Source organism: Crinia signifera, chromosome 4, assembly GCF_055691185.1.
Source record: "Crinia signifera chromosome 4, ASM5569118v1, whole genome shotgun sequence".
In the NCBI taxonomy this organism is placed as follows: Eukaryota; Metazoa; Chordata; class Amphibia; order Anura; family Myobatrachidae; genus Crinia; species Crinia signifera.
This window is the reverse complement of record NC_139220.1, coordinates 26,812,332-27,389,047: the sequence shown is the minus strand read 5'-3', so window position 1 is coordinate 27,389,047 and position 576,716 is coordinate 26,812,332. Positions and strand designations below refer to the sequence as shown.

The 576,716-nt window shown below is 43.6% G+C and overlaps 4 protein-coding genes and 2 pseudogenes across 8 annotated transcripts; 4 read left to right on the top strand and 2 right to left on the bottom strand.

Moving 5' to 3' along the window:
• The first annotated feature begins 34,919 nt into the window (after positions 1–34,919).
• LOC146072917 (piRNA biogenesis protein EXD1 pseudogene) lies at positions 34,920–35,733 on the top strand (annotated as a pseudogene).
• Positions 35,734–97,322: 61,589 nt separating this feature from the next.
• On the top strand, positions 97,323–138,894 carry LOC146073901 (neuropeptide Y receptor type 2-like). The gene is made up of 2 exons (XM_083181469.1): positions 97,323–97,831; positions 134,814–138,894. The coding sequence occupies exon 2, from the start codon at positions 134,842–134,844 to the stop codon at positions 135,973–135,975; it is 1,134 nt and encodes a 377-aa protein (XP_083037595.1). The 5' UTR covers positions 97,323–97,831; positions 134,814–134,841; the 3' UTR covers positions 135,976–138,894.
• A 65,162-nt stretch (positions 138,895–204,056) lies between these two features.
• Positions 204,057–214,046, bottom strand: HMOX1 (heme oxygenase 1). Its single transcript, XM_083181467.1, has 5 exons — positions 213,891–214,046; positions 210,540–210,663; positions 209,368–209,859; positions 208,433–208,532; positions 204,057–206,047 (listed from the first exon to the last, which is right to left on the bottom strand). The coding sequence occupies exons 1-5, from the start codon at positions 213,917–213,919 to the stop codon at positions 205,929–205,931; spliced, it is 864 nt and encodes a 287-aa protein (XP_083037593.1). The 5' UTR covers positions 213,920–214,046; the 3' UTR covers positions 204,057–205,928.
• A 21,347-nt stretch (positions 214,047–235,393) lies between these two features.
• On the bottom strand, positions 235,394–260,925 carry LOC146073900 (uncharacterized). The gene is made up of 3 exons (XM_083181468.1): positions 260,908–260,925; positions 239,897–240,172; positions 235,394–235,546 (listed from the first exon to the last, which is right to left on the bottom strand). The coding sequence occupies exons 2-3, from the start codon at positions 240,099–240,101 to the stop codon at positions 235,440–235,442; spliced, it is 312 nt and encodes a 103-aa protein (XP_083037594.1). The 5' UTR covers positions 240,102–240,172; positions 260,908–260,925; the 3' UTR covers positions 235,394–235,439.
• Positions 260,926–261,510: 585 nt separating this feature from the next.
• On the top strand, positions 261,511–480,260 carry RNF213 (ring finger protein 213). Of its 5 annotated transcripts, none has more exons than XM_083181465.1 (67): positions 261,511–261,759; positions 269,200–269,357; positions 272,798–272,961; positions 279,969–281,069; positions 286,405–286,535; positions 287,084–287,239; positions 296,547–296,749; positions 303,358–303,638; positions 310,104–310,360; positions 313,984–314,184; positions 345,255–345,444; positions 359,953–360,005; positions 367,271–367,424; positions 371,898–372,065; positions 374,885–374,974; positions 375,865–375,987; positions 394,630–394,813; positions 396,030–396,203; positions 396,301–396,447; positions 397,970–398,586; positions 408,255–408,420; positions 408,544–408,761; positions 410,897–411,037; positions 413,611–413,775; positions 415,122–416,277; positions 417,819–418,012; positions 419,623–419,784; positions 421,589–425,134; positions 425,677–425,813; positions 426,605–426,700; positions 427,190–427,308; positions 428,984–429,091; positions 433,047–433,282; positions 436,146–436,287; positions 437,977–438,112; positions 438,881–439,063; positions 439,775–439,920; positions 441,973–442,127; positions 442,231–442,428; positions 444,876–445,057; positions 446,002–446,122; positions 447,347–447,447; positions 449,307–449,489; positions 457,971–458,116; positions 458,241–458,340; positions 458,455–458,569; positions 459,639–459,843; positions 461,074–461,255; positions 461,367–461,489; positions 463,511–463,606; positions 464,241–464,483; positions 465,094–465,169; positions 465,301–465,335; positions 466,182–466,276; positions 466,484–466,646; positions 467,213–467,387; positions 467,522–467,616; positions 470,891–471,148; positions 472,744–472,876; positions 473,405–473,488; positions 475,060–475,240; positions 475,345–475,546; positions 475,704–475,781; positions 476,967–477,164; positions 477,919–478,008; positions 478,115–478,293; positions 478,720–480,260. In XM_083181465.1, the coding sequence occupies exons 2-67, from the start codon at positions 269,252–269,254 to the stop codon at positions 478,862–478,864; spliced, it is 15,888 nt and encodes a 5,295-aa protein (XP_083037591.1). In that variant the 5' UTR covers positions 261,511–261,759; positions 269,200–269,251; the 3' UTR covers positions 478,865–480,260. The 5 variants fall into 5 exon arrangements, with proteins under 5 accessions (XP_083037591.1, XP_083037588.1, XP_083037592.1 ...); XM_083181462.1 differs by having other exon boundaries at positions 286,402–286,535; XM_083181463.1 differs by lacking the exon at positions 261,511–261,759 and adding an exon at positions 265,282–265,356 and having other exon boundaries at positions 286,402–286,535.
• LOC146076098 (5S ribosomal RNA) lies at positions 337,070–337,187 on the top strand (annotated as a pseudogene).
• Positions 480,261–576,716: the final 96,456 nt, after the last annotated feature.

Genomic DNA, 576,716 nt, shown 5'->3' with positions numbered 1-576,716 from the left:
CGATTGGCCTGATGTCGATGGCCCATCTGGCTGCTCTTCCCCCAATGGCTGGTCTGGGTTGATGGGCACATAGGTGGTGCTGGAGTCCATGCGTGCAAATAGGTCCTGCCACTCCTGCTCTTCCTCAGATAGAGATGCAGACATGTGTGCAACAACATTGCATTTGTCAAACACACCTTTATATCCTATTTCTGTAATTGGCGTACATCAGCGACACCCTGCGTTCCGTACGGCCGCGTTCCGTACGGCAGCGTCAACCGTGCGGCGCATAGGCCACGCCCCTAGCTGCGGAATTTTTTTTGAAAAAAACCTGGGAAACTTAGTAAATGTGATTTAGTAATTAAATGCAGATTTGAACACCAATGACCCATTAAAACATAGACATGAAGGGGGAAATTTACTAAAGGAAATTTGTAAAAAATAGGTGTATTTGTATCCAGAAATACACTTATTTTTGACATTTACTATCCCGAAAATACGGAAATTCATATTCGTATTGATAGCACATAAAGACGAATACGAATTGCCGTATTTTCGGGATAGTAAATGTCAAAAATAAGTGTATTTCTGGATACAAATACACCTATTTTTTTTACAAATTTCCTTTAGTAAATTTCCCCCGAAATGTATATGTGAATGTACATCTGTACTGAGCACTTTCCAGGCATGGGGCCAGCCCCAGAGGTGTGGCTGTGTTCCCACCGCTGGGTCAATTTCTTCTTGAGGTTCGTTTTGAAGTCGTGCCACCTGCAATCAAAGTTTACATATTAATACATGTCACTCCTCATGTTTGCTGTAGCACCCATTGCAATCTGCAACATAATACAACATGTGCCTCATGACACCAAACTTTGAATATATTAAATTTGAAAACGAACCCTTAGAAGATACACTCACACTCACCCTACAATAACTATCAATTAAATGACATGGCAAACATGTCTGTGCCACCAAGCAACGTGACCGCCCATTGACCAACTCCATCTAATATCTAATGTAAACATTACTGGTCTTGTACTGCTCAAATGTAACACACATGAACTTGCCTCTTCTTAACGTGCTCCGTCTCACGAACTTGTGGAGCCACCGCATTAATCTCCGCCGTTATGTCCTCCCAGATCTTCCATCTCCTTGTGTGTGTCAACCGGTCCTGTGGACACTCGATCTAATCCCGTGCCCGGGGCACCAGGATGGCAAGCTCCTGCGCTTCGAATGCCATGATTCTGGTGGTTGGTTCCTCTGTTGCCCTATTTCGGCCACGGCCACGACCACTGGCACCGCCACTGCCACGGCCACGGCCACCTGTTGCTGTACTTGAAGTGCTGGCCAGGCTACTCTGTTGGGAAGCCACCTGCTGTGTTCCCAATGATTCTGCTGAGGCTGAAGATGGGCCAGCTGCCGATTGGCCTGATGTCGATGGCCCATCTGGCTGCTCTTCCCCCAATGGCTGGTCTGGGTTGATGGGCACATAGGTGGTGCTGGAGTCCATGCGTGCAAATAGGTCCTGCCACTCCTGCTCTTCCTCAGATAGAGATGCAGACATGTGTGCAACAACATTGCATTTGTCAAACACACCTTTATATCCTATTTCTGTAATTGGCGTACATCAGCGACACCCTGCGTTCCGTACGGCCGCGTTCCGTACGGCAGCGTCAACCGTGCGGCGCATAGGCCACGCCCCTAGCTGCGGAATTTTTTTTGAAAAAAACCTGGGAAACTTAGTAAATGTGATTTAGTAATTAAATGCAGATTTGAACACCAATGACCCATTAAAACATAGACATGAAGGGGGAAATTTACTAAAGGAAATTTGTAAAAAATAGGTGTATTTGTATCCAGAAATACACTTATTTTTGACATTTACTATCCCGAAAATACGGAAATTCATATTCGTATTGATAGCACATAAAGACGAATACGAATTGCCGTATTTTCGGGATAGTAAATGTCAAAAATAAGTGTATTTCTGGATACAAATACACCTATTTTTTTTACAAATTTCCTTTAGTAAATTTCCCCCGAAATGTATATGTGAATGTACATCTGTACTGAGCACTTGTTTGGTATGTAATACAAATGACAATACCCATTCCATATGTAAATCCACTCCACCACTTATGCACAAGTAATCAGTGCTAGCATCCAAATCACATGTGAAAGCTCTCCAAATTCAGCCTTGATGCTAGCTACTTTTCAGTCCACCTCTCTAGTATGGCCCAGTAGAAGGTAAGTGTACACATGGCAGCATGGGCTAATTTTGGGAAAAGGTCTGGCACTATTTGCTATGTTTCAGCTGCATAGCTTTCACTATAAAAAAGCAGTTTAGTACCTTGTGTAGTTAGGTGTAAGTGGCTAGTGATGCAGACTATTTCACCTGTTGCTTATACCCATGTTTGGTGATTGTAATAGATAATATATAATGGGTTACCATCTTATTGTACACTGTCTGTTTAGGAGATAGTAAGTAATGGCATGGTCTGCTAAACTATGCACAGGTATAGCAAGTGTGGGTTTGCGATGCAATGGGTTAGCCCTCTGTCCTGGCGCATACACGCTGTTACTGACAAAATGAACAATAAAGTTAATACCAAATATCACTCTGATCAACCAATTACAGGACATGATTGCTTGAATTGTGCCATTGCTAAGATGGCGGCCTATGGGAGAGCAGCACCCTTCTCTCCCGCGGAGCTGAGGGCACTGGTCTCCGTTATGGAGACCAGGCTGGGGCGTGCGGGGCCCTTCATTACAAACCGCCAGAAGCACCAGGCGTATGCCGCTGCCCGCAGGCACATATTCGCGCGCACACAGGTGCGCAGGACCATCGCACAGCTGGAGCGGCGATGGTCGGATCTGAGGCGCAGGGAGCCAGAAAAGCTCCAGCAAATAAGGGCCAGCATTGCACGATGTAAGTGTTTACACATTAAATGGCCAATTGTACATTAATGCTTCCATGACCTTTTCTTTGCTAATAAGGTAACCTGGTTGATCATGAGTTAAACATGGCATACACTATTTGTGTGGTACTTCATGTTTGACATGCTGTGGGTGTAATATGTCATTTTTGGGGATGCAGGATGAATGAACAATTCATGTGACTTATTTAACACTCTGCATTTTGATTTCCCTTACAGCACGTGACCGTGCAAGACGGGCCCGTGAAGAGGGCCAGGAGGAGGAGGCCCCCCCTTAAGAAGTGGCCGAGGAGGAGGCCACAGAAGTGGCCGAGGAGGAGGCCACAGAAGTGGCCGAGGAGGAGGTGGCCACTGAGTATATGGCCCACGAGGAGGTGGCCGAGGAGGTTGTGGAAGAGGAGGAGGCATGCGAGGTGGTGGAGGAAGAAGGAATTGGTAGGTAAACATAAGGCATCATTAATAATTGGTGGTAGTACTATTTGTTAGGTACCACTGGTGAATCTAGTGTGTTTTACTCTATTATTAATAAATAAACTAAAGTGGGTTACAACAGACACACTTAGAGGTTATAGGCCCAAGCTGCAAACGGGGAATCTAGAGCCTCAGGTAGGTGATGCGTTTTTGTTTATGGAGGGCCTTTCTATTTGTTTGGTGTAAGGAAGCGGCTTAGTGCAGCAGCTTCACCTATCTGGCAATGTGACTATGAATCCGGAAGTAAGGGGTAGAGGGACTAGGCTAGCCTTTAAATGTGGTATCCATCCATCCATGTATCCATCCATCCATCCATCCATCCATCCATCCATCCATCCATGTTTCTATCTATCATGCAGTTTAGCTATTAAGCAGTGACATGCAGGTGTATATGTATGGCAAAATGTGGCATGTTGTATTGGATCTACTGGATTTCTAGTAGATTGGTGAGTGTTAAGGCAGGAGATTTTTCAGTCACATATTCATTAGTGTAAGCCAGTGTGTGTGTGTGTGTGTGTGGGCCCATTTTTATATTTAGTTTTAGCATTACAAACAGTATTGGCTATGTAATTGTTTTTATGTATGATTTCTCATGCTGTAGGTACTTAAGATTCACTGTACAAGGTCAACCTGAATAGCATAATTAATGTTGTTCCCCCTTTAACATGCCCACAGATCCACAGAGGCAAGGCGACAGCCTAAGAGGGGCCCTACTCAGGCTGCGGCAGCACCTTCTAGTGATGGCCGCAGAGGTGGAGGCTGTCTGTGACCTGTTGCTTTAATTTTTAATTGTAAATAAATATTTTGTAAATTTGGAATAAATTTTTGTGTTGACAGTTCGAAGTGGTATGTGTGTTATTATTTTATTTTACAGTATAAATATAACTATAAATATATATCTTTAAATAATGGTGTTTAGTTATGTACGGTGCAAAAGGTATGGGTTGGGATCATTTGGTCTATTGCATTTTGGTCGAAAGTCATTAGGTCGAATCCATTAGGTCGACATGCTAAAAGGTCGACATGATTCTAGGTCGACATGGGAAAAGGTCGACATGATTCTAGGTCGAAAGGTCATTAGTTCGACAGGTCATTAGTTCGACAAGGTCATTAGTTCGACATTGTCTATGTCGACATTCACAAGGTCGACATGGGGTTTTTCACTGTTTTTTTACCTGAATGTCAACACAGTCGACATGGACACAGTTTAAAGTGCATTGCATCCCCTCGCATCGCTCGCTGCGCTCGCTATGCGTCGGGCACGGTGCCTCGCTACGCTCGGCACACTATTTTATTCTCCCACCACGCCCTAGTGGATGGTAGGGCATGAAATACCGCCTGTCGGCACATGTTGGCTCAAAAAACAGTGAAAAACTCCATGTCGACCTTGTGAATGTCGACATAGACAATGTCGAACTAATGACCTGTCGAACTAATGACCTGTCGAACTAATGACCTTTCGAACTAGAATCATGTCGACCTTTCCCATGTCGACCTAGAGTCATGTCGACCTAATGGATTCGACCTAATGACTGTCTACCATAATGCAGTAGACCAAATGACCGCATCCCAAAGGTATATACATATTCATAGATAACACATGGGCGTAAAGGGGCAAGAAAAAACGTTGTGCACTTAGCATGATGAAAGGGTTAATGTAAAGTGGTAGTAAAGTGTTTAATGATCAATTAGAGAAATAATAGATGACTATTAAAAACAATCCCTTTTGAATGAGGTTGGCTAGTTGCATAAGCGGGTAATGGCACAGATTTGGGTCTTATGAGAATAGTGTTGATTTGTGCGTAAATACTCCGCATCAGTGCGTACGGCCAGCTTCCCGTACGTTCTGACGCGGTAAGACCGTGCTTACGCGGTAAGGCCGTGCAGAATCTGTACGTGTCCACCGCACACGCAAGGTTTGTATGTCGTCCGTACACACACCCTCTTCTTAAACAGTGAGTCCATCCGAATGCGGAGGACCCATGGGCGTTTCTACGGACGATGTCCGCACGCCACCGCACAGCGTGGCGTGCGGACCGCACCGTAGGAAATCGGGAAAGTACGCACCGATCAGAATAATGCCCTTTGTGTTTTAGCAGGATGCAGCAGGCTTGTGTATATAACTACTCGGTACTTGTTTCCTAGCACGGCCACCCCGATTTACATCGGGGTGGTCGTGTCGGAAAAATCGCGTCGATCGCATCGCATGCGATTTGGTCGCATGCGATGCGATCGACGCGACCGACCCGATTTTTTGATTGAATCAAATGTGAATTGGGTCCCTGGGACCCGATTTTACATTGGATTCAATGTCAAATATTCGCTAGACCCCCAAAATTTAAAACGTAAACCCCACCCCACGATAAACGCCAACCCGAAGCGTGGCAAGCGCAACGAGCCCGCGAGGGGCGGCGGTGCGCGTCCTCCGACCTTTTCATTCCCCTACTATCCACGTCGGCGTGGAGTTGAGAATATATAGTGTGGCGAGCGCAGCGAGCCACCGAGCCCGAAGCGTGGCGAGCGCAGCGAGCCCCGTGAGGGGACGCGTATAACTTCACAGGTATACACGTCCCCTCGCACGGCTCACTGCGCTCGCCACACTTCGGGCTCGGTGGCTCGCTGCGCTTGCCACACTATATATTCTCAACTCCACGCCGACGTGGATAGTAGGGGAATGAAAAGGTCGGAGGACGCGCACCGCCGCCCCTCGCGGGCTCGCTGCGCTCGCCACGCTTCGGGTTGGCGTCTATACTGGGGTGACGACGGGGCCATATATAATGTGAAATAGGTCATATTGTCCCATTTCACATTTTTCACATTTTTTTCAATGTGAGATGGACTTAATCAAGTCCATCTCATCTTGTGCCATTATAATGGCACAAGACCGACGCGATGCTCACGAATTCAATGTTAAAAATTATTTTAACATTGAAGCCTATGGCAAAATCGGGGGCATTGCGTCGGTCGCGTCGGGACCAACGTTAATGGTCCCGACCGACGCGATGCCCCCGATTTTTTATCTTAGCCGGCAAAATGGACCTGATTTCAAAGGAAATCGGGTCCATCGTTGGGATCGTGTACCTTAATTTAAAGGTACACGATCCCAACGATTGTGGCCAACTACTCTTAATTAAACTGTTAAATAGTTCCTGCTAAAACGCAAAGTGTAGACGCAGCCATAGATATACATGAGCAGGTTCCTTCCTGCCAAACAGGTCCCTGTGTAGATCCAGCCTAAGGAGCCCACTGCTGCCCCTGTTACCCTCTTCCTGTCACCTTCTGCCTCCCCCAGCCTCTCCCTGTCACCATCTGCCTCCACCTGTCACCCACTGCCATGCTGCATATTGTGAGTGGAGGGGGGCCCAAATTATATTTTTCATTACTGCAGAGGTGCAGCATGTGGGATGTGCCCCTCCCCCCTGGACCACAGGGGCCCATGTGCAATGCACGCACTGCACCCATTATAGATATGCCATTAAACTGTTTGTTGCACAGTTATATTATCAAACCTTCAAAAGTGGAGACGTTGCCAATAGCAACTAATAAGATTCCAAGATTGTACTGTATCTATCTTTGATAGAATGCACTAGATATAGATAGCTAGAATTGTATTGGTTGCTACATGTAACTGTTATACTTTAGAAAATTTGGTAAATTCCTCTACCCATGGGTAGATCGATTATATTGAACCCGTTATAAGGAAAGTATATGGAAGTGCAGGAATGATTACTGAATGTTTCCTCAGAAGTCACTCTGGGGAGCACCAATAAACTATTAAATGAGGAGAGTAAGTCTGGGTCCATATGTACAGTAAATGTAATTAGAACACCTGAGTTATGACTCACCCTGTCCATATATACAGTAAATGTATTAAGAACACCTGAGTCATGACTCATCCTGTCCATATATACAGTAAATGTAATAAGAACACCTGAGTCATGACTCATCCTGTCCATACAGTAAATGTAGTTAGAACACCTGAGTTATAAATCACCCTGTCCATATATACAGTAAATGTATTAAGAACACCTGAGTCATGACTCATCCTGTCCATATATACAGTAAATGTAATAAGAACACCTGAGTCATGACTCATCCTGTCCATACAGTAAATGTAGTTAGAACACCTGAGTCATGACTCATCCTGTCCATATATACAGTAAATGTAATTTGACGCCTGTGTCCTGACTCATCCTGTTAAATACATCAGATGTTTCATACTTTGCCGGCGACCTGCCGGAGATGTGGGAAAGCTACGGGAACCCCTCTCCATATATGGTGGCATTGCCCAGTCCTGGCAGATTTCTGGTGACAGGTTTATTCAATTAGCCGACAACTCATTGGTTACCCACTCCCTGAGATTTCTGAATTTTGGCTTCTTAATCTCATGGATATTCCTTTTTCCCAATATAAAAACTCTACTGCGCCACCTCTACTGCAAGAGCCACAATTCCATGTCTCTGGTGAACCCCCGTGCAATCTCCTATTTCAAAATGGTTCCAGAGAATATTTTTTTTACATGAAAATGGAGAATCTTACTCCATTCATTACATTTCTCTGCCCAATTTTCTGCTACCTGGTTCAAAAGGCTGACTTATAAGGCCACACCATCATACGCCCACCATATGATGACCCCTTCCCGTTCTGCCCCATAAATGGCATGATATACAGTAATTCATCAATGATTTATTTGGCGAAGTCGAAGAGGTTACCACCCTATGCGCCCAATGTCTCCTTTATTTGTCTTGAAACTTTTAATAAAGTTGCAAAAAAAAATGCTACCCATAAAGACATTGGCAGAGCCCAAATCTTTATCTTACCATATAACCTGATTACCTAAACATATTGCAAATGAATGTCTTTCAACTGAGTACCGAAGGTAGAAGCACAGTTCTGATTGCCCCATTAGCCGAATTTTCTATACTTTAGTGTCTGTACCTTATTGTGCTTAAAGAAAGCTGCCTATCTTGCCAGCCCATGCTGCATTTCAAATCCCAGTTGTGGTGTACTCTGTGGTTCCAGTTAGGTAGAGATGGTGGAAACCGAATTCCTGCTTCTCTTTTAATTTAGTTCATGTTGAAGAAAAATGCTGAGACCTGCGAAACACGGAGATGCTCCAGTTATCCATCCCTAGCACGAGGCATTCCTGTGCTAATCCTAGACACCGTCTGCGGGAGTCCCAGAGGAAGATCATCATGTCAGTGCGAAAACAGAACGAGGAATCATGTCCAGGAAAATGCTCATCAAATACTTGTTTTAGCTAAATACGCACATTCTCAGGGCAGGGTATATTCATTTTAATCCACTTCCGAGTAGAGTAAAAGATTGGTTGGATTTTTTTGTAGAACCTTCACATCACTGAAACAGTTTAACTCCCCATTGTCCATTCAAACTAGGAGCGACAATATGAAGTGTTAGTCTTTGTGGGTCTTGGGTGAGACACGTATGGTGACTCACTTTGGGGTTAAATTCTGGGATAGATGCAGGGCCACGACTGCTTTTCTGTCCTGCTGGGGCAGTATAATGTTACATACTATGACCTGGGGCACTGTAATGGAGAACAATGTTAAGTGGAGCCATTATAGTGTGGCATCATACGAACTGGGGATACCGGAATGTGGCATAATATGAACTGGGAACACTGTATGCCATAATATGAATTGGTTCTACTGGTATTATTGTGTACTGGCAGCCATACAATGTGACATAATGTGAATTAGAGCACTTCCATGGTTTATAAAATAAACAGGGGCAATACTATGTGACATAAAATGAACACCTGCTGCAGAGAGCTATTGCTCTAGATGCATTGGTAAATGGACACAATCAAAGTTTTGCCTTGGGGCCCTCAAGGTTCTGGCTACACCGCTAATGTACATTTCAATGTTCTGGACTGCTACTGATTAATTTGGCACACTGCCCTGCTGGAATGGAGTAGGCCTTGAGGTGGGTTATGTATACGATTAAAATACATAGAGGGCACCTCAACATTTTTGCTGTGAGGCGCAGATATTTATGGTGGGTCAAACATATTATGACTCTGAGGAAGAAGAAAGGGTGTAAATGTGTAGTGTAACTAAAACATGCAAGGATCCAGGAAGGTGAAGCAATGTGTTTACTAAAAGGTGCTGGGAGAATATGAGGTTATGTTTTCCCAAGTAAGTCTTCTGTCATACACTAGTTGTCAAAATATATACGTCATGCAGCATAGTACCTATGTGACCTCTGTGAGGCAGGTTCATCAAACATCAATTCCCCAAATACTGTTGAATCAGACTTTTTGAACAACATAAAACAAATTGATTATATTTGACTACAGATACAATAATAACATCACTTGATACTCTTTGGCCTCAGAATAAGTTTCCGTTCCTTCCAAATATATATTGATGATTGTTACAGACTATTACTGATCGTAGTTATTATATGAGTAAGTTCCTGACTCTTCAAAAATACAAAATTAAATAGACCTAGAAAAAAAGTTGCACACACACTCTTATGATACACTGGCACATATATATAATATAGACACCGGAGCCCAAATGGTTGTGTAGGTGGAGTCTAAAATTAACAATGTGGCCACCACGTGCAACTTAGATGTTACATTAATGAACGGATCAATATTAATCCTTGCCCTCAGTGGTACTTTATTACCTGTACAGCTGTCCATTAATGCAAATATCGGTACTTGTTTCCTAGCACGGCCACAACGATCTTGATCTGGGGCATCGCAGGTAAAACAATTGCGTCGGTCGCATCGCATGCGGGCTAAAAAATCGCATGCGATGCCCGCGATTTCCCATAGGGAACAATGTAAAATGCCTCAATTTAACCAAATCAACATAGAGAACAATGTTAAATGGGCCAGAGACCCCAAAAAAAACCCCTGACCAGTAAAATGGCCCCCCAAAAATAGTTAACGCCACCCCACGATCAACGTGAACCCGAAGCGAGGCGAGCGCAGCGAGCCCGCGAGGGGCGGCGGTACGCGTCCTCCGACCTTTTCATACCCCCACTATCCACGTCGGTGTGGAGTTGAGAATAGATAGTGTGGCGAGCGCAGCGAGCCACCGAGCCCGAAGCGTGGCGAGCGCAGCGTGCCCCGCGAGGGGACGTGGATACCTTCACCGGTAAACGCGTCCCTTCGCGGGCTTCACAGGTATCCGCGTCCCCTCGCGGGGCTTGCTGCGCTCGCCATGCTTCGGGCTCGGTGGCTCGCTGCGCTCGCCACACTATCTATTTTCAACTTCACGCCGACGTGGATAGTGGGGGTATAAAAAGGTCGGAGGACGCATACCGCCGCCCCACGCGGGCTCGCTGCGCTCGCCACGCTTCGGGTTGACGTTGATCGTGGGGTGGCGTTAACTATTTTTGGGGGCCCATTTCACTGGTCAGGGTTTTTTTTGGGGTTCTCTGGCCCATTTAACATTGTTCCCTATGTTGATTTGGTTAAATTGAGGCATTTTACATTGTTCCCTATGGGAAATCACGGGCATCGCGTCGGTACCATCTTATGCTTTTTTTGGCCGCATACGATGCGACCAACGCGATTTTGACTTTTTCAATGCATTTCAATGGGAAATCGCAGGCATCGCGTCGGTCGCATCGTAGACCATTAAAAATTATCCGCGATGCCCGCGATTGTGGCCGTGCTAGGAAACAAGTACCCAAATATCTAATCACTCAATTATGTGACAACTTAATGCATAAAAGAATACAGACATGGTCAAGAGGTTCAGTTGTTGTTCCACCAAGCACCTAAATGGGTGTTTTAAGTTACTAGGTGCCAGGCTGGATGGCTTGAGTATATCAGAAACGGTTGATGTCTTTGAATTTTAATGTGCAACAATTTCTGATTTACAACATTTAAAAAAATCCGGTGAGTGGCAGTTCCATGGAGGAAAATACTGTGTAAATTAGAGCGATCAAAGGGGAATGGACAGATGGTTTCTTTTGACAGGAAGCTGACCGTAACTCAAATAGCCATTTGTTACATCAGAACTTAATGCACAGCACATCGGCCCTTGAAGTGGATGGACGACGGAAGCAGAATATCATGCCGGCTAGGGGGCCAGATGTATTAAGCTTTGAAAAGTGATAAAATAGAGAGTGATAAACCATGAACCAATCAGCTCTTAACTGGCATTTTTCAAACACATAAAAATGATGTGTGTTGCGCAAACAACTGCTGGCATAGGGTTGTCACTCCCCAAAGAAGACTAAAGAGAAAATAATATGAGTGCCAGCGCTGGCTGAATAATTAGTTTACAAGACGGTGGTTAAAAAATTATATAATTTTAATAACTAAACATACATATAAATATAAAACATGAAATATAAATAAAAAGGGGTCACAATGTGCAAATACATTTAGCTAACATACTAGCTGGTGTTTTATATAGACCAATGGTCTTGAATAAATGATCCAACTGGATGAAAAAATAAATGATTGAGTTACCAATCCACTGGTGGAGCGAAAGTTGCTGTCAAAATTGAAGTTGCCGGAGACAATATTTAGAAGAAATGGTAAATGTGATATCTTGCGTTCTCCTCACAATATGCTTGTATCCACATAGAAAGGTTTGTGGTTCTCCAGAATCTGCTGGAATCTTTGATGAGCTGTACTCAGGTGCTGGATAATTAGGAAAAAATATATTTCCCCAGCAGCAGCAATAAGGGTGGAAATAACAATTGGTGGTGTATTGGGTGGATCAATGCCAGTTGGTGGTAAATCTTGGCTCATCGCGTTTCCCCGGAATACTCTGGCTTCCTCAGGAGCAAATGCTCCTTTGCGTTGGAATGATTTAGATGGTGTGTGAATGTGTTGGTTTGTTTGTGGCTCCTAACCATTTTTTGCCTAGTGCCTCGTAGGGTCTGATTCCAGCTCTTGTTAATCCAGTATTAAGGTGCGATATGTCAAAAGATCTGGGCGTTCCCAACCAACTGAAACCACCAATTACTGAAATTGTTCCGTGTGTATGAACGCTATCGATGCCAACGCACGTACCTACCGGTCGTTGGTAGAGGTCTACGGTTTTTCCTGCATGCAGAAAAATCCTAGACCAATCTTTTGCGATGTATACCAATCGTTTCATGTGTATGCATGATGAACGATTTGGTAAAGCTGGTTGAATGGCTCCCACTCCCCTCCACCATCGTTAAATCGTTTGTGAAAGAGTTCCGAGGAAATCATCATAGACATTGAATCGTTTGTCAAATCGCTCCATGTGTACGCACCTTTAGATTTGATTAAAATGTCTGAATGGAATAGCCTGTGTGGCTCTAGTAGGCCATGAATATGTTGTCCCTTTAAATGGAAACAATTTGAAAATTGATGTTAAGCTATTGCATCTAACACACAGGTAGCAAAAGGAAATCAATATTCTTAGTACATTAGGTGAACTCTACCCAAATTTTAACATTTAGTTTAGTCTTTAGTTATCTGGATTGTGACGTTCTCCAGATCTGGCAGGGTTCAACAATTGGCTGATATAGCTGGCAATATCACAGCATGCGTGGACTTGTGGTCAGCTTGATGGATTACCTCTGAGCATTTAGCTCGGAGCGGGTAAAGTGCACATACGTTGTAGGCCAAGTGCTCACGGCATTCTGAGGACACAGTTAACAGGATAATAAATGAGTGGCCCAAGTGGAACCAGTAGATGGTAGATTCTCCTAACGGAGGACATTCAGGAGTGGTGGAACCAAATACGACACCTTAGTCATATTTGCCAATTCTTAACAATGTGGAAAAGCCAAGAACTGTGCTAGTTTTATTATGGAATTAATGTTTCCGCCCAATGTTTTCTTGAATTCACGATATAACGGTTAGTAGTGTCCCACGGTGGGGGTGGCAGTTGGGAGTCCCACATGCCTGGGGCTGCAAAGAGGGGTAATCTGTTCAGAGAAACAGGGGGGCTGGAGGCATGGACAGCAGCATACACAGCGCTGGCCATGCCCCCGTAGTGAAGGGTCCGTTTGTACCCAAATGAGGTTCCTACACCGGAAGACTCATGAGACGTTTGTGTAGTGCTGCACTGCTGCCTATACAAAATTGCCTATTTTAGAAACCAAATTGCAGCGAAACCTGTGGTTTAGTAGAACCGGCCTGTAGTAAACTTCCCCTTAGAGTTCATTTCTTGTTTACATGATGGGACACTTCAGATAATTCAATATACATGAAATTAAATGCACTAGAAGAGCAAGCTTCAGGAAAAATATGGACAGAGGGAAGGATGTATGCGGAAAGAGGAAACGGACAATGTTAAGAGGTCATTGTGCAACAGAGGATATGTCTATTTTAAATGTGACAAATTTAATAAAATGTCACCTTTTAGGGCTTTTTATTGGAATAATATGCTAAAAGTAAAATGTGTGTTATGACTTTGTTTTCGGAGCATTGGCGTATTTTATACTAGTGGATGTATTGCAGGATAAATAGGAGCCAAGAGTTTAAATGAAACAAAAGAGTTTTGCTGGCTTGTGGGAAGTGCTGTACTAAAGGCGGTTATTGTCATGTGACTTGTTGTATGTGAGGTAAATAGCCTTTGGACCCCAAAATGGCTCCTCCTCATGTAAAAGAACGATTGGATGCCATTTTGGATGCCATATTGGCCATTTAAGAAATATTTGATCCAAGGCCTAATTCAGAGATTTACTCAAACCAGATACTTAGGTGCATCTCCGATGTTTTTGGATCTATGCATGTACAGGAGCTGCAGTGCGTATATGCAGATGAAGAGCTACAATGTCGCTTACAGGGTCTCTACAGCAGCAGCAGGACTGACTTTGCATTTTCTGAGTGTGCTGGAGCAAGCAGCTTTGTCCTTGTATCTTCCATCAGCAGCATGGATAGTCCGATGTTCGCGCAGATGTCCTGATGCTGCATCAGCGTATCAGAGAAGCTGACAGTGGGCCTTTATTTACACAAGATGCCTCCTGCATACGTCTTTGATTCAGACCCCTGGTTACTTCATGCAGTGGCCCAACATGGCAGGCAACGTCAGAATCAAAGTGCCAGTAACCGGTGAGGTCGCTCATTGACCAGAATCACTGGACCTTTTTCTTACTCAATACTCACACAACGGTCAGTGTGTGAATGCAAATGGATTGCGCTCAGTATGCTAATGCAACTATGTGCTGGTATTCTACATCATACGTGTCTTTCCAAAGGCACTGTCTCACTATTAGTAACTGCTAATACAGTCGCTTACACCTACCTCCTTCTGGGTGCCAATAATCCAGCTAATATACAGTAGCGCACGCAGGGGGGGGGGGGTTCTGAGTACCCAGAAACCCCCCCCAGGACTCTAAGGGCCCTAGTCTGAAAGCTGGGGGTCCCCTCTTTCCGTGGGTACAAGAATTTTAAAAATCGGCCCTTGGGAACCGGAGATATCTGACTTCAAAGCAGTGGTCCCCATCCAAGCCTGTTAATTGCTCTTCCCAGTCAGATATTTCAGGTTATTTCTGGCTTAGAGTTTTTCTGAGGGTATATTCCAAAAGCTGGGACTCTCCCCCTTTGATGGACACTAGTAGCTTGTCTCTACTATTCCCAGAAACAGAGATATCAGCCTTCCAGCAGCTGGTTACTGCTCCAGCTCCACACACCTGGTATGTAGTTTTATATACTCATTGGCAGATTGCTCTGCCTCCTGAAGTCTGATCCCCTAGTCCCCAGTACCATTTGGTAGGTGGGATTCTCTAGTTTTTAATTCCATTAAAATCTAAGAAATCTATTTCCGGGAACTGGAGATAACTGCAGTCAAGCAAGCTGTCCTCCCACCAGAAAATTATGAATAATAAGCCCACTCCACTATACGCCCCTCCTCTGCGTATTAGACATCCTCTACCACCCTGGAAGTTATGTATCAGGGCCCCTTCATTCAGCCCAATGCCCCCTTCTCCCACCCCATCTCCCACCATCTGTGCAGTAAAGTGGTAATTAGTGGAAATTACTGATCCAGGCCCTACATGCTGAGCGGTTGATATAATACCCCCTACCACCCGCGGGACATCAAAGCTTCCCCCACCCCTACCGCTGGAGGATCGGTAGGGGCCCCAATACATTGCTATGCCCAGGGGTCTACACTGCTGTTGACGCCCCTGTATGTATGTATGTATATAAATATATATGTGTGTGTGTGTGTGTGTGTGTGTGTGTGTGTATATATATATATATATATATATATATATATATATATTATTATTATTATTATTATTTATATACATTTGGTCTATCTATAATACTTTAACTGACCCGGCATATACTGGGTCACCTAAGAGTCCATATCCGTGCTTTACTCCGCCCCTCTGGAAACCCCCTTCTGAAAATCCTGCGTTTGCCACTGAATATAGGCTATGTGGCCAGGACACTCCTATGGCATACCTGCGACATGGTTCTCTCTTAACTGCCTTTGCCCAGATGACACCCAGAGCTGGCCATTTTAAGGACCGAGAGTAGCGTTAAAGAGTCGCCTGACTCGCTCGGATAGATAAGGCCCATACACACTGGGCGACTTTGAGTTTACTCGTTTGAGCTGCTTCCAGCTCGAAGTCGCCAATGTGTACGGGGCAGCAGTAAGCGGTGAGCACTAATGAACACTCAGGTCATCGCTGGCCCCGCCGCTCATCTGGTATTACCAGTAGATGAGAGAGGGGGTGGATGGCTTTCCATAGCGTCCTGCTATGCAGAGCCATCCATCCCCGGGGAAAATCGCTACAACGGGCGAAAAATGCTCAGTGTGTATGCACCCATATAGAGATGCTCAGGTTCAGAAAGGCCGATTCACAGCCTGTACAGCCTCTACAACATGTACTATAAGGATGTTAACGTCACTGGAACCCTGTGCAATATAATGTAAAATATGTATAATGCATAATTCAAGGGCACAATCTGCAATCTGATTGTTAGAGGAAGGGGCATCAGGCAATGGGGTAATTCGGCCGTGGCTGTACTGACGGTGCAGCAGTGGGTGATCCTTCTGGCTGCACTGTCTCGGATGGGGAATGAGGCACCTACTGTAGTCCCGTTACTGTGTTCACCAAACGTATTTAGTCTGAATTTGATTTGGTGACTGTAGATGCTGACTAGCTTAAAAAAAGCTTACTATAGCACAAAAGGTATGTAATACTATGCAGTGTATAGGAGGGCACCCATGGGATCTAGGTGATGTCAGGTATTGTTCACAGGTCACAAGATGTCTGACCCTGCAGTGTGAGACTCAGAGGATACTGCAGATCCCACAAGAGGAAGACATGATGACTGACTCTGCGCAGGTGTCTGCCAGTGTGAGCAACATCAGGGTTTATCTTATCAACTGGGACAGCTGAAAATCTCCCTTCTAACGACCCGACCGTGATAAAGATAACCAACCCGAAGACATGATCCCTGCTTTAACCAGTTCTCCTAAAACACAGATAAAGCAAATTCTTTAATTCTTTAATTTGTCTGTAAAATACCAGAACCAACCAAATCAGCAATGGATATCTATACCAGGTTGAACCAGATGGACGCAAGTCTTTTTTCAGCCTTACCTACTATGTAACTATGATCTCATAGACAAACCTTTATACTTGTTGGGCCATATGTTTATAAATGAAGGATAAATAGATTGTAAGAGTGATTAAGAAATAAAGATTGGCAAAATGAGTCATTTCGGGGCACGCTGTGGTGGGTCAATTTACAAAATAATACTAAATCAATTGTCAATTAAATAATAAAGAAGAGAAGCACGATTGTGGAGATCATGATACTTGATCTTTAATCATTTATTGAGGGTGTATGTACAAGAGCAGGAATGAGTGGGGGGGGGGTTACAGCAATGAAGAGCAATGCAAAAGCACCAGTGGTAAATTCACAGCCAATCAGATGTGGCTGAGCAGCGATGGCCACCACTTTAATCAGCATTTACCAACTTTCAGATACAGGTACCTACAGGTGATGCAGATAGCGACCTTGTTGTGTGGGTCTGCAATTCTATGCACTTACTGTTCCGTGTTAGGCATCACTTTCCCTCCACTGTCTGGTCCTAGTGTGCGCAAGCATACATGGCCAATAAAGTTGATTCTGATTCTGATTCTGGTTTCTCAATCTGCAGTCAGTTGCAGGTGTCAGATGTGACCGGTTGAGTAGAGGCAACTGGCTTGTTCTTGTTGGCATGCACAGTACAAATAAATGGAAGAACAAGATTCAAACAAGATCTTCTTTACTCATACACTACCCATACAGTGAAAAACTCATGTCGACCTAATAACTGTCGACCTAGAACTATGTCGGCCTTGGCCCATGTCGACCTTAAGTCTTGTCGGCCTTGTCCCATGTCGACCTTTAACCCTGCCGACCTTGGGGCCAGTCGACCATCCAGGGTCGACCTAATGACTGTCGGCCTAAGTCTGGTCTGACAGATGTACCGATTCCACTAGTACGACCAGTGATAAACCAGCGCTACTGTGTGACTTATAGTCACAATCTGTCGTCTTTCTTATATAGCGCAGCATATTCTATTGCGCTTTATAATAGGAGACAGTGATACAACAAACAGGGTATTTGCAGACAGTCAAAGGTATGAGGGCCTGCTCGCAAGCTTTCAATCTATAGATGCACAAGAAGCTTCTGCTGATTAAACTGCTGAAAAGCATGGCTATATTCTGCATGTAATTGTAACATAATTTGATATGCGGTTCGCATGAAATAATATGCAGCATGCATATAGGGGCAGTTCAGTACGGGTTGTAGAATTGCTAAAAGTGCAGTTCACCGATTTGAGCAGTTCTATGCATGCAGGAGGCCTTAAATTACAGTAGCATTATTATTGCAACTGCAGTGACCTTTTTTTACAGATCAAAGTATATTTAAATTTTTAAGGTTACAAATAATTTAAAAAAGTTTAACTGTTGCAAATATAAACTATTCTCCAAAATAAGAAACCAAACCAGATCTATTTTTTGTCTCACTTTATAGAGCTGTTTTGTGTGACACCTTCTAACGCGGCTCCAATTACATCAAGGACTATAACTATTATACTATATGTCACATTCCCGCTCTAAAGATCTTGTGAGAAGTCCGATACGATTTGCATTCCTAGCGTTAAAGACACATTCCATTGCCACTTCCTGGCCGCTAAAATTGGCTCCAATTACATTCCGGCCTAAGGGTCTTTCGGAATCGGTTGTAGGTGTAGTTCAGTCCTTGGTTCCCCATTCATATTTTGTAGAAATCGGAATACAAGTAGTATCCAGCCCACCACCAGCGCCTCGGTAAACGCGAATGGCACCGTATTCTCCTAAGAAGTTATGTGCGTAATATATGTTAGCTCCCCTTCGTCTCATACACCGTCTGGTAAATCTCTCCACCATATATTTGAGGTGAAGGGCCACCAAAACATAAAGAGGAGTATTAAAGGCAGATGAATGTTTTCGGGGCCGTAGTCCCTTCCTCAGAAGGCTGTAGGTTACCTGAGGAAGGGACTACGGTCCCGAAAACGTTCACCTGCCTTTAATACAGATTTGTTGAAAACCGTTGTGGAGTCTCCTGAGTGCTCTTCTTTTGGACCATATATATATATATATCTATATATATATATCTATATATATATATATATATATATATATATATATATATAGATATATATATATATAGATATATCTATATATACATATATATCTGATCTGGGAGAGCGGCACTCCGTGATGCTTGCACTGTCTAATGATGCAGTGCCCTCCGCAGAAAAAGCCTGGGATGCTCCCGGGATCTATGGAGACTGGGGGACGGTGACACTCAACAATACAAATGAAGAAACCCGGAGACAGGATTTGTCCCTGGAATTCATTTTTATTGTTGAGTGCCGCCGTCACAGTCTCTCTCTCTCTCTCTCTCTCTCTATATATATATATACATATATATATGTATAGGGTAATACCGTTTTTAATCAGAAAAAAATACGATCCATAAATATATAAAACAATCAGGTGCTAAAAGTAAGGTGAGTCACAATGGAGAAGGGGAAGAGTTTACCGGAAGTGTTGGAGAACCGGTAAACAATGCTCTCAGACAGGCATGAGTTGACACATGGATGTTCAGAGTCCCAGTGTAGCACCACGCGATATCCAGGTGACAATCGATGGTCGGCGACCAACGTATGAATTCTCCTGCAGTGGAGGCATATGAGGGGATGTGTTTTCGTTACACCTCCCCTTGCATGTTAATGAGAGGAATTGATGGTGGCGGGGCAGCCTGCGGTGTCTCAGGCGGTGCACAGTCAGCTGGAATGTTCGCAGCTTACCGGACAAACCAGAATCACCGCCATTGTTTGGGCTACTGCTATCCCACAATTATAAAAAGACAATAAAAGTAGCACAGAGTAAAAATAGCAGAATTGTGTATGAATGGAAGTCTAAAGCAAGGTTGTTGATTGATGCTGATTGGATCCTCTTGTTGCTAATTGGGGTAAAAGGAGGGGCTTAATTAAAAAACCCAACTCATTACTGATTATAGAAAGTTCGGATGAAAGATGCCCTTTAAAACAATGCGTGCAAGACTTCAGATCTTCGATGTGCAAGCATTCCAGGATAATGCTTACTCAGTGCGTGAAAGGTATTCAGTCATTTCCTGTAGCGTGTTCCTTATGCAGGAAGCTGTCAAATCATTTCTTTCGGTACTACAGAGAAAACCTGTATCCTTTCCATGTTTATGGTAACTTTCGGCATGGACAGGTCAATGGTTCCATTTAAAACTTTAATATATTTGGCTCCTTGATATCAAATAAAGGGCCCTGTGGGTTTAAATTCTCATGACCTTGTATAGTTATTTTGAATTGCTGTGAAAGGATATCAGATATTATCATTCAATGTAGTCCTAGCTTTATTTGTCATGGCTGTTCATCAACAATTCACTGTAATGCCTGTTTAGGCTGTTAGTTCCCCAAGATGCATGGTTCTGTTCTTGTAGGTGCTAGGTGCAGACCAGCTAATTTTGCGCATTATAGAGAAATTAGCAAAATGAGCCGATGGTACAGGGGTCAGTGTGACATGATACAAGGTGGGGGGTATGGGGTGCATGGACAACTGTTTGCATCAGTGTATGGGGAGGGTTTACAATGAAGAGATTCAGCAGGAATCGCATCCTCCTCCCCAGTGATGGAACGTGTGAATTGTGAGCCAAGGTGCAAAAATATAATTTGGGACCCCCTCCTCCAACTCAACCCAAGTTCACAATATGCAACATGGCAGTGGGTGACAGGGAGAGCAGATGGAGCCAGGAAGAGGAAGGAGGAGGCAGAATGTGACAGGGAAAAACAGTAAGTGACAGGAAGAGTGTAACAATGGCAGCAGTGGCACCCTTAGTCCTCAGGGGCCCCAGTGCACTGCAACTACTGCACCAATGGTAATTTTGCCTCTGGTCCTCCCCTCCTGGACCACCCACATTTGTGGTCACGTGCAGGTGGTTTCCATGGGCTGTGGGGGAGGGGGGAAGGGAGTGGCTGCTAGAGGCTGGAGGTCGGAAGACTTGGCTTCTTTCCCAGGGTGTTGGGATGGACACCAGATATTTGGGAGCTTCCCTGCAATTGCAGGAGAGTAGGAAAGTACTATATAATCTAAATATTCCATTAACTCTGTGATGTGACCCTAAGAAATACCTCACATTTCCAGCCTGCAAAAACATGGACTCTTTCATCTAGCTACTTATTTACCTAAAAATAGGAGCCAGCTCTGTGAGTTCAATGAGTTTGTTGTTTCATAGTCATGTCTATACAGAGCATTTCTGAGTTATATGGTGAATGTAATGTGAGCACCTCTAATTATTTCAAATTATGTCTCACTTAAGTACAAACTACTGTAACATATGATGATGATGATAATAATAATAATAATAATAATTTTATTTTGATAGCACTCATTCTCCAATAGGACTCAAGGTGCTTAACAGATAGAATGAATGTAATACAGTACAGGAACAGTGAAGTATAGCAAAGCTTTTCATAAACTATACTATATGTACTATGCTGATGCTTGAGTAAACAGGAAAGTCTTGAGTCTGTTTTTAATGGATTCTAGAGTGGATGTCTCTTGAACTGTGTGGGATAGTGAGTTCCACAGAGTTGCATGGCTAAAGTCGCATGGCTAAAAGCATGGCTAGAGTCGCATGGCTAAAAGCTTGACCCACTACATGAATTACGGGTGATTCTAGGTACTGCTGAAATTCCTCTACAGATCGCAGTACTCGGCTGGGTAACCCAAGAATGACATCACAATGGTACATTATAGTGATAAGTGTCTCATGACTGTGCTATGATGTACTGTATATAACCCTGTTTATTATATCAGAGAGCACAAAGTACTGGAAACAAAGAGAGGTAATCTATTTATTCTAGTGTTTATTAACATAGAGGTGTTTAGACAATAAAACATTATTATACATTTGCCTACATCTGGGGTGCATTAATCTTGTTTTGCAAATTTGCAACTTGAATAAGCATTAATTTTAGGACTGAAACAGACCTGATCGCTGCTAGTAGTTAGCCGCCGCTACGATCCATACGCAGGTGCAGTCATTTGATAATTGCTTGATCTGCGATTTCGCACAACATTGATCAACTCTCAGCTTCTATATTCAAAATGTATCATTTTGACTATATATTTTTGTATGGTTATGTTTGGGCGCCCTCTTTTGGCCACATACATAATTGCATCATTTATACTCTGCATCTACAGTATAACAATGACTCAAAGCAATTAGCATAAATGGAAACGCACCATATATCTGCTGCAAGAATTTAGGCAGCAGGACACAGCAATGTTTTATCCCAAAGTTCCATATTTGTCTTTATTCTTTGCAGAAGAAGTTTTTTTAAATAATAAGCGGGATGCTCTAAATTCCGCCACCCCATACCAGGGCCATCTTAACATTGGGCGGAACATTTGTGCGGGGCCCTCCCCCCACATACCTATGTGCAGCGCGGTCCGGGCAGCGGTGGCTGGGAGCTTGTAGCGATGCGCTATTTTCCGGGTGGGAAGTGCTTCTGATTTTGAAAAGACTGTCCGAACACTGATTGGCTGAGAGAATTCAGCCAATTATCTACCTGACAATCTTTTAAAAGTCAGCAGCTCTTCCCTCTGCCCAGCAAATAGCGATACAAGTGTGAGGGGACAGACGGCGGGGGGCTGTGCTGGGGAGGGGACGGAGGAGGCTTACCTCCGTCTCCCTCCGGCTGGTTCCCCGTTGCGGCGTCGGCGGCGGGATCGCGGCCTGGAGGAGCTTGAGTCCGGGAGGATTCAAGTTCCTCCAATCAGCCGCCGGTACTTCAAATGGCGCGCCTCGCGCGAGCCAATATGTGCTCGCGACGAGGCGGCCAATCAGAGAGGGACGTGGCAAACCAATCCGGGTTCGCCGCGTCATAGCTCCGCCTCCTCCCAGCGTCTTATATCAGACGCGGCGGAGCGGCGGAGCGCAGTTCGTCGGCGGAGAGGGAGCGTGGAAGAGCTCCTGAAGCAGGAAGAGAGCAGCAGAGACGGCGGCGGAGATGGCGGCAGAGACGGCGGCAGCAGACCCAGGGACAGCCAGCACAGCAGCAGGGGCTACCGAAGAGCCCGAAGACTGAAGCTGAGGACCGGAGAGTGCTGCAGCAGTGGGGAGACAAAAGAGCTAACGAAGTCCCCTGCTGTAGCCTCTCCCACCGGATCGGGTAAGTGGCCCTGGTCGGCCACCACCTACCTATAGCCTGCCCTAGACCACCAGTGTCAGGCCTCCGGCCTGTGCCCCTTCACCAGGCCTCCTGCCTGTGCCTCACGACCAGGCCTCCTGCCTGTGCCTCACTACCAGGCTTCCTGCCTGTGCCTCACTACCAGGCCTCCTGCCTGTGCCTCACTACCAGGCTTCCTGCCTGTGCCTCACTACCAGGCCTCCTGCCTGTGCCTCACTACCAGGCCTCCTGCCTGTGCCTCACTACCAGGCTTCCTGCCTGTGCCTCACCTCCAGGCCTCCTGCCTGAGCCGCATCTCACAGGCCGGTGGCAGCCATCTTAGGCCTGTCGGCCATTTGCATTTCATCTAATCGTACAAGAAGGGAAGGGTGTGTTTCAGCTCTGCCCCGCACCACAGGTCCTGAACTGGGATAGACGGCTGTCTACCCAGGTATCTGTGACTGTCCTAGGAGTGCACTACATTAGGCCGGTCGCACCGCACATCGCAGAGGTTAGTACCTTACACACACACCTGTTTTAGTATAATCTGATCACTTTCTTGTTTGTTGCTTGATGATCTTAATGTCTGCCTTGATGTTAGTTAGAGGATAGTACCAGTTGTTTTGTTATTGTAAGTTCAGCCTAGTTACTCGTGTTATGTTAGGGACAGGTTAGTCCAAGTTAGGTTAGTGAAGGGTTGTAGGGGGGCTGTTCTCGTTCTTGTTCCCCAGGTGCCGGGATCCTCAAGCAAGGTGACAAGGAATTACGTAGGTGAGTTTCATCCGTGTGTGTGTTCGTCCCTGAGCGCCGGTCTGTGGCTCTCCCGTGAGAGAGTCACACCTACTACCTTCGTGCGAAAGTGCGAATAGGTGAAGTTAGGGTGGCTGAGGCCTTTGGCCGATGATGACTTTCGCCTAACCGGCGAAGCTCGCAGCCACCCGTGGGTGTCCATAAGTGACCCCGTCTTACTATACAGCCCGGCTGTGGTTACAAGTTTCTCTTTCCCCTCTAGTGATATTCCGGTCCTCGTCGGATACCTGGGGCGGACCCTTTGCGGAACCTTTGAGGATTGAGGAGCTCACCTAACCGTAAGTGAATTACTACCAATTCACATTTGGCGTAGTCGGCAGGATGTCGGAGACAGAGGAAACTTCTCCGAAGGGGGGCCGAAAGTTTAACTTCGGCTCCGCCCTGTCCAGAGTGCCCCGGTACGATGGGCGGAATATGCCGCTGGGAGATTGGAAGAAAAGACTGGAAGGGATCATCCAGATGTACCAGGTGCCGAAAGAGCTCCAGCATCAACTTGCGGTTAATGCCTTAGACGGAGAGGCCTGGCGGTCCGTCATCCTTGTCGCCGAGGATGACCGGGATACTTTGGACAACGTGTTTGAGATACTCGACGGAATCTATGGCAATACTTCCTCCGCCGGAAACCTGCGACAGCGATTGTTTACGCGTGTGCAGAGGGAAGACGAATCTATCCCGCAGTTTGCCAATGCCCTACAAGAAATGCTGGGGGAAATTTGTCGTCGCGACCCGGAATGTTTGGGCAAGCTGGCCAACCCCAGCATCGTACTACGAGATCAGTTCGCACTGGGATTACGGAGCGTTCCCCTGCGACAGATTTTGTTGGACAAGATTTCCGACAACAAAACGCTTACGTTTCACCAAACCCAAGTTGAGGCCATCGCCCGAGACCGGGATGCCAACTTCGGCCCCTATGCTATGGCCCCACAATGTCTGACGCCTGTCTCGGCCCCAGTCGTTCGGGAGGAACCCCACCCCCTTGAATCATGTATCAAGGATTTGAAGGAGGCCTTCTCAAAAGTCCTATTAGAAATGAGAGAAGAGATCTCCCAGTTGCGGGAAGAAGTCCATCGACAGAGGGGCCATGGAAGCATAGAAGACCGTGCTCCCCGGCGAGTGCAAGGGGGATCACGAGGGGGCAACAACAGCGGGGCCCGGCCTAGAGAGAACAGGGGCCCCCGATGTTACAGCTGTGGCCGCTTCGGACATTTTGCCCGGGAGTGCAGGGCAGACCGGGGCCCTCCTTTAAACTAGAGTCTCTCGCGGTCACGGGACCACCCGCGGGGGAGATGGGCGGAGAGGCAGCTATAGTGGATTCAGCTGACCTAGTGGGAGAGTGTCCTGTTGTGGTGGGATGTTTTGCAGACAAGGAACAGAAGTGCCTGTTGGACACCGGCTCTCAGGTGACCACCATGTCGGAGGACTGCTTCCTGGAACATTATTCCCACCTGAAGGAGGCAGTGTTTGAAAGCTGGGTTACCCTCACGGCTGCTAATAACCTTCCTATCCCAGTTGTGGGGGTGGTCTGGATGGAGATAGAGATTTGTATCCTGGTAGTTAAAGGTAAGGGGCTCAGCCATGGGCCGGTGATCGTCGGTATGAATGTCTTGAAGGATCTTGATCAGATTTTGTTCCAGGAGAGTGGCCCCCAATACTGGAAGAAGTTGGGTGTCCAGCGCCCGGTGCAACAGGCATTCCAACAAGTGGGACAAATTTGCGAAACTGGAAGGTCGGAGGAGACTATGGAAATTATCAAAACTAGTCATAGACAACAGATAGAGCTGCCTCCCCGTCAAGAGATCGTTCTTCCCCTCGAGGTAAGGACCCACCGGCGGTTGGATGGGTTTGAAGTGATGGTGGAACCCAATGGATATCTGGGAATTGACTCCGGCCTCATCCTGGCTCGAACACTGGCAGTGGTAAGGGACGGTAAGGTATTGGTCCGGCTGTGCAACCTTCTGGATGAGCCCAAGAGAATTCCAGCCGGCGCCACGATAGCTACCGTGACTACTGTCCCCAGGGATAACATATGCGGGGGGAGACCAATTTTGCTACGACCAGAGGAAAAAGAGGCATGGTCGATGGCGGTGAGTTTGGGAGACGAGGAGTGCCCCAGCGCAGATTGGAATGGTCGAGTAATTCGGGAACAGATGGATGTTTCCCTTGATGAGTGTGATACTGCAACAGTACAGAGGCTGGAGGATATGCTGTGGGAGAGGCGAAAGGTTTTTTCCCGGCATGAGGAGGATTTCGGATATACTGAAGACTTGCAGCATGAGATCCGCACTGGGGATAGTCTTCCCGTTCGAGAGAGGTACCGGCCAATTCCTCCCAAACTTTACCAAGAGGTGAAAACAATGTTGCGGCAGATGCTGGAGAACAAGGTGATCCGTGAGAGTAAAAGTCCGTGGGCCGCCCCCATTGCTCTTGTGCGGAAGAAAGATGGGTCCATTCGATTCTGTGTAGATTACCGTCGGTTGAATAGCTGTACCGTCCGAGATGCGTACCCGTTGCCACGAATTGAGGAATCCCTAGCTGCCCTCGGAGACGCTCGGTATTTTTCCACACTAGATCTGGCCAGTGGGTACTGGCAAGTCGCCGTAGCTACGCAGGACCAAGAAAAGACTGCCTTTACGACACCAATGGGGTTGTTCGAATTTCTGCGTATGCCCTTTGGACTCACCAATGCACCGGCAACGTTCCAACGGATGATGGAGAGGTGCTTGGGGGACTTGAACTTTGAAGCGCTGTTGATTTACCTGGATGACATCATTGTGTTTGCTTCTACCCTGGATGAACATCTGGTGAGGCTGGACTTGGTGCTGCAGCGCCTGGAGAGGTACGGACTCAAGCTGAAGCCCCGCAAGTGCCATCTCCTTATGGAGTACCTGGGTCATGTGGTGTCCAGGGATGGGGTGTGCCCCACCCCGAGTAAGATTTCGGCCGTACAGGACTGGAAAACTCCGACTACCATTACCGAGTTGCGAGCCTTCTTAGGGTTGGTCGGCTACTACCGTCGGTTCATCAAGGACTTTGCCAAGGTTGCTGAGCCCCTGCAGGCCCTGCTGCGAGGTGTCGCCACTACCAACAAGAAACAGGCCGTGGCCTGGGGGGCTCCCCAGGAGATGGCGTTTGCCCACCTCAAGCGAATGCTCACGGAGGCGCCAGTGCTGGGCTATGCCAACTTTGAGAAGCCTTTCATTCTTTACACGGACGGCAGCCTGCAAGGACTGGGGGCTGTACTATCCCAGGAGCAGGACGGTCAGGAGCGAGTGATTGCCTATGGCAGCCAGAGTTTGCGAGAGACTGAGAGGAACCCGGACAATTACAGATGGGGCAAGCCTTATGCTTGCTGGCGAATCGCCAGCAGCATGCCGCTGGCGATCCGCCAGCAACACGGCGCGCCATCTGACTGAGACGCGCGTGCGTCCCCCACGCACGTGCGTCTCAGTATCCGGGCGGCCGGCGGGCGAGGCGGACACAATACTGTCCGCCTCCCGCTCGAGGGGGGCTGGGGGGACCCGAGGCGGCTGTGGGGGGGTGCGGGCGCCCGTTGTGGGCACCGGGCGCCCGTCGGAAGGGGACGGCAGCACCGTCGGAAGGGGACGCGCGCGCACCTCGTGCGCGCGCGTCCCCTTCCGACACACAGATGGCGCCGGAGCAGGGAATGGCGAATGGCGTCGCCATCGCCATCCCCTGGAAAGATGAGCCCGGCGCCATCTGTACAGTTCCTTCAAGTTAGAGCTACTAGCGGTGGTCTGGGCCGTGACTGAGAAATTTGCGGAGTATCTGGCGGCAGCTCACGTGGAGATCTTCACCGACCACAACCCCCTGGCCTACCTGGACACTGCCAAACTTGGGGCATTGGAACAACGGTGGGTAGCGCGGCTGGCGAAGTACAGCCACAAGATCCGCTACCGGCCAGGAAAGAGTAACGGGAATGCTGATGCCTTATCTCGGTTTCCTCAACAGATACCCCTGGTCCCGGGGGACGAGGAACATGAGGCAATAGAGATTCCAGACTTAACCAGGATTACCTCCTCTGGGATACAGGTGCGATCCCAGGTAGAGAGGGAGACACGTTTGTACCGAAACACAGAGCGGGATTGGGCCTCGCTACAACAGAATGATCCCGGGCTACATGCCATTCAACAATGGAAGATCAAAGGACACTGGCCCAATCGTGAGGAGCGGAATCGTCTGACCCCCTACTGCCAGAGACTCCTCCGTAGCTGGGACCGTCTAAAGGTCTACGCTGGTACGTTGCGCCGCCAGGTGTATTTAGAACACGAATTTCGCATGGTGGATCAGGTTGTAGTGCCAGAAGCGTTGATACCAGCCTTGGTGGCTGAAGCTCATGAGGATGGAGCACACCTGGGGTCGGCAAAGACTTACCAGTGGGTACAACGCCAGTTCTTTGCTCCCCAGTTGCTAGCGATTGTAGAGAGAGTGTGTCGAGAATGTCGACAATGCGGGGTGGTTAAGCCCTCGATGCAACATCCTCCTATACAGACCATCAAGACCAGTCGCCCCTTGGAATTGCTGATGATTGACTACGTCCTGATTGGAGAATCTGTCAGCGGTCATCAATATGCCCTAGTCATGACGGATCACTTTACCAAGTTCACTGTGGTGGTTCCTACCCGGGATCAGACGGCGGAGTCCGCGACCAAAGCTATTGTGGAGCACTTCATTCGGCAGTATGGGTGTCCTGAACGGATCCATTCGGATCAGGGTGCCAGTTTTCAAGGGAAACTCATGGAACAGCTTTGCCTGCTATATGGAGTGCAGAAGTCTCGCACCACGCCGTACCATCCCCAGGGCAATGGCGCTTGCGAACGGTTCAACCGGACGGTGCTTCAGATGTTGCGAACCTTAGAAGTAACCAAGAGAAGGAGATGGCCCGAACATGTGCAAGAATTAGTGTGGACTTATAACAACCGAGTACACAGCACTACTGGATTCTCCCCATTTTTCTTGATGTTTGGGCGCCCGGGGCGAGAGGCTCAGGAGTTACATCTGTCCGGGCCTGGAGCAGAGGGGGACGCATTGCCAGGGGATTGGGTCACTGAACATTAACAGAGGTTGAAAGAGGCCCAAGGCATAGCTAGGAGGAGGATAGCGGATCATTCACACCCCCCTGTTAGTGGTCGAGGGGCAGAGCCCCTGCAGGTGGGCCTAGAGTACTTGTCCGCCTGGTCCGTCCAGGGAACAAGCTGTCAGAAAGCTGGGAGGTAGTGCCCTATGTGGTCCGGAGACGGTTGTCAGAGCAAGGTCCGGTTTATGAGGTAGAAAGTACGGATGGGACAGGTCGGTTGAGGATCCTCAATCGAGACAAGCTGCGTCCTTGCCCGTTTCCAGAGGACATCGAGGAGGAAGGACCTCCGGATACGCGACCCTTGCCACCACCAGTGCCCGGGGAAGATGATCCAAGCGAAGATTGGTGGGTGCCCGTTGAACCGCCTAGAGACAGCGTGGCTCCTGATGATGGAACTCCTGGTCCTGGGATTGTTCCCCCAATGAGACGTTCGCAGAGGACCAACCGTGGTGTTCCCGGTCCGCAATATGCTGACCCCAACTTTGTATGGTCCAGTCCTGTTTTTGTCGGGGCGAGAAAGGACAAAGGGGGGGGAAATGTGAGGGGACAGACGGCGGGGGGGGCTGTGCTGGGGAGGGGACGGAGGAGGCTTACCTCCGTCTCCCTCCGGCTGGTTCCCCGTTGCGACGTCGGCGGCGGGATCGCGGCCTGGAGGAGCTTGAGTCCGGGAGGATTCAAGTTCCTCCAATCAGCCGCCGGTACTTCAAATGGTGCGCCTCGCGCGAGCCAATATGTGCTCACGATGAGGCGGCCAATCAGAGAGGGACGTGGCGAACCAATCCGGGTTCGCCGCGTCATAGCTCCGCCTCCTACCAGCGTCTTATATCAGACGCGGCGGAGCGCAGTTCGTCGGCGGAGAGGGAGCGTGGAAGAGCTCCTGAAGTAGGAAGAGAGCAGCAGAGACGGCGGCGGAGACAGCGGCAGAGACGGCGGCAGCAGACCCAGGGACAGCCAGCACAGCAGCAGGGGCTACCGAAGAGCCCGAAGACTGAAGCTGAGGACCGGAGAGTGCTGCAGCAGTGGGGAGACAAAAGAGCTAACGAAGTCCCCTGCTGTAGCCTCTCCCACCGGATCGGGTAAGTGGCCCTGGTCGGCCACCACCTACCTATAGCCTGCCCTAGACCACCAGTGTCAGGCCTCCGGCCTGTGCCCCTTCACCAGGCCTCCTGCCTGTGCCTCACTACCAGGCCTCCTGCCTGTGCCTCACTACCAGGCTTCCTGCCTGTGCCTCACTACCAGGCCTCCTGCCTGTGCCTCACTACCAGGCTTCCTGCCTGTGCCTCACTACCAGGCCTCCTGCCTGTGCCTCACTACCAGGCCTCCTGCCTGTGCCTCACTACCAGGCTTCCTGCCTGTGCCTCACCTCCAGGCCTCCTGCCTGAGCCGCATCTCACAGGCCGGTGGCAGCCATTTTAGGCCTGTCGGCCATTTGCATTTCATCTAATCGTACAAGAAGGGAAGGGTGTGTTTCAGCTCTGCCCCGCACCACAGGTCCTGAACTGGGATAGACGGCTGTCTACCCAGGTATCTGTGACTGTCCTAGGAGTGCACTACATTAGGCCAGTCGCACCGCACATCGCAGAGGTTAGTACCTTACACACACACCTGTTTTAGTATAATCTGATCACTTTCTTGTTTGTTGCTTGATGATCTTAATGTCTGCCTTGATGTTAGTTAGAGGATAGTACCAGTTGTTTTGTTATTGTAAGTTCAGCCTAGTTACTCGTGTTATGTTAGGGACAGGTTAGTCCAAGTTAGGTTAGTGAAGGGTTGTAGGGGGGCTGTTCTCGTTCTTGTTCCCCAGGTGCCGGGATCCTCAAGCAAGGTGACAAGGAATTACGTAGGTGAGTTTCATCCGTGTGTGTGTTCGTCCCTGAGCGCCGGTCTGTGGCTCTCCTGTGAGAGAGTCACACCTACCACCTACGTGCGAAAGTGCGAATAGGTGAAGTTAGGGTGGCTGAGGCCTTTGGCCGATGATGACTTTCGCCTAACCGGCGAAGCTCGCAGCCACCCGTGGGTGTCCATAAGTGACCCCGTCTTACTATACAGCCCGGCTGTAGTTACAAGTTTCTCTTTCCCCTCTAGTGATATTCCGGTCCTCGTCGGATACCTGGGGCGGACCCTTTGCGGAACCTTTGAGGATTGAGGAGCTCACCTAACCGTAAGTGAATTACTACCAATTCACACAAGCTTCCCGCCGTCGCTGCCTGGAGCCCGATGCATGGGGCAGCGGTGGCTGGGAGGCGAGCCTGTAGTGCTATTTGCCGGGTGGCCGGAAGCGCTGCTGATTTGAAAATACTGGCCGGACGCTGATTGGCTCAGAGAATCAGCCAATCAGCGTCCGGCCAGTCTTTTCAAAATCAGCCACAGCAGTTCCCGGGGCAGTGCCCTCTTCCCTATTGTGGTGGGCCCCTAGAATCCTTGGGCCCCTGTGCAACTGCCCATTAAACCCAATGGGAAAGACGACTGCCCCATACCACCCTCCTCCACCAGCTACAGCATCGATGCTAGTCGCATATGCTCTAACATATGTGATTAATATTGAAAAGGGCGGCTCATGGGATAAGAGCTGCCCTTTCTGAAAAAGCAGACGGGGGGTGAGCGGGTTCCAGCTGCTCCCCCCCTCCTCCCGCGATCAGCAGCCTCAGATGGCTGCAAGGACTGCCGGGCTCCTCCTCCTCCCTGCGCCCGGAAGTCACTGGGTCCGGCCAGAACAGCCGGAGGTTGCCCAGACATCAGGTGAGGGGGTGGTGCAGGCAGTACGGGGTGGCATGTAGCGGTGTGGGGTGGCAGGGGTCGCAAAAGGAAGCCCATAGCAAAAACTGGCGATACCCCCCACGATGGTAACCTGGCGTGCAGGTTTTTGTGCATCCAAAAATGTGGTAAAGACCAACTGGGTTTTTACAGCATTTTTGCTTTAGAGCATCCCGCCCAATGAGAGCACAGCATACAAATGAATAACTAAATCAGCAAACTTTGGCTAATTCTGTTTACCTCCACCAAGATTTTATGATCAGGTTCCGATATACTCAAACATTTTTTATGTTATGAATAATTATCCTATATATTTACCTAGACATAAGATAGATTTTCACACTAAACAATAATAGAACTTATCATATGATTCAGGTGGGCTTGCTGAACAGCATAAAATTGCTGCTTAGTGACCGGTTAAACGCTGCTCGCCGGGCATGCAAATGTCCACCCCCCCTTCACCAAGTGAATGGCTGCATTTGCATTCGAATGAATGTATTCGCTGACATTCGCATGCGACCTGTTTGCAAATAAAAGTCAGTCTGGACTGCAAAAAATTAAACTGCAGCTGCTTCCTTTGCATGCTGGGGGTCGCCAAGCACAGGGCAAAGCTGCCCGGCATGCTGAGTCCCTCCTCATGATGTGATTGCAAAATAATTTTAATCGCATGAAAGAATATAATGCCAACCATGTCCAGCGACCTAAGATGGGGATTAAACATAACCACAAACAACAAAAAGGCCCAACAGCGCCTGTTCTTCCTGAGGCAACTCAGGAAATTCAACATCCCACAGGAGCTGCTGTGCGTATTCTACGCCGCCATCGTGGAGTCTGTCTTATGTTCCTCGATCACAATCTGGTACGGTGGCGCAAGCGAGAACGACAAACAAAAAGTGCAGAGGGTAGTGAAGACTGAGGAAAGGATCATAGGGACCGACCTCCCCCCCGATAAGGGATCTGTTCTCATCCAGGGTAAGGAAACGTGCTGAGAAGATCGTGAAGGACAAGCTGCATCCCGGTCACAACCTGTTCGACATCCTACCATCCGGAAGACGGTTCAGGTCCATCCCCGTCAACACGTCCAGATCTGCAAGAAGCTTCTTCCCTTTAGCCGCCCATCACCTGAACAATCCAATCAAAGCGAATGCAATCCCAATATCAACAGCCAAACAACATGTCCCTACTTGGCGACCTGACCACCATAGTCGTAGCTAGAAATGGAATGAATGTAATGTCTTTATGTAATATATGTAATGTCTCCCCCCCCACCCCCCTTTCCCCTGTTTGACGCTGCACTGTAATCCACAAAAAATTCCTAGTGTGTGCAAGCATACATGGCCAATAAAGTTGATTCTATTCTATTCATTCTCATTTATCTCGTAGCCCCCTTCCTGCACAGTCTAGCTCTGAATGCCGACGCAGGGACGTCATTTTCTGGCTCACAGCGACTGTGTGTGACATCATGCAGCCACTATGAACCACTCAAAAAATGGTCTGGCTTTATCCAGACCACGCCCACCCAACCCGGCATCACCCAGGCTGCGGTCGCACCATTCCAAGATGTGACCTCAGTTTGAGTCTGCATGCATGCACCCTGCCAACATAGGCAATGCTGACCTTGGGTCAGGAGGATGGGAAAGGGAAGAAAGAGATTATGTGAGTACTGTATATGTGTGGACTGTATAGTGGGGATGTAATTCATACTTACCGACTCTCTGCACATGTTACATCTGCCCCACCTGCAGTGCACATAGTTTTGCCCATTTTCCAAACAAATTTGTACTGCAATCAGATCTGAATAAGGGCCAGTGCATGTGTTGCAGGTCTCCTCACAGAATCAAGTGAAAAAATTAGCTCCACCTGTAGATCTTTTAAAATGTGTCAGTCAGTAATGAATTAGGGATGTGACGGTGCACCGGGCACTTTTCTTGTTCCGTGAAACACCTTTTTTGTCTGTATCTCGGGCAGTGTTTTGGATCTGTTCCAAAACACCACCATGTTCGTGTTTCATGTTTTGGGTTCTGATTTTTTTTTTTTTAAAGCATAAAAACTGCTAAAATGTAAGAATTTTTTTTTTTTGCTCCTCAATATCATTTGTTCCCACTAATTTCCAGTCTATTCTGAACACCTCACAATATTGTTTTTAGGGCAAAAGGTTGCACCGAGGTAGCTGGATAACTATGCTAAGCCACACAAGTGGGCGGCACAAACACGTGGCTCATCTGCAGTGGCAGACAGGATGGCTGTTTGAAAAACTAGGCCTCAAAAAGCACATAATGTAAAAAAAAAGGTGCAAGGTGGAATTGTCCTTGGGACCTCCCACCCACCCTTATGTTGCGTAAATAGGACATGCACACTTTAACAAACCAATCATTTCAGCGAAAGGGTCTGTCACACGACTGTGGCTGAAACTATTGGTTTGTTTGGGCCCCACAAGAAAAGAAGCAAGTCACCTCTCACTGCACAAACTGGCTCTTTAGAGGCAAGATGTCGTCCTCATCCTCATCCAATTTATTTTGATGAACCTTCTACACTGCTCACTGACCAGGTTCCCCACTGCACTAAAAACTATTTCAGAGTAGACACTGGAGGGGGACAACTCAGGTATAATAGAGCCAGTTTGACTTTGTACAGGGGCTTCCAAACTGCCTTTTTTGTCCTGCCAGTACAGGTAAGGACTATCTGACATGTCTACTTGGATGCTGTCACAAAAGTAATCCTCCACCACAGTGATGGGAAGGTCTGGCATTGCAACCACCAACACCCTTTGACTCTCGTGGGGATTTGTGATAATGACTTTAGGAGGGTGCGGTTGTTTGCAGTTGCTGCCAGCGGTGTGTGCTGTGCTCGGTCCTGTGCCCCTTATACACCTTTACCATGGACGTAGTAACTGATACCAGCTTCCTTACAAAGGTCATTGGGAAGAACCACCAATAGATGCTTTCAGTGCATGCCAATGAGTATTGATGCGAGCCATACAATCACTTTAAGAAAAGTTAAGGATTTAGCAACTGGTAAAGAAGTGCCTGGAACAAAAATCCTCTTTGGGCATACCATTCCGAAAGTGGAACGATGAAGAATCGTCTGGTCCTTCAAGTCAAAGGCCAGAAAATACAGCTAATGAGATAAAAACGTATCACAAGAGAGCATTGAAGATGCTGGGAAGTGATAGAGCCTGATCTACCTGCACCGCATGGGATGCATGACAGTATCCTACAGGCCATTGAATGGGCAGTTGAGGATGAAGATGCAGACTATGTTGTGATAGACAAGTTTAAGCCTATGCTTGGTCCTGCAATTCGACATCTACAGAGCCTGAAAGTCCTGAGCTTAGGTCCAGTGGGACTGAACTTTTGTTGCCATGGAAAGTTGTGCTGGCTACATGTGGCTACAAAAGGATGCCTTTATCTTTTTGATGTCCTTCTCTTGGGGCCTGGAGTTTTCAGAAACGGGCTACAAATGGTGCTTGAAGACAAAAGCATTTTAAATGTGGTCCATGACTGTTGCTGGCCGGGGGATGTCTTGTCCCACCAATATGGGGTGGTTGTGCAATGTCTTTGATACTCAGGTAGGAGAAGTATACCTGTTCTTTATGGAAACCAGGAGTTTCCTTCCTAATCGTATGTGTTCACTTAAGGAATGTTTTACTCGACATCTCAACATGCAATCTTCACAAGTTTCATTCCTGACTTACAAGCAAACTTTAATAAAGGATAACCCCAAAATATGGCTTGATCATCCAGTGTCTACACATTTGCTGAAAGAATTGGCTCTGGAAGTCTTACACCGCTTGGCTCTGCGCTTAGCACTGTTGGATGCCATGTTAGCTGATTTTACATCATTGGTTGATGGGTATTTAAATACATATAGCCAAGGAGCAGTGGATGATTTGGGCCGCACTGAGATCTGTTCGGAGCTTCCAAAAGAAATTGTTTTCCAGCAAGTTAGGCGAGAGGAAGCAATACACAAATACATTGTCAATGGCCAAGGGTTTCATACACGGGTCAAATAGAGAAGCCAATTAATGGAATAGCTGCACTGCAGAGCTTCAAAGGAGTGGAACCTACTGGCCAAACATAATGGTGCCAGATGGGGTCCCGACAGTCATATACCCAACGTCGGGATCCCAACTGATAAAACACCGACAGACGGGTTCCCAACGGCCACCGGCTATTCTCCCTCCTGGGGGTCCACAACCCCCATAGAGGGAGAATAGAATAGGCGGCGAGCGTAGTAAGCCACCGAGCCCGCAAGGGGCTTTGTTGCGCTCGCCATGCTGTCTGAGTCTGGCCAGTCAGGATCGGGATAATGACTGTCGGGACCCTATACCCCACCCAAACATAACCCCCCTCTTCCTTATTATATCCCCTTTAGAATATGCACTTACGCTTGAGACAGGAGCATCGCCACTGATTTGACTATGTTGTAGGTGGCTGTGTAGGCTTGAATGGCCTTTTGCTGCTCCTCCATCCTCTGATGCATCTTCCCAGTGGGCTATCACAGTCATATAGCCCTTAGTTTGCCCTGAAACACATCTATCACCAACATAGCTGTCAAGGCCGCAGTTATCTGCTTTGTCATCGGATGACTGCTGTCGTACTTCTTCCTCATGGCAAATGACTGTTGGACAGTCAATTGCTTAGTGAAATACATAGCGGTGTTACGACTTCTCGTCTGGGATGATGACTGACTCCCAGAAGCAGCAGTGGCAGCAGTAGAAGGCGTACCATTGCAGGATCCTCCTGAGGAATCCCGGATGGAAGAGGAGTCAGTCATGACGGTGACATGGCCTGCAGGACTACCTCCGATCCGGATGGAGGACGAAATTGACAAAGGGTGACTTGCTGGTGTGGATTTCAGGCACTTGAATACAACTGGATCAAGGGATTTAGGTGTCCATGGACTGCTTACGGTCCTAGCCACAGTTTCTGAGCTAAACAGTGACTTATGAATTAACTTCAGGTGAAGCGTAAACGAGGATGTCCCTAGGTGACCAATGTCCCTACCCCTACTTATTCCAGCTTTACATAAGCTACATATGGCGAGACAGTTGCTGTCCAGATCAGGGATAAAAATTATTCCAGACCAAAAAGGTGGATTTTTTGGTCTTCTGCCAAGGCATGGTGATGGCCTTTTGCATCCCACGGACAACAACTGTCTTCCCCGGTGCCCCATTTAAGAAAACCACATCACCATCAGCAGCATCCTCCTACTTATCAACTTCCTCCTCAGCACCAGCTACATCAAGTACCTCCTCCTGGTGTACAACATTGACAACTTCAAAATCAGGAACTGGACTGTGGGTGATCCTTCCAGCATATGCAGAGGGCAAGCTGCAAATGGTCGAAGGAGCCACCTCTTCCCGTACAGTGATGGGAAGATCAGTCTTTGCAACCACCAACACCCTTGGACTCTCCTTGGGGATTTGTGATACTGTGTATTTTAGAAGGCTGAGTTGTTTGCTGTCTTTTTGTTGACAGCTTAACTCTCTTTACATTACTGGGGGGGGGGGGGATGAGGAGGAGGTCTATGATTGTCATGTAAAGCTGGACCACTAGTCAAGAACATAGGCCAGGGCCTTAGCCGTTCCTTGCCACTCCGTGTCGTAAATGGCATATTGGCAAGCCTACGTTTCTCCTCCAAAGATTTTTTTTAAAAAAAATCTTAAACGTACTCAACTTTGCCTTTTTGGATTTCACAAGCCCTCGACGATGACATTGGTCATCGGCATTGGCAGACGACGTTGATGGCATTTCATCACCATGTTCTATGTCTTGACTAGTGGCAGCAGCTTCAGCACTTGGAGGAAGTGGTTCTTGTACTATTGGAGCCTCCATATTTTGGTTCTCCATTATATTTCTGGAGTACAACCACACAGCAGCAGAGACACAGAAAAATTTGAAAGGATTATTATTTAAGTCAGTAACCCTAATTGTAAAAAAAAATAATGATTTCTTATTTTGCAGCACCGATGTGCGGTGTGCACACAGGTGAGTTGAGACTTGTAGTACACTGTCCCAACTAACAGTCACACAGCAGCAGACACAGAATTTTTTTTAAAGGATTTTAAGGAATTTATGTAAGTCAGTAACCCTTATTGTCCCAAAAAATTTGATTGATTATTTTGCAGCACCAATTATTTTGCAGAACCGGTGTGCACACAGGTGAGGTGAGACTTGTAGTACCCTGTCCCAGCTAACAGTCACACAGCAGCAGACACAGAAAAATGTAAAAGGATTTTAAGGAATTTATGTAAGTCAGTAACCCTTATTGTCCCAAAAATTTTAGATTGATTCTTTTGTAGCACCGATTATTTTGCCGCACCGGTGTGCACACAGGTGAGGTGAGACTTCTAGTACCCTCTCCCAGCTAACAGTCACACAGCAGCAGACACAGAAAAATTTAAAAGGATTATTAAGAATCCAGTAACCCCTTGTTATTGTAAAATAAAAATTATAGTTTGCAATTTGCACCGTGTGGCCTACACAGGTGAGGTGAGTCCTATAGTACCCTCTCCCAGCTTACACACACAGCAGCAGACACAACATTTTTAAAGGATTATTAATAAATCAAAATTATTTATTAATCTCTTTATTCTGGCCTGCACAGGTGAGGTGAGACTTGTTGTACCCTGTTCCACCGTAGTCACACAGCAGCAGACACAGAAAAATGTAAAATGATTATTATTATTAAGGAATTTGGTGGTAGGGACTGGAACTGGACACTGGAGAACAGGTAAATCAATCTATGGCCCTTATTCTGGTTGGTGCGGCCGGAGCCGCACACGGTGCTCCGGCCGCACAAACCAATCCCCGCCCACGAGACGGATCGCCACGGCCGTCCGTACACGGACGGCTGGCGATCCGCATAAAAATGGTGGGGCGTACGCCTCCACCATGGTGGGAGCTGCCCCCTGCATTCGATGGTCGTCGACCATCGAAGGCAGGGCCGCACGCCACAGCAGCTCCCGCAAGCTGAGACCACACGGACAATCGTCCGTGTGATAGCTTGTATGGGGGCTGAGAGCTGACATCCGGCGACGTCAGCTTTCCGCCCCCATCAGTGGCGTCATACCCTGATTAGCATGCATACGCCCCGCGTTTGCATGGGAACGCCCATGAAACGCGGGGCGTATACATAGGGAAATGAGGGTATGAAGCCCCTCACGCCCCTATACGCCCCCTTTGCGGCGGACGAAATACGTCTGCGGCGAATGGGGCTGCACATGCGCAGATTGACCTCTGCGCATGTGCAGACTAAAAACATCGGCGGTACGGCCGCACGCGGGCCGTACCGTCCGATTCAGAATAAGGGCCTATATGAGGCACAAGCACAGACTACAGGGATAAATATATAATATACAGCTCAGACTCTGTCAGTGTACCACTACACTACACTAACACAGTCAGACACAGCAGGTTGTCACTAATATATCAGCAGTGTAGTAGTGTAGTTCAGGGAGAGGAGACTTTCATTACCCGTTCGGGGGGGGGGGGGGGGGGCTTGACTGTGATGTCATGAAGCCCCGCCCCCATTATGGGAAATAGTCAAATTCACTGATCTCCATGGAGGGGGCGGGGCTAAAATGTCACGAGTGTGTCATTTTAGCTCCGCCCCCTCTTCTGAGACCAGCGATTTTCGGGAGACTCCCAGTAATTCCGGGAGGGTCGGCAACCCTGGTGTAGTTAAAACTACTACACCCCTCAGGTAGTCACTATCAGCAGTGTAGAACTACTACACCACCACGTAGGTTGAACTTGTCACTATTAGCAGACAGCAGTGTAGTAGTTAAACCTACTACACCACGTAGGTTGCACAGCAGGGCAGGAGAGAGAGCACGCAGACGGGTGCCAGGGAAGACAGCCAGACGTGCACACTGTTCAGTTTCCTAGACTGGAGTGAACATGGCGCCCGCCCGCCCGGCCGTCCTTTTATATATATATAAATATATAGCATGAAAGGTGTAGAGGTGCGCTTCGATATGTTTCACCAACAATACATTAAAATCGAAAATGTTTATTTCAAACAATAAAATGTATAAAATACAACAAACAGTGGTTATCCTATAGTTGTCTTCAGAGGTGTATACATTCCTGGTTCGACCAATAGTAAGGATGGTCTGAGATACCCTACGCGTTTCGTCCCTAAGGGACTTCTTCAGGGGTAATACACGTGATCTAAAATGGTGAAACAATGCCATAAATAAAAATGATGTACAATATCCTATAATCTGGAATGAATAAGGTATGAGGACGAAATGTATGAAAGGAGGAGGAGAACTAGGAGGAAAAAAAGGAAAAGAAAACGATATATATCTCTCTGATAGCACCAATGCTTTTTTATCGTGGCAGGTAGGAATTAGGAGATAGCAGTGCAAAAAAGGCTTATTAAAACACCCAGGGGCCGATGGTCTGATACACCCTGGTGAATAGAAGTAATAGACTTAGATGAGTGGATAACATACCAATCTGTTAAGGCAGTTTTCACTCATGTGAGAGAAAAACTTCTCTGATGTTCAGATTTCGGATAGTGGTCAGAGTGGTCGTAGGTCGTGATAACGCCGTTATTCGTATATCGTGACGTTTTAAGAATGTTAGAATTCTCTAAAATGGGGTGTTGATAAGGTACAAATGAGTGTACTCTAATAATGCATCAGTGTGACCCCCAGCTAACATCATATTTACTGTTATAATAATGGCTATTATTGTGTGTAACCATAATTTCACATATACATTCAATATTTACATTAGAGCCCAATATATACAATCACGTACTTCCTAAATAACTTTTTTAAAGTTTCCGGTTACATAGCCATTCCCATTTCAGACTGTTAATCGTTCATAAATGCATAATTCACAATGCCCTATTACAATACAAACTGGTGCTAAATGAACATTTTATCTATCATAATCTTGTATACATTTCCTAGTCTGGTAGGGACCATCATTGGCATACTTTCTCATCTCTAAGCGCGGAATGTTCATACCCACAATTTGAATAAATTTGTACATACCCAGGGTGATACAAAAATAGAACAGCTCTCCGGCTGAGTCTCTCAATTCTGCGGTATGCACTACAAATAATAGCAGTAAACAATAAATCCTAATCCAATGAGTACATATGCATCAATCGAAAATACGGTGGCTTTCACATTATTACATATATTCCTGTTCACAGCTTTGGGTAAGCTATTCTACAAATGCTGTTCCTCACATAGTTGCAAGATGTTGCTATTATTCATTATGCCAAACATATATTCAATAGCCTGGTTTCTACACAGTGTATATTGCCACATTGTAGCAAAACAGTTTGACAGGCTGTAACAGTGCCTCTGGGTCATACTTTACACAGAGGATAAAGTTAAACAATAATCTATACATAGTGGTATCCTTTTAATAGGGTTACCTTTTAGATATATAAGGCCAATCTAGTGCAACCTACCGGAATCAATATGCAGTGGGGTGTCCGCAGTCCAGGTGGAGAGATAATCCCCGTCTGGTGCACCGGGTTTAAATACCCTATGGGGGTAGACGTCATTTCCTGTATGCAGGTAATGCATACAAAAATGATCTTTTATTAATAATGCGTTATTGGTTCTAAAAGTGGACCCCCCGGGTGGGCTATATATATGTCCAGTGCCACTATTACTTAGCGGGTACACTATGTTGATAAAGTCCTAGAAACGGACCAAGAACAGCCGGCGGGGGTTATTTCCGGGAACGCTGTGCGTTCCACCCCTCGTCGTGCGTTCCAGCCCTCTCTGTGGAGCCGATATGGAGCTGGCGCTGCGGCGCGCATCTAAACACGCTCAGCGTGTCAGACTGTGTTTCACCTTTACTGATATGGTGATCATGTGGCAAGTGGGGGTGGCTCAAGTGGCGCTCCCTCAATGACATCATGCGTGTCAGTGTGCGTTCCAAAGCGCTGCATTCAATAATACAATAAATGACTGTGATCGTGTTACCTACGCTCTTCTAAGGAAATAATGGTGATTTTCAATGAGGAATGTGCAAGTGTACAAGGATCCTCTAGGCCATATGTGACTAGTGGATATATTAAATGGTCCAATTTTTATTAACTATTAGAGTGCACTGTACATAAATTTCCACTAATGGGGAGGACAAATTACTGTGTCTATTCTAGTATCTATATGTGTGGGTGAGTTTATGCTAGTGGTGGGAGTCTAATATTGACCTTTATAGGTTACTTCTCCGCTAATGGGGAAAAGGTGAATAAGCTATCTAAATGCATAAATTTTAGTTTATGGCTCAATCGGGATAGAGGTGTGTGGGGGGGGATAATAAATAATATCTATCGGTGGTGGTTATTACTAGTGACTACTAATATATGGTGTGAAATAATATCTATAGGTGGTATAGTTCTGAAGGCTGTTAGTAGAAGGGGCAGAATCCTACCTCTATAAGGGCAAAAAGGATATTCTAAATATATTATAAATAATGGCTGAAGTTAATCCAGTCTACATAGTTAAATTTGGAACATCTAATGGTTTAGCCATTTGGATGTTAGACTACCAGGTTTCTAACTAGACTGGTCTTATATGTACATATGGTTTTGCCTACCCGCATCAATCCATAAGCTTTTTCGGAACTGGTCAATTCTTAATGTGTGGGTCAGTTTAACCCTACCCGGAATGTGGGTAGAAAGTAGAAAGAAAAAAGGAAAAAGAAAATATTTGTAACTTTCTAGATTAGGGAGAAGAAATGAAATTTTAGGTGGATCTATAAAAAGGAAACAATATCGATGTTCTCATTGAGTCCATTGGGGGATAGTGAGCCTAGCGTATAAATCCAGAAGGTCTCTCGTTTAGATAATAGTAACTCTCTGTTGCCTCCTCTGGGGTTCGCAAGTATATGTTCAAGGGCAGTAAAAGAGAAGTTATTTTTGTCTGGATTAGATCCATGTTTTTCCAAAAAGTGGCGGGGTAAATTATGAGTGATAAGTTTGTTCTTAATATTTCTTAGATGTTCTTGTATTCGAATTTTTAACATTCTTTTGGTCTTCCCTATATAGAATAGGCCACATCCACATGTGATCCTATAGATGACAAAATTAGAATTACAGGTACATGGTTTGTTCAAAGCAAAGGATTTGTTGTCTGTAGTCTTCCATGTGAATGGTTGTTTCTCCATCAACTTGCAACAAATGCATTTGGTGCAAGGGGTGCACCTGATGGTATCATTCAAAAAGTGTTTGCCTTTTTTGGGTTTATCTACCACGGGGCGAAACTGGCTTGGCGCGATAAGGCTCTTTAGGTTAGGTGCTCGTCGGAATACAACATTGGGTCGGTGAGGCAAAGTCGGTCCCAATAGTGGATCTCTCAGTAATAGATGCCAATGTTTGTCAAGGACTTTTTTGATGAGATGGTTTTCCTTGTTATATTGGGTTATGAACGGGCGGTATTGTGTTTTAGGTTCTCTTTCCTTAAAACGGAGCATTTCGTTTCTATCCGACTGTTCTGCCTTTAATCTTGCCTCCTCGATTTTTTTCCGGTCATACCCCCGTTCGATGAATCTCTCACTTAGTATTGTTGACTGGTGTGAAAAATCTCCGAGGTCCGTGCAATTCCTCCTAAGCCTAAGAAATTGGGCGTAGGGCACTCCATTCTTCCACTTGGGGTGATGACAACTGTTATAAGGTATAAAACTGTTGGCATCTACCTCCTTAAAAAATGTTTTCGTGTTAATCGGCTCTCCGGGTATACCTTTCAGGGTGAGGTCTAGGAAATCGATTTCACTGTTGTCAACTTTAGATGTAAATTTCAGATTGTAATCGTTGACCTGAAGGTGAGCATTGAAGTCAGAAATACTGAGGAGGTCTCCTTGCCATATGAGGATCAGGTCATCAATATATCTGTAAAAAAATTTAATATGCTGTTCAAATCTAGATCCATAGATATAGGTCTCCTCCCACCTTCCCATTAGGAGGTTAGCATAGGAAGGGGCGAATTTCGTCCCCATTGCGGTTCCATTTTGTTGGAGGTAGTATGAACCGTTAAATTCAAAGTAGTTGTGTGTAAGGATGTATGTAATACATTCTACAATGAAATTTATTTCTTTAGCCGACATATTTGGGTCGTTAGCAAGCGTCATCTTTACTGCTTCAATTCCTTTAATGTGGGGGATTGAGGAATATAGTGCCTGTACATCGACAGTAATCCAGTAGTAATCTTCTTGCCATTTGATCGGTTGTAGTTTTTGTAGGACACTTTTTGAGTCTTTGAGATGTGATTTATTTAGCACTACATAAGGTTGCAGAATGAGGTCGATAAAGTGTGACAAGTTGGCACTCAAAGATTCCACACCTGCCACAATGGGTCTCCCAGGAGGTTTATTTTTGTTTTTATGGACTTTGGGTATGTGGTAGAAAATAGGCATGATTGGAAATTTCACATAAAGATATTCGAATTCGCTTTTTGTGATCAGTTGGTTTCTCAGCGCGTTCACTAGTAAAGTATGTAATTCTTCTTGGAATTTGACGGTGGGATCTTCCTGGAGTTTGCTATAAGTGAACTGGTCGTCAAGGATATTTGAGGCTTCTTTGAGGTATGACTCGGTGGTTTGGAGGACCACTGCTCCCCCTTTATCTGCCCCTTTCACTATTATCTCCTTATCTTTTTTAAGACTTTTGATGGCTTGTTCTTCTTTGGTGTTTAAGTTGTTGTTATACTTGTGATTGATCACTTTAAGTTTCTTAAAGTCTTCATTGACGGAGTCATAAAAAATGTCGATGTAGCTTCCCCTTGATTCTACCGGGTAGAATTTGGAAGGAGGAGCTACTCGAGAGGGGTTTTTGGTTTTATCCACTGTGCTCGGATACGGATTTTTTAAAAAATGTCTTTGTAGAGTCAAATTTCTAGTGAACTTATTGAGATCTATGTATAGATCGAATTTTTTAACATGGGAATCGGGTGCAAACTTCAAGCCTTTGTTTAGAACTGTGATCTGCGTTGGAGATAGTTCCCGCGAAGTGAGGTCAATAACCCCTGTTTTTGCAGTGCTGTTCCTGATGTCGCTTTTCTTTTCTTGGGGCTTCTTTCTCCCCCCTCTGCACCCTCGTCTTCTCCGTTCAGAACCCTTTTCGTGCCTTGAGGGGAGTCTATCAAATTGTATAGTTCTTCTTCTCTTTGTAAGATGGGGCGTGGGTGATCCCCCTTTCCTCCTAAAAAATGTTTGGAGTGTTGTGGGGTGGGAGAAGGTGATCTATAATTTCGGTAATAATTGTGTTCGGATGGTACTCGATTACGGTGGAATCGTGGTCTCCTTGATTCTGATTGGTCCCTATAATTTCTGGAGTCAGAGTCATCTCTGCGGTTTCTAACACCTGATCGGTCTCGTGGGTGTCTATAAAATTTATTTTGACTTCGATTCTCATTCTTAAAGACAGGTTGTTGCCATCGATTGTAGTTTTCCCTTCTCGTATTTCGATATTGTTTTGGTTCATCCGTATAGTGGTTATCCCGTTGCTGATAATTAATTTGCCTTGGTCTCTCATTGTATTTAGGTTTCACATAATACTGGTTTTGTTCAGTCCTTCTTTCGAAGTTAGACCAATTTCTTATTTTTCCACTTGTGTAATCATTTTTATCCCTCATAAACTTTTTTTGTTTTCGACGTATAATGTCGTTTTCTTCTTCCTCCAATTTACATTGGATATCTACTATATCACGTTTTAGTTCTTCACTATCTCCAAATTTTTCCAAGAGTTTATCAATTTTTTCCAACTCATCTTCTATTTTAGTAATTTCTCTTTTTCTTTCTTCCACGATGAGTGTTATAAGTTTGGTTGAACATTCATCCAGTATTGTGTTCCACTGTGTCATGAAGTTCTCGTTGTTATTTCCCATTGTTGGGGTTTTGCTGATCCTCAATCCTCTTGGTATGCGTCCAACTTCTAGATATTTTTCTAGGGTGGAAATATCATACCAGCTTCTAAGTTCTCTCATAGAGAGTTTCTCAACCAAATTGAGATAATTATAGTAGTCATCCTCCTCCTCATATAGATGTTCCTCCTCTAAAAAGATATTCTTTACTTTGTTAGATCTCTTTGATCTATCATAAAACGGCATTTTTCAGTGGCTGCAGGTCAGGTTCACTTAACAGCTAGACAAAGAATCAGAAAAAAGGGGGGTTGTGACCTTGTCCTGCGCTCTTAGGGAAGCAGCACTACTCTGGGGCCTCGCTGTTAATAGAGGTCCAAAATAGAAAGAGATAGCATGAAAGGTGTAGAGGTGCGCTTCGATATGTTTCACCAACAATACATTAAAATCGAAAATGTTTATTTCAAACAATAAAATGTATAAAATACAACAAACAGTGGTTATCCTATAGTTGTCTTCAGAGGTGTATACATTCCTGGTTCGACCAATAGTAAGGATGGTCTGAGATACCCTACGCGTTTCGTCCCTAAGGGACTTCTTCAGGGGTAATACACGTGATCTAAAATGGTGAAACAATGCCATAAATAAAAATGATGTACAATATCCTATAATCTGGAATGAATAAGGTATGAGGACGAAATGTATGAAAGGAGGAGGAGAACTAGGAGGAAAAAAAGGAAAAGAAAACGATATATATCTCTCTGATAGCACCAATGCTTTTTTATCGTGGCAGGTAGGAATTAGGAGATAGCAGTGCAAAAAAGGCTTATTAAAACACCCAGGGGCCGATGGTCTGATACACCCTGGTGAATAGAAGTAATAGACTTAGATGAGTGGATAACATACCAATCTGTTAAGGCAGTTTTCACTCATGTGAGAGAAAAACTTCTCTGATGTTCAGATTTCGGATAGTGGTCAGAGTGGTCGTAGGTCGTGATAACGCCGTTATTCGTATATCGTGACGTTTTAAGAATGTTAGAATTCTCTAAAATGGGGTGTTGATAAGGTACAAATGAGTGTACTCTAATAATGCATCAGTGTGACCCCCAGCTAACATCATATTTACTGTTATAATAATGGCTATTATTGTGTGTAACCATAATTTCACATATACATTCAATATTTACATTAGAGCCCAATATATACAATCACGTACTTCCTAAATAACTTTTTTAAAGTTTCCGGTTACATAGCCATTCCCATTTCAGACTGTTAATCGTTCATAAATGCATAATTCACAATGCCCTATTACAATACAAACTGGTGCTAAATGAACATTTTATCTATCATAATCTTGTATACATTTCCTAGTCTGGTAGGGACCATCATTGGCATACTTTCTCATCTCTAAGCGCGGAATGTTCATACCCACAATTTGAATAAATTTGTACATACCCAGGGTGATACAAAAATAGAACAGCTCTCCGGCTGAGTCTCTCAATTCTGCGGTATGCACTACAAATAATAGCAGTAAACAATAAATCCTAATCCAATGAGTACATATGCATCAATCGAAAATACGGTGGCTTTCACATTATTACATATATTCCTGTTCACAGCTTTGGGTAAGCTATTCTACAAATGCTGTTCCTCACATAGTTGCAAGATGTTGCTATTATTCATTATGCCAAACATATATTCAATAGCCTGGTTTCTACACAGTGTATATTGCCACATTGTAGCAAAACAGTTTGACAGGCTGTAACAGTGCCTCTGGGTCATACTTTACACAGAGGATAAAGTTAAACAATAATCTATACATAGTGGTATCCTTTTAATAGGGTTACCTTTTAGATATATAAGGCCAATCTAGTGCAACCTACCGGAATCAATATGCAGTGGGGTGTCCGCAGTCCAGGTGGAGAGATAATCCCCGTCTGGTGCACCGGGTTTAAATACCCTATGGGGGTAGACGTCATTTCCTGTATGCAGGTAATGCATACAAAAACGATCTTTTATTAATAATGCGTTATTGGTTCTAAAAGTGGACCCCCCGGGTGGGCTATATATATGTCCAGTGCCACTATTACTTAGCGGGTACACTATGTTGATAAAGTCCTAGAAACGGACCAAGAACAGCCGGCGGGGGTTATTTCCGGGAACGCTGTGCGTTCCACCCCTCGTCGTGCGTTCCAGCCCTCTCTGTGGAGCCGATATGGAGCTGGCGCTGCGGCGCGCATCTAAACACGCTCAGCGTGTCAGACTGTGTTTCACCTTTACTGATATGGTGATCATGTGGCAAGTGGGGGTGGCTCAAGTGGCGCTCCCTCAATGACATCATGCGTGTCAGTGTGCGTTCCAAAGCGCTGCATTCAATAATACAATAAATGACTGTGATCGTGTTACCTACGCTCTTCTAAGGAAATAATGGTGATTTTCAATGAGGAATGTGCAAGTGTACAAGGATCCTCTAGGCCATATGTGACTAGTGGATATATTAAATGGTCCAATTTTTATTAACTATTAGAGTGCACTGTACATAAATTTCCACTAATGGGGAGGACAAATTACTGTGTCTATTCTAGTATCTATATGTGTGGGTGAGTTTATGCTAGTGGTGGGAGTCTAATATTGACCTTTATAGGTTACTTCTCCGCTAATGGGGAAAAGGTGAATAAGCTATCTAAATGCATAAATTTTAGTTTATGGCTCAATCGGGATAGAGGTGTGTGGGGGGGGGGGGGGGATAATAAATAATATCTATCGGTGGTGGTTATTACTAGTGACTACTTATATATGGTGTGAAATAATATCTATAGGTGGTATAGTTCTGAAGGCTGTTAGTAGAAGGGGCAGAATCCTACCTCTATAAGGGCAAAAAGGATATTCTAAATATATTATAAATAATGGCTGAAGTTAATCCAGTCTACATAGTTAAATTTGGAACATCTAATGGTTTAGCCATTTGGATGTTAGACTACCAGGTTTCTAACTAGACTGGTCTTATATGTACATATGGTTTTGCCTACCCGCATCAATCCATAAGCTTTTTCGGAACTGGTCAATTCTTAATGTGTGGGTCAGTTTAACCCTACCCGGAATGTGGGTAGAAAGTAGAAAGAAAAAAGGAAAAAGAAAATATTTGTAACTTTCTAGATTAGGGAGAAGAAATGAAATTTTAGGTGGATCTATAAAAAGGAAACAATATCGATGTTCTCATTGAGTCCATTGGGGGATAGTGAGCCTAGCGTATAAATCCAGAAGGTCTCTCGTTTAGATAATAGTAACTCTCTGTTGCCTCCTCTGGGGTTCGCAAGTATATGTTCAAGGGCAGTAAAAGAGAAGTTATTTTTGTCTGGATTAGATCCATGTTTTTCCAAAAAGTGGCGGGGTAAATTATGAGTGATAAGTTTGTTCTTAATATTTCTTAGATGTTCTTGTATTCGAATTTTTAACATTCTTTTGGTCTTCCCTATATAGAATAGGCCACATCCACATGTGATCCTATAGATGACAAAATTAGAATTACAGGTACATGGTTTGTTCAAAGCAAAGGATTTGTTGTCTGTAGTCTTCCATGTGAATGGTTGTTTCTCCATCAACTTGCAACAAATGCATTTGGTGCAAGGGGTGCACCTGATGGTATCATTCAAAAAGTGTTTGCCTTTTTTGGGTTTATCTACCACGGGGCGAAACTGGCTTGGCGCGATAAGGCTCTTTAGGTTAGGTGCTCGTCGGAATACAACATTGGGTCGGTGAGGCAAAGTCGGTCCCAATAGTGGATCTCTCAGTAATAGATGCCAATGTTTGTCAAGGACTTTTTTGATGAGATGGTTTTCCTTGTTATATTGGGTTATGAACGGGCGGTATTGTGTTTTAGGTTCTCTTTCCTTAAAACGGAGCATTTCGTTTCTATCCGACTGTTCTGCCTTTAATCTTGCCTCCTCGATTTTTTTCCGGTCATACCCCCGTTCGATGAATCTCTCACTTAGTATTGTTGACTGGTGTGAAAAATCTCCGAGGTCCGTGCAATTCCTCCTAAGCCTAAGAAATTGGGCGTAGGGCACTCCATTCTTCCACTTGGGGTGATGACAACTGTTATAAGGTATAAAACTGTTGGCATCTACCTCCTTAAAAAATGTTTTCGTGTTAATCGGCTCTCCGGGTATACCTTTCAGGGTGAGGTCTAGGAAATCGATTTCACTGTTGTCAACTTTAGATGTAAATTTCAGATTGTAATCGTTGACCTGAAGGTGAGCATTGAAGTCAGAAATACTGAGGAGGTCTCCTTGCCATATGAGGATCAGGTCATCAATATATCTGTAAAAAAATTTAATATGCTGTTCAAATCTAGATCCATAGATATAGGTCTCCTCCCACCTTCCCATTAGGAGGTTAGCATAGGAAGGGGCGAATTTCGTCCCCATTGCGGTTCCATTTTGTTGGAGGTAGTATGAACCGTTAAATTCAAAGTAGTTGTGTGTAAGGATGTATGTAATACATTCTACAATGAAATTTATTTCTTTAGCCGACATATTTGGGTCGTTAGCAAGCGTCATCTTTACTGCTTCAATTCCTTTAATGTGGGGGATTGAGGAATATAGTGCCTGTACATCGACAGTAATCCAGTAGTAATCTTCTTGCCATTTGATCGGTTGTAGTTTTTGTAGGACACTTTTTGAGTCTTTGAGATGTGATTTATTTAGCACTACATAAGGTTGCAGAATGAGGTCGATAAAGTGTGACAAGTTGGCACTCAAAGATTCCACACCTGCCACAATGGGTCTCCCAGGAGGTTTATTTTTGTTTTTATGGACTTTGGGTATGTGGTAGAAAATAGGCATGATTGGAAATTTCACATAAAGATATTCGAATTCGCTTTTTGTGATCAGTTGGTTTCTCAGCGCGTTCACTAGTAAAGTATGTAATTCTTCTTGGAATTTGACGGTGGGATCTTCCTGGAGTTTGCTATAAGTGAACTGGTCGTCAAGGATATTTGAGGCTTCTTTGAGGTATGACTCGGTGGTTTGGAGGACCACTGCTCCCCCTTTATCTGCCCCTTTCACTATTATCTCCTTATCTTTTTTAAGACTTTTGATGGCTTGTTCTTCTTTGGTGTTTAAGTTGTTGTTATACTTGTGATTGATCACTTTAAGTTTCTTAAAGTCTTCATTGACGGAGTCATAAAAAATGTCGATGTAGCTTCCCCTTGATTCTACCGGGTAGAATTTGGAAGGAGGAGCTACTCGAGAGGGGTTTTTGGTTTTATCCACTGTGCTCGGATACGGATTTTTTAAAAAATGTCTTTGTAGAGTCAAATTTCTAGTGAACTTATTGAGATCTATGTATAGATCGAATTTTTTAACATGGGAATCGGGTGCAAACTTCAAGCCTTTGTTTTGAACTGTGATCTGCGTTGGAGATAGTTCCCGCGAAGTGAGGTCAATAACCCCTGTTTTTGCAGTGCTGTTCCTGATGTCGCTTTTCTTTTCTTGGGGCTTCTTTCTCCCCCCTCTGCACCCTCGTCTTCTCCGTTCAGAACCCTTTTCGTGCCTTGAGGGGAGTCTATCAAATTGTATAGTTCTTCTTCTCTTTGTAAGATGGGGCGTGGGTGATCCCCCTTTCCTCCTAAAAAATGTTTGGAGTGTTGTGGGGTGGGAGAAGGTGATCTATAATTTCGGTAATAATTGTGTTCGGATGGTACTCGATTACGGTGGAATCGTGGTCTCCTTGATTCTGATTGGTCCCTATAATTTCTGGAGTCAGAGTCATCTCTGCTGTTTCTAACACCTGATCGGTCTCGTGGGTGTCTATAAAATTTATTTTGACTTCGATTCTCATTCTTAAAGACAGGTTGTTGCCATCGATTGTAGTTTTCCCTTCTCGTATTTCGATATTGTTTTGGTTCATCCGTATAGTGGTTATCCCGTTGCTGATAATTAATTTGCCTTGGTCTCTCATTGTATTTAGGTTTCACATAATACTGGTTTTGTTCAGTCCTTCTTTCGAAGTTAGACCAATTTCTTATTTTTCCACTTGTGTAATCATTTTTATCCCTCATAAACTTTTTTTGTTTTCGACGTATAATGTCGTTTTCTTCTTCCTCCAATTTACATTGGATATCTACTATATCACGTTTTAGTTCTTCACTATCTCCAAATTTTTCCAAGAGTTTATCAATTTTTTCCAACTCATCTTCTATTTTAGTAATTTCTCTTTTTCTTTCTTCCACGATGAGTGTTATAAGTTTGGTTGAACATTCATCCAGTATTGTGTTCCACTGTGTCATGAAGTTCTCGTTGTTATTTCCCATTGTTGGGGTTTTGCTGATCCTCAATCCTCTTGGTATGCGTCCAACTTCTAGATATTTTTCTAGGGTGGAAATATCATACCAGCTTCTAAGTTCTCTCATAGAGAGTTTCTCAACCAAATTGAGATAATTATAGTAGTCATCCTCCTCCTCATATAGATGTTCCTCCTCTAAAAAGATATTCTTTACTTTGTTAGATCTCTTTGATCTATCATAAAACGGCATTTTTCAGTGGCTGCAGGTCAGGTTCACTTAACAGCTAGACAAAGAATCAGAAAAAAGGGGGGTTGTGACCTTGTCCTGCGCTCTTAGGGAAGCAGCACTACTCTGGGGCCTCGCTGTTAATAGAGGTCCAAAATAGAAAGAGATAGCATGAAAGGTGTAGAGGTGCGCTTCGATATGTTTCACCAACAATACATTAAAATCGAAAATGTTTATTTCAAACAATAAAATGTATAAAATACAACAAACAGTGGTTATCCTATAGTTGTCTTCAGAGGTGTATACATTCCTGGTTCGACCAATAGTAAGGATGGTCTGAGATACCCTACGCGTTTCGTCCCTAAGGGACTTCTTCAGGGGTAATACACGTGATCTAAAATGGTGAAACAATGCCATAAATAAAAATGATGTACAATATCCTATAATCTGGAATGAATAAGGTATGAGGACGAAATGTATGAAAGGAGGAGGAGAACTAGGAGGAAAAAAAGGAAAAGAAAACGATATATATCTCTCTGATAGCACCAATGCTTTTTTATCGTGGCAGGTAGGAATTAGGAGATAGCAGTGCAAAAAAGGCTTATTAAAACACCCAGGGGCCGATGGTCTGATACACCCTGGTGAATAGAAGTAATAGACTTAGATGAGTGGATAACATACCAATCTGTTAAGGCAGTTTTCACTCATGTGAGAGAAAAACTTCTCTGATGTTCAGATTTCGGATAGTGGTCAGAGTGGTCGTAGGTCGTGATAACGCCGTTATTCGTATATCGTGACGTTTTAAGAATGTTAGAATTCTCTAAAATGGGGTGTTGATAAGGTACAAATGAGTGTACTCTAATAATGCATCAGTGTGACCCCCAGCTAACATCATATTTACTGTTATAATAATGGCTATTATTGTGTGTAACCATAATTTCACATATACATTCAATATTTACATTAGAGCCCAATATATACAATCACGTACTTCCTAAATAACTTTTTTAAAGTTTCCGGTTACATAGCCATTCCCATTTCAGACTGTTAATCGTTCATAAATGCATAATTCACAATGCCCTATTACAATACAAACTGGTGCTAAATGAACATTTTATCTATCATAATCTTGTATACATTTCCTAGTCTGGTAGGGACCATCATTGGCATACTTTCTCATCTCTAAGCGCGGAATGTTCATACCCACAATTTGAATAAATTTGTACATACCCAGGGTGATACAAAAATAGAACAGCTCTCCGGCTGAGTCTCTCAATTCTGCGGTATGCACTACAAATAATAGCAGTAAACAATAAATCCTAATCCAATGAGTACATATGCATCAATCGAAAATACGGTGGCTTTCACATTATTACATATATTCCTGTTCACAGCTTTGGGTAAGCTATTCTACAAATGCTGTTCCTCACATAGTTGCAAGATGTTGCTATTATTCATTATGCCAAACATATATTCAATAGCCTGGTTTCTACACAGTGTATATTGCCACATTGTAGCAAAACAGTTTGACAGGCTGTAACAGTGCCTCTGGGTCATACTTTACACAGAGGATAAAGTTAAACAATAATCTATACATAGTGGTATCCTTTTAATAGGGTTACCTTTTAGATATATAAGGCCAATCTAGTGCAACCTACCGGAATCAATATGCAGTGGGGTGTCCGCAGTCCAGGTGGAGAGATAATCCCCGTCTGGTGCACCAGGTTTAAATACCCTATGGGGGTAGACGTCATTTCCTGTATGCAGGTAATGCATACAAAAACGATCTTTTATTAATAATGCGTTATTGGTTCTAAAAGTGGACCCCCCGGGTGGGCTATATATATGTCCAGTGCCACTATTACTTAGCGGGTACACTATGTTGATAAAGTCCTAGAAACGGACCAAGAACAGCCGGCGGGGGTTATTTCCGGGAACGCTGTGCGTTCCACCCCTCGTCGTGCGTTCCAGCCCTCTCTGTGGAGCCGATATGGAGCTGGCGCTGCGGCGCGCATCTAAACACGCTCAGCGTGTCAGACTGTGTTTCACCTTTACTGATATGGTGATCATGTGGCAAGTGGGGGTGGCTCAAGTGGCGCTCCCTCAATGACATCATGCGTGTCAGTGTGCGTTCCAAAGCGCTGCATTCAATAATACAATAAATGACTGTGATCGTGTTACCTACGCTCTTCTAAGGAAATAATGGTGATTTTCAATGAGGAATGTGCAAGTGTACAAGGATCCTCTAGGCCATATGTGACTAGTGGATATATTAAATGGTCCAATTTTTATTAACTATTAGAGTGCACTGTACATAAATTTCCACTAATGGGGAGGACAAATTACTGTGTCTATTCTAGTATCTATATGTGTGGGTGAGTTTATGCTAGTGGTGGGAGTCTAATATTGACCTTTATAGGTTACTTCTCCGCTAATGGGGAAAAGGTGAATAAGCTATCTAAATGCATAAATTTTAGTTTATGGCTCAATCGGGATAGAGGTGTGTGGGGGGGGGGGGGGGGGATAATAAATAATATCTATCGGTGGTGGTTATTACTAGTGACTACTAATATATGGTGTGAAATAATATCTATAGGTGGTATAGTTCTGAAGGCTGTTAGTAGAAGGGGCAGAATCCTACCTCTATAAGGGCAAAAAGGATATTCTAAATATATTATAAATAATGGCTGAAGTTAATCCAGTCTACATAGTTAAATTTGGAACATCTAATGGTTTAGCCATTTGGATGTTAGACTACCAGGTTTCTAACTAGACTGGTCTTATATGTACATATGGTTTTGCCTACCCGCATCAATCCATAAGCTTTTTCGGAACTGGTCAATTCTTAATGTGTGGGTCAGTTTAACCCTACCCGGAATGTGGGTAGAAAGTAGAAAGAAAAAAGGAAAAAGAAAATATTTGTAACTTTCTAGATTAGGGAGAAGAAATGAAATTTTAGGTGGATCTATAAAAAGGAAACAATATCGATGTTCTCATTGAGTCCATTGGGGGATAGTGAGCCTAGCGTATAAATCCAGAAGGTCTCTCGTTTAGATAATAGTAACTCTCTGTTGCCTCCTCTGGGGTTCGCAAGTATATGTTCAAGGGCAGTAAAAGAGAAGTTATTTTTGTCTGGATTAGATCCATGTTTTTCCAAAAAGTGGCGGGGTAAATTATGAGTGATAAGTTTGTTCTTAATATTTCTTAGATGTTCTTGTATTCGAATTTTTAACATTCTTTTGGTCTTCCCTATATAGAATAGGCCACATCCACATGTGATCCTATAGATGACAAAATTAGAATTACAGGTACATGGTTTGTTCAAAGCAAAGGATTTGTTGTCTGTAGTCTTCCATGTGAATGGTTGTTTCTCCATCAACTTGCAACAAATGCATTTGGTGCAAGGGGTGCACCTGATGGTATCATTCAAAAAGTGTTTGCCTTTTTTGGGTTTATCTACCACGGGGCGAAACTGGCTTGGCGCGATAAGGCTCTTTAGGTTAGGTGCTCGTCGGAATACAACATTGGGTCGGTGAGGCAAAGTAAAAATTTGCATACGGGCAGCACTCCAAATGAGCAGTACAAGCAATAAGATGAGGTGCCCTCCGTGGAACACAGTGAGTGGAGAACAAACTGCGGACATAGACGCTGTGATGGCGGCACTCTGCTTTTAGAAAATAAGACACAGGAGACCTTGTAGTTCCCGACGTTTCAAGCCTAGTGCAGGCTTTTTATCAAGGTGCAAGAGGCAACAGTGTGAGAAAACAATCATACCTTTATAATGATCTTGAGCCGTCCACCCGCCCCGCAGCGTCCACCCGGCATGGAAGATGACGTCACCAGTCGGCGTCTGCCGCTGAGGCCGTGGAGGGATCACAGACCTGCCAGTCAAAGGGAAAAAACAACATAATGAATAATACATCAATACAAACACGTGACAAACGTGCATACAATATGAATGACTACCCAAGAGGGTAGAAGGTGATAATGAGAAAAATTGGATAAAAAGTTAAAAGGTGATACATATAAAACATGGAATGCAGGTAGCGCTTGCTGAGATCTAGCGCACTATATATGCAGGGTCACGTGACTTGCTCCACAGTGCCCTATTGGATAACACATAATATGACACAGAATAGAATGTGCTGCGCTGTAGGATACATATGACAGTTGCTAATGACAACTATAAACAATGTATAATGTGCTAGCAGGATGTTACAAAAAATAGGACAACCCGGCATGTTCGTTTAACCCCTTAGGGGACAACGTATCAAGCCGGTAGATCCACCGGCTTTCTGCTTGGCACAATATCAACCCCCTGTCTCCTCCCCTCTTGGGACGGGGGATCTGCTCAATAATACGATGTCTCAAAGATGACAATGTGTGGCGAGCCGTGGCGAAATGTCTCGCCACCGGCTGCTCACTGGAACCAGTCAGAAGGGCATGTTTAATAGCGGACCTATGGGCTGCTGCCCTCTCTCTGAACGATTTAATGGTTTTCCCCACGTAGTGTTTGCCGCACGGGCAGCTGACCAAATACACCACGTGGGTAGAGGTACAAGTGACCCTTTGCCTGATTTTAAAAGGCTTCCCAGAGTACGGGTGCCAAAACCTGTCTCCCACTGTCATGTAGGAACAAGTCGTGCACCCGCTGCATTTGAAACATCCAGGCTTTGGAGCACCCAAGAACGACATTGTCGACAGACCGACTGTCGGCATGTCGACTATGTCGTTCCTGACCAGGAAATCTTTCAGGTTTTTTCCCCTGGTATAAGCACACATAAGTTGGGATTCTTTTAATGATTTGAGTGTGGGATCAGTATTGATGATAGGCCAGTGGGTCTTTGCCGTTTTGTTAATGGCTTTACTCTTGGGATGGTATGCATTGACCCAAATAAACTTATTCTGTTTTTGAGTTTTAGACCCACTTAATGCTTTTTCCCTGGGTGTAGCCAGGGCTCTCTCACGGGCTCTCAACAAGTCACACAATTGGTACCCCCTTTCCCTGAATTTCTCGACCATTTTATCTAAAGCTATTTCAAGAGCGATTGGATCGCTCACAATGCGGCGGACCCGCAACATTTGGGAAAATGGGAGACCGTTTTTTAACGGAGTGGGGTGGTGAATGGAAGCTAACAATAAGTTATTGCGGTCAGTGGGCTTGCAATAAAGGGATGTACTGATCACCCCTTCCTCGTTCATTATATTAACATCCAAGAACTGGATGTTGGATTTACTGATGACATATGTCAATTTGACTGGAGATGACGACAGATTGTGGGCAATGATCAAATTTTCCAGCATCTCCTGCGGACCTGACCACAAGATCAGCAGGTCATCTATGTACCGTGTGTACAGTACTAGATGCCTGCTGATCTCGGGGTCCTGCAAGAACAGCTGGTTCTCAACCACAAACATGAAGCTGTTGGCCAGCGATGGAGCCACCAAAGACCCCATGGCACAGCCACAGCGTTGTAAATAGTACCGGTTGTTTGACATAAAAAAGTTACGGGTTAATGTAAGCCTCAACAATTGCATAAACAGATCGATGTTCGGTCCCTGGTAAAGAGGGTTGTCCGTTATGAGTGATCTGACCGCCGCGAGCCCCCCCTCGTGCGGAATGCACGTGTAGAGGCTCGCGACGTCGACCGTACACAACAGGCACCCCTCCGGGAGTCTCCCCAACGACAATAATTTAGAAAGCAATGCATTAGTATCTTTCAAAAAGGTATTCTGGCCTTGCACACAAGGCTGTAGGAAGCCGTCCAAAAAAATGGAAACAGGCTGATACAGCGAACCCCGGGCAGAGATGATGGGTCTGCCCGGGGGATCCACTACGCTTTTGTGCACCTTGGGGATTGTATAAAGCAGGGGGACCACGGGGAACTCCGTGGTCAACGCATCTTTAACTTGTGCACTGATCAGTGTATCAGTCAATGCCTTCTGCAAAATAGTGTCCAGCTCTTGCTTGTACCCAAGTGTGGGGTCCCTCGGTAGGGGCAGGTATACACTTGGGTCGGACAACTGTCGGGATATTTCTCGTAAATAATCCGTCGCATTCTGGATAACCAGTCCTCCTCCTTTATCCGCCGAACGGATGGTTATTGATGTGTCAGTGCTTAAAGCTTTTAAAGCACGCCATTCTCCTGCAGAAAAGTTGGAATTCTCAGGTACAGGTTTCTTCAAAATGACGGCAGTATTGTGTTCTATTAACCTATGAAAGGTTTTAATCGAGGGGTTTGAGGATAAGGGATCAAATTTCGATTTCTTCCGGAAAGCAGCTGGTATAGGGAAAACACTTTCAGGGATGGACTCTTTGTCTTGAAAGTGTTCCTTGAGTTTAAGCTGTCTATGGAGTTTAAACTGTTCAATCTTAATTTGAAAAGGATCCGGTTTATTAGTCGGAACGAAAATTAATCCCTTTAGGAGCACCTTAGTTTTGTCCAGGCTTAAAGAGCGGGATGATAAATTGAATATAGGATTGTTTACTTCTTGTTGGCCGGGGTTTTGGGTGTTTTTTTGCGACCTCTTGTTTTGGCCTCCGCGCCTTGTGTACGTTCTTCTACGCGGGCTAATTGGTTGCGGGTGCGCACCCCCCCGCCGCTGGTGCGCCCTCTGGAGTTTTTTGGGGCCTCTTGCTCGCTTGCAGAGGAGCCCTCCTCCCTTGAAGAATCCGTTTCCCGGATATTTTGCTGAAACCGTTGGAAGGTTCTCCGTTTAAATGGCCTTGAATTGGGGTCGCCCCCCGTAAGCCAAGGATAAACTAAATGTTTATCATAGTCACTGGTGACACGATCTTTTTTGTTCTTTTTATAAGCTATAAGCTCCTTTTTGTACTTATCCAACTGTCCCGAGAGTTTTTCAACCCAGTTGGTATCATTATCACTGGATAAGGTTGGTAGGTGCGCCCGTTCAAAAACCTCAATTTTACCCCTGGTAACGGCCAAATCTCGTGTGACCTCCTCGATGACCAATAACATGAGGTCAAACGAGCATTTATTGAGGATAGAAGTCCATGTGCGACAAAACGGAATGCTGAATCTGCCCAAAGTGGGGACATTTTTGATGCGAAACCCCCTGGGGATATGTTTTTCTCTGATGTAATCAGATAGCGTAAGTCCATGGAAAAAGAAATCTGTTTCTCTGCGTTTCAAGTTAAGCAGTTCATGGTAAAGTTGTACATTATCAGGCACAGGCTGGTTAGAAATACTGTCATGTTTGAATAATTATTTCTCGTAATCACTGTCAGAAAAACTGAACACCGATCCCGGAGCCAGTTCCACTCTAGACTGAGCTGTTGCTGCAATTTCTGCAGTGATGGACAATGCGTCCAAACCATGCAATTCCATGACTGCACCGGTGAATCCAGGTGCTTTCCTGGATGTGACAAACACCGTGCGATGGTGCAGATCTGGTGGTCGATCAAGCTGGTAGGTATAAAAGGATGTAACGTTATCAGCGTTGCTGAGGGTGCCTGTCCCAGACTTCACGAGAAAAAATCCCCAGAAGAAAATAAAAATTTGCATACGGGCAGCACTCCAAATGAGCAGTACAAGCAATAAGATGAGGTGCCCTCCGTGGAACACAGTGAGTGGAGAACAAACTGCGGACATAGACGCTGTGATGGCGGCACTCTGCTTTTAGAAAAAAAGACACAGGAGACCTTGTAGTTCCCGACGTTTCAAGCCTAGTGCAGGCTTTTTATCAAGGTGCAAGAGACAACAGTGTGAGAAAACAATCATACCTTTATAATGATCTTGAGCCGTCCACCCGCCCCGCAGCGTCCACCCGTCATGGAAGATGACGTCACCAGTCGGCGTCGGCCGCTGAGGCCGTGGAGGGATCACAGACCTGCCAGTCAAAGTGAAAAAACAACATAATGAATAATACATCAATACAAACATATGACAAACGTGCATACAATATGAATGACTACCCAAGAGGGTAGAAGGTGATAATGAGAAAAATTGGATAAAAAGTTAAAAGGTGATACATATAAAACATGGAATGCAGGTAGCGCTTGCTGAGATCTAGCGCACTATATATGCAGGGTCACGTGACTTGCCCTTCTGACTGGTTCCAGTGAGCAGCCGGTGGCGAGACATTTCGCCACGGCTCGCCACACATTGTCATCTTTGAGATCCCCCGTCCCAAGAGGGGAGGAGACAGGGGGTTGTTATTGTGCCAAGCAGAAAGCCGGTGGATCTACCGGCTTGATACGTTGTCCCCTAAGGGGTTAAACAAACATGCCGGGTTGTCCTATTTTTTGTAACATCCTGCTAGCACATTATACATTGTTTATAGTTGTCATTAGCAACTGTCATATGTATCCTACAGCGCAGCACATTCTATTCTGTGTCATATTATGTGTTATCCAATAGGGCACTGTGGAGCAAGTCACGTGACCCTGCATATATAGTGCGCTAGATCTCAGCAAGCGCTACCTGCATTCCATGTTTTATATGTATCACCTTTTAACTTTTTATCCAATTTTTCTCATTATCACCTTCTACCCTCTTGGGTAGTCATTCATATTGTATGCACGTTTGTCATATGTTTGTATTGATGTATTATTCATTATGTTGTTTTTTCACTTTGACTGGCAGGTCTGTGATCCCTCCACGGCCTCAGCGGCCGACGCCGACTGGTGACGTCATCTTCCATGCCGGGTGGACGCTGCGGGGCTGGTGGACGGCTCAAGATCATTATAAAGGTATGATTGTTTTCTCACACTGTTGTCTCTTGCACCTTGATAAAAAGCCTGCACTAGGCTTGAAACGTCGGGAACTACAAGGTCTCCTGTGTCTTATTTTCTAAAAGCAGAGTGCCGCCATCACAGCGTCTATGTCCGCAGTTTGTTCTCCACTCACTGTGTTCCACGGAGGGCACCTCATCTTATTGCTTGTACTGCTCATTTGGAGTGCTGCCCGTATGCAAATTTTTATTTTCTTCTGGGGATTTTTTCTCGTGAAGTCTGGGACAGGCACCCTCAGCAACGCTGATAACGTTACATCCTTTTATACCTACCAGCTTGATCGACCACCAGATCTGCACCATCGCACGGTGTTTGTCACATCCAGGAAAGCACCTGGATTCACCGGTGCAGTCATGGAATTGCATGGTTTGGGCGCATTGTCCATCACTGCAGAAATTGCAGCAACAGCTCAGTCTAGAGTGGAACTGGCTCCGGGATCGGTGTTCAGTTTTTCTGACAGTGATTACGAGAAATTATTATTCAAACATGACAGTATTTCCAACCAGCCTGTGCCTGATAATGTACAACTTTACCATGAACTGCTTAACTTGAAACGCAGAGAAACAGATTTCTTTTTCCATGGACTTACGCTATCTGATTACATCAGAGAAAAAAATATCCCCAGGGGGTTTCGCATCAAAAATGTCCCCACTTTGGGCAGATTCAGCATTCCGTTTTGTCGCACATGGACTTCTATCCTCAATAAATGCTCGTTTGACCTCATGTTATTGGTCATCGAAGAGGTCACACGAGAATTGGCCGTAACCAGGGGTAAAATTGAGGTTTTTGAACGGGCGCACCTACCAACCTTATCCAGTGATAATGATACCAACTGGGTTGAAAAGCTCTCGGGACAGTTGGATAAGTACAAAAAGGAGCTTATAGCTTATAAAAAGAACAAAAAAGATCGTGTCACCAGTGACTATGATAAACATTTAGTTTATCCTTGGTTTACGGGGGGCGACCCCAATTCAAGGCCATTTAAACGGAGAACCTTCCAACGGTTTCAGCAAAATATCCGGGAAACGGATTCTTCAAGGGAGGAGGGCTCCTCTGCAAGCGAGCAAGAGGCCCCAAAAAACTCCAGAGGGCGCACCAGCGGCGGGGGGGTGCGCACCCGCAACCAATTAGCCCGCGTAGAAGAACGTACACAAGGCGCGGAGGCCAAAAAAAGAGGTCGCAAAAAACCACCCAAAACCCCGGCCAACAAGAAGTAAACAATCCTATATTCAATTTTTCATCCCGCTCTTTAAGCCTGGACGAAACTAAGGTGCTCCTAAAGGGATTAAATTTCGTTCCGACTAATAAACCGGATCCTTTTCAAATTAAGATTGAACAGTTTAAACTCCATAGACAGCTTAAACTCAAGGAACACTTTCAAGACAAAGAGTCCATCCCTGAAAGTGTTTTCCCTATACCAGCTGCTATCCGGAAGAAATCGAAATTTGATCCCTTATCCTCAAACCCCTCGATTAAAACCTTTCATAGGTTAATAGAACACAATACTGCCGTCATTTTGAAGAAACCTGTACCTGAGAATTCCAACTTTTCTGCAGGAGAATGGCGTGCTTTAAAAGCTTTAAGCACTGACACATCAATAACCATCCGTTCGGCGGATAAAGGAGGAGGACTGGTTATCCAGAATGCGACGGATTATTTACGAGAAATATCCCGACAGTTGTCCGACCCAAGTGTATACCTGCCCCTACCGAGGGACCCCACACTTGGGTACAAGCAAGAGCTGGACACTATTTTGCAGAAGGCATTGACTGATACACTGATCAGTGCACAAGTTAAAGATGCGTTGACCACGGAGTTCCCCGTGGTCCCCCTGCTTTATACAATCCCCAAGGTGCACAAAAGCGTAGTGGATCCCCCGGGCAGACCCATCATCTCTGCCCGGGGTTCGCTGTATCAGCCTGTTTCCATTTTTTTGGACGGCTTCCTACAGCCTTGTGTGCAAGGCCAGAATACCTTTTTGAAAGATACTAATGCATTGCTTTCTAAATTATTGTCGTTGGGGAGACTCCCGGAGGGGTGCCTGTTGTGTACGGTCGACGTCGCGAGCCTCTACACGTGCATTCCGCACGAGGGGGGGCTCGCGGCGGTCAGATCACTCATAACGGACAACCCTCTTTACCAGGGACCAAACATCGATCTGTTTATGCAATTGTTGAGGCTTACATTAACCCGTAACTTTTTTATGTCAAACAACCGGTACTATTTACAACGCTGTGGCTGTGCCATGGGGTCTTCGGTGGCTCCATCGCTGGCCAACAGCTTCATGTTTGTGGTTGAGAACCAGCTGTTCTTGCAGGACCCCGAGATCAGCAGGCATCTAGTACTGTACACACGGTACATAGATGACCTGCTAATCTTGTGGTCAGGTCCGCAGGAGATGCAGGAAAATTTGATCATTGCCCACAATCTGTCGTCATCTCCAGTCAAATTGACATATGTCATCAGTAAATCCAACATCCAGTTCTTGGATGTTAATATAATGAACGAGGAAGGGGTGATCAGTACATCCCTTTATTGCAAGCCCACTGACCGCAATAACTTATTGTTAGCTTCCAGTCACCACCCCACTCCGTTAAAAAACGGTCTCCCATTTTCCCAAATGTTGCGGGTCCGCCGCATTGTGAGCGATCCAATCGCTCTTGAAATAGCTTTAGATAAAATGGTCGAGAAATTCAGGGAAAGGGGGTACCAATTGTGTGACTTGTTGAGAGCCCGTGAGAGAGCCCTGGCTACACCCAGGGAAAAAGCATTAAGTGGGTCTAAAACTCAAAAACAGAATAAGTTTATTTGGGTCAATGCATACCATCCCAAGAGTAAAGCCATTAACAAAACGGCAAAGACCCACTGGCCTATCATCAATACTGATCCCACACTCAAATCATTAAAAGAATCCCAACTTATGTGTGCTTATACCAGGGGAAAAAACCTGAAAGATTTCCTGGTCAGGAACGACATAGTCGACATGCCGACAGTCGGTCTGTCGACAATGTCGTTCTTGGGTGCTCCAAAGCCTGGATGTTTCAAATGCAGCGGGTGCACGACTTGTTCCTACATGACAGTGGGAGACAGGTTTTGGCACCCGTACTCTGGGAAGCCTTTTAAAATCAGGCAAAGGGTCACTTGTACCTCTACCCACGTGGTGTATTTGGTCAGCTGCCCGTGCGGCAAACACTACGTGGGGAAAACCATTAGATTGTTCAGAGAGAGGGCAGCAGCCCATAGGTCCGCTATTAAACATGCCCTTCTGACTGGTTCCAGTGAGCAGCCGGTGGCGAGACATTTCGCCACGGCTCGCCACACATTGTCATCTTTGAGACATCGTATTATTGAGCAGATCCCCCGTCCCAAGAGGGGAGGAGACAGGGGGTTGTTATTGTGCCAAGCAGAAAGCCGGTGGATCTACCGGCTTGATACGTTGTCCCCTAAGGGGTTAAACGAACATGCCGGGTTGTCCTATTTTTTGTAACATCCTGCTAGCACATTATACATTGTTTATAGTTGTCATTAGCAACTGTCATATGTATCCTACAGCGCAGCACATTCTATTCTGTGTCATATTATGTGTTATCCAATAGGGCACTGTGGAGCAAGTCACGTGACCCTGCATATATAGTGCGCTAGATCTCAGCAAGCGCTACCTGCATTCCATGTTTTATATGTATCACCTTTTAACTTTTTATCCAATTTTTCTCATTATCACCTTCTACCCTCTTGGGTAGTCATTCATATTGTATGCACGTTTGTCATATGTTTGTATTGATGTATTATTCATTATGTTGTTTTTTCACTTTGACTGGCAGGTCTGTGATCCCTCCACGGCCTCAGCGGCCGACGCCGACTGGTGACGTCATCTTCCATGCCGGGTGGACGCTGCGAGGCGGGTGGACGGCTCAAGATCATTATAAAGGTATGATTGTTTTCTCACACTGTTGTCTCTTGCACCTTGATAAAAAGCCTGCACTAGGCTTGAAACGTCGGGAACTACAAGGTCTCCTGTGTCTTATTTTCTAAAAGCAGAGTGCCGCCATCACAGCATCTAAATATATATATATATATATATATATATATATATATATATATCCTGGAACAGGCTCGCACTCACTTACAGACTGCGTATATGCCTGGGGTACTGTAGCTCTCCAATGGTCCCTCGACGGAGCCATGCAATACATCCACAAATAAAGATAGCACTCACCAGGGCTTGTCAGCTTGAAATACGTACTGCTGTGTTTAATTCATCAGCAGGATACACATAAATACATACATGTCAGGTCGACGTTTCGGCCACAGAACATGGCCTTACTCATGACCACATCAAAGACAGACCATGAGTCATGGTCATGAGTAGGCCATGTTCTGTGGCCGAAACGTCGACCTGACATGTATGTATTTGTGTATAATCTGCTGATGGAATAAACACAGCAGCACGTATTTCAAGCTGACAAGCCCTGGTGAGTGCTATCTTTATTTGTGGATGTATATATATATATATATATATATATATATATAGTGACTTTTTACTGATGCCGTCTGGATCTCGCGAGCTCCGACAGTGGAAAATCGTGCTCCGAGTCTGGGCTGGAAAACCCGAACAGGCTTGTGAACACGTTCAGATAAGGGGGGGTCCGGATTCCCAGAATGCGGACGCGCTCATCTCTATAATGAATGCAGGTGACCTAGAAAACGTGAACTGTGTGGGGTCCTGAGGACTGAGTTTGAGAACCCCTGATATACAGTGTTAGAATTATCATCACATGTCACAACACAATCACAGTTGCTCACTGCAGCCGTGCAGTGCATAAACACACGTGGCAGCTAGGTGGCACTGTCCTTCTTCATAAACTGGTCAGGGAACTCAGAAACAGTGGCCCTTATTCTGATTGACGCGGACTTTACCGCATTCTTACGGATCGCGTCTTTTCGGCGTCTGCGCATGCGTGGAGAACGCAACGCGCATGTGCCACGCCTTGACTCCGTACCAGTTCGGCCAAATCCCGTACAAAACTGTTCCCCGCAATCAGTCGGGAAATATGGGCGTATTATGGGCGTCATGCGGAATGACACATGGGCGTAGTTTCAAAGTGGGCAAAACGGGGCGGAAACATGGGCGGACACGGGGGAGTACACTTATGTTGGGGGGCGTACATTCGGATAGCACTCCGAATGCACGCGATCAAAAGGGGAAGAAATGTGCGGTGTCCACAAGTGTACTATTGCTTTGCGGACACCACTCGTTCATGCGGTAGGCGAACGTACGCCTAATGACTACAAGCATTAACACCTGAACCCAATAGAATCGACTCCTTTACTCATTACTCACTAATAGGCCGCTTGTCAGTGCTTTATTTGAAACCATTGCTGCTTCAAGGAACCCTTCCTAAACACCCACATATCCTGTACTTGTCAGACACTTTAAAACTGCTAACAATGGACATGACAGAATATTAATACTAGCAATACACATGTGTATTCGACATGTACTCATGAAACCACACATTTTTGGGTAAAGTAAAAAAATTTATTTATATACATGTCACAGTCAATGCCACTGTGATGCAATGACCAAAAAATACAAAATCAAAAAAATAAACAACATGGCAGGAATGTAGCAAAATAAATAATTTTTATGAGGATAGGTAATTGAATAAGTGGGTCATGTGATGTCTTGCAGAAGATACTTAATAGTGGGTTGTTTGGCGTAAATACTCCGCTTACGTGCGGTAGCACCGCTTGGCTCCCGTTCGGATGCGGTATTCCCGAGCACTCTGTAATACTCTGTAATACCGTGCAGAATCTGAGTGTTTCTCCCGCACACGCATGGTTTGTATGTCGTCCGTAAACACGCCCTGTTCTTAAAGAGTGAGTCCGTCCGAATGCGGAGGACCCGTGGGCGTTTCTACGGACGATGGCCGCACGCGGCAGAACACCGTGGCGTGCGGACCGCACCGTAAGAATGCGGGAATATCCGCACAGATCAGAATAAGGGCCAGTGTTACATACATAAATGACTTTGCTGCTAAAACTCTTCTGTTCTGTAAAAATAGCTGAAAACTATTTGGCTATATTTTATCTAAGTACTAAATGCACATCAACGTTTCCTGATAATCACAGCTCTAATTTATGTTCTGTTCATGTGCCTATGAAACTTATTCTGGGTTCTTTTTTATCTAACAAATACACTGAGACAATTTATTTTGCACCCTTTATTATGCCTTTATTTCTTCTTTTTTTTTAAGTACATTCATGCGCTGACGGTAAATCGGGCTCAAAAGACTGAGAGGCTGCTGATTGCCTGAGAGCTCACTCACTGGTATGCTCTGTGAATTGTGTGGCAGTCACTGTTATGCTCTGTGCATTGTATGGCAGTCACTGTGATGTTATGTGCATTATATGGCAGTCACTGTGATGGTCTGTGCATTATGTGGCAGTCACTGTGATGGTCTGTGCATTATGTGGCAGTCACTGTGATGGTCTGTGCATTATGTGGCAGTCACTGTGATGGTCTGTGTATTATATGGCAGTCACTGTGAGGCTCTGTGCATTATATGACAGCCACTGTGATGCTCTGTGCATTATATGGCAGTCACTGTGATGGTCTGTGCATTATATGGCAGTCACTGTGATGGTCTGTGCATTATGTGGCAGTCACTGTGATGGTCTGTGCATTATATGGCAGTCACTGTGATGCTATGTGCATTATATGGCAGTCACTGTGATGGTCTGTGCATTATATGGCAGTCACTGTGATGGTCTGTGCATTATGTGGCAGTCACTGTGATGGTCTGTGCATTATATGGCAGTCACTGTGATGCTCTGTGCATTGTGTGGCAGTCACTGTTATGCTCTGTGCATTATATGGCAGTCACTGTGATGCTCTGTGCACTATATGACAGTCACTGTGATGCTCTGTGCATTACGTGGCAGTCACTGTGAGGCTCTGTGCATTATATGGTAGTCACTGTGAGGCTCTGTGCATTATATGGCAGTCACTGTGAGGCTCTGTGCATTATATGGCAGTCACTGTGAGGCTCTGTGCATTATATGACAGCCACTGTGATGCTCTGTGCATTATATGGCAGTCACTGTGATGGTCTGTGCATTATATGGCAGTCACTGTTATGCTCTGTGCATTGTGTGACAGTCACTGTGATGCTCTGTGCATTATATGACAGTCACTGTGATGCTCTGTGCATTATATGGCAGTCACTGTGATGCTCTGTGCATTACGTGGCAGTCACTGTGAGGCTCTGTGCATTATATGGCAGTCACTGTGAGGCTCTGTGCATTATATGACAGCCACTGTGATGCTCTGTGCATTATATGGCAGTCACTGTGATGCTTTGTGCATTATATGGCAGTCACTGTGATGTTCTTTGCTTTATATGGCAGTCACTGTGATGCTCTGTGCATTATATGGCAGTCACTGTGATGCTTAATGCATTATATGGCAGTCACTGTGATGTTCTGTGCATTATATGGCAGTCACTGTGATGCTCTATGCATAATATGGCAGTCACTGTGATTCTCCGGCCCTGGTTTTGGTGCTCACAGTCTGTGATGTCTGAGGGCAGTATTCAATGAAAAAAATTCGCCGTGCATGGCAAGAGATTTTTTCTCTCGCCATGTACTCGCCCTGTTCCGGAGGGCTCGCTGCCACTCCTGCTCCCTCTATTCAATGTGGTTAAGACTCGCCGCAAACACTCGGGGCGAGTCTTAACCCCTGCAGCGGACGAGCGTCCGCGGCAGGGAGCTGGCAGGTAGCCGTTGGACGGTGGCAGCCAGGGAGATTAAAGTCTCCCTGGCTGCCCCAGAACATATGTGGAGGGGAGGTGGGCTCCCCCGGACCCAGGCAGCACAAGCTGCCCCCCCTATAGCCAGCGGGGGACCTAGTATTCACTGCACCCGATCGTGCATATGTAATGATCGGATGCAGTGAATATATGAATATCTAATGAGCGGCTCGAGAGCTCCGGCCCCCTGCTGGCTGCTCTGTGTAAAAAAAAATATATATATATATTTTTTTATTAAATATATATTCATGTGCTATAAGCACATGAATAAAAATAACATGCCCCTTCACAGAAAAAATATCCTGATTTTTTGACACCAAAATTAAAAAAAAAAACCTTTTAGTTTAAAAGTTCACATTCCAGCTCTCCATGAAAAGATGGAGAATTGCTACACGGAGAGAGACGGCGAAAATCACTTAGAAAGACGGCGAATATTTCACATTGAATAGGGTTGCTCGCTTTTGGAGAGCAAAATGCTCCGTCCAAGGCGAAAAAAGCACAAATTCGCCATAAAACAGGGTGAATTTTTCTCATTGAATACTGCCCTGAGTGTGGGCGTGGGCAGCACCTGCTTTATAAGTCTTCCTTTCTGGCTAGACAAGTGCTGCTGAATTTGTCTCACAGCTCCCTGTCAGTGTTACCTTGAATCTCTCTCAGTTCAGTTAGAATCCTTTCTAGTTAGTCAGGATATAAACTGTTTAGCCCATGTGTGTTTGTTTGTCTGTCAGTTAGAATCCTTGCTAGATAGCTAGGATAGAAACTGCTCAGCCTGTGTGTGTGTGTGTGTGTTTGTTTGTTTGTTTGTGTGCCTCTGGAGTTTGTCTGGTTACAGCTTAGGCAGGCTGCTGGGATCTGTGGTGTCACCTTACAGACCCAGAGCTTGGCTATAACTTGGCAGCTCCCACAATAGTCATTTACCTCCTCCAGTGTATTGGGTATTCCACCTAGCCATTACATTGGAGAGGTCATTGTGTGGCTGTTTCTCCTTAACCCCTTCTGGGCATCAAACAGTATAATTTATTTTGTGAACCATCTTTTGAGTATTGTTACTCCTGTGTATTGCACTTAACACCTTGCTACACCATATACATATTGGTACGTCGGCAGTTCATATGTCGACACCACCACTGTCATAACATTATATGGCAGTCACTGTGATGTTCTTTGCATTATATTACATTCACTGTGATGCTTTGTGCATTATATGGCAGTCACTGTGATGCTTCATGCATTATATGGCAGTCACTGTGATGCTATGTGCATTTTATGGCAGTCACTGTGATGCTCTGTGCATTATATGGTAGTCACTGCAGAGCCGGCCCTAGCCTAAATGACGCCCTAGGCAAGATTTTGGCTGGTGCCCCCTAGCACCGCCACTAGTTCCGCCTCTGACCATGCTCCCCTTTCCCAGCACCATCAACCCTCATCATAGCAGTCATCATTTTGGTGCTCCTACCCGCAATATTTTAAATAGAAACAGTGCACACATTCGGTGCGCAGCCCAAACAGGGGTGTGTTCTTGCTGGGAAGGTGTATGGCCACCCAATAGTACCCCCAATTCAAATTATGCCACACAGTAGTGCCACTTCACATTATTTCATGCGATGGTGTCCCTTATTCACATTACATCACGCAGTAGTACCACTTTACCTTATTTACATTACTCCTCACATTATTCACATTATACCCTTAGAAAAAAATCCTGAGAAAATATTGTATTTTAAGCACCTCCATGGCCACACTGCAACCCAGCACAAAGCAGTGTGTGCTGGGCAGAGGAGAAGAGCTGCAGCTGCTGCTGTCACTTAAGGGGAGGGGGCCCGGGGCCCCCACTGGGCCCTGCCATCAGACTTTGGCCTGGGTAATTTGTACCCCCTACCCCTTTCTCTTGGCACCCCTGATAATACCACACAGTAGTGCCCCTTACACATGACACACATTATTAATGTACCGAAGTAGAAAAGAAAAAGTACTCTCTTTTGTTTGGGGGCACCCTTTTAACTAGTCAAAAAGATTTTTTACAAAAAAATATTTATAAAATGTAACCTTTAATAATTACTTTTTAAAATAGAGATTTGTAGACATACAACACCAAACGTAGATATCATAGGTAAAGTACAGTACAGGTTTTTTTATAGTATAATACTGTGCTGTCCTATGGATTTTTTAGGCTCCTGAATTTACCAGATGGGGCGAACAATAATATGAGCAATCTCAATGGCTGTATTGAGTGTCAGCTTATCCATATACTATGGTTATTATTCCCATCAAGGTAGTAAAGGAAGCTGCGAAATATGTATTTACTGAATATCAAGACCAGAGAGGAATTCGCCTGCTCTGGTGCAGTCCGGACAACGGGAGTTATTCTTATGGCGATTATAGCTATATAATAGTGTAGCCGTATCTTTAAGAAATAAGGAGATAAGTAGATAAGTTTCTTAAAGATACGGCTACACTATTATATAGCTATAATCGCCATAAGAATAACTCCCGTTGTCCGGACTGCACCAGAGCAGGCGAATTCCTCTCTGGTCTTGATATTCAGTAAATACATATTTCGCAGCTTCCTTTACTACCTTGATGGGAATAATAACCATAGTATATGGATAAGCTGACACTCAATACAGCCATTGAGATTGCTCATATTATTGTTCGCCCCATCTGGTAAATTCAGGAGCCTAAAAAATCCATAGGACAGCACAGTATTATACTATAAAATAACCTGTACTGTACTTTACCTATGATATCTACGTTTGGTGTTGTATGTCTACAAATCTCTATTTTAAAAAGTAATTATTAAAGGTTAAATTTTATAAATATTTTTTTGTAAAAAATCTTTTTGACTAGTTAAAAGAGTGCCCCCAAACAAAAGCGAGTACTTTTTCTTTTTTACTTTGGTACTTTACATTTACTCTCAGGGGAGCATCGCCACGTCATTACCTACCATACCATAGGTTGACTATTGAATTCTATTGTGGTAATCACATGAATTTTGAACCACTGCATGTATATTTGAAAATATTTCTGTGTCACTTGTGCTCAGGTTATATCCCCTCCCAGATTCCTTTCCCATCCCTTTCTTTCCCCATATAAACACATTATTAATGTCCTTATAACCATAATGCCCCTTACACATTATGCCAACCTTTATTAATGCCCTTCATACACATAATGACACACATAATGCCCCTTACACATATGTTGCACATTATTAATGCCCTTATACACATGACCCACATAATGCCTGCTACACATAAGTCGCACATTAATAATGCGTTTATACATGACACACATAATGCCCCTTACACATATGCCGAACACTATTGCACAACCAACCCACCCGCAGACAGCACTCGCACAGCCGCTAACACCGCTGCCTCTGCTTGGATACAGATGTTTACTCAATAAGCCACGCAGCTCCTGGCCAGTTCTGCTAACGTTGGGTGCCTTTTTTGCTGAAAATTTGTCTTATTTGCATTGTTATTACCAGCACACATAAGGAGCTTCCGATGAATAAAATGATATGCAGCATGCCTATATTCTATGAGCGACTGTGGCTGTACCTGCATACAGAATTCTATGTTACAGTGATTTCCATGAATACGCAGATATATGAATATGCAGATACAGCCTCACTCACACACTGAATATAGGCATGCTGCATATCATTTTAATCAGCAGAAGCTGCTGATGTCCCTAGGCATTCCAAATGCCCTAGGCAATTGCCTAGTTTGCCTATGCCTAAGGCCGGCTCTGAGTCACTGTGATGCTTCATGCATTATATGGCAGTCACTGTGATGCTCTGTGCATAATATGGCAGTCACTGTGATGTACTATGCATTATATGGCAGTCACTGTGATTCTCTGTGCATTATATGGCAGTCACTGTGATGCTCTGTGCATTATATGGCAGTCACTGTGATGCTATGTGCATTATATGGCAGTCACTGTGATGCTCTGTGCATTATATGGCAGTCACTGTGATGCTCTGTGCATTATATGACAGTCACTGTGATGCTTTGTGTATTATATGACAGTCACTGTGATGCTCTTTGCATTATATGGCAGTCACTTTGATGCTCTGTGCATTATATGGCAATAACTGTGGTATCTATATATCACTAAATCTAATAGAAGAAACCTTAAGTTATAGCCACAGACAGACATATTGTGAAGTTGAGGAAATATGACTATTTTGTAGCAAATATCTGTGTTACTGCTGTCACGCTGCACATTTTTATCCCATCTCATTGTGTGTAGTAAAACAGCTGTAGCTACATGTAAGAAATCTGATGAACACTTTACATTAAATTAGTTGTAATAGCAGAGCATGGTGCTGTGAGATTTAATTCAGAGACTTGTCAGGGAGAGAGACCTGTGTGTGCTGCTAGTATTCCACAGGGAACTGCAGTACACCACCGCTTACTTTCATGGGTAATTAACCCATTTTATTCTTGATGTTTAGTCCGTGTTTGTCTCCTTGATTTCTTGGACAAATAATTGGAGGTGGCATCTAGTGACCTTGGGCATGGTCAAAGTTCCATCAAATGGTATAAGGCCTAGGAGCAGAATGAAAATAATACAATGATCAGTGTTGTGTTGACTGAGTCAGGGCCGCCGACAGGGGGGTACCAGGGGTACAGCTGTCCTGGGCCCCGGCCTCTGGAGGGGCCCGGGCAGCTGCCCACAGTGGCACGGCACCCCCCCCCCCCGCACAATGCCACCCGGCGCCGTGGCAGGCACGCACAATACACAGTGCAGCCTGCAGAGCGCCGAGCCTAGGATACAGAGGGTCTCGGCGCGCTGCAGGCTGCACTGTGCAGTGAGTGCTCCATTTGTGTCCCGACACCTGGAGGGAGAAGATGCTGCGATGCTGCCGCCGCCGCAGGTAAGTAATAGTAATTGGCGGGGTGCCGGCACGCGAGGGGAGGGGGGTGCCGCCGGTGTGCATGGGGGGGGGGGGGGGGGGCTGGACTGAGTTGTTGATTGTGATCACTTTAATAGTGAGAATTATTATGATCGAAAGAGGGACATTGCGCACACCGTAGGTGTGCAGCTTTAATTTTGGGGCGTGGCCTACACTCTTGATGCTCCCGTGAGATCACGCCCCTGTTTTTTCCACAGTGGGGGCCAGGCCCCCAGCCCCTCAAGCTGCGGGAATAGACACTATGCACATGCGCACAGCGGCTATTCACCAGTGATAGGGGGAACTCCCAACTGCCCCCCTTCCACCGCGGGACACTACTGGTCCTGGGTGGGACGTGGAAATGCCGAAAGAAACCGGGATGTCTCCCCCCCCCCATACATTTTTTAACTACATTCTCATTGCCAGGGGTTTCATGCTCATTGACAGGAGTTACAGATGGAGCCGCTCTTATTAGATAGAGTTGCCATGCCCCACCCCTCTGCCAGAGCCCGACAGAATGGGGTGGGCACGCACGATACTCTTGCATGCCCCATTCTGTTGGCATACCCTGCAGCCATCTCCTGCCGCTGCCCGTCTCGCCCTCGCACGTTGCCTGGTCCCTGCCCGTATACCTGAAGTGGACACAGGCAGAGAAGCACCTGGTCCCCGCTCCCAGTCGCCTTGCTGATAGCACACGGGAGCGAGTTAGCCGCTCGCCCGTCCCCGTCTGCCAGCCACGCCCCCACCAGCTTCCACCAGCGCTATGGATATGTCGCACTGGCTGGCTCCATCTGTATATGCTCATTACCAAGGGTTTCATGCTCATTGCCAGGAGTTACATGCTTGATGCTATGGGTTTTATGGCCATTGCCAGGGGTTACATGCTCATAGCCAGGGATTTCATGCTTGTTTACATTGGTTTCGTATTCATTGCCAATGGTTGTTTGTTTGTTACCAATGGGTTACATGCTTATTGCCAGGGGCAATATACTGTAATATACTGTAATATACTATAACCCCTGATGAAGTCCCATTCTATGGTTTAAAGGGACGAAACCGGTTGGGCCAACACCTCTCCATCCCCGCTGGCATCACAACCAGATAAGCAATTGAACATTACTTTCAATGTACGGGTCCACCCATACTGTTTTTTATGCTACATATTTTTATAAGTTTTTCATTATCTATATTGTTCTAAATAAATAATTTTTTATATATAAAACAATATTACGCTATGATTTCTTCCCATCTTGGGAGAATCTTTTGGTTTTAAGGGCCTTGGAGGATACCCGCTGGAACCATCACCTGGTCACATATAATCCCAGTGTGAGTTTCATGACATTTAATACTTCTTAATTATTTTTTCTCACAAGGTGACCACTGTGTGCATTTTAATCTAACCACAAGGTGGCGTTGTTCACCAACCAATCTTTCATGCACAAGCACTTATAATATTTATAGTTGATCCACAAAGTCACTTCATTTATCTCTCTCGGGGCAAATGATAACCTACTCTCCGTATCACTTACCTCATGTTTGAAACACATTACTGAGACGGACAGAGAGAAACGAGAGAGACCCCTTCAAGAGAGAGAAATTGCTACATGCAAATTTCTTGCTCCTTGCTGGTACGCAGAATATAAAACTTCTTTAAGGATTGTTATAGCACTTACTGTTCATATATTTGAAAAAAACACTGAAGGCGCAGAGGACATACCACTTTGCACATGTACTTTTCTGTCCTACGGAAATTAGGACAACTTTGATGACTTCTGCCAACACAGCACAATTTCTGGAGTGTTTTTATTATAACATTATTGAAATATTGTTATTGTCACGTATTTATATACTGCACTATTGTTAATTTTATCACCACGCACTGATATAACACTAAGTGAGTGTAAGCGCTAACTGTGCACCATAGACCACATATATATATATATATATTTTTATAAGATTTGAAAGTGAGTTAGAATTTATTAGTGGCTGGGATGGTATGTAACCTCTTACCATTTGTTATCTTAGTTTTATTGCTAGTGGAAGAGGGGCTCTGGCTGGGTGGGGTCTCAATCAATTAACTTAGAAACAGCTTTTAGTATATATTGTGAACACAAGGCTGACCTCAGCCTGGCTGACTATTGCAAGCTGACTATTGTTAGTTTGTCATATTTTAAAGTAGGAATATTTTTAAGTAGGGCAAAAACAGTTAAATAGATTAAAGCTTGGACTTACTGTATTCTGGACAGAAACTGCCAACCAACTTAACATCTTCGTATCAAAGTGAATCAGAAAGACACCAGCAACCCAGAAAACCAAGAGACTGCTTTGAGTGAGCTCACTTCATTCTCACATCACACTACTCCTGGCTGCTTAATCTGCCTATTCAGCTGTAATATCACCATTTCTCCATCTGCTAAAACTTTTTGATTATCACTCTTTATGCTTGTACTTGCACTGTCAGTTTTGAAAATGCCCAGCTGTACCTCTAATGACTTTACCTCTCTTGCTGTTCCATTGAGAGTAGGTGTCCCTGATTATTTTATTCTTGGCCCTCTTCTCTATCTCTACATGTCCTCTCTGGGTGAACTTATTTGCTCACTCGACTTCCACTATGCCGAAAATACTAAAATCTACCCCTCGTTTCCTGATCGTTCTCCTTCCATCCTAACTCATATCTCCAACTGTCTCTCTGCTGTCTACTCTTGGATGACCCAGCACTTTTTTAGACTTAAAATATCAAACACTAAGCTGACCTCTTCTGACCCTCCTGCATAAAACCTGACCATCTCTCATCCTAACCTGTTTATGCTCACTTCTCCCCCTTCTGTGTTACCCCAGTCTGTCTAACCCTCCCCTTTAGAATGTAAGCTCTCACGGGCAGGGCCCTCTCTCCTCATGTGCCTTTCTTAGAATATATAAACCACTGCCACCCTGATAATTGCTTCAGTGTCCTGTCCCCTGATGCAACTATCTGTATTAACCATGTACTTGTCCTAAACTGTCTTGTAATGTAATTTTGTTTTGTGTTTGCTCATAACTATGCTCTGTAAAGCGCTGCGGAATTTGTATGCGCTATATAAGAAACTGTTAATAAATAAATATATTCCAGGGGCTATATAAATATTCCAGGGGCAATACATACAGTATATAGACCTCCTGAAGAAGTCCAGCCATACTGCGGTGGACACGAGTGATAAAACGCGTTGTTTTGTGATATGTTATGCAAATAAAACTCCTTAAGTCACCATTACTATGAGACTGTTTGCCTCTGTATTCACATGGGAACAATCATGAGACAAAACAGACCTGACACTGGCCAGCGGACACCTGCCTGAGACAAGCAGGTCTCCTGAACACCTATGGGACACATGAAAGAACCTCTTTGATGCTTTAATATCGGAATGAGCAATATTTATTCCTCCCAACACTATTGCCTAAATATTACACTAGAGGGTACTGTTCTCACAGCTGGACTGTTGTTGTACATTGTTGTAAAGGAGAACAAAAGCTGCCACCCATTATGATGAGTATTACCAGAACCATTGGAGGACACACAGACACAGAAAGAGAGAGTGTGTAACAGGTTCAGATAGGACACAGCAGGCAGTTTTCAGTATTTGTACACAAAGAAAGTTATTTATCTATGCAGCGCTCCATGCTCCTGGCACTGGCAGTCCAAGTCCCTGGCGCTACAATAATTAGGCTTACTAAATGGCCCCTACCAGGCATCAGTGCAATAAACAGTAATCTTTGTAAGGTTTTTATGTCTTCTACTGCTTTTAGCCCAGTTCCCATCTGTGGCTGTGCATTTCTGAAAACCTGGACCGGAGCCGCCTGCTTGGGAGCCCACCCATATCTCCCCCAAGCACACCTTAGAGACCCATTCCTGGCTTTGCAGTAACCCGGGTTCTGTTACCTGGCTGCAAAGCACTCTCTCTGAGGCTGGACGGCTCCTCCTTAACCCTTTGCAGAGCAGCCACGGCCAGAGAAATACGTCACTCTCTGGTGAACCTAACCCTGTTTCACCACAATATATATCGCTACCTGGAATCTGTAACTTCCAGGTAGTGATATACACTACCCAGTAGGACCTCTAGCATCTATCCATCTGTCCAATAGGACCTCTAGCATTTGTCTCCTCCAAGGCGTTGGCCATTTTTACAGGGACATTTTCAGCAGATTCCATACGGATGGCCAGATCCATTGGAATCTACACATACCATGCGCCCCCACAGCGCCGGCTCCCCCAAGCCACTGCTTGGACTGCAGTGCCATTGTTACGCCACTGTGCACAGCCCTGTAGGTACTTTCTGACAGTTCTGTACCCAAAGAGCACATGTGCTGTATGCAAGGCACCTCAGGCACTACTCTAGATATAGCCATGGTCCTTAGATCCAAATCGAGCTAGACAGGCTGCCTGAACTGCATCAGTCTCAAAATACTCTCTGTTTTTCTTGTTAAACTAAACTTTTTCTAAAGTGATTAAACACAACTGTCAAAAAAAAATCAATAAAACAGTTTTCGTTGCTTTTTTAAAAGAGTACTTTGTGTTCGGAGCTGAATCACAGCCTATAATTAATTTAATAATGGATGTTTTTTAATTTTAGATTAGTTTTTGTGGCTTTCCTTCTGAGTCACTCTTTTCTTGAAACACGATAAAATAAACTGCATTAGTCCATGTGTAACTGTACAAACGGCATATAAAAGAGGTTAAGACTCCTCTATAATGGCAGATGATGATTCAAGTTTCCCCACACTCACCGAGAAGGCTCTCCACGGTGACATGCGCCTTACGGGTTCACTAAAAATGTATTAAGGAGTATGGGTAAAAACCGGACCAGGACAAGATCCCCGGACCGCCGGACCAGACATTAAAGTCTGCAGTCCGGAGCTTATAGCGTCCGGTCCGGGGGGTGTCCTGTCCGGGGGGCTGTCTGTGACAGGGAGTGGAGGAGGGGGAGAATAAAGACTCCCTGTATGGTCCAGGCATGTAGAAAAATCGGACGTCCGGACCACACAGGAAGGCTCCCCCCCCCCCCCCCCCGGATGAGACACCCCCCAGACACTACAAGCTCCGGACTGCAGATTTTGATGTCCGGTCCGGCGGTCCGGGGTCTATTCCGGGTCTGGTTTTTACATAAGTGACAGAGGAATCGGCTGCAGAGTGCCCAATTAACAACCATATAACAGAGATTAGCTAGGAAATTTACTAAGACGAATTCTCGGCTCCTGATTGGCCGCTAGGCAGCCAATAGAATCATATGGAGGAGAGGTGCGGAAGATGAAACATCTGCGTCTCTCCTCAGTCTTTCGCAGGTACCGGCCTGAACAGTCCGGTGTTTGTTATTTTCTGAAGACCTGGACTACGTCGGAACGAAGAGGACAGATCTTCACCGGAGGACCTTGGTGAGTTGTATTTCCTACCACTGGTACCCCTATGGATTTCTTCGGATCCTGGAACCCCGGACTCTACAGCCCCGGACCCCGGAACAGCACCGGACCCAGCAGCCCTGGAGCCCCGGACCCTGGAGCACCGGACCCAGGGACCTACCGACGGGCTCAAGATAGGTAAGTATCAGTAAGTGGGCTTTGGATGTATTAAAGTTTCATTTTTCATGTGTCAGTGTGTGTTTATTTTACTATTTTTAATACTGTGGAACTACAAGTGCCAGCGGGCCCTTTAATGCCCCGCATGCTGGGACTTGTGGATCTCCAAGTCCCAGCTTGCGGGGAAGGCTTGTAGGGACTCATAGTTCCACAGTATTAAACAATAGTTTATTAATCACTTAATCAGCCTGGTGACCACCACTCCAGGGTCACTGGGGACAGCACCAGGCTTCAGCCTGGTCAGGAAAGTCCTGGAGGGGGGGACCCCTTTATTGGGGGTTCCTTACTCCCCCAAGGTCCCTGGCCAGGCTGACTGGTCAGTAGAGTTAATGTTTTGGCTGCCGGACCTTATATAATAAGTGTCCCCCGGCTGTGACATTACTCTGCTGGCTGGTTTGGCCTGGGGCTGGTTCTTAAAATACAGGGGACCCTTAGTCATTTTGTCCCCCGTATTTTGGGAACCAGCCCTGGCCCTGGAGCCGGTTTTAAAAAATCAGGGGGAACCCCTATTTGCCGGTTTTCCTGATTTTGTATTACCAGCCCCAGCTCTTTCAGCCTGTTGCTGGTTACAGCTGTGGGGGGGACCCCACACTGTTGTTTTTTTAAAAATTTATTTATTTTTCAAAATTTTTTTACACCTTGCAGCCTGCACGGATCTGACTGATTTGTGAAGACTGGCTATACAAATTCGTATTAGCGGCCGTATATATGGCCGGCTAATACGAATCATCACGCCATCGGATAATACGAATCAGTCAAATACGACTGATTATTAAATTATCCTCCGGAATACGAATAAAAATATGACTACACCAGTCGTATTCAATCGTATTCATTTAGAATACGAATACGATTTTTTGTATTCGTATTCTTAATAAATTTCCCCCTTTGTCTTCACAGCTCTCTCTCTACATATCCAGCAAGTTTGAAACAGATTAGTGTCCCTGCACAAAGTGATTTCATTTTCTGTTCTGATCTCTTTTAGCACACAAAGGAGTAATGTGGTCCGTCAAGTGGCTTCTAGTTATTAGTGGTACTTCAACTCATAGAGGGGAGGAGTAGTTAAGGTCCATACACACTGCACAATTTTGCCCGAGGTGTATGCTGACCGATGATGGGGAAATCGCTGTGGTTTTTTGCCCGTTTTAGCAATTTTCCCTGGAAGTGGGCGGCTTTCCATAGCAGGACGCTATGGAAAGCCATCCACCCCCCTCGCTCATCTGCTGGTAATACCAGCAGGTGAGCGGCCAGGCCAGCGATGATGCGGGAGTGCGCATCAGCTTCCAAGGTGTTTTATTTACCGATCTCTGCCCCAGGAATTAATAAATACACTGTAGTCATCTGTCAGCCCAGGCACAGTGCTGCTGCTGCTGCTGCTGCTTTAATAGAAACACTTATTTAGTGCTCCTGGGCAGAACACTTATTTGAAGAATCAATTTGTAAGGTATATAATGTCACATTTACCACAAAAAATGGTACAGAGAGAGAGAGAGAGAGAGAGCGAGAGAGGCGGGGGGGGGGGGGGGGCAGAGAGAGGGAGAAAGAGAGAGGGCGCAGGTAAAGAGAGCAGAGAGAGGGGGGGGGCAGAGAGAGAGGGAGATAAAGAGAGAGAGAGAGGGAGCAGGTTATGGGCGAGATTTACTAAAGGGAAAATGCCGTAAAACCCCCGTTTTACGGCATTTTCCTATGTATCAACAAACGTCCGCAGCGTTTTTGCTAGGCAGGGTATCGCCACCCTCTGGGTGGCGATACCCTATAGAAGCCTATGGGCTTCTTTCGCCGCCCGCCGTCCGCCGTCCGCGCGCCCACCCCCTCCCGTCCTCCTGTGATCATCGCCTCCCCCTGGTGTGACAGCCGGCAGGACATCCGGCTTCAGGGGGGAGGAGGAGACACAGGGGGACGCTGGCAGCCGCCGGGAGGTGACGGAGACCCTCGCAGCCAACATCACAGGTATCGCGGGGGTCTCCGTTACCGCAGCCCGATGCTGGCCGCATATGTTAGTACATATGCGGTAGCATCGCGGCGGCTGCCGTGCGAAGGGCGGAGATGTATGTTGATACATCCCGCCCAAAGAGAGCAGAGAGAGAGGGAGCAGAGAGAGAGAGAGTGAGAAAGAGAGAGGGAGCAGATAAAGAGAGCAGAGAGAGAGAGGGAGGAAAGAGAGCAGAGAGGAGAGAGAGAACAGAGAGAGAGAAAAGAGAGAGGGGGAGAAGAGAGAGCGGGAGAAAGAGAGAGAGCAGATAAAGAAAGCACAGAGAGGGGGCGTGTCCTGGCCGGAGAGCTGTGCAGACCAGTCTTCCCACAGCTCCCACTAACTGGCACTGCGGGGCCCTATTTGCGGCCACATCGGCGCCCATAGCAGGGCAGAACCATCTCCCCTACACCCGGTGAAGCCGGGCGGTGTGCGCTGCGGAGTCGGGGAGCAGTTTTAACTGCTCCTGCAGATTGCGGCCTACCGCCGGCCGGAAGCCGGGGACTAAATTTCTTCAGCAGGCCGAGATTCGGGCTCCAGAGCGATCGCGGCGCCCGCGATCGCCCCCAGAACGGGTAAGAAGCCCCACAAAGTGTGCACACGCACCCCCACGCCAGCGCAGGCCCCCTGGACCACCAACAGCACCCCCATCTCCCCAGAGCAAGCCTTACAGAGTGGGGAGACTGGGCTCCAGCACAGTTCTGTGGAGCCGGCGGCCATCTTGGTTGGGGCAAAACTGCGATATAGCATATCTGCCCAGTGTCCTCTGTCCTGACGTTACAGAGACTGGGTCTCACATAGGCCTGACTGTGCCCACCTACTACCTGCTACCATATCACTGCACCCCAGTGTCTTTGTGCCTCCTGTCCCGCTGGAGGGGTGTCTTCAGGGGCACCCTCTGTTATACTGCCCTCAGAATCATTTGTTTAACCCTACAGTGAAAGCCTGTTCTCCAGGAAGACCGATAACCCATTTGTGTGCTCCCACTCACAGGCTGGTCCGTGGGTGGCGCTCTCGGCCAGCTGCTGGGACCCTACATATAACATTGGCAGTGTACCCCAGGGATATATCTGCCCACACACTGGGACGAGAGGTCTCCTACACTCTTAAAACCCCTAGACGGGACCAGTAATCCAGACAGGAAACCACTACTCACTTGCCGTTAAACCGTCTGATTTCACAGTATTGACAGAGGGCTGGGGCCTCCCTCACGAGCCCTCCAATCTTCCTATAACCTAACAAAAATTATCCTCTACTTCGCCGACCTCTGCCCAATTATGCTTCACTAAACACAGCGTTCTCCACCCACGAACCTACAGTCAGAGCAGTGGATGCTTGTACAAATACTGACCGCAATCCCTGACCTATGATACTATGAGCCGTTCCACATCAAAAACTAAAAAGAAAGCTCTGCAAGAAATATCTCATCACTTTCTCCGTCAGGATAATCAATCATCACCCTCACTCCCTAAAGGACCTTCCTGTTCCCCCAAGATGGATCAAGCCTCAGCACCCGCCACTAGGGGAGATATCAAGAACCTGCAGGATCTCATTGTAGACCTTAAAGACTCGTTCACTACTGCTCTCCAGAAGGCGGTTGGCGAGCTTAGGGCAGACCTGACTGACCTGTCCTCCCGCACCACCTCGCTTGAATCTAACGCCGCCAAAGTACAGGCGGAACAAGAAAACTTCTCCAAAGACCTAAACTATTATTACAACGAACTTGACCTCCTGCGGGAAAAGAATGAAGATTTGGAAAACAGGGAGAGAAGAAACAACCTCCGAATCCGTAACATACCAGAGACAGTGTCTCCAAAGGACCTAGAACCTTTCCTGATCCGACTTTTTGCTCACCTCTTTCCCTCGGAAGCCACCTCCCTATTTCAACTTGAGAGGGCTCACCGTGCCCTACGGCCCAAACCTAAGGACACTGAGCCCCCTAGGGATGTTATCATCAAATTCCTCTCCTTCAAGACGAAAAACATGATCACAATGGCCAGCAGATCATCCTCATTTATACTATTCAAGGGATCAAAGCTCCAGATCTTTCAGGACTTGGCACCTTCCACCATCGCCAAACGAAGGGACCTTCGCACTGTAACGACGCTCCTGAGAGAACACGGCTACAAATATAAGTGGGGGTTCCCTTTCCGTCTCACGGTAGACGTCAGAGGTAAACCCTACTCGATACGATCGATTGAAGAGGGAAAGGATCTTCTCCGCACACTTAAATTACACTCTGCTGGAGAATCCTCTGGTCCTGCTCTACGAGACTCTCCCCCTTGAAGAACCCTTCATATGGTCGTATATATCCTCATACTAATGTTTTCCGTACTTCATAGTACTATGTCTAGTCGTTACTTTTGTTTTAATTTGTTTAACACTAGCCCTAAGTAAGGCTTTAGTATAATGACAATTTATTACAGCTTGGTCCAGATATTAGGGCTAGGAATTTAGAACTATATTTTTATCCACTCGCTATATGTTATGTCACATTTTTTGTTCCGGGTGGAGATTGCTGGCCCCCCGCCAGGTCTTACTACCCCCACCTTTAGGGATTATTGCCTCTTATACTGTATAATTTACCCTGTACCTCGGGTTTAGCTACCCGACTGTTGCATCCCAACACAGAGCTCCCTATTTCAGTTGGAGCTCAGGTATAGTAGCAGACCGCCATCCCTAGTGGCGTCTCCTGCTACTTTTCCCAATCCACATGTTAATTTGTTTTGTTTTTGTTAGTCTTTTCACGTTTGTTGCAGAGTCCAGTCCCAAATTCCCCCACCCTCTATCACCATCACTGACAGCTGCCATGCCTTTTAAATGCCTCTCTATTAATACTAAGGGCCTAAACACCCCCCAGAAACGCACGCATTTGTTTCAATCTCTCCAGCGTCTCCATGGAGACTGCATATTCCTGCAAGAGACCCACCTACGGGCTGACCAACACCCCTCCCTAGTCACAAAAAGGTATCCAAATGTATTTTACTCGAACAATGCCTCTAAGCGCAACGGGGTGGCCATACTGCTCCACTCATCCTTCCCATTTATAGTCTCAGAATGTAAAACTGACTCTGAGGGACGATACTTGATTCTAAAGGGCAAACTAGGCCACGAGACAATCACCTTGGCCAATATTTATGCCCCCAACACAGGACACGCAAGGTTTTTTAATACTTTTTTTAGAATCCTTTCTGAATTTCGGTCAGGTAAAACTTTGGTAGGCGGAGACTTCAACACAGTCATACACCCATCCCTAGACAAATCGGGTCATCTAAATGACTCCACTCCAATTCCCGGCTCGGCAGCCCTTCAAAAACACATGGCCGAGGCTGGCCTTTTTGATGTATGGAGATCCCTTAACCCTACTACCAGGGATTATACTTTTTATTCCAACCCCCATGCCTCCTACTCACGCATTGATATGTTTCTAGGCTGCGCCTCCCTTTCCCAAGTAGCAACTCATTCAACGATTTCCCCCAACTCTTGGTCAGACCATTCCATTCTAGAAGCATCCTTTGGACTCTTGGAGGCCACCTCGGGTAGACCCTCCTGGAGGTTAAACGAAATGCTCTTGAAGCTCCCCCAATTTCGCGAGACAATCATTGGCCAACTTCAAGAATATTTCAGTTTCAATTCCACCGATGATATGCCATTTCCCACAACGTGGGAAGCACACAAATCTGTGATTAGGGGACACATGATCCAATTTGCCTCCCGTCGAAAAAAATCCCAGGAAATGCTGATTACTTCATTGAATACTGAAATTGCAGCACTAGACCAGTGATTTTCAACCTTTTTACCTTGTGGCACACTAAATAAGATTTTAAAATTGCCAAGGCACACCATGAGATCCCCACAGGGCAAAATACATTGGTCCCCACAGGAAAAAAAAAACAATTAGCCACATATAAAATACATCACACTGGTCCCCACAGGTAACAAAAATAAAATACATTGGCCCTTTACATGAAAAGAAGAGACCAGTAAATAACAGTAGAACTTGTGGTGGCTGTAAACTGGCATGGGCATCTCTAGATCTGGGGGCACACTTAAGAACAGCTCAAGGCACACTAGTGTGCCACGGCACAGTGGTTGAAAAACACTGCACTAGACAGAGAACATAAGAGAACACTATCTAGACACACACTGTCCAGACTCTCCCTTAAACGTGCCGAATTGCAAATTATATTAGCTGAAAGGGTGGAGAGGAGCCTCAGATGGGCGAACCAAAAATTCTATGACAAGAGTAACAAGGCCCAATCTCTCCTAGCTCGTCGGTTACGGTCCAAACAGGCATCCCAGACCATCGCTTCAATTAAGGACTCGTCAGGCACCACATTGTATAACCCTAAAAAAATTAACGAGGTATTCGCTAAATACTATAGAGCTTTATATAACCTGGATGCCCCGCCTGATGTCTCCTCTCACACCCAGGACATTCAAAAATATCTAGACTCCTGTGACCTCCCTAAGATCTCTGAACCCACTGCTCAGTCACTAGGGAGGGACATCACTGAGGAGGAACTTGCCGTGGCCCTCAAATCACAGAAGTCGTCAAAGGCCCCTGGCCCTGACGGCTTCACAATGGCATATTATAAAACATTCGCTCGGCATCTTTCCCCCCAGCTTGTCAAGCTATTTAATTCAATCCTACATGGTGCCCCATTTCATCCTGACTCCGCCACATCCAAAATAATTGTAATTCCCAAACCAGGTAAAGATCCTTCTCTCTGCGCCAGCTATCGCCCCATCTCCTTGATTAATACTGACCTCAAATTGTTTGCAAAGATTTTAGCCACCCGACTGAGTGGGCTTCTACCCTCACTTATACACCCGGATCAAGTAGGTTTTATTCCTCACCGTCAAGCTTCCGACAACACTAGACGCACCATTAACCTGATCCACCATTCCAACACACATAAGACCCCTTCAATTGTACTAGCCTTAGATGCCGAAAAGGCATTTGACCGCATATTATGGCCTTTTATGTTCACCACTTTAGCCTCTGCAGGCATAACTGGAAATTTTTTACAAGCAATCAAATCCCTATATTTATGCCCGACATCTACCGTCATGACCAATAGCCTCCAATCCCCGAGGTTTAACCTTGGGAATGGGACAAGACAAGGCTGCCCCCTGTCCCCCCTCCTCTTCGCCTTATGTATAGAGCCTTTGGCTGCTAGAATTAGAATGAACCCTGATATACGGGGAATTGAGGTAGGGGGACATCAATATAAACTGTCACTTTTTGCTGACGATATCCTCCTCACCCTGACTAATCCCCTGATATCCCTACCTAACTTGCAGTCAGAACTCATCGCATACGGTTCCCTTTCGGGATATAAAAATAACAGCACAAAATCTGAAGCTATGGCCATATGTATCCCCCCCCCAACTTCTCTCCACACTGAAAGCCTCCTTTCCCTTTACATGGCGCCCCCAGGCGATTAAATATTTAGGCATATATATCACTAAATCCTACTCCCTTCTATACCAAGCTAACTACGCCCCCATGATCCGCACTTTGACCACAGACATTGCACGCTGGCAGCCACTTTATATCTCATGGATAGGAAGGATCAATGTGATTAAAATGAATGTCCTCCCAAGATTACTTTACCTTTTTCAGACCTTGCCATTAGCTGTACCATACACGGCCTTAAATTCCCTCCAAACACTATGCAACCGTTTTATTTGGGCAAATGGTAAACCCCGTATCCGCAGAACCACACTAGCCAGAACGGCATCAGATGGAGGCCTTGGCCTCCCAAATCTCCGATTGTATTATCACGCGGCTCAAATAAACCAGATCATTTTATGGCACTCAGAACCCGGATGCAGAAAATGGGTCGACCTTGAAAACGCCCTGCTCCAGGTAGGCCGGGTTGATGAGATAGTCTGGCTCCCGAGGTCGATGAGACCAGCCTCGGCCTATGAGACCCCAACCATCCGATTTACGCTGACACTGTGGGACAAACTCCGTTCTCAGATGAAACTAGCCCCACACCCCTCACCTATGTCCCCTATATGGGACCATCCCCTTTTCCCTACGGGTTGTGACAAAATACTGGCCAAACCCTGGCGTGATCTGCACATCACTAGATTCAAACATGTCAAAGATGAATCGCCCAACTCTGCCCTTGCCCAATTACGGTTGTCAAGCTCGACCCCCGCTATGACACACTTCCAAGGATTACAGATCCTAAGTTTTGTTACTTCCCAATACCCATCTAGCAGAATACGCACACTGACACCAATCGAACGTCTATGTTCGCACTCAGTAGGCAGAGGGGGCAACATTTCTTTCTTGTATAACAATGTTCTGGCCTCTGTCCCTACAAACCGAGAACCACACGAAATAGCATGGGAAAAGGACTTCCCAAACTCCATAGCTGAAGAAGACTGGCCTATTATCCGATCTAGGACCGCCAAGGCCTCCATTAGCGTTGCTATCAAGGAAACATGCTATAAGGTTTATACCCGCTGGTACCTGGTCCCAACTCGGCTGCACGCCATGTTTCCCTCAACATCTGATCTATGCTGGAGAAATTGTGGCCAAGTGGGCACGTTCTCTCACATCTGGTGGGAATGCCCAATAATTAAGACCTTCTGGATGACAGTATGGTCACTGATATCTCGCTTACTCGACACGCCCCTCTCACCTTCAGCCACAGTTGCATTACTGAACGCCCCGTCCCCAAATGTCAGTAAACCCCAGGACAAGCTTATTGTCCACATTTGTAATGCCGCAAAAACCCTGATTGCCAGACACTGGAAGAGAGCTGAGATGCCGTCTAAGACAGCTCTCCTTTCCCGAATCAACTTTGTAGCCTCAATGGAATACATCACGTGTTTACAAAATGACTCCATAACTACCTTTCACAAGATATGGTCCCCCTGGTACTCCTTCAACTCCTCCCCCACCCCTGGACTCTGCTAACTGTACCTAATTGTATTTTAATGTATTTTATTGTATGTTAAAAATTACCCATTTGTATTCCTTATTTCAGAGGTTCCTATATTAACCTCATTTGATGCTACCATTAGAAATAATGGAACTACCTGCTAAAATGTATAATTGTTTTTGTTCTTTTTTTTTTTTCTCTGTAAAAGAAAAAACTCAAATAAAAATTCATTGTTTAAAAAAAAAAAAAAGCACAGAGAGAGAGAGGGAGGAGAGAGCAGAGAGGAGAGAAAGCACAGAGAGAGAGAGAGAGAGCAGAGAGAGGTGGAGAAGAGAGAGAGAGAGAGAGGGAGCAGATAAAGAGAGCAGAGAGAGATGGGGGAGAAGAGAGAGAGAGAGAGTGAGAAAGAGAGAGAGGGGGCAGATAAAGAGAGCAGAGAGAGGGGTGAGAGAGAGAGCAGAGAGAAAGAGAGAGAGCACTGAGAGAGAGAGAGAGGGGGCAGAGAGAGAGAGAACAGGAGAAAGCACAGAGAGAGAGAGAGGGAGCACACAGAGAGACAGAGGGGGGGCAGAGAGAGAGTGAGAAAGAGAGAGAGGGAGCAGATAGAGAGTAGAGAGAGAGCGAAAGGGAAAAGCACAGAGAGAGTGAAAGAGAGCACAGAGAAAAAGTGTAGAGAGTAGTGAGAAAGAGAGGGAAGGAGCACAGAAATAGAGAGAGAGATCGCTCTCCCTCCCGTGATATGCGGCTCCCCATGGCACCTCTCCTGCGACTGCCCCTCCCATGATTTGCCACCCTCTGGGGGGGGAGGGGGGTATCCCTTGCCGCCCCCAGCAGTGCCTCATGGGTACTGCTTAAACCCAATACTTAAATCTACTTTTTAACCATCGTCCTGAGACACCAGGGGAGATTGGGAAGCATTGCCGCCCACAGCAGTGCCTCATGGGCCTAGTGGAAAATCTGGCCCTGGCCACCATCAATGGTTTGTCCTATCACTTGGACCATAAACAATCTGATTTGGTCCTGGACCACAAACCCAAGGCACCACTGCAAGAGCCTTGCAGCACCCCAGGGGTTCTATACATCAGTGCCCCCCCCCCCCCCCCCCCCGACACAGTAATGCACCCCACTATAGCGTGTGTCACCATGGCAGCACTCACTCAATCAACAATCTCACTGTCACTTACCGACTGGTAGTCCTGTTTTTGAATAGCAATAAAAAGTAAATATATTTGCTTCTTTGAACCAACAGTCTACAGTAGATGTTCTGTTTAAATAACTATAAATGTACTATTATGAAAAAAGACAAATGAATCACATTTAACAAATATACATGAAAAAGTTGTTTGTTTGTACCCTTAAACACCACAGATCATTAAACAGTAAATGCAATTGAATGGTACATCTTAACATGTACAGAATGCTGAAGTGGTAGCCCAACAACACTACCAATAAAATGTAGAATCTGTATGAACAGTGGCCACTGTGTAAGAATACTCTATTACAGCCCCATCTTTAATATGCTATCAGAGTCCCTGGTCCCCTCACCCTTGGCTTAAGTTACCAACATGCAATGGTACCATTGCCGGAAGGGTCAAGAGTCAGGACTCAGTAGAGGCTGGGGGCAGAGCCATCTTAACAGCATTATGGGCCACTGGGCAAAGCAGTGCAGTGGGGCCTTTACCTATGCAACCTCCCCTATGTCAGTGCTCTCACACTTATAATGTTGGGCGCAATGTCATCATGCCCAACATTAAGTGCAACCACTTGAGGAGCAGGACAGGGGGAGGAGGGATGCTGCCAATGCCTACAGGATTGCCGTAAGCAACATTTTATTTTTAATTTTAGATTTTCCCTGTCTTAGGCTGCTCTGGGGGCCCCTATGCTTGTGGCCAATCAGGAGCCGAGTTTCGAATACTTGGCTCCTGATTGCCCGCTAGGCAGCCAATAGCACACTTCAGGGTAAACAAATAAATTAAGCACTCACAGTTAGTCATGAGTACGGGTACACTTGCGCTTTTTTATTTTGCCAAACACATGGATGCCTACTGGGAAAGAAGAGGACCGATCTGTGCCATAGCAGCTTTTTAAATTTATTAATTATTTAACTGTGCAAGCTAAAGCCAAATATGCCTGGAAAATAAGTTGTATTTACCCATAATTATCGGCCATATATTACATACAGCGGTTAGTAAATTAGGAACCGCCATTCCACTGAATGGTGATTCCTACTCCTATTCTTTTGATGGCATATGTCTGTGTATTTCTGATTAGAATTATGAATACTCCTGACAAAAGAATACAAATAGGCGTATATCAGCCATAGTAAATGGGGAAAATGTGAGTAGGCAGTCGTTTTTCCATACGACTGTCTACAAATACGCCTATTTCAGGTTTATTCGTCTTAGTAAATTTCCCCCATTATCTTTTTAACTTGTTTACTGATAACATTAAAATTCAACTTGTTATTAAGATGAATTATTTCTATTGAACAATTAATTTCTCCATACTGTATTTTCTCCCTGGACAGGAGTATCCCAGGGTCATATTCTGTTGCTTGGAATTTCCAACAACATTTTGCATTTTCAATACGTCCATCTGGGTCAGTCATCCCTTCACACAAAATACATACGGAAAACCGGAGGACAAGTTTCCAGTGGTCAGAATATAGACACCGAATTCCTATATGGGTCCGATAAGTCTACTTATCTTGTCACTGCCCTCCTACCCTCCCTTCTTACAACCTAACCCTAAACCATGCCCCCCCCCCATGAAGTATAACCCTAACTATTCCCATTAGTGCCTAATCAACAGCCTTCTGACCCCTCACCCACCAGGTATTTCTCATAAATTTTCTCTGCCCACCAGATTTTTACTCACGTGCATTTTTTCAAAGTATTCGCCAGAACAGACGATGCAAAGTGGTACGTGCTATAACCAGTTGGTGAAACATCTAGACCTGAATCAGTCTGAATCAGATGTGTCTGCTACATGCTCGATGCATGATGAAGGTTTCCACTGCAGCTTTTAATAACTCAAAAATAAATCCCACATATCTTGCTCTTGATTTGTGGGAAGAGAAAAAGTTGTCGGGGGTCAGGTCTGGTTTGTACCGTGGATGACCAAGCTCCTGGATGTACCATAAAATCAACCACTTTCCTGGACTTGTTGGCAGGTACATTGTCGTGATGGAAAAGAGCACCACAAGCACGAGTTCTTGGGTGGCACCTGGAAATGGTTTCTAGCATTTGCACCAGGCATTAGTTGGTGTACCAGCTTCCAGCTGCTGTATATCTTGGCCACAAAAGCAACCACCACTTGCTTGGAGATGCCAAGTTCACTATGCCGACTGTTGTTTGGTCTCTGGGTCAAAACTGTAGATACAGAATACATCGCTACTGATGATCTCCAAGAGTTTGAACGTCCACCATCAAAACATGGTCAACATGTTGTGGCATCAATTCACCCGAGCCTCCTTCTACTGTCAAATTAGCTGATGGGGCATATAGTATTCAGAAATCTTGCTGCGGTCAGGCTTTTCAATATCCAGTGAATGGATGCCAATGAGATACCTATCGCCTTTATTAACTCGGCCAAGGTCACCCTGGAGTCTACCCCAACTATAACATGCACAGCAGCAACATTGTCATTGATGAAGGCAAATACAGGTCTGCTGCAGTGCTCATTTTCCAGGGACTGTCCCACAAATACATTATACAGGTCGAGTATCCCGTATCCGAGTATCCGTTATCCGAATTATTCCGAAATACGGACATTCCAGAAAGTGAAAAAAAAAAATTTTTTTTGCTAAAAACTCACTGGGGACATTTGTAACAGCATCACTGGGGACATGATATGTAACTGGCACTATATATGTGCAAGACAATGATTGCTTGGCATTCAAATTCAGTGCTGAGATAGTACACACATTTTGTTTCACGTTTTGAAACTTTGTTTTTTGAACAATTAAAATATATTTGTGTGTATTTTATGTGGTAATAAAATATATTTGTGTGTATATTATGTGTTTATACAGCATACATGCAAGATACTTCAAAATACATCATTGAAATATTAAAATATTCCGAAATACGGAATAATCCGTTATCCAAAATTCTCCTGGTCCCGAGCATTTTGGATACGGGATACTCAACCTGTACTTAAATACATTGGTTTGGGGCGGTGCTTTCTCCCCGAAAGCAAATTTTAGTCAGTTAAAACTCTTGTAGTTTTAGAAGATCATGGCTCTCCATTGGCCTCTGTTGAGCTCCATAATGAGTTCATGAAATAAGTGTACATGCTGACTTCTTCAGTATGCAATGCTGCTTATATTTGGTTCTGTGCCTTGGTATTTCACAAGACATTGTTAGAGATTACAGTTCACAACCGGCCAGTCATATTTTGTCTGCTCTTTTTTTGCTCTTCTCGTCCAAATATTCATTGCACACACCTCCTATTATTCATGGGAATAGTATTCAAGGGTAGAAACTTATAATGAGTACTCTGATGGCACAGAATAGGCATATGGATGACTTCATGGCACATAAGTGGCATGTCGGGGAGTCCAATTGCATAAAAGGCACATATGGAGAAGTTTGATGGCAGATAGAAGGCATATGACGGGTGCTATATATCCAATTTCAGGGTTGCTTTTGGAGGGGATTTCCGAATGCAGTCAATATTCTCCAACTATGTAGAACATTGGATCACGGGCGGGAGTTACTGGGGAAGTGGTAGAAGAACATGGTGTGTAAACATTGATCTTTTTATACACTGAATGCTGTATGGAATACAGTAATAATATTTATCACTATAGATGGTCAGGAATAAATACAGAAACATAATAAAACCAGTACTGCACTTTCTAAGCTCACAATCTCCCACTTCATGGTAAGACTCCTGTATCTTCTTTCTGGCAGCTGCTCTCTGGTCAAGTACACTGAATGAGGACTCAAATCCCCACACACAGCAACTTGGTAGAGACTGTTACCACTGGGCATGTGCAGCAGTTCTACTTTGTCCCATACACTGCGTTATGTTGCTGCAGCTCAAGTAATATTAATATATACCATTGCTATTGTCAAAATTTGAGCAACTTGCCAATTGGAGGGGGGTTTCCAGGGGGGCCCTGTGTCAAGCAGAAAAAGTGTTAGGGGAATTTATATATTACCAGAATCCAGCAGTAATAGAGGTGGTGGGGGTGGGGAAAGGGCCTACCCCAGTATCGGACATTAATATTGGTGAAGGAGGCACCATGCTGGAGCTGGAGGCCTTCTCTGTTGGTGGAGAACTTTTCCTCACCAGAGCTGCTAACCACTGAGGCATCATCTAGTGATTTATTCAACATGTCACCACACAGGAGCTCAGTAAGGGCCAGATGCACAAAATGGAGAGTGATAAACAATCAACCAATTAGCATACATTACATTTTTCAAAAACATTCTGTGACATGAAAGGTAGGAGCTGATTGGCTGGCTGTTTATCACTCTCCATTTTATCACTTTTGAAGTTTAGTGCATCTGGCCCAAAGACTTTACTTTGTTCTGTGTAGATGTATTATATAAGTAAGTATGAGTAATATAAATTTCTCACTGGAAAGATGGCACCATGGAAGAAGAAGCATAGTGAGCTGGCACACCTCGCAGGAGACACCATCAAACAGGTACTGGGGCAATTTTCCGGAATATCCCCTGTTTGATTATTCTGTCCAAGTAACTGATATGTAAATGAGTAGCTGAGTGGTATTTACAGCTCATACATTTTCATAAAGATGTTATTTTATTTATCATGCAGAACACACAACATGGTTGCCAGCGAAGGTCTTACTGCACATGCTAAGTGGTATGAGAACCAAAAGCGAGGTATTAATGTGCTCACCCTGGCCTAAATGAAGGAATGTCGTGGGAATTCTACCTTCAGTATTTCTCCATATGTACATCTAGCATTTATTTATGGTATGGAATAAAAAAAAAGGTCCAAAACCTGCAAAAACTGATCTATACACCAGAGATAGAACTTCTATTATATAAGAAGACTCATGGCCAGGCGGTTTAAGAGAGGAAGTGACCAATGCTGCACTGCAGGGAAGCAGATGTAACATGTGCAGATAGAGTTAGATTTGGGTGAGTTGTTTTGTTTCTGTGCATGGTAAATATTGTCTGCTTTATTCTTTAGGTGCCCATACATGGAGCTATGTTCTATGTGCTTTTTTTACTAGATCGCATCTAGTACAAAATGCATGCGATCTAGTAAAAAAAAGAACAGGCTGTAATACACTACCGTTCAAAAGTTTGGGGTCACCCAGACAATTTCATGTTTTACATGAAAACTGACTCTTATTTATCAAACTAGTCTTAAGGCCCATCCGACGGACGGGCAAAAGCTTATGCTTATGCAATTATTGTTCTACCTTCCCTTCCCTGCTACAGCAGGGCCGAAGCTGCTGCAGCAGCCAGAGCAAATCTCCAACTATCCACCTTCCCTTCCCAACCACAGTAGGGCAGAAGCTGCTGCAGCAGCCAGAGAAAATCTCCAACTATCCACCTTCCCTTCCCAACCACAGTAGGGCGGAATCTGCTGCAGCAGGCACAGCAAGTCTCCAACTATCCACCTTCCCAACCCAGTAGGGCAGAAGCTGCAGCAGCAGCCAGAGCAAGTCTCCAACTATCCACCTTCCCTTCCCAACCACAGTAGGGTAGAAGCTGCTGCAGCAGGCATAGTAAGTCTCCAACTATTCCCCTTCCCAACCACAGCAGGGCAGAAGCTGCTGCAGCAGGCACAGCAAGTCTCCAACTATTCCCCCTTCTTTCCCAACTACAGTAGGGCAGAACCTGCTACAGTAGCCAGAGCAAGTCTCCAACAATCCACCTTCCCTACCAAATCAGAGCAGGGCAGAAGCTGCTGCAGCAGCCAGAGCAAGTCTCCATCTATCCACCTTCCATTCCCAGCCACAGCAGGGCGGAAGCTGCTGCTGCAGGCACAGCAAGTCTCCAACTATCCACCTTCCCTTCCCAGCCATAGCAGAACCCTATTTCAATTGTTTCCTGATTATTTAAAACCAGGACTGGCTCTTTGAGTCGGGGGCTGGTTACGGTCGTGGGGGGGGGGACCCCACACCATTGTTTTTAAATGATTTATTTATTTTTCTCTTTTTTTTTTACACTGGAGCCTGCATGGATCTGACTGATCTGTGCAGGGGTCTACCAAATACCAAATAATTAAAATGAAGTGTTTTTCCAGGCGTATTTTACCGGCAAATATCCCACTAATTGCCGCTAGTTAGTGGACGCTTAGTAAATTAGGAATCACCATTCTTTTCCTATTCGTATTCTTTCGATAGCGCATACATTCGTATTTGTAAATACGAATGTGCTGAGAACACAAACACGAATTATCATATTTTCAGGATAGAATATGAATACGGCTAAAAAAAATGTATTTCACAATACAAATACGATTCTTTTAGCCATATTTGCCTTCGTAAATTTCCCCCAATGACACAATGGGTAATATTTACTAAGATGTAAAATACACTTCACGGGTCATGTTTCTATGGGCAACCAATCAGAATCTACTTCTTATTTATTTACCGCCCTCTAGAAGACAGTAGACAGGATCTGCAATATGGGAGATTTTACTGCGCTAACTTGAAAAAGCAGCTCAATATTAATAATAAGTATAAAGGTTGGGAGATGAGCGCTACAAATAAGATGAAAGATGAAAGAGAAGGGTAAAGTCAAAGATACACCTGTAAGGAAAAAAAGGGGTTAAGATATGTTTACGCTCCTTTGCAGGAGTGTTTGGCTGTGTCCGTGGGGAGAGGCTGAAACTGACCCTACCTGTATGCGAGCGCTGTGTGCAGGGCTCGGGAGCTGGCGGCAGTGGTTGTTGAAGTCGCGTCTGACTGTTGTTCTTCTATGGGAGCGCTGACTTTGGGGCCCGGGAGCCGGCGGCTATGGACGTTGAAGCCGTGTCTGTCTCCGGTTCCGTCTGCACAGTGCTTCAGTGTATGTCAGCGCTGATGGATGCGATCATCTCTCAGGTAAGCGGGGTGAGGCGGGCAGGTTCTTCTCTCCTTCACGGGTGGCAGGATCAACGCGTTTCATGCGTCCAGGCGCACTTTTTCAAGATAAAGTTAACATTAAACATTAAAGATAACATTGTTTTTGTTTTACAATTCAAGTCAATTGTGTGAAATGCTGTGAAGTGGCCGCGGTGGGGAAGAGGGACGGTAGACTGAAGCTTTGCCTGGAGCACCAAGAAACCTTGCCCTGACCTTGTATGTGAAAGACTGTTACGTAAATCATGTGTAGTCTAATGCTGTAAAGTTGTCATGTGTCAGGAAAACATCTATTATTCCTGTGCATTACGTAGAAAGTGTTTGTGTATTCTACACTGCATGAAAATCCTAATAATCATTATTACTAGCAGCAATGTGTGGGTATGGGCAAAAACCGGACCGGACAGAACCCCGGACCGCCGGACCGGACAGGCGCCATTTATCAGTTTCTGTCATTCCGGTGCTTGTATTGTCCGGTCTGGGGGGTGCCTGTCCGGGGGGTGTCCTGTCCGGGGGGGCTGCCTGTGACAGCTGTCACCAGGGAGAGGAGGAGGGAGAGACTAAAGTCTCCCTGTATGGTCTGGGCATGTACCAAAACCCGGAACCACATGGGGAGGCCTTCATCATCTCACCTTCATCATGACCCTGGTGATAGCTATGACTGGCATACCCCTGGACAAGACACCCCCCAGGACCGGATACCCACTGGACTGGACACTACAAGCTCCGGAATGCAGAGTTTGATGTCCGGTCCGGTGTTCCGTGGTCTTGTCCGGGTCTGTTTTTATTTACTTATTCCCGTAATGTTTAGTTAAACAGACGATTTTCCTTATGATTGTTATAGCTTCAAGTTCCATATCTTTTTACTATAATTAAACTTTCCTAATGCCTCGCATACACGGTGCGATTTACCAGGGCCCGGCATACTTTTTGGTGGCCCTGACCACAACGTGTGGAATGATGAAGCAAGCCTGCTACACAGTGGTGATTTCACGATGGGGGACGCTATTCAGACCAAAATTAGCATGGGGAGTGGGGGGGGGGGGGGTTAATTTGTGGTGTTTATACAATTTTTTTTACTAGTTTTCTGAAGTTTTGGTTAGTTGACATTTATGTAGTTATTTCTTCAGCCACATGTGGTTTCCATGGAAACCTTTAAAAGTTTGTTATCCACAATCATTGACTTTCACGCACTTACCTTTCCCCCTTGCTTTCTGTCTTGGCCATTTCTTCATGGCACTCAGGAGCACAAGGATCTTTTCCTAGCACGAGGCGTTTAGCAAAAGTTTTCTAACCGTATCTTTCCCCGCAAATGCCTGAAACCCAGTATCTTCCAATGATGTGACTGCTGGGAGCTGGTGGAATTGTCAGCAAGAATCGGGAAAGTGTGAAATGAGCTGTGCTGATTGGGGATCCTTATGAAGTCCCTCTCTGTGCTAAATCTATTATACTCCTTCACCCCAGGGCTTTCGCTGCCTATTCTGTCATTTCCGCACCTGTCAGCCACTGCAAATCCAGAGGGGAGAGAATGAAGAGAAGTATTTAAATGTGTTCCCTGGAGGATTAAACCCCTTGGCGTGGTTAATACGTTGTGCAGGCAGCATCAGAACTGAGTCCACCTCCTTCTCTTCAATTTATCCTCTGTCTCCCTAAGCCTCACACATGTATCCAGCTGACGGATTCTGCGCCTGGTGGATGTCTGTAGTCTTCTTCACTGTGGTCCAGGGATTCAGGGATGTAAATTCCACAGGTAACTACATCCTTCTTGTGTTTGTTCCCTGCATACTTTTGTATTTAATACATCTCAAACACTGGGCTGCATCCTCCAGGCAGTCATTGCAAGGAGAGGGGAGAATTCTAATGATCTTTCATTGAATAAGATAAAGTTAAGTTTTGCTGATGATTTATGACTTCATACACATATATCCAGAAAGCTGTCAGTAATCATGCTGGGATCCTGCTTTATAAATCATCCATGTACTCTAGGCATGAAGGATAAGAATGTATAAAGCCAGAGTGTGTATTATCTTTGTAGGTGTATGTATTTTTATATTGGCCAGATGGGGACTTATCTGTGTAATTAGACGGTGGATGTAACTCAGCAGAATGCGATGGTTTAACCCCTTGTGCAGTACAAAACCTGAATCTAATATATATATATATATATGATTTGCGGATTATATCTTTCTGGTGTTGCCACTGACCTCTTAGTGAAAGCTCTTTTTGTTAAAATACCGGGACTATGTAAAAACTGGACCCGGACAAAACCCCGGACCGCCGAACAGGACATCAAAATCTGCAGTCCGGAGCTTGCAGTGTCCCATCCTGGGGGTGTCTTGTCTGGGGGGATGCTTATGATAGCTATCTGGGACATGGGGAAGTGGAGATTATAGCCTCCCCGTGTGGTCCGGACCGTTCTGGTTTTTGTTACATGACCGGACCATACAGGGAGGCTTTATTCTCCCCCTCTCCCAGACCGGACACTACAAGCTCTGGACTGAAGATTTTGTTGTCCCGTCCAGCGGTCCGGTTTTTACCCATACCCTAAAATACCATATTTTTCAGACCACTTTGTCCAATGTCTTTTCTCATTCTCAGCCATTAACACAGATGTTATGATTAGAAATGCAGATAACGTTAAACTCATCCTGTAGGTTGCTTTAAGAGTGTGTTCTGTGAATGTGCCTCGTACAGTATATAGCCCATATTAGGAGTTCCAAAAGCCGAGTAAAGCAGCCGTACATAAATACTGTATTATGGTTCTCTTTCATCCATGGTATGTTGCTATGGTAAACCAATCAGATACGGGATACGGTCATTAGGTCGATACGCATTGGGTCCACACCATTAGGTCGACATGCAGAAATGTCGACATGGGTTTAGGTCGACCTGTTATTAGGTCGACACAAGCATTAGGTCGACATAGGGGGGTTTTCACTGTTTTTTTGAGCAGACAGTGAAAAACTTCATGTCGACCTTTTGGCTGTCGACCTAATGCTTGTGTCGACCCAATGACATGTCAACCTACACCCATGTTGACCTAGGCCCATGTCGACCTTTCTGCGTGTCAACTTAATGGTGTTGACCCAATGCTTGTCGACCTAACTGCTGTAGACATAATGATCCATACCCTCAGATACTATTAAATGTCTTCTAGAGGGTGCTAAATAAAGAAGAAGTAGATTCTGATTGGTTGCCTATAGCAACATCCCATGTGAAATAGATCTCCCCTCATTCTCTATCTCGTACAATAAAATGATGGAACCGGGGGAAGGGACATTTTTCTCTTTAAATAATAAGATTTGCTATTTGATGTTGCTTCTGCTGTAGTTATGAATGGAGTTCATAGGGTTGACAATGTCTAGGACAACCCCAAAAAAGTTGACATGGAGAAACAGTCGACACAAGGAAAAGGTCATTGGGCGGGATGTTCTAACATCCGCATCCCCCCCTCTGCCGGGCTTCGCATAGTTAATGACCACATATGCTCTAACATGCCATCAATAACACAAGGGACAGCTCTTGCGATAAGAGCTGTCCCTTGCGATCCGGCGCCGGTGCTGGACTTCTGGGAGTCCGCCTGTGCGTGCGCAGAGTGCCGGAGCCGGCCGCAGGACATGTTGGGAGGGATCCGTGACGGATCCCTCACACATCTCTGCGATAAGAAGCCCATAGGCTTCTGCAGGGAATCGCCAGCTTTTGCTGGCGATTCCCTCCGCAGCGCTGACACTGCGGAGGGGGAGTTATAGAATACAGAAATGCGGTAAAAACCCTGATAATGGGGTTTTTACCGCATATCTAGGTTAGAGCATCCTGCCCATTGTGTGAAAAGTTTCAGCATTTCACTTTTTTTGTGTCAAATTGTAGATTTGAGCACGTGGACCCCCAAAAAGTGTACTGTGACCCCTTGCGTAGCTGCAGATTTGGGCAAATTGCCTTGTTCCACTGCCGATGCGCTCTGCACACTTTACTGTTCCCCGTCGCATTCCATGTGGATAATAAAGTATTAAAAAGTTTAAAAAAAAAAAAACTATTGACTGTCAATCCAAAAGTTTGGATGCCATAATTCTTTCCACAAAAACTGTCTCATACTTGCCTACCCCCCTCCCGGAATGGCCCAGGCGGCTCCCGAAAATTGGGTACCCCTTACGGCCCCCTGGGAATGTGGGCAAGTCTCCGCATGCCCCCCAGAGCCCTGCTTCCCCCGGAGCCACTGAAAGAAATGCCGGAATTAGCGGATCCGTGGGAGGCTCCGCCTCCTACTCGCGGACCTGCGAACCGCAGCTTCAATAGCCTTGGCCCTGCCCCCCGACCAGGAGATTTGGTTGTCCTGGAGAGGCAAATTCAAAAGTCGACAAGTATGAACTGACTTCATATATATTATTGTACAGTTTATAATCCTTTGTAAATAAAGCCAACTGGCACAGTAATTGTACAGAGCGGATTGTGTGAGACGCAGGAAAGATGTGTATACTGCGCTGTACATGGACGTTTGATGCTCAGATGCAATATTGCGTCCTGTCATTTACCAAAGATTAGAGGCAGAACAGATGCAAATGATTAAAAACATGATATTAACTACATTATTAACAAGTGGAATTCGCTAATGAATATGACATTGTATGTGCTCTCTCAGAATTAATTAGCCCACAGAAGTGATAAGACTGGTGGGAGCAGAAATGCTTGGGTGACATCTCCCACTACATCTAGAACACCAGTCTGGCTGTGTATAATACAAAAGGATATACTGGTTTTTTTTTTCTAATATGAGATTTCTAAGCAATTTAAGGGGCATACGCACTGGCCGATTTTTGCCTTTTTTCTAAACAATCTGTCTACATCATTTAGACATAAAGCTCAATGTGTACACCCCAATGTGATGGCGAAGCGCGTTCCCGCACGTTGCTATCGCCGGCTCAGATCTTTAGTGAATGCAGTCAAAATGTAGTTAGATCGCTTAGCAGGGTTTTTGTTTTTCCTTAGCACAAAAGGCTTATCAGTTATCACACATCGCTATGCACGTATGGTTGGTCGAGACCCTGAGAAGTTCAAGGAAAAACTAATTCATACTTATCAACTTTTAAAGTTGCCTCTCCGGGGAAGCCTTCGAACTCCGGTGATCGCACACCTGCCGCTGCTCCCTCAGCCATTCACACTGCAGCAGTGACCAGGTGGCAGGCCCCGCTCGATTCTGGGCGGCTCAGGGGGACTAAGGAGCGCTTGGGAGTTCAGGCGCCCGAGCCCCCTTGGGCCGCCCCGAACCTCCCTGAGCGTGGCCTGCCACCTGGTCACTGCTGCAGTGCGAATGGCAGTGGGGCGCTCCGGCGTAAGATCGCAGGAGGGCAGAGGTCAGGGACAGGGGGAGGGGGGGGGGGTTGACAGGAGGAGGGGAGTCGGGACTGGCTACTGCTATTGCTGGGGCAGGACAAACCTGCTCTGGTAGGTTTGTCCTGCCCCAGCAAATTCCACCACTCAAGGGGGTCAGGTGTTGAACTTCTAAGACACCCCCTACACACTTTCACCTGTAGGTCTGTATAGTCGGTAATGGTGTATGGCTGGTGGTGGGGGCAATAAGCTAAAGTTTTACCTAGGCTGCTAAAAAATCTTGCACCAGCCCTGCACCCCATGCCATAAGTGTGGGCAGGATCCATGATGAGGGTATTTTGGGTCCGATTCAGGCCTGTTCGCACGATGGTGGGTGTCTACGCATTCGCATAGTCGTTCAAGCGCAAAACCCCGGAGCGAATGCCTTCAGTGAGTTACCGGGGAGTTCGCATAATGATGGGCAGGCAGGGGGCGGTCGCGAGAGACCACCGAGCATTTTATGAGTGTGTCCACAAAAGTGGTGGGCGCGTCCATAGAAACACTAGGCGTACCCCTGCGAGCAGAGGTAATGATCGGGCAGGTGGCTGAGATCACATGACATCAGCGCCCGCCCCCATTTTGGTGGAAAGTTGCCATATGAAAAGTCAGCAACCATCAAATGATTTTTCCTCGGTGCGGGTGCATGATCACATTGTGTAATGGGGATTCGCGTGGCGGGGAAGGGGGCGTGCATTCGGCGGGGCGGCATTTACCAGTTAACTAGGCAGTGAATCCTCCGTGCCTGACCTTTGCTGAGGCAGGAGTGGGGACCCGTCGGTGGCCAGATAGGGACTCGGGAGCAGGCATCCCAGCGCGGTGGTGACTGTGCCTGCGGCAGCTAGACGGGGAGCAGGCCCCGCCTCTGGCTTTGTGCTGCCAGGGATCGACCCGGGAACTGCAGCCCTGCGCTGCTGAAGGTATCGCTCTCTCTCTCTTGTTGGGTGGGGGGGGGGGGGGCAGAAATGTGGTGCCTAGGGGCGCTATGGCACTGAAATACGGCCCTGACCACCACAGGTACCTGTCATCACACGGGTGATTTCCCGGACCCGCCTCCTAAAGCCTACTTTGCTCTTTAAAGAATGAAATGGAGAGAAGACCTTTATGATAATCTGATTTGATCACACGTATACATTAGATCTGATTGTTTCCGAATCCAGCGACATAACAAATTTATTAGCCGCTGCTCCTGACATTTGTAAATACCAGCCTACTATATACTATGTACACTCCAGAAGTATGACAAGATAAGTGGCCTGGTTGCATGTATATTGATTTATATGAAGACAGGTTATAGAGGTTGTATGCGATGGCTCCTATGCTTTCTAATCAAATAGAGCTCAGCATCAGAGGCTGTATAGATCACTTAGAGTGATTCAATAAATTACTATAATGTAATTGTTACATAAAAGAAACAGGTAAATTCAATTTGTTTGCTTAAGAGAAGCCGTTTCGTATGAGACAGGTTGTATTTCCTGCTATGATAATCAGAGCATTCTTTTTAATAAGTAGCGGAAAACAGATCTCAGTGGAGCAGAAAATGGTAGTGCTGGGGGGCAGGGAAGATACAAGATGGGTTTATATACACTCCACTGGAGTGCATGACATTCTAGGCTGAGACGGGTTTGTCATTGACAGGTGATGTACGGAGGCTACTGATGGTATTTCGGTATACTGAGATACTGAACATCAGCAGCACAGGTACTGTATATTCCTAAACATCTGCAGCATCTGAGTCAGTTTCTGTGGGCACTTTAATAAGTGGTTTCATATAAGTCAATCTGTAGCTGTCTCTCAGAAAACCATTCATAAGCTGATCATTGCCCGCAGCTGTGTTTCTGTGAGATACTGCGTGCAACATCCAGAGCCATTTGCGCGGAAGAGTGAATGAACCCCAGCAAATGTAGGCTGCAACAGCATACTTGGATTAGATTTTTCTTTTTTCAATACACAGTCATGCGAATGTGTTTTCTCATTATCTGCTTTGAGAGAATATGGTGTAATGCTTCTGATGTATGTGCATAATCATACTTGCGTACCCTCCTGGAATGGCTGAGTGGCTCCTGAAATTCGGATTTGCCTCCAAGCCACCCAGAAAGGTGGGCATGTACCCTGCTTTTTCTTCTGACCTCTGGTCCGTTCGCGGCATTTTGGGAGTGGGGGCCTACAATGATACAAATCGCCATAGAGCCACAAATTGTGGCATTTGGCTGTAATGGGGTTGGCGCTTAATGAACTGTAGATTAGTGTCTCCTCTCTGGGTTTCTCCCAGAGAGATGCACTGGAAAGTTGCCAAGTATGGGCCTAATTCAGACTTGGGAGGGGGTATTCACTTCCAGGAACTATTTCCGACAGGGGAAATAGCACCCTCCACCTATTCTATATTTGTCTCAACAAAAAAGATCCAACTTTTTGTTATGGTTTTGGCTGTTACCCCGCAGCTGTGACCTCTATTTAGGAAGACCAAAGCAAACCCTACACTGCCTGTTGAACTGTCCTAATGGATGGCCAGTACTTGCAAATGCTAAGGCTTCTCCATTAATAGCCATGTTTGAAGGGGTGAATTAAGTCCGCCCCAACTCCGGTGCCACCAGGTCTTAAGATGGGACAAAGTATCAGAAATCCTTTAGGAACAGTCAAAAGGTGAAACTGGCTAACAGGGCCTGACTCCTGAGTCAACTCTCCAGAGGAGAGTGACTCCTAATGTATAAGCGACCTCGTCGCAAACCAATGGCGACCTAGTTGCAAACATAAGAAATAAACGCCACACAAAAGCACAATATAACACCATATGAAAGACACAGCAAACCACACCAGAAGTACCATAGCAAAAAATAACCTAGCTGGGGTAAATGCCAAGTAATGGTGCAAAACCTGAGGCGTACTCAGAACTGACCAAAGCTCCTGCATGTAATTATAGACAGGTAAAGAACATAACAAAATGACCAGGAAGCTGCCAGCCAGAATATAAAGAAGAAAACACAGAGACTCCACAAGGGAGCACTTACAGTTTACCAGAATCAGAACAGGCATGCAGCCGGAGTCAAGGAATGGATGAACATCCAGCTCGAAGCAGAGGGTGACTGCAGGGAAGGCTAGAATGAAACAGCCAGGGAAACAATAATGGAGCAGGGAGAAAGGCAGGTGCCTGCTGAGACAGGAAGGAACAAACAGGAGGACTGATGACTACCAAAAAGGTAGAACTGAAGATAGTAACTGGACACAGGCAGCTAGAAACTACTAACTGCAAGCTAGCATCTGGGAACTAAAGCTATAACTGGTGTCAGGGTCTGGGTTTGCATGAACTATTACAGGAGCAAGCACCAATCAGCACCATCCTCCTAAATCACAAATTACCTCCAGGTGAGCTGCCAGACCAGATAATGAGCTCAATCAGGCAACAGCCTTGTATGCAAAACAGTCACACAGAATAGAGCTGCTATAGCACAGACTCACCACAGGAGGCCACCAGAGAGTCCAATACCAGAAACAGAATCTTGGAAAGCTCACAGAAACTGACATAAAAATAATGAGCCACAGCGGTGGCTCATGACAGTTTTGTTGGAAACGGCTGTGGATTGTCGAATTCACAGATATTTCTCAACAATCCAAGTCCGCTTTCGCCCCCTTTTTGCCACTCAACAGGCGGAACACTGAATTCTGCCTGTCGAAAAACTGTCGAGCCGGGCGAAAACGGGAATGTTCTGACAGTCGGTATACAAGATTGAATACCCCCTTGATCGTAAAGAACAAAACCACCTGCACTGGACAAAACCATGCAGCACTGCAGATGGGGCAGATGTAACATGTACAGGTAGAGTTAGGTTTGGGAGAGTTATTTTGTTTATGTGCAGGATAACTACTGGCTGCTTTATTTTCACACTGCAATTTAGATTTCTGTTTGAACATACCCCACCAAAATCTGGGTGTGGTATAGGGTTCCGACAGTCAGGATCCCGACAGTCATTAGCCCGATGACGGAATCCCGACTGGCCGCAAGGGGCTTTGTTGCGCTGACCACGCTGCAGGCACGGTGGCTCGATACGCTCGCCACCTATTCTATTCTCCCTCTATGGGGGTTGTGAACCCCCACGAGGGAGAATAGCCGGTGGCCATCGGGAACCCATCCGTCTGGGTTTTAACAGTCGGGATCCCGACGTCGGGTAAATGACTGTCGGGATCCCGACTGTCGGGACCCTGTCCGGCACCCCCAAAATCTAATGCTGGGTACACATTAATAGATATACCTGCAGATCAATTGATTTGCAGACTATCCACAGACATGGTAGACCTGAGAAAAGTTCAGAGAAGGGCAACCAAGTTAATAAAGGTGATGGAGTATTTAAGCTACAAGGATAGATTAGCCAAATAAGGAATGTTTACTCTTTAAAAAAAGACAATTAAAAGGAGACATACTTAACATGTATAAATATATCAGAGTGAGATATTCTGAGCTATTGGGCAACCTCTTTGCTTTGAAGTCGGAGACTAGGACAAGTGGGCATGCGTTTAAACTAGAGAAGATTCCGTACCCTGAAAAGGAAAAGGTTTTTTTTACAGTCAAGGCAGTAAAGGTATGGAACTTTCTTGGTGTTGACGGCAGACACATTAAATACATTTAAAATTAGTTGGAAAAACATTTATTGGATAAAAACATCCAAAGGGAAAACCAATAACCACTATTTAGTTAATGTTAAAACAAAGTATGTACAGGTTAAGTATCCCTTATCCGAAATACTTGGGACCACCAGCATTTTGGATAAGGGTTTTTTCCGGGTTTTGGAATTTTTTGTTTTTGTATACTCACCTGGTCCCCTGGTGGCCCCCCGGCATCCACGGTGTCCCTCGGCGTCCACGGCGGCCTCCGGGATCTTGTTCAGTGGCATCTCCGGTCCCAGGGGTGCATTTTTTGAGTGCGCAGTCGCGCCGGTGATGTCACTGGCGTGACCACACACTAGCGCAATGCACCCCTGGGACAGGAGGTGCCACTGAAGAGGATCCCAGAGGCCACCATGGACATCTGGGGGGGAGGGGGGGTAGGGAGGGAAGGAAAAAATTGGAGGGGGGGTAAAAACCCCAAAGTATTCTGAAAAACTACGGTTTTCTGATTATTTCGGTTTTTGGAATACACCGGTAAGGGAGACCCGATCTCTTTTTCAAAGAGGGGATGACAAATCTAGGTTAAAGGTTGAACTTGAAGGACATACATTTTCAACTACTATGTTACTATGTATGTTACAGACGGATTGGGCAGCGTGTTGACATTGCAATCACCCGCAGCTCCTGGCGCGGATGTTGGCGGATTGCCCGTTCACACAGCAGGCAATGGTGTAATGGTTAGCATTACTGCCTCACAGCGCTGAGGCCATGGGTTCGATTCCCACCATGGCCCTAACTGTGCAGAGTTTGTATATTTTCCTCGTGCTTGCGTGGGTTTCCTCCCGCAATCCAAAAATATACTGGTAGGTTATTTGGCTCCTAACAATATTAACCCTAGAATGTCTGTGTGTGGGTGTAAATGTCATAGGGAATATAGATTGTAAGCTCCACTGGGGCAGGGACTAATGTGAATGTTCAAATATTCTCTGTAAAGCGCTGCGGAATATATGTGCGCTATATACGAAACTGTTAATAAATAAATAATAATAAATAAATGTCTTTGGATATGTCGGGCATCGGATGAGTCGTGGAGCCGATGTGATATATCTCTGTGAATGACGCCATTCACAGATATACCGCTCGCACACACACACTGGCAGATGGTGCAACTCTGCACATGTTACATCTGCCTCACCTGCAGTGCAGCATCATTCTGTCCATTGGAGAAAAAAATCTGCTTTGCGATCAAGTCTGAATTATGTCAGTAATATATGACACTTTTATCACTACAACAGTATGAGTAGCTGTCTCTTCTAGGGAACAGATGGAGGTAGGCAGGTCATGCTGGCACTTGTTGTACTGCTACAGCTGTGAAGCCACAGTTTGCCTCTGAGCATATTGTAGTTGACAACTGTGATTGATATCTGGTCCAGGACCTTTCTAAAAAAAAACCTGTGATGTTTTGTGTGCGTGACCTCACCTCGGGGTCACTGCTGTTTATTCTGGGATAATATCGTAGAACACTTCAAGTGAATGGGCAATTTACGGTAGCTATAGAAAACACAAAGTATTATGGACACATCTTAAAATGTATGTTAGAGAACAGAGATGATGGACTGGCTATGAAGAGATAAGACTGGGAAAAGGTAATCATTACTCTGGATTGATAGCCTACATGCAGCTGCAGAAAACTAATTATAAAGAACAGCTTTAAAATAGGGCAATTTGTCAGCGAGTCTGTCTACAGTCCCACCACACCTCTGACAACTTGCTTTTCAATTGTTCCATTGTAAAGAAAGAAAATTAGGCAAATAATGCAATGCTCACATGTGCGTCTAATTTTCTTACACTGACGCCCATTCACTTATTGATTCATTGTTTCCTCAAAAAAAATGAATATTCGCCCCATAGGTAATATAATAAACCCACACAGGGACAATCCATCCGTTCACTTGTTCTTTGGGTGCCATGAGCACTCTGAGTAGTGAGTGCCAGGGAAGGATCCTGCAGATCCCTATCCCGGAACTGTATGCAATATGTACCCCATAGACTACTACGGGCTAACGTCATGTTGAGATGGAGTTAAGTACAGGGGCAAAACTCTGGAATGCAGAACTTTTGGAAGCAAAAACTGGAGACTGCAGCAGATATCCCCGATATTTGCTACGGAACCCAGTACATACATTCGTGGGGAATATTTATTATTTGCGAGTACCCCAAGTCTTCAACATAGGTGGAAGGTAATACAACTCCTTCTACAAATTATTGTGTTTTGGTCCCCTGAGGCATTATAGAAACGGACAGCTACAGTATTCCCAGTGTGTGAGGCCCCAATCTGCATCATTTACACCAGCACTATATGTTTTTATATTTTTTTAAATAATTGGTCACGTATTGCATTATCATAATAAACTATCTTCATTTTATGTGAAATCAGTCCAATCTTTTTTTTATCATGTTGGTAATATGGTCTGGGTGTTGGGGAATAACGTACCAGGCCCCAGGGGAGACTGAGAAGCAGGTACCTGGTAGCGGAAGGTGGACAGCAGGGTGCTAAGCTTGGCCCTGGCTGATTGGTACAGTAATCCTGCCAGGGCCTCCTCCTTTAATTGCCTCACTCTGGGCCAGATGTATCAAGCTTCAAAAGTGATAAAATGGAGAGTGATAAACAGCCAGCCAATCAGCTCATTCCTGCCATGTCACAGACTGTGTTTGAAAAATATCAGGCAGGAGCTGATTGGCTGATTGTTTATCACTCTCCATTTTATCATTTTTGAAGCTTGATACATCTGGTCCTATAGAACATTTGATGAAAGGAGGGTTCCGTAGTGGCTGGTGAAGCATTCCTCCAGTACTGCCTGCTCCTACTCCATTGAATGCTGCCCTCCTCCCCAGACTGCTGGTCCATGCTGCCCCTGGGATAGCTGGTCCATCAGTATGAGGCCAGACCAGCAGACGTGCAGGAGTCCTGTGAGATCATGATGATGTCACCTAACCTATCACTAATGCTTGGTACACACCAGGACGACTAGGGCCCGATCCCCTCAATCTAGATCCAATTCCGACCAATTAGATGTAGATTGTGTGGTGATTGGGCCCTTTTCTGTCCTGGTGTGGACCGATACCGATCCGATGCGCGGTCCCGCGGGTCGGTCGTTATTCAGATCCTACCTGCTGCAGGTAGGATCTGAATAACGACCATACTGCCGGGTGCGGGTCGCCATCGGATCGGACCCGCTCACGGTGCACATCGTGAGCGGGTCGTGCCCCCGCATCATCGTGAGCGGGTCTGAAGAAACACTGACGACCCGCTCACAATGTGCATCGTGAGCGGGTCGTCGTGGTGTGTACCCTACATTAAAACCATATGGGATTGGCTTTCCTCGGTGCAGCTACCCCCTCTGCACCCAGTCTAATGCGGCCTTGCTAGAAATCTGGTCCAACACAGTTATTTGTATCTATGAAGGTTAAAAATACTCACACGCTGCGAGGGAAGAAGTTTATAGGGTGACTCCGCTAAAATTATACTTTTATTGGACAGATGTTTGGTCAGCGATGTTATAGCACTTGTCAGGGCCTGAACGGCTTCCAGATGTCAGTAGCGGTGGTGGGGAAGAACCGAGATAGGAACAGAATCTTCTCTGTACCATAAATATATAAATACATTATAATAACCATAAGGGGTCATTTTACAAAAGTTTCTCATACTGAAAAAGAAGTGACGTTGCCCATAGCAACCAATCCGATTCTTGAACTTATCTATTGCATCCAAGGAAATGAGAGACAGAATTTGATGGTAGCACTGGACGCCAGCAAATGAGAAATGTTTAAAAGGACCCTGAAACCCTGGAGAAGTCACAGCTGCAGAGAAGCGTTTAAAACAAATAAATGGAACCTTAGAAGCTGTCTGATTTCCTGCAATTGTGGAGTTTGAGCTCCAGGGAAAAGGTGGGGAAAGAATAAGATGTGATCAGGTAGAATTGGCTCTGTGCTTGCTGTTGTGCCCCAAGCACTGCAAGTGAGCGATACATGGAAAATGGGAATTACGGAGCCAGCGCCTGTGTAAGCTGCACTTTTATGCTCCCTCGTATAATTGCACTAACAAAAATAACTCGCTGAGCCAGAGAACAATGCGGCTGATGAGGAGAAATGAGAGTTCTTGCCGTCATGTGCAGGTGAGAGCAGACGCTGGAAGAAACACAAGGGCAGGAGATCATTCTCCTACAGTATGGGCCTTATTCTAGTTCACTCTTTCTGACAAAATCCTTCTTAGATGGACAAAACCATGTGCACTGCAGGTGGGGCAGATGTAAAATGTGCAGAGAGAATTAGATTTGGGTGAGTTAGTTTGTTTCTGTGCAGGGTAAATACTGGCTGCTTTATTTTTACACTGCAATATAGATCTCACTTTGAAGTAAAACCCCACCCAAATCTAGCGCTCTCTGCACATGTTACATCTGCCCCCCTGCAGTGCACATGGTTTTGCCCCTCTAAGAAGGAATTTGTCAGAAAGAGTGAACTAGAATAACCCCCAATGTTTGGAAAGGGAGTACAGTACTGTATGTGCACTTGATTTTCTACAGCTTACTATTTACCTCCTCAGATGTTCCCGAAGGACCCCCCTTCCTCACAATGGCCCTTATTCTGATCGGTGCGGCCGGATCCGATTATGCGTCCAGGACCGTGCGTGCGAAACCCCGCCTTCCATACGGATCGGCAACTCCGTCGTACGCGGTAAGAAGCTGGCCGAACGGACCGCACGTGTATTTTTCACGGAATACGCCTCCTCCATCTCAGGGACCCTCCCCCATCATTCGATGGTCGCAGACCATCGAATGCAGGACCGAGTGCTCCACCAGCTCCCGCAACCTCAGACCACACGGACATTTTTCCGTGCAAAAGCAGGGATCTGGGCGGGCAGCTGACATCCGGCGATGTCATATGTCCGCCCCCTACACGTGCGTCACGGCCGCATTACCATACGTACGCCCAGCGTTTGCATGGTAACGCCCATGAAACGCGGGGTGTATGCATATGGTAATGAGCCCAAATAGCCCTTCACGCCCCTCTCCACCCCCTGTTCGGAGTGTTCACATTTCATGCGGGATTTGGCCGTACGCCCCGCTCGCACCAGTAGCGCACGCAGGGGGGATTTCCGAGTACCCAGAAACCCCGGAGGGAACCGGAGATATCTGAGTTCAAAGCAGTGGTCCCCATCCAAGCCTGTTAATTGCTGTTCCCAGTCAGATATTTCAGGTTCTGTCTAACGTAGAGTTTTTCTGAGAATATATTCCAAAAGCTGGGACTCTCCCCCTTTGAAAGACACTAGAAGCTTGTCTCTACTGTTCCCAGAACCAGAGATATCAGCCTTCCAGCAGCTGGTTACTGCTCCAGCTCCACACACCTGGTATGTAGTTTTATATACTCGTTGGCAGATTGCTCTGCCTCCTGAAATCTGATCCCCTAGTCCCCAATATAATTTGGTAGGTGGGATTCTCTAGTGTTTAATTCCATTAAAATCTAAGAAATCTATTACCGGGAACTGGAGATATCTGCAGTCAAGCAAGTTGTCCTCCCACCAGAAAATTATGAATAATAAGCCCACTCCACTATACACCCCTCCTCTGCATATTAAACATCCTCTACCACCCCGGAAGTTATGTATCAGGGCCCCTTCATTCAGCCCAATGCCCCCTTCTCCCACCATCTGTGCAGTAAAGGGGTAATTAGTGGAAATTACTGATCCAGGCCCTACATGCTGAGCGGTTGATATAATACCCCCTACCACCCGCGGGACATCAAAACATATACTGAGTCACCTAAGTGTCCATCTCCGTACTTTGCTCCGCCCCTCTGGAAACCCCCTTCTAAAAATCCTGCGTTTGCCCCTGCGCACATGCGCAGACACAAAACATCGGCGGCACGAACGCACGCGGATATTACCGCACCGATCAGAATAAGGGCCCAAGTGATCCTTTGAATGACCATGTCTCCCCATATTGTTAACCCTTATATAGGAAATCTAGGGGGAAATTTAATAGGATGAGAGAATCAGAAAGTGAGAGATTTGGTAAGAAATCTCCAGGTTTTTTTAAAGCGGCAATCATTTACACTGCAAAACCAGTTTGATTTTGCAGTGTAAATGATTGCCGCTTTTAAAAAAAAAATTCTCTCATCCTATACAATTTTACCCCATATCTTTTTTCGCACAACATTTTTGATTCAAATTTATATAATAAATGCGAGTGACGCTGGCACTTTTAGTGGTTATTTGAAGGTTTATGTTCTCTTTTTGTCTATTTAAATTCTTGTGTATAGCGCACACATTAAGGAATAGGTGTGTGTGTGTGTGTGTGCGTGTGGGGGGGGAAAGTAACAATTATTTTATTCCTAAGGTTCAGTACAACAAGCCCGATAGAATTCTATGATGTGAGTCAAGCTCTAGAAAACACATCTTGTGCCCCATTCTGTAGATGCATAGGACCCAATGCAGAGGGATATACAATGAACCCTTCTCCGATAGTGGGCACTAGGCATTAGCTTTACTTTACCCAGGTCAGAAGACATCTCTGGGTGTTGCCATCAGCAAGAAGATGATCCATGCTGTCGGAGAGTCCAGCAAGTAAGTTGACGGTGGGGTCTGATGACAATTGCATTTACAATTATAAATAGATATCATCCAAAATATGAGTGGTATCTGGCATAATACATAGTTGTTGACCTTTTCCTAGTATAATCCTAGAGTTTAAAAATACAAATGCTCTGGGATTACCGTCCCAGAATGTCAAAGAGGTTCTTGGATTTTAGGAGCTCTCCCTGACTCCTGAGAGTGTCGGTCGATCCAGCCTGTAACAGGACGGCAGTGCGCTCTGAGGCTCCATCGCCTCCCCCAACATCATAAAGTGATGTCCCATTGTCTTGGCAAGCAGGGAAGCAATCACCCTACCAAGAGCATCCTCAAGACATCCAGAGTGGCTGTACAGGTCTCATGGCTCCTCACATAGCACTGCGGCAGACATCATGGTGTCTCTTTTCCAAATGAGGGGGAGCTGGGCAGGCTGCTGTGGCAGGTGAGCTTTGGTGGTCTTGACCCATGGCATCCCACCCTAGGCAACAGCACTGCAGTCTCATCCTAACCATCCTCTCCTTCCAGCCTAACCATCCTCTTCTGCAGTCTAACCATCCCCTCCTGCAGGCTCACCCTAACCATCCCCTCCTGCAGTCTCATCCTAACCATCCTCTCCTGCAGCCTAACCATCCTCTCCTGCAGTCTAACCATCCCCTCCTGCAGGCTCACCCTAATCATCCCCTCCTGCAGTCTTACCCTAACCATCCCCTCCTGCAGCCTCACCCTAACCATCCCCTCCTGCAGTCTTACCTTAACCATCCTCTCCTGCAGTCTAACCATCCCCTCCTGCAGGCTCACCCTAATCATCCCCTCCTGCAGTCTTACCCTAACCATCCCTTCCTGCAGTCTCACCCTAATCATCCCCTCCTGCAGCCTCACCCTAACCATCCCCTCCTGTAGGCTCACCCTAACCATCCCCTCCTGTAGGCTCACCCTAATCATCCCCTCCTGCAGTCTTACCCTAACCATCCCCTCCTGCAGCCTCACCCTAACCATCCCCTCCTGCAGTCTTACCCTAACCATCCCCTCCTGCAGCCTCACCCTAACCATCCCCTCCTGCAGCCTCACCCTAACCATCCCCTCCTGCAGTCTTACCTTAACCATCCTCTCCTGCAGTCTAACCATCCCCTCCTGCAGGCTCACCCTAATCATCCCCTCCTGCAGTCTTACCCTAACCATCCCTTCCTGCAGTCTCACCCTAATCATCCCCTCCTGCAGCCTCACCCTAACCATCCCCTCCTGTAGGCTCACCCTAACCATCCCCTCCTGCAGGCTTACCCTAACCATCCCTTCCTGCAGTCTCACCCTAATCATCCCCTCCTGCAGCCTCACCCTAACCATCCCCTCCTGTAGGCTCACCCTAATCATCCCCTCCTGCAGTCTTACCCTAACCATCCCCTCCTGCAGCCTCACCCTAACCATCCCCTCCTGCAGTCTTACCCTAACCATCCCCTCCTGCAGGCTCACCCTAATCATCCCCTCCTGCAGTCTTACCCTAACCATCCCCTCCTGCAGCCTCACCCTAACCATCCTCTCCTGCAGCCTCATCCTAACCATCCCCTCCTGCAGCCTCACCCTAACCGCGTCTTCCCGAATCCTAATCCTCCACTTAATTATTTAAATGCATCCTGCCCGCATTTGTATGGGAACACCCAGGGTTTTCATGGGGACGCCCATGAAATGCTGTGCCTTTCCATGCCCCATCGCCAACCCCCGTCTGGCCACAAGACAAAAACCAAATACCCCCATAACACTGCAAATAGGCCAGAAAAAGAGATTCACATCGTACATAATCATAAAATGCAGAGATCTCAGATACACACATTTGCAAACTTATGGTAAGCCATCAGCCCCCCGCAAGGCCTGGTGTCTACCTTGTTTATTACTTGTTCCCCCAGAAGGTCTCACCCACAGTCCCTGACATTCCAGATGAGTAGGTAATTAGGCTTTAATGTGGTGGAGGTGGTAATGACGGAGCAAAGATGACACTAAACGCTGTATACTGTATACTAAACATCAATAGCTTTAGCAGCTTAATGAAGGCAAATGTCTTTTGGCTTGCTGAGGTCCGGGACCTATGTCTCAGCCACAACAGTACAACAACATCTTGCTTTACTACTGAAAATAAATGATGTCCTTTTATAATGGAATTAACTGTAGCTATGACTGAGATAAGCAGCAAGATCTACAGTCCTCCGGTCACGCCAGACGCAAATTAGGGAAGTTACTTTGTTATTAGCTAGCAAACAATTAATAACATGGGATTTAGAAACACTTGTTCTATATATGGTTGATATATTATTATTATTATTACCATCATGCTGTCTTCCTAACTTGAAAATGAGATAGAGGTAATACCTGGGATAGAATTTTTAGTAGGATTAGACACATTTCCCCTGAGTCTCCGCTGAGAATTGCCTGAGATACTGCCACATGGGGGCGGTATCACCACTCACGATGCAAAGCAGACTCTCTGCCCTGTATCTGGAGGCACTCCATCAGTAAGAGGCCACTCATCTATATATTAATATCAGAAGTCAGTTAGCATTGCCCCAAATGCTATTAAGGGGCTATACAGATGTCACCCTGCCCTCCTGCCCAGCCTGCCACTGCCTAACGGGGAAAAAAGGAGTAAAATGAACAAAAAACAAAAGAATTGGATTGAAAACGGCTAGTGTTACTAAGGGTATAGGTCATTGGGTCGACCACTGAAGGTCGACACCTGAAATGGGTCGACATGGCTAAGATCGACAGGGTTGGATGGTCAACACAAGCATTGGGTCAATAACGGCCAACAGTCAAAAGGTCTAAATGAGTTTTTTCACTTTTTTGTCCCGAATGTCAACATAGTCGACTAGGACACTGTCAAAGTGTACTGTATCCGCCCGCCATGCTTCGGGCACGGTGCCTCGCTGCTCTCAGCGCACTAGTCCGATCTCCCCCACGCCGTAGTGGATGATATATCATGAAATACCGCCCCTCGACACATGTCGGCTCAAAAAACACAAAAAACTCATGTCGACCTTTTGGCTGACGACCTTGTCATTGTCGACCTAAGGCTTGTGTCAACCTTCCAATCCTGTCGACCCAATGCATGTCGTCCTTTATAGGGTTGACCTTATGACCTTATCTCTTTAATAAGTAGTGGATGGCCAGAATGTGCACCGGTCGACAGTCCTGGTGTGTGTGCTGTATGACACTCATTGGAATCATGTGTGTATTGTGAGATGGTCACCGAAATGGTGTGTGTGCGGTATGACAGTAATTGGGATGCTCCGTGTATTGTATGGCAATCACTGAGATGCGTTGTAAAGTGTTCCCTAAATTCTGGATATGTAGATTTAAACTTTTTCCCTCTCTGACTTAAGCAGGAAGTACTAAGGGGGTCATTCAGTATATTCGCTGCTTAGCGAGCAGGCAGTCGCTGCCCCGCCGCCCAAATCCCTGTGCTACGATGCGAGAGCATATGTACACTTACACATGCGCTCCCATGCACTATCAAATGATTTTTCCTCCGTTCATTATGAAAAGTAAGCCTGGACCTGTTATTCAGATGGAGGCTTTCCGACGAATTCGGGGTGGGCACTGACATCATGTGACATCATCCACCTGCCCAAAGCAGGCATGTTCACACCTGCATTTGCTGGGGTCCGCCCAGCGGTTCCATGGGCGCTCCCACTGTTTTGTGGACCCCAGCAAACGCCCCACGCCTGTCGCTCAGGCTGCGATTGTTCTCTTTGCCGACATGGTTGAAGCCTTGGTGAAACAGGGAAACGAGGCCGAATTCGGACCTGTACGAACATTCTAGGATATCACTTAAGGGATTATAGGGAGGGAGCTCAGTGCTCAGGCATCACCAACATCACCCACTGTATACCTATATATCTTTTTTTTTTTTAATTGTTAGGGGTCCACACAAGTAACTTGCCCCCACAAACCTTAATCCACCAAATTCTTGTATGAATGGGTAAATCATTTTGCAACGTTAAATTCTCTTTTGAATGTTTTTTTTTAACATCATAGCAACTAATGTGTGACCTTGTGTTTGCATGACAATTAACACTTAACTTAAATATGAAATAACGACTCGAGACTAAAGGCCCCCGCACATTAGTCTGACTTGTCCTAAGGACAAGGCGGACCTGATTTCCTCTGCAGCTCCCCGGGAGGGGGACACACGATTAGGCACTTTATGTGCCAAGTTTTGCATATGATAAATCGCTTGCAATTTATCATATGCAACTCCCGGGGAGCTGCAAGGTGGAGAGAGCAGGGGGGGGCGGCGGACATCAAGGTTTTTGGGCTGGCGGGGGATGCCACTAGTAGGGTAGAGACAGCGGGCAGGGGATGCTGCGGGGGACGCAGAGACAGCAGTAATGGAGAGCCGGGCAGGGGGGGCCGGAGCAGGGAGCTGTCAGTGCTGAAAAAAAAAGCCCATACATACATTTGAATGGGCAGCCTGTGATTGGCTGAGCGCTCTCTCTCTCCCCGCTGCCTCTGCCCTACTAGCAGCATCCCTTCGCCAGCCGCCTCGCCTGCCACCTGAAAGTCCACCGCCCTCACCCCTGCTCCCTCCACCTGCCCGTCTCCCTCGCCGGCGTCCGCCGCCTCTGTGTCCGGCTGCACATAAGATTTGCAAATCTTATGTGCAGTCGGTCCGACCTCCCAACTCCAATCTGATGCACATGGGACCGCGCATTGGGTCGAAACGGGTGTCCAGACATGCGATTTGGCCCAATTTCACTGCCCGATCCATCTGAATCGGGTGAAATCGGGACCAAATTGCATTGTGTATGGGGGCCTTTAGGTTTGTCAGAAAGTGTTAGCTGTATTTATTAAAGCACTTTAAACTAATTTAATTGATTGTAATTAATTAATGGCAGCCAAGTAAGAACGGCTAATTATTTAGGCCCCACCCATAACTATCCTTCCTAATGAACAAATACCCTAACAACAAGCAGTATCTGCTCAGCCTTCTATATTGACTGCCCACCCATCCAGGTGGTGTCGCTGTCCCCGACCGGGTGATCCAGCGATGGCCTATAGTCAACGAAGCTGAGCGTACCGAAAAACAACTATATACAATGAATCATCCCTTAACAAAGACTTCAAATCATTTAACCTGCCGTTCTTTCCCGCCAAACAGACAACGCAAAGAAACACCCACCCACAACCAAATTAAGGGAAGGGAGGGCGGGAAACTCAGGAAAAAGAGGAAAACTCCTCCTCTTCCTGCAGCTCATATCCACAGCTAACTTTGCCATTCCCTGCATCCTTATTGGATGCCGTGTCACATGCTTCTCTAAGGTGATCACATACTCAGATGTTTAACCCACTACATGCCTATCTCAGTTATTCCGTTCTTCCATTCCTTAAACACAAGCTTCTACCGTATATATCATTAAACTTGGGGGTCCTGGGAGAGTTATCGCAGTGGCTTCATTAATAATGCATCAATGGCATATATGCCTCAGGAAGGTAGAAATAATATAAAGCATTTGGAAGTGAATAACAGGAAAATATTTCACGTACACAAACTGTGCGATAGATTTCACATTTCACATTTTTAATGTCTGCAAACCTTTATTTTATCTGTTACAATTCTCTTGCCTTGCGGAATATCTTTTTTTCAGAAGAGAAATCGCCATATTTTGTCAAGTAATTAGCAGGAGCAGCATGAAGTGTTGGAGAAGGATACGGTAGCCGCTGGGCTCCCAGCGAACGTCTCGCAGCACCGCAGAGTAAATTACTTATGTAGTGCCAACTCTACAAAACAACTGGAGTCATCTATATTTAAAACGGAACTAAACTGAAAACAAGGAACCCAGTTGTTCAGTGACTGCTATACACCACTTCCCTTTCCCGCAAGGTTCTACGCAGATAGTTTTATATTTTGTCTGTTAAACTTAAAACGACACTTATATTAAAACCTATTTTATTACTATAGCTAGGAGCCCTTCTCGGAGTGTGGTGAACATACATTCAGCTTAAATTCCAGGTTTATAAACTTATGGCAAAATTGTTTTCGGTACTCTTTACCTAGCACGGCGCCCATCGCGGGCATTGAATGCACTTAAAAATCGGGTGCGACGCGACCGACGCGATGCCCGCAATTTCCCATAGGGAACAATGTTAAATTTCTCAATTGACCCGATTTTAGTGTTCAATGCCTCAATTGACACGATTTTTCCATAGGAAACAATGTTAAATGGCCCACAGAGGCCAAATAGGCACCCTGAAGTGTGAAATGGCCCCCACAATTGTTAACGCCACCCCACGACCTTTTCATACCCCCACTATCCACGTCGGCGTGGAGTTGAGAATAGAATAGTGTGGCAAGCGCAGCGAGCCACCGAGCCCGAAGCGTGGCGAGCGCAGCGAGCCCCGCGAGGGGACACGGATACCTGTGAAGCCCGCGAAGGGACGCGCTTACCTGTGAAGGTATCCGCGTCCCCTCGCGGGGCTCGCTGCGCTCGCCACGCTTCGGGCTCGGTGGCTCGCTGCGCTCGCCACACTACTCTATTCTCAACTCCACGCCAACGTGGATAGTGGGGGTATGAAAAGGTCGTAGGACGCGTACCGCCGCCCCTCGCGGGCTCGCTGCGCTCGCCACGCTTCGGGTTGACGTTGATCGTGGGGTGGCGTAAACAATTGTGGGGGCCATTTCACACTTCAGGGTGCCTATTTGGCCTCTGTGGGCCATTTAACATTGTTTCCTATGGAAAAATCGTGTCAATTGAGGCATTGAACAGTAAAATCAGGTCAATTGAGAAATTTAACATTGTTCCCTATGGGAAATCGCGGGCATCGCGTCGGTCGCGTCGCACCCGATTTTTAGTGCATTCAATGCCCGCGATTTTTTTACCTGCGATGCCCACGATCAAAATCGTGGGCGCCGTGCTAGGTAAAGAGTACCTTGTTTTCTAATCATCCATTAGTCTTGGAACGCGATAAGCAAACACAATGTACCATTAGAACACTGGAGTGATGGTTGCTGGAAATGGGCCTCTATACACCATACTTGCCTACTTATGAAAACTAGTTTCAGGGAAATTATAGTTGGTAATAGAATTTTGCATAGTGCCCCATTGAGGGAGCATGTCATGCTCCCCCAAAGGGCGTGTTTAGTTCCATATATGGAGAGATTGTGAAAAGAGATTGTGAACGTGGCATCTAGAAGCGTGGATGTGTACTGCTACATCTGAGAGGAATCTAGTAAAATGATTTATATCCAAGTTTAGATGAGCCCCAAAGCAGTTAGTAAGAGCTACTATACTTGGTAAAGTGCTGGGAAATGGTGCTAATGATTCAATGTAAATGTATCTGTCTCATTCTTTTTTTCCCCAAAAAAATGTAACAGTGTAATGTGGGCTAGGTGAAATGAGGGAGATTGCTAGACTAATGAGGGAGAGAGGGAGATTGCTGCTATTTCAGGGAGTCTCCGGCAGAATTCAAAAGGGGAGGTAACTATGATGTAACAGTGTAATGTGGGCTAGATGACATGAGGGAGATTGCTAGACTAATGAGGGAGAGAGGGAGATTGCTGCTATGTCTGGGAGTCTCCTGCAGAATGCAGGAGGGTAGGCAACTATGATACTATACACCTACGAAGATATTCCTTTAAAAACCAGATATTTTAGCTAGTATAGTCATTTACCACATTAACAATGTATAGAGTATATTTCTGATTAATTGAATGTTATCTTCATTGTAAATAAACTGTGCTTCTTTTTCAAAAATAAGGAGTTACCCCAAACTTTTGAACGGTAGTGTACATATTAACGATATATAGTGCATATTGTCTAGTGTGTACACTCAATGTGATTAACGATACATTACCTGATGTCGTCTGACTCTGTACATGCATCTCAATGTTAACTATCTACTCAAGTACTGCATGTACAGAGTGTGGGGCAGGTAATGTCACTGACCGATATTGTCAGTGTGTATGCACTATATCGTTACACCCACAGTGGATAGTTAACTATATCGGTGGTTCTAGGAATGGCCCAGTGTGTCCCCAGCATTACACAGAGAAACATCTCCTAACTGCCCATGTTACAGACTGTGCTTGAGGACTTACAGGAGCTGGATGGTTGGTGCTTTATCTATGTCCAAGTCTTATGGCCCCCACATACAGCACGATATTCAGGCATTTTCTGAGCGATTCTAACAAATCGCTCAGAAAATGCCTAAAGATGCATGTAAATCGCTGTGTATATAGCCCACACAGCGATTTACATGCGCGCACCCGCCGTTCTGAATCTGTCCAAGATTCAGAACGGACGGGCTGTACAATACAGAGCAGTCGCTCACAAAGCTCCTGCTCATCTCCCGCATGTGTGGCTGCGGGCAGATGAGCAGGGCCGAGCGACTGCGGACGCCGCAGACCCGCCGCACCCCGCGCCGCAGAACCCGCCGCCGCCACCCCTGACCCCCCACCAGCTGTAGCACCCATCGCCACCCCCACCTCACCTCTCCTCTCGGCGGCAGCGGGGCGGCAGCGCGGCGGACATGTAAAAAAAAAAAAAAATTTAAATTTCAAAATGGCCGCGGCCAGCCAATCACGGCTCGCCGCGTCATTGCCCCGCCCCCTAGAGCTGGCTATATTAGCCAGCTCGAGACAGGGTCGGGGCAGTCAGTCCGACGGCGGAGGAGGAGTGAAGAGCTCCTGAAGTCCTGGGAGGCGCGGCCAATGCAAAAGAGCTTAAAAGGCCGCCGCCCCCAGGTGAAGAACACAGATGAAGAGGCAGAAGCCCTGGGAGGCGGCGGCCATGCAAAAGAGCTTAGGGGGCCGCTGCCCCCAGGTGAAGACCAGATGCAGTTTAATAAAATACTAAAAACTCTGTGTTTGTGTTTTTATTAAATAAAACATTTAAAAGCAGTGTTTGTTGTTTTATTTTAATATTTCCTTTACATGGGGGCTATAGGTACCGGCGGGCCTTTAATGCCCCACATGCTGGTACCTGTGGTTCTCCCAAGTGCCAGCATGTGGGGCAGGCTTGCTGGGACCTGTAGTCCTACTGTAAAAGACAATATTACTGTTAAATAAGCTATCAACCCTGCACCCACCGCCCAGGGGTGCAGGGGATAGCCCCGGGCTGCAGCCCAGGTCTGGGGTGCCCTGGAGAGGGGGGACCCCCTTATTTGGGGGGTCCCCACCTCCCCAAAAACTCCCGGCCTGGGCTGACTAGTTAGGGTGGGTAATGCTTTGGCCACGGGACACCATCAAGCGTGTCCCCTGGCTATGGCATTACACCCCCTGCTAGTTGAGCCTGGTGCTGGTCTCCAAAGTATGGGGGACCCCTATTCATTTTGTCCCCCATATTTTGGAAACCAGGGCCAGCTCAAGAGCCTGGTGCTGGTCCCCAAAATCCGGGGGACCCCACGCACTTTGTCCTCTGGATTTTGGGAACCAGGACCACTCAAAAAGCCCGGGGCTGGTCATGCCTGGGGGGGGGACCCCATGCCATTTTTTTTTACAAAATTATTGTCTGTATGACAGAGGATGAGACGCTGGACCCCGGACTTGGTAAGTATTTTTTTGTCAGCTCCCACTGTACCACCAACGTTTAATAATTTAACCACTAGCCACCATGATTTAATTTTTTTTTTGGGGGGGGGTAGCATATTAGGGGAGGTGAAAGAATACTTATTAAAGAAGACATTAGTTATGTGCTAGATGTGTTCAGTAATAATAACATTTTTGTGATGAAGTGCAGTGTTTTTACTTCACTTTCTGTGACAGATTTGAAATCTCCCGTGCTGAATCTCCCATTATGAATCTCTGACACAAATCTCTCTGTATGTAGGGCCCTTTAGTCCATAGACCTTATTGTTCTCTGTTCAAAATTGGTCATTTTAAAAGCTGGCTAAAAATGTTGTTTATATATGCAGTTCTTTCTCTACACCTCTGCCTTATTCTCTGTCTTCCTGTTTGTCTCATTTTGGGGCATATTTGATATGAATTGAATGTGATAAATGCACACTGCGAGAAACTGAATACATACCTCCCAACTGTCTCGCTTTTCACGGGAATGTCCCTTCTTTTGGCAGTTGGGAGCCCCCCTCTCATCTCAGGTATAGGCCATGCCCCCTTGTCGCTAGGCCGTGCCCCCCAAAATTAGCCAATGGGGGGCTCACCAAAATGGGCGTGGATTCACAGGAATGATACTCCCTCAAGCCACACCTCCCATCTTCATTACCATGGGGGCATGGGCAGTGCTCTGTGAGCTGCTGACCATGCCTCCTGTCCCTCTGTCTGCTGTGAATAGACACTGTGCTCATGCTAAGCAAAGCAGCAGGTGACAGGATACTCACAACTGCCCCCCTCCTCAGCGGGACACTGCTGCCTGGAGGCGGGACAGTCATATCCCGACGATACAAAACTGAGCAGAGTTATTAAATCATCAGATGTCACCACGCTTCAAAATGATCTTGACAATCTAGATGAGTGGGCAAAAAAGTGGAAGATGAGGTTCAATGCGGATAAATGCAAGGTCATGCACCTTGGGAGACATAACCAGTGTGCTAGTTATAACCTAAGCGGGGATTAATTGGGTAATTCAGTACTTGAAAAGGATCTAGGAGTCCAAATAGACAACAAACTGGGGTGTAGTGCTCAATGCAATATAGCAACAAAAATGGCCAAAACACCTTATTCTATCCTATCTAGTTCGTATCCATCTACTTAAAATGATAACATTCCCAAAATGTTACCGGCTCTGGCCTTGGCCTTTATTTATGTGTGGTGGTTCTGCAACTGACAATAAGGCATCTTTTTCTGCCTCTCATGATGATCCAAACTCTTCTCATTCAGAATGTAGAAGAGGTGTCAATAAAATGAAATCTGAAAAAATCAGTGCTTTGAAAACCACTAAAGTAAATCAAACTGAGTATTCAGATGCGTCACACAGCCATAAGGAGAGTCTTGGGGTGTCTACATTAGCTACAGTATTTGTGAGTCTGACATTTGTCATACTGTCCTCATAGAGAAGCCTCTTTCGCCTCCTTCCACAATTTATGCATTATTTGCACATGCGGGGAGCAGAATAAGTAAAGTTGGTGATAAGGACATAATAGAAATTGAGGATGCTTGTGTGAAAGTGCAACACTATGATAGGGATATGTGTGTACTACTACTATCTGACACTAAGGATGTTAATCTTATTTGTGTATGTCAGCCACAAGGGGCTGTAGCTCTTGATTGTTATAAATATAAAGTAATGTCATACCTAGACACATAAGACCTAAACCGCAACTTCTTGGGTGTAGGATTATTTCTACCCATATCACCTGACATTGTTTGTGAAGGCATCTGCTCTATTTATAAGGCCAAAGTTAATAAAGGTAGAGATGTTAACCATATAGGTACCTCGTCCATGTTATGTCATTTGTGGCGAGTGAATGATTTTTTATTTTTTTTTACAATAATGTAAAGAGCACCCTCATCCTTATCTCCTCATTAATGATCGGAGGTAGTCCTTGCACAAATTTGTTTTGAGGGGGCCCAAACAAACCAAGCACTTCAGCCAAAAGTGGCAGTCCCTGTCACTGAAGTGCTTGGTTTGTTAAAGTGGGTGGGAGCTTCTGTAACGATCAGATCAGGTGATCAATCAAATTAACGTATGCCTCCTGTTATGATTATCTGTCCGGTCAATGTATGTCTGATATTGGTGTAATAGTTATGTCTCCTGTGAGTATTGGAATCAGGACATGTCTTGTATGTAAACTGTAGGTGACCCTGGTTTGAGTTTGAGGCCTGTATTCCCTCAGTGTGACATCTGTGGACTCCTCCGGAGTTAGGATGTAAGATAAGATCTGAGCCCCTCATAAACCATGGTCCAGAAGAAGAGGTTAGAGTTTGTCCCCTTCCTTCACATCTCTTATCAGTGGGTCTGCTATGCAAGGAAGGAGGATCAATCACTTTGAAAACAGCAGACTGAAGAAGATACATTGCCAGGGACCTTCCACACTCCTTCAGCATGGAAAGAGTGGAATCCCAAGGGTGGGAGGGATGAGGGAGTCTGCAAGGTATAACTAAGACCTTTCTCCCTATAGTCAGTGTCACTACCTGGGGGTCTAGCAAACAGGCTGTAGGCGACGAGAGATTTCTTGTGGAGGACCCCCCCACGTCAGGATCTGTATTTAAGTGTAAGATAGGTTCTGTCATTTTTTTCTTTTTATTTTATCTCTGAAATTTGCATTTAATCGTTGTGTGTACTTTTAAAATCATTGTAATGTCTTGTAACCATTTTGTTTAAAGCTCTGTAGTATTTCTAGGAATAAATAATACATATTCCCAGTTCTGGTTCTGTGTTCTTAAGACTCATTAGCCTCAGGAGAGAAAGGCTGGAAAACGTTACCATTGTTATCTTGTATTGTGTGGTCAGGGGCGAGCCAAGCCGCCCCTTGCGCAGTTTCAGGCGCTAAAATCAGGTTTTGGCTGGTGGCAGTGTACCTCAAGGAAAGGACCCGAGTGTCCTGAGTGAACCCCAGTCACGGCCGGCGCTGCTCAGATTGACGTATCGGAGCAGGCGACCGGTGGGTCCGTGACATTTGGCGGCAAGCGGTGGGGTGGAGAATTCATTTTTCTCTTTAAGAACTTAAGTGAGTGTGGGTAGAATTTTGTGCGAAATACCCACATCACCAGAATCAGAACTCAGAGCTTTACTATAGTTTTAAAAGTCACACAGTGAGTGCAATTTCTGTTCCCTCCCTTCTCTTGTTTTTCTTTCCTATCATTTTATTTGACAAGTGTGAGACTCAGGATGGCTGATTACCAGCAGATGAGGAGAGATGACCTGGCGGTCGTGTGTGTGCAGAGGAATATCCCTTGGTCTGGCCAGAGTAGAAAACGTATGATTCAGGCACTAGTGGATGCCGATCGCACTCTAGCTGCTGGAGGAAACCAGTCCATGGACAATCCTACCCCAGGGGCTCAGTCAGCACTGGACAGTACAAACGATGCCGCGCCAGGGTTAAACCCTTCTGCTGGACCCAGCAAGTCTACACTGCAGAGCGACCTTCTAGCTGCTAGCAGGCAATTGAAGAATGTGAACCCCGTATTCGCTTTGCAGATGGTGCAGTTCTGCCAAGGCATTGTCGACAGAGAGGCTGCGGAGCGCAAAGCCACTGTGGACAGAGAGGCTGCGGAGCGCAAAGCCGTACGGGAGGCTGCAGAGCGTCAGGCTGAGCGTGAGTACCAGTTGGAACTGGTGAGGCTCAGAGGGCTGATCGCTGTTGGTGAACCAGTGGAGGATGATACAGGGCATCATGATGGCGAACCTTTACGTGAGACTTTATCTGCCTTGGCTACTGAGTTAGCAGGAGATGGGCTTCGTACTGAACTTTTACTGTCTGTGGAAGTAAATAATGTGTTGGATCATGATGTGGACTCTGTTATCAATCATGGGGAGCCTAACAAGGGACAGAGGTCCCAAATGACCGCTGACGCGAATTTCACCGGACCGCGTCATGCACAGTTCCCTGTCTTGGAAGCAGACAGAGGAAGCGAAGTGAGTGTCAGCTTGGTTGTGAGTAATGAGCTGGCCCTGGACACTACCACCGATGCTCAGAGAGCTGACATCTCTGCTAGTACCAGGGAGACTGTAGGATGTGTGGCAGTCAGGGAGACTGCAGAGTACCAATCCCCTACAGCACCAGAAGAGCCCAGTGAGTATTCTGACCCATATGGTGATGGTTATCCGTTTAGGCTTATGAGCCCAGAAGAACTCACTACAGAATGTCAGCTGCAAGGTATCTCCTGCCCCAACAATTCCCGCTGGGAGATGATCAAGCGGCTCACCCGTGCACGAAATGATGAGCGCAATGTTTTCGGCATGTATCGCGGTGAGTTTCTAACCTGGGGTCCCGATGCGACTCCTTGGTTACTGCTGAGAGACCTGACGGACTGTTTTGAAATAGCGCAGCAATATGCTTATGATTGTAAAAAGCTCGATACTCCATGGTGGAAAGAGCAGTGCCGCTGGGCAGATGCTGAAAGGAATCGCCTGGAACAGCTTCTATCACCAGCTATGGAACCAACGACACAGCCTACCAGGGTTTCCCTCATGGACATGGTACCCGGGCCTGCTACAATCGGTGTGGAACCTGTTCCAGAGACCTCACATCACAAGGCCCAGTTTAAACTGCTGGAAGATGTGAGCAGCATGTTCCCACCCGTTGCTCCAGATTTGTTGCCGGAAGCGGCTGACTGCATAGTGAAAGTATGCAGGGATGAGACTATGTCGGAAATAGGAATGGGACTTTCTGACTGTATGCACACAAGTATGTGTGGGACTACTGATGTGGGACTTTTATTAACTCCACACATATCTGTCGCTAACCCTTCTGAACCCTATGATGCATCTCAGGTAGTATGTAACCATGCTGAACATTGCAATGTTGTTATTTTGTGTGAAGCCCCTGGGATGATCTGTGATAGTGCCCTACCTTCGGTGGAGGTGGAGGGTGAGTTAGAGACAGGTATAGTGGGTAATCCTTGCCAGTTTGTGGGGTTAAATGAATGCCCTAATCTAGTTGGGAATGAGACACCCTCACTCACCAATGGTAGGGGTGCTGCTGGTGATGTCATTCATGTTGCTGTGCTAGAAGTTAACCCTGTTCCTCCAGTGATGTCTGGTTGTGACATCGGGCCAGGGGTCGCTAACTGCATAACTGGGACAGATCTGAGTTGGTTGCAGGCAGCGCATGTACCTGCCAATAAGTTACTGGTGACAACATGCTCAGATAACCCCATTCCTGCTCAGAGACAATGGGATCCAGATATAGCGTTTTTGCCACGGTGCAATTGTAAGCCAGCAGGATGGGCCCCATGTGTTGTGGAAGATGCACAGGCTAATTTGCAGGTATTGCAGGATGTCTCCCCAGGTTATGATATTGATGTTACTGTTGATAATGTGATGTCTTGCGCTACTGTGGGAAATGTGGTACCAGGTATAATAAGTGACCCGGTGGGTCCTGTGTGCACTGTAGACCTGTCAGATAGGGAGAGAGTGTCCCTTACTGCAGCTTTCCCCCCAAACCCCCCTCCTTACTGTAGCCACACAAACACAGATACAGGAACACAGCAGGGGTTACCTCCAGACACTGAGAACTCTCCAGAGAGTGCATTTTTCCAGCATCACTGGATAACGGATGCCTCTCCTGAGAACCTCAGTGGCACCACCCCAGCCACAGAACCTGCGGGTCTGGGAGGGAAGGTCAGGCTCAGGAAGGTGTCCTGGACGGCCATGGAAAGCTTGGCTTTCCACGCAGAACTGAGAACCAACCCTGCACAGGCTGCCCCATACCGGGGAAGTGGGAAAGATACCCCTGGGTACAGTGAGAGGGTTGTTTCAGGAATAGAGCCAGTGGCTAGTAGGGAAGCTGCTGTGTGTAACCAGAAGGGTGGGTGGGCCCGCGAAGCACAGGTAAACTCAGCTATATTAACCTCAGAAAAGCTGAGCTGGGATGTTCCCAAGACAGGGGACAATGACCTGCTGGTATTCCCCCTTGCAGAAACGTGCCCCCCTTCACAATTCACACACACAGACACAGAGAGCGAATCTCCTCACAAAAGGATGAGGTGTGAGGTGTTGAGTGAGTGGACCTTCCCCCCAGTGAAGGGGAGGGGGGGTCAGTCAGCTCAGGAGAGGTGCTGGGAAGACATTTTTAAGTCTGTATATAGTGCTGGGAGAATGCCCCACACCTGTGGTATAGTTAGACGTGCTGAGTTACGAGTCCCAGGGGGATGGCCGTTTGGGGTGTGGCGGAATGGTCTGGTACTGATCTCAGTGAGTAAGGCCAAACTGCCAGCTGCAGGGGAGAATCCGTGTCCAGGAGTCCGACGCACAGCTGTGGTGGGCTGTGTCAATACCAGCCGGGAAGGGCACAGCTCCCACTATATCAGTGTGCTCACAGACTATGGGTTCGAGGACACCTGTGTGCTTTTAGTTTGCAATCTCCTGCGAGAGGGACAGGGACTATGCCCATTGCCCACCCTAGCCACGGCTATGGCGTCAGGTGGTGCCATGACAGACGTCAAGTATAGGGAAGTGTTAGTACAGATCCCGCAGAATCAGTGGCAGTCTGTCTCAGCACAGAGACCACTGCTACCTGTCCAGGTGATGTAGTTAATAGCGCACTGATGAGACGGTGACGTGGGTCACCGCCTCTGTGCGCCATTTTAAAAGGGGGAGGTGTAACGATCAGATCAGGTGATCAATCAAATTAACGTATGCCTCCTGTTATGATTATCTGTCCGGTCAATGTATGTCTGATATTGGTGTAATGTTATGTCTCCTGTGAGTATTGGAATCAGGACATGTCTTGTATGTAAACTGTAGGTGACCCTGGTTTGAGTTTGAGGCCTGTATTCCCTCAGTGTGACATCTGTGGACTCCTCCAGAGTTAGGATGTAAGATAAGATCTGAGCCCCTCATAAACCATGGTCCAGAAGAAGAGGTTAGAGTTTGTCCCCTTCCTTCACATCTCTTATCAGTGGGTCTGCTATGCAAGGAAGGAGGATCAATCACTTTGAAAACAGCAGACTGAAGAAGATACATTGCCAGGGACCTTCCACACTCCTTCAGCATGGAAAGAGTGGAATCCCAAGGGTGGGAGGGATGAGGGAGTCTGCAAGGTATAACTAAGACCTTTCTCCCTATAGTCAGTGTCACTACCTGGGGGTCTAGCAAACAGGCTGTAGGCGACGAGAGATTTCTTGTGGAGAACCCCCCCACTTCAGGATTGTAAGATACGGTTCTGTCTTTTTTCCCTTTTTATTTTATTTCTGAAATTTGCATTTAATTGTTGTGTGTACTTTTAAAATCATTGTAATGTCTTGTAACCATTTTGTTTAAAGCTCTGTAGTATTTCTAGGAATAAATAATACATATTCCCAGTTCTGGTTCTGTGTTCTTAAGACTCATTAGCCTCGGGAGAGAAAGGCTGGAAAACGTTACCATTGTTATCTTGTATTGTGTGGTCAGGGGCGAGCCAAGCCGCCCCTTGCGCAGTTTCAGGCGCTAAAATCAGGTTTTGGCTGGTGGCAGTGTACCTCAAGGAAAGGACCCGAGTGTCCTGAGTGAACCCCAGTCACGGCCGGCGCTGCTCAGATTGACGCATCGGAGCAGGCGACCGGTGGGTCCGTGACAGCTTCTAAGGACAATTCCATTTTATACCACTTTTCTTTCATAATGGGCTGTACTTTTGGGGGGCATTGAGGATGCTGTTTGCATTAGTAATTTGCAACACACTTTTAAACAGATATACATGCTGTGTGTTTTTTACTGTGCATTGCTTACTTTAGCCAGCTAGGATTAGCCAATATTGGTGAAGAATATTGTGAACTGTGAGGACTGGAAATTAAAAATGTATGTTATTGACCTTAATAATACTTTAGGAACAAAATATACCCAATTTATGTGATTTTAGTAGTTAGTATTAATTTTTTATTTAAAAAAAAAAATACAAAACTGAAACATGTGAGGGTAGCGTTAGCAAAATCAAAACACAAAGTTAATACAGATCCAAAATAAAAACATGGGGGTTGATGCACATCTCTACAATAAGCCCAGAGCTCTATAAATTTACACCATATGGAAAATTACAACTCTTGTCCCAGTGACAGATTACCTTCAGAGTTAGCTTTAACTGCAGCTGTCGAGTTGGTGTAACACAGGCAAATAAGACTATAATATGCCTGTTTATCTATGTAGTTTGAATATGTTTCATTAAAAAAACGAGCAATGAGCAGATTGCAAGTTTATATTCCATACACCATTTAGATTAAGCAAGGGCTGCATAGGCATGAGTGCATTTAAGAGCCTGTGTATTTAGAGATTGGTTAATAAAGTTTTGTGCTGGATAAATTACCCAAGAGACTTAGGGCAGTATTCAATGAGAAAAATTCTCCGTGTTTTATGGCGAGTTTGTGCTTTTCTCGCGTTGGACGGAGACTTTTGCTCTCAAAAAGCGAGCAACCCTATTCAGTGTGCACTTCTCGCCGTCTTTCTAAGTGATTTTCGCCGTGTCTCTCCGTGTAGCAATTCTCCATCTTTTCATGGAGAAGTGGAATGTGAACTTTTACAATAAAAGGTTTTTTGTTTTAATTTTGGTGTAAAAAAATCAGGAATTTTAATCTGTGAAAGGTCATGCTATTTTTATTCATGTGCTTATAGCACATGAATATATATCTAATTAAAAAAAAAATGTTTTTATTTTTTACACAGAGCAGCCAGCAGGGGGCCGGGAGCCGAGCCGCTCATTAATATTCCTATATTCACATCATTACATATGCACGATCGGGTGCAGTGAATACCCGGCCCCCTGTTGGCTCTCCCGGGGGGGCAGCCTGTGCTGCCTGACTCCCGGGGAGCCCACCTCCCCCCCACATATGTTCTTGGGCAGGCAGGGAGACTTCCATCTCCCTGCCTGCCACCGTCCTCGGGCTCCCTGCGGCGTCACCTCATACGCTGGATTGGCTGGTACTCGCCGCGAGGGGGGCGAGTATCAGTCACATTGAATAGTGTATAAAGTGCCGTGACGGAGAATCTCCAAACATGGAGAATCTCTGCAAAAATATGGCGAGCGGAAAAAAACGCTCGCCATGCACGGATAATAATCACATTGAATACTGCCCTTTGTTTGATAGGTGGATTAGACAATTAGGTATCTGAGGGATGGTAGTTTTTGCAGGGGTATATAAGGGAAGTCAGATGATGCTACTGTACTTCCTATTTGAGTCTGGAACCCTCCCTTTCCCTTGCTCTCTCAATTGCTATCTGGCCTTTTAGCTGTCACATAATTTGGCATTTCGAAATCTTTAATTAACCCCTTGGGTGGTATGCAGCGGGCTGTCCCGGAAAATTTCCAGGCATACCACTAATATAGAATAGGTGCGCGCCAGTGGTGTCCAGGTGTGCACCACTGGCACAGCACCTCTAGAGCCCCCCAGGCCCAACCGATCGGTATGCCGGAGCTCCCCTGACCCGCCAGCCAGCCGTCACTCATTTTACAGTGACGTCGGCGGCAGGCTCGGGTATGGTCGGCATGGCTCGGGGGGACTCGGAGCGCTCAGGCACCCGAATCCTCCCGAGCCACCGCGAACATCCCCAGCCTGCTGTCTATGTCACTGCTGAATGTGACAGGTGGCTTAGGCAGCGGGGACAGCGGCAGCAGGGAAGCTCCAGCGTACTAACTCTGGCGTGGAGGTGAGGGGGGGGGCTTCCAACTTTCTGTGGTGGGTTTTGCTGGGGCAGGAAAAACCTGCCTTGGTAGGTTTGTCCTTCCCCAGCAAAACCCACCAATCATCGGTAACGTGCTCTCGACCAGCAGTCATTTTGAGTTACAGGTAGTCGCTGTGCGGTATTGCCCTTCATTTGACAGGACGGCTGGTGAGTCCTGCCTCCATGGGCAAATGTTGGCCACTTCCTGGAAGTGTCCTATCCATGCCATAGAAGGGGCGGTGAGATTGTCACAGCACGGGCTGCACCTTTAGATAGATTGGGCGTTCATCGCCAATGAACCGGAGCTAGTCTCCAAGCGCTCTTCCTAGCCAACCCTTTACAATAGGGTCATACCATTTAATAAATATCCATGACCTTTTAAGTTAAGCAGTTGTTGTCCGTGTCTTTATTTTTAGTATGTGTCCATGTGAGTTATTGCTAGGGATAATATAGAGTTAAGTTAAGGTTAAATGTCAATCATTATAATTCAATAGGCGCCTTAGAGTACCTGAGTATGAAGAAACTCCTAATAGCATCTGAGCAAATGATTAAATGAGATCATAAAACAGTCAAAAAGCACCGCACTAAATACAAAGAGTGTTTTGTTTTGTATTCATTACCATTCCCAGCAGTAATGAGTTGCACGAGTTGTGCGAAGAACATTTTTCTTTTCTATTTATGCCTCGTAATTAAAGATCACAGAGATAATGCTGGCTAAACAGATATGGAATAAATGCAGTTTTACAGCACGGTATGGTCATTAGTCCTAGACAAATAATCTGTGTTCATTTCTTCTAGAGCAAAGCAGAAAATGTTAAAATAATGGGTCTGATTGGAGTCCACTGTAAATCTCCATTTAGGGGTATAGTATATCCCTATCCGCATCTGAAGATAGAGATGTAATAAAATGTAATAATATCTGTCCAATTTGCAATGCCATCGCACAGATGTATCAATTATCACATGTAGGGATAGAGATTGCAAAAAAACTGTCTCTGCAATAGGTCTACCGCCACCTGAGCCACACCCCTCCCCGTCGTGACAAACCCCCCACTTGTGATGGATGGATCAATTATCGCTGGCAGAGGGAGAGCTAGACATGCACACCTACCTGGAAATTGGCTCCAGGAGGGTTGCCAGGCATCAGGGCTTTCTGCTTCTGTGACCCCTGGTGCTGTAAAGTGAACTGCCACTTTGCAGCATCACTTTTCTGCACTGAGCATCGCAAAAACAGAACAAAGCATCAGGCAGTCGTCACCGGAGCACCGATCACCTGGAAAGTGAGTAGGGTGGCCAATTCAGGGATCGGGATCGGCAGGATCCCAGGATTTGGCCACAAAATGAGCAGTATGGGTGGATGTGAGGAAGTGGGGAGCACATTCATGTAGACTGGAAGTGTTGCTACGTAGGCTGGCCCTGGTGCTTTCCACCACAGCTCCCTGCTCACCATGATGGGTAGGCCTGGGACAGTCCTGGTGTTCTCAGCTGTAGGGTTGATGGGCCTGGTCCAGGTGTACTCATGGCTGAGGTAAATAGAGGCAACAAAATGATCCTTTGTTTTGTGTTTGCAATGTAGTCCTTCTGTAGTAATGTTGGTTTGTTGTTTTCCTTCTGTTTTCCTTCGGTTAAATGCAGGTATACTGCTGCTATTGATTTTAAACTGACCCATTCTAACTAGACCCTTCATATACTAGACCCCCTAGCTTTTTCAAACAAGCAAACGCGCAAGCAGTTGAAAATGCGTTTGGAGTTCCTCAGGATTTCCTCTGGAGGGTTTGGACTTCTTAGACTTACCGTGAAACACCTAGAAGGAGCAGTGGTTGTTGTGCCGGATATCAGCCCTGCTCACCTATGCTTGTTTGAGAACTTAGATTTCTGTCTGGTTCTCCACCATCCACAGTAATATGCAATTTGGTCCAGTTATCTTCCAGCTTTTATATGTTGATTCTATCTAATAAATGATTTTACACTATATACCTCCCGGTCATCTCTGTTTTGGGTAATGTCTTGTGATCACGTACTCTATGAGGGAGGAAGATTTGGAGGTCTATCCATACCAGCCTGATAGCCCCTACTTTGTATCCCATTGAGTATTATATACGGAGAAGAAGATCCCTTGATGCCACAAAGGGACGTATGGTATCTATCCGCATATATTTGTCTTTCCCTATCTGGAGAAGAGGACTGTTCCCCACTATATACTGTAGGAACGTATTGTCCTAAGATATTGGCGCCAGTGGAGGATATATGTATTTGTTTTCTTTTGCATTTTGCTTTCTAGTGGTTCTAGGGTTACCACTGTTTGATATATCCACCACAAGGCAGCTAATCAGCACACACGTACCATAGACTTTTTCTTTTTTTTACCACACAGCACAAAGCCCACTGGAGATTGTGCACAGGTCAGATCAAAATAAATTCACTACCTACAAATACTAATTTGGGGATTTCATATTTATCATTGGTCAAATACTGTTAAGTGGGCTGGGCTATCAATCCAATGTGGTTTTATTCTCGACTTTATTTGGCGAATCAGTTCTAAAATGGGAAGAGGAGTCATAAGTTACTATGTGTTAGTTGGTTAAAATACAGAGCCGGTGCAGCCATCTTTAAGAGCAATAATATCTACCAATGTACGGAGAAAGGGGGGCTGCGATCCACACTGAATTATGCCCTCTGTTTGCTCCAGTGAGTAGGGATCAGGAGGAGATGGCAGTAGGTGAATTTGACTAAAGAGCCCCCCTATGATTTATAGAGAGGTAGTTTGTGTATTTTGGGTGGGGGAATGGAGGTAGAACCTATTAATTTATGGCTGGGGTGAGTAGTTTATGGTCTCTCATGTTGCTTATTGACTTTGCCATTAAACTTTTCAAGTTAACTTGACGAACATTACTCTTGTTTTTCTATTTTAGGCTAAACCAAGGAAGCTTCTCATTACACATGGGGACATTAAAGCAAATCAACATGACCGAAGAATATGGCTTGAGAGGATGGCTGCTGAAGAGCACAGTTACCCCTATCCACATTTTCCATGGCGCCAGTGTGATGATGGACAGCACAAATATCCTTGGGGTTCAGGTGATCCTCATCGCCGCATACTCTTTAATCATCCTCTTGGGACTTATGGGCAACTCCTTGGTCATCTACATAATTTTGAAATACAAAAACATGAGGACTGTAACAAACTTTTTCATAGCCAACCTAGCTGTGGCGGATCTTCTAATGGACAGCCTGTGCCTGCCATTCACCCTGGTCTACACATTGCTAGATGAGTGGAAGTTTGGTTTAGTACTTTGCCATTTGTTTCCTTATGCACAAGCTATGAGTGTCAATGTTTCCACCCTCACCTTAATTGTCATTGCCGTGGACAGATATTGGTGCATCGTTTTTCACCTAAGCAGCCGAATATCCAAAAAGTTCAGCATCTTAACAATCACGGTCACGTGGGTGGCAGCTTCCATATTTGCCATTCCGCTTGCTGTTTTTAGAGAGTTTAGATATGAGGACCTACCAACCTTCAATCTCAAAATAGCCGTCTGTGCTGAAAAGTGGCCCTCAAACAACAGGGACGCAGCCATTTACAGTGTGTCAATGCTTCTTCTGCAGTACGTACTTCCTCTTTTTGTTATCTGTTACGCATATATCATGATATGGCTGAAGCTAAAGTATCATATAAGTCCAACACCCAGATGTGAAACTCAACAACGAAGGAAAAACACCACCAAGATGTTGGTGATGATGGTCGTATTGTTTGCAGTTTGCTGGCTTCCCTTCCACGTCTTTCAGTTGGCTATCGACCTGGATTGGGTCCTCCTTTTCCAAGAGTACAAACTTCTCTATACCATCTTCCATGTCATCGCCATGTGCTCCACCTTTGTCAACCCTCTCCTCTATGGCTGGATGAATAAGAACTATAGGAATGGCTTCCTCATGTTTTTTGGCTGCAAAAGCAAACTGCAAAACAGTCAACCAGATGGCTCTCTCCGGGGCAACTCCTATACCTTCCGCGCTACGACGTATCATGGAAGTCTTCGCCATGTTGGAGAGAATGTACAGCCCCCGACACATGTCTAACTTAGCTGTGCTACAGTGTGTTGTTTTCCAAAGCCATTTTTTTGTATAGTATTTAATAATTCGGTTCTATATTGTTTGACTCCACCTGCACACAAATTGCCCAAATAGTTTTGGAACCGTCTAGGATAACTTGTTTCTGTGTATATAGATGTGTCCCAATATACCTTTGCTCTAGGTATGCCAAATAGCTCCTCTTGGTTTGCCAGGAAGCTTCCAAGCATTATTATTTGTATTGCTAAAACATTTCGAAGCGACTAAATGACATTGCTACTATACACTGACACTGGTGCTTGTGGTACTTGTAGACCTGTATGCGATTAAGGGGGGTATTCAATCCCCGCCGCTATTTCCAATGGGGGAGGCAGATTGACAGAACAGGCCCAACTCCATGGCTGGATCTTGACAATCCACTTTACATGTACACGCCCCCTTTTGGCCAATCGTCAAGTAGGACATTAAATTCCGCCTGGCGATTTGCGGTCCAGCAAAATGTAAATGGGCCAGAAATACCGGCTGTCAGGACGTACCGACAGTCGTGACCAGGGATTAAATACCCCCTCAAGTCACATATTTGAGTAAAAAAAAAAATTCTGCAGCTGTTCCTCCCACCATTCCTGTTGTATTGACTCTGTGACTTTGTACATAAATTGTATCATATACTTTTTGACAAAAAGTGCATCTTCGGGAACAGATGCACTAAGCTTCAAAAAATGATAAAATGAAGAGTGATAAACAGCCAGCCAATCAGCTCTTTCCTGCCGTGTCACAGGCGGTGTTTGAAAAATGTCAGACAGGAGCTGATTGGCTGGCTGTTTATCAATCTCCATTTTATCACTTGTGAAGCTTAGTGCATCTGGCCCTTTGTATGTTGGTATGATGTGACTTAATGTTCTAAAGATTCTAAAAATGAAAAGAGGTGATGTTGCCCATAGCAGCAAAATCAGATGATGTCTATCATTTCTCTATGGCAAATGTTAGACAGAATCTGATTGGTTGCTATGGGTAATATCACCTCTTTTCATTTTTAAAAGCTTTAGTAAATTTACCCCTAAGATGCAATACTTAAGGCCCCCATACACCAAGGCGATTTGGTCCGATTTTGGCCGATTGCGACCAATCGGCCCCGTTAAATCGGACCAAATCATCCCTCCCTGACATGCCATCAGGTCCGATGCGTGGTCCAGTGCGCATCGGACCCGACCAGGTGATCGGACCGGCAGGCCATCCGACCACCCGTTCCTCCTGTTGGCGAGGCGGGCGGGAAGCAGGGCCGAATGCGATCCATCACAATGGATCGCATGTGCCCCTGCCGCCGGGAAGGTCCCGGCGGCTCGCAGGCTGTCGGGCGTCCGTACACTGCTGCGAGACATCAAAGGCAGTGTATGGGCACCTTTAGGGTATAAGTACACTAATTCCCGTGCGTCTCCATTACATTTACTAAGATGGGATTTCTATTTCAGATGGGATGTTGCTATAGGTAACCAATCAGAATCTACTTCTTATTTATTTTGTACCGTCTAGAAGATTATAGATAGAATCTGATTGGTTGCCCATAGCAACTCCCATCTTATTAAAAACAAGTGTATTTTGCCATATGGTGTGTGAAGGTTGTTGACTACATTTTTCTCTATACATTTTTTAAGGAAATATTTTTGGTTAACATAGACAAAAAAAACTGTTTGTAGCCAAATGTTTACACAATGATAACTAAAAAACATATTTGAAGGAATACTGAAGCATATTTTTTAGAACAGTTTGTTTTAGATCTATATACAGTACAAAAAAAGTTAGCAAAGTATGTTTTATATATTAATTGATTTAGCAACATTTATAGGGGTTACTGTTGCTGTTCTGTCTTTGTTTACATATATAAACTGAGCTTATTGAGAAAATATATATATATATATATGTATATATATATATTATAGCTTAACAAATTCCTTTGCGCTTTACAATTGAAGACAGTAATAAAACAAACTGGGTAGTTACAATAGTATAAAGGCCCTGCCCTGCTCGCAAGCTTACAATCTATAGAACAATACTGTATATCATTCATTAGGGCTACAAAGAGCACCTACAGTATATAGGTCTTTCATCGGCGGGTGTCTCAGAACGACGTTGTTCATATCAGATCAACACTGCCAGTGGTGTAAGCTTGTCCATGTTGCCCAGAGGCAAGATAAATATTGGTGCCCCACACCCCACCATATATATAAATATATGTATGCATTTGTGTGTGTGTGTGTGTGTGTATAAACAGTGCCACTGGAGGGTGGTAATGAGCCCCCCCCCCCCCCCCTATACCACCTGTATATCAATGCTGCCCTCCCCCCCTGGACGGGGGGCTGCGGCAGCATCCCCCCCCCCCCGGAGCGCGGGTGGCCGCCGCAGTATCGCCCCTTCCCCCCCCCTCCCCCCTCCGGAGCACGCGGGGGGGGGGGGGGTGGCATCAGGCGGTAGGCAGAGAATTTGCCTGGGGGGGGGGGAGGCTTGTACCGGCCCAGTGTATAAATGTATGTTTATGACCTTACTGAGCTATTTTGCCCTGCGATCAGGTCTGAATTAGGCCCAAAGTCAGAACAAATATATACCATGCCTAAGCCATCATAAATGGCCTCTGTGCCTCCAAACAAAAACAACAATCATGCAGCAACAGTGATACCAGCCTATCATGTCATATACAGTATGCTAAATATGCATATCATAACAAGTAGATATTGCGATCCATTGTGAATCTGTAGAACATTGTAATCTCAGCTGTAATAGCTATGCAGTAACTACACTCACACATGTCAACTACAATAATAAATAAATCATGTCAATAAAAAAGAATCTGTTTTATATGTTCTGTTATTTTTTTTTTTTATTCAGAAATTTTTATTTAGATTTTGACAATAACAAAGCAATCGGAAGTACTGATTATGGGATATAGGGTAGAATTATGACATTGTTTGACATTTTCATGCGTAGGAGTAAATAAAAATCTGAATTAAAAGACAATTGTATATCGCAAAAAAATAATAATATGGGAAACGAAAATATTGGACGTCCCATTAATAAAAACCCTAAAACAAACCTACCCAACTACTTATAAAACAAAATCCCAGAAACCCCAAAATAAACCTCCCCATACACCCCCCACCCTGTATGACCTATCCCCAACCAAGGTATACCTGGTTCCCAATTAACATATCCCCTACTAACTATACTAACTAACTATACTAAGACATTCCCCCCACCCAACTACAGATGGATAGAAGACATATTGTCTAACAGGATAAAGGATATCGCCAGTATAGACTGACTGGGGCAAAGAAAATTTGGTGTACTGTGCAGAGAATCAATATAGCAGGAAATTTGCAGGGTATTAAAAATAAAACAAAGGATATTAAAACAAATAAGAAATGAAATCTTATATAACAATAAAGTACCGTATATACTCGAGTATAAGTCGACCTGAATTTTAAGGCACCTAATTTTACAACAAAAAAACTGGGAAAACTTATTGACTCAAGTGGGACCCTCACTCAAGTATAAGCCGAGGGGGGCTTTTTCAGCATAAAAAATGTTCTGGAAAAAGTAGGCTTATACTCAAGTATATATGGTATATAGAGGAGCAGGTCTTATCAATCTGGCCAAGCCTGTGTCCCCTGCCAGAGGCAGAACTCTGGGAGGCAATGGAGGCATCTGCCGCCGGGCTCCTGCTCCCTAGGGGGCACCTCTCCTCCCCATCAAGTTTAAATCAGTTAATTGAAAACTGTCAATATCTCTTTTGTAATGGAGTTCTGAAATATGTGTTCTCTCTTTCTATCTCTCTCTAAATATATATATATAGAGCACACACATTTCAGAAAATATATATAATGTAAAATTTAAGGTTGTGTGTGTGAGAGGGAGGGGGGCACCAATATTAATCTTGCCTTCGGGCAACTGGGACAAACTTACGCCACTGTCCCCTGCAATAGCAAAAAGATGACGAATCGTATTTTGTGGACCCAGATACCCCCAAAGTAGAGCCAAAGATGTTTAAACAGAAAGTCAAAAACCATCCAGTCCATCCAGGGATGCATGCACAGGCATGTGAGGTATCCAAGAGTATAATTCCGGAGCTTAACTTTATCCATTGCAACTGTAGAAAAGTCTACAGTACCAAAGGTAGAATGTAATAGAAGGCAGATGTAATAGAAGGCACCTTCATTTGACGGGAGAAGTCCAAAGGTTGAGGCGGCATAGGCGAAGTGTATACCAGAGTAACAGGATAGAAAGATGGAGCCTCCACTTGTTCAATTGCAAGGAAGATACAGTAATGGGTTGAAGTATGTGCTGCAGAGATACAGACATCATGATAAAGGAATGATGTCCAGAATGAAGTACAGTGACAAGATGACGGCTTCTAGCACACCGCCAAGACTCACCAATTATAGAGGATATTATCTCCAATGCCAGCAAGCGATGAGCATCCAGATAAACCTCAGTTGCACGGTTAAATGCAATGCAAAACTAATGGCCAGGCGAGACACAGTCCAGACAGCCAAGGTACACCATCCCTAGGATGTCTGTTTGGTGGGGCAGCGGGTAATAAGGAGGACACAGCAGGGCAGCCACCTAAGGACTGCGTCACAGGTTGAAGTTCCCAAGATGGTGCCCAAACTCACCCGTAGAGGAGTCTGGAGGACAGGTTTAATCAGACACAATTGTATATTGCAAAAACCCCAAAATATGGGAAACTAAAATATTGGACGTCCCATTAATAAAAACCCTAAAACAAACCTACCCACTACTTATAAAACAAAATCCCAGAAACCCCAAAATAAACCTCCCCATACACCCCCCACCCTGTATGACCTATCCCCAACCAAGGTATACCTGGTTTCCAATTAACATATCCCCTACTAACTATACTAACTAACTATACTAAGACATTCCCCCCACCCAACTACAGATGGATAGAAGACATATGGACTAACAGGATAAAGGATATCGCCAGTATAGACTGACTGGAGCAAAGAAAATTTGGTGTACTGTGCAGAGAATCAATATAGCAGGAAATTTGCAGGGTATTAAAAATAAAACAAAGGATATTAAAACAAATAAGAAATTTAATCTAATATAACAATAAAGTACCGGTATATAGAGGAGCAGGTCTTATCAATCTGGCCAAGCCTGTGTCCCCTGCAATAGCAAAAAGATGACAAATCGTATTTTGTGGACCCAGATACCCCCAAAGTAGAGCCGAAGATGTTTAAACAGAAAGTCAAAAACCATCCAGTCCATCCAGGGATGCATGCACAGGCATGTGAGGTATCCAAAAGTATAATTCCGGAGCTTAGCTTTATCCATTGCAACTGTAGAAAAGTCTACAGTACCAAAGGTAGAATGTAATAGAAGGCAGATGTAATAGAAGGCACCTTCGTTTGACGGGAGAAGTCCAAAGGTTGAGGCGGCATAGGCGAAGTGTATACCAGAGTTACAGGATAGAAAGATAGAGCCTCCACTTGTTCAATTGCAAGGAAGAGCCGCTGAGTAGATACAGTAATGGGTGGAAGTATGTGCTGCAGAGATACAGACATCATGATAAAGGAATGATGTCCAGAATGAAGTACAGTGACAAGATGGCGGCTTCTAGCACACCGCCAAGACTCACCAATTATAGAGGATATTATCTCCAATGCCAACAAGCGATGAGCATCCAGATAAATCTCAGTTGCACGGTTAAATGCAATGCAATGGCCAGGCGAGACACAGTCCAGACAGCCAAGGTACACCATCCCCAGGATGTCTGTTTGGTGGGGCAGCGGGTAATAAGGAGGACACAGCAGGGCAGCCACCTGAGGACTGCGTCACAGGTTGAAGTTCCCAAGATGGTGCCCAAACTCACACGTAGAGGAGTCTGGAGGACAGGTTTAATCAGACACAATAACCCGTCCCGGCCGCGCCAGCCACCCTGCTAAAGTGATGCACCTCACACCAGCAGTCAGTTGGGAGACACAGCGGAGAAACACTAGAGACACGTAGAGACACCAGCAGTCAGTTGGAAGACACAGCAGAGAAACACTAGAGACACGTATCACCGGACAGAACTCCCAAGAAGGTGCCGGCCACGAGCGCACCGGAGCCAGTGCGTACCAGGCCAAGGGGTCTCGCCGCGTCCACACTAATCCGCCTAGAAGGATATCAAGCAGCCTGGTAGCGTCAGGGGAGCACCAGGGATCGTGGTGAGCAGGGCAGGAGTGTCCAAAGTCCCGCAGGCAGGATATATAACAAGATTAATACGGAGCTCAGGCACCCTGCATCCTTCTACTTACTCAGCCAAGCCACCATGTTCTCTGCTATTTAACCTGTCAACAGTCCTATTGCTTTCAATACTCAGATATTGAATCTTATGTAAAGTAGAGGTGTACAAATTATTTATTCTGTTTTAACTGATCATAATATGATCACATTTTATTTAGCTTTTAACAAAGATAATTATATTGGAGCAATTAGGTTCTTAAATTTCAGAAAAGCAAACTTTGGTAAGTTTGAAGAGTCCTTAAATTATATAAACTGGAAGGAATTATTTAGAGGTATGGATACTACAGAAAGGTGGAAAACTTTTAAAAAATACTGCTGGAGGGCACTGATACATTTATTCCTAGGGTAAATAAAGGAAGAAATGTCAAAAGGAAACTTATGTGGCTTAGCAGCAAATTCAAATTTGAAATAGCTAAAAAAAAGGAGGGCATTCAAAACGTTTAAACAAAATGGGACACCCAAATCATGTGCTGCATATAAAGAATGTAATAAGAAATGTAAAAATAAAATCAAGATGGCTAAATTAGAGTCGCAGATAGCAAATCTAATCCCAAAAATGTCTACAGTTATATAAAAAGGGATAAGGAAGGAAAATATTGGCCCACTAAATAATAAGCAGGGTACCCTGGTAATAGAAGGAAAAGAGAAAGCGGAATTATTCAATGAATTTTTTGCTTCAGTATTTATAGGAAGAATCTTCAGAAGATCTCCCACAGATTAAATGCTCTGTCTTGATTGCTCCCAAACAGTTTGAGTGAGGAAATAGTCAAAAATAGATGACAGAACCTAAATAGTAACAAATCTCCTGGCCCGGATGAAATACACCCTAGGATACTAAAAGAATTGAGTTCTGTCATAGCACTACCATTATATCCGGGGAACGGTACCAAGGGACTGGCACATAGTAGTACCAATATGGAACAAAGGTAGCAAAACTAACCCTGGAAATTATAGACCAGTCAGCCTAACATCCATTGTGGGGAAAATATTAGAAGGAATAATAAGAGATAGTATCCAAAATTTCTTAGAACAGGAGAAAATGATAAGTAAGGCTCAGCATGGGTTCGTCAAAAATAGATCATGTCAGACTAATTTAATTAGCTTCTATGAAGAAGTCAGTAGGGGGCTGGATTTAGGGAACTCTGCTGATCTAATACTGCTTGATTTCGCTAAAGCATTTGACACGGTGCCTCATAAAAGGTTATTAATGAAACTAGGGAATTTAGGGTTAGGGGATACAATTTGTAATTGGGTTAAAAACTGGTTGCACAATCGGGGACAGAGAGTGGTGGTAAATGGCATAAATTCCAGCTGGTGTAAGGTCCAAAGTGGAGTCTCGCAAGGTTCAATATTGGGACCCACCTTGTTTAATATATTTATTAATGATATTGAAAGGGACATACTGAGTAAAATTGCAATATTTGCTGATGACACGAAATTGAGTAAGGAAATTAACTCAGGAGAGGATGTGGAAACACTGCAAAGTGACTTTAATAAACTGGAAAGGTGGGCGGAATGGTGGAAAATGCAGTTTAACGTTGAAAAATGTAACGTAATTCATTACAAGAACAAAAATTAACAAGCTACAAATAGGCTAAATGGAGTTATTATAGGGAATTCTTCTGTAGAGAAGGACTTGGGGGTCATCATAGATGAAAAATTGAGTAATAGTGCACACTGCTCAAGTGCAGCAGCAAAAACAAACTGGATACTCGCATGCATTAAAAGGGGTATAGATTCAAGGGATGCCAATGTGATAGTGCCTCTTTACAAGGTATTGATAAATTGGAATATTGTGTTCAGTTCTGGGCACCGCACCTTAAATAGGACATAAATGTATTGGAACAGGTACAGAGAAGGGTGACTAAGCTAGTAAAAGGCCTTGAATCACTTGAATACAAAGATAGGTTAACCAAGCTGAATATGTTTTTACTTTAGAAAAGGAGATTGAGAGGTGATATGATTAGTATGTTCAAATACAGGTTTGGGAATCATATGGAATTGGGAGATGATTTCTTCACTAACAGGCCTATACTTAGGACACACGGGCATGTACTGAGGCTCAAGGAAAATAAATTCCATACTGAATTAAGAGGATTCTTCACCATTAGAGCAGTAACATTCTGGAACTCATTGCCGGTGGGGGTGGTTACAGCAACTACTGTTACTGAATTTAAATCAAAACTGGATACATTTTTGGCCACTAAGGGAATCCTATAGATATGACTTACTCAAGTCAGTGGTTACAAGTCAGATAGGTTGAACTCGATGGACAAATGTCTTTTTTCAGCCTTAATTACTATGTTATTATGTAAGATAGTTAATTATTAGGTTATTACTACAGTATGTTATTACTATGTATATCGTATAGAGTGTATGTGGCATAAGCCTTGATTTAATGAAAGTTAAACTTTTGTAATAGGCTTTTTCTAAGTTGGAGCAAAGCAAAATATGGCAGTAACTTTGCACCTTGTTAAAAACTATATTGCAATGCAGATGGGGCAGATGTAACGTGCAGAGAGAGTTGCACAGTCTAATACATTTTGATCCAGGTGCAAAGGGCCTTATTCTAGTTCACTCTTTCTGACAAATCCTTCTTGGATGGACAAAACCATGCGCACTGCAGGGGGGCAGATGTAAAATGTGCAGAGAGAATTAGATTTGGGTGAGTTATTTTATTTCTGTGCAATGTAAATACTGGCTGCTTTACTTTTACACGGCAATATAGATCTCACTTTAAAGTAAAACCCCACCCAAATCTAATTCTCTCTGCACAAGTAACATCTGCCCCACCTGCAGTGCACATAGTTTTGTCCATCTAAGAAGGAATTTGACAGAAAGAGTGAACCAAAATAACCCCCCAAAGTTCCTTTCCCCCCTTTTTCCCCTTTTTCCCCCTTTTTTCCCCTTTTTTCCTTTTTTTCCTTTGTTCCTAAATCAGTCTCAGCCACAGTATTATTTAGCAGTTTCTTATATAGCGCACACAGATTCCGCAGCACTTTACAGAGTATACAGTATACAGTAAGTAAATCCTCCTGCATCTCAGGCAATGAAATATGTAAAGTAACCATCGAGCACTGTCCTTGAAATACCGTTCAGCTTTTGTATTTTGGAAATGTAATAAACTTTGTTATTGAAAAACAAACTCATACATAAACTGAAACATTTACTAATTGTATTGGTCAAGTAATTTCCCTCATAAAAGGCTGTCAGCGATGTACTGCTTCCTGAAATACTTAGTGCTTCATCCAGCCTTTCCCTCGTGTCTGGGGATAGCAATTGTGTCTTTTACATATTGGAAATGTATTTAAAAATAATGGCTTGTGTTTTATGCCAGTTATCTAATTGGTTAATTAGATTAGAATGTTGTGCTGTCACATTTCATTTCTACCCCCTCTATCGTACCCGATACCTACTGTACATGGCTGTACGTTTTGTATTCAATAAAACCACACCACTGGTTAAGTAACTGGGCTGTTCAAAGTTGTGATGAACCGAAAATGGCAGCAGCCCCTATGGTGGGGATTTGCGCATGCACATTTGTGAATGACTGTGAACAGCCTCTGCAATTTATCGGATTGAGTCTTCTTCTGCCGCTGGCACATGCAAAGGGATGTGGTTTCATAACACATCCTCTCACAAGGTTGTGAGGGGATATGGTGGCGGGGAAGGTGTTTTTTTTGGGAGGGTGGGAACTCTGGGACTCGGTAAGCTGCAATTTTCGGCGCTTACTGAGTCAACCAGAATAGGGCCCCAAATCTGCAGGTAAATGATGAAACTCTAAAGCAAACAAGAAGGATTGGAGAATTTGGAGCGCAATAAATTTAGGAAGGTGTTGCCCACTATAATATGTATGAAGGGGGGTACACCACCTCCCAGAAGATGAACAAGAACATCATTTATGTTAAGTGTGGCGCACCCTTCCTAAAAGATGTTCACAAAAACAAACAATGTAATTTTAACAGAGATTATTTCAAAAATGAAAAACAGTAAAGCAGAAGAAATGGTACAATACTTATATGGAACGTACTGGGTACAAACAATAAATATAAGATGTATATCTCACCATTTATCAGTACTGCGGCGGGCTATACTTATGGAATAAAGTCTGCGGCACCACCGTAGTAAGCTTGTTCTGGTCTGCTCCCGGGATCAGAAAGTGCAAGTGCTTCCCAATAAAGTGCATCCAGTAAAAGTGTCCAAGTGCCAAGGTGCCTTGTATGAGAAAGTGCAGTGGTGTGGATGTTAGCATCAATGCGTTTCGGAGATCCAAAACATCTCCTTTTTGAAGCTCGGCTATTATATATATATATATAATATCACAAATATCCCCAGTGGAGCACAGAAATAGCCCAGAAATTGTTTAACCCCTGGATAGCACCCATTCTTGTCCCTTTAACAGATGTCACAATGGATATACTGTAGATAGGTGCTCCACTCGCCTTAGATGCAGCATCGGGTACTCTGCTCTGTGAACCGACAATGTTGCTTGTGTGGGAGACAGAAGGGGGAGGGGTCACTATTCTGGGCAGGGCCCGTTAATATCAGTAAATAATGACTGATAAGTGACTATATAAGTGCCAGGGCCTACCGTGTCACAGAAATCCCAGCAGCCACGGCGGTGACTGAGAGGCTGACTGTAACTTCAGCAGCATCTCGGCAGACGGCGCTGGCAGCGGCTGTGTGTGTGGAAGGGAAATGAAAGACACAACTGAATCAGGCTGTGCTCCGATTTCAGTACCAGCGGCATGCTCGATTCAGGGGGAGAGTGTGGTGCCCCTAATGTGTGAGGGCCCTGGGACGACCGCCTCTGTAACCCTACCTTGGATCTGACCATGAATGCAGCTCTTCTCGTAGTATCCTCAGGAAGACAAAATACACTATGGGGCGCATTTATCAATATAGAGCGATGCCGGCGCGATTACATCACCGGACATCGCATTGCGGTATTGTGAAATACCGCTGTTATGTATCATTATAATGGCGCAGGGACAGGGCTCCAAAAAGAAGCTCGTCCCTGTGAATCCCTGTCCCGGAAGCCAGGGGTCTGCGCATGTGCGGCAATGCGCTGACCCGCGCTGACCCCTCTGACCGCACTGCCCCACTCGGCAGAGCGATGTGTAGCCATAGGCTACAATGGGCTATCGCCATATCAGAATGGCGATAGCCCAGGGGTGCGATGCCGGGCTGCCCGATGTTGATACATCAGGCAGCTTCGCATTCCCCATAGAATCCTATGGGGGATGCGGACGGCGGCGCTGCAGGAGGAGAATGCAGCAGGGATCGGAGATTCCTGCTGCGATCCCCTGTGATACAATAGGGGGATTCTTAATATTTGCGGTTAACCCCAAAAATGAGTGTTTTTCGGGGATTTAGCCGCAAATATTACTTGATAAATGGGCCCCTATGGCTGCTGCTGAGACAGAGCTACTGGCTGCAGGGAGCCATCTAGGCAAATGCAGGGACCGTATTGCAGTGACAGTCACCCACAAAGCTCAGCACTTTGTGTAGCGGTTCTGATAGTATACCCCACAGTGTTGGTACCAGGTGCTGTCATAGCATAATCTAACAGCTCTATAACACTGTCCTGCTTTTCGTGGGACCTTCCCAGTTTTTTTTCAACGTTCCCACTTCCCGTCCGGGGCCGACAATGTCCTGCGCTGGAGGGGGCAGTTGGGAGTCCCCCTTGTCACCCACGTGTCTATTCCTGCAGCCAGAGGGGCTGTGGGCTTAGCCAGCAGCTCACAGAGCCACTGGCCAAGCTCCCACAGCAGTGAAAACAGGGTGTGGCCTATACTCCCGCGAGGCCATGCCCCATTTTCAGCACTCCCGCTAGGCCTCGCCCCCAAAATTCTGCAGTGTCCCGCTTCTCATGTGGCCAAAGTTGGTCAGTACAATAACAGGATCTGCCATGATATTTAGTAGAAGTATTTCCACACTTATTTACCATGCTGGTTTTATATGATTTATCTTCGCTGTAGGAGGAATACACAAGACAGTTATGAGAACATTTTTGCATATGAAATAGAAAAAAAACGGTGGAATCTAACCTTTTTCTATGTTTTATAGGGAAACTTGTGTGACGTCTGTATAAAAACACTGGAATGGTTGACTGAACAATAAAACTATTGCTTGTAAAAGTTATGCTGATAATTCCCTTTTGTTTATTATCATTTGTCCGCTGGGTGTCATAGTGACATTAGCAAGGAGGAATTAAATCTGAGTTTATTCATTGAGTCACTAAATAGTACTTTAATACTTTAAAGTAGGAAATTTGTATTTATAAATCAGTAAACTCCCATTTTCTCCACCCTAACCTCCGCCTATGAACCAAAACATAATAATAATAATAATAATACATGCAGGAGAATGTGGGTATGTATGGCCATCTGGCTGTCTCTGTGAGACTTACCCCCCCCCCCTTCCAGGGTATGGGTAAAACCGGACCAGGACAAGACCCCCGGACCGGACACCAAAATCTGCAGTCCGGAGCTTGTAGCATCGGGTCCGGGGGGTGTCCTGTCCGGGGGTGTTCTGTCTGGGGGGGCTGCCTGTGACACCTGTCACCAGGGAGTGGAGGAGAATAAAGCCTCCCTGTATGGTCTGGCCATATAGCAAAAACCGGACGGGCCGGACCACTCGGGGAGGCTGCAATCTCCACTTCCCCATGTCCCTGATGTCCCCGGATAGCACCCATTCTTGTCCCTTTAACAGATGTCACAATGGATATAGATAGGTGCTCCGTTCGCCTTAGATGCAGCCTTGGGTACTCTGCTCTGTGAACCAACAATGTTGCTTGTGTGGGAGACAGAAGGGGGAGGGGCCACTATTCTGGGCAGGGCCCGTTAAAAACAGTAAGTAATGGCTGATAAGTGACTTTACAAGTGCCAGTCGGCACAGTAATCCACAAAGTGCAGCGACAGTAACCCACAAAGCTCAACACTTTGTGCAGCGGTTCTGATAGTATACCCCACAGTGTTGGTACCAGGTGCTGTCATAGCATAATCTAACAGCACTATAACACTGTCCTGCTTTTCGTGGGACCTTCCCAGGTTTTTTGGGACACTCCTGCTTCCCGCCTGGGGCTGACAGTGTCCTGCGGTGGAGGGGGCAGTTGGGAGTCCCCCTTGTCACCCACGTGTCTATTCCCGCAGCCAGAGGGCTGTGGGCTTAGCCAGCAGCTCACAAAGCCGCTGGCCAAGCTCCCACAGCAGCGAAAACAGGGTGTGGTCTATACTCGCAATGCTCCTGTGAGGCCATGCCCCATTTTCAGCACTCCCGCTAGGCCTCCCCACCAAAATTCTGCAGTGTCCCGCGTCTCATGTGGCCAAAGTTGGTCAGTACAATAACAGGATCTGCCATGATATTCAGTAGAAGTATTTCCACACTTATTTACCATGCTGGTTTTATATGATTCATCTTCGCTGTAGGAGGAATACACAGGACAGTTATGAGAACATTTTTGCATATGAAATAGAAAAAAACGGTGGAATTGTTACAAAGCCCCTGCAGGGGTGTGGTGCGATGGTGTACCTGGACTCTGGACTTGCCGACTTCAGATCTTCACGGCTTCTTCTCGGAAGAACCTGTGGCAGGGGATGGCACAACCCAAGGAGAACCCCCAGAAGCGACACTACTACAATTAGCAGCGACAAATATTTATTTAACGAAACACCTGTGCTAGTCACTGCGATGCATTTGTACACATATGCAGAAATCAATAAGAAAGAGGTGCAGCATGTAAACATTTACTTTAAGGCATTAGATACTCAATAATCACAAATACATTTAAAGAAAACCATATCAGAGAAAGCAATATTACGTCACTAAAAACACTGTACTGGACATGTGACACGGTAACACCAAATGTCCGCCAGGTGGCGCTTCACACCCTGTGGATGCTGTACTACAGTCTCTGCCTTAAGCAAAAGTCATTGACTCAGAAATGGTCCCGCGAAGGAAGATCCTCACGAATAAAGAGTTAGGCCCTATCTTAGTGTGCACACTAACTTATTAAAAAAACGGACAAAGGTGAACAGTCCTCTCTCTCTCCAGAGGGACAGGCAAGCCCCCGTTCCCTGGGGTGGCTCCCTGTAGGGAATACAGCGAACAGGTTGTAGGGGTCAGTAGCCACAGGAGGTTCTGGTACAACCACATTTATCACTGTCCTGCTCAATAGCAAACAGCTCAGTCCCTGGAGCAGGGGATAGTACCCATGTTATTAGATAGGTGGCCTGGGTATGGAGGGGCCTCTCCAGTGGCTCTCCTCACTGGTTAACGGGGGGTAACTGGGAATTGCTGTGACAGTATAGCGAGGGTCAGACTGAGGCTAATAATGCTCTGTACTAAGGAGCAATCTGTGTGATCAACTTAAGGGACGGTCTCTGGGGTGGTGCAGACCAATCGTTGGGGCATAGGGAACCCCGGTACCTTAAAAGCAGCTGCAGGTGCCGGCTCCGGCCAGAAGCGACTCCCGCTGTGCGGCTCCTGGCCTGGCTCCTCCTCCGGCGCTGGCAACCTCCTCTGGCAGCATTCTCCATGGCTTCACGGCTGGCACTCTGCAGGGCCTCCCTCTTGCATTCTCTGTGTGGCCAGCACTGGCTGGACATCACTCCCCAGCGGTAGCTGTCTCTCCCTGCTCTGGGCGGCAGCTCCTTTGATCCTTGTCTCCTCTCTCTGTGCAGCTGTCAATCACTGCCATGTGCTGCGGCTGTGAGCGGCTCCTCTCTGGTCTCTCCCGGCTGCTGTATTACTCTCTGCTGCATGGGTCTTTTTAGTCTGCACTCCGTCTCTCAGCTCTTGCACGTGCCAGACCTTTCTCTTCCTTCCATGCTGCTGGGCAGTGGCGTAGCTACAGGGGTCGCAGCGGTCGCAGATGCGACCGGGCCCCTGAGCCAGGGGGCCCAACCCCCGCCACTGTCCTGGAAGAGGGAAGGGAACAGAACGCTCCCGTTCCCAGTGCTGCTTTGCGGGCCCGCGTGCGTCGCGCTGACGTCACGCGGCAATACGCTGAAACGCACAATCCGGAAGTAGAGAAGCCTGGACCGCAAAAGCCGGAAGCAGAGTGGAACGCAGATACCGGAAGTTCGCGGAAACGCACACTGTGTGTGACCTGCTGTTGTGTCCGGGTGAGAGGTGGTGCCGGCTGGTGAGTGTCCCCATAGACAGGGGTGCGGGATAGGGAGGAGCGGGTGACATAGATACACAGTGTCTCTATGTGACGCCCGGAGCTGCTGCTGCTGCTGGTGGGGACACGGCGCCTCCCGGCCTTACACGTGTGCTGCTGTGGGGCTGAGGCTGAGGGGGGACATCATAACAATATATCCCAATACAGCGACCGGGGCCCTGTCCCACCCTCAGCCATAGGCTTGTTACCAGCAGTGTGTGGCCCCTGTGGCACAGTATTATTCCTCTAATATAGCAGTTATTATGGTGTAGATGGGCATCAGCACTGGGCTCTATACTGATAAATATGAGTATATATCAGCCTTGTATATAATTGGTGATGTGTACTACACCAGTGTGAGAATATAAGAGGGATATACCCACAGTACATATTGCTGTATACAGTGTATGTGCTACATAATATACCCGGGGTATAGAAATTAGAAATCCATTATCTAAAATCTGTGGCAGGGCATGCTGGGACGTGTAGATTTTGTTGTATGTAGGGGGGCCCCAAGCTGACCTTTCGCACCAGGGCCCATGAACCCTTAGCTACGCCCCTGCTGCTGGGATCACCTCTGACCTCTCTCTTCCTGTCACGCTCTGCTGATGCTCCTCACTAGCATGCTCCCCCTTCACGAATGCAGGTAGGGACAGATACAGCAGGGTCCTAGCTCCTGCTTTGGCTGTTTAACCCTTCCTGTCCTGGACAGTGGACAGGGGTCTTCTTAGGCAGCGTTGGCTGCCAATGTTTAGGTCCTTTGGGGCACAGGGGCACACCAGAGGTACCCTGGAGTGGGGTACCACAGAATCTAACCTTTTTCTATGTTTTATAGAGAAACTTGTGTGACGTCTGTATAAAAACACTGGAATGGTTGACTGAACAATAAAACTATTGCTTGTAAAAGTTATGCTGATAATTCCCTTTTGATTATTATCATTTGTCCGCTGGGTGTCATAGTGACATTAGCAAGGAGGAATTAAATCTGAGTTTATTCATTGAGTCACTAAATAGTACTTTAATACTTTAAAGTAGGAAATTTTTATTTATAAATCAGTAAACTCCCATTTTCTCCACCCTAACCTCCGCCTATGAACCAGATGGGCCAGACCACACGGAGAGGCTGCAATCTCCACTTCCCCATGTCCCTGATGATAGCTATCACATGGACCCCCCGGACAAGACACCCCCCGGACGGGACACCCCCCGGACCGGACACTACAAGCCCCGAACTGCAGATTTTGATGTCCGGTCCGGCGGTCCGGGGTTTAGTCCGGGTCCAGTTTTTACATAGTCCCTAATTTTCAAAAGTGTTATGACATCAGCCTTAATATTAGTTGCCTACCCTCCAGCACCCTGCAGTACGCTCCCATCATAAATCTCCTGCTGCCCTGCATTGTACTTCTAATCTCACAGATTCTTTAGATTCTGCCAGTTGTGCCACTAATACCTCTTTCAGACAGCGGCTGCCGTATAACCCATTTACCGGCATTTACCCAGCATGTGAAGTGCCAGGTTATTTGGTCATGTGCTTTCAGACCACCTTCACACAAAAGAGCAAATATCCGGGTCTAAAATTTTGACCCGGTAATTTGCTCTATTACACTGGGTAATACACTGGGCCTGTGCGATATGGTCAACCCTGATCCTAAACTCCGGGTCTCTGACCCTGGTCATTTACAGAGTGGTAGACCAGTAGTTTAAGATCTGGATTGATCCTTTAACACAGAAAAAGGACCCAGGTATTTCATGTAATTTCCATTTGGAACTATTTCACCCAATAATTCCAATGTCTGTGTGAAAAGGGTATAAGGAGTTTCATTGTAAGGACAGTGATTTTATTCGCTATAGCTGCTCAGGAATCCTTGCTGATGACTCTCATTATCCCCCCCCCCCCTTGTGGGAACCCCTGACAGAACACAAACATATAATCACACAAGGGCCTTCTTATCTTTGCTGATGTGCACTCATACATAACATGCTGCTGCTGCTAGTACGACATTTTGCTAGTAATCTTTATTTAGTTAAACACATTTGTTTAATTAAAGCTGGGGTAGCCAACTCCAGTCCTCGAGAGCTACCAACAGTGGATGTTTTCCAGATCCCCTCACAGAATCACAAGTGAAGTAATTAGCTCCACCTGTGGATTTTTAAAAATGTGTTAGTGAGTAATGAGTGCACCTGTGCAGCAGCTAGGCTGTCTGGAAAATGTGAACTGTTGGTAGCTCTCGAGGACTGGAGTTGGCTACCACTGAATTAGAGTAGCTGGTGTCCATAATGATTTGGCTAATGCTAGAATGGAAAACAGCACATCCAATTAATATAGGTTACAGGTTTCAAGTTACAGACAGTCCAGTGTTCACAATAAAATATACAACACACCGCAATGCCCATTACATATTATACTACACACTGCAATGCCCATTACATATTATACAACACACCGCAATGCTCATTACATATTATACAACACACCTCAATGCCCATTACATATTAAGCCACACACCGTAATGCCCATTATATTTTGTCACACACCATAATGCCCATTTCATATTACATTGCACACCGTAATGACTATTACCTATAATACCACATAACTGCCGCTTACCTATTTTGATATGGAAATCTTTTTGGATGTCCGCACAAGATTATAGTTAATGGACATTATATATATGCAATATTCATCAATACGACAGCTATTCAAACACGTTAATGACTTTGAAAAGCTATTGCAAGCTACTATCACCTGTTCCTGTCAATCAAAGACCAATCAACAAGCTATTATGAGGTTCACCAGTTGTTCCTGTCAATAGAACTTAAATGTAAAGGTTTTAAAATATATACATAACAACATGTCTTTCGTCAGAAAGTTAAAAGAACTGCCTAAGACCATATATGAAATGATTTAAATAAAGGTAGTTAGCATTATCACCATATATGAAATCACCCCCATACTATTTGTGGCCATAGATAGGAGGTTTAAAAGGTATATATTGGATCATGTGATTACAGCTGGGTGAGGAGTGCTGGGGCCGGGGCTGTAACGGTCAGCTGACACTACAGCTGGGACACACAGAGACTATGAGACCCCAGCCCTGCCCCTCCTCCTCCACACTCCTTGCTCCAGGATGCTGTGCTGTTCTGTCTGTCTGGAATTAAGCAATATTGTATAATAACATATTATTTTGGATAAATATGTAATTACGTGTCATTTATTTATCCTCGAACTTAACAGTGGGTTTTTCCCGACTTATCAAATGGTGACCCCGGACGTCTTTTGTCTCCTCCACAACACGCTTGCTGTTCCATGCCAACTTCCAACAAGGATAGGTAAGCAAAATATATATTTGCTGATTTAATGTTGGAAGGCGTGGAAAGTGAGGTTTGTTGTATGGACGACATGTAACACGATATATGTTATATTATGTGATATTGCTTATTCTTATTCTAAATTGGAAAACTTATTATAAAAACTGTAGTTATTTTCAAAATAATAAATTTTAGGCTGTTAATAAGGAATAGATTAATTTAATCACAGTGTGTGACAAAAGGTCAATTGTCACTGTGGTTCACGTTAAATGTTAGGGCTCTTGTGTCTTAAAATATTTTAACGATTCTATGGGGTTTTTTTGGAACACTAAAATGAAGTTTTAGACATAAAACTATAGATAAATATATATCACAGTGCGTGATGTCATTGTGAATTAAACGTTAGTATTAGGACTCTGGTGTCTTAAAATAGTCTAACGTTTTACGGGCTTTTAATAAGATCCACGGTTCATATAGGTCTAAGCAAGAGACGTCTTGCTCAGATATTGAACTGGATTGTTCTGAATACGGTAATTCAGTAATCATCTATTAACTAGATCAAAATCATAGCCTATTCTAAATTGAAGTAACATGTGGTATACAGTTTTTTTAATAAAGCAAATTAAACTAAAGTAACTTAAAAAGAAGTGTTAAGATAATCATAACAGGTTAGAGATTAACATAGCTTAAACTTAATAAAATAATGTACACTGGGAGCAATTAAGAATAAAATTAAGTATCTTAAAGACAGACAGTATAAAAATTCAGATAAAACATGCCAACTAAAGTAACTAGTTACAATGAAATTAAAGTCTCTAAAATCCTAGGAATACATAAATGTGTGCCCAGATCAAACAACAAGATCTGAGAAAGTATAAATGTCTAATACACTTTATGTTTGAAAGTCTGCAATTTGGTAAAATGGGAAAATGTATCTTGGCCAGGAAAATACATGTATATCTTTATTCAGTTTTTTCCCTTTATTACCAATGAACAGAGTCAAATAATACATTTGACTCTGTTCATTGGTAATAAAGGGAAAAAACTGAATAAAGATATACATGTATTTTCCTGGCCAGGATACATTTTCCCATTTTACCAAATTGCAGACTTTCAAACATAAAGTGTATTAGACATTTATACTTTCTCAGATCTTGTTGTTTGATCTGGGCACACATTTATGTATTTTTAGGTTACACTCATGAGCTCAAAAGTAACGAACTAAAATTATCTAAGAAATCTTGACATAAGTTTATGTCATGTGTCTAAAGTCAGCTGTAATGTTTCATGTGAATGCCTAATTCTTACGTATGCAATTGTGTGCTCTGCATTTGGTGAATTTTACTACTTAACTGTATTTGAACATTCAGTAAGTGCAATATTTTAACATTTGTGCATGTTAAGGATTGAGGATTTAACCAACTGCATGTGAGAACTCAGGTCAAACAGGTCACGGTGCTGCACTATTTTAGTACCAGTGTGTGAATCGAGTGATGTCTCTCTGTGTTAAAGCATGTGACGTCTTTAGCAGCTGCTCGTGCGCCGAAGCTATCTGAATACCATTCTTTAAGATCAAAGCGCTAAATTTGAAATTTTTTTTTTTCTTTTAGAAATCTGATCAGTATTTAAATTTGTATGTTTCATTTGTTTTTTGAAACCATTGTGTGACAGTACCTTTTTTTTTTTGTCTCCTCAGTAGCAAGTTTAAAATACAATCTGACTTTGCCTTTTTAAAGAAGCAAACTTAGTACAGCTACATTACGTTTGTATATGAGATATTTCTTAAAATTTTTTGGTTATTTGTACTTGACTTTTTTCTTTAAAGCAAGAAAATATGTTGATATATATATACACATACACTAACATACATTATGAGTGCATGTGATAAGAACTCAGTGGGTTTTTGGGGGGGGGGGGAACCTGATACTTCTTACCATGACATCACTTGGAAGTTCAGTGGTATATTTTTAAACCATCACTAGTGTAATGACTTAGTATACAGATTGCTTAGAATGTAAAAGCAGAACACTGATACCTTACTGGAACATTGTTACAAGCCACAGAGTGGCTCCTTCCTGTTTTAGGATTTTGTTGAATTTTTATGTTCTGTGTTTAGTTTGTATGTTCTCTCCAGATAAGCTTTCTGGGTTTTGCCTTATTCACTTGTCATTGTTTTTGTATCTGTGGGCACAGCTGCTCAGGTGTAGCTTGTGTGCTCATTGGTGAACTTTATAGTCTGTTTTGTATCATTTGTGGGTTAAGTCAGTTTTTCAATTATCACCTCATAGCCTCCACGGGTGTTTTGTCTCCAACATAAATCCATGCTGCAATGGAGTTTGGGTGGACCTAATTCACCCTTACAGCCGCGGTGGCTGCAGGTGAAGACTAGTAGCTCGCAAGCACCAGTGGACCACTATGGGGAGATAATATAATATTATTATTCTTTTATGTATAAGGCGCCACAAGTGTTTTGCAGCGCCATTAAAAGGGCTCCGTCTAGGGTTCAGACTAAGTAGAGCTGTGGAAAAATCACTACCAATCACAGCTTCACAGTTAGTTGTAATACCGCTTCCTAACAAAACATCGATACTAGAATGAATGTCATAGCCTATATCAGTAACTATGTTATTCAAGTTCTTCAGTGATTAATTGGTTTATAACTATGCTAGTGGATTAATCTTTTTCCATAGTATGAATAATGCCCAAGTTTCATAATTTTTTTCTTCTTTATATTTATATGGTTAATTACACGCTAATTGTTTTTAAAAATATGTTTCTTAAGTGTTTTGTTTGCTCTATGGGCGAACCATTGTGCAAACAAACAGGGGATATATGTAATAAATATATTTTTAGTTTTATAATGACATAACTGCTGCTCTGCAGTTTTCAATGTTTTATTTTGTTATACAATAACCATGCACATTCAAATAATGGTTATTTACATAACACCAACGGGAAAAATTAATGTCTAAGTATTATTTCATAAGTATATATGCCTTGATAAGTTTCCTTGTATGGGCTGCGACCGCAACATACAGTATTTTAGTTTCGGATAATGTGCAAAGTTAATTTATTTTTTGTGTTTCTAGTTAGATCACCTCTTACCAGAATCCTGATTCAGTTGGGACTTTGTGTCACTACAAAAGACCAGGGTGGAGCTAGTCTACCCCAGAAAGGCGGCTATTAATGGCGAAGTCAAAGACCTGCGCAAGTGCCTGCTGACACAGGATATGGTAACAGAGTCAGAATTAAAGGATACTGTGGTTTTACTACCTCAGTCACAGAAGTACAATTCAGGCTGTAAACGTCTTACAGACCTGCGTGCCAGAGCAAGGGTTAATTCCGTGCTCATCCCAGATTAGAATAACATCTGCACCACTGTCATCCACATTTTGGGGCTTATCATGTGTGAGACATTATTGATTATATGTTATTAAATGTTTTATAGATAAAATCCAAAATACGAAAATTATGAAGTTAAATCTACAAAATAGTCAGACAGAAAAGATTTGCCTTATGCTACCTCATAGAAAACATCTAGACTGTATTGGGTATAAAATAGTAAGTACTGTATTTGCACTGTACAGAGACAATTATTAAAAGATTATTAAGTAATAATAGTATCCATTATGAAATAGAAAATGGATTATCAGCTGATATAAGGATTGCAGAAGTATTGTACATAAAATCTATTGTGTGAAACATTATCCTATGGTCAAAAGGTAGTTTTATATGTACTAAAGAAATATTGTCTTATTTCAGAGCAACTATTGGTAAGTGTGGGAAATTGTGACCTGTTCACAGACTACACCTCAGGACAATAGTGTGTGCCGTGGAGATCACGTGTGCTCACATTGATAGGGCAGGCCAGAACCCAAGTTGGGTTTCCGTCATAACAGATGGAGTAGAATGGAGAACCACAACAGTGCACACACAGTAAGTGGAATTCTTATTTAGGGTCTTATAAGGAGATCCGAGGTAAGAGCCAGTACTTAAGCACTTTGGAACTCCATGCTCTAAATAAAAATAAAAAATACATGTAGAAAAGGCTGTCCAATCGTGTTCTCTCCTTAGCGGATGCCTGGATCGTGGTTGTGAGCTTTGGATATTAGGTTCAAGTTTCCTGGTATTACCAATAGCTTCTCTAGTCTGTGTTTATTGCACATAGCTAGGGGTACTGACGTAGATAATGTTACACAAAATTAGATTTACTGTAGATATAGTCTAAAATTTCTATAGTTTGAGAAATTATATTGTCTCAATCACATCAAGTGATTATAAGTACAATGGCCCTATTGTCTCTGGAGTGCAACATACTACTGACATTAAATTAAATGAAAAAAAAACATAACTATTCTAAAGTATAAGTGAATTCATGATTGACGGTTCAACGAAGAGAAAAGTGATTTAAAACTAATGACACGGGTCTAAAGCATATAATAGTCTAAGATATTAGTCTACAGTCTATTTGTCATATTCGTATTGTTCCTACATACTGACAATATTACTAATATCCATTGATTGACTATATAATTGATACAATGATGAAAAGATAGGGTGATAATTAACAATTTTCTTTTCACTTACACTTAGCTGAACATATGGTATCCATAAGAAAGATGATCATTTATAGAGATAATTATATATTTTTGGGACAAATGATTAGTGACTGTACAGGTTGAGTATCCCCTATCCGAAATGCTCGGGACCACGAGCATTCCGGATAGGGGAATTTTGCGGTTTTTGGAATATTTTTTTTAAAGCATACTTACCTGTCCCCTGATGGTGTCCGGTGGTCCCTCGGCGTCCACGCAGTCCCTGGGCGTCCACAGCAGGCCTCCGGCATCTTCTCCGGGTCTCCAGCGGTCCCAGGAATGCATTGCGCGAGTGTGCGCGCGCACCGGTGACGTCACTGGCACGCGCGCACACTCGCGCAATGCATTCCTGGGACCGCTAGAGACCCTGGAGAAGATGCCGGAGGCCTGCTGTGGACGCCCGGTATGAAAAGTATGAAAAGAGGGTTAGGGGGGTTAAAAAAAAAAAAATTTGAATGATTCCAAAAACCACGGTTTTTGGAATAATTCGGATAAGGGATGTCCGGATACAGGATACTCAACCTGTATTATACTTATTAAGGGATGAAAACTGAATCAGGACAAAAGTTACTAATCCTTGTGTTTTGAGACTACAGAAGTTCCTTTGATTGCTGCAAACTGATCATCCGGATCCAGAGATGACACCTGTGTCTACAGACAAGTCTCTATTACCTGTAATCTTCATTTGTGGGAAAAACAGGAGGAACTGTTGATATGGAAATCTTATTGGATGTCCGCACAAGATAAAGATTATAGTTAATGGACATTATATATATGCAATATTCATCAATACGACAGCTATTCAAACACATTAATGACTTTGAAAAGCTATTGCAAGCTACTATCACCTGTTCCTGTCAATCAAAGACCAATCAACAAGCTATTATGAGGTTCACCAGTTGTTCCTGTCAATAGAACTTAAATGTAAAGGTTTTAAAATATATACATAACAACATGTCTTTCGTCAGAAAGTTAAAAGAACTGCCTAAGACCATATATGAAATGATTTAAATAAAGGTAGTTAGCATTATCACCATATATGAAATCACCCCCATACTATTTGTGGCCATAGATAGGAGGTTTAAAAGGTATATATTGGATCATGTGATTACAGCTGGGTGAGTAGTGCTGGAGCTGGGGCTGTAACGGTCAGCTGACACTACAGCTGGGACACACAGAGACTATGAGACCCCAGCCCTGCCCCTCCTCCTCCACACTCCCTGCTCCAGGATGCTGTGCTGTTCTGTCTGTCTGGAATTAAGCAATATTGTTTAATAACATATTATTTTGGATAAATATGTAATTACGTGTCATTTATTTATCCTCGAACTTAACAGTGGGTTTTTCCCGACTTATCACCTACATGCCAAGAGTTTCTTTCTCAAGGTCAGCGGTTACATGCTTGTTGCCAGGGATTACATGCATCTTGTCTTGGGTTTCATGCTTGTTGCCAAAGGGGGGGGAGTTTATTGCTTGCTGCAAGCGGAATACATACTCGTTTCCAGGAGGAATTACTTGTTCGTTGGCCAAGGTGCTAGCGCCGCACCCCAGCTCGCCCGGAATCCGCACTTCCAGGTAGCGCTGGGCGCTCTGAGCTCCGTCAGACACTACAGTTGCAGGAGCATCTTTAGCATCTGTCTCTGTGTCCTGTGAGCGGGGGCGGCGGGCAGCAGGGGACCCGCTGCTGTGACTTGAGGGGGGAGTAGCGGGCAGCAGGAGATGCACGGCTGTCACTTGAACGTGAAAGGGGAGCAGCGGGGGACCCATGGCTGTGATGGGAGCGGGGGGCGGCATAAAGGAAGCTGGGCTGTTTGTGGCGGCCAGTGGGCAACCCTTGTCCTGCTGCAGCGGACAGAATGCGACTCTGGCAGGTGTTGTGAGGCACTTTCCCCAGGCTCCAGCAGGGCCCGGGACAAGTGTCCCCATACCACCTTCCTGAGAGGCAGAATGGTTTCTAAGAGAATTTCAGAACTTTATCGCGCTCCAAGTTCTGATAAATCCCCCTTTTAATAATAAGTTCTGCTTACATTATCAAGTGTCAGTAGAGCACATTTGTTGAAATGAAGATTCTATTCTCTTCAGAACAATTATAATTCTTTATGTAAACCGTAACCGTGCCTCCAAGAAGTGATTCATTTCCTTTACACAGTACGTAACCAATCTGATGCGGCATAGCCGTCCCTGCCTGCGTGTAAACATTTCCTTATGCAATGGACTGATCCCGTGTACTGACGCACGCTGCACAGCAATGTCCCAGAGAGATAAGAAATGGAATTGCGCTATCTACAGGAGACACTTTTCATTTTCCATGCTGAGCTTAATTATCCGTACAGCTACTGCACGCGTAGAGCGAGCGGAGAAGATTGACTACGGGTTTTAATTCCCAGGAGGATGACTTTTATGCTACAGTATATGCCTGCGCCGTCATTTATTCTCAACCACGACAGGGAAAAAAAAAGGGGGAAAAGTGTTTATGTAGTGATAATGAGTATGACATCAGCGCTGTTACAGTCTGACAGAATTTTGGGGGATTTATTGTATTGCAAACAACTTATCTTTTACTTACTCATTTGTATTTTAATTAGTTGAATTAGGTTAATGACAAGTAATGATGCTTCTTTGCAAACGAATGTCATTTCCTCATTGTTCCGCGTCATTACTAATATCGTAGACCGCTCATGAAACCTTTTGAAAATGTATGAAATTGAAAGATTCCGCCGGTCACAATACAACCAATAGGTATCCTTCAAAGTTAGTTACCACTCTGGTACCAAGGGGGGCGATTCAGACCAGATTGCTCATGTCCGGAATAACCCCCAGGACTGATGGTGGAGCTTTGCGCATGTGCAAGATCCGGGAGTGACCGCCTTCAGCGAGTTTCAGACTCGCCGGGGTGTTTGCTCAAAGGTGGACAGGAAGGGGGCGGGCATGGGACCACAAAGACGGTGGGTTCTCCCATGGAAATGCTGGGCGTAACCCTTCAAATGTAGGCATGCCCATGCATCCTTGGGGTGGGCGGCTGACGTCACAAGACGTCAGCACCCGCCCGCAATTCAGCGGATAGTGGGCATTTGCAAACTAAGTTTGCACTTATTTTTCAGAGCGAAGGCTGGAGAAATACTTCGATGGTCAGCGACCATCAAATGATGTGTCCCCTGTGCGTTCGAATGCGAGCGGATGTGCAAGGGTACACATCCTAGTGCGGGGATTCGGGCAGGTGGGGGGTGTTTACCTGCTCACTAGGCAATAAACATATGCTGCCTCGCAAGGAGGTCTGAATCAGTCCCCCAAATCTATCTCAGCCTTGTCGAAATGTCATAGAAGGCAGAAAGTCTTAAGTACCATATAAAGCTGTTTCTGAGTGATATCTTTTATTATATCTTCTAGTTTGTACACACACAGGGGGCGAGATTCACCAAACACAAAATGCGGTAAAAACCCAGTTTTAGGGTTTTTTATTGCATTTTCATTTGCAGCACAGCCCCACCGACCGGGGCTTCACTGCGGGGGGGTTATGCCAGTTCTAAATGGCGTATAACCTCATGGAAGCCTATGGGCTTTCCTTTGCGTCCCCCGCCGCCCCGCGCGCCCCCCCCCGCCGATCCGCGCTGCCCTCCCTCACCTGTGTCCGGGCAGCCTCCCCGGACCAGTGATCTTCTCCTGCCTGCACCGCTTCTGAGTGCAGGGAGGAGGAAACGGAGCCCTCTCACAGCCGGCTGAGGGTTCAGGGAGGGAGTGGGGACCCGCTGCACATTGCCGGCCATCACCTTTGCGTTAATAATCGCATGTGTTATTGCATATGCTACTATTAACAATGCGAGTGCCGGCGATGTGCAGTCGGGATTAATAGTGAATCCCGCCCAATGACTCAATATCGTTAACAATGCAGGTTTCCGTGCATCGTTAACAACCCCTATCATCTTCTGAACATGCAGGTGAATTTGGCTAAATAGCCAATGACCCATGTGTTCCCAGTAACGTCACCAAATTATATTGTTTACTGATATCATTCAGTGTATACACTCAATACCGTGTGATTAACTATATCAAAGGTGGCCAGGGTCGTCTAGTGTGTATGGGGCTTTATACAGCAGAATACATCAAACCTAGATACATACAGTAGCCTGTCAGTCTGGGAGAGAGAGCAAGACTTTGGGGTATATAACCAGTGGTGGTTTTTACCTATGGGCTGCAGGGCTGCAGCACCTCCGGGTAAAATCAGCCACTGTTCTCTGCCTAGTGAAGCCAGATGCAGTCTGTGAGACTGCTCTAGCTTCACTGTGACTGGCAGTATCTTACCATTGGAAGTCCGACCTGCCAGTCACCCAAGGCAGTCCCATTGGGAGGTTATCCCTCCCCTGGGATGCCTCTATATGGGCTAATGAGCGGCAGCCCATAAAAACTGAGATCCGCACATGCGAAGTACGAGGGCGATACTGCACATGCGCCAGACCCAGGACCCTGATTATGCCTCTGAAGCTACTGCGCATGGGCCAGCCCCGCGGTGGGGACAAAGACCGGTTGTCGCGAACGGCAGTGGCGGGAACCGGGGCCAGAAGCACGGCTGCAGGGGTGCCAACAGAGGGGGGGACCGCAACGTGGCATCCCCCCTCCTCTGCAGAGGTAGGAGCCACCACTGTATATAAGGTCTGTCTGTAGGGACGAATCTACCATTAGTCACTTTTAGGCAGCTGCCTAGGAGCTACAGAAACTTGGGGGGGGGCAACCCTGAGTCTAACTATCACAAAATGAGGGATGTTTCTGAGAAAGACATCTTTGTTGAAGTTAATGCAAACGGCAGGTGTCGGATTTTGACGAAGCCATCTCCATATTTTCACTTAAGGCTCTGGAAAGTTGGTATTGGGGTGTGGGCAGTGGTGAGAGTAGTAAGTTGAAGTTTTGCATTGGGTGTCTATGGGCAATTACATCGGCCCTGGCTGTCTGGGCCATTTATCTGTATAAGAGAAAGAGATACTGTACATAGACACTAAGCTTCAAAAGTGAGAAAATGGAGAGTGATAAACAGCCAGCCAATCAGCTCCTACCTGCCATGTCACAGACTGTGTTTGAAAAATGTCAGGCAGGAGCTGATTTGTTGGTTGTCGATCACTCTCCATTTTATCACTTTTGAAGCTTAGAGCATCTGGCCCACAGAGAGGATTTAGGGTCTGATTTAGGATCAATTGATACCCGGCGTATAATTGTTAAAATTATTGTATTTAATTGTCATTTTTTCTGCATGCTTGCAACACCTCAATAAAAATAAATCTACACCACTGATAATTGGGCACCCTTGCTTCCCACACTGTGGACAGATTATCCATTTTGCTGAATTAGTGCTGGTAAATACAGCTGCATCCCGATGGCTTTTAGCGAATAGACCCTAATTTATTACAGCCTGACCTCATCTTGCAGCCAAGCGGAGCCTTCCGGCAGCCTAAACTCCCCCCACAGCACCTAAACCTTCTGCTACCTAACTAAACCCCATAAGCTTCTATAGAGTAACGCCAGCTTTTTTGGCTTTACTCTATATTGTGAAATGGGAAATGGGGTAAAAACCGTATAACGGCTCCATCTTCACCTGCATTTCTAAGAGCAAAGTCTTTGAATAAACACTTTCCCAGTTAGTTTTGTTCCAACTACTGCATGACCCACTTTTTCTCCAGACGCTACAGTACAGAGTACTTCGGAAGCAACTGAAACACTTCAGACCACACATTATATTGTTTAATGGCGTAGAACATTGTAAAGATTAATGTGTATTCCAATCTACAAACTCTACAATTAGTTGGTTTAAATTGCAGAAACACATTTACAAACAAGCGACAATTCCACTGAAGGGTAAAATGAATCCCTATGATTCCTGACCCTATTATAGAGTGTTATTCAGGGACAACAAGAGAAAATCTAGGTCAACACAAGGAAAGATAATTGTGTACGGATTATGGTTCATCGACAAATATTATAATTGAGTCACACAGTGCATCTTGGTATATTGCTGAGAATCGAATGATTTCTGCCCCGCATGCAAGCTGCAAATGGATGCAAAACATCGGCGTGTGTACAACGGGCAAACGTTCATGCAGGCGGTGCTTAGTTGACTCACAAAACAAGAGACGCGGCCTCTGCTGAAGGGGCGTGGCCTAGTGAGGATGCTGCAGTCGCAAGCCATGCCCCCATTTTATGCCACTCCCCGTTTTCACTGTATAGATGCTGTTTGCATGATGCTGTCTACTCCCCCCTCCCCTCAAGCAAAAAGATGGGCCTGTCTCACGAAAATCAGGACAGTTAGGAGGTATGGTTACGCTGATCTCCCCAGAAATGTCCGAAAACATCAAAATAAGGGATTAGTGAAAGGCTGTAAAAGATGACACCTCAGTCACTATTTACTTAGATATTGGTTTGAATAAACCAGACATGTACAGGCTCAGTGCTATATCCCGTCAACACTGACAAGCGATCTCACCCTCTAATCCGGTGTCACGATTCAGGCCATGTCTTGTCACCGCTGGCTGTCTTATCTGTATTACTAACATGTGTTTTACTGCTGTGATGAGATATATTTCCTGCATGGAAGGGACGCACGGCTATATTATTGAGTCGGGGGATGTGTGAAGGGCCTTATTTCATGCTGATAATGGAGTTCACATCTAATCCTTTGTGAGAAGTGGCAATAGGTTTGAAGATATTTTTCTCCCTCTGGTAGCTGAAATGACTGACGTACGCCTGCACGGGAATGTGTCTCTTCAAGTCCAATGCACCTCACTGCAACTCATTACATTCTGTGAACGACCAGAGTATTAAGACATATTGGACTTGAATATGAATTCCAGTGATTTTCCCCCAGCAGAGACCTAGGGAGAAACATTGATGGAATAATTTAACTCTTTATTTCCCAACAGAAACAATCGCAATAACTTATAATGGCCCTGGGCTTACACACGTAGAGATGTGGGGCTATTCTAAGAGATCTGACTTACAGTAATATCAATAGATTGCTACAGCATCGATACTAATTGAATATGCTCCAACATATTCCAAATGTAAAGCGCAACGGAATATGCTGCGCTATATAAGAAACTGTAAATAAATAACGTATGCGATTAGCAAAGCAAAGGACAGCTCTAGCGATAAAAGCTGTCCTTTGCGATGCAGCACCTTCCCTGGACTTCCGGGTCGGAGACCAGGGAGGCCCTACGCATGTGTACAGAGTGCCGTCAGTGGCTGCAGGGCATGCTGGGAAGGATCCCTCTGAGAACACTGAGGAGAGAAACTCATAGGCTTCTACAGTGTATGGATTCCCTCCGCAGCGCTTACCCGGCGTGCGGGCATTAGAGCATACGATAAGGAGGAGTTTACCGCATTTTTGCTTTAGAGCATCTGCCCCAAACACAATTTCAACTGCAATCATTGGTACAAAAAGGGGGAATGGGTGTGGAAAGTGCATACTAATTTCCTGTCCCCCTGGACAGGAAATTACTTGGGGCATACAATTAGCTAGGGCACTACTATAGGGCATACAATTAACTAGGGCACTACTATGGGGAATAACATCAACTAGGGCACTGCTATAGGGCATAACATTAACTAGGGCACTACTATAGGGCATAACATTAACTAAGGCACTACTATAGGGCATACCCATAGCTAGGGCACTATTGTTCATATTATTATTATCGTTTATTTATATGGTGCCACAAGGGTTCCGCAGCGCATAACAATACACAAATAAGCCAAACCAATTTAATACAAAATTACAATACAAGGCAATTTAGTAATACAACAATACAGCAATACAACATGGTAAATAAAGACCGCTGTTTCAGGGGACAGAACACTGAAGTAATTATTGGAGTTGTAGAGATAAATATATTCCAAGAAAAAAGCATAAGGACAGAGGGCCCTGCTTGTGAAAGTTTACATTCTAAAGGGGAGGGGCAGGCAGACAGGAGTGACACAGATGGGGTAGCACTATAACAAAGCATAAAATTAAATACTACAACTATGGAGCCAGAAGCGTTTAAAAAAAAGTCTCCCTCTTGTCCTCTTCTCTGCCGGCAGCAGCACAGCACAGACTTCTGTATACAGTATATGAACAACTGTTGTATGTATATATATATATATATATATATATATATATATATATATATATATATATATATATATATATATACAGTATATATTGCTATAGCTATCTGGCCCACATAGTTATGGCTACACCCCTGTTTCTAATTATCATTTAGTTCTTTGAAAAGACAGTTTGAAGCTGATTAGTTGCTTTGGGCAAATCCTCCACATTATGGCTGGGATGTATTAAAATACATTACCGCCCCTCGCACCGATGTTGATCACATATGTACTAACATATGCGATCAACATTGCAATGCGGTGAAGGAGGCCCCTGGCGATACCTGTGATGTGGTGTACAGGGGTCTCCATCACATCCCTGGGCTCTCCCTGGCCAGGAAGCAGAAGTCCTGGGCGCCTCGTCCTCCCCCCTGCAGCCGAAAGGACCTCCGTCTGTGTTGCTAGGGGAGAGTAGTTTGATGCAGGTATGCTGGGGAGTGGGGTTGGCATCTGCATCAGTTGGAGTTAAGAAGCCCATAGTCTTCTACAGGGTAACGCCATCCAAAGGTGGCGATACCCTGGGCAGCGAAAAATGCGGCGGCTGGGTCTTAGTACATTTGATAATGCGGTAAAACCCCCGAAAACAGGGGTTCCTTTAGTACATCCCGCCCTATCTCTTTCCAAAGCTTGATACATCTCATCCTATGTGGGAACATTATAATGGGGTCAATCAAATCCACAGGTGACTCGCAGAAGTGCTCGCAACCGTTCTGGCTGATTTAAGCCCAGGAAGGGTGCCATTTCAGGCGCCGTTACCACGGCAACTGCACTTTGCACTCTTCGCAAATAATAGGATTGACCGATAAAATTGCTCAGCATGAGATACATACGCTGCTGCAATGTACTGACAGTAGTAAATTAGAATTTCAAAACTATATTTCTCCTTTAAAAAAAAAAATGTTTCTGGTCAAAAAATGGTCCAAAATGAATGTGCTCGTTAGGCATCAATATGGGGCTGCGTGCTATTAGCATTTCCATTAAACACGCTTATAATAACAGCTTATGATATTGTCCTGACATTTTCTACAAAGGATCAGGACAGCGAAGTCATTTCCTTACAAATTTGTATTTAATATTTCCTCTAATTATTATAATCCCTTAAACTAGAACAAGTGTATTGCATGACTGAGCGAGCAGAACGTGGAGCTAGTAACGTATCACAAATATCTGTCATGTTTAAATAACCTATTAGTCATCAACTCTGATATAGATGCGGTGTACAACAAAGTCGCCTTCATTATCTTGCCTGTTACATAAATTCAGTAACTCAGCAGGAAAAGTGAGTTTAAAACTAATAAATGCAAAAATAAACATTGTGAAATTGTCATGTTTAAAATCGTTAACTCGTATTACTGTCATGTACTTAGAGATTTGTCTAATGTTTTTTAGACACGTTGATGACGTTGATATGACTCCTGTAGTGTTTCCTTGTGTAACTTTTACTGAGCTGAGACAGCCTATTTGTGGGATGAAGACATTTTCAGCGGGTTGAGTATGAAATGTTTCAAGGTCATAATGTTGACCTTGACCATGTTGACATTCATCATGTAGACACCGATGAAATGTTGACATGGTAGAATGTAGACGTTTTGTCCTGGAGGCCCAGCGTTGACTAACCTTCAACTGGTGGCTGAAGCAGCTCAAGCAGAATCTTCCAGGTCCCAACAGTCACGTAACCGTTACTTACAGGTTAGAGCAGTTTCCCGCATTTCAGTAAGTACATTTCCCCTACCACTAACCCTCCCTCTAATGCCTAACTTTAGCCACCTACTGCAGTCTAGCCCGAACATTCCCGCCCGCAGCCTCAACCTTACAGCATTTCTAACATTTGACCTGTTGACGTTCTGAGATTATTGAAATTTTCAGAATATTAATTAAAGATGACCACTGACTCATGCCTTACTAATATCACTGGTTCCTATTGTATTCCAAGGTCCTTGAATATTTTATAAGTCAATAAAATGCTACCACCCTTGTAAGTGTGCTTTCGTAATTCAAGCCCAAACTAATTTTGTTCGTTGGACGCCAATTAAGAACAAACCTTTAGGCATGGGCATGTTTTATGGTTTGTTGAAGCTTGACTAGATCAGAAGTTATAATGTAATGTTAAGGGGGCAGAAATTCAGGCTAGCTTCATCACTTGAGGAGGTATATCGGGGCTGGGCAGTTGGGTGCAAAAATGTTCTCTGTGCTGCATTTTTGTGGGCCACAAAGACTTCGGTTTTCCACATAAATGCAAAGCTGGACGTCTTGGCCTGGGATTTGGGAATTGGGGAGGGGTTCAGGAGCTACGCTTGTGATTTAAGACCCTACCCACTGTTTTTAGGGGCGGGGCATGACACAAACCTTTAATGCGCCCACCAGTCAGTTTCGGATGACTGACCTGGCAGCTGCAAGATGACTTTGTTATCACTGCCAGGCTGCCATCAGCTATTGTTTGGCCCGGCGAGGGCTGCAAGCTGGGAGCAAGGCTTTCTTCGGCTCTGCTTTCAGAGGAGCCATTTGGGCAGGCTGATGTCAAAATGTCACTCAACAGAACCGGCCCACCATGTCATGACATCACACACCGAACCCGCCGGTGGGCGCTTACCGTCCCAGTCCGATACACACACATCGCTTTTTTAAATATAATACTAGCTATGCTATTTTCATTATTTGGGGGTTTTCTTTGGATTGTGGTATAGGTGGGCGGTAATGTTTATTGATATTTAAATACAATTCATGTTCTGATGCCACCACTGAGAGCGGTACATGTGCTGCAAGTATACATTGTGCAGCTTTTGTTCATTCTGTATTAGCATTTAACCCCCCACCTTGTACATTCTGCAAATTGAGCCCAACACGTGCTAGTTGCTACTATCTGAACATATGTTTTATGAAAAATAAAATCAGAGCACCTTATGTCGCTATTATACCTTCCCATTCAGTAACCTCCTGTAGTTTTCCTCCTTGTAAGAGCAAAGGTTGTTTTCTTATTTTCAATGCTATTGCGTGAAAACGTCGGGGACTGAAATATTAATTAACCTCCAATGTTCCTTTCACTCAAATCTTGCACATGCCCATTGTTAATATGCACAAGACTTATTCTGGTTTGCAAGATCCGAACTCTCGGAGCAGAACGGGACTTAGAAGACATCCCTTGCTCTCCAGCTAATTTTAATACAGGCTGTTGAAGCTTCCAAATGAATATCGTAAGGTGCTAAATACAGAGTTTTATTAAGCAATCCTACTGGGTTTAGAAGGGACTGCAGAGCTGTGGCAGATGTGTTAGCAGTAGATACAGTACATCCCTGCTTCGCACTTATCACAATGCTAGGCTAGTAATGTCATAAGTGGAAAGACGCCAATGCTGAAAAGTTCATCGTTTGCTTAATCTCTTTGGGAGGATTAAGGCAGCTTCTCTAGACTAACAATGAAAACTCTTCCCATTAGACAGGACTCCAGGCTGTACAGGGTTTATCCTCCAGAAAACATATAAAGCAAAGTTATATCATTTTGGGCCTCATTCAGATATGAACGCAGCTCATGCACAGCTGCAATCACAGATTCCTATTGTACATTTGAAAGCATGCAAATGCCAGTTTAAGCATTCCACCTGCATACCTTCCTAGTTGGGGTCTATCCCGCTGTTGGGGGGAGCAGGAGAACTGCGGTGCAGAGCAGTGGTAATCGCTGAAGAGATACATTGAGCCTGTGCACGACATCTCTTCGGTGCAGGGAAGAGGGAGGGGGCCAGTTGCTAGGAGAGCGCAGGGCCCGCCCCTTTACCCAATACCCCACACTCCCCTTAGTCCCGCCCCCTTTTTATTCCAGCTGAGTCTTCGGCATGGCAGGTCCCGATTCAGTGAACTGTAAAGTTGGGACGTAAGATACTGTGCGACAGACTTCACTAACCCTGTGATGCCAGTTTGCATGTCTAATCTGGCAGTTGCTCATGTGCACTGGTAGATCTGATCTCTTCACCATCAATGCATCATACTTGCCTACGGACCCGAAACTTGCAGTTTTTGGGTATTCCCCGGCAACATAGAAAAGCAAACAGATCTCTTGCATCCTGTCTGCATCCTAGTGAAGCAGCCATGATCGGAAGATCATCAGCAATGGTGGCATAGCAGGGAGGGGACAGGGTCACATATACAGATTTACATCATTTTAGCCACACCCATTCCCTCTAGACATTTGAATTGAGGCATTTGCACAGGTGGAGGAAGGCCTTGATGGCAGAGCTGGTTCCGCCCTCTTAACTGCACAGCTGCGTCTTCTTGAGGTTACACATGGAGAGGAGAAAAGAAAAGACATGTATGTGATGCACCATTGTCCGCAGCAGGCTCCTAGAGACGCCCCTGGCAGGGCAGAGTCTCTCTTGAGCCTCTTCCTAAGATGTGACCACTGTAGCTGCGGTGCTCGAAAGAGATTGACACCTCGTTTTATTTCCGAAAACTTTAAGTCACTTCTATTATCTGCACAAACATCAGTACTGCATTCACCTCTGAATAAGCCTTTAAGTTACTGCAACACCAATATCAGTAACCACTAGGGAAGCCAATCCCGGGATCGGCGGGTTCCCAGGATTTAGGGCATTTTTGGGTACTCTTTACCTAGAACGGCGCCCATCGCGGCCATCGCGGGCATCGCATGCACTAAAAAATCGCATGCGATGCGACCGACGCGCGATTTCCCATAGGGAACAATGTTAAATGTCCCAATTGACCCGATTTTCCATAGGAAACCATGTTAAATAGCCGACAGAGGCCAAATAGGCACCCTGAAGTGTGAAATGGCCCCCCAATTGTTAACGCCACCCCACGATCAACGTCAACCCGAAGCGTCCTACGACCTTTTCATACCCCCACTATCCACGTCGGCGTGGAGTTGAGAATAGAAAGTGTGGCGAGCGCAGCGAGCCACCGAGCCCGAAGCGTGGCGAGCGGATGCGGACACCTTCACAGGTATACGCGTCCCCTCACGGGCTTCACAGCTGTCCGTGTCCCCTCGCCACGCTTCGGGCGCGGTGGCTCACTGCGCTCGCCACACTTTCTATTCTCAACTCCACGCCAACGTGGATAGTGGGGGTATGAAAAGGTCGTAGGACGCGTACCGCCGCCCCTCGCCGGCTCGCTGCGCTCGCCACGCTTCGGGTTGACGTTCATCGTGGGGTGGCATTAACAATTGGGGGGGCCATTTCACACTTGAGGGTGCCTATTTGGCCTCTGTGGGGCCATTTAACATTGTTCCCTATGGAAAATCAGGTCAATTGGACATTGAACAGGAAAATCGGGTCTATTGGGACATTTAACATTGTTCCCTATGGGAAATCGCGGTCATCGCGTCGGTCGCATCGCATGCGATTTTTTGGTCGCATCCGATGCGACCGACGTGATTTTTTTTCCCTAACGATGCCCACAATCAAAATCGTGTGCGCCGTTCTAGGTAAAGAGTACCCATTTTTGTCCAGGATTTGAATCCCGGGATTGGAGACTCCATTTTCGGGATTGAAATGCACATGTTCATTTTATCCCTTTCACCCGGGCAGCACTGAGCACAAGCAGTGGACAGCTCAGGAGCTGCCTGGCAACAAGGGGTGGATATAAACGACCCGCGGGAAAGTGCATCATTCGTTGTTTGTAGCATTCACTCTGGAGGAAATTTTTAAGCAATATTATTTAACAAAAAAAGGCAGAGTCTCTGAACCAAAGTCGCCATTTAAAAAAGATTATATATATTTATTGAAGTCAGCACGGCACAAAATAACACAAAGAACAAACAAGGCAATACTACAAAAGCAAACAGTTGAAAAGCAATTTCAGCAGAATTGTAGGAAAATTATGACAGAAGTACTGTTACATTCATTTTGGGGATGAATAGTGAAAAGAAGAACATAGGGAAGACTAAACAGGAAAGAGACAGGGTGGTTAGAACTTCGCAATTTAATAATGTACAGTAACAAATGCAAAAATTGCTATGATAAAGCAAAGGGAGAGAGAGAGAGATTTATCTATAAAATACATCAAGTACTATAAACTACATGATAAAGTTCTATAAAATGATGGGTAGAAGATGATTTTTGCAAACCATCAGTTTTGGAGTTTTGACCTGGATTTGCCATGGGTCTAAAAAACACAACATTATTTACAAACACAAAACAGTGTGAGGTTTATATTGAGAAGGGCATCTGGCATCTTCAGACATGTTCATATATATCTATAGATATGTTTTCAGATATACAGAAGGGAGGACATTCTGCGCTAGTCTTTAACCCCTTACCGACGCAGCCTGTTTTTGCCTTCCTGACAGAGCCCTTTTTTTCAAATCTGACATGTATCACTTAAGTGGGGATAACTTTTTTTTGCTTTTACTTATCCCAGTGATTTTGAGATTGTTTTCTCGTGACACATTGTACTTCAAGTTAGTGGTAAATTTTGGTCGATACAGTCTGTGTTTTTTTGTGAAAAATACCAAAATGTCGTAAAAAAATAGAAAATTTTGCAATTTGCAAAATGTTAAATTTTCTGCTTGTGAGACAAATAATCATACCACTCAAAATAGTTAATAACTAACATAGACCATATGTATACTTTATGTTTCCATCATTATTTCAACCTCCTTTTAATTTTTTTGGACACTAGGAGACTTAAAATATGAATAGCAAATTCTCAAATTTTCAAGAAAATTTCAAACACTGATTTTTTTAGGGACCAGTTCAGTTCTGATGTGACTTTGAGGGACTTGTATGTGAGACACCCCCATAAATGATGCCATTTCAAAAACTGCACCCCTCACAGTATTCAAAACAGCATTTTGAAAGTTTGTTAACCCTTTAGGTGTTTCACAGGAATTAAAACAAAGTGTAGGTGAAATTTCAAAATTTCATTTTTTTTGCAGATTTTCAATTTTAATACATTTTTCTAAGGAACACAGTTTTTTGCAGATTTTTAATTTTAATACATTTTTCTAAGGAACACAGTAGATTTTACTAGAGAAATGTGACAAAAAATTGATTCCCCCAATTCTTTTGTTTTCATAAATATCCTATATGTGGCCCTAGTGTGCACGTTGACCAAACCACAGGCTTCATAATAGAAGGAGCACCTACTTGATTTTGGAGCCTCCTTTTTATGAGATTATTTTTTAGGCACCATGTAGGTTTCTAGGCACCATAAGATGCTAAAAGTTAGGAACCCCCCCACAAGTGACCCCATTTTGCAAACTACACCCCTCAGGGAATTAATCTAGGGGTATAGTGTACATTTCAAACCCCCAGGGGTTTCACCAATTTTGGTACAACTGGGCTGTGAAAATTAAAAATTACATTTTTTACACAAAAATGCAGTTCTAGCTCAAAATTTTTCATTTTCACAAGGAATGAAGGAGACAAAGCACCCCAAAATCTGTGCCCCAATTTCTCCCGAGTACGGCAATGCCTCATATGTGACCAAAAAATACCATTTGGGTGCATGGCAGGACTCAGAAGGGAAGGAGTGATATTTGGATTTTGCAGCACACATTCTGGTGGAATGAATGGTGGGTGCTATGTCGCATTAGCAAGACCCCCGAAGCACCAATACAGTGGAACTCCCCCACAAGTGACCCCATTTTGCAAACTACACCCCTCAGGGAATTCATCTAGAGGTATAGTGTACATTTCAAACCCCCAGGGGTTTCACCAATTGTGGTACAACTGGGCTGTGAAAATGAAAAATTACATTTTTTACACAAAAATGCAGTTCTGGCTCAAAATTTTTCATTTTCACAAGGAATGAAGGAGACAAAGCACCCCAAAATCTGTGCCCCAATTTCTCCCGAGTACGGCAATGCCTCATATGTGACCAAAAAATGGCAGGACTCAGAAGGGAAGGAGTGATATTTGGATTTTGCAGCACACATTCTGGTGGAATGAATGGTGGGTGCTATGTCGCATTAGCAAGACCCCCGAAGCACCAATACAGTGGAACTCCCCCACAAGTGACCCCATTTTGCAAACTACACCCCTCAGGGAATTCATCTAGAGGTATAGTGTACATTTCAAACCCCCAGGGGTTTCACCAATTGTGGTACAACTGGGCTGTGAAAATGAAAAATTACATTTTTTACACAAAAATGCAGTTCTGGCTCAAAATTTTTCATTTTCACAAGGAATGAAGGAGACAAAGCACCCCAAAATCTGTGCCCCAATTTCTCCCGAGTACGGCAATGCCTCATATGTGACCAAAAAATGGCAGGACTCAGAAGGGAAGGAGTGATATTTGGATTTTGCAGCACAGATTCTGGTGGAATGAATGGTGGGTGCTATGTCGCATTAGCAAGACCCCCGAAGCACCAATACAGTGGAACTCCCCCACAAGTGACCCCATTTTGCAAACTACACCCCTCAGGGAATTCATCTAGGGGTATAGTGTACATTTCAAACCCCCAGGGGTTTCACCAATTTTGGTACAACTGGGCTGTGAAAATGAAAAATTACATTTTTTTACACAAAAATGCAGTTCTGGCTCAAAATTTTTCATTTTCACAAGGAATGAAGGAGACAAAGCACCCCAAAATCTGTGCCCCAATTTCTCCCGAGTACGGCAATGCCTCATATGTGACCAAAAAATGGCAGGACTCAGAAGGGAAGGAGTGATATTTGGATTTTGCAGCACAGATTCTGGTGGAATGAATGGTGGGTGCTATGTCGCATTAGCAAGACCCCCGAAGCACCAATACAGTGGAACCCCCCCACAAGTGACCCCATTTTGCAAACTACACCCCTCAGGGAATTCATCTAGGGGTATAGTGTACATTTCAAACCCCCAGGGGTTTCACCAATTTTGGTACAACTGGGCTGTGAAAATGAAAAATTACATTTTTTTACACAAAAATGCAGTTCTGGCTCAAAATTTTTCATTTTCACAAGGAATGAAGGAGACAAAGTACCCCAAAATCTGTGCCCCAATTTCTCCCGAGTACGGCAATGCCTCATATGTGACCAAAAAATACCATTTGGGTGCATGGCAGGACTCAGAAGGGAAGGAGTGATATTTGGATTTTGCAGCACACATTCTGGTGGAATGAATGGAGGGTGCTATGTCGCATTAGCAAGACCCCCGAAGCACGGTGAAATGATGAACCTAATAATCCATAGATGTGTGGTATATTTTAAAGCACTCCTTCATACATAGGCCGGGTTTGTCGGGGCAAGTTTCACAGTGGAAAATAGTTTGCTTTCGTATTCCCTTTTTATAGCAAACTTTGCACCTTTTTTGTGTCCTGCCCTTTTTTCCAGTGGAGGGGATTTCGTTAGGAAAATGCTGCCCTGATACAATACGGGGGCCAGTACTAGAAGTACTGGGGCCAGTACTAGAAGTACTGGGGCCCTCTGCCTGCTGGTTCCCAAATATTAGGCCCTTTATGACTTCCTCTTGAAAGTGCATAAATGTCCCCGTCTGGCTGGTAGAACGGAATAGTACGTAAGCGTTATACAGTGCCATCTGGATGATATACACGGCCAGCTTCTTATACCATATTTTTGTTTTCCGCAGGGCACTGTATGGCTTCAGTACCTGATCTGAAAGATCCACTCCGCCCATGTACTTATTGTAATCTAGGATACAAATAGGTTTTGAGGTGTGGGTACTGGTACCTCGTACAGGGACGGAGGTGGTACTGTCTCCGTGAATTGTTGTCAGTATAAGGACATCCCTCTTGTCCTTATATTTGACCAACAACATATTTTCGGTGCATATTCCCCTGCTTTCACCCTTTCTCAGTAATTGGGCAACGTGCGTTTTTGGGAGGCCTCTTTGGTTCTTGCGCACAGTACCGCAAGCTGCTGTACCTCTTGAACCAAGGGCCTTAAACAGGGGGATGCTGGTGTAAAAGTTATCCACATAGAGGTGATAACCCTTATCCAGGAAGGGGTGCACTAAATCCCAGACAATCTTTCCACTAACACCTACGAGGGAGGGGGGGCATTCTGGCGGTTCAATTCTTGTGTCCTTCCCTTCATATACCCTAAACCTGTGGGTGTACCCTGAGGTACTTTCGCACAGCTTATACATTTTTATGCCATACCTTGCCCTCTTATTGGGAAGGTACTGGCGGAATTTAACCCTTCCTTTAAAATGTATAAGTGACTCGTCTACACAAATGAATTTTTCGGGGATGTACATCTCAGCAAATTTGGCGCTGAAATGATCAATGACCGGCCTGACTTTGAATAGCCGGTCAAAGGTGGGATCATCTCTGGGTGGGCACTGTGCATTATCGTTGTAATGCAAAAATTTAAGGATCGTCTCAAAACGAGTCCGGGTCATGGCCATACGATGAAGTGGGGTGCTGTACAAAACATCTGTACTCCAATATTGCCTAATTTCTGGCTTTTTAACTATGCCCATATGTAACACCAGACCCCAAAACGTCATCATCTCTACTGCATCTACAGGGGTCCACCTAGCAAATGATGACGTGGGGTTTTGGGCAATAAACTGCTGGGCATATAAATTACTTTGGTCCACCATTAAATTTATAAAATCATCAGAGAAAAAGACTTTGAAAAAGTCAATTTCTTTGAGGCCTGTACTATCAAATTGGATTCCTGGGTTGGCCAAAAACTCAGGAACCTGGGGCTCAAAATTGTCTGGTGGTGGGGTCCATACGAGATCAATCATTGGGGGGGGTCTCAGCTGCTCTACGGGGGCGTCTTTGAGGGGGTCCCTCATCACTAGAGGAGGAAGAGGAGCTTAAGACAAATGCCAATTCATCGCTTACTTCACTGGCTGTGTCAGTGTCAGAGGCAAGAAGGGCATATGCCTCCTCCGCTGAAAACAGTCTTTGCGATGATTGGGACATTTTTATTATTTTTAAGTGTAGTGTTTCAACACGTGTATAGTGTAGGGGGGGTACAAACTTTATTTCAACACGGGGGGTATGTAGTGTGTATGTAGTGCTTTAACACGTGTAAGAAAAAAAAAAAAGCTCCTGCGCCAAAAATTGAGCACAGATGTTGGTCAGTAACGTCCGTCACTGATCAGCGCTCAGCGGGCACAGGACACCCACAAAAGCACCGTGGGTGTAAAAACAATTTAAAAAAAAAACCCCACAGCACTCTCCAAAAAAAAAAAATTTAAAATAACTGCTGAGTCAAAGGCAACAGAAATTTGATCAAAAAAAAAAAAATTAGTTCAACCCTGTGCCAAAAATGCTGATCAGTGATGTACGTCACTGATCAGCGCTCAGCGGCCACAGGACACCCACAAAAGCACCGTGGGTGTAAAAACAATAAAAAAAAAAACCCCACAGCACTCTCCAAAAAAAAAAAAACTGCTGATCAGTGATGCAACACTGATTAGCAGTGAGGGGCAGCAGGCACACAACTGTGGGTGCAACCTGACAGGGTATATATATATATAAAAAAACAAAAACCCTGCACCCCAAAAAAGGTGCTGATCAGTTAGTTTATACTGATCAGCACAAAAGGGGGGCAGCAGGGGGCAGCAGATACAAAATTATAGCACACAATATATATATCTCTGACACAATGACGCTGCAGCAGCAGCACAAGCAGACAGGAAGCAAGAGCAACCAGGAAGCAACCAGGATGCACCAGTAGCTGGCAGCACGGATGCCACCAACGCTGATCAGGTCATTATAGGGCACAGATGGGCACGGAGACCGCTCTGCACGCTGTTCCTGACCGGAATGGCGGCTGCAGGGCTGTCTCCGTTACCTCATTTGAGGTGTATTGGCGGTGATTGGTCCGTCGGCCTGACGGACCAATCACAGCCTTTGGGGGCAGGTGGGGTGAGGTGGGGTGACCACCAGTGACACCCTTACACCCGGTGGTGATTGGTGCTGTACTTAACAGCACCAATCACCACCGATCCCTGTGTCACCGGCGAACGTTATTCGCCGGTACACAGAAAACACTGTAATTGGCTGTTCACATTGAACAGCCAATCACAGCGATCGCCGATGGGCGGGGGCATCGCTGCCCCCCCCTGGGCAATGAGGGAAGATGTCTGCTGTCAGGGACAGCAGACATCGTCCCTCTGTCACCGCGTCTATAGACGCGGTGACAGTTAAATGGCATGACGTACATTTATGCCATGTGTCGGGAAGTACAACCCGACCATGACGTAAATGTACGTCAAATGTCGGGAAGGGGCTAGAGTTGTTTAAACTAGTGGTTGTAGCTGTACTGAAGCCTACTAGTCACCAGCTGAAAACTATTAATGGGGTTGACTTAATGGCTAAAGGCTGTGGCAGAGGGCATCTTGGCTGAGCTTTGGCATGCATTCATTCGCAGTACTTGTGTATTTGGAAGTCGCAATGTTCTGAAATATGCAGCAAGGGATATAAAGTACCTCTCATTCTCTCTCTATATATAATATATTCATAGTCGGTAGATGCTTAGAAATGGTTGCAGTTAGTTACAAGAATTCTGCAACATTTCTCTACTATCATATTGGCAAATATTTAAACATTTTATACTTTTCCCATGACATTTCATCCCCCCAAAGAGGACCGATCTACACTGGATTCAGGTGAGTATGTCTTTGTTTATAAATATGTATCCTATAGATTTCTACTAAACAAGTGGACCAAAATGCTATGGGGATGTAAGTAAATATGTATGTGAATGTGAATGTGTCAGTATGTATGTGAGTGTGCAATAGTTATTTATGAAATTTATACTTTCACAATGTGCATGTAATGTATTTAATGTAATATTTCTTTTACAGGTGGAACTACAGGTACCAACGGACCCTTTAATGTCGTGTATGATGGTTCTTGTGGTTCCTAAAGTATCAACTTTCAAGGGAGGATATTTAGGACCCGAAGATAAACAGATAAAATGCTATATTAACTATATTTTTTGACACAATATTGCTATGAACTCCGAACCCACCATAGCACCAGCCATCAGCCCTGACCCAGTGGCATTACTAGAATTGGGGCGCGCCACCAACATTTCTGCGTCCCCACCTCCACACCCCCTCCTCCCCCCACTCTCCTCCTTCACCCTACTCACCCCCTCACCGCTGATCTTCTTCCGCCGCGCTGACGATCCCGGCTTCCTGGACCTGCTGTCAGTCTGGCGCCACATTACAGCAGACCATTATTTAGGATGCAAGAGGAGGTCTCCACCTCCTCTAGTATTCTTAATAACTGTCTGCTGTGAAGGGGCGGCCATTTTACAGATTACAGGAGGAGCAGCAGGAGCACCGGGACTCGGCAGAGATGCGGCGGTGGCCTCATTAATAATAGCTTCCACAGACCCCGCGACACCCAAAGTTACCTTGCGCCTCCAAGCAACTGCGGGGTCTGTGAAGCAATTGTTACGCCACTGCCCTGACCCTTGGGTTCCCTAGAGGACAGGGCTGACTAGTTTGAGGCTAATAGAAGAAAAAAACAGTGGGCGCCTTATGTGCCCACCGGTTTTTACTTCTGTTTCTCCATATTGCTGAGGGCGGCATTGCCTCTACAAGAGGGCAGCCACCTGTACACGGCACACAGCACTTGTCCCTAGCGCTCATACTTTGTTCTTTTGCTATTAGTTTGAGGCTAATGCTACAGCTGCGCTAAAAGTTTCTCCCAGCTGTGGCATTACCTTAGCGGAGCTCGTTGCTGGTTTAAAAAATACGTCCTATTTCCCCTGTATTTTTGGAACCAGGACTGGTCCAAGAGCCGAGTGCTGATTCTTTAAATACAAGGGAACCTCAGTTACTCTTTCCCCTGTATTTATAGAACCAGCACCATATACAGTGTATTTACACACTAGGTGATCCCCGCTGACGCCGATATTGGTGGAGGTGACGGCAGTGGGATGCCAGCTTCGACAAGTTCATACACACTTATTGATGCTGGCGGGAAAGGGATGGATGGCAGGTAAGGGAGCAATGGCGAGGGGAGCGTCGAGGGAAGCAGGGGCCAGCATGGCCATCGTTAACATGCAAAATTAAGAAGGGGTCATTAGCAAAGTACAGGAGTACGCATTGTTAATGAAATTGCATGTATTGTGAATCCTTTTCAATGTAGTCATGGGATTCACACAAGTGTTCACTACCCCATAGGTCTACAAACACCCCCAAGGGTGCGAATTCAGATGTCATTGCCGGTGTTAAAACTTTGCGGCAATGGCACATGGCACCCTTCGTGCTGAATAGCATTGACCCCGAATTATCGAGCATGAGAAAGTTATACTTTTCTTACACAACTACACACTAAACATGAATTTGTACTGAAGTTTTAGTCATTGTTATAAAATCCAAATGGTTAATTTTGACAAATAAACTGTTACGTTTGTTCTTTTTATCCCAAATAATCAGTTAAAGTTCAGGCTGATGTTTCTGCTGATGAACTTAGGACATGTGTTTTGAAGAGGATCAAACTTATTACATTTCCTCAAACAAAAGCTGTATACAATTAGCTGCCACCAACTGTAATTATTTCTGAAGAGGAAATTGACTTGAACTTGTTATGTTAATTGCATGGATCTGAAATTAGCCCGGTTTGGTTGACTTTGTTTTCCTTCACTTGAATTAATTCTTCCATATATTAGCCATTTGCCAAGCGGATGATACATTTCGGGACGACTGCTCACTAATAACTGCTGAAAAGGAGACGTGTATTTATAGGAATGTGTACTAGGCTGTCAGTGGCACAGCGCAGGTCGCTACATTATATTGGGCAGCGTGTATCTATGTTGTAACTGATGCACCCCTGGATTTGGGGCATCACGGACGGTGTAACGGTTAGCATTACTGCCTCACAACGCTGAGGTCATGGGTTCAATACCCACCATGGCTCTAACTGTGCGGAGTTTGTATATTCCACCTGCTTGCGTGGGTTTACCCGGGTACTCCGGTTTCACAGCGCTGGGGTCATGGGTTCGATCCCCACCATGGCTCTAACTGTGCAGAGTTTGTATATTCTCCACGTGTTTGCGTGGGTTTACTCCGGGTACTCCGGTTTCCTCCCACAATCCAAAAATATACTGGTAGGTCAATTGACTTCCATTAAAAATTAACCCTAGAATGTCTGTGTGTGCGTGTACATGTGGTAGGGAATATAGATTGTAATGTCCACTGGGGTAGGGACTGATGTGAATATTCCACTATACTCTGTAAAGCGCTGCAGAATATGTGTGCGCTATGTAAAAAAAAGTTAATAAATAAATCAAAAATAAAGAATTACCCCCAGTAGGTGAATATCATGGCCTGATGCCAGTTGTGGATTCTTGTCCTTTCCGCTTGCTCTTATTTATTTATTGCGCATTTACCTATTTCCGTGATGATCATCTCTTGCGTAGGTGACTTGGCCACATTTTGCACTTACAGTGGGAGTGCTCTCCATCCAGCGGGGGCTGGTGGTCGGATCGCCAGCTGCCAGCCCCCCACCAGGTGTCGGAAGGGGATGCGCGCGCACGAGACGCACACATTCCCTTCAACCGGAGCTCCCCCCGGGTCCCCGCCACCTTGTTGCCGGTTCCCAACGCCGTCCCCCACCTCCCCGCTCCACCCCTAACCTTGTCCCTTTCTCCCTGAAGCTGAGAGGGCAGGGTTCACATCCCAGCCCACACGGTAACCGGGGCGCGTGTGTGTGTGGGACGCTCGTGTGTCCCAGTCAGATGGAGCGCAGGCTGAATGAGAGGCACTCCATCTGTATGCCTTCCTGCGTCAAGAGTACCAAGGATATCTGTGGTAGCTGTAATCTCATAGTACATTCCAGTGTACCGAACACTCATTGTAACAGATCAAAGCACTTCTGCTCTGTTTGGAATGGGCAAAACCTGGAAAGGGGATGCGGCTGCCGGCAGTCAGAATAAAGATGACAGCATCCTGACTAGCGTCCAGAAGACCAACGATGGAATCCCGACATCGATACCTGAGGATACCGATGCTGGCATCCCAACTACTAACATCCCAACTGCCGGCATTCAGATAATAAGTATGCAGTGTGAGCGAGAGTTAAGACTGGGGTGGGGGGACAGGGGGTTAGGTTAAGGTACTAGGGAAGGACTTAAGGTTAGGCTACAGGAGAGGGACGTTTGGGGTTAGGTTTCGGGAAAGGAAGGACAATATAGGGATAGACTGAGGAGCGGGCCCTACGGTTTACGCAGCCAAGGGGGAGGGTCCAGGGGGGCAGGCGGAAGTTAAGTATACTTACTGAACCCCTGTTCTATGAGCCTACTATCCTTTCTGTACCTGTTCACACCCAGGCCTGTATATACCCATCAGCCAATGCCGGCTCTCCTGCCGAGTCCCTTTGGCCATGACGTCACAGGGTACACACAGGACTGCCTTCAGAAATTGTGGGGTCCTGGCCTGACAAAATAAGCAGGGTCCCCTTTCCACTTCTTGAACCCCCAACTTGCTTGGTGAGACCTCCACTGTCCGCAGCACTGACCACACTAATCAATCCCTACATTGCTTCAAGGGAAATGTGAACTTTGTTCATGACAAATTACACTTGATAGACTCCAGTCCTGGGCCCCCTATTTGTCTGATCCCAGGACTGGAGTGTCTGTTTAGACAATACGTCTGTTTGGTCACTTCAGAACTTTATAAACACACTCCCACAAATGCTACAATCGTGCCTTTGACAAACTCCAACCTGAGCGCTCAGTGCAGAAAATAAAGTAAAAACACCCCTTGTATATATAATAGATTTAAACCGTTATGAAAACATCCTGTGAGTGTTCACCCAGACTACTAACACTCACTTCGTAGACTGGGCATCTGTGGCTAGCGATGTCTCCTTCATCACATTCCATTCCAGCATCCTAATCCCGAACGCCAACCAGAGTGTTGCCCTTCTTCCCTCCTTACACAATGGTGCCATTTAAAAATAAAATCTGAGGCTTGGCGTCTCCATAGAACAAATGAAGTCCCTGTTTTTTCAACACCTTCCCACTTCTCAGTGTCTGTGATTACATTTGTATCTGCTGAGTGAGAAAGAGCCATTGCTGCTTGTACAAACAGAGGACGGGCGCTCCTTGCTGGGAATAAAGTGTGTAATGCGGTATAATAAGACAATACGTGATCACTAAACAGGGAAAACAAGTTCAGTTAGAAATGCCTGGAATAAAACAGTGATAACATACAGTAGATCCTAACTTATTGTAAATATGAATTGGGACCCAGGTGCATGCTGAGGGGGAAGGCCAGTGGTGCAAGTAGGAAAAACGACGTAGTGGTACTGTGGTCAGGGGGCGTGGTCATATGACACTAGGGGGAGTGGCTGGAATATTGCACGCCGAAGGCAAAAGGTCCAAAATTTACACAGTAATGCCTGTTACGCGTCAAACACCCAATACATATGACCCATGCCATAATGCCCATTACACATTATGCCCCACACCATAATGCTCATTGCACCTCACCCCACAGTGCCAGATATCATATGTCCCCACAGTGCCACACATATGCCCCCAGTGCCAGATATGCCCCCACAGTGCCACACATATGCCCCCAGTGCCAGATATGCCCCCACAGTGCCACACATATGCTCCCAGTGCCAGATATCGTATGCCCCACAGTGCAACACATATGCCCCCAGTCAATGTTCCCTCTAATTTTATGAAGCCTGTGTGCGGCTAAAGATTTTGGCTGTGCAACTTTGGAAGGAAATTTAAATTTTTGTGCGTCACTTATATATAACTGGAAAATGACGTTCAGCATTTGTGTTAACTTTACTTCAAAATGATATTAAACATTTAAACATTCAAAACACAGCACACAATGTAGTTAATGGGTGAAACACACATTTAATTGAGTCCACAACTGCAAAAAGGGACCACTGCTGCTTTGTGCGCTCTATTGTAATGTCTGTGCGCATGCTCGTCGAGGTGTATGCGCGCGCACGCGCGCACAGCTTAGAGGGAACACTGCCCCCAGTGCCAGATATGCCCCACAGTGCCACACATATGCCCCCAGTGCCAGATATGCCCCCACAGTGCCACACATATGCCCCCAGTGCCAGATATGCCCCCACAGTGCCACACATATGCCCCCAGTGCCAGATATGCCCCCACAGTGCCACACATAAATGCCCCTACAGTCTTTAGCAGCAACTCACTGTCAGGTCAGGTACGGTCCTCTCTCCCCCTCCTCTAGTCCCCCGCCACCGCTGCCTGCTTCTTCCCTGGGGAGGGGAGCGCATCTTCCGTCTCTCCTGCCCCGCAGTCTATTTTGCGGGCTGGCTTCTGACTGGCTGCCAGCCTGCGAGCTCTGATAGGTGAACAGGCGTCTGTGTCACAGTGATTTGTTATTTTATGGCGGTACCGGCAATATATATTTTACCGCTACGCCGTACCACCCCGTACCGCCATACTTGCACCCCTGGAGGTGGCCCTAGGATAGGGGCGTGGCTTTGCAGGAACTGTTCTCCACTTGAGAGACCTCCCCGTTTCCGTCACTGTGGGAGCATGCGCCCAGACCCTCTCACTCTTGAATACAAGAGTATTGCTGCACATACTTTTTGTACTAGATCTCATCTCATCGCAAAACCGAGATGCGATGAGATGCGATATTGTATACAATATTGTATACAATAATTGTACCGTGTATGGACACCTTAACACAGCCGCGCACCTGAGTCAAGCTGGCCCTGCCCACACCCATAGCTCAGAGGATGGACGGCTGAGAGAGCGGCTGGCTTTCAGGTCATCGGGACCCGGGCCTGCTGTTCCCCTTGACCCCCCCTGTCGACGGGCCTGTATGCAAGCATACATCACCTGTTAACCACGGCTGGAGCAGTGAGTGAGAGGGGGTATTCCAACTTCTCATCACACAAAGGAATTTAGCGGTACACGGGTGGGACAGTGCTTGAAAAACGGGGCTGTCCTGCCAAAATCGGGACAGTTGGGAAAATGTGCTCCGGTAAATTGTTTTATTAAATACTACAAGGTGCTCTGTAGAGTTGTCACTTGGGGTATGGGTCATAGGGTCTACACTACGAATGTCGACATATATTAGGTCGACCACTAAAGGTTGACAGGGCTTGGATTGACACCTGAAATAGGTCAACATGGCTAAGGTCGACAGGGTCGGAAGGTCGACGCAAACATTATGTCGACAATGGGAAGGACAGTCAAAAGGCTTGGATAAGTTTTTCACGTTTATTTTACCCGAATTCTGACGCAAGTCGACATGGACACCCTGACAGTGTACTGCATCCCCTCGCATAGCCCGCTGCGCTCGCCATGCTTCGGGCACAGTACCTCGGCACACTATTATATTCTTACACCATGCCCTGGTGGATATAGGGCCATATTCAATGTTGTGCGAAAATGGTTATATTTACGATTTTTCGCACCTTTCTCTTCTTTCGGGACACTGACGCGATTCCTAATTTCGATTCTTTCGTGTATTCAAAGTTTCGTTTTCGTGGAACGCCTACATGCGTAAACTAACCAATGAAGTGAAAACTGGGCGTTTCGTTTTCACTACACTGGCTCGCCCGTTTACTATATAAGGAAGTGTACTGCGTAGTGTACTGCGTAGTTTACCCACCATTTTGGCACACTGCGGAGCGCTGTTGTGTATCCTGGCCTGTGTGCTGGTAAAGGATATCCAAACGAGGGCAGAGCACTGGAATCAATCGCGGTCTTTGAGGTACCCTTTTTTTTTAACTGAGTGTAATGTAATTGTTTTCTTTTGTTTGCAAATGTTTTTTTGATGGGAAATGTGTAGGAGTGAATTCCAGTTTGATAGATTTGACTGTTTTAAACTGCAATTTTATAATGTCCCTGTTTTTTCCACCAAACATTTGGGTGTGGCTTTTAACCTACTGTACAGTGCTAGCAAGGTAGTTGGGGGGCTGCAGATTGATGTATTTGGGGTAGCATGTGCTGTTTATATGGGATTGTCCCTGTTTTTTCCACCAAACATTTGGGTGTGGCTTTTAACCTACTGTACAGTGCTAGCAAGGTAGTTGGGGGGCTGCAGGGCTGCTGATTGATGTATTTGGGGTAGCATGTGCAGTTTTGGGGTGTCCCTGTTTTTTCCACCAAACATTAGGGTGTGGCTTTTAACCTACTGTACAGTGCTAGCAAGGTAGTTGGGGGGCTGCAGGGCTGCTGATTGATGTATTTGGGGTAGCATGTGCTGTTTATATGGGATTGTCCTTGTTTTTTCCACCAAACATTAGGGTGTGGCGTTTGCATCGCATCATGTATGTCGATAGGACCATGAACATCACAATCAAGTCAGCAAAATACTCCATTATTGTAGCCAGTGATTGAAAAGGAATTATTTCTTATCCAAAAACGCAAATTGCCCTAAAAAACGCTTCCAAATACAGCTGACTGCAATAAGCTGCTGCTCCCTGAAGTCCCAAACGTAGGAGTGAGGCACTGTGAGGGGTGAACAGCATCTTGGGAAAAAATAACATGTGCTTTACCAATGCATGCTGGGAAATCAAGTGTATGAAAAACCATTAATATGGCCCTATCATTGGAAAACATCAACTTTCAAAGAAGCAAACATTTCTCCAACAAGTATGTTTAGGTTCCGGAGGTTAAAAGGAGGCATCACTCAAGAAATATTTTTATTCGTGACCCATTGGACGTCGAAATGAAAAAGGAGAAACAGATCAAACATGTGCAGCAAACAATTTCGGCTTCTCAGGATTGAATACGTTTGAGCGAAAAAATATATATAAAAAAAAAAACGAAAAATAAGGGTTTGACCGAGCGAAATCAGCGAAACGCAAGCGAAAATTAAAACTTTCGCAAGCACGAAAAATAACAACATTGAATAGACGAAGTCTTTTCGTCGCGAAAAAAACGAAATTTTTAAGAGAATTTTTTTTTTCCGCAAGGGATTGAATACGGGCCATAGTGTATGATATACCCCTTGTTTCGTAAAAAAAATTAAAAAATTGTCAACCTAGTGCTTTTGTCGACCTTCCGACCCTGTCAACCTTATTTCATGTGTTGAGCTAAGCCCTATCCCATGGGCGAATCCCCCGGCCCGCCACGCGCACCCAGCACATGCACATCAGTCCTCCGTTCGCCCGAACCAGAGTAACCCCCTAAAACACGGCCGAGGCAACTAAAAAAATTCTAAATTAATTACCGTTAATGTTCAATTAAATAAAAACCACAAATTTTGTTTTACGTTCATTCCGATTACCAAGATCAACGTTCACACCCACTGATACAAGGCCATCCCAACATATGCTCAGTGCGACTCTCTCTCTCTCTCTCTCTCTCTGGGCAGTATTCAATGCTCCCGATTCACCATTTTTTTCGGCGAATCGTGCTGTTTTCACTCCTTGCAGTGAATCTTTTTCACAGATAATCTGATTCACCCTCGCTGCACATTCGCAGGTTCCGGAGGGCTGGAGCATTCGCTGCCAGCCCTCCCTGTCACCCTATTCAACGCCGCAGGGGCTCGCTGCCCCTGGCGGCAAAGTTTAACCGGTGCCGGGGGATGGCGGCAGGCAGGGAGATGGCCCCAGAATGTGTGGGGGAAAAGGAGGACTGCCGGGTACACAGGCAGCAGAAGCTGCACCCCTTCCCCGGGAGAGCTGGCAGGGGACACGGGTAGGGAGCCGCTGCACTGCTCCTGCATATGTAATTAGTGAGAGCAGTGTGAAGTGAATATATAAATATGTAATGAGCGACTCTCAGCTCCCGGCCCCCTGCTGGCGATTGTGTAAAAAAAAAAATTTAAATTAAATATATATTCATGTGTTTCAAGCACATGAATAAAAATAGCATGCCCCTTCACAAAAAATGAGAAATGGTGAATCATGGCGAAAATCATGCTGAAAGCAGTTCTCCATCCTAGCATTGAATACACTCTCGGCGAATACCAATGAACCACCCCATTGAAATACACCAGCGAATTGCAGCGAGCATGAAACGGATAACTGGCCGGCATTCACTGTTCGCTTTCGGCGAACAGTCAACATTGAATAGGGTGAATCAGTTTTCAGTGAAAAAGATTCACCGCAGGGAGAGAAAACAGCCCGATTCGACTAAAAAAAACGGTGAATCGGGAGCATTGAATACTGCCCTATGTATGCCCGTTATGCTTTGGAAATATATATATATTTTTTAACTTTTATGAATTCCTGTTAACAATTACCACTGTCCTTGTTTCATGAATTTTATATATATTCATGTTTGTATGATTTAATGCTCCTAATTACCACTGCTTAATACAATTGGAACAATTCAGTTTGTTCACAGCAGTAATTATATTGTATTATTACCAAGCATGTTTTTGTGAGCTATCAAAACTAGTCATTTGAATTGTGAATTAATGTGGATTTACTGTATTATGTTTAGAGTCTGGAAACTTGAATTATGTGATTAATAAAAGAGCTATCTACTTTCATAAATAACAGTGGCTTTATTCTATAATTAACCCTAGAATGTCTGTGTGCGTGTACATGTGGTAGGGAATATAGACTGTAAGCTCCACTGGGGCAGGGACTGATGTGAATGTTCAACTATTCTCTGCAAAGCGCTGCGGAATCTGTATGCACTATATAAGAAACTGTTAATAAATAAATTCTGAATGGTACATAACACTTGTACATACTCGAGATGATCTTTCTGAATTGAAGATTATGACTTTATGAAAAAAAAAATATTTGATTGTGAATTCCATCCCAGAATTGGCTTATTTTAGTGGTGAACGCACTTCTTTTATGATCATGAATATTAAATTCAAGGGCGGATTGGCTACGCGCCTGGGGGGGGCGACGGGGGTGCGCGTGTTACTGCACGGGGGACATACCTGCGTCATCCATATATGTTTATGACTTTATTTGCATGTACTGTTACACAGAGTAATTAGAAGATAATGGGGGCGATTCAGTAACACAGAAATGCGGTAAAAACCCCGTTATCAGGGTTTTTACCGCATTTCTGTATGCTGTATTAGCCCACCGCAGTGTTAGCGCTGCAGAAGCCTATGGGCTTCTTTCCGCAACGCTGTTTGAGGGATCCGTCACGGATCCCTCCCAGCGTGCCCTGCCGCCGACCCGGAAGTCCAGTGCCGGCACCGCATCGCAAGGGACAGCTCTTATCGCAAGAGCTGTCCCTTGCGTTAATAACCGCATATGTTACAGCATATGCCGTTATTAAAAATGGCGGTAGCCGGCGAAGGGGGCCGCGGATGTTACAACATCCCGCCCTAAAACTGAACTAGGCAGAAGACTATGGTGTGGCTACAGTGGCGTAACTATGAATTGGGAGCCCCCCCCGCCGCACCTCCCGCCCGCAGCCTTACCTGTCTTGCTGGTCCCGTCCCGGCTCCCTTGCTGGCTTCATTCTTCTGCTAGTGAGACGGACCAACACAAAATGTCCGCCCCCATACAGCAGACAGTTTCAGAGAACTGTCTGCTATATGGGGCAGACATTTTATTGTGGTCCGTCTCACTAGCAGAAGAATGAAGCCAGCAAGGGAGCCGGGACGGGACCAGTGAAGTCAGGTAAGGCTGTGGGCGGCGGATGGGCGGGCGGCGGATGGGCGGGCGGCAGATGGGCGGACGGGAGGGGGCTAACTATAGCACCACAGCCCCCCGGCGCCCACACATGCACAGCGCCCCCCCCGCAGCCGCGGGGGCTGCGGTGCTATAGTTACGCCTCTGTGTGGCTAAGAGATATTTTATATTGTAGCGAGTGCGAATAGCTGATGGTAGACATGTCTGATTGGTGGTGTTAGACACGCCCAATGGGCATCTAATGAAACGTACCACCGTGTCCCCTCGCTGCGCTCACCATGCTATTTTGTTCTCCCACCATGCCTTATTGGATGGAAGGGCATGAAATACCACTTGTCTGCAGATGTTGGCTCAAAAACAATGTGAAAACCCCATGTCGACCTTTTGACTGTCAACCTAACCCATGTCGACCTAATGACCCTGTCGACCCAGACTCATGTCGACCTTCCTGTATGTCGACCTAGACCAGACTTGCCTACCCTCCCGGGAATCTCACGGTTTTTACCGGACCCTCCTGCTGCCCCGCAAACCTTGGTATTCCTCACAGATTTTGCAGGTAATCGGTAACGGCGCAAAAATCCCGATTGCCCATGCGCGAGTCCGGAAGTGCCGAGGGGCGGGCCTACTCGGTACATGTGACCGCATGTGAAGTCGCTAGTAGCCGGCCGTCCCCAGCACAATCTGCATTGATCAGGGCCTGTCTGACACCTAGCCCGGGGTGCACTGCTGTCAGCTGCTGCTGCACTGACAATGCCTGCCAGCGTCCCTGTTGTGTATAGATTATCGGCTGCTACCTGCTCTTCAGTGCCTGCGGGAAGCAGTACTGGGCTGAGCAGGGTGACATCTGCCCCCACAGGCCAGTAGACTTAAAGCATCTGTTAGCTGCTATCCCCACCATCCTCTCATCAATCTGGCCGTGCAGCAGACCGAGGTCTCATGAAGAGAAGCCCAGACAGACCTCAGAGGAGAGGGAATGTGTCTGCAATAGAACTTCTAAACCTGGCTCAATCCTCCCAGCCCCAGTCAGCCCAAAAAAGTAGGTTCATACTGTGTGCCTCATGATTTTAAGATATTTAAAGGGTGTATGTGGGGGAGGGGGTTAGTGTTAGGAATGTATATAAGGGAAATTATAGGCATATATGCATGTAAGACAGGTTTGCCTACTTGGAGCCAGGAAAGTGGCACATGCATGTCCACCCCCCCCCACCCACATCTCCCCCCCCCCCCCCTTCCCCTCTCCCTTTCTCTCCCCCTTCCTCTCCCCCCTGTCTCACTCTCCCCCTTCTCTCTCCTGGTGGTATTAGACACATGCTTCCGCTCCCCTGACCCCATGTTCCCACTGAGACACTGCTGCACCTGCCAAAGGTGGATGCTATGGGGCACTTCTGGTGGACTGCCTAGAACTACTGGGTGGGTTTTCAGCATGTAGCAGCACAGAAAGTAGGAATCCCGTGATTCCAGCACCAGGAGCTAGAGCACCGTCAACCTCTGAATCAGGACTAGAGTGTTCCAGAGTTTTAACCTGTCACTGCAGGACACACCCCTTAGTAAATATAGGTACGCCGATAGGTGGCATTAGACACGCCCTTTTGGGTGGAGTATGTCACGCCCTCTCAGCACTGCGGTACATTCTACCATTCTACTACCAGCTAAAATCTAACTGAATAACTATGGTTTTCAAAAGTAGGCAAGTATGACCTAGACTCATGTCGATCTAAATGCATGTCGACCTAATGGTGTTGACCCAATGACCGTATCCCAAGCATGCAATGAAGTGTTCATGCACTATATTTGCAGCCAGACATACTGGGACACTAAGATATACAGATGGGGGTGAACTGCTGTAGAATTTATTTTGAAATCCCATATGAATTAATAAAAAGAGAAATTTAGAACTTTTTTTTTTGTCAATGCAAAAATCAGCGGCGTCATGTTCTTTTTTTTTACATTAAATTAAAGGTTTTGGTGAACATGGTTTCATTTAAAACTCAGTTAAATCTCTTTTAAACAGTATGTGACCTAATAGTCTGGATTAGCTAACACAAAGCAATGAGAACCCGTTAGCTTTGTACATGGCAAGATAATACGATGCCGCACTGCACATCTTTATGCAAAATGTGATATATAATTATGGCACATAATTGATCTAACAAATTCAGCATGGCAGCAGGTAATTCCTGTGTAATTATACACCCTCATGGAAATTACTGCACAGAGATTGCCCATTGTTGTAATTATACTGCATTGTCACATTTCTTTATGTATAGAGACAAACATTTCAGTCCGGAGATAGGGTTTTAACACCTTTCAACAACTTATTAGAAGACTTTTTGTGGCATATATGAACAAGTTTGCCTTTAATTTTGTCCCTTTATTTTTCAGCTGTGCGGCTTACGGGCATCATTAATGATGGTAATTTTGGCCCTGCTACCTGTCAAACACCCCCCCCCCCCGTCCCCCCCACAGCAGTCTGAAACTGAAAATGTCTCAGAAGTAAGCCCACAGAACCACTGCATGCGAGTTTGCTGCAATGCTTTAATCAGGAATGCAGATGTTTACCATACCTCCCAACCAGAGGGGGCTGCAGCCCAGTTTAAAATTCAAATAGGGGAGGCCTAGTAACTGCCACCAACTGCCATTCCAAACTGACTCACTGGCAGTTGGTGTTTGTCCCCTATCTAAATTGTGGAGTGTGCTACAGCAGCACCTCTGGAGCTGCCACTTCTCAGACTGTCCCCATTTATGTGGGACAGTCAAGTTTTTCTTGGGAAACTCCCAGTGGCATAGCAATGGGCTCGCAGACCCCACGGCGACTTTGGGGAGCCATTGCCGGCAGGGTCTGCGGGAGTGCCGGGTTTGTGATGCTGCTGCACCGACAGGCATGTGCGGGAGCTAATAAGCAGGAAAGATCTCGCCGCTGCGATTTACTGTACACTCACATATATAGACACACTGCAGAGGTCTGCAGCTCATTCTGCTCAGCTGTCGCCCCCTCTCCCTGACTGTCTCATCCTTCATGCATACAGGATGAGAAAGTCAGGGAGAGGTGAATCTGTGTGGGCAGAGATAACTGAAAATAACAAAAAACACAAAAATAAAATTTTAACATGGGTATGCTACAGATCGCCGAACATTAATGAAAGGGATGAGTCTCTACTGTTAAATCAAATCAAAAATTTGACAGACCAGGGGCAGGTACTAATTATGGGGGATTTTACCTATCCAGACATTGATTGGACAAATGAGTCATGTAAGTCTGAAAAAAGCAGAGGGTTCATAAACTTACTCAAGGATCAGTTTATCACACAGTCGGTAGTAACTCCAACTAGGAACGAGGCACTATTGGATTTAGTATTAACAAACAACATACAGTAGATCTAGTTTCAAATACCAAAGTAATAGAACACCTAGGGAACAGTGACCATAACATGGTTTAACTAGAAATAAACTTCAAACTACAACATACAGGAACGGCTAAAATATTAAATTTTAGGAAAGCTAATTTCAAATTATTCAGGGAATCTTTAAAAGATATTGAGTGGGAAGCGTTATTTGAGGGGGAAGAATGCAGAAGAAATGTGGGAAACACTAAAAAATGTGCTTGAATCACTAACATCTAAATACATCCCAAACGCAATAAAGGTAAATTTAATAAAAAAAAGCCACCATGGTTGGATAACGTGAATGACGAGGCATTCAACAAATACAAGGAATTAAATAAAAATTTGTAAAGGGGTAATCAAAGTAGCTAAAAAGGGAAAATGACTCTGAGAGCAAAACCAATCCCAAGAAGTTTTTCAAACACATCAATAGTAAACGAATAATTAAAAGAGCATGGGCACATTATCCAATATGGGTGGTGAAAGCTTTACAGAGGATAAGGGAAAAGCAGAACTGTTGAACAAATTTTTCACATCAGTGTTTACCAGGGGAGAACAGACAGTGGAGCTTACAAGTACCGCAAATGAAACGAGCAAGCCAGATCTTAATATTACTTTCACGACAGACGAGATAAAATTGCGGCTCAGCAAAATAAAAACAGACAAATCACCAGGCGCAGATGGCATTCATCCTAGGGTACTAAAGGAAGTAAGGGAGGAATTAGAAACCCCTCTGTTTTACATTTTTGATAACTCACTTACATCAGGTAAAGACTGGAGAATAGCTGAGGTAGTGCCAATATTCAAAAAAGGAAAAAGGGATGACCCAGCTAATTACAGGCCTGTGAACTTAATATCAATAGTGGGTAAATTATTTGAAGGTTTCTTAAGGGATGGCATCCTGGAATATTTAAATCTTCATAGTTTACTTCGTATCAACCAACATGGGTTTGTGAAAAAACGTTCATGCCAAACTTTACTAGGCTTCTACGAGGATGTCAGCAAAAATCTTGATAATGGAAATGCTGTAGATGTGGTCTTCTTAGATTTTGCTAAGGCCTTTGATACAGTGCCGCACAAGAGGTTGATAAACAAAATGGAGGAACTGGGACTAGGGGTAAGAATTTGTAGGTGGGTAGGTAACTGGTTATGTAATAGAGAACAGAGAGTGGTTGTGAATGGCGCAGTATCATATATGATACCAGTACTAAGTGAAATGCCACAAGGGTTGGTAGGTACTGGGGCCCATTTTGTTTAACATATTTATTAAAGATATTGGGGTGGGAATACTCAGCAAAGTTTCCATTAACACAAAATTGAGCAGAGTAATTAGATCAATTGAGGATGTCTCGGCGCTTCAGAATGATCTTAATAAACTAAATGATTGGGCGAACAAGATTGGGCGAACAAGTGGAAAATTAGGTTCAATGTAGATAAATGAAAAGTTATGCACCTTGAGAGACATAACCAATGTGCTAGTTAAATTAACTAAGTGGGGGAGGCATTGTATTATTCAGAACTTGAAAAGGATCTAGGAGTCCAAATAGATAACGAATTGGGGTACAGTGCTCAATGTCATATAGCAACTAACAAGGCAAACAGAATACTAGCATGTATAAAAAGGGGCATGGGAGTAAGCTGTTATGTATTATTATTATTATGATATGTATTTAACTTTATGCAACTCGTGTTGTACACATACAGTAAAGACCTCAATTTGTGTCAATTCCTAGAAAACTCAATAAAAATTTTATTTGCAAAAAAAAAATGGCGTATGGAAACTAGGGACTCAAAAGTGCTGTAATTATAACACTGTACAAAGCATTGGTTAGACCACATCTTGAATATGGAGAACAATTCTGGGCCCCGCACTATAAAAAGGACATCATAGAACTGGAAAGAATCCAAAGAAGAGCAACAAAAATAATAAAGGGAATGGAGAATTTAAGCTATGAGGACAGATTGAACAAATTGGGATTGTTTACGCTAGAGAAGAGACGTTTAAGGGGGGACATGCTTGACATGTACAAATATATCAGGGGGCAATATAAGGAACTGTCCAGCGCACTTTTCAATACAAGGAAGGACTCTAGGACATGTGGGCACGAGTTTAGATTAGAAGAGAAAAGATTTTGTTCCCTTAGAAGGAAAAAATTTTTCACGGTCAGGGCAACTAAACTATGGAACTCTCTTCCTGGTGAGGTGGTGTCGGCATACACAATAAATACGTTTAAAATAAGGTTGGACAAACATTTATTGATTAAAAACATCCAGGGGTACAATTAAGTCTTTAAAATAAAATATCAGTATTCACTACATAAAAACAAGGGTTAAGCTAATAAACCAAGGTTGAACTAGATGGACCCAACCTTTTTCAGCCTTAACTACTATGTAGCTGTCTCCCCCGCTCACTGACTGTCTTATCCATCCTGCATATACAGGAGCTGTCGTCCCCCCTCTCCCTGACTGTCTCATCCGTCCTGCATATAGCTGTCTCCCCTTTTCACTGACTGTCTTATCCATCCTGCATATACAGTAGCTGTCTCCCCCCTCTCACTGACTGTCTTATTCATCCTGCATATTGCTGTCTCCACTTCTCACTGACTGTCTTATTCATCCTGCATATTGCTGTCTCCACTTCTCACTGACTGGCTTATTCATCCTGCATATAGCTGTCTCCCCCTCTCCCTGAATGTCTCATCCGTCCTGCAAATTGCTGTCTCTACTTTATGTGTGGCATAATGTGTATGGGGCATTATGGTGTAGGGCATAATGTGTAAGGGGCAACATGGTGTGGGGCATAATGTGTAAGGGGCATTACGGTGTGTGATATAATGTATAAGGATCATTAGGGAGTGTGGTATAATGTGTGAGGGGCATTACAGTGTGTGGTATAATGTGTAATGTGTTTGAGTGCAAACAGGGGCGTGACTCGTGATTGTGGCATTGCCGAAAAGCCATACTCATTTCCTGAAGCCGCACCCCTTCTGGGGAGCATTCACCAAATGCGTGCAAAAAGTCCTGAATCTTCTATTCGAGTTGTTAGGAGTTATGTGTTTGCTACAAATTTATCCCCTTAGATGCAGGTTGCTGGGGGTAGAAGAGGCGGAGATGCAAATAGTGTCATTATGACATCAGATTGCAGCATCATGTAGAGTGCGTGCGGCCATAATGACACGTGGACTAAGAATTGTGTCACCATGCCTACCTGTTCCATACATTTAATTAGGAAGTGGGTGAAACTGTGGGGATCCTATATATAGCTTTAATACAACTTTGAGACAGTTGGATATAATAGCTTTATTAGGGCCGTCAGAGTACCAATCAGCTGATATGCATTATTTCCCAATGACCGCACACAACTCTCGCCCATATAACTATCTTGATCATTTTATAAAATGGGTGTCACATCACACCTGATATTTGCACACGTTGGTTGGTTGACCACACTCGGCCTTCTACAAGTTGACCGTATGTCAGAGTGTGAACCAAACACAAGAGTTATATACCAGTCTGGCACCTGCCGGATTCATTAGGGCTGATGACTGGCTTCTCTTCGGGTAGGGGAGTAGTGGCAGCCACCCTGCCAAATATAATTAGGAGGCCACCACTGATTGATAGTATCCTCTTATGGTACAAAGATTTATAGTTAGGGTTATCAACTCAAGGAGGGATATAAGGAGAAAATAATAATTATCCTTTTAATGTTTGTTAATATTAAGCCATGTGTTCCAAAATAGAAAGTTAGTATCACATAGCAAATGCGCGGTCACATCTGGGATTTGAACATAGGTCCGTCCCGGAGTTTAGCTGCTAACAGCGACCTGGCTAATCACCCCCACCGGCAATGAGTTCCAGAATTTTACTGCTCTATTGGTGAAGAATCCTCTTAATTCAATAGGGAATTTATTTTCCTCGAGCCTCAGTACATGCCCGCGTGTCCTAAGTATAGAACTGTTACTGAACAAATCATCTCCCAGTTCCATATGATTCCCAATCCTGTATTTGAACATACCAATCATATCACCTCTCAGCCTCCGTTTCTCCAGCAGGGACGGACCGGGACCAGATATCGGCTCTGGCATTTTGAGCACACAGGCCCACCTGCAGTAGGCAGGACCCTTGCGCGGCGAAGCCACGCAGCGAAATGGGTGGGTGGCCTTATGGAAAGGGGGCGTGGCATCACAAAAAGCCATTACACATTATGGAACACACCGTTATGCCCATTACACATTGCCACACACTGTATTGCCCAATACATATTATGCCAGGGCTTGAATGCCATACACCGTAATGCCCATAACACGTTATACCAAACACCCTAATGCCCATTACACATTGCGCCTCACAACGTGATGCCCCTTATAAATTATGCCACAATCATAAGATGCCATTCCTTCCCCCTGTGCCAGCCCTGTCCCCCTCCCCCTGTGTCAACCATGTCCCCTCCCCCTGTGTCAGCCATGTCCCCCTCCCCGTGTCAGCTCTGTCCCCATTCCCCTGTATCAGGCATGTCCCCCTCCCCCTGTGTCAGCCCTGTCCCCATTCCCCTGTGTCAGCCATGTCCCCCTCCTCCTGTGTCAGCCATGTCCCCCTCCCCCAGTGTCAGCCATCTTCCCTTCCCCCAGTGTCAGCCATCTCACCTCCCCCCTGTGTCAGCCCTGACTCTTATTACCCCTTCTGGTGTGTGAATGATGACTTTGTTGGGTCACATACCGGGACTGCCAGTGCACACTGCTGTGCTGGCTGCTCTCCAGGCTCCATCCTCTGTGTGTAGTGACACCTATAAACCTCCTTGTATTTCCCGGCCAGCCCAGTGCTGTCAGCAGGTAGAGCACAGCCTGCTGAAAAGAGGGGAGCGCCAATCTGATCGCTTTGCCTCTGCTTGGGGGCACAGCCGGGGACAGACAGTGGCACTGAGGTGCAGTGGAGGGAGGAGAGGGGGGCGGTGGTGCACCCACTCTCCTCTTCGGCAACTGGAGGAGGGAGGGGGAAGGTCATTTAGCCGCGACACTGCATCAGCGTGATTTGGGCGGCAGCAGCGGCGTGGGATGCTCAGCGTCTATGCTCAGCGCTACTGCAGAAAGTTCTTCTTAACAATTTTCTGCACAAAATTGGCCCACAAGGCCATCGGCCCTTCTGGCATTTACCAGAAGAGCCAGATGGCCAGTCCGGCCCTGTTCTCCAGTGGAAACATATTCAGGGCGGGATGTATTAAAATACATCTCCGTCACCTCCCTGCCGCCTGGCTCTCCCCTCACGCCGGGGACAGCTAAGCAGGCTGTCCCTGGCGCCTCCTCCTCCCCCCTGCAACCAGAAGGATGCCCGCTGCTTCACTAGGGGGAGGAGGGGTTTACCTTCCGGGGTCCAGGAGGACCCTTCAGGAAGGTAAGCCAGAGGGGCGGTCGGCGAGGTGGCGGGTTTGCGTCGAAGGCGGTGGACGGCGAAAAGAAGCCCATAGGCTTCTATAGGGTATCACAGCCCTGCAACCCATAGTTAAAAAAAACCCTGAGGAAGCTATTATCTGCGAAGCGCGTGCCGGCTAGCGGTGCGCAGGCAGATGTTTGCAACTTTTGTTATTTTTCTTACTAATGTATTTTGATTATGTGTAGTGATACGCTGCGACAGCCCCCATACCCGTGCTCACTGTCCAGCATATACAATCAATTGGAGGCGGCTCCAATTGGCCTTGCGCAGTCAGTTACCCCGGTGGTGTACCAACACAGGCACGATATTAGAGCGTTTCCACGCTAGAGACCGTACACACTGGGCAATCTGTACTGGCTAATTGCAAAGGAACAGAGGGAGCTTTTTTTATCCAGGGAAGAGTGATACACTGTGACAGCCCCTATAACGGTATTGACTGTCCAGAACGTACAATTACTTGGAGGCGGCTCCACCTGGATTATCGCAGCTAGATACCCTGGGGTGCATTGACACCCGTGCAAACCTTAGAGCGTCTTCACGCTAGGTAAACGCACACACAGGGCAATCTATGTTGGTTCATTGCGCCCATCAGAGGGGGTTATAGCCTCAGAGGGCTCCTCCTCAAAAATTAGAATTGTAATTTCACTCACACACTGTGCGAATTTCACAGTGTTAGTGGATCCCTACTGATGGCATTGGGACCCTATTAGGGCAATAACCCCATATGTACGCATAAGAACTCGTGTCACTAAGAGCTATTATAAGAGGTTTCTTTAACCCGCTCTCATATACGCTAACTGGCCTGCCAGATTATTATTTCTGGACAGACCAGGCACACACTGTCCAAAAGTTGAAAAACAGTATTACACAAAAACACCTCTGCAACATCTGCCTGCCACCTTGGTTTTAAAATTGTGTGAACCCCACCCTTGTTTGTTGTTATATGTTTACATTTTATCTCGCAGTTCTTAAAAGAAATCATTAAAAGTTAAATTTTACTTTTGTTTGGTGCACCAACACAGGACATCTTTCTTCTTCTCTTGTATTTAGTTAAAAAAAACCACTGATAATAACCAACTTCTACTGTAGCTATGAATTATCTAATCCAGTGGGAGGCCGCAGAGCACTTGGAGACTATATCTGCATTACCATTTGACAAAATTTGACTTTTTGTTTTTCTTTATATTGTATACTGCACGAATTGAGGCAATCTTCTAATCCCCCACCAGGTGGCAGCATCGCTTCCTAGTTTTGTACGAATACATTTAATTGAAAAAATAACATGCACAAATTCAAATCTGCAGCTGCAAAGCTTGTATGCAGAAAACCTTTGAGACAATTATGTGTATTATTCAAATAAGTCTGAGTAGCCAACACTTTCTTACAGTCAAAATGCTCCTAGTATCAGCAAAATCTAAATTTTATTGGTAGATGTATTAAATGGAAGGCTCAAATTAGACTACTGCATCAGACTAAACCAACAAGCGGACGGGTAATGGTACATAGGAAAATGCGGTAATACCCCCGTTTTACCGCATTTTCACTTTAGTACATCCTGCCTTGACAGAGGGTATGGTTTTTCAGTGTAGTGTAGTGTAGGGTATAGAGGGGAAAGTAATGTAGTGCAGGGTGACAGGAGGGAGGAGAGGTAAGAAGCCATCACTGCTGTGCCATGACAGGAGAGGTAGGGTGAGAAGCCATCGCTGCTGTGTACTGACTGGAGGGAGGAGGGGTGATAAGCCATTGCTGCTGTGCGCTGAAAGGAGGGAGGAGGGGTGAGAAGCCATCGATGCTGTGCGCTGACTGGAGGGAGGAGGGGTGAGAAGCCATCGCTGCTGTGTGCTGACTGGACGGAGGAGAAGTCAGAATCCATTGCTTCTGTGCACTGGCTGGAGGGAGGAGGGGTGAGAAGCCATTGCTGCTGTGTGCTGGCAGGAGGGGTGAGAAACCATTGCTGCTGTGCACTGAGAGGAGGGAGGAGAAGTGAGAATCCATTGCTTCTGTGCGCTGACTGGAGGGAGGAGGGGTAAGAAGCCATCGTTGCTGTGCGCTAACAGGAGGGAGGAGGGGTGAGAAGACATTGCTGTTATGCGCTGACAGGAGGGAGGAGGGGTGAGAAGCCATCACTGCTGTGTTCTGACTGGAGGGAGGAGAAGTGAGAATCCATTGCTTCTGTGTGCTGACTGGAGAGAGGAGGGGCGATAAGCCATTGCTGCTGTGTGCTGACAGGAGGGAGGAGGTGTGAGAAGCCATTGCTGCTGTGCGCTGACAGGAGGGAGGGGGTGAGAAGCCATCAGTGCTGTGCACTGATAGGAGGGGGGGGCAAGAAGCCATTGCTGCTGTGTGCTGACTGGAGGGAGGAGGGTGAGAAGCCATCGATGCTGTGCGCTGACAGGAGGGAGGGGCGGTGAAAAGCCATCGCTGCTGTGCGATGACAGGAGGGGTGAGAAGCCATTGGTGCTGTGGGGATGCGGTCAATTTGCCGGCGGTCGGGATCCCGACGTTCAGAATCCCGACACTGGAATCCCGACCGCCGAAATCCCGAAACTTTCTCCCTCCGTGGGTGTCCACGAAACCCATAGAGGGAGAATAAAATAGCGTGCCGAGCGTAGCGAGGCACCGGGCCCGCTGCGTGGCGAGCGCAGCGAGCCCGCAAGGGGGGGCGATCCACGTCCCCCCCATGTTGGGATTTCAGCGATCGGGATTCCAGTGTCGGGATTCCGACCGCCGGGATTACGTATCGGATCCGTGCTGTGCACTGACAGGGGGGTGAGAAGCCATCGCTGCTGTACGCTGACTTGAGGGAGGAGGGGTGACAAGCCATCGCTTCTGTGCGCTGATTGGAGGGAGGAGGGGTGACAAGCCATCACTGCTGTGCGCTGATTGGAGGGAGGAGGGGTGAGAAGCCATCGCTGCTGTGCGCTGAAAGAAAGGAAGAGGGATGAGAAGCCATCGCTGCGGTGCACTGACAGGAGGTGAGCAGCCATCGCTGTGCGCTGAAAGGAGGGAGGAGGGGTGAGAAGCCAGGGCTACTATGATCAGAAGGGATGGAGGGGAATTGTTTTGCCTCTTTAATTTAAGCCAACATGCACACTTTGGCCTTTATTCAAATCTGATCGCAGTTTGATGGGCAAAACCATATGCACTGCAGGTGGGGCAGATGTAACATATGCAGAGAGAGTTAGATTTGTGTGAGTTATTTTTTTTCTGTGCAGGGTAAAAACTGGCTGCATTATTTTTACACTGCAATTTAGATTTCAGTTTCAACACACCCCACCCAAATTTAACTCTCTCTGCACATGTTGCATCTGTCCCACCTGCAGTGCACATGTTTTTTTCCCATTTTCCAAACAAATTTGTGCTGCAATCAGATCAGAATAAGGGTCTTTGGGTGGAGGCGGTGCCATAGCACACACACCTGGTGTTGTGACAACACGCTACACCTCTGGTCGACATTCAGATATGGACATTCTGAACGCTGATATTTTGTAAGAATATGAAACTTTTAAGGCGAAGTATTTTCTCTGTAATTTAAATACAGTACAGCTAATGGGTACATTCATATGTATTGCAATGCTGTATGTGGGACAGTCCCTGATTTTAATACAGAACACAGTGTTAACACAGAGAACAGTTTCAGGTAGTATTACTAATTTCTTAGGTGAGTAGATATGATCCTACTGTATGTTTGGAGAGATGTAGAGTAATAAACTTGCGAGAGAGAGTTCCACCTGTTATTTATAGAATGAGCTAGGAAAGCAATAGCACAGTAGAAGTCCATTTTCTATAACTCTAAGGAGAATCTGACCACTTTTTTCCTTAAACCCCATGTCCTCTACCCCCTATATGTTATGCAACTTTGCCATATCTTGTTTCCCTGACTCATTTTGGGGGTTATTCTGGTTCAGTCCCAAAGGCAAATTCCTTCTCAAATGGACAAAACCATGTGCAGAGAGAGTTACATTTGGGTGAGTTATTTTGTTTCTGTGCAGGGAAAATACTGAATGCTTTATTTTTTACACTGCAATATAGATCTCACTTGTAGTAAAAGCCCACTCAGATCTAATTCTCGCTATACATGTTACATCTGCCCCACCTGCAGTGCACATGGTTTTGTCCATTTTATAAGCAATTTGCCTTTGCGAGTCTTGTGGGTCTTGGTGGCTGTGAACTTAATCTGTACGTAATCGAGCTGCATCACATTAGTTTCTTCCAAATCAGTCCAACAGTGTCCGAATGCATACCGGACAATCAGACGAATAACAGACAACAAATATGTAAGAGGTATATCTTCTAAAAGAATAATACCCTTAAATAAAAGGGAAAATAAGAACTGCTATATATAGAAATTAGTTACAACTTTATTTTTTAGTTTGTTAAAAAAAACATATAATACATTAATTATTAGGTATAGTACAAATGCTTTGTAATATGTGCAGTTATAAAATATACAGTATTCTGTACAGTATTTTACAAGAAAGGGTTCTCCTGCTTTTAGCGGCCCATTTATCATTACATATTGGCGGTTATTTCCATTTTTGGGGTTAGCTGCAAATATTATGTATGAATGACGGTGGTATCAACCCACACGCAGCCGGTTCCTATGGGGAATGCAATGTTGCCTTATTTATCTGGCATGCAAAAACATCTGAAAATGGCGGTAACCAATTGTAGTATATATGGGAGGTTATTCAGGTTGGTTGCAAATTCGCAGTCTTGCGAGTCCACCAAACCCCGCTTTGCGAATGGTGGCTGGCTGTCACCCATTTGCAAGGCATATTCGCACGCAATGGATGTTGCACCGTAACATCCATTAGCAGCCTGCTAGGATCCGCCCCCATAATTTGATGGTCGCCGACCATGGAATGATGGCGTAGCCTCACGCATATATTACAGATGCGTGTCTGCTCAGGGGGAAGTAGGCGGCCAGCTGACATCCAGTGATGTCAGCTGCCCGCCCCCTGCCTGTCCGTCATGCCTCATTACCATGAGAACGCCAAACATTTGAATAGGAACACCCATGAAACACTGGGCGTTATGGTAATGGGACAGCCCGCCGACACACGCCCCCCGTCCGCAAGGTTGCTTGCTTGCGCCCTGCAAACATTCTGTTCGCCGTGGCCACACGCTACAACTGCAGAAATGCGCATGCGCAATAAAAAACATCGGTCCCTGGGCAAAGGAACGGCAATTGCGACTGGAACTGAATAAGGTCAATGGACAACAGATCGCATTGCTGGCCAGGCAGAGGGTTTGCCCCGGAACCCTCCTTGGAAGTGGCTGCCATGCTGTGCGGTTTTGCAGGTGCAGTTCCCCCGGCAGCCAACAGAGCGCATCACAGGGACAGGCTCCTTTCCGAGCTCCTGTCCCTGTGGGTGATTGGTAATGCATACCACCAATTGTATTGTATAATATTGCTGTGATAAATGGACAGAAAGCAGTTTTAAACTTAAAGAATATGTTCGTGCAACCAAGTATTCATTATTATTCTGTAGTAACATTTCCTTCTGTAGCGCCAGCATATTCCGCTGCACTTTACAATTGGGTTTTGTGCTTCAATTTAAAAATCAAACGGCTCACGATAGAATCAAATAAAGGCACTTAATACTGACAATAGCTAAATCTATTGAAATGAATATACTGCATGTTGCAATAGGAGGACAGTTCTAATGCAAGATTTTTCCAAAGGATCTTTCATGTGCAAAAACAAATACTGAAACTAGTTTGAGGCTTGGCGTATGACTCACTTAAGGTGCACGGAAAATCACAGTTAGTCATTAATGGTTAGATAAGATAGGCAAGGTTTGGCGGACTGGATTTGTCTCGCCTACGATGAGGTCCTCACTTCACCTCATTGAAGGAATAACCCTAAACAGTCACAAGATCATCAATCATATATAAAAGAGTAACGTTGTATGTTTTTATCCCTGAATAACCTATCTTTCAAGATTAAAGCCATATCATTAAAGATAATACACCAAAAATGGCCGACATGTCTGTGTTTTTCCTTTCGATAGCAGTCATGTCAATGAGGTCAAGTAAATATGCAATGACTGATTTAGTGGCATTACTGTTAGAATTTGACAGAATAGGTGCATGATTAAAGTTTTGTCCAGGTCTTGGAAAAAAATCTATATGAGTGTAATAGGCATGAAGGAGGTAATGGTCTTCAGTTTTGACCCTGGCAGTCCGGCCTTCATTCTATCAGCTGTGTTAGAACATGTACAGTCCCATGCAGGCCAACAGCAAGCACCCTGCAATCGCGGACCATCTGAGAAATGGCTGAGAGAATATTGACTTCTCGTCCGTCCGAGTGCCGGTGATGGATTCACCTATTGGAAATAGATAATAACAAGCAAAATCAATAAATACATAGGAAAATTGTAGTTTTATCTGACGATAATATTTATATGTTCAATATTTTATCAGAGACTGTTTTCATGGAGGTGTATTTCAGCTTATTACATAGAAACATAGAATTTGACGGCAGATAAGAACCACTTGGCCCATCTAGTCTGCCCCTTTAAACTTTTTGGACAACATGATAGTGCAGACTGCAAATATATCTACTGACTAATATTGCCGTGCCAGAAGGGTTGGTGGGCCATTAAGGTCAAAAGCACGGATTACCAGCTCCGCCTCCCGTTGTTCTGCTCAGCCAGCATGGAGAGAGAGACTGGGGCTTGTCATGGAGCTACGCTAGTGGCCCTGAAGCAAAAATTCCAAAAAGTGGCCCCTTTATACCCCCACATCTCAAGCCTTCCATCCCTTAACACACCCTCTGCATCATGCGACCCACTTCCATCTCCTGGCCACAGGTGGCCCTCCCTTTTGAGAGAATGTGGAGACATTTTCCTTAACAACCAATCGCCTTTGGGCTGTCATTGATCTAGCAGTCAATTGATTGGTTGCTCTGGGAAGCTTTTCCATTTTATTTTTCGGTACTTGTGGAGTATCACGGCTCCCACGACCTGCATCGTATGCAGATCGTATGCTAAAAATCGCATCGCATCGCATCTGGCATACGATGGCATACGATGCGATGCGATGTTTTACCGATTTTTGAGCATTTTTGCTCAAAAATCGTATGCCATCGCATGGCATCGTATGCCATATGTAGTGGTATACAATGTCATACGATGCGATACGATGTTTTACCGATTTTTGAGCAAAAATGGTCAAAAATCGGTAAAACATCGGATAACATCGTATGCCATATGTAGTGGCATACGATGTCATACGATGCGATACGATGTTTTACCGATTTTTGCGCAAAAATGGTGAAAAATCGGTAAAACATCGGATAACATCGTATGCCATATGTAGTGGCATACGATGTCATATGATGCGATACGATGTTTTACCGATTTTTGAGCAAAAATGGTGAAAAATCGGTAAAACATCGCATGGCATCGTATGCCATCGATGCGATACGATGTTTTACCGATTTTTGAGCCATTTTAGCTCAAAAATCGTATGCGATCGCATCAGATGCCATACGATGGCATCCGATGCGATGCGATGCCACCCGATTTTGCACTGAAATGCATCAGAATGCATTGAAATGTGTATTAAAGTAGTGAAATGCCCCCAAATGCCATTTTTCATAGTGCACCACCCCCACTATCAACGTCAACCCGAAGCGTGGCGAGCGCAGCGAGCCCGCGAGGGGCGGCGGTACGCGTCCTACGACCTTTTCATACCCCCACTATCCACGTCGGCGTGGAGTTGAGAATAGAATAGTGTGGCGAGCGCAGCGTGCCACCGAGCCCGAAGCGTGGCGAGCGCAGCGAGCCCCGCGAGGGGACGCGGATACCTTCACAGCTATACGCGTCTCCTCGCGGGCTTTACAGGTATCCGCGTCCCCTCGCGGGGCTCGCTGCGCTCGCCACGCTTCGGGCTCGGTGGCTCGCTGCGCTCGCCACACTATTCTATTCTCAACTCCACGCCGACGTGGATAGTGGGGGTATGAAAAGGTCGTAGGACGCGTACCGCCGCCCCTCGCGGGCTCGCTGCGCTCGCCACGCTTCGGGTTGACGTTGATAGTGGGGGTGGTGCACTATGAAAAATGGCATTTGGGGGAATTTCACTACTTTAATACACATTTCAATGCATTCTGATGCATTTCAGTGCAAAATCGGGTGCCATCGCATCGCATCGGATGCCATCGTATGGCATCCGATGCGATCGCATACGATTTTTGAGCTAAAATGGCTCAAAAATCGGTAAAACATCGTATCGCATCGATGGCATACAATGCCATGCGATGTTTTACCGATTTTTCACCATTTTTGCTCAAAAATCGGTAAAACATCGTATGACATCGTATGCCACTACATATGGCATACGATGTTATCCGATGTTTTACCGATTTTTGAGCATTTTTGCGCAAAAATCGGTAAAACATCGTATCGCATCGTATGACATCGTATGCCACTACATATGGCATACGATGCCATGCGATGGCATACGATTTTTGAGCAAAAATGCTCAAAAATCGGTAAAACATCGCATCGCATGCCATCGTATGCCACTACATATGGCATACGATGCCATACGATGGGAGCCGTGATACTCCACAAGTACCTATTTTTCTTACAGATTTAATACATCTCTTACTTATTAAGGGCATAAAGAATGTACTGTTTTCCGAAGGAAATATATTTTCTAATCTGTAGACTTTTCATAATGTTCCAAAACAAAAGCTTATGACTCACCATTCATGGTTTTTGATACTCGGTTTCTTAAAATTGGTACCTCCGATCTGAAATGATCATTCTGAGTTTGCTTTGATAGGGTCTGTAGCTCTTCAAACACCTTCAACAAATAGGAAAAATGTACAATTTAGTAATGACATCATGGAATTTATGATCATTGTCTTATTTTTCAGAAAACAACGATGAAATAAAGTTCCCATGTACTATGGAGATGGGAAAAGAGATATTGGAATTCCTTAATAGGATGTCATAATTCATACATCAGTAGTTAACAATAACAATGTTTGTCAATGTGGTTGACAGGACAAAACTCAAGATTGATACAGATAACATTCCTTGGTGACATGTAATATAGTTAATTGTCACAGAAATGGGAATATATATAATAAATCGCACAATGGTTCAAATATCACAATCATATAATCTATTAGGACAGAGCACATGGTGCAAATGTCTCTGTTATTAATTGAAGCATTCTCCTTTAACCACTTAACTTGCAACTACCCCCCCCCCCCACCCAAGAAAAAGAATGTTCAGAAATTGTCACCTTTTTATGACTGAATTAGTTCAAAAATATATATTTAAAATGTATACAAAACTATTGTATACAAAAAATAATAATTGTAAAATATTGGATTTTCAAACATCGGAATGTCGGTAATATTGGGACCACCATGACTGATTTGAAAGCAGCTTCAGCCACTAGGTGCACACTAGGACGCTGAGGGAGGTTAACTTTCCAGGTGGCTGCTCGTCTGTGCAGGGGTAAAAGATTAATGTTTTTAGAGTTAGACCTCTTCTGTAAATCAAGGGCTGCTATATTCTCCAGTATAAAATTCATAGTAATACCGATATAGTAAAGGTAATCAAAATGTAAGACAGCAGTAACTCATTCTAAGGACAATGTTTGGTTTCTAATAAAGAAAGATATTCACCTTCACATTTAGTAGAAATGCTATTTTTGCTTCCTCCAAGACTTTCTGTTTGGTAGCTTTGTCCATTTCTATGGAGTTCATCCGTGAGCGATAGAGTTGTTTGAACTTTGTTGCATTAGTAACATAGTCAAATGTGAAGAAAGCCAATCCTTCCCCTGTGATTGGTAGTTGAAGGGCCTTCTGGGCAATCTTCTTCAGAACTTGACCACCGGAGAGGTCTCCTAAGTATCGCGTGTATGCATGAGCGACCAACAGCTCTGGCTCCCTATGACCAACATGATGAAGTCTGTCTACATAATTCTTTGTTGACTTTGGGCACGTGATCTTCTCTCTCCATTGTGGGCCATAGAAATACTCAAGGTCTTGCTCGAGTGCAGCTTTGCGATGGAGCTCCAATGGGAAAAAAACTGGGGAAAAGACAGGATTCTCTTTGTTGTGCTCAATCTCTTCCTCCAGAGCCTCATACACAAAGTATAAGGAGGACATGACCAGCTAAAATCAAGAGAGTAGACCAGGATCATTAAATCATATAAAAAGGGATAATACGGGGGAAATTTACTAAGATGGGGATGTTCCTATAGGCAGCCATTATCTATTATCTTCTAGAAGGTGCTAAATAAATAAGAAGTGGATTCTTATTGGTTGCCCATAGCAACATCCCATTTTAAATAGAACTCCCGTCTTAGTAAATTTCACCCTACATGTTTTACTACTTTTTTCAATTTGGCATACAGATGGAGCACCTCTTAGCCAGCGCCAGGGCTCACCTGATTGACCCTGCTGGCGAGATGGTGCTCCATCTGACTGGGATGCGCGAGTGTCCCACACGCACGTGCGCCCCAGTTACCAGGCGGCAGGGGACACGAACCTTGCCCATCTCCGCTTCAGGGAGATGGGCAGGGTTAGGGGAGGGAGCGGGGAGGTGGGATCGTGCATCGTGGACCGGCGGCGAGGCCGTGGGGAGCTCCGTTGCAAGGACACTCACACACGTCTCATGCGCGCACGTCCCCTTCCGGCGGCTGTCAGGGGCTGGCAGTTGGCGATCCAACTGCCAGTCCCCCGCTGGATGGAGCTGGATAAAGACCCCCGCTGGATGAAGTAGTTGGCCAAATTCATGTTAAAATTGCCACAGTTAACAAATTGGAATACATCAGTGTAAAACCTTTTCCTACCTTGAACTCATTTAATGAGACTTGGCCTTTCTGAAAGTTCCTCATGAATTCCGTATCCTCCGCTTGCTGATGGACTTCCTTTGTTGCCTCCTTCAGTGCCTCAGACAATTCCCAAACGGAACCGCTGGGAAAATAAAAGTAAATCTCCTTATACTCTCTATACATAAAGTTTTGATAAACTTGATAAACTAATAAATAAACTGTATTTCCTACATAGTCAAAAACAGAAGGAATGCTGGAATTTTGTAAATTTTGTACAAAGGGGTAGAAGAAGAAGTTTCTAAAACTACTAACATGCGAATTCTATTGAAGATGGGATGTTGCCCAGAGCAACCAATTGGATTCTACTTATTTATTTAGCACCTTGTAGAAGATAATAGATAGCAACTGTTTGGTTGCTATGGGCAACATCCCATCTTCAATAGAATAGCACTCCCATCTTAGTAAATTTACCCCGTAGTGGTGATGCATATAGTAACCAATCAAATACTATCTTTTTCTAGAATGCCATAGGGCTAAAAATGCACCAGACATTAATATTGGCATAATACAGATAACTGGCATCCCCTGGAGCTTCTCACATTGGCCCTTATTCTGGTTCACTTGCAAAGACAAATTCCTTCTCAAATAGATAAAACCATGTGCACTGCAGGGGGGCAGATGTAACAATTGCAGGAATGCATTACATTTTTCCAGCCCAAGATGGTAGAATCCATAACTACCATAAGCAATCATATTACTGTGCATTGCCGTCACTTATTAGTAGGGTTGGGCTGGCCCACAGGGGTACAGGGGAAGCCCCTAGTGGGCCCCACTGCCTGCGGGCCCACCTCCTCTAGGGGCTATGGTATATTTTCTATATTGCATTGCCATTATTAATCTCATACATTATCATGCATGCCCTAGCAGTATTTACCGCTAGTGTATGCACTGATGGTTAGCCAAATCAGGAATGGGTAAAAACCGGAAATAGGCAGAGCCCCAGAATGCCGGACCGGACATGCTCCAGTCATCAAACTATGTCATTCCGGGGGTGTCTGTTTGGGGAAGGGTGTAATCAGAGAGACGGGGAGGGAGAGGTTGCGGCCTCCCAGTATGGTACGGAGATGTAGTAAAACCGGAAAGGTACAGACCATATGGGGAGTCTGTAATCTATCCCTCCACATCTCCCAGGTCACAGCTGTCATAGGCATCCCCCAGACCAGACCCCCCTCCCAGACATCGGACACCCTCCCCCCAGACCAGACACTACAAGCTCCAGAATGGCACAGTTTGCTCAATAGAGCCTGTCTGGTCCAGCATTCCTGGTCAGGTCCGGATCCTGTTTTTACTTAGTCCAAGCCAAATCTCTGTGGCAGTTGGCCATACCCCCCTGGATACTGGCCACACCCCTACACAAGGGCCCATATTACTGTATGCCCTAAAGGGCCTTTCATGCCCCAGCCAGACACTTTTATTTTGTTTACTTCCAGGACTGCTTCCCAATGCATTTTCTTTCTTTAAAGTTCTAGATACAAATCAAAATACAGAACTGACTGTCCCACTAACTCTAGTTACCTGGGCATCAATATAACTGTACATACATATAAGTATATGACACACAATTGATTATTCCGGGAAGTAAAACCGGACCCGGACAAGACCCTGGAAAGCCGGACCGGACATCAAACTCTGTAATTCAGAACTTGTAGTCCGGTGGGTGTCCGATCCGGGGGGGTGACTGCGATAGCTTTCACCAGGAACATGGGAAAGGGGAGATTACAGCCTCCCCGTGTGCAGTAGCGCACGCAGGGGGGGTTTCTGAGTACCCAGAAACCCCCCCCAGGAGTTTTAGGCTGAAAGCTGAGGGTCTCCTCTTTCTATGGGTACAAGAATTTTAAAAATCGGCCCTTGGGAACCGGAGATATCTGACCTCAAAGCAGTGGTCCCCATCCAAGCCTGTTAATTGCTCTTCCCAGTCAGATATTTCAGGTTCTGTCTGACAGAGTTTTTCTGAGGATATATTCCAAAAGCTGAGACTCTTCCCCTTTGATGGACACTAGCAGCTTGTCTCTACTTTTCCCAGAACCAGAGATATCAGCCTTCCAGCAGCTGGTTACTGCTCCAGCTCCACACACCTGGTATGTAGTTTTATATTCTTGTTGGCAGATTGTTTTGCCTCCTGAACTCTGATTCCCTAGTCCCCAACACCATTTGGTAGGTGGGATTCTCTAGTTTTTAATTCCATTAAAATCTAAGAAATCAATTTCTGGGAACTGGAGATATCTGCAGTAAAGCAAGCTGTCCTCCCACCAGAAAATTATGAATAATAAGCCCACTCCACTATACACCCCTCCTCTGCATATTAAACATCCTCTACCACCCTGGAAGTATTGTATTAGGGCCCCTTCATTCAGCCCAATGCCCCCTTCTCCCACCCCATCTCACACCATCTGTGCAGTAAAGGGGCAATTAGTGGAAATTACTGATCCAGGCCCTACATGCTGAGCGGTTGATATAATACCCCCTACCAGTCGCGGGACATCTAAGCTTCCCCCACCCCTACTGCTGGAGGATCGGTAGGGGCCCCAATACATTGCTATGCCCAGGGGTCTACACTGCTGTTATGTATGTATATATATATATATATATATATATATATATATATATATATATATATATGTGTGTGTATATTATTATTATTATTTATATACATTTGGTCTATCTATAATACGTTAACTGACCCAGCATATACTGGGTCACCTAAGTGTCCATCTCCGTGCTTTGCTCCGCCCCTCTGGAAACCCCCTTCTGAAAATCCTGCGTTTGCCACTGGTGTGGTACGGACCATTCCGGTTTTTGCTACATGTCCGGACCACATGGGGAGGCTGTAATCTCCCCCTCCTCCTCTCCCTGGTGACAGGCAGCCTCCCCAGACAGGACACCCCGGACAGGACACCCCCCCCCCCCCCGGACCAGACACTTCAAGCTCCGGAATGCAGAATTTGTTGTCCGGTTCGGCATTCCGGGGTCTTGTCCGGGTCCGGTTTTAACCCATACCCGATTATTCCTGAAACCAATAGGCAGGGGAAACAACATAACCAGATAAAAACATGGGTTTGAGGCTTCAGAGAATAAAGGGTTAAAAATTTAAGACAAACTTTCAGAACTATATATCATAAGTTAAAACAACTTATTATTTCCACACACACATAATAATTACATATAAATTGCACGTGTATAATAGTTCTATACATAACAGTACATAGGCAAAGCTATATACAGTACTGTAAGTTAGTAACCTCACAGCATTGTAGCAGCTATAGGGTTACTACAATGTGTACACAGCAGTATATAAGTTGTGTGTTGTACCTGGTTTGCTGCTTTGTAGAGGATTCCATCTCGCCCCTTTGTCTGACACTGCACTCACTGCTGGCTGCTGCTGTGATTGTTCTCAGTTCCACTCTGAGCCCTTTATAGGGAGGACTGTTCCCTCCTCTCAGACCTCATGATGACACAGAAGCGCTGAGTTCTTGGTACTGGAAGCAGCAGGGGAAGTAAAGGAAAGTGCACAACAGGATACGTTCAGGATTTTGCTGACTACTGATTAACTTTTTTTTTTTTCGCCAACATGCACAGATTTCTGTCTCAGTGATATCAGGGCTCCTCTTGTTACTAAGACAATCGTTTTTAGTTTAGTTTTAGAAACATTTGTTTTTTTTTTAATAAATAATAAAGGTATATAATATTTAAGTTGCAGAAGTACTGTAATTCTAAAGGTGCACATGGAGTGTACACATGCAATTTGAAGGACAATGTTGGCTTTCCTGATCGATGGGAACGACCAATCGTTAACGATGCGTTTACCTGTCGATCGTTAACTATGGTCTATGATCTACCCTGCATGCAGGAAGATCATAGACCAATCTTTTGTGAAGTGTATCAAATTGTTCCGTGTGTACGCACGATGAATGTTTTGCTACACTCGTGAATGATGCCAGATCGATTCCGGCATTGTTTCGTGTGTACGCTCCTTTAGTGCTGTAGTGCCTTATTTTTACCTATGGCGGTACATCCCACCAAACATTGCATACATACTAATTGCATACAGAATGTACTAACATGTGCGATTAATACTGAAAAGTCAGTGGCATAACAAAAGCTCCGCAGACCCTGCGGTGGCTTGGAGGCGCTTGATAAGTGTGGGCACCAGTTTGCGTGGGCTATTGTTCTCCGTTCCTGCAACCTGCAGATGTTTCTGTCTGTGATCCCGGTGCTGCTTCTGTTTCATTACCATTAAATATGCTCCTCACAAAATGGCTGACCCCCAGGGCCAGATTAACAATGGGCCTGATGGAGCTATAGCTCCAGGCCCACTGTACAAATAGGCCCATTTTGTAGCTGAGGGCCAGGCCTTTCCAATGAGCCCAGCCCCGCTTCGCTAGCCCCCCGGGAACCAGAGATACCGCCAGGAAAATCTGGAAGTTCGAGGTTGATCTCAGTCAAATCCAAATCACTGGGCCTTCAATCTGATACCAGGCTGGTCCATATGGGTTCATTGGTTCTAGAGATATTGCGGGTAAACCAATTTCATTTCTGAAATGTAATTTCATGGCTGCTCATGTTGTTTGAGGACAGATTTCTCTGGAACCAAACGGCCCAGTTTCACGGGACCAAAATCATTCGAAGCCCACTTAAAAGTTCTTCAATATGATACTGGTCTCATGTAAATGGGTTGGTTCTGAAGATATAGCTGCAGTAGCGCATGCAGGGGAGGTTTCTGAGTACCCAGAAACCCCCCTCCAGGAGTCCTAGGCTGAAAGCTGAGGGTCCCCTCTTTCCATAGGTTCAAGAATTTTAAAAATCGGCCCTTGGGAACCGGAGATATTTGACTTCAAAGCAGTGGTCCCCATCCAAGCCTGTTAATTGCTCTTCCCAGTCAGATATTTCAGGTTCTGTCTGACTTCGTTTTTCTGAGGGTACATTCCAAAAGCTGGGACTCTCCCCCTTTGATGGACACTAGTAGCTTGTCTCTACTGTTCCCAGAACCACAGATATCAGCCTTCCAGCAGCTGGTTACTGCTCCAGCTCCACACACCTGGTATGTAGTTTTATATTCTCGTTGGCAGATTGCTCTGCCTCGTGAACTCTGATCCCCTAGTCCCCAATACCATTTGGTAGGTGGGATTTTCTAGTTTTTAATTCCATTAAAATCTAAGAATTTTTATTTCCGGGAACTGGAGATATCTGCGGTCAAGCAAGCTGTCCTCCCACCAGAAAATTATGAATAATAAGCCCACTCCACTATACACCCCTCCTCTGCAAATTAAACATCCTCTACCACCCTGCAAGTTATGTATCAGGGCCCCTTCATTCAGCCCAGTGCCCCCTTTCCCCACCTCATCTCCCACCATCTGTGCAGTATAGGGGTAATTATTGGAAATTACTGATCCAGGCCCTACATGCTGAGCGGTTAATATAATACCCCATACCCCCCGCGGGACATCAAAACTTCCCCCACCCCTACCGCTGGAGGATCGGTAGGGGCCTCTATACATTGCTATGCCCAGGGGGTCTACACTGCTGTTTATGCCCCTGTATGTGTATATATATTTTATTATTATTATTATTATTATTATTTATTTATTTACATTTGATTTATCTATAATACTTTAACTGACTGGGTCACCTAAGTGTCCATCTCTGTGCTTTGCTACGCCCCTCTGGAAACCCCCTTCTGAAAATCCTGTGTTTGCCACTGCGCTGATTGTTCTCCCTCTCACACCAGAATATGCAGGGACTAGGCTGATGTAAAAGGGGCCAGTCCCTGCATTTTCTGGTGTAAAAGGGGCATTATTTCAAATAGCCGGGACCTGCTGTGCTCTGAATACAGCCCCCTGCTCTCTGCCCGGCTGTCAATGGCTGTCATTTCTGCCCGGTGGTGGCTGTCCTCCAGTTATCGCGAGCATGTATTCCCCCCTTGGCAATGAGCATGTAATCCCACATGGCAATGAGCATGGAACCCCTGGCAATGAGCATAGAATCCCTGGCAATGAGCATAGAACCCCTGGCAATGAGCATGTACAGATGGAGCTGCCTTAAAATTTGCAGGGGCTGGCGATACTTTTGCCAGCCCCGCCGGTTTCCGCCACGGGGGCGCACGCGCACATGATGCTCCCTTGTCCCAAGGCAACGGAGCTTCCCCCGGGTCCCCACCACCTCCCCTGACACCGTAGCCTGTCCCCCTCGCCGCCCCGACCCCCCCAACTCTGACTATCTCTCTGAAGCGGAGACGGGCAGGATGCCGCTGCCCCGCCTACAGAGGATTGGGACGCGCGTGCGCGTCCCAGTTCAATGTAGCTCCTGTCCGTCCGCGCTCGCCAGAGGGGAGACTCTGGTGAGCCCCGGCCAAAGAGGACAGGGGCTACATCTGTAGGTAAGCAGCACTTATGTAGAATCATTTTTAATAGGCATTATGGTGTTTGGCATAATATAGGTAATGGTCATTATGGTGTGTGGCTTAACATGGAAATGGTAATGGACATTATGGGTAATGGGCATTATGGTGTAAATTTTGAATGCGCGCCTTCGGCGCACAATGCCCCTGTTTATGAAGCATATTGTGCATTATTGCTCAATCTGTTTGGTATAGTTTGTATTTTGGCTCAATACATGTGGCAAAATGTGAATTTTTGCCTTAATCTGTGTGGCATAATGTGAATTTTGTCTCAATCCGTGTGCCATAGTGTGAATTTTGGCTCATTCCGTGTGGCATAATGTGTAAAAGGCAAGTACAGTGTAAGGGGTTACTATTGTGTTGCATGATTTGTATAAGGGGTATATGTTGTGGTAAACTTACGTGACCACATAAAAGGCGCTGAAATGTTGTCTACCAAGTTTTGGCTTTCAGTATTTTTTTTATGACTGGAGTGCCGCCTCACCCCGCAAGTATCTTAGGACATCAGCGTCCTGCGGGTGCCCCTTTGGAGGGCACCCACCAATATATCCTTTTCCAGGCATATATAATTAGTTGAAAGTATTTACACAAATAGAGACACACCCATGAGCAGACCACCCAACCAGAACACTGGTCACGCCCCCACATTATTAGGTGCTGGCCACAACCCCTATTATTGCGCATAATAGGCCCTTGATAATTTTCAGCTCCAGGCCCATTTAGACCTTAATCTGGCTCTGCTGACCCCTCACAGCAGACAGTTATTCAGGATGCTAGAGGAGGCAGAGGCATCCTAAACAACTGTCTGCTGTGAGGCAGCGGCCATTTTTCAAGGACTTTTTCAAAGCAGTAGTATCTAGAGGAGCATTGGGACTGCAGACAAGAAAATCTGCAAGTCTCTGCTACAGAACAGACCCAGCGGCAGGAGGCCGAGCGGTACAGAGGAGGAGGGGGCGCCAAACTTTTAGTGGGCGGGGGGGGGGATTTGTGTTTCTGTTTTTCTGCACAGGAATTTCCTCTGTGCATATGCAAAGTGACACAACAAACACAGGGGTTGCGGGGATGGATCCAATCAGATCCCACTACAGCACCAATGCAGAAAGAAGCCAGGTTGTTTTAGCCTCTGCATCATAAAACCCAACGGATGGGGGTGCGTAGTACGTATAAAATCCGGTAAAACTCTGAAAAGGGCAGTTTACCGCATTACTTTTTAAACGTTTTTTGGTCTGGGAATTCAATTATCACATTGCAAGTTGGGATGAAATGATCACAGCACATCCGTATCTGATGCTGCAGTTGGTGATAAATCAGTTCCTTAGGGTAAGAATGCTAGTAATATTTCTTTAGTTAAACACATTTGTTTATTTAGAGTATCTGGTGTCCATACTGATTCGTCTATTGCTTTAATGGTCAGGGGCAGAACTGTGGGAGACAATGGAGTCGGCTGCTGCTGGGCTCCCGCTGTGAAGGGGGCATCTCTTCATTGTCTTCGGATCTGTGTGCTAGCAAAATTAATTGTTACTAATGTTATATATAAATATCTCTTAACAACAAGCATATGTGGAGCTAGACACACCCTTTGAGTGAAGTGTGACACACACCCTCGCCAATGCGCTTTGCGCGGTGACTCCAATTGTGTTGTCCCTGATTCTAGTAGGCAAATATGTATAAACCTGAACAAATCTAGTGTATGCTTTATGGATCCACATCCAAGACAAATCAGGTGCAGCAATATAATTAAGGGTCAATTTTTTTTGGGGGGGGGGGGCGGGCTAGATTAACTCATCTCTTACATGCAACTGTGACAGACCTATATATTGATCATAGCATTACCATTTAATGTATCATCTCTGTCAGGGTTGCCTACCCTCCCTGAATGGCCGGAAGGCTCCCGAAAATCGAGTCCCCCTCCCAGCCCCTTGAAAGGTGGGCAACCCTTCCGGACGCCGGAGCCGCCCAACCCCCGCAGCTTCATTAATTTCCCTTTTCTGGGGTGGGGCTAAAGAGGCAAATTGCATCATTTTGCCCCACACCCTTCTCAAAGACCCGCAACTAGTGGGATTTGCAATACTTGGGGGCGGGGCTTAATGACGTCTTCTGACTCCTCTCCGAGACTTTAAAAGTAGGCAACCCTGATCTATGTTAATTGTAAAAGATTAGTTTAAAAAGGCTAAACTGGAAGAATGTTTTACAATATATACATATTTGACATTATATAAATAATTTTTTATAGTGTAAGATGTTTGGCAGTGAAACGGTCAGTGATTGCAGAAGTAAGGAACATTCCCGACAGCTTTACATTTCTCAAGCAAAGCCCCAGGTCCTGTGACCATGACACAGCAAAATCCCCAGCCTGGGAAGCAGTGACAGAGCTAGCTTGACTCAGCACAATCCTGGCATGTTATTTATTGTTGGATTTATTGTTTCCACATGTTTTATCTTTATCAGACTTTGTTGGGTTTAAAGCGATCTTTAACCCCTTCCCGACATTTGACGTACATTTACGTCATGGTCGGGATGTACTTCCCGACACATGGCATAAATGTACGTCATGACTTGTAACTGTCACCGCGTCTAGAGACGCGGTGACAGAGGGACGATGTCTGCTGTCCCTGACAGCAGACATCTTCCCTCATTGCCCAGGGGGGGCAGCGATGCCCCCCGCCATGGGCGATCGCTGCGATTGGCTGTTCAAACGTGAACAGCCAAAAGCAGCGTTTACTGTGTGATGTGTAAAATTTAGACTCTGCTGCCCCCTAGCGTCCAAAAAAAATAAAAGAAAGTTGAAATAATGATGTAATAATAAAGTTTAGATATGGTCTATGTTAGTTATTAACTATTTTGAGTGGTATGATTATTTGTCTCACAAGCAGAAAATTTTACATTTTGCAAATAGCAAAATGTTCAATTTTTTTTACGACATTTTGTTATTTTTCACAAAAAAAAAAAACTGTATCGACCAAAATTTACCACTAATTTAAAGTACAATGTGTCACGGGAAAACAATCTCAAAATCACTGGGATAAGTAAAAGCAAAAAAAAGTTATCCCCACTTAAGTGATACCTGTCAGATTTGAAAAAAAGGCCTCTGTCAGGAAGGCAAAAACATGCTGCGTCGGTAAGGGGTTAAAGAGTATCACAGGGCTTTCCTATTATATATATATATGGGGCCCGATTCCCACGGTGGCCGATTATCGATACACTGCACATGCGTACGAACCGTACGCATGTGCAGTGTATCGATAATCGGCCACTGTGGGAATCGGGCCCCATATATACATAATAGGAAAGCAGTATGCATGAGCAAGGCTGTGCTGCGATTAAGTCCTGCTACTATTTCTGTTGCATGCCATTTGCAAGGTGATTGACAGCAAGTAGGCATCTGGGAGCGTTTTGTGGGAGTGCTAAGAAAAACGCAGGAGTGAAATTGCTCGGGGTGTCAGTTAAACCACAGTCGTGCCCAAGCATTTTAGGGGAGGGTGTGTGACTTCAGCAACAGGCCAGATATGCCTGTATTCATCGCAGCTGCATAGTAAGTCTCTGGCTACTCTAAGCCTGTGATGATTGGTGCCCAGTGTAAAAAAAAATCAGTCGATGGCGAGGCTGTTACGATGGTTTTTTTAACATATTTGGGTATTTGTTTCCTAGCACGGCGTTCACTACTCCATTTACGTAGTGGGCTATTCAGGGTAAGGAAATCGCATTGCATGCCATTAATGGAATGCGATATGATGCGATTTTTTATCGCATCCTATTTTATTAATGTATTCACTGACTTAGCCCATTAAAAAGATAGGATGCGATAAAAAAATCGCATCGCATACCATTAGTGGCTTGAGATGCAATTTTTTTATCGCATCCCATCTTTTTAATGGGCTAAGTCAGTGAATACACGTAAAAGATAGGATGCCCCCCCACTATCCAAGCCACCCCGAAGCGTGGCAAGCGCAGCGAGCCCCACGAGGGGTGTCGGAATGCATCCTCTGACTTTTTCACTACCCCACTATCCACGTCGGCGCGGAGCTGATTTTATATAGTGTGGCGAGCACAGCGAGCCACCGTGCCCGAAGCGTGGCGAGGGGCGGCGGAGCGCGTCCTCCGACTTTTTCATTGCCCCACTATCCACGTCGGCGTGGAGCTGATTTTATATAGTGTGGCGAGTGCAGCGAGCCACCGTGCCCGAAGCGTGGCAAGCGGACGCGGAATCCATGTAAAGGAATCCGCGTGCGCTCGCCACGCTTCTGGGTGGCGTGGATAGTGGGGGGGGGGTGCGTTAGACATATAAAAAAATAATCGCATTGCATCGCATTGCATCGCATCGCATGCGATCAAATCGCATGCGATGCGATTTCCTTACGGTACCGTACGTAGAAAATCTGGCCGCCGTGCTAGGAAACTAGTACCCATATTCGCATAGCTGTGAATGGATATGTAGCCGGTATGCAGTCGTCTACATCGACTAGGTCAATAACTGTTTGTCGACGGTCAAAAGGTTGACATGATCAAAAAGTTGACAGTCAAAAGGACGACATGGTCAAAAGGTCGACATGGTCAAAAGGTCGACATTCAGAATGTCGACATGGTCAAAAGGTGGATCATAATTGCCTACCCTTTCGGAAGCTACTGGAGGTTCCTGATTTTAGGTGTAGTCCACCGCAGCCCCAGAAGACTGCGTGTCTCTTCCACATCCGGCCCGCTTCCTACTGCAGCGAGTAAGATGAGGAGAAAAGCAGGAAAACAATGCAACAGCGTGAAGGGTCGGAGCTAAAACACGAGAATGGCGTCATTTTTAGCCACGCCCTCTATCCGTGGACCCGCAAATAGCATGCATATCACCACCTTTGGCGTGGGGTCTAATGACAGGACAGTCTGGCCTTGCTCTCGTACTGATGTGATGCTTCTCCTCTCCGGGATCTCCTAGAGAGGAGCAACAAAAGTAAATCAATACAGTGTGTTGCATATCTCCCAACTTTATTCAGGGTGACAGGGGGGGGACTCCAACTACCCCCCCCCCCCCCGCCGCGGGACACTGACGCCCCCGAGAGGGACGTGGGAACGTCCCAAAAATCCAGGACGTTCCTGCGATAAGTGGGATAGTTGGGAGGTATGGTGCTGCTGTGTATACTTAAAAGGTAAGGATTCATAGAAGTGTAAATCCACTGTACAACTGTTTTGTGATGTCAATCAATTACTTTTGGTTACGCAGCCACCGAGACATTGCCTCAGCCCGGTCCTGCAGGGTTCAGGCCAGTGGATGTTGGTGTATATGATTCAATCAGAGGGTAATGTGGTGGCATTTTTGTAGGTGCTGAGTTATGCTTCCCCTGCTGAATAGGGATGTCCATTGGTGGGTTAAACATCGGTGCTGCCATTCGTGGCTAATGTCGATGGCAGGAAACCATCGATTGTTTGCACCAATAGATGACTGTTCCGGCTGTGGGGAATATCATGCGGTGGCCCAATCAGAGAATGGGGTGGCACTTGGAGGGCCACTAGTGGCAGGTCTAAGCTTAATGCCCCCAAATGCAAACAAATTAAATACCTGGTGTAATATCTTTGTTTTATTGTTAAAGATTACTTTAAAAAAAGACATACTGAAAATAATTATGCAAATAAACTGAATGCATATTTTACAAAATATATACTTTATATACACCACATGCATGCGTTTTAGTTTTCATAGTCTAAGAATTTTGGCAACTGTTAATGATTACAGGAGGAAGGAACATTCCTGATGGCTGTTCTTACATTTCTCAAGCAAAGCCCCAGGTCCTGTGACCATGACACAGCAAAATCCCCAGCCTGGGAGGCTGTAACAGAGCTAGCTTTACTCAGCATAATCCTGGCGCATTCATTGTTTGTTTTATTGTTTCCACATGTTTCACAGGGCTCTCCAATTAAGTATCAACAGTTTACGTACTATACCGGTATAATTTACCAACATTGTTACCGGTATGGTGTAAATACCTCAGGATTGGCCTGGAGGGTCCCGGAAATTGGGTCCCCCTCCCGGCCCCCAGGAAAGGTGGGCAATCCTCCAGGATTCTACCTCACCCTGCACAACTTCCCAGCAGCTGCCCGGCTGCTTCATTAAATTACCGCGATTCATGGCTTTTCATGGTGAGGGGGGGAGGGGGGGCTAAATATGCAAATAGTTCCATTTAGTACCGCCCCTTCCTTGAGGCCCCACAAATCAGGGTGCCCCATCCCCAGACGTGAGGCTGACAGTCTCCTCTCCTGGGTTCCCCCGGAGAGTAGAGTTTAAAAGTAAGCAAGTATGAAATACCTATGGTCAATATCCCGACACATACATAATACCGACCGTTGAGATCCCGACAGTCAATATATCGATAATATCTAAACACCAGTTAATCACATCATGACAGTCACATCTCCGACAGGCTAGCCTGAATAGCGACCGATGACATCTCAACGTCCTTCGACATGGACGCCATATTAGTGTATTGCGCCCTTATGGTGTTAGTGTATATCAGTGGTTTATAACCTCGGTCTTCAAGTACCCCTAACGGTTCAGCTTTTCCAAGTCACCCAGCTGGTGCACTGCGTATCACCAACTGTCACATTTTAAAAATCCATGGGTGACCTGGAAAATGTGAACTGTTGAGGACCAGAGTTGAGAACCACTGGCGTGTATGGGGCTCGGACAGGGCAGAGTTTCTGGTGGTGGGGGTCTGCTCATGCTCATCCCCGAATATGCGCATTTGCAGACACCCTGTGCGACACTCACCGAGGCCTTTGCATGGTCAAGGGAGGGAAGAGAACGGTCAGGGGAATGGCAAACGTTTTATGGGCAACCCCATAAAAACACTTGGGGTTAGCCTGCGAACGCAGGTGGGTCGATGCCTGCTCAGGGCGGGCGGCTGATATCACATGACACCAGCGCCCACACCCTTTTTGGCCATTTCCATCGGAAAAATAAAAGTCAGCCTAGACGGATTCTTATTTAAGGACAGGGGAAAAAAAATCCATTGAATGATCGACCATCGAATGATTTTTCACTGTGCGGCCACATCCCCTTGCATGCAAATGTGGGGATTCACGCTGCAGGGTGCGGGCATTCGGGTGGGCGGTGTTCAGGGGCAGATCCAGGATAAAATGACAGGAGGGGGCACCATGATAAAAGAGGGTTTGGTTGGGGGAGGGGCGGTGGTAGTGGTGCCAGTGTACATGCTAAGAGAGCGGCAGAGAGAGGGTGGGAATGGGATTAAAAATAGGCCCTGGCATTTAAAGTATGCAGGCCCACTATGGCGACAAAATTGAAGGATGTAGTTGTGTTGTAAAAGGGGGTGTGGCCACTCAACAGGGGGCGTATCCTTGAGTGTAGGGTACTTGTTTCCTATCTGGGCGCCCACTAAGTTAATTGCGCACCATGCTATTCTCCGTAGAGAAATCGGATCGCATCGCATCGTACACATACACGATATTGAACGATGCGATGCGATGCGATGCGATCCGATTCGATTTCCCATAGGAAACAATGTTAAATGGCTCAATTTAGCCAAATTATCATAGGAACAATAGTAAATGGGCCAAAAACACCCCTGAACATTGAAATGTCCCCCCAAAAGTAGTTGACGCCACCCCGCCATCAACGTGAACCCGAAGCGTGGCGAGCGCAGCGAGCCCGCGAGGGGCGGCGGTACGCGTCCTCCGACCTTTTCATGCCCTACTATCCACGTCGGCGTGGAGTGAGAATAGAATAGTGTGGCGAGCGCAGCGAGCCACCGAGCCCGAAGCGTGGCGAGCGCAGCGAGCCCCGCGAGGGGACGCGGATACCTTCACAGGTAAACGCGTCCCTTCGCGGGCTTCCCAGGTGTCCGCGTCGCCCGCGAGGGGACGCGTATAACTGTGAAGGTATCCGCGTCCCCTCGCGGGGCTCGCTGCGCTCGCCACGCTTCGGGCTCGGTGGCTCGCTGCGCTCGCCACACTATTCTATTCTCACTCCACGCCGACGTGGATAGTAGGGCATGAAAAGGTCGGAGGACGCGTACCGCCGCCCCTCGCGGGCTCGCTGCGCTCGCCACGCTTCGGGTTCACGTTGATGGCGGGGTGGCGTAAACTACTTTTGGGGGGACATTTCAATGTTCAGGGGTGTTTTTGGCCCATTTACTATTGTTCCTATGAGAATTTGGCTAAATTGAGCCATTTCACATTGTTTCCTATGGGAAATCGAATCGGATCGCATCGCATCGTTCAATATCGTGTGTGTGTACGATGCGATGCGATCCGATTTCATTACGGTGCCGTACGTAGAAAACCTGGGCGCCCAGATAGGAAACAAGTACCGAGTGTAGTGTACCACATCATATACAACTTCTACACATTATGCAACAAAATACTAGACCCCATTATATTCTATAGATTGTAAGCTTGCGAGCAGGGCCCTCCTACATTTTGACTGTCTGTAAATACCCTGTTTTGTTGTATCACTGTCCCCTATGTAAAGCGCAACGGAATATGCTGCGCTATATAAGAAACTGTTAATAAATAAATAAATAAATATACTTGTCCCTTACACATGATGCCAAATGGATTGAGCCAAAATTCAAATAATGCCACACAGATTGTGTCAAAATTCAGAACTGGGTGGGGGTCGGAATTAATGGGTCCCATATTATCCTATGGGGAAAACGTTACAGCTTTGCCAGGCGATATCTCCAGTTCCCGGGGGGCTAGAGACACGGGGCTGGGCTTGTTGGAAATCCCTGGTCCTCAGCTACTAAATGAAATGAAAGGGGGGCACGTGCCCGGGTGCCCCCCCCCTGAATCCGCCAATGGCGGTGTTTAACTGTTTGCTAGGCTGCGAACATATGCAGCACAGCGAACAGGTCTGAATCAGGCCCATGATTCGCTCTGCAGGGGATGTGGTTGTGTCTTTTGCAGGTGGTGTGGTTCTGCTTCCCCTGAACTCCCAAGTCTCTAAAGAGTCTGAATGGGGAAGGAATGTAATCTATGCTGGTGCCAGACATGACTATCTCAGATGCTGCTGATCTCCTGGCATCACACACCAGTCTGTAGAGCTTACAAATAAATGTGTGTCATCCCAACAAAATCCAATGGACAGCAGCTCTGTGGGCAAAAACACCTTGTATACTATATGAGAGATAGAAAGAGTGATCAGAGGAGAATGGGACAAACTGATAAAATGTAGAATGCAGAATTACTTGAAGTGGACTGGCTACAGTGGGCACTGGCACAACACACTTGGCAGTTGAAGAATGGAGAAACAATGGTCAATCTGAATTTCTGCTGGGACATGCAGAAGTTAGGTTTGGTAATTTGGATTCATCTATGCCCCAATACAGTATATCCAGTGTATTTAGCTACACACAGTATTGGACTGTAAACCCAGAAAAAGGCTAGTGTGTATAGGACTCATAAAATCTATTACAGGTTATCAAAAATGCTTGGGACCAGGAGAATTTTGGATAACGGATTATTCCATATTTCATAATTTTTTTACTGTATATATTTCAATGATGTATCTTGAAGTATCTTGCATTTATATTGTATAAACACATCAACCACATGAAATACACACACAAATATATTTTATTTGTGCATAAAATAAGATTTCAAAACTTGAAACAAAGTTTGTGTACAATCTCAAGCACTGAATTTAAATGCCAAGCAATCATTTTCTTGCACATAGTTAGTGCCAGTTACACATCATGTCCCCAGTAGTGCTGTTACAGATGTCCCCAGTAGTGCCAGTTACAATATCATGTCCTCAGTAGTGCTGTTACAGATGTCCCCAGTAGTGCCTGTAACATATCATGTCCTCAGTAGTGCTAGTACAGATGTCCCCTGTAGTGCCAGTTACACATCATGTCCTCAGTAGTGCTGTTACAGATGTCCCCAATAGTGCCAGTTACAATATCATGTCCATAGGCGTGCGCAGACCATTTTAATAGGGGGTGCACCATTGGTGGGGCGTGTCTATCACCACCTACTGATTGTGTCTATCTTGACAAGTTGACATCATTGCAAACTAAATAGGTGGGGACTTATTTATGTATATGGACTTCATAATGAATAATTTCCCCCATATACACAAACTAGAAATAGGCACAGAATTTTTTCACCGTAATGCCCATTACACAATATGCTACACTCCGTAATGCCCTTTACACATTATACCAAACACTGTAATGCCCATTAGACATTATACGACATATGTAATGACTATTACATTAGTTTCCACATAAGTGCTGCTTTACCTACATGCTTATTGTCAGCACGTGTTTATGTGCAGCACATACTTTTTGTACTGTATGATGGGATGCACGCAAGAGTGCATATCGCATCACACGGTAAAACAGCACCATGTATGGGCACCAAGCAGTTTTTGTTACAATATATTCCCCCTTAGCCCTCTCTACCCTAACAGATGCCTGCAGCAGACACTCATACCTCCCAACATGACCCTCTCCAGGAGGGACAGAATGCTCTGTGTCTGGATTTTCCTCTTAATTTATGGATTACCATCCCCTGTGGTGAAACACCTTTCTTATCAATTACCCTGTTTAAAACAGGTGCTGGCAATCATACATTAAGATGGAAGTCCAGAAACAGAGCATTCTATCCAGGGGCTGGCTGGCAACTTTCAGCCTGGGGGGCAAGTCCAGAGCACTGGCCCATAAGTAACAGCGTTAAATTGAGGTTTTTCTTAGGCCTGGAGCTGATTATACCAACTGGAGTATAATACCATGACACCAGAGGCTTATCCCCCTGTATAACACCACCACAGGCTGCTCCCCTTGTATAATAATAACAACAGCAACAAATCACAAGCTGCTCGCCCTGTATAATACCACCACACCACAGGCTGCTCCCCTGTATAACAACACCACAGGCTGTTCCCCCTGTATAATAATAATAACAACAACAACAAATCACAGGCTGCTCCCCCTGTATAATAACAGGACACCACAGGCTGTTCCCCTTGTATAATAATAACAACAACAACAAATCACAGGCTGCTCCCCCTGTATAATAACAGGACACCACAGGCTGCTCCCCTGTATAATAACCGGAAGGGGATGTATTAAAGGGAATGACAGTCTGGTCTGCTAACAAGGAATGCCCATTGACTATAATGGGAGAGGATTTCATTTATATGTTTATTTCTGAAATTATTACGCCTATGAACTATATTTTTGGTACACATCTTGCTAAGACCATTACACATATGTTACATGCAGAATGACGGCTGCCTCCTATGGAATGACGGCTGTTTAATTCGCCATCCCTAAGCAAAAATAGCATTGAAACAGCTCCAGTATGCGAATTAAAGGGCTGTCATTCCATTTCAAGTAGCCGTCATTCCGCATTATTTGTATGTGTAATGGTCTTAGCAAGATGTGTACAAAAAATATAGTTCATAGGTCTAATAATTTCTGAAATATACATATAAATGAAATCTTCTCTCATTATAGTCAATGGGCATTCCTTGTTAGCAGACCAGACTGTCATTCCCTTTAATACATCCCCTTCCGGTTATTATACAGGGGAGCAGCCTGTGGTGTCCTGTTATTATAAGCCTGTTCCTCCTGCATAATAATAACAGCTAAGCCCCCCTGCATAATAACAGCTAAGCACCCCTCATAATAACAGAAGGACACGACAGGCTGCTCCCCCCTGCATAATAACGGAAGGACACCACAGGCTGCTCCTTCTGCATAATAATACAAGGACACCACAGGCCTGCTCCCCTGCATAATACCAGGACACCACAGGCCTGCTCCCCTGCATAATACCAGGACACCACAGGCCTGCTCCCCTGCATAATACCAGGACACAACAGACCTGCTCCCCTGCATAATAACAGGAGTACTCCCACAGGCTGCTCCCTCTGTATAGTAATAATAATGGCATCACAGGCCTGCTCCTCCTGTATAATAATATTAACACACCACTATATAATAATAGTAACAGGATACCGCATTAAAAAAATATTGCCAGGACACCACAGGCCTGCTCACCCTGCCTGGCTGGCTTGTCATCCTCCGTCCGACTCCTCAGCAGTCTGCCCTCCGCCTTCCGCCCGCCGGCTCTTCCTACACAGATACACAGGTGGGTGGCGTCGGCGTCGTGACGTCACCCCCGCTGGCCGCTGAATCTGTCACTGCCAGGAGGAACCGAATGCATGGCCGTACCCCCTGGACATGTCATCAATGCAGGCGGCCATGTTACTGTAGCCGAGGCCATATTCTGTAAGCCCCGGCTACAGCAGAATTAGGTAAACAAGCAGGCGGCCCGCAGCATCACTTGGTAGAGCGGCCCGGGGGGCACATGGCATCCTGCCCCCCGGCCCAGCCCGCCACTGATTCTATCCCTCCTGGAGAGGGTCATGTTGGGAGGTATGGACACTTAGTAACTGCTGCAGCAGCTCCTACCCACCACAGCAGTAACATCAGTCAGTACTTTCACATTAGTACATTACAAGTTAATTCCTATTTTTTTTTCCTCCCCAAGAAAATAATAAATACCTAACCTACACTGGCTGCCTGTAGCTCACGCGTCGCTGACTTCTGCTCAGCGTGGATATCACTGCCTGACTGTGTGTGGTCAGGTGCATGTGCTGCCGGCTCTAAGGCAGCAGGAGGACAGGAGCGCGGGCGGGAGGACGGGTGCGTGCTGTGACGTCCCCGCGTTGTGCGCGCTGTGATGTCTATAGAGGCGGGGCCAAGGGCTGAGGAATGGAGCCCACAGCCCAGCCAGCGCTTCAGGTCCATCCCCGAGGGCGCAGTGGTACCAACCGGCCGCTGTGCTATGGTTGGACTGCAGGCTGAAAACCGGCGGCGGCAGGCAAGTAATGCAGTCCTGACCACCGCCGGCCATCGGTGCAAATTTTGCGTGCAATCGCGTGGGGGGTGCCGGCGGGCATTAGGAGGTGCCTGTGCACCCCTGGCACCCCCCGTGCGCACGCCTATGATCATGTCCTCAGTAGTGCTAGTACAGATGTCCCCTGTAGTGCCAGTTACATATCATGTCCTCAGTAGTGCTGTTACAGATGTCCCCAGTAGTGCCAGTTACATATCATGTCCTCAGTAGTGCTGTTACAGATGTCCCCAGTAGTGCCAGTTACAATATCATGTCCTCAGTAGTGTCAGTTACAGATGTCCCCAGTAGTGCCAGTAACATATCATGTCCTCAGTAGTGCTAGTAAAGATGTCCCCCAGTAGTGCTTTTAGCAACAAAAAGAAAAAGTCACTTTCTGGAATGAATGGTTTTTGGAATAATTGGGATAATGGATATTTGGATAAGGGATACTCAACCTTTACTACAATTAGATTTTATTTTTAGGGAACCTCAGAAGGACTACAGCCCTGTACAAAGTGCAAGCAGCAAAACAGGAAATTCTATTTGAATACAGGACATTACTTAATAACATACAGCTCAGCTACACGTAGCATAACTAACAGCTGCAAGGTACATGGTAAGGCCAAGAATGTCACAATAACTTGAAGAAACAAGAAAGAGAATGGAACATATTAGTTGACATATATCCATCAAGTTTAACCGTTTTTTTGCATGAACTTGATGGGAGAAAAAAGGGAGCAAATCATAGAACCATAGAATATGACGACAGATAAGAACCACCTGGCCCATCTAGTCTGCCCATGTACAATACACACTCACACTTGCACAAATGTTTTTTTTTGTTGGGAGAGGGAAGGGACAGGTACTTATTTCCTAGCACGGCGCCCATCACATAAGATTGTATGCCTTAATTAAGGCATACAATCTATACAAATGAAAATAATTTTAATTGTATGTACAATATCGCATCTTATGGATCTCATCTTATGGATCTCATGGATCTTATGCATCCATAAGATCCATGAGATCCATAAGAAGCCATAAGATAAAAGATCCATCAACACCAACCCGAAGCGTGGCGAGCGCAGCGAGCCCGCGATGGGCGGCGGTACGTGTCCTCCGACCTTTTCATACCCCCACTATCCACGTCGGCGCGGAGTTGATTTTATATAGTGTGGCGAGCGCAGCGAGCCACCGAGCCCGAAGCGTGGCGAGCACAGAGTGCCCCGCGAGGGGACGCGTATACCTGTCAAGGAATGCGCGTCCCCTCGCCACACTTCGGGTTCGCCACACTATATAAAATCAACTCCACGCCGACTTGGATAGTGGGGGTATGAAAAGGTTGGAGGATGCGTACCGCCCCCCCTCGCGGGCTCACTGCGCTCTCCACGCTTCGGGTTGGCGTCATTAGTGGGGTGGCGTTAACAATGGGTGGGGGGGGGGCATTTCACCAATGAGGGGGGGGGGTATCAATTAAAATTGGGGTTTTGGGGGCTTTTTACATTGGAATCAATGTAAAATTGGGTCTCAGGGACCATTTCACATTGATTCCAATGTAAAAATCTCGTCGATCGCGTCGCTTGCTGCACAAACACATAAAATGCATGCAATGCTTGCGATATCGGCCCGGCACATACAATCTAGATCGTGGGCGCCATGCTAGGAAACAAGTACTAAGGGACCAATTAACCTACCAGTATATTTTGGGATTGTGGGAGGAAAACAAAGTACCTGGAGGAAACCCACGCAAGTACGGGGAGAATATACAAACTCCACACAGTTAGGGCCATGGTAGGAATGAAGCCAATGACCTCAGTGCTGTGAGGCAGTAATGCTAACCAATACATTTGCTAGTTGAGTCTGAAGCCAGGAGCTTGGGCATGGCAAACGGGAGTTGCTGCAGTAGGATAGGAGACAATTGCGGAGGTGCAGACATGTGCTGGTGACATAGAAAGCAGGAGGAGATCACTGTAAGTGTAAGGCGCTGACCAATGAGGATGGAGGACATATCCAAACCCTAGAGAACAACATTTTAGACATGATGCACCACCGCAGCTACTTTATCTGTAGCAATAATTCACATCCAAAACCATGCAATTCAAAATCCAAATATGCCACCCCACTTATCAGCACCCTGGACCCAGAGTGAAAACTACAAAAAATCATGGAATTGGGTTGGAGAGTAGGCGAAGGTAGAAGGACAGAACTTGGAGGCTTTTATGAAAAGGTTTTTTTTTTTTTAAGATCATTTGAAATTGGGCAGACTGATAGACTGACTCAAAGTCAATGCTAATTCCATAAAACATGAGTCATCATTGGGGTTATGGACAGAATGTAGTAGAAGACAGGAAGTCCACAGGTGAAATTGCAATTGTCTAGGCGAGAGATGAGGTGTTAAGATGGGGAATAGTTGGGAAATCCTGAAGCTTTTAGAGGGGTGGATGACTTGTTGTGGGAAATGAAAGAGATGACAAAATTACCATGGGAATAAGTTTACAAGGAGAAACAACAAGAGCTGAGAACGGACCTTTGTGGGACAACAACAAGTACTGTAGAAGGCAAGCTGAGACCAGTGGCGTAACTACAATTTGGGCGCCCATTCAGGGGCGTAACTAGATATTCGTAAGCCCCCTAGCAAATGTTTGTAAGGGCCTATTTAGCAACTGATGGTGATAAATGTATGTAAAACATATTCCTTAGACAGTAAAGATGGGCCCCCTTCAGCTCTGGGCCCCATAGCAGCTGCACCCTTTTCATCTATGGTAGTTACGCCCTTGCGCCACCCCACCACTAAAAAATGTGCGTTCTCCCCTCTCCCCCCTTACCGCTGCATCTGCTGCCTGATCCTCCTGTCTGCTTTCCAGCACGGCACTCCTCCTATTAGAATGTCACTTACAAAATGGCCGCCGCCTTACAGCAGATCGTTATTTAGGATGCAAGAGCAAGTCGCCACGCATCCTCTAGCATCCTTACTAACTGTCTGCTGTGAGGGGGGGGGGTGGCCATTTTTCAAGTGACATTCTAACAGACGCCGGAGGAGCGCCGGGACTGCAGACAGCTGGTCCCGGCAGCCGGCAGCAACACACGTAATCGGCGGCCATTAACAATAGCTTCCGCAGACCCCGTGGCACCCAAACTTGCCTACCGCATCCAAGCCACAGCGGGGCCCGCGGAGCTATTGTTATGTCACTGACTGAGACAGAGGTAGTCCGAGAAAGGAGTAGTTGGTGAGGTAGGAGACCAATAGATTGGAGGGTTTGTTCATCTATACTGCATATATTGCATGCAGTCCACTTGAATGTGATATATCGCACGCAATCCTAGCCAATCCTGCTCAGAGCCAGCAGCAATCCTGCAGATTACTTCTCCTGCCTAGGGACTTGGAGGGTCTAGTGTGATGCACACAGGACCGCGCACTGCATTGGATCCGCTGTCAGTCACTTGCAATTTGGGCCTTTTTCCTGATTGATTGCTGAAATCACAGGAAAAGAGACCAAATTGCAGATACCTCGCCCAGTGTATGGGGGGCCTTAAGGAGATGACAAAATCAAACTGTTTGTTCCAAGTGCTGCGAAACTGTAAACTCATTTTCTAGGACAAGTGGCTGCTTGAGTGGGCTACAGCACATTCCAACACCCAAATAGGGAAATAGGGGAGGCACACCAAAAGTCAGTAATGTTTGGCAGCATTTGTGGTGGCAGTTGGTGTGGCTCCACCATGTGAATACCACAGAACAGCCTCCTCTACAGCCTGGGTGAAACTGAGCACATCAGCTAGTATCATCTGTATAGATGTCTAGTGTCAGATTGTGTGTCTCCGAAACACTGACATCTGTTGACAGTGAGTGAAACTACATCTTTCTCTTTCACATATACACAAACACAGAGGCAATCACAAGGTAGCAGACTAGCTTTCGAAGCATTTGCTTCGAGCGGGCTAACTAGTGACATATAAATAATCATGAATCGCTATCAATAAGTCCAAAAGCAAAAGGAATATGACCCATCAACTATCACATGCAACCACGTCAGTGCTTTCAGGAATAAAGTATTCATTAAGAAAACTATTTAATTTAATATTATAAGGTCAGAGAAGAAAGGGGATAGAGATGGGGCAATTCCAGGTGTCAGGGCTTCCTCTAGGAATTTTGGGGCCCGGGACTGATTTCTAGTCCGGGCCTCCCTCACTTCACTTACCGCCCGGCTCTTGCTCCCTCATACCCCCTTAAACTGTGCTGCCTGCGCTCAGTGCTCTGAACTAAGCACAGGCTTCAACTCCGGACGCCAGCGGGCAATTAAAATGCGGCACCAGCTTGTAAGCCAATCAGGGCTTGCATACCAGCAGCCGCTCAGATTGGTTAACGGTACGCTAGCTCTGACTGGCTCACCAGCCGGTTCTACATTTTAATTGGCCGCTGGCATCTGGAGGTGAAGAAGCCTGCGCTCCAGGGGCAGGGCTTCGTTCAGTGCACTGAGCGCAGGCAGCACAGCGGAGGCAGTCACGGGGGGGTTGTTCAGTGGGCAAAATGAGTGGCCGGGACAGCTGAGTGGCCCCACAGCACCCCCCTGATGGCAGCCCTGCTAGGTGTAATCTCCCCATTTTGCCAGATTCACCAGCAATTAGGTTTCACATAAAAATGCACAAACCAGGGGAAATCATATTTTACATTGCGCACATTTTACTTATTCCAGTCCCCCCCAGAAGTCTTGCAGTGAATCAGTTACTGAGATATGAGCCATGTGTCAGAAGAACTGCAGCTTCCTGAGTGCTGATTTTTCACTTCCCAATTGTAGCCCCAGGACATGATCTCTCCATGACACAGCACATTCTCCCTGCGGGAGGCTGAAACAGCACTAACGTGACTCAGCACAAACCAGGTTTGTTATTCATTGTTTGGTTTTGTTTCCATACACTTTATCTTATCAGCCGTTGTGGAAGTTTCAGCAATCATGTATTAGTGTTAAACAAGGATTTCATTATATTAGGACTAGAGGCAGGTCACATAGGCCCTTATTCTGAGCGGTGCGTACTTTCCCGAATTCTTACGGAGCGGTCCGCACGCCACGCTGTGCGGACATTGTCCGTAGAAACGCCCACCGAGCCTCCACATTCGGACGGACTCACTCTTTAAGAAGAGGGCGTGTGTACGGACGACATACAAACCTTGCGTGTGCGGTGGACACGCACAGATTCTGCATGGTCTTACAGCGTAAGCACGGTCTTACCGCGTCAGAACGTACGGGAACCTGGCCGTACGCACCGATGCGGTGTATTTACGCACAATTCAACACTATTTATCTGAGCACAGAAATCGATCACATGACCCACTTATGCAATTAGGCAACCTCATTAAAAAGTGCTTGTTTTCTATTGGAATCAATTAAATCCTAATACATACTGAACCACATTACTACTACATTCATTACACACATTAACCCTTACATCATGTGAACATAACCTACATCTATATACAGTATGTACATTTTGCTAATTTAAAAGAGTATAAACAATTTACACATATACTGTTTAATGTAAAAAAAACACACAGACAACTTCGAACTTTATCCAACTATTTATTAATATTTTTTTCAACTTTTTTAAAAATTCTAAACAAAAATTTACATTAGCAGGTCCGTGAGGTCTTGTATAGCCGCAAGCGCCAGCTGCATGTGGGCCTTTACTCTCAGGGCCCCACGGATACCCTCATCTGCTTGGGGTGGCTCATCTGTGGGCATGTTCAAAAGGGTACAATTAGTAATGATAATCATGCATACATGTAACATAGTCATACATCAATTAAATAATCTCAGGAATGCACAGTACATTTGTGCAATCAAGCATGGCTTGCCTGCTGATGCATACTTGCCTACCCTCCCGCATTTAGCGGGAGTCTCCCGTTTTTCCAATCATTCTCCCGCCCCCCGCAAATCCCTGGGGTTCTCCCGGTTTTTTGTCCCCTTTCCAATGAAAACGGAATGCGCATGCGCGAACGCGTCATTGCGGGGGCGGGGCCTAAATGAGCAACGCCGTGACGTAATTAGGATGGCCACCGCGGGGCTGTGTGGGTAGCGCTGGCCTGAGCGTGCAGGAGCGGCACTGGCAGCGGCAGACAGTGAGTCGGGCAGCGGGAGCCGGGAGCACACAAGTGTCAGTCAGACTCGTCTCAGCGGTGTAAGGAGCAGCAGCTGCAGCCAGTAAGTAAAAGCTTAAAGTTAACTGAGTGTTTCTGACTGTAAGCTGCATTCCTCTCTCCCCCACTCACTAAGCCTGCTTCTTATCGATCACCTCTACCCTCACCACTGGTCCCCGACTGTCTCCCGTCCCAAGACATGCTCCACTCCTCCTGTCGTCATGCCCCATTAATTTTCTAGCTGCCTGCCTGCCTTCCTACAAGGGGCACTTAAAAGAGATAGAGAGAGAGAGAGAGTGTATAAGTGTATATATGTATATATAAGTGTGTATATATGTATATATAAGTGTGTGTATATATATATATATGTATGTATATGTGTGTGTGTATATATATATATATATATATATATATACGTGTGTGTGTATATATATATAATGCATATGTATAATGGGCATCACGTGTGTGGCATATGTATAATGGAGCATCACGGTCTGTGGCATATGTATAATGGGCATCACGGTGTGTGGCATATATATATATAATGGGCATCACGGTATTCTGCATATGTATAATGGGCATCACGATGTGTGGCATATGTATAATGGGCATCTCGGTGTGTGGCATATGTATAATGGGCATCACGGTGTGTGGCATATGTATAATGGGCATCACGGTGTGCGGCATATGTAAAATGGGCATCAAGGTGTGTGACATATGTATAATGGGCACCAGGGTGTGTGGCATATGTATAATGGGCATCACGGTGTGTGGCATATGTATAATGGGCATCACGGTCTGTGGCATATGTATAATGGCCATCACAGTGTGTGACATATGTATAATGGGCATCAGGGTGTGTGACATATGTATAATGGGCATCAGGGTGTGTGGCATATGTATAATAGGCATCACGGTCTGTGACATATATATATAATGGGCATCACAGTGTTCTGCATATGTATAATGGGCATCATGGTGTGCGGCATACGTGTAATGGGCATCACGGTGTGCGGCATATGTATAATGGCCATTTCAGTGTGTGACATATGTATAATGGGCATCAGGGTGTGTAACATATGTATAATCGGCTTCACGGTCTGTGGCATATGTATAATGAGCATCACGGTGTGCGGCATATTTATAATGGGCATCACGGTGTGCGGCATATTTATAATGGGCATCACGGTGTGTGGCATATGTATAATGGGCATCACGGTGTGTGGTATCTGTATAATGGAGCATCACGGTGTGTGGCATATGTATAATGGAGCATCACGGTGTGTGACATATGTATAATGGAGCATCACGGTGTGTGACATATGTATAATGGAGCATCACGGTGTGTGACATATGTAAAATAGAGCATCACGGTGTGGGGCATATGTATAATGGGCATCACGGTGTGTGGCATATATATCTATAATGGGCATCACGGTGTTCTGCATATGTATAATGGGCATCACGGTGTGTGGTATCTGTATAATGGAGCATCACGGTGTGTGGCATATGTATAATGGAGCATCACGGTGTGTGACATATGTATAATGGAGCATCACGGTGTGTGACATATGTATAATGGAGCATCACGGTGTGTGACATATGTAAAATAGAGCATCACGGTGTGGGGCATATGTATAATGGGCATCACGGTGTGTGGCATATATATCTATAATGGGCATCACGGTGTTCTGCATATGTATAATGGGCATCACGGTGTGTGGCATATGTATAATGGAGCATCACGGTCTGTGGCATATGTATAATGGGCATCACGGTGTGTGGCATATATATATAATGGGCATCACGGTATTCTGCATATGTATAATGGGCATCACGATGTGTGGCATATGTATAATGGGCATCTCGGTGTGTGGCATATGTATAATGGGCATCACGGTGTGTGGCATATGTATAATGGGCATCACGGTGTGCGGCATATGTAAAATGGGCATCAGGGTGTGTGACATATGTATAATGGGCACCAGGGTGTGTGGCATATGTATAATGGGCATCACGGTGTGTGGCATATGTATAATGGGCATCACGGTCTGTGGCATATGTATAATGGCCATCACAGTGTGTGACATATGTATAATGGGCATCAGGGTGTGTGACATATGTATAATGGGCATCAGGGTGTGTGGCATATGTATAATAGGCATCACGGTCTGTGACATATATATATAATGGGCATCACGGTGTTCTGCATATGTATAATGGGCATCATGGTGTGCGGCATATGTATAATGAGCATCACGGTGTGCGGCATATTTATAATGGGCATCACGGTGTGCGGCATATTTATAATGGGCATCACGGTGTTTGGCATATGTATAATGGGCATCACGGTGTGTGGTATCTGTATAATGGAGCATCACGGTGTGTGGCATATGTATAATGGAGCATCACGGTGTGTGACATATGTATAATGGAGCATCACGGTGTGTGACATATGTATAATGGAGCATCACGGTGTGTGACATATGTCAAATAGAGCATCACGGTGTGGGGCATATGTATAATGGGCATCACGGTGTGCGGTATATGTATAATGAGCATATGCCACATACCATGATGCCCAATATACAGTACATATGTGGCTGTCTCTGTGTCCCTGCTGTCACTCTCTCTGTGTTCCCACTGTCTCTCTGATGTCACCCTCCCTGTCCCTTTGTCCTTGAATTTTGTCTCATACTGTGTGGCACATTGTGTAAGGGCACTAGTACTAGATAGTATAAGGAGTCCTACTAGTGTGGTGTATGAGTGGTATGTGGTGTGGTACACTTCACTTAAAGACACGCCCCTTTTCCTGTGGCCACACCCCCTTTTGCAGAGCGCGCGCGCCTTCGGCGCGCGCAGAACTAAATCCTCTGGTTTGTTCCATACTCCGACTTTAAAATTTCCACTCTCTCTCTATATATATATACTGTATGTATGTATGTATGTATGTATGTATGTATATATATATATGTAGATTGCTGTAGAAAGCGTCACTCCAGAGCTTGTGATCAAGTGAAAATTCATTGTGTCAATGCAGTTTCGGGCCTCAGCCCGTCATCAGGAGGCCCGAAACGGCGTTGACCCAATGACCCAACAAATGTTAACTTGATCACAAGCCCTGGAGTGACGCTTTCTACAGCAATCTACATTGGCGCACCTGAACACATGTACACTGAAGCAGGCACCCAGGCAAGCATATTGACCCCGACAGCAGAAACAGAGAGTGCCGGTCCACTGATCTCTATATATGTATGTATATAATGATGCGCGACGCTGCTCTCGGTGCATTTTGCTATCATCTAAAATCTCCCTCATTTTGCTTTTCAAAAGTAGGCAAGTATGTGCTGATGGTCTGCTCCATAAATCATTGTCATAATGCCAGGTAGGTGAAGCTGCAGCACTAACCCACTCCCATGCACAAAATCATTACTAAGACCAAATCAACACACAATTATGGTGCCAACAATACATGCAGACCGCAGGGGGTGTTTAGCTAGAGGAGGGCCCAGGGGCACTGACCACTTGTTACTCCATTCTTAGCCACGCCTGTCCATACTCCATTTATGCCATACTTAATCTAGTTTAGAAAGATCAATCACCTGTAAACTCTACTCACCTATATGAGGCTACAGATTGTACGCTTGCAGCAGGGACATGTAACCCTTACATGAGCACGTCATCCCTTTCTTCCAGGATACAGATTAACTACACTGGTTCAGTGGAACTTAAAATCGACCTGAAAGCCATCCCCACAACCTGTGTCATTAATATGTGTCCAGGATGAAAGGGATGGTTTGGCCACCCTATCTAACCCCTAAGTGTGTCTGTTGCTACCCAGTTTGTTTTATGACTTTATAGTATTTTAAAACACAATTGAATAACCAGTGCTACATAGCAAATAGTACATGACAAAAGGAATAATGATTTGTTATGTATACATACCAATTTCGGGCGCCTGCACCACCTCACAGGCCTCCTCATCCTCCTCTTCTTCCGGGGCCTCCTCAGCTGACACCTCCTCCTCCACTGGCACCACCTCCGCCTCGACTGCCCACACCTCCTCCTCCACTTCCTCCCTTTCCTCTGCCACCTCCTCCGCCTCCACTTCCTCGGCCACCCCTTCTTCAAACACCACCTCCTCGGCCATAGCTTCTGCGGCCTCCTCCTGGGCCGGGGACGCCTCTGCCTCCTCTCGGGCCTGTCTTGCTCGTTCCCGTGCTGTGTTTGAGAAAAACAAAAAAGTGCCAATTAGGGGTCATTTGACAGATGTATTAAGCCTTAACAAGCTATAAATCCAAAGGTTATAAGTAGACATAAATGTACAGCCAATCAGCTCCTTAGTGGCTTTTAGAAAACACAGGCTGTAACATGGCAGTTATGATGTCACATTTGGGCCATTGTAAGCATGACAAACATTAATCCTACACAATTACATATTTTATCACCATTACAGGGTGTCAAACAGGAAGTACCACACATATAGTGTATGCCATGTTTAACTCATGGATCAGGCCGGTTACCTTATTTGTTTAAAAAAGGTCATGTAAGCAATATTGTACAATTGGGCATTTAATGGGTAAACACTTACTTAGAGCAATACTGGCCCGTATTTGCTGGAGCTTTTCTGGCTGGTGCCGCCTCAGATCCGACCATCGCCGCTCCAGCTGTGCGATGGTCCTGCGCACCTGGGTGCGTGCGAATATGCGCCTGCGGACTGCGGCATACGCCTGGCGCTTTTGCCTATTTGTGATGAAGGGCCCCGCACGCCCCAGCCTGGTCTCCATAACGGAGACCAGTGTCCTAAGCTCCGCGGGTGAGAAGGGTGCTGCTCTCCCATAGGCCGCCATCTTAGCAATGGCACAATTCAAGCAATCATGTCCTGTCATTGGTTGATCAGAGTGATATTTGGTATTAACTTTATTGTTCATTTTGACAGTAACAGCGTGTATGCGCCACAACAGACGGCTAACCCATTGCATCGCAAACCCACACTTGCTGTACCTTTGCATAGTTGAGCAGACCATGCCATTACTTACTATCTCCTAAACAGACAGTGTAAAATAATTTGGGAACCCATTATATATAATCTATTACATTCACCAAACATGGGTTAAAGCAACAGGTGAAATAGTCTGCATCACTAGCCATTTACACCTAACTCTACAAGGTACTAAACAGCTTTATTATAGTGAAAGCTATACAGCAGAAACATAGCAAATAGTGCCAGACCTTTTCCCAATATTAGGCCATGGTGCCATGTGTACACTTACCTTCTACTGGGCCACACTAGAGATGTGGAATGAAATGTAGCTAGCATGAAGCCTGAATTTGGAGACCTTTCACATGTGATTTGGATGCTAGCACTGATTACTATTGGCTAAGTGGTGGTCTGGATTTACATATGGAATGTACCAAACAAGTGCACATTCACATATACATTTCATGTCTGACCTCAGTTTGATTTGGTCATTGGAGTACAAATCTGCAATTAGCTACTAAATCAGACTGACTATGTTTGCCATGTTTTTTAATTTTTTTTTCCGCAGGTAGGGGCGTGGCCAGGGGCGGATTTAGGGATGAGGGCGCCCCTAGGCACAACAATAATGTTTACTAAGTAGGAAAGTTTATAGGGGCAGTATCTGCATGTCCTATCCATTTACACTCTATTTAAGATGGAATATAGTACAGTACAGTGGATATTTTGCAGTTATTGGTACATTTTGGGCTGACAGTACTATCACAGGCATCCAAGTGCCTCCCCCAAACATGTGCCGCCCCTAGGCCGGTGCCTCACGTGCCTAATGGGAAATTCGTCTCTGGGCGTGGCCTATGCGCCGCACGGTCTACGCTGCCGTCCGGAACGCAGCCGTACGGAACGCAGCGTGTCGCTGATGTACGCCAATTACAGAAATAGGATATAAAGGTATGTTACCAAACTGCAATGTGGTTGCAAACATGGCTGGCTCAGAATCTGAGGAAGACCAGGTGTTGCAGGACCTGTTTGGCCACATGGACTCCAGCACCAGCTATGTCCCCCTCAACCCAGACCAGCCATTGGGACAACAGCAGCCAGATGGGCCATCTACATCAGGCCAATCGGCAGCTGGCCCATCTTCAGCCTCAGCAGAATCATTGGGAACACAACAGGTGGCTTCCCAACAGAGTAGCCAGGCCAGCACTTCGAGTACAGCGACAGGTGGCAGTGGCCGTGGCAGTGGCCGTGCCAGTGGCCGTGGGCGTGGCCGAAATAGGGCAACAGAGGAACCAAGCAGCAGAAACACGGCATTCGAAGCGCAGGAGCTTGCCATCCTGGTACCCCGCGCACGGGATTGGATCGAGTGTCCACAGGACAGGTTGACACACACAAGGAGATGGAAGATCTGGGAGGACATAACGGCGGAGATTAATGCGGTGGCTCCACAAGTTCGTGAGACGGAGCACGTTAAGAAGAGGCAAGTTCATGTGTGTTACATTTGAGCAGTACAATACCACTAATGTTTTCATTAGATGTTAGATGGTGTTGGTCAATGGCCGGTCACGTTGCTTGGAGCCACAGACATGTTTGCCATGTCATTTAATCGATAGTTATTGTAGGGTGAGTGTGAATGTATCCTCTAAGGGTTGTTTTTATATTTTCATTGAATGTAAGTTGTGTGTAATGAAGCACATGTTGGCATCTGTTGCAGATCGCAATGTGTGCTTCAGCAAACATGAGGAGTGACATGTAGTAATATGTACACTTTGATTGCAGGTGGCACGACTTCAAAACCAACCTCAAGAAGAAATTGACCCAGCGGTGGGAACACAGCCACACCTCTGGGGCTGGCCCCATGCCTGGAAAGCTGAAGCTCACCCCCCTGGAGGAGATGGCACAGTGCTGCATTGCAGTAGAGGAGGTCCGGGGGGTGAGCAACGTCGACAGCGAGGCCCCAGCGGAAGTCATGGCTTCTTTTCTTGAAGGTAATTATTTGCCATGCCATAAGTAGCTGGTCCTAATTTTGCATGGAATGTGTTGTAAGGAGTCTGTGCCACCTGCCACCAGTACCAGGCCCGTGCAGCAGCAGCAGCCACCGGCCGAGGCTGAATTGGACAGGTGGGTGCAGGTGCTTTCCCATATTCAGCAGCAGGGAGATTCGGCATCAGAGCGGGTGCGTAGGACCGAGGAGGTCTTGCATGGTTTGGTCAGCAGCCAGCAGACTATCGCTGGGAGCCTGCAGGCTATGGCTGCCACCCAGCAATCAATTGCTGCTAGCCTGCAGGTGCTGGCTGATCAAGCCCTGCGGCAAAATGACCTCCTCCTCCACCATAATGAGCTTATGGTGGAGCTAGTTGCCAGCAATAGGGTCCTATTGTCATCCGTTTCTGGTGCATTCCCACCATCAGCACTCCCTGCTGGCAGAGGGGGAACACCACCCCCCCCCCCTCACCAGCATCTGCTCCACCTGGGCCATCATCTGAACGTGGCCGTGGCCGAAGAGCTGCTGCACGTGGCAAGGAGCCTGCCAAGGGCAAACGTGCCCGCAGATGAACTTGTGTCCGCATTAATCTCCACCCTTATGTCTTCCCAAATCTTTCATTGAGCTGTGTGTGTCAGCTTCCTGTGTCCAATTCCGTGCAGAGGGTACCCACATTTGCCCTCGTTTCGAATGTCATGTTTGGTTCCCCTGTTGCCCTCTTTCGGCTACCATTACTGTCTGCTGTACTTGAAGTGTTGGTGCTATACTTTTGTTGTGAAGCCACCTGATGTGTTCCTAATGATTCTGCTGTGGCTATATATGTCAAAAAATCATGTCTTTATTATATATTTTTTAATTTTATTCCTGGCATGGTACCTTTTAATTTGTTACGGTTTCCATTTTATTTGTTAAGTTCTGGTAATAAATGTTTTTTGTTTTTTTTTCCCAAAATGTGTGGTTTAATTGATAAATGTAGAAGTGACATGTGTATTTGTATTATTAATATTAAGTTGTGTCCATTATCTGCAGTGTAAAAGTGTGTGTAAAGTGCAGTATATATGTGTGTGTTTAGTAATGTTCCATTTAAGCTGCAATGGTTCCAATTGAAGCAGTGAGAAGCGTGTAATTATTGAGTAATGAGTAAAGGAGTGGATTGTATTGTGTTCAGCTGACATTGATTGTAGTGATTAGGCGTTCCGATTGCCTAGCGCATGAACGAGTGGTGTCCGCAAAGCAATACTTGCTTATGGACACCACATATTTCTAGCCTTTTTGTTCGCGTTCATTCGGTGTGCTATCCGAATGCACGCCTACCAAAATAAGTGCACTCCCCCGTGTCCGCCCATGTTTCCACCCAGTTTAGCCCACTTTGAAAGTACGCCCCTGTGTAGTTCCGAATGACGCCCATAATACGCCCATATTTCCCGAGTGATTGCGGTGCACATTTCTGTACGGGATTATTGAGAACAAGTACGTAGACCATGCGTGGCACATGCGCATAGCGTTCCCCACGCATGCGCAGACGGCTAAAAAACGCCATCCGAAAGTATTCGGAAATGTACGCACCGACCAGAATAAGGCCCATAGTAACACAGTATGGTGAGGTTGAAAAATACTTTAGTTTATTTATTAACAGTTTCTTATATAGCGCATACATATTCTATATCATATCTATACACATCTATATTCCCTACCACATGTACACGCACACACATACATTCTAGCGTTATTTTTTGTTGGAAGCCAATTGACCTACCAGTATATTTTTGGATTGTGGGAGGAATTAGGAATACCCAGAGTAAACTCACGCAAACACGGGGAGAATATACAAACGCCGCACAGTTAGGGCCATGGTGGGAATCGAACCCATGACCTCAGTGCTGTGAGGCAGTAATACTAACCGTTACACCGTCCATGATGCCCAATAATCCATCAAGTGTCTTTGTTGTGTGGGGTATGGCCCTTTTTCACACAATTTTGACCCATCGGGCTGATAAATCGTGTCATATCGTATGTCATTTACTTCCGATCCGATGCGCTGTCCTGTGAGGACTGGATCAGGAGATTGTCATGGCTGCCACAATGATACAATGTATACTGGGTAAGTAAATGGAATCACATACAATATATTGGGCCAATGAAATAGGATGTGAGAATCAGAAAATGAGAGATTTTGGGAGAGTTTTCCCTTTTTTTTTTTAAAGCAGCAATCATTTACATGGCAAAATCATCCTAGTTTTAAAATGATTGCCGCTTTTAAAAAAAAAATATATAAATATGGTGGATCTGGCACTCTGTAATATATTTTCAATCTGCCCGGTGCCTTCAACAGCAAATTTGTATCCTCCAAGTAAAGAAGCGGCACTCCAGGACTTGTATGAAAATAAATCACTATTTATTCATATATTTCATGATATATATTTACCTATATATAGGGAAAACTCTCCCTAAAATCTCTCACTTTCTGATTCTCACACCCTATATTACATTTGACAAAACCATGTGCACTGCAGGTGGGGCAGATGTAACATGTTATTTTGTTTTTCTGCAGGGTAAATACTGGCTGCATTATTTTTACACTGCAATTTAGATTTCAGTTTGAACACACCCCACCCAAATGTAACTCTCTCTGCACATGTTACATCTGCCCCACCTGCAGTGCACATGGTTTTGTCCATTAACCCCTTAAGTGGTGGGTTTTGCTGGGGCAGGACAACCTCCCCCCCATCGCTCCCCCTCCTCCTTCGCTCCTCCTCCCCCTTATCTCCGCTCGGGCGAACGTACACCAGAGCTCCCGCTCCCTGACCCAGCCACCGTTCACAAGTGGCAGGCTTGGGGATATTCGGGGTGGCTCGGGAGGACTGGAGCTCCCGAACTCCCAATCCCCCCCCCCCCCGAGTCGCGCCGAACATCCCCGAGCCTGCCGCGTGCTCCCTGCAACTAATGGCGATGGGGAAGCCATTAGTCTGTGGAGGAGGGGGACTTCTGCGATGCCACCACACTCCACTGCTGCCGCTGCTGATCCCTGCCGATGGTGCCTGCTGCTGGTCCTGACCCATCGCGGTTGCAGGACCAGCGCATGCGCAGTTGCTTCTTCGGTACTGTGCATTCGCTGGCCCCCAGCCTCTATGAGCTGCTTCAGCAGTAGTCCATAGAAGCATATTTACGGTCGTGGGTCCTGTGCATGCGCAGTATCATCGTCCATGCACAGAACTCGATTTTATAGGCTGCCCAAAGACGCATCCACAGAGGGAGGAAACACCTCCCAATGGGACTGCCTTGGTGACTGGCAGGTCGGACTTACAATAGGAAGCCACTGCCAGACACAGTGAAGCCAGAGCAGTCTCACAGGCTGCATCTGGATTCACACAGCAGTATATTTTACCTGGGCGGGTGCAGCCCATAGGTAAAAACCGCCACTGGCTAGGAGCTGATGCATTGCCACCTTCTACTTTATCACTTCACCAGGCTTAATACATCTATCTGACAGCTACAATCTATATATTTTGGGAATATATTTTTCTAGAACTTCTATGGAAAAGCCCACATTTTAGACATTAAAAATCATGTTTTATTTAAGATATACACTGTAGCTATATACAATTGTTAATAATGGAACATGGAAGGAGGTTCTGCGCGCTTTGTAAGTGAAGCTGATGCAGCTTTTATGTTCTTCTTGCTCATCAAAATGGAAATAAACCTGGGAGATTTGGAGCGCGGAACATTTTTTTAGGACACACATTACGTACAAGCAGTTTGGTAATTATGCTGCATTACCCTTGTAAATACGCTTCCTATTTTAATCTCATTTGCATGACAACAGACAGGGTAATTTCCCATTCAGGGTAATTTAGAGTATTATTTAGAGAGGCCTGTAATTCGCACACATCCATTGCACCCATGTGATGCATTATCAGTATTTATCAGGGATAGCTGAAAACAAGCGGCTATAATCACATAAATGTATATTCATCCTATGAGAAGGCTGCCTATTCGTCAGTCCAGTACAATGCATACAGATTATCAGAGCAACATCAAAGAAATGTGCCCGGTCTGTCCTGCGGATGACCTGTGTTGGGTTCTGCTGTAGGCATATGGAGGTCACAAAAGGCAGACCCCCAGTGTTGCACCAGAATTTTGGGATGATTACTATGTGGGATAAATTTACTAAAGTTTCTAACAAATGAAAAGAGCCGATATCGCCCATAGCAACCATATATATAAAATTACAAATATAAAATTATGCCGCACACCGTAATGCCTATTACACATCATGCCACATGCCATAATGCCCATTATACATGCTGTACACCGTAAAGCCCATTACACATTATGCCATATGCTCTAATGCCCATTACACATTATGCCACACACCTTTATGCTTATTACACATTATGCCACATGCTGTAATGCCCATATCACATTATGCCACACGATATTCTCCCAGTACTGCTGCTTACACATAAAATGCCAATGCACCAGTAGTGCCTATACATACATACACCCCCCCCCCCACACACACACACACACACACACACACACACACTCCTGGGTCACATATAAAGTGACCTGACTGTCCACAAACAGTGGAAGAAACGATTTTGTGTGTACAAATATTTTTTGTCCTACTAAAGAATATCAAGGGGACTTTAGGAGTGCGGACAGGTCCATGTAATGTCATGACGTTACTCCGTAGTCGCGCCATGTTCCTCTAAGTACGTTTTGAATGGCCAGGATATTTTTATGGGGCCCCTTGGGAACTGCTGGGCCCTAGGCAGGTGCCTAGGTTGCCTTGTGAAAAATCCACCTCTGCTACCCTGTTCCCACCTATAGTCCCTCCACTAATGCCCCGTCCCATCTGTCCAGTTGAGCTGCCCTTGCTCCTCTTGTTCCCGCTGTTGCTCTTTTCCGATATAAATATAAGGTTTCAGGGCCCTCCCTACCCGGGTCTGCAGTTATTAGGTCTAGGTCTATTAGATCAGATTAGATCAGATTAGATCAGATTAGATTAGACCCAGAACACTGGTAACCCTTACAGCTGGACAGTAGTACACTGTACATTACACAAGCTACCCCACCTGTGTCTGTAATTAGGCTGAAGAAAAAAAAATCCCCAAAAACATTTTAAATGAACAAACTTTATTTTCTTCCTCAAAGTTTGTGTGATTCGGCAGCTGGCACAATGAAGTCCTCATTATTTGGGGTTTTAAAAACAAACTGTAATTAGCGGAACAGCGATTATCTGTAATCGGTCAGCTGCGTTACACTGACATTGTGTGTGTGCATTATGTATTCCTGACATTAGGAGAACGAGGGATAAGCAGATGCTCATCTGATATTCTGCTGATTCCAGAACAATAGGTAATTACACCTGTGTCCCAGCTCCTCTGTTTCCTCCTCGGGAAGATTGTTGTTCACTTTTGTAATCATCACACGGCGCAAATTGTTTTGCAGCATTGAGGGGTAGATTTATTATCAGTGGCGTGCGGTTCGTTCGTTATGGGCACAGGTTCGCTTCACCACTATATCGTGGTGAAGTGAACCTGTTTTGCACCCGAATGTATGAACAATTGCCTGCACGTTATGGGAGTGCGTTATTCCCTCCTGCCGGGGATACGCTTCCTCCCATAACGAATGGTGCGTTGCTGTCCGGCGGCGGCGTCTGCGCATGCGCCGGATACCTTTGTCTCGCGGTGTGTACCCGGCGCATGCGCAGTTTTCCGCTGGCTGGTCTCCGGCGTCTTCAAATTCAAACTGCGTATGCGCCGGGTAATGTTCGCCGGGGATGTTGTGTATCCCGGCGCATGCGCAGTTTGTATTTGAAGACGCCGGAGACCAGCCAGCGGCGCTGACTATGAAGCAGGAGACCCGCAGCGCCAGAAGAAGATGGCGATCCGGGACGGGGCTCCATAAAGAACGAAGCCCCACATCGCCGGATCATACATCAGGTAAGTATGCTGCGCATAGTACATGCGCAATGTTACCGACCCTGCAACGCCGCCGATATTGTACCCGCACAGCGGGTATGATAACTGAGGGGAAGTGCTATCCCCTGCTTTAGCGCACGGGGATAGCGCAGAAACCCCATAGCGCACCATGATAGATCTACCCCTCATTGTGTTAAACTTGAAGGGGGACATACTTCAAAGCCTGGGAAGAGATAAAGTAGATAGTGATAAAGGTCCCAACTGACCTTTTTTGGTACTTGTGTAGTTTCACGGCGCCACCGCGTGCATAGTCTGTGACTGAAACTTGGCAGCCTGCCAGACGCTCTGTGTTTACTGTGCGCGTGCCGCTCTAGCTGTTCTCAGCACATCGCGTGGCTGCTTTCCTTATGTAAGCTACGTTATCAGCGTAGTGCTGGGCAGCAGCAGTGCACCCAGCGCTGACAGGTCACTGTGGTACTTGTAGTTCCACAGTGAAATAGGCAGTCCTGCGCACCGCTGACAACCCGGCAATTTAGACGCTAAAGCATGGCGAGCGCAGTGAGCCCGCGAGGGGCGGCAGTACGCGTCCTACGACCTTTTCATACCCCCACTATCCCCGTCGGAGTGTAGTCGATCTTATAAAGTGTGGCGAGCGCAGCGAGCCACCGAGCCCGAAGCGTGGCGAGCGCAGCAAGCCCCGCGAGGGGACGCGGATACCTTCACAGGTATCTGCGTCCCCTCGCGGGCTTCACAGGTATCCGCGTGCGCTCGCCACGGTTCGGGCAAATCTCCCTATAAGAGCTGCCCTTTCCGATCCCCGCTGCTGCCTGGACTTCCTTGTTTCTAGTGAGGAAGTCCAACTGCACATGCGCAGAGAAGCTGATGGCCGCAAGGGACCTGTGCTGCAAGAGAAGCCCATAGGCTTCTATGGGGTTACGTCAGCTGCCTTAACCCCCGTATTAAAGCCACGCCGGGAGGGGCTTTAGTGAATTTTAAAATGCGGTAAAAAAAGTATATCCCGCCCTCTATGCTTTATAGGCTAAATATATTATATTGTAGCTCTGTATAGTCTATGAGCAAAGGACCTGTTCACAGTTATTCGCAGGAGTGAGAGCATATGCAGATACTGTGAGGAGATATGCAAATGTCTTTGCATAATTTGCATGGACACGCCCACCCAAGGACCCACCAGGCCCTCCCGGCAGAAGGCGCATGTGCAGCTTATGGTCGTAGTTTTTTGGTGAAAAATACACCGATATGGCTGCAGATCGATCGCAGAAGCAGAGCTTTCCCACAAGCTATGTCCCTGTAAGTAATAAGTGATACATCCCAATTAATTATCGGATTGCAAATTGGGCCAATGTTATCACAGCACATCTGCATCTAAGGAATCAGCCTCTCGGTGATAGAGCTACTGTACTAGTTACAGTTAGTGCAAGCCAGCAGATAGTGAGATGAGCTTGCTTATCGGCATTGCCAGTTCAACCCCGCCACCTTGTGGACAGTAAATACATTACAATGCTACTTGAGTTAAAACTTAAATACATTGAGTGCCACCCTGTGGACATTACAGGGAGCATTCATAGATGAAAGTATGTTTATGCTGATATCTGTATTACAGTATATTTGGGAGAAGTTACTGAAATTGATATGTTGTTTACTGCATTAATAATACGTTTTGGTATTTGTGAGATAATACTGAACCTGATATAAGTATATTAATAGTATGTCATCCCATTTTAGTGATTTTTTTTTAATGTATGAAACATTAAGGGCCTTATTTTGGTTCATTTTTTTCTGACAAAATCCTTCTTAGATGGACAAAACCATGTGCACTGCAGGGGGGGCAGATGTAACATGTGCAGAGAGAATTAGATTTGGGTGAGTAATTTTGTTTCTGTGCAGGGAAAATACTGACTGCTTTATTTTTACACTGCAATATAGATCTCACTTTGAAGTAAAACCCCACCCAAATCTAATTCTCTCTGCACAAGTAACACCTGCCCCACCTGCAGTGCACATGGTTTTGCCCATCTAAGAAGGATTTTGTCAGAAAGAATGAACCAAAATAAGGCCCGCAGGGAGAACTGAGCCAGTGTAGAAGTTGCCCATGGCAACCAATGAACTGTGTCATTTTTTTATGATGCAAATTATAGATGCTACATAAGTGCTGATTGGTTGCCATGGGCAACTATTCTACTGGCTCACTTCTCATCCCTTATCACTGCTTCATACATATGTTAGGAAAATGTTTATAGTGGCTGACAACCAACTTTATATAAGTACATCAATAATACATCGAGCTACAGCCCCGGGACCCAGGCATCTTACCTCCATTTGTTATTGCCATGTTATAACTAACAACAGAGGAGTGGGATGAGCTTAGAGAAGACATAGGGCATACCTCCCAACTGTCCCGATTTGGGATGCGGTCATTAGGTCGTCACCATTAGGTCAACATGAAAAAGGTCGAAATGGGTCTAGGTCAACATAGGAAAAGGTCGACATGGTTCTAAGTCGACAGGTTATTAGTTTGACAGGTCGTTAGTTCGACAGGTCATTAGTTCGACCGTGTCTAGGTCTACAGTCAAAAGGTCGACATGGGGGTTTTCACTGTTTTTTTGAGCCGACAATTATGTGCCGACCGGCGGTATTTCATGCCCAACCATCCACTAGGGCGTGGTGGGAGAATAAAATAGTGTGCCGAGCGTAGCGAGGCACCGTGCCCAACGCATAGCGAGGGGATGCGGTGCACTTTAAACTGTGTCCATGTTGACTATGGTGTAATTCAGGTAAAAAAAACTGTGAAAAACCCCATGTCAACCTTTTCACTGTCGACCTAGACATTTTCGAACTAATGACCTGACGAACTAACGACCTGTCTAACTAATGACCTTTTGACCTAGAACTATGTCGACCTTTTCCCATGTTGACCTTTTCCCATGTCGACCTAGACCCCATGTCGACATTTTTCCATGTCGATCTAATTGTGTAGACCTAATGACTGTCGACCATCATGATGTAGACCAAATGATCCCAACCCCCTGATTTACGTGGAAATCTTTCTTGGTACGGTCTCACTCGGATTCTAGCGAGACCTGGGGATATATAGTTCCCGGCGGTCGGCGCCATTTTCAAACAGGCTGGTGATTTCAGACAGCACAGATGTGTCCGTGCTGTCTGCTGAGCGGAGTGAGGGGGAAACATGCTGGGGGGGGGGGGGGGGGGATGATTTATGCATAGGGGGCTGCTGCTAGTGCTACAGAGGGGGCTACATTATTTTAATTAACTGCTGCCAGTGCCCGGTATAAGTCCAGGGTGCCCGCATGTGTGCTGCAACAGTCCAGGGTGCCGACATGTGTGCTGTATCAGTCCAGGGGTGCCCGCATGTGTGCTGTATTCATCCAGGGGTGCCCACATGTGTGCTGTATTTGTCCAGGGGTGCCCACATTTGTTCTGTATCTATCCAGGGTGGCCCACATGTGTGCTGTAACTGTCCAGGGGTGCCCACATTTGTGATGTATCAGTCCAGGGGTGCCCGCATGTGTACTGTATCCATCTAGGGGTGCCCACAAGTGTGCTGTATTTGTCCAGGGGTGCCCACATGTGTGCTGTATCAGTCCAGGGGTGCCCGCATGTGTGCTGTATAATTCTATGGGTGCCCCCATGTGTCCCGTATCAGTCCAGGGGTGCCCGCATGTGTGCCATATAATTCCATGGGTGCCCCCATGTGTCCTGTATCAGTCCTGGGGTGCCCCCATGTGTCCCGGAGTTCAATTGAGGAAGCCGCTGATGTGTTCTACATAGGTGGAGAAACGCGTTTTGAACTGTATTTGTGCCCAGAATACCGCTATTGAGTTTGAAAAAACTCAGGAGCCCGAGGTGTGCTCCCCACCACCAGTGCTGTGCCTAAACACGTGCAAAGGAGGCCGTGCGATCGAGTGGGTCCGTCTCCGAAGAGACAGGGCCCCGTTTTTCCCCTAACCCCTCTCAACCAAAAGGCTGAAGAGGGGAAAATAGGGAACGGTGGGTCCTCTTCGCCGAAGCTCAGAGAGACCCTCATTCCTCAACCCCCGAAAGGGTTAGGACGGTGGGTCTTCCGCACCCCGTGGTTTGGAAGAACCCGCAGTGGACTTCCCTCCGCCTTGCGGCTCGGGGTCGTCCTCGGGGGGACCGAAGCTCTCCCCAAAAGGCGAGAGCTTCGGCACATTGGGAAAATGGAAGGCCCAAAAGGGTCGACCACACAACCCAAAAAAACGTGACAAACTACAAAAAAATACAAGGAACGTGAAAAGTGACAAACGTGAGAGGGGGAAGAGAAATAAATAATAAAGGACCCTAGCCAGAAGGCCAGGGTGGGGGTGTGAAAAAGTCGGCTCCTGATTGGCCAGAAATCATTCTGAATATAGACGCCGAAGGAGTAACATCTCAGCGCATCCAAAGCAGAGATGTTACTCCGTCGGCGTCTATATTCAGAATGATTTCTGGCCAATCAGGAGCCGACTTTCTCGGCTCCTGATTGGCCGAGAAATCATTCTGTTCAGAGACGTCGAGGGAGCAACATCTCAGCGCCGGACCAACTCCTTGAAGCCGGGTACCAGACGGGAGCAGCGCTGTCACCGGAGGTCGCCGCCGGGGAGCAGGTGAGTAGGATTTTCCTCCTTAGGTACCCCTCTGGACTACCACGGATCCCGGACCCCGGATTCTTCACGCCAGGAGCCCCGGAACCCCAGGACCAGCCCCGGAACCAGGACCAAGGCCCCGGAACCGGACTCTTCTGCCCTGGAGCCCCGGAGGACGAATCCAGGATCCAGGGACCGACCTACGGGCTCAAGGTAGGTAAGTATCAGTGTGTTTTGTGTGTATTAAAGTTTTATTTTTCAGGGTGTCAGTGTGATTTTGTGCACTATTTTTTACACTGCAGAACTACAAGTGCCAGCGGGCACTTTAATGCCCCGCATGCTGGGACTTGTGGTTCCCCAAGTCCCAGCATGCGGGGTAGGCTTGCTGGGACTGATAGTTCGCCAGTGTAAAACAATAGTTGACATTCTTTTTTTTACACAAAGCATCAGCTCCATGCCCACAGCCCAGGGCATGGAGGACAGCCCCGGACTATCAGCATGGGCTGGTAAGTCCTGGAGGGGGGGGACCCCTTCATTGGGGGGGTCCCCACTTCCCCAGGACCCCTGCCCATGCTGACCAGCCAGGGGGTTAATGCTTTGGCCGGGGGGACTTGTATAAAAAGTCTCCCCCCGGCTGTGGCATTAGCCTGCTGGCTGGTTGTGTCCGGTGCTGGTTCTTAAAATACGGGGGACCCCTAGTCACTTTGTCCCCCGTATTTTGGGAACCAGCGCCGGACCTTGAGTCTGGTGCTGGTTTCATAAAATCAAGGGGACCCCTATTTGTCGGGGACCCTGATTTTATGTCACCAGCACCGGCTCAGTGAGCCCGGGGCTGGTTAGACTCGGGCGGGGGACCCCGCGCTCGTTTTTTTTTTTATTTAACCATTTATTTTATTTTTTACAGCAGAACCCTGCACGGAACATTGCGATCTGTGCAGGGTTCTGCCTAATTCGCCTAACAGACCCAGGTCTGAAATAAGTGCGATAATTAGTCACTTAAATAATGCGATGTGCAAATGCGCATAGCATTAAATAAGCGACTTGTATACTTTTCTGTGCGCAAACCTCTGGATGCGATAAAAATGCGAATTAATCTCGCATTTTTATTCACCAGACATTTACGCACAAAATATGCGATTTCAGCCCCTGTGCGCATCCCATTAAATCGGCGATTTAATGGGAAAATGCGATAGCGCTATTTTGTGGTCTAATTACCGCAAAATAGCGCTAATCGCATATCATAGAATGTCACCCTATGAATTTTCTGTCTATTATTATGTTTTAATACATTTTTATATATTCATATACCCCATTTGGTATTTATATGATTGAGCACAGCTGCGCCTCTGAGTAGTTTCAGCCATATAGAATGCAAAATCTTCCAATTTGTGTCCCTTATCAGACCAGGGGAGCTGCCCTTTTTTTTTTTTACTGCAAGGGCTGTTAAATGCGCTGTAGTCCAGGGGTGAGCCAAGAGTGCTGTATAATTCATGGGGTGTTGCTAAGTCTGCCGTATAATTCCAGGTGTGCTGCTCTTTTTTATAATTAAAAGAATACAAATTTTTATTTTTACTGCAGGAATTTGTCTGCCGTATAATTCCATGCCTGCCGCCATCTGTGCCGTATAATTCCATGTGTGCTGTATCAGGTCAGGGGTGCCACCATCTGTGCCGTATAATTCCTGGGATAAACCAAGTCTGCCGTATAATTCATGGGGTGCTGCCAAGTGTGCCGTATTAGTCCAGGGGTGATGCTAAGTGTGCCGTATCAGTCCAGGGGTGATGCTAAGTGTGCCATATCAGTCTAGGGGTGAGCCAAGTCTGCCAAATAATTCCTGGGGTGAGACAAGTTTGCCGTATAGTTCATGGGGTGCTGCCAAGTGTGCTGTATTAGTCCAGGGGTGATGTTAAGTGTGCCATATCAGTCCAGGGGTGATGCTAAGTGTGCCATATCAGTCCAGGGGTGCTATTAAGTGTGCCGTATCAGTCTAGTGTTTGACACTTGTGTCACTTATTATAGTTATTCAATATTGTGAGGTGTGAGGTGTTCAGAATAGACTGGAAATGAGTGGAGGTTAATAATAGCGTAGGAGCAAAAAAAAAAAAAAATCTGCGATTTTAGCAGTTTTTAGGCTTAAAAAAATTAAAATCCAAACACAAAACGTTTAGGGGGTGTTTTTTGCAGAACCCATTAGAACCCAAAACCTGATGGTAATCAGAACCCAAAACACGAAAAGTGCCCGGTGCACATCCCTAGAATAGACGCTGTGCGCATGTACTCAGTGTCGATTCACTGCAGAGAGGGGATGGGGCCATGGCCAGCAGCTCTCACAGCCCTGACCATACCCCCAACAGCGATGAAATTGGTGGGCGTGGCCTCACAAGGTGGGATTTCACTATAGGGCGAGGCGTATACCTGATCGCTGGCCATTGCAAATTGGTGGCTGTGTGATCAGCCCCATTTTCCAGGTACAGTACACTTGCATACCTCCCAACTGTCACGATTACAGCGCGACAGTCCGGATTTTCGGGTCCTGTCCCGCTGTCCCACCCGCGGCAGGCATTGTCCCGCTGCGGGGGGTGGCAGTTGGGAGACCCCCCAATCTAGTAGAATAGACGCTGTGCGCACAGCGTCTATTCTCGTATGAAAATGAGGTCGCGGCTAATTAGCATAAGCCGCGACCTCATTTGCATACGCCCCACCCCCTTTTCGGGCGCTCGCCGCGCGAGTGTCCCTATTTCTACAGGTCAGAAGTTGGGAGGTATGCACTTGTAGTTGCCAGTCCAGGTTTTCTAGCCATTAAAGAATGTTTCAAAGCACAGTCGCTAGTCAGTTTTTTTTTTTGCTCCCAAGAAAAATAAGGAGACAGGAGAAGTACACAGTATGACATAACCAGAAATGTAGCAAACATTAATCCTATTCTGTATACACTCACCTATTACACAAGCTGGAAAATGTACACTGAAAGGTTTCTGTAGTCTTCTAATCAAAAAGTTCCCCAATCAATACCGGACTTTCACCCTTTTCATTTAGAAGATTACAGAGACCTTTCAACGTACCGTTACCCAGCTTTTAGAGTTCCAAAGTAAATTCCTTTCGTCAATGAAACCCACTGATAACGACTTGACTGTCAGACTGCGTGGGCGATTCAGATCAGCTCCGAATTCGCTCCCGCGGCCGATGTTGTGGGTTTGTGCATGGGCAAACCCCGGGAACAATGTCTTTGGGGAGTTTCACACTAGCCGGGGCGTTCGCACCAACATTGGCGGGAAGGTGGCGGGTATGGGGCAAACGCAGGAGACCGCTCAGCATTTTAGGAGCATGCCCACAAAAACTGTGGGTGCGCCCATGGAAACGCTGGGCGTACCCCTGTGAACACAGGCGTGTCCATGCATCCTCTGAGCGGGCGGCTGACGCCACATGATAGCGGGCATCTGAAAGGTAAGTATAGACTTACTTCTCAGAGTGGAGACAAATGGTTTTTCCTACGAGCGGCCGCATGCAAACGGATGTGTAAGCGCACACATCCGCTCGCATGCTAGCGGGGCGATGACTATACGCAGCCTAGCGAGCAGGCCTGAACCAGGCTCTGCATGCAGTCTGTGGGCCATACTTTATGGTGTCCTGAGAGTTGGGGACACTATTGTGCAGCACATGAATTGTGGGTACTACTGTATGTGTGGCATAATATGAATTGGGAGAATTATATTACATATATACATATAGGGGGAAATCTACTAAGACGTGTATTCTACTTCACATGTGATGTTGCCATGGGCAACCAATCAGATCTTGTCTACTATCTTCCAAAGGGTGCTAAATAAATAAGAAGTAGAGGTACTTGTTTAGTTTTAGGGCGGCAGTTATGTAGTTTGCGTAGTGGTGTATTGAGAATACCAATACCCTGAAACTAACCAATGGTTAATATCCCCACTATCCACGTCATACCCCCAGTATCCACATCGACGTGGAGTTGATTTTATATGTAAGTGACTACAGAGTCAGTCTTATATGCGTGAACCTTTGCCATCATTCGATGGTTGACGACCATAGAATGATGTGGGTGGATCCCACTAGGCTAAGAATGGCCCTGCGAGGGAATCGCCCATGGGAATGGGTGACAGCCAGGCCACTATTTGCAAGGCAGGGTTTATAGCATACAGTACTTGGATGAATATATAGCTATTAGCCCTATCTGCAAGATGCAGGGAGTAATCCTCCTGCTGCTTTGGTTCCAGATGTTAGGTTGACTGTGTCTAGGTCGACATGCACTAGGTCAGTGGTTCCTACCTTAATTAGGTGTCAGCTACTTGAGACAAAATAAACCTAAAGAGCTACTAAAAATGTAAAAAAAAAAAAAAAAATCTGCCTAATAAATGAAAAATGCCCCTTACACATTATGCCACACACCGTAATGTGTATTACACATTATAACACACACTGTAATGCACCTGGCACATTATGCCACACACCATAATGCTTATTACACATTATAACACATAATGTTATGCACCTGACACATTATGCCACACACTGCAACACTCCTGACACATTATGCCACACACTACAATACCCCTGGCTCAATATGTCGCACACAGCAATGCCGATGACACAATATGCAGCAAACTGTGTCCCACAGTAAGGCTTCTAATTAATGTTAAATCACCTGTTCATTGCTAGGGGTCAATGCTTGTTGCCAGGGATGTAGTGCTCGTTGCCAGGGGACAATGCTCATTGCCAGGGGGTTACATGGCATCAGCCCTACCAGCGCTACTAGTGGCTCACGAGGGTGGTGACCACAATTGAGAATGCTAAATAAAGCATGGCGAGCGAAGCAAGGGTATATGTTACACTAATTGAGGGTCCATGTGGACAGATGTCAACATAGATACCAAAAAACCATTAAAAAAAACCTCATGCTGACCTTTCCCAGTTGCCCGGAGGCAAGATAAATATTGGTACCCCCCCCAAAAAATCTCAATCAGTAAGGTGTCTGTCTACAGTAAGACAGGTCATGGGTTCTAATACAGTGTGTGACACTTGCAAAAATTATGTTAGGAGGGGGAGTCAGCCACAGAAGCGATATAGATGGCTTTCAATTAACTGATTCGGTACTTGTTTCCTAGCACGGCGCCACCGATTTTAATTGTATGCAATCAGGTTGCAAAAATTGGGTCAATCGCATCGCATGCAACCAAATTGCATGCGATGCAATTGACCCGACCGACCCGATTTTTTTACATTGGAACCAATGTTAAATAGTCCATGAGACCCGATTTTACATTGGCCCCAATGTTAAATGCAACCCAGACCCCATTTTTCATTGTATGCCCCCCATTGTTAATGCCATGCCACGATCAACGTGAACCCGAAGCGTGGCTAGCGCAGCGAGCCCGCGAGGGGCGGCGGTACGCGTCCTCCGACCTTTTCATACCCCCACTATCCACGTCGGCTTGGAGTTGATTTTATATAGTGTGGCGAGTGCAGCGAGCCACTGAGCCCGAAGCGTGGCGAGTGAAGCGAGCCGCACATTACTTTAGATGTATTACGTGTCCGCTCGCCACGCTTCGCTGCGCTCACCACACTATATGAAATCAATTCCACGCCGACGTGGATAGTGGGGGTATGAAAAGGTTGGAGGACGCGTACCCAGGGGCGGATTTAGGGATGAGGGCGCCCCTAGGCACAACAATAATGTTTACTAAGTAGGACAGTTACAGGGGCAGTATCTGCATGTCCTATCCATTTACACTCTATTTAAGATGGAATATAGTACAGTACAGTGGATATTTTGCAGTTATTGGTACATTTTGGGCTGACAGTACCATCACAGGCATCCAAGTGCCGCCCCCAAACATGTGCCGCCCCTAGGCCGGTGCCTCACGTGCCTAATGGGAAATTCGGCTCTGCGCGTACCGCTGCGTTCGCCATGCTTCGGGGTGGCGTTAACAATGGGGGGGGCATTTGACATACAAATTACCCATCTGGGTGGCTATACAATGAAAAATCGGGTATGGGGGGGGGGGGGGGGGGCATTTAACATTGGCTCCTATGTACCCGATTTTAAACGGCCATTTATCATTACATACAATGTAAAATCGGGTCGGTCGCATCGCATGCCATTATAATGGCATGCGATGGACCTAATTTTTACATTGTCGGGAAAGCTGTTAAAAAGCCCGAAATCGGGTCAGTCGGGTCCCATCGCATACCTTAAGTTAAGGTATGCGATGGGACCTGAAGGGCGCCGTTCTAGGAAACAAGTACCACTGATTCAAACAGGCAGGAGAGGAGAGGTGCCCCCTTGGGAGCAGGAGCCTGGCGGCAGATGACTCCATTGCCTCTAGGGATGGCCATAGACCATCGATGATTCAAAATCATTGATGGTTCATGGCCGATGTTGAATACTTTTGCCATCAATGGGGGAGAACCAGATGGTTTCCCTCCATTGATGGAACAGCAAAACGATGTTTTGCTTTTTTTTTTTCTTTCAAAGTGGCGGCCCCCAGACACCTGCGAAGCCCCGCCCCGGCCAATCAATCAAAAGGTGCGTACACATGTACAGATTTTTCTGTCTGATCTATCTGGTGGGAACAAAAACCTGGAAATGTATGGGAGCAAATGACAATCAAAAGATTGTTCCCAAACACTTGAAAACAGACAGTGATCAGTCAGACAAATTGATTAAATCATTCTGATATAACAAATTTATCAAAGCATATATTTTTTTTCTGTTTTCATGCATTTGGGTGGAAATTTTTGATTATCATTTGCTCCCATACATTTCCAGGTCTTTGTTCCCACCAGATAGATCAGACAGAAAAATCTGTACGTGTGTACGCACCTATACACGATGGATGACCATCGATATGTAAAAATATCGATGGTCATCCATTGCATAATTTAGCACTATCGATGGCCTGTTGCAGAATTGCCATTGATGGCAACCATCGATGGCAATGGCAACGATGGCCATCCCTAATTGCCTCCCAGAGTTACACCTCTGACTGTTGCCCTAATAATCCACACCCCTGCTGTGTATGCAGTTTCACTCCCCAGTCAGTATTGCCCCTTTCAGACCGCACTTTTAAAACGGTAAATTGCCGTTTTTTTACCGTTTTAAAACGGTAATGTGTGCGGTCTGAAAGGTCCAGTCCCACTTAACCGGTTAGAAAATGCCGTTTTTTCTAACCGGTTAAAATGCAGGGTCCTACCCGTTTCTGAACCGGTATTTTAGCGCAAAAATCGGCTCAGAAACGGTATTTAGGACCCAGCCAATGAGCTGGGTCCTAAATTCAGCACAGTGAATACTTAATGAGCGCTCATTAAGTATTCACAGCACTGGAGCCCCCCCCGCGCGTGTCGACACCCCCCGCGCGCGTGTCGACGCCCCCCCGCGCGTGTCGACGGCCCCCCCGCGTGTCGGCGCCCCCCCCGTGTCGACTTACCCCGTGCCGGTACCTCCGTTGTGGACTGCAGCTCAGTATGCTCGGAAAGCACTTATGAAAAAAGTGTCTTTCAGAAAATGGCTGCCCCCCATACGGAAGACAGTTTTTTTAAACAGGGTTTCCTATGGGGCAGCCATTTTCTGGAAGACACTTTTTTCATAAGTGCTTTCCGAGCATACTGAGCTGCAGTCCACAACGGAGGTACCGGCACGGGGTAAGTCGACACGGGGGGGGGGCGCCGACACGCGGGGTGGGGTGGGGGGGGCGTCGACACGCGCGGGGGGCGTCGACATGCGCGGGGGGCGTCGACATGCGCGGGGGGCGTCGACATGCTCTCGGTCGACACGAGAGGGGGGGGGGGAGCTGCACGGAGGGGAGGGCTGAAGGCTGCACTGGCTTTGACCCTGTATTTGGAAAGTTTCCAAAAACGGGTCTGCCAGTGTCAAAAAATCGGCACTTAAACGGTAATATACCGTTTAAGTGCTGCGGTGTGAAAGGGGTTTTATCTGGCAGACCCGTTTTTGGAAACGTTTCCAAATACAGGGTCAAAGCCAGTTATGCGGTCTGAAAGCAGCATAAGTGACTGTCAGCCCATGGATGGAATGCAGCAGCAGAAGGTCACACCCCGAGGCGCTGAGAAATGAAACTGAAACTAACAATACAGAGAGTTTTCCCAAAAAACGAAACTGTGAGGAGAACCAGGAAGTGCTATAGTATTAGTCAGTCGTCAGGAGGAGAGAGCGGCAGTGGCACTGCTATTACACACCGGTGTCTGCACAATTCACACACAGACCACTGGCGTGGTACCTGCAGAGCGAGAAGTCCTGAAGTAGTGAACAAGGAGTGTGAGAGGTGAGTGTGATCACTGAGGTGTTGGTAAATATACTCAGTTTGTGTTTTAAACAACTTCCAATGTACTCTGTTTGTTGTTAAATAATTATAAGTATAATACAGGCTCGGCTGTTTTCCATTACATTGGTGTTTAGAGCCACGCCTTCTGAGTGATCTAGCATCGCTCAGAAGAACACTCAGCAAATCCCATGTGTAGGCAGGTCCGCCAAGAGAAATCCTGGGCCCCTGGTACAACAACTTCCTGGGGCCCCCATGGACGGAGCTCCCCCGCACTGTTGACCCTTACCCACTTACCTAAATGCTCATTGCTTTGGGCTTCATGCTTGATGCCAGGGGTTAACATGCTCTACCAGGGGTTAACATAGTTGCCATGGGTTTACATGCTCTGACATGGGTTACATTCTCTGCCAGGGGTTAACATGCTCTTTGCCATGGGATTAACCTGCTCTGCCAGGGGTTACATGCTTTGTCAGGGGTTAACATGCTCTGCCAGGGGTTAACATGCTCTGCCAGGGGTTACATTCTCTGCCAGGGGTGACATGCTCTGCCAGGGGTTAACATGCTCTGCCAGGGGTTAACATGCTCTGCCAGGGGTTAACATTCTTTAGCAGGGGTTAACATGCTCTTTGCCATGGGATTAACATGCTCTGCCAGGGGTTACATGCTCTGCCCAGAGTTACGGCCGCCGCCAGTGCCACTCACCTCTATCCGGCGGGGGGACCCGGAGTGCAGTTTGCTGGTAGCACCAGCTGCTGCTGGGTGGACAGGAGAAGCAGGGCGGAGCTACCTGATGAATCCTCAGATCTGAAGGTTCGTACACACTGGCCGATATATTGGCCGTTCGATTGAGCGGCCGATATATCAATGGAGCATCGGCCAGTGTGTACCAGCGATATATATGTGAACGGCGTTGTTCACAGATATTTTGCATTGGCTGTGCAACAGAAATATCGCCCAAAGCAGAGTTGCCGACTTTTTAATGCTCCTCTCCGGGAGAAGCCCGGAGAGGAGACTTTGCTTACCCGATCGGGGGGCGGGGCTTGACGGTGACGTCATTAAGCCCCGCCCCCTCTACGGGAAATAGAAGAAATTACTGATATCCATGGAGGGGGCGGGGCTAAAATGACGCGATTGTGCCATTTTAGCTCCGCCCCCTCCTCTGAGACCCGCGGATTGCGGCATTTACATGCCACGATTCGGTGGGTTCAGGGGGGTCCCCCAGATTCCGGGAGGGTTGCCCACCCTTCCGGGGGGCCGGGAGGGGGACCCGATTTTCGGGAGACTCCCGGGAATTCCGGGAGGGTCGGCAACCCTGGCCCAAAGATATATCGGTGCATCGTGCTGCACACCCGTACATGAGTCGGCGGGGCAGGAACATGTAATGTGCCCACCCATTTGTGACATCAGACAGGATGGATTGGGCTGTGTGTATGGTGAACACAATCCTGGCTGATCCAATGAGAGGTATATATACCTGTATCTGCAGAACAAGTGATCTGCATATATCTTTTAGTGTGTACACAGCTTTAGCCAGTGATCCAAAGGAAACATACAATTAACTGATTTGTCAGACTCCTTGGATCACTGGCTGATAGATCAGAGGACCCACTTTGAGGTCAGGACCAACAATTTGAGAACAACTGGGTTCAGCTGGGTATACACTGGGCTATATATCATTATATCACGATGATATGGATGTTATCGATATCCTTAACAATATCGTGTACATACAGTATCATCCAATGTGTACGTTCAATAAAGTTAGCTATATCGGTAGCCGCGACAATGTGTACCCAGCATTAGACTAGGCTCCTAGGTGGGAACTTTTGACCTGCAAATCTTTGCAGTGTTGATCTCTTTGCTGTAAAGGTGCATACACAATGGGCGTTTTTGCCCAGCACGTATGCACAGTGATGATGGGGAAAATCGCTGTCCTGAAAATCGCACAATGCATACACACACTGAGCGATTTCCGCCCCTCTAAGTGATTTTTCAGGAGTAGACGATTTTCCATAGCAGGACACTATTGCTGTGTACACACGGGGGCGATATGGGCTATAATCACTGGGAATATGGTCGCAGGCGACCATATTGCCAGTGAATGGAGTGCGCACCAGCGATAAATCGCCAGGTGCACGCTCCCGTTTTCTGCCCCATTGTAATCACTGGTCGCAGGAGCTTGCTCCTGCGACCAGCTAATTACCTCTGCGGCTCCCCCAGCAGAGGTTCCTTTTCATCAGCGACCATCTCTGGTCGCTGATGAAAAGGAGACACTGAGCAATATATTGCTTAGCCATATATTGCAAGCAATATATGGCTGAGCAATATATCTCCCCCCGTGTGTATGCACCTTATGAAAAGCCTTCCATCTCCTCACTCATCTGCTGTTATTAACAGCAGATGAGTGGCGGCCGCCGGCAATGAACGCCTCGATGAACGCATCAACATGGGTCTAGGTCGACACGACTTTAGGTCGACAGGTCATTAGGTCGACATGAATTAGGTCGACATGGTCTAGGTCAGGGGTAGCCAACTCCAGTCCTCGAGAGCTACCAACAGTTCACGTTTTCCAGCTCACCTTTTAGGTACTCAGTTGCACTGATTACTGACTGACACATTTTAAAAGATCCACAGGTGGAGCTAAATACTTCACTTGTGATTCTGTGAGGAGACATGGACAACATGCACTGTTGGTAGCTCTCGAGGACTGGAGTTGGCTACCACTGGTCTAGGTCAACAGTCAAAAGGTCGACATGGGGTTTTTGACAGTTTTTTTTTTTTCAGCCGACATGTGCAGACAGGCAGTATTTCATGCCCTAACATCCACTAGGGCGTGGTGGGAGCATAAAATAGTGTGCCGAGCGCACCGAAGCACCGTGCTCAAAGCACGGCAAGCGCATGCGAGCCATGCGAGGGGACGCGGTGTTACGTTTCGGTGTCCATGTCGACAGGCGGTATTTCATGCCCTACCATCCACTAGGATGTGGTGGGAGAATAACATAGTGCCCGAAGCATGGCGAGCGCAGCGATGCACTTTAATCTGTGTCCATGTCGACTTTGTTGACATTCGGGTACAAAAACTGTGAAAAACCCCATGTCGACCTTTTGACTGTCGACCTAATGCTTGTGTCGACCTAATGACCTGTCGACCTACACCCATGTCAACCTGTCCCCATGTCGACCTTTCCCATGTAGACCAAATGATCCCAACCCTTGCAATCAATGGAGTTTTGCCATCGATGGTAGCTGTGGACATTTTTTGTTTAACCACTTAACTGTTAATTCCCCCCTCACAAAAATAGTATAACATAGATCTAATAAACAGTACAAAAACCCCCCGCAAAGTGGCCATTTTAACATTGACTTGCAAAGTTCTGAAAACTCTGTTATGGGACACTTCTCCTTTAATGTAAGAGGCTTTACTGTTGAGCAATATATTAGATTTGCATACTCAGCGGTGGTTGGCTGCAGTGGGTCACGTGCTCTGCTCCTGTGCCAGTCGACTCCTCTGTGTAATGAGAAGGCGGAAGTGCTGCTGCTGCTGCTGCGGTGAGCTGCAGGCTGTGTGTCGCTGTGTGCACTGTGCAATGTGCATTGGTGGGTGCGATTCTTCATGTATGTAACATCATGCAGTGCTGCATCCCCAGGCGTTACAGCAGACAGGTGTGCTAGTGCTGCTGGCAAGTAATGTGCTCTTTAGGACTGTGTTAGAGTTTGTTTTGCTCCTTACATGTAATATAATCATGTATTTCTTGACTGGACTGTAAAGTGGCATGCAGTGAGGTTATCCCTCTGATTTGGCTATAATGGCTTACATATCATCTGAGTTATTACTAGTTCAAAGTTCAGTCACATGATGAGTTGTGCAATGCCTGTGTAGCCAGTGAGTGTGTACAAATGAATGTTTATTTGTTTTTTATAACAGACAATTGTAGCTTTGTCAGGAACTTGCTAGCCCGAAGCGTGGCGAACGGACGCGGATTACTTGATGTGTAGTCCGTTTCCCCTCGTGGGGCTCGTTGCACTCGACACACTTTATAAAATCAACTCTACGCCAATGTGGATAGTGGGGGTAAGAACAGGTCCGAAGGCCGCGTACCGCATCCCCTCGCGGTGCTCGCTGTGCTCGCCACACCTCGGGCTAACGTGGATAGTGGGGTGTGCTAAATCACATCGCATGTAATTTGCATACGATGTGATCCGTGGGCAGTGCCGCCGTGAAACTACACAGGTACCGAAAATGCAGTATGGGTGCGATGCCACAAGCGGCCATACTGACCAAGGGATACTGTCACTAGGTCTACAAGCAGATGGTCAACACTATAAGGTTGACATGATTGCAGGTCGACAGGGTAATTAGGTCGACATTGGGAAGGTCGACAGTCAAAAGATCGACATGGGGTTTTCCACTCTTTTTTTTTTAGAGCCGACATGTGCCAACAGGATGTATTTCATGCCCTACCATCCATTAGGGCGTGGTGGGAGAATAAAATAGTGTGCCGACGCATGGTGAGCCATGCAAGGGGATGCGATGCTACGTTTCAGTGTCCATGTCAACTGTGTTGAAAATAGGGACAAAAAAAAAGTGGAAAAACCCCATGTCGACCATTTGACTGTCGACATTCCACATGCTGACCTAATGCTAGTGTCGACCTTCCTGCATGTCGACCTAATACTTGTCAACCATCAAGCTATCTACCAAATGATCTATACCCCTGACCAACGCATGGGATGGAAATGCCACCCTTAGCCACTGGATCCTTCGAACAAGCCTGGCCTGGGGTAACAGCCCGCAATGACACAACCTCCCAACCCTTTCTGATTGTCCAGCCTTCTACCTATCGATGGCCTACCCAAAAGGAAGGCCATCGATGTTACACCATCAGTGGTTTCAGGATACGGTCATTAGGTCTACACCAACTAGGTCGACAAGCATTGGGTCGACACCACTAAGTCGACAGGCAGCAATGTCAACATGGGTCAAGGTCGACGGGTCATTAGGTCGACACAAGCATTAGGTTGACATGGGCTGGGTCGACAGTCAAAAGGTCAACATGGGGTTTTTCACACTTTTTTGAGCCAACATGTGCCGACAGGCGGTATTTCATGGGCATGGTGGGAGAATAAAATAGTGCGCCGAACGTAGCTAGCACTTCAAACTATGTCGACATTTGGGTAAAAAACTGTGAAAAACTCCATTTCGTCCTTTTGACTGTCGACCTTGCCCATGTCGACCTAATGCTTGTGTCGACCTAGACCCATGTCAACCTAGACCCATGTCGACCTTGCTGCCTGTCGACCTAGTAGACTTATTCAGCAGCTTTAAAAGCAGTAAAAAAAGAAAAAAATCAACACTGTGATTCACATATATTTCACTTTTGGTGAGGAATTTTATTGATTTATATGGCACCAAAAGGGGTCCACAGCTTCTTACACTATCACAATTTGGCTGATAAAAATAGCCTGATATCGGGAAAGACGGCCTGCTGTGGCCTTTGACGCGTCTGGAATGTGGGTGACAGCTTCTAACGATCATGATCCAGACTGTTTAAAAAAAATAACAGAAGCTGATTGGTTAGTACGTTCTCTCTGCAAGCTTTGATAAATGTCCCCCAAAGTCTGCTGTCACTTATTGCCGTTCAGTAGACATTCCTCCCAACCCATACCCACATAGCGGAGACAACATTGCCACGCCAGGCCTCTTTCCGCTTCGCACATGGCTTGTTATAATGTTGAGAGGTATGAGTAGGGGTAGGCAACCTGTAACAAAATTGCAGCATGCAGCTGTTCTACTTAGTTTTGGTATGCTAACAGAAAATTTGTGGCGAGGCATGCTGAAATGTATAGTGCCACAGGTTGCCTATCATTACAGTAGAGACATTTTACTCCATCTCATTATCCCTCAAACTCCTCCTAACGATATTAATCATGCATAATAATCCCCATGTGCAGTGGTTGGATGGGGCATTATCAGGATCCTGTAGGGGTATAGCAATAGTGAGGATGTGGACAGTGAACATCAATATGGTACAGGGAGGAGCGATGATGCAGACGCAGCTGCCTGAGTTTGTATCTCGCCTGTTCATCCCGTTAGTATAACCGTTTCCCTGTAGTAGGCGCAATCAAACATAACCTGTCAGGTTAGAACGCCTAGGGCAGGACACAGATCAGTGCCTCACCTGTACCATTAACACCACATCCTAATTATGTTACAAGCTAATTAAGCAGGCTAGACTGAACATGACATTTAGATATTATTTACATTTAATTGAGAGTTACTGTACTTATAATTTGTATTACATTTAATACCTTGAGGCTGATGTCTGATGTAACCTACAGTATCATATATGTATTGGGTGTGGTATAGCTCACAGACAATGGCCCTTAATCTGGTTCGCTTGCAAAGGCAAATTCCATCTCAAATGGACAAAACCATGTGCACCGCAGGTGGGGCAGATGTAACTTGTGCAGAGAGAATTAGATTTGGGTGAGTTATTTTGTTTCTGTGCAGGGTAAATACTGACTGCTTTGTTTACACTGCAATATAGAGCTCACTTTAAAGCAAAACCCCACCCAAATCTAATTCTCTCTGCACAAGTTACATCTGCCCCACCTGCAGTGCACATGGACGTTAAAAGGTTGACACAAGTAATAGGTCGACAGGAAAAAAGTCAACATGGGTTTTCACAATTTTTTTTTTTTTTTTTCAAAGGTGTTTTTTTCATACTTTATTATGCAAGTAGGTAGAGACAATCCCATTTCTGAGATGCGTGCAGTTTCCAGATATTCAGGAAGCTGATCACTTGCTAACTGGAGCTGGACAGACATTGGGTTACTTTATATACAGATGGAACCACTCTCAATAGGGCAGCTCCTGTTGATTCTATCACCATGTGCCACCCCTCGCCAGCTGCTGGAGTCCAACAGAATGGGGTGCGCACGCAGGAGATGCTCTCACACGCCCCATTTTGTCGGAAGCCCTGCCTTTCTCCCTGAAGTGGGGACGGGCAGGGAAGTACCCTGTCCCCACACTGCCCGCTCCCTGCCTGTCTCCCTGAAGCAAAGATCAGGGACTAATTTGAATGTACAAATATTCTCTGAAAAGCGCTGCAGAATATGTATGCGCTATATAAAAAACTGGGGGGGGGGGGAGGGAGGAATCGGTTTTCAGGAGCCTACTACTGCCCATTCCGGGAGGTAAGGCAACCCTGTAATAACCACAATGATTGTATGAGGTTTTACATGATGTAAGTGCCACGACAGGCATGGGCTTTTATCTATCAGGGGAGAGGATTATCATGTGGTTGGCTGAGAGTTCTGGATAACCCTGAAGTTTTGTTTTCTACATATGGAAAGTGAAAGTAATGTGAGAACACATGACTCATTCTCCTTGTGACTGTATTCTTTATCTGCACTGCCCTTCCCAATCTTGTGCTGTAGGCTGCTGAGGTAGGCATCGGTTTGGATGCCGGATCGTCCTCTACTGTAGAAAATGAGGTGCCCGCATTGCAATTACGAATCTCCAGAGAAATTACCCAAGTTCTGCAGTGACTGTGGCTTTCGCCTTTTTACTCCCATACCCAGCACAGGAGCTCAAGGTAAGGAACACCTTTCTCTGTGTATATAGATAACTGATCCAATACTGCACCCAATTGACTATACTAGTCTAAAATGCAATTCATGGAGACTGTGAAATTTTTATTTATTTTTTTATTTTCGATTCGATTTTGCTTATGGAAGCAAAATCGAATCTTAAACGATATCGAATGGTTTTTGTGTCACTTTCGATCTACATTCGATTCGATGCACGCTCCCGTTTTCACAAAATCGAACAGAAAAATCGGTACTTATATGTTAGTTGGGCCCCCACTATAGTTGTACGCTCATACCCCCACTATCCATGTCAGCATGGAGTTGATTTTATATAGTGTGGCGAGCGCAGCAAGCCACCGAGTCCGAAGCGTGGCGAGCGTACGCGGAAAACTAAGCAAATAGCTTAGTGGGCGCCCAACTAACAAATAAGTACCGAAAAATCTACTGTGCAGCCAAGGAAATATCGAATTCGATCTAGTAAATCGAATGTGTACAATGTACCATGAATGTATATCGAATTCGATATCGAATGCAAAAGTACAGATCTAATACCAAATCGAATGGAAAGATCTAGTGCCAGATCTAATAGAAAATCGAATCTAACATCGAATCAAAAGCAAATCGATGTGTGTGTACAGGGCTTTTTATTGTCTTGTCTGTTATACCCCTTTCCCATCGCAAACCTGGTTGGACCCAGTCCGACGCATTCAGAGTAAACCCGGGTCACCCATTATACAGAAATGCCGGGTTGGTCGACCCGGGTTATTCGGTGTGGAGCGTTCAAGTCAGGTCAACACCTCACCAACCCAGGTCTGTCACGGGTTATTTGTGCGATGTGAAAGGGGATCAGTGTGCCCAGAGCAGAGATGCAACTAACCACCCTTATGATGGATGCTTCTCTTCAACCCCTTTCAGCATAATGCAGGGCCAAAATTCTGCAATTCTAATATTGTGCTCCATGTCACTAGGAATGGGGCGGGATGTGGGGTTGTCTCCTACTCTTCTGGGTGTTTGGTGACTATCTTGAACTTCTAGGAGTAAATTTACTAAAGCTTCTAAAAATTAAGAGGCGATGTTGCCCATAGCAACCAATCAGATTCTTTTTTTCTATCATTTTCTAGGATGCAACAGAGAAATAATAGGCAGAATCTTTTTGCATTTTTAGAATCTTTAGTGAATTTATCCCCTAGACCAGTGTTTTTCAACCACTGTGCCGTGGAACACTAGTGTGCCTTGAGCTGTTCTCAAGTGTGCCCCCAGATCTAGAGATGCCCAAACCAGTTTACCGCCTGGCGAATAGCGCTAGTTAGTTCCCATCCGTAGCACAGACTCCGCCTACTTACTGCCCAGCCCCGCAGGGATCCCCCTGCCTACCCCACGCCTCACGGACCCCCCTGCCCGCCCCCCCACCACTGACAGCTCTCCAGGGATATACTGCCGGGGGTCCTTAGGACAAGTCGGACTAGTGTATGGGGGCCTTAAGTGTTTGCGCAGTGGCGCATGCTGAGATCTCTAAATGTTGCCGAATAGTGATTTTTGCAGATCTGCGACCGGGGCTGAAACAGACCCTAATGGGGCCTACACACGTAGCGACTTCAGGCCAGTTTCTGAGCGATGTTACTTAATTTTACTACATTGTTCAGAAAATGGCCCCCCATCACTGTGTGTGTAGGGGCCATAGCGAAAGTGATGCACAGCCCCGCGCATCTCTATCTCCCGGCAGTTAATAACCCGCCTTCTGGGTATTAATCGGTCTGGGCCAGTGTTCTCAGCACACATCACTGGCACATCGCTCAGAACGCTCATCTACACACTTTGCTCTGTGTGGAGGCCCCATAAGTATTCATTCATGTGAATGGAATAAATGGGTGTATCGTGCTGGTTTAAATCAGTTTTGTCATAAATCCAGGCTCATCTGTCTCGGAGATGCTATGACCCATTTCCTGAAAGCGACACCATTGCAATACTTACAGTGGGCAAAGAAAATAACATCATTATACAGTTTGTTAATGTTTGAGATAAGGAAGTAAGAGATTTCTTCTGTGACAAGATAGGATAATACCACGTTCTCATTGCCGCCCCTGCATAATCCCGGGTTTTTGTTCCCGTGTTAGTGGTGGGGCAAAGAGCATCTCCGCTCTACAGACCCCATTCATATTGCACCTTAGACGCAGGAAATTCTTGTATCTGCCCCTTTACACTGCTTCCCCTGGTCTGCCTGCCAACAAGTGTGTGCAATCTAAGAGCAGCTGTGATTGGCTGTTTAAAAAGCAGCTTTGAGCAATGCCATGAGCTTGCTTTTTTGCATCTTGTGAGAATAACCCGTGTCTAGCCTGTTTACACTGCCATACACCCGTGTATTTCCAAGGAAAAACCCTGCAAAAACCCAGTGTCAAATTACCGGGGCATTACACCCGTTCACATTGAGACATGACATGGGAAATTACCGCTTGCCCTGGCAAATACCCAGGTTTTTGAGGCAGTGAGAACGGGGTATAAGTAACAAAATACTGGGCACTAATATCGCATACTTCAGTAATACCCCTTTCACACTGCAGCTCTTAAATGGTATATTGCCATTTTTTTTGCCTTTTAAAACGGTTAGAACTGCAGTGTGAAAGCTCCAGGGTGCTTTAACCGTTTAAGAAATACTGGTATTGCTAAAACGATTAAAAAACAGTGTCCTATAGGTTTCAGAGCCGTTTTTTATGCAGTGTGAACGCCTCTATTTCTATGGCTTGAAACGTGTTCCTTGGGGGTTAATTAAAACGGTTTTCACCTGCAATGTGAAAGGGGTTTAGTGGCTCAGACCCGTTTTAAATACCGCTTCGAAATACCGGGTCTTAAACGTTTAGGCAATGTGAAAGCAGCATAGCATGCGGGCAATCGGCAGACTTCAGTCAGCAACTTAGTTATTTTTGTTTCGTACATTCCTACATTTGGGAGAAAAGAAATGGTACAGAATAATCCCACCAAATATCTGATTACTGTTGATTATAGTATCTCGACCGGAGCAATAGTTTTCAAGTGTCACGAAATATATGAAAGGCTGATTTGTGGGCAATTAACATTGTATTATATACTATAAGGGCCAGGATTCTGGTTTTCCCGGTATGCTGCAAACATCGCAGCATACAAGCACTGGAGACGGCAACCGCTCACCATCAAATGATTTCTCCTGCCATATTCTGAGTGATGTTACTTAATTTTACAGCATAGCTCAGAAAATGGCCGTACATTGCTGTGTGTGTAGGGGCCATAGCCCCGCATGTCGCTATTTCCTGGCGATGAATATCCGCATGCATGCACAAACCCCCGACCATTACAGCAGGGGTCGAATTCGGATCACAATGAGGGATCCAGAATCGGCCCCTAAGTGTTTTGTTATGAACATCAAAAATATATTAATTATAATTATTTGGTGTGTAATTTATTGCCTCTACAGGAGATGGAGGCCAACCCCCAACTTCCCTGATAGAGATTCCATTGGTTCCAGGAGAAGAGCTGATTTCAAATGAAGCCAAAACAACTGTCAGCAGCGCGGAAGAAAAAGCAACGGATGAGCCACAGTCACTGATGGCTATTAGTCCACCGACTAAGAAACGGAGGGTAGATTTTCTTATCTTTTCTTTTACTAAAGAAAAATTCTAAGCAAATTCATATTCATATTCTGTACACCTGGACATTCAATCAATCAGAAAAAAAGAAATAATCCATTATGCCATTTTTTTTTTTGGTCCGGAGCATTTTGGATAAGGAATGCTCACCCGGTATTCCCTCCCAGCGCTACAGAGGTTACATTCTGTCCCTGGTAGGATAGACGACATTGGGGTGCATTCTGATTTAGGAACAAAGCAACAAACAAAGCAAAATAAAAGTAACTGCTAACCTAGGTAACAGCATGCCGCACTGCAGGTGGGGCAGATGTAACATGCAGAGAGACTTAGGGGGGTATGCAATCTCGTTCGAGCTCCCGCAGCCATCTCCCGACGGGGGAGATGGCTGCGGGGCCCTATTCAATGCTGTCTTCCCCGACAGCATTGAACAGGGTTTCCTGGCAGAATGAGCCCGACATCTCTAGCTGTCGGGCTCGTTCTGCCGAGAACAGCCGGGAAGTGACGAGCTGCCGGCTGCAGCTCGTCACTTCCCGACCGCAACTCACGGCCACGCCCCCTTCTCGCCGCTCGGCGGCCGGGACATTGAATCCCGACTGCCGAGCTCCAGGCGAGCTAACCGAGAACGGGACAGGGGCACAGCTGTCGCGCTAGCTCGACAGCCGTGCCCCTGACATTGAATACCCCCCTTAGGCTGGGCACACACTGGAGCAACGTCTGCCCAGCCTATATTTCAGTCTTAGTGCCCATTGAGCGATGTAAATGAAGGATGGGACGATCACTGTTTTGTCCCTTATTGGTGTTCCAAGTGATATCATCAGATTTGATGTGCAGCACATTAAACCTGACGATGTCGCTAGCGGTCACAGCCACCCACATATCGGGCTTTTACGCTACCCAATATGCTCCGTTCTTAGCCATATGTTGGTCTGATCGGCCGGTTCTTTGTGTACCTAGCTTTAGATTTGTAAAGGATGTGAATCATACTGTAGGATAAACAGGTCCTAGGTTGACGGTCGACGTGCACTAGATCGACATTGACAAATGGTCCACATTGCCCAAAAAAAGTAGACACACAAAAAGTCAACATAGGAATTTTTTTCCCCCAGTTTGTTTGTGTCAATGCTGACACCTGGCCATATGGGACTCCCAATTAGTGTAGCGTGTAACCTCACCTCACCTGTCTTGCTTCTGACCCCTTTACCATTCCCAATCTGAGTACACAAAGATGTTAAAGTTCAAAAAACTCGACCTAGACAATGTTGAGCAATCATCCGGATACCATTACAAAAATATGTATTTGCACCGCTTCTGATTGCAGTATTTATCTCAAGTGGTAATCGTCCCCATTGAGGATACGTTTTAGGTAGCTTTTGTTTAAATTGGTCAGCAGCCTGAGGGTTATAAACATTAGAGTTTGTACAGGATGTCGGATATGCAAAAAATAAAGGTACTTGTTTCCTAGCACGGCCACCCCGATTTGCATCGGGGTGGTCGTGTCGGAAAAATCGCGTCGGTCGCATCGTATGCGACCAAATCGCATGCGATGCGATCGACCCTATTTTTACATTGAATCAAATGTGAATAGGGTCCCTGGGACCCTATTTTACATTGGATTCAATGTAAAATATTCCCCAGACCCCCAATTTTACCCCCTCAACGCCACCCCATGATTGACGCGAACCCGAAGCGTGGCGAGCGGCGGTGGTGCGTGTCCTCCGACCTTTTCATACCCCTACTATCCATGTTGGCGTGGAGTTGAGAATATAAAGTGTGGCGAGCGCAGCGAGCCACCGAGCCCGAAGCGTGGTTAGCGCACCCGTATAACTTCACAGGTATACGCGTCCCCTCGCGGGGCTCACTGCGCTCGCCACGCTACGAGCTCGGTGGCTCGCTGCGCTCGCCACACTTTATATTCTCAACTCCACGCCGACGTGGATAGTAGGGGTATGAAAAGGTCGGAGGACGCGCACCGCCGCCCCTCGCGGGCTCGCTGCGCTCGCCACGCTTCGGGTTGGCGTCAATCGTGGGGTAACGACGGGGCCATATACAATGTGAAATGGGTCATATTGGCCCATTTCACATTGTTTCCTATGTGAGATGGACTTAATCAAGTCCATCTCATCTTATAATGGCACAAGACCGACGTGATGCTCCCGATTTTCAATGTTAAAAATTGAACATTGAAGCCTATGGCAAAATCGCGGCCATCGCGTCGGTCGCGTCGGGGACCATGTTAATGCACGCGACCGACGCGATGCCCGCGATTTTGCCTTTGCCGGTAAAATGGACCTGATTTCAAAGGAAATCGGGTCCATCGGGGGCATCGTGTACCTTAACTTTAAGGTACACAATGCCCGCGATTGTGGCCGTTCTAGGAAACAAGTACCAAAAGAAATATAGTTATATGTGCTGCAATAAATTAAAATAAGTGCTACGAGCCCTAAGGCTCTTTAAACACTCATGCCCTGTTGTGTGTGTGTGTGTGTGTGTGTGTGTGTGTGTGGGGGGGAGGGGGGGAGGATACAGGGGTGGTGGGAAAAGGGGAACAAAGTTGGTGAAGTGAGTAGAGATGATGAAGTGAGTCAGAAGTGCTGAAAGAGCATAGCTGCTATAGGTGCAGGAAGTGCAGCTACAATGGGGCCCAGATCTGATACAGGTCACCTTCCCTATCAAAGTTGCATGTGTTACAGTATATATTTTTTCTTCAATAAGTGGTACACAGTGACCTTACTAACTTTGCCTTGGGGCCTACAATATATCTAGTAATGCCCCTGGTATGATATGATATAGCGTGCATTGGTGGGCATTATAATGGTACATAATATAAACTATGGATACTGCAATATGGCATAATATGAACTGAAAACACTGTATGTCATAATCTGAATTGGATTCGGTATGAAATCCCGACGGTCATAATACCGACAACCATTGACCGACGGTCAAAATAACTACAAGGTCAAAATACAGACATTTAAAATACAGAAAAAGAAAATGTATCAGAGCCCAGGTCTATGTTATAGCTCCCTTGGGTCTGCAGCTGTCTCTATTAAGGGGATACTCCACCGATTGAGGCACAAAAACAGGAAAAAAATGTAGAGATAGCGCTGAGCCAAGTGTATATCTAGTTGTTATTTATTAACAAGTAAAAATTAGTTTTGCTTATGTAAAAACATATAATAAACAATTCAATTACATATAAGTACCGGCCAGTACTACACAAAAAAAAAAAAAAAAAACCTCTTAAAAACAAATGAACTCCTTAGTTGAGGTTAGTAAGGCTCATTTATATGATGTTTCTCCTGGTAACTTTAAATTAATAACACGGTTAGTTTTGTATCCCAAAGTTTTTTTTTTAGATCTCTCACAGCTACTTCAGGTGATTTGTTAGTTAGCATGCATGCTTATAAGATTTTATCCTTCTGAGGAAGCCGCCGAGCGAGAGGCGGGGAAACGCGTTAAGGAGACCCTAAAGGAGACTACACAAGTGCCGGTACCACTACACAACTTTTCTAACTGCCCAACCCTGAGCGTGGAAGAACCCTGAAGGGCTGCTCTGCTATGCAGGGAATCAGCAGCCGGGATACCACCACCTTAACTTCAAAGGACTCAGCTGGAAAAAGTGGCAAGTTACAGCTCAACTGAGCTTTGTCCTGTTTCTGTCATACTAATGACTGTAACCCCTACTAATCTTATAAGCATGCATGCTAACTAACAAATCACCTGAAGTAGCTGTGAGAGAGCTAAAAAAACTTTGGGATACAAAACCGTGTTATTAATTTAAAGTTACCAGGAGAAACATCATATAAATGAGCCTTACTAACCTCAACTAAGGAGTTCATTTGTTTTTAAGAGTTTTTTTGTTGTTGTTTTTTTGGTACTTATGTATTATCTGGGCTCCCATGTTAAATGCATCCCATTTTTTCATACCCCTACTATCCAATTACGCATGGAGTTGATTTTATATAGTGTGGCGAGCGCAGCGAGCCACCGTGCCCGAAGCGTGGCGAGCGGATGCGGTCTCATAAGAAAAACGGGAGCCCAGATATTACATAAGTACCGTTTTTTTTTTATTCTTATTTTTTTGTGTAGTACTGGCCGGTACTTATATGTAATTGAATTGTTTATTATATGTTTTTACATAAGCAAAACTAATTTTTACTTGTTAATAAATAACAACTAGATATACACTTGGCTCAGCGCTATCTCTAAATTTTTTTCCTATTTAAAATACAGAAATGGTCAAAAAGTATACACAAGTTATTCATATTTTGTTGGTCTGTATGTTGACATAGGTCGACATGAAACCCGTATAAGTGTACAGTGCCCCCTCCCATCGCTTGCTGCGCTCGCCATGCTTCGGGCACGGTGCCTCACCACACTATTTTATTCTCCCACCACGCCTTAGTGGAGGGTAGGGCACCTCACAAATTAATGTTTCTTTTATGACTTACGGGGTGTATGTACTAAGCCTAGGTGAGAGATACAGTGAAGATACATACTGTGAACCGATTAGCTCCTTACTCATTTTTTAAACACAGCCTCTAATATGGCACTTAGGATCTGATTGGCTGATACATTCTCTTTCCACTTTATCTTTCTCCACTTTATTACTCTCCAAGGCTTAGTACATAGACCAGTGTTTTTCAACAACTGTGCCTTGAGCTGTTCTCAAGTGTGCCCCCAGATCTAGAGATGCCCAAACCAGTTTACAGACACCACCAGTTCAACTGTTATTTACTGGTCTCTTTTCATGTAAAGGGCCAATGTATTTTATTTTTGTTACCTGTGGGGACCAGTGTGATTGTTTTTGTTGTTGTTTTTTTTTTCTTGTGGGGGCCAATGTATTTTGCCCTGTGGGGACTTCATGGTGTGCCTTGGCAAGTTTAATATCTTATTTAGTGTGTCACAAGGTAAAAAGGTTGAAAATCACTGATATAGGCCTCTTAAATGAGGATGTGTGAAGGGGAGCCTTGGCATGGATCTTGGCGTGAGCTAGTTTAAAAACTTGGAATAAATTGCTTAGTGGGCTATTCTGCGTAGGGAAATTGCATCGCATCGTGTACCGTGTATAGTGCTGTGCGATGCGATGTTCATATTAAGTGCCCAGGAGTGCTTATACAATTAAATATCGCATAGGATCGCATGGCACCAAATGCGATGCGATATTTGATTGTATAAGCACCCATGCCATGAGATGTGATGGGTGCTTACTATGCCTTGTGATGCAATGAGATGTGATTTGTGCATAGTATAGCATGTGATGTAAGCACCTTTTTATTGCGTCACCCCCATTATCCACGCCACCCCGAAGCGTGGCGAGCGCAGGGGAATGCGTCCTCCGACCTTTTCATACCCCCACTATCCACGTCGGTGTGGAGTTGATTTTAGATAGTGTAGTGAGCGCAGCGAGCAAACGAGCCTGAAGTGTGGCGAGCGCATGCGGAATACGCATCCGCGTCCCCTCGTGTGGCTCACTGTGCTCGCCATGCTTCGGGCTTGGTGGCTCGCTGCGCTCGCCACTCTTCAGGGTGGCGTGAATAGTGGAAGAGTTTTAGGAACACTTTCACACCTGCATTATCATATAACTGCATTATCATATAACTGACAAAATAATGACAACATGTGTTAACGTTAAACTGATATTTACTTAAAGAAATTAAATAATCATAATTAATTCATAACATCGATTAGAAGAATGATTGATAATTGATTACAACAAGAAACATTAACATTAAGAAAACATTCACACAAACGTATTCGTCCTTTGGGAGCAGTTTAAGTGCTTCCAGAATCCTTTTGAAAGGATCCTGAGCGCCCAGTGTCTTTCGCCACATAAATTCTATGAGGTAAGATTCAAGCTGATGCCTGGCTGTTCCTCTTTGGCGCTTGTTGAGCCATTTGCATTGGCCCCACAACCTCTCCACAGTTTGTGTGTGAACACCTGTTGCTGGATCAATAAAGTTATATCTGTGATTAACAGTGATATGGTGGTACCCAGCCTGTTGTAATTGTTCAGAGCTATATGCCCTCCAGCAGTCGGTGTACACATTTGTGCCTGCCTCTACATTACGCATGATGCAGTTCATCAGTGTGGCCGCATCCCGGGTGGCCACCATTTACAGAAAACATTGTCCAGTTTCCCGGCATATACCGCCAAAGATCCACTGTTAAAATTCTTCCGGCATTATTCTTTCTTTTGACAAACAATGTCTCATCGCATTCCACGATTATCCCTGGCCCACTGATGCGCCGCTGTGGCTGCACCATGACATCTAGGGCACATGCCTCCCTGACCCAGCGGTTGTACAGCACTGTGGTTTTCTTGGAGATGTGGAGCTGCTGCGCACAATACTCCACAGACGTCATCTCCTGTGCCCACGAGTACAGGAACCGTACCAGTGTGAGAAACGCTAACCGGCAGCCAGGGAACCATTGCGGCGCTCGCAAACTGACCTTAAGTCGGCATGCCTTCACGTGGCACCGCCACATCGCCTCCTTAACTGCGAGGCGCATCGTGTGGCTATTAGCACAATTTGCGGCGACTGAGAGAAGTCCATGGTCCTGAAAGAACTTAATCGCCTCTTCCTCGGACTGAGGCAAGGTGAAGATATCCAATGATGCTGCCATATCAATATTTAATAGCATATATTAATACACCAGCAGGAGCTCTGAGTGATGCTTCCAGTAGTCACAGAAAATCACCTCAGAGTAATTTCTGACAGAATCCAACAGGGGGCGGGAATGTCAGTGAGCGGGAACGTGAACGGTACTAAAATCGCATTGCACGCATCGCATGTCATTCTAACACGGCATGCGACGCGATATCTGTACGGTACCGTACGTACAAAATGTGGGCGCCGTGCTAGGAAACAAGTACCTTTTTTTTTTTTGTAAGGGGACCTCACACTTAATTTCTCCACTATTGAAACAGAAAGTCCAGTATTTAAATAGTAGAATTAGCATTACAGTTCTTCTCTCTCTTTTTTTTATTTACAGAAAAGAAACCGTAAGAAAAACAAAACGGGCACTAGCGCTGACCATGACTCAACCACTTCCTCTATGTCTCTTCCCTCGTCTTTTGAATGCATTGCTGAGGATTTTGGAGATGAAAATGGCAATGACAACCCCAGGGAGTCCATTAACAGTGACAATTCACCTTCTTTATTACCTAAAGATATTCCAGCTGGCCATATACCAGTTGAAGTTGGATCACTGGATTCAGTGGTACAAGATTATAGTCAACCATCAAAAGAATTACAAGGCCTTAAAGGAACAAGACAACATGAAGTAGCTTTAATGACCAAAGAGGAATACGCAGTAGACACTGTAACTGAAGCACAAGAGTCCATAGACAAGGAACTTTCTTGTAACTTAACGCAAAGTGATAAACATTTGACTACTAATACAGTTATTGAAGGAAACACGGTTATCTTCAGTGGGCAAGAACAAAGGGAATGTGAGGATAGGCAAAACCAGAATGATGTGTTCACAAATAAAAACCCTGAAAGGGATACTTCTATCGCTATTAATGTAGAAGATGACACAACAACAAAGAAAGAAGACTCCAGAAACGAGGACTTCCTTGAACAAAAAGATGATTTATCCAGTGAATCCACAGCCAAACTGACAAATAAGAGTGGCATTTTTGACCAAGATATAAACGATGACAACGGCAATGGAAGTAAACAAAATAAAAAGGACCAAGGGACAGGAGGAAAAACTTCTAACAAAGGAACTATTGATGGAATGGAAAATGAAAATAAATCAAAAAGTAAAAGTAGCATAGAAACACCTGGCATCAGTGCCAATGGCAGTAGTAAAGAGGACAGTAAAGTAAGCACTTCTAATCTTGCTTCAAGAAATGCGAACAAAAACAAGAAAAATAAACTGAGTAATAATAAAACAACTGAAGAGGAGTCTAAATCCGAGCCAAAAAATAATAAAAACTATGACAAGAAAACTAATGACGCTACTAAGAACAGTCCCGCAACAGTCTCTGATAATTTGACCCAAAACAGCAACAAAAAGGAAAAAGATGAAAAACACAATAAAGAAAACAAAACTCAACAAAATGAAAATTCTAACAAAAATTCAGAGGTAAACAAAAACTGTTTTGTGTATTGGGCCTGATTCTGGTTCACTGGCAAAAGCAAATTCTCTCTCTAGTGGACAAAACCATGTGCACTGCAGGGGGGCAGATCTTACTGTACATGTCCAGAGAGAGTAAAACTTGTGTGAGTTATTTTGTTTCTGTGCAGGGTAAATACTGTCTGCTTTATTTTTATGCACGTAGCACATGGTTTTCTCCATTAAAGAGAGAATTTGCTTTATTCTTTGGGACACGTCAGGAGGCACAGGGTTAACGTAGGGTAGTGAGTGGGAGAGTGAGCAATCCGGCAGTAGAAAAGGTTAAACTTGCTGCTTCCCAGGCAGCCAGACTCCTCCCCTCCTCTATCCCACATCCAGGCCAGGAAGCTCCATTTTTTCAGTGCTGGCAGGAGCCAACATGTACCTTTAGAGAGGGGATGCATTTTTTAAATTCTATTTTTGACACTTTACATTCTATTAGATACCCGCACTGCTGTTCCATCCCCCGGGCCCGGCAGCTGCAAACCACTCACGGGTGTGACCGCAGCTGACCCCGCGAACTAGGGCGACCGTGCACGCACAAATGCGCATAGTGCCTGTAGCAGCCTGGTGGGGGGGACCGCTGGGCTGCGCTAGCAGTGGACGGCTGGTACACCACCCGCTCCCGCTGGACCACCAGGGAAACTAAGTGTGGGCAGCAGCGCCGGTATGTGGGGCCGCTCGGTGCACGCTGGATCCCTGCCATTTTTCCAGCACTGCATGAGGTCATCTTCCCTGGCACCCGTTTGCTAGCAGGGGGAGTGGGCTCCCCTCACACAACCCCTGCCCCGAGGACAGTAGGCGGCATTCCCAGACAGGTTCTCGCCACTGACCCTTTCCTGCCTGCCTGCTGCACGCGTGGAGGGACACAGAGAGCTCACAGCCACCCAGGGCTTCACTCCTTCACTGCCAGGACACTTGGGCAAGTCCCCACTGTACCTCTCTGCCAAGGACACAGGTTACAGAGTTTTATGCTCCAGTCAGCCATAGCTGCAAAAGGAGCTGAGTGCCATTTTTTTCTTTACATTGTCTGCCATGTGCGATTGCTGTATATTGTGTACTGTTTTAACACTATCACTGCCTGTCAGAAGTATATTATGTTAACTGTGTCACATTAAGCTGCCTGTCTCAGCAGAACCACTTAGAAATGTCTTCCAGAAACAGCAGTATTCGTGATACTGGGGCCCCTGCATTAATGTCTTGCACATCCTGTAATGCGGGCCTATCCCTAATTGACTACATACACAAGCCCACAGCTATGGCCTCCTCTCATTACTAAGTCCCTTACTCAGTTAATTGCGCACCTTACTAGATAAGCTCTCATCTGCACCACCCCTGCAGCCTGTTGGGCCATCCTCATCCTTGCCATTAGCCCCTCTATGGTGGAGCCCCCTTGGGTGTATTCTTTATCTGTCTCCGTCCAGGGTATCCAGAAGTCTTTACAGGTAATGACGGACAGCTGCAAGGCTCCAGTCAAGGCGACCCCTGCCTTCCTGCCCCTCCTCCATCAGGATACTGAATCAGAGGATGAGGATGAGGAACAATTGGTAGATGACAAGTATGATGACGATGACCACCCCTACAGACTTCTCGTCACACATTGATGTGGAGGCCTTGGTTACAGCGGTAAATTAGGTCCTAAATTTATAGTACCCCGCTGAATCGACTAGGTCCTCCGGTCCTACTTTTAAACACCCTAAGCGGACCCTGGCAGTATTTCAAAAGTCTAAGGTCTTCGCGGAAACCCTCTCGGAGGCTTGAGAGATACCCAATAGGAAGTTTACACTTTCTAGACTGTTTGCCTCCCTTTTAACCCCTCCCCCAGGAGGACAGAGTCCACTGGGAAACAGCCCCCAGAGTGGACGCACATGTCGCTAAGATTGTATTCTACTCTCCCTATTCCAACTACGTCCCTTAAGGACTCAGCAGACCGGAAGTATGGGGACTTCTTAAAACTCATTTATACCACTTCAGGGGCGGTGGCTAGGCCTGCCCTGGCTTCAGCTTCGGTGGCTAAGGCCATGGTGGAATGGACTACCACCCTCGCAGCTACTGCTGCAGATGGGGGGAGTGCAGATGACCTGTTGCCTACTATTGACATCATGCATCAGGCCGCTCTCTATTTGGGTGAGGCTGCACTGGATGCAGCTACCCTAACCTCCCACGTGTCCGCTTCAGCTGTTGCGGCATGTCGGTCTCTGTGGTTATGCTCCTGGAAGGTGGACTTTGATTCAAAGAAAACCCTAGAAGCACTTCCCTTTGAGGGTTCCCTCTTATTTGGGTCGGAACTAGATAAAATTGTGGTTATGTTGGCTGCGTCCAAGGCAGCTTTCCTACCGTCCACCCCTACTCCACGGGCAGGGGTAGGGGACACCCCTTTGCAAGAAATCAACCCCAGCCCGCCAAGTCCTCCAAGACCAAGGGCAAACGTCCCTGGGCCACCAGGCGACCTGACTCTAAGCCAGGGTGGGGGTCACCTGCTGCAGTTCTTAGACGTCTGGCGGGAATCCACAACAGAGGCATGGGTTCGGGATGTGGTCTCCCTAGGCTATTCCATAACCTTTTCGGCGGTGTCCACCAATCTTGTTATTTTCCATAAGTTCTCTGAGGGACTTAGAAAAGGGCAGCAGGCCATCCAATCTATGTGGGTCACATGAAGGCTCTTTGGATATTGGACTCTCTCTTTGTCCTCTACGGATTTAAAAAAAGAGGATGGCCTGCTAGTAGCAGACAATTGCTCGCTGGCTTAGATCTTGGGTCCGGGCTCATTGCACATACTTTTTGTACTGCCCGCAGATCACACACAAAACGCATGCATTGCGCTGCCATCCACTCGATAACGCCTTTAGAGGCAGTTCAGGTAGGTGCGAGTTGCATTCCAGAAAGTGATTCTGCATTGCGCTTTCATTGCGGCTTTTTGTTTTACTTCCACAAAGGAACAGTATGCCCTGTTATTTTTCTACGTTTTCAGGGGTGTTGTATGTGACATTGGAATCCCGACTGTCAGTAGTCCAGGGATGAGCACATGGGAGACCCTTGCAGGCTCGGTGGCTTACTGCGCTCACCACCTCTTCTTTTCTCGCCTTAATGGGTTTTGTGGACCTCCATGAGGGAAAATGGCCCCTGACATTCGGGATCCCGACTGTCAGGCATTTAGCAGTCGGGATTCTGATGTCGGAGAAACGACCGTTGGAATTCCGACTATCAGAGCATCATCCGGCTCCCGATTCCAGGGATACCTGGAACATATTATATATAATATAGGAATTCTATGCACATCATGCCTGTAAATTGACTTGACCCCGAATTCTAGCCATACATTAGAGCGTTTTCTGGACCGAATGCATGATTTTGATGGCTCATGTTATGTATTGTGTGTTTTTTTTTTATTTTTTTGTGCACATCGTGAGGTGTTTCAGTATGATTATAATTCGATGCACAGGTCTTAAGATGGATCCTATGATCTTACATGCTGCACATATGATCTGTCAAGACCTGTTACATCATAGGTACATTGTTGGCACATTGTGTGTCAAAATGCCACAAATTTGTGCATCCGGTTGCTGCCTGTGGTGGGGGGGTCAGGGGCAGAGGCGGAACTACCATTGGTGCAGCAGGTGCATTGCACCGGGGCCCCTGAAGACTAAGGGGCCCACTTCTGCCACCCACTGCTGTGTGGCATATTGTGAACTTGGTTTGGAGTGGAAGAGGAGGGCCCAAAAATGTCATTTTGCACCTGGGCCAACCACTCGTAAGTTCCGACACTGGTCAGGGGTGTTAAGGGAAATCCTGAGATTTTTCAGATTGGATGCTGGTCATCCTAATGTATGCCCAGCATTACAGTTTATTTTAGAGGATGTCAAATTACTGTTTATAGAGTATTTATTGTCTCTGGGTACTGCTTGCCTCTCTTTGCATTCCCTTATAGTACAAACTACAGTAATTCATCAGTTTTATTTGGGGACATGCTTGGTTTGCATTACTGTGTCCTCCAAGGAGGTGGGTGCTCCTGTGCCATTTACTTGTAAAGTCTGTGTTAGCATTCTCCCCGGGATCCATACACTCATTATCTATGTATCTGTTCTTTCACGGCTACATTGTTGGAGGCCACTGCTCTATTCTGGTGGCACATGCATTACTATATCTGTATATGAATATTGTAAAAATTCCCTCACATAGGGCCTTATTCAGATCTGAGTTCAGTACAAATTTGTTTGGAAAATGGGCAAAACCATGTGCACTGCAGGGGGGCAGATGTAACATGTGCAGAGAGAGTTACATTTGTGTGAGTTATTTTGTTTCTGTGCAGGGTAAATACTGGATGCATTATTTTTAGACTGTAATTTTAGATTTCAGTTTCTGCACACCCCACCCAAATGTAACTCTCTCTATACATATTACATCTGCCCCACCTGTAGTGCACATGCAAACAAATTTGTACTGAGCTCAGATCTGAATAAGGCCCATAGAGTGAGTACAGTTATATATTGGTGTGTGTATACAGGTACAGTACGTCCTAACACATCTTTGCTGCAGTCATGCCTAACGGGCTCTTAGCATGCCAGGTTGCATGGCGATCTTCTAGTGTTGGGCATTTTTTTTTTCTTGTGTCTTCCTTTTTTTGTTGAAAATGCTTTTTAGTTGCAGTGTAATGCAGAGACTGTGCTGATTGTAACAGCCGAAGCTTTTTTCCCACTACCAGTGCTGTTCTGCTCAGTATACAGACTCCGCTCGACACAAATGTCCTATATCAAATTTATTGCATTGCATTGTGGCTTAAGGCCCATACACGCTGGGTGATTTTGAGCTGAAAGCCGCTCAAAACACCAAGTTTGAGCGGCTTTCAGCTCAAAGCCGCCCAATGTGTATGCCCCGGCAATGAGCGGTGAGCGCTGTTGCGCGCTCCCACATCATCGCCGGGAATCTGCTCATCTGCTTGTATTACCAGCAGGTGGTGCGGCTTTGTGGACGGCTTTGCATAGCGCTGTGTATATTTCAATATTGTTTGTTTTATATTGTTGTTAAGAGGTTGGTAGGCTCCGAGGGTATACTTCTTAGCTGCAGTCATATTGTGCGCTATTGTTTGTTGGTAAACCATTGTTTGTGTATATATATATATATATATATATATATATATATATATATGTATGTATGTATGTATGTATGTATGTATGTATGTATGTATGTATGTATGTATGTATGTATGTATGTATGTGTGTGTGTGTTTGCTTTGAGAAATGCTGTTCACTCTGGTACATACTAGTAATCACTATTTATTTCCATTGACTTATATTTGTCATAGAAGGATAAAGTGAGGAAAAGTGAGGATGAAGATGCAAAAATGGGCCAAGAAAATCAACAAGATGGAGATGAAAATATTGCTTCAAGTAAAAAAGTTTTGGACAATAAAGCAAATAAACAAGGACAAAATGTGGGGTATGTTATGCATAATAAGTAGAAAAATCAGTGGCCTCTGGACTTAAACCATTGAAGAAATTTTTTGGCAAATTCAGTGTTTTCGTAACTTTTTAGATTCTTTTACACAAGTATTATGTACAGAGTTCAGAGCAATCTGTTTACCCTGTTATGTAATTACCAGGTCTTACTACATTTCATACAGTGACAATGACCCATTGGGCGTCTCTGTGCTGCCCCAAATGTATAAGCCAGTTCTGGAAAAGTTTTGTACTCATGAACAATATGTTAGGTTGAGTATTTAATGCCAGCGGTCAGAATCTCGACAGAGCATTCCAACCCTAACCCCAATTATCCATACCCACACATAACCCTATTACCCCTCTCCCAGTGCGTAACCGTAACACTAAAACTAATCCTAATACTCAATGTTGGGATACGTTGATGTTTTTCCTGTCGGGATTCCCCTTTTGGAATACTGACCACCCGCATGCTGACTACATCGCAATGTGTTAGTACATGTCTATTTTGTTTATCCAATTTCTTTTTCATTTCATGATTTTTTGCAGGAAACGGGATCCAGCGAATCGTATCACAGTATATTTCCATGTGATTGTGTCAAAGGAGTTTGATGTGAAACCAGAAGAAAAAGTGGTAGTGAAAGCTGGAAACCTGCATGGATATAAGGATTGGGACGATGTTGTTTGTCTCATGCACTATAAAGAGTAAGTTGTTCTTAGTATTTTTAGCCTTCTGGACATACTATTAGCAGCGGTAATGTAGTTCACTGGGGGTTATCCAATTAGCTTCATTAATGGCACTTATCCTGCATTATGTTTCGGGTTTGTCAGGCATGAAAAGCATAACCCCTGATGAGCAGCACTTTGTGCTGAGTTAACACATTGGCCTGGGAAGTTATTCCGGGTCCCATGTGTTATTGCACGATAGCCCAATAAGGACCATTGGTCAAAAATTTCTCTATGGGTGGGATGTAACGGACTCCAAGATCACCGTTCTGGCTAGATGCCGGCCTATCATGGGCATTTTTTTTTTTTTTAAAGGGGCAATCATTTAAAAGGCATGGTTTTTCCTTGTAAATGATTGTCCGTTTAAAAAACTCCAGAGATTGTCTGGAATCTCACACATCTCCATTACATCCCAACGTACGTACCTGTTTTTATCGTCCAATATATGATTGCAGCTACTGGTGTGTACACACGGTCAGATGTGCCTTCAGATACTATCCACGATCGGATCGGATCGTGGATAGTATCTGAAGGCACATTTGATTTGCATACAATCTTGACTATATAGTGCAGATCTGCGCTATATAGTCAAGGCAGACAAGACTTTCTGCCTTGCGATACGTGAACGTGCATCGGAATCGGATCGGGATCTGAAGGGTTAAAACCCTTGCGATCTGCATCCGATTCCGATCCGATGTTGACTATATCGTCAACATCGGAAGGCAAAAAGTACCGTGTGTACACACCATAAGTATTCTTATTGTTTATTCTTATTGTTGTTTTCATCATGTATAACGCATTACAAATATTTACAGTACTATACAGTGGGTGAAGTAAGGCTTGGTCCACACTTAGCGGTTTAACAGACCCGTATGGCAGGAGGAAGCCTGCACATGGTATTCTATGCGACTGTTTTCACGTATCCTGCTGAACTGCACCCATTAGCTTCAGCAGGATGGCTGGATGTCAAGTACAACACATACATTTGAATATATGTGTGTACACAGTGCGGTTGTACCGCAATACCTGCTACCCTGCCCTTTCTGAAAAGGTACAGCAGGATGCAGTTAAAACGCAATGTGTGAACCCAATAAGGTGTATCCTGCCATCAGGGGAAACATACTAGGGATACGAAAACGACTCAGTCGTATTCGTATTCTTAATACGACTGAATATGACAGCCAACGGTCATATTTTTACCGAAATACGAATCATAAATAGGGCAGATTTACTGATTTATACTTGGCATATGCGGGCGTATTCTGCAGTATTTGTATTTAGCAGCCGAATATACGGCCGCTAAATACAAATACGAGTCGTCAGCCTGCACGGATCAGTCAGATCTGTGCAGGCTGCAGTGAAAAAAATAGATAAAAAATAATTAATTTTAAAAACTGCGTGCTACCCCTATAACCAGCCCAGGGCTCAAAGAGCCGGTTGTGGTTTTTAAAATAATCACGTGGCAAAACAAGTAGGGGTCCCCTGGATTGTTTAAAACCAGCACAAGGCTCAAGGGCCAGTCCTGGTTCCCAAAATACAGTGGAGTAGGGGTCCCCTGTATTTTGGAATCCAGCACCGGGCCCAACCAGCTAGCAGGGTAATGCCACAGCCGGAGGGAGACTTTTTATACAAGTCCCCCCGGCCAAAGCATTCATCCCCTGCCTGGGGAAGTGGGGACCCCCCCATCCAGAGTTAACCCTGCCCAGGCTGAAGCCTGGGGCTGTCACCGGTGTCTCTGGGCTGTGGGCACCGGGCTGAGGCTTTTGTGTAAAAAATAGAAAAAAGCTATTATGTATTGTTGTGGAACTAGGAGTCCCAGCAAGTCTGTACCGCATGCAGGGACAAGGAGAATCACAAGTCCCAGCATGCGGGTCATTAATTCGGCCCGTTGGAACTCGTAGTTCCACAACAGTACAAATACAAATCTATATAATAAGTTGAAGAGTGTGTGTGTGTGTGTGTGTGTATGTTTCATTGCAGGTGTGCACCTCAAAGCCATTTTTGGGAAATTTCACTAAGAAATTTAAAAAACACCAAGGTTTAATTTGCCTTGATTAATGATCTGGGAAAAAGATTGACGATCTGGGAAACTGGAACAACTCCACGCCTGATTTCATTGCTGTCATTGAGTATGAATGACACATTCTAACATTATGGTGGAGGCTTTAAACGGTACTTGTTTCCTAGCACGGCACCCACGATTTTAATCTTATGCCATCGATTTGATCGCATCGCATGCGACCAGATCGCATGCAATCGATGCGATCAAAACGATTTTTTAATTGTACATGCACCCTGATGGGTGATTACGATGTTATATGCACCCCCATTGTTAATGCCACCGCCACTATGAACGCCAACCTGAAGCATGGAGAGTGCAGCTAGGGTGGCCAATCCCGGGATCGGGATCGGCGGGATCCCGGGATTTGGCCTCAAAAAGTGCGGGATTTCAATCCCGGGATTGGAATATCCAATCCCGGGATTTCGGGATTAGACTGCGCATGCGCAGTCTAATGCCGGGCAGCGTCTGAGCACTCGCTCAGACGCTGCCCGATCCCGAATCCTGACCTCTGCGTGCAGTCAGCGTAGCGTGACAGTAGAGGTCATGCTGCGCAGCCTTCTCCTGTGCCCGCCCCCTCTTGTCTCCACAGCACGCGCGCCCACCCGCCTCCTTTCCGGCCTGCCCTGCCTCTTCGTTCCGGCCTGCCCTGCCTGCTAAGAAGGAGGTGCACGAGCCTGGAGGCACCGTGCACTTCCGAACCCACTCCCGGTCGGCCGCCCGCTAATGTAAGTAAATGTGCGGGTCGGCCGGTGTGGGGGTGGGTATCCACAAATATGCAGCACAGCACAGGTAGGGATGCCAATCCCGGGAATCCCGGGATTGAGCATTTTTTAATCCCGGATCCCGGGATTGAAAAAAATGCCCCGGGATTGGCATCCCTAAGTGCAGCGGTAAGCGTCCTCCAACCTTTTCATACCCCCACTATCCACGTCGGCATGGAGTTGATTTTATATAGTGTGGCGAGCGCAGCAAGCCACCGAGCCCGAAGCGTGGCGAGGGGACGTGGATAACTTCACATGTATTCCACGTCCCCTCGCGGGGCTCGCCATGCTTCGGGCTTGGTGGCTCGCTGTGCTCGCCACACTATATAAAATCAACTCCACGCCGTCGTGGATAGTGGGGGTATGAAAAGGTCGGAGGACGCGTACTGCCGCCCCTCGCGGGCTCGTTGCGCTCGTAACGCTTCTGTTCGCGTTGATAGTAGGGGTGCCATTAACAATGGGGGTGCATTTAACATAGTAATCACCCATCAGGGTGCCTGTACAATAAGAAATCGCATTGCATCGCATGCCATAGTAATGGCATGTGATGCAACGCAATATTAAAATTGTACAGTGCAGCTCTTAGGACCCGAAAATCGGGTCCCATCGCATACCATCGCATACCTTAATTAGTGGTATGCGATGGCATAAGATGGGCGCCGTGCTAGGAGACAAGTACCCAATTAGGAATAATTGAGGATAATTGAGGATATACATATACACATTGTATACACACATATGCACACACACAGAACATATAACACACAACACAAACCCACATACACTACAACACACACCCAAAAACAGTACAACAAACACACAAAACACACACACGCACACTTAAACATTGCCAGGATACGCACAGCACACTACGCACACATATTTACATAGCGCACCTCACACACTTATACATTGGACAGATACACACACATAACACACCACTCACAGTAAATCACACACCCACATTCACTACAACACACCCAAATACAGTACAACACACGGAACACACACACTTAAACATTACACAGATACACACAGCACACTACACACACATATATACATAGCACACCATACACACTGGACCGATACACACAACACACACACATAACATACCTCTAACACACACCCACATTCACTACACACACCCAAAAACACACACCCTTAAACATTACACAGACACAACACACACATACACGTACTGTATATACATAGCGCACCTTACACACTTATGCATTGGAGAGATACATACATCACAACACACACACACAGAACAGTACAACAGACACACACAAAAAGTACAACACAAACACACAGAACATATAAAAAATAATTGCATCATAGCATACCCTCCAACTGTACTGAATTTGCCGGTTTTTTAACAGACTGTACTGTTACAGTTTACCGAATGTACAGTTTTTTCCTTTTTTTCCCGATATCCTTCTCTATAGTCCTCCAGGCTGTCATTGCGCTCCCTGGCCAGCAGCACTGAGAAATCTTTGTCCTGGCCAATGCACCCGTTGATCAATACAAACTGGGTACACTGCACTCACCCTGTTAGTCAGTTGGATGTTGGGCGCTGCTCTGCCATAAGGGTTTCCCAGACCCTTTTGGTACATAGTCAATCATGCCCATCGACCAAACTTTATCTATCACTGAGGGAGACCATAGGCTCCAGGAGAAGAGACCTACGGGATTGTATAGGGGTCCCTAAAAGACCACCTGAACCCCACTTGGGAATCTCCCTATGGTGACTCTGTAGTGAAAATTTTCCATCAATTGTGGACCCCTGTAGGTGTACCAAGCACCAATAATGCCCACAATATCCATACCCCCACTTATAGATTTGTTTTGCAACCCACCCCCATCCAATTAGCAATTTGATTCAGAACTTATTTTTCAATCCTACTTTCATTTAGTGATTGTATTTCTATGTAGACTTTATTTAGTAAATTGTACACTTTAACGTGACATCTTCATCTCAGTCTTATTTTTCAACTTCTTACACTCTTACATTCAAACAAATACAGGCAGCGCTCATGCCCATTGACCAAACATTATCAATGCACCCATTGATGTTTTGCGAAGGCTGGATTGGTGGATTGGCCTGCGGGTGTAGGGAAGAATTTGGCCCATTGCATCCATTCCCAGTGGTGCATTGCGGTCTGGGTAGCGTGCGTTGCGTCATGACATCACGTGGCCGGGCCCGTAGACCTACTCCCGCACTCATGGGCTGCCCCACTGTTCGGTAGAGATGCCCAGTGCATGCGCTTTACAGATCTCCAGAAGTCAGAGACTGCTTCAGCAACTCTGTGGCAGGAGGGGTGAGGTGAGCAGCAGTGGCCGGGAGCAGTGAATTTTTTTATTAATTATGGTGCGGTAAGTAACACCCACCCCGGTCTCCACACCCTCAGCGCCTGTAATTACATCATACCCTAGAAACTGTACCATTGAAAGTATAGAAATTGAGGTGTGGCCACGCCCCTTTCTGATTTTGTGCCAATTTCTGACCCTCAGATGTTGGAGGGTATGTCATAGATGCTAAATCTCAGGAGTGGATGTGGAATTCATCAACACACACTAAGCTATCACCTCAGGCTATCACCTCAGGAGCAGTGTGTTTCCACCACACCTGATTTCATTGCTGTCACTGAGTATCAACACACACACACATTCTAACATTATGGTGGAGGCCTTAACAAATTACAATCTTAGGTCTTTGGCACAGCAGAAGATGACATTTTTTAGCAATTTTGGAAATAAAAAAACCCCAAGGTTTTCCCGGGCAACGCCGGGCAGGTCAGATAGAAGTTAAATAAACACACACTGACACCCTAGTAAAGTATAACTTTATTACATACATCCCATTCATACTGATAATTACCTACTGTACCTTGACACATATCCATCCATTGGTCCTGAAGATAATCCATATGGCTACCTGTTGAAGGCAATTATACTCACAGGGTCCTCCGGCAGAGATCACGTCCTCTTCGTTCCATGTAGGCATCCAGGGGGGTTTAAAAAACAAACCAAGTGACCCGACACCTAGACAGACTGGAGGAGCCGCAAAATGAGGGATTCCTTCGGGCTCCGGGGGAGCGCCTCACCTTGGCTGTGCGCGGCTCCATAGACATCCATGTTATGAGAATAACATAGGCGTCTATGAGTGGTTTCCACCATAGACGGCATGGTTTAATTTTTCACATTGCCGCCTATGGAGGGAGCCACTAATTGATCCTGACCGCAAAGTCAAGTATATGGTTGACCCCACTTGATTCCACATACAGCCAGTCAGGTGCGGAGCTCCCTGAAGCCTGCACCTGAATGGCTGAGGGAGGGAATCCTTAATTTTGGGGCTCCTCCAGTCCGTCCTGGTGTCAGGTCACTCAGTTTGGTTTTTTAACCCACTGGATGCCTTGCTGGGACTTATAGTTCCACAACAATACATACAAGCTTTTTCTATTTTTTACACAAAAGCCTCAGCCCGTGCCCACAGCCCGTGCCCACAGCCCAGAGGCACTGGGGAAAGCCCCAGGCTTCAGCCTGAGCAGGGTTAACTCTGGATTGGGGGTCCCCACTTCCCCAGGGTCCTGGCCTGGGCTGACCGGTCAGGCAGGGGGTGAATGCTTTGGCCGGGAGGACTTGTATAAAAAATCGTCCGGCCAGTCTTTTCAAAATATGTTTTCAAATTCAGCAGCGCTTCCCGCCCTGCCGCCTGGCAAATACTGCTACAAGCTCCCAGCCGCCTTATTTATTTATTAACAGATTCTTATATAGCGCACACATATTCCGCAGCTCTGTACAGAGAATATTTGAACATGAACATCAGTCCCTGCTAGGGTTGCCACCTCACTCATTATCGATTCCTGGAGATTCCCCCCCCCCAATCTTAATCCGCGCTTGCTCCTAGAAAAGTGGACGTGGCCTATTCAAACATGGGCGTGGTCTCTGTAATACAGTACCTAAAAATCTAAAAGAAGCTGAAATCTGGGAGAGGTTGCAACCCTAGTCCCTGCCAAAGTGGAACCACAAGTACATGCACACACAGACATTCTAGGGTTAATTTGTTGGGAGCCAATTAACCTACCTGTATATTTTTGGATTGTGGGAGGAAACTGGAGTACCCAGAGTAAACCCACGCAAGCACGGGGAGAATATACAAACTCTGCACAGTTAGGGCCATGGAGGGGATTGAACCCATGACCTTAGTGCAGTGAGGCGGTAATGCTAACCATTACACCGATTTGAAGCCAGTTTAATTTAAAAAAGCAATAATATTTTATTTAAATAATTAATTTTGGATTACATAAACAAAGGAAAAATTTGAGTCCATTACTTTTTTTAAAACCACTATAATGATATGTACTGGAGTTATTGGGCCAGTAAAGCTATTTGAAAACTTCCAAATGACTAATTGGTCATTAGAGGGGTGTCCAGATATGACCCTAAATTTTTACATTTGAAAATACACCTGTATTGATACTGAAAAAGAAATGCGAGTTTGGGATTGGATTACAAATTTAGTTCACATTGAATTCGGTTTGCAGAACCAAATTCGCACCTAAAGCCCCATGAACACTAGAATGAAACAGTATGAAAGATGAATGATATCGGTGAACAAGTTCCCTTGAGCTGATCATGAAAGATATTTGGGGATTATTCTGGTTCATTCGCAAAGGCACATTCACTCTCTAATGGACAAAACCATGTGCACTGAAAGGGCGGCTGATGTAACGTGTGCAGAGAGAGTTACATTTGGGTGGGGTTTTACTGCAAACTGATATTTATATTGCTGTATCAAAATAAAGCAGTCAGTATTTACCCAGCACAGAAAAATAACTCACCCAAATCTAACTCTTTCTGCACATGTTACATCTTCCACACCTGCAGTGCACATGGGTTTGTCCATTAGAGAGTGAATGTGCCTTTGCGAATGAACCAGAATAACCCCCATTGTGCATACACACTGAATGATTTTATGAGATGAAAAACAGTAGCGAAAATTGTTCAGTGACGGTATATTTAAATAATGGGCGATGAAATTTGGTGGGCAGTGTGTACCATGCCTGCTCCTGCATGTACACATTGGTGGGCATGCTCTTGGTAAACATTGGTGGCCAGTGCTCTTTAGGTACTTAAGTAAACATCGGTGGTCAATGGACTTTAATGGCGATGCAGTCATTTGGTCTACAGCATGATGGTCAACATGGGTCTAGGTCAGGGCTGGGCAACACCGGCCCTCCAGATGTTGATGAACTACACATCCCAGCATGCCTTGCATCAGTTTCAGCATGACCACATAGCAAAACTAATGCAAAGCATCCTGGGATGTGTAGTTCACTAACATCTGGAGGGCCGGTGTTGCCCAGCCCTGGTCTAGGTTGACATGGGAAAAGGTCAACATGGGTCTAGGTCGAAAGGTCATTAGTTCGACAGGTCATTAGTTCGACAGTGTCTAGGTCGACAGTCAAAAGGTCGACCCGGGGGTTTTCACTGTTTTTTTGAGCTGACAGGCGGTATTTCATGCCCTACCATTCACTAGGGCATGATGGGAAAATAAAATAGTGTGCTGAGCGTAGCGTGGCACTTTGCCTGAAGGATGGCGAGCGATGCGAGGGGATGCGGTGCACTTTAAAATGTGTCCATGTCGACTGTGTTGACATTCGGGTAAAAAAACTGTGAAAAAGCCCATGTCGACCTAATGATCTGTCGAACTAATGGCCTTTCAACCTTTTCCCATGTCGACCTTTTCCCATGTTGACCTAATGGTGTTGCCCTAATGACTGTCGACCATCATGCTGTAGACCAAATGATCCCAACCCCTTTAATGTACTTTATTCTTACCAATAGCTGGCAGGAAGGAGCTTGCTGTGATGAATGCTGCTTTCAGTTTCACTCAAGGGCGTAACTACCATAGGTGCAGGGGGTACAGCTGCTATGGGGCCCAGAGCTGAGAGGGGCCCACTTTGCCTTTCAAAGTATTATGTGCTGTATACACTTTTCAGCATTAGGTGCTAAATAGGGGAACTTACAAACTTTTGCTATGGGGCCTACCTGTATCTTGTTACGCCACTGGTTTTACTGGCGCTGGGAGGAGGGTGGAGGTGAGCGGGAGGTGAGGGGAGGATGCGGCTACAGAAAAAAATCGCTCATGTCGTTTGTCATCCATCCACACTGAATGATGTGTACAAATGCCATGAGTAATGTTGGGCAGATTGAGCTGCATGTACAGAAGATATCCATATCGTTAATTGTTAACAATATTGAGCATACACAGTAAAATATATTGTGCACAATATAGTTCATGAAGAGCTTACTGAAAGATATATTGCACAATATCTTCTATAGTGTATGGCCCTTAACTGAATTACCCCCCCCCCCCCCCCCCCCCCCCACACACACACACACACACACACCTCACCTCAATGATTGTAATTTCATTTATGCTATTCTTGTTTTAAAGAGAAGTCCATGACCTTGGATTCCTGTATGAAGGACAAACATACATTTCTAAGGACAGCCTGGACAGTAACATCCCTTACAAATATGTAGTTTTGCGGAAAAATGAAAAGCCAAAATTCGAGTACATTTATAATGTCGCTACACAAGGAAAATCACCGATCAACCGTCGCCTGTATATTCCTTCAAAGTATACCTATGGAAGAGGTGAGACCATTGTAACATTTCCTTCTATACCCAGCCAGTTTTGATAGTGTTTGGCAATGCAGACATCTATCATGAATCCCTACTCTTACTTAACCTAATTGCTACCTGTGTTGGTTAGAACTAGTGTTTATTTTTGACCGGAGATCTTTTATGATATCTTGATGTAAATAAATTGCAATTTTTGAGTTTCTTAACCCTGTGAGTGCCAACATCTCTGTGAGAGATGCAAAATATCGGCTAAAAATGCTGGCGTCGATCACATTTGTTATATAAATTTAAATATAAAATGTGTAAAAAAAAAAAAAAAAAAGGTACTTGTGTATTTTGGCGGCGCCCACGATGAGGATCGCGTCCATCGTGTGTGAAAAATCGGGTCCATCGCGTCCATCGCGTCGTGTGCATTAACATGGCACACGACGCGACCGACGCGATGGACCCGATTTCTCCATAGGCTTCAATGTTAAAATATTTAAACATTAAAATCGTGTCGGTCGCGTCGGTATTGTGCCATTATAATGGCACAAGATAAGATGGACTTGATAAAGTCCATTTTACATGGAATAAAATGGGAAATGGGCCAATATGGCCCATTTCTCATTGTATATGTCCCCGTCATGTCCAAATATAACTGCCCCCCCCATTGTGAGCGGCACCCCAGTATTGACGTCAACCCGACCTTTTCATACCCCTACTATCCACGTCGGCGTGGGGTTGAGAATAGAAAGTGTGTCGAGCGCAGCGAGCTACCGAGCCCGAAGCGTGGCGAGCGGACGCGGACACCTGTGAAGCCCGCGTGGGGACGCGGATACCTGTGAAGGTATCCGCGTCCCCTCGCGGGGCTCGCTGCGCTCGCCACGCTTCGGGCACGGTGGCTCGCTGCGCTCGCCACACTTTCTATTCTCAACTCCACGCCGACGTGGATAGTAGGGGTATGAAAAGGTCGTAGGACGCGTACCGTTTTCTATGTTAGATGGACTTTATCAACTACATTTGATCTTGTGCCATTATAATGGCACAAGTCCGACGCGACCAACAGTATTTCAATGTTAAAAATATTTTAACATTGAAGCCTATGGAGAAATCGCGTCGGTCGCGTCGGTTGCGTCGTGTGCCTTAACTTTAAGGCACACGACGCGACGCGACGCGATGGACCCGATTTCTCCATCGGGTTCAATGTTAAAAATATTTTAACATTGAAGCCTATGGAGAAATCGCGTCCATCGCGTCGCGTCGTGTGCCTTAAAGTTAAGGCACACGATGCCCGCGACGGGCGCCGCCAAAATACACAAGTACCAAAAAAAAAAAGATTATATTCCTTTATGTAAGGTAAACATTACAGGTCATTATGATGAATAAAAATGTTTGCTTAGCAATTTTCACAAATTCACTTGTCACTCAAAGGGTTAATAATGAATATAGTGAAATCATCAGTGTTCAAAGAGTGTTGTCTTCTAGTGGACAATTGATAAAAGAGATATTTGAAATATTAAAACAAATCTACTATTTGGACTACTAAGTCATATGCTAAGTGGATAGTATCTCTAATTATCTTGCGTTCTTCAGTATTGTCACTACTACCTTGGGCTTATACAGTTAACCAGTTACTCATATTGCTGTTGTTGTTAATAGTAACTTCTCCCTGACAGCCAGGAAAGGATTGACCATTGAACTAAAACACCTATCTTTTTTGCGCTGTTTGGTGCTGCTAAGGTAGCAGTAAATCTGCCTTTCTCGGCTTTCAGAGGTATCTGTATAAAGTCAGATTAAGTACTACAATATGTGGCGCTGCTCACTGAGATTGAACCTTTGTCTTTTGTCATTTTGCTCAGGTATGAGTTGCACACACAGCTGTCATTACCAGTGCGGTTAATACCCCTTTCAGACATACACGAAAATCCCGTTTTTTCACATGAACGCGCCCAAACCCGGGACTAGCGTATGTCTGAAAGGGTATACCCGGGATTTCACTCCCGGATACTGAGCACCTGTAATTGACCAGGGTTTTCCCCGGTATTAAACTCCTGGGTATAATACCCGGCTTATGTCTGAATGGGTTTACCCGGGTTTTTCAGTTTTAAACATGTGATGTTGCTTTTTTTTTGCTGCCGGGGTGTGTCCCATTTTAATGATGAAACACTGAAATGCTTGAAAAGCCTGGCTTATGTGTGAAAGGGGTATACCCAGGTTTTTCCCGGATTTGAGGTGTAGTGTGAAAGGGGGTCTGTTACTAAAATCCCGGGAGTGACCTGGGTAAACCTGGACAAAATCCCAGGTAGTATGTCTAAAAGGGGTATAAGATGCACAAGACAAATAGGGATTTTTGTACTTAAGTTAAGGCCCTCATTCACTAGTGCGATATGGGCACTTTTCATATGATTCGGACACATTGTTGCATCATAAGTGTCATATTGCAGGTCCCTTTCCGGCGATTGCAAGGCTCGTTTCCGTGTGCTTCACATCGCAATCACAGATCAGACGGGCTGCCATGACTATTTATCGCAGCCTGTAGCCCCTGCTGGGATCGCATATGATACATCTTATAAAAAAAGCACCACATATGATGTGTCTTATTCGATTCAGCTGACCGGGAGCTGCCAGGTGATTTGATGGGGTATCACATGTGAGGTCTTGTCTCACACTAGAAGATGGGGGGGGGGGGGGGCTTTAAAGCCTTTTCTTCCTTTCCAAGAACAAATTGTCATGATTCAGAACATCAGGAGAGAGAACAAAATTAAAATAATAAATTAACGTAAGGATATCGGGGGGAGGAGGCAAACACAGTCTACAAAGGAATCCTAGAAAAGGATGTACATCAGTACAAAGCTTCCCATTTCTCCTTCATCCAATGGGGGACACTAGAACACTAGGGAAATCCCATATCTGAGTTTTGTAAGAGGAATAGTCTGCTCATGACTGAAACACTATGTGCAGTTTCATGAGAATAATAAAGACCACTGTAGGATGGAATGTGTGACCACCCTATCCTTGTTGAACAGCAGGAAGACAAGGACGCAAAATATAAAACCCTCCTTGCTGAGGCGATAACCAGGAGAAACCTGGGGCCAAATGTAATAGGGTGAGAGATTTTGGGAGAGTTTTCCCATGTTTTTTAAAGCAGCAATCATTTACATGGCAAAATCAACCTGGTTTTGCAGTGTAATTGATTGCTGCTTTAAAAAAAAGGGGAAAACTCTCCCAAAATCTCTCACTTTCTGAAACTCTCACCCTATTACATTTGGCTCCAGGTCTTCCAGGTTATGGATTTTTGTTCTAATGAGTATAAGGGTTTGAGTTGTGCCTTCTGACCAAAGATCCAAATTAAGGTCTCAAAGGAGAGCAGTAGAGGAAAATAAGGAGGCTGCAATCATCCCTTCAGGAATGTCTCAACTTCTGGGATCAATGCAAACCTCTTATAAAATAGAAGAAGATACAGAAGACTGGACCTTCAGTTAACCCAACTGTAATTTTACATCTGTTCCCTCCTGCAGGAAAAAGAAGCGTCCTCACCAGACAAAATTTAACATTGGGAGTTCTGCTAACACCAGGAAATGTTCAGCTTAACCTATGATTTGAGGCCCCATGAAGGTTCAGATATGTCACTACCATGACATTGTATGCTTCCTTGTTTTTCCTACAGCAGAGTCACTTTGACATTTGTTTTGGTGTGGAAACCTGCGCTACAATCTAGGTCATTTATTGGAAGAGCTTTGGAGTACAACTTCCTTGGAACATTTTACAGAGGAAGTACTGTCCAGTCTCCGAAGTAGAGGAATATGCCTCTTCAGATGGTTGCACTGGAGCTCCTAGGGCCTTATTTTGGTTCACTCTTTCTGACAAAATACTTCTTAGATGTCCAAAACCATGTGCACTGCAGGGGGGCAGATGTAACATGTGCAGAGAGAATTAGATTTGGGTGAGTAATTTTGTTTCTGTGCAGGGAAAATACTGGCTGCTTTATTTTTACACTTCAATATAGATCTCACTTTGAAGTAAAACCCCACCCAAATCTAGCTCTCTCTGCACATTTTGCATATGCTCCCCTGCAGTGCACATGGTTTTGTCCATCTAAAAAGGATTTTGTCAGAAAGAACCAAAATAAGGCCCCTAGTTTGGTTCTGAGGCTACGTGTCTATTAATGCTGCCTGTGTCAACCAGCATATCTATAAGGTTCAGCTCCCATCTGCATGCAAATCTTGGGGAACTTAAAATATCTATGTAGAGAACCAAGTCTGTGGAAATAAAGTACAAATGTTCAAGTATTTTGTTCTTGGTGAAGCTTGAGGAGGTTCTACAACAGTTTAATTTGTCTGGACGATCGTTATGTGAAGAAGTCTTCGCTTTTATCAGATCTTCTCTGCTCGGTTCGCTAACCCACACACAAGCATTATTGATCTCACTCTTATACTTCATTGACCCAATCGTTTGGAGTGCCAGTTGCAGAGGTAATGCAGCCTACTCGCAGAAATTGACAGAAATTAAGATAAACCCCAGTTAATATTGTATAGATTTTAGTGGAAAGCTTGTTCTCAATTTGCAATCTGGATGTGCCACAATGCATGCATAACGGGAACGCCATGCAGCAACTGGCCAAGTATGTTCGCACTCGCAGTTTTACAATGTAATGCGTATGGAGCACATTTTCTCGTGCTTTGCATGAATACACAGCTCGGCAATGTTAGAAAGGACACATCTGTACTTCCAAAAAAAATTAAACTCTTTTTTTTTTTTTTACTTCCCTTCATCCACTAAGGGACACTAGAGTTACACCGGTGTATACATGAGTAAAAAGTTGAGCCTGGCACTAAATATTCTTAAGAATTGAAGCTGGCTCCTCCCCCTCTATACCCCGGTGACCACAGGGGTATAGAGTCTGTCTGTCTTTAGCCATTACCTGTTTTTTTCTCTTTACCCCCAACTGAATTCCACAGGCAGATTGCAAAGCTGCTGCACTCTACCTGTACTTTGGAAACTGTCAGAGGGACTCGCCACAGTTTACTCAGTCAAGTATCCAGGTCAGAAGACACAGGACACAGGATCTCTGGATCTGGTTATATATACTTACCGCTGCCAATTGTGCACAGAAATTGTTGGCAGCGGTAAATTTATCCCACCCGCCTGAGTAGATGTCATTCGCAGCCAGGCCGTAGCGGTGTGGATTTTTACCACTTTTACTTTAGCAGAGTGGGTTAATGGCTTGTAGTGTTGGCACTGACCCATCATTCACCCTTCCTGGCCTCTTCCTCTCTTCTCTGGCACACTTTCGCCGCGCATCTGCCTACAATCTTCTTAGCGCAGATGCGGTGCTGCAGGCAACTTCCTGAGGAGATCACTCGCTTACAACATTCATCAGCCTCAGCTGTGGGGTATGTGAGTTGCACTATTGGGATGTGTAGGTGCTGGATAGCTGGGGCTGTAGCCACTTTTTTTTTTGGAGTGGGGGTAGTGCCTTCTGTTTCACTCCTCCCCTTCTGTGTCTGTCTCTGTTCTCAGTGGTTAGGGTTCCACCTTCAGATGCAAAGGATAGTTCAGTTGTCCTCTTGGTCCCACCTCTCCCTGTTCTGGTGGTATCAGGTGACAATCTCATGGCGGGTTGCCAGTTCAGAATGTGGAATTGTATTCTCCTGACAATGGACACCAACTTATGAGGCTAAGGGGCAGTGGTCTTTGAAAGCCAAGTTGAAGGTCGCTAGTCTCACCAGGAGGCTCTACGTTCTAGAACTAAGGGCAGCACCCCTGGCTGCATTGCATCTTCTCGGGGAACTAACAGTTTGAGTGCAGCTGGAAATTACCACAGCAGTGACGTACATGTTCTTTGAACTGGGAAGTCCAGTCAGAAGTCCAACCAAATAGTGCTCTGTTTATACCTGTAGTTGACAACTGGTAGCCAGACTATCTCACATGTTAGAATCTTCACCCCTAGGTATTGGCTCCTCATCCAGAGGTGTTCCAGCAGTTAGTCTGATGCTGGGACAGGCTACCGATAGACCTTATGGCTTCTTGTTGGAATCACCAGCTACGGGGGTATTGCTACAGGATGCGAGATCCAGGGGCAGCGGTGGTGGTCACTCTGGCCATACTGTTGAGTTGTCATTTAATGCAGGCATTCCCAACCTTGACTCTCAAGGCACACTAACTTTGCATGCTTTAGTGATAACCAGTTTGACCGTTTGCAACCTCGCTCTCCATGTCAAATCGATAACAGATTGATTTTTGGGGTCTTATGGGGCCTAGCCAATATAGAAGGCTTTCTTCAGGCTTTTCTGTGCACCCATTACTCCTCGTCTATGGGCCTGCACGAAGGACATCCTTTTGTAAATTGTATGAAGCCAACATCTACTCAACAGGGGATGCTATAGGTGGTGTCGATAGAAGCAGAACAAACAGTCCTTCTCTGTCTTGCACGGAGAGAGATCTGTGGACAAACGCAGTAGTGGTGTAGATGAGGAGAAATCAGTGCGTTAGTTTTCTCCATTGGATGATGGTGGCATTTACTTTATCAATGACTGACCTAATATTTTTATTTTAATGATAATCATGTTATAAAAAAAAAAAAAAGATTATTGTATGTCTAATACATGTACTCCCTTTTTTTCCTTTTTCCTACACAGAGTGGCATCAGTATGATGATATTTGCATGAAGGAGAAGAGTGGATTTTTTAGCAAAATAAAGACTGCGTTGAGCGATCGATTCTCACCTTTCTCTGAAGCAAAAAAGAAGGCGGCTGAGGTCATGCTCAAAGGCATCTTCAGTATCCTTGAGAAATGTGATGACATCAACTTGACAAGTTTTTTTAATCAACTGTACCAATTTTATATTGCATCTACAAGTTCTCTTTTGTTGAAGGATACTGAAATACAGAATCCTACTCATGGATTTGATGTTCCTGAGGTATTTATATTTTACTCATGAATTTTGTCAGATCGCTTTGCCATAATGGGAAAAATAGATGTGTCCTCATACATTTTCTCTCAGTACGCCATGCACCACGACTGGAGGGAGTGAGCCTGTAGTTCCCGGACAGCTCTTCTAAGGTTGCGCTTACAGGACACACAAGCAGCTACTGCTGATTAAAATAATATGCTGCATGCCTATATTCTCTGTGCGACCGTGGCTACATGTTAGTGTTTTCCAGGAAAGAAGAAAAAAGGTGACTGCAGCAAGGATGTAAGAGGACACGGCTGGAACACAAATTCTGATTGACGAAAATTGTTAAGAAATATTGCCATAAAGTTTCTTGTCATGATGGCAACAATGTACAGTAGGGGAGCTCAGTGCATTCAGCTGCATGCCTGTTCACCAGTTATCTGGCCTCACCCAACTATACTGTAGCTCTGCAGAATAAATCCATGAAAGTTAATGCCCATAAACACTGGGCGACTTTGAGCTCAAAAGCTGCCCAGTGTGTACGGGGCAGCGGCGAACACTGGTGCTCGCTCCTGCATCATCGCTGGCTGCCTCCACTCATCTGCTGGTATTACCAGCAGATAGACGGCCAATGTTTGGGGGTGGCACACGGCCGTGTCAGGGCCTAATTCAGCATGGATTGCTTCGTAGAGAATTCACAAATCGAGCAATTATCGAACAACTGCGCATGAGTGCTGTTTGCATGTGCAAGGAGAATTAGCAACAGAAAATGCATATGGATCATAAACGCAATGGAGCCGCAGTTTGACAGGAAGCCGGCGTTTGGGAGTGGTAACATGCCGTTTTCTGGATGTGTCATAAGAGCGCAGGCATGCCAGTGCGTTTTTGGGGAGGGTCTCTGAGGGCCAGTGCCTGTCTCGGTATACGTTCACTAGGTTGACAGTCATAAGGTTGACAGGCCTTAGGTCGACACATGAAAAAGGTCAACATGGCTTTAGGTCAACTGGATCATTAGGTCGACATTGGGAAGGTCAACAGTCAAAGGTCGACATGGGTTTTTCCTTAACTGATGTGCCGAAAAGCGGCATTTCACGCCCTACCATCCAGTAGCACATGGAAGGAGAATATAATGTGTAGCAGTGAACCAAACCCTAATCATGGCAAGCATAGCGAGCCATGCAAGGGGACTTGGTGCACTTTTTCAGGTGCCCATGTTGACTGCGTGAAAAACACATGTTGAACTTCCCAATGTCGACCTAATGCTTGTGTCAACCGTATGATCCTGTCGACCTACTGTAGTGCCTGTTGACCTTCAGTGGTCAACCTAATGCATGTCGACCTTAGTTTAATTTACCTAATGATCCACACCCCCGTTCTCGGTCTGTTGCAAATTAGTGGCAGCCTCAGATTTGCACAGATGGCAATGTCTCTTCGATGTTTCAGGATTTGCGTATGAAGCTTCGAGTGGTTTGCAGTTTGCGATTCTTTTGCAGTTTATTTGCAAATTTGCACAGAGTATTTTTCTGACTGGGCGGCAGCTATTTATTCGCTGTCAACTGTAACCTCTAAATTATAGATATATGCTGAATTAGGCTTTTAATCCTGTAATAGTGAAGCAGCAGATTAAGATGAATATTTTTCATAATAATGCTACATATGGCGCACCCTTCATTCAGGCAGGGGTTGGCGGTAGATCCGCCAGCCCCCGGAAGGGAACGCGTGCGTGTCCCCTTACAACGGAGCTCCCCCTGGGTCCCGCCGCCGTTCCCCCACTTCCCCGCTCCCCCCCTAACCCTGCTTGACTCCACCGCCGACAGGAAACTGGGTCGCGCGTGCGTGCGTGTGGGAGGCTCGCACGTCCCAGTCAGATGTAGCATCTGCTCGTCAATGGGGGTGGTCTGGCAAGCGTGAGCACTGAATGAGCGGCGCTACATCTGTATGATGCTACAGTATGAGTTAAGTAGGCTGTAGTTAGAGTAAAATAGTACTGTAGACGTTCTTGCTATCATTCATAACGTAGACATATTGACATGTCTGTGTTCACATTCAAACAATGTCAACATTATGAACACACCCTTCATTTGATTTGCTTAAGGTGCATACACACTGTACTGTTTTTTTTTTTTTTTTGACATTGATGACCAATTTCCCTTGAACCCAGTGTCCTGGACAAAAGATGTTGACGAAAGACGAACGATCTAGCTACATTTTATAGGCTTTTTTTGGAAAGATATCCCAGTTGAGCTGCATGCACAGTTGTCGAACAGTCTTTATAAACAACTGGCGGGTATGCGCATCATCATTTGTCGTTCGTCGCGTAAACACTGAAAGATATTTTGACCAATATCGTTCAGAAGGGCCAAAATAAACAAAATTGGTCAAACAAATTGTAGAGTTTGTATGCAACTTTACTCTTCATCACTCACTGCTTATTACCATCGCCTACCTGCTCAACTCTACAGTACCATCTTATTCTACCAGCCACCATTCATAGGGTATTCATCGATATCTGTCACCACCGGTGAACCAACATCGCAAACCGTCATCATCGGTGTATCTTCCTCAATTTCCTGTGTTATTGGTATCTGGTCTGAGTAACATTACTAATTTACAGTACATCTCATAATCTTCTCCATGTCATCTTCGATGGTCACCATCGGACAACTCCGATTATCATCTCAGGGCCACTTACCTCTGTGCCACTGTCTGGTATTACACAGACTAATTTTAAAGTCTTGCTATTTTCTTCCCAATTGTAAAGCACAACAAAATATGCTGGTGATGTATAAGTAACTGTTAATAAATAAATCGCATGCTAACCTGATCTACATATTGGGCCTGGTCTGCTTAGGACACAGTCAGGGCTGTTTCTACCATTAGGCAACTTTAGGCAACTGCTTAGGGTGCTAGTAGGGAGGCCAATCCCGGGGCATTTTTTCAATCCCGGGATTCGGGATTGAAAAATGCTCAATCCTGGGAATCCCGGGATTGGCCTCCCTAATAAAAAAAAAAAAAATGACCCGCCCCCCAAATATCAATATTAATGCCCTCTTACTTCGCCCCGCCCGCCACTCTTCCCCATCCCCCTGCCCTGCGCTGTCACTTACAGAGGTAGTGGTGACAGGCAGCAGCAGGAGCGATGTTCCTCCATCCATCCAGCGGCGGGGCGGGCGGGCGGCTGAGCGATTGTGTGCTTGTGCTGAATTTAGTGCACTGCCAGGCATGGCGGTGGACGGGCTGCGCAGCATGGCATGATGTCAGGGGTCATTCTGCGCAGCCTGGGCGCCGTCATGCCTGTCATCACAGAGCACCTGCACACAGCGGAGAGCGGACCAATCGGCCACCGGGGGGGGTACGGAGCAGACAGCCGGGCAGCATCTGAGCCATTCTAAAGTGCTCAGCGCTGCCCGGCTTTGAAAAAAAAGTACGGTACTTATGTAGTAACTGGGCTGCCGATTTTGAAATCGGGTCCATCGCATTGCATCGCACCCGACCATATTGCATGCGATGCGATGCGATGGACCCGATTTTTCTATAGGATTCAATGTTAAAATGGACTGAGTCCATTTTAACATGGAATTCAATGGGAAAAGGGGTCCTTTTCATACCCCTACTATCCAAGTGGGCATGGAGTTGGATATAAACCTGTAGCGAGCCACCGAGCCCGAAGCGTGGCGAGCGGCCACAGAATACCGTCCCCTCGCGGGGCTCGCCACGCTTCGGGCTCGGTGGCTCGCTACGCTCGCCACAGGTTTATATCCAACTCCATGCCCACTTGGATAGTAGGGGTATGAAAAGGACCCCTTTTTCCCATTGAATTCCATGTTAAAATGGACTCAGTCCATTTTAACATTGAATCCTATGGAAAAATCGGGGCATCGCATGCGATATGGTCGTATGCGATGCGATATCGCATCGCATCACATCTGATTGTATGCCTTAACTTAAGGCATACAATCAAAAAAATCGGCAGCCCAGATACTACATAAGTACCAAAAGTACATTTAGCACTGGGATACTAATCCCGAAATCCCGGGATTGAAACCTTCAATCCCGGGATTCAAATCCTGACGATTTTAGGCCTAAATCCCGGGATCCGGGGTGGCACCACTGAGTCTGCCTATAAAAAAATGCTCTTCTTAATATTTTAAATTTTTCCTTGTATAAATTATTATTGTTCATTTCTTCAGTACCTGGTTTTACCATTTGGTACATGGTACCCCAAAGACATCATTCAGCAGCCCTGCAGCCCCCAAACAAACCTTACTACAAGTGTACAGTAGGTTAAGAGCCACACCCTGATGTGTGGTGGATAAAAAACAGGGACAATGCCAATATTGACCCCACATGGTACCCCAAAGACATCATTCAGCAGCCCTGCAGCCCCCAAACAAACCTTACTACAAGTGTACAGTAGGTTAAGAGCCACACCCTGATGTGTGGTGGCAAAAAAACAGGGACAATGCCAATATTGACCCCACAAGGTACCCCTAAGACATCATTCAGCAGCCCTGCAGCCCCCAAACAAACCTTACTACAAGTGTACAGTAGGTTAAGAGCCACACCCTGATGTGTGGTGGCAAAAAAACAGGGACAATGCCAATATTGACCCCACATGGTACCCCAAAGACATCATTCAGCAGCTCTGCAGCCCCCAAACAAACCTTACTAGCAGTGTACAGTAGGCTAAGAGCCACACCCTGATCTTTGGCGCAAAAAAAAGGACACCCCAAACCTGCACAATAAAACAGCAAACCGCAATTTCACAAAAAACATACATTCTAAAATTGCATTTTAGAATTGTCAAATCTATCAAACCGGCCACCCCAAAACTGGAATTCATCCCTGCACACTTGTCATCATAAAAAACATATGCAAACAAAATAAAACAATTACATTACACTCAGTTTTAAAAAAAAGGTTAACCTCAAGACCGCGAGTGATTCCAGTGCTCTGCCTTCGTTTGGATATGCTTTTCCAGCACACAGTCCACGATACAAATCAGCGCTCCGCAGTGTTCCAAAATGGAGGGTAAACTACGCAGTACACTACGCAGTACTCTTCCTTATATAGTAAACGGGCGAGGCTGGGTAGCGAAAACGAAACGCCCAGTTTTCACTTCATTGGTTAGTTTACGCATTTAGGCGTTCCACGAAAACGAAACTTTGAATACACGAAAAATCGAAATTAGTAATCGCGTCAGTGTACCGAAAGAAGAGAAAGGTGCGAAAAATCGTAAACATAACCATTTTCGCACAACATTGAATACGGCCCTTAACCTGTTATTTCCCACCTTTGTGCATTATGTATGTGGTGTATCTTGTCTATTTTGTTGTTATGACTAATGCTTTGATTTTTTGTTTGACGATTTCTTAATAAAACTACATGTAAAATCTGGGTACTTGTTTCCTAGCACGGCGCCAACGATTTTAATTGTATCCATCGGGTCAGAAAAAATCAGGTCGATCGCATCGCATGCAACCAAATTGCATGCGATGCGACCGACCCGATTTTTACATTGGAACCAATGTAAAATGGTCCCTGAGACCCAATTTTCATTGTATACCCACCCTGATGGGTCAAATGCCCCCCCATTGTTAACGGCACCCCACGATGAACGCCAACCCGAAGCGCGGCAAGCGCAGCGAGCCTGCGAGGGGCGGCGGTACGCGTCCTCCGACATTTTCATACCCCCACTATCCACGTCGGCTTGGAGTTGATTCTATATAGTGTGGCGAGCGCAGTGAGCCACCGAGCCCGAAGCGTGGCGAGCGGACGCGCATGACTTCACAGGTATTACGCGTCCCCTTGCGGGTCTCGCTGCGATCGCCGCGCTTTGGGCTCGGTGGCTCACTGCGCTCGCCACACTATATAAAGTCAACTCCACGCCGACGTGGATAGTGGGGGTATGAAAAGGTCGTAGGATGCGTACCGCTGCGCTCGCCACGCTTCGGGTTGGCGTTCATCGTGGGGTGGCGCTAACAATAGGGGGGCATTTGACATAAAAATTACCCATCAGGGTGGGTATACAATCAAAAATCGGGTATGGTGGGCCATTTAACATTGTTCCCTATGTAAAATCGGGTCCATCGCATTGGTCGCATTGTATGCCATTATAATGGAATACAATGGACCCGATTTTACATAGAAATTTAACATTGAATACAATGCATACAATGTAATGTAAAATCGGGTCGGTCGCATTGCATGCCATTATAATGGCATGCGATGGACCCGATTTTACAATTGTCGGGAAAGGTAAAAAAAAGCCCAGAAATCGGGTTGGTCGGGTCCCATCGCATACCTTAACTTAAGGTATGCGATGGGACCCGATGGGCGCCGTGCTAGGAAACAAGTACCAAAACATGTATACAATATGTTTGCTTTACTTAAAACATTTTAAAAATCAAATGACAGAGTTTTGGTGGGATATACAGTACTTAATGTTTTCTTGATCATACAGTGACACAATTTTTTTCTGCCATTTAGGTATGCTCACTGATTTCAACATATCTCCATGTAATGTGTGAACCTTTCCTTAATAAGAGGCAACTTGAAAAAAAAGATATACAAAGCAAGATAATAGCAGGGTTGATTTGCATCAAGGTAGTACACACTTACCAGGTTTACACTGATAAAAACCATCTTGCAGAGATTTGCTCTGTTCTGTGCCTGGATAACAAGCCCAGAGAAGAGATGTTGGGTGAACTTCAGAATGCAAAGGTCTTGTTTTCTAAATATCCAGAGTAAGTTATATTTCGTTTCTCGATAATTGTGTTATGACAGTGGTTCCCAAACTGTGCGCCTGGGGTGCCTCGGGACACTTGCAGGGGTGCCTCGGGTTGGTGGTCCAGGACCAATTCAAATTATTTATGATCAATTATTTCTGGACAAAACCAGTGCTGGTGGCTGCCAATCATAAAATGTGTACAATCTGAACCAAATCCTGCCCTTTACCACATAAATGAACCTAAGAAGCACATATAAACACAATCTACTTAATTTGATATATATTTTTGGGGGCCTAGGGGTGCCTTAGAAAAATTCTGATACTCTAGGGCAGGGGGTTCTCAAACTCTGTCCTCTCGACCCCACACAGTTCACGTTTTCCAGGCCACCCGGCAGGTGCATTCATTACTCATTGACACATTTCAAAAGATGCACAGGTACAGCTAATTACTTCACTTGCGACCTGCAGGAGACCTGCAAAACATGCACCGTGTGGGGTCCTGAGGACCGAGTTTGAGAACCTTTGCTCTAGGGTGCTGTGATTAGAAAAAGATTGGGAACCCCTGTGTTATGATTTCATTTTGATGTAATTTACAGTAGGTGAGTACATTGGCATCTTGACAATTGATAGTTCCTTGCTTGATTTGTTTTCAATAGAAAATGTCTACCATGAAAATTTAATGCAATGGTTCCAAAACTGTGTGCTGTGGCACCCTGGGGTGCCTCACCACTCTTAAAGCCCCCTTACTCTTGTCCAACAAGTTGGACCTGATTGACTCGAGATTTATCCTATGTGCAGGAGGAATAATCTCTTGCAATCTCTTGGTTATACCCAATGGCACGGGATTGTGCATTGGGTCCTACACATCAGACACATAAGATTTTGTCAGATAAATTGACCCAATCCACCTGAATTAGGTAAAATCTCACAAAATCTCACAAGTGTAAGGGGCCCTTTATAAGGGTGCCCTCGGTTGGTGAACCTAGGCCAATACACATTATTTGTGGTGAATGCAATAGACAAAACCAATGCTGGTGGCTGACCATCATAACATATGTGAATAAAAAGAAGGGTGGGTTTGCAGGACGGCACTCCACAGAGATGCGTACTTGCCGGTGCCAGGTCTGTATTGTAGAAATGCAGTACACTTACCCCCCCACAAAAGGATGAAGACCAGCACTCAGGCGAATTTCAGGTGAAGAAAGTAAGAAGTTTATTCCAAGTGCAGGTAAAAAGCAACAATGGCTGTCCCGACAGCCGTTTCAACTGGGCTTTAGCCAGTTATCATCATCCCTGATGTGTACTGAATAAAAAGAAGGGAATCCTGTCCCTTACCACATAACTGACCCTTATGGTGTGTACACACGGGTACAGTCTGCATGAGATTTTGACTATATAGTCAAAATCTCATGAGGATCGCATGGGTTTTTTTTTTTATACAAATACAGGTTGAGTATCCCCTATCCGAAATGCTCGGGACCGCGAGCATTTCGGATAGGGGAATTTTCCGGTTTTTAGAATATTTTTTTTTAAGCCATACTTACCTGTCCCCTGATGGTCCCCAGGCGTCCCTCGGCGTCCGCGCAGTCCCCGGGCGTCCACAGCAGGCCTCCGGCATCTTCTCCTGGTCTCCAGCGGTCCCAGGAATGCATTGCGCGAGTGTGCGCGCGCACCGGTGACGTCACCGGCGCGCGCGCACACTCGCGCAATGCATTCCTGGGACCGCTGGAGACCCTGGAGAAGATGCCGGAGGCCTGCTGTGGACGCCCTGGGACTTGGTAAGTATAAAAAGAGGGTTAGGGAGGGTAAAAAAAAAAAAAAATTCGAATGATTCCAAAAACCACGGTTTTTGGAATAATTCGGATAATAGATATACGGATACGGGATACTCAACCTGTAATAAAAGGGTTACATACGTAATATCAAGGGATTCATAAAAACCATTTGAGCTCGAATTCGTGGTTTATGCCAGATGGGAAATAATGATGATAAATTAAAAATCCATTTCTGTTTTGGCTAGGCGAATATCTCTGTTTATAGAACGCCAATTGGTTTTAACAGCTTCTAAGCCCCAAAAGCCTGTAATGGAATTTGTGGAACACTTATGAGGTTCCTTAAAATGTAGGGAAAATAGATGTTCCTTGTATCCTTTTTTAATATTCCTAACTTGTTCAGCAAGTCGTACTTTTACATTTCTTTTTGTCTTGCCGACATAGATTTTATTGCAAGAACACCAAATGGCATAAACCACGTAATTCGAGTTACAAGTAATGAATTGTTGAGGCTTAAAAATACGGTTATTCAAGTTAATTTCGGTAAACTTCCTTATGGATGATGGACAGGATTTACACATGCTGCAATCTCCACAGCGGTGGAAACCCTTATTTCGCGTTAATACACCAGTGGACTGTATTGGGAATGCGCTGGCAACCAGTTTATCTTTTAGATTAGCAGCTCGTCTATAGTTTTTGGAAGAATAATCACCAGGATAGGATCCTCCAACAACAACTTCCAATTTTTCTTACAACTATCAGGATGATCGTTTGACATCGTATAGTCCAGGGGTTCTCAGGGGACCCCACACAGTTTTCCAGGTAACCCGGCAGGTGCACATGTGCATTCATTACTCATTGACACATGCGCCGGTGTATCTGTGTATTACCTCAAAGGCCAAACGAAGGAGTGAGGAAGAAGAGGTGAATCATGGGTAGAATAAACAGTGATGAAAATCCTCATGGGGGGATAAAAATAATTACCACAAATATATATATATATATATATATATATATATATATATATATATATATATATATATATATATATATATATATATATATATAATATTTTTATGTAAAGAGCACTCACCAGTCTTCTTTAAGCCAGATAGTGAAAGTTTAATAATACATCACCATATCAAAAAAATCCCTTTGTCAAGACCACACACAATGTCGGAAACACCACCGTAGCATGCCTGCTACGGTGGTGTTTCCGACATTGTGTGTGGTCTTGACAAAGGGCTGACATCAGCTCGAAACGTCGACATGGGATTTTTTTGATATGGTGATGTATTATTAAACTTTCACTATCTGGCTTAAAGAAGACTGGTGAGTGCTCTTTACATAAAAATATTGTATATTGGCTATACCCCCTGGACTGCTTAGCCTAAAGATTTGCACCCCTGCTGATGTATATGGAGGATTGCGAGTGCTGGCATCTTAAACTATATATATATATATATATATATGTATAATGTGGCACTTCTAAAGAAAAAAAATAATATAAGTACTTAAGATGAGTTCACCTAAAAAAAATGCAGTGAGCAAAATAGAGAGGCATACCAAAAAAAAAAGCAAGCAACGTTCTCCGTTTTAGCATTGAATACACAAACGGCAAGGTACACAAAATTTCCCATAAGAAAACAACAGCGAACAATGGTGAGGACCAAGCAGTGAGCAGGGCAAAGCTTGCTGTTAATTTTTGGGGAACCAAAAAGAGGGCGAGGACCATTTTTGTTGAGAGGAGGGTCTGTCGCCGGAAAAAACTACGAACTAGGAGCATTGAATACTGCCCAATGTATTGTAGTGCTGTATACTGTATGTATGCTGATTAGTTGTGGTTTATTTTATTTTATTGTTGCAGGATGCATACATATTTGGCACAGCTATGCAGAATTTGCATTGACTCAAATGTTGGTCACTGGGTGTGGGTACTGCCAGTCCTACACACATTTGCTGCTGTTTCTAACCTGGAGAAAACTCTTGTGACCCCCAACTTAAACCAAGAAGATATATGGGCTGGTCTTGACGGTTTGGAGTATGATGCATTGAAAACATCTGACGGGTAATTGTGTTGATATTTTTAACATGGAAGTGTCCTAAATGTTCCTTACACAACAGTTTGTTCAGATGAAGGGTTAGGTAATGTCTTTGCTGCTCTTAACAATTAGTTGACACCTCAGTTTCCACATTCCACCTGTTGAACCTTATCAGAGCCGTGTATAGCACTCTGCTGCTTGTGTGCACAATTATTATTGTAGAAAAAACAAAATCTCTACAGGTGCGTAATATTGCAGGTGATACAGAACTGATTGCGCAGCTGCAAAGTGGCAGGCCGGGCGATAATCAAATGACTGCGCATGCATGAAGCCATCCTGCGATAAATTCCTGTTGATTTTATCACAGGATGATTGATCAACTTAAATGTGGTGTTTGGGGGTGGTAACTGGCCGTTTTCTGAAAATGTCCGGGTAAGCGCAGGCATGCCCAGACATTTTCAGGGAAGGGGTGTGATGACACCTCCGTCCCCGAACAGCCTCTTTCTATCGCAGCTGCCGGTGAAGTCTTGCGTATGGATTTGCTGCTAATTGCAGATCTGTGTCTTTTTCGCAAGCCGTGCACATTAATTTGCAGGCTTGCGCATGGCACGATTTTACTCTGTCTAGGCAGCGATTACCTGATCGCAGGTTTCTGCAATTTAGCAGCTCAGCAAACTGAATAACCCCCACAGCCTGTGCAAAAAGCAAAGCATCTTACTTCAAATATATGCAAAAGAACAGTTGCCCCACACTCCCCCAATTACATATGTGCTTATAGCAATGTTCATAGAAAACGTAATGGTCTCAGAAACCTAATTGCAGAAGTTATGTCCCATGTGTGTTCCATCTCTATTTCTTTCCAAGCAGGGAAATCAGCTCAACAGTGATGGTAAAGGAAAATAAGACCTGCTATAGTTTTATCACATTTTACATTTTAATAAACATATGAACCGTACAACTGTATATGTTGTACTTTTAGTGCAGTGTGCTGGACTATATGTTGTACTTTAGTGCAGTGTGCTGGACTATATGTTGTACTTTAGTGCAGTGTGCTGGACTGTAGTATATGTTGTATTTTAGTGCAGTGTGCTGCACTGTAGTATATGTTGTACTTTAGTGCAGTGTGCTGGACTGTAGTATATGTTGTATTTTAGTGCAGTGTGCTGGACTGTAGTATATGTTGTATTTTAGTGCAGTGTGCTGGACTGTACTATATGTTGTACTTTAGTGCAGTGTGCTGTACTACATATTGTACTTTAGTGTAATGTGCTGTACTGTAGTATATGCTGTACTTAATTCAGTATGCTGTACTGTAGTATATGTTGTACTTAAGTGCAGTGTGCTGTATTGTACTATATGTTGTTGTGCTTTACTATAGGTTGTACTATAGCGCACAGTGTGCTGTACTGTACATTGGGGGGTATTCAATGTCGGGCGCTAATTCCAACAGGGTAAATTGCACCCGCCGCCTATTCAATGCTGCCGTTTCTGACAGCATTGAAGGCAGAATTCGACAAAACAGGTCAGACTTTAAAACTGGATCTGTTTTGTCACAAACGGCCGTGGATTGTTGAGTTTGTGGCAAATTGTCAATTGTTTGACAATTTGCTGCTGTTTTTGCTGACTCGTCCCCTTTTTAACAGTCAACAGGTGGAACATTGAATTCTGACAGTCGAATACCTGCAAAGCTGGACGAAAACGGCCTGTGATTCCGACTGTTGGTATGTTACGACAGTCCGAATCCTGGATTAAATACCACCCTAAATGTTGTTGTGCTGTACTATATGTTGTACTTTAGTGCATAGTGTGCATTACTGTACTAATATAGTTATAGTGTAAACAGGATTCAGTACCGGCAGGGTGTAAATACCTGTAGTCAATATCCCGAGACATACATTATTCCGACGGTTGAATTGCCTCCCGTCAATATATAATGAGCATAATGCCAAAAATGTTAAAATACTGACACCGTTATAATGTCAACATGGACACTGTATTATTGTACCACGTCCCCTCGCATGACAACTGGGATGGTAAAGTATGAACAAGTCGGTTGTACTATATGTTGTAATATAGTGCACAGTGTGTTGTATTGTACTATATGTTGTCTTGTAGTGTATTATAGTGTGTTGTGTTGTATTGTACTACAGGTAGAGCACCGATAATCCTGCACCCTCGGTTCCAGCAGTGTGCCGGATTATCTGTGCTTTAACTTTGTTGAGTCTGTCTCCCGCACCTGGTGTCCCCCCCTCAAAGCCGACTCCCCCCACGCATCCCCGCATCCGGTTTACCCTCCGCGGCTCTCTCCTGCAGTCCATCCGTCCATGGCTCTCTCCTGCGCTCCTTCTGTCAGCCAGAAACACTGCTTCTCTTCCACACCACACTCGGCAGCAGGACTTCCAGTGCCAGTTGCGTGCTTCTCCTACCAGCAGCGCTCCCTTCCGCTGTCCTCTAAACCCTCCCAAATCCTAACTGCGCTCAGCACCTGATGTATCCGGATTAAAAGAGGTTGCTGGAAAATCGGACTTGTACCTGTATATGTTGTACTTTAGTCTATTGTATGTTGTAATATAGTGCACAGTGTGTTGTATCGTACTATATGTGGTAGTGTACTATAGTGTAATATATGTTGTGGTATAGTGCACAATGTGTTGTACTATAGTGTAATATATGTTGTAATATAGTGAACAATGTGTTGTATCTGACTGAAATGTTGTAATATACTGTAGTACAGTGTGTTGTATTGTACTATATGTTATACTATAGTGTATTATATGGTCTACTACTATAGTGTATTATATGTTGTAATATAGTGCACAGTACGTTCTACTATAGTGGTATTATATAGATGGAGCCGATCTCATCTGAGCTGGGATGTACCCAAGCTGAACCAAGAGGGAGGGAGAACATAATGCATGCCCAAAAAATTTTTCATTCACAGAGAAGTTTATTTTACTGACAAAGCCTCCTGGAGAACATGACTCCCAAAGTGGGCAGTAGAAATATTTAACGCATAATGGTTAGTGAAAGTATGAGCTGATGACCATGTCGCCACTTGGCAGATCAGTCACTGACGCTTTGGCCCTTCTAGCCCATGATGTGGATACTGCCCTAGTTGAATGTGCCTTAATTACTGGAGGTGCCACCTTGCCTTCCTGGTTATAGGTAAATACAATCACATCTCTGATCCAATGCTAAATTGTCTGTTTTGCTGGAGCCAAACCCTTTCTTGGATGTTCCGGTATAATGAATAGATGGTCTTTATTTAAAAAACACCTTGGTTCTTTCAATGTATATGGATATTGCCCGCACCATGTCTAACCTGTACCAGGCTCTCTGCTCATCATCTACCGGATTCGGGAAGAAACTAGGTAACAAGATCTCCTGGTTAATATGAAGGGATACAGTCGTATTGTCAACCAGACTTAGGTCAACAGTCATTAGGTTGACACCGTTGGGTCGACAGGCTTGAAAGTCGACATGGATTTAGGTAGACATATGTGTTAGGTCGACATGGGATAGGTCGTCAGGTCGTGAGGTTGACGTGGGTTTTTCACAGTTTTTTCAGCTGACATGTGCCGACAGGCGGTATTTCATGCCCTACCATCCACTAGGGCGTTGTATGAGAATAAAATAGTGTGCCAAGTGCAGCGAGGCACCGTGCCCGAAGCATTGCGAGCGAAGGGAGGGGCTGCAGTTGACTTCCAACTGTGTCCATGTCGGCTGTGTTGACATTCGGTTAAAAAAACTATGAAAAAAACCATGTCGACCTAACCCATGTCAACCTAACGCATTTGTCGACCTAAACCCATGTCGATCTTGTCCCATGTCGACCTAGAACCCTGTCGACCTTGCTGCCTGTCGACCCAAAGGTATCGACCTAATCACTGTCGACTTAAGTCTGGTCGATAATATGATCCACACCCAATAAGAAAGGCAGACATAACCTTCAGTAGTGCACATGGTTTTGCCCATTTTCCAAACAAATTTCTACTGAGCTCAGATCTGAATAAGGCCCATGGTTCTTTTATCCAGAGAGCCTGGATTTCACTCACTCTCCTGGATGATGTAATCGCCACTAGAAATACAATCTTCCAAGTAAGCAGTTTAATGTAGGGTACACACCAGGACGACCACCGTCGTTCACGACCGATAGACGACCATGGAACGATTTCCCTTGGACTTCCCGGGAGCTCCCAGGCAGTCCCCAGCAAACGATTAGCAAAAATTGTGGTTTTTTGGCGGAACGATCTAGATCCGATCCCGATGTGCCCGCGATGGTCGTTAAGACGGTCGGATCACTGTTTTTTTTTTTTTTTTGCAAGAACACATGCGACCGTCGTCAGATTGGCCTTTGAAATTTGAATGAAGGGGCTGGACTAGCAGAGGGGGATAGGAATAGCAGCAGCCATTTTAAACCAGTGTATTTCTGCTTTGTTACTAGTGAGGCTTGGTTTATACCTGCTGAACGCTGGACATAGCTATTTACACATTACTTTGTTTTGCCTGCCATTACAAAGTGTCTTTTAACCCTGCACTATGGAGAATGCAGTGATGGGTAGTCACCAGCAACAGTACCTGCTCTATTATGCAGTTTTGAAGCTCAGGCGTCAGAGAGCCCAGCGCAGGAGAGAAAGGTCATGCTGGACAAAGCAGTGGCTTCTTCAGCGTCAGACTCGTTCGCACATGCCACTGCTCAGGGACATCAGGGAGAATAACCCAGACGATTTTCGTAACTTCTTGAGGATGGATGATGCCACATTCCAGGAATTGCTGCGTCTGGTGACTCCCCACATCGAGAAGCAGGATACCAAGTATCGCATGGCTATCCCTGCTGAGGAACGGCTGGTGGTGACCCTGAGGTTTCTGGCGACAGGACGGTCTCTTGCTGACCTAAAGTTTGGATCCCTCATCTCCCCGCAAGCTTTGGGCCTCATCATCCCGGAGACCTGCAAAGCCATTGTGAAGGTGCTGCAGTACCAGTATTGCAAGGTAAGGATGAAATATACACCGTACACTTTATTGTGCAAACAAAATATTTTTATTTAAAATTTAGGCCTCGGACAGAAACAGGTTTTTTAGGCCTTTCATAGTTAAAACATGTAAAATAGTAAATAGATTGTGTCAACACAAATATATTATAATACCATATATAAAAGATATTGTACAAAAACACACACTATATAAAGATTTAAGTATGTATGACCCAGTTTAAACTTTCCCAATAAGTACGGGCTACTGTGTGGCAGAGGATGTCTGCCGCAGATAAGTAAAGGCTGCGGCCCACATGGCGCATGGCGCAGATGCAATGGCCCCGGCCCCATTGATGTGCGCCATACGACATGTGAGCAGTGGCCATCACATACCTGCAGCTGAGACCATGTCTGCCGCACAGTACCCCATACTATTGGTAAAGAAAAAAGGGCAATAAATGGAGTTTGCTCTCCAGATTGAGGAGAATCCTGTTCTCCCTCTGGTAATGCAGGTACAGGTAGCAGCATATAAAAAAACACACTCTAGTAACTTCTGGAACAGGCCCTTACAACAGTAGGGATAAGGTACTGTGTGGCAGAGGATGTCTGCTGCAGATATGTAAAGGCTGCGGCCCACATGGCGCAGATGCAATGGCCCCGGCCCCATTGATGTGCGCCATACGCCATGTAAGCAGTGGCCATCACATACCTGCAGCTGAGACCATGTCTGCCGCACAGTACCCCATACTATTGGCAAAGACAAAAGGGCAATAAATGGAGTTTGCTATCCAGATTGAGGAGAATCCTGTTCTCCCTCTGGTAATGCAGGTACAGGTAGCAGCATATAAATAAACAAAAAAAACACACTGTGGCCCTTGTGTGGCAGAGGATGTCTGCTGCAGATATGTAAAGGCTGCGGCCCACATGGCGCAGATGCAATGGTCCCGGCCCCATTGATGTGCGCCATACGCCATGTGAGCAGTGGCCATCACATACCTGCAGCTGAGACCATGTCGATGGTAAATGATAAAATAGCCTATTTTTTAAGACAGATCCTCAAAAACAGGAGACTCTGGATCTTCTATCAGTAAAGAACTGTAGAATTGACGGTACTGGGGGGGTTGAGAAGGCTGTGTAGGTGTTGACTGGGTATGTGTTGGAATTGTGCTCGACTGGCCTGCTACGGTGGCAGGCGGAGTAGGCACTGGTGATTCTAATGACAGTGGTGTGTCTGGTGCACTACCCATGCCAACTATTTTAGTGCCACTGTTGAGATACCCTAAACTGCCATTATACACCAACTCCATGCATAACTTTTCAAAAGTAAGTTGCTGGTCCAGAGCCATGTTGCGAACACACTCTGCCACATAAGTGAAGTAGTTGTCATGTTTGTCCGGGTTTCTTTGCAGGACTTGATGTGCCCGCATCATAAATTCTTCATGTGCTGATGCTTCTCCTTTTTTTCCTTTGCCACGCATTTTTTTGGCACGGGGGAGTGGTGGAGTGGGTTCCAGGGTGGGTGGCGGAGTGTGTGCCGGAGTAGGAACTTCGTTCGATGTGCATGCATTCTCAGATAGGACAGATAGGTCTGGGGTTGCAGGTGGGTAGTCACCAAGCTGTAAAAAAATTGAACATGTTTACTAATCAATTCTATTTACTTCTAATTTCAGTTCCCTACCAGCGTGAATGAATGGAAAGTCATCGCAGAGGAGTTTGAACAGCGATGGAACTTTCCAAATTGCGGTGGAGCCATTGATGGCAAACATGTCCGCATAGCCCAGCCTATCAATAGTGGTTCCTACTATTTTAATTACAAGGGCTATTTTAGCATTGTACTAATGGCTGTTGTTAATGCGAACTATGAGTTTATCTTCCTGGATGTAGGAAGGAATGGCCGTGCATCGGATGGTGGCACTTTCAAGGACACAAAGTTCTACGAAAGGCTCATAGCGAACACACTTCACTTGCCGTCTGTCCAGGAAACTAAACAGGGGCTTAACTTTGTGTTTGTGGCAGACAAGGCTTTTGGCCTGCACGAGCATGTCATGAAGCCATATGCGCAAAGGGGCCTGAACCATGACAAAAGGATCTTTAACTACAGGCTATCCAGGGCACGGCGTGTTGTGGAAAATGCTTTTGGCATCCTGGCTAGCCGGTTTCGCATTTTCCACACTGCCATTAACCTGAGGGTGGACAAAATTGACTGGGTTGTCACGGCGTGCTGTGTCCTGCACAATTTGCTCCGCAGAAAAGCCACACAGCAAAGGGCTACAGGCACAGCACTCCAAGAAGACCAAGAACTGCCAGAGGAGGTAGTGCAGATATCCTCCTTGCAAACCCCAACACAACACTACACAGGGAGTGCACGAGCCAAACAGGTGAGGGAAGAGTACATGGCCTACTTTAATGGGGAGGGGGCTGTGGATTGGCAGGAGGAATCAATTAGATAGCCAAAAAAATAGACTCACCGATGCAGACTGCGAATTCTCCTCCTCCTCCTGCGCCATGACTTCTTGGTTTTCATGTTCTACCATAAGGACTACTCCTGTCCTCATTGACTCCTGGCTGAGGGTGAATGTCAACCGATCATAGTACCAGAGCGATGTTTGATACATCTCGTCGACTCCAGCACCAGACTTCTTTGCAGCCTCCACCTTCTTGTGTTCCTTTAAGAACACCGTGCGCAGATTCTGGATGCGTTTCCTCACCCATTCAACATTGGCCTCTGGGTGAAATGGAAGACTGTAGCGTGCCAAGTCCTCCAAGGCTTGGTTTCTTTTCATTTTGTTTGAATACTCCTTGGATTTTGTTCGCCACAGGCATTCGTGTGAACGATATTTTTCAATAAACCCTTCAAGAAACTCTTGTTCCTTTGCGTTGGACATTGGGACTGTAAAAAGTTAAAACCATTTTAGTTGTTATAGTTATACCCATGTTTTGTTTCATATTTAAATTTGTATAGTTATAGTTACCAGTTTACCTAGTTCTTATGTTTTAAGTATTTAAAATGTTAATAAACTTTTATGAAAACCACTATACATTTTATTGTGCAGATTGCTATTCACACACACAGGTGAATGGGGCCTAGCAGAGAGGAGTGCATGGAATACTGCAATGGTGGACAATGGTTTATGTATATATATCTATATATACACAAACACACACACACAGGTGAATGGGGCCTAGCAGAGAGGAGTGCATGGAATACTGCAATGGTGGACAATGGTTTATGCATATATATCTATATATACACAAACACACAGGTGAATGGGGCCTAGCAGAGAGGAGTGCATGGAATACTGCAATGGTGGACATTGGTTATATGTATACACACACACATGGGGCCCACCCGAGCAAACAGTGACATGGTCGGGTGCACGGTTGACAAACCAGTGCTCTATACACACTATATACATTGGTGGCAACAGTGGGCATGCATAGGAGAGCATTGGGAGTGCAAACATACCAGGTTGTTGTTCTGGGAGCTGAGACAAGAAGGAGAGTCCAACTGCTGCGCCAGCGCTGTTTGCTATGTGGAAAAACATGGCGCCGGGGGAGTGTTTAGGAAATGCCACTCAAATAGGCTGGATCAAACGACGGACGCACCGACGGACGGACGACGGAGGCGGCAAAAAACAATCACGATCTGCATACGATTGACGGTCGGTCGGCCTGGGATTGACGGATCCTACCTGCAGCACGTAGGACCAAAGATGCGACCAAACGAGCGGCGTGAACGCGCATTGGATCGGAATCGGATCAAATAAATGTCAAAAACACACGATAGTACATACAATCTGCATACAACCGGAATAGTCGGAATTGGATCTAAATTGACAGAATCGGGCCCTAGTCGTCCTGGTGTGTACCCAGCATTAGTGAAATCTCCTCAAGTGTTTGAAATGGTTGTTTCATTAGAACAGTCAGTACCAGGTTCAGGTCCCATGACCAAAGACTTTCAAGGGGGATGTATCCTATTAATGTCTCTGAGACCTACACAACTGAAGCAGTGAATTGTTTTTTTCCATTACTCTATGGAGCTAATTCGTTAGCAAAATTCTAGTTTCTAACCGAATCCATTCTTCATCAATTTTATCAATTGATTTTAATATTTCAGTATTGTTTTATTTGTTATGAGAATTCTCATTAATGAAGTTAATATATTTGTATAATTAATAAATGTGTATCTTTTATCGGGTGCCGGACGCGATCCCGACAGTCGGGATCCCGACAGTCATTTACCCGACGTCGGGATCCCGACTGTCAAAACGCAGACAGCCGGGTACCTGATGACCACCCGCTATTTTCCCTCGTGGGGGTCCACGACCCCCGTAGAGGGAGAATACAATAAGTGGCTCGCACAGTGATCCACCGAGTCCGGGCAGTTGGGATCCCGACGTCGGGCTAATGACTGTCAGGATCCCGACTGTCGGAACCCCATACTACACCCCTTTTATCAGTGGTAGTGTGTATCTTTCAGCCAAACCCAAGTGCTGTATTTATATATGTGGAAAGAATAGATTTAAGTGAGATGTGCGCCAAGAAGATTAGACAGGTAATCGTGCACGAAGGTCAGGTCCCATATAATGCAATCCATTTTGATTGTGTGGGGTGTCAGCTCAGTCCAGGAACAGTGGTGTGCCGTTCAAAGGGTAGTTTTGGGAAAAGCTTGGTTTTGGACTTAGATAGCGACAAATATGCACGTATTCAGTTCACATGGGACAGTATTAATAAAGGTAAGCAATTTATTGATCACAGAGAAAAAAGGTATAATAAAAAAATGGGGAAGGGGGGTTTTTACATAAAAAAGAGGGATAAAAATTATATTGCACAATACAAGTGGGATGAGGGAAATGTCAGTACAGCAGACTGACCAAACTGGGAGAATGCAATATGTATACTATACGCTGTTTTCTAAAAACAAGATCACTAAACTAACCAATATAAAAGCAGATAAAATTAATCGGATTTAAAAAGGAAAAAGCAAGAGAAAAAAAAACAAGAGGTCAGCTTATCTTATAGCAGTGCGGTGAGGAGCAGGTGACAGAAGTTATCCCAACATGTTTCGTCCAACAGGACTTCGTCAGGGGTAAGGGACATAATGACTAAGGTTGTATTTATACCAGGGATAGGGTCTTAGACGCCGCCCCCCTCATTAACACTGCTTAATTACACATACTGCATATTTACAAAAAACCGTAAGCAAAAACATATGATGAATGTTGACAGTGGTATCTATTTTGACCACTATCAGGCTAAGCAAAAAGAGTGTTATACGGGCATATAACATGACAGAAAGGTTTGGAGTGTGGCAGCTCCGTTTCTAAGGAGCGTGACATCACATCCGCCCCACTTCCGCCACACATCCGGCGTTCGTGGAGCGCTTTTGCGCATGTGCGCCCAATTCATATAGCGCTGGAGAGTCCTTCGGCTTCACTTCTTTTTTCCAAATATTTTTATTGAACCTCATAAAACAGGGCTATAATACAATACATCCAGGCACGGATGCTGACAGTAACTTAGCATTTGTGAGGGTCAAGAATACATTTTTTTTTTATAACTCTTAAAACAATTCACTATGTAAATAAAGAGTGGAGTGTTCTCCCAAGGTATCCAAGTAAATATAGCCATATATAGGTCAGTCGATAAATTTCCAGCTGACTGTTTGGGATGAACTCTCCATCCATCCATTCAATTTTGTTATTAAATCAAGATAGTGATCAAAAATAACTAAATATATATAACATAATTGAAAAAAATAATAATATAAAAGAAAATAAAAGCAAGAAGAAGAGAAAAAAACAAAAAAACATAACACAATTATAAGCATGTAAACATTCAAACCACCCGGTCCTACCCTAACATGGTAGGTGACCAGATGTCAAATCAAAGTACCTGCCTAGCAACTGTCCCGGACCGTCGACCCGTCCATGGAGAGATCCAATCGGCGCGCAAGCAACAAGGAGAAGAGGGATTAAAGATATGGAGTATATAAAAAGAAGCAAAAGAAAAGGGCAAGGAGGCGGAGGGAGAGGTAGAATGTGTTGTGGCCTATATATGTGTGAGTTTAGTTGAAGGTGACTGGCGGGGCATTTTGTAAGAGTTGGAGGGAGTACCAAGATGTATTTTGAAAGCAACCCTGGATAGCCTGCTTGGTACGAGCTGGTAAGGTTTGGATGAATTTATTCCAACAGGCAAATAATTTAGGGGTCAGGCGTTCCTTATGGAGCGAGGTCTCCAGCCAGTCCATTGTGAATAGGAAAAGAAGGCGCGAGGTCGCCATGTCTAGTGAGGGGGGCGAGGATTGCATCAAATGTTGTAAAATTGCCTTTTTGCCTACTGCTGAGAGAAGGACAATCAGTTTTTTGTCGTTTTTAGGTATGGCGGATTGGTCAGCGATATGTCCGAATAGTGCCCAAGAATCTGTGCATTGGAATGTTAAATTAAGTGAGGTTGTAGCATAATTATGTAACGCGTGCCAGAAAGTCTGTACATGAGAGCATTGCCATAGACAATGATGTATATCGGCTTCTGGTGTGTGGCATTTGGGACAATCAGACCTTTCAGCTGTACCCATCAGGTAACAGCGCTTAGGCGAATAATAGGCTCTATGGAAGATTTTGTATAACATTTCCTGATAGGAGCTGGCTGGAATAAGTTTAAGGTTAATTAAAAAGGTGTCTAATATGGCCTCAGAGTCAAGGGAAGTTGACTGTGAAGCCCATTTGTTAAGCGTCGGCAAGTCAGTGTCAGGGTCCAGCTCTGGGCGTATGCGTCCATATATAGTGGAGATGGAATGTGTTTGAGTGCGGATTACCGAGTCTAATGGATTTGTGATGTCTTGGGGTTTGAGCTTGGATAGGACAGATCTAAGGTAGTGGATAGCTTGAGTGTATGGGAAAGCATGACTAGGCAAGAGGTTAAATCGTTGTGACGCTTCTTCAAACGTGAGCGGGGTGTTGGAAGTGTTAAGTAGGTGACGTAGACAAGTAATTCCCTGGGAGCGCCAGGCCACAAATGGGGATCCAGTGTCACCCCTTTGGAATTCCAGGTTGCCTACCAATGGGAGGGATAGAGAATAAAAGTGTTGTAGACCCAGAGACCTTCTCGCACATCTCCAGGCGTGGATAGTGGAGGATAATAGAGGATTGTCAAATTGAGGGCCTTTTAGTTGTGACGGGCGCGCGTGTAGGAGAAAACTAAGCGAGAGGGGAGCACATATTTGTGAGTCTAGGGCCGCATCGGTGAAAATGGCAGTACCATTCACCCAGTCCACTGCAAAACGAAGTATACATGCCAAATTATAGTACTTTATATTAGGCAGATTGAGACCACCCCTTTGAGACGTTTGCATCAATTTATAGAGGCTGATTCGGGGTCTTTTGGAGTTCCAGATAAATTTGGTGAGCATGGAGTGGAGTAAAGATATATCTGAGTTAGAAAGTAGAACTGGTGTCATCTGCATCACATAAAGTAGTTTTGGAAAACTAGCCATTTTGAATAGATTGCACCTGCCTAATAAATTTAATGGCAGATTTTGCCACAGATTCAACTCCGTTTGAATTTTGTGGATTACCGGTGTAACATTGTACAGTATGTATATAGGTTGTGTGGATGTGGGGGCAGAGCAATGCCTAAATATGTGATATATGTGGAGGCCCACTGAAAGGGGAAGGGAATGGTCCAATCAGACCTTATCTGTCCAAAGATGGCTAACGCTTCCGACTTGGCAAAGTTAATGGAGAAGCCAGCAAATGAAGAGAAGCGTGTAATTATGTCTATGAGACAGGGAACTGAGTGCTTAGGGTCAGATAAGAAGAGAAGAACGTCGTCCGCGAATGCGACGACCCTTAGCTCTCTGTTGCCAATTGTTATGCCGGCAAGGTTAGGGGAGGAGGTGATATGTCTGATAAGCAGTTCCAGTGCTAGGTTAAAGAGTAAGGGCAAGAGGGGACACCCCTGCCGTGTACCCCGCTCCGACAGAAGGACGGGGATGCTATGCCATTCACCATCACCTGGGCTGTTGGGGACGCATACATCGCCTGAACCAACCCCCGGAAGGGTCCTCCAAAAAGTTGTCTAGATAATATATCGTATAGGTGCGTCCAAGAGATCTTATCAAACGCCTTTTCGGCATCTAGGTTAATTAGTATATTATCTTGGAGGTTGTGAAGGCGAGTATGCGTTATTGCTGCTATGGCAGCTCGAACGCCCATTACCGATTGTCTACCTTTCACAAATCCCAACTGGGCTGGCGAGATCAGGCGAGGCATACATTTTTGCAGGCGGTTGGCCATCAACTTAGTCAAGATTTTGAAGTCTTGATTTAAAAGAGAGATTGGGCGGTAGGAGCCCATTAAGGTGGGATCTTTTCCTGGTTTTGGTATAACTATAATTCTGGCTGCATTGAATAGGAGTGGCATTTTCCCAGTTGTTATCAAGTGATTGTATAGTGATGTAAGTGTGGGGGCGCTATGTCTCCTTTCAGTAAATTATAGAACTCTGCCCCATATCCATCCGGGCCAGGACTTTTGCCGTTAGGCAAAGCTTTGATGGTGTCTATCACCTCCTCTTCCGTGACCAGGTGGTCCAGGAGGTCTCTTTCCTCCTGGGTCAGCTTGGGCAGGTCTGTGTCTGCTAAGAAAGTCTCACTTGCCTGTGTGTCATATGGCTCCTGCGAGTATAGGGAGGTATAAAAGTTGGAGAATTCACTACATATTTGATTAGGGTCAGTAATTAGGACACCGGCTTTGTTAATGGTCTTTACCCATGTTCGGGATCGGGGTCCCTTCATCAGGTTGGCTAGCATTTTTCAGGATTTGTTTCCAAATCTGTGTAATTTGTTACGGTAGTAGTTGTGTGAGGATTTGGCTTGTTCGGTGAGGAAGGTGTCATATATTTGTTTTGCCGCTAAGTATTCTTCCCTATGAGCTGGGGTATCTAACCTTTTGTATGTGTTATATGCCAGAGTGAGCGCGCTACTAAGGGTGTGTAATTGGGCTGTGAATTTTTTCCGTTTGGAATGAACATAGGACATAATATGGCCCCTGAGAACCGCCTTCGATGCGGTCCAGTATATGAGGTGGTTATCCGCCTGTGCTGAATTATCAGTGGCAAAGTTAGACCAAGCCTGTTTAAGATGTAAAAGGAAGTCCTCTGAATGGAATAGGTGTGCGGGAAACCTCCAACATTTGGTGTAATTTTGGGGTAAATCTAATTGTATGGTTAATAGTATAGGTGCATGATCCGATATTACAATATCCTGTATGGCCGTATGTGTTACCTTAGGAAGGAGGTGATCTGAAAGGAAAAGGTAGTCTATTCTGGAGTGTGTTGAATGTGGGTGTGAGTAGAACGTAAAGTCAAGTTGTGTAGGGTGAAATATACGCCAGGGGTCACTAATACCTAGTTGAGAGCACAGAGAGGAAAGAAGAGCAGGAGAGGTTTGAGATCTGCCAGTACTCACCCCGGATCTGTCCATGGATGGGTCCACGACTGTATTGAGATCTCCACCTAGAATGAGGTTGGTGCATCCCCAAGACAGCAGTTTCTGTAGCAGCATGGCAAAAAAGGAAGCGTCAGGGTTAGTCGGGGCATAAACATTTAACATCGTATATTGGGTATTACCCAGAAGTAAATCAATAAGAATAAACCTGCCCTCGGGGTCAATACATTTCCTAGTTATGGAGTATTGAATGTTTTTGTTAAATAGAATAGCTACCCCCCTAGTTTTGTTAGTGAAGGATGCCGATATGCACTCTCCCAGCCATGTGGCCTTGAGGGAGGGGTGAGAGCCCTCCATCCAATGGGTTTCCTGGAGGAAAACAATATGTGGATTCATGCGGGAAAGATGTGACATAACCTTTTTCCTTTTGACAGGGTGGTTAAGCCCCTCTACATTCCACGAAATTACATTAAAAGTAAGGAGTGGGGTGTCTTCTCCTATGTTATTTAAAGGGGTAATTGACTGGTTATATCAGCCAATACCCGCTGGGTGGATCATGTTAGAATGGTGAATATTCAAAAGAAGGGGCCCCTCTCCGTCCCAGCGAGCAGGGAGGGGTAAACCCACAGTGGGACGGGGTCCGCTAAGAAGACGGGCAGGCACATAACATAACATTGAAACAAACAAAACACACAAGAAAGTCATAGGTCTACGCCTATCAGATGCCAAGCGACTAGCAATATTCATCTCCTCAGTGAAGGAAGAACCTATCAACTGCAACATGTATTTGCAATGGTAAAATAGTAATGGTGAAATACTGGTGAAATACTAAAGCAGACATTAGCGGGCCCTCTAGGGTCCGGGGGTGCCAGACCTCTTGCTCAGGTCTCAGGGATTGAAAAATGAGCCCTGGCACTTGCGGGGTCATCAAAAAAAAGGGTCTGGCCATCCCCAAACACACCAAGGCGCGCTGGATAGAGCAGTGAAAATTTTATCTTGGACTCAATAAGATGTTTGCATATGGGGGCGAAGTCTCTTCGCTTAGATGCCACCAAGTTGGAAAAGTCCTGGAAAATGAGAAGGCGGTTGCCCTTATATGTGATGCTGTCCGTTTTCCTGTAGTGTTCCAAGACTTTTGCTTTGTCGGCATAGTTGAGAATGCGCATGATGACTGGCCTTGGTTTGCCATTAGGGTGAGGCCTGTCCGGCCCGATTCTGTGTGCTCTTTCAATCGCCAGGGGTACGCCCTTTAGGTCCAGCGCTAGTTGTTCTGGGATCCAGGAGGCTAGAAGATCTATTAGCTCGTGTCCCTTAACCGACTCGGGTATGCCCACCACCCGCAAATTGTTACGACGATTTCTGTTCTCCAGGTCGTCTAATTTTTTGGATAGTGTAAGGATTTCCTTAGAGTGAGAGGCTACTGTGATTTGTGCCGCCTGGAGATCATCTTCGAGGGAGGAGATTCTCTGTTCGGCAGTGTCCAGACGTTGAGAATGCTGTGTGATCTGGGCCAGGGTAGAATCGATGGAGGACTTAAGGCCCGCCAGTTTCTCATCTAGCATTGGGCCTATAACTGCAGCAATATCCGCTGCCTTCATTTTGGAAGCCCTGGGTGTGTTTGTAGCTTTCCTTTTGGTTTGTGAGGATAGGCGGGTAATAGAATGGTCAGAGTCTGATGAGTAGCCGCCTTGGGAGTCGGTAAGTGGAGCTCGAGATGTACCTGTGGTGGACATGGAGTATGGCACTAGGAATTTTTCCATACACCTGTCCCAGCGAGTATGGGTGGGGGGCCCTGGCAGTTGCAAAGGTGTGAGTGTAGGCCGCAGTCGGTGGTAGTAGGAAAAAAAAAAGGGGGGATAAATCACGTTTCACTGAAGAAATGACAATCACCAAAAAGTGCAGCAGGTATTCGCATTAGCTTCTGAGGCTGGTTGAACTGTAGTCACATTTTAAAGTAGCAAACAAATAGGGAGAGCAATGAAGTAGGTGGCAGTATCAACCATGTTAGGTTAATTTTGCAGGAGCAATGTTATTGTCATCAAATAGCATACACGGCACTTCTCCCTACATCGGGAGAGAGATAGGCTGTAATAGCCGTGTAAGATGAGGGGTGGCAGCCGTGCTGTATTGGAGTAGTAAGTTATTCTGCAGCACTATTTTGCATCCAGGAAGCAGTGATAACAAGATGCTGTATATAGGTAATAGAGGTTTTGGCTCAGCAAGACAGGGTGCTGCAAGTATGAATGGTCCAGATAAGGTAGAGGATAAGATTAATAAGATGAGCAATATGAATAATCACCCTCCAAAGGTTTTCTATAGGGTATAGGTGTGCGAGGTGTCCCCACAATTGCTCCAGAGCACCAGGGCCCACTGACCCGGGTGGTGTCCGGGTGCTCTCAGTAGGTCTCAGGTGCCCGGGCACAGAGTGTGCAGGATGCGCGGGTAGAGCCTGCAGGGGGGAGCTCCAGAACACAGGGTGGGGTTGTGTGTGCTGGCTTTATGGTGGGACCCTGTAGGAGGCAGCGACAGAATGGGAGTTTGGCTATGTTTATCCCCAAAATGGCGGCCGTTAGTATTTTCCCCTCCTCTCCCCCGTCGACCAGCGCAGGGAGGTCGGAGGGAAGGGTATGGCTGGACCCCAGGCCTTACTGGACTATCTCCTGTGTTTTGCGGCAGCGCCAGCCGCCGGTCTGTGCGGCCGCGATAGCCGCCGGCACGTGACCTCGCACCGTTCTTCGCGCCTCTGTGTGGTGGTGGGGTGCAGCCGCGGGCGGGTACGTGGGGTCTTCAGCACAGCTTACCCTGTCCAGGGATGTGTGGTCGCTGCCAGGGCTCGTCTCTCCGGATGTCTGGGGAATCGTCCCGGGCCTCTCCCCCTCATCTGCTGCAGGTGACTCGTGGGTGTCAACTCGAGGTCCCGGCTTTAGCCCGTGGGAAGGCCGCAACCCGCAGGAGCACTTATAAGTGCTTCCCGGCTCCGCGACGCAGTCCCACCGGTGTCCGGGGAAAGGTAGACGGGCAGGGGGACAACCTGGGTCAGGGATGGGGAGGGTGAGAGGTGATTTTGGGCTGTTTTCAGTACCGGAGCGGAGGAGCTGATCCTGGATGCGTCCGGTCTGCTCGGCTGCCAAGCCACGCCCCCCTCGGCTTCACTTCTATAGGTTCATGCGCGCTGGGTCTCATACATCAGTTTGTGCGCATGCGCGCTTGGTCTCAGGTGCTCTGTGTTGTTCTTTTACGATGTTCTCGTGCGACAGCACTGCGGGGGTTGCCATGGTGATGTTGTTTTGCCTCAGATTCATACTGTGAGCATAACAGTTCATAGCAGACTTTGCTTGGGGAATCTCATGTCCTGGGATTGCGGAGGGGATTCAGTTATTCTGCATGTACTTCTCAGAGATACAGGAATCGGAGATAGTAGGAAAAAATGAAAAGATAAAAATCATTCCAGACCTTGTATATTAAGTATAAGCAGTTAAATAAATGGGGTACTCCCTAAGTTACTAATACGGTGATATGGAAATATAAGTATTTAAGAGGGCATGTGAAAAACAAATATAGGATTAAAAAATATATATATTTTTTACAATGGCTATAGGGCATGTTCCAAATGACACAGTATTTTAGAGATATATGCAAGTTTACACAGAAGGAATGAAAATGATGACAAAAAGAGTGTAATGGAGTATAAATATATTAATTTATTGATTTATTTACATGGGTGGGTACAGCACATACAAATAATCTCCGCCGATGTTGGAGGTTGTGTTGCAGTTGATGAACTGTTTAGTCTTGAATTCTTTTGTTTTGTCCTTGTTGAAGAAGTTCTTTCTAGTCTGGTGAAGATATTTACAGATATTACAGTGGCCACATTTGTAGCTACCGGTGCATTTTGGTAGGCCTCTCTGTTGAGTCGATTCTTCTCTCAGCATGCTGGGGGCTAAAAGGTCTTTCAGGTTCTTTTGCTTCCGATACACGATTTGTGATTTTACAGGTAGGGATTCTTTCATGATGGGATCCATCAGTAAGATGTTCCAGTGTTTATTAAGTGCTTCCTTGATGATTCCTTCATGATGATTGTATGTTGTGATAAATTTGACATCTGGTTCTCTATTCTCTTTCAGCTTGTATTCTAGTAGTTTTTTCCTGTCTAATGCTTTCGCTCTCTTTTTGGCTTTCTCCAAGATATGTGTTGGATATTTCTTCTCCCTGAATCTACTTGAGATGGCTTCAAGTTGTAAATCTCTATCCTCTTCTTTTTTACAGTTGCAGGTAATTCTGTGGTATTGGGAGTAGGGGATGTTATTCTTCCATTTTTGTAGATGTCCACTCTCATAATGTACGTAGCTGTTGGTGTCAACCTTTTTTACAAAGTTTTTGGTTATCACATTGTTGGATGTTCCTGTCAGTACTAAGTCTAGAAATTCGATTTCTTTGTCATTTGTGTTTGAGGTGAAAACCAAGTTCAGATCGTTCTCTCCAATGTACTTTAAAAACTCATGAAACCTCTGTTTGGAGCCATCCCAGACTATTAAAATGTCATCTATATAATGTTTGAATATAATAATGTTCTGTTTGTATGGATGGTCATTGTAGATGAATCTTCTCTCCCAGTAACCCATTAGCAAGTTTGCAAAACTTGGGGCAAATATTGTGCCCATGGCTGTTCCGCAGACCTGTAAGTAAAAGAAATTTAGAAATTTAAAATAACTGTGTTTCAAGATAAAATTCATGACATCAGATGAATTTCCTTTGTGCTATGGAGAGAGAGTCATCTTTTTCAAGGAACTCTTTGCATGCCTCGATTCCCACATGGTGTTGGATACATGTGTAAAGTGACTGTACATCTATGGTTGCCCACATGTATCCCTCCTTCCACGTAAATTCCTCCATGAGGTTCAGGACCGATGTCGTATCTTTCAGGTAGGACGGTAGGCTGTTCACATGTGGTCGCAAAAAAATAGCCGCGTATTCGGATAGATGGGACGTCAGAGAATCAATCCCTGCCACTATAGGTCTTCCGGGTGGGTTGTCCATGGATTTATGCACTTTCGGAAGAAAGTAAAAGACTGGAGTGGTGGGATTTATGTGTAGTAGGTACTGAAATTCTTCTTCTTTCTTAAGAATATTTTCCCTTAGACCTTGTAGGAGTAAGGGTCTCAGTTCGTCAATGTGGTTTTCTTTTGGATCTTTCTGGAGTTTCATATATGATACATTATCACTTAGAAGACGTTCGGCTTCTGATACATATGCTGTTCTATTCATGATCACAATGCCTCTCCCCTTATATGCTGCTTTGATGACCATGCTTTCATCCTTTTGTAGTGTCTCCAAGGCTTCTTTTTCTTTTCTTGTGAGGTTTTTGTCTATTGGTTGTAACGCCCTGTTTCCACATAATTCTTATTTAACCAGTTCGTAGAAAGTGCCAATGTATTGTCCTTTAGATTCGATCGGATAGAATTTGGACTTATTCTTTAGTCCAGATTTGGAGGTGTTGGTTGGATGGTCGGATGTTTCATCTTCTTTCCTTAGGAAATGTCTTTTCAGAGTTAGATGTCTGACAAACTTATTTAGGTATTTGATGATAACTGGGAGAAGTGTCACAAGCAAATTTTATTCAAAGAAAGGTATAGACATAGACTTATTTAGGTCTATGAATGTGTCAAATTTGTTGAGAGCCTTTGTGGGGGCAAATGAAAGACCTTTGTTGAGTAGTGTGAGTTCCGGTTCGGTGAGTTGACGTTGAGATAAATTAAAGACGCCATGGTTTGTAGTTGGCTTTATTGTAGGTTCCTTCTTTTCTGTGAGTTTCGATTTCCTCCCACCTCTGCATCCTCTTCTTCTTCTAGTTGTCTTTTTTAAGGGGGATGCGTGTGTTGCTTTCTCTGTAACTCTCTGTAATAATTTCTCTTTCATCTTCGTACTGGGGCCTGGGGATAAAAAATGCTTGTTAACTTTTTCGGTACTGGTGGTTTGTAATTTTCCTGGATGATTATTGGTGTAGACAGGATGGTTTCTTCTTTTCTCCCAGTTTAAGTTCCAGGCTCCCTTTTTGGTTGTTTCTGATTGTTTCCTGTATGGTGGTTGTGGAATGTATGGTTGTCTATTACTCCTGGACCAATTTTTGATCTTATCGTTTTCGTAGTCATTTTTGTCCCTCTGAGAAGACATTTCCTAAGGAAAGAAGATGAAACATCCGACCATCACCTCCAAATCTGGACTAAAGAATAAGTCCAAATTCTACCCGATCGAATCTAAAGGACAATACATTGGCACTTTCTACGAACTGGTTAAACAAGAATTATGTGGAAACAGGGAGTTACAACCAATAGACAAAAACCTCACTTGAAAAGAAAAAGAAGCCTTGGAGACACTACAAAAGGATGAAAGCATTGTCCTCAAAGCAGCAGATAAGGGAAGGCATTGTGATCATGGATAGAACAGCATACGTATCAGAAGCCGAACGTCTTCTAAGTGATAATGTATCATATATGAAACTCCAGAAAGATCCAAAAGAAAACTACATTGACGAACTGAGACCCTTACTCCTACAAGGTCTAAGGGAAAGTATTCTTACGAAAGAAGAATTTCAGTACCTACTACACATGAATCCCACCATTCCAGTCTTTTACTTTCTTCCGAAAGTGCATAAATCCATGGACAACCCACCCGGAAGACCTATAGTGGCAGGGATTGATTCTCTGACGTCCCATCTATCCGTATACGCGGATATTTTTTTGCGACCACATGTGAACAGCCTACCGTCCTACCTGAAAGATACGACATCGGTCCTGAACCTCATGGAGAAATGTACGTGGAAGGAGGGATACATGTGGGCAACCATAGATGTACAGTCACTTTACACATGTATCCAACACCATGTGGGAATCGAGGCATGCAAAGAGTTCCTTGAAGAAGATGACTCTCTCTCCATAGCACAAAGGAAATTAATTTGTGATGTCATTAATTTTATCTTGAAACACAATTATTTAAAATTTCTAAATGACTTTTTCTTACAGATCTGCGGAACAGCCATGGGCACAATATTTGCCCCAAGTTTTGCAAACTTGCTAATGGGTTACTGGGAGAGAAGATTCATCTACAATGACCATCCATACAAACAGAACATTATTATATTCAAACGTTATATAGATGACATTTTAATCGTCTGGGATGTCTCCCAACAGAGGTTTCATGAGTTTTTAAAGTACATTGGAGAGAACGATCTGAACTTGGTTTTCACCTCAAACACAAATGACAAAGAAATCGAATTTCTAGACTTAGTACTGACAGGCACATCCAACAATGTGATAACCAAAAACACCAACAGCTACGTACATTATGAGAGTGGACATCTACAAAAATGGAAGAATAACATCCCCTACTCCCAATACCACAGAATTACCCACAACTGTAAAAAAGAAGAGGATAGAGATTTACAACTTGAAGCCATCTCAAGTAGATTCGGGGAGAAGAAATATCCAACTCCTATCTTGGAGAAAGCTAACAAGAGAGCGAAAGCATTAGACAGGAAAAAACTACTAGAATACAAACTGAAAGCGAATAGAGAACCAGATGTCAAATTGATCACAACATACAATCATCATGAGGGAATCATCAAGGAAGCACTTAATAAACACTGGAACATCTTACTGATGGATCCCATCATGAAAGAATCCCTACCTGTAAAATCACAAATCGTGTATCGGAAGCAAAAGAACCTGAAAGACCTTTTAGCCCCCAGCATGCTGAGAGAAGAATCGACTCAACAGAGAGGCCTACCAAAATTCACCGGTAGCTACAAATGTGGCCACTGTAATATCTGTAAATATCTTCACCAGACTAGAAAGAACTTCTTCAACAAGGACAAAACCAAAGAATTCAAGACTAAACAGTTCATCAACTGCAACACAACCTCATTGATTTATATGCTGGAATGTCCATGTGAACTTCGCTACATAGGAAAAACAAAGCGGGCACTGAAAATCCGTATACAGGAGCATGTGAGGAACATTAAAAACAAAGTACAGACACATGCAGTTTCACAACATTTCAGCACGCATCATAACTCAGACCAGGAAAACTTGACATTCAGGGGTATTGAACTTGTCACCCTTGGAGAGAGAGGAGGGGACCTATCAAATCTTCTCTCACGTAGAGAGATGTATTGGATTTTTGAATTGAATACCCTACACCCAGTGGGCTTCAACGAAAGCTATGAGATAGCACCCTTCATATAATTAACAGAAGAAGAGATCCCGTAGCGGTCAGTAATTTGTAACAAGGTTTCCGCTGAATAGTACCGGATCGGGTGACCTTCTGGGAAGTCCAGTCCTGGCATCCTAGCTTGAAACCCCACCTCTCCTGTACTTGTCTCCACCATCCTTCACTCTCCTTTACACTGCCTCACACTTCGCCCCTATATAGTCTGCCTATATTGAATATAACCAAACGAGTGTAAACAGTACACATGCATGGATCTCCAACCAACAACCATACAGCCATACCACACTGGGATGCCCAATCACATCCGAACTTGGAAGCTAAGCAGTGATGGGCCTGATTAGTACTGGGCAGGGGGACCTCCCAGGAATATTGGGTGCTGTACCACAACATCTGCGGAGATTTTTTGTTTGTGCTGTACTCACCCATGTAAATAAATCAATAAATTAATATATTTATACTCCATTACACTCTTTTTGTCATCATTTTCATTCCTTCTGTGTAAACTTGCATATATCTCTAAAATACTGTGTCATTTGGAACATGCCCTATAGCCATTGTAAAAAATATATATATTTTTTAATCCTATATTTGTTTTTCACATGCCCTCTTAAATACTTATATTTCCATATCACCGTATTAGTAACATAGGGAGTACCCCATTTATTTAACTGCTTATACTTAATATAAAAGGTCTGGAATGATTTTTATCTTTTCATTTTTTCCTACTATCTCCGATTCCTGTATCTCTGAGAAGTACATGCCGATTAACTGAATCCCCTCCGCAATCCCAGGACATGAGATTCCCCAAGCAAAGTCTGCTATGAACTGTTACGCTCACAGTATGAATCTGAGGCAAAACAACATCACCATGGCAACCCCCGCAGTCCTGTCGCACGAGAACATCGTAAAAGAACAACACAGAGCACCTGAGACCAAGCGCGCATGTGCACAAACTGATGTATGAGACCCAGCGCGCATGCGCACATGAACCTATAGAAGTGAAGCCGAAGGACTCTCCAGCGCTATATGAATTGGGCGCACATGCGCAAAAGCGCTCCACGAACGCCGGATGTGTAGCGGAAGTGGGGCGGATGTGATGTCATGCTCCTTAGAAACGGAGCTGCCATACTCCAAACCTTTCTGTCATGTTATATGCCCGTATAATACTCTTTTTCCTTAGCCTGACAGTGGTCAAAATAGATACCACTGTCAACATTCATCATATGTTTTTGCTTACGGTTTTTTGTAAATATGCAGTATGTGTAATTAAGCAGTGTTAATGAGGGGGGCGGCGTCTAAGACCCTATCCCTGGTATAAATACAACCTTAGTCATTATGTCCCTTACCCCTGACGAAGTCCTGTTGGACGAAACATGTTGGGATAACTTCTGTCACCTGCTCCTCACCGCACTGCTATAAGATAAGCTGACCTCTTGTTTTTTTTTCTCTTGCTTTTTCCTTTTTAAATCCGATTAATTTTATCTGCTTTTATATCAGTTAGTTTAGTGATCTTGTTTTTAGAAAACATCGTATAGTATACATATTGCATTCTCCCAGTTTGGTCAGTCTGCTGTACTGACGGATTCAGTATTGAATCCCGGCGGTCGGGATCCCAGTGTACAGAATCCCGACAGCCGAAATGCCGACAAGGGTGGGACGTGGATCGCCCCCCCCCCTTGCGGGCTCGCTGCGCTCGCCACGCAGCTGGCCCGGTGCCTCGCTACGCTCGGCACACTAATTTATTCTCCCTCCAGGGGTGTCGTGGACACCCCAGGAGGGAGAATGTGTCGGCATTTCGGCGGTCGGGATTCCGGCGTCGGGATTCTGAACGCCGGGATCCCGACCGCCGGGATATTAACTGCATCCCGTACTGACATTTCCGTCATCCCACTTGTATTGTGCAATCCTCTTTTTTATGTAAAAACCCACCTTCCCCATTTTTTATTATACCTTTTTTCTCTGTGATCAATAAATTGCTTACCTTTATAAATACTGTCCCATTTGAACTGAATACGTGCATATTTGTCGATATATATATATATATATATATATATATATATATATATATATTTTTTTTTTTTTCTTCTTTGTTTACATATTTGGGATATTTACACACTCCCTATACAGCAGCTTTGGCCCTACCTGTGGTTCTTTTCTTTTCTAATCTGTTTTTTTAATAAAAGTTGTTCACCTTCCTGTTGGCATAACATGCCATCAGGTCCACTTTCGGCTTGCCGAACCGGGTTACAATTATCTCTTACACCTTTGTACACAGCTCCCATTCTCCTGGTAGAATCTCCTTTGGAATTAAAAAGTCTGCAATTGTGTTTTTTCTGGGATATATACAGCTGTGATGGACTAAAGATTTTCTACTGCCCATGGCATGATCTTACTTAGTTACATAGTTACAAAGTAGGTAAGGTTGAAAAAAGACTTGCATCCATCAAGTTCAACCTAGGTTTTAACATCTTATCCCTGCTGTATAGTATGTTGTTAAAGAGAGATTATGATTACTAATTGTACCCATGGATGTTATTAACCAATAAATGTTTATCCAACCCTAATTTGAACGTATTTATTGTCTCCGCTGACACCACCTCCCCAGGAAGATTGTTCCAAAGTTTGACTGCTCTGACCGAAAATAACTTTTTTCTTCTGATCTAAACTCGTGCCCTCGTGTCCTAGATTCCTTTCTAGCAGTAAAAAGGGTGTTTGAACATAATATATTTGTACATGTTGAGCATGTCCCCCTTAGACGTCTCTTCTCTAGTGTTAATATGCCCAAATTACTCTCCTCGTACCTTAAATTCTCCATTCCCCTAATTAGTTTTGTTGCTCTTTTTGGGATTTTTTCTAATTCTATGATGTCCTTCTTATAGTGTGGGGCCCAGAATTGTACTCCATATTCCAGGTGAGGTCTAACCAATGTTTGTACAGTGGCATAATTAACTTTGAGTCTCTAGTTTCCATGCCCCTTTTAAGACGTGCTAGAATTTTGTTGGCCTTTTTGTTGCCATGTGACATTGAGCACTACACCCCAGTTTTTCATCTATTTTGACTCCCAGATCTTTTTTCAGTACCGAATTACCCAACGTCTGGCTGCTTAGGTTATAACTAGCACACCGATTATGTCTCCCAAGGTGCATAACCTTGCATTTATCTACATTGAACCTCATCTTCCACATTTTTGCCCACTCATCTAGGGTGTCAAGATCATTTTGAAGTGCAGCGACATCCTCAGGTGAGTTTAATAACTCTGCTCAATTTTGTGTTGTCTGCAAAGATGGATACATTGCTGAGTAACCCCATCCCAATATCGTTAATAAAAATGTTAAACAAAATGGGCCCAAGGACCGAACCCTGTGGCACCCCACTTAATAACGGTATCATATTTAATTCTGCACTGTTCACAACCAGTCTTTGTTCTCTATTACACAGCCAGTTCCCTTCCCATCTACAGATATTTGCCCCTAATCCTAGGTCCTCCATTTTATTTAACAACTTCCTGTGTGGTACTGTATCAAAAGATTTAGCAAAATCTAGGAACATCACATCTACAGCGTTTCCATTATCAAGTTTTTTGCTAACGTCCTCGTAGAAGCCTAGTAAATTTGTCTGGCATGAATGATTTTTCATGAACCCATGCTGGTTAGTACTGAGCAAACTATGAAGGTCTAAATATTCATGGATACCATCCCTCAAAATCCTTCAAATATTTTACCCACTATTGATTTTCAGCTCACAGGCCTGTAGTTAGCTGGGTCATCCCTTTTTTTCCCTTTTTGAATATTGGTACTACCTTAGCTATTCTCCAGTCTCTTGGTACCTTACCTGATGATAGTGAGTTATCAAAAATGTAATATAGAGGGGTCGCTAGTTCCACCCTTAATTCCATTAGTACCCTAGGATGAATCCCATCTGGCCCTAGTGATTTGTTTGTTTTGATTTTGCTGAGCCTCAATATTATCTCCTCAAGCGTGAAATCAATATTGAGATCTGGCTTGTTTGTCTCGCTTGTGGTACATGTGCGTTCCATTGCCTGCTCTCCCCTAGTAAACACTGATGAGAAGAACCCATTTAGCAGTTCTGCTTTTCCCTTATCTTCTGTAAAACTTTTACCATTGATATCGGTTAATGGGCCTATGTTCTCTTTAATTATTTGCTTACTATTTATATACTTGAAAAACTTCTTGGGGTTGGTTTTTGCTTTCAGTAGCTATGCGCTCTTCATTTTCCCTTTTTTAGCTGCTTTGATTACCCTTTTACAAGTTTTGTTTGATTCTTTGTACTTGTTGAACGCCTCCTCATTTACGTTATTTTTGTAGAATTTCAACGCTCTTATTTTATTATTAATTGCTGTACTAACTTTTTTATCCAACCATGATGGCTTTTTTTTATTGAATTTACCCTTATTGACATTTGGTATGAATTTATTAGTTAAAGATTCCAGCACATTTTTTAATGTATCCCACATCTCCTCTGCATTTTTTCCCTCAAATACCTCTTTCCACACAACTTTCTTTAGCGCTTCCCTGAATAACTTGAAGTTAGCTTTCCTGAATTTAAGTATTTTAGCCGGTCCTTTATGATATAGTTTACAGAAGTTGATTTCCAGTGAAACCATGTTGTGGTCACTGTTCCCTAGATGTTTAATGACTTTGGTGTTTGAAACTAAGTCTATGTTATTTGTTAATACTAAATCCAATAATGCCTCATTAAGAGTTGGAGCTTCTACTGTATCTTCTCTGATACCGCTATCAACATCTGGCTTTTGGTAGCCCCTTGAGGATTTAGTTGTGAGACTGCCTTCTCCGACTGGAGAACCTTGTTCATAAACCACTTGTCCACCCTCTTAGGGATTCTTTTGCTTTGTGACTAAGAAAAAATGAAATCTGACCGTTGCTTCTGCTTCTCACGTATGGTAACAGGTGCCATTGCAGACTCCTCATGTACCACTGTGCCCAAGGGATTATATGAATACATGACTCCATCATTCCCAGAAGCTGAAGGCCCAACATCATAGCAAATCTCTCTTTTTGTAAGAGAGACTGGGCTAAATTTTTAATTCTCAGACACCTCTTGTTTGACAATGCAATTGAAAACATCTGTGTCTATAAGAACTCTCAGGTATTGAATCCTCTATGTCGGTAGTAATTGGCTTTTCTCTTGCCTGATAGTCCAACTGTGCTTCTGTAAATAACCAATCCTGAAACTCGTGAAACTTTTTCTGGTTGGCCATAGTCATAATCTTGAACCCCTTCTAAAGGGCTGCTGAAAGGACTGACAGGTCATATTAGCATTCCCTCTCATGTAAAAAGGCTGACCTGGACGGTAGCTCTTTGCATCCCTATAGAACTGCTTCTCAGAGGTAGGTATGGGAAAATATTTCATTCTGTCCTGTGGCAAGCGGACAGATTTTCCTCCTGAACTTCTTTGAATCATTGAGTCTAATTTAGACCCAAACAGGAAGTTACCCTCAAATGGCAGGGTTGTGAGCTTATTCTTTTAACTTGCATCGGCATTCCATAGTTTAAGCCAAAGAGCTCTCCTTGCTGTAATCCATAGCCTTGGCTGAGAAGGACACTGCATCTAGAGATGATTCACACAGTTATTCAATTGATTTTTACATTATCTGTAAACTCCCGATAGAATTTAAAAACAATATATTATCTTCAATATCAGTATGCAGGTTGGACCCCCAGTCTCAGGGCTCTGCATACTGACCCCATCGCAACACTAGATTTAAGGGACATAGCTAAAGCCAGATGCAATTTCCAGAGAGAATTCTCTATCTTCCTCTCCATTGCGTCCTTGAACGCCGCCCCATCTTCCAATGGTATTGTGGTTCTATGCATCAGCTCTGCCACCGCAGCATCCACCTTTAGAACCAGTCACCAATTAAGGAACTTTTCATCTTTAAAGGGGTGCATTTTATCTAACCTGGCCCAGCCTCCCTATCTCTTGTCAATTCTTTAGAGATCATCTCCTCAACCACCTTATGTACTGGAAAAGTATCTTCAATCTTCAAACAATGGGTCCTCCGAGATACAGGATACCTCCTTGCAATTCATTGACTTATATATATTTTTAAGCAGACTCTGCACCAAGTCGAGATTGAAAGACCTTACGTATGTCTTACTCCAGTTCCCCTGATTCTTCACCGGAGGAATCCTCCAAAAAACTTTACTTTTTTTGAGGATCCTTCGCCCTCTTAACTAAGACCTGCTTGATCTCTGGACCATTTGGGATTCTGTAACTGCAGAATCTCCTCCTTTGAAACAAATGACTGTTTCATGCAGTCCATTTGCTGTCTGAGCATATTGGATTGATCAGACTTTTCTGTGGCTTTGTCATGAGAAACTTCACAGTCCTCACACAATGTCTTTTTTGAAGCATTAACAAATACTTTATCACAAGCCATGCAGGTACAAGACAAACTTCTTTTTGGCTGTCCTTCTTATGCACAGGTGATACAGGCACACGAAAGAATAGAAAAGGCCTAACTAGTAACAAATAAAATAAAATTTCTAATGCCCATAAACCCAACGGGCTTATCTCAAAGGGGTGTTATCCGGCTTGTGTGGAGAAGGTGCATACACCGTGACCTTTTCTCAGTTGCAGACTACCCACACAGCCTGCAGCCTACAAGCGCCTTATAAACACTGACAACCCCATAATCCATCAGGTTCCTAATTCAGGATGGCCAAGCGGAACTAATAATCCAAACAGGGTTTCCGGGGGACCATTACTGTGTGCACATATAGCACTTTGGGCGGAAGTGAGGTCACATCGCACTTCCGCCCTACAGAGTCTTCCATGTTCAGGAAGTAACATCCACCTACCTAACCATGCGCCGCACACAGTAACATGCTGGGCGGGTCTACATGTCCCCAGGCCGCCCACAGCTGAGCCAGCAAGCCGCATGCACGCTGCCCGCCGGACCGGGCGGCCAAAACCGGAAGCGGACGCTGTATCCCAGGTATTCATAGGTAACACCTGGTAATTTCTGCATGTGATGAAGTTCAAGGCACAGAATGCAGCACCTTATCAGTCAGATCTATGCAGGCTTCCATGTGTAAAAAGGTAGAAAAATAAATAATAAAAAAAAACAGTGTGCAGTCCCCCCACCTGGCATTTACCAGCCCCGGGCTCATTGAGCCTGGTCCTGGTTGCAAAAAAAAAAAAAGCCTGATGCTGGTTTTAAAAATACAGGGGGCACTTAACATTTTTTTTCCCACCTGTATAGTATCTGTACAACCAGGCTCAATGAGCCTGGAGCTGATAGTTGTCGGGCAGGGGGACTGCACGCCGTTTTTTTACATTTATTTAATTTTTTTTGTATTTTTTTACACATAGAAGCCTACACAGATCTGACCAATATGTTTTTAGAACATAGTGCACAGTGTGTTGTATTGTACAGTATAGTATAGTATATTATATGTTGTTGTAATATATTGCACAGTATGTTGTATAACATATGTTTTTATAACATAGTGCACTGTGTATTGTACTGTATACTATAGTGTATTATATGTTGTAATATATTGCACAGTATGTTGTATTTTATTATATGTTCTTGTAATATAATGGCGAGCACAGGGGTACACTTAGACGGTGTCCATGCTGACTATGTTGTCATTCGGGCCCAAAAAAACATAAAGCTCATGTCGACAGTTTTGACTGTCGACCCTCCCATTGTCAACCAAATCTTTGTGTCATCATCCGACCCTGTCTCCACCTTAGCCAAGTCTACTTATTTCAGGTGTTGACCCAAGCCCTGTCGACATTGAGTGGTCAACCCAATGTATGTGGACCTTCTTTGAGGGGTATTCAATGCCGCAGCGAGGGTCCGACGAGGGGGTAAACAGCGAGGATTGCTGAAAACCAGCGATCCTCGCTGTTTAACCCCCGCGCCTGCTGCTCGCTCTATTCAACATTCTGGGGAAATCCTCGCCATCACAGGACGGCGAGAATTTCCCAAAACAGCGAGACCGGCGGCTGCTGCTGCAGAAACCTCGCAGTTTTTAGCTGCGAGTCTCGCTGCTTCTGGAGCCGCATCCGCCAATTCCCCCTTGCTCAAAAAATGGAGCGAGGGGGAATTGGCGGATGCGGAGGCTGTGTTGAATGCTGTCAGGGTGAGTGGTGACAGCGAGCAGGAAGCCCTGCTCGCTGTCACCACTCGCAAACAGCATTGAATACGAGTCTTTGAGTTGACGCTATGACCCATACCCAATTCCAGAGGAAGCAGTTGGCCAATGCAGTCCTTTTTAAAAAAAAGTTTTACAGTACATTTGTAAAGCTGTTAGTAGGAGAAATGAATATGCTGTAGAAATAATAATGGTCGAGTTTAATTAAATGGTTTTTGCTACAGTTTTTAATTATGTAGTCCTTTTATTTTATGCATATCATTAATACTCATTTCTTCTTTTCTTTTTTTTTTGTTTAATATCAGTGATCTTCTTGCAAAGATGACAAGTAAGAAGTACTTGCTGCAGGCAGACCCGATAATCATCAAGTCATGGCTGTGCTTGATATCAATTGATCACATGGCAAAGTTTTTGGAGGAAATTCCAGTGCCAATTGTGTGTGCTCTAAAAGCCTGTAATTTCAAATTTCAGGGAGCAAAAATGTACCAGAAACAGGTTAGTAGGTGGTCTCCGATTCAGTCTGCATCTTTAGGTGGTTATTCAGACCTGATCACTACGGTATGCATTTGCACGCTCATGTGCAAGTATTAGCTATCACTTTGCACACGTGCGAACGGACACAAATCCATTCCTACATCGCACACTTGCACAAATAAAAATAAACAACACAAAAGAGGAGGTAACACATGGACCTCCTACCATTTATAGTGACCTCGTTAATATATCTGTTTTTCATTCTCCTGAGCTTGGCGATTCCTCCTAACTGAATTTGTTGTCAGTCTTTGGTGCGTGGTCTTTGTGGCCCCTTGTCTTTTTTTATTTCTCCTCCTGTGTCTGTGTTGTCTTGTCCTGTTATGTTTCATCTCCCTTTCTTTTGTTTACAGTGTAAAGGTGCATACACACTGTACAATTTTTTTCACCAATTTCTTTAAACCAATTTAGTTCATTTTGGCCCTTCTGAACGATATTGGTCAAAATATCTTTCGGTGTGTGTGTGTATACAGCGAATGATGATGCGCATACCCGCCAGTTGTTCATCAAAGTTTTTCATCAACTGTACATGCAGCTCAATTTAGATATCTTTCAAAAAAGCCTGTAGCTTAATCGTTCATCTTTCATCAACATGTTTTGTCCAGGGCACTGGGTTCAAGAGAAATTGGTCATCAATGTCTTTCAATGAAATTGGTCAAAAAATTTGTACAGTGTGTATGCACCTTAAGCTTTGTTTCTAACAATGTTATACATGCAGGTACCAATGTATATGTTTTCTTACTTAATTTTTCCCCCCTTCCTGCGATTCACACCCCCCCCACGACCAACCTCCCGCGATTTGCGCTCCCTGAACACCTTCCGGCAATTAACCCCCCCAGAGGACCCCGCAACCCCGCTCCCGCATTTCACGGACCCCCGTGAGAATGGGGGATTCTGTACCACCACAAGCAGGTGCTGCCCACATACCACTATTATACAGCCTCCTGCTCTCATGCACCCTCACTCCTTCCCAGTGGGAGGAGACGCTCACCCACTGCCGGGAGCTGCAAACTGTCCCCCACCCTCCTCCAGTTCTAGGGATGCCCATCGACCATCAATGATTTCAAATCATCAATGGCTTATGGCCGATGTTGAATACTTTTGCCATCGATGTGGGAGGACCAGATGGTTTCCCTACATCGATGACAAAGGAGAACCGATCAAGTTTCAAAATTTTTTAAGGTGCCGAGACACAGAGCATAGCTCCGCCCCCCACACCCGGAAGTCCCGCCACCGAGTTCTGATTGACCAACGGCCTATTCAGTCAGATATAATGGGTGGGAGAACACACTGACTCAGGGGCACACTGACTCAGGGGCACCGTCCTGTACTCCTGTGCTGGCATGCTGGACGCTCACCCACTGGCTAAAGCTGCACAGTGTCCCCCACCCTCCTCTGCACCAGCGCAAAAGCTTTAGTCCCCCTCATACCCACACACCCCTATCACTACCCAGCTTCCTGCTCTCCTGAACTGTAACTTCCACCACTGGGGAGTCGCTGACGCTGTGTTGCCCACATACCCCTCTCATGCCTCATAGCCCAGCCTCCTGCTCTCATGCAACCTAACTCCCCCCCAGTAGGAGGAGACGCTGACTCAGGGCCACCGTCCTGTACTCCTGTGCTGCCACGCTGGACCCTCACCCACTGGCAGAAGCTGCACAGTGTCCCCCACCCTCCTCTTTAGTCCCCCGTATGCCCACACACCCCTATCACTACCCAGCCTCCTGTTTTCCTGTGTGGTGACCTCCGCCAGTGGGGAGCCGCTGACTCAAAAACACCCTACTATACTATTGCACACACACACCTCAACAACACGCACGCACCCCCCCCCCCCACACCCACAAATGTCACTGTACCCTCCACACTATCAATGTACATTTTACTCTGTAACAACTTTTTGATTAAACAAAACAATACACACCCCCCTTCCAAATCATATGCTCTCTATTTAACACATTTCACCTATAACTCAAGTTGCAATACAGGGCATTTTCATACAATTCTAACCATATTTCACACAATACAAACGTTCACAAATTAAGGGGGCGCAGCCCTTTACGTTGGTGTGAAGAGCGCCGGTAGGGCGCGATGAATCACCTAGTACTTTCATAATCAATGAAACATTTAATATAAAAAAAGAAAAAAAAAAAGAGAGGAGAGGAGGTAACTAGACTTTGGCAATGGGAGGTGCTTCAGGTGTGTACCGGTTACCACGTGTGCAAATTGAATGCAAGGTAGCGATCATTCCCAAACAGACCATCAGTTTAGGTTTTTTTTTTCGATTTACCTAAGAAATCTACAGTATGTATCCTTAAACAATGAAGTAATCAAACACCCTTATTGTTCAATGTCATCAAGCAAGTAAGGCACCAAACATGTCAACATTATGTCCTCGATGTTCTATTTGCTCAATACACTTAAACAGGCCTACCCCTGGCTCCTCATCCAGAGGTGACAAGATGTCCTGTTGTGGCAAAGCAACATGCCTTCTTATAGCAATATTATGGAATGTTGCACACAGGACCACTATCTTACATACCATTTCCAGCAAATACATGAGGCCCCCACCAATGCAGTGGAGAACCTTAAAACAACCTTTTAAAAGGCCAAAGGTGTACGCCTTAGTTGGGGGTGGGTTTTACAGGGTGTGGGTTATATGGGAGGTTTGCTTTGTTTTTTTTGGGGTGGTTTACTTTATTAGCGTTAGCGGGTTTAGGATAGAGCTCCTGAAAGATGACTATTTTTTGATATGTCTCCCCTCTATGGGATTGTAGTACCATTCAAAATTATTACCCTGTAACTGTGCTCCACTTTCTCCTGTTGTTATATGTGCCTGGATGGTGCCTTCGGGCAAATACGTTACATTTATAGTGGTAAAGGGAGTCAGTATTGTCTCATTTTTCTCTATACATATATTATCTTATGTGCATTCAAATATTACTTATTCCTGTATGTTATTTGATCTTTTTGTCTCTGTGGGATTTTGTTGGTATGTTTCTTACTGCATACATACAGTACAAACACACTCACCCGTCAATAAAGGGAAATAAAAATCAGCGACTATGGAAATTGACAAAAAAATTGAGGACGAACTGAAAGTAAGGCACCCTTTAAATAAGAAGAGCATAATTACATTAATTCACTACATACTGGAAATGTATAGCACACCACTGCATACATCCAGATACTCACCAGCCAATATAGGGAAATAAAAATCAGCAACTGTCAATATTACAGTATATGGTTCTGGGCTCTGAGGACTTCAAGGGCTATCGCACTGTCAAAATCGTACATAGCCAAAATCTTACTGTGTATAATAATAATAATAATGGTATTTATATAGCACTTTTCTCCCAATATGACTCAAAGTGTTTTACCATTGTCTTTACAGCTCAAAATACAAAACAAGCTTAACAGTGGATGTCCGTGAAATGCTTGAGTAAATAGATAAGTTTTTAGTCTATTTTTAAAGGATTCTACAGTGGGGGCTTCTCGCACTGTGCGAGGAAAAGTTCCATAGAGTTGGAGCAACAAAGTTGAAAGCTCGACCCTCAGATGAACTCAGGGAAATTCTGGGTACTGTTAGTAGTCCTCCTTCAACCGATCGTAGTAATCGAGTAGGAGAGTAAGGAATCGGCAGCTGCTGCAGGTACTTTGGGCCTTGGTAATGTACAGTAGGAGCAAGTTTCATCTTTGCTCCTTTGGCAATGGCTAGCCATGGCTATTCTATTGTTCTCCGCTGCAATACGTATTGTATTGCAGCGGAGAACAATAGAATAGCCATGGCTAGCCATGGTCAAAGGAGCAAAGATGAAACTTGCTCCTACTGTAGGGCCTTGAAAATGGGTAATCCAATCTTGAAAACAATTTGCCATTTTACAGGTAGCCAGTGAAGGGAGTAGAGAATGGAAGTTATGTGGCAGCAGCGTGGCTGGTTAGTTAATAGTCTGGCGGCTGCATTTTGTACCAGCTGCAAGCGGTGCAATTCTTTTGATGGGAGACCCAGGTAGAGAGCATTGCAGTAGTCTAGGCGTGATGATATAAATGCATGTATGACTTTAGGCAGGTCTTCTGAGGGAAGTAAGTGCTTGATTCTGGCTATAGTCCTTAGATGATAGAATGAGGATTTGATTGTGGCTGACACCTGATGTTTAAGTGTCAGGCCACTATCCAGGACCACACCAAGATTCCGCACATGATCAGAGTTTTTTAATGCTGTGCCCCCCAGCTTAAGACCTGTCAGTTGGCTATGCTGCCGTCTTGTCCTGTGGTTTATCATCAGGACTTCTATTTTATCTGGGTTCAGTCTCAGCCAACTGGCACTCATCCACTCCTGGAGCTCAGCTAGGCAGCCATTTAAAGTTGTTATTGTGTTATCAGTGCCTGGAGCAAAGGACGGGTACAGTTGTGTATCATCTGCATAGCAGTGGTAGACCAGGCCATGACGTCTAATTATGTCACCCAGTGACAGCATGAATACTGCAAAAAGCATGGGAGAAAGTATAGAACCCTGTGGGACACCACAAGACAACGGCACTGGTGGCGAAGAGTATACTCCCGATGAAACTCTCTGTGACTTGCCAGCTAGAAATGATTTGAACAGCTAAGGACTGTGCCACCCAGACCACAGACATTTTTTGGGCGGTCAATTAGAATCCCATGGTCAATGGTGTCAAATGCTGCAGAAAGGTCCAGAAGGATTAGGATTGAACAGTGTCCTCTATCCCTTGCATTTAGAAGATCATTGAGCACACATACCAGAGCTGTTTCTGTGCTATGTCTTCTCCTGAATCCTGACTGGAGTGGATCATAAAGGCCATGGGTTGACAGGTGGGTCTCTAGTTGAGTTGCACCCAATTTCTCAATAACCTTTCCTAGAAAAGGAAGATTTGATACTGACCTGTAGTTGGTCGTGCAAGCAGGGTCTACATTCGATTTTTTAAGAAGTGGTCTGACTATTGCGTCCTTTAGCGGTTCGGGAAAAACGCCTGTCTGCAAAGAGCATTGAACTATTTTTGCAAATGCAGGGCCGATTATTTCCATACACCCTAAAAGAGGTTTGTATGGGGCAGGGTCCAGATCACAGGAGAAGGGATGCAACTGTTGGGATATTCCAGCAATGTATTGTACATCCACTTGGTCAAAGATGTCCCATGAAGGCAGGTGTCTTACACTGGCAGGCTTAGTATGTTGGTACTCCTTTGGTGTCACTGTGGGGATTCCAGCCCGGAAGATAGATACTTTATCTGCAAAGAATTTTGAAAACTCATTGCGTCTTGACTGGGAAAGGGTTACATCAGGTTGAAGGCATGCTGATTTGCAAAGCATCTCCACTGTACGGAAAAGCTGAGTGGGCCTATTTTTTGCTGCCATGATCTCATTTGAAAGGAACTCTGATTTCTTGCGGGTGATTGTTGATTGGTATTTTCCAATGTGTTTGGTTAGATTTAATTTATCCTCTGCCAGGTTTGTCTTCCTCCATCGTCTTTCAAGTATACAACCTCTTTTCTTGAGATCACGAATACTGTTGTCAAACCAGGGTGTTTGATGGTGTGGTTTGCAGGGTCATATACACACATGGGCGATAGTATTCAGTGCCGCTGTCACAGCCCTGTTATAATAATGGACTAGGGAACAGATCTTTGCAGGTCCTCAATTACTGCCGAGAGGTCCAAGTTAGCTGCCATGGCCTGAGGAGTCATAGCCCTCCTTGGCCGATATCTGGTCAATTCCATGGGCAGAGATCTATTTTGAGGGGTATGAGAACCATATTGAGTGGTGGTCTGACCATGTGACTGGGTTTATCTTTAGGTCAGAGACTTCTAATCCAATCTGGAAGACAAGATCAAGAGTGTGACTACTTTTATGTGTAGCAGATGGGATGACTTGAGTGAGCCCAAGAGCATTCATTGTGCACATGAGATCTTGGCCAAGACGTGAGAGCTCATCATCGACCCATGCATTGAAATCCCCAAGGATGAGCCATCTTTGGTGCTCCAGAATTAGTCCAGCAACAACATCAGCAAACTCTTGTAGAAATGTCTTTCCATCTCCAGGGGGGCGGTAGATGAGAAGTACTCTGAAACCTAATTGTGCAGAACTCTGGGCAGCAATGCACTCAAATGAGTGAATCATTTCCATTGGGCAGACACTAAGTTTAAGTGCTTTTTTAAAGCAGATGGCCACCCTAACAGTAGTAAGTGGCAATACACAACATTTATATTGAATCATATTTGCCTACCTGACCCCCTCCGTGAGGGAGAAAGTCTGTTCCTGGACTTCCCTGGTGATGTATGATTGTCATCACCTGTGGGGAGCTAGGTAATTGATAAGAAAGGTGTTTCACCACAGGTGATGGCAATCATACATTACCAGGGAAGTCCAGGAACAGAGCTTTTTCTCCCTCATGGAGAGGGTCACGTAGGCAACTATGTATTGAAAACCACTCCACGCAGGTCTGAATGTGTATAATTAGGTTTTCAGGTAGTAAGCAGAACATCAGCTGTGTTTGATTCTGTTATTAACCCCTTCCTGACAGAGCCAGTTTTTGCCTTCCTGACAGAGCCATTTTTTTCAAATCTGACATGTGTCACTTAAGTGGGTATAACTTTTTTTTGCTTTTACTTATCCCAGTGATTTTGAGACTGTTTTCTCGTGACACATTGTACTTCAAATAAGTGGTAAATTTGGGTCGATACAGTCTGTGTTTTTTTGTGAAAAATACCAAAATGTCGTAAAAAAATGGAAAATTTAGCAATTTGCAAAATGTTAAATTTTCTGCTTGTGAGACAAATAATCATACCACTCAAAATAGTTAATAACTAACATAGACCATATGTCTACTTTATGTTTCCATCATTATTTCAACTTCCTTTTAATTTTTTTGGACACTAGGAGGCTTACAATATGAATAGCAAATTCTCAAATTTTCAAGAAAATTTCAAACACTGATTTTTTTAGGGACCAGTTCAGTTCTGATGTGACTTTGAGGGACTTGTATGTGAGACACCCCCATAAATGATGCCATTTCAAAAACTGCACCCCTCACAGTATTCAAAACAGCATTTTGGAAGTTTGTTAACCCTTTAGGTGTTTCACAGGAATTAAAACAAAGTGTAGGTGAAATTTCAAAATTTCATTTTTTTTGCAGATTTGCAATTTTAATACATTTTTCTAAGGAACACAGTAGATTTTACTAGAGAAATGTGACTAAAAATTGATTCCCCCAATTCTTTTGTTTTCATAAATATCCTATATGTGGCCCTAGTGTGCACGTTGACCAAACCACAGGCTTCATAATAGAAGGAGCACCTACTTGATTTTGGAGCCTCCTTTTTATGAGATTATTTTTTAGGCACCATGTAGGATTCTAGGCACCATAAGATGCTAAAAGTTAGGAACCCCCCCACAAGTGACCCCATTTTGCAAACTACACCCCTCAGGGAATTCATCTAGGGGTATGGTGTACATTTCAAACCCCCAGGGGTTTCACCAATTGTGGTACAACTGGGCAGTGAAAATGAAAAATTAAATTTTTTACACAAAAATGCAGTTCTGGCTCAAAATATTTCATTTTCAGAAGGTATGAAGGAGAAAAAGCACCCCAAAATCTGTGCCCCAATTTCTCCTGAGTACGGCAATGCCTCACATGTGACCAAAAAATACCATTTGGGTGCATGGCAGGACTCAGAATGGAAGGAGTGATTTTTGGATTTTGCAGCTCAGATTCTGGTGGAATGTTGGTGGGTGCTATGTCGCATTAGCAAGACCCCCCAAGCACCAATACAGTGGAACCCCCCCACAAGTGACCCCATTTTGCAAACTACACCCCTCAGGGAATTCATCTAGGGGTATAGTGTACATTTCAAACCCCCAGGGTTTCACCAATTTTGATACAACTGGGCTGTGCAAATGAAAAATTACATTTTTTTACACAAAAATGCAGTTCTGGCTCAAAATTTTTCATTTTCAGAAGGTATGAAGGAGAAAAAGCACCCCAAAATCTGTGCCCCAATTTCTCCCGAGTACGGCAATGCCTCACGTGACCAAAAAATACCATTTGGGTGCATGGCAGGACTCAGAAGGGAAGGAGTGATTTTTGGATTTTGCAGCTCAGATTCTGGTGGAATGTTGGTGGGTGCTATGTCGCATTAGCAAGACCCCCCAAGCACCAATACAGTGGAACCCCCCCACAAGTGACCCCATTTTGCAAACTACACCCCTCAGGGAATTCATCTAGGGGTATAGTGTACATTTCAAACCCCCAGGGGTTTCACCAATTTTGATACAACTGGGCTGTGCAAATGAAAAATTACATTTTTTTACACAAAAATGCAGTTCTGGCTCAAAATTTTTCATTTTCAGAAGGTATGAAGGAGAAAAAGCACCCCAAAATCTGTGCCCCAATTTCTCCCGAGTACGGCAATGCCTCACATGTGACCAAAAAATACCATTTGGGTGCATGGCAGGACTCAGAAGGGAAGGAGTGATTTTTGGATTTTGAAGCTCAGATTCTGGTGGAATGTTGGTGGGTGCTATGTCGCATTAGCAAGACCCCCCAAGCACCAATACAGTGGAACCCCCCCACAAGTGACCCCATTTTGCAAACTACACCCCTCAGGGAATTCATCTAGGGGTATAGTGTACATTTCAAACCCCCAGGGGTTTCACCAATTTTGATACAACTGGGCTGTGCAAATGAAAAATTACATTTTTTTACACAAAAATGCAGTTCTGGCTCAAAATTTTTCATTTTCAGAAGGTATGAAGGAGAAAAAGCACCCCAAAATCTGTGCCCCAATTTCTCCCGAGTACGGCAATGCCTCACATGTGACCAAAAAATACCATTTGGGTGCATGGCAGGACTCAGAAGGGAAGGAGTGATTTTTGGATTTTGCAGCTCAGATTCTGGTGGAATGTTGGTGGGTGCTATGTCGCATTAGCAAGACCCCCCAAGCACCAATACAGTGGAACCCCCCCACAAGTGACCCCATTTTGCAAACTACACCCCTCAGGGAATTCATCTAGGGGTATAGTGTACATTTCAAACCCCCAGGGGTTTCACCAATTTTGATACAACTGGGCTGTGCAAATGAAAAATTTAATTTTTTTACACAAAAATGCAGTTCTGGCTCAAAATTTTTCATTTTCTGAAGGTATGAAGGAGAAAAAGCACCCCAAAATCTGTGCCCCAATTTCTCCCGAGTACGGCAATGCCTCATGTGTGACCAAAAAGTGGCAGGACTCAGAAGGGAAGGAGTGATATTTGGATTTTGCAGCACAGATTCTGGTGGAATGTTGGTGGGTGCTATGTTGCATTAGCAAGACCCCCAAAGCACCAATACAGTTGAACCCCCCCACAAGTGACCCCATTTTGCAAACTACACCCCTCAGGGAATTCATCTAGGGGTATAGTGTACATTTCAAACCCCCAGGGGTTTCACCAATTGTGGTACAACTGGGCAGTGAAAATGAAAAATTAAATTTTTTACACAAAAAATGCAGTTCTGGCTCAAAATTTTTCATTTTCCCAAGGAAGGAAGGAGACAAAGCACCCCAAAATCTGTGCCCCAATTTCTCCCGAGTACGGCAATGCCTCATGTGTGACCAAAAAGTGGCAGGACTCAGAAGGGAAGGAGTGATATTTGGATTTTGCAGCACAGATTCTGGTGAAATGTTGGTGGGTGCTATGTCGCATTAGCAAGACCCCCAAAGCACCAATACAGTGGAACCCCCCCACAAGTGACCCCATTTTGCAAACTACACCCCTCAGGGAATTTATCTAGGGGTATAGTGTACATTTCAAACCCCCAGGGGTTTCACCAATTTTGATACAACTGGGCAGTGAAAATGAAAAATTACATTTTTTTTACACAAAAATGCAGTTCTGGCTCAAAATTTTTCATTTTCAGAAGGTATGAAGGAGAAAAAGCACCCCAAAATCTGTGCCCCAATTTCTCCCGAGTATGGCAATGCCTCATATGTGACCAAAAAATACCAGTTGGGTGCATGGCAGGACTCAGAAGGGAAGGAGTGATTTTTGGATTTTGCAGCTCAGATTCTGGTGGAATGAATGGTGGGTGCTATGTGGCATTAGCAAGACCCCCGAAGCACGGTGAAATGATGAACCTAATAATCCATAGATGTGTGGTATATTTTAAAACACTCCTTTTTACATAGGCCGGGTTTGTCGGGGCAAGTTTCACAGTGGAAAATAGTTTCCTTTCTTATTCCCTTTTTATAGCAAACTTTGCACCTTTTTTGTGTCCTGCCCTTTCTTGCAGTGGAGGGGATTTCGTTCGGAAAATGCTGCCCTGGTACAATACGGGGGCCAGTACTAGAAGTACTGGGGCCCTCTGCCTGCTGGTTCCCAAATATTAGGCCCTTTATGACTTCCTCTTGAAAGTGCATAAATGTCCCCCTCTGGCCGGTAGAACGGAATAGCACGTAAGCGTTATACAGTGCCATCTGGATGATATACACGGCCAGCTTCTTGTACCAGATTTTTGTTTTCCGCAGGGCACTGTACGGCTTCAGTACCTGATCTGAAAGATCCACTCCGCCCATGTACCTATTGTAATCCAGGATACAATTAGGTTTTGAGGTGTGGGTACTGGTACCTCGTACAGGGACGGAGGTGGTACTGTCTCCGTGAATTGTTGTCAGTATAAGGACATCCCTCTTGTCCTTATATTTGACCAACAACATATTTTCGGTGCATATTCCCCTGCTTTCACCCCTTCTCATTACTTGGGCAATGTGCGTTTTTGGGAGGCCTCTTTGGTTCTTGCGCACAGTACCGCAAGCTGCTGTACCTCTTGAACCAAGGGCCTTAAACAGGGGGATGCTAGTGTAAAAGTTATCCACATAGAGGTGATAACCTTTATCCAGGAAGGGGTGCACTAAATCCCAGACAATTTTTCCACTAACACTTTCGAGGGAGGGGGGGCATTCTGGCGGTTCAATTCTTGAATCCTTCCCTTTATATACCCTAAACATGTGGGTGTACCCTGAGGTGCTTTCACACAGCTTATACATTTTTATGCCATACCTTGCCCTCTTACTGGGAAGGTACTGGCGGAATTTAACCCTTCCTTTAAAATGTATAAGGGACTCGTCGATACAAATAAATTTTTCAGGGATGTACATCTCTGCAAATTTGGCACTGAAATGATCAATGACCGGCCTGACTTTGAATAGCCGGTCAAAGGTGGGATCATCTCTGGGTGGGCACTGTGCATTATCGTTGTAATGCAAAAATTTAAGGATCATCTCAAAACGAGCCCGAGTCATGGCCATACGGTAAAATGGGGTGCTGTACAGAACATCTGTACTCCAATATTGCCTAATTTCTGGCTTTTTTACTATGCCCATATGAAACGCCAGACCCCAAAACGTCATCATCTCTACTGCATCTACAGGGGTCCACCTAGCAAATGATGACGTGGGGTTTTGAGCAATAAACTGCTGGGCATATAAATTAGTTTGGTCCACCATTAAATTTATAAAATCATCAGAGAAAAATAATTTGAAAAAGTCAATTTCTCTGAGACCTGTGGAATCAAATTGGATTCCTGGCATGGCCAAAAACTCAGGAACCTGGGGCTCAAAATTGTCTGGTGGTGGGGTCCATACGAGATCAATTATTGGGGGGGGGGTCTCAGCTGCTCTACGGGGGCGTCTTTGAGGGGGTCCCTCATCACTAGAGGAGGAAGAGGAGCTTAAGATGAATCCTTCAAATTCCCCGCTTGCCTCACTGGCTGTGTCAGAGTCAGAGGCAAGCATGGCATATGCCTCCTCCACTGAATACATTCTTCTGGATGACTGGGATGACATTTGGGATGCCATTTTTATTTTTGTGTTACTGGTAGTGAAATGTTTCAACACGTGTATAGTGTAGGGGGGGGTACAAACTTTATTTCAACCCGGGGGGTATGTAGTGTGTAGTGTGTATGTAGTGCAGAAAAAAAAAATACTTTATACAAAAAAAAAAATTGAAGGGGTTAAAAAAAAAAAAAAATTGAAGGGGTTAAAAAAAAAAAAAAAAGGTCCTGCGCCAAAAATTGAGCACAGATGTTGGTCAGTAACGTCCGTCACTGAACAGCGCTCAAAGGCAACAGGAATTTGATAAAAAAAAAAAATAGATCAACCCTGTGCCGAAAAAGCTGATCAGTGATGTACGTCACTGATCAGCGCACAGTGGCCACAGGACACCCACAAAATCACAGTGTGTGTAAAAAAAAAATTAAAAAAAGACCCCACAGCACCCACAAAAAAAAAAAAAGGTGATCAGTGATGCGACACTGATTACCAGTGAGGGGCAGCAGGTGCACAACCTTTGGTGCAACTGACAGTGCAACTGGCAGCAACTGACAGGTATATATAAAAAAAAAAACCTCTGCACCCCCAAAAAGTTGCTGATCACCTCAGATATAGTGATCAGCACAAAAGGCGGGGGCAGCAGACACAAAATATATCACTCTCTATCACTCTCTGTCACTATCTCTCTCTATCTCTCACTATCTATCACTCTATGACACTGCAGCAGCAGCACTGACAGTTATATATATGAAAAATAACCCCTGCACCCCCAAAAAGTTGCTGGGGGTGCACAAAAGGGGGGCAGCAGACACAAAATATAGCAGTCTCTATCACTCTCTGTCACTATCTCTCTCTATCTCTCTATCTCTCACTCTATGACACTGCAGCAGCAGCACTGACAGGTATATATATCTAAAAAAAAAACCTGCGCCCCCAAAAAGTTGCTGATCAGTTAATTTATACTGATCAGCACAAAAGGGGGGGCAGCAGTCAGTTATATAAAAAATATATAGCACAATCTGTCACTATCTCTCTCTCTCTCTATCTCTCTATCTCTATCTCTCTCTATCTCTCTATCTATAGCTCTATCACACTGCAGCAGCACAAAATATAGCACTCTCTGTCACTAGGCCTCTCTATCTCTCTCTATCTCTCTCTCTCTATCTCTCTATCTAATAACTCGCAGCAGCACAACACAGCACAACACAGCACAGGATGTCACAAGAAGAAGCAAGATCCAGGCAGTGATCAGGTAAGTATTTAGAGGGGTTCTGGTCAGTATATCGCGGCAGCTGGGCACGGTGACCGCACTGCACGCAATTCCAGACCGGAATGGCGTCTGCAGTGCAGTCACCGTTAGTTTAAACCCCCCTCCATGGCTGTGATTTGTTCGTCGGTCCGACGAACCAATCACAGCCTTTGGGGGCGGGCGGGGTGAGGTGGGGTGACACCAGTGTCACCCTTACACCCCGCGGTGATTGGTGCTGTACTTTACAGCACCAATCACCTCCGATCCCTGTGTCACCGGCGAACGTTATTCGCCGGTGACACAGAAAACGCTGTGAATGGCTGTTCACACTGAACAGCCAATCGCAGCGATCGCCAACGGGGGGGCGGCATCGCTGCCCCCCCTGGGCATGCAGGGACATGTCTGCTGTCAGGGACAGCAGACATCGTCCCTCTGTCCCCGCGTCTATAGACGCGGGGACAGTTTCAAGTCATGACGTATATATACGTCATGTGTCGGGAAGTACATCCCGGCCATGACGTATATATACGTCAAATGTCGGGAAGGGGTTAAACATTGATGATGGAGCACCTGTGATCGGTCATTGCAGGATCTACTGGAAGCAGCCTTATACTAAAGCTTGGTACATACTTATAGATATACAGGTATTTGCAGACGGATCGGGTAACACACACGCTGCCCAATCCGTCAGGACTGACATCACAACTGCAAATGTGCTCGCCCACTGAGCTGCAAATGTGCCCGCCCACCGGCGGCTCCTGCAACTACTGTAGGGGAGGTTAGCGGATTGCCCATACACACATAAAGTTGCGCCAATATATCTTTAGCTATATCGGGCATTGGCTGTGTTGCACAGCCGACGTGATATAGCTGTGAACGACGCCATTCACAGATAATTTCATGGTACATCCATATATCAACTATTCAGTCGAACGGCCGATATATCGCCCAGTGTGCATGCATCTTTACTCAGGTCCTGCGAACTGTTTGTGTGCACAGGCTGTCCGAGTCACTTGCCCATGGCAAGCCCAGCTTCACGCCCCTCATTGCAGCCTGAAGCTGCACCCCTGGACTTCCCTCAACACTCTACTTTCTTAATGCCTGTCTGCCTGGGTTTTGAATGCACGACTGCAATTGTTTCGCAGCTAATGTTCTGGCACATGTGCAGTTTGCTGCTTGTTCAGTTATTAGCAGAAGCAATTAGTTTTAAAAATGAATCTACAGAACACTGTAATCATGCTCTTCTAATCTACAGAACACATTTTTAGTTATCAATCAGGTAGCTGTCGGCATTAAACATAAAAATTCCTGATCACTACATAAATATTTATAGGGTTTGTTGATCGCTTGAATTATATTTTTGGAAATGTATTATATAGTATGTTTTTTGTTTGTGTTTGCAGAAGGTTGAAGATATTTTAAAGAAATTGTTACAGATAATGGAAAATCATGGCAAGTAAGTAAATCATATATTACAAAGTAACTATCATGCACAGTATTGATTGCCACATGGTGATGTCACCTTCTATTATTTTATTTATTAACCGTTATTTGCAGTAAGGGGGGCATTTAATCTTTCGGTTTCCTAGCACGGCGCCCACGGTCTAGATTGTATGTGTGGGGCTAATATCTCAAGCATCTCATGCATCTTATGTGTTTGTGCGGCATAAGATGCATGAGATGATGCAATCAACGAGATTTTTACATTGGAATCATTGTAAAAAGGCCCCAAAACCCCAATTTTAATTGCTAACCCCCCCCCCCCCCCTTATGGGTGAAATGGCCCACCCCATTGTTAACGCCACCCCACTATTGACGCCAACCCGAAGCGTGGCGAGGGGTGGAGGTACGCGTCCTCCGACCGTTTCATACCCCCACTATCCACGTCGGCGTGGAGTTGATTTTATATAGTGTGAAGAGCGTGGCGAGCGGACGCGGAATACATGTAAAATAGTCCGCGTCCACTCGCGGGGCTCGCTGCGCTCGCCACGCTTCGGGCTCGGTGGCTTGCTGCGCTCGCGACACTATATAAAATGAACTCCACGCCGACGTGGATAGTGGGGGTATGAAAAGGTCGGAGGACGCGTACCGTCGCCCCGCTTCGGGTTGGCGTTGATAGTGCTGGTGGCGTTAACAATGGTTATTGGAGGCTCACGATTTTTGATCTCATGGATCTTATGCATCTTATGGATGCATAAGATCCATGAAATTAAAAAATCGGGTCCATCACGTTGATTGTATGCCTTAAGTACCTTAAACTTAAGGCATACAATCAATGAGACGGGCGCTGTGCTAGGAAAGCAGTACCAATCTTTCCCCTAATGCAGGGGTGGCCAACCGGTCAGAGGTAAAGAGCCGAAAAATATCTGTAGTCTAGCTAAAGAGCCAACAACATGCGCCCGCCGAAGGCGGGCGCGCCCAAAAAAGGGGCGTGGTCTATTTGGACCCCTTGGATGGGTGTAATACACATATGCCTCCAATAGTGCCAGATACATATGCTCCCACGGTGCCGGGTATTTTACAACATAATGCCGATTACACGTCACACAACCATTACATAGTATACCACATGCCATGCTCATTACATGTTATGCCACATACCGTAATGCCCATTACATGATATACCACACACTGTGATGCCCATTCATTTTGCCAGGACTCAATTTATTTCTAAGTAGGGATAACAAGGACAGTGCGCGCCAAATTCACCGTAATGCTGATTACATGTCACACACCCATTATATAGCATACCACATGCCATAATGCCCATTACATATTATGCCACACACCGTAATGCCCATTACATGTTATACCAAACACCATAATGCCCATTACACTAAACACCATGATGCCCTTTACACATTATGCCACACTTTTTAATGCCCATTATATATAATACCACACCCGTAAAGCCAATTACATATAAGTGCTGCTTACCTAAAGCCCGTTGCTACGGGGTTAATTCTTGATGCCAAGGGTTTCCTATTTCATGCTCGATGTCAGGGATTGCATGCTCTGGGGTACATGCACTATGCCAGGGGTTATATGGTCTGCCAGGGGTTACATGCTCATTGCAAAGGGGAGAGTGAGAGGTGAGGCCAGGCAGGGGGAGCAGTGAGGCCAGGCAGGGGGAGCAGTGAGACCAGGCAGGGGGAGCAGTGAGACCAGGCAGGGGGGAGCAGTGAGACCAGGCACGGGAAGCAGTGAGGCCAGGCACGGGGAGCAGTGAGGCCAGGCACGGGGAGCAGTGAGGCCAGGCACGGGGAGCAGTGAGGCCAGGCACGGGGAGCAGTGAGGCCAGGCAGCCGGGCAGAGAACTATCAGCGGCAGCGCAGCCCACCCCAGCCGCTGTAGCTGTCAGAGGAGAGTAGGTCTGCGCGCTATTTGAAATCTCGCGCCAGCTCACACGGTCCGACACTGGCAGCCAATCAGGAGCCGCCACTCCGACTAGCTGCGTGAGCCGGCGCGAGATTTAAAATAGCCACAGAGTCAGACGTACACAGTCCTCTGTGATGTCGGGTCACCGGCAGCGCCGGAGCTTGATCCCCGGCGACGGCAGCGAGGCTGCCCGACCCTCCCTGCTCTGTTCCCGGACAATGTATAGTCCGGGAACGCCATCCAGGACGGGTAGTAAGTTACCCAGCAGAAGCCGGCGAGCCGCACTGTAGCAGGGGGCGAGCCGCATGCGGCTCGAGAGCCGCGGGTTGGCAACCCCTGCCCTAATGTATTATTTTTGGAAATAAGGGTATTTCACCAGATAAACGCCTGGGATTTGCGTTTGCAGAGCCGGCTTCGCATTAGGTGCCTCTTCCGCAGAAAAACACCACGCAACATATGCCTGCTCTATATATATGCTTAGCAGTTAGCACACAATATTAGAGCAACTGGGGAAGTGCTGCAGCCATATAACTTTTATTTTAGAATGTAGAATTAGAGGCCAGCACAACAAAATAAAGTATCAAAAAATAGTTCATAGAGCAACTCCATAAAACAGGAAAAATGGACACACCACTAAAAAAATGTCACAAAGTTAATGTACAGAAATTACCATCAAAAGTACACATGGTGGTCCATTTGGAAGGTCACTGATGCCCGATGGCCGTTTCGATGTACTATCACCGTCCTCAGGAGCATCATGCTCGAGGGATGACAAAAACTATTTTTTGATGCTTTATTTTGATATATATATATATATATATATATATATATATATATATATATATATGCAAGAAATAGTATATCCAGCGCACTCAGTCCAAGGGGGGTATTCAATGTCTGTCGAGCTCGGTCGCCGTCGAGCGTTTCATGGAGTTCACCTGAGAATTTTGTTTTATTTTGCATCTCGGATATTCAATCCTTTGGTTTTTTTCCGCGCTAGGGTTTTTTTTTCTCATTTCGTTTTGCTCGCCTGTCGAGATTATGTGATCTCGAGTAACCGAGCTCTTTGGACCCTTTTTTTAATCGATTTGACACGCACCCTATTCAATGTTCATGTATGGATGTATTTCTCGACACACTTTAGGCAATTATTCTGGGTGTTTTGCTCGCCTCCATCTTGAGGCGTGATGTTTGTATTTTATTGTGAAATAGTTTGAGGTTTCCATCTGTTACTCCTCATACATATTTTGCTACTATGGCCATTATTATACAGGTTGAGTATCCCTTATCCAAAATGCTCGGGACCAGGAGAATTTTGGGTAACGGATTATTCCGTATTTTGGAATATTTTAATATTTCAATGATGTATCTTGCATTTATGTTGTACATATACATCAAACATGAAATAAACACAAATATATTGTATTTGTGCATAAGACAAGGTTTCAAAACATGAAACAAAGTTTGTGTACAATCTCAGGCACTGAATTTAAATGCCAAGCAATCATTTTCTTGCACATATATAGTGCCAGTTACATATCATTCCCTCAGTAGTGCTGTTACAGATGTCCCCAGTAAGGTTTTAGCAAAAAAAAAATTTTTGGTTCACTTTCTGGAATGTATGGCTTTCGGAATAATTCGGATAACGGATATTCGGATACGGGATACTCAACCTGTAACTTGTTTTGCGAAAGACATAACAGCAGCGGTGTTGTCAGCATGTGTTTTGCAAATGCTGCGTGCATATTTTCACCCAACAAATATTGTGCAGAAGCACACTTTTCATGGAGAATATTGTATGGCATTATTTTTTGTTTATAGAAGGTGTGTACTGTTCCTAACCATCTAACCAAATCTAACCAAAAGCCAGTCATAACAGGAATAGGCGAGGGAACACGAGTTACAAGCCTTTTTATAGGCGCGGACATGGCGCGAAGGCGAGTTTATACAATGTTGTGAGTTATGGGCGTTCCAAACGTCGACAGGAGGAGACTTCGAGGATTGACACTTTGAATTGGCGAGATCACGGCTTGCAGGGAAAAATATTTCAGTCGAGCAAAACGTAACCATAATAAAGTCGACTGCACGAGGTGAATAAAATGAGATTGAATACCCCCCCAAAAGTCCTTGTATATAACAATGTCCAAAAAGTCCCACAATGTGTGCCGCTCCAGTTTTAGGATCAACCACGAATTCTCAAAAGTATGCTTGTAGAAAAGAATAAAATGAAGTGCACCAATCAGTAATAAAATAAACACAACTTTACTTATATAATACTGACATACATTGGGGTATGAATAGCATAGCTTGCCATAGAGGAGTCGGGCAGCACTGCAGGAAGGCACCGATGGAACAGCCGTACACGCGGTGATCAGTCGCCGGCAGGACCCAGCCCAGCAGCCGCTTACTCAGATCTTCTCCTCCAAATCGTCATGGACCAAGGGGACGTCACAACGTCAGGATCACAGGAAGCCATGCCCAACGCGTTTGGTCACAGGTTCGGACTTCACTACAACATCGAGATTTTATTTACCCCTGATGAAGTCTAGCTGATGAAACACGTTGGTTTTCTGATGAACACTAAATGGAAATGTGGATTTCTGATGAACATTATATGGAAATCTGATATCTAAGTCACTGGACCACATGCTGCTGTAAAGATTCTTATGTTGAACATATTTAAAAAAAAATCAAAATCTTTTTATTAAAAATTGTTTAAAACTGTTCCAGCTATTGTTTATTAAGTCATATACAAACAATATTTGAGCTGGTGGTGGTGTTTGTATTGGCACACTCTATATACTCTCTTTGCATATATATATATATATATATATATATATATATATATATATATATATATATATATGTCTGGTACTCTCTGGTGGTCTGCTGGGAGAAGCACTTTCCACACCAGCCAGAACTAGAGGTGCGGTGGGTTTCCACTTACCCCGGAGTTCACACATACACTCATGCATTCACACATATTACATACTCACCGCTGCTACAGAAGCCAGCTTTGGATGGGGAGTAATTAGTCAGGGCTGCCACCAGAAATAGTGAGGCCCAGGACTGACAGAAATAGTGGGGCGCGCCAACCCCACCCCTCTTGAAAATAAATATATATATATACATACACACACACACACACACACACACACACACACACACATATACCAGTTTACTTGCTCTATATTAAATAAATACTGACATTACCAGCTGCTGGTAATTAAATAAAAAATTTTACATGGGAAAAAAAGAAAGAATCATTACCCTGTCTGTGTTGAAGCACTTATTTGTGCAGGGATGAAAAAGAGGGGGAGACCTGGAAAGCTGTCTCCCTCCTAAACATAATCAGCCTTATTGCAACTTCAAAGTACAAACATTCCGGCAAGACGTCCTGTGACCAGGGCAGCCGAGAGGGGGGGTGAGCAGGTACTAATTACCTGGGCCCAGGCATGCTGGAGGGGCCCCGCAGAAGCCCTGGTCCGACCCCCTCCCTTCCCCCTTCGTCCCTCCCGGGTAGCAACAGCAGCACACACTTCTACAGCATGTGCTGTGCTGACAGCAGGCTCAGCATGAGTGTCTCACTGACAGCGTGAGAGGTCATGCTGAGCCTGCTGTCAGCACAGCACATGCTGTAGGTGTGTGCTGCTGCTGAGATTACAGTTTTTAGTTTTCTTTCACCCTCCTCTAAACATTTTGGGGGCGTGGCCTATGTGCGGGAGGTGCCCACACTTAGGCGACTCCCCAAAATTTTACCGGGGAGCCTGCCCTGCCTGTGACGCTTCATTGCTCTCACTCCCACTAGTAGCCTGTCGGGCTAAACTGCATCACGGGATTTGTAGTTTATATTTAACTGCTCATCGTCTGAGCACTAAAATATGATCTACAATTCCCATGATCCACTGTCCCTGCTTCTCTGCCTGCCCAGCCGGCCAGGTTCCTCAGTCGTCTGACAGCAGCTGAGCTGAATCCCGGCGGCACCTTCCACTGTAGCGCTCTAGGCAGTGCGTACCCGGCATAACAGTCAGGTCAGCCTTGCATTTGATACATGCTGACACTCTCGGGCCCCATTTCTGTCCGGGACCCGGGACTCAAGTACACCCAGACCCCCCCTCTTGGCGGCCCTGATTACAGTCTAATTAAGCTAATTGGGAACTTCCAACTTTAGGATTCTGGGGTCCCAGGGATTTTTCACAAAATTTAAACAATTTTAGGAAGAAAAAAAAAAACAGACTTGTAATTCAGACCTGACCACATGGCCGTGAATTTGCACATTGGCCAATTATTGTTAGACTACGCTTGGGTACAGCCCATAGTTCACATGCGCGAGGCCATCCTGTGATGAAATTCTGCTACTTTATTTAATCGCTGCCCTTTCGCAAGGTGATTCACAGGAACTGGGGGTGGGAACTGGGCATTCCATGCGAGTGCCAAGATAAACGCCAGGTGCACCAGAAAAAAAATTGGGAGTGACAGGGAAAATACAGGTGCGCCCCCAAGGGTTTTAGGGGAGCGTGTGTGACATAAGTTTCAGGCCCGATATTTCTTTTTCCATCCCATCGCCGAGTAAGTCTCTGGCTACACTGAGCCTGCGATGAGTGGTACCCACTGTAAAAGTCATTCCATGTTGAGTGGCTTATAAATGGTTTTGAACCATATTCACTTGGCTGCGAATTGATTTGCAGCCGTACACATCCATTCACACAGATCACAATAAATCGCAAGGCGGGATTTGAACCTAGCGCGGGGGGGGGGGGGGGGGGTGTGTCTTCCTGAACGCTGGCTGCTGTGAATTTGTGATGTGCGATCAGGTCTGAATTACACCCTTGGTACGATAAATCAGACTTGGGGCCAGTTCTATCATGCTTCAAGAAGTGATTAAATGGAGAGTGATAAACAACCAGCCAATCAGGTCCGAATTGCCATGTTACAGGCTGGGTTTGAATATGACAGGAGCTGATTGGCTGCTGTGTCTTCACTCTCCACTATATCACTTTTTGAAGCTTGATACATTTGGCCCTTGGTGCGAGAAAAATCAGAAATGGTGTGTCCCATTTTTCTGTCACCTAATAGGATAGCAAATCCCAACAGCTGTGGGACTTTTTTTTAACACCCCCCCAGCAATTGAATACCCGTGTATGTCTTTATCATTCTTATCAATCAATCCCTGCCCCCACTGGAGCTCACAGTCTTTTAATTACGTACCATATGAAGAGACCCACAATATTTTATTCCATCAGAAATGTTTTTAAACTGTACGTAAAGTAATTGCAGGCCACGCAACAAATGTTTAAATGTATCTTTCCTAATATACTTCTACTTCTTTGTGCTAATTTGCAGACCTATTAATGCAGAGTCACTTCAGAAATGCTGTGATGCTAGCCTTGCCCTGCACAACAGTATCTGCTGTAACCTATCATTGAAGGACCAGTCTGAGCTCCCTGCTCTCTCTGCAGCAATCATCTTAACTCTAATAAGTTTGCCAGGTTTCTTGGTGAGTAGGTATATGTAATTGCACAGTGTGTAGTATATATGTAATAACCTTCTATACAATGTATTGTGTGTCATGATGAAGCACGCTATAGTGAATTTGTTTACAGTGGTGAATAATTCCCAGCAGCCTCGGCAGCTGCACAAAAAAAGTCAGTAGCATGTTAACAGTACTGTACCGGCAAAATCATTTTGTACCGATTTTTGAAGCTGCCGGCTCTCCCCTCCCTGGTCCCGTTCCAAAGGGTCCCTTGCGGCCCGAAGCGTGGCGAGCGGACGTGGAATACTTTTTAACGAATCCACGTCCCCTCACCACGCTTCGGCCTCGGTTTATATCTAACTCCATGCCCACTTGGATAGTGGGGAAAGGAAAAGGACCCATTTTTCCATCTAATCCTATGTTAAAATGGACTCAGTCCATTTTAACATTGAATCCTATGGAAAAATCGGGTCCATCGCATTGCATGCCTTAAGTTAAGGCATACAATCCTTATATCGGGCGCCCAGATAATACATAAGTACCTCAATCTGTGAGTGTGTGTATAACGCTGGGCGAAGTCATGGATTGAAAGTTGTGGGCTATATATATAGGAAATAACAAAAGTAGTCAAATAAGATCATCTACTTGCTAAACAGTAGTATGAGAGGCAAGCCCGCACACAATACATGCTTCTCCCTAACTTGGTGACAACCATCCTCACCTCAATCGTCAGCCGCCCCTCCACTTCCGCTCCCTCCCCATTGTCCTTCCCACACACACTGCGCGGCCTGGCCCTCACCCAGCAGAGCGCTGCCGCCGATATCTTCAGAGCAGCCAGAGCTGCCGCCGCCGCACCTACAGCTATGGAGCCTGTGGGAGAGATAATGAGCTGGACTGGTCCCGAACACCCCTCCTGCCGCCGACATCCTACGCAGTCACCCCCGCTATAGTCATGGTGCCGCCGCGGATGCTACTGATCACTTCACACAGCCTGCGGGAGAGACGATAAGCTGCAGAGCTGCTGCGCCCAGGCCAGTACTACTATAGGTACCAAACGCATCTTTATTGGGGGGGGGGGGAGAGTGCGTGCCGCACTAATAACTAAACAGTCCCAAGTGGGGTTTCACTCCTTTAAAACACCGATCCCACAGCCCCTACTGCCCTGCTCACATACCGGGGGTTACCTGGTTCTGCATGTTATTGTACAGGTCTGCTGGTGCAAAGGAAGGGGGTGCCATATAGGCGCTGTGCCTGGGGCACTGCTGCTTGTTACCCTCCTGCACGCTTCCCAGGAAGAAGTTTGGAAAAGTTGTAACATAGGTCCCACTGGCCTGCAGAGCACCAAATGGGCCTGGCCACAGGCACTAATACCTGCTGCATATAGTGCCTGCCTGCTGAAAGTCACTGAACACACTATAGTCACTGCTTTGCCGCCACTGTTGTGTGTATGCGAGCACACAGTTCTGCCATCCACCCACCCGCCCCTCCACCACTCGCTGCCGCCCTGCACCCGCCACTCCATCCCACAGCATCCCTGCACATGAACCTCCACAACCCACCACCCTCACACCTCTAGCACCTACACTACCATCCCACACGCCCCTACCCCACCCACCGCACCCCACACACCCTCCTGCACCCCCATCATTGCTGCACCCACCCCTCCCCTACCAGCCGCGCACTATATTTCACGCAATACAAAAGTCCACAGATTAAGAAGGCGGAGCCCCTTACGACTGTGTGAAGAGCTTCCGTAGGGCGCGATGAATCACCTAGTGGTTATTTACAGCTTTAAACAGAAAAGAGTCCTTTTACCTCAGAAAGGCTGCAGTAAGCTATGGTTATTTACAGCTGCAGACAGAAAAGAGACATTTTGGTACTGTTACATGTTAGTTGGGAGCCCGTTACGTAGTTTGCGTAGTGGAGTAACCACTATGCTGCTAGGTAAACTACGTAACTCACGCAGATGACGTAAGTTACGCAAATTATGTAACTGGAGCCCTGCTAACACATAAAGGATCATATGCCCACTATCCACGTCATAACCCCAGTGTCCACGCGGGCGTGGAGTTAATCTTAGAAAGTGTGGTGAGCACAGCGAGGTGAGCGGACGCAGATACGCGTGCGCTCGCCGCACTTCGGGCTCGGTGGCTCTATATATAGATATAGCAACAAGTCCGTTTTTTTAGGCCAGAGAGGGCACTCACCACCACCGCAGGTAAAATTGCTTTTTAATCAAAGATATAGACAGGCATGGTCAATGTTTCAACCCCGGAGGGTCGTTTTCAAGACAGCTACAGATTTTCAATGTGTCACCACAGCAAGCCAGACATAAACTGAGACTATCATAGAGGCCATTTATACCTTAGCCAATTAGGGATCATTGCCCATTATCAACATTAATTATCAGGTGTGCAGGACCTCCCACAGCACACCTACATAGTAGCAATTAGTCAAATCCAAATACCATACCCTATCTAGCCCAGAGACAAACAAGACAAACATACAGGCACATGTAACATACAAGCATCCATTCAGTGCATTATCTGCACTACGTGCTTACCGGATCGCCAGTAATTCACCTACATCCCCCCCGGTGTATGAGGCCGACAGCACACGCCAAAGGCACCCATACCCGGAAGTGTGTGGCTCATCTTCCACAACACTGCGCCTCTCATGATTGGCCGTCCCGCGTCAGCTCTTCACTATCATGTGCGGCAGCAGCGATCGTCTCCTACCTCAATATCATCCAAGCCTGGACAATGTGTGATCAATCTGCACCCAGTATATATCTAATAGTCCACTTAAGTAAAGAGGGATTTTGATCAATGCATTTAAGCTTGTAGCCCATCGCCAAGGGTCCCTTGGAAATGGGCTGCAAGCTTAAATGCATTGATCAATTCATGAACTAAAACCCCATTATTTATTTAATTGATTATTTGAATGTTACGGTGAGTTAGTTTGTTGTAGTGAGTGTTTGTATTTACTAGAGTGTGTGGTCACAGGCCACTGCACCCGATCCTGTTTGCACCCCATTCTATATATATCTATCTATCTATATATATCTATAGATATATATATATATATATATCTATAGATATATAGATATATAGATATATATATATATATATATATATATATATATATATATATAGATATATATATATATATATATATATATATATAGATATATAGATATATCTATAGATATATAGATATATCTATATATCTATAGATATATCTATATATATATATATATATATATATATATATATATATATATATATAGATATATATAGATATATATAGATACAGAGTACCACAACACTCGCCATCTCTGCAAATGGGGTGCAAGCAGCACTCGCCATTCCCAGGTTGGGGTGAAGTGGCCTGTGACCACATGCTCTAATAAATACACATACAGAGACTCAACACGCACCATAATGAACTAACTCACCTTAGTATACAAATAATCAAATAAATAATGGGGTTTTAGTTCATGAATTGATAAATACATTTAAGCTTGCAGCCCATCGCCAAGGGCCCCCATCTCACTGCAAGTCCTACACTAGCAATTGTCTCCCAAGAGCCTGCCAACTGCTGACACATCATAGCTAAAGTGGAAATGTGTTTTTTCCTGGTTTAAAGCTCACCTGCCAAGAGGCAATTGCTAGTGTAGGACTTGCAGTGAGATGGGGGCCCCTTGGCGATAGGCTGAAGCTTAAATGTATTGATCAATTCATGAACTAAAACCCCATTATTCATTTGATTAATTGTATGCTAAGGTGAGTTAGTTCATTATGGTGAGTGTTGAGTCCCTGTATGTGTGTGTGTATGTGTGTGTATATATATATATACTGTATATAGAGCAATGGTGGACGGTGGCACTCGAATAAATGACACAGTCTGCCGAGGTATTCCCGACGTTTCAAGACCTTTCGGTCCCTTTATCAAGTGCAGAAGACTGATAAAGGAACCGAAAGGTCTTGAAACGTTGGGAATACCCCGGCAGTCTGTGTCATTTATTTGAGTGCCGCCGTCCACCATTGTTCTGTCTTAATCCTCTGGATTGTCCAGACGGGTGGCACCGGTTTATTTTTGACACCGTTTTGATCAGAAACTTTCTGGGATGAGATGCTTCATTCAAGTTCCAGTAAAATAAAACACGAAATGTAGTGATCCATTTATTTACACAATGTTTTGTGTGTGATGAGTTGAATAATATGATTGTTATGCAAATAAATTATTAAACTTATATAATGAACAACTGAATTCTATGTGTCATATACCCACTGTAAGGAGAGAAAGGTACATGTAAAGAAAGAATACTTACTTGAACCAGAGTATACTTACCTACTTAACCTAGTAAAGTATCATATTTATGTAATGCTATATTTGACTTTCTGACTTTCTTGTATATTTTATCCTATGACAATGTGCAAGGGATGAAATCTCCATTACATCATGTCATTATCTCCCTGTTTCCTCTTTCTTTAGTATGAGAGCTCAGTTGATATGCCAGAAGCTGAAGTTGAGTCACAGCCATCTGTAAAGGACAAAGCTTTGGATCAAGCATTGATAACAACAGCAAAATGGCTTGAAGATGTCTACGGGCACAAATTTAATTCCGGTCACTATAGAGGAACATTTCATTATGAACTCCTGGTAAATGCCTATTGAGTTGTATCAGATAATTGCATTTATAGACATTTTGCAATTCCACAACTTCCACTTGGATTTGTTCTAAAATTCAGTGATCGATCCACACAGTGATGCACCAGGTAGATGGAGCAGACTGGCATTGGGTGGTGTGCTTGGCATGTACCAGTAAGGAAATCCATATACAGCAGCTGCCCCATTATGTCTGTAGCATCATTATATGATGAGGAGGAATTCAAAGGCTTCAGTCATGTACTGCTACATGTGCACCCATGACAACCGTCTCCCACCCACATTTACTTTAGGTAACATCTCTGACCCTCTGCATATCAGACATGTAACTACATTGGAGGGGACATCTGTGAGCCTACTCTGATCTATAGTTAGGTCTGAAAGTGTGTACATACCTAGCGATTGTGGCTAAGTCAGTGTGACCCATCATGTCTATAGGTATGGATCAGTGTGACCCAGCATGTCTGGGGGTATGGTACTCTGCGACCCAGTATGTCTAAAGGCCCTGATATACTAGTCCGACTTGCCTCGCATGTGATAAATCACATGTAAAAGGGCTGCCGGGGGGGAGTTCGGGAAGTCGGATGCGATACATCGTAGTTGCTAAAAAGCCTGATTGGTGGGAATCAGCTGGAATCGGGCCAAAATGCACTAGTGTGATGGTCACTGTGAACCTGCATGTCTACAGGAATGGGTCTCTGCAACCCTACATGCCTACGGGTATAGGTCTCTGTGACCCAGCATGTGTACGCATATGGGTCGTTTTGACCCAACATGTCTACCGTTATGAATCACTGTGAAAAACCATGTCTATGGGTATGTGTCTGTGACTCCTATTGATTGATATAGGTTACTGTAACCAAGTAAACCATGCCATGCAGTGACTATACTCAAGATCTATGTACGCTTATTGGATCTATATGCTATATTTGCTGCATAGGAGGAAGATCCATCTATCAGTTGTGCGGTGTACTGGATGGTGGGGAAAATACTACCCAATACATCTTGAAGGGATCTTGTCTGAAATAGCCATCTTGGTATGCAGTATTGGTAGTGTCGGCAGTAATGTAAGGGATAGCTCCTGGAACTGTTAATTACTATATAATAAAACCTAAGAAGGCTGCGGGACCGGAGGGTGTGTCACCATCCTGCCTTGGGACCTGTGCAGCTCAGCTCGTCTCCATCTTCACAACGATATTCAACTCCTCCCTGGACTTGTGCAAGGTTCCTGTCTGCTTCAAACGCTCTATTATCTTCCCGGTCCCCAAGAAAACACCCACGAAGGACCTAAATGATTTCAGGCCAATTGCACTAACTTCAGTGGCCATGAAAGCATTCGAAAGACTAGTACTGAAGCACCTGAGAGAAGTGACCAACTCTCACCTTGACCCCATGCAGTTCGCCTACCGGGCAAACAGAAGTGTAGAGGATGCTGTCAACCTCGGGCTGCACCATATTTTACAACACCTCGACCACCCAGGCACCTATTCGAGAGTCCTATTCGTGGACTTCAGCTCAGCATTTAACACTATCGTCCCCGGCATCCTGCAGCCAAAACTCCTCTCCTTAGGAGTCCCAGGATCAACATGCTCATGGATAGTGGACTTTCTATTGGCAAGGAAACTGGTGGTCAAAGCCGGCACCTTCTCGTCCAGCACACAAACAATCAGTACTGGAGCCCCCCAAGGATGCATCCTCTCCCCTCTGCTCTTCTCTCTTTACACGAATGACTGCACCTTAGCTGAGCAGTCAGTGAAAATCATCAAATTCGCAGACAACACCACTATCATCGGCCTAATCAAGGATGGTACAGGCGTGTAGTGGAGAAGCTGACACAGTGGTGCAGCAGCCACAACCTCGATCTAAACCCCACCACAACAGTTGAGATGGCGGTCGACTACAGGAAAAACCAAATTCACTGGTCCCGCTAACAATAGCCAACACAGTGGTGTCGCGGATTGAATCCTTCAAATTCCTAGGAACAACCATGTCCAGCGACCTAATATGGGGATTAAACATAACCACAAATATCAAAAAGGCCCAACAGCGCCTGTTCTTCCTGAGGCAACTCAGGAAATTCAACATCCCACAGGAGCTGCTGTGCGTATTCTACACCGCCATTGTGGAGTCTGTCTTATGTTCCTCGATCACAATCTAGTACGGTGGCGCAAGCAAGAATGACAAACCATAACTGCAGAGGGTAGTGAAGACTGCGGAAAGGATCATAGGGACCGACCTCCCCCCGATAAGGGATCTGTTCTCATCCAGGGTAAGGAAACGCGCTGAGAAGTTTGCGAAGGACAAGCTGCATTCCGGTCACAACCTGTTTGACATCCTACCATCTGGAAGACTGTTCAGGTCTGTCCCCGCCAAAATGTCCAGATCAGCAAGAAGCTTCTTTCCGTTAGCCGTCCATCACCTGAACAGTCCAATCAAAGCGATAGCAATCCCAATATCAACAGCCAAACAATGTGACCCTACTTGGCGACCTATCCACCATAGTCGTAGCTAGTAATGGAATGCATGTAATATCTTAATGTAATGTATGTAATTTCTCCCCCCCCTTTACCCCTGTTTGATGCTGTACTGTAATCCACAAAATATTCCTAGTTTATTCTATTCTAATAATAATAATAATAATAATAATAATGTAAGGACCTAAAAATGTTTATCTCCATAGTACCATACAAGAGGTCACATACTTCAGAAACTCAGATTGTTTTCATTAGGCACTATATAAAAATACATCCACAGTAATTAGTTCTTGAATGAAAAAGTGGCACTTTTAATTTTTATATATTTTTTTAATCTAGGCATGGGATCACATACTTAAAGTTGGTGATAACAAGAGCCAGAAGTGGAAGGACCATCTTCTCTCAATTTTACTCAGGAAAATTAAACAGGTAACTTATTAAGGCCGCCCTTAGCCATGTGATTGCATAACAAAACATACCCCTTTTCAGAATTGAGACAAATACATTTAGGCATAGGCACAATATTGGCCAGATTTGTCGTTTCCGGGTAAATCGGAATGACAAATCGGGCATATTGTTAAGTGTGCATGTTTGATTGGTGCGCTTCCTCATTCGCAGGTGACATCTAATTGTCAGCCCTGCTGCAGGTCAACCCGAAGTCATCGTTGACAATGACATGCTTCCGAATGCAGCATAGCATGTTTGATTGCGCCATCGTCCCCTGCATCCTGTAAGTGTGTATGCACCTGCTGATGTATGGTCCCAAACAGGGCCGGCGCCACCACTAGGCAGGTCTAGGCATTTGCCACTGAAGGGTGGCAGTTCGCCCCTCGCCCCCTCGTGAAAAGGGGGTCCATGCCGGCTTCTGATTCACTGCAGGGATCCCCCGCCGCAGCCAGCTTTATACACAACGCCGCAGGTACCCGCACGGCAAGGACACCACCGCAGGCTGCTGTCAGACGCCAGCATGGACCCCCCTGCCCGCTCCCCAGACGGCGCAACAGGTACCCCCCAGCCCCCGACTCGCCTGGGGCGCTCCGGTGCCTTGCACCGGCCCTGGTCCCAATGGCATCTTATTTGCCAGCTATACATTGTTCTAATTTTTAGCTGGCCTTAATGTGAGCTGAACTATAGTGTAAATAAAATGTGTGTTTAGGATTGTTTCAGGAATGCAAGTGATTTCATTAAGTACCTTGATTTCAGATACAGTTTTAACCAATGCTGTTGTTTTTTATCTGAATAATAATATTTTATTTGTTTGACTTGTATAACTGTGCTATGTTTCTCCTAATTCATACATTGTATTGTTCTTGCAACAGGAAGAACCAATTAAGCAGATATCAATTTATTGTAAAGAACAATACCAGCTTCAGAAGCTGCACCCATCTATATGTAAATGCTTTGAGGACGGTGCTATTCAAGCAGTGCATTTGGCTTGCCAGGTAAATGTGCTCATATTTCCTGTAGCTATTGACTTTTGAATTATATTATGTACAGATGGGCCGCATTCACCTAGCATTTTTAAGACCTATGGAGTGAGGTGTTGGCTTGATTTTGACCCATTGTGGCGAAGGTAGCGTTATCTGTGTTTTCTTCTGCGGCAGACGTCAGGGGCCCCAGGGATTACAGTGGGTAGAGAGTGAGGTCACGACCTTTCCAGCACCAGAAAGGATAAAACTTCTGGACTGCCTAGAGACAGCCCTGGCTCCTCCCCTCCTCTACCCTGCCTCCTAGGCTAGCTACTTTCAGTTTTGATTGTGCTGGCAGGAGCCAACACGCATTTTAAAAGGAGCTGCTTTTAGCAGCCTAAACTTCGTTTTTTATTTATTTTTTAATCTTATTTTTACACTGACTGGAGTCAGTGACAGAGCAGCAGCGCTGAGGGTCTGTTAGACCCCTGCACTGCGCTCCATCACCCGGAACCCGGCAGCCGCACACCTCACACTTGGCTTCCACAGCGGGGGTGTCGGCTGGCTCCAGGCACTGAGGAGACGCAGCCGCGACGGGGACCGGGACTTCAGCGGTGACAACCGCTTCAGGTAACGCGCTCCCCGCTGGGAGCGTGCACATGCGCGCATGTAATAGCGGCTGAGCAGCTCGGCGAGGGGGATCGCCGGGCTGCACTAGCAAGCGGCCAGAACGCCGCCTTTCAATAGGTTGTGCACCCTGCCCCGCTGGACCACCAGGGAGACTTGAGTGTGGGCAGCGGCGTCGGTATGCGGGGCCGCCCGGCAAGCGCCGGATCCCCGCCATTTTACAGACGCCGCATGAGTCATTAATCGCGCCGTTACATGGGACTTCACTGAGGGAGAAGCGCACTGGGATTCCTGCTCCTCTAAGCGTTACAGGACCAGGTTTTTCAACAGACCTCTGCTCCACACTAATTTAGTAACTAAACCTGCCAGGGAAGTTCCTAGGCTGCATGCTTACACATGCACTAAATGCAAAGAGAATTATTCCTCTGAACAGGACCATGCTGGCCTGTGTGACCGCTGCTCTTTACAGGACTCCCCTGACGGACCCTCAGCTCCACTTATAGTAGAGCCAAGTTGGGCATCCTCGCTTTCATCTGCTATGAAGGAGTTAGCCTCACAGTTGGCTGCAGCCAGGGAGCCTACGCAGTCTGCGCAGCCGGTACAGACACAGCCTGAAGTTGATTCTGAGCCTGCCTGGGTGCAGGGATTAGCCACCTCAGTTCTGGGTTTTAGTTCAGGTGTCTGCCTTATTACAGTCCATGTTGAAGGCCCCACTGCCTAAACATAAGGCACAGGCTCCTTTAGTGGCTCATCAGTCAGATTCTGATGACGACCCAGAGGAGCAGGTGCTAGTCGACACGGAGGATGAGGTTGACGCAGAAGAACCTGATAAAGAGGGGAGGATGACCCAGACCAGGGTAAACTCTTTAATTAAGGCTGTTAGGATGTCTCTTAGCATGCAGGACACTCAGTCCTCAGTCCTTGGCTATTTTCCCTTCTAATACAGACTTGGAGGAGGTACTGTCAGAAGCGTTAATTCAAAACACAAATATACAACCTTTGGCGCTGGTGAGGGCAGCTTTACACCAGGAAGGTAACTCCTGGTGGGTTTAGACAAGCAATATTAGACAAATATAGAAGGTTTTAGCGCCCAACAGTTAGGTACTCAAGCAAAGTGGATAATATATATCTCTTACTTCTCAATGCATATGTCCTCAAAGGCTCCAAACATTTTTTTCCTCATACAATTTTCTCCATAATGGATGTATATGCAAAAAAGAGGTGAAACAAACAATGTGAAGTCCAATTTTTACAGCACTAAAAGTTCATAGGGGGTCCCGGGATGTACACCCTTGATATTCTTCCCTCCTATTCTTCTTCCCTTAAAGTGTCTGTTCAGGTTATTTTTATTGGTTCACCACGTGTCACCATAGGATAGAATATGCGTACATGTATGCATACATGTGAGGAAATAGGAATAAACACATCAGGGTTTCTTTAGAACTCCCTGTGCTTACTTGTATGCTTACTTGAAAACATGTATGACTCCTCCTGTCAAGGTTTCTTTAGATAAGGATTCTCCGGACATCGGGGTTAATAAAAACGGTAATTTTTATTCATAAAACCACGTGCAAAGTAAAACCAGTCCAAACAGGTATATACACAGACTAGAGGTATAACAAGGACACCTTAACTGGGAGAAGATGGAATAGCAAAGCCCGGGGTCCTCACCAGTATGGGTGGTCCAAGTTTTCACTCGGGGTCTGGATACCAAATTACAACACCGTACCAACGCGTTTCGACCTGGATGGTCTTTTTCAAGGTGGTGTTTACAATCCATGTGGGGGTTTATATACCTGACTATGATCACTCCCCCTGAACTCAGGGGGATAGACACAGTCCAGCAAACATTACAATCTATGTGAACATTCAAGTGCAAGATAAACTGTGGACATATATTAAAATCTAATGCTTAATACATATTTAAAATAGAGAAAACGATGGTGTTAAACAGGTAAAAAAGTACAAAATAGCTTAATCACCCGGCACATGTGACCGGAAGTCCATATAAGGGTATACAACCCCGTGAGCTGAATGAAATATACAAGTCTCTTTATTTTCTTACTATTGTTATTAGCCCATGCATGTTCCCTGTTGCCTTCCGGGGGTGACGTGCGCCTACGAACGTCACCTCCGGTTTCTCTGTATAGGTCTAGATAGCTCTTAGTTCTGCCCGGTGGACCGCACAAATGACCCGCACTTCCATCTTCTTTTTTTGTGTAAGTGGAGGACGGACCAGCACATACTAGAACGTGACGCGGCGTGGTAGCGTTGGGTGGGCCGCGGCGTGACCCGCACGGCCATCTTGTGGGGACCGTGATCTATGTTGTAGGTGGAAGCAAAATTAGAAGCACATATTGGACGGGTGGACCGCATCATGACCCTCACGGCTATCTTGTGGGGACCATGATCTATGTTTGTAGGTGGAAACGGAATTAAAAGCATATATTAGACAGGTGGACCGCATCATGACCCGCACGGCCATCTTGTGGGGACCATATTATATATTGTATGCGGAAATGAATATTGAACCGCACAGTTGACACGCACCACCAGGATACTAACATGATTTAATGTTACATATCCCGTCTAGGGAACAATACTGAAAAATTGAACCATTATAGTTTAAATCTCTGGACGCGGTTCTTATCACAAATAATAGAGATCTTAAATCCAAAAAAGATGTATACTTTTACGAATCTGGAAGTCTTAATACATTTCATTTTGCTTGATATATTGCATGATGTACAAAAGATGTGTATATTTAAAGACTTAGTGAATCACCTATGAATATGAGATTCCTAAATTCATGGCATAATATATAAAACCGGGGGGGAGGTTGGCTTCATCCACAAAAACCATTTGATTTCAAAATCCCCATTAAGTCCCTTATGGGTCAAAGTGTTCATGTTATATATAAATTTCATCTCACTTTGTGCCAGAATAGTGTCACTATCCTTTTTGTCTTCAGTTGCCAGTTACTTTTTTAATGCCTATTACTAGTGCAATTTCTTGGGGTGAGCATTCATGTTTATTTTTAAAGTGTTCCGAGAGGAGATGTCCTGTCATTCCTTTTTTTATGTTACGGACATGTTCTGTCCATCTTTCTCTCAAAGTCCTGCTCGTTTTCCCCACATACTGGAGACCGCACTTACATTGAATTAGATTTATACAATTTTTACTATTGCAAGTGATGAACTCGTTGATTTTATAGGAGGAACCATTGTAGGTGGATGTGAAATCAGTTACTTTTGTAGGGGTATTTTTGTGAGTTTTACACATTTGGCACATGCCACACCTGTGGAAACCCTTGGTTTTTATTCTTCCCTCTCTCTGTTCCGGGATGGCGCTTTTAACTAATTGAGATCTTATATTATCAGCTCTTCTGTATATGAACTTTGGTTTTTCTCCAATGTGTTCTTTCAGTAGGGGATCCTTGGTCAAGATGTGCCAATGTTTTCTTATGGCTTTTTCTAAGTCTTTGTGTTGGTTATTAAACTGCGTGATGAAGGCTAAGCTTGATTTATTGTCATCCTGTTTTTCTTTTCGTTTGTATTTCAACATCGAAGATCTATCCTTTAGTTTTAATTCTTGGATCTTGTCACATGTGCCGGGTGATTGAGCTATTTTGTACTTTTTTACCTGTTTAACACCATCGTTTTCTCTATTTTATATATGTATTAAGCATTAGATTTTAATATATGTCCACAGTTTATCTTGCACTTGAATGTTCACATCGATTGTAATGTTTGCTGGACTGTGTCCATCCCCCTGAGTTCAGGGGGAGTGATCATAGTCAGGTATATATACCCCCACATGGAAGGTAAACAACACCACCTTGAAAAAGACCATCCAGGTCGAAACGCGTTGGTACGGTGTTGTAATTTGGTATACAGACCCTGAGTGAAAACTTGGACCACTCATACTGGTGAGGACCCCGGGCTTTGCTATTCCATCTTTTCCCAGTTAAGGTATCCTCTAGTCTGTGTATATACCTGTTTGGACTGGTTTTAATTTGCACGTGGTTTTATGAATAAAAATTACCGTTTTTATTAACCCCGATGTCCGGAGAATCCTTATCTAAAGAAACCTTGACAGGAGGAGTCATACATGTTTTCAATAAGCATACAAGTAAGCACAGCGAGTTCAAAAGAAACCCTGATGTGTTTATTCCTATTTCCTCACATATAAGCATACATGTACGCATATATATCCTATGGTGACACGTGGTGAACCGATAAAAATAACCTGAACAGACACTTTAAGGGAAGAAGAATAGGAGGGAAGAATATCAAGGGTGTACATCCCGGGACCCCCTATGAACTTTTAGTGCTGTAAAAATTGGACTTCACATTGTTTGTTTCACCTCTTTTTTGCATATACATCCATTATGGAGAAAATTGTATGAGGAAAAAAATGTTTGGAGCCTTTGAGGACATATGCATTGAGAAGTAAGAGATATATTATCCACTTTGCTTGAGTACCTAACTGTTGGGCGCTAAAACTGTCAGAAGCGTGGCAACACCCGAACAAAAAGTTTCTGGTATCTAAACGTCTCATATCCTTCTTTCCGTTTGCTCAAGCAGACAGTCAGAAATGGGAAACGCCTCCACAGGTAGACGCTCATGTAGCTCGCTTGGTTAAAGCAACCACTCTGCCTATTCTCACAGTGGCTTCTCTTAAGGACCCCACTGATAGAAAAATTTAACACTGTCTTTAAACTGTGTTTACCAATGCAGGAGTCTCAGCCAGACCAGCAATGGCCTCCGCATGGGTGTACAATTTACAGGAACAGATACTCGTCGCTCAGAGTTGCTGTTGACAGTGGACCTAATAAGGGAAGCTGCCACATATTTAGAGGAGGCTGCAGTAGATGCTGCAGCTGGATTCAGTATGAAATCCCGGCGTTCAAAATCCCGACGCCGACATCCCGACAAGGGGGGGACATGGATCGCTCCCCCTTGCGGGCTCGCTGCGCTCGGCACGCAGCGGGCCCGGTGCCTCGCTACGCTCGGCACGCTAATTTATTCTCCCTCCAGGGGTGTCGTGGACACCCACGGAGGGAGAGAGTGTCGGGATTTCGGCGGTCGGGATTCCAGCGTCGGGATTCTGAACGCCGGGATTTAAACTGCATCCCCTGCAGCTCTATCGTCTAAGATATCAGCATCTTCAGTAACTGCCCGTAGGGCTCTCTGGTTGCGCACATGGAATGCGGGCGCAGATTCAAAATTGGCCTTGGAGGCTTTGCCATTACTGGTAATGTCCTGTTTGGCCCAAAGCTGGACAAGATTGTGGCCACAATAGCCACTTCCAAAACGGCTTTCTTGCCTTCCGCTCCTCCAAAGGCTCGAGCTCAGTCCTTTTGGTCCTTTCGGCCCCAGGGAAGAGCTCGAGGACAGCCCTCAGCAAGAGTTCAACCTTCCCCAAAGAGTTTCAGCCTCCAAGCCTAAACAGTCCTGGGCAGGGCGCTGTCAGGCCCCTAAACAGACTGTTAAGCCCTCAGCATGAAAAAGGGGCGGCCCACCAGACCTCTCAGGTGGGCGGTTGCCTGTTACTATTTGCCGAGATATGGCGAGCCACAACCACCACAGGTGGGTAAACACCATCGTATCTCAGGGATACTCCCTTTCATTTCAGGGCCGCTCTCCACACAACAAGCACCCCTCGAGAGCTGGACTAAGCGGCTGCATTAGCCAGCTCCATACACTCCCTACTAGCAGCAGGGATGGTGATACCAGTTCCGCCTTCTCAGCGAGGAGCAGGTTTCTATTCAAACCGGACGGTTCATTCCGTCCCATCCTCAATTTGAAACAACTGAACGAATATCTCAGAGTGCCCAAATTCAGGATGGAATCCTTCAGGTCCATTCTACAAGCCCTAGAGCCAGAGGACTTCATGGCATCCCTGGACATCCAGGATGAATACCTCCATGTGCTGATTAGAACAGACCGCCAGCGGTTCCTCCGGTTCGCAATCAGGGACCGTCACTACCAATTCAGAGCTCTACCCTTCGGCTTATCAACAGCGCCGAGGGTGTTTACAAAGATCATGGCCATTATGGCTGCAGCTCTGAGAACTCAGGGGGTGCTTTTACCATACCTAGACGACCTCCTGGTATTGGCTCAATCACAAGAGACACTTCAGATTCATCTCAATCTGACGGTGGCCCTCCTGCAGAAACATGGCTGGCACATAAATGGGAAAAAGTCCAGCACAAGTCCATCACAAAAGATGGTACATCTGGGAGCCTTAATAGGCGCCAGGACCCAAAGGGTCTTCCTGCTGGAGGACCAACGATTGGCGCTCAGGGATCTTCTAAGAATCTTCCTTAAACGAAAGAAGTTGGGGCGGGGCCACGGCGGGGCAGGTGTGAGCAGGAGGGAGAGTGAGCTCCCTGACATGGATGCATCCGGGCTCTACCTGTGTACCTGATGCCCGCCGAGGAGATCGAATTCCGGGGGCCATATCCGCGGCGCTCGTGGATGCTGTAGTAGTGTGAGCCAGTGACAGGTGGGCAGCAGTAATTGAGCCACAGACGCCCGGACGCTGATACCTGGCAATACTCGGCTGAACGTCCGCTTCCGGCGGACGGGCGGAACCAGCCAGAACGGGATCCAGCTACAAGGCAGCAGGGGGAAGCAGAAAAGTGCTGCACCCGGCTTCCTAACCGCCGCAGCAGCGTGGTTGCACAAGCCGGCTGCACTAACAGGAGGAAGGCTGGAGCGAGAGCAGCTCACGATATCCTGGCTTGACCACAGCAGCTTATGATATCTGGCTTGATCACAGCAGCTCATATTAATCAGGCTTGACCACAAGTGGAGCGTGAGGAGGCAAGACAAAGTGACATAAGGAAGGGGAAAGGCGCTGGAACTCCAATAGTGTGAGGTGGTGAGAGCACCCACACACTTCAACTGCAATATCCAGATAAGTCCAAGCCCAGAGGATAAGTCCACATCACTGTAAGTCTCCCGTGACCCACCAAAGAAGACAACAAACTGGTGCAGTATACTTGCCGTGCATTTATTATACCTTTCGAATATTGCTGGTGTGATTGGCAGAAGTTGATAACGGATTCAGCACTATTGTGGCACGTGTGCTAAATCCCCCTGTTAGGCCTGGCTGTATGTACTTTGGACCAGTGAGTTGGAATCTGTGGCGCAAGTGGCAAACAGCATACTGCCCTTGATTGCATACAGAACTACGGGCTGGCTGGGCAAGTCCAGGCAGCCGTGATTGTGACTGTATATCGATAAGTGTGCAAGCATAAGCGACTTTGACCGGGACTGTATCATAAAAAAAAAGGGGTGCAGGCATTATTGAAAGAATGGGTAAAACGGGCAATACAGCAGCTGCAGCCCGGCTCCAGAAATTTGCCCGAGGCCAGGGCAAGAATGCGGCAGAAACCCCTACCTCAACACCCCAAGCCACCCTAACAAAAAATAAAAGTCCAGTGCCTACCTCCATCCCGGAGATTACACTCCAGCAAGTTTTAGAAGCTATTAATAGCTCGGAACAACGGTTGTCTGACCAGATAAATGGTGTGCAGCAGGAAATTGTGGCAATTAAAACTGAATTAAAGGCAAATACAGAGAGGATTAAGGAGGCAGAGGAGCGTATTTCTGCAATTGAGGATAAAAATAACCAATGGCTAAATAAGGTTAATAAAATGGCCCTGCAAATGACAGAAATGAAAACTAAGATCCTAGATATTGAAGGAAGACTGAGAAGAAATAACCTCAGATTTGTGGGTTTGCCTGAGCAGGTGGAGGGTACGGATGCGCCCAAATTCATAGTAGAACTGCTGAGTACCAAATTTGGGAAAGCGGCCTTTACAGACCACTTCTCAGTCGAAAGGGCACACAGGGTGCCATTCAGACCGCTACCACCAGCGGCCCCTCCTAGAACACTGATTGACAAAATATTAAATCATCAGGACAGAGATACAATCCTTCGCCTACTACGCACGAAAGGCCCATTGGAGCACAACGGGATTAAAATTGCTGTATTTCCTGACTTTACTTTAGAAGTCCAGAAGGACAGAGCAAAATTTGTGGAGGTGAAAAGAAGGTTGCGGGACAATAACTTAAAGTACTCTATGGTTTTTCCCTCAAAATTAAGGGTAATAAGTGATGGAGAAACTCTCTTCTTTTCCACACCCAATGAGGCTGCGAAGTGGCTAGATAAAAAGCTACCGGGAACTCGGCAGCTGGCGGATGGTTAAATCACAGGTCTTGTTTGTCTCTCCGGTCGATGTCTCTCTTCTTTCTCCTGTTGGGAGGGTGGAGGGGGGGAGAGGGAGAGGAGGGCAAAATTAAGAAATAAGCATGTCAGGGAGCCCCCTGCAAATTGGTGGCCCAATTGCTATAGCCCTCAGAGAAGAGGGTACAAGTGTGTAATATTGTTTTTTTTTTGTTGTTTTTGTGTGGGTTTTTTGCTTTTTTTCTTGTTTTTTGATATTTTTTGTGTTTTTCTGGGGGAGGGTCAAGGGTATAGGTATACTGAGGGAGGGATGGTATACAGGGAGGGGGGAGGGTATATGTATTCTTTCTTTAATGTTGACAATTGTAATATATGCAGTATACAATATAATGCTGTGGCAGCAGGAAAAAAAAAATGGAAAGCGGGCAATGGATGGGGATGTAACGGAGATATGTTTGGGAACCATGGTTCTAATTTAAAATGATTAGATTATTGTCTTGGAATATAAGGGGCATAAATGACAAGATTAAAAGGTCCCTGGTGCTAAATCAGCTTAGGCACTATAATGCAGATGTGGTCTGCTTGCTTGAAACACACTTGGTGGGAGGAAAACTAATGGCGCTGAGGAAGTCGTGGGTTGGATACTCCTATCATGCCTCCTTTACATCCGCGTCCAGGGGTGTTTCAGTCCTAATAAAAAAGACTGTCTCATTTGTCTGTAACAAAGTAAAAATTGATGCTGGTGGTAGATATGTCTTTCTCGATTGCACAATTAATAATAAGCAGATTTTGTTACTTGCGGTATATATCCCCCCACCCTTTTCATATGAAGTCCTTACCAAAGCAGCTGAATTCGCGGCCCTGGCGCCGCATGCCCCTGTGGTCTGTTTAGGAGACTTTAATAATGTGCTGGATCCCCAGGTCGATAGGAGGAGTGCGAGGTCCGGGCAGGCCAGGGGGAATAAGGGGTTCGTAGAATTTATAAATAATATGGGGTGGGTGGACCCATGGAGGGAGCATAACCCTAAAACAGTACAATTTTTCTGCTACTCATCATCGCATCAGACCTTCTCCCGGATCGATCTGGTTTTGGTCTCCCGGAGTCTACTGCCACAGGTCACTGGAATAACGTATAAACCAAGGGGGATCTCGGATCACTCCCCAATCATGGTGGAACTGGCCGAGACTAGTATGAGAGGGCAGTGCTTCTGGAGACTAAACCCAAATTGGATAGAACGTATAGGGCGGAGTGAGTCCTTGATATCACAGTGGGGTGAGTTTTGGGACCTTAACCAGGGGTCAGCTACGACGGCAGTGATATGGGATACGTTTAAGGCGTATGTGAGGGGTACTTTTAAAAAGTGTATAGCAGAAATGAAGAGAGAGAGTAGAAATAAAATTTTAGAATAAGAGAAAAAGTGTGAGGACCTAGAAGCAATGTACCTGCAGCATAATTCAGATGATGCACGAAAGGAATTGCATGATTCCCAAAAAATATGGTTAGAGGCATTAGAAGAGGAGAATGTAAAAATAATGAGATATAGGTCGCAGAGGAGATATCAGCATTCCGATAGAGCGGGTAACTACTTGGCATTTTTGGCACAAGCTGAAAGCCCTCCTAACATAATTAGCAGCATAGAAGATAGCAGTGGGAATCTGATGAAAACACCTATACAGATTGGCGAGGCCTTTAAAGAATATTTTAGTAGTATATACTCTACCAAACTGCAACATAGTCAAATAGAAATACAAAGTTATGTTAACTCTATAGAGCTACCAGCACTAAACACGCTGGATAGTGCTAGCCTTGAAGCTCCTTTGACAGTAGAGGAGGTTATGGTAGCGATAAAAGAACTCCCATCGGGGAAAGCCCCCGGCCTAGATGGGTTACCGTCAGAATTATATAAAAAATACAAGGATACAATAGGGCCACTCCTACATGAGGCACTAAGCGCAAGTTTTGACCAGAATGACATAGCGAGGTCAATAACCCAAGCAAATATAGAAGTTATCCTCAAACAAGGAAAAGACCCGAAGCGTATGGATTCATACAGGCCTATCTCCCTCTTAACCTGTGAAGCCAAATTTCTGGCAAAAATACTCGCGGCCAAACTTAATAAATATATATTAAAAATCGTCCACCAAGACCAGACCGGTTTCATGCCGGGGAAAGCGACACCACTTAATCTCCGGAAACTATATAGCCACCTCCAGATGCCAGTGAAGAGCGAGTGAGAGCCAGTAGTGGTGACCCTGGATGCAATTAAGGCATTTGATTCAATAGAATGGCCGTACTTAGGGCATATGGAATAGGGCCCAACTATATAAAATGGCTGCAGTTGTTCTATACAAATCCAACTGCTAGGGTCAACATAAATGGCTGGACCTCGCCAGCATTTATTCTTGCCAGGGGGACGAGGCAGGGGTGTCCCCTCTCGCCGGTCCTCTTCGCCCTGGCAATTGAACCACTGGCATGTATTATCAGGAGACACACAAAAATCTGCGGCTTTAGACTAGGGGATGAGAGAGATGCTGTATCATTATATGTGGATGATCTGTTTATATATCTATCAGATTACAGCACTTCTCTCCCCTGGTTTTAAAACTAATCCATGAATTCGGGAACTACTCGGGGGTTAGAATGAACTGGGGTAAATCGCACATTCTCCCACTAGATGGCAAAATCCGTACTACACTTCCCCCCCCATACCCACTGGGTTGGGTATCAACATTTAAGTATTTAGGGATTATGATATCTTGTGACCCAAAAGAATATATACAACTAAACATCCAACCAATACTAGAGTATATGGGCAAAAAATTCAAATCCTGGCGAAGATTGCCATTAACAGTTACTGGTAGAGTAAACTTACTCAAGATGGTGATCCTCCCCAAGCTCATATATGTTTTACACCAGTCTCCGGTATTTCTTCCTGACTCATTATTTAGAAAGTTGAATAGTATGATGTCATCATTCACTTGGAATGGGACTAGAGCAAAAATCCGGCTAAGCACCTTGATGAGAGAGAAGGCTGAGGCGGGTTTGGGGTTTCCGGATCTCAGAGCCTACTATGTCTCAACCCAACTGGCACAAATTAAGTGTTGGATTACGGAAGAGCAGAATAGCAAAATAACGGCAGCCCTTATAACCTCGGTAGCCCCAGGGATGAGTCCCGTGCAAAAAATTCTCCAGGGACAGGTGCTGACCTCTGATCCTCCCTTAGTAGTCCAGGCCGTGAAAATTTGGAGAGAGACTAATAGGTATATAAAATTTAGACAGATAGATCTAGATCACCCAATAGAAGATACCAAGATGTTAAGTGAACTACGGGAGCTACAGATAAGGGAGTTTTGGGGGCCATATACAATTGTTGCTCTTAGTCAGATATACAATGCGGATGGGATTAAGTCATTCTCTGAACTAAAAAGTGAATATAGGTTAGCGCAGACACTGTTTTTCCGCTTTCTTCAGTTGAGGCATGCTCTGGAGGTCCAATTCCCCATTATTTGGAGAACCACCAATAAAAGTAATATTAAAATCAAATGATAAAACTAAACTGGTATCTAGAATATATAAGTGTATTAACCGGCATAAAAATAGTGATGGCCTGATAGAACTAAAAGAGAAATGGGAAAGGGACTTAGGGTGTATAGGGGAGGAGGAGTGGAATAACGCAAAATCGGTAATATCTAAAGCGACAAATGCCCTTCGGGTGCAACAAGTCCAATTATATATATTCCATAGAGCATATATGTCACTGCCCAGGATGTTGAAATTTGCAGCTCGAACCTCGAGTGTATGCCCAAAGTGCAAAGGGGATGAGGGTACTTTCTTCCATCTGTTATGGGACTGTCCAGAGGTTGCCGCCTTTTGGGGGAAAGTTGTGCAAGTATTGGTGGATACTGGAATTCCTAGAGAAACTATGACTGCGAAATGTTGTATACTCGACGTGATAAAGGGAACCAGCCTACAAGCGGGTGATAAACCATATATTGTCAATTTGTGTGCCTTAGCAAAGGTTATTATAGCTAGGACATGGATGTCAGAGAAAAGCCCAGAGATTCAGACATGGAGGGCTCTGGTAAATTATACGGCCAGACAAGAAAAACAGGTACACAGAAGTAGGAAGACGCTGAATAGATATACAAAACTATGGCATAGATGGACCACCTCAATATACTGGGAGCACGATGACCTTTAATCAAAGTTCACAAAAAAAAAAAAAAAAACAGCACACACAGAATATATCGCGAATGGCAAACCATATTCTGGTTTGCCTTTTGAATAATGCACTGTTAGTTAGTGTTCAATAGGGGTATATCACTACAGATTTAAGATATAAAAATAAAAAGTGGGGGAAAATATATATATATATATATATATGTAATAAATCTCTTCACAAGCACTAAAGAGAATTGGATAAACGTTTATAACCTCCTTTGAGCGTTATAATGAATATGTCAGATTGTGTAAACACAGTCAGGATTGTGGTTGATTATATTCTATGTGCCAGATGCATAGTCTGGGAGACTTAATGTAGGAAATCTAATCCAATATAAGGCCTAATGAGGCTAATCGCAGTGTGCTTTATCTTCTTCTCCGTCTTCACTCACTATCCTTTATATTCACATTTTTTGAGCGGTATAATATATATGTGAAGATTGGATGAGGGGCGCCACTTGTGTTTTCCCAATTGAATAGTTAATAAATAAACAATGTTCCCTTAGTAAAGGGTGTCAGCCAGTCTTTAAGAAAGGGAGCAGTGGTAAATTGCTCGTAAAAAATGTGTAAACAGTGGATAAAGGTAGCGGCGACTAAAGGCCCCCATACACTATACGATTTTGGGACGATTTCATCCGATTTCGGCACTTTGGGCCGATAACCGGATGAAATCGCCCCAAAATCGCAGGTGTGTGATGTATGATCCGATCCGATGCGCGGTCCCGTGCGCATCGGACCGGATCAGGGAGGTCGGACGGTCAGCACATACGATCATCCGACCTCCCTGTATGCTATGCATATGCCTGCCCACCTGTCAGGCATATGCATGCAGACACCGGGGGGCGGGGGAGCACGGCGGGCAGACACACTGACCTGGCTGGGCACTGGGCAGCTGTGATCAGATATAGCAGCGCTGCCGCTGCGGGACGGGACGCACAGTGGCGGCTATTAGATTTTTAAAATCCCTGTCAAATGACCGGCCGTTCTGTGATTGGCTGAGAGCTCTCTCAGCCAATCACAGAACGGCCGGTCATTTGACAGGAATTTTGAAAATCTAATAGCCGCCACTGTGCGTCCCGTCCCGCAGCGGCAGCGCTGCTATTTCTGATCACAGCTGCCCAGTGCCCGGCCAGGTCAGCATCACTCATTTGTTTGCCGCCGCCCGCCCCCACTACCGCAGCCGCCCGCCCCACTGCTCCTCACCGCCCTGCAGCTCCCCATTTGTTTTACATGTTATAAATCGCAAGCGATTTATCACATGTAAAAACTGGCTCATCAAGTGCCAAATTGTATGTGAGCCTCCCGGGGAGCTGCCGGGCGGCTCACAGGAGAATTGGGTCCGACTTGTCCTAAGGACAAGTCGGCCTAATGTATGGGGGCCTTAATTGTTTATAAATAATGATCTTAAATAACAAGGAGAGTGTCAGTGAGCCAGTCACAGCATGCAGTCAGTCAGCCCACCCACTGACTGCATGCTGTGACTGGCTCACTGACACTCTCCTTGTTAAGGGTACAATATATATGTTATTATGTGTAAACACACAGTCCAATATAAGGCCTAATGAATCTAATCGCAGTGTGCTTTATTTCTTCTCCGTCTTTACTTACTATCCTTTATATTCACATTTTCGAGCGTTATAATATATATGTCGGTTGGTGTAAATACGCAGTTGCATCGTGGTGGAATACAATCTTTTATCCCAGATTTATATTCTGGGAGACTTAACATTGGAGACCTAATCAGATATATGGCCTAAAAGAGGCTAATCGCAGTGTGCTTTATTTCTTCTCCGTCTTCACTTGCTATCCTTTATATTCACACTTTTGAGCGTTATAATATATATGCCAGTTTGTGTAAACACACAGTCAGGATTGTGGTTGAATACAGTTTTTTATCCCAGATATATATTCTGGGAGATTTATTATAGGAGACCTAATCAGATATATGGCCTAAAAAAGGCTAATCGCAGTGTGCTTTATTTTCTTCTCCGTCTTCACTCACTATCCTTTATATTCACATTTTTGAGCGTTATAATATATATGCCAGCTTGGGTAATTACACAGTCAGGACTGTGGTTGAATATATACCGACTTGCCCCTAGTTAGAAATAGTGTAATACCGAAAGTCGAGTAACATAGCTCATCCGCCCACGCCTGCCTTAGCTTTCCATAGGAGAATAGAACCTACTATGATGTAAAATGTACTAACATGTATGCTGTTAATTATATGTTATACTGAGCGGTATAAGATGAAATACCCGGTTTAAGATATTGTAATGCTGCTCAATACTGTATAAGGTATATGTTATTTGTATTGTCTGTTATTGTCATTAAGTTTTTTATATATGTAAAATGCAATAAAAGATTATAAATAAAAAAAAAAAAAAAGAATCTTCCTAAAACATTGCAGGGTGTCAGTTCACCTATGCATGAAGGTCTTGGGAAAGATGGTATCCTGCTTCGAAATGGTGGAATTTGCACAATTCCACCCCAGACCGCTACAGCGGGAAATGCTACGTCGCTGAAACCGCTCTCCAGCGAGCTTTAAATCACAGACTTTTGTTCTGTCCAGGCAGACCCGTCTATCACTAAATTGGTGTATCCTTCCTCAGAATTTGCAAAAAGGACGACAGTTTGTCAACCCAGAGTGGATAATCCTAACAACGGATGTCAGCCTCCGAGGTTGGGGAGCAGTTCTGGTGGATCACTCCTTTCAAAGGAAGAAGCAATCCTTCCGATCAATATTTTGGAGCTACGGGCCATCTTCTGAGCAAATCAAAGCGCAGGTCCTCTTATTCACTCCAAGACCGTGAAGGTTCAATCAGACAATACCACAGTGGTGGCAGATGTCACCCACCAGGGCGGAACCAGGAGTTTGGCGGCAATGAGGGAGGTGTCCTCAGTTCTTCATTGGGCAGAACGTCACCTGATGGCCTTGTCAGCAGTTCACATTCCAGGCGTTCAAAATTGGGAAGCCGACTTCCTAACTCGGCAGCACATCCAGTCGGGCAAATGGGCTCTCCACGAGGAAGTCTTCCAAGAGCTAGTCATCCGTTGGGGGCTCCCACAGATAGACTTAATGGCCTCTCACGCAAACAAAAAACTTCTGTGTTACGGGGCTCACTCCAGAGATCCACAGGCTTACCTGGTGGACGCACTGTCCGCTCCTTGGCCATTCTCCCTGGTCTACATATTTCCTCCAGTGGCCCTTCTTCCGAGAGTCCCCAGACTTCTCTAACAAGGGCAGATGATGGCCATCCTACTTGCCCCAGACTGGCCTCGGAGAGCCTGGTATACAGAACTTCGGGAGATGTCACTGGAGCCTCCTTGGCGACTACCAGCTCATCCGGACTTGTTATCACAAGGCCCATGCCTACACTTGGATCTACACAAACTAGCTTTGACGGCGTGGCTCTTGAGACGGAGATCCTAAGAGCAAAAGGGTTCTCTTTACCAGTCATCAAGACAATGATAGCAGCAAGGAAACCGGCCTCATCCCGAGTGTATTACCGAGTTTGGAGTGCCTTTTTCAACTGGTGTGCTGAATGCAGTTTGACACCTCGAGAGTTTCACCTATCCAGGATCTTGGCCTTTTTACAGACAGGCTTGGATTTAGGCCTAAAATTAGCTTCACTTAAAGTTCAAGTTTCGTCCCTTTCAATTCTTTTTCAAAGACGGCTTGCAAAGCAGATGGCTATCCAAACATTCCTGCATGGTGTTCTACACATCCAACCTCCCTTCACACCACCAATTCAACCTTGTGATTTGACCTTGGTTTTACCAGTACTCTAGCATCCACCCTTTTAACCACTGGAGTGCGTAGATCTCAGGTGGCTAATGTGGAAGACGGTCTTTTTTTTAGCCATAGCCTCATTCGGCGAGTATCCGACCTATCAGCCTTGTCCCATGTTTCACCATATTTGGTATTTCACCCGGATAGGGCAGTCTTGCGGACTTGAAGGGAGTTCCTACAAAAGTTGTGTCCAGGTTTCACATAAATCAGGACATTGTTGTTCCTGCGTTTTCTCCGTTAGAAGCTTCTACAGAGTTATGTTCTCTAGACGTTGTGAGAGCTTTGAAGATTTATGTTTCCCGAACACAACACATCCGTAAGACGGATGGGTTATTTGTTTTATACGATGCGTCTAAATGTGGATAACCTTCATCTAAACAGATGCTGGCTGCAATAAACTATTAAGCAGGCTTATTTGTCCTCAAATAAGCCAGTCCCATCATCCATTCAAGCCCACTCCATGCGTTCAGTGGGGGCTAGCTGGGCAGCTCGCCAAGGAGCCTCTGCAGAGCAGTTGTGTCGTGCGACCATTTGGTCCTCACCACATTCCTTTCTAAAGTTTTACCAATTACCGGCAGATTCTGCTTTTGGGCGCCGTGTCCTGAGTGTAGCTCAGGTGCGTTCCCTCCCTTGAAGGGACAGCTTTGGGACGTCTCACTGTCCCAGTGACCACCATTGGTATGATAGAAAAAACTGGATTTTGGTCCTACCTGTAAAATCCTTTCTTCTGAATCCATGGTGGTCACTGGGCGCCCACCCTCACACACTGTTCTGACAATGAGGATAACTGAAATATACATTCTTGAAACTTATCCTTCCTTCTGGTTGCATGATTTCCCTTCCTTTTCTCTTCCTGTTCCTTTTCGGATAGCTGTTGAACAAACTGAAGCCTGTAGGGGCATGTAGGAGCCTGGGCTGCACTCAAAGATTGTCAATCTCCTTGGTGCCTGTAGCTGAAGCTCCACCCACAACCCACTGTCCCATTGTCCACCATGGATTCAGAAAAAAGGATTTTACAGGTAGGACCAAAATCCAGTTTGCCTTTTATTGGCATCCTAGTACTTTACAAAATCACTTATAGTGTATTATGGACACTAGATTTGTTCCTCTGGCAAAAAGAAGTGATATATAAATTTACAGGTTAAACCGAACAATGCTTGTAGCAAGGTATGGTGTGGGTCTTTTTTCTTGGACCTCAGTCGATAATTTGAGTAGATAGAAAAACAGACAAAGGGCCTAATTCAGCTTCAGTTGCAGCTTGTGAAAACAGCAACTGTGGGTGCTAGGCAGTGGGGGGCCTCGCTGGGTTCATCCCGGCAACATGGCCTAACTGGCAGGCTGGCCATGTTCCGGGTGCAGGCTGTCTCCCCTCTCGCAGTCCAGACAAGCCTGCATTGTACGAGGCACTCCACAAAATAGTCCTTTGGCGTCCCCACCTTCAATGATCAGCCCCCCCCCATCCCCGTTGGATACGCTGCGATTTACAACGTCGTTGGGCCGTTCGCACAGGGCAGTGCGGGCGTAGGACATAGGGCCCGGGTGTCTCCCATGGGAATGCGGGCCGGAGGAGGTGCGCCAGGGCATGCGGATGACGCCCTGTTTTTGACGGAATAGCCGCAAATATAAGTCTCCACAAGGGGATACGACTGCGTGGGTGGGGGTGTGCCCTCTGGGACTCGGGGAGCTGCGAGCTTCACCGGCCTACCGAGTCAACCAGAATCAAGGCCTTAATGTGTATGTCCAGGTAGTCTGTTGATGCTTTGATAACTGATACATACAGTATGTCTTTATAAGAATCTGCCCTTGCTCATGCATCTCCATCTTTCTTTAATAGTCAAAGAGCGATATTCTCAGCCAACTATGTTCCGACAACATAAAAGAATTTGGCCGATTGGTATCAAGCGTTATAGAAAGTTCTTGGCCAAACGATGACCAAGGCAACCGGGTTAAGGACAGCTATGAAATTCTACAGCACTTGTTACAATGGAAAGATGCCACATATATATTTAAACTTTATGGTAAGTGGTTCCTACATTACTTCGTCTTTTTGGTTTTTATTACTGTATGTCAGATTAATTAAAAGTTAACCGACTGCACTGAGAGAGTGTAAAATATGTATAAATCTAAAGTACACACTATTTTAATTTAATATTTAAATTTGTTTTCTATATTTTTGCAGAGAAAACAATTTATATTTGGACTTTTAGGTTTTTCTCACATCTATTAGGAGGTTTTTCAGAACTATTGTTACATCAGGCCCCTACTACCTAGGGTGGGGGCATTAAGAACGTATAAAAATATATGTTTTGAAGCTGTAGGTAACATACTGTATGTGCTGACAGTTTATAAGTGGTCGGCAGTGGCGCTGTATATCACAGCTGCCATGGTGAACCTTGGACTCGGTCAGCAAGCATTAGGATTCACTCTCCTAAGCCCACCCCAGACTCTCATTGGCTAGTTTCACAGAACTCTGGATGCAGGTGAAATAGCGACGGGCACCTATTCAATGCTATCATTCCCAACAGCATTGAAGCGGCAGCTCATCAGAACGGACCCGACTTTAATAGCAGTCGGCCCCATTTTGCCGAAACAGATCACAGCCGGATCTCGAAAATCCATGGCCTATTCACCGATTGGCAGTCGGGATATTGAATCCTGCCTGCTGATAAACTGGCGAGTGGGCCAAAAATGGGTGTACTGACAGTCGGGTCCTGGGATTAAATACCTCCCATAGACTTGCCTGGCAAGTCTATTTCTGCAGATCTAGCAGATCGAACACAGTCCCATGCTGCTCATTGCAGCATCCCCCCGCATGTCGTCCTCTCGCAGTTCGTCCCTCCCTCCTCTTCGATCTCAACACCCGTTCCGGTGGCCATCGATACCGATTCGATATCGCCGGCCACCGGAACGAAGCATCTGTACGCCCCGTGACTGTAATGGGATCTCTGCCAATGTTGTTAGAGTATACAGTATATTGTATATAACAGGGGTGGCCAAACTGGTCCTCGAGATCTACCAACGTTCCACGTTTTCCAGATCACCTAGCTGGTGCACAGCTGTAGTCAATACTTACGGTCACATTTTCAAACCTGTTACATTTATCCCTACTCTAGATCCACAGGTTGCCTGGAAAACCTGCACCGTTGGTAGATCTCGAGGACAGGTTTGGCCACCCCTGGTATATAACAATAATATTCATTAGGATGATATACTTTTCTATGTTTTCCTTTACAGGGACAGACTCTCGGATCATATCCGAGTTTGGTGAGGACATACAGGAGCTGGTAGCTCTCTCAGATTCTGTGTTTTTAGACACAAAAATGAATGTCATTGATGGCAATGTGCTGTTTGAACATATGGAATGTGTCTTAAAGAACAAGAAACAATTCTTAGATATCTGTAAACTGAGTAAGTCATTTGATTTAAACCAAAAAGATCGATGCTGTGCTTGTCCCAGTAATAACTTACTGACTCCATTCTAACCACTGCTCCTTTATTTTTGTAGAAATTGAAAAAAGAGAGAACATCTCATTGGCTGAGATAAATGATGTGCTCACATGGAGGGAAGTAGAGTTATACACATTAAATCAAGAACACGAGTGGGTGGACAGTCTTCTTAAAATGATCCAAAAAGTTAATCCGAATGTACAAGGTACTGTAATGAAAAGTTAATTTTTCATTTTCTTTTTTTAGATTCCATGTTGAGTTCTTGTAACATAATCCATAGTGACTTAAATGGATCATTAGCCCTTTGAGTGCCAAGTGAATTTGTCCCTACTGTATGACACGCTAAGGCCCTTATTCTGATCTGGGCGGTACGGCCCGCGTGCGGCCGTACCGCCGATGTTTTCGCTCTGCACATGCGCAGAGGTCACTCTGCGCATGTGCAGGGGAAATCGCCGCACAAAAATTTTATACGCCGCAAAGGGGGCGTATAGGGGCGTGAGGGGCTTAATAGCCTCATTTACCTATGAATACGCCCAGCGTTTCATGGGCGTTCCCATGCAAACGCGGGGCGTATGCATGGTAATGAGGCTATGACGCCAGTGATGGGGGCGGAAAGCTGACATCGCCGGATGTCAGCTCTCCGCCCCCATACAAGCTTTCACACGGACGATTGTCCGTGTGGTCTAAGCTTGCGGGAGCTGCTGGAGCGTGCGGCCCTGCCTTCGATGGTCGCCGACCATCGAATGCAGGGGGCAGCTCCCACCATGGTGGAGGCGTACGCCCCACCATTTTCATGCGGATCGCCAGCCGTCCGCGTACGGACGGCCGTGGCGATCCGTATTGTAGGCGGGGATTGGTTTGTGCGGCCGGAGCAACGTATGCGGCTCCGGCCGCACAGATCAGAATAAGGGCCTAAGTGTGTAGCCGAGGTTGCTGCACGTGCATGGTCAGGATGACCAGCATGCACAGTAGCCATTTCAGGTGGTGGGTTCCTGGGCAATCCTGCTCCAATTACTTCCCTCAAATTTTAGCCCCTAGGCTACAATTGGATACTGCAATATAAAGAATGCAGTAGCTGCAGGGGCAAATATCAACGCAGCATTGCAGTATAAGGATCGCAACAGGTACTGGAGATACCTGCTGCGATCCCTCCTTCTTACATTGCAGTTATGCATAATTTCTGCAGCTAGCCCCCAGAAATGGGTATTTTCAATGAATTAACTGCAATATGGAAAAATATTATCTTAATACCCCTTTGACACCGCAAATAAATAACCCGGGTCGATGTGCAATGTGAAAGGCTCTTCTGAAAATACCGGGTCCAGCAACCCGGCATTTCGATCTGGGGTAAAAGAAGGGTTAATCCCGGGTCAGACCTGGGTTGCTGTGCAGTGTAAACAGGTACCCCGGGTTGAGCGACCCTGGTCCCGTTCACACTATAGGGAGGAGACCGCATCCGCTCCATGAGCTGCCTCCTCCCCCTCCCAGTGACGCGCATGGTACAGTACCATCTGTAGTGACTTGAACGGCTTGTCTACATGTAATACGTACAGTAGAGCAGCTTTATGATCAGTCTACATGCAATACATAGGTCAGCTTTGGATCAGTCAGGGTAAATCTACTTGTCTAATCACCAACATAAAAGTGAAATTTAGTTTTCAAGACATATATTCGTATGTTGGGTTGTAACTTATGATGAAATAACTATCTGTGTCATTTTTGTGTAGTAAAAGTCTCTGAAATACAGAAAAAGCATTCTGAAAAATTAGGACCACAGAAGTTGAATGACATTATTTGGGTAAAGACACCAAATGCACCTCCAGAATTACCGAGAAGTGACGTGTCCTATTATAACCTTAACCCTGAATTGATGAAAATGGCCGAAGAGCTACACACATTAGGGAATAGTCATGTCTTCAATACCTGCTGGGAACAGAAAGCCAATGATATTGCAGAAAACACCAGGGACCAATCAGACGAGGAAAGTGAAGATGAAGATTGTGAATTCACAATTGAAGAAATAAGAGATGCCCTTTTTCTTCCATGCCGTGAAAGTTGCAAAGCCATTTATAATGATCTGAAGACAGAAGAAGTTACATTTGGAGTGGTGGACCATTTTTTCATTGACTTTAAAGACAAATATGAAAACCTTCACAATGAATTTAAAACCTTGCGCCTTTTTTGGGGCAAAGATGATGGAAAATGGATCTCTAAACGTGTGAAGCAAATTGAGCAGTACCACCAGCTAAATGTCGCCTTTCGTTCTGCAAAGTCCATATCCGAAGTGAGGATTTTTTTTAAGCTTAAAGGAAACTTTCAAACATTGGAAATACTGCTTCAATTTGTAAGTAAATGCTTTCATAGATATCCCTCCCACAACCTCAGTGTTTTGCTTTTTTAGGTGAACAGTTAAGTTATCTAGATCAAACTGAGGGGCAGATTTATTAAGCTCGGTGAAGTGATAAACTGTTTTTTATCACCGGCTAATCAGCTCCTAACTGTGAAGTTAAAGGCTTGGTTTGAAAAATGACAGGTAGGAGCTGATTGGCCGGTGATAAAAACCAGAGACTTTATCACAACAGGTACTGGAGATACCTGCTGCGATCCCTCCTTCTTACATTGCAGTTATGCATAATTTGTGCAGCTAGCCCCCAGAAATGGCTTAATAAATCTACCGCTCTATGTACAACTTTGGTTACTTGGCTGCAGCTTTGAGGTGTCATTGTTGAGTTACTATTAAAGACATGTCTCATATATTCAGTAACACTACAGGCAAAGGACCTGCAGTAGAATCATTAAGAGAAAACACTCCTACAATGAGATCCATGTTTGTGCCTCTGGAGCCTCCATACAGTTTTGTCACGGAGTACTTTTGAAGGGATTAATTAACTGTAATCACTAGTTCCTCAAGAAAAGGACAGTATTTTAAGATGAAAATATAAATTTATGACAGTGGAAGCTGACATTGGAGCATTATTTACACCGATGCAAAGGGGCGGATCCTGGAGAAAGTGACAAGGGGGCACCATGATAGGGGATGGGAGGGGGGCTGGTGGTAGTTCCAGTGTGCCCGCTCAAAGAGCGGAGAGAAAAGAGCAGAGAGAGGGCGGGAATGGGATTATAAATAGGGCCTAGCATTTAAAGTGCACAGGCCCCAAAATAACACAGTGGAGAAGTTCCATAAAATTTGGGAACCCTGGTACTCTTCACGAAACATCCCCCTTCCGGGACTTGCCTGAGCTCACCTGCATCCGCACCCTCCCCCTACTGACTGATATACTTCCTTAGGGCCTCTTACCTTTCATAACCCCTCTCTACACCCACCCCTCTCCACCATTAAATCTCACCCTTCTTTTCCACTGCCCCCAGCACCTTCCCCTCACGCTTCCTCTCCATACTTTCCCTCCCCCTACTACTCTCCCTCCCTGCCCTCCCCCACCACCGCCACACACCTATCTATCCCATGCTCTGACATGCTACCCCACTCCTTTTCCGCATCCCCATCACACCCGTCTTCTTTATACCCCTCCCCTCATGCTCCTCCACCCCTCTTTCTGTTTAATTCTGTTTACTCCAGTACATCTACCTCATGGACCTCGTTTGACATCGGCTCTGTTATATTATCCCCTATCAGCCACCTGGTCCTTTGTTAACTCTGTAACCGATGTATGATTTACTTGTTAATGTTATGCTTTTCATTCTTAATTAAAATATTTAAACAATAAAGTGCACAGGCCCACCTTGGTGTCAAAAGTGAAGGATATAGTTGTGCATGCGTGTGGGCATGTCCCTGAGTGTAGTGTACCACAACATATACCACTTCTACACGTTATGCAACAAAATAGTAGACCCCATTATACTTGCCCCTTACACATGATGCCAAATGGAATGAGACAAATTTCACACAATGACACACAGATTGAGCCAAAATTCACATAATGCCACACGAATTGAGCCAAAATTCACATTTAATTCCATAAACAGGTACATTGCACATTGCATTTACTCTGTAATGTCCATTACACGTTAAGCCACACACCATAATATAGTGTTCCTTCTAGGAACCAAACGGGGCAGGGCGCTGGAGGGGCGGACCGGGCACGCCAACGTCACAAATTGGGGCGTGCCCGGGCCGCAGCGTCACAAATTGGGGCGTGCCTGGGCTGCAGCGTCAGAAATGGGGGCGTGCCCGGGCCGCAGCGACACTGAAGGGGGCGTGCCCGGGCCGCCGCGACACTGAAGGGGGTGTGCCCGGGCCGCCGGATCACTGAAGGGGGCGTGCCCGGCCGTAACCAAGTCCCCGAGCTGCCAGGAAAGCGCCGTGCACCGCAATCTATGGAGGCGCTTGGCTGCACTGGTGCACTCCGGCGGGCAGGCAGCAGGCTGTTTTAGCGGGAAAACAGCCTAGCGGGAACACTAATAATACATTACGTATTATGCCAAACATCCGTAATGACTATTACAAATTATGCTACATAAATGCTGCTTACCTTCATTCTCGTTGCCAGGGGTTCCATGTTCGTTGTCATGTGGGATTACATGTTCATTGACATGTGGGATTACATGCTCGTTGCCAGGGGTTCTATGCTTGTTGCCATGTGGGATTATATGGTTGTTGCCATGTGGAAATACATGCACGTTGCCAAGGGGGAATACATGCTCGGTGCCATGTGGGAATACATGCTCGGTGCCATGTGGAAATACATGCTCGGTGCCATGTGGGAATACATGCTCGGTGCCATGTGGGAATACATGCTTGGTGCCATGTGGGAATACATGCTCGGTGCCATATGGGATTACATGCTCGGTGCCATGTGGGATTACATGCTCATTGGCATGGGAGTTACATGCTCATTGCAATATGGGAATACATGCTCGTTGCCAAGGGGAATACATAAAGGTTTTCACTTGTGGGCTGCAGGCAGATGATAAGTCTACCTGCTGCTAACAAGTGCCCCCGCGCTTGTAAAAATGAAAGGAATTAGTACCTAGTAGTTGTCAAATCAAGTATAGGTCAGCTGCAGCAAGTGACACCTATGGGTTTGCCTTGACCCACAAATATAAGCACAAAGGAGAAAAAGAGGGAGGTTGGTGTATTTGCGCTGCTGAATATACGGTTTGCAAGATTATACTCCGAACAACCAATCAGTGTGCAGAAATGAATGAAACGGACTCACTGCCTTAGACAGTACAAATTTTATATTTTTTTTTAAAAAGCATTAAATGCTACACAAATACATTTTATATAAAAAACGACAAAATTACAAAAAAAATATATATATATAAAAAATACACAAGATCAATAAAAATAATAGTAATAATATCTGTAATGATTTTTGTACTGTGAGTACAGAGCTCAAGTTCTATATAGAACAATTGTAGGACAGGTATTTGGGACACACCGCTGTAAATTAGCACTGATATTAGAAGCCAGATGGTTATTAGGCATTTAATAGAAGATTCTGGTGTCCATACTTAAACAGTAGATTTCATGAATCAGTGGGTAATTAGTGCGTTAATATAATGAACAGTCCACAGTCTTTTAGCATGTAAAGTAACACGCCTATGGAATGAAGCTTAAGACCGGACTCCAAATGTATGTTGGTAAATAATTAGAGAGCTTGCATAGGGTAATAAAGAATTGATCTCACCCCGCTTGTAACAGTGCACTGATGCACTCACTCCGTTTGTAGAGAGGAGAAGAGATAAAGCCGGTAGCTTTCCTCTGTGGGTCACCTCCGCGGTGCCGGCGATAAGCGGGTCCTTCTCCGGAGTAATGCAGGCTTTCAACGATGTGAGTACACTGACAAGATAATCAGCTGCTGGGCGCCTGGATCTTAGTAGTGTGCCGGGACGCTGTAGATTCAGCGTGTCAGTGTATACCGGCGTTTAGCTCTCGGCAGTCAGCGGTCGGCGGTCAGCTGTAGGAAATCAGCTGGAGGTGGTTAGCGGTCTGTCCCAACGTCCTATTGTGACGTCAACGCGTTTCGTCTCCTTTCGTAACGTGGAGACTTTCTCAAGACGGATACTGACACTTTGTCAGTGTCCTTATTTATACGCTGGAATGTGCGCAATTAAGCTCAATTGATCTTTGTTCTTGTTCATTTAAGTGGCGGCCGTAAATACAGATATTTTACTAAAAAACACAAATAGTTCCATATATCTATAATAATACCTATAAGCCTAAAAGCAGTGTGTCCGTTTTCTAGATAAGGTAACACTTCATATAATTGCCATATAATACATTTTGTTATAGTTTACTTAAATCAGCTACAATTAGAGATATCTACGTTCAGCTCAGGTGGTTCTTAGTTGTCCAATACTATAACATTATCCTGATATACATAAGCGGGATGAGAAGAGAGAGAGACAGAAATATATATATATATATATATGTGTATAATTAACTATACATCAGTAGAATAGTATGTGAATGATCTTATTATTTGGGAAAATTAAATCCCATATGTACAATCAATGGGTGGTTACTAGTATTGAGATACGTTTATAAATAAAGAAAAAAACAGTTATGTTCTGTGAGACAAAAAACTTTTTGACAATATAATTCATATAATATCGCTTAATTTGTTCATTTCATTATTCAACAGTGATCTAACCAATGTACAATATATTGTAGGGGCGATCCATGTCCCCCCCTTGTCGGGATTTCGGCGGTCGGGATTCCAGTGTCGGGATTCCGACCGCCGGGATCCCGACCGCCGGGAAATCGTATCGGATCCGTTCAGAGGCCTCTTGTAGTATATTCATTGGGTAATCTCATCTCTTAAAGTTCAATAACATCTGATCTGCCTGAGATTTATAGTCAGATTCTAGTGTGCAATTACGACGGAGTCTTGTCAGCTGATTCCTAGGGATATTTTCTACGACTCCGTCGTAATTGCACACTAGAATCTGACTATAAATCTCAGGCAGATCAGATGTTATTGAACTTTAAGAGACGAGATTACCCAATGAATATACTACAAGAGGCCTCTGAACAGGTGGACAAAATAAATAGAGACATGCTCTTAGTCCCTAAGACTGAGAAGAGGGCTATAAATAAAAGCACTATCAAAAAATCTCATAAAAATACAAGAGATATAGAAAATTCATTGGCATTTATAACAAAGTATAATATTAAATCACACCAAATAACGAAAATTATATTAAATAATTTTGAAATCCTTACTCATGATAAAATCTTACAAGATCTAATTACTACCCCTAAAATAACATTCAGAAGGAACAAGAATCTGAAGGATTATATTGCTCCCAGCCTACTCCCATCATTGAAAACAGAGAAACAAACATCTTGGTTACCCCCTAAACCCAATGGGAATTTTAAATGCGGTAAAAATATTTGTCTAACTTGCAATCACATGTTAAATAAACAGAATCATGTTATATCGGTCTCAAATAAAACAGTATTTAACATTAAGCAGTTTATCAACTGCGACACGACCTATTGCGTATACGTGCTGGAGTGTCCCTGCAAGCTCCAGTACGTAGGACGCACTACTAGGTCAATCAAAATGAGGTTTAGAGAACATCGGAATAACATCCTGAAGAAAGTACTAAACCATAGTGTCCCTCGACACTTTTTGGAGAGACACATGATTGATCCGAGTGGACTCACTATAATGGGTGTAGAACACGTTGTAACTACCAAGAGGGGGGGTGACAGGTTTAGAAGACTGTGTACTGCAGAGTCAACCTGGATTTTCAAGCTAGACACGTTGAGCCCTAAGGTTCTGAATGAGGCCCTGGACTTTACGTGTCTGGACTAAGTTTGTCCATTACATCTAGGACAACAAGGAATCCCCTTTTTTCTGTTTTGGGAGGTATGCTGCCCCCCAAGGAGGCCCTACAAAAGGGTGGAGCGAAGGAGATCTACCCATGCTGCAGTATGACAGTAAGGGTTTGCAGACCTCCCTCTCTCCATCCTGGGTCTCTGAGGGTTGACAGCTCCCAACCAATAGTGTCATTAAGTTAGAGACAATATTGGGGCGATGTCTTAAAATTATGGATATTTATGTATACATTTATATATATAATTTTTTTACAGAACTATTTTATTTTGGGGTTTTTGTGTATGTTGGATCTAATTCAACATGAACTTTATTGGAGGGAGACCTCAGTAAACTGAATGGTAAACAATGGTAATGAATAAAGAGGAAAAATAATAAAAATAAAAATAAATAAATAATAAAAAACGAATGAAAATGAAAACAAATAAAAATAATAAAAATACAATTAATATAAGAATATAGAAGGAAATAATGTAAAAAATGGTTCACTGTATATGGGTCTGACTGCTATTGAACAATGAAATTGATTAATTAAATGACACTATTTGACAAATTATATTGTCCATGTTAAGATCGTGTATTCTATTAAACACAACTGGTTTCTCTATGTGTAAATATTTCCCGAACAATTGATGGGTATTTATTTGATGATTGTGTGTATGGGGTTTAGTTCTTTTAAAACAAATAAATAAATAAATATAATAAATCACAAATAAAATAATAATATATTGTACATTGGTTAGATCACTGTTGAATAATGAATTGAACAAATTAAGCGATATTATATGAATTATATTGTCAAAAAGTTTTTTGTCTCACAGAACATAACTGGTTTTTTCTTTATTTATAAACGTATCTCAATACTAGTAACCACCCATTGATTGTACATATGGGATTTAATTTTCCCAAATAATAAGATCATTCACATAGTATTCTACTGGTGTATAGTTAATTATACATATATATATATATATATATATATATATATATATTTCTGTCTCTCTCTCTTCTCATCCCGCTTATGTATATCAGGATAATGTTATAGTATTGGACAACTAAGAACCACCTGAGCTGAACGTAGATATCTCTAATTGTAGCTGATTTAAGTAAACTATAACAAAATGTATTATATGGCAATTATATGAAGTGTTACCTTATCTAGAAAACGGACACACTGCTTTTAGGCTTATAGGTATTATTATAGATATATGGAACTATTTGTGTTTTTTAGTAAAATATCTGTATTTACGGCCGCCACTTAAATGAACAAGAACAAAGATCAATTGAGCTTAATTGCGCACATTCCAGCGTATAAATAAGGACACTGACAAAGTGTCAGTATCCGTCTTGAGAAAGTCTCCACGTTACGAAAGGAGACGAAACGCGTTGACGTCACAATAGGACGTTGGGACAGACCGCTAACCACCTCCAGCTGATTTCCTACAGCTGACCGCCGACCGCTGACTGCTGAGAGCTAAACGCCGGTATACACTGACACGCTGAATCTACAGCGTCCCGGCACACTACTAAGATCCAGGCGTCCAGCAGCTGATTATCTTGTCAGTGTACTCACATCGTTGAAAGCCTGCATTACTCCGGAGAAGGACCCGCTTATCGCCGGCACCGAGGAGGTGACCCACAGAGGAAAGCTACCGGCTTTATCCCTTCTCCTCTCTACAAACGGAGTGAGTGCATCAGTGCACTGTTACAAGCGGGGTGAGATCAATTCTTTATTACCCTATGCAAGCTCTCTAATTATTTACCAACATACATTTGGAGTCCGGTCTTAAGCTTCATTCCATAGGCGTGTTACTTTACATGCTAAAAGACTGTGGACTGTTCATTATATTAACGCACTAATTACCCACTGATTCATGAAATCTACTGTTTAAGTATGGACACCAGAATCTTCTATTAAATGCCTAATAACCATCTGGCTTCTAATATCAGTGCTAATTTACAGCGGAGTGTCCCAAATACCTGTCCTACAATTGTTCTATATAGAACCTGAGCTCTGTACTCACAGTACAAAAATCATTACAGATATTATTACTATTATTTTTATTGATCTTGTGTATTTTTTATATATATATTTTTTTGTAATTTTGTCGTTTTTTATATACAATGTATTTGTGTAGCATTTGATGCTTTTTTAAAAAAAATATAAAATTTGTACTGTCTAAGGCAGTGAGTCCGTTTCATTCATTTCTGCACACTGATTGGTTGTTCGGAGTATAATCTTGCAAACCGTATATTCAGCAGCGCAAATACACCAACCTCCCTCTTTTTCTCCAAGGGGAATACATGCTCGTTGCCATGTGGGATTACATGCTAGTTGCCATGAGGGTTACTTGGTCATTGCCAGGTGGGAATACATGCTTGTAACCAAGGGGGGATACATGCTCATTGCCATGTGGGAATACATGCTCGTTGCCAAGGGGGAATATATGCTCCCAGTAACGGGGGGGACAGCCGCCTCTGGGCAGAAGTGACAGCCATTGACAGCTAGGCAGAGTGAAACCATGCTAATGCAGGTTGTGTTTTTTGACAAAAAATGCATCCTAATCACAGAAGCAATGCAGCTAGGACAGGAGATGGTGCTGATCATATATAGTGTCCGTGTGTCTAGGAAACAATGCCATATTTTGGCAGTGAGTGTAACTACAGATGGAGCGGGTCTCTCCTTTGCAGGGGATGGCGATGGCGACGCACCCGCCATCTGTATATGCAAAAGGGGACGCGCGCACACGAGAGCGTATCCCCTTCCGACGGCTTCCCCCGGGTCCCTGACGGCTTGTCGGCGGTCACCCGGGGTCCCCACCGCCTCCCCGAACCCCCCCTAACCCTGTCCATCTCCCTGAAGTGGAGACGGACAGGGTTCCCGCCGCCCGGAAACTGAGACGCGCGTGCGCCTCAGTCAGATGGACGCTGGGCTGCTGGCGGATCGCCAGCGGTGACGTTCTGGTGATTCGCCAGCAAGAGGGAGCCCTGCTCCATCTGTACATCTCTTTCTATAAGACAGTAAGGGCTACTGTAGGTTGTGGAGGGTGGGGTCATTTAGGGTGAGACTGCGGTGGAACAGTTAGGGTTAGGCCGTGGGAGGGTTAGAATAAGGGTGAATAGCAAAGTCCTTTATCCCACTTAGATCTAGACTGAACCCATGAGCTATATGGATAGTTACTGTGCAAACCCCGTTGCTAATGTCACACAGCTGCCTCATTCTCTGTGTACATCTTTCTCCTGATCCTAGTTTTATTTTATGTTTGCACTTAGGCTCAGTACTTATAAAGTGGTCCAGTTTGGAATTCTCTGTTTGCTGGACTGGTTTGAAAAAAAAAATGTTCCTAGTGGCTTAGGGCCTTATTCTAGTTCACTATTTCTGACAAAATTCTTCTTAGATGGACAAAACCATGTGCACTGCAGGGGGGCAGATTTAAAATGTGCAGAGAGAATTAGATTTGAGTGAGTTATTTTGTTTCTGTGCAGGGAAAATACCGACTGCTTTAAACATCTGCCCCACCACTGCAGTGCACATAGTTGTGTCCATCTAAGAAGGATTTTATCAGAAAGAGTGAACTAGAATAAGGCCCTTAGTATCATATTGGCCTGGTTTTGAACCAAAAGTAAACCTTTTCTGTGTTGCCAACCAGAGGTCTAAAATACTTTAGAAAAATTTCAGAAAATAAACCCATAATTTTAATTCTTAATAAAAAAAAAAATCAGACTTTGGGGTTTTTGGCCTCAAAATACTACTGTATTACATAAACTATGCAACTTAAAGTAAAAAAAAAGGGGGGGGGGGGATTATTTTCAAAGCTCAGATAGGGGCACGCAGAAGTGTGATCATTTCACTATTATTTTGATTTGATTGTGCCTCCAAAGAACTTAAGCTGGCCATAAATCTACAGATTGATTGTCAGATCTGGCTGGTTGGAACAAAATCCTGGTACTGGATGAGAGCAAATGACAGTTGACCATTTGCTTTGAAATGCTGGAAAACTGCCAAAAACTGTCATTCAGATATTACCAGGTTTTGGTTCCAACCAGCCTAATCTGACAATCGATCTGTAGATGTATGGCCAACAGTCTAGCTCATTAAGCAAAATTGAATATAAAAATAGTGCGTATCTTACCATGTGTATGGTCTATTTTCTCTTAAGCTCGGGCCAACTAAGTTATTATCTTGTTATTTTATATATTACAGGCTGATGACTTTGAGAACTGTAAGCAAAATCCTCTATCTTTTATTAGTAGTGAAGTAATGAAAACAAAACAGCTGCTCTCAGAAATAAAGGAAGAACATATAGAATGTCTAAAGGAAATTATTTTAAGAAAGGACTTTATCCTCTGGGTTCAAGAAGCACTGACCGGTACAGCACACAAATGTCTTTTATATTGCGAATAAGTTAATTTTAACACCTGCAAATACTTATTGGTTATTGTCAATTATTTTATTAATATCTCTTATTTCTTTTTTGTTTTATGGACCATAGATGTCAATGAACTAAAAGTGTTTGTTGACCTGGCCTCTATATCTGCTGGTGAGAACGATATGGATGTAGATCGTGTTGCTTGTTTTCATGATGCAGTTCTAGGTTATTCCCCACTGTTGTATGAACTGAAACCAGAATCTGGATTTGACAACTTGATGCAATGTTTGGAAAAATTATGGAAAGCTTTAAAAAATGACCGAAACCTTCCAAAGAAGCTGGTAAGTGGATATGGTTGGTTTCTTTGATTCTAGTTTGCAAATTAGTAAATGAGCCTTATTCTGGTTAGGTCGGTGAAACGTACTTACGGTCCGTTTCACCGTACGTTTCCCATACACTCGCAGTGAGCGAAGTCTGCTCGCAGAACAGCCGCACACGGACGGTCACAAACACCGACAATGGGGAGTGGCGTACACTTGAGCGTACACCACCGTGTACGGACGGATCTCCCTCTTAGCCACCGATACCTGGCGTACATCAGAGCGTACGCCACAGTGCACGGATGGATCTCCCTCTTAGCCACCGATACCTGGCGTACATCAGAGCATACGCCACCGTGTACGGACGCATGTTGTCTGTTTTCACACCGACACCTTCCGTATATCTGAGCGTATGTCACAGTGCAAGTAGAAATCCAAAAACATCCTTGTTGCTCTTAGATGTGGTTTATGTGTCTCTTTCCATATAAAAAACTGTTATGTTTGTTACAGTGAAAAAGTTGACACATGTCGACTTCTGTGAATTCAGTGTCCTGCTTTTTAAAGTATACCAAAACACTTTCTGAATGGGTGTAGATGGTTATAAAATAACTACCTTGACATATATAAGCAGGTCTTAGAATGAATCTTACCTAAAATTAAACCAACCTTTACATGTAGAGAAGTGTAGAAAGACAAGCTTCCAATGTGTTTGAGGGCTGTGTGTGGCTTGCAGGTAGTGAAATAATGGTTTTCACTTAATAGGCTGCAGCATGGCTTATTACATTCAGGTGTAGTAATCAGCGTTAATTAGCAGACCCAGGCGTCCGCTCTCATACGGTATCTCTAGGGGTGGTCTGGAGCTATTTTTGGCGTCCGCCTGTTTTTGGTCCAAAATGCACGGTGCGTTCGCCGATCAAGGAGGTTGTGGCACCGTACATTTTGTGTGCACACCCCCGTTTACGCCCAGTTTTCCTCATTATTCCGGCCGCTCCCATAAAAACGCCCACATGCCGCTCACAATGACCGTACTCTTGCGGACAGGTTTTTTTGCACGGAGAGACCGTCCGTAAGCGGTGTGAGGTCGCCGCACATGCACATTGCGAAAGCTACGCATGCGCAGATGTAAAAAAAAACCTGATCCGCCCGTATACGGTCCCACCGTACCAAGCAGAATAAACCCCATAGTCTAATTTGTGGGCTGAAGACTTTTGCAAGGGGTGCAAGCCTGAATATTGTCAGTAGTGGCCCATGGAAGGTTTATCATCTTCTCCATTACAGTTAATTACGGGGCAGAATGCAGAGGTGATACTTATACTAACCTGGTGGCCATGTCTGTTTGCAAAACAGGTTATGGCTGTATCTAGTCCCCTTAAAATGTTACCCTTTGAGTGCCAAGTGAATTTGCCAAAATAGGTGTGAAAATTGGCAAGCAAACAGTATTACTCACCATAACGACCTGTAATGATATTTTTTTTACACAAATTTTTTTATTTGAATTTATATAACAAATGTGAGCGACACTGGGATTTTTAGCAGATATTTTGCACATCTCTCCTAGAGATGTTGGCAATCAAAGGGTCAAGAAGAACCTTTCCCTAAAAGTGTATAGTTGGGTATGATTCAATAAGGGGTAGTATAGAAATTGGAGAACACCCTTTCCACAATGCGCCATCTCCTGAACTGACACCTGCACTATTCCCAGGGATAGAAATATCACAGAAAGATATCCTTAGATTTAAAGCAGCAAAGGCCACGCCATATTGATTTTGCTTTTTATATTATCGCTGCTTTAATTAATGTGCTAAATTATCCTGGACAGAATTTAAAGGATTCTCACTATAAGAGTCACCCATATAGCATACAGAAAAGTGATAAAAAGGCTGCATTTATTATTATTTTTTTGGCAATTGTAATGCATTTTTTTTGTATTAGTTTATATATTTGAATGCACTAAAGATGTGTACACACGGTGCGATTTTGAGTATCGATTTTTTACTATATAGTCAAACTCGATACCAAGTTAGTTCAAAGTCGGTATCAAAAGTAGTTATCCCTCCCCGCGGGTCTCGGTGACCATTGATATTGGCAGATGACAATGGCACCATGTGTACACACCTTAATATTGTTTCACATATTTATTTTTATTTGTTTTATAGCGAGACTGTGCTCGTCATATAGAATGGCTGAAAACCGTGAAAGAAAGCCACGGGTCAGTGGAATTATCATCGTTATCCTTGGCAACTGCAGTGAATAAAAAAGGGATTTACATCATCCAAGCACCCAGAGACAACAATAAGGTTCTTATGATTCATGTTTAGGTTACTGGAGACATGTCTGCCTTTATTTCACCCTGACTTATGTAGCCTATACACTTATGAGATATTGCATACAATCATTTGATTTCTACCACATCTGTTCAATAAATCGAATGATTGTATGCACATTTTAGGGCACATGCGATGCACGGGCCCGCCGGTCGAATGTCACGTCGTGCTGCATATAATATCTATCGAATTTCAGGAGCCAACGGCTGTGCTTTTTAACCACATGCGATCGCTTGAATGCAATCCGCTGGTGGGGGGTGGACAGAGCACTTTTGGCGGCGGTGAGTTTGTGTGTCCGTCTGAGTAGCTTAGCGCTGTGGGAGTCAACGGTGGTGTCAGATTTTGAAAAAAAAACTGTTTAGAATACTGGGAAAATTCTGCCGCCGCTGATCCCCGCCGTACAATTGATGGCTGTCCCTCAGTGTACTTCTACTTCAGGTAGGACAAAAAAGGCTGACTTAGTGGGTTTACGCCCCTAGCACCATGGTTTGGGTGGCCCCTAAATCACTGAATGGGTTGTATAGGAAGCGGACATAAAGGAGCAGCAGTTTCCTACAATCTGCCAGTTTCATCTTATCCTTCACTTACAGTACATATGTGTCCTCTAGCCCCAAGGCGCCATGCAGCATGAGGATCATTGTATGAGTGAGCTGACAGGTCCTTCACAACATCTTTTTTAGGAAATATATAAAGGATCTGATGGGTCACCTTGGCTGTTCCCTCCCCACTCACTCCTGTCTTCTCTAAACCCCTGCCCACCAAACTTCCATCTCCTTATGCTGCAAAATAGACCAATAAAATTGTTTTAAACTACACAAAATAATACATATATCAAATATAATGAAGCATTAAAAAATCTACATATTGTGGAAATGAAGCTGTATAGTGGATGCACACACTAACTGCGCCACAGTTTATTTGGTTAGGATGGTCGCAGACCAGTAACCATCATACAGTTCCTGTTCATACGCACCATTGACCAGCTTTACACAGAGGGGGAGATTCAATCCTCTGCCGCTATTTCCTCCGTCGGAAATAGCGGCGGGAGCCTAGTCAATGTTGTCTTCCCCGACAGCATTGAACAGACTTCTCGGCAAAACAAGCCTGACTTTAGAAGCAGTCGGGCTTGTTTTGTCGAGAAGGGCCATGGATCGTCGAGCTCCCGGCCACAGCTTGATGTTGAATACCCCCCAGAGACTTCCTGAAAGGCCCTTACACTGTCTAATGCCCCATACACATGAAGGCGCTCCTCCCACTATCCTGCACTTGCTACAACTTAAGCAGGAATTTTATTTAAAATATATAGTGTCCAGGGTAAAGTGCTAATGACCAGGGTGTGTATTGAATGAGGAGTCAGATGCATGTCATGGATGTTCTTGCAACATATGTGTTTGAGGCATGATCTTGAAAAAAAGATTAAAATCTACTGTATTTCATAACTTTATACATAAGACATGACATCCTTGTGATTCTAGCCCTGGGCATATTTCGTTTGCAACTTTTACCAATTAATACTTATTTGCTAAAGGGAGATAAAAGGATGCACAAGCCACTTCTGCTGCAAGCCTATATTCAGTTTAACGTTACATATCGAATGCAGATACAGCTGCCGTCACACACTGAATATAGACATGCCGCATATCATTTTAATCAGCAGAAGCTACTTGTGCATCATATTCTGTTTTGAAAATAAGATGTATTTTAACCAAGAAGTTACAAAAAAGGTGCCTGGTGCTACCAAGGGGCGCGAAAGGAGGCTAGGTGCACGTGGATGTATCTGTACAGCAGTGGTTTTGACAAGATAGACCATATCAGAAATGTGGAAAAATGGACGTTCCTGGGTGGTGACTAGGAGGTGTTACAGATGCAGGCGCAGAAGAAGAAACTGTACCTGCCATAGTCGCTTTAAGAGAGGAGAAGGCCCATATGCAGCATTCTCTGCTCGGACCCCCTCTTCCGGCCGCCGCCGTAGTGCCACGCTAGAAGGCTTGACTCTTCTGTGCATGTGCAGAACTCTGACAATATGGTGCAGCGGCCATTTTTTTTTGCCAATTCCCGGACTGCTGTTGCCTTCATTATGGGTCTCCGGAGGGGTAAGTATTAAAAATGGATGCTGGTGCAAGCAACTGATGCTAAAAGTGGTCTTCTCAGTCCTTGCACTTATGTTCACAAGGGAAGGAGTTTATAGCAGCATTTACATCAGGTCAGAGACTGGTGAGTGCCAATAGATGCTACTGCCTGCTACTCATAATCAGGACCATATTTGCTATAAACTCTAGAGGGCGTGCCCAGCACTTATGCGGGCGCTTGTCTTCCCCGAAGCTCTCCCTTCGATGTGAATAGCAATACAACTCCTCTACCCTCCTGGGGGTGGGGACAGCATCAGGATCGCTACTTAACAGGGTGCCACGATTAGGCCAGGTCGCATTTTGCCACTGTCAAATCAGGCGGAACACTATTTGTGTTATTTACCATGATCCTTTAGTGTTTTTGTTTGTTTGTTCTTTTATAATGTGTTTGTATGCTTTACTATATATTTTTCACAGGTTACCCCAGACAGCGTCATACAACTGAATCTCCCGGAAGATGTAGATGGGAATGAGAGCATGCATTCTTACACATTAGAGGAGTTAAAGGAATTATTGAATAAACTTATGCTCATGTCGGGCAAAGGAGAACAGGGCAACGTGGAGGTTGACAAGTTTTCAGAGGTAAACTAACTTTATCGATGGTGAAAGAAAATGCTGTCCTTATAGTTAGTGTGGAGAATATGGCTGAGGAAGTGGAAACCTCTGAGTTCTACATAAGTAGCCATTATAAAGATGCTCACGAGAGTTGACAGTGGGGTGAGGGGGAGTCTTTGATAGATCCTTTGGGGTGCAGAAGTTTCCCTTTATTTGTTGCAGCATTTGGCCAACTTCATTAGCAGCAGCCGGACTCAAATTTTAAGAAATTTATTTGAAACCCTCATCTTTGCTCATAAGGCAGGCATGTCCAAACTATGGCCTTCCAGCTGTTGTGAAACTACAAGACCCATCATGCCTTGCAACAGTTTTGCTATAAGGGAATGCTAAAACTATGGCAAGGCATGCTGGGATATTTAGTTTTACAATAGCTGGAGGGCCATAGATTGGACATGCCTCTGACAATAAGGATTTGTTTAATTGGTTCTGAAATTAGCAAATTTTGATGCTTTATCGCTAATGGACGATGTTTTTGATGGCTGTTGATGGTTTATTTTTTGTCTCCCTTGTGTAATGGCCGTTGATGGTGCAATTCATCGATGGTTCATTAAAGATACTTTCCTGACTTTGATATAAATACAATGGTTCATAGGGGAGATTAAATCCTTGCTGTGAAGATAAGTTGCAGCACTTTTTTATACCGTAGTATAATGGTGTGTACACACAGTGAGACCCGGTTCTCGATTTGATTTGGCCTATTTGATTTGTACGCTTTGATTTTCGATTTTTACTTTTTGGCATTAGATTTATACTATGTAATCTTGCCTTTAGGTGGGAGGGTGTTGAAACTGAAATCTAAATTGCAGTGTAAAAATAAAGCAGCCAGTATTTACATTGCACAGAAACAAAATAACTCACCCAAATCTAAAGGCCCATACACAGCAAGTTTGAGTGGCTTTCAGCTCAAAGCCGGCCAGTGTGTATGCCCCGGCGATGATCAGTGAGCGTGATGCGCGCTCCCGCATCATCGCCGGAAAAGCCGTTCCGCAGATGAGCGGCTTTGAGGTCGGCTTTGCATAGCACTGCAAAGCCATCCTCCCCCCTTCCCCGCTGACAGTGCCGGGTAGGGGGAAAGCCACCCAGTGTGTATGGACCTTAACTCTTTCTGCACATGTTCTATCTAGCCCACCTGCAGTGCTCATGGATTTGTCCATTTGCAAACAAAATGTGCCATGTGATCAGGTCTGAATCGACCTCACTGAGATGATGTGTGACCTAGAAGTCTCTTGCAGTTAATATTGTTGAAACCATAAGAAAAAAAATGGTAATATTAAATAGTATTAAATATTAAATGTTGTCATTGTTTTATCCAGACATTCTCCAATGTGGAGCGGCTGGCCAGATCATTTATAGACCTCTATCTAGCTGGGAATATGTTATTCAGGAAGTGGAAGGCTGTTATCTACTGCTCGGACGATGCCAATGCTTGCATTCAGATGAACTTTAACATTGTAGTGATTGGTAAATTTGAAGGCCAAGGATCTCTTACCAATGTACTGCCAGATATCTGCAGAACATTGGAGAACTTATTAGAACAGTGGCTGGCCTTTATGGACAAGAAGAGGTCCGAGCTGTACTACTTAAACTACTACACGGCAGAGCAGTTGGTGTACCTGTGCCAACAGTTTGAGGGAAGAGATATGACCGAGGAGGCCCTTCTAATGTTATCATTTATAAAACCTGAATGTTCCAAAATTGATACAATCAATTCCTATTACCCAAACATTGGCACCTCAAATATTCTCACCAAAAAACGTCCGGACAAAATGGAGTTTGCAATGAAATTTCAAAGATGTTCAAATGTATTAGAGAAGTTGGAGATGATTTGGGAGTTCTCGATGACTTATATGAGTTTATTGTTCCCGGGTTGTTTAGATATCGATGCCCTTGGTAGTCGCTTAAGCACTTTAGCAAAACTAAATAAGAACCAGGTCAAACGTGACCTTCATTCCAGCTTTCAGCCGGGGCGACCCAATTTGGTTCTGTGTCCTTCATCAGAGATCTTGTCTTGTGCTCTAGCAGTTTACATGCACAGCTGTGACCAGCCACTGCCAACCTACGACGAAGTCCTTCTGTGCACGCCTCACACTACTTTTGAAGAGGTGGCTTTGTTTTTCCGAAGGTGTCTTACACTGGGTTACAACGGAAAGAAGATCTATAGCTTAGTTTATGCAGACCAACTAAACTATGATACAGGATACAGATCGGAGCAGCTGTTCCAGCAGTTGCAGACATCGTGTCAGGAGGAGTACTATCTTGTGATCATATGTAACTCCGACCGAGAGCATTGCTACATCCCCTCTGTCTTCAGCCAATACAGAGTGCACCTAGTTCCCCAGAAACCTATGGCGGACATTCAGCGTTATCTGCGTACGCATTTTGCTGTCAGTCCAGAAGTTGTTTCGGCCGCCTGTGTATTTAAAAACGGAATGAGTGCTGGAATTGTGTCATCCAAACGAGCTGGAGTTGGTAAGTAACAATGTTCTATGAGATTATTATAATTATTGCAATGTTGCATGCTCAAAGAAATAAAAGCTCAGAAATGAATAGCCAACTAGTTACATCATACTATATACAGATGGAGCCGGCCAAGTTTTTGCAGGGGCTGGCGATGAAATCGATAGAATCGCCAGCCACCAGGCCCCACCATCCGTCTGAAGGTGGTGTGCGCGCACAAGCCGCTCACGCGCCCCGTTCTGACGGAGCTCCCCGCCGCATCCCCATCCGCCATAGCAGGCAATTAGCTAATATCTCACCGTGTGTACTGGGCTTACGTGTGATGTGATACAAACTTAGTTTTGTGGAACTGTCCATTCACAGAGAAACTTATCTTTAGGTCTCTTTAGTTTAAATGTTAGTTTAAATGTTTGTGAAATCCTTGTACATAGAGTATGGGTTGAGTATGTTTGTGATTCTTTTTATTTTGTACTAGCAGTCCCGCCCAGCATTGCCCGGGAAAACCTTGGGGGTTTTTTAATTTACAAAATTGCTGCAAAATTTTGTGTTATGCTGTGCCAAAGGCACAAGGTGAAAAAGGTGTGATGTGTTGTATATGTATTTCCCAAATGATTCCTAATTGTTTAAAGCCTCCACAATAATGTTAGAATGTGTTTGCATACATACTCAACACCAGCAATGAAATCAGGTGTGGTGGTGTTTCCCAGATCGTTGATCTTTTTTTCAGATCATCAAGGCAAATTAAACCTTGGTGTTTTTTACATCTCTAAGTGAAATTTCCCTAAAACAGCTTTGAGGTGCACACCACCGGGTCCAGAGGTACCTTGTTGCCGAATTTGGCGGCTCTGAGTGCCACACTGTTTCTGCAATGAGACAGATATGCTCACACACTCTTCAATGTATTATATAAATAATATACTGTAGATTCTTTTGACTACTAGCTAAGTCACAGTAATTGTTCCTCCGGTGAATTGGAAATTCAGTATATATTCAGAGAAATAGAAAATAAGCTGAAAGTCAACTTTTTCTGAATAAATCTCCCAAAATACAAATAAGCCGTAATACCCCCTCTAAACTGTTTACAATACAGTGCACACTCCATTCTGTCATGAGTAGGGGGGGAATTAATGGACGTAATTTACGTTTGTACGCAATGACCGATGTGCACACAATCGAGCCATCATGACCAATTATTTTTTGAACCATTGTGGTTGAAAAAATGCAGGCGTGTCACAACCGTTTTTGGGGTATGTATCTGTCATCAGCTGCAAGCTTGAACATGCAAAAACATGGCGCCTGTGTCCGTACTGGTGTGCCCCGTCTTCATAGGTCTACCTTTAGGCTCAATGTTCCTAATTTATTCGTATAGGCTGCAGTTGTGTACTCAATTGCATATGAGGTGTGATGGTTGGGGGGGGGGGGGGGGTTGGTATGAGTCATCTAATCCAATTTCTGGGTGACAGCTGACTTGCAGACATTTCGTAGTCTAGAGTCTTGCAACTGTGTACTACATGGATTAGCTCTTATTTGGTAAACTGTCTAATTTGTTCCAGGAAAATCTCTGTACGTGAAAAGACTTCACCAAAAACTTGCGTCAAAGTTCCCAAGAAACAGACCTGTCCTTAAGATAATCCGACTGATTAAACCTGAAGTGGATGAAAATCAAGTACTGGAAACACTGCTTCCTTTTCTGGATAGCAGGCTGAAGAGTTCTCCTGTAATATTCCACATTGACATCACATCTTCCGTAAGTAAAACCATGGCTGCCACCCGGACACCAAGACTGTTTTTGAAAGTTTTTGAGCTTAATTTCTCAAGTTTTAGTTATTCAGGGTTTTATAAGGCATCTCAGGAACTTATGCTAAATTAGGTGTCTGCCTATATTAAAGGTATTAAATACTTAAATGTTCATTCTTCATCTATCGGGGTCTGATATGTTCCATCCTTGTTGTTGCAATACTCCATCCAGCGAGCTGGCTAATGTAACACTTGCAAAATGTTGGTACTATAGTACTAAACTGCATAATCCATCTATGGCAAGACAGAATGGTCTGGTATGCGAGCACTAAAGCATTATACCTCTGGTTATAGACAATGTGCGTCCCTTCATGTGCTTTGGATCATCCCAGCATGCTTTGCTAAAGTTTAAGCACACCATAACAGCACAGGGCAGGGTATGCTGGGATGTGTAAATCACAGTAGCTTCAGTGACACACATGGCCTACTACTGCTATAGTGTATTCCAATAAAGCCAGCATCAACAAACCATACACATTATTTATGCCAACATTTAAACATTCCAGGTGCAGAGGGTGTGTTCCCCAAAATGCATAATTACATCCTGACCCCTCATGGCTCCATGCAACAATATTGCCCCTGATAATCAGGGGACTGGGGTCGGTCATCAAGAGCTTTGAGCACCTACTTCTCAGAGTAAAGGTTGAGTGTGAGGCTGGTCTACTCTCCCAGGAGTCCAGGAGAACTTACTGAATTTGTTAGTCTTCTGGCCATTTTATGATAGTCGAGTATGAAAAACATTGGAATGCAGCCATATAATCTTTGGTCTGTGCTATACTCCAACACAGGGCTAGATTAAGGTATGTGGGGGCTCTGGGTCAACTTATTTGTGGGGGCTCCAACTAATAAAATTTAGAAAATTGTATGGTTGCCAGTGCCAGTGGCTAAGCTACATTTGTTTCCAGACCACTCCACGGTACTCCTTCCATGTGTCCATTAATTAGCAAATTCATGGGTGCCTGAGATTCTATCGGAAGCCATGGTACAGGAGACACCAATGAAAGTTTACTGACCACTTGGTATCTAGGAGCTACAGTATAAGCGTGATTTATGGCCCTGTTGGGGCTTCTATAGTAAACAGCATACACATTGGCGCAATTATTAGTCCAGAAGTTCCCAGACGGTGGCCTCGAGGCAGGTTCAGTATGATTTCCCGGCAGTGGGGATCCGGGGGTCAGAATACCGACAGCGGGAACCTGTCCACCAGAGTGCTGATGGGGCTAGCGCCTTGGGCCCCTTGCATGCTCACTGCCCTCACCATGCTGCGGGCACAGGGGCTTGCTTCGCTTGCCACAAGGTTATGTTCCCCCTATATGGATGTTTTAGACCCCCACAAGGGAGAATAGACCCTGTGCGCATGAATTCTGGTTATCGGTAAAGTATGCATCCGGGATTTCGGCACCAGGATCCCGACTGATAGCATTCAGCTGGGATAACGGGCACCAAACCCTTGCACATGTTGTGCCCAAAGGAATTGATCTGTATGTTTCATAAGCATCAGTAACTCCCTCCATGTCTGTGGTATCTCACCAGCTGCTGTATTCTTATTTTGTGCTGCAGGTGAACAGCGGAATATCAGAATTCCTGTTTAAGCTCTTGGTTTTGCAGTACCTGATGAATTCTGAGGGAAGAATATGGAAGCGTCTTCCCAATCACTTGTACATCATTGAGATTTTGGAGTCCTCAAATACGATGTTTAGAAAACAATTCAACACTGTACCTGTAAGATCATATTGTGACTTCATGCTAATGATAATCATTGTAGTGTATGTCTCTATGCATTTCTCTGTGTATTTCTGGGGTATCTGAACTGGATATGCCCACATTAAGTACTTTACTGGAATTTGCTAAGCCCTTTCCCAGGGCGCCGATTTCCTTTTTTTCCGGTGGGTGCTCCCAACACCCGCCAAACACCCCCCCCCCCAAAAAAATAAAAAAAACCACCGCCCACCCCCAGACTCACGTGCTGCTCTCTGTCGGGGTCCAGGAGGAGCAGCAGCAACGCCGCAGCGGGGTCCCAGCAGCAGCGGATATGCCGTCAGCAGCAGGGTCCCTGCGGAAGATGGGAACTAGCAGCGGTATTAATACCGCGACTAGTTCCCATGCGCCGCAGGGACCACCGCTGATGACAGCATATAAGCTGCTGGGACCCCGCTGCCGTGGCCTGTGCCGTGGGTGATCTTCACCTTCCGTGGGTGCTCGGGCCCCGGAGCACCCACGGTTTCGGCGCCTATGCTGGTCTTTGTCACCGATCTTGCGATATATGCCATTAAAACTGAAGTACTGTTTACATCTGACATGTAAATTGAGTAATCTGATTTCATAGTTGAGGCCATATCAGCTCCTCAGTTCATTTGATCGTCTCTTTCTACCCTGCACTATTTGGTGACTGTGTCGGAGCCACACTAGGTCATGACTGACACAACTCTTGCCTTGCAGTGAGATCCTGTAGGACAGCATAATTTCACAATCTGCTACTGCATAACACAGATCTAACACTTTTTCTGTGTCCCAAAACCATAAGGGTCATTACAAGTATCTTGAATCTAAAATCTCTCAACATCCATCTAAGATTTCTCTGGTTCAAGATGGAGTCTATGAGATCCATTCTCTTATCTTTGGAACCAAAAAACTACATGTGGACCTTGGATATCAAGGACGTATATTTACATATCTGTCACAGTCCCTGCTATGATTTGCGGTGCCCAACGAAAATTTCCAATTTTTGAATGCTCAGCACTTAGTAAAATTCACTGTGTTTAGCAAAATCTTATTGTGTGTCCTGACTTAGTTTGTGTCTTGTTTTACTGATTTCCACATTTAGGGGCTAATTCAGCATGGATTTCTAATGTAATGGGCCTTACACACAGAGCGATATTCAGGCATTTTCTGAGCAATTTTACATGATTTCACTAATTCGCCCAGAAAATCGCTGTGTGTATAGACTTAAATGCGCGGCCCCGTGGGTCTCCGATTAATAACCTGCGTGGTTGGAGCCAATGTTCTCAACGGAGAACACTGCCCCTGACACAGTGCTGTGTGCTGAGAGACCTGAGCGTTCTGGGCGAAGCAGCATCACTCAGAACGCTCTCCCTAAACACGTCGGTACATGTGTAGGGCCCATAAGATTTTGCACTGGTCTGCAAGGAGAAAGCCACGCCGCCCCGACAGAAAGCTTAAACTCCTCTAGCTAAATTACAAGAGAGTTGCAAGTGGATCGATAATTGCTATTCGCTCACTCATCCTTACGCAGTTCCTGATCCATTGAACAGTTTTTGCAATCTGTGCAATTTCTGATTTGTCCTTACGCAATGCATACGGTATTCATGCGATAGTTGCTGGATTTGCGTTTTCTCAAATTAGCGTTTCCTTCTGAATTAGATATTTATGCCTAAGTATTGTTATCCAATGATCATAATAATCGTTATACTGTACATCATGTTTAGCAGTTTATTTTTTTAAATTGTAATAGTTCGGTTTTAATACATTTGTATTTAACAGTATTTTTTGTTTTTTTTCTGTGCAGGATCCTCAGGTGGTTCCAAACCGTTTGATCGACTTCTTTCCTAAAATATTCTGTTGTTCCCCAAAAGAGGTCTTGACAAAAACCACAGAAGATTATGTAAAAGGTTGTGGGGATCCAGGAATGGATTTTGAAGAATTCCGCAGTGAATGTTTCCAGAGACCTTACCAATATCTGATTCGTTTTGACCAGAGACAAAATCTTGATACATTTGTTTACACAGCTAGTTCTATAGAAGGAGATCCCAGGAGTTGTCTGCAAATATTCCTTATATACTGTGGAGTAGCTGATCCATCATGGTCAGAGATCAGAAATTTTGCCTGGTTTTTAAATCTCCAGCTAAAAGATTGCGAAACGTCGACCTTCTGTAATTTTGAGTTTGTTGGAGATACGCTGCAAGGATTCAAACAATTTGTGGTCAACTTTATGGTATTAATGGCCAAAGACTTTGCTACCCCTTCTTTGCATATTGCAGATCAGAGTCCAGGAAGGCAAATCCTTAACCTTGATGGAATTCAGGAAAAAGACCTGGCTCCTTTCTTAATGCGGAAAAAGTGGGAGACTGAACCACATCCCTATATCTTCTTTAATGATGACCACATTTCAATGACATTCATTGGGTTCCACCTGCAACCAAATAATGTTGGCGGTGTGGATGCCATCAATCCTAGAGATAAAAGAGTAATTCGAGAAAATATCATGTCCATGCAACTTTATGAAGGTTTAAGGCAGCAAAGAGTTCCATTCAATATTGATTTTGACAGTTTGACTAGAGAGGAGAAGATAAGCAGATTATGCATGGTGCTAGGAATTGAGTGGCCAATTGACCCCGATGAGACATATGAACTTACTATGGACAACATTCTCAAAATTCTAGCCATTCATATGAGATTCAGATGTGGAATCCCTGTTGTCATCATGGGAGAAACTGGCTGTGGAAAAACCAGACTCATTAAGTTCCTGTGCCATTTGTGTAGGGGATACGATGTCGAAACTGAAAATATGAAACTTGTAAAAGTTCATGGTGGAACCACTGCTGAGATGATTTACCAAAAAATTTTGCAAGCACAAGAAATTGCTTGCTTGAACAAAGCCAATGGAATTGATACCGTACTGTTTTTTGATGAAGCAAACACAACGGATGCTATTAGTAGCATCAAAGAAGCTTTGTGTGATCATACAGTCGAAGGAATGCTTTTAAAAGAGAACTCTGGGCTGAAGATCATTGCAGCCTGCAACCCTTACCGAAAACACACACCCAAAATGATCAAACGCTTAGAATCTGCTGGTCTTGGTTACAGAGTTAGGGCAGATGAGACTAAAGAACGACTTGGCTCTATTCCATTGAGACAGCTCGTTTACCGCGTTCATGCCTTGCCTCCAAGCATGCTGCCTCTCGTATGGGACTTTGGTCAGCTGAATAATGAAACTGAAAAGAAATACATTCAACAAATTGTCCAACGCTTATCAAAACAAATCCAGCTGTCGGACAGTGACATTAAGTTACTAACTCATGTTCTCTCTGCTTCCCAGTCATATATGAGGAGGAGAAATGATGAATGCAGTTTTGTGAGCTTGAGGGATGTGGAGCGATGCATTGATGTCTTCCAGTGGTTTTATAACCATCATCAAATGCTGTTGACACATCAAGGACGAGAAAATCCTTCTAGTGCAAACGATAAAGTGGCCTGGTCTCTGGTGCTCGCTGTCGGTGTATGTTACCATGCGTCTTTAGAAAGAAAAGAAGACTACAGGAGGGCTATATGTACACTTTTTCCATACCCCTACAGAGATCAAAGGTATATATCAAATGAGATAACTCACATTCAGGATCTCTTCTTAGAAGGTGTAAACTTAAGAGATACCATTGCAAAAAATATTGCTTTGAAGGAAAATCTATTTATGATGGTTATCTGTGCTGAGCTTAAAATTCCGTTATTTCTTGTTGGGAAACCTGGAAGCTCAAAATCCCTTGCAAAGACTATTGTTTCTGATGCCATGCAAGGGCAGTCGGCTCATACAGCCCTGTATAAAGACCTTAAACAGATCCATCTGGTATCTTTTCAGTGTAGTCCTCATTCAACTCCGGAAGGCATCATAGGTACATTTAAGCACTGTGCCCGCTTTCAAGAAGGGAAGAGTTTAAATGAATATGTGTCTGTGGTTGTACTCGATGAAATTGGCCTTGCAGAAGACTCGCCTAAAATGCCTTTAAAGGCACTTCATCCATTGCTCGAAGATGGTTGCATTGAGGATGACGTTTCACCGCACAAAAAGGTTGGATTCATCGGCATCTCTAACTGGGCTCTAGATCCTGCAAAAATGAACAGAGGTATTTTTGTATCCCGAGGAGATCCCAATAAGCAGGAACTAATTGAAAGTGCAAAGGGAATTTGCTCATCTGATAAACTGGTCCTTAGAAAAATCTCTGACACTTTCTCTAGCTTTGCAGAGGCCTATTATAAGGTTTGTGTGACTCAAAAGAAAGAGAAAAAGGAATTCTTTGGTCTTCGTGACTTCTACAGTCTGATAAAGATGGTATTTGCTTTCACCAAGCGGTCTCAGGACAAGTTGACAGCGCATGAAATCGCTTGGTCTGTCCTTCGGAATTTCAGTGGAAAAGATGAAATTAAAGCCCTGGATTATTTTATGGGAGAAGAAAAGAAAAACATCCTTGAGATTAACACAATAGATTTGGTGATGGAGAACATTACAAGCGACAGTGAAGTCTGCGAGTGTCGCTACCTGTTAATTCTGACCAAAAACTATGCTGCTTTGCAGATACTCCAGCAAGCCTTCATTAAGGAGAACCAACAACCTGAAATCATCTTTGGGTCAAGTTTCCCGAAAGATCAAGAATATACACAGATTTGTCGAAATATCAACCGCATTAAGATCTGCATGGAAACCGGACAGATGGTCATCCTCTTAAATCTCCAGAACCTGTATGAAAGCCTTTATGATGCACTTAACCAATACTATGTGTATCTAGCCGGTCAAAAATATGTTGATTTGGGATTGGGGACACATCGTGTGAAGTGCAGAGTCCATCCAAAATTCAGATTGATCGTCATTGAGGAGAAGGAAGTTGTGTACAAAGATTTTCCAATTCCACTGATCAACAGGCTAGAGAAGCATTACCTGGATATAAACACATTCCTGAAGAAGGAACACAAAGTTATTGTTCAAGAACTGGAGGTTTGGATAAAAGATTTTACACAGCCCAACAGCAGCAACCTCATTGGCGATGAACAGAAATACAGCCCTTCAGATGTGTTTATTGGCTACCACTCTGACACCTGTGCCTCGATTGTTCTTCAAGTAACGGACAACATGAAACAAACTCAACTTGATGCTGAAAGTATAACACAGCTGAAGGATAAGGCAAAATATGTCTTGCTTGACTGTGCCACACCTGATTCTGTTATCCGCCTCGGTAGGAAAGATTTGATTGATGCATACTTCAAGAAACAGAATCATGGTTCCTTACTGGATTTCCTTTGCGGTCATGTGACCTCTGGATACGATAAACGCACAGTTTACACTGAGGTATTATTACACTTATATTGCTGTTTTCTGTTCCATTTTTCTGAAATATATTGAAGATTTTTAATATTTAATGCAATGTTTTTGATTACAGTATAGTTAAGATTTGTAGGAAGATTTTTTTTTTTTTTTAAAGCCTGCAAAATCCAAAAATAAAATGTGTTTTAAAGGTTTATGTAACAGTGCCGGGAGTTTATCAGAACCTAAATATATGAGATGATATTGGAATTATGGGGGGCATATTTCCATTCGAACTGCAGATTTACAGTCTGTAATCCTGCCGAAGGAAAATGCAGTTAGCTTCTGTTTGTAAAAAGACTGATAACAGAGAGCGACAGCTTGCATTAACTGCACAGCAAATTGGGAGGCAGATAATTCTAAAAGGAAAAAGCATTAAAGGAATTGCAGGTATTTTTAGCACTTTAAAAAAAATTTTTTTGCCCTTGTGAGAAGTACATAAGGAAAATGAACCTTCAAAAAATATTTTTTTTAATATGAATTTATTTGCCCTTTAATAATATAAATGATGCCTCTTTTCTTTGTAGATTACCACATTTTCTCGCCTTCTCACATCTGCTGACAAAAAGATATTCGAAGCAGAGTTATGGAACCAGGTTAACGGCATTGAAATTCTGTCCCTGCAGCAGTTTGACACAGAATGCTCCTTCTTAAAAAAGATCCGGTGAGTTCGTATCAGTTTGACTCAATAAAGGAAGCAATCATAAGATTGCGATGTGACTATTTAGCCGACAGACTGAATTTTTCGGCCACAAACTGATGGCGATATAGCAAGTAGCCCCAATATAGAACAAGTAGTAGATTGCAATAATAACCAACGTGTTTATTCTGATATTAAAGCTAAAACATAAGATTTGTTATATGTTTGGGGCAGCACGGATAGTGTAATGGGTAGGCTTACTGACTCACAGCACTGAGGTCATGGGTTCAATTCCCACCATGGCCCTAATTGTGTGGACTTTGTATATTCTCCCCGTGCTTGCGTGGGTTTAATCCGGGTACTCCGGTTTCCTCCCACAATTCAAAAATATACTGGTAGGTTAATTGGCTTCCAATAAATAAAATTAACCCTAGAATGTCTGTGTGTGCGTGTATATGTGGTAGGGAATATAGATTGTAAGCTCCACTGGGGCAGGGACTGATGTTAATGTTCTAATATTCTCTGTATAGCGCTGCAGAATATGTTTATGCTACTGTATTTAAGAAACTGTTAATAAATATATAATGTCCATAACGATGTGGTATACAATTAACCTTTTGTGTGCGCATAGCGTTCCAGCAGCTTTCGTACTTGCTAGTGTCTGTCCCACTATGTTTAGCTGGCCTTCCCAGCATGGCAATGCCTACTTATTGCCTCCCTGTTTTTATATGACCCCCCTTGTTCATAATTAGGTAACTGTAGCGAACTACTGTGCTTTAACCAGTTTTATTAAATATTCTTTTCTTCCAATGTAGGAGTTTTCTGGAGAGTTCCTCTGGAAATCTAATACTTATCATACAGACGGATTTTGAAGAGGGTTCTCAAGGAGCAAATCTTGTTGCATCAGCAAAGTAAGTTCCGGTGATCAAGCAAATATTTTTATTCATCTTAATGACCTGTTATGTTTACCTTACTGTATATAGGAAATATATATATATATATATATTTTTTTTTTTATTTATATAACAAATGTGAGCGATGTTGGCATTTTTAGCCGGGTATGGATTATAGGATAGACAAGAACTAGGTCGACAAGCATTAGGTCGGCACCACTAGGTCGACATGCAGGAAGGTCGACGTGCCTGATGGTCGACATGGGTTAGTCATTTGCTGGACGAGTAAGCCCTTTCAGATCGCACCTATTACCGGGTCGAACCGTTAATGATGTTTGCCATCACACTGGCTGATGGAACTATTACAGGACCTTTGGGGCTGCAGATTCCCTGCCCCTGATATTTTGACATAACATGCTTCCATCATATATGAGCCTGCAGCTTTTTAGTTTATTCTAGTTTCATTTTTTTAAATCTTCATGAGAATGTCCTTCCATATCAATGCAGGTATTCTGCTGTGAATGAAATCAACAAAGTGGACCTGGCGAAAGTGTTTGTATATGTCTACTTTATAACCAAGCTGCCCAGAACGCAAGGAGGGACGTCATACGTGGGCTTCCGTGGAGGTAGGACCTGTACGATTGTAACTGGCTTGCTTTATAGTCCTTATACTGTATATAACTGACTAGTGAAATGTAGATTTCTTCAGGATAACAGTTGTTTATAGATTAATGACCAGCTCATTTATACTGGACTAGTTAAAAGCCCGTCAAAATGGCGGCTTCGGCAATGCACTTTCACTTTGAGCTGTGACCGTTTTTACTTTCACTTTGAACGGTGACCGTTTTTAGCCAACAAACTCTCCACCCCACCCCCAGTCCTTATCTGCTTCTACATCCATTCCCTGTCTTCACAACTCCCTCTCTCCATATAAAGCAATTTCAAAAGAGATCAGTGTCCCTGCAAACATTTCTTTCAATTTCTGTTATGACATCTTTTAGCACACAAAGAAGTAATTTGGTCCGTCGAGTAGTAAGCCTTTTATACAGATTGATATGTAGAGATGGAGCACCTCTCCCTTTCGCTGGTGGAGAGGCGCTCGATCTGACAGGGACGCGCGAGCGTCTCACACACATGCGCGTCCTCGTCAACACAGCTCTGCATGCCTCTGCTTCAGGGAGACGGGCAGGGTTAAGGGGCAGCTGGGGGTGGGTGGGGGGGCATCGGTGGAGCTGCGGAGGGCTCAGTCGGAACGGGGTGCATGAGCGTCTCCATCTTGCGGTTATAGCTGCTCCATCTGTATATGGAATAAATTGCTGTAATTTTATGTGCACACTACACTACTATAAACATTGATATTTTTTTTAGCAGAATTAAAAATAACACCCACGTAATCGTAGTAGCTCCTGTGATGGTTGTTGCAGTTGCTACTGCTAAATAATGTGGCCTCTGAAGAGGAACAGGGGAGCACCAATGGGATACGTACAAAAATGTGGCATTACCATAAGTGCGACATTCCGCCGCATTTACCCGCGGGTACGAGCTGCTTACTTTTTTAATAGGATTTACCCCTAAGAATTTTTTATTCATAATCTCTGCTGTTACTACAGAGCTTGTGCACATATGTTGGATCATTGGGCCAGATTTATTAAGATTGGTGAAGTGATAAAGTGGCTGGTCGTAACGCACCAGCCAATTAGTGCCTAACTGTCAAGTTACAGACTCGGTTTGAAAATGACAGTTATGAGCTGAGTGCTGCGCTAGGCTGGGCCGCACAAAGCGACCAAGTGGGTCACATTCAGAATCCTGCATAAAGGCTATTATGCGGCCCCCAACACATACATGGGCTCTTTGACAGGATTTCAAGGCAAACACCTACATTTTACAGTGAACACTCTGCCGTACTGTGTTTCCATTGAAATCCTGCCGGTAGTGGCCAGATCCTGTTCTGCAGGAACCGGCCACAACGTTGCACACTGCCTCCTTGCGAACCAAGAGGGGTCCCGCTAAACGGGACCCGATTGGCTGCTAAGCTTGGCTCCAACCTTACTACTTTCCGCTTTATTTCTTCTCCAGGCTTAATAAATCTGCCCCACTATTCTCCAACATAAAGCAGCTATAAAAGGGCGGCCTGTTGGTAAGAAATATAAATAAATTGATAAATAAAAGAACAAAATGTTTGTAGAGGAAACCAGTGATTTGTTTTCCCCCTAAATTGGCAAATGTGATGTTGTACAGCCCTGCTTGTGTTTTGGACATTGCAGAGCAGTTTCCCTAATGCATCGTGTCTGTATTTGTCAGGGTTGTGGAAGTCTGTACACATTGATGATTTGAGGAAGTCCAAGGATATGGTGACAGATATAACCGGGTTTCAGAATCTCACCATAAGCCAACTGTTCTATAATGAAGGTAAGCTGAGAACAGCCAGTTCAACTCCAATAACATGTACAGGTTGGTCTCCTAACTCCGATATCTAATATTCTGAAACTGATATAATGCCACTGTCTGTGTTCAGTGTACACACAATTTATGTCATGCAAAAAAAGTATTGTATAATATTACAGACACACAGTGTATATGAAACATAAATGCATTTCTAGTTTAGACTAGGGTTCCATCCCCTAGCTATGTCATTATTATATGCAAATATTCCAAAATACGGGGCATTGAGAAATCTAAAATAATCAAGGTCCCAAGCAGTGGCGGTTTTTTACTATGGTGTCCCCCCAGGTAAAATCTTCCACTGTTGGGGGGCGTGGCTTAGCTAGGCTTGTGAGCGGACGTGGGTTCCCAGAGCTCCGCAACTATCCTGTCCTTACCTCCTGATCTGGGGACCCGGGCTGTCTCTCCTCTCTCCCCCGCACCTAAGAACACCTCCTGCGGGTCCGGCGCTGCTGGCTGACTGGATGCACGGCTTCTGTGTCCTCCTGTGTCGGCTCTGGCCTCCCGTGTGCTGAGCTCCCGGGCGCCATCTTGGAATCATCAGCGTCCTCGCATGTGGGCTGCGGAGGTGGCTTGGGATCTCTCGCGGTCGGCTTGCTGGGGCTGACTCCCATAGCTTTCTCAGCTGTGACTGCTGAGGCTGCTGGAAGGTGAGGACTCCGGTGATATAGATTTTGAGCGAGTGTGGAGACGGGCGCCATTTTGGATCTTGTCACCCTTCATTTGCGGCTCTGTTTGGGCTCTGTGGCGGAGGAGTTGGACGATACAGGGGATATTGATGCTCCCCTATTTACAGTCCCTGGTGTCCCCCTTTATCTGGTAAAACCCTGCCTGAGCACCCTGGGTTTACCTTAGCGGTGCTGATAACTGGTGTGTTCGTCTGCTGTGTGCTGCTGAGGCTGTGAAGAGACTTGCTCCATATCCTGTACAATACTGGAGGCGTGCTAGCCGTCTCCATATTTATTTAATTTTCTCTTCTCGAGGCTGTCTGTCTCTGCACCATTGCCCCCCCATTTATTGAGTGGAGGATGGAGGACCCTCTTTATCAGATCCTTTATGCCATCGAGGCCTCTACAGACAGACTTATTGCTTTATTAACGGATACCCAAGGGAACACCACCTCTTCCTCCTGCATTCAACATACATGTGTGGAAATGTCCATGGTTCACCCTCCTGAGTGCTGTGCTGCTGTGACCCTTGCATCTCCTGTGGCTTTAAAGTTGAAGGAAATTTGCCCTCAGAGATCTGCATGTGCATCCACAGCCCCTTTGAATACCCTGCCTCGAGGCCCTATACTCGCTGATGCTTGCCCAGGAATACCCTCCCTATACTTAAAGGTCTCTGCTCCACCTGGGAATTGCTGCTCTGCTTTTTGTGGTCACCATCCTGATGGAGAGGAGTCTACAGCCCCTTTGAATATTCTGCCCCGAAGTCCTATACTCGATGATTGCCCGGGATCACCCCGCCTATACTTAAAGGCCTTTGCTCCACCTGGGAACTGCTGCTCTGTTTTTTGTGGTCGCCATCCTGATGGAGAGGAGCCTACAGCCCCTTTGAATACCCTGCCTCAAGGCCCTATACTCGTTGATGTTTGCCCGGGATTACCCAGCCAATACTTAAAGGTCTTTGCTCCACCTGGGAACTGCTGCTTTTTTTTCTGTGGACGCCATCCTGATGGAGAGGAGCCGGTAGATATACCCCCTGCCCACACTGGTCTTGAGGACTGGCCGGACTAATATTCCGCAGTTCATTATTTAAAAGAAAAGTTTCCCTTGCTGTCCTTTGACCCGATCATAACCCTTTTTCTTTGCATTATTTTCCATGTAACTGCTGATTTAGCCGTTACTCTATAGCCAAGTGTTTCATGTAATTTATAGGCCGTGCATTATATCCGTATACTCTGATGGGGGAGATAACTACCCTGAGAATGTGGCCATACTGTGCATAGTAACCTGTTTTTCATATACCTCTATTTCTACAATTTGATTCCAGGTTATATGTCCCTTTTGCCATTATATTGTTTTTGCCACTTCATTCTGTGACTATATTTTTCTCTGTATGCCCCTGGTAATTCTCCTTTTAATATCCTCTACTTGGGTGGGTTGGTAGGGGTGGGTGGTGATAGATAGTGGGGCAGTTGGGTAAATGGGGGGGGGTTAGGGTGGGAGTGATAGGTTGGTTTACTGTGGGCTCAGGGTAGCTGCTCTAATCAGCTATTGGCCACCAACTTATTTTCTTCCGTAGTTAGTGTTAGTGTAGGTTTAGTGGGGGTAAGGTTATGGGGACAAAGTACGCCTAAGTTGGGGGTGGGTAGTACAGGGTGGGGGGTTTTGTGGGCGGGTTGCTTTGGGTATTTTTGGGAGGTTTTTATTTTCTTTTCTTTGTTACACTTATGTTACTGGGGATACTAGGTTTTTTAGTCTAGGCAGTGGTGCTTTTGTCAATTAACTATTCCGGGGAATGGACTTACGGTTTTTTGGTGCTTTCTGACTTTGAATACGTTAGATCCTCATGTCTATACCGCTATACCTTTTTATGTGCTCGACTGCTCGGATGGCGCCTCCGGGTAGCTAAATGGCTGTGTACCTATCCTAATTATACAGCGGTGACAACCATCCTGCGCATCCTACTATTTGAATGTGTAACATGTGTGTATACTTTTCCATATGCCTGTAAATATCCTACTCTAGATACTACATAATGTAACCCCTGAATGTATCTATTGTTACGCTGCACCTTTACTGCCTACATAAGTTTTTTTTTTTGTAGTTTTTTTTTGGTCTGTCTTTTTCTTTTGAAAATCAATAAAAATCACTCTATTTAAAAAAAAAATCTTCCACTGTTCTCTGCCTAAGTGAAGCCAGATGCAGTCTGTGAGACTGCTCTGGCTTCACTGTGACTGACAGTGACTTCCTATTGGACTTCCTTGCCAGTCACTGAAGGCAGTCCCATTGGGAGGTGTTCCCAACCCTCCAGGATGCCTTTCTATGCGCAGCTACGGGGCAACCCCCAAAAACCTGTTCTGCACATGCACAGTACAGCGGACGATACTGCGCATGCGCAGACCCTGAATATACCTCCGGGGGCCGCATGCTTAACAAGCCCATAGAGGCTTTGGGCCAGCGCATGCGCAGTATGGACTACTACTGCGCATACGCTGGCCCTGTGCCGGTGACTGGCGGTTTTGACAGGGATTTGTGGTGGGGACCCAGGAGTGCGGCAGTGGAGTGGGTAGGGGGTGCATCATGGCAGCCCCCTCCTCTGCAGAGGTAAGAACCGCCGTTGGTCCCAAGTATTTCTCAAAATAGCTGAAAGAGGAACTTGACTCCGCCCAGGTTATGCAACAGAACCTGATTTAAAGGGACTACTCTGTAGAGGACCCTAATTGAGGCAGAGAGTCGAACTGAATGTGACACAGGTGAGAATATTTATACCATGTATACCCTTTGGAGGGTATTCTGCTTGACACGCAGTGCTGCGACGTTTTAAGCTCGCCCACTGCTCGCACAGGACGCCGCCTCCCTTCACAGGGCAAATTCGCATGCACAGCTTCGAATGGATTTTTTGCATAAAGATCCATTCGCAGCCTACGGGGCCAAACCCACATCATTCGATGGTCGCAGACCATCGAATGATGCGGAATGTACACACAAAACTTAAGACACTCACAGGTGTCTTAGCTTTGCGTGTGTCCTTCGAGGGGAACATGGCGGGCAACTGACATCCGGTGATGGCAGCTGGCCGTCCCCGGCACCCTCGTCACTGGGGTAATAACATGGGAACGCCAGTGTTTTCTTGGGAATACCCATGAAATGCTGGGCATTCCCATGGACGCATCCATCCTATCGGCCAGCTCCATCTACAGACCACGGTGGTAGAGGATTATTATATATTACATTTTATTTGTTCATTTTCTTTTCAGAATTGTTGATAAAAGAACCTGCAAAGGACCTTGAGCACCAAACCGCAGAAGCAGACATGGAAGTAGAGATTGGCGTTGTCAATAATGAAAGTGAAACACAGGCCAACGTCAACTTGGAGAAATCCAAGCCAATGGAAATAGATGCTGAAGTGACTGACAAAATGGAGACAGAAGATGAAATAAAGGAAGACCATGAGATGGAGGCTGTCACTGATGTGACATCACTCACGTCTGAGGTTGTAGGAAAATATGAGTATAATTGAAAAATGTGGTTGGATGGGGGAGGTGTGCGCAGCCCTATGTATGATCCTTATTGTTAGTTATGGAGGGGGACAGAGCGAATTCTGTATCACAGCTTCAACAAAAAATTATTTTCGGAGAGGCAGAAAATATGAAAGACATCCACCTGGCCGAATCAGTGCAGCAACAGCAGCATTTTATGGCAACCCAAACAAAACTGCTTGCAGCCCCATAGGGTAGCCAACTTAGGATTTGGATGTGCATCTCTGAGGCACTTTATACCAGTGGTTCCTAGTGATTTGAAAGTGCAGTGATTTTGAACCTTTTTCAACCCGCGGGACACCAAACAAGATTTAAAAATTGCCAAGGCACACAATCAGACCTCAACAGAAAAAAACAAACCCATTAGCCCCCAAAAATAAAATACATTGGCCCTCACAAGAAAACAAATACAGGTCGAGTATCCCGTATCCGAATATCCGTTATCCGAATTATTCCGAAATACGGACATTCCAGAAAGTGAAAAAATTTTTTTTTTTTGCTAGAAACTCACTGGGGACATTTGTAACAGCATCACTGGGGACATGATATGTAACTGGCACTATATATGTACAAGACAATGATTGCTTGGCATTCAAATTCAGTGCTGAGATAGTACACACATTTTGTTTCACGTTTTGAAACCTTGTTTTTTGAACAATTAAAATATATTTGTGTGTATTTTATGTGGTAATAAAATATATTTGTGTGTATATTATGTGTTTATACAGCATTAATGCAAGATACTTCAAAATACATCATTGAAATATTAAAATATTCCGAAATACGGAATAATCCGTTATCCAAAATTCTCCTGGTCCCGAGCATTTTGGATACGGGATACTCAACCTGTATCACATTGGTCCCCACATAAAAAAAAAAAATAATCAATCACTTGGTCCCAAAGCACATTGACACCCAGATAAATACAGTACAGTCTGTGCCAGGATCATCTGCTTGCAGAACACAGGAGAGATCATTGGCATAGTACCACAGCACCCATTGCCCATCAGACCGAATCCCAGATTCACATTTGCTGGCAACTCTATGTACAGTAGGTAGGAGCAGTTTTGTTTGAAATCGAGCAGCCGTAAAGTGGGACTGTTGCCGCACTGATTTGGCCGGGCAAATGTTATCGCCCACAATTGTATTTCCTCCAAATATTATTATAAAGTTTCCCTTTAAGAATTTCATCATCAGAGCCCTCTTGTATTTTGGTGAAGCACTGTAGCTCACAAAATTGCTCAAACCCCCCTCCCCCTCCCCTCCACCACCACCCGATTGAATGGTTGGAACACGCAAAAAACTTCCGGAAGGGGTCGGGGATGGTCGCATGCACGTGGAGCTCTGTCCCCATCCAAGGAGCTCCACCATCCCCGGCCTCAGGAGCAGCGTGCGGCGGAGGGGGCGGAGGAGGCGGGCAGGCAGTGACCGTGGAAGAGGAGGAGGGAAGCGTGCGCTGCAAGCCGAGGACGATGCGGCCGGAGCTGGAAGAAGGCTGACCCACTTGCCCGCCGCAGTTCACCTGCACGGGGCGGGTGTGTAATAATCCCAGGCGCCACTCAACCCCTTCGCCTCCCACCCCCCCCCCCCCCCCCCCGGGACCCGTCGAGCACTCCGACGCGGCCGCCGATCTGACTGCGGCCTCCGGCGAATTGAGGCCTGGACCAAGTGCCACAGCCGCGGCCTCTCCGGCTGGCTCTGATGCGGCCCCTGCATCACAGGTGACGTGGCCGGATTGAGCGGAGCAGAGCGGATGCCCCCGGCAACACCACCGGCCGGGGGACACACCCTAGGACCACCTCCACTGCCCTATGGACACAGGGGTGCCGGGCAAAAGAAGAGCAGCGGACCCGGTGAGAAGGGACCCCCCCCCCGCCCCCAGCTAGGACAGGAGGCAGATCAGCCAGGGGGACCCCCGGCAATTCATCCAGAGGCGGTAGGATCCCCCCCAACAGGCCGCACCAGCCCCGGGTAACCCTGTGGCAGCTCCGCACCCCCCCCCCCCTCCATCCACTTACTCTCCCCCGGCCTCACTGACTTTACCCCCCCCCCCCCCCACGGCTCTCCCACAGGAAGATTCAAGATGGCGCCGCAAATGGCTGCCTAGGAACTGTGCATATGCATCATGTGTTAACTGTACTGTCCCTGTTTAACTGTACTGTCCCTAACTGTACTGTCCCTGCTTATATTGCTACTTACCTGGCTGCTGCAGCGACCAGTGGCGCTGCCTAGGTGCTGTGCAGCTCGGCGGGTACATGTTCCCTGTGTGATAAATGTACTGTCACTGCTTATATTGCTACCTACCTGGCTGCTGCAATGACCAGTGGCGCCGCTGATGGCTGCCTAGGCGCTGTGCAGCTCGGCGGGTATATGTTTCCCGGTGTGAGAAATGTACTGTCCCTGCTTATATTGCTACCATACCTGGCTGCCGCAACGACCACTGGCGCCGCTGATGGCTGCCTAGGCGCTGTGCAGCTCGGCAGGTACATGTTCCTTATGTGATAAATGTACTGTCCCTGCTTATATTGCTACCTACCTGGCTGCTGCAACGACCAGTGGCGCCGCTGGTGGCTGCCTAGGCGCTGTGCAGCTCGGCAGGTATGTGATGTGATCCCCGCAAGTGATGTCTAAATGCTCTTAATGGAATGCATGTAATGTCCCCCCCATTTCATCCCTGCTTGATGCTGCACTGTAATCCACAAAAAATTCCTAGTGTGCGCAAGCACACATGGCCAATAAAGTTGATTCTGATTCTGAAAAGCTAGTTTCACGCAGTCTATACATTTGACATGATTTTCCTGTCACTGATATTTGCAGATGCTGGACACCACCACTCTCATCAGAAGCTGCGTGCAGTGCGCTATAGGGCTGCTGAGGGATGATGAGAGTGTTGCCAGTCGCAGCACCAGGAGAATTGAAATTCTGATAACTCTACTGAGCACAAAGGATGAGATAACAGGTATCGTTACCTATTTATCATCTTTATAAAGACTTGTTTATTCTATGAATTCTATGGTGCGTGCAGGATGCATCAAGCTGTAACCAAAATGCTTAACACATATACACCAAGCCATGGAATGTGATAGATTCTTGGGCTTGGATGCGGTGGGCTACACTGTCTTTAGTTGGTGCTGCCCCAAAGAATACTTCCTTCAAATTTCCCCACTGAGAGAGATCCAATCAGATCGCTCCCAGCATCCCCCGTGGCACATGCTCACATAGGACTCTGGGCCAGATGTTCAAAGCCTTGAAGTGATAGAGATTGATAAACTTTAAACCATTAAGCTCCTAACTGCTGTTTTTCAAACACAGCCTGTAACAAGACAGTAAGAAGCAGATTGGGTGCTACTGTATCTCACACAGGGGATAAGTACATCTATCCCTCTGGGTCATAAACCCGGAAGACCTATCAATAGACGCGAATGCCTGCAAAATATATAAGCAAAAGTACAAAGCAAGTACTGTGTATTGCCTATACAGTATATTAGGCACAATGCTTCTGTTATCTTATATACTAATATATTAATAGGCTTATATTTGCCTTTACCTGTGTCTAGGCTACATGCACTATCATTTATCTTTGGCAGCCTCTATCCACTTTTTTTTTCGTGACACTTGCAATTTAAGGCCTTCATACACAGGTCCGATTTGGCCTGTTTTCATCCGTTCCGACTGATAGGATGAAAAATGGCCAAATCGGATGTGTTCTGACACACAGCCCCCGTGCACATTGGATCGGATCCAGAGATGGTATGTGCTGTACATATGATCTCTGTATTCAGCCCCCTCCCTGCGCTGGGGAACGGGGTCACATGCGTTGTATCACATGTGATCCTGCTGCCTGGGAAGGTCCTGTGCGGTACACGGGGATCAAATGGACATACACGTCTGTGAGACATTGCAGCAGTGTATGGCCACCTTTACTCATGGTAACAGCATGCGGTTCTAGCTATATATTTACCCTACAATTTGGGGTTCCGTTTATTAGGTCAGCATCTACCCCTCATGCTAATGTCAACATTTTCACACTGCTGATATTTCATATACTGTATGTACAATCAGTCCACGTCAACATTTTGCAGGTGACGACATTTATGATATTCATCATTTTAACTGTGAACATTGTGAATGTCACCCCAGTGACTGCATACCTATGTTTAGGGCGGTATTCAATGCCGCGGCAAGGGGGTTTTCTATGGCGAGGATGGCTGATTTTTGCTGAGAAAAAGCCATCCTCGCCATCAAACCCGTCGCCGTTTTAAATGTTTGGCCAGAATCCCCTTAAATGGCGAGGTTCGCCACAAAAGAAGCGAGTCGGCTGCATTTTGTGGCGAGCTCTGACGTTTTAATGGCCAAATTACCCGTTTCCACCTCGCCGAAAGGAACCAGGTGGAAACGGTGAGTGGAGGGGAGGGAGTTGAATACACTGACGAGCTGTCGGCACTGACAGCTCTTAGAGCCAGCACTTTGCCTACCGTTTTATATTGTGAGAATCCAAAGCAGTCCAAAATCCAATAGGGAAGCAACACCAACTGCCAGTGTGTCAGTTCAGAATGGCAGTTGGTTTTTGAATTGTGCTGAAACCCCCCCCCCCCCCCCCTCTAATCTATACTTCTAATTCTTTATTTTGCTGCTCTGGTTTCTGCAGCCAACTTCTTAAAGACGCTGAAGCTCCGCATACACGGCATGCTGAGGGCGCAGGAAGCGGAGGGTTTTCATGCACAAGATTGGGTTTTACGAGAGGCTGCAAATCAGGACGCTCTACAGGAGGCAGGAACCTTCAGGTAACACCATAATATATTACCCTTAGTTGCCTACTAAAGAGGCGGCCATTTTGTGTCAGTTCAATAGGAAGTGGTGTCACCCGCTTCCAGCATCACATTTCCCTGAGTCATTAAGCACTTTCCAATTTGCTGAACAGTAACTTATCACTATATCGCAGCATACAGCTTTTTGCCAGTAATTTATTAATATTATTTACTATCAGTAGAGTTATTATCACTATGGGCTTCTATATCTCCCCTCTGCAATCCGCCACAGACGATGACCCCCCCAGCTTACCGTCCTTCCCCGGAAGGTAAACTTCTCCTCCCCCTAGCTAGCAGCGCAGCAGAATGTCCTTCTAGCTGCATGGGGGAGGAAGAGGCGCCGGAGACATCCTGCTTAGCCTTCTCGGCGTGAGGGGAGGAGGAGGCACCCGGGGAAATGGCGGAGACCCCCGCACACAACGCATCACAGGTATCGTTGGGGCCTCCGTCACCGCATTGCGATGCTAGTCACATATGTTAGTACATATGCGCTAGCATCGCTGTGGTGGGGCAGCAATGTATTTTAATACATCCCGCCCTTAATGCTGATGTTTTCTACCACCTTTGTGGTGGGGTTGGGCGGTGCACAAGGGGTGGTTTCATGGGTTGATCATAGGCTTATAACTTTATCGTTCCGGGAATCTTCCCTGGGAACTGAAGCCATACAGTACAACCCAAGGCTAATTGAATCGCCTTAATGTGTGTTATGTGTTTCCTCACAAATTGATGTATTTTTCTTTATAGGCAAACCCTTTGGAAACGTGTTCAAACAGCTGTGACTCCATTTTTATCCCTAATTTTGTCCATTATTGATCGTAACACCAACTTGGAACTTCTTGTGAACCCCATCATGGAAGACTGTATTAAATCTTTTTGGATGTTCATTTTTTGTGATGAGAAACTTCTCCCCATTTGCTACAACCCCAGGTACCTTTCTTATATACGCTGTTAAGAAATAACACGTTTCCTAGTCCCTCTCTTTATTATTAAATCATGAATTGTGCTCGTCATGTTTGGTTCTCAACGGAATCACACCTGTAGGGTGCATTGTGCAGTCTGTTGAACATTTTATACTTTGAATTATTGTACAACATGTGGTGCCTGGATCCTTAGAAATACAGTAAATTATCTATGAAACTGTAGCTGTAACTTGCCTCAGTGTTTTAAAAGGAAATCACACAGTATAGAATACAATACAATGACATAAAGATACAGGTTGAGTTTCCCTTATCCAAAATGCTCGGGACCACAAGCATTTTGTATAAGGGATTATTCCGGATTTCAGATTTTTTTTTTTTTTTTTTTTTATATGGACATACCCGCCTGATCCCCCAACGGTCCACGGCGACCATCCGAGTCGTCTCCAGCGGCATCCCTGTTCCCAAGGATGCATTGCGCTGGTGACGTCACCGGTGCATCCACGCAATGCATCCATGGAACTGGGGAGGCCTGCAAATCACAAGTAGAACCTATTACTATTTCTATAACCCCCTATGCATGTTCCATTTACCTTCCACAAATGTATGTTATGAGATCAGTTACACTGTTAATACGATAATTGGTTGCGATTGTTTTATTTATTTATATACTGTATTTATAACCGTCGTTTGTAATCATTACTTATGTATGTTTGTTCAGTAACGGTTCACAGGCTGAAACAATCCCGGTGAAGAACTACATGAACATCTCTGCTTTTAGCCAGCCTCGTTTACCCTTCAGCTGGAGGATTAAAGAGTATTTGGAAGAAATCTGGACTCAGGCTTGTTACATTACGTCCGTAGAAGGTGAAACTCTCCCTTCCTTGAATAAGAGTTACCGGAGTTGCCGGTCTTATTTTGCCGCATTATGGAGATATTTGTAACACTCAGGTTTACTCCTAGGAGAGAGCTATTTTTTGGGGAAATTTATTTTTAACCTATCAGTCAAACTAAACTTGTTTGTCTCTTCCCACTATGCCTTGTTCTTCTGTTGTAATGTTGTGCCTTGCCAGAATTAATTCTATTATCTACAGATGTAGCACCTCTCAGCCAGCCCAGGGAATCGGCAGATTCTCTGAACTGGTGACCGCTGGCAGAGAGGCGCTGCATCTGAAGGGGACAGGCGAGCGTCCCCTTCACTCAGCGGCGGGTGGTGGAATCCCTGCTCGTCTCCACTTCAGAGACGGGCAGGGTTGGGGGGGGGGGGGTAGCGGGGAGCTACGACAGGGAAGTGGCATAGGGCTCCGTCAGAATGGGGCGCGCGAGCTTCTCGTGCACGTATGCCCCCTTCTGGCAGATGGCGAGCAGCAGTGATTGCCAATAGAATCGCTATGAGCAGCTCTAATGAGAGCTTCTCCATCTGTAGCTGTTGTATCTTTCAATGTTATAGGAAGGATTTAGGTCTCTTCTAGCTTCCGGATGGGTTACCTAGTCATTTGTGGCCAGAGTCCATGCCCCATTTGCTGGTTGCCAGTTCTCTCACTACAGCTCGTACTAGGATTGGGATTTCCACCTGTGGCCTGGCGCTACAGACTTGGCTGGAAGCCACTTTCTGACATGGGCCTTTGGGGTAGAGATGGCATCTCTAGCTGCCCTCCAACTTAGGGGGGGAGTTCCTTTCCCAACCTTTTCTCACCAGTGCAGGTGAACTTGCAGTTAAGACCTATGGTCACTCTTTTTGTCCATACAGACCTGTTGAATGTACGATTAATGTAGTGGTGGCTCAGATGGTCCCTATTGTCAGAGTGCTCTATCTTGTGTGTTCACAAAGGAAGCCATAATGTTGACATTTACTATATCAACAGTTATGTCAGAATGATTGAAATCTCGACCTGTGAAATGCTGAAATTCTGCATGAACGGGAGAATAGGGTTAGACTACAGGAGGTTGGGGTTTTCGTTAGGTACTAGGGGTAGGGATTAGGTATACTTGTTGTTCAGTTGAATACTGTCTGCCCAGTCCTGGGATAGCTGAGTACGGATCCTAATCATTAGCCAAAAGTCGCTGACTGGAGGGATTTGGGCATTGTCTGTACGGTGTGTGGGAGGGGCCATCACAGTACCCTGCCCCTCCACCGTCAAGTGGTGTGGGGTCAATTTACTAAGATGCTGTTCATAGCAACCAGATTCTATGGTTTATTTATTTAGCACCTTCTATAAAATAATAAATCTAATCTGATTGGTTGCTATGGGCAACATCCCCATCTTCAATAGAACTCCCATAGTAAATGTACCCCTATTTATAATGCAGCTCAGACAGTTATTTGCCTCTTCCTCCCCCCCCCCTTCCCCCCCCCCCCACCGCATCATTGGAAGCCCCAGTACCGCCCCCTCATCGTCCCGGGGCACCAAGCAGCTCAGTAGCTATCAACCAACGATCCACATTCTTCTTTTTTAATTCAGTCCTTTTAATTTTCTTTAAAAATGATGTTCGCTTCTATTATAGCAGTGTTTTTCAACCACTGTGCCGTGGCACACTAGTGTGCCTTGAGCTGTTCTCAAGTGTGCCCCCAGATCTAGAGATGCCCAAACCAGTTTACAGCCACCACCAGTTCAACTGTTATTTACTGGTCTCTTCTTTTCATGTAAAGGGCCAATGTATTTTATTTTTGTTACCTGTGGGGACCAGTGTGATTGTTTTTTATATGGGGACCAATAGGTTTGTTTTTTCCTGTGGGGGCCAATGTGTTTTGCCCTGTGGGGATCTCATGGTGTGCCTTGGCAATTTTAAAATCTTATTTAGTGTGCTGCAAGGTTAAAAGGTTGAAAATCACCGTATTATAGTCAGTGATTACTACTTTGTGCCCATCTCTTCATCAGACTCGGAGGATAAAGGATTTGTCTTTTCTCCTTTGTTTAGAAACGGAGATGAAGCTTGTGAGCATTTTCTCCCAGACACCACTGGGGAAATATATTTCCTCTCAGGGAGAAGATGATCAGCACATTCTGTTCGTGAACTACAAGGCTGACTTTCTCCTTATGACTATGAGTATAGCATCTCCTGAAGAGCTAGTGGTAAGAGTAACGGTGTCGTGTTGGCCATTTCTAGAAGATACAGTATATGCAAATGTTTATGTCTTGAACCTAATTGACGTACTTCATGTACTGTATGTTGCAGGTGATGAAGTTGGCTCTCTCTGCGTGTATTGAGGAACTAAGAGCTTCTAAAGGAGTCAGTGATCTGCTGTCCCTACCATGGGTGCATATTGCGTACCAGAAATTTCAGCACAGGCTACAAACTTTAAGTAGGATTTTGATCATCAATCCGTCTGTGCTGGATTCCATTGTGCAAAAAACTCAGATTGGGAATCAGATGGTAAGGTTATACTAGAACGCTAAACTATGAACTGTATATAAACTGAAGGTGGGCTTCCCAGTCCTTGCACATTCATACTTACGGATGCACTCTGGGAAGCGGAATCTGCTTAAAGCTGCAAAAGGGCAAACGCCAAAACATGTAGCCACAGCCGCAGACCCTAAGGGGGGGTATTCAACCCTGGGTCACGACTGTTGGGACTATTCGGCAGGCGGGATTCAATGTCCCACCTACCGTGCACTGAAAAGGGGGCGTGTCCACGAGAAATTATATCGGATCGTCGAGATACGGCCGTGAGCTCTACAATCCACGGCCGTTCTCGGCAAAATGGGCTCGACTGCTTTCAAAGTCGGGTCCATTCTGCCAAGATGCCTGTTTAATACTGTTGGGAAAGACAGCATTGAATAGGCATGTATTCAATCCGCCACCGCTATTTCCGACGGGAGAAATAGCAGTGGGGGATTGAATAAACCCCTAAATCTTTTATTCACTGTCAGATGTGGATCTGGTTGATAGGTCAACATTATCTAGGTCGACAGGCAATAGGTTGACCACTATTGGTCAGTAGGCAATAGGTCAACACATGAAAAAGGTCGAGATTATAACAGAGCGCCGGGCGCAGTGGGGCACAATGCCCCAAGCATGGTGTCATGCAAGGGACTGCATTACACTAATTTGGGGTCCATGTGTCGACCATTGCGATGTCGTCATTTTGCTTGTACAGGTTGAGTATCCCTTATCCAAAACGCTCGGGACCAGAAGAATTTTGGATAACGGATTATTCCGTATTAAAATATAAAAATATATTTCAATGATGTATCTTGCATTTATGTTGTACAAACACATGAAATACACACAAATATATTTTATTTTTTCATGTTTTCAAACCTTGTTTCATGCACAAAGTTTGTGTCCTATCTCAGGCGCTGAATTTGAATGCCAAGCAATCATGTCCTTGCAGATATTTAGTGCCAGTTACATATCATGTCCCCAGTCGTGCCAGTTACATATCATGTCCCCAGTAGTGCCAATTACAGATCATGTCCCCAGTAGTGACAGTTACATATCATGTCCCCAGTAGTGCCAGTTACAGATCATGTCCCCAGTAGTGCCAGTTACAGATCATGTCCCCAGTAGTGCCAGTTACAGATCATGTCCCCAGTAGTGCCAGTTACATATCATGTCCCCAGTAGTGCCAGTTACATATCATGTCCCCAGTAGTGCCAGTTACATATCATGTCCCCAGTAGTGCCAGTTACATATCATGTCCCCAGTAGTGCCAGTTACATATCATGTCCCCAGTAGTGCCAGTTACAGATCATGTCCCCAGTAGTGCCAGTTACAGATCATGTCCCCAGTAGTGCCAGTTACAGATCATGTCCCCAGTAGTGCCAGTTACAGATCATGTCCCCAGTAGTGCCAGTTACATATCATGTCCCCAGTAGTGCCAGTTACAGATCATGTCCCCAGTAGTGCCAGTTACAGATCATGTCCCCAGTAGTGCCAGTTACAGATCATGTCCCCAGTAGTGCCAGTTACAGATCATGTCCCCAGTAGTGCCAGTTACAGATCATGTCCCCAGTAGTGCCAGTTACAGATCATGTCCCCAGTAGTGCCAGTTACAGATCATGTCCCCAGTAGTGCCAGTTACATATCATGTCTCCAGTAGTGCCAGTTACAGATCATGTCCCCAGTAGTGCCAGTTACAGATCATGTCCCCAGTAGTGCCAGTTACAGATCATGTCCCCAGTAGTGCCAGTTACAGATCATGTCCCCAGTAGTGCCAGTTACAGATCATGTCCCCAGTAGTGCCAGTTACAGATCATGTCCCCAGTAGTGCCAGTTACAGATCATGTCCCCAGTTGTGCCAGTTACATATCATGTCCCCAGTAGTGCCAGTTACAGATGCACCCAGTAGTGCCAGTTACATATCATGTCCCCAGTAGTGCCAGTTACATATCATGTCCCCAGTAGTGCCAGTTACATATCATGTCCCCAGTAGTGCCAGTTACATATCATGTCCCCAGTAGTGCCATTTACATATCATGTACCCAGTAGTGCCAGTTACATATCATGTCCCCAGTAGTGATTTTAGCTAGAAAAAAAATAATAATTCCACTTTCTGGAATGTTGGTTTTTGGAATAATTTGGATAATTGATACTCAACCAGTATCAACCTTTTGTCAATGTCAACCTAAGGTATGTTGACCTTTTTCCATGTGTCCACCTATTAAGTGTGGACCAATAGTGGCCGACCTGTTGACACTGTCGACCTTTCATTCCACACCATGTTAGATGTTCGTAAACAGTGTATACAGTATTTAATAAGGTAAATAATGTTTCATTCATACATACATACATACATACATACATACATACATACATGTACGGTAAATGTGCACTTGGGACATGTACATTAGTGCTTTGTCTTCCTTTCTTCATTTTAGGCTCTGGATATCTTTGCTGCCATTGCTTGTCTAGAAACATTAAAGGAAACTGTGCAGAGTGAGAACCCGCAGACCTGGATGCGCCAAGTTAAAAACATACAAATGCCCATTGAGCTGATCTGTTCAGAAGGGTACTTGCAGGGCTTCAGTTCTTGGTGCGAACACGGCATTAACCAAATCAGGTACTTAGTGTTATCGTTGTGTATGTGAAGTGATCAGCTGGCACCTGTTATCATCTATATCTATATATATATGTCTAGTGTCCGTGAGTCTCCGAAACACTGCCATCTACTGGCAGCTTTTGCTTTGAGCGGCCTGACTAGTATACTTCTAATTGACTTCAATTTTCAGTTTTTAATTTGAATCTTTAATGTCAGGTCCCAGTGACCTACCCTTCTCTATAGTAACTTCTGCTGATCGATATCTCACTGTCCCACATTGCACTAGTTATCCTTATCTGTATTCTTGATTGGAGAGGTTTCATTGTTTAGAATAGCTTTTCCTTTGTGATCAAAGCTGTGTCTTTGCAAGACACAGTTTTATCAAAATTCTATACCAATTGCATACTGTAGGCAATGGATGATCGTTTGTTAGAAGGGGATTCGGTTAACATCCAGTCAGGATGGGATGTTGGCATTCAGAATTCTGATGCCAGCGTCCCGACTTTTAGCCACAAGACCAGCGCCGGAATCCACACATCATTGAGGGAGCCTGTCGGGGGTTCCCTGCATTGAGATGCCGACATCGGTTTTCTGACCACCGGCATCACCACAGCTAGTCACCCATATGTATTCCATTAGAAGAAACCTTGGATTTAAGTCGATGCCTTGACACTTGTACAGTCCAGTGCCAACTTTTATAGGACACACGGTCAGAACTCCAGGTACTACAGTCAATGGCACCTAGATTATAATGTCCAGAGAGCAGCCGGGGCACGTGTCTCTAGTAGTGTCTCATAGAGAAAGATCCCAAATCAGAACTTTATAGGCCTATAATAGTGTTTTCAAGATTGAACCGTATTTCATACCCCTGCTGTAATCTAGGAAACATGCCCTATTTGCAGGTAACAAGTTAGACCGTAAGACTCATTTAACTAATCTAGCCATTCATTCCTGTATCCCCACAGATCAGACTGGAATTGTGTGTTCTCCATGACCCTGTTTATGGAACATCTGCTTGTTGACGAGTACGCTCAGGATTTCCAGATGCAGAAACTGATAAAGGATCACACATTCTTTCTTGGACGGGTAAAAAAAAAAAAATTATACACAAGTGTGGTTCAATAAGCAGGGTAATAAGATTGTCGGAAACGCGGTCATGCATTGAGGGGTGTAGTGTGATCAGATTTCTGTGTGTAGAGGGCAGATCAGCAGCGGCCCGCATTGTGAGGCTGTCAATGTTTTGGCCTGAAAATTTTCCAAGATATACGATCCATTTGTCCGTCTTGCTCACGTGCAGGCAGCATTCATACAACATGTGGAGAACTATCTCCTATACACCCCACCAGGCCGAAGTACTTAAACACACAACCACTGCCCATAAAGGTACAAAATAAGCCAAGGAGTACATTCCAGTGTAACTATCCGTGGTAATACTCACTGTTAAATGTCCATACAGGTTGCCCCTACCGCCCGGTACCCATGAACCGATAAACTAATTACTACCATAATAGTGCCAGGAATTTCCCTTCACCGACTCATTCCTGTGCTTCACTCCCGGTCCTACTCTCCACTGCGCATGCTAACGTCATTTACCTGGTTGCAGGGTTTTTAGGGTTGAAATCCCTGTGGCATGTATAAAAGATAAACAGATACTCACCTCTCCGGTGGTCTCACTCCATGTTCTGAATGGGGAGGGGGCTGATGGGCAGGCTCAAGCGATGCTGGGAGATGTAGGCTCCCAGCAGCTGGCTCCATGGGGATTAAGTTAGAATTGTTGGTTGGTACTTTATCCTCTCCAAGACTTAGGACATAGACTCCTATATACCGGGCTAGATGGAGGAGATGGGGAGACAAATAAATCCTCAACATATACATGAAACAAAAAAACCTTGATATGGATAAAGAGGGGCAATAAATTGAAATGCTTACTAGCCAACGCAAGACGCCTGGCAGGGAAGATGGATGAGCTTGATACTCTGGCCTCATGGAACCACTATGATATAATTGGTGGTATAACGGGGACATGGTGCAATGAGAGACACGACTTGACTTCAAACATGGAAGAATACACCCTTTTCATAAAAGATTGGAAAAATAGTGTACCTTTATGAAATATCAAACCTAAAACCATGTTCAAAGGAAATGGCCTCAGGGACAATTGAGGATAATACTGAGGCTGTGTTTGACTAAGTGAAAATTTTTCTGAAAATCATTCTTGTATTTTCTCAGGATAATAGTCAGTGATGTCTTTATATTACTTTGCTGACTTCTGAGTATTCCCTTAGAAATAATCTTGTTTTTCCTCCTCAGTGCCTGGAGGGCTTCCCTGATATAAAGTCTCACAAACCTTTCATGGCAGTGGTTGATGTTCTCCATAGATGCAGAGATGAAGTTGCCAAATCCGTTTCCAAGTAATATTTTTGAAAAAGATTTATGTGTATTTATTTCAGAATAAAAAAGTGCCTGTGTATTAGCAGCGGTGCTAAACCGTGTACTGTCGGACAGTCTCTAATGTCGGTGTGTTCAGTACATGATAATGTGTTTGGCTTCATACAGCTCCTACACTTACTTTGTGTGTAACAGGCTGGGCTTGTTCTGCCACCCAGTAAGGCAGTTATGTTCAATATACGGCCCTTCATCTCTTATGCAACTATAAGTCCCATCATGCCTTGCCACAGTTTTGCTGCTAGGAATGCTAAAACAATGGGCTGGCATGCTGGGATGTGTAGTTTCACAACAGCTGGACATCCCCGCTGTAGTGAATCTGGTTCTGCAGCTTGATTAAATACACGTTTGGAAGTACAGCTGATCGCACCCAGGAGCAGGTTGTGGGATGCATTGAGCATCTCGGCAGATGGAATGCCAGTCATACTAGGATGCTGAATGCATCCCAAGACTACTGCCAGGAGCCCAGCACCGGAATGTCAACTTTGCTGCGGATGCCAGTGCCTGAATCCTGACTACCGGCATCCTAAATGCAAGTGTGCAGGCAACGGTAGCGATAAGCTAGTGGAAGGGGGGGGGGGGGGGGGGTGGTGGTGGTTAGGTTTAACCCTTTCAGTGTTGTGCTCCATAAAAAAAAAACCGCCACTGTCTCTCGGGGCCAGGCAGCGCCGCTGAGCACTACATCAGCCACTACGAGGCCCTGCCCCCAGCAACCCAGCTGTGTGCGCCATGATGTTGGCAAGGTCATGCCGCACACAGCCAGGGGGGGGGGGGGAGAGGAGCCGCGGCTGCCCGGCACTAAGCAGCGCAGACAGTGGCAATCCCGAGAATTTTCTGAGTTTGCCAGTCTGGGCACTGAAGCATAGCCCGGAGAATTCTCGGGAGTGCCAGGGAAGAGGTTATGCAGTAGTGGGGGACTTCGGTTTAGGCTGCGGAGTGGGGACGGGAGAAAGTTAGGTTTAGGCTGTCTCTCTGATGATCGGTGGGACCATACACAATTACCGATCATCGAGCCGATTCTTTCAGCCTGATGTTACATCTGGGCAGGCATGTGCTCACCCGTTGTGATCTGAGTCACCAGTGGCCTCTACAGCAAGTATAAAGATAGTTGGTAAAGTGCCCGTACACACAGCACAATATATATCTGCAGATATATTGGCAAACAACTTCTACTCTCCTGCCCCTAACTGCCACTTCACGCACTTGCACTTTACTCGTTTGGGATCCAACCAGCCGTCCTCACCAGTGGACTGAACTACCTTTCCACAGTGCTACATTTGGTCCTTTTCAAATCCCAGCATCAAGGGAAGACAAAGCCGACACGCTATCCACAAAAGGATTAAAGATCTCCCAAGCTACGCATTATAAGGACTGCACTGGTAACTATACCTCTTCTAAATTATAACCTGGATAAGGGAAGCAAATATCCCCCGCTTTCACCAACTGGTCCCCTGTTTTCACCAACTGGTCCCCTGGTCCTTCATCTGGCGGCACAATAGGAGCGGATCCCCATTTTTTGGTTTCCCCTCCCCTGGAAAACCTATTGACAGTAGTGGCTTTTTGTGGGCAGTGAACTTTGATTTTGTTTTTAAGTTTTCAATTTTTAATGTGTTTAATTATGTGCACCAATAAATGATAATATTTTTATTGTAATCCTCATTGGTCCAAGCGCTACCTTTTCTTTGTCACATCGCTGGTACACACCCACTGATGCACCCTCCTATATAATTTATCAGCTGCTGTGTACCTACAGTACAGTAGCTTTACTATGTATTGGCTGTTAAATATTATCATTGCTGTTTTGATTACTACGTATTTCTTACAGGTTTGGAATGCAAGCGTGCGCAATCTGCAAAGGGGACCCCATTGAGCCAGTATGCCTTGACTGCGAACATGTTTACTGCCAGCCTTGTCTAAAGCAGTGGCTAGATACTGGCAAAAATAATTGCCCCTTGTGCAATGCCCAGCTGCCAGACTCCTACACTATTGTTGTGTCCAAGGAAATGCGGTAAGCTTACATGTATTTGTAGATTGTAACCTGGTATACATGTTTCAGTCACAGTGTACATAATAAATAAGATAAGAACCTGTGCATGCTAATTGAATTGACATAGCATTTTTGCAACATATGGCATGTGCCCAGGGGACATACAGTATGTTGCTAAGTGGAAGTGGGGGCAGGGCTCACCACTACTCGTCATTGGGCACCACCCCCTCAGTGAAGTGCCGTGGGTTGTTTATGATGGGCTGGGTCAACATTTTATGATTTGAATAGAAACACTTTAAGTCAGTGGTCTCCAACCTTTTTTGGGTCGGGAGCTACTCGCGACAAAATAAACCGCCCGAAGAGCTACTAAAGTAAAAAATGGTAAAAAATCTGCATAATATAAAAAAAAATGCCCTTTACACATAATGCCACAAACCGTAATGCCCCTGACACATTAGACCACACACTGCAATGCCCCAGACACAATATGCCACACACTGCAAGGTCCAATATGGCACAAACATACCTCCCAACACTGGAGGCAGAGGAGAAGAGACATCTGCCGTGGCACGCGCCAAAAATTAGAGGGTTCAGCTACTACCGTGGAACTCCTGCGAGGCTACATCCCCCATTTTCCTTGTCAGGGTCCATGGGTCCCACAGGGGACATCGGGGTTGTAGGCGGATCCAGGGGGTCCGAGGCACCAATCAGCGAAGCTCTTAAAGGTTTTACCCAGCATGCCCGGGCCCTCTCCCCTACAGCCCCGCCTCCAGGCTACTGCCGCCAGTTTTTAGTTGGTGCCTGCAGGAAGCAGACGCACCTGTAATCAGCAGGAATCACCTCTTTGAGGTGATTCCAGAAGAAGCTTTTTTATTTTTTATTTTTAAAACAGCCGCTACGGCGGCAGAAGCCGCCTTGCGGCAGAGACGCTCCCCGCCGTCAGTGATTGACAGCGGAGTGAGCGTCTCCTTCACTCCTCCCGGCGCCGACCTCCTCAGAACATCTTGAGGCAGACGGCGGAGGCGACGTCAGCGCCTAGCACCGCCGGACGTCGCTCTCCTGACAGCGTGGCCGGACCAGGAGCAGGTAAGGCTTCCTAAGGAAGCACTAATCGCTGTCCTGCCGCGGCGCGCTGGGAGACGCCCGCGGTGGCTGGCGTGGGCACTCGCTTCGGCCAGGGACCCCACTAGACCACCGGGGACAGAGCAGCAGGCTGGGCCTGGGGGGGGACCCATTTTTAAGTAGCTCTTATGCTCCGGTGGGGGAAGTCCAGCAAGGGGAGGTGGCGCTTGGCCTGCAGTCCCTCCCCCAGCTTTGGCGCCAATCTCCTCGAGGTCTGCCGTCCATTAGCTGAAACTGTTTGTGCCCGCCCCCCCTCTCTTGGACCAGCGCCATTACAGCAGCACGCAGGTCTCCAGAGGTCGGGCACATCTCTCTCCCCTGTGAAACCGGCTACAGGCTAAGTAGTGCTTTTCACAGCCACCCTCATTCCCCCTTTTACTCTATAGAGTACTGTGGTTGATATAGGGTGTGTTAGATTATCTATATTGCTATAGTGTGTATGTGACTTTGTGCTAGCACTTCTTTTTCCTCTGTCAGTTTTTTTCTCAAACTGTCCACTTTACTTCTAAGTGAGGTTTTTACCTCAGAGGTCACATACTGTCAGTGGATCACTCTAGGTTCTCTTCTACTGAGTTACCTACTGTGCACTGTATCCCCCCTCTTGGGAGTGTTCTCACTATGTCCAAACGGGGGCGCAACCAGACAGAATCTCCCTTGCTCTTGTCTTGTAAGAGCTGCGCTGCAGGTCTGTCTCAAATGGATGTCATCCAGGATGGGCTATGTGTCAATTGCTTTACTCCTCCTGACCATCCCCAGCCCTCAGGGGCACCCCAGCCACCATGGGCAGCCTTTCAACAGCTGTTGGGCACCCTGGTGGATCGTCTCCCTAATGCTGTAGCACCCCCTGTAGTACAGCCCCCCCCCTCCATGGGTGGATGCTTTGTCGACCACGGTGCAGACTTTGCAGCAGACTACGGCAGCTATGCAGAAGCTACTGCCACATGCTGCACAACCCAGTAGATCTTTGATAAATCCGTTACTACCGGTAACCAGGGATGGCTCTGATGACACAGACGATGGCGGGGATGACCCCGATAATGCAGACCCTGATAATGGGGATGACATCATACCTGACGACGATCAGGATGACCCTATGCCTACGGACCCTTCCGCTTCTCAGGCTGAAACCCCTGACATAGCAGGCCTTATTTATGCTATCCGGGAGGTTCTTCTGTCAGATGCAGATGAACCTGAACCTACTGCTAAGACCAGGGACGTCTTCAAAAAGCAGAAGGTAGTCAAAGCCCAGTTCCCTCATTCTGATCATTTATCAGAAATCAGGAGAGATCAATGGGAGGCTTTAGGGAAGAGAGCCAACATATCTAAAAAGATGTTGGCTAGATACCCGCTACCTCCAGAGGATTGTACCCCTTGGGAAATCCCTCCCACAGTGGACGCGCACGTGTCCAGGCTGGTTAAACCATCCGTGCTCCCGGTAGCCTCAGGGTCAGCCCTGAAGGACCAGACAGACAGGCGTCTGGAAAACGCTCTCAAGGCAGCCTTTTCTTATGCAGGGGCAGTGCAGAGGCCTACAATTGCAGCTACTTGGGCGGCAAAGGCCATTTCTCCTTGGTTACAAGTGATAGAGGATGAGTTGGCCCCAGTCGCATCTGAGGATGCAAGGCTGTGTATGCAACACATCAAACATGCAGCAACATATATTATGGATGCTATGTCGGACGCCGGCACTCTAGCTGCCAGAGCCTCCGCCAGTTCAGTGCTGGCACGCCGGATTATCTGGCTTCGGTCATGGAAGGCGGACTTAGAATCCAAAAGGACTCTGGAACTCTTACCCTTTAAAGGGGAAAACCTGTTTGGGGAGGAGTTAAATAAAATTGTGGCTTCCTTGGCGTCAGCTAAGACAGCCTGCCTCCCTACGGCTCTACCTCAAAGGCCTAGAACCCAGTCCTTTCGGCCCTTTCGCCCTCAAGGCAAGGCCAGAGGCCAGTCCTATACCAGACCCTCGCCCGCTCATAAAACTGGCAAACCCAAACCCAAGCAGCCTTGGGCCGCCAGACAGGCTCCCCCCAAGGCCGACAAGCCTTCAGCATGACGGGTCCAGCCTCCCACAGACGGACCCCCAAGTGGGAGGCAGACTCCTGTACTTCGCTCACCAGTGGCTGTCCACCACAAAGGATGCCTGGGTGAGGGAGGTAGTGTCGCAGGGGTACGCCATATCCTTCTCAAAGCCTCCCCCAAGAAGGTTCTTTTGCACAGGTCTCCCAAGAGACCCAGGCAAGGCAGAACACTTGAGGATCATCCTACAGACCTTACTTCGGTCGCGGGTCATTGTTCCAGTGCCAGGGCACCAGAGAGGCCTCGGCTTCTACTCAACCCTGTTTCTGGTACCAAAACCAAATGGAACATTCCGTCCCATTTTAAACCTCAAAGCTCTGAACAAGGTGGTAAAAGTCACAAAGTTCAGGATGGAGACCTTGAGGACCATTATCCTGGCCCTAGAGGAGGGGGACTTCATGGTCTCTCTAGATATCAGAGACGCATACCTCCACATCCCCATCCTACCGGCCCACCAGAAGTATTTGCGCTTTGCTATTCTGAAGAGTCACTACCAGTTTCAGGCCCTCCCATTCGGCCTTGCAACAGCGCCAAGGATTTTTACAAAAGTGATGGCTATAATGGCAGAAATCCTGCACAAGCAGGGGATCAGGGTCTTCCCCTACTTGGACGACCTGTTGATTGTAGCCAAGTCACCAGAGGTCCTAACATCCCACTTGCAGATAACAATCTCCACATTACAGGATCACGGGTGGCTCCTCAACTGGGAGAAATCTTCCACGATCCCCTCCCAGAGAATGTTGCATCTGGGAGCTTTACTGGACACCAGAGCCCTGCGTCTGTTTCTCCCAAACGACAAGGCCAGGGACTTAATACAGAGAATCCAGATCTTTGCTCAGAAACCAAGAGTCTCGGTTCACTGGGCCATGAAAATATTGGGGAGGATGGTGTCCACATTCGACATGGTCGAGTGGGCCCAGTTCCACTCCCGTCCGCTCCAGGGCCTGGTCCTGGCGAAATGGGATGGCCTACCACAACACGTCAAGTCGACGTTTCTCACTCTAACACAGGAGGTCAAAGACTCGCTCCTGTGGTGGGAACAGATGGACCACCTAAACCAGGGGAGACTATTCTGGTTCAGAGAATGGATAGTACTAACCTCAGACGCCAGCCTGCGAGGCTGGGGGGCAGTAGTAGGATCCCGGTCCTTGCAAGGCGTCTGGACCGAACCAGAATCTCGATTATCCATCAATGTCTTAGAGATTCGAGCAGCCTACAATGCCCTTCTTCAGTCTCAGGATCTGTTGCAGGGAAAACCTGTCCAGATCAGGTCGGACAACGCCACGGCGGTGGCATACATAAACCGCCAGGGAGGAACACAAAGTGTCGCCGCCCTCCGGGAGGTCTCCAGGATTCTCACCTGGGGGGAAGAACATCTCCTAGCCCTGTCGGCAGTCTTCATCCCAGGAGTCCTGAACTGGGAGGCGGACTTTCTGAGCCGACAGGATATCCACCCGGGGGAGTGGTCTCTACACCCGGAAGTGTTTGTCAGTCTGACGCAAGTCTGGGGCACCCCAGATGTAGACCTCATGGCGTCCAGACACAATTTCAAAGTCCCATGCTTCGGAGCAAGGACCAGGGATCCTCAGGCCTACTTCACGGATGCCCTGTCCGTACCGTGGAAGTTTCATCTCCCATACGCGTTCCCTCCGATAAACATGATCCCCAGGGTGATCAGAAAGTTCAGGCAGGAAGGAGGAACCCTCCTTCTCATCGCGCCAGACTGGCCACGCCGACACTGGTACGTGGACCTACAACAATTGTCACACCAGTCCCCCTGGCCATTGCCTCTTCGTCAAGATCTGTTGAGCCAGGGGCCGTGTCTTCATCCAGACCCTCAGCGCCTGTCTTTGACGGCGTGGCTCTTGAAATTGCCTTATTAAAGAGCAAGGGTTTTTCTGACAAGGTGGCTAGGACGATGATCCAGGCTCGCAAGCCAGCATCTTCAAAGATATACTACCGGACTTGGCATTCCTATTTTTCTTGGTGCAATACTAATAAATATGATCCAAAGATTTTCAAAACAGCCAGGATATTGGCCTTCCTTCAAAATGGATTGGACTTAGGACTAAGATTGGCTTCTCTGAAGGTCCAAATCTCAGCCCTTTCAGTATGGTTTCAGAGAAAGATTGCATTCTTACCTGACATTCGCACATTTCTACAGGGAGTAGTAAACATACAGCCTCCCTTTGTTCCTCCCACGAATCCTTGGGACTTATCTTTAGTGCTTCAAGCTTTAACCAAACCACCGTTTGAACCACTATCATCAGTGGAGCTTAAATGGCTGACAGTCAAAACTGTCTTCCTCCTGGCCATTGCCTCCGCACGCAGGGTGTCGGATCTTTCCGCACTGTCGTGTAAATCACCCTTCCTGGTGTTCCACAGTGACAGGGCAGTGTTACGGACAAGGTCTTCTCATCTGCCCAAGGTGGTGACAAAATTTCATGTCAACCAGGAAATCGTGGTACCTGCATTCACCTCAGATGACCTTTCATCTGATGAAAAATTGCTTGATGTGGTCAGAGCTTTGGCCATCTATATCGACCGCACTAAATCGGTCAGGAAATCAGATTCCCTCTTTGTGTTATATGGCTTTCACAAGAAGGGTTGGCCAGCGGGTAAACAAACTATTGCCCGCTGGATCCGCATGGCTATACAACAGGCATATCTTCTGTCTAACAGGCCCATTCTGGTTGCTATCAGAGCACACTCTACTAGAGCGGTTGGGCCTTCATGGGCAGCAAGCAGGGGTGCTTCTGCCGAACAGCTGTGCAAGGCTGCAACGTGGTCATCCGTCCAGACATTCATTAAGTTCTACGCCTTTGACACGTTCGCCTCCCAGGATGCCTCCTTCGGTCGTCGGGTTCTGCTGACACCTCAGACAAATTCCCTCCCTTAATTACGGCTTGTGACATCCCCGATGTCCCCTGTGGGACCCATGGACCCTGACAAGGAAAAGGAGAGTTATGGTAGACCTACCTTTGTTAACTCCCTTTCCTTGAAGTCCATGGGAACCACAGGGCGCCCACCCTCTAAATTTGCCACTGAGGTTCACCTTTATGTGATGTTCTGATACTGTGACCTGTTCTGACCAGTCCAGAAGTATGTATGAGTTCTGGGCATATGTGTTCTCTGTCCTCTTCTCTTCTCCGCTTCCTGCTCTCGGCTTGTTACCAAAAACTGGCGGCAGTAGCCTGGAGGCGGGGCTGTAGGGGAGAGGGCCCGGGCATGCTGGGTAAAACCTTTAAGAGCTTCGCTGATTGGTGCCTCGGACCCCCTGGATCCGCCTACAACCCCGATGTCCCCTGTGGTTCCCATGGACTTCAAGGAAAGGGAGTTAACAAAGGTAGGTCTACCATAACTCTCCTTTTTCCCGCTATGGGGGCATGGTCAGCTCTCTAAGAGCTGTAGCCACATGGGGTGGGGCCATGGAAAATGGGGGTGTGATACACATATGCCCTCAATAGTGCAGTGCCAGGTACACATGACCCCAATAGTGCAGTCCGTGATACCCATTATAAATATGCCCCGCACCGTGATGCTCCATTATACATATGCCCCACACCGTGATGCTCCATTATACATATGCCCCACACCGTGATGCTCCATTATACATATGCCACACCGTGATCCACCATTATACATATGCCACACCGTGATGCTCCATTATACATATGCCACACACCGTGATGCTCCATTATACATATGCCACACACCGTGATGCTCCATTATACATATGCCACACACCGTGATGCTCCATTATACATATGCCACACACCGTGATGCTCCATTATACATATGCCACACACCGTGATGCCCATTATACATATGCCACACACCATGATGCCTATTATACATATGCCACACACCATGATGCTCCATTATACATATGCCACACCGTGATGCTCCATTATACATATGCCACACAATGTTAAGCTCCATTATACATATGCCACACAGCGTGATGCTCCATTATACATATGCCACACAGCGTGATGCTCCATTATACATATGCCACACACACACGATGCCCATTATACATATGCCCAACAACGTGATTCTCCATTACACAAATGCCCCACAGTGTGATACTCCATTAAACATATGCCACACAGTGATGCTCCATTATACAAATGCCCCACACCGTGATGCCGATTATGCCTATGACCCACAATGTGAAGCTCCTTTATACATATGCCCCACACATTGATGCTCATTAAACATATGCCCCACACATTGATGCTCATTAAACATATGCCCCACACATTGATGCTCATTAAACATATGCCCCACAAATGATGCCCATTAAACATATGCCCCACAAATGATGCCCATTAAACATATGCTCCACAAATGATGCCCATTAAACATATGCCCCACAAATGATGCCCATTAAACATATGCCCCACAAATGATGCCCATTAAACATATGCCCCACACATTGATGCTCATTAAATATATGCCACATAAATGATGCCCATTAAACATATGCCCCACACCCAAGGTGTGGGGCATATGTTTAATGGGCATCATTTGTGTGGCATATGTTTAATGACTCAATGCCACACACATGATGCCCATTATATACCTCAAGCAGGAATGCAGGCTGGAGTCACCCGCATGTACTTTGCGCACACAGAGTTTTACAATACCTAAAGCAGGACTTCAGCGCAGGACTTGAGCAGAGGCTGTGGCGGCGTGGCGCAGGACTGGCTTGAGCAGAGGCTGTGGTGTCGGATGGAAAATACGCTGGGGACGTCAGGAGGTCACGCGGCACGAAGTCACTATGAGACCTCCTGCCGCCAAGCGAGGATGGAACCGCTACGCTGCAGGAGGTCACTGCCGCAAAGTCAGGACCCCAAACGCTGCATTACAGTACATCTCTTTCTGACCTCCTGCCGCCAAGCAAGGAACCTCTACGCGGCAGGAGGTCACTGGAAGCACGCCGAGCTACTTAAATACACCAGGCGAGCTACCTGTCGCTCGCGAGCGACGGGTTGGCGAACCCTGCTTTAAGTTGTTCCTGGCCCCTCCCCTTTCCCTGTGTTTTTTTTTTTTTTAGGATTATCCACCCCATAATGCTCACTTCATTAGGAAATGAGCAGGTTGCTGGAGGACCGCCTACTTTTATGGGAGCGTGGGGAACTGCCCACAAATTCAGCTTAAAAAAAAAAAAATATATATATATATATATATATATATTGTATATTGATTTTTGTTTGGTTGTGTCTGAACATTGTATTTAGCTGTTATTGTTTTAGCTACATAAATGAGATGCTATCTCTTCAATTGTCTAATTTCAAGGGATTCCATTGAGAAAAATGCTCAGTTTCAAAAACTGTGCAATGGATTTTTTGTCGATATCGTTTGCACCATGTGCTTCAAAGACCGCAGCCCGCCGGCCAGGGAGGTCATCAAACATCTCCTGTCTCTCCTTTTTGGCAATATTGGTAAGTACTGTACATTTTGTGTTTTATCTCAGTGTTATGCAGCATGCAGTAACATTTAGTGTGATACAGTTTACAGTACTGCATGTCTTTCTAAAGATTGAATTTCTTAACCTTTGAAACTCAGGGTCTAGGCATTTTACCCGGGCTATGTCACCATTTGAGGATGCCGTGGACAAAACCCCAGTAATACGTTCCGTCATACTGAAACTACTTTTGAAATACAGGTAAAAAAAACTTTATTGTGCATGGAGTCAGCCATTTTGCTTTTCTTTTGCATGCCTACTTTATGTTGAATGACCTTAAAAGAAAAATGAACATTTTCTTTATCTCTATTTCAGCTTTGATTATATAAAGCAGTATGCCCAAGAATATTTAAATAAAGTGGAGGATAGCAATCTTCTGATTTTGGAGGACACCACAGAAGTCTACTTGCTGTTTGTACACTGTTTGGAGGTGAGGCTCGTGCATCTCCTGTCATTTGGACAGAATGAGCTTTATTTGGTGGTTGCACATAGGCTCAAATTGTGAGGAAAACAACCAATTAGATTTCGGTTATACTGTAGGTGTCTAATTACGGATGTGTCCTCATACACTATTGGTACAGTTGCAACAAATTATCGGTGTAATTTTGTCAAGCGGTTTAATTTCACCTCATTGTGACTAAGGGGCAGATTTATTAAGCTTGGAGAAGAGATAAACTGGAGATAAAGCGGAGAAAAGGTAAAAGGAGATAAAGCACCAGCCAATCAGCTGTGTTTTAAAAAGACAGTTGGGAGTTGATTGGCTGCTGCTTTGTCTCCTTTTACCTTTTCTCTGCTTTATCTCCAGTTTATCTCTTCTCCAAGCTTGATAAATCTGCCCCTAAAATAGAGGCTTAGGTGTATGAGGACACGTCCGTAACTATGACGCTATTGATGGTTTGCGTCTGTTTTTGTTACACAGATTTGCACCTCTTACCAATAATAGTATGTTACCATCATGGATTGTATGTGGAAAGAATCTCTTATATATAGCCAGATTTGTCACTCATCCCCTGTGTGTATAACGCTGGGCGGGGTTTCAAGAGCGTTATACACACATAGTTTTTGCCTTAGGACCCCCCCCCCCCCCCCACACCCAGCGTTATACAGAAACCCGCCCCCCCTAGGGATAGACTAGCGTTATACACACACCCCCTAGGAAAACACCGCCCCCAGCCAGGGCTACAGCACACTCCCACCATCCACCATTATTCACCACAGCCAACAGGTGAGCGGCGTGTCTGCCCGCACTCCCCCTGGGTCTGAGCACACAACCCCCCACCTCCGCCCAAATCGGCAGGTCTGTGTGGGGGGGGGGGGTTTGTGGGCAGACCCGCCGCTCTGGCAGAGGGGGGGGGGGTGCGGCCAGACCCGATGCTTCGGGGGAGGGAGGGTTTGCGGGCTTAGCCCCTTACGATGGTGTGAAGAGCGCTCGGGGTTGCGATGAATCACCTAGTGTTCATTTAAAAAAACATTGTTTTATTTTTTCTGCCTGATTTTAGGACTCACTGTTCGAAAAGGCCCAACAACTCTGCAGTGTTTCTTCTAATAAAAAACAATACCTTGAGGATGAGGGATCCTTCCTGCAAAGATACTTAAGAGACAACAAATGTGGACGGAATGAAAATTCTGTCCAGTTTCTTCAAGACGTGGCCAGGGTTAGGCTGGCTCTGGACACTGCAGCAGAAATGCTCTCTGTGAAATCAGGTAAATGGCATACACCGGGACACACCATCCTGTACACATTTACATCTCCATTAATTAATCCTCTGCTCATAGACCATGGGGACTGATGGAAGGCATATGAGTCAGGAGGCAGCAAATGGGATGCAGTCTTGTGCTGCTGTCGCTCCTGTCTCCTGTGAGCATCGCTCAACATACAGTACAAGCCTTTGAGTTAGGGTTGGCTTTCAAGGGTTCACCAGTGATGGCCTCCATTGATGGTGCCATTGTTGTTTGACGTTGATGAAACCAATATTTTAAAACTATTGATGATTTGATCTAAGGCATCATACGCCCAGTATCTATACTGTGGTACCTCATGAGCCAGACATGAAATATGCAGGACTAAGGCCCCCATTCTGGTCTGCTCAAGGATTGCAGCTTACCGAGCACCAGAGACACCGCCTGGAGCCCGTACGAGCGCCCGCTCCCCCTCCGTCAACGATTCCCATCATTAACATGGGAGGGGATATGTGACGAGAACACATCCGCTTTGCATGGTCGGCGACCATCGAATGATTTCTCCTGCCTTTGCAAATAAAAGTCAGTGGAAATTGACTTTTATTTGCCGGCGCCGGGACGAAGACGGGGTGGACGGCTCACATCCTGTGACGTCAGCCCCTGCCAGGCATCGTCCCACCCGCGTACCCATGGGGATGCCCATAAAACGTGGGTCGTTCCAATGAGGACCACAGTCCCTGCTGCCGCCCACCCTCAGGCCGCTATGATCCTTGCGAACGGCTCAGCAAAGACATTCGCAAAGAGGACCTGCACATGGACAAAATATACAATGCACATAGCCCCAAACATGGGAACATGGCCGAATTCGACCCCGTCCGAAGGTATCATAATCACTCACTAAGTGTCTCAACAGGGAGATGGGGCTAATTGGCGAGTCAGTCAGGTTAGGTAGACGATCACAAGTTGGAGGCGGTTCTACAGATTTATCATTGGGCTGTCCAGTTTCCTTTGCTCTTGAATGGAGTAAAGCGGAATCATCACCAAGTCTCTGCCATTGATGGCAAGAGAACCTTTGGATCCCTACCATCGCTTGAGAAAAAAAAAATCATGCACAAACCTTCTATGTGTAGTTATTTCCCCCTGTCCTCTCTAGAAGATGATACAGTGCTTATTTCACACACATATGCCAAAGGGTGTACCGCTTGTCTGAGTCACGTTCTGCACCTTTCAGCTCATCTCAAAATTGTGTTTCAGGATCCATCAATGAAAACTTTTTGAAATACGTAAATGATTTATGCTCCCACTCTGGCAATGACTGGTACAGAGTCTATTTAATTCGCAAACTGGCAAATCTGGACGGCATTGACACTGTTCAAAGGCATTTTAAAGATCCTCATTTAGGATGGATGTTTCCTAAAAATATGTTAAAAAAGAAGGTAATGCAATTCATATATTTAAGAATATTTATTGCCCACATGCAACTCTCTGAGGTTTTTTTTTTATGCTTTTGATGTAAAAGTCTGATGATTGCGCATTTGGTATTGCAGAACAATCAGACGAGTCAAATTGACCAGTTCTTGGTGTTGGGCAACATCTACAAAGCTCTGAGAGATGCTCTTGGTAGAGCACTGATTGAATGTAAAGAAGAACGGATTGCAACAGCCATAGAGGTATCTTGTATTCACGTCAATTGGTCTACACATAAACCACGTCAATAAGTAGCATTTCTTCCACATGCTGTGTCTGTGACAACCCGTATATATTACTTGATCGTCATCTTTGAGTTCAACGTTGGGAAGATGCAGCAGCAGTGTCTTATATAAGCATACTCTAGCTAGGCACAGGGGTTCCAAAAGGAGGGTGGGTACGAAGTATCCAGTAATGTCAAATTATAGTGGGTTGGTGGTGGCTTTGGTACTTGTTTCCTAGCACGGCCACAATCGCGGGCATCGTGTGCCTTAACTTTAAGGCACACGATGCCCGCGATGCCCGCGATTTCCCCATAGGCTTCAATGTTAAAATATTTTAACATTGAAGCCTATGCGATGGACCCGATTTGTCCATAGGCTTCAATGTTAAAATATTTTAACATTGAAAATGAGTGCATTCTACAGGAAAAAATGGGAAATGGCCCAATATGGGCCATTTCTCATTGGGTATGGCCCCGGCATATGTGTGTAAAAAATAATGGCCCCCCATTGTGACCGCCACCCCCACGATTGACGCGAACCCGAAGTGTGGCGAGCGCAGCGAGCCCGCGAGGGGCGGCGGTGCGAGTCCTCCGACCTTTTCATTCCCCTACTATCCACGTCGGCGTGGAGTTGAGAATATATAGTGTGGCGAGCGTAGCGAGCCACCGAGCCCGAAGCGTGGCGAGCGGACGCGGATACCTGTCAAGCCCACGAGGGGCGTCTCTCGCGGGCTTGACAGGTATCCGCGTCCCCTCGCGGGGCTCGCTGCGCTCGCCACACTTCGGGCTCGGTGGCTCGCTACGCTCGCCACACTATATATTCTCAACTCCACGCCGACGTGGATAGTAGGGGAATGAAAAGGTCGGAGGACGCGCACCGCCGCCCCTCGCGGGCTCGCCACGCTTCGGGTTCGCGTCAATCGTGGGGGTGGCGGCTACAATGGGGGGCCATTATTTTTTACACACATGCCGGGGCCATACCCAATGAGAAATGGCCCATATTGGGCCATTTACCTTTTTTTCTATGTTAAATGTACTCACTTTCAATGTTAAAATAATTTGACATTGAAGCCTATGGAGAAATCGGGTACATCGCGTCGGTCGCGTCGTGTGCGTTTTGGTATGCACCCGACGCGACCGACGCAATTTTTTTCCCGACACGACCACCACGATATAGCAGCATATAGCATAGTTCTATGTCTTGCGGAAAGCCAGCGGGAAGAGGGGCACACCACTGTATTGTGTACATACAGATGTATCCTGATACAGCTATGCCGAAGTCGCTCCACACAGAGCCACTTGGCACGCCATGAGATTCTGCTAGCGTCGGGCATCTGTTGAGTCTTTTCTAGCCTCTTTGACGCAGTGCGACTAAGATTCACAAGGAGACTCTGCTGATTAATTTGACATGCGGCTGTATGAAATGCTACGCTACAGCGGCTGTGGCTTTCACACACAGATATACAAGTGTTACATCAAATGAATTAGGACATACAGTAGGGGTACATTTATTAAGATGGGAGTTCTATTGAAGATGGGATTTTGCCAATCAGATACTATTTATTATTTTCTAGAATGTGGTAAATAAATAAGAAGTAGAATCTGATTGGTTGCTATGGGCAACATCTGTCCACACGAACACCGTATTAGTGTACCGCGTCCCCTCGCTGCACCAGCCATACTTCCGGCACAGTACCTAGTCGTGCAGCACTCTGATCCGTGTCCAGTAGGTGTTTAGCGGTTTCAGATCTTTGCCTCTGGTGACACCTACCTTAGGCCTACAGTTCTCCAGTCAGGCAGCCTGAGCGTTCCCTCTCCTGGGGGGCTGTTGAATGTCCCATGGCCCAGTGTTTCCCAGCCTGTCTGAGAAGGAAAAAAATAATTTTGGTCACTTAATCCTTTTCTGTGAAGCAGGTTAGGGAATAATATTTTGAGGTTTATAGACTATTATGTACCAATATTGCTACCATGGAATAACAAATCTTATGCTTCATTCCAAAGGAATGTAAAAGTCCGGACCGTGAACTGGCCGTGTCCATGCTCCTTGCTGTATTCCGGGAAATAACCGCATGTCATACTGATCAGAGCGCAGTGCTGGTAAGAGACTCATTGACGTGTGATGCTTCCCATCATTGATGTGTGATTCTTCCCTGCTGACGAGTGATTCTTCCTTGCCGACGAGTGATTCTTCCCCGCTGGCGTGTGATTCTTCCCCGCTGGCGTGTGATTCTTCCCCGCTGGCGTGTGATTCTTCCCCGCTGGCGTGTGATTCTTCCCCGCTGATGAGTGATTCTTTCCCGCCGACGAGTGATTCTTTCCCGCCGACGAGTGATTCTTTCCCGCCGACGAGTGATTCTTCCCCCCTGACGAGTGATTCTTCCCCCCTGACGAGTGATTCTTCCCCCCTGACGAGTGATTCTTCCCCGCTGACGAGTGATTCTTCCCCGCCGACGAGTGATTCTTCCCCGCCGACGAGTGATTCTTCCCCGCCGACGAGTGATTCTTCCCCGCCGGCATGTGATGCTTCCCCGCCGGCATGTGATGCTTCCCCGCTGGCATGTGATGCTTCCCCGCTGGCGTCTGATGCTTCCCCGCTGGCGTTTAATGCTTCTTTGCTGGCGTCTGATGCTTCCCAGCTGGCATGGGATGCTTCCCTGCTAATGTTTGATGCTTTGATATTTTTAGTTACCGCCTAACTTGCTTATAATTGTATTAATGTTTCCCATGACAGGAGCACGAGTCTGTGAAGACCTATATTAAAAGATCTAAAGCTCTTCAGGAAAAATCCACTAATGACTTTTTGCAGTCATTGCTTAACAACAATCGGCCGTTCCTCCGCTGTTCCCCGGGCATGACAAGTTCTCATGCCACTGTTTCCGGACTGGCCACACACATGGCAGCTGTGCTTCTTACAGGGAATAATAACCTCCTAGCACCATTGAGAAATATGTGCTTTTCTGCAGATAGAATGCAGGTAAAATACTCCTTACATTGTCTTGTATATTGGTACAGATATAGCCACGCTCATCGCAGCTGCCAGTGGCCGCCGGTGCAGCAAGTCACAGTCGCGACTCGGAAGTGCTGCTTCAAGCAACAAATGAAACTGAGTCGCGCGTGCAACTGTGATGCATGAGCATGGCCGCAGGTGTGCTCCTTTGGCTATGACATGGCGGATGCTCATAGAGGTTGGCTACATCTGTATATCATTATATGCTGATCCATGTCATCGAAAGTGTCATCTGTTTTATTAAGGGCATCAAATAATTACTGTTGTGGTAATTAGAATATATTTTATCACTTACAATAGGAATATCTAATTGGACCCTACTATTCTGTTTACTTTATAAAACACACAATAGAGTCAATATATCATTATGGTGTTGCCATAAATTGTGGTGGACTACGTGTGGACGCTTTCGTTTCTGTTGTTAAGTGTAACTGTACTGTATAGAAACAAGTATAACATATGAGAAGTTTGCCATTTATTCTGTATTTTTTAATCCTATTGATCACTTTCCGGTATCATTTATTGGTCACATAAGTCACTGCGCTGCTTGATATAAAGTCTTGCTTTTTATTTCTAGAATTCTTATTTACCCACAATGCCTGAGGACATGCTTTCCCATGCTAGGAATTTATTGGGTACAGAGCGCTGGTATCGTAAGTAGGAATTCCGTACTTACTACATGACCATAGAAATATAAATGTAACAGCAGAGACTTTTCACTATTACTGTGGAAAAATAGTTTATGTTATAAACATATTAAATTGTGTTTGTTTTTTTCTCACAGGTTGTCCTAATGGTCACTATTGCGCTATTGGAGATGTAAGTAAAGATTATTGGCACACCTATATAGTTTATTACATTGCACAAATGTGTATATATATGCTAATCTCAAGAACTGCCGGTCAGATTTTTATGCCGTTTTCACCATCTTGTCAAGGAAGTTTTAGGTGTATGAATAATTAATCTATGATAAAAGGGAGCTTAAGACTGGTGTGGGGGTATACATGGGGCTCGCTCCTAGTATATGCGTCCTGTTGTGGTGTCAACACATCGCTTTTTGAGGAAATACTGTATTACCGTTATGGCAAGACAGAAACCTAATATAAATTGTAGTTCCCAGTAAATTCAAAATTACTCCCTTGCAAAGCTGTGGGGGTCGCTAGTTTTTTATAAGACGGGATATACCTTTTGTTAACTACAAGTTTAGTAAAAGTCAGAGAATGTATTGCGTGTATTTATTGCGTGTATTATGTGCTCTTGTATACAGGCCCAGGTTTCCACGCTGAAGTCACATATTATTTTACTTACATCAGGGTCTGTTATTTTTCATAATATTGGTATGTTCTTAAATGCCGAGGGCCAAACGTGATAAAGTGGAGAGTGATAAACAACGAGACAATTGGCTCCTACCTGTCATTTTTTAAACCCAGCCTGCAGCATGGCAGGTAGGAGCTGATTGGCTGGCTGTTTATCACTCTGCGTTTTATCACTTTATGAAGCTTAGTACATTTGACTCTGAGTGAGCTGCATCACTTTTTATTATTATTATTATTATTATTTTTCACAAAAATATACGAATTTGATAAGTTTGATATAAAATATGAAGGTAATTGCTGATGAACAAAATACATTGCGAGATCTGAACATGATTTACCCTTCTGGCAGTGCGGTCAGCCAATGGTAATCAGTCGCTGTATAGACTGTGGTGTCCCCGTTGGAGGTCAGAACCATGCCCCGACCCAAGGATTTCAGATGATTCAGTAGGTTTCATTTTACTTTTCAATCTTGAATTAGTGTTGATTGTTTTATGGAAAGAACCAATAGAAGACAATTTAATACATGATCAATTTGTCTCAAGTTACTGTTTTAACGTTATTGCTGACATGGACTCAGTTGCAATTTATATATTTTTTTTAATGGTATTTGGCACCACTAACAGCTCTTATATTGATCTTTGTATTAATAAGGGAGCCGAATGTTGACCGGACGCAGACTGGACATGTGCTTGGAGACCCAGAACGTCTAGCGTCAGCAGCAGCTCCAGACCGAGAGATACCTGCCCCTGCATTTATTTTATTAAGGATGGTGACACATCTGTCAATGCTCCTGGGATCAGAAGAGGATTTACAGGTATGAAATTAAGGAATACCAGTGTCCGTGTGGCTGTATCTATGCACAATTACATGATGGGGACACAGTCGTCGTAGTGGGTCCATGCCCCTTTTCTGGGAGAGTGAGTGCAGAAGGCATGCAGAAATGTACCTTGTGCCACTAACCACCTCCTTCCCCTACCATGGTGCCCCCTGCCAATTTCTTCTAGACCCACCACTGACCTTATTGTGCACAATAACAAGTCATACTCAGATGAGCAGCATCACTTTCATTGTACAGCACAGGTTCTCAAATTCTGTCCTTCGGGACCCCACACAGTGCAAGTTTTGCAGGTCTCACAGAATCAATTGAAATAATTAGCTCCACCTGTGGATCTTTGAATGTGTCAATGAGTGATCTGTGCACCTGTCTGGTGACCTGGAAAACGTGGACTGTGTGGGGTCCTGAGGACCCAGTTTTAGAACCACTGTTGTACAGGAAAAGCATAGAGGAATTGGTAAAGTGTAATTACTCTTACTATTGAGGAATTACTATATATATGTACACATCTATAGCAGTCTGATTCAGTCTTCTCTTGGTATCAGAACATCAGCCGCATTGTGAAGCCTCCAGTTCCGGATGTTAGACGTTTCCTTTTCCGGCACATTGAAAGAGATTTAGAACATCTGAAGAACACTCTTGGAAAAAGTGCTGATGACACCACAACTGTTGTACACCTTGTGTTCTGTCAAATGCTGAATCCACAACAGACCGGACACTGTAAGTTACTATACATAGCTAATTGGGGATTTATACTGTGCTTTGCCCAGGACCTAAGGGCCTACAATGCTGTTAAGACGACCCTGGTGGGACACAATAACCTAAATATTTTACTCATCTGCTTTCATCCTTAGGGCCTGTAAACATTGATGATATTTGGTCAACAAAACAAATAAGAAACCAGTGGGAGAAACTTTTTACATTGATGGTCATTGCCCCTGCTCTAAAGGTAAAACAAGTGTTTATATTACCCTGTATAATTCAGTCTGCAGTTTGCCTAAGTTCAGATAGGGGAACTCAGGCAGTCGCGTTTTTAGGTTGAATATGAAATATTTACCAAATACTATAAGTTTCTGAAAACCAGCTCCCGTCTTATTCTCCTGCATGTCAGCATAAGAACTAGATAGGTCAAATAGCAAAAGCGTTCCGGAACCCACAGATCTCCTAAAAGCTGTTGCCACCCGATTTAGTAGTAACACATTAAATATTATTCGTTGATGTATTTAATATGGGGCATATAGGGATTAGATGGGGGCTACTAGGTTTAGTAAGTGTGTTTAAATCTTTAAATTAAATCATCTTTATATTCCCAAACATTATAGCAGGGGCGGCCAAACCGGTCCTCGAGATCTACCAACGGCCCACTTTTTCCACATCACCTAGCTGCTGCACAGCTGCAGTCAATACTAACTGTCACATTTTCAAACCTGCTGCATTCATTCCTACTATAGATCCACAGGTTGCCTGGAAAATATGCACCGTTGGTAGATTGTGAGGACAGGTTTGGCCACCCCTGCATTATAGTATACAGTACACACACTGACACATTCCACATGTCTATTATTTTTATCCTAGATCTCCTTGTTCTCCATTTATTTCAGTATTAGTATAAAATACAGTATTGGCTTCATTAATCATATGGCTCCTAAACATGTATAATAATATTGTTCCGTAGTGTGTAGTAAAATGCATTTATCATTCATACTGTATGAAGCAATGGATACAATGGGGTATAGCAGTGTTTTTCAACCAGTGTGCCGTGGCACACTAGTGTGCCTTGAGCTGTTCTCAAGTGTGCCCCCAGATCTAGAGATGCCCAAACCCATTTACAGCCACCACCAGTTTAAATGTTATTTACTGGTCTCTTCTTTTCATGTAAAGGGCCAATGTATTTTATTTTTGTTACCTGTGGGGACCAGTGTGATTGTTTTTTATATGGGGGCCAATAGGTTTGTTTTTTTCCTGTGGTGGCCAATGTGTTTTGCCCTGTGGGGATCTTAGGGTGTGCCTTGGCAATTTTAAAGTCCTATTTAGTGTGCCGCAAGGTAAAAAGGTTGAAAATCACTGGGGTATAGAGTGAATTGGAATTAAAATTCACTGGCAAAATCTTAAGTGCCATCCCCTGTATACCCACATTGGCTGCCTGGGGGCCTCAATATACAGTATATAAGTGCCTGCCAGAAATCTATTGGCAGCAATGTTATTTTGTATTTGATATATATCACTGGATTAGGACGAGCAGCGAAGCATGCATGGTAGCAAGGTAAGTGGCCTCTGGGACGAGCGGAGAGCCGAGGGGAAGACCGGATTCAGGGACAGATGCACTAAGCTTCAAAAGTAATAAAATGGACAGTGATAAACAACCAACCAATCAGCTCCTGTCTGACATTTTTCAAACACAGCCTGTGACATGGCAGGTAGGAGCTGATTGGCTGGCTGTTTATCACTCTCCATTTTATCGTGTTTTCGGTGGAGGAAATCATTCGATGGCCGCCGACCATTGAATGATTTGTACAGCGCTCTCAGACCTAAGACACCATGGGAATGCCCAGCATTTTCATGGGAACAACCATGAAATGCTGGGCGTTCCCATTGGTGCAGCCTTTTGCCGGCGCCCGCACGGCTAGGTGCGAGTGGGATGACGAACAGGCAGTTTGCTGAGCCCGCTCGCACCAAGCATCTGCGCATGGGATGACTCAGAAAATTGGTCCCCTGTGTGGGACCGAATAAACTAGAATTACCCTCTTAGTGCATATGGCCCTCAATCCCATGCACCGAGTATACAGACCAGAGCCGATCGGTTACTAGACCTGCTTCCTCCCACAGCGAGTGTCGCACATTAGCGCCACTCAACAATGGGAGCAACCAGATGGTGATACGATGACACTTTGTTGATATAGAGTGTTCCTGCTCTTTGACAAGGGATAGACAACCAATTATGGATGCCACATTATTTTCTTTCACAGCTGATCTACCTACTTGTTCAGCTTCCACGGGAAAGAAAGGGCATTTTTGTAGCCCTGAACTGGCACAGAAGCTCTTTGTAACTATACATTATAAGCATGGCAGAGGGCACAGCATTGCTGCCTTCCTCCAATATCTAATTTTTTAAAAGTCAGGTCTTACTTATCTCATTACAGACCATGGTGTCCACTCAAAAGTGTGAGTTGGCCAACTGTTAGCACAGGATTTGCCAGCACTACATTGTCTGGTATGATGTAAGCGGGGTATCCCACCTCTCTCTTTTCACTTTGACTATTTACTCCTGTTTGTGATATATTGAAAGCTCTTTAAAGAATCAGCTCTTTAAAGAATTAGGTACTTCCATACATTCTCTGGCTCTCTTATCAGCCTGCTGTTGACAGCATTACAATGGATTTGGATTCACAGTTCAATACCTGGAAGTCTGCCTTTCTGCTGCCATATCAACTGCTAGGAGGGTGTCTGATATGGGCCTTTATCAGGTAGGGCTGTTCCTAGAACCAGACTATTTTCTGCCCTGGATAATCTCACCTTACTTAGGACGTTGTGAACTTTGCCTAAGTTCTCTACTTTGTGCTAAGTACCAAGGCAGCCAATGGCAGTATAGAGAGGGAGGTATTTGAGCTTTGCCAAAAAATATAATGCGAAACGGAGGTGATGTAACTGCAAAAAATCCAGTTTTTATTATAGTTTGTATCAGAATATCTGGGGATGTGTTAACTTTAATCTTTCATCAACGATATTAAGTGCTACAGATTTGTCCTCCTACATCTTTGCTGCACTCACTGTGGCTCGACTCTGTAGCGATGATAGTCTTTTTGTCCATCTTTTTCTGTTTAATGCATACTATCCGCATCGCCTTGTGAAGAAAACACACAAGCAGACTCTGCTGATTTAAATTATGTCATGCCTATATTCTGTGTGTGACTGCATATGAAATGTTAGTGTTTTCCAGGTGAACACAGTAACATAGCATTTCATATGCAGAATATACACTTGCTGCATATCATTTTAATCAGCAAAAGCTGCTTGTGCATTGTTATGTGAATAAGATGCATTTTCAACCACAAAAGGAAAAAAAACGCTGAAAGTCAGCAGAGATGTCTGGGAACTGCTAGCTCACTCCCACCAGGCATCTTCCGGTGCATATCATATTGAGGCTAGATGTATGAGGACACAACTGTACTCTTCAATAACTTGTGGGTCTAGATAACCACACTTCTGTTTTTTGTTACCCACAGAATCTAGATAGGGATCTTTCCAACATGAACAAGTACATCAGCAAAGATGAGAGGATTAGCTCCAATCCAATAGTAAGGGTTGTGTACGGTGACCCATTGATCAGTGGAGAACAAATGGATTTACCAAAGGACAGTCATGTGCATTGTTCCAAGATATGGAGCTGTAGAGAACGGATCTCCATTGAACATTTACTACACGTTGTCCAGCAGAATGACGGGAAGGACATGGTGCCGCTGTTGTGGAAGTTCTTGGAGAAAGTAAGTTATAGTAGTGGTGACACACTCAAGACCACGGATTTCTTATGTTAGTTGGTTCTCACTAAAGGCTTCAATTGCCACCAACAGTTCATGTGGATTTTTTAAAATGAGAAATTAATTTTGAGTTAATCTATTCATTACTGGGTCAGTAATTATCCCACCTGCTTCCACAGATTGTAGTCTTTAAAATATGACCTGTTGGGGGACTTATAGATATTAATATTTTTGGTGGTGCACTAAAAATCTCAGCAAGCCCTCGAAACCCTAATCTAGGTGTGCTGGCATCTGTAGAATTACAAGCATACTAGGACCAGTTGTGCACCTAGAGTTTGAGCTCTATCTGGCTCTTTTTTGGACAAATTCCACATTAGAGGGTGGTTGCATAGTTCAGATTGCGCTGTTCCCAGGTGGAGCAGCATGCCCAGTTCTAAGCATCCTCTTGGTCACAAGGGTACTTGTTGCCACTGATCATTGAGAAAGGTTGCAGGCTGCCCACTCCCCAAAGCGCAAACATATTCTTTCACCATAGATTATACTCCTAGGGAATGTTATGGACAGGTCAGTGGCATATCCTTTTATAAGACAGAAGGAAATAAAACAAAGGAATATAATGAGAATGGGATCCAACATGATGTGGTATCTGCAAGCTCTTCAGTTGCTTTTGGGTCCAACAGTCTCATTATGACAATAAGCTTAGGACTCACAAGAAACGCCTGATTTCTGTTTCCGTGGCATATTTCTCAAGCCACTTTCTCATAACATTATATTGAAACTAAATGATCTGCATGATTTTAGGTGCCCCAGCTGTGGGGTGCCGGATGACTCACCGACGGTCGTTTCTCTGACATCGGAATCCCGACTTACACAGACTATTTTCCCTCATGGGGGTCCACAATCCCCATAGAGTGAGAATAGAATAGCTGGCAAAACTGCAAGGGGCTTGAATGCGCTCACCCCCCTGTCGGGCTCCTGACAGTCGGGATTCCGCAGTCGAAGAAACGACCGTCGGAATTCAGAGTTATCCCGTGCCCCCAGCTGTGTAACAACAGCCTTATGCAGGAGATTTCACATAAAGCTGGAATGAGCCATTTGTATAGTTTAATGGGGAATATGCTGCGCTATATAAGAAACTGTAAATAAGTAAATACATGATTGCAAAACAAGGGGTCATAGAGCAGAACAAATGGTGTTATTATTTTTAGTAAAAATCATCTTTTGATTTTGCTTGCTGTAGTGTAATCAGTAAGGCTTTCTGGTACTTATGTAATATCTGGACTCCCGTTTTTCTTATGAGACCGCGTCCCCTCGCGGGGCTCGCTGCGCTCACCACGCTTCGGGCACGGTGGCTCGCTGCGCTCGCCACACTATATAAAATCAACTCCATGCGTAGTTGGATAGTAGGGGTATGAAAAAATGGGGTGCATTTAACATGGGAGTCCAGATAATACATAAGTACCGGCTTTCTTCCCTGTTTGTCCAGTATGTATTCCTGTAAGAATAACAATGTTGCTTTGTCTTCCTTATTTACAGCTATGTTGACTAGAAGTACTGTACTGTAAAAGTAATTTAATTCTGAAATTGTTTTTCTTTTCCAGGAAGCTGAACTCCAAATGGTCAAGTACTTGCCAGGAATACTAAATCTTCAAAAAGAGCTGGTGAAACGCTTCCAGAACAGCAGCAACATCAGCCATAAGACCATAAATGAGTATATAGAAAGCATAAACTCTGGTACGTAGCCATTATTTTCAATTGGCATATTTGTAGAAAATATTTGTTAAGCTATCCATTGAAGACTTATTAAAAAATAGTCTATAGTCACTAATGGGGCCTACACACGGTTCCAGGGTTCTAAGCCATCTCACTAGAAAATGCCCCTAAATCGATGTGCATCGCTGTGTGCGGAGCGATCTTGCTGAGAGTTCTAAGCAATCTAGCATCGCTCAATCAAATCTCCCCGACTGTAGGCCCCATAAGAAACGAATGTGAGATCACTGCTTTTTCTTCCAACATCTACAACATTAGTACATGTTACAAGATGCACCCTGGCAATAATACAGGGGCAATACGGACAAGCATTCCGTGCAGCATGTGTGGGGTGAGGTGAGGTGGAAGGAAATCTTTTAATTTCCGAACCCAGATGACTTCCTCTACCAGACAACAGAGTAATAATGATCTTTCTAGGCCTGTTCTATAGAATATTTTACAAGTTTCAATGAACTATCACATTTTCTAATATGTTTATTTCTGTTGCTATAGATGGTGCAAAACATACTTTTAAGAAATGTGTGGAAGACTTCATGTTCGCTTGGAATCACCTTCGCTTCTCCCTTCAAACCAATGGTGAGTGTTTTATGTTCATGGACTACATGTTCCATTGATTGAATATTACAGTACAGATGGAGCCATCCTCATCTAGCCCTTTAATAGGATTAAGTGAGTAATGGGATTACTCTGCTAATCCCCTACTCTATTGTTCTATGTATTGTATTGCTGCTGAGAACAATAGGCCCTGGCTAACCATGGCTCACCGTGGCTATGTGAGTAATGGGATTACTCTGCTAATACCCTACTCTATTGTTCTATGTATTGTATTGCTGCTGAGAACAATAGGCCCTGGCTAGCCGTGGCTCACCGTGGCTATCCAGAGGAGGATAGATGAAAAGGGCTCCATCTGTATATTAGGCTTCCTGTAGAGGCAGCAGCTCTATGGGCCTTGTTTGATTTGTGTTCGATTGCTCACTGTAAGCCCACAAGTCACTAGTGATGTCACTGAGACACTCGTGGGTCAGGAAAGAAAGGTCAAACAATTATCCCCCTCACGGTATAGGCAGGGCCAGTTTTACAATGGGACAGATGGAGCTGCATCTCCAGGCCTTCACATAAAAATAGGCCCATCGTCAGACATTGGGGGTTATAGTGTATGGGTCCTATAAGCCTACATGGCCTCACCTTCTCATAATAGGCTTTTGAACATTTTCAGCTCCGGCCCATTAGGCCCTGAGCATGTAATGGAAGCGCTTATGCGAAACATCATGAACCTGTTCTCAGGCTCAATGACTAAGCCCTCCAGCTTTTGTGAATCTACACATCCCAGCATGCCTTGCCATAGTTTTAGCATTCCCTGATCGCAATACTGTGGCAAGGCATCATGGGACTTGAAGTTTCACAACAGCTGGAGGGCCATAGTTTGGACATGCCTGGACTAAGCAGTCAGATCCATTTAAACAACAGTAACGCAATGTAAATTGAGCGGTTTCACCGTTCAATTTACACCTATCCAATAATCCAGTCTGGTCAAAGAGGATCCGGATGTTAGGTCGAAATGCACTAGGTGAGCGCTGACAAAAAGTGGACATGCAATAGGTCAACGAATGAATAGGTCAGCATGGGTTTTTCCTATTGACTGTTGATCTAGTCGACTCTATCTCTACTACTTTATAATCCATACCCGGTCAAAGGGGTACATTTACTAAGAAAGGGTTCCATTGAAAATGGGATTTTGTCTATAGCATCCAATCAGATTCTACTTATTTATAGAGCGCATTCTAGAAGATAATAGATAGAATCGGATTGGTTGCTAGAGGCAACATCCCATCAGTTTACTGTGTAACATCAGCCACATTCGCACACATCGTCGTACAGTAACTCAGACAGATTTAGCTCTTTGCCAGATTAAACCCAGTAAAATAACTTAAGTAACCAGAAAGATGTGCTCGATGTGTAGTTAGAAGATTTTATTACCCGTATTTTTGTTTTATTCAGGGCTTTAGTGTTTCGCTGTTTATAGATAGAATACATTTCTTGTGCTTTACATCTGATAAACATCTAGAGTTTTGTGTTGAATTCTTTTAGTCAAATTGGGTTTGCATCGGCCGCCACATACTGTATGTACTCATCTGCTAATGTTCTAGGTGAGATAAAGTTACCAGATGACGTATGCAATGAAATCCTCACCATGGACAGCGACTTTGCCTATCTTCTTCCTCGTCGGCAAGGACCAGGCTTATGTGCTACTGCCCTCGTCAGCTACCTCATCGCTCTGCATAACGACTTTATTTACACTCTGCAGAAATACACCAACAATGAACAGAAGTATGTTGTTGTTGTTTTTTAGCTGTCGCTTCCTAATGTTACCGTGGTCTTGGCTATCTGCCATAACCAGCTACAGAACTGTAATTCTGTGCGATTATCTTCAGGTACTCCGTTAAAGTTTCGGAAGTAATGGCTGTGCACGTGATTGGCTATGAGATGGAAAAGGACCTGGTGCCAATCATCCTATCCAATTGTCAGTACAGCCTGGAAAGCGGCAGAGAGACCTTACACGAATTTGACCTTCTGAAAATTCAGCACCAAATCATGAGCCGCTTCTTCCAAGGGAAACCTCTCATCACTATGACCGTAGGTGACCTTCCATGTTTACAGTAATGAAAGTTTCGATGATCAGATGGGTTCAGTCTACCCTTACTGCTGTGACGCTTCGTCTATCATATATTTGTTACTTTTGTAAAGGAATGAGTTAAAATCGCAACACAATTCTCATGTACTTGTGTCCTAGGGACTGCCAACGCTCACGTTTTCCTTTGACCGAAACTACGAGAACTTATTTACAGATGTAAAGAAGAGGCTTCTCCAGGTATCATCCGTTTTCTCTCTTGTACTTTGTTCTGTTGTGTATAGAAATTCTTCCTCTCTTTTGTGCAATTACAGTCGATCCCTAATTTATGGTTTTCCATGGACAGAGAAAAAAATTGTGTCAAATAAAAGAATATACGGTCCAACCAACCAATTCGCTGGTTGGAATGGAAATCTGGTAATGAATGGGAGCAAATGACAATGAACCAATTTGTTCCAACACACCAGAAAACTGACAAAATCCTGCGTTCGTTAAATCTGTAGGCACCGTCCAGGCCCTCTCTTCTGTAGCTGCCATAGCAATGGACTCTGGGCCCTAGGGTCACCAGAGACCCTAGCGCTGTCTCGGAGTCCAGTGTGTATGCTTGAAAAGATGGCAAAATGGTGGTTCTTTGCAGTGCTGCTGCCGACATGGGACTCTGTAGGATATGTATTGAGAAAACGGACACATTGTGTGCGGTGGGGGACCATGTACTATGCACACATTATAGATACCCCAGTGGTGTATTGTCTTTGGGGAGGCTTGCCTAGAACACAGTCACTGGGCAGTGACATTTTCTGAACTCCCTGTAATTATCAGGGACTGAACATGTAGCTCAATTACTGCACTGTATTTAATGTGTTTTAATAAAGATGTAATGCCCTGGAATTTCACACACACAAATATTAAAAATGTGTAAGGACAAATTGTCTCTGCTGCTGTGCTAAATAACACCTACATATAACGGATTATTTCTATATAATAAAACTGACCTTTGTAACTGTGTACCCATCTTACAAAGTCCCGACCACTGATTTTAAGCTGTGTCACGTCGGCTTGCAACACGCTAACTAGACCTGGGATATTGGCAGGGCTCACCTTTCCGTGCTGTAAACTGTTCAGGATAACCCTGATTACACAACCCCTTAACCTGGGTCATTCCCATGATGCATCACTTCCCTAGTCACTGCATTATATGTGAGACCATTCTGTGCATGGTTGTTATCCATGTCCCCTGTCTGCCTCCCAGTCCTGACTGCCGTTACCCTGTGTATGCCTCACTTTAGGGCACTGGCTGTTCATCCTTATGCATCTTTCTCCTTTCATTCCAGTGCCAAATTCTCTAAATATACTCCATAGGGAACTTGGCCTGTTTAATACGGATAAAGCTAAAATGGAATAATAATACAAATTATTTTATTTTAGGATTCTTTGCCAAACTCTGCAATAGATTGTATAAGCAAAGATCTGAATGCATTCAGTGACGTCTGTGAGGCCTTACACATTGTGGACATCTTGCTGGGATTTCTGGCAACATCTGGAGCAGATCCAGAACTTCTCCTGACAAAATACGTTGAGGATGTCCTGCAGATGGGAGAACAGAGCAGCGCACATGTCCTAGAGGTAAGTGCTGTCCTTCCACAATCACTAGACAAAGAGCACTCTGGCTGACCTGCGTCCCAGATCTAAAGCTGGGCACACACTAGACGATATTTCTAACAATTTTGCAGATTCTGATGGGTCTGAACTTCAAAATTTAAATATCATCTAATGTGTACGCACTATGTCGCTGACTATGTGTGGTTCCGTTCATCATCAAAGACATCTTTTGTCGGCCCTGCATGCAGGGCCAACAGGAAACTTAATTAACTAGGGCCATGCTGCAGAATGCTGCCTGGTCCCCTTTCCCTGTTTTGGTCGCTCATCGATGTACTTGCCGATACCGGCATTGTCGCCCCATACATTGGGTACATATAGTTAGTAACCCCTTTGCTGGTACTCCAGAGAATATTTCAGGTTATGCTCCAGTGCGCACGATGGCAAACCCGTAACAATTCCAGGCAGCACCGCTGAGCTTAGCGCCTTCCCCCGGCTGTGTGCGGCGTGACCTTGCTAAAGTCATACCGCACACAGCCAGGTTGCCGGATGCAGGGCCGGGCAGAGGCTGATGGAGTGCTCAGCAGCGCTGCCCGGTCCCGGGAAACACAGTGGGGGTTTAGAGAGCGCTTCCAAAAAAACTTGCCCAGTGGGGAGCGCTCCCTAAAAAAAAAAAAAACACCACTGAAGGGATTACATTGTACACAACATAACTCTAAATAGCTAGTCTGTCTTGTATTATAACATACAGTAAATATCTATGTTTTCCATTGTTTTCAAGGCGCTGAAACGTTGTCACCTGAAGAACACAATAGCTCTCTGGCAATTACTCACTGCTCTGAAGTCTGCGCATCTTCTACGTCTGAAAAGGGTAAGAGACTGATCAGTGCTCAGATAGCTGCAACATAAGGAGGTTTGCTGAATAGTACAATAATAGCTCCGGCTTCTGTCTCACCAAACGTATCTGTACGTCTTAGGACCCATTCCCTGATGTGGACAAAGCTTACAAGGCGGCGCTGGACGAGGAGAGCCGGCACTCACTGAACCTATTCCTGGAACAATTTGGGATCAACCTGTTCCTGCTGGAGCTGCACGAGATGATCACGCTAACACTAAGAAATAAACAGAGAGCAGATCTTTTCAAGCCTTCATGGATGTAAGTTACAGAAAAATAAGTGCGAGATGTACAGATGGAAATGCAATAAGTATTTAACACGGCCCATAGAACAATCCACAGACCTTTGTCCTTTGTTTTATTTATTGTCCATGAAAAATAAATTTATGGATTAAGGACACTGTAAATGTCTGACTGGCGTTATAGCGTCAGCAGGTTGGATCAGCACTTGGGAGGAGATAGGATTACAGTCTCATGTGATACACATTGTGACTGGTAGGAAAAGTCCAGAATTACTGGCTAACATGTAATTGATTCAACCAAACGTGAAACTTTAGGATTTTTCTGAACAAATGGCTTCAGAGTATTGGTAGTTTAAAAAAAAAAAATGTGCTCATGACTATGTTTGCACGCACACGCCATTTATCATCTTGTGTAGATATAACGGTGTGACATTCTTGATTGCAGCTTAAAAGAAGTACTGGGTCCCCTCCTTGATGGAAAAGAAGTGTCCTTCCCGGTACTGGACAGTGACTTCCCTGAGCAGATTGCGCTCGCCCACTGCATTGAGGCATGGAAGTTTGCTGCCTGCAAGAAATGGAATAGTCTTTAAGGACATTGCAAGGTTGCTGTGAATTCTATTGGCTGACTGCATTCAAGGACATTACTAATGCTGCTAACTCAGGTTCTGGCTGTTCTATCGCTCCAGTTATAAACCAGATGCAGACATGTGTTATATTATACTGTAGACTTTCTTGTCGTAGATGATTGCTCACAAAATTTTACAATTATCAATAGCAATTACCAACACATAGAGGTTGTAATATTTTTTTTTTATACAGAATAATGTATGGTGCTTAAAGCACGCCCTAATAATACGTCTGTAATAGATGTGTGCTGCTGCTATCTGCAGATGTATAGAAGATCTGCATTTCCAATAACTATCGAAATAATGTGTACATTATATAACGTTTACAGTACAGAAAGACTCACAAGTTATCTTGCAGGCTAATAGTGGGTTGCTCTGGGATAATGTACATTTATAGTCCACAGAAGCAGATTTGGATATTGTGTTTATGGGTCAGATACTTGGAGGATACTTGCCGACCTTTTTATTTCTACTCTCTGGGAGAAGCCCGGACAGGAGACACAGCATGACACTTCGGGGGTGGGGATGGACTATCATGTCATCAGACCACGCCCCCAATATCAGGAAATGCCCAGGATTTGCAGCTCTGAGAAGGGGTGGAGCTAAACTACAGGCTGAATGTGGTGGGATCCAGAAGAGCCATCTATCCGTCCGCTACTGCGGAGGACTGCCCTAATATCGGGATCCCTCGGGAGGGCAGGCAAGTACTGTATGATTTGTTCGCACATTTAGAACCCTTTTATAGCATAAATTAATTCAGCTTGGGTATAAGACACTTCTGACAATCATTTTTCTATACTGCCGTTATACTGTATCTGAAGCATAGTGTATACAGTCTTTTGTTTTTCTGTTCTCCCATTTCAGTTTGAGGCTACTATTGTAGAAACGTAGCAGGACAGGGAACTCTGCACTGAATAAGGGATAATAATATGCATTGAATACCACAGACAAAGATTTTATACACCTATTGGTTTTATGAATACTATATGTAGATAATTGCATTATCACTAGCATAAACTTGGGGGTTTTAGGAACCCCTCACCTACGTGTAAAGAGCTTGTCGCAGTTACAGAATCGCTCTGTTACACTGTATGCACAATATATTTACTATCTCTGTGTATAATGTAAAGTGATATGGAGGATTTATACTTGAAATATGTCCTTGGTTTACTTTTATTGCCAATTAATTGCTTTAAACCACTCAAGGCACTTACCTCAGCTGGGATCATGCCATTGGGACCAAACCATATATTTATCAGAAGGGAAGTAAATAACCCGTTTTCTTTTTAGCCAATAATGTTATTTTTGTATGCCAGTTACAGCCGTGTATCGCCTTACTTTCAATAAACAAACTTTCTTATTTGCTTTATTTTCTTATGGCACCATAGGTGGTAAATACACAGTAGCCATACCACCTGACACACTCATTGTACACTAATTGTAAGTTGAAATAAACCGACAATCTATTATATCAGTTTTATAATCGCTCGATTTGCAAATTTACCAATTAGCGACCCATGCTGAATTAGCCCCATTGGAGATCTATGAGTGACTTCAGCCTTGGACCTGTGATCCAGCACGAACAAATCAAAAATAAGAAATACAAATGGCTTCATTCTGTATTACAGTGCACAAGATAACTACAGTACTGTATATACAGATGACAGAGGTTGTATACATCTCTGGAAACTTTGATCTGTTCATAAAATAATTAAATCAATTTAAGCATTTTGCTCTACATAATATATTGATTATTTACATTGCCATCTATATGAAAAGCTTATAGGGGATTACTGCTTGCTATAGGGTACATTGTGGAGTGATAATCCCCTGAGCACAATTACTGGTAAATTGCTATAATTAAAATGCCTTTGTCCATAGGGGAGCCACAAATTATTAGTGTAATCCCCCCCCCCCCCCAATCCTTTATCCACTCCTAATAAGAACCCCTTTTACAGATGAGTCTTTTCTGCATTGTTGCTGCGATGCGTACCCTGACAAATCTGGAGAATTGCAGACTATTCGCAGCAAAGCGGGTCATAATCTGCCACATTGCGGGTGCCCGTGTGTACGCATAGCAGCAATGCTGCAAAAGGATACATAAAGGGCAGAAGCGAGTACGGTGCTGTAAAAGGAGACAGACAGCTTTGCGGGGGGAAAGGGTGGAGATGGGAAAGTGTCCAGAGAGGTGGAGAACAAGGCCGTGTCAATGTTGCACTTGTAAGAGTGACCTTAGGAGAGAGAGGTAGTGATGGGGGAGGGAAGGAGATAAAGGATAGAAAATAATGGCAGGAGAAAGGGAGCAGAAAATGAGTGAGGTCTGAGATAATGCAGAGGACTAGATCAAGAGTGTGTTGACTGCAAAGTGAGGAGGACTCGGGCTAATGGGTCAGGCCAAGACGATGAGAGGGAAAGGAGTTTGGATGCAGGATTTTCTGTGGGGTTAGGTGGCATATTTTAAGTCACCTACAGTAGTATCATAAATGGAAGGTGATGGTAGAGAAAGTTGCTCAGCAATGTTATATAGGATGTGTTGTATGTCTGCTATATGATGATAAATTGGATTAAAAAGGTGTATTACCTCAATGGAGGAGAAAGAATGAGAGGGATCAGGGGAGAGAAGATCTCTCACACCTACCTCCTTGCAAGACATGGATCCCTTTCTGCAACCACTGGGACAATTACTGGATGTGTTCTTCAAACCATCAGCACTGAAAACTAAATATTGTATACGAGGCACCACTGATCTGCTGAACAGAATAAAAAAAGTAGTCGACAATACAGTGATCCCACATATTACTAGTGTATATTTCCCGCAAACAAATGGAGTATTTATTAGGTTTGTAAATATGGCAACCTATTTGTCTCCTTGACATTGTAAATTATAGATGACCTGTTTTTTTTTTTGTTTTTTTTTGCAGTTTGGGTTGGTGGGTAAACTCATTGCATTGAATTGATTGAACAAGCAAATTTTAGGCACCTCACGATTCAGTCTCACCAGCAGTATCATAAGGTCTTCTCAATGGCCTCCTATAACAAATCCACCACACGTGTAAGTAGTAATGTGGTCTACATGTTAAACGGTCCATGTGGGCTGGCAGATGTGAGCCAAAGCTCGAGGAAAGTAGAAGGTCAGATTATCGAACATAAAAGCAAAATGGCAACTTATGTTAATGATAACAGCTGGTCTGAAGAGTTTAATCATAACCTCTCTCAGGTAAGTTGGCAGGTTTGGAGAGAGATAAGAACACAGTAAGTGGTGCTAATGTATATCGCCTTATTCTGAAGCCATCTACTAGCACTAACCAAGAACTTTTCTGCAACTATGCCTTATTGGGTGATAAGTGCACATCTATCTGCCAGACACAAATCAATGTGTGGCCGAATGTGTATTTTGTGCTGAAGGCTACTCTGTGTTATGGTATGCAGTCAGCATGTCGTTACTATATCCACACTTCAAAGCCACACAAAGGATACTTTTTATTTAAAACTACTTTCAAATCCAGTATTAAGCTTATGTTATACGTTTAATGTAGAGAAGAACTTCATACACTGTCTACAGTTTCATTTGTAAATCTTCTGAACAGGAAATTTGGGGATCTCTGGTATCAGTGGGTGGCAATGAGGCTGAATTTGTGTTGGTGCTTATAACAAAAAAAATAATAATTTGATCATCACCATAATTTGAGGAAAAATCACTTGAGTATCTGATCGATCGATACTGCGATGGGCCTTATATGTTACTTCCTGACAAATCGGAATGACATGCCAGCTGGATCGTTCAGTGTGTACCCATGATTTGCATGCTCCTGCGGTCATTAGCAATGTCCTCTGCTGGGTCACTTCCGTCCCCCGGATTGGCTGGCTACTTGTTCTGCTCTTACCATCCAGATGTTTAGGGTTTGCCTGGATCTCTTGTGAGTGGTTGCGGTTAAAGAGATCTACAGTTTATTGCCTATACAGACAATGTTTATATTGACCCCCTAGTTAGACAGTAATAAAAGGATGATATTATATTGTCCGCAATAACAGTTTATCCACGATTCAAAGTTCCAATATATTAGTTATACAAGAATAAAGGCCTAAAGTAAATAGTTAGATAGTGTATTTTATCAACAGTAGTTAGGCCCACAGTACAATGCAAAGTCTACTCCTTCAAATCATCGACACTTAAGCTTCCGACAATGCAAAAGTTAGTGGGTAACAAAGTTTTGAAGGATAACATGCCGCTATTATAGTCAAAGTTTGCCTATCTGAGTATTCTGGGATCCAACCCTATGATCCCCAATTGGAAAAACAGAAAAAGAGATGAAGTGATACTCAATTTTGTCGCACCTCCCTTGGACATATGGGGGTAAAGCTAAATGCAGCTTCAGAAGGAAAAATACTTCCCCAGATTTCCGCTGCACTGCTGCTCCACTGGTTCCGTTCCAGCACTATCCGTTCCATTCTGGTCAGCCACAAGCCACCATCCATTCCGGTGTTTGTCTGCATCCAGTCCTGCCATCACCAGAGGGTTCCAGATCCTGGACTACAGTTCAAGCCTGGCAAGTTCTGCCACTCAAGTTCTGCCACTCAAGCAACCCAGACTACAGCACCTAAAAAATGAGGATATTTTCAACGTATAGAAGATGTCCAAAATATATTAAAGTCTAACAGGGTCATAGTATCCATAGCAACATAACAATATACAAAGCGCAGTCTTTGGGACACCTTTTACATTGGCACTATCAACTTCCGTTGGAGCCAGCTATGGACATCTAGCTGGAAGTGACATCAGAACACAGTGCCGAGTGGGAGAGTTAGAAGACGCCAGCCCGCCAGCAACACGCAACCGGAAGGGACATCAGACGCTGCCCGATGTTGGCGGAGCTGACTAGCGGAGGAACACTGAGCCACTTATTATACACATAACGGATGACCGTTTACCGATAATAATGGAGGGATTTTGGGAACATAGAATGAAAACTACAATTACATTTTAAACTAAGAGTGGCCAACTTCCGTTCCCGAAAAACCGTAACCAGAAGTTAAGGGTCACCCAGGATATATAAGGACATTCTGTACACACTAGTCTGAGCTCTGATGAAGAGACAGCCAGTCTTGAAACATGTTGACTCAGAACTGGTGCATGTCGGCTGAGGGAATTCAATAAGGAACAGGTGAGTGTATATGTGGTTGTCCACTATCGTCTGGATCCGGATCGCCAGCTACTGGTGTTGACTCCATATTATCACCATCTGCACCTTGTTTTTCCAACAGTTTTATTTGTATTTTCATTTTATTTTTTCGTGGTTGTACTTTTATTATTGGATTTTATTTTCCATATGGAATACATGTGAATTAAAAAGCATTTTAAGAAGTATAAATAAACCATGATATACGTTGAATATTCTTACACATCGTGAGTACGGGTACGCCACCCTTTTTAAAGAAACCTTGATGTGCTTGTTGTCAAACTATTTTGTAGTGAGTTGGGTACGCTATCTATTGACCCACTGAGTTTTTTTTACAGAATATTACTTAGAAACTGTGTGACACATAGTATATTCTCTTCTTATCCACATATTGGCAGAGAAAAAAGGAAAGTGGTACAGGAAGAAATGTCACCGGAACAAATAACAACAATAAAAAAGGGAAGTATTTTTCCTTCTTGAGCTGCATTTAGCTTTACACCAATATGTCCCAAGGGAGGGGCGCCCAAATTTTGAATATAACTTCATCTATTTTAATGTAAAAGTTAGACTTGCTATAGATCGACCTGAAAATGATTGATTGTTAAAACATAGACATTTAAAATACAATTAGGTATAGGTGTACACTTCATAGCAGGATCCCGGACAGCAGCCAACTCCATTGTCTCCAGCAGTTCCGCCTCTGACCCTGATTCTGTATCTTTAATTCCCTTATCGCTAAACCAGAGTTTCCCAAACTGTGGGCCGTATTCTAGTTCACTCTTTCTGACAAAATCCTTCTTAGATGGACAAAACCATGTGCACTGTAGGTGGGGCAGATGTTACTTGTGCAGAGAGAATTAGATTTGGGTGGGGTTTTACTTCAAAGTGAGATCTATATTGCAGTGTAATAATAAAGCAGCCAGTATTTACCCTGCACAGAAACAAAATAACTCACCCAAATCTAATTCTCTCTGCACATTTTACATCTGCCCCCCTGCAGTGCACATGGTTTTGTCCATCTAAGAAGGATTTTGTCAGAAAGAGTGAACTACAATAAGGCCCTGTGCGCCTAGGCACCCTGCCTTGATGATCTGGGACCAAATCAAATTATTTATAGTCAAATGGATAGGCTAAACCTGTGCTAGTGGCTGCAAATATTTTACATTTTGACTTCACAATCTAGAGCCCTGCTGCCATTTTTCAGTACCCCAGTTCCTATGTTTTTGTGCATAGTTGAGTCATTTGGCCTTGTTTCCAAGTCAGTGGTATTGCCAATTCCATGATTTTATAATACTATACTGGACAATCAGGGACAATATAATTAGAAATTATTAACAAAGCTAAATTTACGTATGGAACTAAGGATTTGCTAAACCCTTAAAAAAAACCAGAGAAATGACAATTATTCATAATAGTTTTGAGAGCGCACTGAATTGTTCACACGGTGGTAATTTATTAAAAAAAATTAATTACACTGTATCAATAAAAATATATAAAACTAATATAAATATTATTGCTCAATTTAATAATGCAGCTGATCATGCCCTGATTTACCATGGTATAGACTCATAAAAAATATTTATGAGTATTAAATATTAAACAGATAAATTTATGCTTTAGTCCAATGGTGCTCTTACCCACTTTTGTTGGTAGATGAAGTGAAATTCACTGAATTTGTATAGATAGAATGAATGAATTGAGTCAATGTGAAATACTATATCCTTATCACGGACTTGGTGCTTGTAATGATGAGGAAAAGTTAATTAAGCAGTACAGCTGGGATGATGAATTGATGTAAGATGCCTTATAGTGACTCTACCGCATGGAGCTGCTGGAATTACCCCACCGCCAGGATTGAGCGCAAGGAGCGAGAGATGACAGTGTGGCTCTGTTATAGGGTGAGTCTCTTCTACCTGTGGCACAAGGGCAGATATCGGGAGTGACTTCTCCCCAGCTGCAAACACTCACTTGCTGGGCTTCCAGTGCCCTACTGCTGCTCTCGGCATCCTGACATTAGAATATATCGCCGCAGGTCTCCCTCCGGCTTGCAGGTGCCGGCTCCGGTTTAAATGTTGGCTGATCGATTTTGAATGGAAATCAGAGGGGTAACAGGAGATGATCAAGTTGGCAATAATGTGTCCCAGTTTTTACGCATTTCTTCATCATAGGGATCTGACGGTTTCCTCAGCATGATTACCATTTCTGGACAGACCTCTCCAAACAATCATAAATGGGCCTGACCACTTCCCTCCCCAACCTGTTAGGTCTCCGAACAGGCGGAACTCTTCTCTCTAATTTTAGGAAGTTAGAGTGGCTAGAAGATCATCGGCAAAAAGGGCCAGTTTATATTCCCGGTCGTGGAGGGTATAGCCGGAAATATCTGGGTTCAATCTAATAGAGAGGGCTAGAGCTTCCATACAAAAAAATAAATATCAGTGGCGATAGAGGGCAGCCCTGTCGGGTGCCGTTCTTAATGGCGAAGGGACTAGAGAGGGAGCCGTTAACTCTGTCTTTGGCTGATGGGTTGCAGTAAAGGGAGAGAATCTGTTGGTAGAAGATAGGGCCTAGTCCCATGTGGTGTAACACACCGGACATGAAGCTCCAGTCAATCCTATCGAATGCTTTTTCAGCATCGGTGGATAATAGAATTGCATGAGTCCCCGTCTTGGATATCTGGTGGATTAGGGCAAGGACTTTGTAGGTGTTGTCTTGAGCCTCTCGACCCGGAACAAACCCCACCTGGTCACTATGTATAATGGCCGGGAGGAAGGTTATTATTCAAAAGTTTGGCAAACAGTTTGACATCTGCGTTGAGGAGTGAGATAGGGGGATAGCTGGGGCAGAGAGAGGGGTCCTTGCCCTCCTTAGGTATCACTGTATTGTGAGCTTCTAGGGACTGACTAGAGAAAAGGGACAGGTCAGAGATCGAGTTAAAGGCCTCCAGGAGTAGAGGGAGTAATTTATCCTTAAAGGCCTTGTAATTAACAATGGTGAAGCCATCTGGGCCAGGACTTTTCCCAGCAAGAGAGGACTTCAAAGCCTCCTCCAGTTCAGGCATAGTGAAAGGCTTCTCTAGGCCCTCTATATCTAGTGGCGTGAGTTTTGGGAACCCATTCTTAGTAAGATAATCACCAACTGCACATTGTTTTTCTGTAACATTGGAAAAACATCCCGTAGAGGGGAGGTTGTATAGGGAAGAGTAATAAGAGCAAAATGCCTCAGCGATTTTGTCAGTTTCATGGAGAGCTCACACCCCCCCCCCCCCATCCTTAATAGAGGGTATAAAAGAAATGGCCCTCTGTTCACGCAGCGTTTGGGCCAGCATTTTCCCGGGTTTGTTGCCCCATTTATAAAATCTACTACGGCATTTCCCATAGGAAAATTTTACCTTTTCAAGGAGAATCTTATTTAGTGCTGAACGGCAGCAATAAGTTCAGCATAGATGTCGGGGGAAAGGGATGTTTTATGGGATGTTTCTAGGGATTGTATCTTCTGCAGAAGACTTTCAATCTGTCCTGCTCTCTGCTTTTTTAGGAATGAACCCATTTGAATAAACTTCCCCCTCAGAACACATTTATGTGCTTTCCAAATCATAGTTTTGGAGACATCCATGGTAACATTGCATGCTATGCATCCCGTGATAGCCTCTTCAAGTTGGGATCTGCAATAGGGATCGTTTAGCAGGGACTCGTTAAAGCACCATGATCGGTTGTGTGAGGGAGGGGGTCCCAGGGTAATAGGGGCATGGTCCAACCAAGTCATAGGAACTATCTTGGCCTCTTAGACAATTTAGAGATATCTGTGGTCTAGCAGTAGGTAGTCGATTCTAGAGTAGGACTGGTGAGAGGAGGAGAAATGGGTGTAGTCCCTCTCTAAGGGGTGTAGGATGCACTAAATGTCGGACAGCTGGTGAGTGTGAAGCAATCTGCGTGATGTCCATTCGGGATGGGAGGGTCTGGAGGAGGTGTCCAAGCGGGGGTCCAGAGCCCAGTTCTGGTCCCATCCAATTACCAAAATCCCATCCCTGAGAGACTATATCTTGTCGAGCATCTTCTCGAGAAAGGCAGGTTGGCCTTGGTTGGGGGCATAGATATTGACAATGGTTAAAGATGAGTTAGCTAGTTTACAATTAACAAGAAGGCACCTACCCTCCTCCAACGTATGAGCTACTGGGTCTGAAACAGAAAATGAACTTTTTGAATTTTCATTTTTTGACCAAAACGACAGGTCTGGGGCTTATGGAAATGTTGATATGGATGTGATCATTTTTCTGACTACAGTTTCAAAACCATGCACCAGATTCAACTTCTGTCAACTCAGTAATAAATTTCAGATGTGTACCCAAAGTTTAAAGCAGAAAAAAAGGGAACTGTCACTACTAGGGATTTGGGACCCGGGAGTGACCTTGGTGGCTAACTGACAACCAAATGGAAACAGGACGGAGGCACGTGGATACAAATGGGTAATGTTTATTGCATAGAATGAAAACTGGTACAGGAGACAATTGAAAGTTTGTAATAGTCTTTGGGAAGCTGGAATCTGGTAACAGTTACTTAGAAGCATGGAGTAGGACCACTGGGGCAAAGGTGCCAGAAGCACGGAGTAGGACCACTGAAGCGCAGGTGCCGGAAGCACGGAGTGCAGCGGTGAAGGTGGTCGCGGGTGCAGGTACAGAGGCACGCAGAGGCAGGTGGTCACAAGTGCAGGCAACTCGGAAGCACAGGTGCAGGCAACTTGGAAGTACAGGTGCAGGCAACTTGGAAGCACAGGTGCAGGCAACTCGGAAGCACAGGTGCAGGCAACTCGGAAGCACAGGTGCAGGCAACTCGGAAGCACAGGTGCAGGTGGTCACAGGTGCAGGAACTGTAGCACGCAGGTGCAGGATGCAGACGGAGCACAGGTGCAGGATAGCTGGAAGCTGGGGATACCAGCAGTACAGGATAGCTGGAAGCTTGGGATACCAGCAGTGCAGGATAGCTGGAAGCTGGGAATACCAGCAGTGCAGTATAGCTGGAAGCTGGGGATACCAGCAGTGCAGGATAGCTGGAAGCTGGGGATACCAACAGTGCAGGATAGCTGGAAGCTGGGGATGCCAGCAGTGCAGGATAGCTGGAAGCTGGGGATGCCAGCAGTGCAGGATAGCTGGAGGCTGGGGATACCAGCAGTGCAGGATCGCTGGATGCAAATGCTGGGTAACTGGAAAACCACAGAGCTTAAGCAGGAGCACAGGCTGAAGCTTCCTCCCAAGGGATTGACAATAATGCAACAGCCCAGTGTTCATGCAGGGCTGGGAGGATAACCCCTCAGAGCAGCACTGATTGGGCAGCTGGGTGATTAGAAACGGCCACACCTGTTCACAGTCTCTGGATGAGGCAAACAGGGAACTTGCATGACTCTTCTCCACTGGTAACTACAGAACTCACCCAGGTGCTCATTACTAGCAAAGACTCAGATCTTGCTACAGCAGGCTGAGGGGCAGATTTATTAAGCTTGGAGAAGAGATAAACTGGAGATAAAGCAGAGAAAAGGTAAAAGGAGATAAAGCACCAGCCAATCAGCTGTGTTTAAAAAAGACAGTTGGGAGTTGATTGGCTGGTGCTTTATCTAATTTTACCTTTTCTCTGCTTTATCTCCTTTTTAAATCTTAATTTTTTGACCAAAACGACAGGTCCGGGGCTTACGGAAATGTTGATATGGATGTGATAATTTTTCTGACTGCGGTTCAAAACCATGCACCAGATTCAACTTCTGTCAACTCAGTAATACATTTCGGATGTGTACCCAAAGTTTAAAGCAGAAAAAGAGTAACTTTTGGAATTTTAATTTTTTGACCAAAACGACAGGTCCGGGGCTTATAAAAATGTTGATATGGACGTGATTTTTTTTCTGACTGCGGTTTCAAAACCATGCTCCAGAATCAACTTTTTTCAACTCAGTAATACATTTTGGATGTGTACCTAGAGTTTAAAGCAGAAAAACAGGAACTTTTAGAATTTTCATTTTTTGACCAAAACGACAGGTCCGGAGCTTATAAAAATGTTGATATGGATGTAATTTTTTTTTCTGACTGCGGTTTCAAAACTATGCACCAGAATCAACTTCTTTCAACTCAGTAATGCATTTTGGATGTGTACCTAGAGTTTAAAGCAGAAAAACAGGAACTTTTAGAATTTTCATTTTTTTACCAAAACGACAGGACCGGAGCTTATAAAAATGTTGATATGGATGTGATTTTTTTTCTGACTGCGATTTCAAAACCATGCAGCAGAATCAACTTCTTTCAACTCAGTAATGCATTTTGGATGTGTACCTAAAGTTTAAAGCAGAAAAACAGGAACTTTTAGAATTTTCATTTTTTGACCAAAACGACAGGTCCGGAGCTGATAAAAATGTTGATATGGATGTTATTTTTTTTCTGACTGCGATTTCAAAACCATGCACCAGAATCAACTTCTTTCAACTCAGTAATGCATTTTGGATGTGTACCTAGAGTTTAAAGCAGAAAAACAGGAACTTTTCGAATTTTCATTTTTTGACCAAAACGACAGGACCGGAGCTGATAAAAATGTTGGTACTTGTTTCCTAGAACGGCCACAACGATTTAGATCGTTGTGGTCGTAAGATAAAAAATCGGATCGGTCGCATCGCATGCGATTTGGTCGCATACGATGCGACCGATCCGATCTGCCGATTTTTCACCCGATTTTTTTTTTTTTTACACCAGATTTGTTTAAATTGCCCCCCCAAATGTTAATAAGTGTGCTAGACCCCACGATAGACGTGAACCCGAAGCGTGGCGAGCGCAGCGAGCCCGCGAGGGGCGGCGGTGCGCGTCCTCCGACCTTTTCATTCCCCTACTATCCACTAGGGCGTGGAGTGAGAATATAATAGTGTGGCGAGCGCAGCGAGCCACCGAGCCCGAAGCGTGGCGAGCGCAGCGAGCCCCGCGAGGGGACGCGTCTCACTTCACAGGTATACGCGTCCCCTCGCGGGGCTCGCTGCGCTCGCCACGCTTCGGGCTCGGTGGCTCGCTGCGCTCGCCACACTATTATATTCTCACTCCACGCCCTAGTGGATAGTAGGGGAATGAAAAGGTCGGAGGACGCGCACCGCCGCCCCTCGCGGGCTCGCTGCGCTCGCCACGCTTCGGGTTCACGTCTATCGTGGGGTCATGGCGGGCACATAAAAAATGTGAAATGGGTCATATTGGCCCATTTCACCTTTTTTATCATTTTTCCCTATGTGAGATGGACTTAATCAAGTCCATCTCATCTTGTGCCATTATAATGGCACAAGACCGACCGATTTCAATGTTAAAAGATTTTTTAACATTGAAGTCTATGGAAAAATCGGGTCAATCGGTCGGTCGCATCGCGGCCGATTTTAATTGGTCGCGACCGACCGATTGACCCGATTTCTGTCAATCAAAGTGAAAAAATTGTAAAAAATCGGCCACATCGTGAGGATCGTGTCCCTTAATTAAGAGCCACGATCACTCACGATTGTGGCCGTTCTAGGAAACAAGTACCAAAATGTTGATATGGATGTTATTTTTTTTCTGACAGCGGTTTCAAAACCATGCACCAGAATCAACTTCTTTCAACTCAGTAATGCATTTTGGATGTGTACCTAGAGTTTAAAGCAGAAAAACAGGAACTTTTCTAATTTTCATTTTTTGACCAAAACGACAGGACCGGAGCTGATAAAAATGTTGATATGGATGTTATTTTTTTTCTGACTGCGATTTCAAAACCATGCACCAGAATTCACTTCTTTCAACTCAGTAATGCATTTTGGATGTGTACCTAGAGTTTAAAGCAGAAAAACAGGAACTTTTAGAATTTTCATTTTTTGACCAAAACGACAGGACCGGAGCTGATAAAAATGTTGATATGGATGTTATTTTTTTTCTGACTGCGAATTCAAAACCATGCACCAGAATCAACTTCTTTTAACTCAGTAATGCATTTTGGATGTGTACCTAGAGTTTAAAGCAGAAAAACAGGAACTTTTTGAATTTTCATTTTTTGACCAAAACGACAGGACCGGAGCTGATAAAAATGTTGATATGGATGTTATTTTTTTTCTGACTGCGAATTCAAAACCATGCACCAGAATCAACTTCTTTTAACTCAGTAATGCATTTTGGATGTGTACCTAGAGTTTAAAGCAGAAAAACAGGAACTTTTCGAATTTTCATTTTTTGACCAAAACGACAGGACCGGAGCTAATAAAAATGTTGATATGGATGTTATTTTTTTCTGACTGCGATTTCAAAACCATGCTCCAGAATTCACTTCTTTCAACTCAGTAATGCATTTTGGATGTGTACCTAGAGTTTAAAGCAGAAAAACAGGAACTTTTCGAATTTTCATTTTTTGACCAAAACGACAGGACCGGAGCTAATAAAAATGTTGATATGGATGTTATTTTTTTTCTGACTGCGATTTCAAAACCATGCTCCAGAATTCACTTCTTTCAACTCAGTAATGCATTTTGGATGTGTACCTAGAGTTTAAAGCAGAAAAACAGGAACTTTTAGAATTTTCATTTTTTGACCAAAACGACAGGACCGGAGCTGATAAAAATGTTGATATGGATGTTATTTTTTTTCTGACTGCGATTTCAAAACCATGCAGCAGAATTCACTTCTTTCAACTCAGTAATGCATTTTGGATGTGTACCTAGAGTTTAAAGCAGAAAAACAGGAACTTTTAGAATTTTCATTTTTTGACCAAAACGACAGGTCCGGAGCTGATAAAAATGTTGATATGGATGTTATTTTTTTTCTGACTGCGATTTCAAAACCATGCACCAGAATTCACTTCTTTCAACTCAGTAATGCATTTTGGATGTGTACCTAGAGTTTAAAGCAGAAAAACAGGAACTTTTAGAATTTTCATTTTTTGACCAAAACGACAGGACCGGAGCTGATAAAAATGTTGATATGGATGTTATTTTTTTTCTGACTGCGATTTCAAAACCATGCACCAGAATTCACTTCTTTCAACTCAGTAATGCATTTTGGATGTGTACCTAGAGTTTAAAGCAGAAAAACAGGAACTTTTCGAATTTTCATTTTTTGACCAAAACGACAGGACCGGAGCTGATAAAAATGTTGATATGGATGTTATTTTTTTTCTGACTGCGATTTCAAAACCATGCACCAGAATTCACTTCTTTCAACTCAGTAATGCATTTTGGATGTGTACCTAGAGTTTAAAGCAGAAAAACAGGAACTTTTAAAAATTTTCATTTTTTGAACAAAACGACAGGACCGGAGCTGATAAAAATGTTGATATGGATGTTATTTTTTTTCTGACTGCGATTTCAAAACCATGCACCAGAATTCACTTCTTTCAACTCAGTAATGCATTTTGGATGTGTACCTAGAGTTTAAAGCAGAAAAACAGGAACTTTTAGAATTTTCATTTTTTGACCAAAACGACAGGACCGGAGCTGATAAAAATGTTGATATGGATGTTATTTTTTTTCTGACTGCAATTTCAAAACCATGCACCAGAATTCACTTCTTTCAACTCAGTAATGCATTTTGGATGTGTACCTAGAGTTTAAAGCAGAAAAACAGGAACTTTTAGAATTTTCATTTTTTGACCAAAACGACAGGACCGGAGCTGATAAAAATGTTGATATGGATGTTATTTTTTTTCTGACTGCGGTTTCAAAACCATGCACCAGAATCAACTTCTTTCAACTCAGTAATGCATTTTGGATGTGTACCTAGAGTTTAAAGCAGAAAAACAGGAACTTTTCTAATTTTCATTTTTTTACCAAAACGACAGGACCGGAGCTGATAAAAATGTTGATAAGGATGTTATTTTTTTTCTGACTGCGATTTCAAAACCATGCACCAGAATTCACTTCTTTCAACTCAGTAATGCATTTTGGATGTGTACCTAGAGTTTAAAGCAGAAAAACACGAACTTTTCGAATTTTCATTTTTTGACCAAAACGACAGGACCGGCCGGAGCTGATAAAAATGTTGATATGGATGTTATTTTTTTTCTGACTGCGGTTTCAAAACCATGCACCAGAATCAACTTTTTTCAACTCAGTAATGCATTTTGGATGTGTACCTAGAGTTTAAAGCAGAAAAACAGGAACTTTTAGAATTTTTATTTTTTGACCAAAACGACAGGACCGGAGCTGATAAAAATGTTGATATGGATGTTATTTTTTTTCTGACTGCGATTTCAAAACCATGCACCAAAATTCACTTCTTTCAACTCAGTAATGCATTTTGGATGTGTACCTAGAGTTTAAAGCAGAAAAACAGGAACTTTTAGAATTTTCATTTTTTGACCAAAACGACAGGACCGGAGCTGATAAAAATGTTGATATGGATGTTATTTTTTTTCTGACTGCGATTTCAAAACCATGCACCAGAATTCACTTCTTTCAACTCAGTAATGCATTTTGGATGTGTACCTAGAGTTTAAAGCAGAAAAACAGGAACTTTTCGAATTTTCATTTTTTGACCAAAACGACAGGACCGGAGCTGATAAAAATGTTGATATGGATGTTATTTTTTTTCTGACTGCGGTTTCAAAACCATGCACCAGAATGAACTTCTTTCAACTCAGTAATGCATTTTGGATGTGTACCTAGAGTTTAAAGCAGAAAAACAGGAACTTTTCGAATTTTCATTTTTTGACCAAAACGACAGGACCAGAGCTGATAAAAATGTTGATATGGATGTTTTTTTTTCTGACTGCGATTTCAAAACCATGCACCAGAATTCACTTCTTTCAACTCAGTAATGCATTTTGGATGTGTACCTAGAGTTTAAAGCAGAAAAACAGGAACTTTTAGAATTTTCATTTTTTGACCAAAATGACAGGTCCGGAGCTGATAAAAATGTTGATATGGATGTATTTTTTTTTCTGACTGCGGTTTCAAAACCATGCACCAGAATCAACTTCTTTCAACTCAGTAATGCATTTTGGATGTGTACCTAGAGTTTAAAGCAGAAAAACAGGAACTTTTCGAATTTTCATTTTTTGACCAAAATGACAGGACCGAAGCTGATAAAAATGTTGATATGGATGTTATTTTTTTTCTGACTGCGATTTCAAAACCATGCACCAGAATCAACTTCTTTCAACTCAGTAATGCATTTTGGATGTGTACCTAGAGTTTAAAGCAGAAAAACAGGAACTTTTCTAATTTTCATTTTTTTACCAAAACGACAGGACCGGAGCTGATAAAAATGTTGATATGGATGTTATTTTTTTTTCTGACTGCGGTTTCAAAACCATGCACCAGAATCAACTTCTTTCAACTCAGTAATGCATTTTGGATGTGTACCTAGAGTTTAAAGCAGAAAAACAGGAACTTTTAGAATTTTCATTTTTTGACCAAAACGACAGGACCGGAGCTGATAAAAAAGTTGATATGGATGTTATTTTTTTTCTGACTGCGATTTCAAAACCATGCACCAGAATCAACTTCTTTCAACTCAGTAATGCATTTTGGATGTGTACCTAGAGTTTAAAGTAGAAAAACAGGAACTTTTCGAATTTTCATTTTTTGACCAAAACGACTGGACCGGAGCTGATAAAAATGTTGATATGGATGTTATTTTTTTTCTGACTGCGTTTTCAAAACCATGCACCAGAATCAACTTCTTTCAACTCAGTAATGCATTTTGGATGTGTACCTAGAGTTTAAAGCAGAAAAACAGGAACTTTTCGAATTTTCATTTTTTGACCAAAACGACAGGACCGGAGCTGATAAAAAATGTTGATATGGATGTTATTTTTTTTCTGACTGCGATTTCAAAACCATGCACCAGAATTCACTTCTTTCAACTCAGTAATGCATTTTGGATGTGTACCTAGAGTTTAAAGCAGAAAAACAGGAACTTTTAGAATTTTCATTTTTTGACCAAAACGACAGGACCGGAGCTGATAAAAATGTTGATATGGATGTTATTTTTTTTCTGACTGCGATTTCAAAACCATGCACCAGAATTCACTTCTTTCAACTCAGTAATGCATTTTGGATGTGTACCTAGAGTTTAAAGCAGAAAAACAGGAACTTTTAGAATTTTCGTTTTTTGACCAAAACGACAGGACCAGAGCTGATAAAAATGTTGATATGGATGTTATTTTTTTTCTGACTGCGATTTCAAAACCATGCACCAGAATTCACTTCTTTCAACTCAGTAATGCATTTTGGATGTGTACCTAGAGTTTAAAGCAGAAAAACATGAACTTTTAGAATTTTCATTTTTTGACCAAAACGACAGGACCGGAGCTGATAAAAATGTTGATATGGATGTTATTTTTTTTCTGACTGCGATTTCAAAACCATGCACCAGAATTCACTTCTTTCAACTCAGTAATGCATTTTGGATGTGTACCTAGAGTTTAAAGCAGAAAAACAGGAACTTTTAGAATTTTCATTTTTTGACCAAAACGACAGGACAGGAGCTGATAAAAATGTTGATATGGATGTTATTTTTTTTCTGACTGCGATTTCAAAACCATGCACCAGAATCAACTTCTTTCAACTCAGTAATGCATTTTGGATGTGTACCTAGAGTTTAAAGCAGAAAAACAGGAACTTTTCGAATTTTCATTTTTTGACCAAAACGACTGGACCGGAGCTGATAAAAATGTTGATATGGATGTTATTTTTTTTCTGACTGCGTTTTCAAAACCATGCACCAGAATCAACTTCTTTCAACTCAGTAATGCATTTTGGATGTGTACCTAGAGTTTAAAGCAGAAAAACAGGAACTTTTCGAATTTTCATTTTTTGACCAAAACGACAGGACCGGAGCTGATAAAAATGTTGATATGGATGTTATTTTTTTTCTGACTGCGATTTCAAAACCATGCACCAGAATTCACTTCTTTCAACTCAGTAATGCATTTTGGATGTGTACCTAGAGTTTAAAGCAGAAAAACAGGAACTTTTAGAATTTTCATTTTTTGACCAAAACGACAGGACCGGAGCTGATAAAAATGTTGATATGGATGTTATTTTTTTTCTGACTGCGATTTCAAAACCATGCACCAGAATTCACTTCTTTCAACTCAGTAATGCATTTTGGATGTGTACCTAGAGTTTAAAGCAGAAAAACAGGAACTTTTAGAATTTTCATTTTTTGACCAAAACGACAGGACCAGAGCTGATAAAAATGTTGATATGGATGTTATTTTTTTTCTGACTGCGATTTCAAAACCATGCACCAGAATTCACTTCTTTCAACTCAGTAATGCATTTTGGATGTGTACCTAGAGTTTAAAGCAGAAAAACATGAACTTTTAGAATTTTCATTTTTTGAACAAAACGACAGGACCGGAGCTGATAAAAATGTTGATATGGATGTTATTTTTTTTCTGACTGCGATTTTAAAACCATGCACCAGAATTCACTTCTTTCAACTCAGTAATGCATTTTGGATGTGTACCTAGAGTTTAAAGCAGAAAAACAGGAACTTTTAGAATTTTCATTTTTTGACCAAAACGACAGGACAGGAGCTAATAAAAATGTTGATATGGATGTTATTTTTTTTCTGACTGCGATTTCAAAACCATGCACCAGAATTCACTTCTTTCAACTTAGTAATGCATTTTGGATGTGTACCTAGAGTTTAAAGCAGAAAAACAGGAACTTTTCGAATTTTCATTTTTTGACCAAAACGACAGGACCGGAGCTGATAAAAATGTTGATAAGGATGTTATTTTTTTTCTGACTGCGATTTCAAAACCATGCACCAGAATTCACTTCTTTCAACTCAGTAATGCATTTTGGATGTGTACCTAGAGTTTAAAGCAGAAAAACAGGAACTTTTAGAATTTTCATTTTTTGAACAAAACGACAGGACCGGAGCTGATAAAAATGTTGATATGGATATTATTTTTTTTCTGACTGCGATTTCAAAACCATGCACCAGAATTCACTTCTTTCAACTCAGTAATGCATTTTGGATGTGTACCTAGAGTTTAAAGCAGAAAAACAGGAACTTTTAGAATTTTCATTTTTTGACCAAAACGACAGGTCCGGAGCTGATAAAAATGTTGATATTGAATTATTTTTTTTTCTGACTGCGGTTTCAAAACCATGCACCAGAATCAACTTCTTTCAACTCAGTAATGCATTTTGGATGTGTACCTAGAGTTTAAAGCAGAAAAACAGGAACTTTTCGAATTTTCATTTTTTGACCAAAACGACAGGACCAGAGCTGATAAAAATGTTGATATGGATGTTTTTTTTTCTGACTGCGATTTCAAAACCATGCACCAGAATTCACTTCTTTCAACTCAGTAATGCATTTTGGATGTGTACCTAGAGTTTAAAGCAGAAAAACAGGAACTTTTAGAATTTTCATTTTTTGACCAAAATGACAGGTCCGGAGCTGATAAAAATGTTGATATGGATGTATTTTTTTTTCTGACTGCGGTTTCAAAACCATGCACCAGAATCAACTTCTTTCAACTCAGTAATGCATTTTGGATGTGTACCTAGAGTTTAAAGCAGAAAAACAGGAACTTTTCGAATTTTCATTTTTTGACCAAAATGACAGGACCGAAGCTGATAAAAATGTTGATATGGATGTTATTTTTTTTCTGACTGCGATTTCAAAACCATGCACCAGAATCAACTTCTTTCAACTCAGTAATGCATTTTGGATGTGTACCTAGAGTTTAAAGCAGAAAAACAGGAACTTTTCTAATTTTCATTTTTTTACCAAAACGACAGGACCGGAGCTGATAAAAATGTTGATATGGATGTTATTTTTTTTCTGACTGCGGTTTCAAAACCATGCACCAGAATCAACTTCTTTCAACTCAGTAATGCATTTTGGATGTGTACCTAGAGTTTAAAGCAGAAAAACAGGAACTTTTAGAATTTTCATTTTTTGACCAAAACGACAGGACCGGAGCTGATAAAAAAGTTGATATGGATGTTTTTTTTTTCTGACTGCGGTTTCAAAACCATGCACCAGAATCAACTTCTTTCAACTCAGTAATGCATTTTGGATGTGTACCTAGAGTTTAAAGTAGAAAAACAGGAACTTTTCGAATTTTCATTTTTTGACCAAAACGACTGGACCGGAGCTGATAAAAATGTTGATATGGATGTTATTTTTTTTCTGACTGCGTTTTCAAAACCATGCACCAGAATCAACTTCTTTCAACTCAGTAATGCATTTTGGATGTGTACCTAGAGTTTAAAGCAGAAAAACAGGAACTTTTCGAATTTTCATTTTTTGACCAAAACGACAGGACCGGAGCTGATAAAAAATGTTGATATGGATGTTATTTTTTTTCTGACTGCGATTTCAAAACCATGCACCAGAATTCACTTCTTTCAACTCAGTAATGCATTTTGGATGTGTACCTAGAGTTTAAAGCAGAAAAACAGGAACTTTTAGAATTTTCATTTTTTGACCAAAACGACAGGACCGGAGCTGATAAAAATGTTGATATGGATGTTATTTTTTTTCTGACTGCGATTTTAAAACCATGCACCAGAATTCACTTCTTTCAACTCAGTAATGCATTTTGGATGTGTACCTAGAGTTTAAAGCAGAAAAACAGGAACTTTTAGAATTTTCATTTTTTGACCAAAACGACAGGACCAGAGCTGATAAAAATGTTGATATGGATGTTATTTTTTTTCTGACTGCGATTTCAAAACCATGCACCAGAATTCACTTCTTTCAACTCAGTAATGCATTTTGGATGTGTACCTAGAGTTTAAAGCAGAAAAACATGAACTTTTAGAATTTTCATTTTTTGAACAAAACGACAGGACCGGAGCTGATAAAAATGTTGATATGGATGTTATTTTTTTTCTGACTGCGATTTCAAAACCATGCACCAGAATTCACTTCTTTCAACTCAGTAATGCATTTTGGATGTGTACCTAGAGTTTAAAGCAGAAAAACAGGAACTTTTAGAATTTTCATTTTTTGACCAAAACGACAGGACAGGAGCTGATAAAAATGTTGATATGGATGTTATTTTTTTTCTGACTGCGATTTCAAAACCATGCACCAGAATCAACTTCTTTCAACTCAGTAATGCATTTTGGATGTGTACCTAGAGTTTAAAGCAGAAAAACAGGAACTTTTCGAATTTTCATTTTTTGACCAAAACGACTGGACCGGAGCTGATAAAAATGTTGATATGGATATTATTTTTTTTCTGACTGCGTTTTCAAAACCATGCACCAGAATCAACTTCTTTCAACTCAGTAATGCATTTTGGATGTGTACCTAGAGTTTAAAGCAGAAAAACAGGAACTTTTCGAATTTTCATTTTTTGACCAAAACGACAGGACCGGAGCTGATAAAAATGTTGATATGGATGTTATTTTTTTTCTGACTGCGATTTCAAAACCATGCACCAGAATTCACTTCTTTCAACTCAGTAATGCATTTTGGATGTGTACCTAGAGTTTAAAGCAGAAAAACAGGAACTTTTAGAATTTTCATTTTTTGACCAAAACGACAGGACCGGAGCTGATAAAAATGTTGATATGGATGTTATTTTTTTTCTGACTGCGATTTCAAAACCATGCACCAGAATTCACTTCTTTCAACTCAGTAATGCATTTTGGATGTGTACCTAGAGTTTAAAGCAGAAAAACAGGAACTTTTAGAATTTTCATTTTTTGACCAAAACGACAGGACCAGAGCTGATAAAAATGTTGATATGGTGTGAGGGTACGAGTTCCTCAATCACTCAGACACCGAGCAGATGAAACCAAAATATGGTTTATTTTTATCACAGCACACGAAAGTAGATGAAGACAGGAAAAAGAGTCAAATGTAGCATATAAACGTTATCGGGTAGCAGTCCAATGGCAGTCCTTGTAGCAGCAGTTCCAAAGCACAAAACTATCACTTAATCCACACAGCAGTGATAGCCGAAACCTGTGTAAATCCACACAACACAGACGCTCCACACCAGAGCTTGGTAGGATGCCCCCTTCCCGGGCAAACGATGTGTTCCACAAGATCCAGTGAAGGGTAGGACCCCTGAGACCGGATTGCGACTAACATACTGAGCTGGCAGGTGTACAAGTCATTTTAAAAACTTCCAATTTCCCACGCTTCTCCATACCATCAGTGGGCTTGCACTCAATCCCTATTGGTGGATTCAAGTCAGGTTTATCCCCCCTCCCAGGTACTGCTGCTGCCCATCTGCTTCTGCCCCCTGCTGGGGTCGGTTCCAGAAAGTCTGGAAGTAGCCAAGATATGCATAGCAGAGTCAACACAAGATATAAAACACAGTCTGATTACATTATGTGGTGGTCACCCCCTGTGGACAACCCTCCTGTTGATAGTAGGGGAATTTGATCACCCCCTGTGGTGATTGTCCTTCAGCTATCCCCCTCATGTAAACAGCAGGAACAATAATCGGCTGATTACATTATGGGCTGATCACCCCCTGTGGTGGCCGGTTCCACAAAGTCTGCTAGAGCCCAGAGGTTTGCAAAGAATTGTAAACCCCCCTGTGGAGATTGCCCCTCAGCTTCCACCCTCCTGTGATAGCAGGAACAAAAGTATGGTAATGGGACATAACCTTTTGGTGACTTATTTCCTGGGTATTTCCTGGCAGACCATATTAGGGCGAGAGCGATCTGATCTGGAACTACACACACATATAGGGAGTATATAGACATATATGGAGAACAAGAGGGTACCGACGGACTAAAATAGTACATTAATTACTACACCTAATAAAATATAGTAATTACAGATTTACAGTGAATCTGATAACCTCACATTCCTTCCCCTACTATTGTAGTCCCGGTACCCAGCTGTTCAGGAACCAATAACAACCTGGAATAGCGGGATGCAGAGCCGAGAATCTGGGGTTTGGATATACCACCTGAGTCCCACAGGGTGACATCATACCAAACCCATCTTGTAAAAGGCGGCTGGTTTGCAGAACCAGCAAGGGCATGATTACAGTCTAAGTCATACATTGGAACTAACAAGGGCTGTAGCAATTCCTCTTCTTCGGATTCTGGGTACCCCCCCTCTGCAACATTGTAACCTACTAATACTTTTGCCTCGGGCACAATGGGGCAGGGACCACTTTCCACCTCCCCCTCTTGCCCAAGGAACAGGGGCCAAACAGCAGGCCAATATAGGGGCTCTGGCCCTGGCACTTCCACCACCCCGTCATGTCCTTCCTCCCCCAAACCCAAACTAGGGGCATGGCACATTTCAGTCCAGCATTTGGTCTCAATGTCCAGGGCTGAGGAGGGACCCTCCATCACAAACAATTCCGCTGGTGGCTGCAGGACAGGCTGTGTCAGCTCTGTCCCCTTAAAAGCCAGATGCTCACCTGCAGCTACTTCTGCGCACACCTCCTTCTCCGCGATAGCCTCCTTCCCCAGCTGAGTATGCTGGGCAGCCCGAAACACGACGTCATCTGTGACTGGTGGGCTGGTGGCCTGGATGTTGTCGGATACTCCTCTAACCACGGCGATCTCTTCTTGGACGCAGTCCTCATAGATCCCCTGGCAGCAGGATAATAGCTCTGCATCTCCCACCTCAGCAAAAGGGAAGCAGTAGTGCAGCTCCTCCCTAGGATGGGGGAGAAGCAATTGCAAACGGTGCCTTTCATCACGCCCCCTGCGACACTGATCTTGCCATGCTGGGGTATCCAGGAGCCCCCGATCAATCGCCTCTTCCTCTGCCACCACGAAGCACTCCTCCAGACACTGCAATTGTTCCCACACACTCAACTGGGCACCGAAATGGAGGATCCAGGCTCGATAATCAGCAAATGCATTTGTAGGATCTCCCTGATCGTGAAGGATCTGCTGAAGGATTTCCCCGCGAGTGCAGGATTGGATGGGTATACCTCGCAGCTGACCTTCTGCTATCAGCTCCTCCATACTCATTTCTTCAAGGGCAGTTAGGGGCCCCCCTGACAACGACCCTTCTCTTGCGGTAACAATTAATTCTGTGGCAGACCCCTCGGTTGTCTGCCCAGATTGCAGTAGCCCCCTTCTAGACCTTTCCTCTGGTTCTATCTGGGGCATCAATTTATTCTGGACTTGTCCTTCAGCCTCAGAATATTGTCCTCTTTGTAGCATCTGGGTAACTGTAGCAATCACTTCCTCTGTAAATTCTACAAACTCTGGCTCTCCTAGCAGATTCCAAGAAGTGGCCTCACCTTTACAGTGCAGGAATGCATCCCCCAGGTAACACACTTTGTCCTGTATGCTGGATACTCTCCACCCGCTGACCATCTGCTGAGCGTCTTCCCAGTACTTCCAGATATACTGCATTTTCCTGACAATAAATAACAGATCCGGCTTCCCAGCCTGCCGATACACTGAAGAACCTCCATCCCTGAGCTCCTCTGCTACAGGGGTCTTGAGGCATCGATTTTCTTTCCTTGGAAACATTTTCCCTTTCACAGGACTGACACCTGCTCACTTGCTGAACATCACCTTATTGCATTTTCCGTTTCCTTACATATGGTCTGATCCTCTGTTCTCTGTGCTTTCTGTGCTCGATGGTTGGTGTCTGAATGATCCCACTGTCGCTGCCGCCAAATGTGAGGGTACGAGTTCCTCAATCACTCAGACACCGAGCAGATGAAACCAAAATATGGTTTATTTTTATCACAGCACACGAAAGTAGATGAAGACAGGAAAAAGAGTCAAATGTAGCATATAAACGTTATCGGGTAGCAGTCCAATGGCAGTCCTTGTAGCAGCAGTTCCAAAGCACAAAACTATCACTTAATCCACACAGCAGTGATAGCCGAAACCTGTGTAAATCCACACAACACAGACGCTCCACACCAGAGCTTGGTAGGATGCCCCCTTCCCGGGCAAACGATGTGTTCCACAAGATCCAGTGAAGGGTAGGACCCCTGAGACCGGATTGCGACTAACATACTGAGCTGGCAGGTGTACAAGTCATTTTAAAAACTTCCAATTTCCCACGCTTCTCCATACCATCAGTGGGCTTGCACTCAATCCCTATTGGTGGATTCAAGTCAGGTTTATCCCCCCTCCCAGGTACTGCTGCTGCCCATCTGCTTCTGCCCCCTGCTGGGGTCGGTTCCAGAAAGTCTGGAAGTAGCCAAGATATGCATAGCAGAGTCAACACAAGATATAAAACACAGTCTGATTACATTATGTGGTGGTCACCCCCTGTGGACAACCCTCCTGTTGATAGTAGGGGAATTTGATCACCCCCTGTGGTGATTGTCCTTCAGCTATCCCCCTCATGTAAACAGCAGGAACAATAATCGGCTGATTACATTATGGGCTGATCACCCCCTGTGGTGGCCGGTTCCACAAAGTCTGCTAGAGCCCAGAGGTTTGCAAAGAATTGTAAACCCCCCTGTGGAGATTGCCCCTCAGCTTCCACCCTCCTGTGATAGCAGGAACAAAAGTATGGTAATGGGACATAACCTTTTGGTGACTTATTTCCTGGGTATTTCCTGGCAGACCATATTAGGGCGAGAGCGATCTGATCTGGAACTACACACACATATAGGGAGTATATAGACATATATGGAGAACAAGAGGGTACCGACGGACTAAAATAGTACATTAATTACTACACCTAATAAAATATAGTAATTACAGATTTACAGTGAATCTGATAACCTCACATATGGATGTTATTTTTTTTCTGACTGCGATTTCAAAACCATGCACCAGAATTCACTTCTTTCAACTCAGTAATGCATTTTGGATGTGTACCTAGAGTTTAAAGCAGAAAAACATGAACTTTTAGAATTTTCATTTTTTGAACAAAACGACAGGACCGGAGCTGATAAAAATGTTGATATGGATGTTATTTTTTTTCTGACTGCGATTTCAAAACCATGCACCAGAATTCACTTCTTTCAACTCAGTAATGCATTTTGGATGTGTACCTAGAGTTTAAAGCAGAAAAACAGGAACTTTTAGAATTTTCATTTTTTGACCAAAACGACAGGACCGGAGCTGATAAAAATGTTGATAAGGATGTTATTTTTTTTCTGACTGCGATTTCAAAACCATGCACCAGAATTCACTTCTTTCAACTCAGTAATGCATTTTGGATGTGTACCTAGAGTTTAAAGCAGAAAAACAGGAACTTTTAGAATTTTCATTTTTTGAACAAAACGACAGGACCGGAGCTGATAAAAATGTTGATGTGGATATTTTTTTTTTTCTGACTGCGATTTCAAAACCATGCACCAGAATTCACTTCTTTCAACTCAGTAATGCATTTTGGATGTGTACCTAGAGTTTAAAGCAGAAAAACAGGAACTTTTAGAATTTTCATTTTTTGACCAAAACGACAGGTCCGGAGCTGATAAAAATGTTGATATTGAATTTTTTTTTTTCTGACTGCGGTTTCAAAACCATGCACCAGAATCAACTTCTTTCAACTCAGTAATGCATTTTGGATGTGTACCTAGAGTTTAAAGCAGAAAAACAGGAACTTTTCGAATTTTCATTTTTTGACCAAAACTAAAGGAGCGGAGCTAATAAAAATGTTGATATGGATGTTATTTTTTTTCTGACTGCGATTTCAAAACCATGCTCCAGAATTCACTTCTTTCAACTCAGTAATGCATTTTGGATGTGTACCTAGAGTTTAAAGCAGAAAAACAGGAACTTTTAGAATTTTCATTTTTTGACCAAAACGACAGGACCGGAGCTGATAAAAATGTTGATATGGATGTTATTTTTTTTCTGACTGCGATTTCAAAACCATGCACCAGAATTCACTTCTTTCAACTCAGTAATGCATTTTGGATGTGTACCTAGAGTTTAAAGCAGAAAAACAGGAACTTTTAGAATTTTCATTTTTTGAACAAAACGACAGGACCGGAGCTGATAAAAATGTTGATATGGATGTTATTTTTTTTCTGACTGCGATTTCAAAACAATGCACCAGAATCAACTTCTTTCAACTCAGTAATGCATTTTGGATGTGTACCTAGAGTTTAAAGCAGAAAAACAGGAACTTTTCGAATTTTCATTTTTTGACCAAAACGACAGGACCGGAGCTAATAAAAATGTTGATATGGATGTTATTTTTTTTCTGACTGCGATTTCAAAACCATGCTCCAGAATTCACTTCTTTCAACTCAGTAATGCATTTTGGATGTGTACCTAGAGTTTAAAGCAGAAAAACAGGAACTTTTAGAATTTTCATTTTTTGACCAAAACGACAGGTCCGGAGCTGATAAAAATGTTGATATTGATGTATTTTTTTTTCTGACTGCGGTTTCAAAACCATGCACCAGAATCAACTTCTTTCAACTCAGTAATGCATTTTGGATGTGTACCTAGAGTTTAAAGCAGAAAAACAGGTACTTTTCGAATTTTCATTTTTTGACCAAAACGACAGGACCGGAGCTGATAAAAATGTTGATATGGATGTTATTTTTTTTCTGACTGCGATTTCAAAACCATGCACCAGAATCAACTTCTTTCAACTCAGTAATGCATTTTGGATGTGTACCTAGAGTTTAAAGCAGAAAAACAGGAACTTTTCGAATTTTCATTTTTTGACCAAAACTACAGGACCGGAGCTAATAAAAATGTTGATATGGATGTTATTTTTTTTCTGACTGCGATTTCAAAACCATGCTCCAGAATTCACTTCTTTCAACTCAGTAATGCATTTTGGATGTGTACCTAGAGTTTAAAGCAGAAAAACAGGAACTTTTAGAATTTTCATTTTTTGAACAAAACGACAGGACCGGTGCTGATTAAAATGTTGATATGGATGTTATTTTTTTCTGACTGCGATTTCAAAACCATGCACCAGAATTCACTTATTTCAACTCAGTAATGCATTTTGGATGTGTACCTAGAGTTTAAAGCAGAAAAACAGGAACTTTTCGAATTTTCATTTTTTGACCAAAATGACAGGACCGGAGCTGATAAAAATGTTGATATGGATGTTATTTTTTTTCTGACTGCGATTTCAAAACCATGCACCAGAATTCACTTCTTTCAACTCAGTAATGCATTTTGGATGTGTACCTAGAGTTTAAAGCAGAAAAACAGGAACTTTTCGAATTTTCATTTTTTGACCAAAACGACAGGACCGGAGCTGATAAAAATGTTGATATGGATGTTATTTTTTTTCTGACTGCGGTTTCAAAACCATGCACCAGAATCAACTTCTTTCAACTCAGTAATGCATTTTGGATGTGTACCTAGAGTTTAAAGCAGAAAAAAAGGAACTTTTCGAATTTTCATTTTTTGACCAAAACAACAGAACCGGAGCTGATAAAAATGTTGATATGGATGTTATTTTTTTTCTGACTGCGATTTCAAAACCATGCACCAGAATCAACTTCTTTCAACTCAGTAATGCATTTTGGATGTGTACCTAGAGTTTAAAGCAGAAAAACAGGAACTTTTCGAATTTTCATTTTTTGACCAAAACGACAGGACCGGAGCTAATAAAAATGTTGATATGGATGTTATTTTTTTTCTGACTGCGATTTCAAAACCATGCTCCAGAATTCACTTCTTTCAACTCAGTAATGCATTTTGGATGTGTACCTAGAGTTTAAAGCAGAAAAACAGGAACTTTTCGAATTTCCATTTTTTGACCAAAACGACAGGACCGGAGCTGATAAAAATGTTGATATGGATGTTATTTTTTTTCTGACTGCGATTTCAAAACCATGCACCAGAATCAACTTCTTTCAACTCAGTAATGCATTTTGGATGTGTACCTAGAGTTTAAAGCAGAAAAACAGGAACTTTTCGAATTTTCATTTTTTGACCAAAACTACAGGACCGGAGCTAATAAAAATGTTGATATGGATGTTATTTTTTTTCTGACTGCGATTTCAAAACCATGCTCCAGAATTCACTTCTTTCAACTCAGTAATGCATTTTGGATGTGTACCTAGAGTTTAAAGCAGAAAAACAGGAACTTTTAGAATTTTCATTTTTTGAACAAAACGACAGGACCGGTGCTGATTAAAATGTTGATATGGATGTTATTTTTTTCTGACTGCGATTTCAAAACCATGCACCAGAATTCACTTATTTCAACTCAGTAATGCATTTTGGATGTGTACCTAGAGTTTAAAGCAGAAAAACAGGAACTTTTCGAATTTTCATTTTTTGACCAAAATGACAGGACCGGAGCTGATAAAAATGTTGATATGGATGTTATTTTTTTTCTGACTGCGATTTCAAAACCATGCACCAGAATTCACTTCTTTCAACTCAGTAATGCATTTTGGATGTGTACCTAGAGTTTAAAGCAGAAAAACAGGAACTTTTCGAATTTTCATTTTTTGACCAAAACGACAGGACCGGAGCTGATAAAAATGTTGATATGGATGTTATTTTTTTTCTGACTGCGGTTTCAAAACCATGCACCAGAATCAACTTCTTTCAACTCAGTAATGCATTTTGGATGTGTACCTAGAGTTTAAAGCAGAAAAAAAGGAACTTTTCGAATTTTCATTTTTTGACCAAAACAACAGAACCGGAGCTGATAAAAATGTTGATATGGATGTTATTTTTTTTCTGACTGCGATTTCAAAACCATGCACCAGAATCAACTTCTTTCAACTCAGTAATGCATTTTGGATGTGTACCTAGAGTTTAAAGCAGAAAAACAGGAACTTTTCGAATTTTCATTTTTTGACCAAAACGACAGGACCGGAGCTAATAAAAATGTTGATATGGATGTTATTTTTTTTCTGACTGCGATTTCAAAACCATGCTCCAGAATTCACTTCTTTCAACTCAGTAATGCATTTTGGATGTGTACCTAGAGTTTAAAGCAGAAAAACAGGAACTTTTCGAATTTCCATTTTTTGACCAAAACGACAGGACCGGAGCTGATAAAAATGTTGATATGGATGTTATTTTTTTTCTGACTGCGATTTCAAAACCATGCACCAGAATCAACTTCTTTCAACTCAGTAATGCATTTTGGATGTGTACCTAGAGTTTAAAGCAGAAAAACAGGAACTTTTCGAATTTTCATTTTTTGACCAAAACGACAGGACCGGAGCTGATAAAAATGTTGATATGGATGTTATTTTTTTTCTGACTGCGGTTTCAATACCATGCACCAGAATCAACTTCTTTCAACTCAGTAATGCATTTTGGATGTGTACCTAGAGTTTAAAGCAGAAAAACAGGAACTTTTAGAATTTTCATTTTTTGACCAAAACGACAGGACCGGAGCTGATAAAAAAGTTGATATGGATGTTATTTTTTTTCTGACTGCGGTTTCAAAACCATGCACCAGAATCAACTTCTTTCAACTCAGTAATGCATTTTGGATGTGTACCTAGAGTTTAAAGCAGAAAAACAGGAACTTTTCGAATTTTCATTTTTTGACCAAAACGACAGGACCGGAGCTGATAAAAATGTTGATATGGATGTTATTTTTTTTCTGACTGCGTTTTCAAAACCATGCACCAGAATCAACTTCTTTCAACTCAGTAATGCATTTTGGATGTGTACCTAGAGTTTAAAGCAGAAAAACAGGAACTTTTCGAATTTTCATTTTTTGACCAAAACGACAGGACCGGAGCTGATAAAAATGTTGATATGGATGTTATTTTTTTTCTGACTGCGATTTCAAAACCATGCACCAGAATTCACTTCTTTCATCTCAGTAATGCATTTTGGATGTGTACCTAGAGTTTAAAGCAGAAAAACAGGAACTTTTAGAATTTTCATTTTTTGACCAAAACGACAGGACCGGAGCTGATAAAAATGTTGATATGGATGTTATTTTTTTTCTGACTGCGATTTCAAAACCATGCACCAGAATTCACTTCTTTCAACTCAGTAATGCATTTTGGATGTGTACCTAGAGTTTAAAGCAGAAAAACAGGAACTTTTAGAATTTTAATTTTTTGACCAAAACGACAGGACCAGAGCTGATAAAAATGTTGATATGGATGTTATTTTTTTTCTGACTGCGATTTCAAAACCATGCACCAGAATTCACTTCTTTCAACTCAGTAATGCATTTTGGATGTGTACCTAGAGTTTAAAGCAGAAAAACAGGAACTTTTAGAATTTTCATTTTTTGAACAAAACGACAGGACCGGAGCTGATAAAAATGTTGATATGGATGTTATTTTTTTTCTGACTGCGATTTCAAAACCATGCACCAGAATTCACTTCTTTCAACTAAGTAATGCATTTTGGATGTGTACCTAGAGTTTAAAGCAGAAAAACAGGAACTTTTCGAATTTTCATTTTTTGACCAAAACGACAGGACCGGAGCTGATAAAAATGTTGATATGGATGTTATTTTTTTTCTGACTACGATTTCAAAACCATGCACCAGAATTCACTTCTTTCAACTCAGTAATGCATTTTGGATGTGTACCTAGAGTTTAAAGCAGAAAAACAGGAACTTTTAGAATTTTCATTTTTTGAACAAAACGACAGGACCGGAGCTGATAAAAATGTTGATATGGATATTATTTTTTTTCTGACTGCGATTTCAAAACCATGCACCAGAATTCACTTCTTTCAACTCAGTAATGCATTTTGGATGTGTACCTAGAGTTTAAAGCAGAAAAACAGGAACTTTTAGAATTTTCATTTTTTGACCAAAACGACAGGTCCGGAGCTGATAAAAATGTTGATATTGATGTATTTTTTTTTCTGACTGCGGTTTCAAAACCATGCACCAGAATCAACTTCTTTCAACTCAGTAATGCATTTTGGATGTGTACCTAGAGTTTAAAGCAGAAAAACAGGAACTTTTCGAATTTTCATTTTTTGACCAAAACTAAAGGAGCGGAGCTAATAAAAATGTTGATATGGATGTTATTTTTTTTCTGACTGCGATTTCAAAACCATGCTCCAGAATTCACTTCTTTCAACTCAGTAATGCATTTTGGATGTGTACCTAGAGTTTAAAGCAGAAAAACAGGAACTTTTAGAATTTTCATTTTTTGACCAAAACGACAGGACCGGAGCTGATAAAAATGTTGATATGGATGTTATTTTTTTTCTGACTGCGATTTCAAAACCATGCACCAGAATTCACTTCTTTCAACTCAGTAATGCATTTTGGATGTGTACCTAGAGTTTAAAGCAGAAAAACAGGAACTTTTAGAATTTTCATTTTTTGAACAAAACGACAGGACCGGAGCTGATAAAAATGTTGATATGGATGTTATTTTTTTTCTGACTGCGATTTCAAAACCATGCACCAGAATTCACTTATTTCAACTCAGTAATGCATTTTGGATGTGTACCTAGAGTTTAAAGCAGAAAAACAGGAACTTTTCGAATTTTCATTTTTTGACCAAAATGACAGGACCGGATCTGATAAAAATGTTGATATGGATGTTATTTTTTTTCTGACTGCGATTTCAAAACCATGCACCAGAATTCACTTCTTTCAACTCAGTAATGCATTTTGGATGTGTACCTAGAGTTTAAAGCAGAAAAACAGGAACTTTTCGAATTTTAATTTTTTGACCAAAACAACAGGACCGGAGCTGATAAAAATGTTGATATGGATGTTATTTTTTTTCTGACTGCGATTTCAAAACCATGCACCAGAATCAACTTCTTTCAACTCAGTAATGCATTTTGGATGTGTACCTAGAGTTTAAAGCAGAAAAACAGGAACTTTTCGAATTTTCATTTTTTGACCAAAACGACAGGACCGGAGCTAATAAAAATGTTGATATGGATGTTATTTTTTTTCTGACTGCGATTTCAAAACCATGCTCCAGAATTCACTTCTTTCAACTCAGTAATGCATTTTGGATGTGTACCTAGAGTTTAAAGCAGAAAAACAGGAACTTTTAGAATTTTCATTTTTTGACCAAAACGACAGGACCGGAGCTGATAAAAATGTTGATATGGATGTTATTTTTTTCTGACTGCGATTTCAAAACCATGCACCAGAATTCACTTCTTTCAACTCAGTAATGCATTTTGGATGTGTACCTAGAGTTTAAAGCAGAAAAACAGGAACTTTTCGAATTTTCATTTTTTGACCAAAACGACAGGACCGGAGCTGATAAAAATGTTGATATGGATGTTATTTTTTTTCTGACTGCGGTTTCAAAACCATGCACCAGAATCAACTACTTTCAACTCAGTAATGCATTTTGGATGTGTACCTAGAGTTTAAAGTAGAAAAACAGGAACTTTTCGAATTTTAATTTTTTGACCAAAACGACAGGACCGGAGCTGATAAAAATGTTGATATGGATGTTATTTTTTTTCTGACTGCGATTTCAAAACCATGCACCAGAATTCACTTCTTTCAACTAAGTAATGCATTTTGGATGTGTACCTAGAGTTTAAAGCAGAAAAACAGGAACTTTTCGAATTTTCATTTTTTGACCAAAACGACAGGACCGGAGCTGATAAAAATGTTGATATGGATGTTATTTTTTTTCTGACTACGATTTCAAAACCATGCACCAGAATTCACTTCTTTCAACTCAGTAATGCATTTTGGATGTGTACCTAGAGTTTAAAGCAGAAAAACAGGAACTTTTAGAATTTTAATTTTTTGAACAAAACGACAGGACCGGAGCTGATAAAAATGTTGATATGGATATTATTTTTTTTCTGACTGCGATTTCAAAACCATGCACCAGAATTCACTTCTTTCAACTCAGTAATGCATTTTGGATGTGTACCTAGAGTTTAAAGCAGAAAAACAGGAACTTTTAGAATTTTCATTTTTTGACCAAAACGACAGGTCCGGAGCTGATAAAAATGTTGATATTGATGTATTTTTTTTTCTGACTGCGGTTTCAAAACCATTCACCAGAATCAACTTCTTTCAACTCAGTAATGCATTTTGGATGTGTACCTAGAGTTTAAAGCAGAAAAACAGGAACTTTTCGAATTTTCATTTTTTGACCAAAACTAAAGGAGCGGAGCTAATAAAAATGTTGATATGGATGTTATTTTTTTTCTGACTGCGATTTCAAAACCATGCTCCAGAATTCACTTCTTTCAACTCAGTAATGCATTTTGGATGTGTACCTAGAGTTTAAAGCAGAAAAACAGGAACTTTTAGAATTTTCATTTTTTGACCAAAACGACAGGACCGGAGCTGATAAAAATGTTGATATGGATGTTATTTTTTTTCTGACTGCGATTTCAAAACCATGCACCAGAATTCACTTCTTTCAACTCAGTAATGCATTTTGGATGTGTACCTAGAGTTTAAAGCAGAAAAACAGGAACTTTTAGAATTTTCATTTTTTGAACAAAACGACAGGACCGGAGCTGATAAAAATGTTGATATGGATGTTATTTTTTTTCTGACTGCGATTTCAAAACCATGCACCAGAATTCACTTATTTCAACTCAGTAATGCATTTTGGATGTGTACCTAGAGTTTAAAGCAGAAAAACAGGAACTTTTCGAATTTTCATTTTTTGACCAAAATGACAGGACCGGATCTGATAAAAATGTTGATATGGATGTTATTTTTTTTCTGACTGCGATTTCAAAACCATGCACCAGAATTCACTTCTTTCAACTCAGTAATGCATTTTGGATGTGTACCTAGAGTTTAAAGCAGAAAAACAGGAACTTTTCGAATTTTAATTTTTTGACCAAAACAACAGGACCGGAGCTGATAAAAATGTTGATATGGATGTTATTTTTTTTCTGACTGCGATTTCAAAACCATGCACCAGAATCAACTTCTTTCAACTCAGTAATGCATTTTGGATGTGTACCTAGAGTTTAAAGCAGAAAAACAGGAACTTTTCGAATTTTCATTTTTTGACCAAAACGACAGGACCGGAGCTAATAAAAATGTTGATATGGATGTTATTTTTTTTCTGACTGCGATTTCAAAACCATGCTCCAGAATTCACTTCTTTAAACTCAGTAATGCATTTTGGATGTGTACCTAGAGTTTAAAGCAGAAAAACAGGAACTTTTAGAATTTTCATTTTTTGACCAAAACGACAGGTCCGGAGCTGATAAAAATGTTGATATGGATGTTATTTTTTTTCTGACTGCGATTTCAAAACCATGCACCAGAATTCACTTCTTTCAACTCAGTAATGCATTTTGGATGTGTACCTAGAGTTTAAAGCAGAAAAACAGGAACTTTTCAAATTTTCATTTTTTGACCAAAACGACAGGACCGGAGCTGATAAAAATGTTGATATGGATGTTATTTTTTTTCTGACTGCGGTTTCAAAACCATGCACCAGAATCAACTTCTTTCAACTCAGTAATGCATTTTGGATGTGTACCTAGAGTTTAAAGCAGAAAAAAAGGAACTTTTCGAATTTTCATTTTTTGACCAAAACAACAGAACCGGAGCTGATAAAAATGTTGATATGGATGTTATTTTTTTTCTGACTGCGATTTCAAAACCATGCACCAGAATCAACTTCTTTCAACTCAGTAATGCATTTTGGATGTGTACCTAGAGTTTAAAGCAGAAAAACAGGAACTTTTCGAATTTTCATTTTTTGACCAAAACGACAGGAACGGAGCTAATAAAAATGTTGATATGGATGTTATTTTTTTTCTGACTGCGATTTCAAAACCATGCTCCAGAATTCACTTCTTTCAACTCAGTAATGCATTTTGGATGTGTACCTAGAGTTTAAAGCAGAAAAACAGGAACTTTTCGAATTTTCATTTTTTGACCAAAACGACAGGACCGGAGCTGATAAAAATGTTGATATGGATGTTATTTTTTTTCTGACTGCGGTTTCAAAACCATGCACCAGAATCAACTACTTTCAACTCAGTAATGCATTTTGGATGTGTACCTAGAGTTTAAAGTAGAAAAACAGGAACTTTTCGAATTTTAATTTTTTGACCAAAACGACAGGACCGGAGCTGATAAAAATGTTGATATGGATGTTATTTTTTTTCTGACTGCGATTTCAAAACCATGCACCAGAATTCACTTCTTTCAACTCAGTAATGCATTTTGGATGTGTACCTAGAGTTTAAAGCAGAAAAACAGGAACTTTTAGAATTTTCATTTTTTGACCAAAATGACAGGACCGGAGCTGATAAAAATGTTGATATGGATGTTATTTTTTTTCTGACTGCGATTTCAAAACCATGCACCAGAATTCACTTCTTTCAACTCAGTAATGCATTTTGGATGTGTACCTAGAGTTTAAAGCAGAAAAACAGGAACTTTTCGAATTTTCATTTTTTGACCAAAACGACAGGACCGGAGCTGATAAAAATGTTGATATGGATGTTATTTTTTTTCTGACTGCGATTTCAAAACAATGCACCAGAATTCACTTCTTTCAACTCAGTAATGCATTTTGGATGTGTACCTAGAGTTTAAAGCAGAAAAACAGGAACTTTTAGAATTTTCATTTTTTGACCAAAACGACAGGACCGGAGCTGATAAAAATGTTGATATGGATGTTATTTTTTTTCTGACTGCGATTTCAAAACCATGCACCAGAATTCACTTCTTTCAACTCAGTAATGCATTTTGGATGTGTACCTAGAGTTTAAAGCAGAAAAACAGGAACTTTTAGAATTTTCATTTTTTGACCAAAACGACAGGACCGGAGCTGATAAAAATGTTGATATGGATGTTATTTTTTTTCTGACTGCGATTTCAAAACCATGCTCCAGAATTCACTTCTTTCAACTCAGTAATGCATTTTGGATGTGTACCTAGAGTTTAAAGCAGAAAAACAGGAACTTTTAGAATTTTCATTTTTTGACCAAAACGACAGGACCGGAGCTGATAAAAATGTTGATATGGATGTTATTTTTTTTCTGACTGCGATTTCAAAACCATGCACCAGAATTCACTTCTTTCAACTCAGTAATGCATTTTGGATGTGTACCTAGAGTTTAAAGCAGAAAAACAGGAACTTTTCGAATTTTCATTTTTTGACCAAAACGACAGGACCGGAGCTGATAAAAAATGTTGATATGGATGTTATTTTTTTTCTGACTGCGATTTCAAAACCATGCACCAGAATTCACTTCTTTCAACTCAGTAATGCATTTTGGATGTGTACCTAGAGTTTAAAGCAGAAAAACAGGAACTTTTAGAATTTTCATTTTTTGACCAAAACGACAGGACCGGAGCTGATAAAAATGTTGATATGGATGTTATTTTTTTTCTGACTGCGATTTCAAAACCATGCACCAGAATTCACTTCTTTCAACTCAGTAATGCATTTTGGATGTGTACCTAGAGTTTAAAGCAGAAAAACAGGAACTTTTCGAATTTTCATTTTTTGACCAAAACGACAGGACCGGAGCTGATAAAAATGTTGATATGGATGTTATTTTTTTTCTGACTGCGATTTCAAAACAATGCACCAGAATTCACTTCTTTCAACTCAGTAATGCATTTTGGATGTGTACCTAGAGTTTAAAGCAGAAAAACAGGAACTTTTAGAATTTTCATTTTTTGACCAAAACGACAGGACCGGAGCTGATAAAAATGTTGATATGGATGTTATTTTTTTTCTGACTGCGATTTCAAAACGATGCACCAGAATTCACTTCTTTCAACTCAGTAATGCATTTTGGATGTGTACCTAGAGTTTAAAGCAGAAAAACAGGAACTTTTAGAATTTTCATTTTTTGACCAAAACGACAGGACCGGAGCTGATAAAAATGTTGATATGGATGTTATTTTTTTTCTGACTGCGATTTCAAAACCATGCACCAGAATTCACTTCTTTCAACTCAGTAATGCATTTTGGATGTGTACCTAGAGTTTAAAGCAGAAAAACAGGAACTTTTAGAATTTTCATTTTTTGACCAAAACGACAGGACCGGAGCTGATAAAAATGTTGATATGGATGTTATTTTTTTTCTGACTGCGATTTCAAAACCATGCACCAGAATTCACTTCTTTCAACTCAGTAATGCATTTTGGATGTGTACCTAGAGTTTAAAGCAGAAAAACAGGAACTTTTCGAATTTTCATTTTTTGACCAAAACGACAGGACCGGAGCTGATAAAAATGTTGATATGGATGTTATTTTTTTTCTGACTGCGATTTCAAAACCATGCACCAGAATTCACTTCTTTCAACTCAGTAATGCATTTTGGATGTGTACCTAGAGTTTAAAGCAAAAAAACAGGAACTTTTCGAATTTTCATTTTTTGACCAAAACGACAGGACCGGAGCTGATAAAAATGTTGATATGGATGTTATTTTTTTCTGACTGCGATTTCAAAACCATGCACCAGAATTCACTTCTTTCAACTCAGTAATGCATTTTGGATGTGTACCTAGAGTTTAAAGCAGAAAAACAGGAACTTTTCGAATTTTAATTTTTTGACCAAAACGAAAGGACCGGCCGGAGCTGATAAAAATGTTGATATGATTGTTATTTTTTTTCTGACTGCGATTTCAAAACCATGCACCAGAATTCACTTCTTTCAACTCAGTAATGCATTTTGGATGTGTACCTAGAGTTTAAAGCAGAAAAACAGGAACTTTTAGAATTTTCATTTTTTGACCAAAACGACAGGACCGGAGCTGATAAAAATGTTGATATGGATGTTATTTTTTTTCTGACTGCGATTTCAAAACCATGCACCAGAATCAACTTCTTTCAACTCAGTAATGCATTTTGGATGTGTACCTAGAGTTTAAAGCAGAAAAACAGGAACTTTTCGAATTTTCATTTTTTGACCAAAACGACAGGACCGGAGCTAATAAAAATGTTGATATGGATGTTATTTTTTTTCTGACTGCGATTTCAAAACCATGCTCCAGAATTCACTTCTTTCAACTCAGTAATGCATTTTGGATGTGTACCTAGAGTTTAAAGCAGAAAAACAGGAACTTTTCGAATTTTCATTTTTTGACCAAAACGACAGGACCGGAGCTGATAAAAATGTTGATATGGATGTTATTTTTTTCTGACTGCGGTTTCAAAACCATGCACCAGAATCAACTACTTTCAACTCAGTAATGCATTTTGGATGTGTACCTAGAGTTTAAAGTAGAAAAACAGGAACTTTTCGAATTTTAATTTTTTGACCAAAACGACAGGACCGGAGCTGATAAAAATGTTGATATGGATGTTATTTTTTTTCTGACTGCGATTTCAAAACCATGCACCAGAATTCACTTCTTTCAACTCAGTAATGCATTTTGGATGTGTACCTAGAGTTTAAAGCAGAAAAACAGGAACTTTTAGAATTTTCATTTTTTGACCAAAATGACAGGACCGGAGCTGATAAAAATGTTGATATGGATGTTATTTTTTTTCTGACTGCGATTTCAAAACCATGCACCAGAATTCACTTCTTTCAACTCAGTAATGCATTTTGGATGTGTACCTAGAGTTTAAAGCAGAAAAACAGGAACTTTTCGAATTTTCATTTTTTGACCAAAACGACAGGACCGGAGCTGATAAAAATGTTGATATGGATGTTATTTTTTTTCTGACTGCGATTTCAAAACAATGCACCAGAATTCACTTCTTTCAACTCAGTAATGCATTTTGGATGTGTACCTAGAGTTTAAAGCAGAAAAACAGGAACTTTTAGAATTTTCATTTTTTGACCAAAACGACAGGACCGGAGCTGATAAAAATGTTGATATGGATGTTATTTTTTTTCTGACTGCGATTTCAAAACCATGCACCAGAATTCACTTCTTTCAACTCAGTAATGCATTTTGGATGTGTACCTAGAGTTTAAAGCAGAAAAACAGGAACTTTTAGAATTTTCATTTTTTGACCAAAACGACAGGACCGGAGCTGATAAAAATGTTGATATGGATGTTATTTTTTTTCTGACTGCGATTTCAAAACCATGCACCAGAATTGACTTCTTTCAACTCAGTAATGCATTTTGGATGTGTACCTAGAGTTTAAAGCAGAAAAACAGGAACTTTTAGAATTTTCATTTTTTGACCAAAACGACAGGACCGGAGCTGATAAAAATGTTGATATGGATGTTATTTTTTTTCTGACTGCGATTTCAAAACCATGCTCCAGAATTCACTTCTTTCAACTCAGTAATGCATTTTGGATGTGTACCTAGAGTTTAAAGCAGAAAAACAGGAACTTTTAGAATTTTCATTTTTTGACCAAAACGACAGGACCGGAGCTGATAAAAATGTTGATTTGGATGTTATTTTTTTTCTGACTGCGATTTCAAAACCATGCACCAGAATTCACTTCTTTCAACTCAGTAATGCATTTTGGATGTGTACCTAGAGTTTAAAGCAGAAAAACAGGAACTTTTAGAATTTTCATTTTTTGAACAAAACGACAGGACCGGAGCTGATAAAAATGTTGATATGGATGTTATTTTTTTCTGACTGCGATTTCAAAACCATGCACCAGAATTCACTTATTTCAACTCAGTAATGCATTTTGGATGTGTACCTAGAGTTTAAAGCAGAAAAACAGGAACTTTTCGAATTTTCATTTTTTGACCAAAATGACAGGACCGGATCTGATAAAAATGTTGATATGGATGTTATTTTTTTTCTGACTGCGATTTCAAAACCATGCACCAGAATTCACTTCTTTCAACTCAGTAATGCATTTTGGATGTGTACCTAGAGTTTAAAGCAGAAAAACAGGAACTTTTAGAATTTTCATTTTTTGACCAAAACGACAGGACCGGAGCTGATAAAAATGTTGATATGGATGTTATTTTTTTTCTGACTGCGATTTCAAAACCATGCACCAGAATTCACTTCTTTCAACTCAGTAATGCATTTTGGATGTGTACCTAGAGTTTAAAGCAGAAAAACAGGAACTTTTCGAATTTTCATTTTTTGACCAAAACTAAAGGAGCGGAGCTAATAAAAATGTTGATATGGATGTTATTTTTTTTCTGACTGCGATTTCAAAACCATGCTCCAGAATTCACTTCTTTCAACTCAGTAATGCATTTTGGATGTGTACCTAGAGTTTAAAGCAGAAAAACAGGAACTTTTAGAATTTTCATTTTTTGACCAAAACGACAGGACCGGAGCTGATAAAAATGTTGATATGGATGTTATTTTTTTTCTGACTGCGATTTCAAAACCATGCACCAGAATTCACTTCTTTCAACTCAGTAATGCATTTTGGATGTGTACCTAGAGTTTAAAGCAGAAAAACAGGAACTTTTAGAATTTTCATTTTTTGAACAAAACGACAGGACCGGAGCTGATAAAAATGTTGATATGGATGTTATTTTTTTTCTGACTGCGATTTCAAAACCATGCACCAGAATTCACTTATTTCAACTCAGTAATGCATTTTGGATGTGTACCTAGAGTTTAAAGCAGAAAAACAGGAACTTTTCGAATTTTCATTTTTTGACCAAAATGACAGGACCGGATCTGATAAAAATGTTGATATGGATGTTATTTTTTTTCTGACTGCGATTTCAAAACCATGCACCAGAATTCACTTCTTTCAACTCAGTAATGCATTTTGGATGTGTACCTAGAGTTTAAAGCAGAAAAACAGGAACTTTTCGAATTTTAATTTTTTGACCAAAACAACAGGACCGGAGCTGATAAAAATGTTGATATGGATGTTATTTTTTTTCTGACTGCGATTTCAAAACCATGCACCAGAATCAACTTCTTTCAACTCAGTAATGCATTTTGGATGTGTACCTAGAGTTTAAAGCAGAAAAACAGGAACTTTTCGAATTTTCATTTTTTGACCAAAACGACAGGACCGGAGCTAATAAAAATGTTGATATGGATGTTATTTTTTTTCTGACTGCGATTTCAAAACCATGCTCCAGAATTCACTTCTTTAAACTCAGTAATGCATTTTGGATGTGTACCTAGAGTTTAAAGCAGAAAAACAGGAACTTTTAGAATTTTCATTTTTTGACCAAAACGACAGGTCCGGAGCTGATAAAAATGTTGATATGGATGTTATTTTTTTTCTGACTGCGATTTCAAAACCATGCACCAGAATTCACTTCTTTCAACTCAGTAATGCATTTTGGATGTGTACCTAGAGTTTAAAGCAGAAAAACAGGAACTTTTCAAATTTTCATTTTTTGACCAAAACGACAGGACCGGAGCTGATAAAAATGTTGATATGGATGTTATTTTTTTTCTGACTGCGGTTTCAAAACCATGCACCAGAATCAACTTCTTTCAACTCAGTAATGCATTTTGGATGTGTACCTAGAGTTTAAAGCAGAAAAAAAGGAACTTTTCGAATTTTCATTTTTTGACCAAAACAACAGAACCGGAGCTGATAAAAATGTTGATATGGATGTTATTTTTTTTCTGACTGCGATTTCAAAACCATGCACCAGAATCAACTTCTTTCAACTCAGTAATGCATTTTGGATGTGTACCTAGAGTTTAAAGCAGAAAAACAGGAACTTTTCGAATTTTCATTTTTTGACCAAAACGACAGGACCGGAGCTGATAAAAATGTTGATATGGATGTTATTTTTTTTCTGACTGCGGTTTCAAAACCATGCACCAGAATCAACTACTTTCAACTCAGTAATGCATTTTGGATGTGTACCTAGAGTTTAAAGTAGAAAAACAGGAACTTTTCGAATTTTAATTTTTTGACCAAAACGACAGGACCGGAGCTGATAAAAATGTTGATATGGATGTTATTTTTTTTCTGACTGCGATTTCAAAACCATGCACCAGAATTCACTTCTTTCAACTCAGTAATGCATTTTGGATGTGTACCTAGAGTTTAAAGCAGAAAAACAGGAACTTTTCGAATTTTCATTTTTTGACCAAAACGACAGGACCGGAGCTGATAAAAATGTTGATATGGATGTTATTTTTTTTCTGACTGCGATTTCAAAACAATGCACCAGAATTCACTTCTTTCAACTCAGTAATGCATTTTGGATGTGTACCTAGAGTTTAAAGCAGAAAAACAGGAACTTTTAGAATTTTCATTTTTTGACCAAAACGACAGGACCGGAGCTGATAAAAATGTTGATATGGATGTTATTTTTTTTCTGACTGCGATTTCAAAACCATGCACCAGAATTCACTTCTTTCAACTCAGTAATGCATTTTGGATGTGTACCTAGAGTTTAAAGCAGAAAAACAGGAACTTTTAGAATTTTCATTTTTTGACCAAAACGACAGGACCGGAGCTGATAAAAATGTTGATATGGATGTTATTTTTTTTCTGACTGCGATTTCAAAACCATGCTCCAGAATTCACTTCTTTCAACTCAGTAATGCATTTTGGATGTGTACCTAGAGTTTAAAGCAGAAAAACAGGAACTTTTAGAATTTTCATTTTTTGACCAAAACGACAGGACCGGAGCTGATAAAAATGTTGATATGGATGTTATTTTTTTTCTGACTGCGATTTCAAAACCATGCACCAGAATTCACTTCTTTCAACTCAGTAATGCATTTTGGATGTGTACCTAGAGTTTAAAGCAGAAAAACAGGAACTTTTCGAATTTTCATTTTTTGACCAAAACGACAGGACCGGAGCTGATAAAAATGTTGATATGGATGTTATTTTTTTTCTGACTGCGATTTCAAAACCATGCACCAGAATTCACTTATTTCAACTCAGTAATGCATTTTGGATGTGTACCTAGAGTTTAAAGCAGAAAAACAGGAACTTTTCGAATTTTCATTTTTTGACCAAAATGACAGGACCGGATCTGATAAAAATGTTGATATGGATGTTATTTTTTTTCTGACTGCGATTTCAAAACCATGCACCAGAATTCACTTCTTTCAACTCAGTAATGCATTTTGGATGTGTACCTAGAGTTTAAAGCAGAAAAACAGGAACTTTTCGAATTTTAATTTTTTGACCAAAACAACAGGACCGGAGCTGATAAAAATGTTGATATGGATGTTATTTTTTTTCTGACTGCGATTTCAAAACCATGCACCAGAATCAACTTCTTTCAACTCAGTAATGCATTTTGGATGTGTACCTAGAGTTTAAAGCAGAAAAACAGGAACTTTTCGAATTTTCATTTTTTGACCAAAACGACAGGACCGGAGCTAATAAAAATGTTGATATGGATGTTATTTTTTTCTGACTGCGATTTCAAAACCATGCACCAGAATTCACTTCTTTCAACTCAGTAATGCATTTTGGATGTGTACCTAGAGTTTAAAGCAGAAAAACAGGAACTTTTAGAATTTTCATTTTTTGACCAAAACGACAGGTCCGGAGCTGATAAAAATGTTGATATTGATGTATTTTTTTTTCTGACTGCGGTTTCAAAACCATTCACCAGAATCAACTTCTTTCAACTCAGTAATGCATTTTGGATGTGTACCTAGAGTTTAAAGCAGAAAAACAGGAACTTTTCGAATTTTCATTTTTTGACCAAAACTAAAGGAGCGGAGCTAATAAAAATGTTGATATGGATGTTATTTTTTTTCTGACTGCGATTTCAAAACCATGCTCCAGAATTCACTTCTTTCAACTCAGTAATGCATTTTGGATGTGTACCTAGAGTTTAAAGCAGAAAAACAGGAACTTTTCGAATTTTCATTTTTTGACCAAAATGACAGGACCGGATCTGATAAAAATGTTGATATGGATGTTATTTTTTTTCTGACTGCGATTTCAAAACCATGCACCAGAATTCACTTCTTTCAACTCAGTAATGCATTTTGGATGTGTACCTAGAGTTTAAAGCAGAAAAACAGGAACTTTTCGAATTTTAATTTTTTGACCAAAACAACAGGACCGGAGCTGATAAAAATGTTGATATGGATGTTATTTTTTTTCTGACTGCGATTTCAAAACCATGCACCAGAATCAACTTCTTTCAACTCAGTAATGCATTTTGGATGTGTACCTAGAGTTTAAAGCAGAAAAACAGGAACTTTTCGAATTTTCATTTTTTGACCAAAACGACAGGACCGGAGCTAATAAAAATGTTGATATGGATGTTATTTTTTTTCTGACTGCGATTTCAAAACCATGCTCCAGAATTCACTTCTTTAAACTCAGTAATGCATTTTGGATGTGTACCTAGAGTTTAAAGCAGAAAAACAGGAACTTTTAGAATTTTCATTTTTTGACCAAAACGACAGGTCCGGAGCTGATAAAAATGTTGATATGGATGTTATTTTTTTTCTGACTGCGATTTCAAAACCATGCACCAGAATTCACTTCTTTCAACTCAGTAATGCATTTTGGATGTGTACCTAGAGTTTAAAGCAGAAAAACAGGAACTTTTCAAATTTTCATTTTTTGACCAAAACGACAGGACCGGAGCTGATAAAAATGTTGATATGGATGTTATTTTTTTTCTGACTGCGGTTTCAAAACCATGCACCAGAATCAACTTCTTTCAACTCAGTAATGCATTTTGGATGTGTACCTAGAGTTTAAAGCAGAAAAAAAGGAACTTTTCGAATTTTCATTTTTTGACCAAAACAACAGAACCGGAGCTGATAAAAATGTTGATATGGATGTTATTTTTTTTCTGACTGCGATTTCAAAACCATGCACCAGAATCAACTTCTTTCAACTCAGTAATGCATTTTGGATGTGTACCTAGAGTTTAAAGCAGAAAAACAGGAACTTTTCGAATTTTCATTTTTTGACCAAAACGACAGGACCGGAGCTAATAAAAATGTTGATATGGATGTTATTTTTTTTCTGACTGCGATTTCAAAACCATGCTCCAGAATTCACTTCTTTCAACTCAGTAATGCATTTTGGATGTGTACCTAGAGTTTAAAGCAGAAAAACAGGAACTTTTCGAATTTTCATTTTTTGACCAAAACGACAGGACCGGAGCTGATAAAAATGTTGATATGGATGTTATTTTTTTTCTGACTGCGGTTTCAAAACCATGCACCAGAATCAACTACTTTCAACTCAGTAATGCATTTTGGATGTGTACCTAGAGTTTAAAGTAGAAAAACAGGAACTTTTCGAATTTTAATTTTTTGACCAAAACGACAGGACCGGAGCTGATAAAAATGTTGATATGGATGTTATTTTTTTTCTGACTGCGATTTCAAAACCATGCACCAGAATTCACTTCTTTCAACTCAGTAATGCATTTTGGATGTGTACCTAGAGTTTAAAGCAGAAAAACAGGAACTTTTAGAATTTTCATTTTTTGACCAAAACGACAGGACCGGAGCTGATAAAAATGTTGATATGGATGTTATTTTTTTTCTGACTGCGGTTTCAAAACCATGCACCAGAATCAACTTCTTTCAACTCAGTAATGCATTTTGGATGTGTACCTAGAGTTTAAAGCAGAAAAAAAGGAACTTTTCGAATTTTCATTTTTTGACCAAAACAACAGAACCGGAGCTGATAAAAATGTTGATATGGATGTTATTTTTTTTCTGACTGCGATTTCAAAACCATGCACCAGAATCAACTTCTTTCAACTCAGTAATGCATTTTGGATGTGTACCTAGAGTTTAAAGCAGAAAAACAGGAACTTTTCGAATTTTCATTTTTTGACCAAAACGACAGGACCGGAGCTAATAAAAATGTTGATATGGATGTTATTTTTTTTCTGACTGCGATTTCAAAACCATGCTCCAGAATTCACTTCTTTCAACTCAGTAATGCATTTTGGATGTGTACCTAGAGTTTAAAGCAGAAAAACAGGAACTTTTCGAATTTCCATTTTTTGACCAAAACGACAGGACCGGAGCTGATAAAAATGTTGATATGGATGTTATTTTTTTTCTGACTGCGATTTCAAAACCATGCACCAGAATCAACTTCTTTCAACTCAGTAATGCATTTTGGATGTGTACCTAGAGTTTAAAGCAGAAAAACAGGAACTTTTCGAATTTTCATTTTTTGACCAAAACGACAGGACCGGAGCTGATAAAAATGTTGATATGGATGTTATTTTTTTTCTGACTGCGGTTTCAATACCATGCACCAGAATCAACTTCTTTCAACTCAGTAATGCATTTTGGATGTGTACCTAGAGTTTAAAGCAGAAAAACAGGAACTTTTAGAATTTTCATTTTTTGACCAAAACGACAGGACCGGAGCTGATAAAAAAGTTGATATGGATGTTATTTTTTTTCTGACTGCGGTTTCAAAACCATGCACCAGAATCAACTTCTTTCAACTCAGTAATGCATTTTGGATGTGTACCTAGAGTTTAAAGCAGAAAAACAGGAACTTTTCGAATTTTCATTTTTTGACCAAAACGACAGGACCGGAGCTGATAAAAATGTTGATATGGATGTTATTTTTTTTCTGACTGCGTTTTCAAAACCATGCACCAGAATCAACTTCTTTCAACTCAGTAATGCATTTTGGATGTGTACCTAGAGTTTAAAGCAGAAAAACAGGAACTTTTCGAATTTTCATTTTTTGACCAAAACGACAGGACCGGAGCTGATAAAAATGTTGATATGGATGTTATTTTTTTTCTGACTGCGATTTCAAAACCATGCACCAGAATTCACTTCTTTCATCTCAGTAATGCATTTTGGATGTGTACCTAGAGTTTAAAGCAGAAAAACAGGAACTTTTAGAATTTTCATTTTTTGACCAAAACGACAGGACCGGAGCTGATAAAAATGTTGATATGGATGTTATTTTTTTTCTGACTGCGATTTCAAAACCATGCACCAGAATTCACTTCTTTCAACTCAGTAATGCATTTTGGATGTGTACCTAGAGTTTAAAGCAGAAAAACAGGAACTTTTAGAATTTTAATTTTTTGACCAAAACGACAGGACCAGAGCTGATAAAAATGTTGATATGGATGTTATTTTTTTTCTGACTGCGATTTCAAAACCATGCACCAGAATTCACTTCTTTCAACTCAGTAATGCATTTTGGATGTGTACCTAGAGTTTAAAGCAGAAAAACAGGAACTTTTAGAATTTTCATTTTTTGAACAAAACGACAGGACCGGAGCTGATAAAAATGTTGATATGGATGTTATTTTTTTTCTGACTGCGATTTCAAAACCATGCACCAGAATTCACTTCTTTCAACTAAGTAATGCATTTTGGATGTGTACCTAGAGTTTAAAGCAGAAAAACAGGAACTTTTCGAATTTTCATTTTTTGACCAAAACGACAGGACCGGAGCTGATAAAAATGTTGATATGGATGTTATTTTTTTTCTGACTACGATTTCAAAACCATGCACCAGAATTCACTTCTTTCAACTCAGTAATGCATTTTGGATGTGTACCTAGAGTTTAAAGCAGAAAAACAGGAACTTTTAGAATTTTCATTTTTTGAACAAAACGACAGGACCGGAGCTGATAAAAATGTTGATATGGATATTATTTTTTTTCTGACTGCGATTTCAAAACCATGCACCAGAATTCACTTCTTTCAACTCAGTAATGCATTTTGGATGTGTACCTAGAGTTTAAAGCAGAAAAACAGGAACTTTTAGAATTTTCATTTTTTGACCAAAACGACAGGTCCGGAGCTGATAAAAATGTTGATATTGATGTATTTTTTTTTCTGACTGCGGTTTCAAAACCATGCACCAGAATCAACTTCTTTCAACTCAGTAATGCATTTTGGATGTGTACCTAGAGTTTAAAGCAGAAAAACAGGAACTTTTCGAATTTTCATTTTTTGACCAAAACTAAAGGAGCGGAGCTAATAAAAATGTTGATATGGATGTTATTTTTTTTCTGACTGCGATTTCAAAACCATGCTCCAGAATTCACTTCTTTCAACTCAGTAATGCATTTTGGATGTGTACCTAGAGTTTAAAGCAGAAAAACAGGAACTTTTAGAATTTTCATTTTTTGACCAAAACGACAGGACCGGAGCTGATAAAAATGTTGATATGGATGTTATTTTTTTTCTGACTGCGATTTCAAAACCATGCACCAGAATTCACTTCTTTCAACTCAGTAATGCATTTTGGATGTGTACCTAGAGTTTAAAGCAGAAAAACAGGAACTTTTAGAATTTTCATTTTTTGAAAAAAACGACAGGACCGGAGCTGATAAAAATGTTGATATGGATGTTATTTTTTTTCTGACTGCGATTTCAAAACCATGCACCAGAATTCACTTATTTCAACTCAGTAATGCATTTTGGATGTGTACCTAGAGTTTAAAGCAGAAAAACAGGAACTTTTCGAATTTTCATTTTTTGACCAAAATGACAGGACCGGATCTGATAAAAATGTTGATATGGATGTTATTTTTTTTCTGACTGCGATTTCAAAACCATGCACCAGAATTCACTTCTTTCAACTCAGTAATGCATTTTGGATGTGTACCTAGAGTTTAAAGCAGAAAAACAGGAACTTTTCGAATTTTAATTTTTTGACCAAAACAACAGGACCGGAGCTGATAAAAATGTTGATATGGATGTTATTTTTTTTCTGACTGCGATTTCAAAACCATGCACCAGAATCAACTTCTTTCAACTCAGTAATGCATTTTGGATGTGTACCTAGAGTTTAAAGCAGAAAAACAGGAACTTTTCGAATTTTCATTTTTTGACCAAAACGACAGGACCGGAGCTAATAAAAATGTTGATATGGATGTTATTTTTTTTCTGACTGCGATTTCAAAACCATGCTCCAGAATTCACTTCTTTCAACTCAGTAATGCATTTTGGATGTGTACCTAGAGTTTAAAGCAGAAAAACAGGAACTTTTAGAATTTTCATTTTTTGACCAAAACGACAGGTCCGGAGCTGATAAAAATGTTGATATGGATGTTATTTTTTTTCTGACTGCGATTTCAAAACCATGCACCAGAATTCACTTCTTTCAACTCAGTAATGCATTTTGGATGTGTACCTAGAGTTTAAAGCAGAAAAACAGGAACTTTTAGAATTTTCATTTTTTGAACAAAACGACAGGACCGGAGCTGATAAAAATGTTGATATGGATGTTATTTTTTTTCTGACTGCGATTTCAAAACCATGCACCAGAATTCACTTATTTCAACTCAGTAATGCATTTTGGATGTGTACCTAGAGTTTAAAGCAAAAAAACAGGAACTTTTCGAATTTTCATTTTTTGACCAAAATGACAGGACCGGATCTGATAAAAATGTTGATATGGATGTTATTTTTTTTCTGACTGCGATTTCAAAACCATGCACCAGAATTCACTTCTTTCAACTCAGTAATGCATTTTGGATGTGTACCTAGAGTTTAAAGCAGAAAAACAGGAACTTTTCGAATTTTAATTTTTTGACCAAAACAACAGGACCGGAGCTGATAAAAATGTTGATATGGATGTTATTTTTTTTCTGACTGCGATTTCAAAACCATGCACCAGAATCAACTTCTTTCAACTCAGTAATGCATTTTGGATGTGTACCTAGAGTTTAAAGCAGAAAAACAGGAACTTTTCGAATTTTCATTTTTTGACCAAAACGACAGGACCGGAGCTAATAAAAATGTTGATATGGATGTTATTTTTTTTCTGACTGCGATTTCAAAACCATGCTCCAGAATTCACTTCTTTAAACTCAGTAATGCATTTTGGATGTGTACCTAGAGTTTAAAGCAGAAAAACAGGAACTTTTAGAATTTTCATTTTTTGACCAAAACGACAGGTCCGGAGCTGATAAAAATGTTGATATGGATGTTATTTTTTTCTGACTGCGATTTCAAAACCATGCACCAGAATTCACTTCTTTCAACTCAGTAATGCATTTTGGATGTGTACCTAGAGTTTAAAGCAGAAAAACAGGAACTTTTCAAATTTTCATTTTTTGACCAAAACGACAGGACCGGAGCTGATAAAAATGTTGATATGGATGTTATTTTTTTTCTGACTGCGGTTTCAAAACCATGCACCAGAATCAACTTCTTTCAACTCAGTAATGCATTTTGGATGTGTACCTAGAGTTTAAAGCAGAAAAACAGGAACTTTTCGAATTTTCATTTTTTGACCAAAACGACAGGACCGGAGCTAATAAAAATGTTGATATGGATGTTATTTTTTTTCTGACTGCGATTTCAAAACCATGCTCCAGAATTCACTTCTTTCAACTCAGTAATGCATTTTGGATGTGTACCTAGAGTTTAAAGCAGAAAAACAGGAACTTTTCGAATTTTCATTTTTTGACCAAAACGACAGGACCGGAGCTGATAAAAATGTTGATATGGATGTTATTTTTTTTCTGACTGCGGTTTCAAAACCATGCACCAGAATCAACTACTTTCAACTCAGTAATGCATTTTGGATGTGTACCTAGAGTTTAAAGTAGAAAAACAGGAACTTTTCGAATTTTAATTTTTTGACCAAAACGACAGGACCGGAGCTGATAAAAATGTTGATATGGATGTTATTTTTTTTCTGACTGCGATTTCAAAACCATGCACCAGAATTCACTTCTTTCAACTAAGTAATGCATTTTGGATGTGTACCTAGAGTTTAAAGCAGAAAAACAGGAACTTTTCGAATTTTCATTTTTTGACCAAAACGACAGGACCGGAGCTGATAAAAATGTTGATATGGATGTTATTTTTTTTCTGACTACGATTTCAAAACCATGCACCAGAATTCACTTCTTTCAACTCAGTAATGCATTTTGGATGTGTACCTAGAGTTTAAAGCAGAAAAACAGGAACTTTTAGAATTTTAATTTTTTGAACAAAACGACAGGACCGGAGCTGATAAAAATGTTGATATGGATATTATTTTTTTTCTGACTGCGATTTCAAAACCATGCACCAGAATTCACTTCTTTCAACTCAGTAATGCATTTTGGATGTGTACCTAGAGTTTAAAGCAGAAAAACAGGAACTTTTAGAATTTTCATTTTTTGACCAAAACGACAGGTCCGGAGCTGATAAAAATGTTGATATTGATGTATTTTTTTTTCTGACTGCGATTTCAAAACCATGCTCCAGAATTCACTTCTTTCAACTCAGTAATGCATTTTGGATGTGTACCTAGAGTTTAAAGCAGAAAAACAGGAACTTTTAGAATTTTCATTTTTTGACCAAAACGACAGGACCGGAGCTGATAAAAATGTTGATATGGATGTTATTTTTTTTCTGACTGCGATTTCAAAACCATGCACCAGAATTCACTTCTTTCAACTCAGTAATGCATTTTGGATGTGTACCTAGAGTTTAAAGCAGAAAAACAGGAACTTTTAGAATTTTCATTTTTTGAACAAAACGACAGGACCGGAGCTGATAAAAATGTTGATATGGATGTTATTTTTTTTCTGACTGCGATTTCAAAACCATGCACCAGAATTCACTTATTTCAACTCAGTAATGCATTTTGGATGTGTACCTAGAGTTTAAAGCAGAAAAACAGGAACTTTTCGAATTTTCATTTTTTGACCAAAATGACAGGACCGGATCTGATAAAAATGTTGATATGGATGTTATTTTTTTTCTGACTGCGATTTCAAAACCATGCACCAGAATTCACTTCTTTCAACTCAGTAATGCATTTTGGATGTGTACCTAGAGTTTAAAGCAGAAAAACAGGAACTTTTCGAATTTTAATTTTTTGACCAAAACAACAGGACCGGAGCTGATAAAAATGTTGATATGGATGTTATTTTTTTTCTGACTGCGATTTCAAAACCATGCACCAGAATCAACTTCTTTCAACTCAGTAATGCATTTTGGATGTGTACCTAGAGTTTAAAGCAGAAAAACAGGAACTTTTCGAATTTTCATTTTTTGACCAAAACGACAGGACCGGAGCTAATAAAAATGTTGATATGGATGTTATTTTTTTTCTGACTGCGATTTCAAAACCATGCTCCAGAATTCACTTCTTTAAACTCAGTAATGCATTTTGGATGTGTACCTAGAGTTTAAAGCAGAAAAACAGGAACTTTTAGAATTTTCATTTTTTGACCAAAACGACAGGTCCGGAGCTGATAAAAATGTTGATATGGATGTTATTTTTTTTCTGACTGCGATTTCAAAACCATGCACCAGAATTCACTTCTTTCAACTCAGTAATGCATTTTGGATGTGTACCTAGAGTTTAAAGCAGAAAAACAGGAACTTTTCAAATTTTCATTTTTTGACCAAAACGACAGGACCGGAGCTGATAAAAATGTTGATATGGATGTTATTTTTTTTCTGACTGCGGTTTCAAAACCATGCACCAGAATCAACTTCTTTCAACTCAGTAATGCATTTTGGATGTGTACCTAGAGTTTAAAGCAGAAAAAAAGGAACTTTTCGAATTTTCATTTTTTGACCAAAACAACAGAACCGGAGCTGATAAAAATGTTGATATGGATGTTATTTTTTTTCTGACTGCGATTTCAAAACCATGCACCAGAATCAACTTCTTTCAACTCAGTAATGCATTTTGGATGTGTACCTAGAGTTTAAAGCAGAAAAACAGGAACTTTTCGAATTTTCATTTTTTGACCAAAACGACAGGAACGGAGCTAATAAAAATGTTGATATGGATGTTATTTTTTTTCTGACTGCGATTTCAAAACCATGCTCCAGAATTCACTTCTTTCAACTCAGTAATGCATTTTGGATGTGTACCTAGAGTTTAAAGCAGAAAAACAGGAACTTTTCGAATTTTAATTTTTTGACCAAAACGACAGGACCGGAGCTGATAAAAATGTTGATATGGATGTTATTTTTTTTCTGACTGCGGTTTCAAAACCATGCACCAGAATCAACTACTTTCAACTCAGTAATGCATTTTGGATGTGTACCTAGAGTTTAAAGTAGAAAAACAGGAACTTTTCGAATTTTAATTTTTTGACCAAAACGACAGGACCGGAGCTGATAAAAATGTTGATATGGATGTTATTTTTTTTCTGACTGCGATTTCAAAACCATGCACCAGAATTCACTTCTTTCAACTCAGTAATGCATTTTGGATGTGTACCTAGAGTTTAAAGCAGAAAAACAGGAACTTTTAGAATTTTCATTTTTTGACCAAAATGACAGGACCGGAGCTGATAAAAATGTTGATATGGATGTTATTTTTTTTCTGACTGCGATTTCAAAACCATGCACCAGAATTCACTTCTTTCAACTCAGTAATGCATTTTGGATGTGTACCTAGAGTTTAAAGCAGAAAAACAGGAACTTTTCGAATTTTCATTTTTTGACCAAAACGACAGGACCGGAGCTGATAAAAATGTTGATATGGATGTTATTTTTTTTCTGACTGCGATTTCAAAACGATGCACCAGAATTCACTTCTTTCAACTCAGTAATGCATTTTGGATGTGTACCTAGAGTTTAAAGCAGAAAAACAGGAACTTTTAGAATTTTCATTTTTTTACCAAAACGACAGGACCGGAGCTGATAAAAATGTTGATATGGATGTTATTTTTTTTCTGACTGCGATTTCAAAACCATGCACCAGAATTCACTTCTTTCAACTCAGTAATGCATTTTGGATGTGTACCTAGAGTTTAAAGCAGAAAAACAGGAACTTTTAGAATTTTCATTTTTTGACCAAAACGACAGGACCGGAGCTGATAAAAATGTTGATATGGATGTTATTTTTTTTCTGACTGCGATTTCAAAACCATGCACCAGAATTCACTTCTTTCAACTCAGTAATGCATTTTGGATGTGTACCTAGAGTTTAAAGCAGAAAAACAGGAACTTTTCGAATTTTCATTTTTTGACCAAAACGACAGGACCGGAGCTGATAAAAATGTTGATATGGATGTTATTTTTTTTCTGACTGCGATTTCAAAACCATGCACCAGAATTCACTTCTTTCAACTCAGTAATGCATTTTGGATGTGTACCTAGAGTTTAAAGCAAAAAAACAGGAACTTTTCGAATTTTCATTTTTTGACCAAAACGACAGGACCGGAGCTGATAAAAATGTTGATATGGATGTTATTTTTTTCTGACTGCGATTTCAAAACCATGCACCAGAATTCACTTCTTTCAACTCAGTAATGCATTTTGGATGTGTACCTAGAGTTTAAAGCAGAAAAACAGGAACTTTTCGAATTTTCATTTTTTGACCAAAACGACAGGACCGGCCGGAGCTGATAAAAATGTTGATATGATTGTTATTTTTTTTCTGACTGCGATTTCAAAACCATGCACCAGAATTCACTTCTTTCAACTCAGTAATGCATTTTGGATGTGTACCTAGAGTTTAAAGCAGAAAAACAGGAACTTTTAGAATTTTCATTTTTTGACCAAAACGACAGGACCGGAGCTGATAAAAATGTTGATATGGATGTTATTTTTTTTCTGACTGCGATTTCAAAACCATGCACCAGAATCAACTTCTTTCAACTCAGTAATGCATTTTGGATGTGTACCTAGAGTTTAAAGCAGAAAAACAGGAACTTTTCGAATTTTCATTTTTTGACCAAAACGACAGGACCGGAGCTAATAAAAATGTTGATATGGATGTTATTTTTTTTCTGACTGCGATTTCAAAACCATGCTCCAGAATTCACTTCTTTCAACTCAGTAATGCATTTTGGATGTGTACCTAGAGTTTAAAGCAGAAAAACAGGAACTTTTCGAATTTTCATTTTTTGACCAAAACGACAGGACCGGAGCTGATAAAAATGTTGATATGGATGTTATTTTTTTTCTGACTGCGGTTTCAAAACCATGCACCAGAATCAACTACTTTCAACTCAGTAATGCATTTTGGATGTGTACCTAGAGTTTAAAGTAGAAAAACAGGAACTTTTCGAATTTTAATTTTTTGACCAAAACGACAGGACCGGAGCTGATAAAAATGTTGATATGGATGTTATTTTTTTTCTGACTGCGATTTCAAAACCATGCACCAGAATTCACTTCTTTCAACTCAGTAATGCATTTTGGATGTGTACCTAGAGTTTAAAGCAGAAAAACAGGAACTTTTAGAATTTTCATTTTTTGACCAAAATGACAGGACCGGAGCTGATAAAAATGTTGATATGGATGTTATTTTTTTTCTGACTGCGATTTCAAAACCATGCACCAGAATTCACTTCTTTCAACTCAGTAATGCATTTTGGATGTGTACCTAGAGTTTAAAGCAGAAAAACAGGAACTTTTCGAATTTTCATTTTTTGACCAAAACGACAGGACCGGAGCTGATAAAAATGTTGATATGGATGTTATTTTTTTTCTGACTGCGATTTCAAAACAATGCACCAGAATTCACTTCTTTCAACTCAGTAATGCATTTTGGATGTGTACCTAGAGTTTAAAGCAGAAAAACAGGAACTTTTAGAATTTTCATTTTTTGACCAAAACGACAGGACCGGGACTGATAAAAATGTTGATATGGATGTTATTTTTTTTCTGACTGCGATTTCAAAACCATGCACCAGAATTCACTTCTTTCAACTCAGTAATGCATTTTGGATGTGTACCTAGAGTTTAAAGCAGAAAAACAGGAACTTTTAGAATTTTCATTTTTTGACCAAAACGACAGGACCGGAGCTGATAAAAATGTTGATATGGATGTTATTTTTTTTCTGACTGCGATTTCAAAACTATGCACCAGAATTGACTTCTTTCAACTCAGTAATGCATTTTGGATGTGTACCTAGAGTTTAAAGCAGAAAAACAGGAACTTTTAGAATTTTCATTTTTTGACCAAAACGACAGGACCGGAGCTGATAAAAATGTTGATATGGTTGTTATTTTTTTTCTGACTGCGATTTCAAAACCATGCTCCAGAATTCACTTCTTTCAACTCAGTAATGCATTTTGGATGTGTACCTAGAGTTTAAAGCAGAAAAACAGGAACTTTTAGAATTTTCATTTTTTGACCAAAACGACAGGACCGGAGCTGATAAAAATGTTGATATGGATGTTATTTTTTTTCTGACTGCGATTTCAAAACCATGCACCAGAATTCACTTCTTTCAACTCAGTAATGCATTTTGGATGTGTACCTAGAGTTTAAAGCAGAAAAACAGGAACTTTTAGAATTTTCATTTTTTGAACAAAACGACAGGACCGGAGCTGATAAAAATGTTGATATGGATGTTATTTTTTTCTGACTGCGATTTCAAAACCATGCACCAGAATTCACTTATTTCAACTCAGTAATGCATTTTGGATGTGTACCTAGAGTTTAAAGCAGAAAAACAGGAACTTTTCGAATTTTCATTTTTTGACCAAAATGACAGGACCGGATCTGATAAAAATGTTGATATGGATGTTATTTTTTTTCTGACTGCGATTTCAAAACCATGCACCAGAATTCACTTCTTTCAACTCAGTAATGCATTTTGGATGTGTACCTAGAGTTTAAAGCAGAAAAACAGGAACTTTTAGAATTTTCATTTTTTGACCAAAACGACAGGACCGGAGCTGATAAAAATGTTGATATGGATGTTATTTTTTTTCTGACTGCGATTTCAAAACCATGCACCAGAATTCACTTCTTTCAACTCAGTAATGCATTTTGGATGTGTACCTAGAGTTTAAAGCAGAAAAACAGGAACTTTTCGAATTTTCATTTTTTGACCAAAACTAAAGGAGCGGAGCTAATAAAAATGTTGATATGGATGTTATTTTTTTTCTGACTGCGATTTCAAAACCATGCTCCAGAATTCACTTCTTTCAACTCAGTAATGCATTTTGGATGTGTACCTAGAGTTTAAAGCAGAAAAACAGGAACTTTTAGAATTTTCATTTTTTGACCAAAACGACAGGACCGGAGCTGATAAAAATGTTGATATGGATGTTATTTTTTTTCTGACTGCGATTTCAAAACCATGCACCAGAATTCACTTCTTTCAACTCAGTAATGCATTTTGGATGTGTACCTAGAGTTTAAAGCAGAAAAACAGGAACTTTTAGAATTTTCATTTTTTGAACAAAACGACAGGACCGGAGCTGATAAAAATGTTGATATGGATGTTATTTTTTTTCTGACTGCGATTTCAAAACCATGCACCAGAATTCACTTATTTCAACTCAGTAATGCATTTTGGATGTGTACCTAGAGTTTAAAGCAGAAAAACAGGAACTTTTCGAATTTTCATTTTTTGACCAAAATGACAGGACCGGATCTGATAAAAATGTTGATATGGATGTTATTTTTTTTCTGACTGCGATTTCAAAACCATGCACCAGAATTCACTTCTTTCAACTCAGTAATGCATTTTGGATGTGTACCTAGAGTTTAAAGCAGAAAAACAGGAACTTTTCGAATTTTAATTTTTTGACCAAAACAACAGGACCGGAGCTGATAAAAATGTTGATATGGATGTTATTTTTTTTCTGACTGCGATTTCAAAACCATGCACCAGAATCAACTTCTTTCAACTCAGTAATGCATTTTGGATGTGTACCTAGAGTTTAAAGCAGAAAAACAGGAACTTTTCGAATTTTCATTTTTTGACCAAAACGACAGGACCGGAGCTAATAAAAATGTTGATATGGATGTTATTTTTTTTCTGACTGCGATTTCAAAACCATGCTCCAGAATTCACTTCTTTAAACTCAGTAATGCATTTTGGATGTGTACCTAGAGTTTAAAGCAGAAAAACAGGAACTTTTAGAATTTTCATTTTTTGACCAAAACGACAGGTCCGGAGCTGATAAAAATGTTGATATGGATGTTATTTTTTTTCTGACTGCGATTTCAAAACCATGCACCAGAATTCACTTCTTTCAACTCAGTAATGCATTTTGGATGTGTACCTAGAGTTTAAAGCAGAAAAACAGGAACTTTTCAAATTTTCATTTTTTGACCAAAACGACAGGACCGGAGCTGATAAAAATGTTGATATGGATGTTATTTTTTTTCTGACTGCGGTTTCAAAACCATGCACCAGAATCAACTTCTTTCAACTCAGTAATGCATTTTGGATGTGTACCTAGAGTTTAAAGCAGAAAAAAAGGAACTTTTCGAATTTTCATTTTTTGACCAAAACAACAGAACCGGAGCTGATAAAAATGTTGATATGGATGTTATTTTTTTTCTGACTGCGATTTCAAAACCATGCACCAGAATCAACTTCTTTCAACTCAGTAATGCATTTTGGATGTGTACCTAGAGTTTAAAGCAGAAAAACAGGAACTTTTCGAATTTTCATTTTTTGACCAAAACGACAGGACCGGAGCTAATAAAAATGTTGATATGGATGTTATTTTTTTTCTGACTGCGATTTCAAAACCATGCTCCAGAATTCACTTCTTTCAACTCAGTAATGCATTTTGGATGTGTACCTAGAGTTTAAAGCAGAAAAACAGGAACTTTTCGAATTTTCATTTTTTGACCAAAACGACAGGACCGGAGCTGATAAAAATGTTGATATGGATGTTATTTTTTTTCTGACTGCGGTTTCAAAACCATGCACCAGAATCAACTACTTTCAACTCAGTAATGCATTTTGGATGTGTACCTAGAGTTTAAAGTAGAAAAACAGGAACTTTTCGAATTTTAATTTTTTGACCAAAACGACAGGACCGGAGCTGATAAAAATGTTGATATGGATGTTATTTTTTTTCTGACTGCGATTTCAAAACCATGCACCAGAATTCACTTCTTTCAACTCAGTAATGCATTTTGGATGTGTACCTAGAGTTTAAAGCAGAAAAACAGGAACTTTTCGAATTTTCATTTTTTGACCAAAACGACAGGACCGGAGCTGATAAAAATGTTGATATGGATGTTATTTTTTTTCTGACTGCGATTTCAAAACAATGCACCAGAATTCACTTCTTTCAACTCAGTAATGCATTTTGGATGTGTACCTAGAGTTTAAAGCAGAAAAACAGGAACTTTTAGAATTTTCATTTTTTGACCAAAACGACAGGACCGGAGCTGATAAAAATGTTGATATGGATGTTATTTTTTTTCTGACTGCGATTTCAAAACCATGCACCAGAATTCACTTCTTTCAACTCAGTAATGCATTTTGGATGTGTACCTAGAGTTTAAAGCAGAAAAACAGGAACTTTTAGAATTTTCATTTTTTGACCAAAACGACAGGACCGGAGCTGATAAAAATGTTGATATGGATGTTATTTTTTTTCTGACTGCGATTTCAAAACCATGCTCCAGAATTCACTTCTTTCAACTCAGTAATGCATTTTGGATGTGTACCTAGAGTTTAAAGCAGAAAAACAGGAACTTTTAGAATTTTCATTTTTTGACCAAAACGACAGGACCGGAGCTGATAAAAATGTTGATATGGATGTTATTTTTTTTCTGACTGCGATTTCAAAACCATGCACCAGAATTCACTTCTTTCAACTCAGTAATGCATTTTGGATGTGTACCTAGAGTTTAAAGCAGAAAAACAGGAACTTTTCGAATTTTCATTTTTTGACCAAAACGACAGGACCGGAGCTGATAAAAATGTTGATATGGATGTTATTTTTTTTCTGACTGCGATTTCAAAACCATGCACCAGAATTCACTTATTTCAACTCAGTAATGCATTTTGGATGTGTACCTAGAGTTTAAAGCAGAAAAACAGGAACTTTTCGAATTTTAATTTTTTGACCAAAATGACAGGACCGGATCTGATAAAAATGTTGATATGGATGTTATTTTTTTTCTGACTGCGATTTCAAAACCATGCACCAGAATTCACTTCTTTCAACTCAGTAATGCATTTTGGATGTGTACCTAGAGTTTAAAGCAGAAAAACAGGAACTTTTCGAATTTTAATTTTTTGACCAAAACAACAGGACCGGAGCTGATAAAAATGTTGATATGGATGTTATTTTTTTTCTGACTGCGATTTCAAAACCATGCACCAGAATCAACTTCTTTCAACTCAGTAATGCATTTTGGATGTGTACCTAGAGTTTAAAGCAGAAAAACAGGAACTTTTCGAATTTTAATTTTTTGACCAAAACGACAGGACCGGAGCTAATAAAAATGTTGATATGGATGTTATTTTTTTTCTGACTGCGATTTCAAAACCATGCACCAGAATTCACTTCTTTCAACTCAGTAATGCATTTTGGATGTGTACCTAGAGTTTAAAGCAGAAAAACAGGAACTTTTCGAATTTTCATTTTTTGACCAAAATGACAGGACCGGATCTGATAAAAATGTTGATATGGATGTTATTTTTTTTCTGACTGCGATTTCAAAACCATGCACCAGAATTCACTTCTTTCAACTCAGTAATGCATTTTGGATGTGTACCTAGAGTTTAAAGCAGAAAAACAGGAACTTTTCGAATTTTAATTTTTTGACCAAAACAACAGGACCGGAGCTGATAAAAATGTTGATATGGATGTTATTTTTTTTCTGACTGCGATTTCAAAACCATGCACCAGAATCAACTTCTTTCAACTCAGTAATGCATTTTGGATGTGTACCTAGAGTTTAAAGCAGAAAAACAGGAACTTTTCGAATTTTCATTTTTTGACCAAAACGACAGGACCGGAGCTAATAAAAATGTTGATATGGATGTTATTTTTTTTCTGACTGCGATTTCAAAACCATGCTCCAGAATTCACTTCTTTAAACTCAGTAATGCATTTTGGATGTGTACCTAGAGTTTAAAGCAGAAAAACAGGAACTTTTAGAATTTTCATTTTTTGACCAAAACGACAGGTCCGGAGCTGATAAAAATGTTGATATGGATGTTATTTTTTTTCTGACTGCGATTTCAAAACCATGCACCAGAATTCACTTCTTTCAACTCAGTAATGCATTTTGGATGTGTACCTAGAGTTTAAAGCAGAAAAACAGGAACTTTTCAAATTTTCATTTTTTGACCAAAACGACAGGACCGGAGCTGATAAAAATGTTGATATGGATGTTATTTTTTTTCTGACTGCGGTTTCAAAACCATGCACCAGAATCAACTTCTTTCAACTCAGTAATGCATTTTGGATGTGTACCTAGAGTTTAAAGCAGAAAAAAAGGAACTTTTCGAATTTTCATTTTTTGACCAAAACAACAGAACCGGAGCTGATAAAAATGTTGATATGGATGTTATTTTTTTTCTGACTGCGATTTCAAAACCATGCACCAGAATCAACTTCTTTCAACTCAGTAATGCATTTTGGATGTGTACCTAGAGTTTAAAGCAGAAAAACAGGAACTTTTCGAATTTTCATTTTTTGACCAAAACGACAGGACCGGAGCTAATAAAAATGTTGATATGGATGTTATTTTTTTTCTGACTGCGATTTCAAAACCATGCTCCAGAATTCACTTCTTTCAACTCAGTAATGCATTTTGGATGTGTACCTAGAGTTTAAAGCAGAAAAACAGGAACTTTTCGAATTTTCATTTTTTGACCAAAACGACAGGACCGGAGCTGATAAAAATGTTGATATGGATGTTATTTTTTTTCTGACTGCGGTTTCAAAACCATGCACCAGAATCAACTACTTTCAACTCAGTAATGCATTTTGGATGTGTACCTAGAGTTTAAAGTAGAAAAACAGGAACTTTTCGAATTTTAATTTTTTGACCAAAACGACAGGACCGGAGCTGATAAAAATGTTGATATGGATGTTATTTTTTTTCTGACTGCGATTTCAAAACCATGCACCAGAATTCACTTCTTTCAACTCAGTAATGCATTTTGGATGTGTACCTAGAGTTTAAAGCAGAAAAACAGGAACTTTTCGAATTTTCATTTTTTGACCAAAACGACAGGACCGGAGCTGATAAAAATGTTGATATGGATGTTATTTTTTTTCTGACTGCGATTTCAAAACAATGCACCAGAATTCACTTCTTTCAACTCAGTAATGCATTTTGGATGTGTACCTAGAGTTTAAAGCAGAAAAACAGGAACTTTTAGAATTTTCATTTTTTGACCAAAACGACAGGACCGGAGCTGATAAAAATGTTGATATGGATGTTATTTTTTTTCTGACTGCGATTTCAAAACCATGCACCAGAATTCACTTCTTTCAACTCAGTAATGCATTTTGGATGTGTACCTAGAGTTTAAAGCAGAAAAACAGGAACTTTTAGAATTTTCATTTTTTGACCAAAACGACAGGACCGGAGCTGATAAAAATGTTGATATGGATGTTATTTTTTTTCTGACTGCGATTTCAAAACCATGCTCCAGAATTCACTTCTTTCAACTCAGTAATGCATTTTGGATGTGTACCTAGAGTTTAAAGCAGAAAAACAGGAACTTTTAGAATTTTCATTTTTTGACCAAAACGACAGGACCGGAGCTGATAAAAATGTTGATATGGATGTTATTTTTTTTCTGACTGCGATTTCAAAACCATGCACCAGAATTCACTTCTTTCAACTCAGTAATGCATTTTGGATGTGTACCTAGAGTTTAAAGCAGAAAAACAGGAACTTTTCGAATTTTCATTTTTTGACCAAAACGACAGGACCGGAGCTGATAAAAATGTTGATATGGATGTTATTTTTTTTCTGACTGCGATTTCAAAACCATGCACCAGAATTCACTTATTTCAACTCAGTAATGCATTTTGGATGTGTACCTAGAGTTTAAAGCAGAAAAACAGGAACTTTTCGAATTTTAATTTTTTGACCAAAATGACAGGACCGGATCTGATAAAAATGTTGATATGGATGTTATTTTTTTTCTGACTGCGATTTCAAAACCATGCACCAGAATTCACTTCTTTCAACTCAGTAATGCATTTTGGATGTGTACCTAGAGTTTAAAGCAGAAAAACAGGAACTTTTCGAATTTTAATTTTTTGACCAAAACAACAGGACCGGAGCTGATAAAAATGTTGATATGGATGTTATTTTTTTTCTGACTGCGATTTCAAAACCATGCACCAGAATCAACTTCTTTCAACTCAGTAATGCATTTTGGATGTGTACCTAGAGTTTAAAGCAGAAAAACAGGAACTTTTCGAATTTTAATTTTTTGACCAAAACGACAGGACCGGAGCTAATAAAAATGTTGATATGGATGTTATTTTTTTTCTGACTGCGATTTCAAAACCATGCACCAGAATTCACTTCTTTCAACTCAGTAATGCATTTTGGATGTGTACCTAGAGTTTAAAGCAGAAAAACAGGAACTTTTAGAATTTTCATTTTTTGACCAAAACGACAGGTCCGGAGCTGATAAAAATGTTGATATTGATGTATTTTTTTTTCTGACTGCGGTTTCAAAACCATTCACCAGAATCAACTTCTTTCAACTCAGTAATGCATTTTGGATGTGTACCTAGAGTTTAAAGCAGAAAAACAGGAACTTTTCGAATTTTCATTTTTTGACCAAAACTAAAGGAGCGGAGCTAATAAAAATGTTGATATGGATGTTATTTTTTTTCTGACTGCGATTTCAAAACCATGCTCCAGAATTCACTTCTTTCAACTCAGTAATGCATTTTGGATGTGTACCTAGAGTTTAAAGCAGAAAAACAGGAACTTTTAGAATTTTCATTTTTTGACCAAAACGACAGGACCGGAGCTGATAAAAATGTTGATATGGATGTTATTTTTTTTCTGACTGCGATTTCAAAACCATGCACCAGAATTCACTTCTTTCAACTCAGTAATGCATTTTGGATGTGTACCTAGAGTTTAAAGCAGAAAAACAGGAACTTTTAGAATTTTCATTTTTTGAACAAAACGACAGGACCGGAGCTGATAAAAATGTTGATATGGATGTTATTTTTTTTCTGACTGCGATTTCAAAACCATGCACCAGAATTCACTTATTTCAACTCAGTAATGCATTTTGGATGTGTACCTAGAGTTTAAAGCAGAAAAACAGGAACTTTTCGAATTTTCATTTTTTGACCAAAATGACAGGACCGGATCTGATAAAAATGTTGATATGGATGTTATTTTTTTTCTGACTGCGATTTCAAAACCATGCACCAGAATTCACTTCTTTCAACTCAGTAATGCATTTTGGATGTGTACCTAGAGTTTAAAGCAGAAAAACAGGAACTTTTCGAATTTTAATTTTTTGACCAAAACAACAGGACCGGAGCTGATAAAAATGTTGATATGGATGTTATTTTTTTTCTGACTGCGATTTCAAAACCATGCACCAGAATCAACTTCTTTCAACTCAGTAATGCATTTTGGATGTGTACCTAGAGTTTAAAGCAGAAAAACAGGAACTTTTCGAATTTTCATTTTTTGACCAAAACGACAGGACCGGAGCTAATAAAAATGTTGATATGGATGTTATTTTTTTTCTGACTGCGATTTCAAAACCATGCTCCAGAATTCACTTCTTTAAACTCAGTAATGCATTTTGGATGTGTACCTAGAGTTTAAAGCAGAAAAACAGGAACTTTTAGAATTTTCATTTTTTGACCAAAACGACAGGTCCGGAGCTGATAAAAATGTTGATATGGATGTTATTTTTTTTCTGACTGCGATTTCAAAACCATGCACCAGAATTCACTTCTTTCAACTCAGTAATGCATTTTGGATGTGTACCTAGAGTTTAAAGCAGAAAAACAGGAACTTTTCAAATTTTCATTTTTTGACCAAAACGACAGGACCGGAGCTGATAAAAATGTTGATATGGATGTTATTTTTTTTCTGACTGCGGTTTCAAAACCATGCACCAGAATCAACTTCTTTCAACTCAGTAATGCATTTTGGATGTGTACCTAGAGTTTAAAGCAGAAAAAAAGGAACTTTTCGAATTTTCATTTTTTGACCAAAACAACAGAACCGGAGCTGATAAAAATGTTGATATGGATGTTATTTTTTTTCTGACTGCGATTTCAAAACCATGCACCAGAATCAACTTCTTTCAACTCAGTAATGCATTTTGGATGTGTACCTAGAGTTTAAAGCAGAAAAACAGGAACTTTTCGAATTTTCATTTTTTGACCAAAACGACAGGACCGGAGCTAATAAAAATGTTGATATGGATGTTATTTTTTTTCTGACTGCGATTTCAAAACCATGCTCCAGAATTCACTTCTTTCAACTCAGTAATGCATTTTGGATGTGTACCTAGAGTTTAAAGCAGAAAAACAGGAACTTTTCGAATTTTCATTTTTTGACCAAAACGACAGGACCGGAGCTGATAAAAATGTTGATATGGATGTTATTTTTTTTCTGACTGCGGTTTCAAAACCATGCACCAGAATCAACTACTTTCAACTCAGTAATGCATTTTGGATGTGTACCTAGAGTTTAAAGTAGAAAAACAGGAACTTTTCGAATTTTAATTTTTTGACCAAAACGACAGGACCGGAGCTGATAAAAATGTTGATATGGATGTTATTTTTTTTCTGACTGCGATTTCAAAACCATGCACCAGAATTCACTTCTTTCAACTCAGTAATGCATTTTGGATGTGTACCTAGAGTTTAAAGCAGAAAAACAGGAACTTTTAGAATTTTCATTTTTTGACCAAAATGACAGGACCGGAGCTGATAAAAATGTTGATATGGATGTTATTTTTTTTCTGACTGCGATTTCAAAACCATGCACCAGAATTCACTTCTTTCAACTCAGTAATGCATTTTGGATGTGTACCTAGAGTTTAAAGCAGAAAAACAGGAACTTTTCGAATTTTCATTTTTTGACCAAAACGACAGGACCGGAGCTGATAAAAATGTTGATATGGATGTTATTTTTTTTCTGACTGCGATTTCAAAACAATGCACCAGAATTCACTTCTTTCAACTCATACCCCTTTCACATCGCACTTTTAAAACGGTATATTGCCGTTTTTTTCCCTTTTTAAAACGTTTAAGGGTGCACTGTGAATGCACCACAGGCAATTTACCGTTTTAAATTAACTGGCATTTCGAACCGTGTAAAAAGCAGAGTCCTACACGGTTCCTTGCCGTTTTTTGTGCAATGTGAATGTGTACAGTTTGTCTGAAACGGTATTTCAGGCAAACAACACAAGCACAAGCACAATACTGCTATACAATAGGTGCGCGCCAGTGGTGTCCAGGTGTGCACCACTGGCGCAGCACCTCTACGGGACACCCCCGTGACCAGCTTCTGTCCCCCCAGTCGTTGTCCCCCCCCCTGTACCTGTGCTCCGGCGATCGGTACGCCGGAGCTCCCGCCCGCCAGCCAGCCCAGCCCGTCCGACAGCCTGTCACTCGTCAGGAAAATGCTCACTCGCTACCCACAGTGGCTTGGGATAGAAGCCAGGCAGTCTGGAGTGTGACACGGCCGCGCCCTCCCCCGCCGCCGCTGAGCTCATCCTTAAAGCCACAGTCCGGGGGTACAATACAGACTATATATGACCAGAGTATGTTGTCCCCGGTCCCACCCGCCGCATCCTCTCCCGCAGTGTAAGGCCAGCAGGCAGCAGCAGCAGATTGGCACTGACACACACACACGCGCGGCACACATCTCCCCTGCAAGCTACAGACCACAAGCACCCCGCAACCTGGACTCGATACCCGTACGCAACCAACAAGCTGCTGCTCCTCCATATACTCGCCTTCAGCTGTCAGTGGCTGTGCAAAGAGCAGAGAAAATCCAGGGGGACAGGTGTGTGACACAGGTTCTCTGATGACAGGCCGGTGTGCGTGGTGCTGTCCTTCAGCGACAGCAGCTTCTGTACCGTCCAATAGCAGGGAGTGCGGCCTGTGCCCCCCTCTAGCTTCCCCGTGATCCACCCCCCCCCCCCCGACACAACCCACAGTGGCTCTCAAACATAGCACTTGAAACGTGTTCTGGATGAAACGTTTCAAGTGCTATGTGAATGACACTTAACCGGTATTTAAAACGGTAATCTGGGTCACTGTTAAGGCTCTGACCCGTTTTAATTACCGTTTTAAAATACCGGTTTTTAAACCGTGTCTGCGATGTGAAAGGGGTATCAGTAATGCATTTTGGATGTGTACCTAGAGTTTAAAGCAGAAAAACAGGAACTTTTCGAATTTTCATTTTTTGACCAAAACGACAGGACCGGAGCTGATAAAAATGTTGATATGGATGTTATTTTTTTTCTGACTGCGATTTCAAAACCATGCACCAGAATTCACTTATTTCAAGTCAGTAATGCATTTTGGATGTGTACCTAGAGTTTAAAGCAGAAAAACAGGAACTTTTCGAATTTTCATTTTTTGACCAAAATGACAGGACCGGATCTGATAAAAATGTTGATATGGATGTTATTTTTTTTCTGACTGCGATTTCAAAACCATGCACCAGAATTCACTTCTTTCAACTCAGTAATGCATTTTGGATGTGTACCTAGAGTTTAAAGCAGAAAAACAGGAACTTTTCGAATTTTAATTTTTTGACCAAAACAACAGGACCGGAGCTGATAAAAATGTTGATATGGATGTTATTTTTTTTCTGACTGCGATTTCAAAACCATGCACCAGAATCAACTTCTTTCAACTCAGTAATGCATTTTGGATGTGTACCTAGAGTTTAAAGCAGAAAAACAGGAACTTTTCGAATTTTCATTTTTTGACCAAAACGACAGGACCGGAGCTAATAAAAATGTTGATATGGATGTTATTTTTTTTCTGACTGCGATTTCAAAACCATGCTCCAGAATTCACTTCTTTCAACTCAGTAATGCATTTTGGATGTGTACCTAGAGTTTAAAGCAGAAAAACAGGAACTTTTAGAATTTTCATTTTTTGACCAAAACGACAGGTCCGGAGCTGATAAAAATGTTGATATGGATGTTATTTTTTTTCTGACTGCGATTTCAAAACCATGCACCAGAATTCACTTCTTTCAACTCAGTAATGCATTTTGGATGTGTACCTAGAGTTTAAAGCAGAAAAAAAGGAACTTTTCGAATTTTCATTTTTTGACCAAAACAACAGAACCGGAGCTGATAAAAATGTTGATATGGATGTTATTTTTTTTCTGACTGCGATTTCAAAACCATGCACCAGAATCAACTTCTTTCAACTCAGTAATGCATTTTGGATGTGTACCTAGAGTTTAAAGCAGAAAAACAGGAACTTTTCGAATTTTCATTTTTTGACCAAAACGACAGGACCGGAGCTAATAAAAATGTTGATATGGATGTTATTTTTTTTCTGACTGCGATTTCAAAACCATGCTCCAGAATTCACTTCTTTCAACTCAGTAATGCATTTTGGATGTGTACCTAGAGTTTAAAGCAGAAAAACAGGAACTTTTCGAATTTTCATTTTTTGACCAAAACGACAGGACCGGAGCTGATAAAAATGTTGATATGGATGTTATTTTTTTTCTGACTGCGGTTTCAAAACCATGCACCAGAATCAACTACTTTCAACTCAGTAATGCATTTTGGATGTGTACCTAGAGTTTAAAGTAGAAAAACAGGAACTTTTCGAATTTTAATTTTTTGACCAAAACGACAGGACCGGAGCTGATAAAAATGTTGATATGGATGTTATTTTTTTTCTGACTGCGATTTCAAAACCATGCACCAGAATTCACTTCTTTCAACTCAGTAATGCATTTTGGATGTGTACCTAGAGTTTAAAGCAGAAAAACAGGAACTTTTCGAATTTTCATTTTTTGACCAAAACGACAGGACCGGAGCTGATAAAAATGTTGATATGGATGTTATTTTTTTTCTGACTGCGGTTTCAAAACCATGCACCAGAATCAACTACTTTCAACTCAGTAATGCATTTTGGATGTGTACCTAGAGTTTAAAGCAGAAAAACAGGAACTTTTAGAATTTTCATTTTTTGACCAAAACGACAGGACCGGAGCTGATAAAAATGTTGATATGGATGTTATTTTTTTTCTGACTGCGATTTCAAAACCATGCACCAGAATTCACTTCTTTCAACTCAGTAATGCATTTTGGATGTGTACCTAGAGTTTAAAGCAGAAAAACAGGAACTTTTAGAATTTTCATTTTTTGACCAAAACGACAGGACCGGAGCTGATAAAAATGTTGATATGGATGTTATTTTTTTTCTGACTGCGATTTCAAAACCATGCTCCAGAATTCACTTCTTTCAACTCAGTAATGCATTTTGGATGTGTACCTAGAGTTTAAAGCAGAAAAACAGGAACTTTTAGAATTTTCATTTTTTGACCAAAACGACAGGACCGGAGCTGATAAAAATGTTGATATGGATGTTATTTTTTTTCTGACTGCGATTTCAAAACCATGCACCAGAATTCACTTCTTTCAACTCAGTAATGCATTTTGGATGTGTACCTAGAGTTTAAAGCAGAAAAACAGGAACTTTTAGAATTTTCATTTTTTGAACAAAACGACAGGACCGGAGCTGATAAAAATGTTGATATGGATGTTATTTTTTTTCTGACTGCGATTTCAAAACCATGCACCAGAATTCACTTATTTCAACTCAGTAATGCATTTTGGATGTGTACCTAGAGTTTAAAGCAGAAAAACAGGAACTTTTCGAATTTTCATTTTTTGACCAAAATGACAGGACCGGATCTGATAAAAATGTTGATATGGATGTTATTTTTTTTCTGACTGCGATTTCAAAACCATGCACCAGAATTCACTTCTTTCAACTCAGTAATGCATTTTGGATGTGTACCTAGAGTTTAAAGCAGAAAAACAGGAACTTTTCGAATTTTAATTTTTTGACCAAAACAACAGGACCGGAGCTGATAAAAATGTTGATATGGATGTTATTTTTTTTCTGACTGCGATTTCAAAACCATGCACCAGAATCAACTTCTTTCAACTCAGTAATGCATTTTGGATGTGTACCTAGAGTTTAAAGCAGAAAAACAGGAACTTTTCGAATTTTCATTTTTTGACCAAAACGACAGGACCGGAGCTAATAAAAATGTTGATATGGATGTTATTTTTTTTCTGACTGCGATTTCAAAACCATGCTCCAGAATTCACTTCTTTCAACTCAGTAATGCATTTTGGATGTGTACCTAGAGTTTAAAGCAGAAAAACAGGAACTTTTAGAATTTTCATTTTTTGACCAAAACGACAGGTCCGGAGCTGATAAAAATGTTGATATGGATGTTATTTTTTTTCTGACTGCGATTTCAAAACCATGCACCAGAATTCACTTCTTTCAACTCAGTAATGCATTTTGGATGTGTACCTAGAGTTTAAAGCAGAAAAAAAGGAACTTTTCGAATTTTCATTTTTTGTCCAAAACAACAGAACCGGAGCTGATAAAAATGTTGATATGGATGTTATTTTTTTTCTGACTGCGATTTCAAAACCATGCACCAGAATCAACTTCTTTCAACTCAGTAATGCATTTTGGATGTGTACCTAGAGTTTAAAGCAGAAAAACAGGAACTTTTCGAATTTTCATTTTTTGACCAAAACGACAGGACCGGAGCTAATAAAAATGTTGATATGGATGTTATTTTTTTTCTGACTGCGATTTCAAAACCATGCTCCAGAATTCACTTCTTTCAACTCAGTAATGCATTTTGGATGTGTACCTAGAGTTTAAAGCAGAAAAACAGGAACTTTTCGAATTTTCATTTTTTGACCAAAACGACAGGACCGGAGCTGATAAAAATGTTGATATGGATGTTATTTTTTTTCTGACTGCGGTTTCAAAACCATGCACCAGAATCAACTACTTTCAACTCAGTAATGCATTTTGGATGTGTACCTAGAGTTTAAAGTAGAAAAACAGGAACTTTTCGAATTTTAATTTTTTGACCAAAACGACAGGACCGGAGCTGATAAAAATGTTGATATGGATGTTATTTTTTTTCTGACTGCGATTTCAAAACCATGCACCAGAATTCACTTCTTTCAACTCAGTAATGCATTTTGGATGTTTACCTAGAGTTTAAAGCAGAAAAACAGGAACTTTTCGAATTTTCATTTTTTGACCAAAACGACAGGACCGGAGCTGATAAAAATGTTGATATGGATGTTATTTTTTTTCTGACTGCGGTTTCAAAACCATGCACCAGAATCAACTACTTTCAACTCAGTAATGCATTTTGGATGTGTACCTAGAGTTTAAAGTAGAAAAACAGGAACTTTTAGAATTTTCATTTTTTGACCAAAATGACAGGACCGGAGCTGATAAAAATGTTGATATGGATGTTATTTTTTTTCTGACTGCGATTTCAAAACCATGCACCAGAATTCACTTCTTTCAACTCAGTAATGCATTTTGGATGTGTACCTAGAGTTTAAAGCAGAAAAACAGGAACTTTTCGAATTTTAATTTTTTGACCAAAACGACAGGACCGGAGCTGATAAAAATGTTGATATGGATGTTATTTTTTTTCTGACTGCGATTTCAAAACAATGCACCAGAATTCACTTCTTTCAACTCAGTAATGCATTTTGGATGTGTACCTAGAGTTTAAAGCAGAAAAACAGGAACTTTTAGAGTTTTCATTTTTTGACCAAAACGACAGGACCGGAGCTGATAAAAATGTTGATATGGATGTTATTTTTTTTCTGACTGCGATTTCAAAACGATGCACCAGAATTCACTTCTTTCAACTCAGTAATGCATTTTGGATGTGTACCTAGAGTTTAAAGCAGAAAAACAGGAACTTTTAGAATTTTCATTTTTTGACCAAAACGACAGGACCGGAGCTGATAAAAATGTTGATATGGATGTTATTTTTTTTCTGACTGCGATTTCAAAACCATGCACCAGAATTCACTTCTTTCAACTCAGTAATGCATTTTGGATGTGTACCTAGAGTTTAAAGCAGAAAAACAGGAACTTTTCGAATTTTCATTTTTTGACCAAAACAACAGAACCGGAGCTGATAAAAATGTTGATATGGATGTTATTTTTTTTCTGACTGCGATTTCAAAACCATGCTCCAGAATTCACTTCTTTCAACTCAGTAATGCATTTTGGATGTGTACCTAGAGTTTAAAGCAGAAAAACAGGAACTTTTCGAATTTTCATTTTTTGACCAAAACGACAGGACCGGAGCTGATAAAAATGTTGATATGGATGTTATTTTTTTTCTGACTGCGGTTTCAAAACCATGCACCAGAATCAACTACTTTCAACTCAGTAATGCATTTTGGATGTGTACCTAGAGTTTAAAGTAGAAAAACAGGAACTTTTCGAATTTTAATTTTTTGACCAAAACGACAGGACCGGAGCTGATAAAAATGTTGATATGGATGTTATTTTTTTTCTGACTGCGATTTCAAAACCATGCACCAGAATTCACTTCTTTCAACTCAGTAATGCATTTTGGATGTGTACCTAGAGTTTAAAGCAGAAAAACAGGAACTTTTAGAATTTTCATTTTTTGACCAAAATGACAGGACCGGAGCTGATAAAAATGTTGATATGGATGTTATTTTTTTTCTGACTGCGATTTCAAAACCATGCACCAGAATTCACTTCTTTCAACTCAGTAATGCATTTTGGATGTGTACCTAGAGTTTAAAGCAGAAAAACAGGAACTTTTCGAATTTTCATTTTTTGACCAAAACGACAGGACCGGAGCTGATAAAAATGTTGATATGGATGTTATTTTTTTTCTGACTGCGATTTCAAAACAATGCACCAGAATTCACTTCTTTCAACTCAGTAATGCATTTTGGATGTGTACCTAGAGTTTAAAGCAGAAAAACAGGAACTTTTAGAATTTTCATTTTTTGACCAAAACGACAGGACCGGAGCTGATAAAAATGTTGATATGGATGTTATTTTTTTTCTGACTGCGATTTCAAAACCATGCACCAGAATTCACTTCTTTCAACTCAGTAATGCATTTTGGATGTGTACCTAGAGTTTAAAGCAGAAAAACAGGAACTTTTAGAATTTTCATTTTTTGACCAAAACGACAGGACCGGAGCTGATAAAAATGTTGATATGGATGTTATTTTTTTTCTGACTGCGATTTCAAAACCATGCACCAGAATTGACTTCTTTCAACTCAGTAATGCATTTTGGATGTGTACCTAGAGTTTAAAGCAGAAAAACAGGAACTTTTAGAATTTTCATTTTTTGACCAAAACGACAGGACCGGAGCTGATAAAAATGTTGATATGGATGTTATTTTTTTTCTGACTGCGATTTCAAAACCATGCTCCAGAATTCACTTCTTTCAACTCAGTAATGCATTTTGGATGTGTACCTAGAGTTTAAAGCAGAAAAACAGGAACTTTTAGAATTTTCATTTTTTGACCAAAACGACAGGACCGGAGCTGATAAAAATGTTGATATGGATGTTATTTTTTTTCTGACTGCGATTTCAAAACCATGCACCAGAATTCACTTATTTCAACTCAGTAATGCATTTTGGATGTGTACCTAGAGTTTAAAGCAGAAAAACAGGAACTTTTCGAATTTTCATTTTTTGACCAAAATGACAGGACCGGATCTGATAAAAATGTTGATATGTATGTTATTTTTTTTCTGACTGCGATTTCAAAACCATGCACCAGAATTCACTTCTTTCAACTCAGTAATGCATTTTGGATGTGTACCTAGAGTTTAAAGCAGAAAAATAGGAACTTTTCGAATTTTCATTTTTTGACCAAAACGACAGGACCGGAGCTGATAAAAATGTTGATATGGATGTTATTTTTTTTCTGACTGCGATTTCAAAACCATGCACCAGAATTCACTTATTTCAACTCAGTAATGCATTTTGGATGTGTACCTAGAGTTTAAAGCAGAAAAACAGGAACTTTTCGAATTTTCATTTTTTGACCAAAATGACAGGACCGGATCTGATAAAAATGTTGATATGTATGTTATTTTTTTTCTGACTGCGATTTCAAAACCATGCACCAGAATTGACTTCTTTCAACTCAGTAATGCATTTTGGATGTGTACCTAGAGTTTAAAGCAGAAAAACAGGAACTTTTAGAATTTTCATTTTTTGACCAAAACGACAGGACCGGAGCTGATAAAAATGTTGATATGGATGTTATTTTTTTTCTGACTGCGATTTCAAAACCATGCTCCAGAATTCACTTCTTTCAACTCAGTAATGCATTTTGGATGTGTACCTAGAGTTTAAAGCAGAAAAACAGGAACTTTTAGAATTTTCATTTTTTGACCAAAACGACAGGACCGGAGCTGATAAAAATGTTGATATGGATGTTATTTTTTTTCTGACTGCGATTTCAAAACCATGCACCAGAATTCACTTATTTCAACTCAGTAATGCATTTTGGATGTGTACCTAGAGTTTAAAGCAGAAAAACAGGAACTTTTCGAATTTTCATTTTTTGACCAAAATGACAGGACCGGATCTGATAAAAATGTTGATATGTATGTTATTTTTTTTCTGACTGCGATTTCAAAACCATGCTCCAGAATTCACTTCTTTCAACTCAGTAATGCATTTTGGATGTGTACCTAGAGTTTAAAGCAGAAAAATAGGAACTTTTCGAATTTTAATTTTTTGACCAAAACAACAGGACCGGAGCTGATAAAAATGTTGATATGGATGTTATTTTTTTTCTGACTGCGATTTCAAAACCATGCACCAGAATCAACTTCTTTCAACTCAGTAATGCATTTTGGATGTGTACCTAGAGTTTAAAGCAGAAAAACAGGAACTTTTCGAATTTTCATTTTTTGACCAAAACGACAGGACCGGAGCTAATAAAAATGTTGATATGGATGTTATTTTTTTTCTGACTGCGATTTCAAAATCATGCTCCAGAATTCACTTCTTTCAACTCAGTAATGCATTTTGGATGTGTACCTAGAGTTTAAAGCAGAAAAACAGGAACTTTTAGAATTTTCATTTTTTGACCAAAACGACAGGTCCGGAGCTGATAAAAATGTTGATATGGATGTTATTTTTTTTCTGACTGCGATTTCAAAACCATGCACCAGAATTCACTTCTTTCAACTCAGTAATGCATTTTGGATGTGTACCTAGAGTTTAAAGCAGAAAAAAAGGAACTTTTCGAATTTTCATTTTTTGACCAAAACAACAGAACCGGAGCTGATAAAAATGTTGATATGGATGTTATTTTTTTTCTGACTGCGATTTCAAAACCATGCACCAGAATCAACTTCTTTCAACTCAGTAATGCATTTTGGATGTGTACCTAGAGTTTAAAGCAGAAAAACAGGAACTTTTCGAATTTTCATTTTTTGACCAAAACGACAGGACCGGAGCTAATAAAAATGTTGATATGGATGTTATTTTTTTTCTGACTGCGATTTCAAAACCATGCTCCAGAATTCACTTCTTTCAACTCAGTAATGCATTTTGGATGTGTACCTAGAGTTTAAAGCAGAAAAACAGGAACTTTTCGAATTTTCATTTTTTGACCAAAACGACAGGACCGGAGCTGATAAAAATGTTGATATGGATGTTATTTTTTTTCTGACTGCGGTTTCAAAACCATGCACCAGAATCAACTACTTTCAACTCAGTAATGCATTTTGGATGTGTACCTAGAGTTTAAAGTAGAAAAACAGGAACTTTTCGAATTTTAATTTTTTGACCAAAACGACAGGACCGGAGCTGATAAAAATGTTGATATGGATGTTATTTTTTTTCTGACTGCGATTTCAAAACCATGCACCAGAATTCACTTCTTTCAACTCAGTAATGCATTTTGGATGTGTACCTAGAGTTTAAAGCAGAAAAACAGGAACTTTTCGAATTTTCATTTTTTGACCAAAACGACAGGACCGGAGCTGATTAAAATGTTGATATGGATGTTATTTTTTTTCTGACTGCGATTTCAAAACCATGCACCAGAATTCACTTCTTTCAACTCAGTAATGCATTTTGGATGTGTACCTAGAGTTTAAAGCAGAAAAATAGGAACTTTTCGAATTTTCATTTTTTGACCAAAACGACAGGACCGGAGCTGATAAAAATGTTGATATGGATGTTATTTTTTTTCTGACTGCGATTTCAAAACAATGCACCAGAATTCACTTCTTTCAACTCAGTAATGCATTTTGGATGTGTACCTAGAGTTTAAAGCAGAAAAACAGGAACTTTTAGAATTTTCATTTTTTGACCAAAACGACAGGACCGGAGCTGATAAAAATGTTGATATGGATGTTATTTTTTTTCTGACTGCGATTTCAAAACGATGCACCAGAATTCACTTCTTTCAACTCAGTAATGCATTTTGGATGTGTACCTAGAGTTTAAAGCAGAAAAACAGGAACTTTTAGAATTTTCATTTTTTGACCAAAACGACAGGACCGGAGCTGATAAAAATGTTGATATGGATGTTATTTTTTTTCTGACTGCGATTTCAAAACCATGCACCAGAATTCACTTCTTTCAACTCAGTAATGCATTTTGGATGTGTACCTAGAGTTTAAAGCAGAAAAACAGGAACTTTTAGAATTTTCATTTTTTGACCAAAACGACAGGACCGGAGCTGATAAAAATGTTGATATGGATGTTATTTTTTTTCTGACTGCGATTTCAAAACCATGCACCAGAATTCACTTCTTTCAACTCAGTAATGCATTTTGGATGTGTACCTAGAGTTTAAAGCAGAAAAACAGGAACTTTTCGAATTTTCATTTTTTGACCAAAACGACAGGACCGGAGCTGATAAAAATGTTGATATGGATGTTATTTTTTTTCTGACTGCGATTTCAAAACCATGCACCAGAATTCACTTCTTTCAACTCAGTAATGCATTTTGGATGTGTACCTAGAGTTTAAAGCAAAAAAACAGGAACTTTTCGAATTTTCATTTTTTGACCAAAACGACAGGACCGGAGCTGATAAAAATGTTGATATGGATGTTATTTTTTTCTGACTGCGATTTCAAAACCATGCACCAGAATTCACTTCTTTCAACTCAGTAATGCATTTTGGATGTGTACCTAGAGTTTAAAGCAGAAAAACAGGAACTTTTCGAATTTTCATTTTTTGACCAAAACGACAGGACCGGCCGGAGCTGATAAAAATGTTGATATGATTGTTATTTTTTTTCTGACTGCGATTTCAAAACCATGCACCAGAATTCACTTCTTTCAACTCAGTAATGCATTTTGGATGTGTACCTAGAGTTTAAAGCAGAAAAACAGGAACTTTTAGAATTTTCATTTTTTGACCAAAACGACAGGACCGGAGCTGATAAAAATGTTGATATGGATGTTATTTTTTTTCTGACTGCGATTTCAAAACCATGCACCAGAATCAACTTCTTTCAACTCAGTAATGCATTTTGGATGTGTACCTAGAGTTTAAAGCAGAAAAACAGGAACTTTTCGAATTTTCATTTTTTGACCAAAACGACAGGACCGGAGCTAATAAAAATGTTGATATGGATGTTATTTTTTTTCTGACTGCGATTTCAAAACCATGCTCCAGAATTCACTTCTTTCAACTCAGTAATGCATTTTGGATGTGTACCTAGAGTTTAAAGCAGAAAAACAGGAACTTTTCGAATTTTCATTTTTTGACCAAAACGACAGGACCGGAGCTGATAAAAATGTTGATATGGATGTTATTTTTTTTCTGACTGCGGTTTCAAAACCATGCACCAGAATCAACTACTTTCAACTCAGTAATGCATTTTGGATGTGTACCTAGAGTTTAAAGTAGAAAAACAGGAACTTTTCGAATTTTAATTTTTTGACCAAAACGACAGGACCGGAGCTGATAAAAATGTTGATATGGATGTTATTTTTTTTCTGACTGCGATTTCAAAACCATGCACCAGAATTCACTTCTTTCAACTCAGTAATGCATTTTGGATGTGTACCTAGAGTTTAAAGCAGAAAAACAGGAACTTTTCGAATTTTCATTTTTTGACCAAAACGACAGGACCGGAGCTGATAAAAATGTTGATATGGATGTTATTTTTTTTCTGACTGCGATTTCAAAACCATGCACCAGAATTCACTTCTTTCAACTCAGTAATGCATTTTGGATGTGTACCTAGAGTTTAAAGCAGAAAAACAGGAACTTTTCGAATTTTCATTTTTTGACCAAAACGACAGGACCGGAGCTGATAAAAATGTTGATATGGATGTTATTTTTTTTCTGACTGCGATTTCAAAACAATGCACCAGAATTCACTTCTTTCAACTCAGTAATGCATTTTGGATGTGTACCTAGAGTTTAAAGCAGAAAAACAGGAACTTTTAGAATTTTCATTTTTTGACCAAAACGACAGGACCGGAGCTGATAAAAATGTTGATATGGATGTTATTTTTTTTCTGACTGCGATTTCAAAACGATGCACCAGAATTCACTTCTTTCAACTCAGTAATGCATTTTGGATGTGTACCTAGAGTTTAAAGCAGAAAAACAGGAACTTTTAGAATTTTCATTTTTTGACCAAAACGACAGGACCGGAGCTGATAAAAATGTTGATATGGATGTTATTTTTTTTCTGACTGCGATTTCAAAACCATGCACCAGAATTCACTTCTTTCAACTCAGTAATGCATTTTGGATGTGTACCTAGAGTTTAAAGCAGAAAAACAGGAACTTTTAGAATTTTCATTTTTTGACCAAAACGACAGGACCGGAGCTGATAAAAATGTTGATATGGATGTTATTTTTTTTCTGACTGCGATTTCAAAACCATGCACCAGAATTCACTTCTTTCAACTCAGTAATGCATTTTGGATGTGTACCTAGAGTTTAAAGCAGAAAAACAGGAACTTTTCGAATTTTCATTTTTTGACCAAAACGACAGGACCGGCCGGAGCTGATAAAAATGTTGATATGATTGTTATTTTTTTTCTGACTGCGATTTCAAAACCATGCACCAGAATTCACTTCTTTCAACTCAGTAATGCATTTTGGATGTGTACCTAGAGTTTAAAGCAGAAAAACAGGAACTTTTAGAATTTTCATTTTTTGACCAAAACGACAGGACCGGAGCTGATAAAAATGTTGATATGGATGTTATTTTTTTTCTGACTGCGATTTCAAAACCATGCACCAGAATTCACTTCTTTCAACTCAGTAATGCATTTTGGATGTGTACCTAGAGTTTAAAGCAGAAAAACAGGAACTTTTAGAATTTTCATTTTTTGACCAAAACGACAGGACCGGAGCTGATAAAAATGTTGATATGGATGTTATTTTTTTTCTGACTGCGATTTCAAAACCATGCACCAGAATTCACTTCTTTCAACTCAGTAATGCATTTTGGATGTGTACCTAGAGTTTAAAGCAGAAAAACAGGAACTTTTAGAATTTTCATTTTTTGACCAAAACGACAGGACCGGAGCTGATAAAAATGTTGATATGGATGTTATTTTTTTTCTGACTGCGATTTCAAAACCATGCACCAGAATTCACTTCTTTCAACTCAGTAATGCATTTTGGATGTGTACCTAGAGTTTAAAGCAGAAAAACAGGAACTTTTCGAATTTTCATTTTTTGACCAAAACGACAGGACCGGCCGGAGCTGATAAAAATGTTGATATGATTGTTATTTTTTTTCTGACTGCGATTTCAAAACCATGCACCAGAATTCACTTCTTTCAACTCAGTAATGCATTTTGGATGTGTACCTAGAGTTTAAAGCAGAAAAACAGGAACTTTTAGAATTTTCATTTTTTGACCAAAACGACAGGACCGGAGCTGATAAAAATGTTGATATGGATGTTATTTTTTTTCTGACTGCGATTTCAAAACCATGCACCAGAATTCACTTCTTTCAACTCAGTAATGCATTTTGGATGTGTACCTAGAGTTTAAAGCAGAAAAACAGGAACTTTTATAATTTTCATTTTTTGACCAAAATGACAGGACCGGAGCTGATAAAAATGTTGATATGGATGTTATTTTTTTTCTGACTGCGATTTCAAAACCATGCACCAGAATTCACTTCTTTCAACTCAGTAATGCATTTTGGATGTGTACCTAGAGTTTAAAGCAGAAAAACAGGAACTTTTCGAATTTTCATTTTTTGACCAAAACGACAGGACCGGAGCTGATAAAAATGTTGATATGGATGTTATTTTTTTTCTGACTGCGGTTTCAAAACCATGCACCAGAATCAACTACTTTCAACTCAGTAATGCATTTTGGATGTGTACCTAGAGTTTAAAGTAGAAAAACAGGAACTTTTCGAATTTTAATTTTTTGACCAAAACGACAGGACCGGAGCTGATAAAAATGTTGATATGGATGTTATTTTTTTTCTGACTGCGATTTCAAAACCATGCACCAGAATTCACTTCTTTCAACTCAGTAATGCATTTTGGATGTGTACCTAGAGTTTAAAGCAGAAAAACAGGAACTTTTCGAATTTTCATTTTTTGACCAAAACGACAGGACCGGAGCTGATAAAAATGTTGATATGGATGTTATTTTTTTTCTGACTGCGGTATCAAAACCATGCACCAGAATCAACTACTTTCAACTCAGTAATGCATTTTGGATGTGTACCTCGAGTTTAAAGTAGAAAAACAGGAACTTTTAGAATTTTCATTTTTTGACCAAAATGACAGGACCGGAGCTGATGAAAATGTTGATATGGATGTTATTTTTTTTCTGACTGCGATTTCAAAACCATGCACCAGAATTCACTTCTTTCAACTCAGTAATGCATTTTGGATGTGTACCTAGAGTTTAAAGCAGAAAAACAGGAACTTTTAGAATTTTCATTTTTTGACCAAAACGACAGGACCGGAGCTGATAAAAATGTTGATATGGATGTTATTTTTTTTCTGACTGCGATTTCAAAACAATGCACCAGAATTCACTTCTTTCAACTCAGTAATGCATTTTGGATGTGTACCTAGAGTTTAAAGCAGAAAAACAGGAACTTTTAGAATTTTCATTTTTTGACCAAAACGACAGGACCGGAGCTGATAAAAATGTTGATATGGATGTTATTTTTTTTCTGACTGCGATTTCAAAACGATGCACCAGAATTCACTTCTTTCAACTCAGTAATGCATTTTGGATGTGTACCTAGAGTTTAAAGCAGAAAAACAGGAACTTTTAGAATTTTCATTTTTTGACCAAAACGACAGGACCGGAGCTGATAAAAATGTTGATATGGATGTTATTTTTTTTCTGACTGCGATTTCAAAACCATGCACCAGAATTCACTTCTTTCAACTCAGTAATGCATTTTGGATGTGTACCTAGAGTTTAAAGCAGAAAAACAGGAACTTTTAGAATTTTCATTTTTTGACCAAAACGACAAGACCGGAGCTGATAAAAATGTTGATATGGATGTTATTTTTTTTCTGACTGCGATTTCAAAACCATGCACCAGAATTCACTTCTTTCAACTCAGTAATGCATTTTGGATGTGTACCTAGAGTTTAAAGCAGAAAAACAGGAACTTTTCGAATTTTCATTTTTTGACCAAAACGACAGGACCGGAGCTGATAAAAATGTTGATATGGATGTTATTTTTTTTCTGACTGCGATTTCAAAACCATGCACCAGAATTCACTTCTTTCAACTCAGTAATGCATTTTGGATGTGTACCTAGAGTTTAAAGCAAAAAAACAGGAACTTTTCGAATTTTCATTTTTTGACCAAAACGACAGGACCGGAGCTGATAAAAATGTTGATATGGATGTTATTTTTTTCTGACTGCGATTTCAAAACCATGCACCAGAATTCACTTCTTTCAACTCAGTAATGCATTTTGGATGTGTACCTAGAGTTTAAAGCAGAAAAACAGGAACTTTTCGAATTTTAATTTTTTTACCAAAACGACAGGACCGGCCGGAGCTGATAAAAATGTTGATATGATTGTTATTTTTTTTCTGACTGCGATTTCAAAACCATGCACCAGAATTCACTTCTTTCAACTCAGTAATGCATTTTGGATGTGTACCTAGAGTTTAAAGCAGAAAAACAGGAACTTTTAGAATTTTCATTTTTTGACCAAAACGACAGGACCGGAGCTGATAAAAATGTTGATATGGATGTTATTTTTTTCTGACTGCGATTTCAAAACCATGCACCAGAATTCACTTCTTTCAACTCAGTAATGCATTTTGGATGTGTACCTAGAGTTTAAAGCAGAAAAACAGGAACTTTTAGAATTTTCATTTTTTGACCAAAACGACAGGACCGGAGCTGATAAAAATGTTGATATGGATGTTATTTTTTTTCTGACTGCGATTTCAAAACCATGCACCAGAATTCACTTCTTTCAACTCAGTAATGCATTTTGGATGTGTACCTAGAGTTTAAAGCAGAAAAACAGGAACTTTTAGAATTTTCATTTTTTGACCAAAACGACAGGACCGGAGCTGATAAAAATGTTGATATGGATGTTATTTTTTTTCTGACTGCGATTTCAAAACCATGCACCAGAATTCACTTCTTTCAACTCAGTAATGCATTTTGGATGTGTACCTAGAGTTTAAAGCAGAAAAACAGGAACTTTTAGAATTTTCATTTTTTGACCAAAACGACAGGACCGGAGATGATAAAAATGTTGATATGGATGTTATTTTTTTTCTGACTGCGATTTCAAAACCATGCACCAGAATTCACTTCTTTCAACTCAGTAATGCATTTTGGATGTGTACCTAGAGTTTAAAGCAGAAAAACAGGAACTTTTAGAATTTTCATTTTTTGACCAAAACGACAGGACCGGAGATGATAAAAATGTTGATATGGATGTTATTTTTTTTCTGACTGCGATTTCAAAACCATGCACCAGAATTCACTTCTTTCAACTCAGTAATGCATTTTGGATGTGTACCTAGAGTTTAAAGCAGAAAAACAGGAACTTTTAGAATTTTCATTTTTTGACCAAAACGACAGGACCGGAGCTGATAAAAATGTTGATATGGATGTTATTTTTTTTCTGACTGCGATTTCAAAACCATGCACCAGAATTCACTTCTTTCAACTCAGTAATGCATTTTGGATGTGTACCTAGAGTTTAAAGCAGAAAAACAGGAACTTTTATAATTTTCATTTTTTGACCAAAATGACAGGACCGGAGCTGATAAAAATGTTGATATGGATGTTATTTTTTTCTGACTGCGATTTCAAAACCATGCACCAGAATTCACTTCTTTCAACTCAGTAATGCATTTTGGATGTGTACCTAGAGTTTAAAGCAGAAAAACAGGAACTTTTCGAATTTTCATTTTTTGACCAAAACGACAGGACCGGAGCTGATAAAAATGTTGATATGGATGTTATTTTTTTCTGACTGCGATTTCAAAACCATGCACCAGAATTCACTTCTTTCAACTCAGTAATGCATTTTGGATGTGTACCTAGAGTTTAAAGCAGAAAAACAGGAACTTTTCGAATTTTCATTTTTTGACCAAAACGACAGGACCGGAGCTGATAAAAATGTTGTTATGGATGTTATTTTTTTTCTGACTGCGATTTCAAAACCATGCACCAGAATTCACTTCTTTCAACTCAGTAATGCATTTTGGATGCGTACCTAGAGTTTAAAGCAGAAAAACAGGAACTTTTAGAATTTTCATTTTTTGACCAAAACGACAGGACCGGAGCTGATAAAAATGTTGATATGGATGTTATTTTTTTTCTAACTGCGATTTCAAAACCATGCACCAGAATTCACTTCTTTCAACTCAGTAATGCATTTTGGATGTGTACCTAGAGTTTAAAGCAGAAAAACAGGAACTTTTAGAATTTTCATTTTTTGACCAAAACGACAGGACCGGAGCTGATAAAAATGTTGATATGGATGTTATTTTTTTTCTGACTGCTATTTCAAAACCATGCACCAGAATTCACTTCTTTCAACTCAGTAATGCATTTTGGATGTGTACCTAGAGTTTAAAGCAGAAAAACAGGAACTTTTAGAATTTTCATTTTTTGACCAAAACGACAGGACCGGAGCTGATAAAAATGTTGATATGGATGTTATTTTTTTTCTGACTGCGATTTCAAAACCATGCACCAGAATTCACTTCTTTCAACTCAGTAATGCATTTTGGATGTGTACCTAGAGTTTAAAGCAGAAAAACAGGAACTTTTAGAATTTTCATTTTTTGACCAAAACGACAGGACCGGAGCTGATAAAAATGTTGATATGGATGTTATTTTTTTTCTGACTGCGATTTCAAAACCATGCACCAGAATTCACTTCTTTCAACTCAGTAATGCATTTTGGATGTGTACCTAGAGTTTAAAGCAGAAAAACAGGAACTTTTCGAATTTTCATTTTTTGACCAAAACGACAGGACCGGAGCTGATAAAAATGTTGATATGGATGTTATTTTTTTCTGACTGCGATTTCAAAACCATGCACCAGAATTCACTTCTTTCAACTCAGTAATGCATTTTGGATGTGTACCTAGAGTTTAAAGCAGAAAAACAGGAACTTTTCGAATTTTCATTTTTTGACCAAAACGACAGGACCGGAGCTGATAAAAATGTTGTTATGGATGTTATTTTTTTCTGACTGCGATTTCAAAACCATGCACCAGAATTCACTTCTTTCAACTCAGTAATGCATTTTGGATGCGTACCTAGAGTTTAAAGCAGAAAAACAGGAACTTTTAGAATTTTCATTTTTTGACCAAAACGACAGGACCGGAGCTGATAAAAATGTTGATATGGATGTTATTTTTTTTCTAACTGCGATTTCAAAACCATGCACCAGAATTCACTTCTTTCAACTCAGTAATGCATTTTGGATGTGTACCTAGAGTTTAAAGCAGAAAAACAGGAACTTTTAGAATTTTCATTTTTTGACCAAAACGACAGGACCGGAGCTGATAAAAATGTTGATATGGATGTTATTTTTTTTCTGACTGCTATTTCAAAACCATGCACCAGAATTCACTTCTTTCAACTCAGTAATGCATTTTGGATGTGTACCTAGAGTTTAAAGCAGAAAAACAGGAACTTTTAGAATTTTCATTTTTTGACCAAAACGACAGGACCGGAGCTGATAAAAATGTTGATATGGATGTTATTTTTTTTCTGACTGCGATTTCAAAACCATGCACCAGAATTCACTTCTTTCAACTCAGTAATGCATTTTGGATGTGTACCTAGAGTTTAAAGCAGAAAAACAGGAACTTTTAGAATTTTCATTTTTTGACCAAAACGACAGGACCGGAGCTGATAAAAATGTTGATATGGATGTTATTTTTTTTCTGACTGCGATTTCAAAACCATGCACCAGAATTCACTTCTTTCAACTCAGTAATGCATTTTGGATGTGTACCTAGAGTTTAAAGCAGAAAAACAGGAACTTTTCGAATTTTCATTTTTTGACCAAAACGACAGGACCGGAGCTGATAAAAATGTTGATATGGATGTTATTTTTTTTCTGACTGCGATTTCAAAACCATGCACCAGAATCAACTTCTTTTAACTCAGTAATGCATTTTGGATGTGTACCTAGAGTTTAAAGCAGAAAAACAGGAACTTTTAGAATTTTCATTTTTTGACCGAAATGACAGGACCGGAGCTGATAAAAATGTTGATATGGATGTTATTTTTTTTCTGACTGCGATTTCAAAACCATGCACCAGAATTCACTTCTTTCAACTCAGTAATGCATTTTGGATGTGTACCTAGAGTTTAAAGCAGAAAAATAGGAACTTTTAGAATTTTCATTTTTTGACCAAAACGACAGGACCGGAGATGATAAAAATGTTGATATGGATGTTATTTTTTTTCTGACTGCGATTTCAAAACCATGCACCAGAATTCACTTCTTTCAACTCAGTAATGCATTTTGGATGTGTACCTAGAGTTTAAAGCAGAAAAACAGGAACTTTTAGAATTTTCATTTTTTGACCAAAACGACAGGACCGGAGCTGATAAAAATGTTGATATGGATGTTATTTTTTTTCTGACTGCGATTTCAAAACCATGCACCAGAATTCACTTCTTTCAACTCAGTAATGCATTTTGGATGTGTACCTAGAGTTTAAAGCAGAAAAACAGGAACTTTTCGAATTTTCATTTTTTGACCAAAACGACAGGACCGGAGCTGATAAAAATGTTGATATGGATGTTATTTTTTTTCTGACTGCGATTTCAAAACCATGCACCAGAATTCACTTCTTTCAACTCAGTAATGCATTTTGGATGTGTACCTAGAGTTTAAAGCAGAAAAACAGGAACTTTTAGAATTTTAATTTTTTGACCAAAACGACAGGACCGGAGATGATAAAAATGTTGATATGGATGTTATTTTTTTTCTGACTGCGATTTCAAAACCATGCACCAGAATTCACTTCTTTCAACTCAGTAATGCATTTTGGATGTGTACCTAGAGTTTAAAGCAGAAAAACAGGAACTTTTAGAATTTTCATTTTTTGACCAAAACGACAGGACCGGAGCTGATAAAAATGTTGATATGGATGTTATTTTTTTTCTGACTGCGATTTCAAAACCATGCACCAGAATTCACTTCTTTCAACTCAGTAATGCATTTTGGATGTGTACCTAGAGTTTAAAGCAGAAAAACAGGAACTTTTAGAATTTTCATTTTTTGACCAAAACGACAGGACCGGAGCTGATAAAAATGTTGATATGGATGTTATTTTTTTTCTGACTGCGATTTCAAAACCATGCACCAGAATTCACTTCTTTCAACTCAGTAATGCATTTTGGATGTGTACCTAGAGTTTAAAGCAGAAAAACAGGAACTTTTAGAATTTTCATTTTTTGACCAAAACGACAGGACCGGAGCTGATAAAAATGTTGATATGGATGTTATTTTTTTTCTGACTGCGATTTCAAAACCATTCACCAGAATTCACTTCTTTCAACTCAGTAATGCATTTTGGATGTGTACCTAGAGTTTAAAGCAGAAAAACAGGAACTTTTCGAATTTTCATTTTTTGACCAAAACGACAGGACCGGAGCTGATAAAAATGTTGATATGGATGTTATTTTTTTTCTGACTGCGATTTCAAAACCATGCACCAGAATTCACTTCTTTCAACTCAGTAATGCATTTTGGATGTGTACCTAGAGTTTAAAGCAGAAAAACAGGAACTTTTAGAATTTTCATTTTTTGACCAAAACGACAGGACCGGAGCTGATAAAAATGTTGATATGGATGTTATTTTTTTTCTGACTGCGATTTCAAAACCATGCACCAGAATTCACTTCTTTCAACTCAGTAATGCATTTTGGATGTGTACCTAGAGTTTAAAGCAGAAAAACAGGAACTTTTATAATTTTCATTTTTTGACCAAAATGACAGGACCGGAGCTGATAAAAATGTTGATATGGATGTTATTTTTTTCTGACTGCGATTTCAAAACCATGCACCAGAATTCACTTCTTTCAACTCAGTAATGCATTTTGGATGTGTACCTAGAGTTTAAAGCAGAAAAACAGGAACTTTTCGAATTTTCATTTTTTGACCAAAACGACAGGACCGGAGCTGATAAAAATGTTGATATGGATGTTATTTTTTTCTGACTGCGATTTCAAAACCATGCACCAGAATTCACTTCTTTCAACTCAGTAATGCATTTTGGATGTGTACCTAGAGTTTAAAGCAGAAAAACAGGAACTTTTCGAATTTTCATTTTTTGACCAAAACGACAGGACCGGAGCTGATAAAAATGTTGTTATGGATGTTATTTTTTTTCTGACTGCGATTTCAAAACCATGCACCAGAATTCACTTCTTTCAACTCAGTAATGCATTTTGGATGCGTACCTAGAGTTTAAAGCAGAAAAACAGGAACTTTTAGAATTTTCATTTTTTGACCAAAACGACAGGACCGGAGCTGATAAAAATGTTGATATGGATGTTATTTTTTTTCTAACTGCGATTTCAAAACCATGCACCAGAATTCACTTCTTTCAACTCAGTAATGCATTTTGGATGTGTACCTAGAGTTTAAAGCAGAAAAACAGGAACTTTTAGAATTTTCATTTTTTGACCAAAACGACAGGACCGGAGCTGATAAAAATGTTGATATGGATGTTATTTTTTTTCTGACTGCTATTTCAAAACCATGCACCAGAATTCACTTCTTTCAACTCAGTAATGCATTTTGGATGTGTACCTAGAGTTTAAAGCAGAAAAACAGGAACTTTTAGAATTTTCATTTTTTGACCAAAACGACAGGACCGGAGCTGATAAAAATGTTGATATGGATGTTATTTTTTTTCTGACTGCGATTTCAAAACCATGCACCAGAATTCACTTCTTTCAACTCAGTAATGCATTTTGGATGTGTACCTAGAGTTTAAAGCAGAAAAACAGGAACTTTTAGAATTTTCATTTTTTGACCAAAACGACAGGACCGGAGCTGATAAAAATGTTGATATGGATGTTATTTTTTTTCTGACTGCGATTTCAAAACCATGCACCAGAATTCACTTCTTTCAACTCAGTAATGCATTTTGGATGTGTACCTAGAGTTTAAAGCAGAAAAACAGGAACTTTTCGAATTTTCATTTTTTGACCAAAACGACAGGACCGGAGCTGATAAAAATGTTGATATGGATGTTATTTTTTTCTGACTGCGATTTCAAAACCATGCACCAGAATTCACTTCTTTCAACTCAGTAATGCATTTTGGATGTGTACCTAGAGTTTAAAGCAGAAAAACAGGAACTTTTCGAATTTTCATTTTTTGACCAAAACGACAGGACCGGAGCTGATAAAAATGTTGTTATGGATGTTATTTTTTTCTGACTGCGATTTCAAAACCATGCACCAGAATTCACTTCTTTCAACTCAGTAATGCATTTTGGATGCGTACCTAGAGTTTAAAGCAGAAAAACAGGAACTTTTAGAATTTTCATTTTTTGACCAAAACGACAGGACCGGAGCTGATAAAAATGTTGATATGGATGTTATTTTTTTTCTAACTGCGATTTCAAAACCATGCACCAGAATTCACTTCTTTCAACTCAGTAATGCATTTTGGATGTGTACCTAGAGTTTAAAGCAGAAAAACAGGAACTTTTAGAATTTTCATTTTTTGACCAAAACGACAGGACCGGAGCTGATAAAAATGTTGATATGGATGTTATTTTTTTTCTGACTGCTATTTCAAAACCATGCACCAGAATTCACTTCTTTCAACTCAGTAATGCATTTTGGATGTGTACCTAGAGTTTAAAGCAGAAAAACAGGAACTTTTAGAATTTTCATTTTTTGACCAAAACGACAGGACCGGAGCTGATAAAAATGTTGATATGGATGTTATTTTTTTTCTGACTGCGATTTCAAAACCATGCACCAGAATTCACTTCTTTCAACTCAGTAATGCATTTTGGATGTGTACCTAGAGTTTAAAGCAGAAAAACAGGAACTTTTAGAATTTTCATTTTTTGACCAAAACGACAGGACCGGAGCTGATAAAAATGTTGATATGGATGTTATTTTTTTTCTGACTGCGATTTCAAAACCATGCACCAGAATTCACTTCTTTCAACTCAGTAATGCATTTTGGATGTGTACCTAGAGTTTAAAGCAGAAAAACAGGAACTTTTCGAATTTTCATTTTTTGACCAAAACGACAGGACCGGAGCTGATAAAAATGTTGATATGGATGTTATTTTTTTTCTGACTGCGATTTCAAAACCATGCACCAGAATCAACTTCTTTTAACTCAGTAATGCATTTTGGATGTGTACCTAGAGTTTAAAGCAGAAAAACAGGAACTTTTAGAATTTTCATTTTTTGACCGAAATGACAGGACCGGAGCTGATAAAAATGTTGATATGGATGTTATTTTTTTTCTGACTGCGATTTCAAAACCATGCACCAGAATTCACTTCTTTCAACTCAGTAATGCATTTTGGATGTGTACCTAGAGTTTAAAGCAGAAAAATAGGAACTTTTAGAATTTTCATTTTTTGACCAAAACGACAGGACCGGAGATGATAAAAATGTTGATATGGATGTTATTTTTTTTCTGACTGCGATTTCAAAACCATGCACCAGAATTCACTTCTTTCAACTCAGTAATGCATTTTGGATGTGTACCTAGAGTTTAAAGCAGAAAAACAGGAACTTTTAGAATTTTCATTTTTTGACCAAAACGACAGGACCGGAGCTGATAAAAATGTTGATATGGATGTTATTTTTTTTCTGACTGCGATTTCAAAACCATGCACCAGAATTCACTTCTTTCAACTCAGTAATGCATTTTGGATGTGTACCTAGAGTTTAAAGCAGAAAAACAGGAACTTTTCGAATTTTCATTTTTTGACCAAAACGACAGGACCGGAGCTGATAAAAATGTTGATATGGATGTTATTTTTTTTCTGACTGCGATTTCAAAACCATGCACCAGAATTCACTTCTTTCAACTCAGTAATGCATTTTGGATGTGTACCTAGAGTTTAAAGCAGAAAAACAGGAACTTTTAGAATTTTAATTTTTTGACCAAAACGACAGGACCGGAGATGATAAAAATGTTGATATGGATGTTATTTTTTTTCTGACTGCGATTTCAAAACCATGCACCAGAATTCACTTCTTTCAACTCAGTAATGCATTTTGGATGTGTACCTAGAGTTTAAAGCAGAAAAACAGGAACTTTTAGAATTTTCATTTTTTGACCAAAACGACAGGACCGGAGCTGATAAAAATGTTGATATGGATGTTATTTTTTTTCTGACTGCGATTTCAAAACCATGCACCAGAATTCACTTCTTTCAACTCAGTAATGCATTTTGGATGTGTACCTAGAGTTTAAAGCAGAAAAACAGGAACTTTTAGAATTTTCATTTTTTGACCAAAACGACAGGACCGGAGCTGATAAAAATGTTGATATGGATGTTATTTTTTTCTGACTGCGATTTCAAAACCATGCACCAGAATTCACTTCTTTCAACTCAGTAATGCATTTTGGATGTGTACCTAGAGTTTAAAGCAGAAAAACAGGAACTTTTAGAATTTTCATTTTTTGACCAAAACGACAGGACCGGAGCTGATAAAAATGTTGATATGGATGTTATTTTTTTTCTGACTGCGATTTCAAAACCATGCACCAGAATTCACTTCTTTCAACTCAGTAATGCATTTTGGATGTGTACCTAGAGTTTAAAGCAGAAAAACAGGAACTTTTCGAATTTTCATTTTTTGACCAAAACGACAGGACCGGCCGGAGCTGATAAAAATGTTGATATGGATGTTATTTTTTTTCTGACTGCGATTTCAAAACCATGCACCAGAATTCACTTCTTTCAACTCAGTAATGCATTTTGGATGTGTACCTAGAGTTTAAAGCAGAAAAACAGGAACTTTTCGAATTTTCATTTTTTGACCAAAACGACAGGACCGGAGCTGATAAAAATGTTGATATGGATATTATTTTTTTTCTGACTGCGATTTCAAAACCATGCACCAGAATTCACTTCTTTCAACTCAGTAATGCATTTTGGATGTGTACCTAGAGTTTAAAGCAGAAAAACAGGAACTTTTCGAATTTTCATTTTTTGACCAAAACGACAGGACCGGAGCTGATAAAAATGTTGATATGGATGTTATTTTTTTTCTGACTGCGATTTCAAAACCATGCACCAGAATTCACTTCTTTCAACTCAGTAATGCATTTTGGATGTGTACCTAGAGTTTAAAGCAGAAAAACAGGAACTTTTCGAATTTTCATTTTTTGACCAAAACGACAGGACCGGCCGGAGCTGATAAAAATGTTGATATGAATGTTATTTTTTTTCTGACTGCGATTTCAAAACCATGCACCAGAATTCACTTCTTTCAACTCAGTAATGCATTTTGGATGTGTACCTAGAGTTTAAAGCAGAAAAACAGGAACTTTTAGAATTTTCATTTTTTGACCAAAACGACAGGACCGGAGCTGATAAAAATGTTGATATGGATGTTATTTTTTTTCTGACTGCGATTTCAAAACCATGCACCAGAATTCACTTCTTTCAACTCAGTAATGCATTTTGGATGTGTACCTAGAGTTTAAAGCAGAAAAACAGGAACTTTTCGAATTTTCATTTTTTGACCAAAACGACAGGACCGGAGCTGATAAAAATGTTGATATGGATGTTATTTTTTTTCTGACTGCGGTTTCAAAACCATGAACCAGAATCAACTTCTTTCAACTCAGTAATGCATTTTGGATGTGTACCTAGAGTTTAAAGCAGAAAAACAGAAACTTTTCGAATTTTCATTTTTTGACAAAAACGACAGGACCGGAGCTGATAAAAATGTTGATATGGATGTTATTTTTTTCTGACTGCGATTTCAAAACCATGCACCAGAATTCACTTCTTTCAACTCAGTAATGCATTTTGGATGTGTACCTAGAGTTTAAAGCAGAAAAACAGGAACTTTTAGAATTTTCATTTTTTGACCAAAACGACAGGACCGGAGCTGATAAAAATGTTGATATGGATGTTATTTTTTTTCTGACTGCGATTTCAAAACCATGCACCAGAATTCACTTCTTTCAACTCAGTAATGCATTTTGGATGTGTACCTAGAGTTTAAAGCAGAAAAACAGGAACTTTTAGAATTTTCATTTTTTGACCAAAACGACAGGACCGGAGCTGATAAAAATGTTGATATGGATGTTATTTTTTTTCTGACTGCGATTTCAAAACCATGCACCAGAATTCACTTCTTTTAACTCAGTAATGCATTTTGGATGTGTACCTAGAGTTTAAAGCAGAAAAACAGGAACTTTTAGAATTTTCATTTTTTGACCAAAACAACAGGACCGGAGCTGATAAAAATGTTGATATGGATGTTATTTTTTTTCTGACTGCGATTTCAAAACCATGCACCAGAATTCACTTCTTTCAACTCAGTAATGCATTTTGGATGTGTACCTAGAGTTTAAAGCAGAAAAACAGGAACTTTTAGAATTTTCATTTTTTGACCAAAACGACAGGACCGGAGCTGATAAAAATGTTGATATGGATGTTATTTTTTTTCTGACTGCGATTTCAAAACCATGCACCAGAATTCACTTCTTTCAACTCAGTAATGCATTTTGGATGTGTACCTAGAGTTTAAAGCAGAAAAACAGGAACTTTTCGAATTTTCATTTTTTGACCAAAACGACAGGACCGGAGCTGATAAAAATGTTGATATGGATGTTATTTTTTTTCTGACTGCGGTTTTAAAACCATGAACCACAATCAACTTCTTTCAACTCAGTAATGCATTTTGGATGTGTACCTAGAGTTTAAAGCAGAAAAACAGGAACTTTTCGAATTTTAATTTTTTGACCAAAACGACAGGACCGGAGCTGATAAAAATGTTGATATGGATGTTATTTTTTTTCTGACTGCGATTTCAAAACCATGCACCAGAATTCACTTCTTTCAACTCAGTAATGCATTTTGGATGTGTACCTAGAGTTTAAAGCAGAAAAACAGGAACTTTTAGAATTTTCATTTTTTGACCAAAACGACAGGACCGGAGCTGATAAAAATGTTGATATGGATGTTATTTTTTTTCTGACTGCGGTTTCAAAACCATGCACCAGAATCAACTTCTTTCAACTCAGTAATGCATTTTGGATGTGTACCTAGAGTTTAAAGCAGAAAAACAGGAACTTTTAGAATTTTAATTTTTTGACCAAAACGACAGGACCGGCCGGAGCTGATAAAAATGTTGATATGGATGTTATTTTTTTTCTGACTGCGATTTCAAAACCATGCACCAGAATTCACTTCTTTCAACTCAGTAATGCATTTTGGATGTGTACCTAGAGTTTAAAGCAGAAAAACAGGAACTTTTAGAATTTTCATTTTTTGACCAAAACGACAGGACCGGAGCTGATAAAAATGTTGATATGGATGTTATTTTTTTTCTGACTGCGATTTCAAAACCATGCACCAGAATTCACTTCTTTCAACTCAGTAATGCATTTTGGATGTGTACCTAGAGTTTAAAGCAGAAAAACAGGAACTTTTAGAATTTTCATTTTTTGACCAAAACGACAGGACCGGAGCTGATAAAATTGTTGATATGGATGTTATTTTTTTTCTGACTGCGATTTCAAAACCATGCACCAGAATTCACTTCTTTTAACTCAGTAATGCATTTTGGATGTGTACCTAGAGTTTAAAGCAGAAAAACAGGAACTTTTAGAATTTTCATTTTTTGACCAAAACAACAGGACCGGAGCTGATAAAAATGTTGATATGGATGTTATTTTTTTTCTGACTGCGATTTCAAAACCATGCACCAGAATTCACTTCTTTCAACTCAGTAATGCATTTTGGATGTGTACCTAGAGTTTAAAGCAGAAAAACAGGAACTTTTAGAATTTTCATTTTTTGACCAAAACGACAGGACCGGAGCTGATAAAAATGTTGATATGGATGTTATTTTTTTTCTGACTGCGATTTCAAAACCATGCACCAGAATTCACTTCTTTCAACTCAGTAATGCATTTTGGATGTGTACCTAGAGTTTAAAGCAGAAAAACAGGAACTTTTAGAATTTTCATTTTTTGACCAAAACGACAGGACTGGAGCTGATAAAAATGTTGATATGGATGTTATTTTTTTCTGACTGCGATTTCAAAACCATGCACCAGAATTCACTTCTTTCAACTCAGTAATGCATTTTGGATGTGTACCTAGAGTTTAAAGCAGAAAAACAGGAACTTTTAGAATTTTCATTTTTTGACCAAAACGACAGGACCGGAGCTGATAAAAATGTTGATATGGATGTTATTTTTTTTCTGACTGCGATTTCAAAACCATGCACCAGAATTCACTTCTTTCAACTCAGTAATGCATTTTGGATGTGTACCTAGAGTTTAAAGCAGAAAAACAGGAACTTTTAGAATTTTCATTTTTTGACCAAAACAACAGGACCGGAGCTGATAAAAATGTTGATATGGATGTTATTTTTTTTCTGACTGCGGTTTCAAAACCATGCACCAGAATCAACTTCTTTCAACTCAGTAATGCATTTTGGATGTGTACCTAGAGTTTAAAGCAGAAAAACAGGAACTTTTCTAATTTTCATTTTTTTACCAAAACGACAGGTCCGGAGCTGATAAAAATGTTGATATGGATGTTATTTTTTTTCTGACTGCGATTTCAAAACCATGCACCAGAATTCACTTCTTTCAACTCAGTAATGCATTTTGGATGTGTACCTAGAGTTTAAAGCAGAAAAACAGGAACTTTTAGAATTTTCATTTTTTGAACAAAACGACAGGACCGGAGCTGATAAAAATGTTGATATGGATGTTATTTTTTTTCTGACTGCGATTTCAAAACCATGCACCAGAATTCACTTCTTTCAACTCAGTAATGCATTTTGGATGTGTACCTAGAGTTTAAAGCAGAAAAACAGGAACTTTTCGAATTTTCATTTTTTGACCAAAACGACAGGACCGGAGCTGATAAAAATGTTGATATGGATGTTATTTTTTTTCTGACTGCGATTTCAAAACAATGCACCAGAATTCACTTCTTTCAACTCAGTAATGCATTTTGGATGTGTACCTAGAGTTTAAAGCAGAAAAACAGGAACTTTTAGAATTTTCATTTTTTGACCAAAACGACAGGACCGGAGCTGATAAAAATGTTGATATGGATGTTATTTTTTTTCTGACTGCGATTTCAAAACCATGCACCAGAATTCACTTCTTTCAACTCAGTAATGCATTTTGGATGTGTACCTAGAGTTTAAAGCAGAAAAACAGGAACTTTTAGAATTTTCATTTTTTGACCAAAACGACAGGACCGGAGCTGATAAAAATGTTGATATGGATGTTATTTTTTTTCTGACTGCGATTTCAAAACCATGCTCCAGAATTCACTTCTTTCAACTCAGTAATGCATTTTGGATGTGTACCTAGAGTTTAAAGCAGAAAAACAGGAACTTTTAGAATTTTCATTTTTTGACCAAAACGACAGGACCGGAGCTGATAAAAATGTTGATATGGATGTTATTTTTTTTCTGACTGCGATTTCAAAACCATGCACCAGAATTCACTTCTTTCAACTCAGTAATGCATTTTGGATGTGTACCTAGAGTTTAAAGCAGAAAAACAGGAACTTTTAGAATTTTCATTTTTTGAACAAAACGACAGGACCGGAGCTGATAAAAATGTTGATATGGATGTTATTTTTTTTCTGACTGCGATTTCAAAACCATGCACCAGAATTCACTTATTTCAACTCAGTAATGCATTTTGGATGTGTACCTAGAGTTTAAAGCAGAAAAACAGGAACTTTTCGAATTTTCATTTTTTGACCAAAATGACAGAACCGGATCTGATAAAAATGTTGATATGGATGTTATTTTTTTTCTGACTGCGATTTCAAAACCATGCACCAGAATTCACTTCTTTCAACTCAGTAATGCATTTTGGATGTGTACCTATAGTTTAAAGCAGAAAAACAGGAACTTTTCGAATTTTAATTTTTTGACCAAAACAACAGGACCGGAGCTGATAAAAATGTTGATATGGATGTTATTTTTTTTCTGACTGCGATTTCAAAACCATGCACCAGAATCAACTTCTTTCAACTCAGTAATGCATTTTGGATGTGTACCTAGAGTTTAAAGCAGAAAAACAGGAACTTTTCGAATTTTCATTTTTTGACCAAAACGACAGGACCGGAGCTAATAAAAATGTTGATATGGATGTTATTTTTTTTCTGACTGCGATTTCAAAACCATGCTCCAGAATTCACTTCTTTCAACTCAGTAATGCATTTTGGATGTGTACCTAGAGTTTAAAGCAGAAAAACAGGAACTTTTAGAATTTTCATTTTTTGACCAAAACGACAGGTCCGGAGCTGATAAAAATGTTGATATGGATGTTATTTTTTTTCTGACTGCGATTTCAAAACCATGCACCAGAATTCACTTCTTTCAACTCAGTAATGCATTTTGGATGTGTACCTAGAGTTTAAAGCAGAAAAAAAGGAACTTTTCGAATTTTCATTTTTTGACCAAAACAACAGAACCGGAGCTGATAAAAATGTTGATATGGATGTTATTTTTTTTCTGACTGCGATTTCAAAACCATGCACCAGAATCAACTTCTTTCAACTCAGTAATGCATTTTGGATGTGTACCTAGAGTTTAAAGCAGAAAAACAGGAACTTTTCGAATTTTCATTTTTTGACCAAAACGACAGGACCGGAGCTAATAAAAATGTTGATATGGATGTTATTTTTTTTCTGACTGCGATTTCAAAACCATGCACCAGAATCAACTACTTTCAACTCAGTAATGCATTTTGGA

Coding starts and splice junctions, on each gene's coding strand:
- LOC146073900 (XM_083181468.1), bottom strand. CDS start 240,101: ATGGCCGAGGAGGTGGTGTTTGAAGAAGGGGTGGCCGAGGAAGTGGAG. Junction 235,547..239,896: donor GGTGCAGGCGCCCGAAATTG/GTATGTATACAT, acceptor ACATGCCCACAG/ATGAGCCACCCCAAGCAGAT.
- HMOX1 (XM_083181467.1), bottom strand. CDS start 213,919: ATGGAATCCTCTACAAAGCAGCAAACCAG. Junction 210,664..213,890: donor TCTACAAAGCAGCAAACCAG/GTACAACACACA, acceptor TTATTTTCCCAG/CGGTTCCGTTTGGGAATTGT. Junction 209,860..210,539: donor TCTCATTAAATGAGTTCAAG/GTAGGAAAAGGT, acceptor TCTTGATTTTAG/CTGGTCATGTCCTCCTTATA.
- LOC146073901 (XM_083181469.1), top strand. CDS start 134,842: ATGGGGACATTAAAGCAAATCAACATGACCGAAGAATATGGCTTGAGA.
- RNF213 (XM_083181462.1), top strand. CDS start 269,252: ATGAGGTGCCCGCATTGCAATTACGAATCTCCAGAGAAATTACCCAAG. Junction 411,038..413,610: donor CACCCAGAGACAACAATAAG/GTTCTTATGATT, acceptor TATTTTTCACAG/GTTACCCCAGACAGCGTCAT. Junction 465,336..466,181: donor ACTATTGCGCTATTGGAGAT/GTAAGTAAAGAT, acceptor CCCTTCTGGCAG/TGCGGTCAGCCAATGGTAAT.